The 532,500-nt window shown below is 34.3% G+C and overlaps 5 protein-coding genes and 1 long non-coding RNA gene across 14 annotated transcripts in view; 4 read left to right on the top strand and 2 right to left on the bottom strand.

Annotated features, from left to right (window-relative positions):
* Positions 1–38,175, top strand: part of LOC111052105 (atrial natriuretic peptide-converting enzyme) — a 188,706-nt gene extending 150,531 nt beyond the window's left edge. For 2 of the 3 annotated variants that reach the window (XM_039434317.1, XM_039434313.1), the window contains exons 4-17: positions 11,026–11,313; positions 11,881–12,192; positions 13,720–13,852; positions 14,566–14,649; positions 16,988–17,097; positions 17,715–17,847; positions 18,004–18,156; positions 23,767–23,886; positions 33,011–33,106; positions 33,519–33,666; positions 34,587–34,774; positions 35,542–35,722; positions 36,644–36,803; positions 37,850–38,175. In XM_039434317.1, the coding sequence (XP_039290251.1) occupies positions 11,026–11,313; positions 11,881–12,192; positions 13,720–13,852; positions 14,566–14,649; positions 16,988–17,097; positions 17,715–17,847; positions 18,004–18,156; positions 23,767–23,886; positions 33,011–33,106; positions 33,519–33,666; positions 34,587–34,774; positions 35,542–35,722; positions 36,644–36,803; positions 37,850–37,993 (2,250 nt within the window). In that variant the 3' untranslated portion in view covers positions 37,994–38,175. Of the gene's footprint in view, positions 1–10,518; positions 10,619–11,025; positions 11,314–11,880; positions 12,193–13,719; positions 13,853–14,565; positions 14,650–16,987; positions 17,098–17,714; positions 17,848–18,003; positions 18,157–23,766; positions 23,887–33,010; positions 33,107–33,518; positions 33,667–34,586; positions 34,775–35,541; positions 35,723–36,643; positions 36,804–37,849 lie in introns of those variants that run through there. The other variant, XM_039434323.1, reaches the window with a different exon arrangement.
* Positions 38,176–71,457: 33,282 nt separating this feature from the next.
* On the bottom strand, positions 71,458–133,504 carry LOC111052104. The gene is made up of 10 exons (XM_022338727.2): positions 133,405–133,504; positions 125,852–126,002; positions 120,252–120,434; positions 107,069–107,310; positions 101,387–101,510; positions 82,966–83,090; positions 81,672–81,816; positions 77,219–77,460; positions 74,298–74,421; positions 71,458–72,064 (listed from the first exon to the last, which is right to left on the bottom strand). The coding sequence occupies exons 2-10, from the start codon at positions 126,000–126,002 to the stop codon at positions 71,607–71,609; spliced, it is 1,794 nt and encodes a 597-aa protein (XP_022194419.2). The 5' UTR covers positions 133,405–133,504; the 3' UTR covers positions 71,458–71,606.
* A 4,185-nt stretch (positions 133,505–137,689) lies between these two features.
* On the top strand, positions 137,690–214,696 carry LOC111052102 (UDP-glucuronic acid decarboxylase 1). 3 transcript variants are annotated; one of them, XR_005572007.1, is made up of 9 exons: positions 137,698–138,088; positions 146,840–147,135; positions 176,091–176,376; positions 177,122–177,235; positions 201,480–201,667; positions 202,305–202,437; positions 211,890–212,023; positions 212,860–214,192; positions 214,261–214,696. XR_005572007.1 is itself a non-coding variant. In XM_039434276.1 (8 exons), the coding sequence occupies exons 1-8, from the start codon at positions 138,019–138,021 to the stop codon at positions 212,983–212,985; spliced, it is 1,347 nt and encodes a 448-aa protein (XP_039290210.1). In that variant the 5' UTR covers positions 137,690–138,018; the 3' UTR covers positions 212,986–214,696. The 3 variants fall into 3 exon arrangements, 2 of the variants coding, with proteins under 2 accessions (XP_039290210.1, XP_039290222.1); XM_039434276.1 differs by having other exon boundaries at positions 137,690–138,088; positions 212,860–214,696; XM_039434288.1 differs by lacking the exon at positions 211,890–212,023 and having other exon boundaries at positions 212,860–214,696.
* Positions 214,697–223,813: 9,117 nt separating this feature from the next.
* LOC111062075 (mannose-6-phosphate isomerase) lies at positions 223,814–306,361 on the bottom strand. 2 transcript variants are annotated; one of them, XM_039434261.1, is made up of 7 exons: positions 305,950–306,361; positions 294,049–294,370; positions 286,655–286,796; positions 281,493–281,666; positions 233,102–233,269; positions 227,654–227,856; positions 223,814–224,195 (listed from the first exon to the last, which is right to left on the bottom strand). In XM_039434261.1, the coding sequence occupies exons 2-7, from the start codon at positions 294,367–294,369 to the stop codon at positions 224,001–224,003; spliced, it is 1,203 nt and encodes a 400-aa protein (XP_039290195.1). In that variant the 5' UTR covers position 294,370; positions 305,950–306,361; the 3' UTR covers positions 223,814–224,000. The 2 variants fall into 2 exon arrangements, with proteins under 2 accessions (XP_039290195.1, XP_039290203.1); XM_039434269.1 differs by lacking the exon at positions 233,102–233,269 and having other exon boundaries at positions 305,950–306,351.
* Positions 306,362–327,455: 21,094 nt separating this feature from the next.
* Positions 327,456–379,094, top strand: LOC111049079 (dyslexia-associated protein KIAA0319). Of its 4 annotated transcripts, none has more exons than XM_039434248.1 (19): positions 327,456–327,557; positions 331,230–331,506; positions 334,001–334,152; positions 336,172–336,350; positions 337,339–337,418; positions 337,918–338,056; positions 339,367–339,558; positions 341,043–341,271; positions 345,056–345,284; positions 351,022–351,166; positions 365,141–365,252; positions 366,052–366,200; positions 367,301–367,491; positions 369,248–369,347; positions 371,672–371,986; positions 373,851–373,952; positions 374,579–374,737; positions 375,905–376,080; positions 376,917–379,094. In XM_039434248.1, exons 2-18 carry the CDS (start codon positions 331,234–331,236, stop codon positions 376,060–376,062), a joined length of 2,904 nt encoding a protein of 967 aa, XP_039290182.1. In that variant the 5' UTR covers positions 327,456–327,557; positions 331,230–331,233; the 3' UTR covers positions 376,063–376,080; positions 376,917–379,094. The 4 variants fall into 4 exon arrangements, with proteins under 4 accessions (XP_039290182.1, XP_039290174.1, XP_039290168.1 ...); XM_039434240.1 differs by lacking the exon at positions 327,456–327,557 and adding an exon at positions 327,925–327,942 and having other exon boundaries at positions 376,917–377,041; XM_039434234.1 differs by lacking the exon at positions 327,456–327,557 and adding an exon at positions 327,966–327,983 and having other exon boundaries at positions 376,917–377,041.
* Positions 379,095–447,354: 68,260 nt separating this feature from the next.
* Positions 447,355–455,926, top strand: LOC111063125. Its single transcript, XR_005572002.1, has 3 exons — positions 447,355–447,593; positions 448,045–448,219; positions 453,145–455,926. It is a non-coding gene; the product is annotated as an uncharacterized LOC111063125 (long non-coding RNA).
* Positions 455,927–532,500: the final 76,574 nt, after the last annotated feature.

The following is a 532,500-nucleotide window of genomic DNA, read 5'->3' as shown; positions in this document are numbered from 1 at the left end:
TCTATAATTTTTGGTGACCTCTCATGGTGGTAGTTGGCAGGCGAGTGGAGTTCTCCTCTCTCATTTTTACAATTTTCATTTCCAATTTCCAAATTTACATAAAATTTAAATATTCTGTTCCTCCGCCATTCAAGGCTCAAATAGATCGTACCAAACTATTAAATTATTACTTATGTTACATCTTCCATAATTTCTTTGCCTTCGGGCCGTATACAAAATATAAACTGTACAACAATAATTTACAAATTTTTATCATTTGTAGAAATATATACAAATATATTTGAACTGGCTCACTATTGCCGCCTATCAATTGCCACTATTTGATTGGTGCATGCAAATTATTACAGTATTCATGCGCCCAGTAACCTCCTACTTCCTTAATACATTCAATTATTTTTGTTGGGGTTTTTTAATATGCCTTTTACATGCCAAGTAATTTTATAAAGGTTATAGATTGATTCCTAAATTACAACAATTAGCCACGTGTAACGTTTAGTTCCTCAAGTTGCATACTGTTTTGCCACAATAAATTTCTGCCAAGGTGTTTGGTCAGATTCTACATTGTGCGACTCGGTCAATCATTAGGTCGCCGATCAGTAGATGTTTTATGCCTAACCTCAAATTTTCAATATTTTATATAATATTATACCGGTAGCAAAAATTATTTCCATTTCTATTAGGCTGTTGTACAATTTAGCCAGGATGTCTGATATTATCTAATCTTTAACGTTATCATCTTTGGCGATATTAGCCTATTACTTCACTTAGACCTATAAATCTTTCAACTAGGGATTTTTATTTATCCATCCAAATTTAAATACGTTACAATGCGTTGCAGCTCTTGACTCTTAGCCCAGACTGCACAAAATCCTGTTTAATTTTAATCGTGATAAAATTCCACGGTAGCTAATGGCCAATAGCCAATGATTGGTTCTCGTGACATTCAATCATGATAACATTTTAACAGGCTTTTGTGCAACCTGGCCCCTTTCTATGTTCACAGAATGATCGGGGCTAAGTTGGTAGTAAATTTCGACAGTGGTGCGATTGTGACAGAATATCAATTGATTGATCATCAATCACCCAATCAGTCAATCAATATAATATGATGAAGGAATGAAGGAATTGGCTTATACAATAATATGCCTGTACGAATAGGAACACGATTGACGCATACTTATAATGAACTAAATAATAACTGATTACCTTGCAATTTTAAAGATTCTGAACTCACCGAAGATGGATTTAGGCTCATTTTTATTGCTATTATGCTATTGATCAATTTATTCGAATTCAATTAATTGAACAAATTTATCCAATTTCTGATACGAAACAATAAAAGCCCAACCAAACAGAGCTTTCTATAAGTGTCTCCGTAGCGTAATTGGTAGTACGCGCGGCTTATGAATGAAAGGTTATGGGTTCGAGACCAATCAAAATAATTTTTTTCCTGCTGATAATTATTTTCAACTCTAATGAAGATTATTCACGGAATTTTAACAGAATAATAAATAATTATATTCCTTATTATGTTTCCTGGAGATACGGAAATTGCATTTCACAACACAACATTTTCCCCAGTACCACGGGTTAGGGGTTAGCTGCAAGTACATTATAATGTCTATGATAAAACACTATGGCCCGGTTTCACAACCGCAGGTTAAATTTTAACCGTGACTAATTCCTCGAGAACCAATCAGAAAAGGCGTTTTTGAAAAGACGGCTTCTCGTGGAATTAATCACGGTTAAAATTTAAACGGCTATAGTGCAACCGGCACTACGTGCTCAAGCCAACCTAATAAGAGATGAGAACATTTTTATAATAGACAAATCAAAAGAGAAAATTAATGTAATTCTTCAAAAGACATTTTATGGCACATGTGGGTGCCAATCGAAAAAGGTTTGGTTCAACATAAAAAGCTTTATAATACCAAATGAAATTTATATTTAAGCTTGAATTATTTTGTAGATTGATAAAGTCTTTCATGCTTTATTTTTCACAAATAACTTTTAATGCTTTCAGTTTTTTTGTTTTTAGTGAGAAACCAACTTGATGTGTCAAAACCTTATTTGATCGCCACCTCCTCGAAAATCCTTTTCATATACCTTTTTCCATACACTCTACCGAAATTTAATGAGAAAGTTCAATGGGATCTTCCACTTGAATTCAATAACTGAAAGAGAAAGTGATAACTAGAATTTCTATAAATTGAGATTCCATGGCTCGTTTGCACAAAAGCATGTTAAATTACAACCGTGATTAAATGCCAGAAGAACAAATCAAAGAAGCCTTCTCTGATTGGTTTTCGTGACATTTGATCATGATTAAAATTTAAAAAGGTTTTGTGCATCTGCAACTTTGTATTGTGATGGAAGTAATAATACAAGTTGGGTTCTGAACAACCTGGAATGGATATTAAAACTCTTCATTGAATGCAGAGTGGAAGTACCCAATAAGATCAAAGATTGTGCTAGACAAAAAGGCATTGGAGTATCTTTATTCATAAGACATATGTTATAAATCTGTGACATCCATATATATAAAATCGAAATGGCACTGATTCACAAAAGGTATGAAGATGAAATGGATGTGGAGAAGAGAATAGAAGGTTCCAAATGATTTGTGGAAGTATCAGAAGGACATTGGGGAAGAGGGTTAGCACAAGCACAATAATGAAATTTCATAAAACTACAGCAGCTCCACTATTGTTCTATGGTAGTGAATTGTGGTTACATCAAAGCCACATGAAAGTAAAGTGCAAGCAGCTGAGATGAGATTTATCCACAGAAGTAAGAAGTAAGGGCTGTAACAGAAGATATCACATCAGGAATTTAAAATCTTTAAAATCGTAAATTATGCCCTTATGCGCACTGCACGTATCGGGCGCATTTATGGGCTTATCTTTGGAGTAATTTTCAAGTCTACTCAAATGAAAATTTCAAAACCCCAGCTGAACTCTTTCATCAAATTTTTACTTTCTCTGTCAATTAGGTTTTGAAAACGCTGAAAAATGTTTAAAATACGCAGATTTTGGAATTTGGGCGTATATTTGGATATTTTTATTCATCCGTTCTTGTTCTCTAGAAGGCCAACTGAAAATACCTGCTATTTTGAAAGTATTTCTCCTAGTAGATTCGACACATCGTGGATGAGTGAGAATAATTGAGTGAGTGAGTCAATGCCATTACGCGTTTATGTACCGTATTATATAATAGAGGAGCTTCCTGCCCTGCCGACTCTGAAATCACCATCTGAAAACGCCTGAAAAAACGCTTAATATGACCTGGCCCTAATGCATTGCACCCTCCAGTCTCCTAGCACTGCCTGGTCGAGGGTTCGAATTACTCCGATAGGCATGGAAGTTTGATCACCTCATCACATCACCCTCGCACTTTCTAATATTAATTACCAATCAAAAGCGAAAAGCTCATGTGGGCAGCATCCACAATAAAAAAATGAACTGGAGACGTTACAAAGGTTCAGTTAGACTAGAGACGTTGTGTAGAGAGAACTTCAAGATTCTATAAAAGGGTTTTCATGAACGACTGAACTTGAAAGTTTAAACTATATACAGATTTTTGGGTATTGGCGCTGCTAATTTAGAGGTTTCTTTTTCTATAGTTTTCAAATTCATTCTTCTAGATTTTCCATGTAGATTGGAACTTGATAGGGGTAGATGACAAGATGTTAATGATTTACTAATGATGTACATTATTTGTTTCTTAAATTTTAAATAACTATAATGGAATTTAGACTGATATTCTCATATCTCAATCATGTCTCTAGGTGAGAATTTTTTTCAATAAATAGAAATTTCTCAATCCTAAGCTGCATAGTGGATGACGTTGTCTTTCAGGGACAGAAAACTTCCTTCACCAGTACAGAGGATCAGCTAGACTCTAGAAATTTTTTGTAGAGAGGGCTTCATACGTTTTTCTGTTTTGTCTTGGTAAACTGGTGATTGAATTGAGTCTGACAGTCTGCATTGACTATTTGAAGTGAGGAAGAAAGCTGAGACGAAAAATTGAAAAATGCGGGTGTGCGAAGCGAGCTAGTTGGTGTAGAATCCTTTGTGTAATGTAGTGTATAGTTCATACCTAGAAAACTGTAATACAATTTGCAAGCCTAGATTCCACTGGGGAATCATAATACTTGTCCTCAATAACTGTGTAGTAATCAATTATTACTGAGAAGAGTGTTCCGTAATTATTACCTGCGAATGATTCTAGACTTTTGTATATTGATTTTATTTTTCTTCGTTGATAATGATACTCACATGTGTTGTGTATGGATACTATAATGTAAGAGGGATGATAAGAGATGATGATTAAAATCTAATGATACAGTTTCACGTGGGTTCCGAACCATCAAATTTGAAATTCAGTAGTCATACGACATAGGAAATGCTGGATTATATAACTGAGCTGACTTCAAGTCATTGGCTGTAGATATCATTTTTTCAAGACCGATTAACATTCTTGAGCACTAGTAGCCACTATTTTCACATTTTCCACTGATTTTCATTAATTTATCACTGAGAAACTGTGTCACACGAGAGAAAATCTCCGACTATTTCTCAGCAAGTGATTGAATGATCAAGTTATAATAATGTCATACCATATTCGAAAAATTTATACAAATTGGATTCAAATGAATTTTCAACTATTTCACAAACTTGTGACTAGGATTTCTAGTATATGTTTACTGAACATCCGCCGATAAAGTGAATAAAGAACAAAAGTGAATTAAGTGACAAGCAAGTAACTCACATTCAAGAGTATATCAAATGAATGTAGAGCTGAAGGTACAAAGGAGAGCCCTATCAAGTGCATTCAAGGCAAGACAAGACTTCGTTTGCGAGGCTTGTTGTGAACTTGAACGTGAATGAGCTCGCTAGAGACAGTCTTGTGTGGCGTGAAGTAGTAAGTAGTTTCATATAGTCTGCGATCCAAGATCGACTTGACTCAAGAGATTCTCTCCTAATCTAATTATTCCGTCGTCGGTAACCAGGAAGAGAAGCCGAGTTCCCTTTTATCAATCAATACTATAGATACATACTGAGAAACACAGTATAATATTGTCAGTGGGGATATAAAAACCAAAGATGAAAATGAATTTGAAATATCTGGTCGATCTGTGGCATTGAAATCGAACATGAACAATTTATTAACATAAGTGAGTTTTTGATCATGGAGAAAACAAGTTCTAGTTCAGAGATACTAGTGAATGAGAAAACTGCGTGAGGTCTACTGTTCACAGAACTACTAGTTATTCTATTGGCTAGTTTCTAAACTGTTAGATTTCATGTTACAAGTGAATAAATAACCGCAGGACGTGATAGAATCCAAATTTTATCAATACTTGGCTTGATGAGGAGAATCGATTCAGCTGAAATTGCTCAATGGGAGCCGCTCATTTTGTTTCAATAATGAAGCTCTGAATATGCCATGAGCTTATTATTTTAATGGCATACAAAATGAAAGCCTCGCGCCATCGTGTTTTCCTCGAACGCGTTTTCAGATTATTGACTCTGTCAATAGCGTGAGATTGAATTGTATGGTGTGAAGATCCAATTGGAGATTGAATTGGAGATCCAATTCAGTGAAGTTAATTCGACCTTTCAATTATCAAATTAACTTTCAATAAATTCTGTTGAAAACTATAGGTAAGTGAAAGTGAAAATTCAAAACCGAAATAAATTGATAATACTTTCTATTAATACAATTTGAAACTTCTTATAGTATACTATCAGCTTATAGTACCAATTTTATGAGATAAGCAGATAACTGCAAGAATCTCAACAATAAATACGGAGAACCGACCTGAAGGTAGGTACCTCCTCTAAATAACTGTGTGATGCAATGAAACTGATAGGGACAGTTCCGAATTTCCGATAGAGAGCACAATAGTGTGTAATTGTTGCATTGTTGGCTCATCTTCACAGTGAACTCATTTTCAATTCGCTTCGCCTACCAAGCTGACTCGTCTAGTTTCACAGTGGAAGGTCATCAATTATTATGTGAAATAATAATGGAGTCCTTATCAGATCACCTACGTAATAGAACTAGAGAGATTGCAAAATAAATTTCTAAGATTCCTCTTCTTCAAAAATTTGGGCATTCCTGTGAGAGGGGTTTTCCTACACGTCGATTAAGATCCATTAGTGAATGAGGTTGATTCTTCTTACCTCCTTGGAAGTATTGCCCACTCTCAGGCGAAGATGACATTCCCTATTCGCAGTACAGATGTGTAGGACAGTTAGTGCATATTTTGCCCCCCTAAACCAGGTGCCAAGATTGTTGAATGGACTTGGCTGTGGGGTGGAGGTGTTTTCTGATGGCCCATTAAGTTTCACAATAACGATGCTTCTGGGAGAGAATAAGAATAACTGAATTTTCAATCAGCAGCATAACCAGCATAACCATAATTTTCACAAATACTTCTATAATTATAAAAATATCACTCTTTTGACTTTAGTTTTCCTTCATTTGCACATTCAAACTCATTTTATTCTTACTTACCCCTTATTTTCAAAGTTCTTTGCTGACAGTTATCTTTATTGAAAACACCTCTCCTTCATCACTTCATATATTAATTTTCACCATCAAATCTATTAAGGAATGTTTTAGGAGTAGTTTACCAAGTATTTTTTCCCTTTACAAACATTAGTTATAGTATCTTTTTTTATTGAACTGTATTCTGTACTTATTGTTGTATTAAGGGAACATATTTGGGTCATTACCTGTTGTTTCCGATGTGATATTGTGGATAAGTAAAAAATGAATGAATAAATAAATAAATACATAAATAGATGAATTAATAGATAAATGAATAAATAGATGAATTAATAAACAATTGAATAAATAAATAAATACATAAATAGATGAATTAATAGATAAATGAATAAATAGATGAATGAATAAACAATGAATAAATAAATAAATAAATAAATAAATAAATAAATAAATAAATACATAAATAGATGAATTAATAGATAAATGAATAAATAAATAATAAATAAATAAATAAATAAATAAATAAATAAATAAATAAATAAATAAATAAATAAATAAATAAATCAATCAATCAATCAATCAATCAATTAATTAATTAATTAATAGATGAATAAATGAATTAATGAATAAATAAATAAATAATTGCTCCTATTATTTTCTAGAAATCTTCTCGAACTCTCGAAGTGCTGCGCTGGTGGGATAATAATTTATTATTATTAGTCACAAAAAATAGAACAGCTGCGGTAAAATAGAACAGCTGCGCTGCTATTCATGGAGAGAAAAACTCCGTATATTAGAGCAATAATTTGAAAGTTGCATTTTCCACTTATTACCTACGTGCTTATATCTTGGAAACAATGGGTTATATTGATATTATTAACTACAAAAAATGGAGCTTAATAAATTTCCTACAAGTTTTGTCTGATAGAGGTTTTCGATAAATCCTATATTTTTCGAGATATTTATGTTCTAAAGTGATGTATTTTCGAAAAACCAGATTTTCTTTTATCTTTTCGCTCTTTCAAGTCTCTAACAATTGATGGGACAAGAATGTGCTGATTACGAAGTTGTAGAACATTAAATTATCATTCATTTTATGTATAATTCGACTATTTCACGCATTCTCATACGACTGATCCAGCAGTTTTAGTTTTGAGTCTCTTTTTTTGGTAGGAAGTTTAGAAACACTCCCTGTGTTTAGTTCCGCAGACGTTCCAATAGATACTCAATATGGATGTTCATACTGAAGCATGCTGCCAATTTATGATGACAAAATAGTGTGATATAATAGTGTGATAAAAAGTCGCTTGTTGCAAATCGTGAGATTTGACACTAAAAACTAAAACTGCTGCAACAGTCGTATGGGATTGCGTGAAATAGTCGAATTATACATGAAATGGAAGATAATTTAATGCTCTACAATTTCGTGATCAGCACATTCTTGTCTCATCAATTGTTAAAAAGTTATAAAACTTGAAAGAGCGAAAAATATAGGAGAATCTGGTTTTTCGAAAATACATCGCTTTAGAACATAACTATCTCGAAAAGTATCGGATTTATCTAGAATCTCTACTAAACAAAACTTGTACTAAATTTATTAAGCTTCATTTTTATGTAGTTGATTATGTCAATAGAATACATTGCTCCCAAGATATAAGCACGTAAGTAATAAGTGGAAAATGCAACTTTCAAACCACCCTCACCCCTTCAGCACAAGATGTAGGGGTTGGGATTTTTGATATGCTCACCTCCAAACTAGTCTCAACATAGCTGCAAAATCGAAAATTGTGTTCCAAACATTCCCTCCTAATCCCATTGTCAACTGATCTATTGTTGCTGAATAGAAAATTTCACTCTCAACACTAAAACTGCTGCAACAGTCGTGGGGAAATGCGTAAAATAGTCAACATATACATCAAATTGAAGATAATTTGATGTTCCATCAGCTCATAATCAGCACGGATTTTTTTCATCAATAGTTCAAAAATTATAAGGCCGTAAAGATGAATAAATTGGAGGCAGAAGTGTTATTTCAAAAAATTTCTCACCTTCAAGAGCGGATATCTCAGAAACTATGAGAGATATGAAAATTATGTAGAAGACAAAACTTGTTGGTTATTTAGTAAGCTTCAATTGTGCATAGAATATAAATTTTCATAAGATGCATAGCTTCCGAGATATATGCGGAAAATGAAAGAATGGTACTTTCAAACCACCCCCACCCCTTTATCACAGGGGGTAGTGGTGAGGACTCTTGATATGTTAATCTTCTTACTATCCTTAAAAGAGCTGTGGAGTTGAAAATTGTGTTCCAAACTTGTCCCTCTATACCTTTATTTGAGCATTCGTTGCCTGGACTAAAAGGTATAAAGGTTAATTTTGTTTTTCTTTTTGTGTAGTTGAGAAGTTGATATTGTGGTAATTATTCATATTGAATGAAAAAGACTAAGAAATTATCAAAAAACCATATATTTATTGAATCTTAGAAAGACCGGTTACGGTGATTACACCATTCCCAATCTCTGATAAACTCTGATAAAGACCGAAACCGGTCTTTCTAAGTATCAATAAATCTGTGGTTTTTTGACAATTTCTTAGTCTTTTTCATTTAAAAGGTAAAATTTGTATGTATTTGATATAAAGGTACCTCCTTGATAAGTCCAGTGTCCCTTCAAACAGTGTCTCTAGCACTTCCAATGGAGAAAATAATAGATGACATGGCTAAATCTTCACAATATTCTGTTCTTATTGTACTGGCCCTTCTCATTAGATTGAAAGTTGTATTCATGAGCGAGGTCTACTGTTCGCAGAACTACTAGTTATTTTGATTCATTATCACCCAAGAAGGATGAATAAACAGTTGAGTCAACAACTGTTATTGTGGGCTCATGTGATGAAAATACCAGATATCAAATGGCCTGAATTCCTAATTCCTCAAGGACGGACAAAAATAAGACGTCCTCCTAGACAATGGAAGCTCCAATGGCTTCAAGACAACTGACTCCTGTAGATGCGCGAGATTGAGACAAATGGAATTTGAGATGCGAGATAACTACAAGATACTCGTGCCTCTGAGAATAGTCCATGATTTGGTTGCCTTGTACTACAAGATACCTCGCTAAAGCAGGGGTAAACCTACCCAAGCCCATGGACGCAACCCCTCTAAATTTTGAAAAATTTCAGCTTTTAACAAAAAACCTCCAATGCAAAGAAATCGTCCAAGAATTTGAAGGACGTAGTGTCTGCGTCCAAACCTCCTACCTGAAGGCACTCACTCTACCTGAAGAAGTATTTCACTCGACTTGAATTTTCAAATATCTAATCCTCTCCCAAGTGAATCTTTTAATGCGGTTGATTACTTAAAGTTTATCATTTCAATTGTTGCTCAATTCAATTGTAGAGCTAGTAATGTGATTCCAATGAGGAAAAGAAGATCTTCTTCTTGCCTTCAAGGATTAGGCAATTTGCCTGTTCCGACACACAATTTTTATTGATATTTGTATGAAGTACAAATAATTTATCAGTATTTTCTTGGGAAAAATGATATTTTTCATCTCTTCAATGGTCTTCTGACATCCCTCTTCACCTTTGGCCTGTATAACACGGTTTGTAGTGGAATTCTTCATTCGGACATTCTGTCAACCAGCTCCTTCCTGAAACAACGATACTGGTAAACATTCTCTCCCGGACAGTAGACTCTGAGTGCTGAACGAACATCTCTCGATCACAACCTTTTGTTCGCTTTGAGAATCGCATTTCAGCCGCTTTTACTCTACTCTCTTGAGGTCTAGTAGCGATCCACGATCCACGATTCGCTACCTTAGAGGAGGACTGGCATTGCCAGTGTTTTATATCACTTAATAAAATTTCATCGTTGTTCCCTCGCTTACTTAATTTGCAAGGGTTTGAGTGATACTGCCGCATATTCACTGACATTTTTCTATTTTGTCCTCTTTGTCCAGATCGTCTTTGAAACTGATGTCACAGCCTAGTTACTTGAATAGTGACACTTGTTCCAGCACTGTGTTATCCACAACAATCTTCGATCTGACAAGATACTTGTCTGAAAATGCCATAACTTTTGATTCATCCATTGAGACTCGTAAGTTATACTTTTGCACATTTCATTCAAGAAATAAACTAATCTTTGAAACTCATTTCCATTTTCTTGGATTATTCATACATCATCTGCAAACAATAGTGTATTCAGGTAATTGTCAATATCCAGTTTTATACCTGAGTTTCCAGTTTGAAAATAAAGTCAATATATACCCTGTAACTATTTTTTCCTCACTCAAGATCGCTACAGCAATTTTTTTGACTTGGTTATTGATAATCCTGGAATATATCTTGTATCCGACATTCAATAATTTTATACCGCGATAGTTCTTGTAGGCCTACTCATTACGCTTTCCCTTGAAAAGTGCAATGACTAGCTCTACTCCAATCTGACCAGTATAGCTGTAAACACGTCGCATAGAAAAGTGTGGCCACTTTGCTTTGTTTCAGCGACTGTCACCAGCCGACCTTCCGCCACCGGTGCCGATAAGACAGACGCCGCCTCCGCCCCCGGAACGAATGTTGCCGCCGCCGACGACGCGGCCACCGCCGCCCCCCGTCCAGCCACGCACCCGCATTGGGCCTCCCTTCAGCCCCCGCCCCGCCTCCAAGCCACCCGAGCAGCCCCCAAGCATCCATCAACAGCAGGGCGCATGCAACAAGTCGACGGCGCTGGCTCAGCTGTGCAAAGCGCCCCCGCCGCCCCCCATCACCGATGACGTCATCACCGGTAGCAAGGTAAAATATTCTCAATTGACACGTTCATATATAAGAATATAGAAATAATTAAGATTAAAATTCACTGGGATATTGAATAATATTCAGAGCGTTCAATTTGAACCAGAACCTTTTGCTCATTAGCTTGTACTAAATGTATTTATTTTGGAAAATTCATATATTTGAGTGAAACGGGTGAAATAACAGTTCTGATGTTTTGTTATAGCTGGAGCTGGAGTAGGGATGGCTATTTATCCAGCATGTGAATAATATATTTAGTTCCGTTTGAACTTGAAAAATCTCCTCGTCTCCATAATTTGTCAAATATCTTTATAATCAAAGCATTTACAATTGGCTTACTGGCTGGCTGCTTCTTTGAAGAGAATCATTCACAATCACTTTTCCAAGAATCATTACCTTTTTCCCGAGTAATGTCTAGATATTGCAAAGGGAGATGAGGGTACATCGTGAGAAAACTTAATGCAATTAATTATGCTTATTAGGCGTACTCTTCTAAGTGAAATATCTAGTACTGTATGTTGTATATGATGGAGGAGCATCTCATAAAACAGACTGCTCTGTTTCAAGGTATCGGTGCGCCAAGACTCTAACCAGTCGTCGGACAGCTTCAGCCAGAACTCGTCACCGAGCTACACGAGCAAGAGCATGGAGACACCGCTGCTGGGTGGGAGCCGTGCCTTGGGCGGACGCCGCAAGGGTTGCCGCCCCGAGCCCATCAACTGCACCTATAGCGGCGGCTCAGAGCTGCGCGTCACCGACTCCAATGGTGATGTCAGCGTCAGCTCACCGCTAACCAAGAGTCACTCCACTCCCGCCAGTCTACAGACAATCGTTCGCTTTCACCAGGTGCCCGGAAACAACATGTCCTTCCACAATAAGGTTGGCTGGCAACCTCAAAAATTTTCACAATATAGTGGCAGAGAAAACTTATTTGATTGCTTTATTCTATAATAGAGGTTTCAAACAAAAATACTGTGGAAATATTCTCTGGGTTGTCTAAATATAGGCTCCGGGTGATAATCGGCAAATAAACGTCGACTCCAGTTTCATATGCCAAGTAATGAGACTAAGGTGAGATGCACACCGGAGAAACGCATTTCGTGAAAAAAGTTTCAGGAAACGTGAAATGAAAGTTGCTCACAATCGACTGATAAGATTAAGCAGGGAACGTTTCTTTTGTATGCATGCGCGAGTGAAACGGATTGCATGAAACAAGTTCCATGAAAGAGGGCTTCACGAAATGCGTTTCTCCGGTGTGCATCCCGCCTAAGATCTTTTGTGCTGTCTGATTTCTGCTGCCAAGCGAGTAATAGTATTATCTTGTACTGTATATGACGAATATAAGCTATTCTGTTTCAATTTTGCTGTGTGGTAAAAACTACAATATTTTAGTTTTATTCTACGGTTAATTTTTTAAGAGAAAAATTCTTCAAATTGTAATAAATATGGAAGCAGCAATGGATAAATTCATTACCATAACATATTTATATTCAAAATAAATGTCGCTTCACAATAATGTTGGAAGTCCCTTCCAAAATAATTGATTTTTGTTTGAAACGTAATCAGGGAAATAGTAACTGTATGAAAACTAGAAAGTTTTCCCCTGATCATAATTGTATCATTTGCAATATTGTGTAACTGGATGAATGAATGAATGAACGGATAAATAAGTGATTAAAGGTATGAATGAATTTTACAAATAAATATATGAATGGCTGGATGGATCAATTGAAAAATGAATGAATGTATGTTGAAGCTTGATGTAAATTTTGTCAATAATGGAATCAGAACATAATCAAAAAAGAGGATTTCTGTCATTATAATGTATTCGGGGAAGTTGGCAGGCCTGCTGTCAACAGTGAAGCTGTGAAAAATATGCTGCATATGATAATATTTATAAGATTTTCTGAACTTTTTTCTTTGAGAATAATTATTCCAGGCTCCATTAAAAGGCCTGATTGATGAATGTTACCTCTACCAATATCAGCCTCCCAATTTTAACTCCCAACCACTAACAACCAATATCAGCCTGTGTGACACTTTGATGAATCACAAACTTGAGTCTATTCCATTTTTCCAGTCAATACCTAGAAGTCAAATTGCTGAAAACTCAGTTATTCAAAGTAGTAATAATTTTCACGGATGCTACTGAGGCTAGAATCAAGACTCGAACGTCTTCTAATCAAACATTCAATGAATTTATTGTGGAAATTCTAACAAGCAGTCGCTTTGAAAAGACAACTTCACGTGAAGGCACGTGTGCGTCTAGATGTCATTAATACCAATATGATCTTTCATCATTGTCAATTCATCTTATTTATCCTATAAAAGTAGTGATGTTCTGAATTTTGAAATTTGTAGGAAAGATCAATGTGTAGATTGAAAAGAGAATGATTTAATTTGCAGATAATTCGTGATATCCGGCGACCTTCAAATCATTATATTACAAGGGGTCGACTACGCTTCCAGTTTTGCCAAGTTTTACTAAATGCTATAGCACTGTTGATTATTGCAATAGGATTGGCTGCTTATTTCAGAGGTAAAAAGGGCTTTCATAACTTCTGTTATTACAGCTTATCATTTAATTTACTCTGCGAAGTAGAAATCTAGTCCACAAAAATAATCTCTATAATTAATTTCTCAGATTTCAAAAAGCGGTGATTTTTTCAATTTTCTATATATTCTAGTTAAATAAATAACTAACGCTAAAAATAACCGAGATGATTCGTTTTTTAATTTGGAATATGATAAGAAACCAATTGAATCAATAGTTAATGAAACGATTATAGAATACATATGGGACATACTGATGTTTTGACATCAACATGGGACATGTTGACAAAGGATGGTTTGAGAAATTCCCATCAGAAGAATAGTTGATGCATGCACATTCACTCACTGTAGTGTATTATGAGAGAGCATTTTCCATATCCTCTCTCTCGATTTGTTCAAATTGGTGTCCATTATTGTAGAAGAATGTTAAGATATTGCATTCGCTGGATTTTATCAAAATTAAGAACAATTTTTTTATTATAATAAACTTCTAATTTTATTTATAGATATATCTAGGTACTTCTTTCCTCATACAAATAATGTTCCATGAATATTTCAACAGTTAGATTTATAAGCATGCATTCTACGTATTTCGTCTCAGTTTGCTCTATGGCATAGTTTGCTCTGACGATTTCTAACGTCGTTTCGAAAACTCCACTCTCAAAAATTTATTAAACTATTTTGTTTTCTATTGTGCAGCTTATCCATCAGGAGTTCGATATGCCAACAAAACGGAACCAATAATAGATATGATACCATCGGAGGTATCTAATCCTGCTCCTGGTGAGTGTGTACTTGAGCCTGATATGAGGAGGCCAAAAGCACTACCATTAAAATAGCTCGTAGAATATTAGCTTTGTAATAACTCCAATTATAAAAAATGTTCGCCTAGTTGTTTGATTTCTAGTTTTCTTTTCAATTCTCCTACGATATGAATAAAATTCAGTCAACTTAATGGTATTCATAGATGATATGGTACTGTATCAATGTATACGGTTTATGTTATATAGGATAATTTATTCAAGGAAGGAATTTAATAACGTCACATTGGGAGATATGATCGACAACTGAATTTCAATTGAAAGCACTGAATATTATAGAGTATTTTCAAGTATTGATAATATTAAAGAGTGAAATCGCAATTTATGTTAACCGTGAATTCCAAGAATCTTATGAAGAGATATCAACTTTCCAATAGATCTTCAATCCATAAGATGGAACTGGAATACTTAATAAGTTAATCAGCAATCAGAATTATTTTTTTATCAGATCAAATGAATAATATTATCATGAGAATCAAGGCCAGGCGCACATGGTTTTAAAACTACCGTTGCAAACCAGTTGACAATGTATGTGGGGTGGAGAGATGCAAGCAATGTAACTGGTTTTTAACCAATTTGCGACTAGTTTGAAACTTTAGTTTAGCACCACACATTGTGCTCTTTGCTCAAAAAATGATTATTTGGAATTTGGATAGTGATTCAGTTGTGAGATATCAATTTTTCTGAAGATCTGAATTGAAAGAGTGACTTCATTTGAGTCAAATCACTGATTGTTCAAGAGCTCCTAATTGGGTCCAATGTGATTCTTGATTCCATCAACGTAAGATCAATGTGTAGTTATTGTATTATTCGATCGATGTGAAGTTATCCATATCAAGTAGAATAAACAACCTGAATTGTTTCAATATTGCCATTCTATCACTGATAAAATTATTGAGCTGGTTGTGAAACAAAATGGATGGATACGGTACATTCCAAGATGAGAAAATTGATAAATATAGGTACTGTATTATTTCGATTGAGTCATTATCTAATACACTTTCCATTTGAATGTCGTTGGAGGTTCAATAAATGTACGGTAAATTACCGTATACATTGGCTATTTTAGGTACCGCCTCTGTACCATTTCGGTTCGAACAGAGATAGATTAGCTGTTGATTTTAATCCAGAATTGAAGAAATTATAAGAAATGCGACCATGTCTTCATGTAATCGAAGATTAATATAAAGCGTAGATTAATCATCTTCCCAAGTGAGCTTAACATCCTGCCGACGTGTGTGACCTATAGTTAATGGATTTGTGACGTTTAGTTTGATTCTAGCTGCTAGAAGACTGAAGTCAACTTTCGATGTTTTATTTTGTATAAAATAATCGTCAGTAGGCTACTAGATTAAGCTGAACAATCATGATGATGAGAAACAATTGACGTTGACTTTGTGGGTGGGAATCCTTTCTTTTATGTAAAGGCAAGATCACTATTCCAACTAGAAATTGAAATAGATTACTATTCTCCATTCCTTGATTTCTAAATAGGAGTTTACAGTAGTCAATCCTTTGACTTAACTCTCTTCTCTAGATGTGATTCCACATGTTAAACCGAGTGTAAACCAATTTAAGTCGACGACAGTATTGCAGCTTTTGAATCAATACTAATGGATTCAGACGTGAAGGGATTGAGGAAGTCCTACCAACCTACCAACATTAATTTCATTGGATTGTTTACGTGATGGCTTGGTAGTAGTGGAGAATTATCTAGTGTACTGTCTCCCACACTTAATAATTTGTTAATTAGAAAAATCTCGATTCTACACACGTTTTACTTTACAACAAATTTTAATTGCATGGTAAAACTCATTTGATCTAGAAGCTGCTTCATGCTTTAGAATACATAGGTAACTGTTTCAAAGAATAATTTATTTATACCGTATAGATAGAAAATGTGTATGAATGATTCAGTTTCATTCGTGCACTTCGAAGGTAATAGGCTACTGTGGGCGAAAAAGTGGTGTTCGAAATATAGCGTTTCAAACACATGGGCCCAAAGTTAGTAGACAGAAAAAATGCAATTAAAATTTGTTGTAAAGTAAAACGTGTGTAGAATCGAGATTTTTCTGTCTACTAACGTTGACATGGGCCTCAGTATTATTCTATTCAATTCCACTTTCACTAGTATTGAATCTCATCAAGAATAAATCAAGTAACCTAATTTACATTGGATAAAAGAAACAGAGAGACAAATGTTTCAAATGAAAGGAATGTTTACTAGATATGTGTTCAATTGGATGAATTTGAAACATTTTGAAGGTGTAGATGAGGCTTCAAGCATTTTTATTTTGCAGGAATATGCTTACCTGTGATTGTGACATTCTGTCAACAACACCGTGTTCCATACAACTTTACAATGTTCCCCAACTACATTGGCCATTTCACTCAAAGAGATGCAGCTCAGGTAAACATGCTTTCCAAACAATATCTGCAATATTGTACTTGATTCATGTCAAGTCCATCAATATATTTATCATTCGCTTTTGCATCCAAAAATACGATACTCAATTATTCTTAGTTTGAGATGAGATTATATTTCCCAATTATATGGAGTAGAGTGTAAATACTATTTTTATGACTTAATCTGTAATAATGTATTTCATTATTTTTTATATTTATGCATGGATGGATGGATGTTGAGAGCATTTCAGCGGTCATATTAAGCACCATAATTGATGAATGATGCTCCTTCAATCTTTCTTTGGTTCATACATAAGTCTACTTTTATTTTTTCCTCAACTCCTGGATAAGAGAGCTAACCATATGAAAAAAGTTTCATAACGTATTCTGGGGTGGCGAGGGGTTTTCACGCAGACTGTGTCACTGAATTCCTAGACTGGTCCCCTCTCAAGATTCCAAGTCTTCAAGGGTCACAAAAAAGACCAGCAGTGTTTGTTTAAATTGGTGACATTCAGGGGTGGGCACCCTGACATATTTCAGGGGTTTAAGATAATTTTTTTATATTATAGCTCCATTCCTATTCTTTAGCCAATATGAATACGGTAGTATTTGTGTTTGCAGGAGCTGGAAGTATACGATGCTCTGGTGGATGTTCGATGCTACGAGCTGGCTGCTCTGTTCCTCTGTTCAGTTTTTGTGCCAAAGTGTGGTCCAGCCGGTCAGCTGGTTCGACCATGCAAGAGTTTATGCATCGGTGAGCAAATAACCACTTCTATCGACAAAATTAACATGATGTGCAAACTATTGTGAGGGAAAATTTGGTTTCACTTGAGTTTTGAAAACCTGTGCTAGTTTCCAAAGTGGTTTTAATATTATTTATTGGAAACAAATAATTCAAATCTAATTTCAGAGACTAAAAGAAGATGCGGTTTTTTTCTGGATGTATTCGGGCTGACACTGCCGGACTACTTGGTTTGCGACTTGTTTCCCGAATCACCGGATCCGGATGACTGTGTCGGCAACAAGGAAGTCAATCAAGCTAAGCTCAGAGCAAATAAGCCAGGTATCTAGTTATTACACTGTAGAATACATCAATTTCGATATCCAATGCTACTCAATTCAAATTACTCAGCTGTTCAATGTACATTGTGTGGTGCTTAATACCAGTCTCCTGTCGGTGACGGCACCTATCTGAGGGTTAACTCCTGTTTTGGGAAGTACCCTTGTCACACGAAATAGGAAAAAATGTCTAGAGTATACTAGATTATTTTCCTGACAATTAATCAAAGGATTAATTGTACTATATTTTCTCAAGATCAAGTAACTCGATGGTGGGTTACTATTGACCTCTTAAATGAATATGATATTAGCAAATAAATAAGCTATAAGCAAGGTCGAACACAGGGTCACTAGAATAAGAATAAGAATAAGAATCTTTATTGGCCAATAAGTACATAATATTATACAATAGGCTTTGTCACTTTGTGAGGGCGCAACACGCAACCCAGTCAAACACATTACAAAAATTAAGATTACAAATCAATTATCAGTCCAGTTATTTATGTCAGTAAGATTAAGATACTCTTCAGTAGAGTAAAAAGCACTTTGCTTCAGCCAATAGGATATTGCTGGGATAAATTTTTTTGTTGGCAGGATCCTGATTGTGCGCGGCAATTTGTTAAACAATAAATATTGCTGATACCTATGGCTTTTTAATGATTTTCTTAGTCTAATATATGGCGTAACTATGTTATCCCTGTGTCTAGTTAGATGTGCATGCTGATGATAGTGTTGTTTGAAATCATTTATATTTTTTTAACATAAATTAGATTACAGTAAATGTACATAGATGGAAGAGTCATAATATTCAGTTCAATAAAGTTATTTTTACAAGTTTCATCACTCTTCAGGCCAACTATGCAACGAATAGCTTTTTTCTGCCATACGAATACTTTTTTCATCTCACTACTATTACCCCACAGTCGAAGTCCATATTTAAGTTGAGAGTGAAAAAGACCATAATAGCTAAGAATCAAGACTTCCTTACTAACATTACATTTCAATTTCCTTAAAAGAAACATGACTCTGGCCAACTTTTTACATAAATATTCTACATGACTAGTCCAGGTCAGCTTGCTGTCCAGCATGATTCCTAATAATTTCACTGGCTTTAGGAACGGCTGGTGTTCAATATTTAAATTATTACGAAGAGTGAAAATTATATTCTCTGTTTTACCCTCATTAAGTGTCAGGCAATTTGCTCCGTACCACTCTTTACTACGGTCCATTGACAAAACAAGGCTGTCTAACACACTATCTACATTTACATTCGAATCCAAAATGGTAGTGTCATCAGCATAAAGCACAGAAAAGCTGGGTACATTTACATTAAAATCATTTATAAAAACTAAGAATAAAAAGGGCCCAAGGACTGAACCTTGAGGTACTCCAGCCAATACTTTCTTTGGTTTGGATTTACAATTATTATTGAGCTTAACAATTTGGTATCTATCTCTAAGGTAACTTTCTATTAATTCTAGTTCACTGTTTCTGATTCCATAGTGTTCAAGCTTCCTGCAAAGAATGTCATGTGAAACAACATCAAACGCTTTACTCAGGTCCAACATTTTACCTCCTACAACCATCCTCTTCTCAAAACCATCAAGGATGTAATTTACTATTTTTTCAACCGCCATTGTGGTTGAGCAGTTAGGCCTGAACCCAAATTGGTTGACATTTAACAGTTTGTTGATTGTGAAATAGTCATACAATTGATGGAAAATACAAGTCTCTATTATCTTGCTAATTATTGTAACAATTGCTATTGGCCTGTAGTTTTCAGGTAATTCACGATCACCTTTCTTGAAAATTGGATTGAGTAATGAGAGCTTTAAGCAATCGGGAAATTTTCCAGTAAGCAAAACTAAATTTATTATCACTGTTAAGGGAGCCAATATAGATTCAATAATATTTTTTAGCAAAACAATCTTCATACCAAAACAATTTTTGGACATACCAAAACAATCTTCACTTTTTGATGCACTTAAACTACTTACAATCGATCTAATAGTATCTGGATCTACCACTTTCCATGAAATGTTAAGCATTTGTCTATTAATACCCTCAGTAAATTTATAATTTTAAAAAACTCAGAATAGGTGAGTGGAGAGGAGTTTTGCTTTTTGGCTGCATTATTTGGGACATTAATAAAGTAATCATTCAGCGTTTCTGGTGAGAGATTAACTTTTGGATGCGCCATGTTTTGCCCTGTCTCTTTTTTAACAATTCTCCAGGCTGTTCTACATCTATTAGCTGATTTTCTGATAATGTTATCATTTGCTGCAATTTTTGCTTGATCTATAGCTGTATTGTACAGCTTCTTATAGTTTTTGGAGTCAGCCTTTGCATTCCCAGTATTGCTTATCTTCCAGATACTATAATACATCATTAGACGTTCCCTCATTAGCTTCAGTTCAGGCGTGAACCAATTTTTTTGACTAGATTTGGGCCTAAGTTTATAGTCAATTAGAGGACAATGAACATTCAGGTAAAACGTTAAAACATTTATAAACGTAGATATCACAGTATTTGTATCACAGACATTGAAAATATTCGACCAGTCGTAATTAGATAGACACCTATTATAATTATTTAGTCTAACAGCCGAGATAAGACGCTTTTTGCAGAATTCTGTTTCCTTGTCATTCTTTGTACTATTGGTAACTCCTATTGAAAAATTAACAAAAATACCTGCATGGTCAGATATAAGGTCCTGTTCATACAATTCATATTCAGTAAACTCAGGTTTAATACATGTAAACACATTGTCCAGGCTTGCTCTACCCCTTGTAGGAAGGGAGTGTACATTATATAAATTGAAGGATCTCATTACATCCATGAATTGGAGGACCTCCGGTCTATGATCATCAAGTATGTTTATATTGAAATCTCCAGTGATTGCAATAGAAGAGTAGGGTTTTTCAGTGATAAAGTTTAAAACTTCTTCCAATCTAGTTAAGAAGTCCTGAAGATCAGAGTCAGGTGTCCTGTATAGACACATTATAATACAGTTGTTTTGGACAATTTTTATGGCTGACATTTCAAATACCCTATCCTTACAAAATTTACTAACATTCAGTGTACTGTACTTGATAGAGGGACTGACTAATATAGATGAGCCTCCGTGTATGAGTGGAGGTGTCCTGCAGTAAGAGGCTGCTAGGACGAAGCTACCTGGGACATATAGTGATATCACATCATAATTTAACCAGTGTTCGTTAATACATAGAATATTAATGCCCTTCTCCAACAAAATTTGTTCTATCTGGTTCAGCTTGTATTTTAGTGAGCAGATATTTATGAAAAAAAATTTAATTCACTCCTGTTTATTGTTGAATCCGTATGTTGTACTTCTTCGCTGGTTAGGTATTGACTGCTGTCGACGCTGCTATGCAGTTTAAATTATTGGAAGAGTCCATTGCAGTATGCGGTTCGAAGGTAAACTTTAAAGGTATAGATTTGGAAACGATTTCATGATCACAAGCTATCTTATCGACTAAACCAATGATTTTATCACACACATATTTCTTTCCTAGCCTGTTTAGATGTAGTCCATTTGATGTGTGAAAACGTCTACCTATGTTACTAATATTTACAAAAGTTACATTACTAAAATGCTTACATAAGTTAAAGTTTTCTTCATTAGCCTCCTGAATTTCTTTGTTGATGGCTGACCAGATTGGGAGATCATGTCTGTGAGGGACTGAAAATACAATCACATTCCTAGCCCGTTTGTTGTGCAGTTCCCGTAGTTTATTCCGGAGAGAGGTGTGAAGTTCCTTTCTTTCATTATGAGCAACATCATTATTGTACCAGCTAAGAAGACGACTATATCATTGGCACTTGGTTGAATGGTCTCCTCAACTACATCCTTGAATCTAGCTCCAGGTTTCACCATACCAAGAAACTTATGGTTCTTGACATTGAAATGCTTGAAGACGTCCCTACCCTGGCTATCAGCATACAAATGTACGTTCAACGACCTAGCCCTAGCAGTCGTTTGTGGACGACGTGTTGGCTGCACTTGGCTGTGGTCACTAAGGAACAACATGTGATGACAAGTTGCATTTATTTACATTTACTAAATCATATAAGAGTATTGTTTGTTCAATAATTAATAAATAAAGTTGATAATGAAGGGTTAAGCCTATAAACAATATAATTTGAATTTAAAAGAGTTCTTTCAAGTTTGTGAATTTATTAAGGATGAGCATGTAGTGCTTTCACCCAAGGGTTGCCCAACTCAAGTTTGGACAGTGTAACATCAGAATTTTCACAAAAGATATACCACTTTTATCTATGGAAAATTGAGTCGAAGAAGTTTTGAAATAATATTACCATAAATCACTCACATATATGGGCCCATAACGCGCACTTACTTATGAAGATTTGTTCACTGCATGGCTGGCATCTTTCGTCAGGCTGCATGGCATCATATTAGGCTTCATTATATTGGCTCACGATTTTAATAATTAATAACTCCTTTTTAACTGAGACTTGATAATCAAATTAAATTCTAACGTTACGGGAACTCTACATTAATTGAATTTAGCACTCTTACATAAATTTTAACAATGAAACATTTAAAACGGAAAAAATAACAAGTAGGAGTTACAAACGACTCTCCATTGGAATGCTCAGTTAATCTCTCTCTCTTCTCAGAAATTGAGAAGCAAGGCTTGGGGAAGAAAAGTTCACATGACCAGTTAATAACCAATCACTGGTCAGAAAAACCAATCCACCAATAGGATGGCTATACTAGAAGAAATGTGCTCAGGTGTGCCATATAGAATGAATATATAATTTTACAAATAAAAACGAGCAAACAAGCAAAACAAATATAGGGGAACAATGAGCAGATTTTTCAGCAGGTCAGAGTGCACAATAAACAATATGATAAAATTGAAAATCGAAGCAAGCAGTCAACAATCAGAAGCAGACACGCCGGTTATCAGCTGACTGATTAGGTAGCCGGCTCAGTTTGCATTGAGAAACTAACCCTTATTGTAAACAAACATTCATTATGCCGTTTTAGGTTATTCGAAAACCATTCACAACGGTTTATGAATCTGGATCTTGATAAATGAATATATCATAGATTTTGTTGTCATTTCAACAGCCAATGAAGGTGGGTAGTGTAATTTTTAGCTTATTATTATGAAAAGTTGCTTATCAAAGCTGTTTGGCGAATCTCACCGTGACAATTATTGAAGAGATTCATGAACTCCATTCAGAATCATTATCGTACTTCTCAAACTCGAGTATTTTTCTTCACCTACTCATTCACTCACTCACAATTTGTTGAAATGAATGGATAAGGAGCAGCAGGTACAGTCCAATACTGTACTCTATCTAAATTTGCTAGGCCTTCTCATTTTCCTTGTGTGTTTATCAAAAAACAGTGAATTATATTAATTTATATTGGTTCCCTATATCGATATTTTCTGAACAAGTTTTTTTAGGAGAAGAATGTTTTTTCAAGACAATGGGTCAATCAATGAGGTAATTATAATGCAACAATGATTAAAAATGGAATCCTTGATAATTCCTAGTGTACTCTAGATAAGAAATAATATACATCATGGTGAAACTAATAAGAATGCCTTATTCACAGAGTGCGATAAGGGTTTCAAATGTGATAAGCATCGGTGCATACCGGCTGACTGGCAGTGCGATGGCTATGTGGACTGTGAGGACCAAACTGATGAGCTCAAGTGCAGCCAGTGTCCTGGGGGTGAGTACTCCATTCGCAAAGTCTCAAGTATCAGGCTAAATTAGCTTAACCGATAAGTACTGTAGTTTGGTTTATAATCTAGTAAATATAGACATGAAAGGGAGTGTGCTTGCAATAATTATATAGTGTTTCAGATTTTTTAATATATTGTTTGGATACATAAGAGAGGTTCAGAACCCATTTTCCCATGTCAAATTTTTTACTAGATACAGATTTCCCCAAAAACCTCGTATTTTCGATTCCTTTTCCAGTTCTTAGCTATTCCTGCCAAATCCAGTCATCGGACAGGAAAAATCACTCTCGCAATTATCGAAAGAGAGTGAAATTTGTAGAAAAAATAAATTTTGATAGATTTTTTTTTTAATCAGCAATATCTTCCGATTGTCACCATTAAACAGTATAATTAAAAATTCCTCTGGACGTAATTATTCTGTGTTCTACAACTTGAGACCAGGTAGAACGCTCCAATATCTTCCGATTGTCACCATTAAACAGTATAATTCAACTGAACCACATGGTAATTAAATCTCTTTGGCAAGCCTAAGCCAATCATAGTGCATGGAAATAGCACCAAGAAGGTGATCGTTTGAAAGCAACACATGTTAATCTATTATCAGACACCAACCCTGCCTTATCAGTTACACTAGCACATGTACATTGTATGAGAGGAACTATGTCTAGAAGATTAAGCAATTTTAAGAATTACATAAATTAAATTATTATTGTAATTAAAGGAATTGTATTATACTGCTTGCCACTGACGTCATGTTTACGTCACAAGCGTTCTACCAATGGCAAATTTTTATGCAAATTATTACATCGAGATTCTGAGAAGCAAGGTCTAGCCTAGAAGCTTAGAGAAAAGACAGCACTTCCCTTTTGAAATCCTCTCCGTGCAGATCTCTTTTTATAGTTACCAAGACCTATTTGTGAAAATTTCTTGTTCGATTTTAAATGTTCTATTCGTGAGCCGATATTTTAGGCCAATTTATTTGTTATTTGTAAATTTCTGTTTTCATCAATCGATAAATTAGAAGTTTAAAGTAAATTATCCCATAATTAATTTGGTGAAGGAAATATTAAATCAAAATTCCCCACGTGCTGAAACCGAAGCCTGGATTGCCGCCGATCAAACGATTTTTGATCTAAAGAAGAAAACCACGACCGCCAAGGAAATTCACGTGAGTTATAAGTTTTAAAAGGGGCCCCAATCGACGCTTCGAAAAATATTTCAGTGCAGAAACATAAATTTTTTCTTCGTTAAATTATTGGCCACGCCGACAAGCGCTTTTAGCATTTAAGAGCCTAGAATTTATTCAATATTTAATTTATACAAACTTGTGGTTGATTAGCTATCCTCCGCTGCCTGAACCACGACCCCGAGCATTTTCAAAAATATTTTATAATTCATTTTTTTTTTTTCTATTTTTTCAAAAACTGTTAAATTTTATCAATTGTAAAATTCTGTCGAATCACGCATGGTATCATGCAAGCACAAGAACATTTTTAACTCCTTTTGTTAATGCTAAATTATTATCAACCTGTAAATCAAATTCTGAATCTGCACTGTATGATTACATATTTTATTGTAATATATTTCAGTTTTGTTAATTCGCTTTCTGAGTTCGATTATTTCTTAAGCCTGTCAATTATTGTGTCTGATACGTTCTATATCATCAAGAACCGATCGAATACGATCATTGGAATAATTGAATTAAGCTGGATATTGGAACAGGTCTAAGTGGATGTAGCGAGTGGGGTCAGATCGAGATATTTATTCTTTGTCCTTACCTGCTCATATATCAGCTTTTATCTGTTACCTACCTCGACTTAGGAGCGAACGCATCAATTGTACAGCAGTGGCAGCCATAGATCATATAAATTCCTACAATAGAGCTTAAAACCCGACAAGACTCTGTTCTCGAAATATATTCTGAACGATATTTGGTCCAAATACCGTATTTTAATCCTTCTTAACTTATTAGAGACGCAGTCCTGTAAATTATCTACATCGGGATTTTTGCTCGACCTGTATGATTTTGTATGCTCATTCTTCACAGGTAATAATTTTAAGGTATCCGTCTTCAGTGTTTAGCGATCGCTACACTGCTTATTAAAAATTTCATCATTATACAATTTGTCATTAGAGGAATCAAGGGTGAGCGAGCGTTTAGGCCTCCCGCGATTCCGACAATTGTATTGAGTCTTGTAGTGAGTCAATCAGTCTGGTGTTCACTCAGCGTCCTCACATGCCATTGCAAAATTTATAGCCGCTACACCATTGACTCAGTGCAAGATTCACCCTACATGTGTGAAGCCGTTTAAAAGACGCACCACATGATTTGGCGCCCAACGTGGGGCATTTAGATTCAGCACTACATGATTTGGCAAATCTCTCTACATATGTGAGGCGAGTAAAATACCGCACCACATGATTTGGCGCCCAACAGTGATAGGCATTGAAGAGGTGGATAATCGACTACGAGGATTATTTAGTTGCTCAGTATACTATAGCGCTGACAACGGGAAAATTTTTTGAAAAATTCATGGTTGTGAATTTTTTCGAATTTAATATTAACTGTTCACTGTTATATAAAATAACAAGAAGTACCATACCCAATTTTTGAACGGAAAAGAAATTTATCGATTGATGAATTTTTAGAGAAAAAATCGAACTCAGAATTTTATTATTGTGTTATTCGAAAATTGGTCATACTATAAGTCATAGGTTTAAGAAATACCATAAGAAAGGTCATATTATTTGAAGAATATTAGGTCTATATTGAAACAGTTTATAAAAATTTACAGAAAAGAGGATTGAAGTTATTTATATTTTTAAATTTTTTAAAACATAAAGAGGGAAGTAAAATTAAATCACGGATATATTGTGGAATTCAAGCAGAGCATCACTGCTTTTATATAAAATTTTGCAAAGAACACTAGCCTATATATAGAATTGCGGCAAGAAATTATAAAAGCAAAATATTTATAATAATAGTAATAATAAATTATAAGAGACGTACCTGTAGTATCGCATAAGTGTCCATTTGTGTATCCTGTATATTCTTGTCATTTTTATGTTAACGATATTGCTAACTTGACTCATTTATCACTGAACACATTGCTAAACCACTTTTTCTGTATTTCACTCACTACTGCGCTATAACAATTTCTATTGGATTCCTTACCAATTATTTTGTATATCTCAACACTTTCACGTTTTTTATTCACCGCACACGTTCGTCGCATTATTTTCTCACAAAACCATGGCAGGAAACGACCAGGTCAACCCAAGTCTGTCAGACACCGAGGACATCTCACCCGACTGTTCGCCGCCATCCGCATCTGCCACCGCATCCGCCGATTTCCATCCCAATGTACTGGATGATTTATCTTCGACACAGGTGGAGGAGAGCTGCATCCTAGTGGAAGATCCGTCGGCAGCCCAAGAGCCGGAGGACGAAACATCGGGAGAGCATACGGACGACGACGCCCCAGAGACAGGAACTCCCATTTCTCGTACCGTTGCTCGGATGAAGAACCAGCGGATGACCGTTAGATGTACACCCGATCCCGCCATGGATATGGACACCCTCCTGAAAGCAATAACCAAGATGAATGAGAAAACAAATGAAGCAATAAACAACTTAAAAGAAGACAATAGACAGTGGAGGGAAGAAATCAGACAGGCAAGGGAAGCCGACAAACAAGCAAGAGAAGAACTAAAGAAAGAAAAGAAACAAATGAATGAAACACTAACAATATAGATAAGAACTACGACCAAATAATTGAAGATACCAAACAACAAATGAAGAATTAAAGAAAGTATATGAACAGGATTTTGAAAAACCGGAACAAGGTTGAAGGAAGCAGTAGAGGAAAGCAGGACGGTAACACGGCAAATTGAGGAGAAGTGTCATGCAATGGAAATCAATACTGGACCAGAGATTGAGCCCATGCATGCGGAAGCAGACATAATCGAAGGAGAGGACATAAAACAGTTAAGCGAATATGACACATGTATGGAAAACCAACCCACCGAGAATGTCAAGACTGAAGTCGCGCCGCACCCCGCCGAACGCCGAGAGGAACCAGTCGACATCGCCCGCCAAGCTGAGGATGACATCCGTCAGGTAGAGGGACAGCCCGTACCATCGCGCGCAGACTACCAGGAGTCCAAGGACGTTGCCGACCACGTTGAAGAGCAGCCCGGACCGCCGACTGCCCACATCACCGTCCATCCACCGAGAACAGCACCTGCAACATATAAACCCAGCACTCCTGAGAATAATTCGCTAAACAATAGAAGACAAATGGAAGCCCACAACAAATCGAAGTCACAACTGAAAGTAAAAACCTACAAATCAAAACAACATCCAAGTGAAATAGCAGCTCCACGGAAAAGAAAAATGGTCTCAAGAAAAATTTATCTACATCGCCGTCATGTTAGGCTGAAATCGTACATCAAATCTTTTACAAGCATGCATGATAGGAGAAAAACCATATCAAGAAGAACCTACAACCACCGCAGTCATGTCCGGTTAAAATCAAACAGACTGTACACCGGCATGCAAAAAAGAAAAAGTTCATTTGAAAAAACCCACAGACACCACCGGCATGTCAGGTTTAAAAAGATCAAACTGCATGTTACCGGCCGACCAAGAGGAAATGAATTTGTAAGAAGTGATTTACACCATCGGCACATTCGTTTTAAGCCAAGTTTAATAAAACGGATAGTTGCAAATTAGAATGGAAACTTGAAACAAATACCGAAATCAAATTTAGATGGGGGCTTGAGGAAGAAATAATTTTGAATTAATCTGGAAGCTACGTTGTGAATTACATCAATCATCAAACTTGTCATAATCACAGCCTACCCACCGAATCATATCTTTGCAGACTAGCATCTTTCTACTACAGCCTAATAATCAACATAACCTAAACTTCGCCGCATCTCAGCCAATGAGGAAAATATTATAAATCCACATCAAATGAAGAAATTATTATCAACCCTAAGTCAAGAAAATAAAACTACAAAACAACTCTAAAAATTTACCAACCTGATCAAGCCATCAGTCTCGTGCTACAGTCATCACCGAAACAATCGCCTGGTATCATCTGCACAACTGAAAAATAGAAACAAGAATTATAGTATCCACGGAAAATAATTATAAATTAGAAATAACGTGAAATTAGTAGTGAATAGGAGGAAAGAAAATAAACAAAGTTTATTTGAAAAAATGTGTAAATCTAACCTCGAAATACAGAATCGACAGAAAAATCTATTCAGAACCAAAGCCTGTTCGATAATTTTCTTCGTCACACCAACCAATGTGTGTGAAATCATAGAGTCAATGTATAGGAATCAAAGCAATATCGTTGTTAATTAATGTAACCTATTATTTAATGTGGAATTATAAGTAAAAAACGCAACCAAAAATATATATTTATGTTAATTTGCACGAAATGCGCATGTTCTATGTCATATAAATGTATTGCTAAAAAAGCTAAAAAGAAAATGAAATTCTTACCTTCAAACGTGAAATTTATTACTGTTGCATCAAAAGATCATGAATTGTAATTCAAATTGATAAATATAATCTTGAAGACTTAATATTTGTAACCAGCATTGATGAAAATCAAGAAAGCCATTTCAAGTGTAACCCTGTTTGTACGCAACGTACTAAGCGCAGATAAGAAATTGCTCGAGTCAAACGGTAGACGATTGTCATGTCACCGAAGTAAAATCACACTCTCACCCAATTTATGTAAAAGCCAGAATAAAGAGTCGAAACCTGTAATAACTATAAAAAATGATGAAAATCTATATTTGTTGCAAATACTGTTTGAATCTTAAGAAGTAATATGTGAAATTTGTATATTTGTTATAGTTATGGGTCTGCTCATAAGCCACCCATGAATGGAAATTGTGGAGTTGTTTTAATGAAGGATCCAAAAGAGACCTCATTAATTATTGTATTTCGATTGTATCCGATGGAAGGAACAATCAATTATTTATTTTCTCGTAGCCAAAAGTGCACGATATATTGTTTTTAGTGTTAAGTGTGGAGTTTTCGTAGAAGAAAGGAGATGAAATGGTGTATTCATCACAATATCGGATTTTACAAATAGTCATTGTTTCGACTCGTCTCCCAATTACCTATTTAAAATATCCTGGGGGCTTTTGTGTGATGAATCTTTCAAATAGATCTCATGAGAAGAGAGAAAATTGTGATTACCTTTTAAAATGAAAGAATTTGCTAAAGGAATAGTTAGCGACCGAGCGATAAAGCCTACTTATCAGTAACTGTATATTAGATAAGAGTACCGTTCTGTACCGAATATTTTCTAGGAAAATTATTCAATAAAATTATAATTATTTTGCAAATAAAGCACAAATTGTTTATGAATCGCTCACAGATTTTGAGGTTACACTTTGTTTACTACCGATCAGATGTTTTAAAACAGTTCGAATGCAGCTGACTGATTCAAAGTATTGTCAAATGTCATGCTGGCTTCACGTAAGATATAATACCATCTCTAAAAATTAAAACTATCAATAAAGGACCAAGAATTTCAAATAAAAAAATAAAATGTATGTATTATCGTTGAAATTATTTATTATTTAAGAAATTATATTATATGTCAGGTCTTATTGTAACTAAATAGGTCATAGCATGAAATTATATTATTGATAAAACGGCAGAAATTAATTATAACAGTCTCAAACCTAATAAAAATTGTATAAGAATATTAATTTATTAACGATTTAATTCAACTGAACCACATGGTAATTAAATCTCTTTGGCAAGCCTAAGCCAATCATAGTGCATGGAAATAGCACCAAGAAGGTGATCGTTTGAAAGCAACACATGTTAATCTATTATCAGACACCAACCCTGCCTTATCAGTTACACTAGCACATGTACATTGTATGAGAGGAACTATGTCTAGAAGATTAAGCAATTTTAAGAATTACATAAATTAAATTATTATTGTAATTAAAGGAATTGTATTATACTGCTTGCCACTGACGTCATGTTTACGTCACAAGCGTTCTACCAATGGCAAATTTTTATGCAAATTATTACATCGAGATTCTGAGAAGCAAGGTCTAGCCTAGAAGCTTAGAGAAAAGACAGCACTTCCCTTTTGAAATCCTCTCCGTGCAGATCTCTTTTTATAGTTACCAAGACCTATTTGTGAAAATTTCTTGTTCGATTTTAAATGTTCTATTCGTGAGCCGATATTTTAGGCCAATTTATTTGTTATTTGTAAATTTCTGTTTTCATCAATCGATAAATTAGAAGTTTAAAGTAAATTATCCCATAATTAATTTGGTGAAGGAAATATTAAATCAAAATTCCCCACGTGCTGAAACCGAAGCCTGGATTGCCGCCGATCAAACGATTTTTGATCTAAAGAAGAAAACCACGACCGCCAAGGAAATTCACGTGAGTTATAAGTTTTAAAAGGGGCCCCAATCGACGCTTCGAAAAATATTTCAGTGCAGAAACATAAATTTTTTCTTCGTTAAATTATTGGCCACGCCGACAAGCGCTTTTAGCATTTAAGAGCCTAGAATTTATTCAATATTTAATTTATACGAACTTGTGGTTGATTAGCTATCCTCCGCTGCCTGAACCACGACCCCGAGCATTTTCAAAAATATTTTATAATTCATTTTTTTTTTTCTATTTTTTCAAAAACTGTTAAATTTTATCAATTGTAAAATTCTGTCGAATCACGCATGGTATCATGCAAGCACAAGAACATTTTTAACTCCTTTTGTTAATGCTAAATTATTATCAACCTGTAAATCAAATTCTGAATCTGCACTGTATGATTACATATTTTATTGTAATATATTTCAGTTTTGTTAATTCGCTTTCTGAGTTCGATTATTTCTTAAGCCTGTCAATTATTGTGTCTGATACGTTCTATATCATCAAGAACCGATCGAATACGATCATTGGAATAATTGAATTAAGCTGGATATTGGAACAGGTCTAAGTGGATGTAGCGAGTGGGGTCAGATCGAGATATTTATTCTTTGTCCTTACCTGCTCATATATCAGCTTTTATCTGTTACCTACCTCGACTTAGGAGCGAACGCATCAATTGTACAGCAGTGGCAGCCATAGATCATATAAATTCCTACAATAGAGCTTAAAACCCGACAAGACTCTGTTCTCGAAATATATTCTGAACGATATTTGGTCCAAATACCGTATTTTAATCCTTCAGAACTTATTAGAGACGCAGTCCCGTAAATTATCTATACATAAGAGAGGTTCAGAACCCATTTTCCCATGTCAAATTTTTTACTAGATACAGATTTCCCCAAAAACCTCGTATTTTCGATTCCTTTTCCAGTTCTTAGCTATTCCTGCCAAATCCAGTCATCGGACAGGAAAAATCACTCTCGCAATTATCGAAAGAGAGTGAAATTTGTAGAAAAAATAAATTTTGATAGATTTTTTTTTTTAATCAGCAATATCTTCCGATTGTCACCATTAAACAGTATAATTAAAAATTCCTCTGGACGTAATTATTCTGTGTTCTACAACTTGAGACCAGGTAGAACGCTCCAATATCTTCGGATTGTCACCATTAAACAGTATAATTAAAAATTCCTCTGGACGTAATTATTCTGTGTTCTACAACTTGAGACGAGGTAGAACGCTCTATCTCGTATAGATTTCCATGTACACCTGATAATAATGCTCCTTGTATTTCAAAAAACACCTAATTGTTAGCTTCAAACATCATCACTACCTACCTTCATTGCACTCACATTGAGATCTTGCACAATAATTATTTAAGTTCATAAGATCATGTTCTATCAGAATCACCCCTCTGATGCATTTAATTTCAGTATCTCATAGTGGAGAGGCGCAAGATTAAAAACTTCAAAGACTCATAACATTTGATAAAATGATCGGATCTCCTCGTACTACATCACATTGGTTTCAGTTCGTCAGGGGGATTCAAATTCATGTACGATAAGCCAAATTCGTTGGAGAAATGAGAAATTTATTGTGAGTGTACTTTAACCCTTTATTTTCATCCGATAAATGCTGTTATGTGTATGATTCTGTTATACTATTTTATCGGTTTACAGGCATGATTCATTGTGGAGGAAATAAGTGTATTGCTCAGTCGCACATGTGCGATGGTGTAAACGACTGTCCGTGGGGCCAAGATGAACGTAACTGTAGTAAGTGTATTTCATTCGTTCATTCATTTAAAAGAAACTTTATGTTTTTCATTGAATAGTCACTAATATCTAGCATTATTCATGAATATATATATATATATATATATATATATATATATATATATATATATATATATATATATAAGCTAGTACTTTCATTAGATGTGTCTCCTCTCTGCTGTACTTTAGATTTTCATTATTCCCTTCCAAATCAAAAAGGCTTTCTAATAAATTATGTAATAATGTATTCTATCTTCAATAACTTATAGGTTGTCAATTATCCTGTAATTACAATAAATCGTTTACTAATTTTAAGAGAAAATATTCTTAAAAACTGTTTTATAAAAAGCGCTGAAATCAGTAATTATGAGTGTTGAAATCAGTATTTCAATTCTCTCCTTAAATTTTCCAGTTCGTTTGAGTGATAAAATGGGAAATGAAGGAAAAGGTAAAGTGGAGTTATTTCAGCCGGAGCTTCAAAGTTGGAGACCAGCATGTTTTTTCAGCTCCCTGCAGCATACATCCATATCTAAAAGCATCTGTACGCTCTTGGGTTACAAGTGAGTTGCAAGTTGTATTTTCTTCCAAGCTCATTATTAATTTATTTATCAGATTAAAGCCTATGTTCTTGTGTTCAGTCTACATGGGTTTTCAGCGTTGCAAGCGGGAAACCTTAGATGCGTTTCGCTTCTTGCATTGACCCTATTCAAAATATTCAGTAATGAAAATCTTAAAACTGAAAATTATGAGACTCAGAGGTTCTAGGAAATAATATTCTAGGATATAGAATTTCTGACCAGAGATATCTCTAATTGAAGAAAGGCAGTAAAAGTGGCTAAAGATATTGTGAATGCCTTCAAGAAAATCATGAAGAGATAGAGACACTTTCAACAAATACATGCATCATCTATGAAACTCTTGACGAACTTCTTGATTACTGTAGGTCTACATGAAACGATTGTAAAAAATATTGCGAAGTGAAAAATGCATAGCATCTGGTGTGAAGTGAAGATAAAAGAGAAGTTTTTGAATTACTGTAGAAGGGAACCATTTAGGGAGCTAGAACTATATATTATCTAGTAAGAGCAAGTTCAAGTGAATAGGGATGCGGAAGCAATCATTGAAATAATTGAATAGCTTGACTTTACTCAACAGTTTAATCTACACAGTCATGGTTTTGTGTTGAAACAAACCAATGTTTGGCCTACTGCCACGATGGTCAGGCAAACTGTCTTGGTCTTGACAGTCAACTGTCAAGTCAGGCCTTGACTTGGTCAAGGTCCTGTACATTATTGTGTTCATTATAGTGAATAATCAATATATTTCAATTATGAAGAGATTCCAAAAAATCAGAATATGTTTTAGAAATCAAATGAAAAACAAAGTAATGAATTATCTCAATCATCCATTGAGTGCACGCGCATGCATCTCTTAGACGAATTCATCTCACACATATTTTTAGTAATATTAATTTTTGCAGAACGATGAACTCAAGTAGCCTAGTGAGGAAAAACTCACATTCGCTGCCTCTGCATGCGCCAAAAGTGACGCAGAACACGATGGCTCGCCTCTACCATCACAAGACCAAAATCAATGTGCTGCGAGAGCTGAAGACATGTCCAACAGGAGACTCCTATCCCACTCTTGATCTCCACTGCTCTCAATTTGGTAAGAACAATATTGCAATTGAAAACTAACTATTGGTGTATTATTGAATATCCTAATCTTTCAATCAGTTGGTTGTTGCTTCTTACAATAATCCAAGTATTAACTATAAATCAACGAAAGAAAATACAATCATAGTCGTTTGAAGAGACAGAAACTTCATAAACAGAGACAGATACACACTGTCCGCAAAACAAAAACGAAATTCAATTGCTGGACAATAAATTTCCATGGAGTACCGTATTGGATATATCTACTACCTATCTATTCTATTAATTAGTTCTTGCAATAATTCATTATTGTCATGTCACAATAAGTAGTAATTATTAGATAAAATACTTGATACTGTATCAGAAACTTCACTCATGAAGTGCCCGTGAAAAGTATACTGTTTGTGAAAGAATATGATACAATACTATTTTTTTCAACATATTCCGATAATAAATTATTAATTTGTTCTCAAAAAGGATTTCAAATATTGAAGTGTATTATCAAGTCCATTATTGAATCTGAATAGGATATTTAGTGAGAAATTGATTCACTTTTATTGTATTTAATTTAGTATCGATTTGACTATTGTGATTGATTGATTGATAATTGAGGGGCATTTATTTTCTAAAATTACATAGGTGAGTGCAAAAGGCATAGCCCAAATATCACTAGTTATTGAATCCTATCAAAAATAAATTGCCACTTGAAAAGCAGAAGCCTTGTTATTCGTAGGTAACATTTTTTTATAATGATGAATAACATATTTTATTTTATTTTAGCATGTGGCACAAGATGGACGCAGAACGAAGCGAGGGCGCGCATTGTGGGTGGCTTCCGATCGATTCCTGGTGATTGGCCGTTCCTGGCTGCATTGCTTGGTGGCCCCGAACAGGTGTTCTACTGTGCAGGAGTCCTCATAGCTGATCAGTGGGTGTTGACCGCTTCACACTGTGTTGGCAAGTATGTGCAATTCACACCTAATATAAACCCTATCAACCTGATAATCTATAGTCTAAAAGTGCGTTCACCAAGACAAGGCCATCGAATTCTTCCACAAGATATACTGAAACATTTCTTAAAAGTTTTTTATATGATTCGATATTACAAGCATATTATTCATGAGTTGCCTCTCCCATTATTCAACATTGTTTTTAATTTCTTGAAATAACAATATTGTTATTTTTCAAAATTGAAACTATATCAATTTAAAATTAATAAAAACTACTCGAGAAAGACTAGGACCTAGGACTATTGAGAATGAGATACGACGTATGAAAAACTGTAATATGAATATTCCTCTGATGAAATTTAATGTATGAGAAATCAAACCTGACTCAAAAACATTGTATAATTGAAACAAGGAAGTGGAAACTGGTTAACACGTGATATGAGAAGTCAATGAAGAAATATGATTTTCAGTGATATCTGTAATGCACAAAGTTATTATAAATGATAGAATACATTACAATACTTCCACAAGCAATAGCAATCTTATCTATAGCAATAATGTTTCATATAATTGGAATGGTAATCGACAAATTAATAGTTTTCACATACCATCTTCCGTCTTGAGAGCATCAAAAAGAAAAACAAGTCCTAGTTTTCTATAGGATGCGGCCATACAGAGAGCGATCTGCGATCCCATGGGTTTCTACATAGACTATATGAAAGCTTTGAGATCTAGATGAAATCATATTTTCTAAAATAATATGGAAACTCATATGTGATACCTCTCGCTGTGGCCACACCCATAGTTGAGTACGAGTAGGCCCTACCATATTATTCTTCAATTAACAAGATGATAGAAAATAGCCTACTAAGGAATAAGTGAATTATGTTTGTGTGTTGCTCGTCTCACCTGATATTTTAACATGGCATCAGTTTCAGTCAAGGCAACCCATCAGGCTGGACCATTCAGCTGGGCATTACTAGGAGACATGCACATTCCTATTTCGGGCAAAAAATGAAGGTGAAGCGAGTCATACCTCACCCACAGTACAACACGGGCATCGCTCATGACAACGACATTGCGCTTTTCCAGGTAAATATATAATTAATTTCACTGTTTGACTAAAGGCTCGCACCACACAAAACCTGTGGCCGTAAACGGGACCTAAGTTCGATTTTCGGCCCGCAAGTTTATCAAGAAAAAAAGAAGTGGAGATAGAAGTCAGTGCTGCCAAATCTCTCTTTCTAATCCAATAGTTGATCAACTACTCATCAGTTGAAACAGTGCTGAAATGGATCCTTCATGGTGTGATTTTTTTAGGCTTACAATCTATTTATTGGGAAAGAATAAACATAGGAAATAACGTTGATCAGCAGTGCACCCTCAAGTTCGAAGAGTAGACTGTGAGTGCATTTAAAAACTTGTACATTAAAACTTATCCTATTTATATAGCCTATCCTTGTACTTTTAAAATTAAATCCTAAATTTACAGAAGGATGAGAATAATAAGTTGGTGATGTAATGATTTTCGTGAATATTGCTTTAACTTGAATATTCCTATGATCTTGTGTTTGAGAATTCAAGTGAGCTTGAATTCAACTGGGAATAAATTGAGAAGATAAATCAAGTTAGAGAAAGGCTCCAGGCTTGTGTGTGGGTAATGAGATGGATTAAACTTATTGCTGGCCCAGATATTTTATTTCAAATACAGCCTAGTCTATAATAGTCTAAGCTGTTCCAAGTAATTTGTTATATTATATCCTGAAAGTACTCATTTTAGTATGGATTTCTCATGCATTCTACTCTGGACTACTATCCCACTCAATTTTCATTATTTCCAGTGCAGTCCTGTTAAGAAGGTATCCTGAGCTGTTACGAGTAATTTCTATAACTTACATATTACACAGGCTTTAATCTGGTGAGTTAACTCTAATAATGAAATAATCAAGTTCATTTAAATCGCCATCAAGTAATAATTGATTAACAATACTTTAAATATTGCGGACTATATAACTTAGATAAGATTACGTATGTTGAATCTTGGATAGGATCGTTGATCTCATTGTAATAAATGAATTTAATCAATTCACAGTGAACTCAGTGGGTAATGCTATTGAATGCTTGTTGTATTGGAACAGTTGCAGTCTCCCGTGGCATTCCACGACCACCTGCTGCCCGTTTGCCTCCCTCCAGACGACTACCACTTGAAGCCTGGCATGCTCTGCACTGTCATTGGCTGGGGTAAACGCGAGGACTCTGAAGGTTCGTATTCATTTATCTGATAATCTACATCATTAATTTTTGACCGAGCGTAGTGAGGTCTACGTTTTAATTTGACCGGATTTGCTTGTTTATTAATTTATGTCACGCAATTTCGTTCGAACGCGTGAAAAGATTCATGAGATTTGGCAGTAGTTCTCGTTTCTGAATTATGCATCGAAGTATGTGTAGCCCAGTCACTAAAGACATTGATGTGCAATGAATTAGGGAAGAGCTGAAATTTTTGCAGGGTGTTAGTAAAGGTAGGCTACATTTCGTGCGTTCCAAGTATGTATGGTAGGAGACTACAAATGTCATATTTGAAGTGTCCAAAACTCAGCGGTTATCCTTATAGCTGCCATTTTGTTTTTTTCACTTAAAAATTTTTATCTCAAGAACGAAATGTTGTATTGATCTGAAATTTGGCATGAATATTTATGCTATAAAGACTCAACTATAAAAAATAAAAAAAATTTTTCGTTGAAATTTTTCAAAATGGCGGCCATTTTAAATTTTTGATGGCGAATATCTCGAAAACCGTCCATTTTACAGAAAATTTACAAGAGACAAAAAAGTTAGCAAATTTTTTCACGATTCCAATGATACCTAATTTATTAAGATTGGTCGAAGAATAACAGAGAAATTAATTTTTTTCGTACTGCATGCATGACCACTTTTCACCATTTAAAGATCAATATTAATTTTTAATTCCAGATGTATTTAAGATGAAGCTTTGAAACTCGGTATGGCTCCATATGGGCAAACAGATGATTTTACAATGGTTTTCAGATGATAATGTTTGTCTTGTAAAAGTATTGTTGTTTCATTAAAAGTAAAGAACCAGATGTAGTGCTTCCTATTTCTTAGTCTCACGTTTCCTAGGTCTTATTTCTATCTTAAATTTCCAGTTTCAATATTTTCTTACGTTGCTTCTACACAAATATTTAATTATTGTAATGGAATTTAGTTCGCTGGAGTACACCGATATTCACTTCATGTATGGAGCAGCTCTTGGCAATGCGACCGAAGCAAGAAGAATGTATGCAGCTGCATTTCCAAACCGCCGTCTCCCTTCCGACAAGGTGTTCACAAGAACTCACAATCGGCTGAGAGAAGTTGGTTCATTTGAACGGAACAGGGTAATTGCTGGTAGGCCTCGAGCAGTTCGAAATGTTGCTTTTGAAGAGGAAGTATTGCAGAAATTCGATTTCAATCCTAGAACGAGTACGAGAGCAGTTGCAAAGCAAATCAATTCAAGTGCTTCTTCTGTGTGGCGTGTACTAAACAAGGAAAGACTTCACCCCTTCCGCTTTCAAAAAGTTCACTCATTGGTTGAACGCGACTATGAGCCAAGAGTAAACTGTGCCCGTTGGTTTCTTCAGCAAGACATTATCCAACCAAATTTTCTAGAAAATGTGTTATTTACCGATGAGTCCAGCTTTACAAGAGAAGGAATCTTCAACTCTCGCAACAGTCACGTCTGGGCCTTAGACAATCCTCATGAGGTCAAAGTGCGTGGTTATCAGCATAGATTTTCGCTGAATGTTTGGACGGGTATCTTAGGTAATCGCGTGATTGGACCATACATTCTTCCTAATCGTCTGAATTCTCCCACGTACATTACTTTTTTAAGAGACATACTACCAGAACTTTTGGAAGATGTGCCTCTTGCAAACAGATATAATATTTGGTTTCAACATGATGGTGCCCCTGCTCATTTCGGAAATGTTGTTACGGACTTTCTGAACATGACCTATCGTCAGCGGTGGATTGGGCGGGGTGGACCAGTACCGTGGCCCGCACGTTCACCTGACCTCAACCCTTTAGATTTTTTTTTCTGGGGCCATATGAAAGACCTTGTTTACAGCACGCCAGTAGAAAACGAAGAAGACCTTGTGGCAAGAGTGGTTGCTGCAGCAGGTGCCATTCAAGATGATGAAAATGCTTTTATAGCAGTTCGACGGTCCATGATTGAAAGGTGCAGACTGTGTAATCAAGTTGAAGGACGGCATTTTGAGCAATTGCTGCATTAGTATCAGTGAACCGATTTGAGTGAAATTAATATTTTTCAATGTAAAATAAAATTTGGAGGAAAGTTATTCTTGTATATTTCTGTAATAAGAACGGTTTTCATGAAATTATAAAAAAAATTAATATTGATCTTTAAATGGTGAAAAGTGGTCATGCATGCAGTACGAAAAAAATTAATTTCTCTGTTATTCTTCGACCAATCTTAATAAATTAGGTATCATTGGAATCGTGAAAAAATTTGCTAACTTTTTTGTCTCTTGTAAATTTTCTGTAAAATGGACGGTTTTCGAGATATTCGCCATCAAAAATTTAAAATGGCCGCCATTTTGAAAAATTTCAACGAAAAAATTTTTTTTTATTTTTTATAGTTGAGTCTTTATAGCATAAATATTCATGCCAAATTTCAGATCAATACAACATTTCGTTCTTGAGATAAAAATTTTAAGTGAAAAAAACAAAATGGCAGCTATAAGGATAACCGCTGAGTTTTGGACACTTCAAATATGACATTTGTAGTCTCCTAGCATCCAGGTACAATACCCTAAAATTCTCGACACTACTTCTGAAACACCCTGTATATATATATATATATATATATATATATATATATATATATTATATATATAGATCAAACAGGGTATCATATTTATAATTTAATTGGTTTCCCATATGTATACAATATCGATAATACCCCGCAACATAACACTTAAAAATATAGTTGGTAGTTCTATAAAACTGAAACGGTTTTCCGAAATGTATCCTCAAACGCTATTGAGAAGTTCAAAAAGAACTGCACAAATCTTGCCTTGAGTCTACTTATGGTATACGACAACTGGAGTACAAATAGTTTGCATCATCCCACCTTATAGAGTCACTATGGAGAAGAGGTGTCTCCCACCTTATATAGAGTCACCATGGAGAAGAGGTGTATCCCACCTTATAAAGTCATCATGGAGAAGAGGTGTATCCCACCTTATAGAGTCACCATGGAGAAGATGTGTCTCTTCTCCCATAAGGGAAAAGGTGCCCAAGGCTTCCACCAGTAACCCTCCCTCCCCAACACTCCCCGACCCATTCACTACCATACTCTAGTCTTCTAGAAATCCAATACATATACCACATACAATACATATTCACAACCATGCACTACCATGTACTCCTTTTTACTATCTATGCACTACCATACACTATCATCATAGAGAAACAATTACACTATTGTTTCTCTAAGCCATCATTCATTGCATTCACTACCATCCACAACCATGCACTACAATTCACTACCTTCCATTATCCATGCACCTCCATACACTAGATTCACTACCTTCCATTATCCATGCACCTCCATACACTAGATTCACTACCATGCACTATCCATTCACTACCATACTACTCATTCACTACATACACTATCCATTCACAACCATACACTACCCATTCACTACCGTACACTACTCATTCGTTAAATTCACTACCATAAACTACCATGCACTACAATACTACACATCACTACTCATTCACACCCATACTCTACCGCATATGCACTAGTCTTCAAGAAATCATCCCACTCCAACCTTGACCATCAAAAGCCTCCAATAACCCAATGTACAGACATAGTAGATAATGGAAAAGTATTTCTACTTTATTCCAATGGTTCGTTCATACTTTTCGTCGTATAATATTCGATGATTAAGGTCTCTAACATCAATTTTCCATTTAATTGCTAGAATTTCAAGAATTTACTTGGAAAAAGTCTCCTATATTGTGAAAAATGATGCTTGTAACGCTTTATATGACATTCTATATTCAATAATGCGCGTATTTTCAAATTTCTTATTGAAATTCTCAAACCGTTGATAACTATATATTATTGCTATATTTATTTTACTTTTTTTGTAATACAGTATTTAATAATAATTAATATTGTTTCTCAGACATTAGTGTCAAACTGGTTGTGAAAATCTATTTCTTGAGTGGAATTATTCTTTGACTACTTAATATTCTAATCCGAATAGATTATAGAGTGTTCCACGAAAGGTCCAACAGCCAAAGACCATAAATTTTGCATGCAATTTGCAACAAAATGAATCCAGTAAAGTTCTCTAAGGCCTCTTCCACACGATAGGAGACGTGCAACTTGAACACTGAACAGTGTTCACGTTTTTTTGTCGAAGTACATTGAGTCCAATCGTGTCTTTCACATGGAGATCCCGAGCCAGGAACCTCCTTTTGTCACGTCTTTTCCCCTCGAGGCAAGCTGAAACCCGTTTGGATAGATATACTAGCGGACAAATCGCCGCTTTCACATGGTGATTCTACGTCTCTCCGGTCATCACTTTTTCTCATAATCTATCTTTCTTGAAAATGAAGATAGAAAGATTCTGATTTCGGATTTGGATTCAGCGACCCAAAATTCTCTTTAACGTAAGTCCCGTTTTCGAAAATATCCGATAACAAGGAAGTTATGGCTGGTTTTAATAAAGCTTTCTATTATCATAGAATTATACGGTAAAAACGAACAGGTACTGTACTATACAGTATGTACTATAGCTATTATAATACAACTTACACTGTATTCGTGTGGAAATTTGGTGGGATATTTATCTTGATTTCTGAAAATACCCAAAAATAAGGGAGTCTCTCCATGGCAGTAGGTTTGCGCCCAACATTTTCACTTAAACATTTCTGTGATAATTATTAATTTATGATAGAACACATTATCGTATTGATCTTCTAAATCCAGTTACATGCACATCGATTTCCGTAAAATTGATTTTTACCGTTCCTAAGAATTCTACCAGGTTCAGCGCAACTCGTTAAATATTATTATGTTTGATTCAACATTATTCATAGGAACGGCAAAAAATCGAACAACAAAAAAGCCAAAGTTTGTGTCGACGGTATACGACATAGAAAGCAAAAGCTCGCGCTTGGTCCATAGTTCTACGACTGAGGATTCAGCTCAGCGACTAAAATCTACAAGCCATGATTATGTTAATAATAATACAAAGTATAGAACTGCTTTTTACTATGATACATGGTTTTCATTCTTTAATAAAAATAAAACGAGATTCCGGTGTCAAAAGCATCAAAGTCGACAGGCAGTTCTAATATAAACACAGACATCAGTTTCGTTTTAGTTGGAATGGAATGACATTTTTTATTCTTTCAGTTCCTATTATTACCATAGATCGATTCAGATCACCACAATGTTTATACTGTATGTTCATAATAGATTTTTCTGATCATTGCAAAGAAATATTTACTGGCGGTATTTTGGAGTTATATTCAACTATTTGAACCTGATAAATTAGATTGTTGAATGACAATTGAAATTCAGTGAAGTTTACTTGTCGTTTTCCTCGTACAGTATTTCATATATTTCTTTGTATTCTGTTGGGTGATGAGTGGAGATAATTTATGAGTTCATATTTGGATTCATCTTTTCAAAGTTTATTTTTTTGAACTTATGAAAATTAAAAATGTTTATGTTTAAACTTTTTAGGTGTTTGAAAACTTCTTAAAACCTTTGCCTGTCTCTTCGTGAGGCAGGAGTATTGTTATCTTTGTACGTTTACTAAATAATCATATGATGATGGAAAGCTATATTAAAAACCGCTATAACTCCCTTGTTTTTGGGTATTTTCGAAAATAGTACTTACGCTTTAGAGAATTTGTGGTCGCTGAATCCAAAACCGTAATCAGAAATCTTCTATCTATAATTTTAAGGAAGTTAGACTTTGAGAAAAAGTGATGAGTCATATGTTGAGCAAACGTAGGCTTAATTGTAAGATCCCCATGTTTGCAAAGGAGAGCTGCAAAATATGAAATATGATCTTCCAAAATATGGTCTTCAGGAGGCAGGACTCTGCCGTGTGAAAGAAACCATAGGCCTCAGGCCTCTTTCACACGGCAGAATCCTGGCTCCTGAAGATCATATTACAGAAGATCATATTTCGCAGCCCTCCTGTGCTTTCACATGGGGAACTTACAAATAAGCCGACAGATCTAACAATTACGCCAACATTTGCTCAAAGTATGACTCATCACTTTTTCTCAAAGTCTAACTTCCTTAAAAATATAGATAGAAGATTTCTGATTACGGTTTTGGATTCAGCGACCACAAATTCTCTAAAGCGTAAGTCCCATTTTCGAAAATACCCAAAAACAAGGGAGTTATAGCGGTTTTTAATATAGCTTTCCATTATCATATGATTATAGTAAACGTACTAAGATAACAATACTCCTGCCTCACGAAGAGACAGGCAAAGGTTTTAAGAAGTTTTAAACACCTGAAAAGTTTAAACATGAACATTTTTAATTTTTAAAAGTTCTAGTTTTCAAAAAAAAAATAAACATTTTTTTTTATGAATCCAAATATGAAGTCAAAAAACATCTCCACTCATCACCCAACAGAATACAAAGAAAAGGAATATTGTACAGTAAACTTCACTGAATTTCAATTGTCATTCAACAATCTAATTCATCAGGCTCAAATCGTTGAATAATCACTTCAAATTCCCATTAATTATTGACTATTTCTTTGCAACAATCAGAAAAATCTATTATGAACATGCAGTATAAACATTGTGCTGATCTGAATCGATCCATGATAATATAGGAATTGGAAGAAAAAAAATTTCATTCCATTCCAAGTAGAACGAAACTGATGTTTGTGTTTGTATTAGAACTGCTGAGTGGATAATGCATACTGAGAAAGTCACGAATAGTCCAGACCAGCCTGGCGATTTTGATGCTTTTGACAACAGAATCTCGTTTTTTTTTTAATTAAAGAATGAGTACGGAATGAAAACCATGTATCATAGCACAAAGCAGGTATGATACTTTGTATCATGAGTAGTGATTAACATAATCATGACTTGTCGATTTTAGTCGCTGAGCTGAATCCTCAGTCATAGAACTATGGACCAAGCGTGAGCTTTTGCTTTCTATGTTGTATTCCGTACCGTCGACACAAACTTCGGCTTTTTTGTTGTTCGATTTTTTGCCGTCCTTATGTATTCTGTTGAATCAAACATAATAATATTTAACAAGTTGCGCTGAACCTGGTAGAATACTTAGGAACGGTAAAAAATCAATTTTACGAAATCTATGTGCATGTAACTGGATTTAGAAGATCAATACGATAATGTGTTCTATCACAATTTTCAATGATTATCACAGAAATGTGAAAGCGTTGGGCGCAAACCTACTGTCATGGGGAGACAAATAAACTTATGAAAAGCTTGATAGCTTGAATAGTGATCTGGATATCTGTTACACGTTTTTAGTCTGAGACATAATATGTCTTAGAATAATTTTTAATCTGTTTTGTCAATCGGCAGGAAAACGTTGGTTTTTCAAATTTATCTTACTTCCTTATTTTTGGGTATTTTCAGAAATCAAGATAAATATTCCACCAAATTTCCTACACAGATACAGTGTAAGTTGTATCATAATAGCTACAGTACATACTGTATAGTACAGTACCTGCTCGTTGTTACTGTATAATTATATGATAATAGAAAGCTTTATTAAAAACAGCCATAACTTCTTTGTTTTCGGATATTTTCGAAAACGGGACTAAGGCCTCTTTCACACGATAGGAGACGTGCAACTTGAACACTGAACAGTGTTCTCGTTTTTTTGTCGAAGTACATTGAGTCAAATCGTTGAATAATCACTTCAAATTCCCATTAATTATTGACTATTTCTTTGCAACAATCAGAAAAATCTATTATGAACATGCAGTATAAACATTGTGCTGATCTGAATCGATCCATGATAATATAGGAATTGGAAGAAAAAAAATTTCATTCCATTCCAAGTAGAACGAAACTGATGTTTGTGTTTGTATTAGAACTGCTGAGTGGATAATGCATACTGAGAAAGTCACGAATAGTCCAGACCAGCCTGGCGATTTTGATGCTTTTGACAACAGAATCTCGTTTTTTTTTTAATTAAAGAATGAGTACGGAATGAAAACCATGTATCATAGCACATAGCAGGTATGATACTTTGTATCATGAGTAGTGATTAACATAATCATGACTTGTCGATTTTAGTCGCTGAGCTGAATCCTCAGTCATAGAACTATGGACCAAGCGTGAGCTTTTGCTTTCTATGTTGTATTCCGTACCGTCGACACAAACTTCGGCTTTTTTGTTGTTCGATTTTTTGCCGTCCTTATGTATTCTGTTGAATCAAACATAATAATATTTAACAAGTTGCGCTGAACCTGGTAGAATACTTAGGAACGGTAAAAAATCAATTTTACGAAATCTATGTGCATGTAACTGGATTTAGAAGATCAATACGATAATGTGTTCTATCACAATTTTCAATGATTATCACAGAAATGTGAAAGCATTGGGCGCAAACCTACTGTCATGGGGAGACAAATAAACTTATGAAAAGCTTGATAGCTTGAATAGTGATCTGGATATCTGTTACACGTTTTTAGTCTGAGACATAATATGTCTTAGAATAATTTTTAATCTGTTTTGTCAATCGGCAGGAAAACGTTGGTTTTTCAAATTTATCTTACTTCCTTATTTTTGGGTATTTTCAGAAATCAAGATAAATATTCCACCAAATTTCCTACACAGATACAGTGTAAGTTGTATCATAATAGCTACAGTACATACTGTATAGTACAGTACCTGCTCGTTGTTACTGTATAATTATATGATAATAGAAAGCTTTATTAAAAACAGCCATAACTTCCTTGTTTTCGGATATTTTCGAAAACGGGACTAACGCTAAAGAGAATTTGGGGTCGCTGAATCCAAATCCGAATCTTTCTATCTTCATTTTCAAGAAAGATAGATTATGAGAAAAAGTGATGATCGGAGAGACATAGGATCCTCGTGTGAAAGCGGCGATTTGTCCGCTAGTATCTCGATCAAAACAGGTTTCTGCGTGCCTCGAGGGGAAAAGACGTAACAAAAGGTGGTTCCTGGCTCGGGATCACCATGTGAAAGACACGATTGGACTCAATGTACTTCGACAAAAAACGTGAACACTGTTCAGTGTTCAAGTTGCACGTCTCCTATCGTGTGAAATAGGCCTAAGGATATGGTTGGAAAGACAAAGAAATTTCCAATAAGATTTATAGAATTTGTTCCTCTGTTTGACGTTTTTGGACTTCTTATGAGTGCGCAATATTTGAAGAATTCGACACTCGAGTTCATAGCCAAAATTTAAGCACTTTGAACGCTCATAAAAAGTTCTAAAATGTCAAACAAAAGAACAGGTTATATTAATCTCATTGAAAATTTATCCCTCTCTACCACCATATCCTTAGAATTAGCTTTTGACTGATAGTTTTCTAGTTATTGACGTTTATCAAAAATATCGAAAAATCTATACATCTCAAAAACTCAATTTCTTGAATAGGACTAACTTACTGTATAAACTAATAGGTATCCTCTCGCACATCTTGAAAAGTATGTTTTATCTAATAGAATGCTTTCGAAAGTAATGGAAGCAAAATGTGTTTGCGTTGTTAACTTGACAAAAACGTCTATTGGCGACCTCTTTCACTTTATCTGTCTTTGTGCCTGAGCTTCTTAGTTAGGTACATCAATCAATGTGCAATGTGAGTGGAGTATTGAGTATATTGTATAATATTCATCATTGAATTCATTCACATAGGGTAATTCAAGAAATAAGGCGAATGGAGTTTATTAAAATCATTGTCACGGAAATGAAACTTTTAGCTCAATTTTATAGATACTTAAATTATATTCAAAAAATTTAGAAGCAGTTATTGAGATTAACTATTTACACATCGATTGTCGGTATGTAGGAAGATACTACTCAATTGTACAAGTTCTCGGGAATGCAAATCAAGTACCTATACAACTTCAATTATACATAATTTTAATGGATATTTTATTACTGAAATAAATCAATGAAGATTAAATCCTCTCTGGAAAGGAAATTATCTTATACAGCAATCAGGTAATATGCCTTTTAAATTATATTTTCTTACAGAGACAACGTTTAAGAAGTATAAGGATGAAAACTTGTGATATTAAACATCTAGGAGAGGCTATTATTATACACTAAGTATTGAAAGGTAGTACCATCACTGAATGTTCCTTGTACTTACAATATTATTCACCGTATTTCTATTAATTTCGATGAATCATAGAACATTACTTTTTGATTTGAAAGCAAGCATTGGAAGATAGTGATAATTCATAGAAGGAAGAATAGGCAAGACATTTTTGCTTTCCTGTTTTCCAATCAATCTAATAGGCCTACTTCTAGTTTATCAATTTTAATCAACAAAAAAATAACTACCGTTTTCGGAACCATTATTACACAGCCTTGAAATCCTGCTATCCTGGTCCTCCCAAGTATGAGAAGGCGATTATGGATTGCAATGAGAGAACTTCAAGCTTGACCACAATAGCAGTTAACCTCTGCTCCGCAAGGGTCTAATGAAAAACTAACTGAAAATTTGACATAATGGAATCTTGAAGAATTGAAAATAGGCCTATAACTATTCTCGGTAAATCAAGAATCTATATGCAAAATTTCAAGTTGATCATTCAAGTAGCCTAGTTCACACGTGATGATTCGTCATTCGTGAATTTCCTATCCCGTAGGTGTATAAGCCAGTTCTTTCCTTTATTTGACGATAGATTTCTTTTTTTAGGCTAACCTTCCTTTAATATCCTAATGATAATGAATTTGGATCATTTTTACAATGGTAAACTAGTTTCGCTTTTGTAAGAAAAATTTTCTCACTTTAGCAGGCTCTACTTTATTATCATGCTCACTCGACTTCTTTGTAGAATTGCTACAGTATGTGAATCAATTGCATTGATTCCAACACTTGTAGTAGGTACATTGGACTGAACAAAAATGCCACCATTCTACTTAAACTATAATATTCATAATTATGAGTACCTAAAGTTGGATCATAATAAAACTAATAGGGTAATATTATAACAGATAATGGTTGAGAGAAGAGATTGAATTTTAATGTGATATGAAGTCAATGAAATTTTGTCAATTGAACTAAAAAGAAAGCAGAGAACAGACCGAAAAAACTTCCAAACTTGCAAAACTTCCCTTTTTCCTGATTTCAATAAGCTTTCCAACATTAAAAAGTTAACTTTTTGCATTATAACATGTCTTTGAAGCTTCAAGTGAATAATTCACAATCCAATATACACGTTTATTTCTATTTTTTCATTTTGAAAATTAATGATAGAGTTGGAACCTCTCGTCGGATCTTGAAGGAATTTGGATATTATAAATGAGGCATTAATTTTAGAGTGATCAGCTGAAAAATGCAAAACAATTGTGAGCTCAGATTTTGGAAACTCGAGTGAACATTAATGATACGAGTAAAAAGTAAAAATCACATGAAATTATTGGGATATTTTATAGAAAAGTTTCTAGTTGATTGAGAATTATCCATGAAGTAACAGATGCAGAGCTAAAGAGGTGTTCAAATCTATCAAAAAAGGGTGTCTATATGCTCATTTTAAAATAGGTCTTTTCCAAGAATATTAGAAATTATTTATTTCCAATGGATTTTATCTTTTTCAATGAATTGACCTCGTAAATATATGACATAAGAGATCGATAGTGAGCTTTTTAATGATTTTTAACTATATGTGATAAGACTTAGTACAAGAATGATAGGAGATAGAGCACCCTAGAGAGAAATTCAATTCAAGATAATGATATAATAGGCTATGATTTTCTTAGTAGCGTCCCTCTTTTGAAAATAATTTTTGCCAATCAATATATAATTGAGTCCAACTCGTATAAACGAATATTTTTTCAATGTCTTACATAATAATGATGTGTTTTCATGTTCAATCCAGGCAACTTATAACTCAATAATAAATTATTTTTTACTCGTGTTAACCAACTGGCTCAGGCCCAGCGTTTACAACAACGCTCGATAATATTGGATGAACGCTGAACATATCTTCAACATATCGAAAACTCAAACTTTTTTTCAACAAGTAACATCCAGTGAATGGTTACATTTGCCAATAACGGTAAGAATGTCAACTGTATGAATGAATCTTGTTCAATCACTTGTTCAATCTTGCACTCATTTTATCGTATCTATACAGAAGCTCAATTAAACATGTTGATCTGTTGTATTACTTTTATAGGATTTCATAGGCTACCTAATAGAGTGGAGTAGGTACCTATTATGGGCCTATAAATATAAATATATATATACATATGTAGAGTACACTATGTACTGTACCCTTGAATCAGTTCTGATGAAGTTTCGTAATACTATGAATGAACAAATATTTATTAATATAACTGGAAAAAGATTTTAATGAATTTGGGAATGGAATGAATCAAGAAAACTAATAGAGAGGAGAGTAACTCTGATAAATATCACATACAGACATAAATGTTTAGATGCAGTATTAATATATGTACACTGTACCAGATAGTTTCTAAGATTAAAAACTAGGGTACTGGAAGTAACTTTTTAATAAAAACTAAAAATGTCACCTATATATATTTGTTATTTCATCTAAATTATAGATCGTTTTTTATAGTTTCGGTTTATGAAGCTTCAAATATAACTGTATCCAAAATGACAATGAATGAATGTGCTATAATTTCTAAAAACGACACTGATCTCTTGAGATAGGCCTAAGTTATGTACCTATTAAGTAGGCCTACCGGTATTCAGTTATCAACTTATTAATATGCTTGGTTCAAGATTTTGGCATTTTTATAACAGAATTTCTATCCATTAAAAGTGATTTCTTTATAATTTTATTGTGTATTTTACGAGTTGCATTATCATTACTATTACATTATCATAATCATTATTAGCAAAATAATATTCAATTTTCATCAAAGCGGATCAGAAAAACATAATATTGTAAAGATCATATATATTTATTATTAAAATTAATGACTTTTATTTCGGTACGGTTCGGATTTATCTCATAATTATCTAACAGAGAGAGAGAAAAAAATAACTAGATAATCAGTATTATTTGATGTGCTTCTTATCTTTTATGAAAGTTCTCTATTAACTAGTACAATAAAGATGGGCGACAAAAAATAATTAATAGCTTAATTATAACTAGTACAATACGTTGCAAATCTTGATTTTGTTGTGATAATTTCATAAAAATCTTTCTAACTAGCGAAATTTCAATGTTAGACTCAACCTGTAAGTGCATTAGTATGTAAGATAAGTAAGCATAACGATCTTCTTACATTGAGTATTAAATTAATAAAATAGTCTAAATGTTTGCTATTAGAGATAGTGTGAGATAATTTCAAACGTGTGCTAATCTGTGTTGCTGATAGAATAAATGTAATTAATGTTTGATATTAGTAATACTCATAGAAAATGAATGTACTATCCGAAAAGGAACCAAGGGTGGTATTTCATATATAGCCTACATGCTCTCTTTACATCACATCTTCTTAAAGGTGCGATTACTATCAATGTGCATTTAGATTGTGAGATAGTTGCTGAATGTTCATTCAATTATAAATCAAGACATTGAATGAGCAATTGGATTTTAATCGCATGGTAATGTTTCAAAAGTGGTTTGAGCCCTGGAGATTTGGATGCTTCTTCACATAATTCATTAAGCATATTAATTGAATTTCATATTATACTCCTGAATCTGATTGGGTACCGTATTTCCGTCATGCTTCTCCGCCATTTATGATTTTTTACAAAACTTGCCTATATTATAATAGGCCAATAATCAACTCTATTTTCATGTCAAGAGAGTAACACTATAATATAGTCAAATAATCAAAATCAACACAAAAGTATATCAAATACTTCCACTCTTTAATACAATGAGTTCATGATTAATACCTGTTCATGGTTATTAACTGTGAGGTATCCTGGAATTTTGATGTAATACTCTCTTGGGTGAATTTTTTTATGATTGGCACATTTGAGGATATGATCGTTATTTTCTTGTCAATGTTATTGTTTGAAAATCAGTTTGAACTTTGGAGAATAAGCTACGGTACTCATTCAATGAGCTCACATTTAGAACCACCACTTTAGTAGGCGTTTGTTACGATATGTTGGATGCCCTTAACTATACTAGGTGACTAGCAGAAAAGGAAATTGTGTGCCAAAATTTGCAACCAACTTATGCTTACTTTGTAATTGTCACAGAAAACAGCTTCACAATAATAATAATTGGGACAATACCTCGTTTATATTCGAATCAGACTTCCAAAGCTAGTCTTCCAAGGCATTGTTTTCATCTTGAACTATTTTTGTTACATCTTAGCAGTTTGAAATGACAATAATATTGGATTATAAATAAATGTGAATCTTCCATCTTGACAATAATTTTAAAATCAGTTGAGAAAATGCTTATAGAAAAACTGGCAAAACTAGATAATGTAGTAATAGATATTGTAACAAATAGTTCTATAACAAATAATCTGGAGCTAATCTTGTAGAGTAAATTTTTGTACGAAGATGTAAATGACCATTTCCTTGTGAGTTGACAATACGAAGAATGAGGTGGCATAAACTATAAATAGCTGAATCTTACTTATATCGTGAAATAGAGGCACAAATAACTTTAATATTTGTTACTTGATGTTGGCGTACTGTAATAATTCTATATTGAAGCTTAAATTAGAAAATTATTGTAAAAAATATATTTATCGAAATCAATTTTTGTTATGAATATGCTGCGATGGAAAGACCCAGTTATGTACAAATGGAATGATGTATTTTCTTACATTTTTATAGGAAAAAAATAACCCAAAAATAATTAGAGTGCTTGTCAGAAAAGATATAGTTGATAAAATAGATTTATAGTCAGACAGTGCAGCTTAATGTATTATACGGCCTGTGTGATCATTGTTGTGTCATATTATAACTAAAATAATTACTGTGTAATTGAGAAAAATGTAAATGCAGGTAAAAATAGAGAAAACTTAACTTTATTGTAAATTGCTCACATGTGTGCATCAACTTATAATAAGAAAGTTCAGGAAGTGGACCTTTCTGCTTCGATATAAACTAATATATTAATTATTATGATGTGCTTATTCTTCTGTAGATTATTATATCACCTTTGATATGACAATAATGTAGCAGAAGTGGAATGCATTATGGATAATCAGTTAAACAAATGCTATTTTTTATAAACAGCTCATCAAAGAACAATAAGCTACTCTAGAAATCAGTAATAAATTACTGCCAATTTCTAATTTAGACCTATTCCTTTGAAGTCCTTAAAACACCTTTTAAAAAACTATTTTCTCATGGCCTTCAATTTTTTGAAGCCCAATTCCCTTTAAGGCCCCTCCCCATGGCATTCCATAGAAAATCTCAAGATTTCTCACTCTTTTTTCGATTTTACTGCTGGACAGTAGAATCAAACATTCAGTTTGAAATTGGCAGTGATTCATCCCATTTAAAAAATGAAGTATTCAACGATTATTAATATTGTATCTTATCCTAAGTCCATAGATGAAACCATGCTGGAAATGGTAACTATCTTTCCTGTACCTTATTCTTTTCCAGATGAAATGACATACAATACTAAGCTTTGTCTTCTGCTACTGTCAATTCTAGTCGTAGCATTGACTTTCTTACTGCGATGATGTTAATCACTTGTTCTTAATTGTAAACGTAAGTCTGGCTGAAAAATCATTGAATTCCCAGTTTGCATTTAATCTGTGATAGAGAACCCCTTCATCTCCAGTAAAACATGAATTTCAGAAAAGTACGGTATATTTTAGAAAATGTAACGCACAATAAATACTAATGCCACTCACTTCATCAAATTGAATGGCTGAACATACCTTGAAAATATTTGCTGTTTTTTTTTCTAGATATTATAGGCACCCGATACAAACCATTTCATCAAATCAAAAGATAAGTCTATGAGCCACTGAATGAATTAAGTCATCAAAGACTCATATTAAGAGATAATCCGATCAAGGTTGATCAAGTATTTGGATTTTTTATTAAAAGTTCACTCTTAATACGGTGTTTGCAGTCTCATTAGTTAAAACAATACATAAAAGTCAGATCTATCGCCCTTAATAGTATAAGCATACCGGTAGTTGTTAGTATTTATTAAAAAATCAATTCATTTAAACAAGAGACCCCCTGGGTTAAAGAGCTCGCTCATGAACTGTTGTATTGATCTTTGAGATCCGCAACTTGTAATTTACAGAGTTGGTGAGAATTATTATGAAAACAGCTGAATATAATTATATTTTACAAGAGTATAATATTACAGTAGTAGGTTCCATGGGAATCCTATTCCAATAGAAAAAAAAACTTCTGTCGCTTCAAAACTTTTGTCCGCCATCTTGGATCCGTCATATGGATCGAACTTCATTTCGAATCCAACTTTATTTTTACCAAATGAGGAGGTGGTCATGTGATACATGATTTCGATACAGAATTTCAAAGGGAAATTAATGGCGAAACCCACACATAGATATCTCAAACCGTTTCAATGATCTCAACATTTGAAGGTACTAATAAATTATACAAAAATGGAATGAATGAGTACGGTACCTATACTTGAATAATCAAGTGTTAGTGAATATTAATAGTAACTTCTACTCACATTTCAACACTTTGAACAAAAGAAAATTGTTATAGCAACTGCTATCACAAGTAGTATCCATAAATTACACGTATGTTATAGACAGGCAGACAGACTATAACGAAAGAAAGTTCATAATAGAACTTATAGATCAATCTTGTGTATTATTCAGCTGAAATTATGTGTCGGCGCATAAAGTCTGTCTGTCTGACATATCTCTCAAATACTACCAGTTTTTTTAATGAATAGAAAAATAACAAAAATAGCATGCAAATAATCCCAGCTTACTAAAACACATTTTTCTAATGCACTTTCAATGTTACTTTTATATCCTGAAAAAGGACGAATGGTGAGTCAATTTTGTTGTCCAAAGAACTTGACCTGTAAGAATTTGTGTTCAAAATTTGAAGCTGATTGATATAAGTTCTCTCTAAAGTTCTTGTCGAACATACAAAAAGACAGATAAACAAAAAACGACTTTGGGCTCTAGTAAGTCAAAAGTGAGAACTTCGCTAACGCTCGTTTAATTAGTTTTGTAATATTACAACTATAATTCAATCCTTCGAAATGATCTTTTGACTTTTGACCTAAACACGTTACAACAATCCTTCAAACATGATACATACTGTTCCGGCAGTAGAACAACTAGATTAGACAGCCTTCACTGTAACCATGAAGAGAATATAGCATAACACTTATGCTGCCTTTTCTTCTTGATGTAACTGACTCCAGACTCGATTTATTTAAAAAATGTTTGATTTTCATTAATGTAATTCCCTAAAGATATAGAACCGGTTGCACAAAAACCTGGTTAACTTTAATCAAATGCCACAAGAGTCTGTCAAAAAAGGCTTTTTTGAAGACAATGCTTTTCTGATTGGCGGCTGTCTTGAAATTTAATTACAGTTTTCTCTACAACCGAGTCTGAAAAGCTGAGATTTGTTTTTTCATTTATTCAAATTTCTATACTGCTCACCAACGCCAGGTGGTAATTACTGTGCACTGTCAATATTTCATTGAAAATTGTTCATGTTCTGAAGAATTAAATTTAGTTTTGATATATGTGTTTCAATACTAAAATAGTATGAATCTAGCCAAAATGACAGCAATTAGATTGTTTTGTTTGCCACGTGAGGAATAATTTAATTCACTAGTTCATTATAATTTTTCTATCATGAGAGTCATCAAATGGTACTTGAAACGTTAAAATAATAATGAATAGTCCTATTCTAAGGTTTGTCTGATTGGCAAAGTGAAACTCATTTTGCTGAAGCGCTCTCGTGAATAAAGCAATTGTCCCATCTCCACTGAATATACAGAGATTAGATAACCTTTTTTCAATAAAAAATAAAATTCGTTATAAATAGTGTTTAAAACCGACAAAATATTCTTTTGAAAACTAGACTACACATAATGTAGTGGGCCTACTGACTATCATTTAACTGTAACTGCATTGAAAAAAATCACATTGACTATTACAGTAGGCTACTGATTACTGTACCATAATTTAGTCAACCTACAATTAAGATTCACCTTTTGGACAGGCATTTAGAAAACCAATAGAAGCTACATTGTTGTAGAGATACCGTAAGTAATCGATGTGAGTTTTCTACTGTTCAGTTGATCCATGTCTCTTTGATAAGAAAAAGCTTTAATAATGTCTAATTTAGACTGTTTCGCTTAAATAGTTGCCTTGATGTATTGAAATAATAATAATGTTATTGTAATTATAATCGAGCGCTGAGCAGAGCGTGCACCTATATAATATTATTTGTTACTGTGTAGAATAAACATTTATACAGATAAAATATTGTGTTAGATTACCCAGCTGTATTGTGTTACCAGAAATAGCAATGCTGTGAGATATTTATCGTGCCATACACTGTGATTAGATTCTCTGAAACAATATATATGGAATAAATTTGTATTGTCAGTTTACTTTCATTTTGTGCATACCTCATGTCCCCATTCATCATAGTAAATAAATAAACAGCCTACTTGGAGGATTTGAATCTGATTAGCCTATTTATAATATTATGATATGTTGAAACAGAATTGATCAACCAAGTAAAAACCAATAATCACAATTTAATAAAAACTACTTATATTCTATTAACTTTGATTGTATTCTTGAATATTTACTTTTAATGCATCTGACCAATTGTATTTATGGTGGAGAAATATATAGCCGAGGAGCTTCTCGCCTGTATTTATGTTGATCTTATGAGATGTCTTTCCAAAGTACTGCACCAGACACACTGCATATACCGGCCTGCATATAAATGCAGTGAGTCAGGTCAGTGGAGGATCCAGGAATTTCGTTTGGGGGGGGGGGCACCAGGTCACTACCGGGGGGTGTGGTGGTATGGAATACCCCCCACCAAAGAGCGGTCCGGGGGTCTCCCTTGGAAAAATTTGAAAATATACCTTCAAGTTGGTGCGATTTTTTACGCAATTTCCACTTGAAAACAAACGTTTCATTCAAGCTTTTTTGGTGATCAATAGGCCACTTATTGTTTCAATTTTCCCTTGAAAATTTCATAGACCTATTGGTTTTTGATTGAATAACAAATAGAATAGAATGGATTATAATTTTATTTGTCACTCAATTGTTTGAAAAAAATAATATAGATTTTGTAGAGGGCCTACACTCATTATTATTCTGATAAGAAGCTGGAATGCTTAAATTTTGGCACCAATATAGCACTATTTCAACCAACTTTATAGGCTTGGTTTTAACTTTATTAACATTTTTTTTGGAAATTTACTTGAATATTCAAACTTACAATGTTTGGGGGGGTGATAAAACATTTTTTTCCTACAGTTACCCGAAAAAGTGCTCATTCCCGCAACAATATTATAGTACGCAAAATACCTTATTCCCACACCCAGTGCAGGAATGTAGATTTGAGTGCGGCAAAGACTTTGTCGCACTCCAAATTTGCAACATAACAACACAAAATAGTTAACACGCTTTATGACGGTAGAGTGCGGCAAAGTAAAAGAAATGTTGGTAAACCTGAATATGTTCTGGCTGGAAATTTTTGTGAAACAGCTGATTATTACCGTGGGAACGTGGGATATTGAATAACGAACAGTAAATAAACAAGAAGTTTTGATAGTATTCAATATCAGTATTTTATTTCTATTCAAGTTATCATGAACGATTTTTTTATGTGTGAGATGCCTATATTTTTAACTGGAAGACATTGGAAACATTTATCGATCATTTTTATGATCAAGGAATCAAGTATTTTTATATCTTCAATTATTTTTGTGGTTAGGTTTCTCTTATTACTGACACTAAGGTTATATTTTCAAAACAATAATGTATCCATTAGGTTTGAAACATAAATATTTACACTTTAAAAAAAGTTATTCAGTTCTTCAACTCCCCGAAACATCTCTACTCACATTTTCGTAGAACAACTTCAATGAATGCCGTTGATGAATTGGAATCAGAATACAGAATAGATTTATTGAATACCGTAATCAAAAACACAATACAATATATTGTTTACTCAACAGTGACTTGAATGATTGACGTTCAGCATTTCAGGTAAATGTAATGTCTATATAATATAATTTAATCACGTTTTAAATAATGCTGTAAGCCTATAACCTTAATTATACGTTTCATGCTGCTACTAGGCGATTGGCCAGAAAAGCAGAAAGGCCAAATTGACACGTTTACTAATGTATTTACAAGAAAAAAAAACAAGCTGAAACTATATTTTTACACTAATTGTATATAATATATCATTCAGACTCAAAATTAAGGATATTTGGAACTGGAATAAAAATTACACATGAAAATTTCAAAGAATGGTCAGGTTAGAAGACTGTCCTGAGGGCTGATCACTAGCCTAATCCTTGATCAGTCCTAGGCCTATTAATTTATTTATTTATTTACATTAATAGACAAATTAAAACATAAGCTAACAGCTTTGATCGCATAAACAAATTAATCAATGAACCAAATTAATGGGCACCGTTTAAGTATAAGAAAAGTTTTGCTGCATAACTTTTGTGTTTTTGGATAGGAGAATATTAAATTGTTAGTCACGGGTGTTTTCGGATAGGAGAATATTAAACTGTTAGTCACGGGTGGAGTATAATGTTTTTGAGGCTCATTGATGGCTCAAAATAGGCCTACATACATACATTATCCAGACAAGTGCCATTTCTACACTTGCTGATGACTTCTTGTAGAGGAAGTATTATTATAATTGAATCTCATATAACTTTATAATATTCATTCTATTGTCATTCAGACTGAATTTGAAATAATTCTGTTGTGGAATGGTTGCAATATTTATTATCAGAATTAAAAATACTAAAGATTTGCACAAACAAACATTTTATTTGGGGTAGGACAAGTTCACCGTCTATTACTGACTTTTCACATTCTATGGTAACTGTAGGAAAAATTTAATGTGCAATACGTGCGCAAAGTTTCTTTGCTCAAGAAACCATCATTCCGCACTCGCCTACGGCTCGTGCGTAAACGTTTCTTTCGGTGCAGCAAAGTGGCACTTTGCGCACTAGTTGCACAAATAATTATTTCTTAGATGTGTCCCTCCTGTCCACCCTAGAAACTACGCCCGTTCATCATAAGTGTGAAATTTTTAGGGGTACTCTCTAGAAGCTTTGTTTAAGGTTATATGCATGAAACTGAATAATCTATTATCAAATAGAGCAATATAAGCTATATTTTATTTCTTTATAATAATAGATGGTAAAAAGTGATCCAACTTCGAAGTGCTATCTGTAGTTTCTCTATCCCCTGCCATCTAGTCCCTACGCACTAGACCATTCGTTACTGTCTATAAGAAAATAGCTCATTATCATCATTGCTATTGCGGATTGCAGTGCTATTCCCTCATCCCGTATATTGTTTCTCGACTTACATAGTACAATATAACGAAAATATGGAATTAGATGCTAATTTTTGTGGCTGATCCAGCCACAAAAAAATTCAGGTTCAATTTTACAATCCAGTATGCCGCTTCTTTGCAAGAGGAACTGAAAATAGCAAAATTAGGGCATTCGAACTACTGTTCAGTCAATGAGTAATTGATGCTTTCAATACCATTTCATTTCATTCAATCTTCACAATGAATTTTAAATGTTTTTAATGAAGACTTTGTGTGTGTTTTATGGTTATAGCCTGTACATTAATACAGTATTGGGTATTAAAATACAAAAAAAATAGTTGTTAATTAATTTTTTAAAGATAAGATCCTTGGGGGGTGGGCACGAGTCCCCTGTGCCCCCCCCCCTGGATCCGCCAGTGAGTCAGGTACAGCACTGAACAGGTAGGTACCGTACAGTGACTGAGTATTCAGTAACAAAGTTAATAGCTGAAAGCTTTTTGCCTACGGTACTGTATTGTATCATAAGATGTCAAAGTTATAATGACAGTGGAGAAAGATAGGAGACCTGCGTTGCCGGTTCTCTGTTAGCCTTCCATAGAGGACAGCTGATGCCAGTATATCTGATGTGATAGTAACTGTTAATTCTTGCTAAAAATAATAATCAATTATTCAATTTATTCAATTCAATTTATTTTATTCACGTATCATACAATTTTAACAACACAATTACAATTATAAAATGAATATTAGAACCCACATAGACTATACGTCCGTGTGTGGGAGCAGTTCTTAAGATTAGTTGTGTTCAATAAAAAATATTGGGCTATAAGTATAAGATACATACGGTAAATGAAATAAAAATAGATTATATTTAATATATTTTTAGGATTAATTATATGAAAAAAAAAATCAATTTGAATTTGAGAAGGAAGAAAAGACAGATCCATTGGAAGAAAATTAGACAATCGGCTTGTAATAATACCTATTTTTATAATTTATTAATAATTATTATTTTCATCACACCAGAACAGCCGGAATCGCTTTTTGCAAAATGTGTTTGGTAAGAAAAACAGATTAAAATTTGAATTTCAAACATAAGGTGATTTGATTAAATTCTCTGCATCCTGCGATCCAACATACATTAACCATTCAGAAATTCTGTGCTCTAACACTACAGTGACTCGGCCCGCCCCAGCCTCAACTATTTCTGGAGGAAGGTTTCTATACAGCCATTGCGAAATGTAAAATGAATTGTGCCTTTGCAAACTGATACTAATAGGAGGATTAAATAAACGTGACATTGTTTGGTTTCTGGTTAGATGACTGTGTTGAATCTCTCTGAAAAAAGTGTCCTTATTATTGAAAATGTAAATTACTAAAGTTTTTATGAAAATCTGCCTAACATTCATTACTGGAAATATATTGAATAGTAGATTGGTGGGAAAACGCTGGTTTTTTTGTAATATGGTTTTAATTATCAACCTCTGGGCGACCGACAGAGGCTCCAAGACCGCTAAAGACGCACCTCCCCACGCCAGAATGCCATACTGCAGCAAAGACTGCACATACGCAAAGTACACTGTCCTGCAGCGATCCACAGTAAGCACTTGGCCCAGCCGTGAGAAGGCATAGATTAATTTTCTCAAACGGTTCTTCAGCCCTTGTACATGAGGAACCCAGCTTAATTTACTATCCAGGATGACTCCTAAATATTTATAATGAGCAACCCGTTCAATTATGCCACAGCCGCAGGCCTCCGACTGAGGATCGTCACAGGTGTGCATCCTTAACACATAGCGATCACAGTCAATATCTTGTCGACCAATAAATGGAAGATGTTTGGTTTTTTCAATATTAACTGTAAGAGAGTTATGGTCAAACCAATTTCTAATTTTGGCAAGGTCATGGGATGCGTGCTTGTATGCCTCACCCCACGTGCAGCCCTCAGATACCACAGCCGTATCATCCGCAAACAAGAACAGTTTCCCTTTAATTTTCAATTTGCTTATATTATTAATATAAATCAAGAACAATAGAGGGCCCAATGTACTGCCCTGGACTACTCCGTACTCTATTGGTAATAGTTTGCTAAGAGATCCATTGATTGAGACAATTTGTGAGCGATTCCCTAGATAACTAGTGAACCACTCCAATTCTCTATTTCTCACTCCTATTGTTTCTAGTTTTTTGTAAAGCTTTGTCCTATCAATCGCATCAAAAGCTTTTGCTATATCTAAAAATGTAATCAAAACCTTCTTCTTATTTCCTAATTTTGTAGCTATCTCTTTGGTTAGGTCAAACAAAGCATCTGAGGTGCTTTTGTTGGTAATGAATCCATATTGTTCGTCTGCAATAATATTTTCCCTAACAAGGTATCTTGTGAGCTGAACTTTAACACATTTTTCTATTATTTTACTAACAACTGTGAGAAGAGAGATTGGCCTATAATTGCTTATTATTGACTTTGGTCCTGCTTTGTAGATAGGGATAATTTTTGCTGTTTTTAATGATGTTGGAAATTTTCCTGTATTGATACTCAGGTTTATGATGTGCATTAAGGGTTGTTGTAATTCATTAAAGTTATTTTTAATCATTTTAGTAGGTATACTATCTAACCCGGGTGATGAGTTTCCCCTAATACTGTTTATAACACCATAAAGTTCTTCTGAACTGATCGGCTGTAGGTTGAATACAGACTGAGTAGCATGATCAGCATCATCCACCTCGGCAGGTCCTACTGGGTTCAGAGCCTCCGTCAGTTGTTTTCCCACAGAGGAGAAATATTCGTTAAAAGAATCGCTTAAAGTTTCAAGCGCTGTGGCAGCCGAATCACAAGTTTTGTGCCCAAAAGCCCCGACTGGAAATACCTCCTTGCCAACTGGACGCCCTGAAATCTCATTGACGATTTTCCAGAATTTTCTTGGATCACCAGCTGCGGAATCTATCTTCTTTTTATAAAAGTTATTTTTAGCATTTTTTATTAAAGAGTGAAGCGAGTTCCTATACCTAATATATCTTTGTTTTAGATCGAGATTAAAAGGTTGGGCCCGCACTTTTTTGCTAAGTTTATCGCGCATTCTAATAGATATTACTAATCCTGACGTAATCCATGGTTTTATCTTTTTGTTCTTTGAAGTTATCGGGGTACTGCTTGAATTAGACTCTAAAGTTGTTTTCAAGATACTGAGAAATGAATCTGTAGCTTTGTCAACATCATTTGTATTCAAAACTTCATCCCAGCACTGAAATTGCAAACAATGTTTAACTCTGCTCCAACATACTTTTGAATGAAATTGATTACTATTGTTATTGTTGTTATTATTACAATTACTACTACCGGTATTATGAATTATGTTTAAGCAGATAGGATAGTGATCGGTTATTTCGGATTTTAAGATAAAAGATGATAATTTTGTTCTGTTGGGTATTTTTGCAAAAATATGATCAATACAAGTATTACTATCAGGCCGGGTTACTTTATCAATACATGAAATTAAGCCGTTTGCATACATCACCTCCATGTAGCGATCTAATTGCATATTTGGGGTTGGATTAAGTATGTCACAGTTAATATCGCCAATTACTGCCGAAAGGCCAGCGTTATCAAAGTTCTTGCCACAAAAATCATTCAAGGCATTTGTGAACAGCAACTGATTAGAATTTGGACTGCGATAAATAGCTAGGAGATTGCAAGGCAGACCAAACCAGTCGAAAACAAGATTCAGGCAGGTGGCAACCCCTCCCAGACACAGCTCAGTACACGAAACAGACAGGGCACTATCAATGTAGATAACAATACCATCATTATTATTGATACTATTGAATGATCTAAACACATTGAAACCATCGATGTTTATTAAATCAGTATCGTAATTAAGCCATGCTTCAGTTAGAATAATGCAGTCGAATTATATTTTATAAAATACTAGCAGGGCACCAGTGCTTCGCTACGGGAATTAAAAAAGTTTTTAAGATCAATCATACAAACAAAAATTACTTACTGAATAGAACTGGAATAATAAATAAATATAATCTTGTCACTGTCATAGAATTTTGTTTCCAGGAGGGTGCTCTCCCTAGATGAAAATGTAAATATTATAATTTATACAGAGTGAGTCATAAGGGTATGGGAACCCTTCAATAAGTTGGAGACTGTTTTAGATATAATGCTGTAACTTTCAGGATAAGTTATTGGTCAAATAATCTAACTTTTGACGTACAATTGTTCGTTTAATAATAATTATTCATTAATTAGCATTTGAACAAATGCAACTTCCAATTTATTTCTATCTGTGAATAGGGAATTTTCTGTTGAAAACACGAGTTATTAACTTTTGTTAAGATAAATTTTTGACGATTCAGTCAAGTTAATACCTATTTTTATAATTTATTAATAATTATTATTTTCATCACACCAGAACAGCCGGAATCGCTTTTTGCAAAATGTGTTTGGTAAGAAAAACAGATTAAAATTGAATTTCAAACATAAGGTGATTTGATTAAATTCTCTGCATCCTGCGATCCAACATACATTAACCATTCAGAAATTCTGTGCTCTAACACTACAGTGACTCGGCCCGCCCCAGCCTCAACTATTTCTGGAGGAAGGTTTCTATACAGCCATTGCGAAATGTAAAATGAATTGTGCCTTTGCAAACTGATACTAATAGGAGGATTAAATAAACGTGACATTGTTTGGTTTCTGGTTAGATGACTGTGTTGAATCTCTCTGAAAAAAGTGTCCTTATTATTGAAAATGTAAATTACTAAAGTTTTTATGAAAATCTGCCTAACATTCATTACTGGAAATATATTGAATAGTAGATTGGTGGGAAAACGCTGGTTTTTTTGTAATATGGTTTTAATTATCAACCTCTGGGCGACCGACAGAGGCTCCAAGACCGCTAAAGACGCACCTCCCCACGCCAGAATGCCATACTGCAGCAAAGACTGCACATACGCAAAGTACACTGTCCTGCAGCGATCCACAGTAAGCACTTGGCCCAGCCGTGAGAAGGCATAGATTAATTTTCTCAAACGGTTCTTCAGCCCTTGTACATGAGGAACCCAGCTTAATTTACTATCCAGGATGACTCCTAAATATTTATAATGAGCAACCCGTTCAATTATGCCACAGCCGCAGGCCTCCGACTGAGGATCGTCACAGGTGTGCATCCTTAACACATAGCGATCACAGTCAATATCTTGTCGACCAATAAATGGAAGATGTTTGGTTTTTTCAATATTAACTGTAAGAGAGTTATGGTCAAACCAATTTCTAATTTTGGCAAGGTCATGGGATGCGTGCTTGTATGCCTCACCCCACGTGCAGCCCTCAGATACCACAGCCGTATCATCCGCAAACAAGAACAGTTTCCCTTTAATTTTCAATTTGCTTATATTATTAATATAAATCAAGAACAATAGAGGGCCCAATGTACTGCCCTGGACTACTCCGTACTCTATTGGTAATAGTTTGCTAAGAGATCCATTGATTGAGACAATTTGTGAGCGATTCCCTAGATAACTAGTGAACCACTCCAATTCTCTATTTCTCACTCCTATTGTTTCTAGTTTTTTGTAAAGCTTTGTCCTATCAATCGCATCAAAAGCTTTTGCTATATCTAAAAATGTAATCAAAACCTTCTTCTTATTTCCTAATTTTGTAGCTATCTCTTTGGTTAGGTCAAACAAAGCATCTGAGGTGCTTTTGTTGGTAATGAATCCATATTGTTCGTCTGCAATAATATTTTCCCTAACAAGGTATCTTGTGAGCTGAACTTTAACACATTTTTCTATTATTTTACTAACAACTGTGAGAAGAGAGATTGGCCTATAATTGCTTATTATTGACTTTGGTCCTGCTTTGTAGATAGGGATAATTTTTGCTGTTTTTAATGATGTTGGAAATTTTCCTGTATTGATACTCAGGTTTATGATGTGCATTAAGGGTTGTTGTAATTCATTAAAGTTATTTTTAATCATTTTAGTAGGTATACTATCTAACCCGGGTGATGAGTTTCCCCTAATACTGTTTATAACACCATAAAGTTCTTCTGAACTGATCGGCTGTAGGTTGAATACAGACTGAGTAGCATGATCAGCATCATCCACCTCGGCAGGTCCTACTGGGTTCAGAGCCTCCGTCAGTTGTTTTCCCACAGAGGAGAAATATTCGTTAAAAGAATCGCTTAAAGTTTCAAGCGCTGTGGCAGCCGAATCACAAGTTTTGTGCCCAAAAGCCCCGACTGGAAATACCTCCTTGCCAACTGGACGCCCTGAAATCTCATTGACGATTTTCCAGAATTTTCTTGGATCACCAGCTGCGGAATCTATCTTCTTTTTATAAAAGTTATTTTTAGCATTTTTTATTAAAGAGTGAAGCGAGTTCCTATACCTAATATATCTTTGTTTTAGATCGAGATTAAAAGGTTGGGCCCGCACTTTTTTGCTAAGTTTATCGCGCATTCTAATAGATATTACTAATCCTGACGTAATCCATGGTTTTATCTTTTTGTTCTTTGAAGTTATCGGGGTACTGCTTGAATTAGACTCTAAAGTTGTTTTCAAGATACTGAGAAATGAATCTGTAGCTTTGTCAACATCATTTGTATTCAAAACTTCATCCCAGCACTGAAATTGCAAACAATGTTTAACTCTGCTCCAACATACTTTTGAATGAAATTGATTACTATTGTTATTGTTGTTATTATTACAATTACTACTACCGGTATTATGAATTATGTTTAAGCAGATAGGATAGTGATCGGTTATTTCGGATTTTAAGATAAAAGATGATAATTTTGTTCTGTTGGGTATTTTTGCAAAAATATGATCAATACAAGTATTACTATCAGGCCGGGTTACTTTATCAATACATGAAATTAAGCCGTTTGCATACATCACCTCCATGTAGCGATCTAATTGCATATTTGGGGTTGGATTAAGTATGTCACAGTTAATATCGCCAATTACTGCCGAAAGGCCAGCGTTATCAAAGTTCTTGCCACAAAAATCATTCAAGGCATTTGTGAACAGCAACTGATTAGAATTTGGACTGCGATAAATAGCTAGGAGATTGCAAGGCAGACCAAACCAGTCGAAAACAAGATTCAGGCAGGTGGCAACCCCTCCCAGACACAGCTCAGTACACGAAACAGACAGGGCACTATCAATGTAGATAACAATACCATCATTATTATTGATACTATTGAATGATCTAAACACATTGAAACCATCGATGTTTATTAAATCAGTATCGTAATTAAGCCATGCTTCAGTTAGAATAATGCAGTCGAATTATATTTTATAAAATACTAGCAGGGCACCAGTGCTTCGCTACGGGAATTAAAAAAGTTTTTAAGATCAATCATACAAACAAAAATTACTTACTGAATAGAACTGGAATAATAAATAAATATAATCTTGTCACTGTCATAGAATTTTGTTTCCAGGAGGGTGCTCTCCCTAGATGAAAATGTAAATATTATAATTTATACAGAGTGAGTCATAAGGGTATGGGAACCCTTCAATAAGTTGGAGACTGTTTTAGATATAATGCTGTAACTTTCAGGATAAGTTATTGGTCAAATAATCTAACTTTTGACGTACAATTGTTCGTTTAATAATAATTATTCATTAATTAGCATTTGAACAAATGCAACTTCCAATTTATTTCTATCTGTGAATAAGGAATTTTCTGTTGAAAACACGAGTTATTAACTTTTGTTAAGATAAATTTTTGACGATTCAGTCAAGTTAATAACTTTTTGTTAATAAATCGTGTTATTAACTCCGGTGTAAACGCAGCTTCAAGTAGCAGCTGATCAGAAGAGAGTTCTCCGTAGTCTATTGAAAACGAGTGAAAGAGAGTCTAAGCAAGTGAGAAAGATTATAATAGCTGTTTAATTACCAAATTTGGCGACCTTTTTCTAAAAAATTGCAGGAAATGAGTATCCTACCGACTACCCATGCTATTCCGAAACCAACAAAATGGTAGGCCTACTCGTAAAGTTTAAGGATGAGTATACAGCCAGGGCTCCACATTATGTAGAACTTAGGTCAAAGCTGTACGCTTGCAGATACTTCACCAAAGATCCAAGCCAATTGAAGAGTGGGCTGATAAAGATGGCTAAAGGAGTGCAGAGACCAATACTTGGACAAGAACTTCCAAAAACTCATCCAGACGCTGAACGCTAGATTATATTTCAAGACTATTTAGATTGCCTATATGATAACAAGGATGTCTACAGGGAGCAAGTGATGTTTGGCACCAGGAAGCATCAGATTATGACTCAAGAAGGTTACATCAATGTTACAGGAATATTACATCAATGGAAGGTTGTGATTATCTTTCCGGATGTTAGTAATGTTAGTATACACTGATGGATATGGAAGATGTTGTAGGTATCCAGTCCATGCTCTCTCAATGTAAGAAAATCCTCAGTCTTATACTTGGGATCCAATTCAGAGGCTCCAGGAGCCAGCATGATACATATAGCACAACTTGGTAGATGCTTGTAGGCGACATGATTATGGAATGATGCTTGATAGCAGCCTCCTCAGCCTTTTAAACTCTTACTTTCTCCCACACAATTCATATTGACTCTTTTTCCTCATTCCCTCCACTTTTTTCACGTCGTTTAGGGCAGAATTGAGTGTGATAAGGCTTCTCCCTGATACTATCTAGAATTATTTTACAAAAAACGCATTGCACAAATCCATGCTTGTATAGAATAAATCATTTTCAGCTGATGTGCATGTTTTTTCCTCACCCTCATCGAATGACTTCACAAGTTCATCATACGAATACATACAATCATTCTTATCATCGGATAATATGGTTGTATTATGTGTTGGTTCATCGCACATGAATCTGAAATTTGGGCTAGCACGTTTGTGCACTTGAAATGGATTAGCAGAATCTTTTCAAATAAGAATATAAATTTAACAAAATGTGCAACAGACTTTATCGCTCTCACCAGTGTAGTAAAAGCCTTGTGCAGCGAGATTCTTCCCAGAAAGTAATGGCAAAATCTTTTTTCATTTTCTATATGTTCTCAGTCTTTGGAGTTGATAATCCCAGATATGCAATTCATCCTGATCCATTGCAAGCACTAACCACAATCACTTTTTATCTCCTCACCACTTTTGTCGAATGACAAATGTCAATGCTCTGTTGCCAGATCGTCTTTTAACAATGTAGAATTAATAATTTCATCTTATAGTAATTATAAAAATTCATTATGAAATTATTGAAAAATATAATTTATTGCTTTATAAAATATAATTGTTTTAAACAAGAATGAACTGTTAATATAACATCGATGAACCTGTATCAGCTACCGTCTATAGAAGGTATTGACAAGACTGAGGATCGACAATGTTGTTCTCCCATCTTTCTCCACTGCCATTATAATGTGGACCTCACTATAGTAGTTGAAGGTTGTATGCAATAAGATACATCAATAATAATAATTATTACTATTATTAAGTTAAGTGATGTTTGGCACCAGGAAGCATCAGATTATGACTCAGGTGCAGAAAAAGAATGCACTAAGCAATGCTGATGAAAAAAGGTATATTCAGGATGATGGAATTGAAACTCTTGTGTGTGGAAGACATTAGAAGGTTGCTAATGTTACTCCAGTACTTCAGGAGGAGGAGGAGGAGGAGGAGGAGGAGGAGGAGGATGATGATGAAGAGATGGCAGAGCATCAAGCAATTCCTGATATTGAAGTTTAGGGAATTGGACAGTAGTACTACCACACTATAAACAGATGAAGTACTCTGCCCATCAGATGAAGATAATGAATGTCTACCAGCAGCAAAACGGTTATGTACCTCATCACAGGAAAGACTCATTGATGAAATCAGCAATTTTGAAGTTGACTGTGCGGCATCACAATACAGCATACTCAGAAAATTGCTGGAAAAGTAATGATGACAATCATTTATAGCAATTGCTATAAATAGAATTTAATGACGTCATTACTACGAATAAAACCTCATGAGAGTTGTATAAAAGGAGGAGATATCATTTTATCATGTTAATTCGACAAAAGTGGTGAGGAGATAAACAGTGATTGTGTATCAACTGTGTGATTGAGAGTATCACGGTTTGTTTTAGAAAATAAAATTCTTCTAAAATTCTTATGTAGATGGGAGTATCCATTGTCATGCCTATATGTCTTGTAGACAGAGTCCTCTTCACCCGTCGCCTCTCCAACATATTTTCCTTAATAGCTCGGCGAACAAAGCGTACGATTATTCCAAAAGATGGCCGGTTATTTTGCTGCTTCAAACGATGACAGGCATCGATCATATCCTCGATTATTGCAGCATCCAGGGCTTTAACAACCTCTTTTACAATGCTGGAGACGTCTTCATTCTGAGTGACAGGAACTCCGTAAACCTCAAGAGTGTTTAACCTTGAATATTGTTCTGTATCATCAAATCTCACTGATAGTTCTGTGACTTTTTTAGACAATGCTAAATTTTCCAATCTGAGAGATTCAATCAACTGGTTTTGTTTATCAATGATAGCTTGCTGTGTAGCCAGTATACAAATACTGTGTAGTATACTACCAGTATACTATACTGTGTAGCCAGTATAAAGCTCGAGTTTTCTTCGAGCTTTTCATGACACGAATCAAGCAATCCACCTAAGTCATGTTCGAGACGTTTTAGACCACTGTCCATTTTTCACCTAGTTCGTGAATAAACTTTTTTAAGCTACTTACGTCCTTTGTGTCGACACTACACACAATGCCACCATCACTGTGGCTACGACTCCTCCAACGCTCACACGCAGTCAGCACACATCCACGCACGACCGGAGATGTGGAGACCGTTCAGGTCAGCATCACTAGACCAAAGACCCAAGCACTGTCCGTGAAAATTCTCTTTCCATACACTGCACTGGACCTTATTCGTTTTGTCTTCTGAAGACCACACTATTAATTTCATATATTTACTGCAATTCATTATGATCAAACACGCTCGTTTTACAAATAGATAAGGGAGCTATCCAAAGTGCGTCCGCTCTCATCAGAGGCTGATACCAAACAGTAAGTTTATTTTTTGAAAATTGAAATTTATTCATAACACTGACAATTTACATTCAAAAATGGATGAACTTAACAAAAAGTTTGCATATTAATATATAAGTTAGTCTTGTCTCTGAGCATGAGCGGCTGCAAAATGTGAGGTGGGTTTACCTATCTTATGTACCATAAAGTTTTATGCTACATAAGATAGGTAAAGCCACCTCACATTTTGCAGCAAAGGTACACGATCTGACAAGCATTAACCTACGTGATTGATTTGAGATAGCTTATAGATCAACGTTGTTGACGACGACGAAGACGACACCGAAAATCGAAATCTAGATGTTGTCTTAAATCAATACCAATGAGCCGGGGACGCCTTGGGGAGCGTAGCCTATGAATGTTTGCCTCCTGCAGTAGGAGGAGGGCGAAATTCGCTTCCAAGACAGGATGGTGATCAAGCACCGATTCAAAGTCTGACCACCTGCCTTGGGCGCGCACTGCTACTCTCCGTCCTACTGGCAGAAGTAGACTTTCAGCTACCTCATAGCCCGCACCACTATACAAAACAGTTACCACCCTCCATACCATTCCCCAGGCATATCTATCACTAATGTAAGTGGGACTGTAAGTAAGAAGGATGGTGATGATTGTTAGAAGGCTTGAAATGGCAACGTTGTCACCTTGAAGAAGACACCTTGCTACCTCTTCTGATCCCATAGATCGTGCTGGGGGAATTGGGATGGGTCGATCCACCCTCATAGCGGTAATAAAGGCATTTCGCCTCCTTTCTAATGCTATGAGGGGGGGTCGTACACTTCCAATGCCTCTCACTCACCCACTCACCTCTTCTCATATAGTCAAGCCTTCTCAATATAATTTTTCATGTATTAGTATGGAAATCGATCTGCATCTACATGAGAGAGTTGAATAAAACGTAAGGTAGCTTAATCACCGAAGGTAGGACAAACATTAATCTATATTTTACATACAATAATAAAGCCATACAATAATAAATATACACTGTACATGTACATACAATAATAAATATATTAATATATTCAATAGTTAAGAGTAATGTTCACAACCCCAAAAACAAATAAATACATCTTACCTTTTCTCTTTATTTAATTTCTCTCTTAGAATTTCTACTTCTATTTTCTCTTTCTCTAATTTCAACATGGCTGTTTCCTCCTCAACTTTTAAAATTGCAAGTTTCTTAGCTGCAGCTTCCTCCTCAAATTTCAAAATATCCATCCGTTTTCCATGTTCTATTCGATGAAAATGTAATTTTTGTTGAGAAATGTCTATTTTTCCATTAGAGTAATTCTCTAGCGCTAGAGAAATATTTCGGTCACTGCTTCTACTCCTTTTTCTACTAGCATTGGCTGCAGGTGTTATGCACTTTTGTTGTTGTTGTTGTTGCTGTTGTTGTGATGGTGGTTTTTGTTGTGGTGGTTCCGCGGTCATTGCAGTTTCTGGGAGCCGTTCAACTGGAACTGGAGAATATGATTCTAGTGAGGCCACTTCTATTGGATCAGTTTCTCTAGGGAGCGATGGATTTTCTCCTGCAACAGACAATGTGGAGAATTTAGCAGATGCAGTTCATTAAATTTCAGGATACCGGCTGACTAACATTTCATTCCAGAAAAAGATTTCCATGAAACACTCCAATTCGTTTACTGAACGTAGACAACAGAAAATAATAGTATTTCATAGTATATGTGTGTTGGATGACTTAAAATTAAAATTCCACAGGCTGATCCATAGAGCAACTGGGAGATGTAGCAACGTGCTGGAAACTTGAATTGCTCTCTCAAAACATAGATTTTAATGGTGTTGTTTGTAGTGAAGTCGCTTCACTTTCCGTCACTTGCTGTCACCCGGTAGTTCTCTCTTGATCAGCGACTCCTATCTTCTGCTGTGCAAATAATATACAATCGTGAAGTTTCTGTTCCTTTTTCAGTATACTTCAATTTCCACCTAATTTTGGAGTCAGACAATATTATTTCGATTTATTTTTTAGAAAATTAAATTAAGAAGTATATCAATTTTGATTGTACACTCTGCACTTGCTCAATTTAACTTTTCAAACGCCAATCCAAATGCAGTAGGAGTGTGTAGCCACCCTAATAAAGCATGCATACAAAAGGTCCAAACGGATTATTTTAAACTTCTGGAGTGAGTGATGAATCTTTATATTTTCTGTGGCGTATACATTATTTTCTACTTCTCAGATTAGTTATAGTGCCTAAACCTCTGGGCTAAATAGTAAAAAATATTGACCATTATAAATTACTCCTGTTTTCACCAAGCAAGGTTGATACCACTCAATTTTTAATAGGATTAATTGATTTTTACGTGGTCAAATAGCATGACACCAATGGCTGCAATAGAGCCGCAAACGGAAACTGAGTTTTGTATTGATAAACTTTTCTTTGAATTAGTGTTAGAGAAGAACAATTTTCATCCACCAGAAGGTTAGAGTGCTTCTTCAACTATTTGAGAAACGATTACGGTACTGTTCAGTGAAGCTCAATGTTGAGGACTTGTTGGAGTTTAAAAGTTTGTTAGAGTTGATTATTCAAAATTGTTTACCTGACTTGTCTTATACTCAATAACTGGAGTCCTATGACGTAATCTTCAAACAAAGGACGATCTGATACTATATGAAAAGATTCAAACTCAACATATCAGCTATAAGAAGTAGTTCAACCATTTTATCATTTACTGTAGAGTGGCCGTAGTCGAGTGGATCAGATGCTGGCTTTATGATTCAGAGGCCCGGGTTCAAATCCCGGCCCGGGCAAGATATTTATCTCGGGCCACTCCCGTGTTTCGGATGGACACGTTAAGCCGTCGGTCCCGGCTGCCTAAAAAGCAGTCGTTAGGTCATGTCAGAGGCCCTGAAATTGATCAGCTGCGACCTGAAAACTCTGACACCAGACCTGAGCCAGCCAGGACACTCGATATTATTATTATTATTATCATTTACTGTGGAGTACCGGTATTCCAGTTATACAGATTTTGTGAAAATTATCGAAATACTTTGATATTTCTGTTACAATGAAAATTTGACGATAAGTTTCATTAGGAATCCTACAACAATTAAAAAACTACTTCTGTGGCTTCAAAATTTTGGTCTGCCATCTTGGATCCGCAATATTGAATCCAAATTCATTTTTGTAATGAGAAAGTGTTCATGTGATACAGTTGTGTTCATGATGTTGATACATAATTCCAAGAACTGTTTCCATGATTTCCATCAATCATATATATTTATAGCAAATATTAATATAATAATACTATTTGAAACCATCGCGTATTACGAGAGCAATCTTTGCTTTACTGGGACACAATAAATTGAAATAAGAACACAAAATTAAGTTCTCAATGAAGGGTTTAAAAGTTGTAAACAATTGTTCAAGTTTTAGTAGATTACCTCTAGCCGGATCATGGGAAAATCTGATAATTTTCAAAGAGAAGCCTTTCCAAAATATTTATTAAGAGAAATAATCTTTCCCAAAAGTTTTCGAAAAGAGATCTTTGACAATGATCATCGCAGTGAAATGTTTGTAGTAGAACCCGGCCTTGAGGTCATAATTCATATACAGAATCCTATATTTAGGTTAAGCTCTTACTGGATACGACCACATCCACATGTGAAGGTTTCATGCATGATTTTAAACGTTTGATTTGATGTGTTAGCAATATTACAATCCAACTCAAACTCATTTCTACAAAAATTATGAAGGAAAGTGAAATGTGATTTGAAAAAATTCTGTATGATATAGTACCAACCTTCATAGAGGAAACAGCTGGTGTCATAAGGGCTTTCTAACGGCTCAATATGCCCACTGAGTTCCTCTGTAATTCGTGCTGGCGATTGGTTCATTTGCCCACCACATGTTTTCGTTGATTCAACCTAGTATAGCATATCGTTTTTTTAATTGAATAAACTCAAGTAATATACAGAGCGATCAAAAGTAACATACCCATCATGAATCTGAGGATACTTAAGCGCATGAGTAGTGGTTTTGGGTTATTCTGTACATTATACCATAGAGAAACAATAGCATAAGTAGATATCCCATGGTATAGGGCGTTCATGTCGCAACTTTTACTGTTATCTCAAGTTGATAGTCCACGTAGTTCTTTCCTGTGAAGCTTTATGACACTGGTAGTCTCTCATATTGTGCCGTTCATACGCTCTTACCCGGTCAAAACAGTAAAAATAGACAATAATCTACAGTAATTGGCTTGAGATAACAGTAAAAGTTGCGACATAAACGCCCTATACCATGGGATATCTACTTACGCTATTGTTTCTCTATGATTATACTAATAATATATTTTATAGCTAAATAACAATAGATAATAGGTTAGATATGGAAGTGTAAAATATGTATGACCATTCAAAATTAAAAAAGAATATGGAAAACTTGTGAAGTTATGAAAATTCTAGCAGAACTTGTAGAATAAAATAAGTTTACCACTAGTAATTCTAAGTGGATCACTATAAACAAGAAATTAATAAAATAATCAAATAAATATGCCAATAAGTATACATTGAATAGATCATTATTTCATTAATGACTAATTTGACAAGCCAGTGTGACTTAGCACACTAGCCAATATTAATCGATTACTAGATAGATCAATGTGTTTTTTATATTCCAGTTGAATTGATAGATTATTGTGAGGAATAATACAGAATTCAATTAAATTCCATTCAATTACACATACATTACATAATGAAAATATAAATGAAACGAGCATGTGTTACCCGTGCTTTATAACAGTCTGTTAAAAACACAAATATATTGAATTTAGTTTCAACACCTTTGGTAATTTACAATAGAAAAACTATCTGATTGAGCTTATATCTCATGTAAAATGTGTATCACAAATTGAGAATAAATTTGTTTTAATTATCAGAAATAAAATTAATCGATTAATGAAAATGGAAATAGGCCTATAAGCATCCTCAGTGGATTAAAAATTCTTATGCAAATCAGATTAGTCAGTAGTTCAGACGTTATGATGCGTCAAACGTGAAATGTATTTTGTATTTTGTACATCTATAGGGTTGGGCAGGGAGGTATGGATGATTTAAAATAACAGTTACACACTCATTTTTAAACGAAACTCAAAATTTTTATTTTTAGTGTGTGCCTTGGATGTTGCCATTGTGAAAATTGAAGAGGAAAAAAATTGAAACATTAATTATGTACGAAAATTAACATCTGTTAAATGCAGTCCGTTTTTGTCCAATTCACTCCTGTAGACGTTGTGAGAAGTTGTCCACACTCCACTAAAAAAAAAATTGAGTTTCGTTTAAAAATGAGTGTGTAACTGTTGTTTTAAATAATCGATCCATACCTTCCTGCCCAACCCTGTATAAGTCAATTCATTTATTTATGATATTATATACTATAGATTATGCATGTAAAATGAAAATGTATTATAAGTATAAAGCATGATAAAAGTGGATGAATAATACTCTTCAATACTCTAATAATACTATTTCATGAGAAAGATTTATTGGAATAAAAAATGCACTCTTATAAAAATAATAGTGTAGCAGATAAAAACAATTATCTGGTACTGAAAATACTTTTAATTGCTGAAAACAAATGATAATACTTATATCAACTAATTCCTCTTATTCCTCTTATATGAGCTCATTCAAATCAGAAAAAAGAGAATATAAGAGAAAAATTATCAATTACTAGGAATCCGAAAAATTTATACTGTAAAATCTGAAGATAGGTAGAGTAGCTCACTGAAAGATCCATATTAAGAAGAATTTACGGTCCCGTTCAGGTTAATGAGCAGCAATGGAATAAGAAAAAATGAAGAAATGGAAACATTAATAAAAGGAGAGAATATATATAGTACGCCTCGTTAAGGCCCAAAGAATAAGGTGGTTGGGGCATGTGATGAGGATGAGTGAAGCTAGAATGCCCAACATAGTATTAGCAAGTTGCACAGCAGACGAAAAAAAGGATGGCGAAGGAACAGGTGAGTGGACCAAGTGATGGATCACCTGAGAAAGATGGTGGTGAGAGGATGGAAAGAAAGATCCATGAACAGAGAAGAATGGAGGCGTGTTGTGAAGGAGGCCAGGGCTCACCTAGGGCTGTAGCACCGGATAAAGAAAAGAATGTAGCTCACTACATAGTTATAGAATTCGCTGTGGAATTATAAACTAATAGAAACTATAAATAATAATATTAATAATTCCTTGTATTTGGCTGCGTTCATGGGATCATTTGAATTAGAAAAAAATCAAAGTGGTGGCGAAAAGATATCAGCCAAAAGAAAAAGAGAACTTTAAATCAGAAAAAAAGCATCAGAGAAAAATGAATAATTATAGGAAATCAGCAAAAATCGATGCAGTAAATAAAGAAAGTGGAGAAGCTCACTACGTTGTTATGGAGTTCTCTTTTTATGAGTATCTTTAGATAATCTTTATATGATAAGGAGACAGCAGCTCTACAGCTTCTGGGCCTATACAGAACAGCCACATGCTCACACTCCGCTCACAGACGGCAATGCTACATACGGTACCTCACTTTAAACAAAAAATACAAACATTTAATTGGGAAAGTTTAGAGCACTATTTACGGATTGGATGAAACATTTTTCATAAAAATCAAATTTGGCAATGCACAAACAATAATAATACGATTTGAAAACCAATAAAAGTAGGTACTTACTTTTTTGTTAGCGTTTTCTTTTTTATATAAGTTTTTTAGTGCCTTCGTCTCTCTCTTTTCAAGGACATTTTCCGAAGCATTGAATTCATCCGTTATAAATTTCCAATACTTGGCCTTCAAAAGCAGCGTATATTTATCATATTTTTTAGAATTTACTATTCTTTTATACTTGGAAATAATTTCCAAGAATATCGATTTTTCAAGTTCCGTAAAATTTTTGCCTCTTTCTCTCTTCTGTTCAACTGGGGAAAAAATGACTGTTTAGAAACACATTTCACCTTTTTATGCCATCTTCTCCCTATGCTAACACTCGGATCGTTTTTCAAGTGTTGAAGTTGAAGTTGAATTAATTTTTGTAACACTCAATTAAATGTATTATTTCGAATATTTCATTTTTTTAAATTTGGAATTTATTTGCAAAAATCTGGTGTGGTGCACTCACACAACTTTCCTTGCCGTTGTGAAAATTTATCAACTGACGTTAGTGTTCCCTCGCATCTCAAATCTACTTTTCTAAGATTTGAGCCAGCTGGTGACAGGAAAAAAACGCTGATTCAATAGAATCAACAGTTGCCAACAGTTTGCAATTGAATAATCTTTTTTTTTATTTCGAGCTTATTTTCAATTTTAGGTGAAAATGCTACTGAATATTAATTGTAGAGATTTTTATGCTCAATCTTTTCCACTTGAAAATTTTTGTTTAAATTGTATCTGAAGCCAGATAATTGGGAATCTAAAATCAAACTTTGCATAGATGGTGCAGTGCTCCTGAAATTTTTACAGATATGAGACTTGTGGCAGTTGATAGAGCTTATCAATGACTTCCCTAGGTATGAATTTGATCAAAATCGTTGGAGCTGTTTTCGAGAAAATCGCGAAAAACCCTGTTTTTGACAACATTTTTGCCATTTAAGCCGCCATCTTTAATTGAATTTGATCGAAATTGTTCGTGTCGGATCCTTATAGGGGAAGGACCTTAAGTTCCAAATTTCAAGTCATTCCGTTAATTGGGAGATGAGATCACACACACACACACACACATACAGACCAATACCCAAAAACCACTTTTTTGGACTCAGGGGACTTTGAAACGTATAGATATTTAGTAATTGGGGTACCTTAATTTTTTTCGGAAAGCAATACTTTCCTTACCTATGGTAATAGTGCAATGAAAGTAAAAATAGATATACAGGGTGATTCATAATTATGGTAAAATATTTTAATACGTGATAGTAGAGGTAAAAATAAGAAAAAAGTTCATATAAACATACATCCATAAACGCTTCATTAGCGAGCTATACAGAGTAAAGGATTTCACCCGGAATTCAGTTCCTCTGATGAAATATACCGATGCTGAATTGTTTGGGGACTAGTTTTTGAAAAACTTATGCTGGATTCATATGGAAAAATATCTGAAAAATTGAATAAAACTAGTCTGGAAGCTGTAGTGTGAGTAGTTTTTGAGAAAAAAGTTGAAATATGCAAAAAATCTAAGTAGAAAAACATACACTTCTACGTTTGATGCCCAATAACTTTCTTTAATGACCAGTAAACAAATAATTTTTCGCAATACAAATTGTAGAGAATTTAATTCTGAAAAGAATTATGTAAGTTGTGTAAACTAAATTCAAATAAAAGTTGAATAAAATGTATTCTTATGTAGTACATTACACCACAAAAATTTGCTGTTTTACGAGGAGAGAACTAATAACTCATAGGTTGTAGCTGATTGCAAATAAAACATGGATTTTAATAACAGCTGTTCCAAAACAGCTGATTTATTATGTATTAAATAAGAAAATATTTAAAAGAAATTATCAGCTGAAAATTATTTTCAGAAATATTTTAGCTCACTGTTGAACAGAAAAAACAAACTGTAAGTTAGGCCTACTGTAACCGTGCTGTGTTTTTTGTTTAATCTATTAACCAGTTATTAGTAACCATTCCACTCTGCTTTTATGTTGAGTGTTAACTTTTGAAAAATGGCAGGTAATCTTAGACATTATTCATACTCCGAATTAGCTGACATGCATTAAATGTATGGAATGGGACACAACTGTAATAGTACTGAAGCAAGACGTTTGTATCAAGAGAACTTTCCTAACCGAGTATGTCCAAGTTCAAGGTTTTTTGCCACTATTCATCAACGTCTGTCTGAAACAGATCTTTTGATATCCAAAGAGCACATTTATGCAGGCAGACCCCGATCTACTATGACTGTTGAGTTAGAAGAACAAGTTCTTAATGAAATTTATGAACAACCAGAGAAGAGCTCGAGAGAATTGTCAGTGCAGTTTAATGTCAATCAATCCATTATTTGAAGGATACTAAAATAGCAACAATTACATCCATACCACCTCCATAAAGTTCATACTCTATTGCCACGAGACTTTATTCCCTGTGCTGGTATTTGCCGATGGTTTTTAGTAAAACTTGTTTACCCAAACTTTTTAACAACCGTTTTATTTACCGACGAGGCACACTCTACAAGAACAGCTATCGTTAACTTCCACAACCAACATATTTGGGCAGCTGAGAATCCTCATGCCATCAATTCTAATCCTCCACAACATCAGTTTTCAGTAAACATTTGGGCAGGAATCATAGGAGATCATCTACTTCTGTTTGAGCTTCCTCCCAGGTTTAATGGCAGAATCAACTAGTCTTTTGGTATAAGTTTAATGTCATTTAGATATGCTACTTTCATATAAAAAAAAACTTTTCATAAAAAACCTAATATTTTATTTGCAATCAGCTACAACTTATGAGTTATTAGTTCTCTCCTCATAAAACAGCAAATTTTTGTGGTGTAATGTACTACAAAAGAATACATTTTATTCAACTTTTATTTAAATTTAGTTAACACAGCTTACATAATTCTTTTCAGAATTAAATTCTCTACAATTTTTAGTGCGTAAAACTATTTGTTTACTGGTCATTAAAGAAAGTTATTGGGCATCAAACGTAGAAGTCTGTGTTTTTCTACTTAGATTTTTTGCATATTTCAACTTTTTTCTCAAAAACTACTCACACTACAGCTTTCAGACTAGTTTTATTCAATTTTTCAGATATTTTTCCATATGAATCCAGCATAAGTTTTTCAAAAACTAGTCCCCAAACAATTCAGCATCGGTGTATTTCACCAGAGGAACTGAATTCCGGGAGAAATCTTTCACCCTGTATAGCTCGCTAATGAAGCGTTTATGGATATATGTTTATAAGAACTTTTTTCTTATTTTTACCTCTACTATCACGTATTAAAATATTTTACCATAACTATGAATCACCCTGTATACAATCAGGATGAATATAACCCAATTTGTATAAACAATACATTAAACAATCTGTACTGTGAATTCTGCACTCAATTCTCAATTTCATACCGGTAGTATAATTCTTTGTAAATAATAGTAAAAACTACTTATCTCGTGATGGAGCGCTTACGGATATAGCAACCAACTTCAACACTCAAAAAACGATCCGAGTGTTAGCATAGGGAGAAGATGGCATTCGAAGACATCTCACCCTGTAGGACGCTTATGTTTCAAATGTTCCAAAATTGTCAATCATTAATGTAAGATTTATGAGTGACAAGCCGAGACAAAGACTACCAGAACCACATAGCTCCATGCTCCATGTCGACTACCGTAGCGAAATTTTCAACATAAGCGCCCTATAAAATGAGGTATCTTCACTTGTACAGTACTATTGTTTCGGCGTAACAGTGAAATTTGGAACATGAGATATCATCACTTGGACTATTGTCTTGGCATAACAGTGAATTAAATAGAATGACTTCTCTATTTGTTGACGTGGCGAAGTTTGGAGAGTAATGTTCACTCTACCACTTAACCACGTCGTTAACAGAAAATACAAAACCATGGATTTGAGTTATGAATTTGGAACATAAGCGCCTTATATACAATGAGATATCTTCATATTATGTTTTTTCTATGGAAATAGCTCAATTCTCAATATTATTTACGAAAAAACTCATCACTATGTTGCCCAAAAAATATTTCAAATTGATTCTCAACTAGCATTTTGTAAAACAAACTGAAATAGGAAACTATAATTTTGTTCCAACACAAACGAATTGAAGCCTGCACTCCTCACTTATGCTACAGGTTTACATGTATGTGTACTCCGAGTTTCAATAAGGTTAAAGTTTTTCAACTTATTGTTGTTGCTGAAGCAGCAGGCAACGCCTAACAGCTTCATGTGTCTCTTTAGGCTCTTATAAACTCGATTTCAGAACTCCTAATTTTATTGTGACAAGGGCAACATATGCAGCTTCGCTTAGTCAATACTGGCCTCCTTTGTTGGTCATGTGTCTAATTGACCTTGTCTCAGGGTTCAATAGAGGAGTTTCTTCTGAAATGGCGAACATAATGTGCCCTTTCACTCTTTGGTATGACAGATGAAGGAATTAAACTAATAGTTTCATGCAGACCTAATTCTTCATGTATTGTAGTTTCCGGTAAGTCCACTTCTGTTTCAACGATTTGGTAGTCATAATTATCATTTAGAACCGTTGTACTTGGAGTTTGTAGAAGTTTTGGCGCATTAACCGTTTGATCCTCATTTGTTATTGGAACCTAAAAAAAGCGTGTGGTACAATATTATACAAAACAATGGTGAATAAATTTTGAAAATGCCCACTTGCAGCTGACCATCTTACTCAGTGAACATCTACTATGACATATATATAAAAGGTTTTTTGACAATTTCTTAGTATTTTTCATTCAATATATAAGGTGCTACATTATACTGAATCACAAGCTACATGTAGGCCTACAGTACAAATGACAGTACAGGAGATAACAGGTTTGCTTCTATGAGAAATCATGAAATGTATTAAGTTGTTTTGTCTAGCTAAAGTTATATTCACAGTTTCATAAATCATTATATAAATAAGGAAGCTAATACACAGTTTCATCCGAAAATATATTAGTTTATAGTTGATATGCAGAGTGCTCCACCACGGTCTTTGAACCCGTCAACCATAGATTCTACATGAATTCAATTGATACAATTCAATGGAAGATTTTATAAAGTAAGCTCAATAAACAATTATTCTCATATGAATATTACATCAAATCATTGTGAAATATTGATTGAGCTTTTGAAAAATGACATTGGAAACTAGTTCTTTATGAGTGGCACACTAGTTATTGAGAAAATTAATAAATAACTACAGTGAGTAGGTCAATCACATGAATATTGGAAAATACATTTTGATAAAGAAAGCATGATACGAGAAAATTTTCTTTGCTGATCAAATCATTGTGAAATATTGATTGAGCTTTTGAAAAATGACATTGGAAACTAGTTCTTTATGAGTGGCACACTAGTTATTGAGAAAATTAATAAATGATTACAGTAAATAGGTCAATCACATGAATATTGGAAAATACATCTTGATAAAGAAAGTATAATACGAGAAAATTTTCTTTGCTGAATTTTGATACGAGAAAATTTTCTTTACTGAACTTCTTTGTCGGAAATTTCCTGTAGAATTGGTGGAGCATGATTTCTACAAGTTTACCATGGGGAAATGAGTTAAGTTGGTATAATGTCACAAGTACTGATAAAACTATCATTAATTAATAAGCATGCGATGAAATTAAGCTTAAACACATGAATTCAAACAGCCTTCCCTTTTCCCAAACCTCCTACGTAAATAGCTTCTCACCTATGTAAAATTCACTGAAACAAACAAGAAAATTATTCAGATATACTCATACCTCGGCTACAGACTCCTTATAATTCTCCGGAGCAAAGATATGAGTTCGTTCATTGCTTTGGTTATCCAAATCCAATAAGGAAATTGGAGGGCTCTGGGCCTGCTCATCACAATCTAAATTGCTATCTGAAAAATAAGGTTATCTAAGTAAGTGCATATGTTACTTACATTAAAACTCAGCCTAATTCAATGAGAGTATTTAGCCACTCTGATATAAAACACGCTTACAAAAGTTCAAAATAGATTATTTTGAACTTCCAGAGTGTGATAGACACATACCGTATACCTTCCACCTTCGGCGGAAGTGCGCAAGCCCAGGCAGGGTAAGTTTACTCTACATGTAGCTCCACATTTAAAAGTTCTATCAAAATATTATCATCAATTAATATAAGGTTTTAACTATGATAATTTAAAACATATAGTGACAGTGTGCTGTTTTTACCGAGTTAGTCCAGTCAAATGGTTGTTTATCAGGAAACAGCCCCGAAAGAATTTTTCCCAACGGTTCTATATATATTTTGGGGCACTGAATTCGAATTAAATTGAGAAGTAGATCAATTTTGATTGTACACTCTGCATTGCTCAATTTATCTTTTCAAACGCCAAGCCAAATGCAGTGGGAGTGTGTAGCCACCCTAATAAAGCATGCATACAAAAGGTACAAATGGGTTATTTCAAACTTCTGGAGTGAGAGTGATGAATATTTATATTTTCTGTAGCGTATATATTATTTTCTACTTTTCAGACTAGTTATAATGCCTAAACCTCTGGGCTGAATAATAAAACATGTTAACCATTATGAATTATTCCTGTTTTCACCAAGCAACCAAGCAAGGTTGATACCAGTCAAGTTTTAATAGGATTCATTTATTTTTACGTGGTCAAATTGCATGACAATTGGCTGCAATAGAACTGCAAATGGAAACTGAGTTTTCTATTTATAAACTTTTCTTTGAATTAGTGTTAGAGAAGAACAATTTTCATCTAAATCAAAAATCAAATCTTTATTATTGTCATAAACAAACATTGGTTACATGGACAAAAGTCAATTGAACATAATTATACATATAGTACATATACAAAATAAAATATACATAAATTCACACAGCAACATAATCTGAAAACAGACCAGAGTTATAGCAATTGAGAACAATAATATTATGGATAGGCATTGCAGTTCAACATTTCTTCAACCGAGTAAAATGCTCTCTCCTTCAACTATTTCGTTACTATAGACTTGAATCTTCTACTGTTCATATTTCTAACTTCAGATGATAGAACATTGAACATTTTTACACCTAAATAGCTGTACATTCTCTGCGTCCTAGCAAGCCTGACCCGACTCGAATCTATCCGACAACCAGATCTCGTGTTATATTCATGAATTTCTCTTCTTAAATTGAAAATACTAAGGTTTTCTATACAAACATCAAACATTCCAAAATGAAATTTTTTTTTCAACCACTAGCTGAAAACACAGGTTTACAAGATTCCCTCATGCCCAAATTAAAAGCTGTGCGTAGTGCTCTTTTCTGACAAAGAAAAACATCTTTCGCACCACAAGAATTACCCCATAACAAAGTTCCAAATTGCAGATGGAAGTGAAAAAAGCATAATATGCAGTAACAGCAAGATTAGATACAATATTTATACAAGATTGGTACAATATTTTAGCCTCTTCAATAAAAATAGCACTCTACTCAGTCTGCTACAGAGAGAATCGGTATTTATTTTCTCATTTATTTACAATGCAAATGAGACTAATGTAATAACATTGGTAGATAAAATAATAAGGTAGTCCTTGTGCTATTTTTCTTCCAAGTTTGTAGGTGACACAGTCGAGATGAGGTTAGAATTTCACGTGTACAATTTTCACGAAATTCTAGTCCAAAATAAACATGAAAACTATAAATTTTGAATTTAGATGGCTTGAATTAATGTAATGATTGGAAATATTCCACTCAATTTCCACTTGTAACGACTAAGTATGGCTAGACCAAGTTAGCCTAGAAGGTTAGCCATCTACCAGAAGGGGTGTATTTCTATAGAGGGGTGTATTTCGATTAGCCAAGGTTATCGATTATCCCACGTGCTTGATTAGCCCAGGTGTTCGATTACCCCAGGTCGGGCTTTCCCGATTAGACCAGGACCTGGTACAATCGAACTACAGGGCTAATCGAAGCATTCCGTCTCGATTAACCCTGTAGTTCGATTATACCAGGTCCTGGTCCTGTTTCGATTAGCCCAGTAGTTCGATTGTACCAGGTGTCATATTTACTGTAATGACAGAAGCACGAGCTGTTATACAGGTTGATTCTTAATTATGGTAAGATAATTCAATACGTGATAGTAGAGGTAAAAATAAGAAAAAAATTCTTATAAACATATATCCATAAACGCTTCATTAGCGAGCTATACAGAGTGAAAGATTTCACCCGGAATTCAGTTCCTTATTTAAATTTAGTTTACACAGCTTACATGATTCTTTTCAGAATTAAATTCTCTACAATTTTTATTGCGGAAAATTATTCGTTTATTGGTCATTAAAGAATGTTATTGGGCATCAAACATAGAAGTCTGTGTTTTTCTACTTAGATGTTTTGCATATTTCAACTTTTTTCTCAAAAAATACTCACACTACAGCTTCCAGACTAGTTTTATTCAATTTTCAAGATATTTTTCCATATGAATCCAGCATAAGTTTTTCAAAAACTAGTCCCCAAACAATTCAGCATCTGTGTATTTCACCAGAGGAACTGAATTCCAGGCGAAATCTTTCACTCTGTATAGCTCTCTAATGAAGCGTTTATGGATATATGTTTACAAGATTTTTTTTTCTTATTTTTACCTCTACCATCACGTATTGAATTATTTTACCATAATTAAGAATCACCCTGTATAACAGGGTGATTCTTAATTATGTACTTCTGTGACTCTTAATTGGTACTTCTGCCATTAAAGTATATATGACACCTGGTAAAATCAAACTACTGGGCTAATTGAAACATTCCGTCTCGTTTAACCCACATCTCGATTATACCAGGTCCTGTGTCTCGATTAGACCAGGTATCGTTTAGATGAACTACTGGGTTAATCGAGACAGAATGCCACATCTGAGCGATATCTGGTCTAATCGAGACACAGGACCTGGTATAATCTAACTACAGGGTTAATCGAGACGGAATGCTTCAATTAACCCAGTAGTTCGATTATACCAGGTCCTGGTCTAATTGGGAAAGCCCGACCTGGGGTAATGGAACACCTGGGCTAATCAAGCACCTGGGATAATCGATCACCTGGGCTAATCGAAATACACCCCTCTACAGTAACCTTCTGGTAGATGGCTAACCTTCTAGGCTAACTTGGTCTAGCCGTACTTAGTCGTTACAAGTGGAACGACTAAGTAAATCTAAATTCAAAATTTATAGTTTTCATGTTTATTTTGGACTAGAATTTCGTAAAAATTGTACACGTGAAATTCTAACCTCATCTTGGACTGTGTCACCTACAAACTTTGTATATATAAAGTTTCATATAGGTAGTTTTGATGTTTGTTTTATATAGGTAGTTTTCATATAAAGTGTAGGTAGTTTTCATGTTTATTTTGGACTAGTTTCCTAAAAATTCTACACATGAAATTCTAACCTCATCTTGGACTGTGTCACCTACAAACTTTGTATATATAAAGTACCTACACCCTGTATATATAAAGTACAGTCGGTACCTAGCTACACTACTGTCAATGCCTTTTCTAAATCTGGATATTCATGAGAAGTTTTGAAAATTGGCTCACTTAACAAATGATATTTTGTGATTCGAACAATCCAAAAAAAACATGTATTTAGGGCTTTTATTCAGTTTTATAAGGAACTTTATCGGACAATAGGCCTAATGCTTCAAACACATTCTGAGATGAGACACCAATACAAATCCTAATCGAGAAAGTTTTTTATTTTTAGGGTAGGAAAGTTTTGAGAGCAAAGAAGTTGTAGATAAAGATCTAATCTTCATTTTGTGTTTGAGACTTTTTTCTCCAAGATGTATAGTTTTCTTTGTACTGGATTGGAAACGAGAGTGACAAATAAATAAAAGTACAAAATGGTTCACTTGCTCTTTGATTTTACTGTTATCTTGCATTAATCTTCTGTTATATAAAAGGCTAGTTGGGGTTATTACATTTTCAAAACCTTCTTGTATCATATGTTTCAGAAGTAACTATGTTTCAACTCAACCTAACCTAACCTAAATTAACCTATAAGGGGTTTCTAAGACATCTTAAGAAGAGTCTACGGGAGTTGGGGGTATTGCATTTTCAAAACCTTCTTATATCATCATATGTTTTAGAAGTAACTATGTTTCAACTCAACCTAAACTAACCTAAATAATTAACCTATAAGGGGTTTCTAAGACATCTTAAGAAGAGCCTCTGGGAGTTAGCTTGTTTCATCTGAAGTAAGTATGTTTCAGAAGTAACTATGTTTCAACTCAATCTAACTTGATCTAACCTAACCTAAGCTAAATTAACCTATGAGAGGTTTCTAAGACATCCTAAGACATTCTAAGAGTCTCTGGGAGTTGGGAGTATTGCATTCACATTAATTATAAGCTTACTTGTTGATACCTAGATAATTAGTTGTCATAACTCAAGAGGTGTGATAGAGGATAATGATAATGCATGGTTGACTATGAAAAATTTTGTATTGGTTTTGATTTAGCCTACTATGTTCTTCTATTAAGACATATTTTGCTTTTTTAAGAACACTAGCTACCAATAAGTTTTTGTGTAGTCGTACTCCACCATGCTGATGATGAGAATATAGAATTTTGTTTAGTGATATACTGTATAACCTCTGTGCCTCTGATGTCATATACTCTCAAAAACAGCTCTAACTGGAAAAAAGGAGGTAATTGTTGTAAAAAGCTTAAAATCAAGATGATTTGATATCATGAAAACATCTATTATATATATATATATATATATATATATATATATATATATATATATATATATATATATATATATATATCCATTATGATGTAGTGGTTAGCAGGTCTGTTTCATATTTCAAAAGTCCTAGATTCAAATCTTTAGGTATGTAGGTTGGTTTACATTAAAACCATTACACCATAATGGATATTGTCACCTGGTCATATGGGACATATATATGAATCATATATTTATCTCATATTGATCAGAATTTTAGAGTTTTAATTTAGAAAAGTTTAATGAACAGTGTTTTTATCTTTGAACAATTTTTGTCATCGACAGAAAAGATTGTTTATTTCATTTGTTGTCAAAATTAATGTAGCTTCTCTTTTGTTTTTAATAACAAACGTGCGCGTGTGCGACAAATAAAAATATGTACTGAAATGGCTTTCATGTTTGGCATTGACTGAGTTATATTTAATACCCAAAATTTTTCTTTTGGTCGTTGTGTGAGCTTGTTCGTTAGGACTGTGAGTAAAGTCCGGCTGTTCTGGTAAAGGGGATAGATTTTGCTCTTGTTTTATAATACAGTTTTCCTGTCGCAGTTCGGGTAGTTTAAAGAGAATTGTATTATTGAATAGGACGGGATCTGAACCCATTTCATTAGATCAGTTATTTTGATTTTTAATTAATAATTAACGCCGCGAAATACCAGTGGATGCCAAAGTGGGAAGCTATTTCAAAAAGGTAGGTGACTACTGAGTCATTTGTTCTTAAATTTTTCATAACCACAAACATTGAATCCTTGAGAGATTCAATCTTTCTCAGTCAATAGATCTCAATCATTGAGAGATTCAATTTTTGTGGTTGCATTTTGCATTATTGAATATATGTTTTTTCAGTGAAATTATGGGTCAAGTAGTTGAGTTTAAACCTCACGGGGCTCTAGAAACAGTTAGTAAGATGAATTTCGAGGATTTATTGAATTGGAATATTATGGAACAATAATTGATTACTAATAATGGATTTCATCGGATGGAGAATAATAATTATAATTGGACAGATTTTGAGATTCACGATATTAGAAGATTTACGATTATTGATTTTGAGATTTTAAATTGTAAAAGCTATGGCAGTTGAAGATGTTGTACGATTGCAAGATTTATTATCAATTCTTATTAGAAAGAATGAGATATTTATGATGAGATGAGAAATTAATGATTATTAAGATATGATTGAATAGGATAAATTTATTATTATTGAAGAGATTTTGAGATATGGAGAATTTATGATTATTAAAACCAGATTAATTGGAAAGTTATTATTTATTATTGAATAGAATTGGATTGGAACAGATTAACAATGGAAAAACTTAGAACGTTACTATTACCGAAATTTTTTGATGGAAAAGATGAAGAATTTGACATTGATGATTTTTTCAACTATTTTGAAAAGGTTGCTTTAGCGAACGGTTGGGATGAAAAAGATAATTTATTATGCTTGCGGTTTTGTTTGAAAGGAAGTGCTGAGAAATATTTTGATGTTATTGAGAACGATTTGACTCAACAGAACAAATTTGAATATATGCCAGTGAAAGAAAAATTTGTTAATTTCTATCGATCTCCTCTCAAATTGTGGAAACTAAAAAAGGAATTAGATACTTGTAGAATGGAATTTGACGAAGATGGCAGAGATTTTGTAGCACAAGTCTTATCCCTATGTAGAAAAGTAGATTCGAATATGCGTGAATCTCGGATTATCAGGATAATTTTAAGATGTTTGTCTTCAAATATATTTGAAAGAATTATAATGTTATCAAATAGTACTATTGTAGAATTGTATAAAAATATTGAGAAATATGAATTATCATGTCAGTATTTGAATGAGTGGAAATTTGGACAGGTGCAAGTAATTAATGATAATATGGAACCAGAATTTGAAGAACTATTGGAAATCGGAAATGAGTTTGAAATTGAGAATTGTTTAGAAAATGCTATTATCTCTGATGATTTTGATTCTTGTAATTATTATGTTTCAAATGAAGTGGATGTATATTGTCATGTTAGTAACTTCAAGATTGAAAATGGGTTGGATGAAGTTATAATTTGTAATGATTGTGATTTGAATGAGGAAGATATAATTTACAAGGAGGATAAAGATAGGGAAATGATTAAGGAAGAGTTATCAGGTTTATCGGAAAGTGATTTGGATTTCTCTTTTACATATGCGTAATGATTGTGAATCTAGAGGAGTCAAGATGCATCAGAATGTTAGTCTCGTGAATAATAGGACTAACAGAAAAAGAAGACGTAAGAAATGTAAAGTTTGTAGTAAACATAATCATTTTACGCGGAATTGTTTTTACAACGTTAATTATGCTTATCGGGTTTATAAAAGGATGCATAGAATTTGTGAAAAAGAAGGCTATGATATTAGAGTGTGTTCTTTTGATGGCAGAAAGTTTTCGGAAAATGCTAGACGTAAGAAAGCATATTTTACTGATAGGACACAGGAATTTAGTACTAGGCATATTGATGAAAATGTTTTAGACGGCGGTCAATCAAATAATGATATGTCAAGGAATGAATTAGGAAGTTGTATAGTCACTGAATCAGGTTCTCCTTTGGAAGATGTTAGGCACAATGGAATATATGTTAGAAGAAAATATTCTAATACGGATGATAAGAAGTATTCAATCTTTCATAAACACGAATTTGATCTTGGAGATATTAAAATGAATTATAGCCAGAAATGTGAATCAGCAAATAATGGTGGTAAACGAAAGATTACGGACTCATGTTCAGAGTTGAAAAGTGATGTAGGTAATACAAATTTGGTTGACAGGAGGTATGAATCAATTATCGATAAACAAGAACCAGGCCATGAAAATAGTATATTGAACCGATTACAGAAAAAATGTGAATCAGCAATTTGTGTAAACAGTGAAGGTGAAAATACAGAGTCAGATTTGAATTATTGTAATTTTCTAAAAGATATGACGAATAATAGAATTGACACTGATGGAATTGTTAATGGGAGTTCAGCAGAGAAATATGATGACATAATTTTGAATAGTTTGGAAAGTGTCAATTCTAGTTTGGAAAGTGTCCCAGTTAAGCGTTAATAGCAATGAGATATTCATTAAAACAATTCCGTTGAAGGTAGAAAACCGAACATCAGTGCAGACTCAGGGAATTTATTGCATGAGACAGTATTGCTCATAGAATGAGGCATTTAGCTAATTTATAATTGTCATTCAATTATCAACACTGATCAGTGTAATATTCGATATCTAATAATGGAAGAAAATTTTGGCTTTTCTTGGTATTTGTTAGTAATAGTCCTAGTGATAATATTTTCATATATTAGTTCTTGATTTATTTTAATATGAGATTGCGTTTGAGCAATGGATAATCTTGATATTTTTACTAATAATGAACTTTTCAATTTTGGGATTTAGGATTTTAATTTTGATATAGGATTTTTAGATACGATACATTATATTTCGTTATTGAGTTTAATTCTACTATAAATAATTATTAAGTGTACATACTTGAGATTTGGAGTACGAGTTTTATTGATTACTTTTCCAACATGTTTTTTATTAGTAATGTTATTAATATATTATGGTTGAAAAGGCTGCAATTAGGTTTTGGAGATGGAAAATTAATGATATAAATCTTTATATTTTTACTACGTTTGGTTTTAGGATATTTTGTTATTGCAATTTGAAGCCTAAGAGGTTGTTAACCAGTTTTGATATAATAGTTGAAGATTTTTTTTAACATCATACATGTTCCTATTGAAGGTCAGGCGTATTGAATTATTGCGAGTTGAGGTCAATGTCAGCAATTAGATTATTTGTCACGTTTACTACTGTAATTTGACTTGTTAACTAACGTTTTGTTTTGATTTCAGACATGACTCCAGAGTTTATGAATTATAATATTAATTAATGTGGTCTTTTATTATAGGTTTCTTTTATTCAAAGTAAATAACATGAAATTAATCACATCCAGTCAATCAATTATTTATTTTGTTATGATTTCAATCAGAAATTAATTACCTTTTATTCAATTATTGTTTTGAATATTATTGTTAATGTTAATAATGGTCGAATTTCATAGTATGTACAGAAACTTGTCAAATAGTTTTCTACTTAATTCATGTATTATTGAACTTGATCTTTATTGATTTTTTTTCAAGTCATTTTATCGATTTCGAAATTTGTTAAATATTATGGTCGTTATTTGGCTTATTTTATCATTTTTGAGCTGAAATACTTATTTCTCATAATTTTTTTTTTGTTTAATGATACTGTGGTCGTGTTTTTTTTCACATTCTTATTTAAATTGAATTTGATTTTTCACCTTTGAAGTTATTTTATTGATTTTGAGATTTTGTTTAAAGTTAGCTGTAGAGTTTTATGATTGCATAATGGAAAGTTTAGTAGTTTGATTTTGAAAGTTGTTTTTTATACAGTAGAATTTATTATAATTGTAAAGGGGTTATCCTTTCCTAAAAATTTTCCTTGAATTAGATTTGAAATACTCATTCATATTCCTATAAGTAGTAGTTCTCATATTACATCTTCTTTGCGGGAGTATGTGGACTTCACCTCGAGGACTTCGGGACAATGCAGTATTACATGGACTCAATGACTCAAGGACTTCGTGGGATTTCGCGGACTTCACGGGCTTCTTCGAGATGACTTCAGCTTCAGCGCAAGGCGACTTGTGAATTGTCACTACACTCTACGAGATCGATTTTCCTGAAGATCAGGAGGATATTATGCAAGCAGATAGTATGCTGTACACTACTCAACAACGGAGAGGACATCAGACACTAATCAGAGCTTCCGTATAACGAAGAACAAACTTCATCTTCTGTGGAAATCATAACAGATGAATTTCGATGCTGGGAGATTTCATTATTTTGGCGGCTCGATTGGATGGCAGTTGGATGAATTAATATCCAGTGACTACTCAACTACCGTAGCCTATTACTGGTTGGACACACACATGCTACTACTTGCAAGCTGAGCTGCGAGAGATTTCTTCGACAGTTGAGAGACGGCTCGATTTCAACCAGAAATATGGATGCCTTACGATCATCATTTTATCTTTAGTACATGGTTCAATATTGTCTGGAGGTCTGAAGGAGTTGAAGCAACTGTAATGATCATCGACGAACAGCGGACATTAAAAAATCGGACGAATACAGGAGGACATCTAACATCAGACAAATACGGGAGGACTTCACATACAAGGACGACTGCTAGTTCATCGCTCAGGACATCTAAATATCATCTACATCTTTGAGAACTACTTTAACCTATCTTCATTCCAGAACCCCTAAAATTTTAATTGTATTTGTTGAAAAAAATTTATTCATTTAGAGAACTATTGTTTGTGCAGCATAGTTTCATTTTGAATTTGATTTGAATGTTTGTAATTTAGTTTGAGTAACCTTTTCTATGTAAATGTTTGATTTCAATGTATAGTAGCATTATCAAGTCAATCAGGCACACGTTTCTTTCCGGAGTATTATTTTGTTTTATTATTATTTTTTTTTGTTCCCCTTTTGACTACAGACTCAGGGACGAGTCTTTCAGCGGGATGGATGATGTGTCACCTGGTCATATGGGAACAGTTTGTCGAAACTGGACCACGTTGTTCTCTATTTCTAATTCAAACATTTCAATGTGTATTCATATTATTTTTGTAGCTATTATTAAGCTTTTACGGCAATTAAAAACATTTAATTGTCCATACTTTCGGCAATCGAGCCTATGTACATGAATTCAATATGTTACAGTGTATGTCTCATTGAGAGCACTGTCCTACGTTATTTCAAGGTTATAATATGTATTCATTGTATTTGATAGCTACCCTTGGCTTACAAGTGATATTTTAAGGCCACCGACGCCTATTAATTGTTCTATTGATGTCTAACTTGACATTCAAATCATTGAAGGCCTATGTCACCTATATTAATGCATTCAACATTAATAATTATTTCATTGTATTTGATAGCTACCCTTGGCTTACAAGTGTATTAATGTCGACCGAGACATTCAATTTTGACAGCTACCATTGGCTTACAAGTGTTTTCATTGAAGGCCTATGTCGCCTATATTAATGCATTCAACATTAATAATTATTTCATTGTATTTGATAGCTACCTTGGCTTACAAGTGTATTAATGTCGACCGAGACATTCAATTTTGACAGCTACCCTTGGCTTACAAGTGTTTTCATTGAAGGCCTATGTCGCCTATATTAATGCATTCAACATTAATAATTATTTCATTGTATTTGATAGCTACCCTTGGCTTACAAGTGTATTAATGTCGACCGAGACATTCAATTTTGACAGCTACCCTTGGCTTACAAGTGTTTTCATTGAAGGCCTATGTCGCCTATATTAATGCATTCAACATTAATAATTATTTCATTGTATTTGACAGCTACCCTTGGCTTGCAAGTGATATTTTAAGGCCACCGACGCCTATTAATTGTTCTATTGATGTCTAACTTGACATTCAAATCATTGAAGGCCTATGTCGCCTATATTAATGTACTCAACATTGACAATTATTTCATTGTATTTGACAGCTACCCTTAGCTCACAAGCATTATTTTAAGGACACTGATGCCTATTTCAACGTGTATGACATTGATTTTGGAACTTGCTTATGTTAATGTCAACCAAGACATTCTCATTCTTGAACTTACTTGTATTAATGTCAACCAAGACATTCTCATTCCTGGAATTACTTATTGGTATTAATGTCGATTACTCTAAGGTTATTTGTACTATAGTGTCAATCAAGACATTCAACTATTTCAATATATAGAGCATTATCTATATCTCATTGTCATTTGCTATTATTCTTTTTAAAATCATTAACATTGAATTTTTTAACATTAACTTTATTATTGTATCATTTGAAATTTTCTATTCTCAATTCAGGTGTCATTGACAGTACCTTATCAATTGTTGTCAGTCTTCAATGGTCATTAGCATCATTAATTACATTCATTCAAAATTTTGTAATTGTTTTCGTTCTAACGGTTTTATTCCATCTCATAATAAATTCAGCTAAAGATTTTATTCGATTTAATTTCCATACACTTGTTTTTGTATGTGGCCATCTGCCTATTATTTCATTGCTATTAAATCTCAACTTGTTTACTCATTTTGTCTTTTATTGGCGTACTCCCCACACTTCAAGCTATCAGTTTTTTATGCACAGAATTCAGAGATTTATTTGTAGGTATTAATACCAACTATCATTCACAGTCCACTGCCCTGACTTTGGATTCTGTCACTGTTTTCATTCTTTGATATATACAGCATCAATAAGTGTGATTTAACAAAACAGCAGTTGCAATCATTGAGAATAACAGGCCAAAAGTTAGGTTAAACACACAGCGAGAAACAAAATTAGAGTTACTAGTCCCCACACACTATTTAGGAAGGATTCAATTGCCTACAACAATGAAACACCACTACACCGTACTTAATATCACACACAGAACTGATTCACGATTTACCAAAACTGAAAAAAACTTTAAAAATGTAGAGCTGAATTTAGACTGACTTACAAAAACTTGCGCATGCAACCTGATTCAAGTTATAAAATTGTTATATACTAAAATCATTTATTGCATGGAACACACCATTTAATTGCAGGGTTTTTGGTTTTTACCATATGAGAACATAATATCCTTTGATTAGCAATTTGATTGTACATCAATAAAAACTGGTATATTCCTTCATGGTTTAGATCTATGTCACAGCTTTTACTGTTATCTCAAGCCGATTACTGTCGATTATTGTCGATTTTTACTGTTTTGACCGGGTAAGAGTGTATGAACAGCACAATATGAGAGACTACCAGCGTCATAAAGCTTCACGGGAAAGAAATACATGAACTATCAGCTTGAGATAACAGTAAAAGTTGCGACATAAACGCCCTATACCATGGGATATCTACTTATGCTATTGTTTCTCTATGCTATTATTTTGTTTTAGAAAATTATGAAACTATATTAAATGAAGAGGATAAAGAGAAATGTATTACTAATAGATATAGAAAAATAAACACATTCAAGTCAGAAAAACATATCATAAATACTGTACAAATTAACAAAGTAACATTATGTAATAAAGATGATAAAAGATTATTATGTAATGATGGAATGAAAAATACTCTTGCTCATGGACACTATTAATTGTATGAATGAGAAAATTTTGAGACTTTCAGAAGAAGGAATCAATATTTATAAAAAACCTATCAACATTTGGAAAAACTTCCATGGATACAATATTCTTGAACTTTTTTATGAGAAGTGTGATTCATTTTCCAATTTATTGTACAATTAACTACAATCAGTTCTCATATTGAATCACCTTTTAAGAAACTTATTGAAAGATCAATATACGCAGCAAGAAATGTTTTTTGTTGAATACTTGTACCGTTCATCTCTAATAACAGATCTTGAATACTTATTGATAGATGAATGGTTCAAATGGTTAACAACAAATATTGAGCTTAAAGCTGATTTGATTTTGTAGAGAAGAGCAAATCCAAAGGTTGCTCTAGAATGTATCAAATTGAGAGGGAGAGAGGAAAAAAATGAAATCACACTGTCCTATTTACAATGGATCCACCAACTATATGAAGAGTGGTTAATACATAGAAGTAAATCTTCCCCTAATTCAATATTTATAATAAATTGATGGAAATCAGCCACAAGAGACTGTTATCAATAAATTCAAAAGAAGAGTAGCAGATTTTTTGCTATAAAAAATGTTTCAGCTCAGATGGGGGTAGAAAAGAGATCTCTAAATACTTGATGGGTGAGTCATGGGACTTTATAAACAACAAAATTTGCATTCTATTATATTTTGAGATTTATTTAATAATTCAAACTACTAGAATTTCAATAACAAATAATCAAAAACATTCTATTGCATATTCTATAAGCCAAGATAACTATCTCTAAAATTTTGCTAACTGTTTGTCTGGAATTTTAACGAGTTACAATGGTCTTTACAAATTGGTTCATGGTCTTTATTACAGGTGATCTTTATACAGTTTACTACTATAAGGAATAATTTGGGGACTTGGTCAATTTGGGTTTCTAAAACATGAGCTAGAAAATATAATGTCACTTGCAATCTTTTAAACTGTTAATCTCATCATGACTGAAACTTTGCACTACACTATATTGTTGATGTTTATTTCACTGACATTCATAATAAACAATAAAATACAAACACAATTCAAAATACTTTCAATAATTTTACAAAATTGGATCAAATATTTTGAAAATTTATACACTACTTATATTTTACCAAATGTAACATGTTCAATTAGGGCCTTTGAGGCCTGAGGCTACCTCTAGATTTTTATCTGATTCCAGCCACGTCTTGATTGGAACTGATCTTTTCCATGCAAATTATGTTCCCCCTTCCACCAATGAGACAATGGTCCACAGAGCACAATCTGTGGGAAAGGAGAATGCAAGTTTGAAATATTCTCAAATACTCCTGTATTTTCCATCACTAATGGATACAGTTCCATGAGAATACTTCAACCCTGCATAAAATTTAAGACTTCCTGGACACAAGTTGACAAAATCTTAATGTGGGAAAATTATTTTTCAACAGTAAAATAAATTTCTCATGATAAAAATTCACAAAGAACTCAACTACAAGATTACTCATTCTCATCATTGTTAAAGTCCTAATTCTACTCTTTTTTAAAAGAAACAAATCAATAAATTCATTTTAATATCATAACCATTACAATACTAATTTTATTAACAGGTTGTGATGAATTTTTGATAATATTAATACTCTGATAAGTTTTGGAAGAATATATATTGCTGTACAATAAGAAATTATATTATAAGTTCTTTTTGATTATAAATTGTGTTATCACTTCTTTACACTCCTCATCTCAATTGATGGTTAATATAGATTCATTTAGAAATAAAAAACTTTTGGTTGTTTGTTTATAGGAGATTCAGTCTTCCATTGAATAATACTAGAATATCATTCTAAATGGGTGAGAGAGATCAATATTTGCTGATAATGGGTGAAAGCTATTAGAAGAGTGAAAATTTACCAGGACTTCTACTCAATGACAGTGTCCTAGGACCTGTATTATTTCTACTTAATGGAATATATCCTAAAAACCATGAGAAAATAATGGATGTTTCATGAGAAAATGAATCAATGAGGATGGAAAAGTCAACTTATCCTGAAAATTGAAGGGGGAAAGAATCACAGTTGGAATTGCTCTATTGATATTGTCAACAGATTGAAACTACTTGATGTGATAAAAATTTAAAGGATTTGGTTAACTTATATACTGTAACTGGAGATATATACAGCTATAATTTTAAACTGGTAAAATAAATGGTGAAAAGATCCATCTAACCTTAATCAGCTCTCTAATTGAAATGATTACTATGCATTGCATAAAAGTCTCCTTTAAAAGAGTCAGTGGATAAGAGGAATCAAGCAAAATGAAGCTGATTGCTGTTAGAAGATTAATGGGATTCATGCCAATTACTGAGATATTCCTTTTGTGGATGAAACATGACACATTCCTTTTGTGGATGATACAAGTCTGCTAATTAAAAGTCAATAAGGCTAATTAGGATTCAAGCCAATTACTCTGGCACATTGATTTTGAGATGGAACAAGTCTGCTAAAAACTTTTTGATGATAGGAATGCAATACCCAACTCCAGGGGGCACTTCTTAATTTGCCTAAGAAACCCTCTTATAGGATAATTTAGATTGGGATAAAGGAGCATACTTACTTCATATGATACAAGAAGGTTTTGTGAATGCAATACTCCCAACTCTTGGAGACTCTTCTTAAGATGTCTTAGAAACCCCTTATAGGTTAATTTAGGTTAGGTTAGGTTGAGTTGCAATATAGTTACTTCTGAAACATACTTACTTTAGATGATACAAGCCAACTTCTGGAGGCTCTTCTTAAGATGTCTTAGAAACCCCTTATAGATTAATTTAGGTTAGGTTAGGTTGAGTTGGAACACAGTTACTTCTGAAACATACCTAATTCTGGTTGATGGATACTTTGGAGCATACTTACTCCTGGTTGATGGGAGCTTCTGGAACATACTTAATCCTGGAGAATACTTACTCCTGGGATAATGTCCCAGAAGCCCCCTTTTTATACTACTTTCCGAGAACTGTTTCCATAATTTTCATCAATCATATATATATAGCAAATATTGATATATGATAATACTATTATCATAAGTGAAGCCATCACTGTATTATGAGAGCAAACTCTGCTTGACTAGGACACAAGAAATTGAAATAACACAAAATGAAGTTTATTTCCTCTAGATAGATAGATAGATAGATAGATAAATGACTTTTATTTACACTTTACAATAAAAGTGATGTGGGCGAAATTGAGGCAATAGAAGCCCCCTCTTCCATTTAACCCACGATGATGAGTAACATAGAAATAACAATATACATTACAATTTGAAATTAAATGATAATTAAAAATTATAAGGAAACTACTAAATCAATTTGCTACAAATTGAATAAATTAAGAGGAAAAAAAAGAGAAAACTAAAAGCAAGAAATCTTAATAGTGAATAAATCTCACTCACACAAAACATTCACACACACACACACCCACACAATCACACTTACACTCACACCTCTAAAGAACATAGAGTAAAACCGCCTAGTTAAGCCCTCCCCCCTGATCCACGCCACGACAGCCGCACTGAACCGGCGTTGACTGTCAAGCAGCCTAATATGAGCTGGCAGTGAATTCCATAATCTAATCGCACTAACATGGAATGACTTATTATATAGCTCAGTTCTGTGAATTGGAACGGACAATGAGCAAGCTCCATGACGCGTCCCACCCCTGCCAACATCACCCATGAAGCGAAACCCTGCTGCCAAGTAATTGGGGGACCGAGATTTCAAGAGTTTGAAGAGGAACATGAGTGCATGGAGACTCCTGTATTCGTGCAGTCTTAAAAGTTTGAGCTGTCCAAAGTATTGAGTAATATGTTTGTCACGTCGTAAACCAAAGATGAAGCGCACACAGTAATTCTGAGCGCGCTGCAATCTCTGAGTAAGTTGAACAGTCATGTCCATAGTCACTAAGTCACAGTAGAAAAAAAAGGGGAATATCAATGTTTTAACTAACATGATTTTAGTAGGAAAAGGTAAAAGGTGTCCAATCCTTTTCAAAGAGTTAATCCCAGCTACAACTTTGTTACTGGTTGAGTTTACATGGTCTGTCCAGTCGAGAGTATTTGTAAAAGTTGAACCAAGATTCTTCACCCTGGTGCTGTAGTCAAGTTGAACATTGTTTATTCTTATGCGGGGTAAGTCATTAAGGCTTAGTCTAGTCAAGAGTCTTGAGTGACCTACAACCATGACCTGCGATTTGCTCTCATCAATTTTTAAACCATTATTCTCCGTCCAGGTGATCACACGGGCAAGGTCATGGTTCATGTCACTCACAGCTGTCACCGCATCACCAAGCTTGAAATGCTTATACAGCTGCAAGTCGTCAGCATACAAGTGATGCTCTGTAGTATTTAGTACATGAGTCAAGTTGTCAATGTATGCACTGAATAGCAGAGGACCCAAGATTGAACCCTGAGGGACACCTCGTCCCACTGGTCACCAGCGCGAAGAGGAACCTCCGAATCTCACACACTGACGTCTATTCTGCAAGTAGGACCGCACCCATGCCACCGTCGAACGAGAGAAACCCATACCCTCCAGTCTGTACAATAGGATGGGATGGAACACACAGTCAAAGGCCTTGCTGAAATCAACAAGGACAATGAGTGTGAGCTCCCTGCCATCCATTGCTCTGCGAACGTCATCAGCCACCTTGAGAAGAGCAGAATTGGTGCTGTGACCAGACCTGAATCCTGACTGGAAGTCGCTAATAAGCCCCCTACTGCAAATGAATTCACTCATCTGTTTGTGGACAATCAACTCTAGTACTTTGGAGAGCACAGATAGTAAGCTGATGGGTCTGTAGTCTGAAAGGGAGGACGGGTTGGGAGTTTTGTTTAAGGGTATGACTATAGATGACTTCCAATTTTCAGGAAAAACGGAACTCTAGCAGGGTCATGAGAAAAATTTGATCATTTTCAAAGAGAAGATTTTCCAAAATATTTATTAAATAATCTTCCCAAAGTTTTCAAAGAGAGATCTTCCACAAAGATTATCACAGCAAAATGTATGTAGTAGAACCTGGCCTTGAGGCCATAATTCGTATACAGAATCCTATAACTCTTACTGGAAAGGACTTATGACGACATCCACATTTGAAGGCTGCATGCATGATTTGATGTGTTAGCAATATTACAATTCAACTCAAACTCATTTCTAAGAAAATTATGAAGGATAGTAAAATGTGATTCCAAATAAATTCTATATGATATAGTACCAACCTTCATAGAGGAAAGAGCTAGAGTCATAAGGACTCTCTAATGGCTCAATATGCCCACTGAGTTCCTCTGTAATTCGTACTGGCGATTGGTTCATTTGCCCACCACATGTTTTCGTTGATTCAACCTACAATAGCAAATCGTTTTTAAAGTTTAATAAACTCAAGTAATATACAGAGCGGTCAAATGTAACATACCCATCATGAATCTAAGGTTACTTAACCTCATGAGTAGTGATAACCTCATAGTAGTAGCCTTTTAGTTTGCACATTATACTAGTCATATATTTTATAGTCAAAGAGAAATAGTAGATGGGTTAAAAGAAAGTGTAAAATAGGTATGACCATTCAAAATTTAAAAAAAACTTGTAAAGTTATGAAAATTCTAGCAGAACTTGTAGAATAAAATAAGATTACCATTAGTAATTCTAATGTGGATTAGTAATTCTAAATCTTATGTGGATCACTATAAACATCAAAATTAAAAAAATAATCAAATAAATATGCCAATAAGATAATTGATTACTATAGTGAGCTCCACGTTATAATGACAGTATTTCATCAACTTTGGTTTTGCTATCCTTGTCTATCATTCGACAAAGTTGGTGGTACTATCCTTTTCTAGGTCCTCAACAATGCCAATTATGTTTTTGACAGTGTATAAATATAATTAATTGATGCAGAGAATCGGCATCGCTATTCTTCTATCTTTATTTGCTGCCATTATAACGTGGACCTCACTATAGATAGATCAATGTGTTTTTTATATTCCACTTGAATTGATAGATTATTGTGAGAGGAATAATACAGAATTCAATTAAATTCCATTCAATTACACATACATTACATAATGAGAATATAAATGAAAAGAGCAGGGGTTACCCATGCTCCATAAGGGTATGTTAGTTAAAAACACAAATATATTGAATTTAATTTCAACACCTTTGGTAATTTACAATAGAAAAACTATCTGATTGAGATTTTATCTCACGTAAAATGTGTATCACAAATTGAATAAATTTGTTTTAATTATCAGAATTAAAATTAATCGAAAAATGAAAATTGAAATAGGCCTATGAGCATCCTCAGTGAATTAAAAATTCTTATGCAAATCAGTTTAGTCAGTAGTTCAGACGTTATGATGCGTCAAACGAGAAATGTATTTTGTATCCCATACATCTATAGGTTGGGCAGGGAGGTATCCGGTATGGATGATTTGAAATAACAGTTACACACTCATTTTTAAACGAAACTCAAAATTTGTTTTTTTAGTGTGTGCCTTGGATGTTGCTATTATGAAAATTGAAGAGGAAAAAATTAAAACATGATTATGTACAAAAAATAACATCTGTTAAATGCTGTCCGTTTTTGTCCAATTCACTCCTATAGACGTTGTGAGAAGTTGTCCACACTCCACTAAAAAAGAAGTTTTGAGTTTTGTTTAAGAATGAGTGTGTAACTGTTGTTTTAAATCATCCATACCTCCCTGCCCAACCCTGTATAAGTCAATTTATTTCTTTATGATTGACAGAATCCAAGGTCAGGGCAGTGGACTGTGAATGATAGTTGGTATAAATACCTACAAATAAATCTTTGAATTCTGTGCATAAAAATACTGATAGCTTGAAGTGTGGTAAGTACGCCAATAAAAGACTAAATGAATCAACAATATAAGATTTAATAATAATAAGATAATAATAGGCAGATGGCCACATACAAAAAACATTGAGTCAAATATCTTGGGATCAATAAAATAATAATCGGCAGATGGCCACATACAAAAACAATTGTAAGTAGATTAAGTCAAATATCTTGGGATCAATAAAATAATAATCGGCAGATGGCCACATACAAAAACAATTGTAAGTAGATTAAGTTAAATATCTTGGGAAAAGTACAACACGTGAAATAACGTTAGAGAAATACAAAATTTAAATGAAATTAGGTCAATGACATTAATGACCATTGAAGCCTGACAATAATCGAAAAGGTAGTATTAATGATACCTGAAATGAATATAAATTGAGTGCTATAATGAAAGTTATTGCTGTAAGGTACAATATTAATGATTAAAAAATGACAATAAGCTGTAAATAATGCTCAACAAGTAAAATACCTAAAAATATATGCGGCATAAGCCTTCAGTGATTTGAATGTCAAGATAGACATCAATCAAACGATAATTAGGTGTCAGTGGCCTTAGAAAATCACTTGTAAAGCCAAGGGTAGCTGTCAAATCCAATGAATTAATAGGCGTCGGTGGCCTCAGTGAATTGAATGTCAAGATAGACATTAATAAAACAAATTAATAGGCGTCACTGGCCTTAAAATATCACTTAAGAGCTAAGGGTAGCTAATAAATACAATGTGAAGATTGTCCAGGTTAAATATAGGCGACATGGGCCTTCAATGAATTGAATGTCAAGACAGACATCAATTAGAACGATTAATAGGCGACAGTGGCCTCAGAAAATCACTTGTAAAGCCAAGGGTAGCTGTCAAATCCAATGAAATAGTAGGCGTCGGTGGCCTTAGTGAATCATGTCAAGAAAGACATCAATAGAACGATAAGTAGGCGTCAGTGGCCTCAGAAAATCACTTGTAAAGCCAAGGGTAGCTGTCAAATCCAATGAATTAATAGGCGTCGGTGGCCTTAGTGAATTGAATGTCAAGATAGACATTAATAAATCAATAAGTAGGCGTCAGTGGCCTCAGTGAATTGAATGTCAAGATAGACATTAATAAATCAATAAGTAGGCGTCGGTGGCCTCAGTGAATTGAATGTCAAGATAGACATTAATAAATCAATTATGATACATACGTAAGTGAAAATTGAATAGAACGATTTACATAACCTGAATAAAATTTTGAAGAGGAGATGCAGCCAGGCAGACAGGCAATGACTCCGCAATACCCACAGGAACAGGACATCAGCAAGCGATGATGTGATCTGGCCATGTGATGACAAGAATGGAAACGTCTACAGCAGGTGAATCCCCCAGTGGAAATGTAGGCAGGAGCAAGTAGAATTCCAAACGAATAATCCGATCTTCAAGTTGTGGAATTTTTGGATTGATTTCCAAACGGTAGAGATGATGAACTTGAAAGTTTGAGTTTCACGAGGTGAAGCCAATTGTAGAAGAATGGCAATTAAAGCCTACACGAGGTTGTAATTTTTGACAAAGTTTATCAGAGCAATATGCGAAGTAATCGATGAATAATTTAATCACAATTGGAGAATAGAATAAATGAATTAATTTGTAGAATAATTCACACTTTAAAAACGTTCTGTAGATCAAATAAATAGCGATGAACGCTCACACGAGGTCGTGAACTTAGCAAAGTTTATCAAAGCAAGTATGCGAAGCAATCGATGAATAATTGAATCACAATTGAAGAATGGAATAAATGAATTAATTTGTAGAATAATTTACACTTTAAAAACGTTCTGTAGATCAAATAAATAGCTATGGAGGCTCACACGAGGTCGTGAACTTAGCAAAGTTTATCAAAGCAAATATGCGAAGCAATCGATGAATAATTGAATCACAATTGAAGAATAGAATAAATGAATTAATTTGTAGAATAATTCACACTTTAAAAACGTTCTGTAGATCAAATAAATAGCGATGAATGCTCACACGAGGTTGTGAACTTAGCAAAGTTTATCAAAGCAAATATGCGAAGCAATCGATGAATAATTGAATCACAATTGAAGAATAGAATAAATGAATTAATTTGTAGAATAATTCACACTTTAAAAACGTTCTGTAGATCAAATAAATAGCGATGAACGCTCACACGAGGTTGCAATTTTTGACAAAGTTTATCAAAGGTTTAACAGAGTAAATGAGTGAAGAAATCGATGAATAATTGAATCACACTTGAAGAATAGAACAAACGAATTAATTTGAAGAATAATTCACTTTTAAAAACGTTTCGTAGGTCCGATGAAATCAGATGAAAAGTTTAGACCGGGCGCAGGATGCACACCCGACTAGGAACCATTGCAAAAGACACGGAAAAACTACAATGCTCAATGAAAAAGGCAAGATGCCGGATGTGTTTGAAACGTAGGCAAAGCGCCCGCAACCGCATGGTGAAAAAGTAACAAATATCTAGAAAGTGAGATGCCTAAAGACAAGATTAAATTCCAAAAAATCGAATAGCACAAATATTAAAATTGCAACGGCAAATAATCCGACGAAAAAATACGAATAGAAGTATAGAAAACCAACTTGACTAGAGCAGTACCGTAGACCATGACTGTGACGTCACTGGTCAGCGCAGACGCACAAAATGACGACATGATGTCTACGTAGTAGCGGAACGAGTAACAAGTGGAACCGTTCCAATAAATGCTTTGTCAGATTTTACAATGATATTATATAGTATAGATTATGCATGTAAAATGAAAATGTATTATAAGTATAAAGCATGATAAAAGTGAATGAATAATACTCTAATGATACTCTTTTATTAGAAGGATTTACAGGAATAAAAATGCTCTCTTATGAAAATAATAGTGTAGCAGAAAAAAAGTTATCTGGTACTGGAAATACTTCTAATTGAAAACGAATGATAATACTTATATCAACTAATTCCTCTTATTCAGCAGTGTATATGAGCTCATTGAAATCAGAAAAAAGAGAACATAAGAGAAAAATTATGAATTATGAGGAATCCGAGAAAATATTGAAGAAACTGAAGATAGGTAAAGTAGCTCACTGAAAAATCCATATTAAGAAGAATTTACGGTCCCGTTCAGGTTAATGAGCAGCAACGGTGAATAAGAAAAAATGAAGAAATAGGAACAATAATAAAAAGAGAAAATATAGTATGCTTTGTTAAGGCCCAAAGAATAAGGTGGTTGAGGCATGTGATGAGAATGAGTGAGGCTATAATGCACAAAATAGTATTCAATAGCAAGTTGCACAGCAGATGAAAAAAAGGAAGGCCAAGAAACAGGTGGGTGGACCAAGTGATGGATGACCTGAGAAAGATGAGGGTGAGAGAATGGAAAGAAAGATCCATGAACAGAGAGCAATGGAGGCATGTTGTGAAGGAGGCCAGGGTTTCACCTAGGGTTGTAGCACCAGATAAATAAAAGAAGAGAAAGTAACTCACTACATAGTTATGAAATTCGCTGTGGAATTATAAACTAATAGAAACTATAAATAATAATATTAATAATTCCATGTATTTGGCTGCATTCATGGGATCATTTGAATTAGAAAAAAATGAAAGTGGTGGCGAAAAGATATCAGACAAAAGAAAAAGAGAACTTTAAATCAGAAAAAAAGCATCAGAGAAAAATGAATAATTATAGGAAATCAGTAAAAATTGATACAGTACATAAAAAAAGTGAAGAAGCTCACTATGTTGTTATGGAGATTGCTGTGGGATTATTCTTTATATAATAAGGAGACAGCAGCAGAGCCTCTGCAGCTTCTGCACCTATACAGAGCAACTACATGATCACACTCGGCTCACAGATGGCAATGCATCATCTGATGCATAGGGTACACATAGGGTACCTCACTTTAAAAAAAAAATAAAAACATTGGATTGGGAGAGTTTAGAGCAGTATTTATGTATTTGATGAAACATTTTTCATAAAAATCAAATTTGGCAATGCACAAACAATAATAATACAATTTGAAAACTAATACAAGTGGGTACTTACTTTTTTGTTAGCGTTTTCTTTTTTATATAAGTTTTTTAGTGCCTTCGTCTCTCTCTTTTCAAGGACATTTTCTGAAGCATTGAATTCATCCGTTATAAATTTCCAATACTTGGCCTTCAAAAGGTGCGTATATTTATCATTTTTTTTACAACCTACTATTCTTTTATACTTAGAAATAATTTCCAAGAATATTGATTTTTCAAGTTCCGTAAAATTTTTGCATCTTTCTCTCTTCGGTTCAACTGTGAAAAAAATGACTTTGTTTAGATAACACATTTCACTTTTTTATGCCATCTTCTTCCTATGCTAACACTTGGATCGTTTTTCAAGTGTTGAAGTTGATCAACCATCCATGATCAACAGTGACTGCCAGCATGGAACAAAGAAAATATTGCTCCTGTCAGTGATTGCTATTTTCATTTATGGAAATTATGTGTTACCACCACATGTATTAATTTTTGTAACACTCAATTAAATGTATTATTTCGCATATTTCTTTTTTTTCATCCAGAATTTATTTGCAAAAATAAATATACAAACAGAATGAATATAACACAATTTGTACAAACAATACATCAAATAAACTTTACTGTGAATAGAACTTCATGTACTGTGCCCCCTGTAGGTTGGGGGAGCTTTGAATCGATCATTGTATTCAAGAATGTGTTGAAAACCAGAATTCACCCACAATATTCCTGCTTGTCATAGGAGGCGATTAAAATGGACCTCAAGGAAATTATTTCTGTTATTCTTATAAGTGATAAATAGAATAAGCATTGAAGATACTTCAAGTTTTCAGTTAGTCAAAGTTTCAGTCTATAAAGTTTTCAATACATCAAGTACTCAGTTCGTTAAGTTTTCAGTAGTAGCCTACATCAAGTTTTCATTTTGCCTTGTTTTTAATAAGCCTACATCAAGTTTTAAATTTGTCATTATTTCAGTACATCAAGCTTTAATCTGTCAAGTTTTCAGTACATAAATTTTTACTTTCCTTGCCCTATTACCATAGGGCAAAAAAAAATTAAGGTACCCCAATTTCTAAATTTTCTCTACAACAAACAGATGTTTGTTCAATAATCCACAATCTGACAATTTCGCTCTAGATCTCAGCAAGCTGGACCTGCTAGCTAAACACAGGGTATAAATTTCAGCTATGTGGGAATCAAGGTTTAGAGTATAAGGCTTTGTGTATGGGATTTCTGAATCGCGAGCCTGTAGCTGCGAAAGGATTTTCAGCAATTCTGAAACTGCTAAACAGGATTTCCGCGCTAGTCTAGCAACTGCACACTGGTTATTAAGGGCTAATCTGTGACAGCCCTCAAGGGAATGGAAATCACTCTCAATCGTCTGAAATGCTTCTTTTAAATTAATAGTCAGTTTGTCAACTATTATGAGAGGATAGAAAAGGATTTTCACAGACACAGTCTGTAGAATAATATCGGGAAGACAACAGTATGTCGTTGTCAGGGTAGGTAAGGTTTTTCCAGGATTTTCCACAAGGAAAATATAGAGTCAGAGACTCCTAATTCAGGAAAAGATTTTAATGGGCTTTTCCAAGCAATTGCCAGTCTGAAGACTACAACAAAATTGATCTCTAAATTGTAACTGAGATCATGGGAAAATTCGTGAATTTTCCACAGGGAAAACCAGCAAATAATATTTGCTATTGGAGGAGAAAGGTTTCTAGGAATTTTAGAAAGGATTTGTGGGTCTGAAAAACTGCGACTAGGACAATCTTGAATCTGAAACTGAGATCCTAATTTAAACAGGGTTTTCCTAAACTTTTCACGGGTCTGAGACTGCGACAGGGTTGATCTCGTGTCTGGAAGGATTTTAGAACAGGAGAAGTTAAGAGAAAGAAAGAGAAAGGACGTTGCAGTCTGATGACTTTCACTGGGACAAACTCAAGCTGCACCTGAGTTCTCTAGGAAAAGGATTGGAATTTTCCTACAAGGAATTACAGCAAGTCCAAAACTGCTATGCAAAATAAATACAGGGGCCACTCTACAATATGAAAATTAAGCAAGGAAAATTTACTCAAAATGATAAGAATTTCTCTACAAGGATAAAAATTAATCGAGAAAACTATTCTCAAAAAAGACAGGGCTTTCCCCACAAGTATAAAAATCAATTGAGAAAAACTATTCTCAAAAAGGACAGGGATTTCCCTACAAGAGTAAAAATTCAATTGAGAAAAATTACTTTTTAAATTGAAGGCCACCTAACTACAGAGAAGAGAATACATAGGGACTACCAGTCCTGACATACAATTACCTGAATTGACATGGATACTGTTATAGAGAATAACAAACCGATTCTCAATTCCCATATTAAACTTAAAAATGTCATGAAGTGACAGAGTAGAGTCTTATAATTTAAGCACTCTAAAATAATCTGCTACAATCTGCAAATGATGTGGAACCTACAGTGATTGAACCAAAAAGAGCCTAGTTAAATTTCCCACTTAACTGTCTGTAGCACAAACTTAAGATCCTCCATGTTTTTAAACCAAGGATATCTCGCTCACCCCCAGTGATACGAGTTGGGAAAAATAACTAACAAGAAAGAAAATCCCCAAGAAAGATCTATCTTTAAGTTGTCTGGAACTCATCCTACAATATTCTATTCTAACACACAAAAATAGAATAATTCCTCTAGTTATAAACTAGTACTGGAAACGCCATAAGGAGAGGAGATTCATGACCTGTTCACAAGCTCAACTACAGAACAGCTGTGCTATAAATAAAATCTACAAGGACAGAAAATCCCCCAGGAAAATCTACCTTCAAATAGTCAGTAATTTGACTCACAATATTCTATTCAATAAAATAGAGAATAGAATATTATCCCTATAGAACACCACATTTGGGGATGCCGCATGAAACGTGGCCATACACAAACTCAATCACTGAACAACTGCCTCTTGCCTAGGTCTCCTCAAAGCAGAACAGGGTCGCCAAAAATTAGGAGGTCAGGGAAAAGAGATTACTGACCAATGGGAGTCTTAGGAGACAATCATGCCACTGATCATGTGGCAGGGTATGATTCAGATGATCTTCATGCTAAGGGTGTAACCATGATGACAGTACTGCTAATTATTATACTAGATAAGGCCAGTAAAGAATCTTTCTCACCAGAAATTACAAAGAAGTGGCTACTCTGGCATGACTGCTGCTGACTGCATGTTAGATAACAGAAAACTCAAACCAGTAAACAAAATCTGGAAATTTCTGGTTCAGATGAATCCGCTGATGATTATTTGCAGGGTTGTCACCAATGATGATGATTTATATGCTTGACTCTAAGCTTAGCAAAATAAATCCAATTGTCGACCCTATTCTTCTACTAAAATAGAGAAGATTCACTAAATTATATACTGAATGACAATTCTCCATTCATCACAAAGTTCACTTTATGACAGTGTATGTGTATGTGTATGTGTATGTGTGTGTGTGTGTGTGTGTGTGTGTGTGTATATGAGTGTATGTATATGAGTATATGAATTAATGGAATGACTTGAAATTTGGAACTTAAGGTCCTTACAATAGAAGGATCCGACTCAAACAATTTCGATCAAATGCAATTCAAGATGGTGACTAAAATGGAGAAAATAATGTCAAAAACAGGGTTTTTCGTGATTTTCTCAAAAACGGCTACAATGATTTTGATTAAATCTAAACCTCAAATAGTCATTGATAAGCTTTATCAACTGCCACAAGTCCCATATCTATAAAACTTTCAGGAGCTCTGCCCCATCTATACAAAAGTTATAGGTGTGCTAGTAGTAGTGAGCTTAGTCAGCATTAGTATTCAATAGAACCAATTAGTGGCCTGCACGCCATGCTTACTCCGTTTTCGTTCTTCATCTCTGAATGTTGGGGTTATGTCCGATGATTCAGTGAATAAAATTTGTTTTTAAAAACTTGTCATCTTCTTAGACAACCTTAGCTAAAGTTTGATTTTAGATTCCCGATTATCAGGCTTCAGATACAATTCAAACAAAAAATTCCAAATGGAAAAGATTGAACATGAAAATCTCTACAGTAACCGATGGTGGGTGGGTTGATGGTCAGAGAAACACAAGTTGGAGTACAATACTCTGTATTCTATGCCCTTCCTTCCTGGGGCCAAAGTTTGTTGAATAATTTCTCAAATTAATATCTTCCTTACCTAATTACAATTTGTCAAATTTCTCCTTAATTCTACCTTAGACACTAAGTTAATGAAAAATAAAAATTAAAAAAAAAATGTTTGAATATAAAAAAAAAATTGAAAATTTTTGATTCAAGAATGTTAAAAATCAAAATTGATAATGTTTTCAATTGGATTTAATAAAAGTTCAATGAATGCAAAATATACTGTGTTATGCTATGGACCAGAACTAACAATTTTATACTACTACTCGGATCTGTACCAGAACCGGCAAAATCATAATACTATTGATTTTCGATAAATTGAACAAAGCGATATTTGATAAATTCAAATTCAGCGGAATTCAAGAGATTTAAAATGAAGGAATCCTTCTATGAACTAAGGTATTAAGTCAGCAATTAATTAATCTCAAGAGCCCATGCTCAAAATTCACAAATAATCTAAGACTAACACTTAAATCAACCTTTAACAGCCAAACTTTACAATAATCAAGAATTAAACTCGCAAAATAAAGAACGTAACCAATTAAATGAAAATTAAACTCACAGCTCCAAATAACTTAACAGGATTACACGATCATACTCTATAGAGCAAACACAAAGAAAAATTGGGAATACACTGAACAAAATGCAACTAATTTGTCAAATAAAAATCTATCGACCATAAAAGTTCCAAGTCAAAGTAATTATCATTGGGTATGTCCTTAATGCGAATCGAAACATTAATAACTTAAATATCAAACCCTAATTCAATATGGTTCAAACTGATTTTTGCTAACCCTAATTCAATTCAATATGATTCAAGTCAAATTTAAGGTAAATTAATATTCAAGCAAATTATGGTATTTTAAGTAAAACTAATCAATTGGCAATATTATCTCAACACATCCTATAGCTAACGAAATGACGGACAACTATGATATCGATCAAAATAAGTCCTTTCAACATAGTCTCTTAGATAACCCAAACGAATATTTAAAAATCGATCCTGAAATTATTTAGATAAGATGAAAGAATATTTTTCAAATCAATTATTAGGTATTTCACACAGCTTTAATGATACACATATCAGTGATAAAATTAGGTTTTAAATTTTATTGACAAAGAAATAAAATTTCTCTACTCCAATAAACGGCAACCTATCATGAAATAAAAACATATATCGATCGCAAGTCGATGATTAACACCAACCTATTTGTGCGAAATATTTGACAATCGTCAAAATCCTCAAATAAAACAGAACCTAATCCTAACAAAATTATTCTCAAAATTACAATCAATTTTCCACGAAACGTAATTATTTTCTATAAACGAAACCTATTCCTAAACAAGATTAATATTTCCAAATTTGTTCACAAAACTTAAAACCTATCTTAGCTCAATCAAAATTATCCGTATAATATATTATTTATCCTCACAAAATTCTTTTGTTATATTTTCATATAATCAAACTCTTTTCCTCCGCAATTTAATAACTCAGTAGTCACGCCCTGATTGCTCTGTTGAAAATCCCGTTTTCAACGTTAACTCAACTTGCAACATTATTATTATTACGCCCTACATTCTCCAATAACAATATTGATACAATCAAGATAAATAAACCTAATTAATAAATACAAGAGAAGAGTATGCCTAACCCCTTTTTGAACAATTGCCTACTGTACTTTTGGTGTCCAGGGTATTACAAAAGAAAATTAGCAATTTAGAAATCAAATTTTGAACTTTGGAATAAATTAATATTAGAATTTAAATAAGCCGGAAATAATAAAAGAAATGGGTTCGTCAAGATACCACCGAAGTAGTATATTCAAACTAAAAATGTTGTGTGGTCACTCACCCCAAATTATCACAAACACTTCCAGAACCCGTCCGTTCATCGCTAAAGCTCGCCACCGACTGACAAAGAGCCCTCCGAAATTTTCCACACGTTGTGGAAACTTCTTGGCAGCTTGGTCCGTGAGCTGGCGCCCTCAAACGATTCACTGGGGAATTATCATTCAAAAAGAAAAAAAATAAGAACATTAATTTTTCTTTCGAATGAAAATTAACACAGAGAAGATGTTCGGGATGGCACTCTGAAAGACAACACCGACTGCTGAAGTGGCAGTTTTCGCCGACTAGACAACAGTCGATGCCGCTCAAAGTACAGTCGGCTATTGTTCTACACAGTTAAATTTAAAAAGATTTCCTACCTCTAATAAATGAATAAACTAATAGATCAATTGTCCTCACACTACTACACTACAATTAATGTTAAGTAACATTTTCAACTAAAATTGAAAATAAGCTCTAAATTCGAGAAAATGTGATTATTCAATTGCAAATTATTGTTGATTCTATTAAATCGTTCACTATGAATAGATAGCAGACCTCATGTGTCTACAGCGTTATCGTCCTGTCACCAGCTGGCTCAGATCTTTGTTTATAAGTAGACTTGAGATGCGCGTGAACCCTAGCGTCAGGTGATCAATTTTCATAATGGCAAGGAAAGTTGTGTGAGTGCGCCACACCAGATTTTTCAGTTTGTATTATTTTCTTTCATCATTTCAAGAATGAAGCACCCTTTGCTGAACCTGTGTATCGAATAAATCAAGTTAAGGCTTTCAAGTTCATTCGTTCCTGAAAAAACTTACTTCAAAAGCAAAAGAAGTATAAGGCCTATTTTCAACGTAATTGACCGAGCGAAGTGAGGTCTAAGATTCGAGTCGACGGTTTGGCATTTCTCTTAATGTTTGTATGTTTAAATGTTTATATGTTTTTATGTTGCGCATTTACGGCGAAACGCGATAATAGATTTTTATGAAATTTGACAGGTATGTTCCTTTTTTAATTGCGCGTCGACGTATATACAAGGTTTTTGGAAATTTCGCATTTCAAGGATAATATAAAAGGAAAAAGGAGCCTCCTTCATACGCCAATATTAGAGTAAAAATCAGATTATAGAATTATTCATCATAAATCAGCTGACAAGTGATTACACAGATGTGTGGAGAAGCCATTCTTTTGCTGTATTTCCATAAGGTCTATAGTTTCAATCAGGTACTTGTGGATGAGAATACTGTGTGAGGTCTACTGTTCACAGAACTACTAGTTTAACAATCATCTTAACACAATATGTGTATACCTAAGCTGAATGAGTGTACTAAATTTGAATATTTTCTATCCATTAAATCACACAAAAGCGAGTTTTAAAAGCGAAATCTGAGAAGATGCGAAAACCGCTAATTTTGGTGATATCGTTGGCAAAATATTGGATCGCGTGAGCTCTTGAACAGTGCAGACGTACGTAGTTGTAGTGTAGAAGTAGAAGTAGTAAGTCAGCAGTTGATTGTTCACGGTGGTAAGTGGAACAAGCACTAGTAATAATGACATTGCATCAAATTTCGGTTGAATTCCGCCGTCTTTATGCAAGTGAAGTGACCTACTTTCGCGTGGCCTAATGCTTCATTTAGACTTACATTTGTACCAGGAATCTGGAAAATAGCTGAAGTTACAATGCTGCTTAAGCCAGGAAAAGAACCACATGAAGTAACTTCATACAGGCCGATTTCATTGTTACCTGTATTATCTAAGTTGTTTGAAAGGTTATTATTGAGTAGGCTCAAGCCAATGATAGAGAGTAAACAATTGATTCCTAATCATCAGTTTGGTTTTGGAGAAAAACACTCCACAATTGACCAGGTTCATAGAATAGTTAATGTAATAGAGAAGAGTTTGGAAGAATAAAAATATTTGTTCAGCAGCTTTTCTTGGGCAAGCCTTCGACAAAGTATGGCATGATTGACTTCTTTACAAGTTGAAGAAAATGCTTTCCAAGCACTTCACAGAAATACTGCAATCATATCTGGGTGGAAGGTACTTCAGAGTCAAGTATGAAGATTCATATTCTGGTCTGAGAGAGATAAAATCAGGGGTTCGACAGGGAAGGGTGTTGGGGCCAGTTCTTTACCTTCTCTTCACTAGTGATATTCCAACTCTGGAGGAGAATACCACAGCAACGTTTGCAGACGACAGCGATGTTCATACTGCAACAGAAAAGCTCCACAGATCTGTCAACAAAATACAGGACTGGGCCAGAAAGTAGAGAATGAAACTCAATGAGGGCAAGTCAATTCATGTCAACTTCACCAACAGGAGAGCTGATGAGTACCATCCAATGAGCTTGAATAATATCATCATACCACATGCAAATTCTGCTGAATATCTAGGCATGAATCTTGATGCTAAGCTTCGCTGGAAAGAGCATGTCAAAAAGAAAAAAGAAGAGCTCACCATAAAATACAAGAAATTCTACTGGCTTATTGGAAGAAACACATCACTTTCAATACCAAAGAAAGTTCTCCAGTACAAACAGATCTTCAAACCTGTCTGGACCTATGGTATGGACCTATGGGGCTGCACCAAACCGACTAACATCGCCATCATTCAACGATTCCAAAACAAGCTTCTCAGAAACATCGTTGATGCTCCTTGGAATGTGCGGAACAGCGATATCCATAGAGATCTGGGAGTCAACCTGGTATCCTGTGAGATTCAGGGGTATGCAGAGAGTCATGAAGCACGGCTCCACCAACACAACAACGTCGAAGCAATCCAGCTGCTAGACAACGGAGGATTGGTGCGGAGGCTCAAAAGGAGGAAGCCATTTGAATTAGTGTAGTGCAAAAGCAGAGCAGTGATTGAGTGAAACAATGAAATCATGCTTTATAGTACAGTTATTTAATTTAGGTACATAATATTATCATTAGCAGTAAGAGATTCTAGCGATAGTTTCACTGTATTTTATTTTCATTTAGTAAGTTAGGTTCGATAAAATTTGCTCGTTAGTTTCATGACTAGATAGCAATGGTGAACTCAAAAAATCTATATAAATAAAAATCGAGCCTCAAATTTTGACATTCAATAACTTTTTTATGTGTGCACCGAATTTGATAATTTGTTTTTAGTTGTGTTCGTTATGTTCAGGACCAGGTTTATGGCCTATCAAATTAATCCGACTTCAGGACTCTTTCCTACGGTCCTTCAAATTTTACATGTAATCCATAGAGGAGATTTTTGAGCTGGTCACACACAGAAATAAAAATCAGCTGTTATAATCATTGCGTCATCAAACAGCCGTCGGTAGATGGTAGACAAGAGTGTATGCTGCTCCATAACCGCCCATGTATTTTATTCTAAACGCCCCGACTAAAAAAAATGATTGTTCTGTGTGTAACCATCCAGCAGTGCGGCCTCAGGTTCAATTTTTGAATTCACTGGAATTGCCCGGTTTTCCATCTCATAGTCTGCAGTTAAAAGTTTGTGCAGTAGTTATTATGTTAATGAACATAAACCAACCACGTCTTTGTAATGGCACTCGGCTTACAGTGGAATAATTTATGAACAATGTCATAGAAGCCACAATTTGGGTCAGCTTTTGAATCAGCAACTATGAGCACATTACAATCATCCATCTATATATATACAAAAATGAATGACTATTTGTGTGTTTGTTTGCTCCCTATAGACTTAAAAACTACTTGACAGAACGGCATGAAACTTTGGGAATATGCTGAGTGCATATTGGGGATGGTTTCTGACCAGAAATTTCAATAGCGGGGCTAATAATAATTATTTATTAATCAATTTTACACACCTATGTTTTCGTACTTGCCGGCCAAGCGGCTACCGTATAACGGAAAGATGATCATGTTGTGATAATATGATTTAGCATCTAAAGTTAACAGCTGTAATAAACAGGTCACCCGTGCCTGATACGGTAGTTTGGAGTTGAGGTGTAGTTGATTAGTACCAGCTGTAGATAATGGTTCTTTAAGAGACCTATACAAATAAATCAGTCCCCTATCATTGTGAAACTGGAAAATGTTGGGGAAAAATAATTCACCTCATGAGAGTTGTTCATATCGCATCATTAATTACTGAAAAATGACAGAATAATTTATTTTTTTTTAATTTTGCTTAGCTGATATTTATACTAAAATGGAAGATGGAAAGAATATGGAATTCTGTGTGATTCATCGTACATCGCATATTTCCTGGACCATCTATTGACAATCAAAAACTATGAACGCATCAAATTCATCTTTGAAACACTGATTCAACCTATCTATTTTTTCAATTCAACACTTTACTAATAGATATTACTAGCAATTGATTGAGGAGAATATGTTTTCGGAATAATAAATGTTACATGACTAAGCACATAGGAAGGTATTGAGATGTAAATGAAAATATTGATTGTCAGATAAATTTCATGATTCACCAAATAAAGTCAAGTATGACATAAGATACATTGACTTTTTGGCGGTACGAAGTTCGCCGGGCCAGCTAGTGAAAAATAAAATAAATAAAAAACAAACAACCATAAAGCATAAGCTCAAACTTAACTTTAGTAAACAGCTGTGATAAACAAACCTAAACAGCTGTGGTTTGGTTTGTAATAACAGCTGATCTTAAAAATTGCTAGCGTCAACTGACTTATGTACTTGACCAAGCTTAATAATTAGTTTAAGTATTTTTCATTCAAGCTTAATTAGTGTATGCTTAGTATTTAGCGTACTCGACCTAGAACATTTAGGGCCATATGTTAACACTGCATTTAACGCTAAACCACGTACACTTGTAGATATGGTTGCATTTATCATAATGTGTTTCATATGGGGTTCAAACGAACAGCTGAAATTTCTCTGTTTAAACCCATTACATGTATGAAACACACATTATGATAAATAATGCAGCCATATCTACAAGTGACGTGGTTCAGCATTGAGCATAGTGTTAACATATGGCCCGAAATGTTCAAGGTTATATATAACCTATGGACCTTAGTGTCGCCTTCTCCAAAGTTCAAACCCGTTTAATCAATGCATGGTCTAATCTATTATGTATGTGTTTCAATTGAGTCAGCTGATGGTTTGAACTAGAATTTTTGTAAAATTTTTGGAGAAAGTGACCTATGCACCATCTACCATTCAATGCTAAACCACGATTACTTGTTGTTATGGTAGCATTCATGTAACACATTAACATTCATGGTTTAAAAAATCAGCTGATCATCTGCGTTCAAACTGAGATGATGCATATGGGCCTTATATTGACAAAATTCACAGCTGAAGGTTTCTTCTCCGGTGTGTATTATTAAAACAGAGGACCACAGGTTTTAAGCCTAGCTTAGGTCCACAGCAAAGTAGACCCATACTAATCCACGAAAAGCAACCCACGCCGTGAGATGTTTTGTAAACCAGTGCTATTCATAATCAATCAGCTGAAAAGTGGATTACTGTCAACGCAAAGTGAATCCACGGTAGCGTGGAACATGGCTACCTCGACAAAAGCCGAGTATAGCTGAAAAAACTGTATTAAAACAATATAAAAATCTTGTAGTACCCTTTATTCTTTGAAAACTTCAAGATAGTTCAATAGTTGAACTATCGGGTACTACAAACACTTTGAAAATAAAGGGTACTACAAGATTTTTAAATTGTTTTTATCAATTAGATCTATACCTATATTGAGTAGAAAAAATCACGTTGTCTAGTTGTTATATGAATTTCTTGATTTCTTTTCTAAATAACTGACATTACATTATTTTTCTTATTGTTACTGGAAGTGAATTGTCTCAACTTATATTGACTGGCCCTCCAACCGAAGAAATTACGGAAAACATTATGTTGTCAAAAAATTAAGGAAATAAAGAAATGATAACATCGCCAAAATATGTTTCTCTTATAAATATTACTCCCCTTAGAATTAAGGGAAGTCGTAATGAGTGAGAATGTTATATCAAAATAACGGGGAAAATGTCTTCTTACTATTGGTGTCTGAATCATTTTTATCCGACCCATAGTTATTTTTTAATTAATAATTAATTATGTTCATCAATGTCGAAACATGTAGAAACACATCGTACACATCGGGTAGGAAACATGAAACTTTCGACATGCTAGAAACATGTAGTGAAGCCTACATGTAGAATACATGTATTCTAGGTACATTGGTGTAGACTATCCGTGTACGTATAATTTATTAGAGATTGAATTCATGAAAGTTTTCAAAGACTAGCGCATGCGCTAGTTGAAGCAGTACAACGCAGTACAGCGCAGTACAACAAACGAGTGACCCACGTTCCACGAAAACTGTGAACAAATCACAAACCGATCCACGCGTAGAAATCAATTTCGTGGAAAATTCTCGGCTGGGTGCAGTTTGCAGCGCGCCATTGCTAGCAATGCTTTTACAAAACTTTCCTTCAAAAAATCTCCTCGGTTTTAATCGATTGCTATAGAAATATTCATAATCAATCAGCTGACAAGTGGATAATTCATTGCATGTAATATACAGGTGTCTAGAGAAGCCTAGCACTGGTTTACAAAACATCCCACGGCGTGGGTTGCTTTTCGTGGATTAGCGTGGGTCTACTTTGCGGCGGGATTTACACATCGCCAATTGGCGAGACAGTTGTCTTTGGACATTGTCATCATGTGGTTGCGGATTGTTGGAGGCGAGGCCAGTTGAGCGAGAAGATGTTTATAGGTGGCCAACTTGGCACGTCAGTTGATAGCTAAACATGACCGAATGCTCGTCATCTGTTGTGTCTGTTGTGTGTTGTGACTGAACTGGCAAAAACAAGACAGCGCTACTGGCCTACACCGTTCATACAGCGCCAATTCTATTTTATTTTATTCACAATCACAAATCATAATTAAAATATGATTGGGAGAAGACAACAAGAATAGCCCAAAACTGTCTTCTCCCAAATTGACATTGACAATTGTCGCGACAACTGAGATTCCGAGTGGCGGGGGGGGGGGAGACTCGCTGAGCCCAATCGACTGTCCTCAGTCTTCTCCCGGAGACAGTTGAATTTCAGGCCATTTGGCAGAGCAATTGGCAAGGCAATTGGCCTGAACTGTTCATACGAAGACAGTAATTTCATGCCAGTCAGTTGTCTTCTGACAATTGTCTTGCCAATCGGCAAGGCAATGTGTAAGCTAGGCATTAAAGCTAGAGTTAGAACAGCCTATTAAGTTTACTTTTTTTGCCTGCAGCAGTGAACTTATCCATTGAAGAGATTGCATGCACATTATCGATATGCAATTCAACTTGTATTCCATTGGCAGAATCAGATGTGCTGTCGATAGAAGGCAATATTTGCGGTAAGCTCACTTCTTTGCTATGGTTCACTTCTGCCAAACTCCCATCCAACCCTTGCAAATCTGGAAAATAGAACGTACATTATCATTTGAAAGAGAGGAATGCATTATTCAACTTGTTGGAGGGAAAAAAATGAAAATACTCTTTTAAAACTTGAATTGGGAATGTACTATGGTATATCAAGAGATGCTTGGCGCTGCTGTTTGGTTATAATTTCTTATGAGCAAGGAAACAAATATCACATTATTTTGATTATCAGATACTGAAAAAACCTTCATCTCTTTTGAAACTTGGAAATGGATGTAGCCTTATATTGGCTATAATTTTTTACAGCTTCTACCTTTATCGCTCTAAAATTGTAAAATAAAAACGTTTTAGAAACGTATGTGCAGATTATGAGCATGCTTAGAATAGAATGAGCAAGCATAGAATGACCTCAAATTTAACTTATAACCCAAAAGTTTCTTACTGTTCTCTTAAAAGCAAAACTATTCAAGGCCTACTTCAAGTAGACATTTTCTAGGGCCCGATTTACACAGAACGGACATCGGGAAGAGACGAGGTGCCCTTTAAGGTACTCTTCCACATCTCTCCAATGAAAAATCTGGTGTGATGCACTCACACAACTTTCCTTGCCATTATAAATATAATATCGGGGCACCGAGCTTCGCTCGTTATTTTTATTTATTGATAAACAGAACACAATTCTCTAAAAAGATCGTGTTTATATTTCACAGCTAGCTAGCTATACGTCATCTTATGAATTTCGGGGATGCGATATTTTGATTTTTCACATACTCACTTTTTTACTATCCACAGCTGTTTCAGCCAAGGATGAATCCTTTTAATGTCGTTCAGCGAGTTTTCCCAAGGATGAGACCTAGTGCAATCGAATCTTTATACTATAAACCTACTATGTTCCAAATTTCGTGAAAATCATTAGAGCCGTTTTCGAAATCCGTTAAACATAAATAACCAGATATAAAAATAACCAGATATATAAATACAGAAATTGCTCGCTTAATATAATAGGATAATTTAAAATTGATCAGCTGACCAATTCTGCTATCTCTTCCAGTGAATCCTATTATATTAAGCGATTAATTTTTGTATATATTTAAATATTTGGTTACATGGTTATTTATATTTATGTCCAACGGACATGTCTAGAAAACGGCTCTAACGATTTTCACGAAATTTGGAACATAGTAGGTTTATGATAGGAAAATTCGATTGCACTACGTCTCATCCCTGGGAAAACTCGCTGAAGGACATGAAAAGGATAATAATTAATCATCCTTGGAAAAACAGATGATGATTTTGTCGTCTGTCGATAACAGAGGATGCGGATGCCTGTGTGGGAGAGATATATAATTATGTTCAGCTGTTGATTCAATCAGCTTATCTCACGAGAAATATTATCTATAAATTTTAATCGACTTGATCAAAATAATCTGATTTGTTGAGATGACATGATATATATCATTTTAAATTCAACACATTATAACTTAACTGATATCGTTTTTGCCCGTAGCTAGAAATAATCTAAAAACACCATGAATTTCAAATAGACACAATCTGAAAGTTTTCCATACGATGCGTGACGTCACTGTTGTGACGTCAAGGTGGGTGCATTTGGCAGTAGATGTTGGCTTCAGAGGCTAGACTTCCCAGCGTGTCTATTCTATAACTGGTCTAAGGTTTCATTACAGCCTTTCTAGAGGCAATCAGCTGCTTGCGTTTGAAATAATTCAGTCAAATAATCTTGTAAATTGCCAGCCTTTAGCATACAATTTGGTACACAATGCATACCATGCAGCCATCCTTCTAACTTTAAAATTCCTTTGAGACCAAAATACGATCTTCCGACTACTTTTGACAATTGAAAAAATAATTTCAATTATTTCTGAGAAACTTTCTCGCTTTCACCACCCACTTATCTCTCGAAACAAAAAAGTTTCCAGCATGTCGAAAATTACATGTTTTCAGCTCGAAATGTCTTGACATTGACGAACATAATTATTAATTGAAAAATATCTATGGGTCGGATAAAAATGATCCAGACACTTATAGAAAGGAGTCAGTCTCCCCGTTCATTTGATATAAAATTATTACGCATTACGACGCTACATGATTCTGAGAGAAGTGATATTCAAAAGAAAAACAAATCTTCGCGATGCTTCCAATTTTATCATAAAAGTTAAATTTCCTTTTAATCCTTCAACCCTGAAACTTTTTTAGCACTACTAGGATATCGGGGATGATATTCTACATCCAATTGTGACGTTGAAATGGAAATTTGAGAAAGTTGTAATTTTACACGATTTAGCAACCCTGTAAATTCTTCGGATGGAGGGCCAAGTCTCAACTTGTTTTACACAAACTATAGGCTTGCCTTTAGTTACTCTTCAATCACTTTCGAAGAAGTTTAATTGATGCCTACAATCATTCGAGCAATCGCTTATTTTGAAATCCTTAACTAGGCCGTGTCTCAGAGTCAGCTTTGGCATTGGCTTCTTTCTTCATTGTCAACATAACCTCATTCTTATAGCCTCAGTAAATAATTTTGAGGCACCTCCTATGTAATAAATTTGATGTTTCAAAGAGCTAAATAATAATAAATGAATTTATGCTCATAGCCATACAGCGTGGTTTGTTTCAACATAAGTAAGATTTTTAGTTTTCAAGTCTTTCTGTATTGAAATATGAGTTGTTCCACTGAAGATTTATTGGAGTATCAATCTGATAGGATAAAAATATATCTTGTCCAAGTTCAATTCTTATGTATTTTATTTTTGAGTCAAGTAAATGTTTTGTGTATGTGGTTACAGTCTACCATCTGTTATTTTTAAAGTGGCAAAAGACCACAAAATTATAATTCAATGTGCTCTGGATTGGATTTTTTATTCAGTAGTTATTAGTCCCCTTCATTAACAACATCAGATATCTAAGAAGGAACCAATGTTTGTCCATAAGTTTGACAGGTCAGATTTCTTCTCCATTGGGACAATATAGGAAAGGTGGCAACGGCTACTCCAAAGACACTCGAGACCTATCACTTAATATCTGGGCATATTAAGGAACATACCATAAGACACCTGGGCTAACCAGGAACTTTACCATTAATTATGAGTTCTCAGACAGAGTAGGTTAGTGAGGAACGATAATACGTAGGTTAGCATAAGAATTCTAGAACCTAGCTGAACCTTTTTACCAATGTTTTTATCTATTTGCTATCGAAATATTTACCAAAAGTATCTTCAGCGTGAAATCGACCTTAGTAAGTTAGTTTATAGAAAGAACTAGTAAGGTATAGTTACAAACTTACCATTCGTTTCTTCTTTGATGAATATTTGATTGAAACTAGGGTCTGAATATTGTTGGTGGCTGAAATCATCATCGATTGGAGAGAATGCAGTGCTGCTCCCTGGCATTGGTTCTTCGCTGCTGTCATACTCTTGCTTCACAACAATCGCCATCTGGAAAATTGATAGCACAAAAGAGTTGAAAAACTGTCAAAGTCAACATACAATATTCTGAGCATTATGGTTTTGAAATATTACAACTGGTGACCCTCCTCGGCTGGAGAGCACCCTCATGTAACTTACTGATTTTGTAATCCGCAATTTATAATTATTATATGAATGAATAATATTATTAATAATAATAATAGTTTATTGCCAAAATCAATACATGTTAACAGTTCATAGTACATATAGTATAAAATCATTCAATTAATTCCTTAAATATAATTCTATAAAGGAAAACAAGATTAAAACAAAAGTTTAAATACACTATTGGCATCACCCAGCAAAGGAGAAATCCTGTCCACTGAGTGAGAGTGAAGTGGGTGAGTCCGCTAGAGTATTGGGTCTATAAAAAAAAGTAAATTCGTATGGCTTTTGTTGGTGGGGAGTTCCCTTTCGGGAATGTTCCACCGCCTGAATATATAATTTAAGCCGTCAATGGGCCTTACGACTGTCATACTTCAGCCGGGACCGACAGTTTAACGTGCCCATCCGATAACACGGGAGTGATGTTCTTAATTGGGTCTATGAATTAATAGAACTTTATAGTTTACTCCGTTTAGTCAGTCATCGTTTAGACGTCGTAGCGGTAGCATGTCGAAAATTACATGTTTTCAGCTCGAAATGTCTTGACATTGACGAACATAATTATTAATTGAAAAATATCTATGGGTCGGATAAAAATGATCCAGACACTTATAGAAAGGAGTCAGTCTCCCGTTCATTTGATATAAAATTATTACGCATTACGACGCTACATGATTCTGAGAGAAGTGATATTCAAAAGAAAAACAAATCTTCGCGATGCTTCCAATTTTATCATAAAAGTTAAATTTCCTTTTAATCCTTCAACCCTGAAACTTTTTAGCACTACTAGGATATCGGGGATGATATTCTACATCCAATTGTGACGTTGAAATGGAAATTTGAGAAAGTTGTAATTTTACACGATTTAGCAACCCTGTAAATTCTTCGGATGGAGGGCCAAGTCTCAACTTGTTTTACACAAACTATAGGCTTGCCTTTAGTTACTCTTCAATCACTTTCGAAGAAGTTTAATTGATGCCTACAATCATTCGAGCAATCGCTTATTTTGAAATCCTTAACTAGGCCGTGTCTCAGAGTCAGCTTTGGCATTGGCTTCTTTCTTCATTGTCAACATAACCTCATTCTTATAGCCTCAGTAAATAATTTTGAGGCACCTCCTATGTAATAAATTTGATGTTTCAAAGAGCTAAATAATAATAAATGAATTTATGCTCATAGCCATACAGCGTGGTTTGTTTCAACATAAGTAAGATTTTTAGTTTTCAAGTCTTTCTGTATTGAAATATGAGTTGTTCCACTGAAGATTTATTGGAGTATCAATCTGATAGGATAAAAATATCTTGTCCAAGTTCAATTCTTATGTATTTTATTTTTGAGTCAAGTAAATGTTTTGTGTATGTGGTTACAGTCTACCATCTGTTATTTTTAAAGTGGCAAAAGACCACAAAATTATAATTCAATGTGCTCTGGATTGGATTTTTTATTCAGTAGTTATTAGTCCCCTTCATTAACAACATCAGATATCTAAGAAGGAACCAATGTTTGTCCATAAGTTTGACAGGTCAGATTTCTTCTCCATTGGGACAATATAGGAAAGGTGGCAACGGCTACTCCAAAGACACTCGAGACCTATCACTTAATATCTGGGCATATTAAGGAACATACCATAAGACACCTGGGCTAACCAGGAACTTTACCATTAATTATGAGTTCTCAGACAGAGTAGGTTAGTGAGGAACGATAATACGTAGGTTAGCATAAGAATTCTAGAACCTAGCTGAACCTTTTACCAATGTTTTTATCTATTTGCTATCGAAATATTTACCAAAAGTATCTTCAGCGTGAAATCGACCTTAGTAAGTTAGTTTATAGAAAGAACTAGTAAGGTATAGTTACAAACTTACCATTCGTTTCTTCTTTGATGAATATTTGATTGAAACTAGGGTCTGAATATTGTTGGTGGCTGAAATCATCATCGATTGGAGAGAATGCAGTGCTGCTCCCTGGCATTGGTTCTTCGCTGCTGTCATACTCTTGCTTCACAACAATCGCCATCTGGAAAATTGATAGCACAAAAGAGTTGAAAAACTGTCAAAGTCAACATACAATATTCTGAGCATTATGGTTTTGAAATATTACAACTGGTGACCCTCCTCGGCTGGAGAGCACCCTCATGTAACTTACTGATTTTGTAATCCGCAATTTATAATTATTATATGAATGAATAATATTATTAATAATAATAATAGTTTATTGCCAAAATCAATACATGTTAACAGTTCATAGTACATATAGTATAAAATCATTCAATTAATTCCTTAAATATAATTCTATAAAGGAAAACAAGATTAAAACAAAAGTTTAAATACACTATTGGCATCACCCAGCAAAGGAGAAATCCTGTCCACTGAGTGAGAGTGAAGTGGGTGAGTCCGCTAGAGTATTGGGTCTATGAATTAATAGAACTTTATAGTTTACTCCGTTTAGTCAGTCATCGTTTAGACGTCGTAGCGGTAGCATGTCGAGAGCATTTAGGTGTTAATAGAATAGTGTAGAATAGTGGTAGTAAAAAAAGTTATATTTCGATAGTTCCGTATCTGCGCCTTAGTGGAAGCCTACGCGAAATTGTCGAAAAGTGCAAAATTGCAGTACGCGAGTGCGCGTTCGAGCGTCCCGGTTAGGCCGGCCGGTCAATGTTCGCGACACAATCGTTTTGCTGAATAATGAATAAAAATTTTAATTCAACATAAATGTCGTTCGTCAGACCGTCGAAATTTTTGATTCCCGAGTTTGAAGAAGAGGCAACAGAAGAAGAAGAAGAAGTCAAAGCGAATGAAGAAAAAATGGAAACCGGTAGTGTAAACACAGGTATCCCTACAAAGGAGTCAACGCCGGAAAAGGTCATCGACCCAAATAATTTAAGAACAGCGACCGAACAAATATTGTATAATAGTTGGAAGGAAGCTGAAAATAAATGTGTAATGATGCAAATCAAGAATGAAGAGCTTGAAACGAAGCTAGAGAAACTTATTAAAAGAATCTCTCTTCTTGAGAAAAATAGAGAGAGTAAGAACCAGCCTCAGTCATTTACTGCAGGAGGAAATTTGAAAACTGATAATCTAACTGCCGAAAAGGAAGAAAACAAGAAGCTACATTTCTCTACGGATGAAAAAGAGTTAGCAAAGGAGACTGAATGGATTCGAGTGAAATAAAGAAATTCAAAAAAAAAGGAAGATGGATACCTCGCTTTCGCCCCCCCCCCCCAGCCATCAACAAGCAGTGCAGCAACTGACAGCCAGCACACCAAGGAAAAGAAGAATAAAGTAGTGCCCCCGCCTCCTATCATTGTGAACGATATAAAAAATCTCAATACGTTTTTGAAAACTTTGATCAGTGTCTCTCCAGATGACAAGCTCAGAATAAAGCTAGTCAGTGATGAAACATTCAAAATCAACGTTCTAGATGTAGATACTTATAGAAACGTGATGAAAAAATTGGTTGATACTGGCTATAAATGGCATTCATACGAAAATAAACAGTCTCGACCCATCAGAGTGATGGTAAAGAAACTACATCATTCATGTAGTCCAGATACCATACTTGATGATTTGAAGAATCAAGGATATAAAGTCCTGGAAGTGGTAAATAAACTCAAATGGAAGACTAAGGAACCATTGGACATGTTCCTGGTATCCTTTATCTGCGAGGAAGATTTCAAAAATTATTTGAATTGAAAACGGTTCTTGGATGTAAGGTGAATTGAAAATATAAGGAAGACAAAGCTGATAGCCCAATGCAAGCGTTGCCAGGCTTACGGTCACACCCAACGTTACTGTAACATGGAACCAAGATGCGTGAAATGTGGATCAAAGCATCTAAGTAGGGACTGCCAAAAATCCAATGATGCCCTATCAAAATGTGTCCATTGCGGAGAAGCTCACCCTGCAAGTTACAGAGGGTGTACTGTAGCTATTGAACTGCAGAAAATCAGGAATGCGGCTCAAAAAAGGAAGACTAACACTCCCAAGAGCTCAATCAGTCAAAATCCAACTACAAAGCTTGGAGATAAAAATACTAAGCAGGTAGAAATTCGTGTGCCTACTCTGAGTAGAAGAACATTTGCACAAACTGTTGTAGGAAACGAAGGCTCTAATTCGAATAGCTGTCAGTTCGATAATATGGAGGGAGATATTAATCAGGTGCTGAAGCTCATTTTACATAAGTTAGACAAGCAAGAAAAAAGTATCTTCTATCTTCAAAGCCATTTTGAGAAGTTGGATAAAAATTGTTCTTCTGAATTGTAATGCTGAATACACTTGGAATAGTTGAATGGAATGCTAATGGACTCCTTAATCGGCAACAAGAATTAGAAGCAGTTTTAAATTTTAACAGTTTGTCAGCTGTGATAAGTTCTAAGTAGTGTGTTTGTCTTTTCGGTCTCAAAATTTCATAGTTTTTTCAAAGTTTGGAACTTTAAAATTATATTTAATTCAATTTAGAACTTTTTAAATTTAAAAATGATCTGTGTGTGATGAATTGTGTTTTGAATTGTAAATTGAAGAATTTTGAAGTTATACATAACCTAACTATATTTGGACTGTTGTATAAATTAGAATTGGAACCGTTTTGGGCGATTTAGCCTGTGGTACTTTTCTGTAAGTTGTGTAATTCTGAATGATTGAATAAATAAATAAATTTAGAAAAGATAGATATTTGTTTAGTTTCAGAAACTCATTTCACTAAACAATCTTACATTAGAATCAGAGGATATAAGACTTATCAAGCTATACATCCCAGTAATTCGGCGCGAGGTGGAAGTGCTGTTATCATCAAGGATAGTATTCAACATCATGAAGAAATTAAATATGAGTCAGAAAGAGTGCAATTAACTAGTGTAGCTGTTCAAACATGAACTTATAAGTTAGTTGTGGCTGCTATCTACTGCCCACCCAGACATTCCATACGAAAAGGAGAATATATAGCTTTATTTGAGATGTTGGGTACAAAATTCATTCTTGGAGGTGATTTTAATGCAAAACACGTTTTTTGGGGGTCACGTTTAACAACCACGAAAGGCAGAGAGCTCTATAAGGCTATTATGGAGTACAGTTGTGAGGCCATTTCTACCGGAAAACCAACCTACTGGCCCTCAGATATGCGAAAAAATTCCAGACCTAATAGATTTCTTCTTAATTAAAAATGTGAGTTTCAACTACTTGAGTATTGAGGAAAGTTTCGACCTTCATTCTAACCATTCTCCAATTCTTCTACAGCTGAGTGAAACTATAATTTAAAAACAAAATGAACGGCCAGGGCTTGTTAATACCCGTACAGACTGGGAAGGATTTCAACAGATGCTGGAAGAAAAAATAATCCTTTATGTACCATTGAGAAGCATGGAACAGCTTGATGGAGAACTGGAAAAATTTGTCATTGTCGTGCAACAGGCAGCCTTGTGGAACACCCCACAACTAAGAAGAAGAACTGTAGGAAATAGCTACCCAACAGAAGTGAGGGAAATGATAGCTGAAAAAAGGAGAGCTAGGAAAAAATGGCAACAAACAAGAACTTCACAAGATAAAAGGCAACTTAATCATTTAACTCAGCAGCTCAGAAGAGAAATCCAACAAATTAAGAATGAATCAATGAATGAATGGATCTGAGAAATCTAACAGGAGATGAAAGCACCGACTAATCTCTCTGGAAGGCAGCCAGGAAATTGAAAAGACCCATTCAGCATGCACCACCAATTAGGAAACAGGATGGCTCATGGGCTAGAAGCAATTCAGAAAAAGTTCAAGCATTTGCTGATCATCTGGTTAACACATTTCAACCACACAATCATGATGAGCTAGAAATTGAAGAGGATTTTATTCAGGAGAGCGAAGAGCTTAGACATGTTACACTGAATGAAGTAGAGAAAGAAATAAAAAAATTAAATACAAAAAAAGCACCAGGATTTGATTTAATAACAGGAGTAGTATTGAAGAATTTACCAAGGAAAGCTATGGTGAAATTAACTAATATTATAAATGCCGTTTTTAGACTCAAATATGTTCCTTGCATGTGGAAGGTAGCTGAGGTGGTAATGATTCCAAAACCTGGAAAAGAGCCTCACAACATCTCTTCATACCGGCCAATATCTTTGCTTCAAGTAATGTCAAAACTTTTTGAAAGAATAATGTTGAAAAGGCTGACTCCGATTATTGAAAGGAAAAAATTGATACCAGATCATCAATTTGGCTTCAGGAAAAAACATTCAACAATTGATCAGGTACACAGGATTGTAAATATAATAGAAAGGTCGTTGGAAGAGAAAAAAGTTTGTTCTGCAGCATTTCTGGATGTGAGTCAAGCTTTTGATAGAGTCTGGCATGAAGGACTAATCAATAAGTTGAAAAAGTTACTTCCAAAGCAATTCACAGACATCTTACATTCATATTAACGGGACGATACTTCAGATTGAACCATGAAGATGCTTATTCTGGACTAGGAGAAATAAAAGCAGGAGTACCACAAGGGAGTGTTTTGGGGCCGATTCTCTATCTTCTGTTTACAAGTGATCTACCATGTCTCGAGAATAATACAATAGCAACATTTGCCGACGACACAGCAATATTAGCTATAGATGACAAGATTGAAAGTGCCACAGCAAAACTTCAAAGATCTCTCGGAAAAATTGAAGACTGGACAACAAAATGGAAGATTAAACTCAATGAAGCAAAATCAGTTCATATCAATTTCACCAACAAGAGGGCTCAACCCATACCAATAACCATTAACAATCAAATAGTACCATTTTCCAATGATGCCAGGTACCTAGGTATGACTTTAGATGCAAAGCTTCGCTGGAAGGTCCATGTTAAGAAGAAGAGAGAAGAGCTGGGAATAAAATACAAGAGACTCTGGTGGCTGATTGGAAGGAACTCCATCCTGTCAATTTCAAACAAAGTACTCCTGTATAAGCAGATTCTAAAGCCAGTATGGACGTATGGTATACAACTTTGGGGGTGTACCAAAGACATTAATATCAAAGTCATACAACGCTTCCAAAACAAGGTGCTGAGAAACATTGCTGATGCTCCTTGGTACGTCAGAAACAGCGACCTGCAAGTCGACCTGGTATGCATTGAAATCCAGAAGCATGCAGAGAAACACGAGGCTCGACACCACCAACACGACAACATCGAAGCAATCCAGCTGCTGGAAAATGAAGGATTGGTGAGGAGGCTGAAAAGGAAGAAGCCATTTGAACTGGTCTAGTGCTGATTCAAGTGTCTTGTGTACAGTGAAAAGCAGAGCAGTAGAAATGAGCGAAACCCACCTGTGTAGTACAGTCATAAGCAATGTACTAATAATATTAGAATTTGAATAGGAGACCCTATGGAGGATTCTCTTGTATGAAGTATTCATTAGTATTATAGGACAGAAAAAAGTTGCTCATTAGTCCCTAGACTAGATAGCAATGTATCGTTGAATATAATTATATAGAAAAAATAGTTTACTCCAATGTATGTACCTAGAATTAACTGAATTCTAAATACATTGGTTTACTCCGTATGGGTGAATAAACCAGAATCAAAATTCAAGACAGACAGCTGAAATGTCAGCACATAGAGGACTAACAGTCTGTAGCCCAGTTGAAGAAAAGCCGGTTAAATTTTAATAGTGATTATTTTTATGAAAACCAATAATTAAGAGAAAGATTTTTCGAAATGAAGGCGTCTCTGATTGGTTCTCGTGAAATTAATCACGATTAAAATTTAACAGGTTTTTGTAAAACCGGGCCTCTGTGTGGTAACTCCCAAATCAGCAGTCAGTTGGATGATAAGACACTACAAACATTATTTTCTCATGAACTTTCTATGTCATCCTGTTATATTCTAGAAAACGGCAAAGGAAAAATCAATTTTGTTGGCGAACGAACTTGATCTATGTAATGGTTCATCCAAATATATTTAGTAAATTTGAAGTTGATAGATAAAAGCAATAGTGAGTAATCGTCGAAAATTTCACAAACGGATGAAGCTCTAGTCCTCAGTAAGAACTCGCTTGGCTTGTTTAATGAATTTCAATGTTCACCACTTTCTTCTAAATAATTTTTGATATAGCCTATTATAGAAGAATACAAGTTACAGGAGTTTCTGTTATAAAATTTTAGATGCCATGTAAACATGAACACCTGATTTTATTATAAGAAGGGGTGGAGAAGGGCACACACATATTGTACCTCATTTGTGCAGCCAGAAATCAAGGAAAGTTAGGAACTTGCATTCATCAAAAACAAAAACATTTAAACTTTCTATTACTTGTACTGAAAACATCCAGAATGCATTTGAATATGCAACTATAGTGAGGTCCTCGTTATAATGTCAGTATTTGATTAACATTGGTGTTCTATCATTAGCATTGGTATCATAACTCTATCTCAGAATCTATCTCTATCTATACAATTTATCACAGGGTGACGTGTTTATTAGAGCTTGTAACTTTAGATGCTAAATCATATTATCACAAAATGATCATCTTTCCGTTCTTCGGTAGCCGCTCGGCCGAAAATTTCGAAAACATAGGTCTGTATAATGGATAAATAAATAATAATTATTAGCCCCCTTATTAAAATGTCTGGTCAGAAACCATCCCCAATATTCACACAACATATTCCCAAAGTTTCATGCCATTCTGTCAAGTAGTTATCAAGTCTATTTTTCTTTGAAAAATATGAAAAAAACAAGTACTTAGACCATACTTCATCATTTCTTGATCATTTTTGTTCCAAGTGCATACAGAAATCAAAAGTAAAGCACTGCTTATCAATATTTATACTAGCCTAATTTTAGAAGTAGGCTACGTATGTTCCGCCTAATTGTTGGAGCTCCTAATCCGGTTTGAACGAATGGCTTGATCATTGCCAATGACAACTTCATCAAAAACTCACGTCTCTTCATTTTATTGTTCTGAATCTCAAGTTGTAGAGAATCATAGCATTCATTCCAATCTGATCCATCATTCGTAGTAACAATGCAAGTAAATCTTTGTGATAGAAGTCCTACGTAAAAGACACTCTGGGGTGTTAGACACCCCAAACGAAGATCAAGATGAGCTGGGGACATTGTAGAATGCTATTACTGACTGGAAGTGGTGGAGAGTAGTTGACAATACTACAAACCTAATTTAGACTGGGCATAAATTTCCATCTGTTTGATATTGTCAACTGCAGAACAGAAAAAAAATCCCTGGGGTGTAAAACACCCCAGTGTGTCTCTTTAGGGTTAACTAATAATTATTATTCTTACTAGGTACTCAAACAATTAAATTAACCTAGGAGCCTATCTGAAGAGGAACAAAAACGGAAGATGGTTGGTGAAAATTACTCACCTCATTATAAAGTATTCAACAAGGTTTAAATTTAACAAATAATACTCATTGGTAAACACAAAGTACAAAAAGTCAGTACTTTTTTATCTTCAAGTGTGAGTGTGCCTGGAAGTTGAACTGGAACTCTGACTGAGTACTGACTGACCAGTGTACAGTGAACAGTGACAGTGGACTCGACTCTCGACTCTGGCCTGGCACTGGAAATATCGGTTACCTACAGCGACAAACCACCATCGACAAACCACAGCATCGACACGACATAGCATCGACAAACCATAGCATCGACACGACATAGCATCGACAAACCATAGCATCGAAAAGTAGAAAAAAAAATTGCATGGTTGCCTGTAAAGTCGGTATACGGGCGAAAGTTTTACGTGACAACGACTTTGAGTGGTAAAATAATTTTAATGTGAATATTCATTCGTATAGTAGGAAGAAGGATGAAATAATAGTAACAATTTAAAACATTTATTTATACAACGAATTATATTGAAAACATTAATTTATACAAAGAATCTCGCACTGAACCACAACATTGTGATTACTACAACATAACCTATTCACTTATGCATGATTATATTGTGATTATGCATTATTGTGATTACTACAACATATTCACATTCACAACATTTCACAACCTTATTCACCTAAGCAGGCGCAGTCGCAGGAGATTCCTTGCGGCGCCTGCGTAGGTTGACTGCTCCGTTTCACTCTCTCTCCAGGTGAATGCCTTCGGGCTGCTGCTTTGCTCGCCACTGCTCCTATTCGTGCTCTTTCCAGACGACCGTGAACCGAAACGAACGCTCTCACTCGCTCTCATTGTGAGCTCATAACGTGGGAACGTAACGCAGTTTCTTGAAGTGTCACCCAGCAAACCAATTTATAAGACATTGTCACGTCAAAATTAGGCCTGCCACCCAACGAGCTATTATAGTAAACCATAGTAGTTTACTATAAGTTAGTAGTTTACATATATAGTATTTACATAGTAGTTTACTACCGGGTCCGGCAAAAAAACCTCCCCAGTTTGAGCAAGCCACCGCGTGAGTTGTAGTGGTGATAGAGATGTGGATGGGGTATTGTTCTGTAGCGGCTTACATGCCATTTTCAGTGTTTGCCTTTGCCACGGCTCGGCTCGGTGAGCATCGGGCGTTTGTTGTGTAGGAGTTTATTAAAAATGGCGGTTCTGTGATTTCTACTCAATGAGCGTTTCGGATTCGATTCGAACTTGGCCGACGTGATAGTATTCCTGTCACGAAAACGATTAGACTGTGGGTGTCAAACTTTAGACAAACAGGGTCAGCACTAAAAAGAAAACCAACTGGCCGACCTCGTACTGCAATAATACCAGAGAATGTGGCGAGAGTGAGAACATCCATCCAACAGTCTCCAAAGTGTTCAGCGGTTAAACATGCAGCTGCCCTGGGATTGTCAGAAAGGAGTGTAAGGAGAATTCTGCATAGAGAACTACTTCATCTGCATCCCTACAAAATAATGGTTGTGCAAAAGTTGTTTGAAGAAGATTATGAAACTCGCAGGGCTGCATGTGATGACATTTTACAGAACATTCCCCCAGATGCTGTCTTAATTTCTTCTGATGAAGCCCACTTCCACTTGTGTGGAACTGTTAACAAACAGAATTTCCGCTACTGGGCTGCAGAAAAGCCTACGGAACTCCACCAACAACCACTACACAGTCCAAAAGTCACAGTTTGGTGCGCCGTTGTGGAATTTGGTGTGTGGGGACCATACTTTTTTGAAGAAGGACAAACAGTAAATGCTATAAGAAGAGAGGATATCAAATTGTCACCTTACAAAGGAAATTTTTCACCTTTGACCGCTTTAGTAGCGGTTATAGGAAAGAAACTCAAATACAAAAAATACTTTAAAATACAAATGAATCAAGATATAAAAGTAATGGCTATTTGTAGTTTAAATTTTTTTTATTTGATTTTCTTATAGGAAGCACCTAAATAATGTTGATTTTATTATGGAGGAGAATTTCCATTGTAAGGTGATAATTTGATATCCTCCCTTCTTAAAGCATTTACTGAGGCGGGAAAAACTAGAACATGCTATTGGAACTGATGGTTCCACAGCCAAATACTAATCAAGCCTAGAGCTGGCATAAAAGTAGAGATTAACACAAAATACTGATACTACATTATTCAGTTCTGCTAGCGACAATCAATGGACAGATGCTGAATGAATTCACTTTGCTTCTCTCGTCTTGCCGTGGACAGCTGTAAACAGCCTCACTAGATAGGAACCTAACCAACGTTAACTGTGATTGGCAGTTACTATTTTATTGAAAAAAATCATCACAATTCCTGCCAATAGAGAGGAATGGTACAACTATAATTTTAGACACATTCCCCCACCAAGTGACAGTTATTTTCCAAATTCCCAACCAAATAAGGCATGATTGATAATCAATCGGACACAAATTCCTTGCCTTATAACAACTACAGACCTACTTGCCTTATAGACTGATGCTCCAGGAAAATCGTTGATTTTCTTAGTACTATAACTTCTACGCACACACTAACAAAGTCAACACAACACAATGCAGAAAAGCAAAGCAGAAAAATAAAATGTTATACAGGACTAACTTCTCATGATAATTCGCATAATCCTCATCATTCACAATTGGAACAATGAATATTGTTACATATTCATGAGTGAGTTACCATCTTCAGAAGCAAACGTGAATTCATCAATTGATGGCTGAAATTCATGCTTCTTTGTCAAGTGTCCGACTAGCTCTGAATATTGACTGCTTAGAGTTTTTCTGCAGTCTCCGAATGGACATGTTACTCCTTCTTTTGCAGGCCTATTACTTTTATGGACATTTTGCAGATGCTGCTGTAATTTATAATTGACCGAGCAAAGTGAGGTCTAAGATTCAAGTCGACGGTTTGGCATTTCTCTTAATGTTTAAATGTTTGAATGTTCAAATGTTTATATGTTGCGCATTTGCAGCAAAACGCAATAATAGATTTTCATGAAATTTGACAGGTATGTTCCTTTTTTAATTGTGCGTCGACTTATATACAAGGTTTTTGGAAATATTTCATTTCAAGGATAATATAGAAGGAAAAAGGAGCCTCCTTCATACCCCAGAGTAAAAATCAGACTATAGAATTATTCATCATAAATCAGCTGACAAGTGATTACACAGATGTGTGGAGAAGCCAGTCTATTGCTGTATTTCCATAAGTTTTAATCAGGTACTTGTGGATGAGAATACTGCGTAAGGTTACTATTCACAGAACGACTAGTTAGTGGACAATTGTTTTCTACATAAAGTACAATTAAAATTGAATGATTTCACAGACATAATGGCTGCACGTGTTCACTCATTCACAATGGCTGCTGACTGTACAATGTACAGGCACAGAATATACAGAATGGAAACTTGTAATCAATCGCCCATCTAACCAATGCTTTTTACATGACCCCAATACTAAACACGTCACGTGACCTTGGGAAGTTCCAATCCTGGTCTTCTGATTGGCTCGTGGCAGTGAACGAGATCAATTGATCCGGATCATTGAAGTGATCCGAACCTACCATCAATACTATTACAATGCGGCGCTTCCTAACAAGATGGCGGATTTTGGCGTCAGGATATAGCCAAGTTTCCGTACTGTATGTATACTTTGGTACAGGCTCATTCATTCACTGGTTCATGAAAACTAAGTAACAGTTATTTTTCCAAGCCGCAGGTAACAAAGTAGCTGCTCCAACGAATGTGTTACTCAAACAGATAATACGCTTGCGCAGTAGAGAGGAGTAGTTCCATAGTAAGGTCCACGTTATAATGACAGTATTTGTTCAACTTTGGAATTGCTATCCTTGTCTATCATTCGACAAAGCCGGTGGTACTATCCTTTTCTAGGTCCACAACGATGCCAATTATGTTTTTGACAGTGTAGAAATATAATTAATTAATGCAGAGAATCGGCATCGCTATTCTCCCATCTTTATCCACTGTCATTATAACGTGGACCTCACTATACCTTAGTATACATATTACTATAGTGAGGTCCACGTTATAATGACAGTATTTCATCAACTTTAGTTTTGCTATCCTTGTCTATCATTCGACAAAGCTGGTGATACTATCCTTTTCTAGGTCCAAAACAATGACAATTATGTTTTTGACAGTGAAGAAATATAATTAATTAATGCAGAGAATCGGTATCGCTATTCTTCCATCTTTATTCACTTCCATTATAACGTGGACCACACTATATATAATGGCACAGTATACCTATTCTGTGGTTCTACAGCGAGCCTCGTCTGCGGAACTTACGCTCAAACGAAAATGAAAGTGATGCAGTTGGACAACCTGTTCTTGATTTTAGGTTATGTTTTATTTCTAATTTTCCAAAATACTAATAAGAAATCTGAGTGTACTAATAGAATTCAACTATTTGTGTATTTTAGTTCTGTAGCCTGGATTTATTCACCCAATATAAGATGAAAACAGTATTTAATTGTTAAGAAAATATGTAAAATGTCGAAAATTGATATTTTTAAATATTTTTTAATGGATATCATATCTGGAATATATAAATATGTAGGCACCACTTGTTAGTATGAAAGTCACTGATGCTCTCAAGGTGTTGAAAACAAATTTTCTTATTTTTCAATAAATGCGTTTTCTCAATAGTAAAATCTTAAAATGAGTGTAGGATCATTTTTTCGTAGCAAATTCACAAAACTTATGCTCAGCCTTGCTCTGCTATTTGTTGGTAAGTAGCCTATAAAGTATTATTATGAGGTTAATCTAGATTTTTTTCAAATTAAATTTATAATATATTAGATTATTTATAACATCAAGGTCTAAAATCGTATATAGATTTTATTGACTGCTTTGCATTTGTGTGCAGAATCTTCAGAGTTCAAACTGACTCTTCATGTCATCATGCATATTTTCAGATTGACCCATCAGGTCATCTGGCATTTTTAATAATTCGATCAACCCAATCCTCTAGAGAAACTGATCGGCACTAACCAGTGAGTGAAAATTATCAACTTTAAAGGTTACATAGTTTTGTTCATTCCAGTTTAGAATTTACCATATGCCACGCTTGCCCAATAGGTAAGTACCTAGTTTAGTAGTTCTACAAAATGTGATTATCATGATTTATTTTCTAATCCATGACCAACCTTTGTAGGCCTACTACGATAGATGAAAAAAACGCAAGTTTATAATAGGTACTTGACATAACTATCTAGATGGCACGTCAGAGACGCATGACGGGAGGAACTCAGTCTCCTCACTCTGGGAATAAAGTGGAAAATTGATTAATCTTTCTGAAAGCACTTTTTTAAGGGGATTTCCTCCAATTTAAAAATGCACTGTGAATGGCGCCCTGGGCAAATGTTTTCTGGCGCCCTCCTTATTACTACAAGTAATGTAAAAGCAAATTATCGATGTCACTTATAACACCTCTTACGTTAAAGCCGCTGCTCAACATAAGAGAAGCTTTGCTGATTCTGTCAAGATGGACAAAAAGAGAACTTGGAATGTGAATGGGAACAAACCTATCATTGGGTCACGACCATGTAACGGTGAATCCACTTGTAAAATTAAAGCCATAAGTAGATTTGACTGGATCTTTGTTTCAAGATTGGCCCCTGAAGTGACAAAGGATGACCAACTTGATTTCCTGAAAAATCTTAAGTTCAATGTTGAATGTGTGGAACTGAAGACGAACTTCAAGCACTATAAATCGTTTAAGGTAGGTGTGCAGCAAAATAAAAAAAGTGAATTATTTTCTTCTGAGTTATGGCCGGCTGGAACTTTGGTTAGGGAGTTTGTAAATAGGAAAGAGAACAATTTTTTTGCCAAGTGACCTGTACTAGGCAGTGTGAAATAGTGTCAAATACCTCTGGTACTATTCAAGCAAATACCTCATCTTATAAATATGTTGAAATGGATGCTGGTAAGATTGGTATTAGCTACTTAAATGCTCAATGTTTGAGGTCGAAACTTGGTCTGGTTGAACGTTTTTGTGCAGACACTAAACTAGACATTTTATGTATCAGCGAACACTGGTTAAGCAGTGAGGAATGTCCCCATTATTCCTTTATTGAGGAACTGGTGCTGTCTGCTTCCTATTGTAGAAAAGCTCATCGTGGGGGTGGTGTGTCAATCTATGTGTAGAACAAAATGAGGACTAAAGAAATAGACCTGGGTGTTTTTGTTTGGACTTGGATATTGAGGTGGTAGCTCTTGAACTGGTTGATGCATCTACTGTTGTTTTTAGTGTCTACCGTTCTTCAAATGGAAACATTGAAAATTTCTTCTATAAGTTGGATGTGTGTCTATCTAAATTCAGGTGTACATCTGGGAATATTATTATTGGAGGTGACTTCAATATAGCCTTGAACTGCAATGAGCCGGCTACAAGAACTTTTGTGAATTTGCTGTGGACTCATGGACTCTATGTTGTATTTGAGGTGCCCACTAGAGGAGATCGCTGCTTAGATAGCATTGCAACAAATATGGATTCCTCGAGGTTCAGAGTACATGTTACCGATCCTCTTGCTGCTGATCATAGTGCGGTAATGATGACAGCTAACATCCATATGATGAGTGAATCTTCTCTGTTTCCTACTTGGTATTGCCATTATTCGAGAGGAGCTAGAAGGATTGATGAAGATACCCTCCCTGGATTAAAAGATGCTGTGTCTCAGGTCAACTGGGATAGTGAACTACAGGGGGAAGAACCTAAAGAGGCTTATAATAAGTTTTTTTGGCAAAATTGATGAAATAATTAATTTATTTTTTCCATTGAAGCTTTTAAAGCATAATTTTAGGTCTAAAAATAAGCCTAAGATTAAAGCTAGAATAGTGAGATCTTGGTTTTCACCTGAGTTGTCCAGGTTCAGAGGCTTGCTACTGATGGTGAGAGATTTAGTCAGTACTTGTCCAATGGAAAAAGAAAACTTACATGTATTCTTTTCTAAAATGAAGAACATATATAAATGTAAGATCAATGAAACGAAAAAGTGTGCCAATGTTGAGGGGATTGCAAATGCACCAAACCCCTGTAAAGCTGCATGGAATCTAATAAACAGAAGCAGGGGTCCCTTGAGAACATCGGGAGTTGCTTGTGAGGCTAGTCCTGATGAGTTCAACGAATTTATTCTGCGGAGTATTGAACATCTCGGCTATACCGGCTACAAATGAGAATTCAGTAGGTAGTGTGAAGTCAAGAGGAGTGAGAAAACTTCATTGGCGGGAAGTGACACCAACTGACATCATAAAAATGGTGTCCAACTTTAAAACTTCAAACAGCCAGGATCTATGTAATGACTACTCTCATGTTGAAAGCCATTATTGATGTAATCGCCCGCCCTTTGTGTGAGATTATAAACAAGTGTTTGAGGGCTGGAATTTTCCCTGATTTGTTGAAAACTGCACGCACAGTACCTATCTATAGGAAAGGAGATCCTTGCATCATGAATAACTACAGACCTATATCTGTCATTCCAGTGTTTGCAAAGATCTTTGAGACGGTAATGAAGATGCAGCTGGTGGAGTTCTTCGAGACTAGTGAGCTTTTCTCTTATCTTCAACATTGTTTCAGAAAGAATAGGTCGACCGTGACAGCAGTTGCTGAGCTTGTCGAGAGGATTCAGGAAGCTTTCGAGGGAACCAACTGCCTGTCTCTGACATTATGTGACCTGAGTAAAGCATTTGACTGCGTATCTCATGAAATAGTGATTGGCAAGATCGAGCAATATGGTGTGGGTGGTGCTGTTCTCCGGGCTCTCAAATCATACTTGAAGGATCGAAGACAGGTCATATCCATTGGAGGTGCAAATTCAAGGGCTCTTTCTATAAATCATGGTGTCCCTCAGGGATCGGTTCTAGGACCTGTATTATTCTTGATTGCAATCAATGACCTTGATCTTGAGGGTAGGGCACTGAAGTTTGCTGACGATACCACATTGATTTCTTCCGGCCCAAATCTGGCCCTGGTACAGCAGGAGACTGATTTGCTGTTTGATGCTGCTGGAAGGTGGTTGGAAGCAAATAAGTTGCTACTGAATGTGGAAAAGACACAAAGATCGGTCTGTACATTGAGTCGCAGTCAGGCCATCAGTGCTCACAGTGTGTCTCTCCTTGAATTCACCATAGATCCACAGCTCACCTGGGAGTGCCATATTGAGGGCATCTGTAAGAGGTTGTCACGAGTCACCTATTTGCTTAGGAAGTTGACGCAGTTGGTGAGCAGGCCCTACTTGCTGGTAGTGCACCTCAGTTAGCATCCTGAGTTATGGACTGCTGCTGTGGGGTCATGCTTCTGCATGTGAAGATGTCTTCAAGCTGCAAAAGAGGGCCATCCGCATTATTACCTTTAGTGGATTTCTGGATCATTGTCGACCTCTCTTCCAATCCACAAGTGTAATGACCATCTACAGTCATTACATTTACTTGTGTGCTGTGTATGTGCGAGCAAATCTTGAAATGTTTAACACGAGGAGTGACTTCCATGGCCACGACACTAGAAGTCGAGGTCTCATAGATGTAACATACCGTCGCTTGTCAAAGACCCGTGATGCATTTCCTGCATTGGCCTTGCGGTTCTTCAATAGGCTGCCGGGGGATTTGAAGATGTTGAACACACCAGCATTCAACCTGAGACTCAAGTGTTGGCTTAGGAGAAATCCGTTTTATTCCAGACAGGATTTTTTCTTAACGACTTGGTAGGCCTTGTCTGACGTGTACTGCCATCTCGATAGTTGCAAATGTGATAATTGTGAAAAATTATATATTTTAAACTCTTGACGCAACCCATCCGGCATTGCTGGTATTGGTGAAGAGGAAGGTAATTCAGGTATATCTTATGAGGTGAATAAAAAGAGATAGAAGATCACGTCTTTCATACACAAAACTGTAGACCTCTTAACATTCTTCAGATGATTAAAAGCGCAAAATCCCCCCTCTGCAGAGCAGTTGGTGACTGCTCTGCTTAGAAAAATATTCTAACAGCTACTTCAAGAGAAAGTAAATTTCAACTCATGCTCTATGATTTATTCAAACACGTCATGGATTCCACCAAGTTTTTCCTGTTCTCCATACATTTTAAAGTGCAGACATTCATTTTCAAATTCACTTCTTATGTCATTAGGGTAGGAGGCATAGAGTTTGTTTGCAGCTTGTGGTATGGCCTATTTCTGTGATTCTTTTTGAACAAGAGCAGAGAGTATGGTATTTTAATCTTATCAGTTAAATTTTTAAAAGTGATATCAGTTTATAATTCTCATGTTTCTTACTATTTCAGATTTCCGGTAGCCTGTATTATATTTACATGTTCTGTTCTATGTATTTTTGAAAATCTTGTGTTAGATATTTTTAATGGGTATTTTGATTCTCTAAATTATTCTCATCATCTCTTATTTGCGCCCTCAAAAACTTCGCGCCCTGGCAAATGCCCATTTATAGCCCGGGGCCTGGTCGGGAGTAGTCGTATTTATAAATATGTGTCGGGATGTCACTATTTTTATTTTGTTGTTCAATTTTTAAATGCAAAAAGTAAAGTTTCTATTGCTCGATTCACATTTCAAAGAAAATTGATTTCTTAGGAGAACACGGTTGTCACGTTTCCTTTTCTATTTAGTATTTTCAATTACATAATGTGATCATAAAAACCACAAATAAAAGTAAAAATTAGATAATAAAAACAGATTTGCTATTAAAAGCCAGTTACAACAAAAATAAGTTTGAAATAAGACTTAATCAGAGTGTTATTCAACATAAAGAACTCACTTAGAGTATACAATCAACAGCAATCTCCTCAATGCATTTGAAATCGCCTGGCCGGCAGGTCTCTTGCTGCTATTGGAAGCTTGTTGATAGGCTGACAAGGCCAGTTCATGTCCTGCTTAGATTATAATAAGGTAGGATCCACTTGGTGGCAAGTCCATCTACGATGGCCGTTTTTACACCTAACCGAATCTGGGACGGCACGCAAGACAGGACAGGCTGTTTCTCAATACCTCAACCTGATTAGCCAATCGGAGAGCTTTCTGCCCTTATCTTTTGTGCCGTGCCGTCAGTGTTACAATTTTCAAACATTTTATCATTACATAGTTGAAGCATAATTAAAAATGAAGAATTTTGAAAGCAAGTGGTATTTGGCTTTATAATATAAAATGTCCTATTAACTCTGAATGCTGTAGACCTTCCTACCACAAAAAAATAACTTTTCAAGCAAATCCGGACAATCCAATAGATTATTACTCAACTTATGTAGTATACATAGCAAAGAAACCTTTCTTCTTAGCTTTAAACTATCAAATCTACAAAATTCTCTCAATAACATTTTTTGATAATCTCCAGCACAACTCACACCATTGACTTCATAATAGACATGTTATCTTAAAAATAGTTTTGAACTTTTTGAATCTTGGTTACATATTTTTTAGTTTTAGGAAGCCAAATAGTACTACAATATTCAAGTTAACTCCTAATTAAACTTTAAAAACGAATTAAACCAGACTTTAATTGCTTCAACACTTTCAAATGACTTAGAGGGCCTTTTCAAAAAACCAATAATTTTAAAACTAGGCTACTATTGATAAGTTTTCCATTAAGATTACAAAAGCTCCATTCACAGTTAAAAATTACTCCTAAATCCTTTTTGATGTTAACATATTATAATTTTTGCTAACCTAGTTAATATGGAAAATAATTTTTGTTTTTACTTCTTGAAATTGACATAACCTCACATTTTTTAATATTTAAGAATAATATTCATTTCTATTACACCAATTATCTAGAAAGTCTATATCAGTTTGCAAAATTAAATTATTTTCATACGATTAAATTTCCTTATAAATCTTAAAATCATCTGCATATAATAACACTTCAGATTTGAAGAGATTAGCGATGTCATTGATGAAAATAGTGCATAACAATGGACCCAATCTTGAACCTTGGGGTACACCTGATTTTGCAATGAATTTTTTTGAAGAAAAATTTAAGAAATCAAAAGCCTTACTTACAAAATATGAAAAACATAATAAGTTGGAGTCTGTAGATCGTTGTGGATAAAAACCATGTTGTTTGAAACTGATATAACATTTAATATATTTAATTAGCTTCTCATATATGATATTTTCAAAGACTTTAGCTCCACTATTAAGAATGGCTTCAGGTCTAAAATTACTAACTTAGGTATCTCATTTTCTTTGCCTGATTTAAAAATTGGAGTGATTTTAGCTTCTATTCAGAGGAGAGGAAATTGATTGCTTCTAATTCACAAATTACATTTATACAATAACGGAAAAATTAGTTCATTCTTCAATTCTTTGAAGAAATAAGTAGGTATAGCCCACTATCTGGACCACTACTCTATTTATTCTTCTAATCTTTGAAACCGTCAGCTACATCTATCTCACTCACTTCTCCTAAATTGAAACCTACAGTTTGAGAAAAAATATTATTATCTTCGAGTAAATCTTCAATATTATATTTAACATCTTCTTCACTGTTCACTGATTTGAAAAAATTGGCAAAAGCATTTGGAATATTTTTTATATATGCCATCTCATTAAAAATGTTTGTTTTAGACTTCAAACATATTACATATGTCCAAAAAGAATTTACATCTCTAGAAACTGAGTTCTCCACATTACGAATGTAATTCATATATGCTACATTAATTTTAATTTTAAGATCTGCACGAACTTCTCTGAAAACTTCATTGAAAAATGTGATCTTTTCCTCTTTTTAACTAATCTATTCTTCTTCTTGCAAAGCCTTATTATTTCGTGAGAAAAAATTGGATATTTTTTCTTGGCTAGTGCTTTCAATGGTATACATAGATCAAAAAATTCTAACAAAGTTTTTTAAAAATATCCAACTGCTATATCTAAATTATTTAATTCATATAACTGACTCCAGTCAAATTCATTCAATATTTTTTCAAGCTCTGACATATTAGCTCTTCTATTTACATAATATTTATTATTTTGAGGCATATTTTCACGTCTAGCAACTATAAAACTGCTCTTTGGTATATCCACTACAATGAAGGATGATACAAATCAACAGCCACTAAAGCATCTAATTCCTGATGAACTTAAACTCTTATACTTGATAGAAAAAGATCCGACACTCTGCCTGTTGAATTCACTTATTATTAAACAATTGTAAATTTAATAAATTCATTAAATTAGATAATGCTACCATTTTGTTATCTATCAATTCTGGATCATCACTATTATTCCAACGATAAAAATTTATTAAATTATAATCCCCTAAAAAATATATTTAAAATTATCATTAAAAAATATTTCATTCTTAAACATGGAAAAAATAAAAATAAACTTGTTTATCACAGCCTGATCGAAAGTATACAACATTAATAATAATGTTGGAATTATTCATATTTACTCAATACTCTGATGGTAAGAAAATTAAAATCAGACGTAGAAGACGAAAACAACAGATAACTTGGATATTTCTCATAAATTGCTAACAAAGTACCACCTCCTATCTTATCAAAACGATCACTTCGCCAAACTAAATACCTAGAATCAATAAACTCGTTATCAAATATCATCATTCAGCCAAATTTCAGTCAACGCAATAATCGGGTAGTTAAATAAACTATTAGTCTTCATTCTTAACCCTCGAACATTCTGGTAATATATAATTAAACTCTCAACTTCATCTGAACTCAAGGATTGATGAACCATCAACTAGAATATATAATAAAAATGAAAAAATACTGTAAATTAACTTAGCAGAAATTACAAATTGAAAAATATCAAATCTCATCCAATATACCAATCATCAAAAGTTACTACCTAACAGACTGTGTGGTTCATTTGGTCTGACTCTGGCTAACAGGGAGAAAAATTCCATCAAGCTCATCAATATTATTTATTAGATGAACTTTACTTGTAGGCCTATCTGATTTCCTCAGAAAAACTCTTCCATTTCGCGTCCAACAGTTTTTCCATCCATGCTGTGCTTTCTTGTCCCTAGCCTCTTTCAACAATTTCCTTTTCCGGTTGTAAGAACATCATTTATATAGATAAGAGATTAAATGTATATATTTATGATATATGATATATATTTATATTTGATAATTCTATTATTCGTTGTTAATAAATTTAATTTCCATCGTGTTGAAATGAAGTATGAATGATACGATACCATAAGTCTGAAGATAGTGTTGCAATTTTACAGCTCCTGAGAACAATTTTTCATTTGATAATTCAACTAATGTCAACCATAGAATAAGCATACTACATGTATACTTGTATTATGCTTTCACTATGTCTCAACTAAATACATAAAAAATGAAAAAAGTGTATGTGGTATCCTTTTCTGAATAAAGAGTAAGAAAAGCTCAAATTTAGACAAGACGATACGTGTAGATATGGACATAGATCAAAGCAAATCTGCAACATCTATTGACAGTCTTTTTCACAATTTATGTTGTCTTCAACCAAGCTGTTCTCTTGTATTACAGTTGCGCTTTTATATAAAAGCTGGATCCATACTGAGACTATGATCGATTATCCTAGTGGATATGCACATGCGGAAACTTTCAAATCAGATGACTTCATAGATGATGTAGAGTCTCTCTCCAAACCGGAGAAGACAAATCGTCTGAAGAAGAAGTCGCTTGTCGAAGTTGGTGGTCTTGAAGAGGCTAAGGAACGAATTCGTCAGCTGGAAGCAAAACTGAGATCGTTGGATGCTAGGATACCTAGAGCTTTTCCTGATGTCAGATATCTCAGCTACCGTGCAAAGAAGAGAATTTTGGTAAGACAGATTCAAATCAAATAATATTTTGCATAAGTACAGTCAGTGTTGAAGTGGGGACTAATTGCGTGGGAGTATGCTATAAAACTGTTCTTGAGCCTTTAAAAGTTTCTCAAAATTCACCAATTTTTCAGAAATGTTGGAAATGGAGCTCAGCAAACTAATTGGTCTGTAATTTTGAGGTAGACCTACATCTCTGCTCCCACCCTTGTGCAAAGGAATTACTTTTACATGTTTAGAATGCAAGGGAAAGTAACCAAACAAAAAGCAACAATTACAAATTTCTGAAAGAGATTTCGAAATTGTATCTTTCAATAGTTTCAGTACCTTGTTATAAATATTATCCCAGACAGGTGCTTTATTATCAGTTAAATTTTTTACTACTTCCTTGATTTCTTCTTCAGTAACTGTGTTAAAATTGAAGTTATCCTCAATATCTATAGTTTGTTCCAAACATTGGATTTGAATTTCTCCACCTGTACCAATGTCCTCCGCTTGGTGTTTACCAACATTCACAAAATAATCATTCAAAGTATTCAGGTCCATATCAACATGAAGGTTCAAACTCTTATTGACCCCATTAATTGCTTGGTTACTTACAGACCGTATCTTTTTAGAATCACCTTGAGCTATATTTTTGTTTCTGACTTAATATAAATCTTTCACTTTTTAAATTAATTCTACTATTCTATTTCTACAAGTTACGAATTTTATTCTTAGTTCCAAATTAAAGGGTTCATGTTTCATTTTTTTATTTAATCTATCTCTTATATTAATGGATTCAAGAATATCATTGGACATCCAAGGCTTCAAATGTTTTTTTGGTTAAATTAATCTTTTCAACAACTGTGGCTATATTGATACATATTTTAAGAATATTTACCAATTCATTTACTACTTTTTCAATACTTTTATTCGAGTTTATCTCCCAATTCAATGAAGCGCCTGCTTCTAAAAATTTTTCTTTGTTAATATTTCTCACTTCAATCACATTACAAGGCTGACTAGATTGTGAACAAACATCATGTTCAATAGAAGCGTGAAGTGAGGTTGCATAATCGTCAGTAATTGACATTTCTACAACAACAGTTTTCAATGAATCTTTGTACTTGGATTTAGAAAATATATGGTCTAAACAGGTATTCAAATCAGAACGAGTTATCCTATTGACAATGGACTCATAACCATGCGAACTCATAACCGACAAATAGTCATTCGTTTTTTTTTAGAGTTACTCAAATCAAAATTTGTATTACCAATTAGAAATGAATAATCAATATAATCATCAAGTTGTTCTTAAAATAATGGTATACTTGTACTAGTAGATCTACTGACAGATGTTATTAAATACTTGGGGCCGGTTTCTGAGCTCGGAATCTATTGGCCGGTTTCCGAGCTCGGTATTTGGCTAAGTTTCAGACTCTAAAAAGCTGGAGTCAGAAAATTGGCTTTCCAAAACGGGGCGTAGTCGCAGTTCATGTTTCAATTGAATTTTCAAAAATTAAAAAATTGATCACAAAATAAAATAAAGAGAAAATAGTATAAAGTTTAAGATATTTTGAATTATTTAGGAATGATTCAATTCGTCCAATAATTATAGAAATGAGAAAATTAAGATTATCATAAAAACTGCGACTACGCTTCTTTTTGGAAAGCCATTTTTCTGTCTCCAGCTGTTTAAAGTCTAGAACTTAGCTTAATCCCGAGCTCGGATACCGGCCCCATAAAAAAGCGCTCAGGTCTAAATCGATTTTCTGAGTCACGGGTTTATCTTCGAAAATCCGGGGTCTATTAAGTTCACGACATATTTGAGTCTAGGACTTGAACCAGTAAACATGAGAGAAATTCACAATAATTAACCGAGCGAAGTGAGGTCTAAGATTCAAGTCGACGGTTTGGCATTTCTCTTAATGTTTAATGTTTGAATGTTTAAATTTTTATATGTTGCGCATTTACGGCGAAACGCGGTAATAGATTTTCATGAAATTTGACAGGAATGTTCCTTTTTACTTTCCTTGCCCTATTACCATAGGTACCGGTAAGGAAAGTATTGCTTTCCGAAAAAAATGAAAGTACTCCAATTTCCAAATTTCTATCCGTTTCAAGGTCCCCTGAGTCTAAAAAAGTGGTGTTGTGTGTGTGTGTGTGTGTGTGTGTGTGTGTGTGTGTGTGTGTGTGTGTGTGCACGATATCTCATCTCCCAATTAACGGAATGACTTGAAATTTGGAACTTAAGGTTCTTTCAGTATAAGGATTCGACACGAACAATTCCGATCAAATGCAATTCAAGATGGCGGCTAAAATGGCGAAAATGTTGTCAAAAACAGGGTTTTTGGCAATTTTCTCGAAAACTGCTCCAACGATTTTGATCAAATTTATACCTAAAAAAGTCATTGATAAGCTCTATCAATTGCCACATGTCCCATATCTGTAAAAATTCAATGAGCTCCGCCCCATCTATGCAAAGTTTGATTTTAGATTCCCAATTATCAGGCTTCAGATATAATTTTAACAAAAAAAAATCGAGTGAAAAAGATTGAGCATAAAAATCTCTACAATTAATGTTCAGTAACATTTTCACCTTAAATTGAAAATAAGCTCGAAGTTCGAGAAAATAAGATTATTAAATTTCAAACTGTTGACAACTGTTGATTCTATTAAATCATTCACTATGAAGAGATAGCAGACTTCTTGTGCCTGCAGCGTTATTGTCCTGTCACCAGCTGGCTTAGATCTTGGAATGGTAGACTTGAGATGCGCGTGAACATTAGCGTCAGTTGATCAATTTTCATAACGGCAAGGAAAGTTGTGTGAGTGCTGAATCATTTCTACTCGAAATTTTTTGTTTAAATTGTATCTGAGGCCTGATAATTGAGAATCTAAAATCAAACTCTGCATAGATGGGGCGGAGCTCCTGGAATTTTTACAGATATGGGACTTGTGGCAGTTGATAGAGCTTATCGATTACTATTTCAGGTATAACTTTAATCAAAATCGTTGGAGCCGTTTTCGAGAAAATCGCGAAAAACACTGTTTTTGACAACATTTTTGCCATTTTAGCCGCCATCTAGAATCGCATTTGATCGAAATTGTTCGTGTCGGATCCTCATATTGTAAGGGCCTCACGTTCAAAATTTCAAGTCATTCCCTTAATTAGGAGATGAGATATCGTGTACACAGACGCACATACACACACACACACACACACACACACACACACACACACACACACACACACACACACACACACACACACACACATACAGACCAATACCCAAAAAACACTTTTTTGGACTCAGGGGACCTTGAAACGTATAGAAATTTAGAAATTGGGGTACCTATTACCCATAGGTAAGGCAAGTAAAAATCAGACTAGAATTATTCATCATAAATCAGCTGACAAGTGATTTTACAGATGTGAGGGGAAGCCAGTCTATTGCTGTATTTCCATGAAGTCTATAGTTTCAATCAGGTACTTGTGAATGAGAATACTGCGTGAGGTCTACTGTTCACAGAACTATATTGTTGTTATTTTGGCAATGGGAGACAGCTGATGAAGGCCTGTGAATAAAAATGACTGTGTTACATCGTCATGCGCAGGCGCAGCAACTTCTTGTCTTGGTTATCTGTTCGATTGTAGAAATTTAACGAAAAGTTTGTATTAATAATATACTAGCACAGGGGTTCCCAACAAAATTTTCTCAGTACCTTTTTTTTAAAATATTTTATCACAACATGTTTCGGTCATTTATGCTATTTTCAAGTGATATGAATTAAATTATTTAAATATTGTCACGTTACTTTTGGTGGAGTACGTTTAGCCTCTTGCTTGGCGTCAATCGGTAGAGCATGAGAGTTATTTTAATACGGTAATTATAAAATCTGGTCGTGGTTTTACTAGGATATAATCTCACTAAAATCTTCATAGGCCCAGACATGAGCTTTCACAATAATACTGATAATTTATAAAAAAAATATATATATATAACTTATATCCTATAGTATTGAGGAATAAAATGAATAGTACACCATCAAAATTTGATACATATATTAACAAATATCTCCAAAATAAACCAGAGCAAAAATATATAGAGCGACAAAAAATATATAATATAACAAGAAACGAAATCAATTAAATATCACAGGTTAATACTATTTTTTAAGTTCTATAGCACGAAACGCTACCATGTGCTTTCATTTCATGATCATATGCATTTATCTGCATGTAGCTTCTACAACAACAGTTTTCAATGAATCTTTGTACTTGGATTTAGAAAATATATGGTCTAAACAGGTATTCAAATCAGAACGAGTTATCCTATTGACAATGGACTCATAACCATGCGAACTCATAACCGACATATAGTCATTCGTTTTTTTTTAGAGTTACTCAAATCAAAATTTGTATTACCAATTAGAAATGAATAATCAATATAATCATCAAGTTGTTCTTAAAATAATGGTATACTTGTACTAGTAGATCTACTGACAGATGTTATTAAATACTTGGGGCCGGTTTCTGAGCTCGGAATCTATTGGCCGGTTTCCGAGCTCGGTATTTGGCTAAGTTTCAGACTCTAAAAAGCTGGAGTCAGAAAATTGGCTTTCCAAAACGGGGCGTAGTCGCAGTTCATGTTTCAATTGAATTTTCAAAAATTAAAAAATTGATCACAAAATAAAATAAAGAGAAAATAGTATAAAGTTTAAGATATTTTGAATTATTTAGGAATGATTCAATTCGTCCAATAATTATAGAAATGAGAAAATTAAGATTATCATAAAAACTGCGACTACGCTTCTTTTTGGAAAGCCATTTTTCTGTCTCCAGCTGTTTAAAGTCTAGAACTTAGCTTAATCCCGAGCTCGGATACCGGCCCCATAAAAAAGCGCTCAGGTCTAAATCGATTTTCTGAGTCACGGGTTTATCTTCGAAAATCCGGGGTCTATTAAGTTCACGACATATTTGAGTCTAGGACTTGAACCAGTAAACATGAGAGAAATTCACAATAATTAACCGAGCGAAGTGAGGTCTAAGATTCAAGTCGACGGTTTGGCATTTCTCTTAATGTTTAATGTTTGAATGTTTAAATTTTTATATGTTGCGCATTTACGGCGAAACGCGGTAATAGATTTTCATGAAATTTGACAGGAATGTTCCTTTTTACTTTCCTTGCCCTATTACCATAGGTACCGGTAAGGAAAGTATTGCTTTCCGAAAAAAATGAAAGTACTCCAATTTCCAAATTTCTATCCGTTTCAAGGTCCCCTGAGTCTAAAAAAGTGTGTGTGTGTGTGTGTGTGTGTGTGTGTGTGTGTGTGTGTGTGTGTGTGTGCACGATATCTCATCTCCCAATTAACGGAATGACTTGAAATTTGGAACTTAAGGTTCTTTCAGTATAAGGATTCGACACGAACAATTCCGATCAAATGCAATTCAAGATGGCGGCTAAAATGGCGAAAATGTTGTCAAAAACAGGGTTTTTGGCAATTTTCTCGAAAACTGCTCCAACGATTTTGATCAAATTTATACCTAAAAAAGTCATTGATAAGCTCTATCAATTGCCACATGTCCCATATCTGTAAAAATTCAATGAGCTCCGCCCCATCTATGCAAAGTTTGATTTTAGATTCCCAATTATCAGGCTTCAGATATAATTTTAACAAAAAAAAATCGAGTGAAAAAGATTGAGCATAAAAATCTCTACAATTAATGTTCAGTAACATTTTCACCTTAAATTGAAAATAAGCTCGAAGTTCGAGAAAATAAGATTATTAAATTTCAAACTGTTGACAACTGTTGATTCTATTAAATCATTCACTATGAAGAGATAGCAGACTTCTTGTGCCTGCAGCGTTATTGTCCTGTCACCAGCTGGCTTAGATCTTGGAATGGTAGACTTGAGATGCGCGTGAACATTAGCGTCAGTTGATCAATTTTCATAACGGCAAGGAAAGTTGTGTGAGTGCTGAATCATTTCTACTCGAAATTTTTTGTTTAAATTGTATCTGAGGCCTGATAATTGAGAATCTAAAATCAAACTCTGCATAGATGGGGCGGAGCTCCTGGAATTTTTACAGATATGGGACTTGTGGCAGTTGATAGAGCTTATCGATTACTATTTCAGGTATAACTTTAATCAAAATCGTTGGAGCCGTTTTCGAGAAAATCGCGAAAAACACTGTTTTTGACAACATTTTTGCCATTTTAGCCGCCATCTAGAATCGCATTTGATCGAAATTGTTCGTGTCGGATCCTCATATTGTAAGGGCCTCACGTTCAAAATTTCAAGTCATTCCCTTAATTAGGAGATGAGATATCGTGTACACAGACGCACATACACACACACACACACACACACACACACACACACACACACACACACACACACACACACACACACACACACACATACAGACCAATACCCAAAAAACACTTTTTTGGACTCAGGGGACCTTGAAACGTATAGAAATTTAGAAATTGGGGTACCTATTACCATAGGTAAGGAAAGTAAAAATCAGACTAGAATTATTCATCATAAATCAGCTGACAAGTGATTATACAGATGTGAGGGGAAGCCAGTCTATTGCTGTATTTCCATGAAGTCTATAGTTTCAATCAGGTACTTGTGAATGAGAATACTGCGTGAGGTCTACTGTTCACAGAACTATATTGTTGTTATTTTGGCAATGGGAGACAGCTGATGAAGGCCTGTGAATAAAAATGACTGTGTTACATCGTCATGCGCAGGCGCAGCAACTTCTTGTCTTGGTTATCTGTTCGATTGTAGAAATTTAACGAAAAGTTTGTATTAATAATATACTAGCACAGGGGTCCCAACAAAATTTTCTCAGTACCTTTTTTTAAAATATTTTATCACAACATGTTTCGGTCATTTATGCTATTTTCAAGTGATATGAATTAAATTATTTAAATATTGTCACGTTACTTTTGGTGGAGTACGTTTAGCCTCTTGCTTGGCGTCAATCGGTAGAGCATGAGAGTTATTTTAATACGGTAATTATAAAATCTGGTCGTGGTTTTACTAGGATATAATCTCACTAAAATCTTCATAGGCCCAGACATGAGCTTTCACAATAATACTGATAATTTATAAAAAAAATATATATATATATAACTTATATCCTATAGTATTGAGGAATAAAATGAATAGTACACCATCAAAATTTGATACATATATTAACAAATATCTCCAAAATAAACCAGAGCAAAAATATATAGAGCGACAAAAAATATATAATATAACAAGAAACGAAATCAATTAAATATCACAGGTTAATACTATTTTTTAAGTTCTATAGCACGAAACGCTACCATGTGCTTTCATTTCATGATCATATGCATTTATCTGCATGTAGCTTCGACATCAACTTGCTGATGCTTGTCGACTTGGATAATTCTATTTCAAATATAAACTTCTCAAATCAGAGCATGATAAATTGACAAATCAATAATCCAAATATATATTAATTTCTATGGTTTCCAATAGATTTCTTTATAATAAATATATTTATCTCAGGGTGCAAGATTCAGCACCTGACGGAAATAGATAGATCAATTCATCTAGTGAATCAGAGCTACATTATGTTATTGCAAATTATATTATAAAAATTAATGAACATTTGTATTATCAGCCTAGAACTCAGTATTCTTTTGATTGGTGTATCTTTCAATATATGAATTGACTCGTTACTATCCAATAAAATACCTCTTATACAATCTTTAAACTTGCGCAAGTATTTTTACCAATTTCTTAATTTATAAAACCCTTTCGACGAGCTAGCTTTGATTTCTTATTTCATTTCGAAGCACTGAGGACGCCCTATCACTATTTCAAATATTATTCACTCACGTGCTGGATTTTCTATGAACTGCTAATGGCGATCCAAACTCCTGTTGGTCCTGGATTATTTGTGGCCGAAGTCGTCTCTTCCAAGGGATTAAAAATATTTAAATGACTTTTGCTTTACAATAGCATCACAAAGTCTTATGAGAAAATTTAGTAATTCGATTTAACTCTAAGTTCCTATTAAAAGGTACAGTAAGATATTGCACTCTATAATTTTTGGTGACATCTCATGGTGGTGGTTGGCAGGCAAGTGGGGAAGTTCTCTTTTCTAATTCACAATTTTTCATTTCCGATTTCCAAATTTACATAAAATTTAAATAATCTGTTCCTCCGCTATTCCTGGCTCAAATAGTTCGTGCCGATCTATTAAATTATTACTTATGTTACATCTTCGATAATTTATCTGCCTTTGGGCCATATCCAAAACATAAACTGTACAACAATAATTCATAAATTCTTAACATTTATAGAAATATATACAAATATATTTGAATCGGCTCACAATTATCGCCTATCAATTGCTACCATTTGATTGGTGCATGCAAATTATTATAGTATACATGCGCCTAGGAACCTCCTACTTCCTTAATACATAAAATTATTTTTGTCTGGGTTTTTTAATATGTTTTTTACATGCAAAGTAATTTTTTAAAGGTTATAGATTGATTCTCATATTACAACAATTAGCCACGTGGATCTTTTGGTTCCTCAAGTTGCATACTATTTCGTTACAATAAATTCCTGCCAAGGTGTTTGGCTAGATTCTATGTTATGTGACTCAGTCGATCATTAGGTCGCCAATCAATAGATATTTTCTGCCTAACCTCAAATTTTCAATATTTTATATAATATTATATAGGTAGCAAAAATTATTTTCATTTCTATTCGGCCGTTGTAAATTTAGCCATGATGCCTGATATTATCTAATCTTTAAAGGTTCGAGCCCACTAGAACGTACCAGACACGGACCGTGTCAGACCATGCCAGGCACGTAAAATAACAACTATGCCCACTACAACGGATCAACAGCGTTCTATGCCAGTACATTACGCGTATGGTACGCGTATGGTACGCGTATGATACGCGTATGATGCCCGGTCAGAAGTTGTCAGTTAGCAAGAGAATGTAGCGGTGAACTGGTTACCAACGCGGTGCATGCGCGGTTACAACGGGGTTTGCAGGCGTCACGTGCCATGCAAGGAGCGTTCCGTCACAGACAAAATATACTGGCCGACAAATGTTGACCTGGACGTGCATGGCACGCTCCGTGCTTGGCCGGTGACGGATGGGTGTATTACATATCAAATGATGCAAAGAATATTTTTTTGCATGTGTCGGTACGGGCACGGTCATGGTATGATACGTTCTAGTGGGTTCGAACCTTAAACATTATCATCTTTGGCGATATTAGCATATTATTCCACTTAGACCTATACATTTCTTCAAATAGGAATTTTTATTTATCCCTCCGAAAGTCAAAACGTTACAATATTTGAAAAAATATAAAAAAAATTAGTGATAAAATATTTTAAAAAAGGGTACTGAGATTTTTATTTATTTTCTTTATATTTATTATAATTATGCGGACCCCCACTACTTATCAAATTTACAGTTATAAAAAATATTATATGCCTTGTATCTATCATCTTTTAAATAGGTTGTCATAATATTCAAACTTCATGGTGCAATCAGGTAGAGCCATTTTAATATTATTTTCGGTTACACCAGACTCTGTTGAAAATTAATAGAAGTTCATTAAAAACTCAATTAGATAACGAGTAGAAGTTGACATTTCAAGAAAAATGTAGTTAGTTTTTTTTTAATCATTGATTAGCATTATTCAAATTACGATGCATCAGAATAATATTTAAAAACAATTGAGATTTATAATTTTTTGTGTGCATTTATCATAATATTTTTGTGTTATTATTACTGTAAAATTAATGTTATTGTAAAATCAGTACGGAAATTGTTTCTCTAACTTGGTTTCGATATGGAGAATACGATCCTTGTATGGTACCTCAGCTCAAATAAGTTGCGGAAATGAAGACAAGGTCCACTGTTTCTAATAATTATCCCTATTTGTTCAATGAGATGAGTTAAATTTTTCTTAAAGTCCATGATTTCTGAGATATCAGGGTTTATACTTGACACATTCACTCTAAAATCTGACCGCATGTCAAGTCGATTTCCAAACTTGTTTTTCATAAAACACATTGATGAAAATGCTTGTTCACAATGGTAAGTCATTGCAAAGGGTAGGATTAACATCAGGAAAATATTCCCTAAAACTGATTGCTAAGCTGAGTAAATGTTCTGCTATTTTGCTGATTTAGCTGATTTGAACAATCAAATAAGGAGACTGATCGTAACATTTTATGGTTTGTTGACAATGGGAAAGTAATTTTTCAAAATAATACAGTATTCGCCAGTTCACTGTAATAATACATATTCAAATACAATAAAAATAGCTAGAAAGGTTCATTGTTTCGTAATTTTCGTGGTTTCAGAACTTTGAAGTTCAAAAATCTCTTTTCTATTGATAGTAGGCCTATTCAATTTAAATTATACCGTACTTTCCCTAAATTTTCGGTTCATATGTCGCGGAACCCCACAACATGCCCCGCGGACCACCAGTTGGGAACCACTGTACTAGCATATTTATATTTCTATCTCAAAGCAAACCCTATCCTTTTGGAACATACAAATCAAATCAAATCAAAAAAAATTATTGACCAAAAAACAAAGCATTAAAACAGCTTACAATATCCATCCAAAAATTTCAAATAACAATAATTATTACATGTACAAAAAAAAAATTCAGTAAGCTTTAAAACAAATAGACATTAGGAAAAAAGACAGTTTCTTGTACAATAAATTTACTACTTGCTGAATTATATAATATAATTCACGTGCAAGTAGGAGCACAGCTTAAAAAAATTTGTAATGCTTCATTCACACTACTTTCACTCCAACAATAGCTATCAGCACAATTTGATTTAGTTTATTTTTTAATTATTTATATCTTTAGAAAAAATTAACCTAGAATAGCAAACAAACTCTCAATTGAATCAGGCGGTTGTGATAACAGCCACTTGCAAATTTGCCTTTTAAAAGGATGATAATATTTAATTTGTCTAATATCAAAGGGTAGCTGATTGAAGAATTTTGGCTCTAAAAACACAAACGATTTTTGAAAACAGGTATTATAGAATTTTGGGAGTTTCAACATATTGTTAGTCATTCCTCTTGTTCTGTATACTAAATCACCCTCACCCATCTGATCACTACAATTACCTGACATCCTGAAAAACAATGAAAGAACTTTAAATATATAAATGTATCGTAATGGCAAGCACTTGAAGAATTAAAATATAGGAAAAGAATGATCAAACCTACTTACTCTTTTCTTAACCCGTATTATCGCCTTTTGCAACGTCAGTAAATGTTTTAAATGAGTTATGTATGTTGAGCCCCAACAGCCTATACCATAGTTGAACTTGGAGTCAACTAGTGCATAATAGATCTGCTTGAGAACTGACTGTGGGATGAATTTACTGAGAAAATAGAACTTTTTAAAAATAATAATTAGATAATTTCTAAGATTGGAAATATGGTGAGACCAGGTGAGCTTCTCATCCACCACTAAACCTAAATATTTAATGGACTGTGTTTGCAACGCAACCATTATAATTACAAGTATTATTATGAAACTTCAACAGATTATGTAATTGCCAAGAATTAGACAGTGTAAATAATATATATTTGGTCTTGGATGCATTTAGAGAAAGACGATTACAGTTGAACCAAAGAAAAAGTTCAACAAGATCATATTGCATAATATTATTCAAAGTTTCTTTATTATTGCTACAATAAGACAATGCAGTATCGTCATCAAAAGAGACCGGCATTCCATGAAATTTACCAGAAAAAAGATCATTAATGAAAATGAGGAATAATACTGGACCCAAGACTGAACCTTGTGGAACATCAGAGTCCACTCCCAAGACTTGACTGTTAGTACTACCAATAGTGACATATTGTGATCGATCACTCAAGTATGAACAGAACCATTCTTTAGCCACGCCTCTAATACCTGCACTACACAACTTATCAAGCAACACAGAGTGGTTTACTGTGTCAAAGGCCTTTCTAATATCAAGGGAAAGGCCAGATACAAAAGGAGTAACCCTCGAATTAAGACTCTTATAAATAGAAGGCATAAAATTATCAAGTGCCATTTCTGTGCTCATTCCTTCACGGAAACCAAATTGTCGACAGTAGAAAAAATTATCAGAATTCAAAAAATGTATGACCCTTTTCTTCACTATTTTCTCTAAAATCTTGGAAAAACTGATACCAATGAGATGGGCCTGTAATTGTTCAATTTTGACCTGGAACCATTTTTAAAACTGGAATCACTTCGGCCAGTTTCATCTTAGTTGGAAATCTCCCACTGGAGATGCTGCAGTTAAAGATATCCACAAGTATCGGAATCACAGAAGTTGCGACAGCTTTTAGAAGTTTCGAGGAAACTCCATCGTCACCAGGATCTTTTCCCTCTTTTAGATTCTGTATGTGGCATTTAACTTCCTCATAGGTTACTGGTTCGAAGTAGATGGAATCACAACAAGTGGTTGAATGGAAAAAATCATTATATTCTTGAGTAGTTTGATTCAAAAAAAATTCAAAAATTCAAATTTATTTATTCAAGTAAGTTACAATACATTCTGGTTTATACACGAATCTACAATAAATTACAGTACAACAGCTAATTATGCAACAAATTTCACATATTATGAAAACTTATTAATTACAATGAAGATTGAATGCAACATTAGAATATTGATAAATATAGTATTGTAATGCAACTACATAAATCAGCGGTGTTTCAACAATGAATAAATGGTAATTTCAATGAATAAATATACACCCCACTATAAATCATATGTGTTGGGGTATAAGTAATTGGTTGCTTATTGTGTGTTATAATTACTATTTACAAACTTCATTCACTGGTATGGGATTAAAGTTTTTTATAATAAAATTAGTAAAAATTTATAATACAAACAAAATTATGAAATTAGTAGATAAATATTAATGTTCTATTAAGGATAATAATAAGAAAGGTTATTTTTAGAAAAATGAAAAACAGTAAAGAGAAGAATTAAGAATAAATAGTTTCAATATTTACAGTCTAACTAAATTTTCACAATTTTCCACTCCAATATCAACCAACCAGGAAAATAAACTTTTCTTGAACCTGTGTCTTTTGAATTCTTCCCTAATGTATCTTGGTATTGAATTGTAAATTTTTGTCCCAAATATATGTAGTTTCTTTGCCCAAATGTAGTGTTCATCCTTGGTACTATTGAATGCGTGTTCCTCTGCCTTGTTTGATGGTTATGATCACTATTTAGTGAAGGCAGTCCTCAGAGAGAAAATAAGTGACTGTAGGAAAAATAAATACAGCCGAGAAAATGGAATTTAGAAAATTTAAAAAATGAAAGGTACAAGGAAATATATAGAAACAGAATCATGAGGAAATCAGGAGTAGAGGTGAAAGAGAAAGCGTAGAAGAGAACTGGAAAGTCATAAAAGAATCGGTAAATGAAGTGGCAAAGGAAATTCTAGGGCAGGTGAATAGAGCGGGTAGAACAGAATGGTTTGATGATGAGTGCAGAGTAGCTATAGAAAGAAAGAACGCTGCTCGTATGAAGATGATACAAAAGGAAACCAGAATGAACTTTGAAAATTACAAGAAAGAAAGGAGAATGGCTGATAAATCTGTAGAAGAAAAAAGAGAGAAAAAATGAAGCGCGATTTGGAATATATTGAGGAAATGAGTAGAGTGAGTGAAACCAAGAAGTTCTACTTGGCGTTAAATAAAATGAGGAAAGGATTCCAACCAAGAATGAGGTATACCGTGGAAAGGATGGGAAAGTGGTTAGTGAAGAAAGCATGATGGATAGATGGGCGGAATATTTTGAGGAGACTCTGAACCGTGCACATATTGAAGATATTGATGAGGATGAAATACAAGTACAAATAGAAAACGATGTTACTAATCCTCCAACAATCCAAGAGATAATGCAGGTGGCAAAACAAATGAAAAATGGTAAGGCACCAGGAGAGGATGCTATCATGGCAGAAATGATCAAAGAAGGAGGACAAACTCTTTTCGAAAGTTTGCATACCTGATAGGTCTAATATGGAGAGAGGAAGTGATGCCTGAAGAATGGAGAGGGGGTATTATTCATCCAATTTTCAAGGGAGGAGACAAGATGGAGTGCCAGAATTATAGAGGGATTACCCTATTGAATGTTGTATATAAGATTTTCTCTGCAATCATAAGAAATAGACTGGAGCCATATTCAGAAAATATACTTGGTGAATACCAGTGTGGCTTCGCAGAGATAGGGGTACAACTGACCAGATTTTTGTAATAAAACAAATAATAGAAAATTCTATGAGCACGGAATAGATGTGCACTGCCTTTTCATTGATTTTAAGCAAGCCTTTGATAGTCTCATCAGGCCTAAGCTGTGTCAGATACTCAAGAGTTTTGGTATTCCGAGTAAGCTTGTTAACCTCATCACAATGATAATGGCTGCTACTACAGCCAAAGTGAAGATGGGAAATAGGCTGAGCAGAAGCTTTCATTTTAATGCTGGTGTAAAGCAGGGTGATGGGCTCTCAGCAGTACTGTTCGACATTGCTCTCCAGAAAGCTATTGAAAGGGTGGATCAGAGAGGTACCATATTCAACAAGATGCATCAAGTATGTGCATATGTGGATGACGTGGTAATAATGGCTAGAAGTGTGGCATGCTTGAAAGAAGTTTATAAAATCCTGGAAATTGAAGCACGAAAAGTCGGACTGGTTGTAAATGAGAACAAGAGTAAATATCTGTGTGTGTCAGCAATCAAGTCCAGAGTACCAAGAAATATCTACGTGAATAACAAAAAGTTTGCAGGTGTAGAGAATTCAAGTATCTAGGATGCCCAATAAATGCCACAGGTAATAATGCTTTTATAAAAGAAAGGATTCAAGCAGCTAATAGGGCCTACTATGCCAATGTTAGATTATTTAAAAGTAAGTTGGTCGGCAGGAGCACCAAGATAACAATATATAGAACATTGGTGCGTCCAGTGGCAACATATGCGGCAGAAACTTGGGTGATGAATATGGCTGACGAAAATGCATTAAAAATCTTTGAAAGATCCATACTAAGAAGAATTTACGGTCCCGTTCAGATTAATGAGCAGCAATGGCGAATAAGAAAAAATGAGGAAATAGAAGCATTAATAAAAGGAGAAAATATAGTACGCTTCATTAAAGCCCAATGAATAAATGGTAATTTCAATGAATAAATATACACCCCACTATAAATCATATGTGTTGGGGTATAAGTAATTGGTTGCTTATTGTGTGTTATAATTACTATTTACAAACTTCATTCACTGGTATGGGATTAAAGTTTTTTATAATAAAATTAGTAAAAATTTATAATACAAACAAAATTATGAAATTAGTAGATAAATATTAATGTTCTATTAAGGATAATAATAAGAAAGGTTATTTTTAGAAAAATGAAAAACAGTAAAGAGAAGAATTAAGAATAAATAGTTTCAATATTTACAGTCTAACTAAATTTTCACAATTTTCCACTCCAATATCAACCAACCAGGAAAATAAACTTTTCTTGAACCTGTGTCTTTTGAATTCTTCCCTAATGTATCTTGGTATTGAATTGTAAATTTTTGTCCCAAATATATGTAGTTTCTTTGCCCAAATGTAGTGTTCATCCTTGGTACTATTGAATGCGTGTTCCTCTGCCTTGTTTGATGGTTATGATCTGCCAGTCTTATGTGTTCGTTGTTTCTCCTCATTCGTGTGATGATAGCCTGGATGTAGAGTTGTCTTACACTCAGTACTTTACTGTCCTTGAAAAGAATGTTCGTGGGGAATTGATTCTCCTTGAAGCCTATTATTTTTAGTATTCGTTTTTGAAGTTTTTAGAGAGGTTCAACATGTATAAAATTCGTAGCTCCCCAGATAATTATGACGTATCTTAAAATTGATTGCACTAAAGAAAAATAAACAGTTTTTAATGTCTCATAGTTGAGGATTTTACGGAGTTGATAGAATTTGTAGAGAAGCTTCCTGATCCGGGTAATTGATAGATTAATGTGCTTGTCCCATTTGAATTTTTTGTCCACTATTGTTCCTAAATATTTCATTCCATTGACTTGTTGAATTGAAGGGCAATCACACGGGTTGTTGGTGCTTCCACAGTGATGCAGGATTATTGAAGAATCCGGTGGTCTCGTCCGTTCTGTCAGAGAAAAGGCTAAAAATTTCGTTTTTGTTGTATTTACTGTAAGCAAATTTTCTCTTAACCATTTATCGACTTTCATCAATTCTTCCTGTGCCAGATTAAAAACTTCCTCCCAGGTGTTTCCTGGTAGTAATAGTATTCACGTATCATCAGCAAAAGCTATCACTCTTCCTCTTATCTTGATTGAACATAGCTCATTTGCATATGCCAAATACAGAATTGGCCCAAGAACTGTTCCTTGGGGAATCCCAAACTTCATCGTTTCCTCTGAACTGAGATGTTCTTCAACTTTGACTTTCTGACGCCGGTCACAGAGGTATGATCTAAACCATTCTAGAGGAACTCCTGTAATTCCCATGGCTTCTAATTTCTTCAGCAGCAAACTGTGATTAACAGTGTCAAAAGCTTTTGCTAGGTCCAGGAACACTGCTGCACATTTTTTGTTATTTTCTAGCTTATCTGTGACAAAATTTGACAATTCTAATACCGCATCTTCTGTACTCCTCCCCTCACGAAAGCCAAATTGATTCCTAGATAGTAAGTTGTTTTTTCCATGTAATTCACAAGACGTTTCTTTACCAGTTTTTCCAAAATCTTAGAAATATTGCTTATGAGTGAAATAGGCCTGTAATTGGTGGCATTTGTTCTGTCGCCTCCTTTATGTAATGGTCTAACACATGTCTCTTTCATAGCTTTTGGAAAAATTCCTTTTGACAGACTTAAATTAAATATGTGAATTAATGGTTTTACAATTACATTTTTTATCGACTTCAATGTTCTATTATTGATTCCATCAAGTCCTGGAGCACTGTCATTTCGCAAACTACTAATAGCTTCAAGAAGCTCATCTTCAGTTACTGGGTGAAAGTAGATGGAGTGTAGAGTTCTTGTAACAGTTTTATATTGGGATATGATTTGGTCTAGTGGTTTTCTCAAGGAATCTATTATTGTCTCCGCCATTTCTTCACCTACATTTGTGAAAAAGTTATTCATGTGGTTGAGCACAGTTTCTGGATTTTCCTTTAGTTTGAAAATCCTATCATCTATTTTAATAGCATTCAATTTCATTTTTGTTTTTGATTTAGAGTCAGTAGCATCTTTGATTACTTTCCACATTTTTTTATTATCCTTTCCAGCTTCATACAATTTCTCTCTATAGTATTGGTCCTTTGTTTCATGAATTAAAGCTGTGAGTGTATTCCTATACCGACGATAGAAGTTGGTTAAGTTAATGTTGTTTGGGTCTTCCTTTCTTCTTTTATTGAGTAGATTTCTGGTTCTTATTGCTGCTACTATACCTCTGGTGATCCATGGTTTGATGGGTTTGTACTCCTTCTGCCGCCGATGCTGCTTGATATTATTTTGTATATGTTGTCTCAGAGTTGATAAGAAGGTGTCATAAGATGTATCTGGATTATTATCTTCTAAAACATGAATCCACTCCTCATTCAGTTTGCAAGGATTAGAAATTGAAGCAGTTACCTCTTTAGCAACATTAACAAAAAAAGAATTGAACAGATTGGCTAAGGCGAAATGTTCAGTTATAACAGTATTATCATGATCAATTTTGTACTCAACCGTTTTCATTTTTTTACTGGAACTACCACATAGCTTATTCAATACAGACCACTTCTGCCGAGGTGGCAACCCATTTATTGATGAGTAGTACTTATATTTTTCAGACTTAATCCAAGATGATATTCTTTGAAAAAGATTTTAAAGATGACTTCATTCTCATGTTGTTTGGATTATTTCTTACTTTTTTGACCAGCTTATCTCTAGAATGTATAGCCACACACAAACCATCGGTAATCCAGGGTTTAAGCTTACGCAAGCCTGTATTTCCACCCTGAATCACCTTGATTGATCTTTACTCATTTATATAAGTATGCAAAGTTTTCAAAAAATTATTAAATTTATAATCAACGTCATTATGGTACAAAACATCGCTCCAATCATGACACATTAATAGATTTCTCAGAATTTCATACTCAATAAACATTCTTTCTTGTACAATATTGTTATGTCGATAAATATTATTAGAACAAAGAGTTAGGGTTATGGCATTATGATCTCCTATCAAAGTCTCAATTACGGCACCCTTGATAAAGTGACAATAATTTTGCGACCTATGATCTATACAAGAAGCGGTTGTATCTGTAACTCTAGTAAAAATATCGATTATTTGATCGAACCCATATGAGCTTAACATTTCAAGGTAGCTATCAGATTTGATATCGTTGTTATTATTCAATATATTAATATTTATGTCGCCAATTATTATAGAGTCGCAGGCTGTTAGCTTCTCCAATACATTACCAAAGCTGAAAATGAAACGCTCGAAGTTAAAACCATGCCATCTGTAAAGACTTATTATATTAAATATATAATTTGAAATTGTACATTGCAAATAAACCATGTCAGCACCCTCAATACCATCACTGTTATCTACCAATTTATATCTAAAATCTGGATAATCCGTGGAACAATAAACTATTAGGCCGGTAGCACGAGTAAATATGGAAATACTAGAAACTTGCTCATATCCATCAATATAGAATTGTGATACCTCTTCGGATGTATCCAGCCACACCTCAGACAGTACTAAAATCGCAGGCTTAATCTTGCAACAGCTGAGGTTAGTTAAGAAACTATCAAAGTTGCTGTTAATACCTTGAATATTTTGATGAAGTATAGTAAAGTTGGGGCCATCATTAGCAATGTGAGAGTTATTTACTTCTTCAATACTAGTTAGTAGAACACAGTTTTTGGTTTCATCCATTAAGGTTCAAAATGAAAGTCAAAACGATATTATAAACTAAGTGCACATAATGAAAGGAATAATAGAATTTAACAACATTCACACAAACAAAAAGAAAATACCTAGTGACTCATTAGAATGACAATAAAACGTGGATTTTTCTCAAGTCTCCGTAGTAATTAAAAAAGTTTTTCTAAAATTGAAGGAGACTACATTAAAGTGTTGAAAGATTATATGCAATTGCATATGAGTTGAAGTTAAAAGCTCGTTAGAATATTATATATTATAAAAAAATATGAAGTAGTGCAATAAGATAAGAACATTTGAAAAAGTGATAAAGAAAAAGGTAGGCTTTTTACAATGGCAAAGGAATATTAGTTCACAAACAGAAAAAAATCCTTCATCTAACTCTTGTGATAAGAAGATAGATATAAATATAACAATAAGAACAATATTATCAACAAAATAAATTCACTTTTCTATTGGTAATAACTATCAATTTTCTAATACATTTCAATAGAATCTAAAAACATGGAAACAAAATTAAAATGTTAAATTCAACGAAACCATCATTGGAAAATCGAAATAATAGGTTCAAAGGAAATGAAATAATATTATGAGACTCATTCTTCGTATTCAAAAAGTTCTTGAAATAGAATTAGACCATTTAATTTTCAGTCTTTGTTTCAAATTTCCTCTTCAGGTGATCCAAAATCACTCTTACTATTAATAACATGGACTCTATCACCGTCACCCTTCCGCACTAGTATTTTACAGTTCTGTATCCAAACATACTTAACACTATGGGATTTTTTCATTGCTCGAGCTTCATTAAACAATTGCCTATTAGCTTTAGTTAGGGATGGATTGATAAAAATAGGATTCTGAGATTCGAATTCCAGATCGCAAGCTTTCAAACCTCTGACCTTTTTGCTAAGTTTTAACACAGCAAGAGCATCAGTACGTCTTACAAATTTCACTACAATACTGCTGCTACTATCCTTTCTAGATGGGAGAGGGTGCATCATATCAATCATATCAGGTAAGAATTCGTATTAGAGGAAAGCAAACAGTTTTTTCAATACAGCAGACAAATCCCCTTTATTAATCGGCAAGCCAGTTATTTCTAAGCTATATTTCCTACTATACTGTAGAGAGTCATTTAACTCGGCTTTAAGCTTGTCGTTATCGCGTTTAAGATTAGTAATTTCTACATTCAGCTTGTCTAATTGTTCTGTATGATTTGATATGGCTACGTCATGGTTTTTCAAATCTCGGAAAATGTCTTCGACAGACACAATAATAGATTTTTGCTCTTCTATTACACTTTTTATTTCGTTAAATATAGTCGCTAATTTGTCATCCAAAGACAGATCGGAGAAAGGAATTTGTTTATCTTTATCTGAGATGTTCTTATCATTATCGCTGTCCGAACGTAGGCCTGACCTTACCGCTTTATCATTCTTGCCCATGATTCGAAATAATAAAATCTCTACTACGATAAAACAGAAAAATACCTGTCAGTAAAAACGCTTAAAAGATTATTTTTGCCTGATATATCGCTCAAACACAAAAGCTCACTCGATTTTTGAGATGTCCACAGAAAACTACATATGATTGCTAACTTCCACCACAAATCGCCATCAATATCCTTCCCAAAAATGACTTTCTTACGGAGACTTCAAAAGCACGTCTACTCACTCATCGAGTCACAACAGACACTGAAATAGACTTATCATTTTACGTTATGCTATTATTGATCATTATCAGTGATCCTGGATTAAAAAATATATGTATTTAGTTGAAAAAAGTATTTTTTCGAATAATTTTAATGTATTATCATATTATTTTTATTATGTTAAGCTGGGTTTACACCGGAGTTGATAACAAAAGTTTTTAACATTTTTGTTATTAACTGATGTCAATGACAAAAGTCATTAACATAATGTAAATAACAAGGATTTTTCTGTTAAAAACACGAGTTATTAACTTTTGTTAAGTTAAATTTTTGACGATTCAGACAAGTTAATAACTTTTTGTTAATAAGTCGTGTTATTAACTCTGGTGTAAACACAGCTTTACAATTTGTGAATGTCGCTTATTAATAAAATTGTGTAATACATATTCCAAGGCAATTATTGTGTTTTTTCTTGATAATTAAGGTAACGTAACAGCCGTAAAATAAGGTTATTTTTTACGCATAATTTTGATAGAACATTATCCCAAAATAAACTTACAAACTATAATTTATGAATTTAGATGAATAATCCATATAATTTAGGTATTCCATGACAGCTATTAAACTACTCATGTACTCCAAAACATTAACTGATATACGTGTTTTCTCAGTTAAGTCTAGAACTTTAATTCGAATCCTACCCTAGTCGAGGGTATACAATCATGCTGTTTTAAGTTCTGGACTTAACGATTTTTGATAAACCTTTGATTTGGAAAGAGAGAAGAATCTAATTCAAGTCCTGGACATATAAGTCCTCTACTCAGAAAACAAAATCATAAACTCCAGAGTTAAATGTGATCTCTCAACTCCAGGGTCTAGTTAAGTCCTCGACTACGTTAACGCCCTGACTCGGAAAGTCAATTTTCTGACTCCAGAGTTGAAAGCCGGTTATAGTCTAGAACTTAACTAAACCCCGAGCTCGGAAACAGCCCTATTGTCTTTAGTTTGTAGTTCAACGGCTAAAAAAGATTTGGTCTGTCGAATATTTTTGATGAAATACTTTGAACTACATATATATGACTATACCATCCGAACTATTCAATGAATTGCTTTTAATAAATAAATAAATATCTTTATTGTCACAGAATGTTTACACATTATAGACAACGTCATGTTTGGTAACTCTAGTAAATACAAGGCAAACATGAGCCTGCAACAACAAGCACACAAAGTCAATTTCACAAAGTTCAATACATCCATTACACTCCAAATTAGGTATCAATTATATTTCCCAATCACTTATCAACTACTTATATATCATTTATCATATTGATTATATATACATTTTCCAATTTATAGAAAAATAGTCGGCTATTTTGTATGGGGTTACTCCCATTAAAGCTTCCTTTACTTTTAACTTAAAAGCACTTTCACATAAAGATCTTATAGTGGCAGGCAAATCATTATAAAGTTTCACCGCCATATAGGGATTTAGTTTTTGAGATGCACTGTGCTGATACCTAGGAACTCTTAAGATATTTTCATTTGTTGTTGCATAATTATGGTGGTATCTATTCACATCAAACTTTTCAATGTTAAAGTGTACATATACAGCTGTGAAATAAATATAGAGAGCTGGGAATGTCATCACTCTCATTGTTTTAAACAAAGGTTTCCAGCTTTCTCGGTATTCTGCATTGCATAGGAGCCTCATTATCTTTTTTTGCAACCTGAGAATTCTAATTGTCTCAGGATTATTCCCCCAGGTCATAACACCGTAACAAAAGAGGCTCTGTAAATGAGCATAATAAACCTTGAGCAATATTTCAACTCCTACATATGTTCTCAACCTTCTAATAAGATAAAGACCTCTTGAGACGTTCCTTATTACATAGTTAATATGATGATTCCATGTCAGGTGTCTGTCAATCCAGATACCAAGAAACTTGATAGCCACAGGGCAGCTACTGGAATCATCATTTTTTCTAAACGTGAAATAGATATCACTAAGTTTGTCAATGAAAGGTTATTCGCCGAGCACCAATCTTTTAAATCAGTTGTGAAATTGGATAGAGCATTTTCAACTTCAGAATTTGTCTTACCTTTAAACTTTAAGCCAAAATCATCAGCAAACAAAAAGCCAGAATTAGATTCACTTGCAATAGAGTCAGGAAAATCATTAATGTATATATTGAAGAGTATAGGTCCCAATGAAGACCCTTGAGGTACTCCATAACGTATGTGTCGACCTTTAGAAAGACTACCATTTGTATACACAAATTGCGTTCTATTGCTCAAGTATGATGAGATAGTTTCAACTGAGGTTGTATCTAAACCATAATGTTTAAGTTTATTGCACAGAAGTTTGTGCTCTACAGTATCGAATCCCTTTGTCATATCGTATGATCTGAATCCAACACTCGACCCCTGATTCAAATCAGACACAACAGAGCTGATAAGAGAAGAAACTGCATGACTAGTTCCCCTCCCTACCTGGTCTCAAGCCAAACTGAGTTTCAGTGAACAAATTGTTTCTTTCAAAAAATTCAGAGAGTTGATTATGCATCAGAGACTCGAATAACTTGGAAAAATAGGTACAATATGTATTGGTCTATAGTTATTTAAATCCTTTTTGCTTCGTTTCTTGAAAATAGGTAATACCTTGACATTGTTCAGCTTACTTGGATACACGCCTTTATGAATACACTCATTGAACAAATGAGTGAGTACCTCACATATATAAGGAGAAGCTATCTTCAATATCAAGCAATTAATATTATAAATGTCGTAACATTTACTATTGCTTAAGGAACATATATTTGAATACATAGTTTCCACCGTTACATGATTAAATTTGAAAAGTCTCTTAGAATTAGATTGACACTTATTAAGGTAATATCTGCTATCCTTATCACTTGCATGTATGTTTTTGCTTATCCTATTTATATTATCTATAAAAAAATCATTGAAGACTTCAGAACTATGCTCACTCTGGAAGACTGCAGCTTTAGAGTTCTTATTAGAAATTTTATTCACAACTCTCCATAGTTCCTTATTTCTATTTAGAGACTTATTAATAATATTATTATAGTATACAGTTTTTGCATTTTTCATAGCCTTTTTGTATTTTCTTACTGTATCTTTATATTATTTCCTCAAGTATTTATAATAATTTAAACTATGAGCATAAATACCAGTCAAACTGTAAAGTAGTTCACACTGCTCTTTGAGTTTATGCAATTCCGCTGTATACCAGCATTTATCAAATGCTGTCTTCTTAATTGTAACTCTAGTAAGTGGAAAAGCTGTATTTATAGCATTCATAATCGATTCAAAGAACACATCAAATTTATCATCTATGCTGAGTTGTGAATAAACCTTAATCCAGTTAATCCTATCCATGATTCCACAAAATAAAGCAGTATTACTATCATTAATCACTCTCGAGTAGGATCTATTTTTTGGGCTTTTATTCATATTTTCATTCCCTTCATTATTATAGATGTTCATTTCTATCAGCAATGCATAGTGATCTGATAACATAGTATGTATTATTTTTGATGACCTTTTACTCTCATCTATATATGTAGCTATGTTGTCTATGCATGTCCCAGGAGTTAAACGTCCTGGCCTAGTCACTTCACTTATCGTTATTTTCAAGTTGAAACAATTCAATAAATTGATTAAGTCATTTGCATTTTTACAGTCAGAGTTGAAATTTATATTAAAGTCACCACATAAAATTAAACTATAGCTAGGACTCGAGACCGTACTGAGAAGCTCATACAAGTAAGACAAGAATTTATTATAATATACTACATTATCACTACAAGGCCTATATACACATATAATTATGCTCTTGATTTTGGGTAATTTAATTCCAATTACTTCAAATATCATTTCCTCGGACATTTCCTTCACTGATTCCAATTCGACGAAATCCAAATCATCCTTAACAAATAATCCTGCTCCTCCATGTATCTTATCGGTTCTACCATAAACGGACGCTGTTTTATAGTGAGGAATTGAAATATTTGTCAGATTATCAATTTTCACCCAGTGCTCAACAACAGCTACCACAGTAGCGTTCTGCTCATGTACGACTAATTCTAAATAATCCATTTTATTAGTTAATCCCTGAGCATTCCAGTAAAATAAGTTCACATTTTTTGATTCAATATTCATATTTTTATTTTTAGATACTTTATTGGTGTAATAATTTACTGTTCCGAGGTCCTGCGTGTCACTAAACTCTTTTATTTTTTGTTTATCTATCTCAGATGCAGGACCATTTACTAGTTTTCCGAGCTATCAAAATACCCTAATTCAATTATTCTATTACTATCAGCATCGTTACACTCCAACATTTCTTCTATTTTGTGTGCTAGTGCAGCTTTTCCTTTTCCATTCAGATGCAACCCATGCCTAGTAAACTTATCTCTACTCAAATCAGATAGTTCTATAACCTTGACGTTTTTAAACTTTCTACATATTTTTTTGATTATTCTATTGGTTTTCATAATTTCCTCGTTAACACAAGACCAATCAGGAAGGTCATGTCTGATCGGTAAAGTGGAAACTAATACATTTGTAAAAGTCAATAGCTGAAGAAGAGTAATCAATCCTCTCAGAAATTTCGCTGCCTGATTACAATACACATCATTCCCACCCCCAATAATAACTATGTGATCATCTTTAGAGAAACTATGAGATTCACTCTTTATGTTGGAGGAAATAGGTTCAAACTTTGCTCCTGGCATGACAAACCCGCTGACTCGTTTACCCAGTTTGGACTCATCAAAATGATGCACTAGATCTCGGCTGTGGCTACTCCCATAAACTCTGATTACACTACCGTCATTTTTATTACTAGAATTTCCGTCTACTTTATCACTAGTACAACTCTCATTATTTGCAATTTTTTCTGCTTAGTACATGAGGATTTGAGTACTCCTTTTTTTACTATTCTATTATTGGATTGATTGACAACCGTCCCTTGTTTGAAAGAGACTGGTTTCAGTACCTCACATGCATTATTCAACATTCTCCATCTATAATTAGCAGAATTAAATTTATCATTCAAAGAGAGACCCTCGGTTAAACTTGTAACTGTGTTATTCGATCGAAACTGAAACACCTCTTCAACAAAATACAATGCATATACACCACAATCAAAGCTATTATTTTGAAGTGGACAAGGCATAGTAACTAATTTTTCTGAATTGAAATAAGTACCAATCCTCCCTACCAAATCTTCAGCAGATCTATAATTATATTTATCGAGAGAATCAAAACTGAAAAACCTATTGAAAATCTTATCATACACTACTACACTCCAATGAGAGCCTGACCAACCGTCATCGGTGCATCCGTCCTGTTTACTATCACTCATCACAAATGAAATAATAGTATTATTTTTTACTATTTCATTCATAAATGATATATCAGAATTTCTATCGTTAATGATCATACTAGTTACACTAGGCAAAACTATATGACTTCCTGGATAAGAGTTCATTAAAAAATTACAGAAACAGTCCATGTCGGCATCAGCGATAAGCTCTGTTCTGAGAAAACGTCCAAGCCGATCCATGAGAGTACCGTCTAGTGAGCTGCTCTCCGCTCTCTTGTCCTGCCCCCTTGGCTCGCTGCATGACATATTCATTAGACGGATGTCTAACTCCATCGAACGATCTATGGCGGCGCTCCACTGCTTCTCAATTACCTCAATCCGCTCCCTCAACTGCTCGTTCTCCTGTTGTAGCTCTCCCAAGAACGCATCATTGGTGTCGTCATGTGCTTCTTTCACAGGAGTAGAGATTAGCACTTGGTTTTCTATGCCCTCCGATGTGTCATGTAAGTGCGCCCCCGAAACATCACGCACAATAGACCATCCAAAGTTCGTTACGAGTGATACGGTACAGTTTTTCGTCAGACATCTCCATACATCACCCTTACTTGTTGATGAAGCTTTTCGAAATTTGAAACCCTTATACAGGATTGCCGGGTGGCCTTTGGTTGTTTTACACGATTTTATTGTCGAGCTCGTGTCACTCAACTAATATGATATATAACTCTCTAAATCTATAATGAAAAGTTATAGTCCATATACGTATTGGACAAGATCAACACGTGTTCATATCAACAATCAGGTGACCCTCAAAAGACGGAGAGATGAAAGTAAGGGAAATAACAAAGTTTCTTAAATTCTTTACCAGAGTATCTGATACTGATAATCTCTTATCGCCTATGTGAAAAATGTTTCTATCTGACAAATAACTGTCACACTGTCAATTAGTTACCGAAAAAAAAGTAACCGAATGCGGAGTTGATTGTTCAATTTCAAAACCTCCCGCCGCGGTGGCTCGATCAGAACTACGCATAAACAAATCTACAGGTTGCTAGGATACTAGATTTCCCGCCTAAATGTTGAAAGTTCGCCCAGCTGATTGCACTCACTAGCGGTAAAAGAACACTCGAATTCAGAAACGAACTATACCAATACCTACTATTACTTCTACTACTAAGTAGTAGTAGGTATTGACTATACTACCTCAAAGTTAGTAGACAGAAGGTTGGTCACTCATCTATAGTATTTTAGTTGAAATGCAATTGGAGTGGGGGAACTGCAGCCGTGACGTAGGCTGTAGTACAGAGTAGGCAGAATATCGCATTCTTGAAAATCATACGGTGGCCTATAGTCAAATTATATAACACAAACATTTTTTGACATGCAAGCTTTCTGTTTCTGCTTTACAATAATTATCAAAACATTTGAATAATACAAGCATTCTGCAATATACTAAAAGCAAAAAACTCACCTCCTAACCTTCCCTTTCAAACCCTTAAGGTTTCTTTATCTTCTAGGTCGTGTTTATATTTTGTAGTTTGGCTATACATCAGCTTGTGAATTTCGGGGATGAGATATTTTGATTCTTGTAGAACATGTGCTCGATACCAGCATGTGTTCAGTGCATTTATATGAATGAAATTCATTGGATTTATCGGGATCGGTTTATTGTTTTATTGAAATGCATTGGTTTATCAAGATTTTTTATGGGTTAATCTGAAATTATAATAGTATAACGTTGTCTACCAACGCTTTTCCAGCTTATTAACTTTTTCGTGTCACGTGTTTAGATTCTTGAAAAACATTCAACTTCATTTTATTCATACAAGTTCAACTAACTTGATATTTTAAACAACATCATTAGAATCGGTGATTAATTCGCTATAAGTATGGAGAATTTTCAAGTTCTAGGTCAATCTTGAGGGGATTAAACGACGATGTATTTGAAGATACAGTGAATAAACTGTATGCTCAGTGTGGTTACTCTATCACATTTTTACTACACGTGACGTCACGCTGGCATTCCCCCCACCACTTCGAATCTTACACCTGTGAGTGATCAACCTTCTGTCTACAAACGTTGATACTACCTTATCTTATCACTTGAAGCAGTCCAAAAGTGAAAACAATAGTTCAGTTCTTATATAGCTGTATACATCTGTCACTCGATAAGTTCCCGGATTTATATTTATGTTGAAAAAGAGAAAACGTGCAATGACAAACCACTGTCTACTCAGTTTAGCTGGTTGAAACTTAGGTTAAGTAGATAGTCAGAAATAAAACCACCGATCACCAATAAAAAACTCACAGTGCACAGGAAATTAATTTCACAATACAACAACTACCACTTTGTGATTCACAATATCGTAAGTAAACTTGAAACTTCACCATTAAAATTTTCAATTTAATGTTTAAATGAAAAATAAAAAATAAAAAATAATTTCACATTCCCCGACACTAATAGGTAGTACTATTTACGAATTGCGTATAATATTGCGTATATAAGATGTTATTGCAAAACTGTATCAAACAAAGTTTATTCCTCTCCATTCATAAATCTTGCCTGTTCTTAAACTTGAACTGTTTGCATAGCTAAATGAGGATTGGGCTATTTGTGAGGATGCTGACAGTTATAAGTGAATCTCACGAATAGTTGGTATCAGCTCAAATTTATCCCGGTGTTTTTAAAATTTATTCTCAGGTGACTGGAGGTTTGTGGCTATCAATTTCTATTTAATAGGAAAACTGCTTGTTGATACAGTGAGATTTGCTCTTAACTTTGTGCATTGGTTGAATAGCGATATTTATGTTGATTGTAAGGAATGCACACAGTTATAAGTGAATCTCACGAATTGGTTCCAGCGCAAACGATCAAACGAATATTTTTCCAGATGACTTGTGAAGCAGGGATTGTGTTTTACTCTATTGGAATGATTTGAATAGTTTTTGGGTGGCAGGTGACTGGAGGAGCGGGCTTTGTGGGCTCACACCTGGTGGACACGCTGATGCGCGCCGGACATGAAGTGATTGTTGTGGACAACTTCTTCACCGGTAGGAAGCAGAACGTGGAGCATTGGACAGGTCACGAGAACTTCGAACTCATTCATCAAGACATCGTCAACCCGATATTCATCGAGGTGGACGAAATCTACCACCTGGCCTCTCCTGCATCTCCGCCCCACTACATGTACAATCCTGTCAAGACTATCAAGACCAACACCATAGGCACCATCAACATACTGGGTGAGTCACTTTTCATATCAATTCTATTACTGTCCCTAGTAGCATCAACTTAGTACAAGTTGAAGCAAATAGGCAATTTTTTTCCCTTGAGATCTAATCTTATTTTGGAAGATTTTATTTCATCTGAATTCGGGAGAGAAATATCTAGAGGGTCGCCTCTTTTCTATCTCAATCATTTCAATGTGTTTGTTTCAGTTTTGTCAAGAAGCGTACCCATATCACGTTCATCCATTCGTCAATATTTTTTTTTTCAAAATGTTGTAGGTCTACAAAAGCCTAAGCATAAAGTGTACAGAATGGAAGCAGTTTAACATACTCTTTTTTCCTAGGTAGTAAGCAATTGAAAATTCCAACCTTGTGAAACTACTCGATCTTACATCAGAAAATACATTCTGAATAAATTAATTCCAATATAAAAAATATGCTCATTTACAATTATTCTTATACGGTGATCGTATTAACAGATTATATTTTTAATCTTCTCACAATAGGGCTATTATAGAGCTATTCTCTAGCTGTTCGACTACTCCTCAGCTACTATTGGCTTGATGACTCAGTATCGTGCGTTATTAACTTGATAAATGAAATAGAAGTAAAAATGTTAACTCAAAAAAGTAAATGAACTTGAAATTTGTCTAGCTGTACTAAAAAATTTCACATTGGTTACTTTTCAGTAATAACAGTTACTCTGCTCTAGCTGTGGTCTAATGTGGAACAGATTATTTTATGTATATTTCTTTTACAGGTTTAGCTAAAAGAGTCGGTGCAAAAGTACTCATTGCCAGCACATCTGAGGTCTACGGCGATCCCGAGGTCCATCCTCAGCCAGAAACATATTGGGGTCATGTAAATCCAATAGGTACGTTTATTAGATTGAAAATGAATTTTTATCATTATTCCTCTCATGCTGGGTTATATCAAGGATTTTATCAATTCTATTTAAGTATTTCATTCTCATTTTATTCATTTATTTCAAGTTAGTTGCTAGAAGTAGTAGTCCTGGTGATAATTACCGGGTAAAAGAAACGATACGGGGCCGCGCTACTCGTACACTGGGCTATTGTTCCAAAAAGGTTCATCCTCTAACTTTCGACTTGTATACTTTATTGTCCTCAGATTCCGCTTCATTGCCCTCATTAGTGGCCCCGTGTGATTTCATGAAGCCAATACTAGCTGGGAGCTGGTAGCACCAACTTATCTATTACTTTGCACCTTAAATATTCTCTACAATATATTGAATGTAAGTCAGTGATCCAGTACTTGTAATTATTGTATCATTCCCAATAGTTCATGTGATGAAACTAAACTTGCTCACAAGCTGTATACAGACCAACTTGAGTCACATACAATTCGATACTTATTAAACGTACGATTTTTTGTGCTTCCCTTCAAATTCTATTAGAATGAACATAACTTGGCAAACATTTGATGTGTATCATGTGTTTGTCAAGTTCCATTCAATCTCGTAGAATTTTTAAGGACGGTAAACAAATGTACGTCAAAAAAATCGATGTGGGCTTTACACACCACTTACGTTTGACTAAATTTGTAATCATCATCGATAGTAATGTGTGTGTTTATCCAATCACTGTATACTACCACTTGTTTACAGCTGAAATTGCCTTCAAATAATAGCCCAGTCAATAAAGGTTTTTTCGATCCGAAAATTAAATAAAAGCTGAATCTTCTACCATCGATAGAACCCTCCCAGAGGGTCATTCTCCCAAAAGTCCCAAGAAATCCCCTTGGAGCTTTCCCCCCTAGCCACCCTCAAAGTTGAAAAATGCAGGTAATCACGGAAAATCAATTATCTCTGTACCCATTGATCGGAAACAGTTCTTTTATATACCATTCGATTCGTTACATTATGGACTACAATATTAGTTATATTCATTTTTTTGATAAAATTAACAGTTTTTTTGATAAAATAATATATATGTAAAAATTTAGGAAGTTTGCGATTTGATTTTTTTGTTTTCTTCGATTAACTTCAAAGCAAGTAGTTTTAAATAAAAATGAGCTCAATAATTAATGTAGCCACTCTCATTGCAAATCCATTGATGTATATTTTTATGTATTTTCGATTCGATTTGACTCCGTGGAAGGGGAAACAATCGACGCGGAACGGCGCGGCTGACTCTCTTAGCCACAGTAAACAGCAAACTAGAAATCAATTATCTCTGTAACCATTATTCGGAGAAAATCTATCATATGTCATTCGATTCGTTAAATTAAGGACTACAATATTAGTCAGATTCATTTCCTCAATAAATCGAACAGTTTCCTTGATAAAATAATAAAATGTAAAAATTTAGGGGTTTTTCGATTTGATTTTTTTGTTTTCTCCGATTAACGTCGAAGCAAGTAATTTTAAAGAACAATGTGACAAATAATTATTGTAGCCACATTCATTGTGAATCCATTGATGTATATTGTTAAGTATTTGCGATTCAAGTTGACGCTGTGGAAGGGGAAACAGCCGACGCGGCTGACTCCCTTCACCATAGTAAACCGAATAATACTGCTGTCTACATTGCATCTCATTTACACTATAGCGCTCGAAACAATTAATTTTGTCTATTGTTTTGACATGCGCTGTATATAGATTTTCACTTTTCAATACTCTAGAAAAATATTACAATTTTCTTGATATATTAATTTGAAGTGTGCCTTCTACATACGAGTCAGAGGTAACACAATTTGATAACTCTAGTTTCAGATATTGATGGTTTTCAACGAAGTTTCATGATATATTATGTGTCCGACTCCTTCATCTTATCCTTATTTTGTGAAAAATGAAGATTCAAAATTTCTTTTCATAGCTTTTCTTGTGTTTTATCTTGTTTCATCACTCTTTATAATTTAAACACTTGATAATGGAATGAATATCATCAGATCACGTGAAAAAAAATAAAAGGGTGGGTCTACTTGAGATACTATATGATAACACTGTACTTCTGATAGGTTGAAAATTTTCAAGCTGAAAGTAGATTAATTTGTTGCACATTCGGTTCAAATATTAACAAATATTACCAATATTATCACATATAGTGAGAACGAATTACTCTGAAGCTTTCTATTCTCACTGAACATGAAGAGGCAACACCAAGCCAGAATCGCAGTTCCGTTCAAATCATTATTATCAGAGCTTTCAAATTGATGCTATGTAACTATGGATGTTATCCCCATCTCACAATTTCCCTATTTATCCTTATCCTGATTCAGAATAAAGTAGTTGATCTCTATAATCACAAAAATCAATGTACAGTACCTATAATAATGTTAAAACAAAAATAATAGAAGATGATGAATCATTATCAATCTTATACGGTAGGGTACTTTGTGGTTAAATGTGAAACACTTTCATGATTTTCCTACCTTTTATGCATGCTTACTCTTCCTTGAATTGTATGTTTGCATGGCTTTCATCTTTAGAATCGACTGAATTTTCATATTGGACTGTCTAAATAATGTAGATTCAACTAGTAAGAACGGAAGATAAGCTACTTTACAGAGAGAACCATAGAAAGTTTCAACTCAACAAGCCCAATGTATAAATTTTTTATGCCTCAGCCGTCATATATATTTGGCTCAACTGAAGGTATATTATCAACCTGGCTTGGAGAATATTAACTGTAGAAAACAGCAAACACTGCACGCTATGATTTTTCAGGAAATTGCCCCTGTTAACACTATTGTAATCTATGATTTATCTCAGTTTTTGACATTCATAACTTATGATATTAAATTTTAGCATAGAATTATGATCATACACACATAATTTAAATATGTATTATATTATGTAATAGTATGAATATTTTATCGGTTGCAAACAGTATCTTTATCTGTCATAGAATGCATGATTTAGCACATATATAACAACAAAATGATTTTAGAGAATTTAGAGAATTAAAATGTGAAAAATTAGTTTCATCGCATATCAAAACAATAGACAAAATTGATTGTTTCGAGCGCCATAGTTTGAATAAGATGCAACTTAGAAAGCAGTAGGCCTACTACTGTATTCAACTGTTTACTATGGTGAAGAGATTCAGCCACGCCGTACCGCGTCGACTGTTTCCCCTTCCACAGCGTCAAATCGAATCGCAAATAAATAACAATATACATCAATGGATTCGCAATGAATGTGGCTACATTAATTATTTGTCTAATTTTCTTTAGATTATTTGCTTCGAAGTTAATGGGAGAAAACAAAAATAAAATCGAAAATCCTCTAAATTTTGTACATATATATTATTTTATCAAGGAAACTGTTTGATTCATTGAGAAAATGAATACGACTAATATTTTATTCCATAATTTAACGAATCGAATGACATATGATAGATTTTTTTCCGATTAATGGTTACAGAGATAATTGATTTCCAGTTTGCTGTTTACTATGGCTAAGAGAGTCAGCCGCGCCGTTCCGCGTCGACTGTTTCCCCTTCCGCAGCGTCAAATCGAATCGCAAATACATAACAATATACATCAATAGATTTGCAATGACAGTGGTTACATTAATTATTTGGCTCATTTTCCTTTAAAACCACTTGTTTCGAAGTTAATCGAAGAAAACAAAAAAATCAAATCACAAAACCCCTAAATTTTTACATATATATTATTTTATCAAGAAAGCTGTTAATTTTATTGGAAAAATGAATATAACTAATATTGTAGTCCATAATGTAACAAATCAAATGGCATATAATAAAACTGTTTCTGATCAATGGTTACAGAGATAATTAATTTCCCGTGTTTACCTGCATTTTTCATGTTTTAGGGGGCTGGGGTGGAAAGCTCCAAGGGGATTTCTTGGGACTTTTGGAGAATGACCCTCTGGGAGGGTTCTATCGATAGTGGGAAATTCAGCTTTTATTTAATTTTCGGATCGAAACTGCTTTTTTGGACCTTCATTGACTGGGCTATAACCAGACTCGTTCACCAAAATATTCCTCGGAGTGGAAACCTTGAAAATAGACCACGAAAATGTTAGATTTCAATAACAATAGGCGACCACTGAAGGGTCACTAGACCTGTCAATCCATTGTTTTCGGCGGCCCCGTCTTGTCTCTTCAACCCGAACTACCTATCTTATAAATATTTAAGCTATTATCATATTAGGAAAAAAATTGCTCATTAGTCTTTTTAGATTAGATTGCGATAAAAATTTTAAAAAAATATTTGTCATCATAATTTTAAAAATTAGCTGATTCAAGTACTATTAGTTGAACTCTTCTTCTTTTTCTAACCCAATGTGCCGTTTTCACAGCGTTGGGTGATCGCCTCGGATCCATCTTCTCCACTGCTCTCTGTCCATAGCCATTCTCTTCAACTGATTCACGGTCTTGCATCTTTCTGCTGCTATCCATGAAACAGTTGTCACCCGTGGTCTTCCTGTTGGTCGTCTGCCTTGTGCCCTGGCCTCCATGTATTGGCGAGGCTTTCTATTTTCATCCATTCTCAGGAGATGTCCATACCAGGAGGGTATCCATTCATCGATTGTTGTTTCAACTGCTTTAATGTGCAATTCTTCTCTTATGCGGTCATTTCTCACTCTGTCTCGTCTTGTTTTTCCAACTATTCTTTGGAGAAATTTCATTTGTACCGCATTTATTTGGCTCTTTTCTTTTTTATTGACTGTCCAATTTTCACTTCCATACAACAGGATGGGCTCAATGATTGACACATAAACTTTTGATTTTACTCTCCTACTCACCTCAGCCTTTCCAAAAATGCTTCTACTGAGTGAATAGTATGCCTGCATAGCTTTTTGAGTCCTTTGTCTCACTTCTTCTTGCAGCTTGGCAGTGCAGTTTATGTTTGTGTCCAAGTATTGGTAGCTGTCAGTCTGCTTTAATAGTTGGCCAGCGCACTCAATTTCGAATTCCTCCACCTGTTCAGTTCTCCTTACCACCATGACCTGGCTCTTCACTCTATTAACATGCATGCCCCTTTCCTTAAGAGTTTCAATCCATTCTGTAACCGCCGTTTGCATCTTTTCAGCCGAATCTGTTATGAGGACTATGTCATCTGCATATGTCAGATCCTGACACTGAACTGGCCTGAGGTTTCTCATGCCTACGGTTAACCTCCCTGTTCTTCTTCTTCTTCTTCTTCTGCATGTTTTTATCACTTCATCCATGAATATTACAAACAGGAGTGGAGATAAGCTGTCTCCTCGCCTCACTCCCTTTTCCATGAGGAATGGAGCCGATGTCTTACCGTTGATTCTCACAACTCCTTGTACTTCTTCGAACATGGATTTGATGGCATGTATAAGTTTCTTGGGCGTTCCTTTACACTCAAGAGCCCTCCATATTTCTACTCTTGGTACTTCATCGAAAGCTGACTGTAAATCATGGAAAGCCAGGTATGCGTCTTGCCTCTACTTATCCACTTCTCCAATATTGTCCTCAGTGAAAAAATCAGATCTTGTGTTTGCCTGTCTGGTCGGAAACCGGCTTGATCCTCATCTAATTCATTCTCAACATGAGTTCTGAGTCTAATTTCCAGGACAGATGAATATAGCTTGGCAATCACATTAATCAAACAAATAGTTCTGTAATTCTCACATTGTGAAGAGTCTCCTTTTTTGTAAATTGGGATCAAGATATTTCTTTTTCAATCAGATGGAATCCTTTCTAGCTGCCACACAACTTGGAAGAGCTTGGCTATTTCACATATTAGTGTTCGTCCTCCTGCTTTCACCATTTCGGGTACTATCCTGCAGCCTTTCTATTTCTCATCTTTCTGACTGCCATTTCTACCTCCTCAAAAAGTATACTTCCCATTTCCTCATCCTGTTCCCTTTCTACGAACTCTCTCTGTGCCTGTCTGTCATCATCTTCCTTAAATTTCTTCTCATAGAACTCTCTCCACACCTCAAAAACTTCATCTATGTTCACTTTCAGATGATTCTGGCTGTCTTTAATGCTTCTCACTCTCCTTCCATATTTACCTCTCAGGTGACGAATAAGTTTCCAGAAATTTCTATTGTCATGTCTGAATTCTTCTTCAATTTTTCCCCCATACTCTTCCCAGCTCGATTTCTTTGCTTTTGCTACCAGATTGTTACAAGCATTTCTTTTCCGCTCATAGACTGCTCTGTCATCGAGATCTTTTGTCCTTTTCCATTTTTTCCAGGCCATTTTCTTCCCAGCTACTGCCTCTTTGATCTCTTGGCTCCACCACTTAGTACTTTTTACACCCTTCTTGATTGTTTTCACTCCACATACCTCTTTACTGGAGTCTATTATTGCAGCTTTCAATCTCTTCTATCTGCTCTCCACCTCATCCCCCTCCGCCAGAGGAACCTGCAATCTCCTTGCTATCTTTTCTTCGTAATTTTCTGCCATGGCTTTTTCCTTCAGTAGCTCCCACTTTACTCTTTGATATCCACTTCTCTTACCATGCCTATTCTGAATAAAAGCTGTGTCTGCTACCAAGAGATAGTGATCTGTGGATAGCTCTGCTCCCCTGATTATCTTGACATTATTTACGGAGCTTTTCAGTTCTTTCAGGACCAAGAAATAGTCAATGAGGCCAGAGCCTTGAGCAGACTCAAAACTTATTTGATGTATTCTCTTATGTTTGTAGTATGAATTGGCTACTATCATATTATTCAAAGCCCAGAGATCCAGAATCCTTTCTCCATTTGTATTAACCACTTCCTCTCTGCCATAAGGTCTCAAGATTCCTTTGTTTGTGTAGTTATCTTGACCAACTCTTCCATTTAGATCTCCCATTACTATCGCTCTCCTTCCTATACTTTCATTTATTATTATTATTATTATTATTATTATTATTATTATTATTATTATTTATTCTTACAAAAATCTAGGAGTGCAACAGGCATAACAGCCCAAACGCACTCATGAATACAGGAAATACATTATTAAAAATTATTACAAAAAATCATATATAAATACTAGAAAAGTAATAAAAGAGAATGATTAAAATGGTACATGTGAAAAAACAGACAAGAAAAAAGTATTATAGCTACTGGGAGAAAGAAAAGATTGATATTAATGTTAATGGTAATTGATAAAACTAAATTTTGATTATTCAATAAGATCAATTATAACCACATAGAATAACAACATTTATAACCTACGTATTACATATGGTTAATTCTAAGAGAAGTGATGAAAGAACTAAAGAAAAAAAGGGAGCAAATGGGAAGTGGAAAAATATTAAAAGTTAGTTAGTGGAAAAAGGGTGAAAATGCCATTGTGAACCAGAGTAAATTAAGAGCAACAGGTCTTGAAGCTACAATTAGACAAGGAGAAGAGATTCACCTGACCATCACAGCAGAGGAATAATGACTAACCGTGTTACATCTACAGATTGAAAACTCTTGCCAATTACGATTATTGAAGACAGGAACCCTAAAATTCAGCCTTGCCAACAGATTAGGACTGCTTACAGAACCAAGATACGGTTACGGTTACTGCTTACGGTTCACAAGACCATGGAGGAATAAACAAGAAAGTACCTTCCTTCTGGGTGCCAAAGTCTCAAAGCCGAACATGCTGCGCAACACACCAGTTGGAAACCCCAAAAGACAAGGACGATTCTGTTTTATACAAAATAACAATCTCAAACATTTATTCTGAACAATTTCAAACTCATGTGTCAGACCCACCTGATGGGGATCCCAAACCACCGCGCGATATTCAAGCAAGCTCCGAACAAGGCTTGAAAAGGGAGCTATCAAGGCTTCAACAATGTTGAATCAACATCTCTAAACCCAGCCGTAGATCTCATGATGAAACCTAGCATCCTATTAGCTCTACCAACCAAAGAATAGACATGGGGAGCAAAACTCAGAGAAGAATCAAACAATACACCCAGATCCTTGAAACTATCGACTCCAGAGAGTTGAAAGCCGTTAATTTTGTAATTGAAAATAGGATAATTCAGCTTACGAGTGAAGACCATAAATTTACATTTGCCAACATTGAGATCGAGGCCGTTATCCATGCACCACCTTGAGACAAAATCCAGGTCACTTTGCAGCAGAACAGAATCATTATTGCAATCAATCCTCCTGTAGATCTTCAAGTCATCAGCAAACATCAAACAATTGGATTGCAACAGGCAGCCAGGTAGGTCATTAATAAACATTAGGTACAGCAAAGGACCCAAATTACTACCCTGAGGCACACCAGAGGAGCTGACATAAGTGTTAAATTTCAAATTCAAGACAGAAACATAATTAAGACAATCACTCAGGTAGTCAGAAAAGAAACTAACAAGCCGAGGCACCAAACCAAAACTAGATAATTAGCAAACAAGCCGCTTATGACTGATTCTATCAAAAGCCATGGAAAAATCAGTGTATACTACATCCACTCTACCCCCAACATCAACCGCCTCTGAAACATCAGCCGTGAATTCAAGCAAGTTAGTTGTGGTTGAGCGACCCCTCAGGAAACCATGCTGACTATTAGATAAAAAGGGACTAATATGACTAATCAAACAATCATAAAGCTCTCTCTCAAATACCTTAGCAAAAGGTGACAATTGAGTTATGGGCGGAAGTTGGATATGTCATTTCTTCTTCAAGACTTAAATATGGGAATAAACTTACCAATTTTCCATCTGGTGTGGAACACTGAAGACCTCAAGGACAGATCAAATATGAACTTCATGGGAGAACCCAGTATTTCAGCACAGCCCTTTACAATAAATGGAGGAACATTGTCAGGGCCACAGCCAGAACTAGGTCTCAGATTACCTATTGCTGCCAATATTGTACTCAGGTCAATAGAACCAATTGAAAGGGAAGGGATATTAATTGCAGGATTGATGTTGTCATCGTCGACATCATCCAAGTGTGTGTCATCAGAAAATACTGAAGAAAAATATTGAGCGAAGCCATCTGGCAAATCATGCAATCCAAAAACATGATCACCCAAATACCTACCTTCATGAGTAGAGCCATTAGCTCTCCTTGAGTTGACAAAACCCCAGAAGCTCTTGACATCACTTTTGATACCTGACTCCACCCTGGATAATATAGTTACTATATTGCCGAGCGATCAACTGCTTGACCCGAGTTCTCAAGCTTTTAAATTGTTCCAAGTGGTATAAAGAGAAACTCTTCTTTTTAGCACACCTTTCCTTCCTTTTCAGTAATCCTATTAATTCAGCATTAAACCATGGTGGATATTTAGTGCCTCCCGGCCTGACCCTCCTCTTTGGCACACAATTATCAAATCACTCATAGATGAAGTTGTAAAATATATCAACAGCTTCATCCACATTAGAAGAATTATAAATAAGCTCCCAATAACAGTCTCTCAACTGAGTATAAAGCATGAGATAGTCCGCCCTCCTGAAGTCATACAGTTCAATAAAATTCGAACGGGAATTAGGAAATGTGGACAACATCTGAACTGTAATGACAAGCGATGGATGGTGAGCATCCTCTGGAACCAGGAAATAATCACAACGCTCAACATTAATGTCAATGCTGGAAAAGACCAAGTCCAAGATACGATTATTACAATTAAGAACTGCATTACAGAGAGCCAGCTCATAAAAGTTAACGAAAGAGGCCAATCTTCTGGCAGAAGGAGAGCCCAGCTCCAAACAATACCTATCATTGGTAATTTCAGGTAAGTTAAAATCCCCCAAAAATATCAACTTATCACCAATAGATGCATAACAAGATTCCAGGTGACTCAAATAGGTATCAAAGTACTGAAAGCTAGAAGAGCAAGGAATGTAAACAGCCATTACTGTATGGCTAACACCCTCAAAGTTGATATTAACACCAAGACTTTCGTACGGATCAAGAGTTAAACAGGGACATAGATTAGAGCGAACCCTACGATTAACAGCTATCAGGACCCCACCGCCCATACCTTGTGGCCTATCTCTCCGATAAATAATATAGGAGTCGGTGAACAACTCACTGTCCATGATTCCATTGCACAACCACGTCTCAGTGATAATAACATCATAATCAGAAGCCAGGAGTGAAGTCAGAAATGAGTGTGTCTTCTTTGTCCTCAAACCTCTAACATTTTGATAGTATATTGATAAATATTTATGCTGCTCATTCACTCTCATGACAATCATAATTTTCAATAAATAGAAGAAAAACAAATAGAATGATTGAATGGTAATGGTACTATTAAAATTGAAAGTACAAATTAAAATAGAATAAAAACAGTTGAGATATAGAATAAGATTAACGGATAAAACCATACCGCACTCATCACCGATAATTAAATAAACAAAACTAGACTCAATCTAGACAAAACAACCAAAAATGAATTCCAAGATAAACATAGTAAGGAATGTGAATTCCAAGATAAACATAGTAAGGAATGGATGAGAAAAAAGAAACAAAATAAAGCAAGGTTTGCTGACCCAAAATTAAATAACTCAATAGATAGAAACTCTGTGATAACTAAGTACCCCAAACCATGTACACTCTCTCACTCTCATTCCCTCGCTCGCTCACACACACACACACACACACACACACACACACACACACACACACACACACACACACACACACACACACACACACACACACACACACACACACACACACACACACACACACACACACACAACACACACACCACACACACACACACCACACACACACACAACACACACACACACACACACACACACACACACACACACACACACACACACACACACACACACACACACACACACACACACACAATAAAAAAGACAATAATTTCAGTATTCAATTAGTCATTGATAATGCAGAAGATGAAGGAAGAGGCAATAGTAATAAAACAAAATTGTAAAGTGAGAAACGAGAGAAAACTTATAGGAGTCAAAACAAGCTAGACAAGATAACACTGAATGAAATGATAGAGATAGTGAATGTACGCAATTACGAGTTCAGCTATTCAATAAGTGCATAACAGTGGTGTTAATTCATTCCATGCACGAAACAAACTATTTTATAAAATCATTCACCTGCAACTGCATATTCACTCTCATTAGCAGTTTTTGGTAGAGAGTTAGTGGGGAGGATATTTTTAATATTCTTTCCGAAGAATGGACATTGATATGTCCAAAGCTCCGCCAGTTTATGTAGATGCATAACAATATAATCATCTATAGTTATTATATTACAAATTGCTTTTTCATAATTATCATATACAGTTCAATAATTATTTTCTAAGTCTATATTATGTAAATTCATCTATAATTTATTTTGCTGTATTGTAAGCTATTGTATATAATTATAGCCCAGTCAATAAAGGTTTTTTCGATCCAAAATTAAATAAAAGCTGAATCTTTTACCATCGATAGAACCCTCCCAGAGGGTCATTCTCCCAAAAGTCCCAAGAAATCCCCTTGGAGCTTTCCCCCCTAGCCCCCCCCCCAAAGTTGAAAAATGCAGGTAATCACGGAAAATCAATTATCTCTGTACCCTGCCGTGCTACCAATTTATCCTAAATAGGTTGGATAGCATTTCTCACCTATTAACCTAAAGGAAGTTATCGGCTCCAAAATGGTAGATTCTTGATAAATATTATGAATGGATCTATTGCTTATGAATAAGAAATCCAGTGATCAGAGCAAACCAACTTATAATTATCATAAGAATTTTGGCAATATACAACACAAATCCACAGAACAATACCTTACAACACTTAAAACATATAGCATCATTATAAGCTAAAATACTTATCCATTTATATAGTTGAAAACAATGGCTATAGGCTTGTAGACACACAAATCAAATTATACAAAATTAGAACACCATAATACTGTTCCAAACTCAAATTAAAACATTATAAATTTCAATTAAACAGAAAAATATTCAGAGAGCACAAAATTAGAACACCATAGCCAGCCACCATTTTTTAGAGAAGGGCTACCAAGTACAGAGCAAAGCCACACCTCAAACCAGTGACGACGTTATGAACACGTCATCAATATTAAATTCCAAAAAATTATAAATTAGAAGTTTAGAATTTACATTTTACATTTGTTCTCAATAAAACTTTATTTCGAAACTGTTATTTTAAATTTATATATCCTCTATATTTATAATGATCTGTTAATTCTGTTAACACTGTTTCGGTGATACCATGGAATGTGCAACACAATTATTTACAATAAATTCTCAGTTAAAAGTTGTCCGCATATCGATTACTCTGATATTTACTATCATGTTTTATAGATCTCAAATTGAAGATTCGATTTTAATCGAGAAAAAATGTAATATTACAAATACCCCCTCTTGACTGTTTGAGAATTTAAAGAAAAAAAATTACATTGAAACAAATGGAAGTTGTTGAAATTAAAATTGAGAACAGTAACAATTTTTTCTATAAAAACATTACATGTCATCCTATAATATTGAAAATTATTATAAAAATTCATCAATAGCATTTGTTATACATTTCCAAACAATATTTCAAAGTATAGAATATCAAAATTACTTTTGATTTAGCTTTATAATTTAAGGAAAATATCTAAACAGAAAGTTTAATATATATAAAGAATAGTTTTTGAAATTGCACATAAATTTAATAGATAGAAAAATTAAATTTTTTATTGCATGAAAATTTAGTATGTTGAACAAAAAAAATTTTTATTTTTTTTAAATGAATTGATGAATTGTTACATTTAATTTTCACATAAAATTTCAATAAATCAAAAAATGTTCATTTCTTTCACTATTGACGCGGTTGATTTTATGGATGCAAATTTTGGAAAACAGTCCGTTAAGGCACTCAGTATGAATTTCAGTTGAGTGTGACTCCATGTGATGACATCAGTGTTGGGCTGATCCGAATACTCGTAGTGTTGGGCTGATACTTGTAGTTGACTGATGCATACCAAACTCGATACAGGTGACATCTCAGTTAGCATTGCCTCATGCTTGTAGTAGACGGCTGAATACCAAACTCAATACAGGTGACATCTCAGTTAGCATTGCCTCATGCTTGTAGTAGACGGCTGCATACCAAACTCGATACAGAGTCACGTAAATTTTGTATCATATAATTATACAATGTACATTTCAGGCTTGAAATGACAATGTAATTTGTTTTTTGGAAAAGAGATAGACGCTGCATACAGGATTAACTTAGGTGAGGATTAATTTAGGTAAGGTTTGGTTTTTTGATATTTTCAGCTTTCAAGGTTTAGAGTTCTGCATACAGGAATAATTTAGGAGAGGATTTTTTGAATCAATTTCTTCAATGATACTGTGACTGTTATTCTGAATTCAAAGTTGCGAACGTGAACATGGATGGCAATTACCTCCAGGTAATGTGGTAGTGTTGAAGTTTGAGTTACATGGTCAGCAATAAGCGTTGGCATTGTCATTGGCATTTGCATTGGTGTCGGCATTGGTGTTGGCATTGTCGTACGCATTGGCATCAACATTGGCGCAGGCATTGGCATCGGCATTGTCATAGGCATTGGCTTCGACATTGGCGCAGACATTGGTGTAGACATCAGTGTAGATATCGGCGTAGTTATTGGTGTAGATATTGGCGTTGGCATTAGTGTAGGCATCAGTGTAGATATTGGCGTAGATATTCAATTAATGAGTCACACTAGTTCGAAAATCACCCAAATGTTCTTAACACTCTTCATGGCGTTCACTTGTTGTTGATTTCGAGATTCACGTGATAATTATTTTGATGTTAATGTCCATGCTGTACCTGTTATTTTAAAATGCTTATAAACTAAAAGGAAATTTTGATTAGGCTACCAATACAATCTAATACACATGAAAATTATTTCCAAGTATATAATCAATATAAAAAATGAAATTTATTGTTAACATCTTATTATACAGTCAGCAATACATAAATTGTGAAATTTCCTCAAACTCTATAGAGATATCAATTACAAAATTTTAATAAAAAATAGTTTCATTTCCATTTATTCACTGTTCAAATAACAAAATTCAATCCATTCTTCAAAATTTAGAACATAAACAAATGTTACATAACACAAAACATGTTACATAAATTTCATAACACCCTGTATCATTATCAAAATTGTAAAAAACATCAGATCATCACAACAAAAATAATTTCAATACATATTTCAATAATTTCAGACAATTGGTCTCCTATTCACAATCATTTCATAATATATCTGCATTTCATTATCATTTAGTATAACATTTCATTTATAGCATTTCACATTTATGATTTATCATTCAGGGTTTCAAAATTATTTATGTAGACAAATTTATAAATTTTCATTTTAATTTTTTGTTCAAATATTTTATAAAAAGCAAAATATTTAATATTATTAATCATCGTTTATCAGATACTATAGTTTATTTCGACTTTTTAATGTTCTAAACACAAACTACATTTCATGACAAAACTTTACTATCAATCATTAAACAAGAAATCATTCAAAACATCAATAATATTTTGCTTCAAAGGCAATCAATATTCATAAGTAATCATCTGCATCTATGGCAATTAACATAAGTAATCATCTGCATCTATGGCAATCAACATAAGTAATCAACACAAAAAATATTATCTCATTACTGCCTCTCTAAGTCGTAACCTCTGTTATTCCTTCTTTAGGCAATAATGGGTTTCCATCTCAAAAAACAATCACATACCAGCAAAATTCTAATCAACAAACCCCACTAAAAATTCTACATACACTCCAGCATCCATTTCAAATGATAATCAATCATATCTACATTTATAGAACAAACAGTTTTTTAAAATTTAGAAAAAGACATCAATTACAAAAACTTTAGAGAAATTTTAACCTTTAACTCATTTCAATTAATAATATGACAAGACGTTTTTATTTAATGAAAACACTATTATTCAAGTTAACTTTCATTTATATTGAACATCTCATATATATGGCGACACAATACATTAATACTTTCAAATTTTGGAGTTTTATTATTATAACAAAAGAATTTATACATAAGATTAAATTTCAGCATGTTCTAAATTGAACCATTTATTTTTTAAATAATTTCAGAATTTGAAGACTGTATAATAAGTACAAACCATTTCAAGATTACAATACAAAGACGATCAAGATGGATAATGGGTAAATAAGTTCCCTAGAAAATACAAATAAGAGAAAAAGAAAATTGGGTAAATAAATTTCCTTAATAATACAAGGAAGAGAAAGATTAATTAGAGCCTATCCTACATGTCAGTACTAAACTTTCATAAGGAAGTATATTAAATAAAAATATACTGAAAATGAGAAAATGGGACATAATTTGCTCTGAAAAACCTAGTTACCTAATATGATACCTGACAAAAAATAGACATAATTAAAATATGTAATACATGATGAAAAAATATACCGCAAGCACGCAATTATTTACACTACAATGGATAGATTTTAGAAAAGTTAAGTTTTATCAACAATTTAAAGATTAGGAAAATAAGCTACTATTTTAACTTCCAAAATTATTTCAGAAAAATACAAATTTAAATGACTATGGACAAAATTGGTTAAGATATGCATCATAGAAGAAATTTACTGAACATTACACAAAGACAGGAAAGAATCGAAATTTGAAACGATTAAGGGCCAAGAAAAATAGGCTACAGGAAAGAAAAAAGACACAATTATGGACTCTTACCATACACTGCGTAGCGATTATGCTATTCTGAATCCCGGCATAACACAGGATTCCTAATCATTGTGTGCTTTCTGATGGTATTTCTTCATCATATATTGATTGACTCTCATAATTTTACCTGTACTTATCTCTTCAAGTTTGAAACACCCTTTATTGAGATCATCTCTTACTATGTAAGGTCCACGATATTTAGGACACATCTTGGCAGAAAACCTCTTCAGCTTGCTCGACAAAATGTAATTTCGAATTACAACTAGATCATCAACCTTGAATTTATACTTGGGTTCATTATGCATATTCTGTTTGAATCTTCTGATGACACCTCTATTCTTTATTCTGTACAGTATTCGTTTGTTTTCTGATACTTTCTTCTTCAAGTTCAAACTTATTTTCTACAGGATATTTTGATATACTTAAAAACAAGATGTGCACACATCGGTTTTGTTGACATGTTAATTTTATTCATGTTTTTCCTAACCTCAGTTATAGCAGCTGTATTTTCTTGACAATCTATTTTCAAAGAGGATAATACCTCTTTTTCTGCTATTTAGTACTTCTATTACTGCTAATAGTACTTCTATTTCTGCTAAATCATATCCAGTAGGTGGAGTGTTCTCTTGTTCCTCCAATAGTTCATTAAAAATACAACCTACCATGTATGGTTCTTCTTGACAAACAGTTTCAGATTTATTCATAGCTTCATCTACCTGAATTTCTGGAGTATGTACTATATTAACACTAGATGCTTTAATATGACTTTCTTGATAACTAGGTATTACTTCATTACTTAAATTTTTACAACTATTTTCTTGCACATGAATTTGACTGATTAATTCTGGCTTTCTTATTTTTAATCTGTTTGAAGTTTCAGATTCAAAATTTATTTTATTCATGTCTACGGCTATATCAAAATTTGACCTTTCCTTAACTGGGAGAGCAGGGCTGTCGTTTCGTCGTCCCATTATTAGTTTAAATGAACATTCTGTCTTGGACGATTTGCATTCATCTGATTTGAAGTTTGAGCAGACATATAACCTGGCGGTGGGAAGCTGAAATCTAACTGGTAGTTGTTAGCTGGTCGATTTGAATTTGCTTGATTTGAATTCACAAGTTGATGATTTCTATTATCTCTGAAATTATTCTGAAAATTTTGATCTCTATGACCATTATTGTTTGGTCCATTTTGGTACCTTCGATTTTGGAAATAATTCCTACCTCCTTGATACTGCTTATTATTATCATGAAACATTACACCACTTGAATTCTGAGACCTATTTATATCATCCCTATGTTCACTCTGATGAAAACTTATTGTTTTATTTTGACCTCCAGCTTGAGCATTGTTATGATCACGGGGCGTTTGTCTGTTTACTTTGTAAGTGTCAGTATTGTCAAACTCATTCAACAAACAAATGAACTCATCACTAGTCTTGATGTTACAAATAATAGCAGCTGTAGATATGGTTTCATCAAAATCACCTTTCAAAAACTTAAAAATAGTATCTTTATCTAAGGCTGGAATTAGATTCTTAGCAATGTTGAAACGAGAAATATAATACTCAGTAAGATTCTTAGATAAGTTTGGCTTATATTTTCCAAATCTCAAATCATTTCTAGCAGATGACTGAATGTTGTCTGACCACATTCTAGCAATGAATTTCTCTTTAAATTCTTCAAAGTTATTTACATCAAAATGGATGAAAATCCACCAATCACGATGAGCAAAATTTGAATTAAAATTGTTTTTCAAAATACCTTTAATTTTGACCCAGTTTTTGATTTCATTATTTTTCAAGATACTCGGTCAAGTTTACTAAGAAATGCATTGGATTCTTTTTGTCAATTTGCATTTGGAATTCAAACCTATCGAAATTACTATTGTTACCAGTATGATTACACATCGGTTTTGTTGACATGTTAATTTTATTTATGTTTTTCCTAACCTCAGTTATAGCAGCTGTATTTTCTTGACAATCTATTTTCAAAGAAGATAATACCTTGATTTCCTTGTCTACTTTTTTGTTTAATTTTATTCTACAACCTCTTTTTCAACATGCTTAATACTTTCATTATTTTCTACATTGATAGCATTTTGTGTCATATTTTGTTGCTCAACTATGATCTTATTTTTATTTACTCTTTCATTAACCTCATTGACCCTATCAGAAACTTGAATGATTTTGTTTTGCATTGATTTTTCTACATCTGACATTGATATTTCAAGATCATTAGTTTTCTGCTGTAGATGACCTATTTCTTTGTGATTTTTACTTAATGTATCATTTATCTCTTTAATTTTCTGCTTTGTATTAACCTGCTCTAGTCTTATGCTAGCAAATTCTTGCTTCATATCATCAAACCTAGCACTTTGATCTTGTTTCAAATTATCAATCTTAGCATTTTGCTCATCAAACCTAGCATTTAGCTCATCAAACCTTTGTGTTAAGAACGCTATAAGATTTAGATCATTTTTAGCTCCTACCATACTTGTTTCATTTGATATTTCTACTACTTCCTCATGAATTGTTACATTTGAAACGTTTTCACTTACAGCTACACTATCGTTTGAGTCATTGTTTAAGGTTAGGTCTAAATCTTGAGATTCTTCATCTAAGTTTTGAATGTTTTCAATGAATAAAACTTCATTATTTTTATTGTTCTCCATCTTGCTACTGCATAAAAAATATTTACTTATTAGAACCTGAACTTTCTTGAACCGATTTCCCACTCAGCAGCATCTCCCATTCACAATCTATCAATATATCTATCCTACCAATAATTTTTTATAACCAGAGATATATTTTTTAGTTTGAGTCCTACCAGGGGTACCATTTGCCGTGCTACCAATTTATCCTAAATAGGTTGGATAGCATTTCTCACCTATTAACCTAAAGGAAGTTATCGGCTCCAAAATGGTAGATTCTTGATAAATTATGAATGGAACTATTGCTTATGAATAAGAAATCCAGTTATCAGAGCAAACCAACTTATAATTTTCATAAGAATTTTGGCAATATACAACACAAATCCACAGAACAATACCTTACAACACTTAAAACATATAGCATCATTATAAGCTAAAATACTTATCCATTTATATAGTTGAAAACAATGGCTATAGGCTTGTAGACACACAAATCAAATTATACAAAATTAGAACACCATAATACTGTTCCAAACTCAAATTAAAACATTATAAATTTCAATTAAACAGAAAAATATTCAGAGAGCACAAAATTAGAACACCATAGCCAGCCACCATTTTTTAGAGAAGGGCTACCAAGTACAGAGCAAAGCCACACCTCAAACCAGTGACGACGTTATGAACACGTCATCAATATTAAATTCCAAAAAATTATAAATTACAAGTTTAGAATTTACATTTTACATTTGTTCTCAATAAAACTTTATTTCGAAACTGTTATTTTAAATTTATATATCCTCTATATTTATAATGATCTGTTAATTCTGTTAACACTGTTTCGGTGATACCATGGAATGTGCAACACAATTATTTACAATAAATTCTCAGTTAAAAGTTGTCCACATATCGATTACTCTGATATTTACTATCAAGTTTTATAGGTCTCGAATTGAAGATTCGATTTTAATTGAGAAAAAATGTAATATTGCAACCCATTGATCGGAAACAGTTCTATTATATGCCATTCGATTTGTTACATTATGGACTACAATATTAGTTATATTCATTTTTTCAATAACATTAAGAGTTTTCTTGATAAAATAATATATATGTGAAAATTTAGGTGGTTTGCGATTTGATTTTTTTGTTTTCTTCGGTTAACTTCAAAGCAAGTAGTTTTAAAGAAAAATGAGTCTAATAATTAATGTAGCCACTCTCATTGCAAATTCATTGATGTATATTGTTATGTATTTGCGATTCGATTTGACTCCATGGAAGGGGAAACAGTCGACGCGGAATGGCGCGGCTGACTCTCTTAGCCATAGTAAACAGCAAACTGGAAATCAATTTTCTCTGTAACCATTAATCAGAAAAAAATCTATCATATGTCATTCGATTCGTTAAATTAAGGACTACAATATTAGTTGGATTCATTTCCTCAATTAATCGAACAGTTTCCTTGATAAACTAATATAATGTAAAAATTTAGGGGTTTTTCGATTTGATTTTTTTGTTTTCACCAATTAACTTCGAAGCAAGTAATTTTAAAGAACAATGTGATGGATAATTATTGTAGCCACATTCATTGCAAATCCATTGATGTATATTGTTATGTATTTGCGATTCAAGTTGACGCTGTGGAAGGGGAAACAGCCGATGCGGCTGACTCCCTTCACCATAGTAAACAGAATAATACTGCTGTCTACATTGCATCTCATTTACACTATGGCGCTCGAAACAATTAATTTTGTCTATTGTTTTGACATGAGCTGTATATGGATTTTCACTTTTCAATACTCTAAAAAAATATTACAATTTTCTTGATTCAACCATGCTCATGATAAAAATTAGGATTTCGTTGTTTGCTCACAGAATTTATTATATTAATTTGAAGTGTGCCTTCTCCATACGAGTCAGAGGTAACACAATTTGATAACTCTAGTTTCAGATATTGATGTTTTTCAACGAAGTTTCATGATATATTATGTGTCCAACTCCTTCATCTTATCCTTATTTTGTGAAAAATTAAGATTCAAAATTTCTTTTCATAGCTTTTCTTGTGTTTTCTCTTGTTTCATCACTCTTTATAATTCAAACACTTGATAATGGGATGAATATCATCAGATCACGTGAACAAAAAAAATAAAAGGGTAGGCCTACCTGAGATACTATATGAAACACTGTACTCCTGATAAATTGAAAATTTTCAAGCTGAAAGTAGATTTATTTGTTGCATTTCGGTTCAAATATCAACAAATGTTACCAAATATTACCAATATTATCACATATAGTGAGAACGAATTACTCTGAAGCTTTCTATTCTCACTGAACATGAAGAGGCAATACCAAGCCAGAATTGCAGTTCCGTTCACAATCATTATCAGAGCTTTCAAATTGATGCTATGTAAATTTAACTATAGATGCTATTCCCCTCTCACAATTTCCCTGTTTATCCTTATCGTGATTCAGAATGAAGTAGTTGATCTCTATAATCACAAAAATCAATGTACAGTACCTATAATAAATAGTAAAAATAACAAAATTTTTAGTAATAATGCAACTTTTTCTAGGTACGAATTTCAAGGCTCATAAAATGACTTTTTCTCAATCACAGGCAGAAATTCCAATGATCATCATAATAGTAATTCAGTGAAAATTTTTGTATTGTACATTGTTCGACGTAAGATAAGCTACATCTTTAAGGTAATCAACGTATTTAGGATTATCATGTTTATGAATGAAAGCGAGACTGTGATAGAAGATTAGTCAAACTGAAATATAAACATTATATACAATGCATATTTCTGATCAACTATAATTGCAAATGATAGTATCAAGCCGAAATGAATTGAGCAACTGAATTTCAAAGTTACTATCCACTGTTCAAATCGCACTGTGATTTCCTTTTACTTCCAAATGGATTGAATTGCCTCACTCTTCAACGTAACAATTATTGTAAAAAAAAAACCAGTGGAATGTGAACGTCATCCAAATAGCATTTGAATTTCAATTTTCAGATCATGAAATTCATAAAAAACTAATTCTTGAGAGAATAGTGATGAATTGCAAACAGTGCAAATAACATTGATAGAAAGCGATACAATGAAAATCAACATCGATTAATTTAATACTGGACTTATCAAATTTATATTATTTATAAAGCTTATAAAATGTAAAACCAACATTTGAAATTTTCTCTACTGGAGCAAAACATCGATAGAAAATAAAGAAGAGCCCATTATAAGCACAATACACTTGTGTACTAGAATTCACTTGAACTAACTCATCACATCAACCCTTCAATGATCACAATGAACTAGAATGGAATAAAAACCTTGAAATTGATAATCAGGTACATTTTTCAAATAGCTTCACCCAACTAAATCTGTGAATGCTAAGTCATAAGAAATCATGTTCAATAGATTTAATTTGAATGCTTCAAATAGAAAATGATCTATTCTTTTGGTGCCCTAATCAAAATCAATTTCAATCAACATTAATCGACATAAAGAAAAGCTTCTGCCAACCTTGTGTAATGAATGACAAGATGCGAGTGGAGGTGAAAAATCGATATGTTAACAAAAATAATAGAAGATGATGAATCATCTTTCAATAATTAATCTTATACGGTAGGGTACTTTGTGGTTAAATGTGAAACACTTTCATGATTTTCCTACCTTTTATGCATGCTTACTCTTCCTTGAATTGTATGTTTGCATGGCTTTCATCTTTAGAATCGACTGAATTTTCATATTGGACTGTCTAAATAATGTAGATTCAACTAGTAAGAACGGAAGATAAGCTACTTTACAGAGAGAACCATAGAAAGTTTCAACTCAACAAGCCCAATGTATAAATTTTTTATGCCTCAGCCGTCATATATATTTGGCTCAACTGAAGGTATATTATCAACCTGGCTTGGAGAATATTAACTGTAGAAAACAGCAAACACTGCACGCTATGATTTTTCAGGAAATTGCCCCTGTTAACACTATTGTAATCTATGATTTATCTCAGTTTTTGACATTCATAACTTATGATATTAAATTTTAGCATAGAATTATGATCATACACACATAATTTAAATATGTATTATATTATGTAATAGTATGAATATTTTATCGGTTGCAAACAATATCTTTGTCTGTCATAGAATGCATGATTTAGCACATATATAACAACAAAATGATTTTAGAGAATTTAGAGAATTAAAATGTGAAAAATTAGTTTCATCGCATATCAAAACAATAGACAGAATTGATTGTTTCGAGCGCCATAGTTTGAATAAGATGCAACTTAGAAAGCAGTAGGCCTACTACTGTATTCAACTGTTTACTATGGTGAAGAGATTCAGCCACGCCGTACCGCGTCGACTGTTTCCCCTTCCACAGCGTCAAATCGAATCGCAAATAAATAACAATATACACCAATGGATTCGCAATGAATGTGGCTACATTAAATATTTGTCTAATTTTCTTTAGATTATTTGCTTCGAAGTTAATCGGAGAAAACAAAAATCAAATCGAAAAACCCCTAAATTTTTACATTATATTAGTTTATCAAGGAAACTGTTCGATTTATTGAGGAAATGAATATAACTAATATTGTAGTCCTTAATTTAACGAATCGAATGACATATGATAGATTTTTTTCCGATTATTTCTTCTCCGAATTTTAGACCTAGTGCAATCGAATTTTTATATCATAAACCTATTATGTTCCAAATTTCGTGAAAATATTTAGAGCCGTTTTCGAGACCCGTTGGACATAAATAACCAAATATAAAAATATAATATATACATATATATATATATATATATATATATATATATATATATATATATATATATATATATATATATATTCTGTATATTATACAGAAATTGCTCGCTTAATGTAATAGGATATAACAAACTGCTTATTCTGTTTATAATTGTTCATCAACTGTTTTAATAATGCAATTAGTTATTCTACCTTAGATAGTTTTAATGTGCTAATTTTTCCAGTTCAATGAATGAGTTTAATGTTTGGATAATGAGCTAATATCTTTTAAAATAAAGAGACAAACGAACACTAGATTGCAAACTGTAGTCTTCAGTGTCCTTGATGAATATGAAATTCATTTCAAACACATCTGGCCGACCGTTACCTTTGAACATGAGTTCAATGAAACTTGAAAATGATCAATCTGAAAGTAAACAAATCTTTATTTCTTTTAAAATGAATGACTGCATGTAGATATTGAAGAGAGAAATCAAAAATATTCCATTAATACAGTTAGTAATGCTTCGAGAAATCATAATCCCTATTCATTTCAATTTCTTTCAATCAATCGATATTTTATAGCAACTCCATAGTAAAAGTAAAAAGTAAATTCGTATGGCTTTTGTTGAGTCCCTTGCGGGAAGGTCCTATCTCTCCTGAACATATCTTTTATACAGTCATTGGGCCTTCCAACTGTCATACTTCAGCCGGGACCGACAGTTTAACGTGCCCACCCGATAACACGGGAGTGATCTGTTGAACAAACTTTTGGTAATCAGAGGGTTGGTACACGGGATCTATGCTGCTACGCAAGTACTCTATCCACTAGACTACGGATCACTGAAATACCATTTGTAATCTCATGTTTATTCCCATACTTACTGACGGCTGGTTTGGCTTAGTAAAAAATGAATGTAGTAAAAACGATCCTAGCTTGAACGAATCTTTTTTTATAGTAGCGTTTATCGAGTTTTCTTTTTGCTTTCTCCTCTTTGAATTTTTGCTATTGAGAAAGTCTCCAGGGTATTTGATAGTATACGTATTAATCTTGTTTGATTACTCTGTCTCTGATAGGACCACGAGCTTGCTACGATGAAGGCAAACGTATTGCTGAGACTCTGAGCTACGCTTATGCAAAGCATGACAAGGTGGTAGTGAGAGTAGCCAGAATATTCAACACCTACGGCCCAAGAATGCATATGGATGATGGAAGAGTTGTTTCCAACTTCATCCTACAAGCTCTACGCAACGAAACGATAACTGTGAGTTCGGATTCAATTTACAAACCAGCTCTTATGTTTTAACTGCTCTGTTTCAAAATGTTTTCCTTTATGATGTCTAGCTTCTTAAATCAAATAATGTACTTAATGTTCTACAAAGATAAATTGAAACTTCCACAACTAATCAAGTTCAATTTTTTTTGCATCAAATAATTATCTTTCTATAAAGATTTAATATTACTCACATTTATTTGCTCTCATTTGAAGTAACTACGAATGTTGCAACTGGATTCACAACTCTGACTTTGATGACTGGTTTAGACTTTGAGATTTCATAGAAATTATCAAATAAAAAAACATCGGACAGCTCATAGATACCTCTTTGCTATTTACTATAAAATATTCGATAGTTCTACCAGGCCTTAGCATTAATGGATGAGTGGAGTCTGTAGGGTAGTCAGTTTGCTAAAGCTAGGCTTTATGGCCAAGTTCATTACCTGTTCCTCCAATTTTACTTGATGGTCCCCTTCTCTGCTCCTTAAAAACCATCATTTTTCTTTTAGTTCAACTTCCATTCCTCGTACATACGAGTATTCATATTACTTTTTACAAGTTTCATATTAGCTGATTTTGAAGGCCTTTTTTATAATGAAGTCACCATAAAATGTGCATTTTTTAGGTTTATGGTCATGGAAAACAGACACGCTCATTCCAGTATGTGTCTGATCTGGTAGATGGATTGATTGCTTTGATGAACTCGAATTATACTCAGCCTATAAACATAGGAAATCCAATCGAGCATTCTATAGAAGGTCAGTTGATTTTTAAAATTTATTATACAGAGTGGTTCAAAATTAATGTCTTGATTTCAAACATTTATATTTATCTTTAAATGATGCACCAATTTCAAATCAAATTACTCACAGATGCATCACATTTATAATGGTGTATAATATATAGTTTGTGTAAAATAAGTTGAGACTTGGCCCTCCATCCGAAGGAATTACAGGGTTGCCAAATCGTGCAAAATTGCAACTTTCTCAAATTTATAATTCAACGTCCAGAATTGGATGTAGAGTATCATCCCCGATATCCTAGTAGTACTAAAAAAGTTTCGGGGTTGAAGAATTAAAAGGAAATTCAACTTTTATGATAAAATTGGAAACATCGCGAAGATTTGTTTTTCTTTTGAATATCACTTCTCTCAGAATCATTGTGCGTCGTAATGCATAATAATTTTATTTCAAATCAACGGGGAGAATGTCTCCTTTCTATTGGTGTTTGGATCATATTTATCCGACTCATAGTTTTTTTTAAATTAATTATTATGTTCGTTAATGTCGAGACATTTCGAGCAGAAAACATGAAATTTTCGACATGCTAGCAACTTTTTTGTTTCAAAAGATAAGTAGGTGGTGAAAGCGATAAAGTTTCTCAGAAATAATTGAAATTATTTTTCCAATTGTCAAAAGTAGTCGGAAGATCTTATTTTGGTCTTCAAGGAATTTTAAAGTTAGTAGAGCGGCTGCATGGTATGCATTGTGTACCAACTTGTATGCTGAAGGCTGGCAATTTACAATAGATTTGACAGAATTATTTCAAACACAAGCAGCTGATTGCCTCTAGAAAGGCTGTAATGAAACACTGCTTGTATTATTCGAGGCGAGGTTGTCATTTTCACTATTTATTATCATGTGGCTTGCAGTTGCTGAATTTTTCAATCGTTCTGTATTTTGTTTTTGTTGATTCCAGCTATTGAGAGCATTTGGTGGCACACCATTCTGCCGCTATCCTTGACTTTGAAACTCCTGAGAGACCAAAATACGCTCTTCCGAGTACGTTTGACAATTGGAAAAATAATTTGAATTATTTCTGAGAAACTTTCTCGCTTTCACCACCTACTTATCTTTTGAAACAAAAAAGTTTCGAGTATGTCGAAAATTTCATGTCATTTGCTCGAAATATCTTGACATTGACAAACATAATCATTGATTGAAAAATAACTATAAGTCGGATAAGTAATGAACCAGACACCAATAGAAAGGAGACATTCTCCCCGTTAATTTGATATAAAATTATTACGCATTACGACGCCCCATGATTCTGAGAGAAGTGATATTCAAAAGAAAAACAAATCTTCGCGATGTTTCCAATTCTATCATAAAAGTTGAATTTATTTCAACCCCGAAACTTTTTTAGTACTACTAGGATATCGGGGATGATACTCTACATCCAATTCTGACGTCGAATTGGAAATTTGAGAAAGTTGCAATTTTACACGATTTGGCAACCCTGTAATTTGGATGGAGGGCCAAGTTTCAATTTTACACAAACTATAAGTGTTATTTTTGCCCTCTTTTTGAGGCTCGGAACCAAATCCACCAAAAATTAGGGTCCATACACTATGGTTTGCGAAAATGTCCAAGAAATGTACACTTACGCGAATCTCGTTCATGTTTGATGAGGGTTTTCGATTCCCCATAATATTCTATTATTAAACCGCTTACATGAAACGTTACCTCATCATCGCTATGAAAGACATTAGCCTGAAATGGAGTTTTTTGTGAATTTTCACAAACCATGGTGTATAAGTCTTTCTTTTTTTGTAATATATTTTTGATATTTTTTTTGAATCACTATGTACATTATATTAATAATTCTGTAATCGAAAATTCAAAAAAAACTGTGAACTGTGAATTTTCATTTCACTTTGAATTTCCAATGTATACTAGACATTTTAAAAGTGGTACTGCCCGCTCTACAGCTTTTTTTGAACCCATTTATTACCATGAAGTATATTCCTTGATAAATTCTTTAGAAAATGGCAAGTCTCCTGGTATGGATGGAATATCGTCACACCTAATAGAAGAAATTGCAATGCCTATTGTTCCGGTTCTGGTGGATATATTCAATACTAGTATTTTCAATGGTGAGTTTCCCTCTCTGTTGAAATTTGCCGATGTGGTTCCTATTTTCAAAGGAGGAGATGAGAGTGAGGTGGGGAATTATAGACCGGTCTCTCTCCTTTCAATATTTTCTAAACTGTTTGAAAAATTAATAAAAAAACGTCTTCTAAAATTTTTGCACAGGAATAAATTCATTAATTCTTGTCAGTTTGGATTTCAGGAGGGGTTGAGTACTGAAATTGCACTGGACCACTTCATGTCTCAAATCTATTCAGAACTGAATAACTCTGAGGGATTGAGGGTGTCAGGGCTTTTTCTGGATATAAGAAAGGCTTTCGACACTGTTGATCATTCAATTTTATTGGATAAGTTGAACAAGGCCGGCATCAGAGGAAATCTTCTTTAGTGGTTTGGGTCGTATCTGAGTGACAGGAGGCAGTGTGTTTCGCTGAAGGGTGTGCGAAGCGAAACGTTGCCTTTCCTACGCTGTTGTTGTCCCACAGAGTTCTGTCTTGGGTCCAGTTTTATTTTTAATTTATATTAATGATCTTTTCTCTCATAAATTTCACGGCTCTATCACTTCATTCGCTGTCGATACAGCATTAGCGTATGTTGCTAAGGATGCTGAACAGTTACATTCTATGATGCAGAGCGATTTGAATGACTTAAGCTGGTGGTTTGGAGTAAATAGGCTGGCATTGAACTCTGACAAAACAAAGTTCATCTGCTTCTCAGTCTTCTTCATTTGATCTTTCTGACCTTCTTAGGTATCATAGTTTAAATTGTTTATTCCAAGAGAGTGAGGAATGTAACTGTAGTATAGTGTGCAAAACCATATCTATAAAGTATTTGGACTTGACTGTAGATGAGCTTCTAACTTGGAATTTGCATAATCAGGAAACTAAAAAGATCTTGCTTCCTTCTTCTAAGAAAGTTTTATTACATCAGAAATGTTTTCCCAAATAAAATTATTCGGAACATGTATTTTGCATTTGTACAGTCCAGGTTGAGTTATGGTATTTCTTGTTGGGCCTCAACTTATTTATCACATTTTATGCCAATTATCATATTGCAGAAGGCTTTTATTCGAGTTATCTGTGGTGAAAGTAGACGTGCTCACTCTTACCCCCTTTTCAGAGAATCATCTATATTGCCTCTGCGTCATTTATATGTTCAAAGTTCTTACCATGTTTTTTAGGCTAAGTGGCAATCGAGGTGCGGATGTTGCTTATAATACAAGAGGTAATACTAGAGGGTTAATAATTCCACCCAGATCATATTGCACTCTCTTTCAAAAGAGCTTCATTTATTTGGGTCCTAAATTTTTCAATAGTCTGCCCGTCGAGATTAAAAATTCAAATAATCTTTAATCTTACAAATCTAAATTACACGCATGGTTGATGGATTATTCTCCGGTTTAAATTAATGAGCTTTTTGTCATTCTAAGATGAATACCCTTGACAGTCACTTGTTTCAATTTTTTTCTAAATTAATTATGATTTCTCAATGGTGTGTGGGTGTGTGTGTGTGTGTGTGTGTGTGTGTGTGTGTATGTATGTGTATGTATGTGTGTGTGGGATGAATATTAAGATAATTAAATTCAATTAAGATAAGTATTTTCATTTGAGTTTATAGATAAGCATTTTTAGTTGAGTTCTGAATGTATTTCACTCCTGTTTGCAGACAAGATTTTTCTTAAGCAAACAGTATTGTATTCAATGATCTGTAATATCATTTGTATAATGGAATTCGTCATGTAAGTGATATCATTGAATAAAACTTGATTTGATTTGATTCATTTGATAGTTTTTAACATTGACGATGAGATTTCATACTATTCATCAAATACCTATACTATAAGACTAAAAGTCATATTTGATGTTTTTTATTAGGTATTGAGAATTTATTCAGAGATAATAAATTATTGATTTTTTGTGGAAATGCAAACTTGGCGATTGGCTCTTTTTTGAAAAAGTTAATCAACTCATAGCAAAATGAGCAAGTGACATTCTAATAAAAGGCTGTATTTGCATTAACTTTGTGTCCACTCTACAGCGTAAAAACGTTTTAATATTATAGTTTTAATGTTACCTGAACGCACTTTTGAAACGATAAAATTGCTACCGTGAAATGACAATTTAATAAATAAATAAATGTTTATTTCCCAAAAAAACTAAAACTACAACATCAATTACACAAAATATTAGATAAATTACAATATTACATAGAATAGTTAGTTACAAAAAAGTCTTATAATGTGTCCTCTACTTAGTTTTTTCTGTGTGAAAATTGACCTACTCCACTATGGCGTACCATGTACTAGAGTAGGTTTTGTTGTTTTTTTGTGCGTATTATTAATTAGTTAGTGTTTAGTAAGTCATTAGGTGGTTGGTTGTTATTTGAAATAATGTTTTCTATGTTCTGTCTTCCTTTGCTCATCAACCAATTGTGTACTATTGTTTTGAACTTTCTAGGATGATTAATCTGTTTAAAGTTTGCAGGAAGTAGATTATATAATTTTGGTGCTAAATGATTGAAATGTCTCTGGTATAGTGCCTTCCTTGCAACACTAGTGATGAGAAGATTCCTGTATCTGGTGTTGTGGTTGTGGTTTCTGGTTTGAAATACAACGATAGAAAGAATAACAATTTGATGTTTTAGGTCATGATATTATTTTCTAGTTTATAATCCGAATTCATTTATAAAAGTACTTGTGAAAGTTCCATTTTATCAATTTGATTGATGTCTCCATCATTTGAAATGCAACATTTTGATTTTTGACCATAAAGTGACAATTTAAATAAACCGATAGGAAGATTTGTTATCCCTCGTGGGTCATTAATGCCTGGCTATTGGTGGAGAGGGGTGTCACTGACTCTGAAAACCTGATTGTGGCCCGAAAGGGGCCGGTGGGTTTTGCTGTTCGAGGCCGAACAGGATGGCGGCGTCCCGCTTCCACGCACTCCTAGGGTCCTGGCCGTCACCGGGCGCATAGGTCGATTTGACCGGTCGTTTTGAGGTGTAGCGGCTGCAGTCGCTACTCATTGATGGGCGTCTTGAGAGGCGAGAGGGGGTGGACTACCAGTTGCTGCAGGTCTCGTATGTCGGCTGACAGGTCGTCGTCGCTGGCGGAGAGTCGCGCCGCAGCTGGGGTCCTTGATGCCTCGGCAGGGGTTCGTCGGGCTAGGACGCCGATCGCCGTGGGCAACTCCTCAGCGACTAACACGCTCACTTCAGGAGGCGCCACATGAGTCTCAAAGTCAGCGTTAGCCGCGAGACAATCCCTGTGGCTAGCTGTAGCAGTCTCAAAGTGAGTGTTAGCCGCGAGACAATCGCCACAGCTGACAGCACCAGTCTCAAATTGAGCGTTAGCCGCGAGACAATCGCCACAGCCGACAGCACCAGTCTCAAAGTGAGCGTTAGCCGCGAGACAATCGCCACAGCCGACAGCACCAGTCTCAAAGTGAGCGTTAGCCGCGAGACAATCGCCACAGCCGACAGCACCAGTCTCAAAGTGAGCGTTAGCCGCGAGACAATCGCCACAGCCGACAGCACCAGTCTCAAAGTGAGCGTTAGCCGCGAGACAATCGCCACGGCCGACAGCACCAGTCTCAAAGTGAGCGTTAGCCGCGAGACAATCGCCACAGCCGACAGCACCAGTCTCAAATTGAGCGTTAGCCGCGAGACAATCGCCACAGCCGACAGCACCAGTCTCAAAGTGAGCGTTAGCCGCGAGACAATCGTCACAGCCGACAGCACCAGTCTCAAATTGAGCGTTAGCCGCGAGACAATCGCCACAGCCGACAGCACCAGTCTCAAATTGAGCGTTATCCGCGAGACAATCTGTGCTGCGCCTTAGCTGGAGCTTGGAGAGCGTTATCCGTGCCGGCCGCCGTTCCTCTTTCCGCAACCTGCGTCGGATCTTCTTCCCCAACTGCTGCTGACAGCTCCTGGATGACTTCCTGTTGGGCATCGGCTGGACGTGGTCGTGAAATGAGTAGGCAGGGTTCTCGGCAGGACTCGTTGTGGCTCCCTTGGTCTGGTCAAGCTGGTGAACATTCCAACTGACTATTAGACTACGCTACTGGTGGAACATGTGAGGGTGAGTCATTGCACCCTTACTCGGCACTGTCTTGAGCTATGGAGCTCTATGACTGCTCAAAGTAATAACAGTGCTGAAGTTGGGGGTTCCTCATATATAAGACCTTTAGTAGAACTTGGCAATTTTATCTTTATTTTTTTCTTTTATTCTCTGATTTTTCTTTTTCTAATTCAATAATTTCTGATATTCTAATTCTAGTTAATTTTCAAAATATATTTTCTGGGATAAGTGGTAATGGAGAATGGTTCTCTCCTAGGGAATTTAGTACTGTGAACTGTGGCTGACTGACAATCAGCTGCTGGCACCTTCACGGCCCAACTGCTAACTGTCAATCAGGCCACCATTGTTGAAATGGGAGTTGCTTGTGGGTCTGAGCTGGTCGTGGTATTTCGTACATCTGCCTTATTGATGTACGCCACGAGATAGAAGCTGTATCATGAAGCTTTCGAGATGTGAGCTGAATGAAGTTGAGTAATTGAGGGGTACTGGCATATTCATAGAGCAACCTGTTATTCACAGTGTAGTGAAAGTTGCAGATGGTTCTGATGAGTCTGTTTTGAAGGCCAAATAGACGTTTTCTATTGGTCTTCGATAGATATGGGAACCAGACTGGAGCGGCATAGGTCAGGTATGCCCTGATGATGGCTGTGAATATGAGCAGCCGAAATTCCAGGGGGAGTGAAGGGGTGACAAGGAGGGGGAATAGTTGTACAAACAGCACACGACAGTGTTGAATTTTCACTTTAATGTGTTTTTTGAAAGTGAGTGTTCTGTCCAGAGTTACACCTTGTCCAGAGGTACTTGACGGTATGGGACCATGGCAGGGCGTGGCCATGGATTTTGACAGTTGGAGGAAGTTTAAGTTTTCGGAAAAAGGCGACAGCCACACATTTAGTTGGATTAATCTCCACCTTCCAGGATGAATACCAGGATGTAAGCAGGTTTAACTGCTCTTGAACATTCCTGGCCGCCCTATTCAGATTCATGCTGCTCGAGTGGAATGTGGTGTCATCAGCAAATAGACTTGTTTGAACTGAAGGTAGAGATGGCATGTCATTGATGAAGAAGGAGTAGAGGATAGGTCCAAGCACAGATCCTTGGGGGACACCTGCTGTTGCTGGGGTGAGAGCTGAAGAGTTTACTGAAGATGGGGTGCGGGTGTGAACTTCAAAATACCTGTTAGTAAGGTATGACTTGAAGAGTCTTATTGTTGAAGGTTGAAAGACAGATGAAAGTTTATAGAGTAGTCCATCCAGCCACACAGTGTCGAAGGCTGCTTTGAAGTCTATAAAGACTGCAGTCACGTGCTCTTTCTTGTTGAAAGAATCTGATAACTGAGAGCAGAATTTCATTAGTTGCAGTGTTGTTGAACAACCTGCACGAAATCCAAACTGCTCTGGCCTTATCACACTATCTAGTGTATTTCTTATATGTTTCTCCAGAAACATTTTCTCAAAAATCTTTGAGAAAAAGCAGGGTATGGAGATTGGCCTGTAGCTGGATGGTAGGGTGGAGCGTTTTCCAGGCTTTAGGAGCAGGAATAATTTGCTCTTTTTCCATTCTGAGGGGAAGTGTTGGGTGTTCAGAATGGAATTGAAAATTACAAGCAGGTGTTGGGCTAGCTCTGGAGGCGCATTTAAGATGGCCTTCCCAGAAATACCATCACGACCTGGGGCCTTTTTTGGATTGGTATTTTTAAGTGCATTTGTTATATCTCCCATTGTAAAAGGTGAGAGATTATTTGGGTTGGGGTCTTGCACTGTTACTAAAACACTGTCGACTATTTTTCTAAAGTGGGCGTCGAGCTCTTGACTATGAGGGGAATTTAATTGGCATAGTAGTTGGCATTTGTGATTCCTGAATTAGAGCCACATCTATATTCAGGTCACTAAGAAAGTGACGAAGTTCGTTAATTTTGTGTCTTAATCCATCTGCATTGAATGAAATAATTTTGAAATTATTCATTTCAGTTCAACAGGGAGGGGAGTGCACTGATAAGTATGGCAATGGCTTCACCAATGTTCAAGGCATTGATGAGACGTGGTAGGGTACTTACCACCCATTGAACAAATTTTTCAGAGCTCAGAAAGCCCAGTAGACCTTCCTGTCCCTGTTGAGATTGTGAGGAGGGAGGTTGTGAATTTCCCGAGTTTGACTCCACTGAAGGTGGTGTCTTTGTTTGGGAAGGGCGAGAGGGGAAGTCCTCTCGAATATTAATAATGGATGAGAAGGGAACCCTTTCCACTGGGATTGATGGAAATTTATTTTTCACTATCACTGGTCGTTCTTTAAGAAAACCTTTTGTCACTTTGTGACTACGGTGAGGGGGTGGGGGACTCGGACTGTTCCCTGTAGCCCCCTGAACGGCCGCCGAGTAGGAGAGTGAGGCTGGATCAGCCACACTCGCCTCTCTCGGCCGCCGTTCCGCGACTGGAGGCTGCATGGAAGTCGACTGTTTTGTGACAGTCGATTTTTTTGCTGGCAGCCTGTTTAGTTTTGCCTGGTGTGTTGGACATCCCCTGTAATTGGCTGTGTGAGCTCCTTGACAGTTCACACAACGGGGCTTCTCTGATTGAAGATTTCTCTTACAATCACTTGCTTTATGGTTTTCACCACATTTCACACAACGTGGTGTGTGGAAGCAATTCACAGAACTATAGCCATATCTCTGGCAATTGAAGCATTGAGGTATGCTTGGCTTGGGCTTGTAAGGCTCAACTTGAACCTTGATGCAGAACAGGCTGCTAAGAGAGTAGATTTTTTTTAAATCTCCCTCTTTTTTCAGTTTAATGATGAAGAGACTGATGAAGAGGCCTCCCACGACTGCTAATAGGTTTAATATTCGAGACATTGAACCCAGCCTCTCTAAGTGACTATTAGAGGCTGGAAGTGCCCCGTTTTATAGCAGATCGAACCGGTTCCTCTCCTACCATTGGCCGAGCGCCTTCGGCCTATAGGAGGCCGGCTTCTACTGGAGTAGTGGCTGGCGCCGCCTGGCGGTGCAGACTGGAACTACTCAGTCCAACACCGGGGAGCGTCTCCGATGCATCAACTGGTAGAGTGGTACTCAAAGCGATCACGTGGCGATGTAGGGAATTCGACCAGCGGGGTGGTATCAGATTAACAATTTGATGTTTCAGATCATTATATTATTTTCTAGTTTCTAATCAGAATTGTAGTTCATTTAGAAAAGTTCAATTTTTTTAATTGAGTGATAGTCTCCATAATTTGAAATGCAACATTCTGATTTTTACAGAATTCGCCTTCATTATAAAGAAATTGGTGGGTGGATCGAATCCAATAAAGAGAACAAAAGCAGTTGAAGATGATCCACAAAGGAGGAAGCCTGATATAACAAGGGCCAAGTTACATTTAAATTGGGAACCCAAGGTAGTTTTGATCATTGAGCTATTTCTAGCTGTTTTAAACAAGTGTGCTATCATAAAACTATTTTCATTTTACTCCGATGAGACAGCTATCTGAAATGAGTTGAATTGTTTATAATTAAAGTTTATTGTAATTAACTGATGTATATATTTATCTGAAGTACATGAACAGTCAAGTGTGCAAAACCCATACCGTCACTTTACTTGTCCATAGATGCATAGAGAGAGCATAGACTAAAGAGATTGAAAATCGTCGTCTTGTTAACTAATGAGGACAGAATTTTGAACTGCTATTAGTACAAATACTATACAGTATAATCACTGTATTTATATCCACTGTACCTGTTAGCGTTGAGCCGCACTATCTGTTAGCGACTCTGTGGATCTTCTGCTCTTGGTACTGTTTGTGTATAAACGGCGCTCCATTGCTTGAAGTAACATATTTAATGAGAAATCTATTAGCTTATGCCATAATAATACTACAAAATCCTGGGTAAAATATTATGGATTAATGAATTTTGTTCAACTATGGTAGTATGAAACAAGAGTGAGTGTATCAGGTAATGTACCAATAATCACACCTACTGTGACAAAACTACAAAACTACTCAAACATACTTTTCTTACACTGGGCTTATACCTTTTGTGATTTGAATGCACTGTACTTCTGTAGTGTATATCTTTAATCTTATTTACTTGCTCAATTTGATTGTAAATTGTAGTGAAGAATGATTTAGGCTTAATGCCTGTAGTCTTCCTTGGTCATGCAATAATTAAATAAAAAGATATTCAACATTGATAACTGTAAAATTAATAATTCCATAAATTTGTGCTTCGACAGGTCTCACTACAAGTTGGTCTGCAGAGAACAATTGCCTACTTCAGACAGGAACTGCAACACTCAGTTGGGGGCATAGTTAAAGGCAGATCTATAGGAAACAGAAAAGAAGATCTAAACCCCGGTTAATGCTTGGCTTCTTATTTTCCGGGACAAGATAATTCAATAATCTATGCTAGGTGTGGTTAGAGTCAATTACATATCCACTCTTAGCATTGACTTGCTTCTAAAGCATCTATCGTACACGCTGAAATACTTTTACTTTGTTGTTGAATTTTTTGTACTACCTTGAGACTGATAGACTAGCTTCAAATTTATTAATGAACTATGACTTGACTGCTCTGCTACTTTCTAAGTTTACCGATTATTGTTTCAAATGTGTTATTACTTACTTTAATACGTTAATACTGTGCAAATGTTTATCACTCTTGCCATTTTTAATTTAATGTGATTCATCGAAAAAAGCTACAAGTAGCATTGATGAATTTCTTATGAATGTCTTGTAATCTATGATTTTTCGATGTGTGAATGGGAATAGAATAACTTGACCACTGCTAAAAACATCAATTTGAATATTTAGTGTGATGCTACATTGAACAAAACAATTCTTATACTATAGTCTGAATACAAAATATGTTATTAATTGAAATATATGCAGTCTGTCCACTGTATTTGATCAGAACTATGTGGTCGAGTAATAGGTTGTACGTTTGTTGAATATTTTTCGGATTGTCAATTTGAAGATTGGTACCCAGTTTGTATAATAAATAATATTTAACACATTAACCATCTATCCTGTAAATGAAACTGGTAGAATTCCTCCAACATAACTGTATAACATTTTGTTAAATTGCATTTTGAACAAAATCCAAATAGTGGCGGTGAAGGCAAGTGAATTAATTCCTATGTTGGGCTGAAAATGTCACTGAAATCAATAACTTGCAAGATTGAAGAAATATATGGAAGTAATAAACCGGTATAACTTGAAATTGAAGATTTTCCACATTGAGCTGAATAAATTGCATCCTAGTTATTAATTTGATTGAAAAATTGAACATATACCTATACTGTCCAGTTTAAGTTTAAGGGTACGTATCACCTTTTTTCGATTTGTAAAATAAAATTGATTATTCAGTCATTGATTGGGGCACGGGAAGAAATGTTCAAAAATATGAATTTCTCGATAAATTCTATGATATACATTTACTTTTCTGGTGAATATTATTTCAAGCTTCGTTTCTCTGTTGAAATAAATATGAAATATGTATAATTCTTATTTATTTAGCATTCGATGAAGATATTTAATTCTGTATTCTTGTTTGTTTGTCCAATATATGTTTACGCTGAATTGTTCTGGAGTGATGGATTGATGTACGGAAGTTTGTCATTGAGCTCAATACAGAGTTACATTATTTTATCAGTTTGCTTACAAGCAAGCTTTTTTTATTAAAGTGGCAAACTTCTGGAATAAAACGGAACTTTGTAACCTGATTTCAAAAATCTCAGTCCACCCTTGTCGTTGGCGCCACAACTGAATATAGAGAAACAACCACTTTTGAATCATTCGTTAAAAAAACTTGAACATCATAATGAAGTTGATTATTACTACAATAGTAAATAATATTATTATGTATTACTTATGATAAATATTATATTTTGTCTATCTGTTTAAATAAATTTGAAATAGAGTTTCCATTTTTTAAGGAATTCAATATTCTGTCTTATTGTTTCTGTTTATCTAATATAAATAGAATTTTGAGTTTCAAGTGTTATCGATGGATTTTCTACTTTTACTTGTAGACTAATAAATATTTGAATAAAATTTTGGTTCTACTTGAAATATATTTGTATTAATTTTATCCATTTCTCAAATAATTATTATTTAATGAGTGAAGAGTAGTCTAGTGTAGAGTAGTCTAATGGCCGTAGTCTAGTGGTTTAGACGCTAGATCAGGTGCCAAGTGAAAATTCCTGAATAACGCGATATGACAGGCTACCTGACCTGAGTCAGCCATGCACTCGGCATCTATTGATTTCATAACTTGGTTTGCAATTTTCAACAATGTTGCTGTCAAATTACATTTATTTCATATTATACTCGGAATTTGTTGGATTCAAAAATTATTAGGCTATTCATATATGACCAACAGCATTATTATTATGGCTTTACAGTAATTACACGCCGATTATTAGCAGTACACTAGTGATTTACATCAAAAATGAAGTAGGCTATCTTGAAACCTCTACCAAGTAAAATTATGATTCTTGTAATTCTCAATAAGTAGGCTCATTGTTCAATTCTGGGTTATATGTTTCTTCATTATAAAACATCAGAAAAAAAGCTTGGACGATAATTCAGTAACTCTTAAGTCATCAAAATGAAACTTGGCGATAAGGTCAATTTTAAAATTATGTCGATTTACAAAGAGTCACGTTTTTGTCTTGAGGTTTATCAAACACGTCGTTTAGCTAAATTTAGTAAGAAAATTTTTCTCTTAATTAGTGATCCCTAATTACTTATTCATGAGTTTGCTCTCTATTTTTCTACCATACTAATAATTTCTATTGAATTGTGATAGCTGTTCGTAACGAAAATATTAATGTATTCTACTGTTTTTGATTGTGAAATAAACCGTTATCAACTTTCAAGTTGTATTTATTGATTATTGTTATTTATCCCTCCCTAACTAACACACGATTAGAACTGAATACAGTTGAGATTAATTCCTTTAATACCTTCCGCTTCTTCCATTAGGTACCTACACTTGTTGATCGATGGCGTCATAAAACTCGAAATTCCTAAATTAACAATTAACTATGCAGATGGCAGCGTTCCAGTGACCACTTTTAGAAAAAAATGAATTTCCACTTGTAAATTCATTTAAACTATAATATGTCCTGTCACACAGCAGCTTCCTGACAAATTTCTTAAAGGCGACCTTATCCAACCACACCAGGAGGCAGCTTGTTGAAGAATTTCAGGGCAGAAAGAAATCCTATAACTGGTGGAGGCGTCTCCTGGGAACATCCAACAGCTAAAGGCGCTTGGTGTTGTGGTAGTGGATGTCACTACGGGCAGTTAGAGTCTTTTGTATCCTCTTGATATGAACCAAGCACAGGAGGATGTAATAGCTGATAACCGTCGCATGATACATTATCTGAAAATAAGTTTCAGTCATCAGGCTCCTCATCTTGAGCAGCAGCAAGCAATTCGGGAGATTCGGCTGGTTACCTGCTGTATATGATTGCTCCAGCTGAGTTTACAGTCAAGACAAAACCCAGCAGCTTCACTGGATTCTGAGGGTCACCCAGCTCTCGCGACAAGCTGAAAATTATTCTTTGAGTCTTGTTCTCATTAAGCTGGAATCGATTAGCAAGAAACCACAAAATAGCAGATCGAAGATGCTCCGCAGATGCCTCCAAAACCCACTCAAGCTCAGCACTCGACAACAGTAGAGATGTATATCATCCGCAAACATCAGAGAGGAACCGTGGTAGTCAAGGTCATTTATCATAAGCCCCAGCACCGATCCCGGAAGTACCTACACCAAAAACCACTGGAAGAGTCTGGGAGCTTGCAGAGGGAGACAAGCTGAAAGGTAAGAGCCCAGAGACGAAAAGGGCTGAGTCAATCTCGCGATCACCCTTCTTGAAATCAGGGAGACTTCTTGAGGTCTTCAAAAAATCGGGAAATCTTCCAGACCTCTAACACTCGTTGACAGATGCAGAGAGAGAAACTGCAATGTCATCCACAACATCACGGACATGCCAAACACATCTGGGCTTTTGAAGGAGTGTATGATTGTCTTCAAGGCAGCTGGTGTGGTGAGGCGAAAGAGAGTCGCTCCTTTCCCAGCTGGATTCTTCTTTCCAACATAACAATTGGATCAATGTTAGCATCAGGCAGGGCACCCACTATGTCCTGAACTGAGCTCGCAAAGAAGCCATTAAAGTATCGTCGATTTTCTCTCAAATAAATTCGGGAAAGAAACATAGGATTACTCCCACTTGAGAGACTAGAATCCTTCATGAGATGAGGGACTAGGTACTCTATCATGCGTTTATAATACCATTCACCTTTGTAGTTTTAATACCAACCATCTCACTCGCAGAGATTTTCAGGCTCAATCTTTTCACACTTGAAAATTTTCGTGTAAATTGTATCTAAAGCCTGATAATTTATTGGAAATCTAAAATCAAAATTTGCATAGATGGGGCGGAGCTCCTGGAATTTTTACAGATATGGGACTTATGGCAGTTGATAGAGCTTATCAATTACTATTTTAGGTATAAATTCGATCAAAATCGTTGAAGCCGTTTTTGAGAAAATTGCGAAAAATAGTATATTTCGCACCTAGGGCCGAAAATGAGACTTTTCCGGCTCGAAATCGGTTTTCAAGTCCGAGGCCGTAGGCCGAGGACTAGAAAAGATTGAGAGCCGGAAAAACATTTTTGCCCGTGGTGCGAACGCTATTTTTCGCCGCACAGAAAAATAAACAATATATATATGAGAATAATTGTTTATTAAGCACTTCCGAAAGCAAACGTGGAAGGTGATAGCTCTAGCAAATCTGAGGTAATCTGAATATCAGGAAATTGTCCAAGTATTTTTATTTTTAATTCTGATTTGTCTAAATAACCTAAAAGATGATGTTCAATTATGTGGGAGGTTGATTTTATACTTTTTTATTCTTTCAAATGACAATAAAATGATATTATAAATGTTTTCATTATTGAATAATAAACTCAAATAATGAAAAGCTTTTTGATCAGCTGTTCTAGCACACTTGAAATTTAGTGGCCGGAAAGAAACCTGTTCTGACATCAGATGAGAGTCGTCTGCAAACAATGTCTATCAGATCTACGTAGGGACTAGAAAACAGCTGCTTTCTGTGCAGTGTGGCGAAAACATGTTTTTGACAACATTTTCGCCATTTTAGCCCCCGTCAATTGGAAGATGAGATATCGTCTACACATCAATAAATACACTCATGCACACACACACACACACATACCAATACCCAAAAACCACTTTTTTGGATTGAGGGGACCTTGAACGTATAGAAATTAAGAAATTGGGATACCTTTTCTAGGTAAGTAAACGCAAGGAAAGTAAAAATTACCAATTTTTTATATTCAAAGCTTTGTATCTCGGTAACCTGATATTATAAAAAATTACTTGATCTTGAATATTATAGAATAGAATCTTCTCGCTCATGTGCTGTAATCGATTCATGAAAAATATGTTCGTTAAGTAAGATTCGATCTTTATAGTCTGTGTAAAATAAGTTGAGACTTGGCTCTCCATCCGAAGAAATTACAAGGTTGCCAAATCATGTAAAATTGCAACTTTCTCAAAGTTGGATTACTTTCCAATTTAACGTAAGAATTGGATGTAGAATATCATCCCCAATAAGTCAGTAATGCTAAAAAAGTTCCAGGGTTGAAAGATTAAAAGGAAATTCAACTTTTTTGATAAAATTGGAAACATCGAAATTATTTGTTTTTCTTTTGAATATCACCTGTCTCAGAATCATGGGACGTCGTAATGCATATACGAATTTAATATCAAACTAACGGGGAGAATGTCCCCTTCTATTGGTATCTAGATCATTTTTATACGACCTAGTCCAGTCACTATATACATTGATGCATGCAATTTATATTGTAGTTCTGATTTTTCAATATATTATTTGGGTACATAAGAGAAGTCCAGAACCAATTTCCTTGTGCTAGATACAGAATGGCCCAAAAACCTCGTATTTTCTCAACAATAGATTTTGATCAACAATATCTTCCGGTTGTTACCATTAAGATGTATAATTCAAAATCCCTCTAGGCGTATTTCTGTGCTCTACAATCTGAGATCAGGTAGAGCGCTCTATCTCATATAGATTTCCAGGTACACCTGACAACAATGCTCCTTGTATTGTGAAAAACACCTAATTTTCAGCTTCAAACATTATCACCAACTACATTGTCCTTACATTGATATTTCGCACAATGACATGATTTCATGAGATCATGTTCTATGAGAATCACTCGCTAGATGCACTTCATTTCAGTATTTCCTAGTGGAGAGGCGCGTTTAAGGACACCTCAAGGATCAAAATTTCAAACACTTATAACTTTTGACACAATGCTCAGATTTCATCGTACTACACTTCATTCTTCTCGGTTCGTCAAGGCGGTCCAGAATCATGCATCATAAGTCAAATTCGGTCAAAAAATGAAAAATTTATTGTCACGATGTATATCGTAACTAATGAAGGGAATTGAGTTTAGGGCTCGTTATAAGACGCTCGGTTATCTCTGATGGAATCACAGAGGTCAATGATCAAGCCTGCCGCTGGGCTACCGCTCAGCAGTGCTGCGCATCCTTACTCCCCTCCCTCACGGCCACTGAGGGAGGCTCGTGAAAGGCTAGTGGGCGGCAGTCTAGTTCGGAAATCCAATGCGAGCGGTCGACAGAAGAGTGAAGGAAGCAGCGCGCAGCTAGCAGCATAGTACAACTCGTACTTCGAGTGTACTCCGAATCCTTCGACGACCGGGAGTTGTGTCTGAGGTTAAAGGTGGTTAATCTCAGACACTGGAAGCTCCGCAGTTCAACACACGAAAGCACGGCCCCTCTTATCTAAAAGAGGGAAACATTTCTCTAAAGTACTCAAGACCCTGTTTCAACCCCCGACTCAAACGAGGGTGGTTGACGGACACCCCACCAAGACTCCTGTCCCCTGCTGCGGCCCACCCCAGTCGCCGACTGAGTGTAGCCAGCCCAGAGCGACACTGGGAATTCTAGTAGAAGAAGGTGTGGGCAAAAATCTACTCAGAAGATTGGCGCCCAACGTGGGGCTAAAGGTAGGAGGAGAAGAACAGCGATGAGTGCTGAAGAGAGTGATAATTGCAGAGGCGAGGAAGGCGACAAGGAGGATACAGGAGACAACAGCAGTGATCCAAGAGTGGCCTGAATCTACAGGTTTTACAGGGATGAAGCAGTGAAATTTTCGGCCGCTGCAGGGCTGCCTACAGCTAAAACCATGGCAGAGCTCAGGAGAGCTCTTGTCAAAAACCACCGGAGGACAATGGTGGAGGCCACTGGTCCAAACAGGATCGGTGGCGGCGCTGGCACAGGTCAGGAAGAGGAAGGAGCTGCAGCGCTGTGGCCACCAGTCAGGGAGGCCACTGCATGTTCCAGACTGGAAGAAATACCCAAGGAGACGTCTCCAGAGTTTGATGGCAAATCCAGCAACTCCTGGGTGTACAGAGTGCACGATAAGGTCTTGATTGATCTACTACTCGACTCAGTGCTGACAGATGGCACAAGTACGAGCCTGAGGAGGGCTCTACTGGAGCAACGACGGCGGATTGTTGCGATGCTCCCCGTTTTGGATAATGGGGAGGAGGTGCTTCGTCGAGGAGCGCGAAGGCCAGCACCAGTTAGCGAGGATGCGGCAGCAGAAACGCTATACCATGCAGAGCCTGCGCTGGTGAGGCCGGAGAGGCACAATAACATGCCTAGGCATGTATTGAGGTCACCTACCAGACCAGCGGTGCCTGCTACATCCTGTATGGACCCGGGTGCCGTGTGTGACAAGGTTCGAGGGTGGCGGCTCTCATATGATGGGAGTGGAGATGCTCCAAGCTTTATGGAGCGGCTCGAGGAGCTGCAACAAGCATATGGCTTGTCTGGCAGACAGTTATTTCCAGCGTTACCTGAAATGTTAGCGGGGAAATGTTCCTTATGGATGAGGAATAGGAGAGAACAGTGGAGACACTGGGACGATTTCCTGAGAGACTTTTGGTCTCGTTACTATCCACCTACTTATGAGGAGGATCTTGAGAATGAAATTCTCGACAGGCGGCAGAGAAAAGGCGAGCTCATAGACGACTATGTCGAGGAGCTGCTAACGCTGATGAGAAGAAGAGGTGGTTTTTCAGAGAGGAGCCAGGTACAGAGATTGTACAAGAATCTTTTACCACGCTACAAGCTCTACATCAGGGAGGCTGAAGTGTACACCATCGACGACTTACTACACTTAGCGAGACAATATGAACAAATTAAGTTCGAGGAGAAGAGTGCTCAACAGAGACAACGAGCAGTGAAGCAGGAGGAGGTGAGGAAGCAGACCAAGCCTCGACAGGAGACTACTACTACACAGCGTCGGAGTGAACAACCTCCAGGCCCCGTGTGTTGGCAGTGCAAGAAGGTGGGACACTGGAGATCAGAGTGTCCGGAGGTTTCACTCTGCTCAAAGTGCGGGAAGCCACGACCAAATTGTTCCTGTGAGAGAGAGCAGAAGAAGACTTCTGATAAAACAGCTGGGGTTAAAACAAGGCTTCAAATCCAGCTAGAGCCAGAGCTCCAGGATGACAACCGTCTTTTCACTACAGTGGAAATAGGAGGCAGACAGTATAGCGCTCTTCTCGACACCGGAGCAGAGTCCAACTATATTAGCTCTAAAGCTTTTAATAGTTTGGAAGCAGTGGAGCGAGAGCCTGCGCAGCGCGGCGCTGTTATGGCTAACGGAGCGGCTGCACGTCTGCGAGGTGGTGTTATACCCAACCTGAAAATCGGCAGAATATCCCTATCAACAACACTCACAATAATGGATGGGCTTTCTCCAGATATTCTACTTGGTATGGAGTTTCTTCGTGAGCACCGGGTGAAAATAGACCCCTATTCCCGGTCAGTGGAATGGGATCCTCATCTCGTCAAAAAGCAAATTGGAGACGATATTTCCACTCCAAATGTGGGGAAGGGAACCGTCAACTCGAGGCTGGCTACTGTTAAAACCCAGCCTGACAGATGGAGGTCAAGGAAGCCACCTGGAATTATTCCAGGGAAGAAGAAGGAGAAGAAGAAATTTTCTCAAGTCCAGAAACACGGAGGAACCGTGTGCAAGACTGGAAAAGAGGAATTTATTTCTCAGAAAATTTCTCCAGCCCGTAGAAAGTTCATTTGCTGGCACTGTAAACGAGCTGGGCACTGGAGGTTCAACTGTCCGGAAAAGCCGTACCGGAGGCGGAAGAAGGAGGATAATTTTCAGCAAGGAGCTGGAAATCATCGTCGAGCAGTGCAGTCTAGAAGACTGCCGGTGCTGGAAACTACACAGAAAGTAGTTTCATATGTTAGAAACGAGAATTATAATGCCAACCGGTATTAACCGGATATGTAACCGGTCACAAGATTTTGATCGAATTGAAATACTGGCTAAAGAACACTCAAGGATGAATTAACTGTTTTTTCGACCGAATTTCATTTATGATGCATGATTTTGAACCGCCTTCACGAGCCGCGAAGAACGATGCGATCCGATCATCGTGTTAAAAGTTATGATTGTTTGAAATTTTGATCATTGAGGTCAAAATTTTGTCCTCATGCGTGATTCTCTACTGAATTGAGTGTTTTTAATGGGTTATTCTCATATTTTTCAAATTACATCATTGCGCTAAATCTTAATGTGATGACAATAGAGTTGGTGATGATGATTGAAGCTAAAAATGAGGTGTTTTCCAAAATACAAGAAGCATTGTTGTCAGGATTGTTGTACCTGGATTACGAGAATTACGCGCAGAGGTATTTTGAGTTATATTTGAATGGTAACAATAGGAAGATATTGTTGATCGAAAACTAAAATTCATCAAGATGGATTTTTTCTCAAATTGTAACTCAGTGGGCCTACTCACTCATTGAAGATGAAGAGTTCCGAATGATCTCATTTTATCAAGAATTTTAAAATCTAATGAAAAGGCGAGAGTGAATTTTTCTGTCCGATTACAGGATTTGGCGAAAATAGATGAAAACTCAAAAATGAACTGAAATTACGAGGATTTTGGTCCACTAGTGTATCTAGCACAAGGAAATATTGCATGAAAAACTTGATTCTGGACTTCTCTTATGTATCCAAACAATTTATAAAAAAATCAGAACTACAATATAAATTGCAAGCACACCTCCTTTTTCATGTTTATATTGACTGGAATATATTTTTCTTTTTTTGTCAAATAAGGCTAGGATAAATTGAAAATATTGAATAATTAAATTGAAACATAATATGCAACATTCAATTAAAATAAAAAGTTTTATTGAATAAAATAAATTCTGATATTTATAACAGTCTTATATTTTAATAAAAATTTCAACATCAAACTTGCATCAATACGCATATAATTCATTATGTTTTTGTTTTGCAATTTCAATTGATATAATATATTTGTATTTTCGAGATGTATTTTTTTAATGTTCATTTGGTCATAACACAAAATTCTCGTCTAATTTAAAATTTACAGTATTATTATTTATAAACATATAAGTAATATGGTAGGTATAAATAAATATATATATATATATATATATATATATATATATATATATATATTAATGCTTTGTGATAATTTTGTATAATGCAAATATACTATAATATAGTATAATATACTAGAATATATTATATTCATATTGTATTGAATTTTGAGCAAGTGAAATAAAAATTTATTCTATTCTATTTTCATTTAAAAAAGTCTATGAATAATTACAAATATTTCAAATCATTAAGTACATCGTCAACTCACAACAGAAGAAGAACAATAATAGATATTTAAAAACTTAACTATCACATCCTGGAAAATCAGTTGATGCTCCATTTTATAGAATATGCTATTTTAGTTTACTTTGGCTATTCTTTTGATGAAAATTTTATCCCCAAAAAAGAATCTTCTACAATTCCAATGATAATGAAAATGAAGGTTAATTTCCCTAATAACAAGTTAAATTGCTTCACTCATAAAAATGAGGGTTTCACAAAGGTCTTCCCTACAACCATTGCAGTCAATGTTGATCCATTCACAACCAAATCATGAAACTGAATAACTGACTAACGCCTATTTCTCTTTTTCATTGCATAAGTAATGCTTGTTCAAATAAATGAAGAATTGACTTTTCACTGAGCCCCAAGAATGACTGATTACAGGAAATTCAAGAGAATATTAGCATTTTTGTAGAGTATATTTTCCTTTATTTCAGCCTATGAAGTACTTCAGTGTTTCTGATGGGTCACTTTTTTTCTGGGTTATCTGTTGTGCATTTACCACTGGAATGCGTATTTTATCCATTCAATCTATTAATTGAACTGCGTTCAAAGGCTCGATCATACATTGGCAAAGGCTTGAAATAGTACCAAGTCAGATATAACCGTCACTGTTTTAGTTTCATGCGCGCCTATAAATAATATAGAACCACGCCCAATTTGACAATTACTGTCAATAGTACCTTCACCACTAATTACGATGCTAATGGAAGAAGAATCTCGCGCCGCCATTGTACACGTTTTACCAGCGGGTATCTGAAAAAAATATTAAAACAAGAAATTCAAACTAGGTAAGTTATGGAATTGATTGATACAAGAACACCTTCATGTCATGCAAATGTTGAATCTACTTCAAAATTAATAATATTCTACCTTCAAACAGACTTATCATAGCGTCAGAAAAGCTTGTATCGTTGAATGGAGCGTTGGAATTACTTACTTAGCAGACTTGCACGGGGTATAGCAGGAGGAATGGTGAGGAAGCAATTGAGAGGTAGAGTGTAGATGGCAAATAGCATTCATATACTATTGAAAATGTTTAACCTTCAATTTATCAATATTAGCAATAAAACATTCTACCTATTCAGTGGCACTCTTGAATGAGTCAATCTCAAATGACAACTTACTCCCAAAAGAAAGCCATGCTATTATGATGAGTCAAGCCCAATGCAAATATATTTTTAGCATAAATCTAGTTACACACACAACGATTTTTGGACGTACGATTTTTTTCCGTCCTTATAAATTCTATAAAGATGCAATTCATTAGAGGCTGATCGAGCAGCGCATCTATAAACAGGCTTGTCGCCTATAAGCAGGAAGCTCGAGACGTCACTGTTAGAGAACATAGCCTATAAATTCATCAGATTGCCTATAAATTCATCAGTCGCCATAACGCTCATACAACATAAGAATTCAATAAGTCATCAAATATGATGAATTTATAAGTTATGTGCTCTAGCCGTGACGGCTGTAACGTTACGTCTCAAGCTTCCTGCTTATAGCCGACAAGCCTGCTTATAGCCGACAAGCCTGCTTATAGCTGCAATGCTCGAGCGGTGCTGCTCTAACGCCTCTAAGGAATTGCACCTTTATATTAAATTTAACTTAGCAAACAGATGGTTTGTTCATGTGTTTGCCAAGTTCCGTTCAATCAGGTAGATTTCATGTGGACGGCAAAAAATATGACGTCCAGAAATCCATGAATCGATGTGTGTGTAACTGGCTAAATCCTCAACTTCCCTGTCTGTACAAATAGATAGAATACAACATGAATAGATCTGTCTGAATGGGAGTCCTATGGCCACGGGTATTGTCTCTACTAGAGACCTCTATTAGAGGTGGCTATGGTATTGTCTATTTCTACTAAATTGTTTCTTACTTTGTAATTAATTGATACAGGAATATAATAACATTCTACAAACGTTGATACCAAGGTCTATAAAAAACCAGATCAAGACACTCGTGCTCCTTATGAAGCGGCCATTATGTGGGGTTTCTATGGTGGTACATTTGAAATTCTAATCTGTTCATAACAAAATCATGCATTATGCATTTTAAAAACAATATTCTGGTTCAGATAATATGTAAATTCAGGTTTTCAATTTTTTAATAATGTAATGCCAATAATAAATGGTTAAATAATTCATTTTATTTAAAAAATTGTTCTTATTCTTGTAACTTGTTATGATTCATAAGGCATTGGGACAAAAGGCTAACCTCAAAAACGTTTTAAAGTTCCCAATCAATTAAATCTAAAAATCAACAATTCAGTTCTTAGTTGGAATCTAAATATTATTATTCTGTCGGAAGAATTTATTTTACAATTCAAAGCCAAGCAATATCCCTTGAACAATATAACAAAATAACTCATCATGTTGTTCAATCTATCTCAAGGATGCTTCAAGCAAAACACTACAATACGTTGTATTATGACAACGTATTAGCCTACTTGATGAGATACACATTTCTATCCTATAATTCCATTTTAGTTGATATTGAAAGATTAGGCTAGAACCATTGCGCGACCGAGCGAATTGAGGTCTAAGATTCAAGTCGACGGTTTGGAATTTCTCTTAGGGGCGGTTTCCGAGCTCGGGATTTAGCTAAGTTCTAGACTTTAACCGGCTTTAAACTCTGGAGTCAGAAAATTGGCTTTCCAAGTCAGAGCGTTAACGTAGTCGAGGACTCAAATAGACCCTGGAGTTTAGAGATCACGTTAGACCCTGGAGTTTATAATTTCGCTTTCTGAGTGAAGGGCTTATAAGTCCAGGACTTGAATTAGATTCTCGCCTCTTTCCGAGTCGAGGATTTATCAAGAATCGTTAAGTCCAGAACTTAAAACAGCGTGATTTTAAACCCTCGACTGGGGTAGGGTTTAAATTTAATTTCTAGACTTAACTGAGCAAACACAATTCAGTTATTGTTTTGGAGTAGATGAATGGACAAATAAATGTCATGGAATACCTAAATTATTTGAATTAGTCCATCTAAATTCATAATTTATAGTTTGCAAGTTTATTTTGGTATAAAGTTCTTCATAATATTATGCGTAAAAACTAACCTTATTTACGACTATTTCATAACCTAGAAATTAAAGGAAATGTTCAAAAAAATGAAATAACAAGGAAAATGAAAATGAATAACCTAGAAATGTTCAATGATTGCCTTGGAATGGCCATCATCACATCTCCCAATGTAAATATTATTAATCAATGGCATATTCAACATAATAATATAACAATAATAAATTATTATTCCAGTTTTTTTTCCAAACATAGGTACTCAAATTTTTATTCCAAAATCAATGGCAAGGATCAATGATAAATAATAGCATAACATAAAATAAAATTCTTATTTTTTTATTCATATTTCAAAAGGTTAGGTTTTGCTTTGAATTTGTAGATCTACAGAATACAAAGAAATCGAAACCTATTTTCACAAAACAGTTTGGAGAGCATCTGAATTATCCCGCTGCAATCAGCTGTTTTGCTATAGGCCTAATGCTAACAAAACAACAGCAAAATATTGATAATTTCCCTCATATTTACTGACTTAAAGTCCTGGACTCAAATAAGTCGAGAACTCAATAGACCCGGAGTTTATAACATAAACCCGTGACTCAGAAAGTTAATTTAAACCCGAGAGCTAATTTCAGTCCTGGACTTTCTAAGTCCAGAACTTATAGATCCCGAGCTCGGAAACCGGCCCTTAATGTTTTAATGTTTATATGTTGTGCATTTACGGCGGAACACGGTAATAGATTTTCATGAAATTTGACAGGTATGTTCCTTTTTAATTGCACGTCGACGAATATACAAGGTTTTTGGAAATTATGCATTTCAAGGATAATATAAAAGGAAAAAAAAATAATACGCCAATATTAGAGTAAAAATCAGACTATAGAATTATTCATCATAAATCAGCTGACAAGTGATTACACAGATGTGTGGAGAACCCAGTCTATTGCTGTATTTCCATAAGGTCTATAGTTTCAATCAGGTACTTGTGAATGAGAAAACTGCGTGAGGTCTACTGTTCACAGAACTACTAGTGATAACAGCTGATAAATTTGAAAATTGGTGAACTAGAACCCCATAAAATGGCAATTTTGCAATGCATCACGGGATTGTGTCATGACCTGTATTATTTATATACCTTGTTGATACTTATACAGCGGTAGATTGGGAGGAATTGATTGTAATTCAACTTACTTGGAATCTGGCAACAGCGAAATCGGGCACAGGCGGACAGAAGAGAGTGCAGAATTCGTTTTGCAATTGGCCCCTGAACAGTTTGCTATGAGCAGCCTCACAAGCATAGGACAGCATTGAGCAGAGAGTGTCCACGTCCTTCAGTTTGGGCGTCAGTCCGGCGCGAATCACATTATCCGAGCAGGCCATGCATTCCACGCAATCTCAAAAATCAATGGAAAATAGGAAGGTTATCGACAAGATTACAACCATCAAGCAATCACAATGTACTAACTACTAGTAAGAACCAATCAGTATCACTTATATGAAACTTGAAGATTATTGAAGGTAGGCTATATACTAAACGTTTTTATGTTCTACTAGACTTAAATTATCAATTCAAAACTTCTGTGAAATGTCGTATCGCTCGCATGAACATTAGTTTTTTATAGGGTGATTAGTGATCAAAAGTTTTTTATCACTTGAACTTGTATTGTTTTTCACTTTTTTAGAATTTTGTAATATTTATGAAAGATTTTGTAATAGTATGTATTCTACAATACATTTTTGTAATTATGAGATGGCATTGAGGCTCTTCATGAAATGCTCAGTGAGCCGTTCAATCAACTGTCAGATAAATAAATGATATAAAATTTATTATTTTTGTTTATTTAATACGTGATGGTGTACCGAACAGCCTTAATGCCAGTAGGCGAGGACTAAAATAGACCCTGCAGTTGTGATATCCCTACACATGTAGCCTACATCCCTACCTGCCAACATAATATTCATGTTGATTCAATATACAAATTGAGTAGTTATTCTTATCTACCATTCACAGTGTAAGCATTAAATAGTATATTTCGCACCTAGGGCCGAAAATGAGACTTTTCCGGCTCGAAATCGGTTTTCAAGTCCGAGGCCGTAGGCCGAGGACTAGAAAAGATTGAGAGCTGGAAAAACATTTTTGCCTGTGGTGCGAACGCTATTTTTCGCCACACAGAAAAATAAAACAATATAAATATATGAGAATAATATTGTTTATTAGGCACTTCCAAAAGCAAAACAGGAAGGTCATAGCTCTAGCAAATCTGAGGTCTGAATATCAGGAAATTTTCCAAGTATTTTTATTTTTTATTCTGATTTGTCTAAATAACCTAAAATATTATGTTCAATTATTATGTTTTAATGTGGTCGGTTGAGTTTATACTTTTAAATTCTTTCAAATGACAATGAGATGATATTATTATAAATGTTTTGATTCTTGAATATTAAACACAAATAAGGAAAAGTTTTTTGATCAGCTGTTTTAGCACACTTGAAATTTGGCCAATCTGAATGTCAACGTCAACAATGCTTGTTGTCATCGACTCTGTAGAAGTTTAGGTTAGAAGTTCTATCCTACTCTAAAAATCGAATTTGAATGGTTTATAATATATCTTATCTGTATTTCATTCATCCAAATAAAATGATAGTATCTTATGGCTGGATACTGTATTTAATTCTAGAAGCATAAACTGATTACGTTTCATAAACTATTTGTAAAAATGTTCAGCACCAAGGATTTGCCCAAGTAGTTACAAAATCATCCACCAGGTCTCGTGATAAACGCAGTACTATGATCAGGTTAGAGGTTAGATTCAATTATACTCTGAAAATTAAATTTGAATAATTCATAATATCTTATTTGTATTTCATTCATCCAAATAAAATGATAGTATCTTATTGCAAAATACTTTATTCAATTCTAGAAGCTGATTCCTTTTCATAACTTATTTTGTAAACACGTTCACATCGAATCAGAATCAGCTGACTTCAAGGTTATTTTAGAGCCCTAGGTCCGTAAAAATTTTACCGGCCTGGTCAGAAAACAATCATTTTCGACCTCCATATGACGCACGAAAACCAGCTCATTACATCCAAGTGGGGCGAAAAAGTATTTTCTATTCAATCATGGCTTATTCTATTTTCATATTATGTTCAATTACAATATTTGGCGACGAGGATAAAACGAAATGCCAACCGTTACAATAGTTTGGGATTATGGTAAAAGTTTCTATTATAAAGGTCAAGAAAATATAATATTTTTTCAAATGACTTCAAGCGAATAATTCAAGACCTTCAAAAATATCTCAATCATGGATCCAGCTTAATTCAATCAATTTTTGACCACGTTCGCATCGCTCATCCAGAATATGCAACCAAATCAGGAAATTATTCAATCTAATACCCTTTCGAAAATTTCAATCCAGATGAAGAAAACTTCAAAAATAACTTTGAAAGATTTTCAAATTATTGCTCATTGAAAAATCTGGTGTGGCGCACTCACACAACTTTCCTTGCCGTTATGAAAATTGATCACCTGACGCTAAGGTAGTGTTCCCGCGCATCTCAAGTCTACTATTCAAAGATTAGAGCCAGCTGGTGACAGGGTAATAACGCTGGAGACACACGAGGTCTGCTATCTCTTCATAGTGAATCATTTAATAGAATCAACAGTTGCCAATAATTCGCAATTGGATGATCACATTTTCTCGACTTTAGAGTTTATTTTTAATTTTAGGTGAAAATGTTACTGAACATTAATTGTAGAGATTCTCATGCTCAATTTATTCCACTTGAAATTTTTGTTTGAATTGTATCCGCAACTTGATAATTAAGAATCTAAAATCAAACTTTGCATAGATGGGGCGGAATTCCTGAAATTTTTACAGATATGGGACTTGTGGCAGTTGATAGAGCTTATCGATGACTATTTCAGGTATAACTTTAATCAAAATCGTTGGAGCCGTTTTCGAGAAAATCGCGAAAAACCCTGTTTTTGACAACATTTTCACCATTTTAGCCGCCATCTTGAATCGCATTTGATCGAAATTGTTCGTGTCGGATCCTTATATTGTAAGGACCTCACGTTCCAAATTTCATGTCATTCCGTTAATTGGGAGATGAGATATCGTGTACACAGACGCACATACACACACACACACACACACACACACACACACACACACACACACACACACACACACACACACACACACACACACACACATACAGACCAATACCCAAAAACCACTTTTTTGGACTCGGGGGACCTTGAAACGTATAGAAATTTAGAAATTGGGGTACCTTAATTTTTTTCGGAAAGCAATACTTTCCTTGCCTATGGTAATAGGGCAAGGAAAGTAAAAATGTAACAGCTGACGTTAAAAAAGCACAATTATTGTATATTTTATTGGAAATTCATGCTAGCGCTGTGGGAAACAAATATTCAGCACACATCTGAAATACTGTCATATCAATTTTTATTTTTTATTTTCAATGGAAACTCTTTACAAGTATTTCAAGCCTAGATGATGGATGACAATGCCGCACAAACGCTTCCATTTGTAATGAATTGTGATGATGAATGAATGAGAGATGATGAAATGATAAAATGAAATCTGAGAACGAGCACTAATAGACAGAGTTTAAAATGGGTAACATTCATATGTCGAAGTATGTATTCAGTATTCAAAGCATACTGAAACAATGAGCCCTATGAGTACCGTATACAACTCAATTCAACATTTTTATACAACTCAATTCAAAATGAGTATACAACTCAATTCAAAATGAGTATGTAACTCAATTCAAAATGAGTATACAACTCAATTCAAAATGAGAACACAAACTCAATTCAAAATGAGAACACAAACTCAATTCAAAATGGGAGCACTGAACTAAATTAGAACGGAAGAGAAACCTTTTTGAGATTAACAAGGCTGTATCGAACATTAATGACACAGTAAAATGAAACATGCAATTGATTTGCTTAGTAACTAGTGAGCATATGATTATAGATCATATATATGATCAATATCACCACAAACACAAACTCAATTCAAAAAAATCTGGTGTGGTACATTCACACAACATTCTCATATTTGAAACTACGATCAGACTTCTGTATATGTGTATATAATTGCTTTCAGAGTACTTTTTCCTTTGTGTAGATTGTGAAATTGGATGATTTTTTTAGTCGTCAAAACAGCTGTTCTACAGATGAAATATCTCGACTATGTGCTCTTTTTATGAACTGCGCTACCTACCTACCTCATGCACGAGGAGGAGGTTACTAAGTCCATTTCTCAAGGATGGGGTGGACCCCCCATTAGTTTCCCAGAAAGGAGACTCATGCCAGTTGATAGAACTGATGATTAACTATACAGGGTATGAATTTGAAAAAAATCGGTCAAGCTATTTTTGAGAAAATCGTGAAAAACATGGTTTTTTAGTAATTATCCGCCATTTTTCACAAGAATATTATGGAGCTCCTGCAATTTTCCTAGGAATGAGACTCATGCCGGTTGATAGGGCTTATGAATAGCTATCCATGGTATGAATTTGAAGAAAATCGCTAGAGCCGTTTTCGAGAAAACCGTGAAAAACATGGTTTTTAGTCATTATCCGCCATTTTTCTCAAGAGTATTACGGAGCTCCTGAAATTTTCCCAGAAATGAGATTCATGCCAGTTGATAGGGCTTATAAATAGCTAACCATGGTATAAATTTGAAGCAAATCGTTAGAGCCGTTTTCGAGAAAAACGTGAAAAACATGGTTTTTTAAGTAATTATCCGCCATTTTTTCCGCCATCTTGAATTGCATTTCATTGAATTTCTTATTGTTGGATCCTCATGGTATAAGGACCTTAAGTTTAAAATTTCAAATCAATCGGTTATTTAGGAAAGGAGTTATCGTGTTCACAGACACACACACACACACACACACACACACACACACACACACACACACACACACACACACACACACACACACACACACACACATACACACAGACCAACACCCAAAAATCATGTTTTTGGACTCAGGGGGCATTGAAACGTATAGAAAACTTGAAATTAGGGTACCTTAATTTTTTTGGGAAAGCAATACTTTCCCAAGGAAAGTAAAAATGAGAAGACAAAGACAGCTCAAGTTCTTCAGATTGAAGAAACTCAATTCAAAATGGGAACACAAAATCAATTTAAAATGAGGACACAGGCACATTTTTAAAATGAGAATGACCTCACCAATCAATCAATCAACTATTTTCTAAGAACAATTAAAATGGAAAGTTCAAGAAGTATTTACTGCGTTCAAGTCCTGGACTCAAATAAGTCGAGAACTTAATAGACCCCGGAGTTTAGAAGATAAGCCCGTGATTCAGAAAGTCGATTTAGACACGAGTGCTTATTTTAGTCCTGGACTCTGTGTGTCCAGAACTTATAGATCCCGAGTTCAGAAGCCTTGCCCATAATGTGTCTGTTTAAACATGAATTTTATTAATAAAGTGAAATTTTCAATAGAATCATTGTTTTTCAATTACAGAAAATTTCCACAATATCAATATAAAAAAATTAATGCATGACAAACATTAAAGTTAAAACTGCAAGTGGAAATATCATGATAAAGAAGACCTGAAATTACCTCCTGAAATATAAGCATGGGGCTCGCTGGCTGGCAAGTACAAGGCTTCACCAGGCTTGAGCGTCACATGATTGAAGAAGTAGGGCCCAAAGCAACCCACATCGCCCGGATAATATTGGTGGCATCTCTCAACCAGGTCGGCATATACTGACTTTCGACTTGCTTCATCTGAAATTTCAGCAATATACTATTAAAAATCATGAAAAAACAATTGAAACCACTATACAGAGTAGTAGTTATTGTACAGGCTTGATTTAAATATTTTACAATTCTCCGACATAGCCTAACTTGAGAAGAAAAGACGCAAATTTTTGTACAGCATGTTCCTCGTATTCTATGAATCGAGGTTTAATTATTAAAAATTATGAACGAGTTGCCACGGCAAACTCTTGGGATAAGGATGATTGCCTCACATACCTTCCATTCTATTTGAAAGGAAGCGCCGCTCAATACTTTGAAACAATCTCTGCCACTTTGCAAAAGCAAAATACCCTTAATTTCGACAATGTGAGCAATGCACTACTTGGCTACTTTGAGCCAATTGCATCAGTAGAAAAAATTGAAATAGAATTAATGAATAGGAAAATGTCACCAAGGGAAACCATTCAAAATTACATGGCTCACTTTCTGTTTTTATGCCACAAGTATGATTTAGAAATGTCTGAGAAAAGAAAAATATGTTACATTTTGAGAGGTCTTCTTCCTCATACTCTAGACAAAATCGTCATGCTGAAAAACGATACAATGGCTGAATTGGAAAATAATATTAAACAATTCACACTATCCCATTTCATTACAGACGACAGAATAGGATTATTGCCTCAATTATCCAATGAAACTGCAAACATGTCAAGGTTGTCACCGCAAGAGGAAAGGATAAATAGTTTGTCCGATAGATTAGAAAAGTTAATTGCGAAATCAGAAGAAAAACAAATGGTACAGGCAATACAACCCTCGCATGAAAAAATTAAAATGCAAGATAGGCCTTGGCAGAGATCAGATGAGTATCAAAACCCCAACAGGAATAACTCACAAAAAAATCAGGGTCGTTCTGAGCCACGTAAGTTCAATACTAAACAACAAAAATGCGCAATTTGTCACTATCATAACCATACCACAGAGAATTGCTATCACAACCGATTAGATCTGAAATATCAACTAAATCGTTCAGACACTTCAATCCCTAATAGAAAACAACGCTATTCTGCCATCTGTAATTACAAAAATCACAACACAGATGAATGCTTTTACAATTGTTTAAACCAGAAAAATCCATCTGATAAGGCTAAGCCCCAGTACAAAATTTGTAAAAACCAGATTACAAAGTAGATTCATGTCAGTTTGATAAACATTAAAAAAAACGTGTAACAAGGACACCTAGCGAAGCGACCACTGTGAGGTGTCCATCTAGAATTGAAGAAGATATCATAAATAAAATTCAGGACTTAGCAAATTCTCAATTCTCTCAAAATGAAAAATCTTATGCTGAAATAGCAGCCAATCTTATAAATTTGGAAGAGTCATCAGAAACAGCACCACAAATAGAAGAGAATATTAATATCACTCCAAACACCTCAAACGTAAAGGAAATCCAAAATGTAGTTCCAAAATCTGGAAATTCACTCGAAATGAATTTAATCAGTAAGAAAAGTAGTAAGATCCTAGATGAAAATAATGATGAAAGAGATACAATGAGAACTATTCAGAACATAATAGATAATTATGCTTTTCCTATATTAACTGAGTTTCAAGTTTTCGATACTCCTAATACATTTAGTCTTTTAACGAGTACTAACAAAAACCTAAGTGAAATAATCCAAGAAGATAACCTTGATGTGCCATTTTGGTTATTTGTTTTCAAAAAACCTGCAAAGATGACCAACAATGAAAATTTGAAGGATAGCTATTCGTTAATAATAAGCGATAACAGAACCAGGAAAATATACCATTACACAAATTCATTGAATCATAACTATCAAGAACCTAAAAATCTAGCCTACAAAATTTTTCTATTGAGAAAAGCACTCCCAGCCTCGAAAAGCATTTCACATAATTATACGGGAAAATACCAACAATTGAGTTCTCATAATGGAATGACAACCCAACTTCTATTGATTGGATACTTTATCAATATACTTTACTATTTGATATCATTCAGGACAATAGAGGGATTTTCAGAGCATAACGATATTGCCAAACTAGAAAATAAACATTTCAAAAGTATTAAAAAGCGCTTAGATGAAAAACGACTGTTATCACCTATGGATGATAGAAGCCAAACGCTTTCTTGTTGATAGAAGAAAAGCTCGCTATCATTACAAAATCACCCCCCTTGCCACCTGAACCTCCAGACAAATTAGTACCTATAGAGTCACAATGCAATACTGTAGGATCAGCATTAGAAATTTTTGGTAAATCAAAGGATAAAAAAATAAGTATTTTGATGGATTCAGGCTCAAATGTCTGTCTTGCTGAGAAAGACTTAGTTCCAGAAGAAGAAATAGTTGATAATTTGGATGTTGCACTATATGCAGCCAATGGGAAAAAATCCCCATTTTATGGAAATGCAGTAGTAAAATTTTCAATAAAAAATATCGCATATGAAAAAGAATGCTACATAGTTGAAAAATTGTCAGTAGATTCACTGGTAGGAAATAAATTCTTAAAAAATGTAATCGATCTCAAATACAGTTTCCACAAGATAAAACTCAATGAGAGAGTATCCATTCCCATGGATAGAAATTGGATAAAGAGAATACAAAGCCAATCATATTATGATAACTCAACGTTTCATTCTAGATACTGACATAAAAATTCATCCATTAGAGACAAAAGAAATTGCAATGTGGAAAAACTCTCACGAGAGTAGCTCACAGTTTTTCACACCAAAGAATACCTTGCTACGCAAAACCATTTACTCTCACGCATTATCTGATGAGGTTGACAACTTTCAAATCATAGAATTTCAGATTTCAAATATGAGGGCCGTTTTTTTCAACCTCCGATAGGCTATAAATAAAAGACAAGTTCATATAAAACAATAATTTCATTACCAAAAGATTGGTACACTTATGGTTACTTTTCGACATAATCACCGAAGAGATTGAGACATTTGTCATATCTGTGGACAAGCTTCTCAATACCCTCTTCAAAGAAAGTTGCCACCAATGAATTTAAGTAGTCCTTGATGTTTGTTTGAAGGTCCTCATTGGTTTGAAAGCGCTTGCCACCAAGCCACGTCTTCAGTTCTGGAAAAAAATGAAAGTCACTGGGTGCTAAGTCAGGACTGTATGGTGGATGATCAAAAATGTCCCATCCAAATTGTTCGAGAAGTCGTTGAGTTACTTCAGCAGTGTGTGGACGGGCATTGTCATGAATCAGAACAACTCCAGAGGTCAGCTTTCCTCTTCTTTTGTTCTGAATGGCTCTATGCAAACGTCGTAAAGTTTCACAATAAACAGCTGCAGTGATTGTGGTGGTTCCGGGCTCCATAAACTCCATAAGCAACACACCTTGTTGGTCCCAAAACACAGTAGCCATGGTCTTTCTGTTGTTGAAGGTTTGCTTGAATTTATTTGGTTTGTTTGGTGAATTTGAATGCATCCATTGTTGCGATTGTCATTTTGTTTCCGGTGTGTCGTATTGAATTCACGTTTCATCCCCAGTCACGATTGATGTCAAAGACTTATCCCCTTCATCATGATAATGCTCAAGGAACTCCAAAGATGACGCCATTCGTTGAGTGTTGTGGCCATCTGTCAACATTTTTGGGACCCAACGTGCACAAAGCTTTTTGTAGCCTAACTGTTCAGTAACAATACAGTACAAAACAGACCTTGAATCTTCTGTAAATTCCATAGACAAAGCAGTAATGGTGAATCTGTGGTTCTCTTTAATCATTCTGTCAACTCGTTGAATCAGGTCATCTGAAATGACAGATTTGCGTCCTTGGCCCCCTTCATCATGCACATCATTATGGCCATTTTTAAACTTTTGACACCATTCCCGCACAACACCATCACTCATGAAGTTTTCCCCATACACACGACTCATTCTCTGATGGATTTCTGCAGGACTATGGCCTTCAGCCTGTAGAAAACGAATCACACTTCGCAATTCACACTTGGCGGGGGCATCCATAATGTTGGACATGTTTATGTGGCTATAGCACAATGCCGACTGACGCCTGAATGTCAACAATGGCAGAGTGTGTAGTGCGAGAGCTGCGCTATCACCTACAGTGCATGCCCGCTTTCTTCTCAAATCAAATCAAATTTATTTTCCATTTTCAAGACAAAAATACAATTGAATAATAACATACTATTATGCAATATTGTATACAAAATAATACACTTAATACAAACAATACAGGAAAAAAAACCTGCTAAGGCATAAGCCTGAGCGCAGGTAAGTTGCAAATAAACTTATCTAGTGCATCTTAATAATAGGAATATTTTATTATTTGTAATTATGATGAAGCTCAATGAAGATAATGGAAAAGAATGCTCAAAAAAAGAGAAATAATGAGATGGAATGACCAAAAACTGAGAAAAAACAAAAAGGAATGAAATGAAAAAAAACGACAACAATGCATTGATGAAAAAATTATTATTGATTGACAATGGAGAATATGATAATATAATAATTTACTGAGGGTAATGTGCCATGCATAACGGAAATGTGAAGGAAGGGAATATGGATTCGGAGACAATGTAATTCATTTACAGTAGTTAAAGACTGATGCACACCTAGAAAATATTTAATAGTGATGAATTGGATATTATCCATTCATCAATTTCTTTGATCAACTTTTTTGTTATTCTACTTTGAATGAATTTAGTTGGAATGTAGTTAACCAATCTATTGGCTATGAAACTGAGTTGTCTATCACAAAACAACAGTCTAGATCTAGCAGCTGAGAACGTTATGGATGTTTCTCTTAAACTGTAGTGTGTTCTTTGTAGATGGAAGTTATCTTTATATCTATTCATATAAAGAATAATATTTTTAACGTACAACTGTTTTATTGTGAGTACACCAAACTCATAGAAAAGGGCATTGCTGGGATAGCGCCTTGGTTTACCCAATATGGCTTTAATGAGATATTTTTGAACAATGTGTAATTTATTCAAATGCGTGTTCAAAGCTCCACCCCAGGCTTTGATGCCATACTGCAGGACACTTTGTGCATAGGCATAATAAATCATTTTTGCAAGTTCTAGATTTTTCAGTCTACTGATACTATGAAACTTGTAAATAAGAAACTTGAGCCGATTACATAAATTATTTATCCGTGCATCCCATCTCAAGTGAGGGTCCAACATTATGCCTAAAAATTTACTTTTTTCGCATTTATTATTTTTGGACAATTACAAATATTATCTCTATTGCATGATAATGAATGGATACGTAAAGTCTCGTTTCTATCAGGTTGTCCTGCCAAGTTGGGTGAGAAAGTCATGAAGAGGCTTTTTTTAGAATTTAGTGTTAATGTATGTCTATCTAGAAAGGATTTTATTTTGTTTAACCCCGATTCACTAATTTTGATTATATCATGCCAAACGTTTCCTGTGAATATAAGCGTTGTGTCATCAGCATACGATATTACTTCACAATCATCAATTTTTAATTTCAGTATATCGTTCATGTAAATCAGGAACAGAATGGGTGAGAGTACGGTCCCTTGTGGCAATCCGTAATCAGTTAAATACATTTTACTGTTTTTTAGAATTTGTGAACGGCCCTTTGAATAATCATCGAATAGCTTTAGTGGTATACCGCGAATGCCTAAGCACTGCAACTTGTGTAAAAGCTTGGAGTGTGGTATGGTATCATATGCTTTACTTAAATCCAACAGTACTGCTAGGGTTTTTCTATTGTTATTGAAATTATTATTTATGATATTGGTTAGTTTGATAATAGCATCATCCGTGCTCTTACCTTCCTGAAAACCATACTGATTACCGCTGATTAAATTATATTTTCCTAGGTAATTCATTAGTCTACATTTTATTATTTTTTCCATTATCTTTGAGAAAGCACTCAATAGACTAATTGGGAGATAATTTGAGGGATTGTCTGGGTTTCCACCTTCAAATAAAGGGACAATATGTGCTACTTTGAAGTGTTCCGGGAATACGCCTTCACTGAAACATTTATTTATTATGCAGGCTAGAGGTCTTGCAACAAACAAAGCAATTCTTTTCAAACATACATTATTCACTTTGTCAAATCCAGGAGCAGAGTTGTTTTTTAGTGTGTTAATTACCGCCACTATTTCATTCTCTGTAGTCGGGAAAAGAAAAAACGATGCTGGAGAAGTAGTTTCAGTAAGATTTCTACAATCCTCTGTACTGTTAATACCGCCCAGTTTATCTGCTAGAGTCTTACCGACTTCCACAAAATATTTATTTAGTGTATCAGCGTCAATTTTTGGATCAGTTTTATTTTGTTTGATATCTAAGATATCGTTAATGCATGTCCAAATTTTTCTACTATTTCCATTCGCTGCGAGAAGTTTTTCTTTATAATAATTGAATTTACTAATTTTAATTAATTTATTTAATGCATTTCTATACCTTATGTATTCATTTTTCAAGATATTGTTTTGAGGCTGTTTACTTAGTGTTCTGTGCATTTTATCCCTCACACGAATGGAGTGAACTAAACCAGTGGTTATCCAATTTTTAAGTGGTTTGAGTTTATGAGAGATTTCCTTCTTGGTGGTAACATTCTGTACATGGAAATTCAATCTATTGATAAAAGAGTTAAATGATTCATTAGCATTAACATTTGGGTCAATTACATAATTCCAGTTTTCTGATTTCAATTTGCTTATCAAGGCATCATAGTTGATTACTTCTATGAGTTGAGTCTTTGTATCATTTATTTTTTTAGTTTTCATCTTCTCTAATATTAAGCCAGTGCTATAGTGGTCAGTAATTGCTGTTTTGAAGATAACGCCCCGGATGTGATCGGGATCAAAAGAGGAGTTCTTTAGAAATATGTGGTCGATGCAAGACTCTGATGTCTGATTCTTTCTAGTTGTTTTATTGATATAGGATTTAAAGCCATTGATGGACATAATATTCATGTATTCATTTGAAACGCTGCTATTATTATTTATATTCATGTCGAGGTCACCTGCTAGCACAATATTCCCACATCTTTCTAATTGTTTTAAACAATGATTTATTTCATCCAAAAATACATCGATATTTCCTGCTGGAGATCTGTATATAGCAATCACGGTTAGTTCTATGTTAATTTTAGGATCTTTAACGTTGATTATAATTGAGTTTGATTCAGCTATAGCCAGATTGACTGTGCTGACGAATAGGGAGTCCTTGATGAATATACATACACCGTCACATTTATTTAGATTACTTGGCTGATTTATTTTAGTATAACCATTCAATTTAAAATTAAAACTATACTCATCAATCACCCAAGTTTCTGTTAATATAATAATGTGAAATTCAGTAGAGCTATTTTGCATCATGTAGGCAAATTGATCAAAGTTCTTATTAATACTTCTGATATTCATTTGGAAAATATTCAGTGCATTTGCATGAGTTTCACCTGATACTGAAGTTGTATTAAACGAGAAAAAATCATCTACCGTTTCAGTTTCATAACATTCTCTTCCTAGTTCATTGTCAAAGTCATTAATCATTTATAAGGATGATGAGGAAAGATGATAAGTTGATGTAAGGAGTAACTTGATGGAATGAATGATAATATGATTATGATATATAAAATAAAAATATAATTTGTCTTGCGGCTCCACGCCGCACCTCGCACCTGATAAATTCAAGCAATAATCAACATTAGTAAATTAATTTAATACAGTTACATGTCATATGATGTAATTCAGAGTTCGTGAAAATATGGCTATATTTCAATAAAACCAGTTACAATATGTAATCCCATTGAAAAATTAAGAAATCAAAATAAATTGGATTGAAATTGGATACATGATATTCAGAAAAGAACACTAATAACAGTCCTTTGCATTCGCACCCTACTTTCAAATAAAGACTGATAAACAAAGAACATCTTAGGAGAGAATAGTACATAATTTGTTATGGAAATAGAGATTACCAAAACTAGGAAAAGATAATCAGGAAGTACTTTCTTCAAAATAATAGTTGAGCTGCTATCAACAAAATTCTTTGACTCTGAAAATATGGGTAGATTCTTATACCTGTATAATTGAGATATTCTATTTTTCAGTTGTCCAATATAGGCAGTTAGAAAAAATATTCGATTGTAGGCTAATACAGCTGTGTTTGCTCATTCATTTGCCTTATCAGACTATCGGTTGACTTTTACTATTACAGGGAAATAACCCTGATGATAATCTCTTTCCACTGCAACTTGAAAGAAAAGACTAGTAAGAGATAATAAATGAAAGAGAGCGAAAGCAAAATACCATTGTATATCTATCGACAAGCAACATGAATCCATAATTCAGTGAATTTGCTTTCTCAATATTCTAACATATCATAATTAACCAAATTTTATATTGAAATAGTAGCCCATCCATAAAATACCATATGTTGACAACCGCTTTGAGTTCTAGCTAACAAATTGAAAACACATTCAAGTTACAGAGGGATACATCTCATATCACAATGTTTCAAAATCAAGATAAAGTAGCCAAGAAACTCTCCAAGTCCTTATTGGTGTTGACAATAGAAATTTTTCCCTTTTCAACTGGCCTAACCTTTATATTGCCGGTTCTGTCAACCCACACATATTTTAGATTCTTTTCTTTTTGAATGTTTTTCATTTGTGATAGTATTTTCCTATGTAACCCAGTCAGTGATAAGTTTACAAAAACCGGACGCTCTTCAGTCTGGAAACCAACATCACGGGTAGAAAGATTCCTCTTCAGTTTTTTCTTATCAAGGACTCTGTGCGCGTCATCCCGTCGGACGAATTTCACTATGATACCGGGAGCGTGTTGCTTAGCCCCCTTAGGCAAGTGGTGGCAGCTGTCAATCGCCTCCGGACCAAGTTCCACTCCTACCGTCTTACATGTCGCCAGCACCAAGTCCCTGGTATTCTCTTCATGTGCACTAGGAATACTGTGGATCTCGAGCATATTTCTATGCCCATATTGTTCCAGCGAATCCACCTTATCATTTAACATATTTATATTTCTCTTTAGTGTTGTATTTTCAGTTTGTAAGCTTAATATTGATTCCTGTTAAGCCAATATAATACCCTCAAGCCTGATTAAAGTTTCATTATTTGTACCCAGTCTTTTGAGACATGACTCTAGCGATTGTTCCAATCTAGATTGACCCTCTTTAAGATTTTTCTCGAGTTCTGCCAAGGCTGTCTTGAAACACACAGCTGATACATCTGACTGTGTGCTACTGGTGGATGACGTTTTTTTAACTGGCATTGCAACTGACTCATCGATTCGTTGGCTACATGCTTTAGCTTGACATGGCTTACACATCCACGCACTTGACACTAGAAGTTCTAATTCGGAGTCTGTTAATTTATTGCCACCAACACATTGTGCGTGAAATTTACCGACGCACACAGAGCAGGTCAGCTTGTCCCTAGCCAAGAATTGACTGAAAATTTACATATTTCACAGTTACTCATTTTTCACAGTATCAAGATCTCGACGTTTAAGAAACTTGTAACAAAAGTTTGTAAAAAAGTAAGCGATTTAATTCTATGAAAACAAAACCAGAATAGACAAAACAAGGCACGGCAAAGAAACGAAATAACAAGCTCCTTCATTCAAAAGATAAGAAGAGCACTAGAATGAGGCATCCACTCACGACGAAATCTAATCGACAACCGCAATTCTACCCACATAGCACCTGTATGGAGTGATCAGAGGTTGAAAAAAAAACTGCCCTTGTACCTCAGAAGAATGCTTTGAACTGAAAGCAGGCCTAGAAATCGGTGAAGGCTCTGAGACAACTTTTTCCACGCATTCAACAGAAATAGAAAAAACATCCCATGGGATGATCAAAGAGATACCTATTGTTTTAAAAAATGATATTCTATTAAAGCCTCATCAACAGATAGATGTGTTTGTAGAGAACAATGCTGAGATCCTGAATTGCAATAATTATCTGTTCACACCAAATCCACATTACTTGAATGAATGCAAAATAAATGTCTCTTTCACTTAGGTTATTACTTAAATTCATTGCTTATAATTTTTCTTCAAGGCCTTTGACTATCAGAATTGGAGCCCAATTGAGAAAGAAAAATAAAATCAAACAAAGAATCAATCCAAGGAACAGAATACTTTGAAGGCAAAGAGATTAACCAAATAAATGTACAACAACCATCAAATGAGTATCCAGATATTATAATACATGAGAATAAGAAAATTGATGTCAATAAAAATATTGGTGAAACACCATACAAACAAATATCCCAACTGATAACCGAATATGCTGATGTTTTCTCCAAAGACAAATATAACATTCCTGATTCCAGACTCCCTGCTGTACACATAAATTTAGCAGACAATACACCTGTGTTCTCATCACCATTTAAAATAGCGGCATCAGAATGCTCTGAAATGAATGACATGATTGATGGTTTATTGAAGTCAAATGTAATTGAAAAAGCGAGGTCAAATTATGCTTCACCAGCCTTCTTAGAGATAATAAACTGAGGATGGTGGTAAATTACAAAAAACACAATTCTAAAATAATCCATGATAAATACTCAATTCCCAATCCAACAACCATTCTGGAATCACTCAGCACAGCAAAGTTCTTATCTACCCTCGATTTGACATCAGCTTTCTATTCGATGTCAATAGATGAAAGTTCAAGGTACTTAACAGCTTTCAACACTCCAGATGGGCTTTATCAATTTCGTAAAGTACCAATGGGGTTAGCGATCTCTCCAGCTGCTTTTCAAATAGGAATAACTCATGTATTTTCAGACATGCTGTATAAAAGTGTATTAATATATGTAGAGGACTTGTATATTATGTCATCAACAATAGAAGAGCATATTGATCACATAAAAAACGTTTTCAGTAGGCTTAGAGAAATTAATCTAAAACACAATCCAGATAAATCAAAAAATTTATTTAAATCAGTGAAAATACTTGGACACATAGTTTCTGAAGAAGGAATATCTCCACTACCGGAAAACAGAAGCCATACTGGAATTACCAGTCCCAAAAAACGTAAGTGAACTAAAACGATTTCTAGGAGCCACTTCTTATTAAGGAAGTTCATACCCTGCCTATCAAAATGAGCTTATCTGTTGACACGAAATTCGAGTGGACAGAAGTTCACCAAAAAGCATTTGAAGATCTGAGAAACTGTTTGATTAAAAAACCCATATTGATTCATTATAATGATGACAAAGAGACTTATATCATAACAGAAGCATGCGCTATTGGAATAGCTGGTTGTCTTGCACAAAAAGATTTTGACAATGTTATGAAACCAGTTGCATATATTTCAAGGCGCCTCACAAATTCAGAAGAAAACTGGCCTGTGTCACATCTCGAAATGTTAGCAGTTACTTACTGTATCAATCACTTTAGATTGCTGATAATAAATTACTATTTCACTGTTCATACCGACCATGCACTTGATAAGTTAGTGAAGATACTCCCAAATATGAATTTCATCACATAAAAAAGATTTTTCCACAAATAAGCTTGGATTTGGTAACTCACAAGGGGATTTTTCCATATGAATATCTGGATGATTTTGAAAAACTAAGAGAAAAAAAACTACCTCATATATCTGAGTTCTATGATAGCTTGAATAAAAAACAAATATCCTTCCAGGATTATATACATGCTCATAAAGTATGGGACTCATTCAAAATTCAAACATTAGGAGAATATAGTGATCTATATCTAAAATTGGATGTAATATTGTTATGTGATGTTTTTGAGAATTTCCATAGAATTTGTTTAAGCTCTTATAATTTGGATTGTGCTCATTACTATACACTAGCAGGATTCAGTTTTGATGCAATGCTTTCATATACTTAAGTTAAATTAGAACTTTTAACAGATTATGAAATGTATTTACTCTTCGAAGAAGGGATACATGGAGGAATTTCAGTTTGTATAAAAAGACATGCAATAGCAAACAATCCACTTATACATGATATTTATGATAAGCATAGAGATAGATCATATTTGGTTTATCTTGATGCTAACAATTTATATTGATACTCTTTATCTTGTCAATTGCCTTGTTCAAATTTTAGATGGATGACATCTTCCTTTTTTGGCTGAGAATAAAATACCACCAAATTCAAAGCAAAAAAATTACTACTTACTCTTGAGAACAAAAAAAAACTATGTTTGTCATTATATGATTTTGAAACAAGCAGTAGATCATGGTCTAGTATTGGAAAACTCCATATAATATTACAATTCAATCAATCACAATAGATGAAATCATATATAGACTTTAACACTTCCCGTAGACAGGAAGCAAAAAATCAGTTTGAATGTGATTTTTACAAATTATTGAACAATTCAGTTTTTAGAAAATATATGGAGAACCTTAGAAAAAGAATCAACATATCATTGGTTAGCAGTCCTAAGAAATTGCAAAAATTAATTAATAATCCTGCATTCAAAGACAGAACAATATACTGACAAAATCTTTGCGCTGTTGAATTACACAAGAATCAAATTGTACTGAATAAACCAATATTATGTTGGGTTTGCAGTTTTAGAATTGTCAAAAACATTAATGTATTCATTTTATTATGATACAATTAAGAAATTTTATGGCTCTTCCATAAAACTGTTATATACTGATACTGATTCTTTGTTCTATGAAATTAGAACAAAAAATTTCAATTTTGATGTAATCAAAAATTTCAATGAATTCTTTGATCAATCTGACTACCCATCAGATCATCCACTTTTTTCAAATAAAAACAAAAAAGTTCTAGGAAAATTTAAGGATGAGTGCAATGGGAAGCCTATAAGAGAGTTCATTGGATTACGATCTGAACTATATTGTTTTGAAATTCATGATGAAAAAGAACATGAAATTAGAAAGAAAGCAAAATGAATGAAATACAATGTCATTGATAATGATATCACATTGGATGACTCAGTATTGCATTAGAACTCATAGAGAACATATGTATAGTGGAGTAGTATAGTGTAGTAAAGAAGTAGTGAGTCAGCAGTTTGTTCACAATCAAAAGTGGAACAAAAATATTGCATCAAATATTGGTAGTTGACCGCAGAATTCATGCAAGCAAAGCGACCTGCTTTTTGTGGCTGTTCTAAAGCTCACATTCACATTTCTGTGTATGTGAGTGTTGATATGAGGGCTGTTTGAAAGGTATGTTTTCAAAATATGTCTAACTTAGCCACCTAAGCCACCTAGTATTCCTACAGAGGAGCAAGGAGAACAGGAAGCCACTAATGACAGTATGGACACCAACACCATGCTAAATACATCAGAAATCCAGTGTTCACCAGATAAATATATCAAATTAAATAAACTCAAAACTTCAACCGAGCAGGTACTTTTCATCGCCTGGAAAGAGACTGATGAGAAGAGGAAGGAATTGAAGAGCAACTTAGAACTGTTAAAAAAGTGCAAGATTTGGAAGCAAGATTTCTGAATATTGAGAAGAAGATTCATAGCTCACAGCCTACCAGCTCAGCAGCCAAGAACTACTCAACAAATGAGGAAGAATTGGCCAAAGAAACAGAATGGATCAGGACTCGTACTAAGTGGGCTACCAAGAATAGCTTAGTACTCCATCACCAGAAGTCTGCAAAAAGAATTCAACATAACTTGAATTCTAAAACCACTGATGTGGAGAAGAAAGAAATGCCACCACCCCCAATCATAGTGGATGGTATCAAGAATCTAGATGGACTCCTTAAGAGTTTGAAAAAAGTGTCACCAGCTGACAAATTTAGAATAAAACTCTTGAGTAGAGAAACGTTTAAAATAAATGCAGTCGACTCCAAAACTTATCGGAATGTTACCAGAGAACTGATGACAGATTTAACTGGCATTCCTATGAAGATAAGCAGGCGAGACCAATAAGAATAATGATTGAAAAACTTCATCACTCTTGTAGTATGGACATGATACTGGAAGATTTGAAAATACTAGGATTGAAAGTTCTAGAAGTTGTGAATAAGCTAAAGTGGAAGACAAGAGAGCCATTAGATATGTTCATAGTCTCATTCAGTGCAGAAGAAAATATAAGAAAAGTTTTTGAACTTAAATCAAAATAAATTGGATTGAAATTGGATACATGATATTCAGAAAAGAACACTAATAACAGTCCTTTGCATTCGCACCCTACTTTCAAATAAAGACTGATAAACAAAGAACATCTTAGGAGAGAATAGTACATAATTTGTTATGGAAATAGAGATTACCAAAACTAGGAAAAGATAATCAGGAAGTACTTTCTTCAAAATAATAGTTGAGCTGCTATCAACAAAATTCTTTGACTCTGAAAATATGGGTAGATTCTTATACCTGTATAATTGAGATATTCTATTTTCAGTTGTCCAATATAGGCAGTTAGAAAAAATATTCGATTGTAGGCTAATACAGCTGTGTTTGCTCATTCATTTGCCTTATCAGACTATCGGTTGACTTTTACTATTACAGGGAAATAACCCTGATGATAATCTCTTTCCACTGCAACTTGAAAGAAAAGACTAGTAAGAGATAATAAATGAAAGAGAGCGAAAGCAAAATACCATTGTATATCTATCGACAAGCAACATGAATCCATAATTCAGTGAATTTGCTTTCTCAATATTCTAACATATCATAATTAACCAAATTGTATATTGAAATAGTAGCCCATCCATAAAATACCATATGTTGACAACCGCTTTGAGTTCTAGCTAACAAATTGAAAACACATTCAAGTTACAGAGGGATACATCTCATATCACAATGTTTCAAAATCAAGATAAAGTAGCCAAGAAACTCTCCAAGTCCTTATTGGTGTTGACAATAGAAATTTTTCCCTTTTCAACTGGCCTAACCTTTATATTGCCGGTTCTGTCAACCCACACATATTTTAGATTCTTTTCTTTTTGAATGTTTTTCATTTGTGATAGTATTTTCCTATGTAACCCAGTCAGTGATAAGTTTACAAAAACCGGACGCTCTTCAGTCTGGAAACCAACGTCACGGGTAGAAAGATTCCTCTTCAGTTTTTTCTTATCAAGGACTCTGTGCGCGTCATCCCGTCGGACGAATTTCACTATGATACCGGGAGCGTGTTGCTTAGCCCCCTTAGGCAAGTGGTGGCAGCTGTCAATCGCCTCCGGACCAAGTTCCACTCCTACCGTCTTACATGTCGCCAGCACCAAGTCCCTGGTATTCTCTTCATGTGCACTAGGAATACTGTGGATCTCGAGCATATTTCTATGCCCATATTGTTCCAGCGAATCCACCTTATCATTTAACATATTTATATTTCTCTTTAGTGTTGTATTTTCAGTTTGTAAGCTTAATATTGATTCCTGTTAAGCCAATATAATACCCTCAAGCCTGATTAAAGTTTCATTATTTGTACCCAGTCTTTTGAGACATGACTCTAGCGATTGTTCCAATCTAGATTGACCCTCTTTAAGATTTTTCTCGAGTTCTGCCAAGGCTGTCTTGAAACACACAGCTGATACATCTGACTGTGTGCTACTGGTGGATGACGTTTTTTTAACTGGCATTGCAACTGACTCATCGTTTCGTTGGCTACATGCTTTAGCTTGACATGGCTTACACATCCACGCACTTGACACTAGAAGGTGTCCAATAGACGTCTGCTACATCCTTTCCAGCTACTACCAGGACATTAGTACGAAAAATGAGGTCCTGTTATCCGTCAGACCTCCAATAACAAATGGAGAACTTGGACCACTTGAACCTAACACTCTGATTCTTACATTCACTCAGCTCGAGAAGAAAACAGTGCTAGAAGAGCTGCAATCAAAACTTCACCCTTCAGTTAAAGTCCATACAATTCATGAAGCACAGGGCTTAACTCACAAGAATGTAGTTCTGATAAGGAACAATAAAAAACAACTTGGAATATATAACAGCACACAACATGTAATAGTAGCAATGAGCAGACACACACAAACCTTCAGATATATCACAACAGGGCAAGAAGATTTAGTGCTGACCCTAATTCGAAAACTAAAGGATGTTAGTGAAGAGTTTCTCTTAAGCTGGAATGAAAGAAACATGGAAGGGATTAATGAGAGTTTAAATAATGAGTAACAACAACTTATCAAATTTGCTCAGCTTCGAGGATCTTGATTATTTTGAAGAAATAAACGATGAAGTGATCAACAACAGTCAACAACTTTGTGCAGCATTGAGTTCTTGTGATTTGAGCATCTTCTGTCTCAATATAAGGAGTATCAGAAGAAATTTGATGAGCTGATGATTCAATTGTGCGACATTAATTTTTCTTTTGATGTTATTATTCTAACCGAATGCTGGATTAGGACTGAATTTGTACTCCAGTCCATTCGAGGATATGATGTATTTTCCACCATAAACAACCCATTACAAAATGATGGTGTAGTTGTTTATGTTAAAGATAGTATAAATGTACAATGTGTTGAGCTACATATTAACCAGGCAAATGTCCTACATATTCGGTTGGATGCAGCAGACAAAAAGTGGAACATCCTTGCAATATACAGATCACCGTCCTTCAATGATATTACAGATTTCCTGAGTGACTTGGAATCGATCCTGAATGAATTAAGAGGGCAACAAGTCATATGTGCCGGAGACATGAATATTAACACCCTTCAAATTCGTCACATCATCAATTGAATGACTACTGCGATCTTCTAAGCGAGCATGGGCTCAGACTCTGCATTAAACAAGCAACCAGAACTACAACAGAAACTGCTTCTTGCATAGATCACATTGCTACCAACTCCAGAGATAATCTTTTTCCAATCATTTATGAATCAACAATAACTGACCACTTCACCACAATTCTAGGAGTGCAACATATTTCGAGAAATAGTGCAAATGAAACTGGAACACATGAAATAAGCTAGAAAATAACAAAAAATGTGCAGCAGTGTTCCTGGACCTAGCAAAAGCTTTTGACACTGTTAATCACAGTTTGCTGCTGAAGAAATTAGAAGCCATGGGAATTAGAGGAGTTCCTCTAGCATGGTTTAGATCATACCTCTGTGACCGGCGTCAAAAAGTCAAAGTTGAAGAACATCTCAGTTCAGAGGAAACGATGAAGTTTGGGATTCCCCAAGGAACAGTTCTTGGGCCAATTCTGTATTTGGCATATGCAAATGAGCTATGTTCAATTAAGATAAGAGGAAGAGTAATAGCTTTTGCTGATGATACGTGTATACTATTTGAAGGAAACACCTGGGAGGAAGTTTTTAATCTGGCACAGGAAGAATTGATCAAAGTCGATAAATGGTTAAGAGAAAATTTGCTTACAGTAAATGCAACAAAAACGAAATTTTTAGCCTTTTCTCTGACAGAACGGACGAGACCACCGGATTCTTCAATAATCCTGCATCACTGTGGAAGCACCAACAACCCGTGTGATTGCCCTTCAATTCAACAAGTCAATGAAATAAAATATTTAGGAACAATAGTGGACAACAAATTCAAATGGGACAAGCACATTAATCTATCAATTACCCGGATCAGGAAGCTTCTCTACAAATTCTATCAACTCCGTAAAATCCTCAACTAAGAGAAAAAAAACTACCTCATATATCTGAGTTCTATGATAGCTTGAATAAAAAACAAATATCCTTCCAGGATTATATACATGCTCATAAAGTATGGGACTCATTCAAAATTCAAACATTAGGAGAATATAGTGATCTATATCTAAAATGGATGTAATATTGTTATGTGATGTTTTTGAGAATTTCCATAGAATTTGTTTAAGCTCTTATAATTTGGATTGTGCTCATTACTATACACTAGCAGGATTCAGTTTTGATGCAATGCTTTCATATACTTAAGTTAAATTAGAACTTTTAACAGATTATGAAATGTATTTACTCTTCGAAGAAGGGATACATGGAGGAATTTCAGTTTGTATAAAAAGACATGCAATAGCAAACAATCCACTTATACATGATATTTATGATAAGCATAGAGATAGATCATATTTGGTTTATCTTGATGCTAACAATTTATATTGATACTCTTTATCTTGTCAATTGCCTTGTTCAAATTTTAGATGGATGACATCTTCCTTTTTTGGCTGAGAATAAAATACCACCAAATTCAAAGCAAAAAATTACTACTTACTCTTGAGAACAAAAAAAAACTATGTTTGTCATTATATGATTTTGAAACAAGCAGTAGATCATGGTCTAGTATTGGAAAACTCCATATAATATTACAATTCAATCAATCACAATAGATGAAATCATATATAGACTTTAACACTTCCTGTAGACAGGGAGCAAAAAATCAGTTTGAATGTGATTTTTACAAATTATTGAACAATTCAGTTTTTAGAAAATATATGGAGAACCTTAGAAAAAGAATCAACATATCATTGGTTAGCAGTCCTAAGAAATTGCAAAAATTAATTAATAATCCTGCATTCAAAGACAGAACAATATACTGACAAAATCTTTGCGCTGTTGAATTACACAAGAATCAAATTGTACTGAATAAACCAATATTATGTTGGGTTTGCAGTTTTAGAATTGTCAAAAACATTAATGTATTCATTTTACTATGATACAATTAAGAAAATTTATGTCTCTTCCATAAAACTGTTATATACTGATACTGATTCTTTGTTCTATGAAATTAGAACAAAAAATTTCTATTTTGATGTAATCAAAAATTTCAATGAATTCTTTGATCAATCTGACTACCCATCAGATCATCCACTTTTTTCAAATAAAAACAAAAAAGTTCTAGGAAAATTTAAGGATGAGTGCAATGGGAAGCCTATAAGAGAGTTCATTGGATTACGATCTAAACTATATTGTTTTGAAATTCATGATGAAAAAGAACATGAAATTAGAAAGAAAGCAAAATGAATGAAATACAATGTCATTGATAATGATATCACATTGGATGACTCAGTATTGCATTAGAACTCATAGAGAACATATGTATAGTGGAGTAGTAATAGTGTAGTAAAGAAGTAGTGAGTCAGCAGTTTGTTCACAATCAAAAGTGGAACAAAAATATTGCATCAAATATTGGTAGTTGACCGCAGAATTCATGCAAGCAAAGCGACCTGCTTTTTGTGGCTGTTCTAAAGCTCACATTCACATTTCTGTGTATGTGAGTGTTGATATGAGGGCTGTTTGAAAGGTATGTTTTCAAAATATGTCTAACTTAGCCACCTAAGCCACCTAGTATTCCTACAGAGGAGCAAGGAGAACAGGAAGCCACTAATGACAGTATGGACACCAACACCATGCTAAATACATCAGAAATCCAGTGTTCACCAGATAAATATATCAAATTAAATAAACTCAAAACTTCAACCGAGCAGGTACTTTTCATCGCCTGGAAAGAGACTGATGAGAAGAGGAAGGAATTGAAGAGCAACTTAGAACTGTTAAAAAAGTGCAAGATTTGGAAGCAAGATTTCTGAATATTGAGAAGAAGATTCATAGCTCACAGCCTACCAGCTCAGCAGCCAAGAACTACTCAACAAATGAGGAAGAATTGGCCAAAGAAACAGAATGGATCAGGACTCGTACTAAGTGGGCTACCAAGAATAGCTTAGTACTCCATCACCAGAAGTCTGCAAAAAGAATTCAACATAACTTGAATTCTAAAACCACTGATGTGGAGAAGAAAGAAATGCCACCACCCCCAATCATAGTGGATGGTATCAAGAATCTAGATGGACTCCTTAAGAGTTTGAAAAAAGTGTCACCAGCTGACAAATTTAGAATAAAACTCTTGAGTAGAGAAACGTTTAAAATAAATGCAGTCGACTCCAAAACTTATCGGAATGTTACCAGAGAACTGATGACAGATTTAACTGGCATTCCTATGAAGATAAGCAGGCGAGACCAATAAGAATAATGATTGAAAAACTTCATCACTCTTGTAGTATGGACATGATACTGGAAGATTTGAAAATACTAGGATTGAAAGTTCTAGAAGTTGTGAATAAGCTAAAGTGGAAGACAAGAGAGCCATTAGATATGTTCATAGTCTCATTCAGTGCAGAAGAAAATATAAGAAAAGTTTTTGAACTTAAAAATATACTTGGTTGCAGAGTGGAAGTGGAAGCACTGAAGAAGGCCAACCTGATACCACAATGCAATGATGCCAAGCATACGGTCACACACAAAAATACTGTAACAAGGAGCCTAGGTGTGTAAAGTGTGCAGGTAAACATAAAACAAAAGACTGTACAAAACCCAGTGATGCTTTACCAAAATGTATTCATTGTGGGGAAGCACATCCAGCTAGCTATTGAGGCTGCTCTGTCACAATCGAATTGCAAAATATTAGAAACTCCAATTAAACAAAAAATATTCCAGATTTACGGAAGAACACAGTGAAGAATATTCCACATAAAATCACAGAAAATACACAAACCCACAATCCAAACAATGAAAGCGTGGTTAGGAAATTAACTTTTGCCCAGATTGTCTCAAAAGAAAATAGACCAAAATTGGGAAAGCCAAAAATTGAAGTAGGAGATAAGAATAATATTTTGCAGCTCATCTTGGCAAAACTGGATAGACAAGAACAAATAATATCCTCACTGCAGTCTAAATTTCAGAAGTTAGAACAAAGTAAACTACTGCAATTCAAATGATTCATTCACTAAAAATAATGGAATGGAACGCAAATGGATTGTTACAACACCAACAGGAGTTGGAAGCAGTTCTAAACATGGAAAAAATGGATATATGTCTTATATCTCATACTCATTTTACAAAGCAGTCGGTTATAGAATTCAAAAGCTATAGGATCTATTATGCTTTACATCCCAGCAATGTTGCAAGGGGTGGGAGTGCCATCATCATCAACATAATGACTCATTGAACAGTAACAGTGATGTTTTGAATGGGAACAGAGGGGTGAAACACATTCCTAGAATACATTTGACTGAAAAAAAGGTTGAAAACACTACTAAATCTCACGAACAACGGAAAAGAAGTTTTGGAAGAATCCATTTATTTGCAGACAGTCATGGACGAAATTTGAACAATATTATCAGTAAGATTAGTGACTATTCAGTTGTTTCGACCATCAAATCTGGAGCTAAATTTGAGTATGTATCACTAAAAAGGCTTGATAGGTTGAAGAATAGATTGATGTTAGTGGATTGGAGGAAAATATTTGAGGGTATAAAGGAGGCCCAATCTGCTTTTGATCATTTCTTTGAAGTCTTCTACAAAATATTCAACGAAATATGCCCAAGTATACCTATAAAAGAAAGTAAGAAGACACGGAAAACTGGAAAAAAATCAAATTGGTACACCACAGAATTGGCTGAATTGAAGAATACTATGATGGCTTTCAGAACTATTTTCCTACTAAATAAAAGCAATGAATCACAATTGGCATACAAAAAAAGTAAAAAAATCTATAAGGATGAACTGAATAAGGCAAAGCTCAATCATAATGCTGGCTACATTGAAAAATCTGACAACAAGTCAAAAGCTGCATGGACCCTTGTTAACAAAGTGAGGAATGGAGGTTTCAAGTCACAAAGCATCGAGATTCCACCAGAGGAGTTCAACAACTACTACCTCTCATCAGTCCAGGATGCAAGAGACAGCATTGAGCGACCTCAGTTGACAGCTAAGGACTTCATGGAGCGCCTGCCTTCTCCACACAACAATTTCAAATGGAGGGATGTTTCTTGTGTGGACGTTTACAAAGTTATAAAAAATATGAAAAATTCAAAGAGCAAAGACATATTTGACATTTCCAACCAGGTTTTGAAGTGTGTGTGTGAGTCTATTGTTGTACCAATTACTTATTGCATCAATATGTGCCTGAGACAGGGAGTTTTTCCAACAAAGTTGAAAATCTCAAGACTGGTACCATTGTTCAAAAAAAGTGGGGATAGGTTATTACCTAAATGCTATCGTCCAATCTCAATAGTTCCAATTTTTGGCAAAATTTTTGAACAAATTGTGAAGACTCAAATCTGTACCTACTTTGACAGTCTCAATTTGATAAGTAGTTCCCAGTTCGGCTATAGAGTAGGCAAAAATACTACAGGAGCAGTTTTAACTATTATCGATGATATAATACAGGCTTTTGAGGATAAGTGTGTGGCTCAAATTACAGCATGCGATTTAAGTAAAGCGTTCAACTGTGTAGATCACTCAATTCTATTTCAAAAATTAAATCACTTGGGAATACGTGGAGAGTGTCTCAATTTTTTCAAGTCATATCTGGATAACAGATCGCAAATAGTTGATGTGAATGGAAACAAATCATCTGCTTCCTATGTCAAGTTTGGTGTGCCTCAGGGTTCAGTACTGGGGCCACTGTTGTTTCTAGTGATGGTCAATGATCTTCCTAATAGTATAACGTCTTCAAAAACAATCATGTTCGCAGATGATACAACTTTTCTTTCTGTTGACAGAGATTTACAAACTCTAAACAGGATTGCCAATGAAACCTTAAATCAAGCTGTCATATGGTTCAAAGCTAATAGTTTTGTCATCAATGAGTCAAAAACACAAGAGGCCATTTATTCATTGAATACCAGATCCAAGTTCCCAGAAAAATATGTGAGAAAAATTAAATTACTGGGGGTTCAGATTGACAATCATTTGACATGGAGTGACCACATAGATTCAGTATGTAGTAAGCTTTCAAAGGTTATTTATTTGTTAAAGACTTTGAAATACCATGTACCTGAAAGTTATTTTATAAGCATCTATTATGCTCTATTTCATTCTATATTGAATTATGGTATTATTCTATGGGGAAATTGTGCAAGAGTATCCGAAGTTTTGTTATTACAAAAGAAAGCAATTAGAATTATAACAAATTCAGAGATAAGTGCCCACTGTAAGCCACTTTTTATTAAAAGTAGAGTAATGACAGTTATTTGTTTGTACATATACACCCTGCTACTACATGTCAAATCTGAGGAAACAAATCTAACCAGCAACAAAAACATTAACACACATTTTGAATGCCTCTTTCAGACTCAAATTTGTACCAGGAATATGGAAAGTAGCAGAGGTTTTAATGCTACTCAAGCCAGGTGAAGAGCCACATGAAGTATTATCATATAGGCCAATATCATTGCTACCTGTGCTTGCCAAGTTGTTTGAAAGGATTTTACTGAGTAGGCTAACACCAATAATTGAGAGACAGCACATAATTCCAAATCACCAATTTGGCTTCAGAGTGAAACACTAAACAATAGACCAAGTGCATTGGATTGTGAATGTAATAGAGAAGAGCCTAGAAGAGAAAAAAGTTTGTTATGAAAATTCATATTCTGATTTGAAGGAAATAAAAGCAGGAGTTCCTCAAGGAAGTGTTCTAGGACCATATCTCTATCTACTCTATACCAGTGATATTCCCAGCCTTGATGAGAATACTAAAGCAACATTTGCAGACAATACAGCCATATTATCAGTAGACAGTAATATTCATATTGCAACAGAAAAACTACAGATATCCATCAACAAAATTCAAAATTGGACTAGAAAAGGGGGATGAAACTAAATGAAGCAAAGTTGATTCACATCAACTTCACCAATAAGAAGGACCTGCCCATACTAATAACAATTAACAACCAAGTTGTACCATATGCCAATCAAGTATCTAGGTATGACCTTGGATGCAAAGCTTTGCTGGAAGGCCCATGTCAAGAAGAAGAGAGAGGAACTTGGAATCATATATAAGAAGCTGTATTGGCTGATTGGTAAAGACTCCAACCTACAAATCCAAAACAAAGTACTTCTGTACAAACAGATACTAAAGCCAGTATGGACATATGGTTTACAACTTTGGGGGTGTACCAAAGACAGCAACATCAATGTCATACAATGGTTCCAGAACAAGGTGCTGAGGAGCATTGTGGATGCTCCTTGGTATGTCAGGAACAGCAATCTTCATAGAGACCTGCACGTTGACCTGGTGTCCACCGAGATCCAGAGGCATGTGGAGAGGCATGAGGGGCGACTGCACCAACACGACAATGTTGAGGCGATCCAGCTGCTAGACAATGGAGGGTTGGTGCAGAGGCTCAAAAGGAGGAAACCGTATGATCTGGTGTAGTGCTTGTTCAATTAGTGTCCAGTGAAAGAGCAGAGCAGTGATTGAGTGAATCTAGCTTCTATAGTACAGTCATAAGTGTACATATTAATTAAACAATCAATATCAGTAAGAATATCTAATGAGATATTCACTGTTAACATTTTCAAGTAGTATGTTAGGGCAGAAAAAATAGCTCATTAGTCTCCAGACTAGATAGCTATAGTATTGACAATAAAAAAAAACATTGGATGACTATTATTTTGTTTTAAAAAATGATGAAACTATATTAAATGAAGTTGAAAATTGAATCAAAATTGATCTGTTTCAAATTATTGTAACCTATTGATGTCAAAATAAAGAACCATTTGATTTGATTATTTATGACCAGATTGAGAGCAAAATGTTGATCAATTTTTGTTGTAGGCAACATAGACTGTGGAAAATCTTCACTATTGGATAGACTTTCAGAAGAAGGAATCAATATTTATAAAGAATCCATCAACATTTGGAAAAACTTCCATGGACACAATATTCTTGAACTTCTTTATGAAAACCCAAGAAAGTGGGGATTCATTTTCCAATTAATTGTTCAATTAACTACAATCAGTTCTCATATTGAATCACCTTTTATGAAACTTATTGGAAGATCAATATACTCAGCAAGAAATGTTTTTGTTGAACACTTGTACTCTTCATCTCTAATAACAGATCTTGAATACTTATTGATAGATGAATGATTCAAATGGTCAACAACAAATATTGATCTTAAAGCTGATTTGATTTTGTATATAAGAACAAGTCCAGAGGTTGCTCTGGAACATATCAAATTGAGAGGAAGAGAAGAAGAAAACGAAAATCACACTGTCCTATTTACAATCGATCCACCAACTATATGAAGAGTGGTTGATACATAGAAATAAATCTTCTCCTATTCCAATACTTATGATTGATGGTAATCAACCACAAGAGTCTGTTATCAATGAATTAAAAAGGAAAGTAGAAGATTTTTTCCTATAAAAAATGTTTCAGCTCTAAAATATGAAAATATAATTGAAGTAGCAGATTTTTTCCTATAAAAGAAGACTGATTTTCTTAACAGGTTGTGATGGAATTTTTGATAATATTTATATTCTGATAAGATGCTGAGATTTCTTTTATTATAAATTGTATAATCATTTCTTCACACTCCTCCTTATCTCAATCAATGATCAATATAGATTCACTTGGAGATAAGAAAACATTTGGTTGTTTGTTCATAGGAGATTCAGTCTTCCATTGAATATTCTAAATAGGTGAGAAATATTGATATTTGCTGAGAATGGGTGCAAGCTATCTGCCAAGAGAAAATATACCAGGACTTGCTATCAAAGCTAGTGAAGTATTTGATGATATTGAAATAGCACTTACCAATTTCCAGTTTGTAGATTCAATCTACAAATCAATGTATAGCTTAGCAGCTGTTTTTGAACTAAAAAATGTACCTGATTAATAAGAATAATACCAGGTAATGAGAATATAAAAGTGATAATAGAATCCAATGATCCAAACCAATACTATTGGTGCGAGTTTTAATGTGGAGATCTAAGATCTATTTTAATTGGAAAAAAAATTCATTTTCTGAATTCACTTCCGATTATCTTAGAGAATGGGTTAATGAGTTCGGACTTCAAAAAGGACAAATAGGTGAAACTGCTCTTTTGATAAATATATATAATGCTCATCCTTGTAGCTCTCATACACAAACTGGTGATGGAACTGATGGGGTTTGTTATCTTAGGGCCATTTGCACAGTATAGATTGCTAAACTCAATTAAGTTAATCCAGTTTAAGTTAAACTAGTTTAGTGTTAAGTTGGTAATAGAATGTCATCGTTTATAATATCAGAAAGGCTGATTTTTACAGGACATTTGTTATTTGTTTACAAACCATCAGTAAATTAAGGTTATGTAGCTACTATTTTAATATTTTCTTGTTTTTGTTCAAAATCCACAGAGCTGTTAGTAAGCTGTACGGTTATAGAAGTTTGAAAAGCAATCAAGAAATTCTTTAAAAACTTATGTTTAGTTGGCACCAGAAAATATATTTTAGAATGTAAGATAAAAAAGTTATTTTGTTACGCATGAATCTACTACAGTCTTTCTCGTTTATTAGAAATCTCTCAAAAGCAATATATCTCAGTTATGTGTTATTAAAAACATGTTTTCTGATTGAAGACCACTGTTAAAAATTGTCTCAATCTCTATCAAGTGGTTTATTCAATCAAAATACTAAATTGGCAGTTGCTGTACTCAAGCAAAACCGTTAAAAAAATTCTCTATCCCAGAAATTTAAATTATTTGTTTTTTGCCCAATTTTTCTCAGTTTCAAAATGTCTTCATGTCATCTTTATCAATTGCATTGAAAACTTCTATCAATTCCTCCATTACAATTATTTTTACATTCAAATAATGATTCACTATAACCTAAATTAATAATAATTATTGTCTACAGAAGCATTAAAAACAACTGCCAAAAAATAATTTACTATCAGCTGTTTCCCCATCAAATCTTTACAGATTTCAAGTTAATCCAAATTATTTGGTTTAAACCTCCTGCTTTGGAGGTTTAAACTTTCCCAGAGTTTAAACTCAATACAGAGTTTAAAATGATACTGTGCAAACAGAATTTTAGTTTAAACAAAAAAATCCAGATTTGGTTTAAGCTTTAGCTTAAACTTACATTGTGCAAATGGCCCTTAAAGGAGTAGCAACAATGTCAGGTGTGAAATATTACTCAACAAATGATTATATAAGAGGTAATTTTGAAGAGAGCTCCTATATTCTATTCTATGATGAAGATGATCAAATAAATGTTTGAAACCAGCTTGTACATTCTATTCTATTGAGATATATTTACTTGTATACTTGTATATTCATGAAGATAAATAAAATATTTTAAAAAACTGATTGTTCAATTTTTTCATCATTCTACCTTCCCACAATAGAATAATTATGGAAAAAATGTGAGTGTTCTAGAATCTACATTATTATTCTACTTAATGACAGTGTCCTAAGACCTGTATTGACATATCCAAAAAACATAAGAATAATAAATGCATCAATGAGAATGAAAAAAGCCAACTTATCCTGTAAATTGAAGGGGAAGAATCACAGTTGGAATTTCTCTATTGATATTGTCAACAGATTGAACCAACTTGATGTGATGAAAATTCAAAGGATTTGGTTAACTTATATACTGTAACTCAAGATATATATACAGCTATAATTTGATGCTGGTAAAATAAATAGCAATAAGATTCATCTAACCTTAACCAGGTTTCTGATTAAAATGATTATGAAGCATTGGAAAAAGAGACAGTGAATAAGAGGAATCAAGCAAAATGAAGCTGAATGCTGTTGAAAACATGCCAATTACTGAGACATTCCTTTTGTGAACAAACATGTCACATTCTCCTAGTAAATGATACAAGTCTGTTAATTAAAAGCCAATAAGGCTAAATTAGGTTTCAATCCAATTACTCAGGTACACCCATTTTGAGAGACATTCCTTTTGTGGATGAAACACGTCACATCCCTTTTGTGGATGATACAAGTCTTCTAATTAAAAGTCAATAATATTGAATTGAGATTCAAACCAATTACTTTGTCACACCCATTTTGAGATGAAGCAAGTCTGCTCTAAACTCTTTGATGACATGAATGTAATACCCAACTCCAAGAGGCACTTCTTAAGATGTCTAATTAACCTCTTATATATTAGGATGGAGGAGCATACATATGATAGGTACAAGAAAAATTTGAAAATGTAATACCCCCAACTCTGGGAGACTATATCTTGGAAACCTTTAGAAACATAAGTTTATATTAACTTCATATGATACAAGCCAACTCTTGGAGGCTCTTCTTAAGATGTCTTAGGTTTTACTCCAGATGATACAAGCCAACTCTCGGAGGCTCTTCTTAAGATGTCCTAGAAACCCCTTATAGGTTAATTTGGGTTAGGTTAGGTTAGATTAGGTTAGGTTGAATTGAAGCATACTTAATTCTGGTTAGGTTAGGTTAGATTAGGTTACGTTGAGTTGAAACATACTTAATTCTGGTTGATAGATACTTTGGAGCATACTTACTACTGGTTGATGGGAGCTTCTGGAACATACTTACTCCTGGTTGATGGGAGCTTCTGGAACATACTTACTCCTGGAATAATGTCCCAGAAGCCCCAAATTTATACTACTCTCGTTTCGCATATTGTGAACCAACAACGGCTATAGATGCCAAAAATACAGCAAAATTTATTTTGAATTTTGCATCCCTTTATGGATTACCCCGAAACATTCATTCGGACAATGGGACGAATTTCAATTCAGAACTCTTGAAACAGCTGTGTCTCTCATAAGGAATATCTCAAAAATTTTGGTCCCCCTATATGCCAAGTACACAGGGAGTGACTGAAAGATATAATTCCACCCTAATGAATATGCTAAGATGCTATTCTAATGACAAGCATAATAATTGGCACTTGAATATTCGTCATGTTTTGCTTATAACACAGCAGAACAGGCATCGTTAGGCTATTCACCCTTCTACTTGCTTCATGAATTCCACCCTCTCAGCTATTTAGACATAGAAATCCTACCGGCTGCACCGACCGGTACTGAAAGGGCTCAAATTCTGAAGAATCTTCTGGAAATCAGAGATTCTCTGCCAGAAATATTAAGTAATGCTCAAGTACAAAAATTTCGATAAGAAAATAAAACAAATCCAATTCAAAGAAGGTGATAAGGTTTTAATCCAATACCCTCAAACACAGCCTGATACAAAGCTAAACAATCCATATAAAGGTCTCTTTACGGTAGTCACACAAATAAGTCCTCAAAATGTTGAAGTGATTACTAATCGTAGGGGAAAACATTCTCCCGAAATAATACACATTTATGGAGATTGGAAAAGTATCATTCAAGGGAGTCAGTTAATTACATAGAGTAAACTATCCCGATTTATAAAGAAGTAAAAGCTCAGTGATATAATCATAATATATTGAGATTTGTAATTTATGGGTTAGGACATTATGATATGCAATGTAAATTAATTTTTCTTTAAGATGTCTAAAATTCTAGAATAGAATGTGTATAGTAATTTCTCTCAAGATCATTCCACCAGAAGCGGAATAAAATCAGAGCAAAATAAAATGTATTAATATTATTCCTTAGATTTTAGAAATTCTACTATAGGATGTGTACAAATTTTTTAGGATCATTCCAGGAAGCAGCTGGCACTATAGTAGTTATATAGAAAATAAAATTGATATGCATATTTAATCAAATGAATGTATATCTGTTTACTTTCTATGATTGACTGAAATGTAACTGATGTACAGTATTATTTCTGCACATGGAAATAGTAATGACAATTAGTTTTTCATGTAAATAACAATAGTATTTCTATCCATCAGAAAGACTACAATAACGGCCGACTTCATTGACTTGAAAACCGCTGAACTTGCGAGTTAGGACACGTACAAGGTCTACGTTGCAGTCTACCGTTGCGGTGGGTCATTCCATAAACGAGAGCGGAGCCGTGACCTAGAGGAGGGAAAATTCCCTCCCTTGTCCCTCACACAATTGCCCGAGCAGGAGGATCTTCGTCCTTGTCCATCAAGATTCCGGCAGTGCGAGAGAAACCTATTTGAGATCTATTAAATTCCTACATGATTTTCATACTTAACTTGTTGACATTATAGTATCTCTATATTCTATGTTATTTTGATAGAATATTAAATAGTTTATTTGTTTGTAAGACCTTTTCAATTTTCAGCAAACTTTATGTTCATTGTTTTAATTTAATGATTAAATTCCAATAACAGGTTCTTCCCAAACAGTGAGTAATCATTTATAAAAACAACCAACCAAAAATAATTCTTTATATAAATAATACAAAACTTTGATTAATAGTTTATAATATCTTTAAATCAAAAAATGACTATCAAGATATCTATCTTCTTTCTAATGTTATTATTTCAGAGTGAATCAATAAGGCCAACTAAAATATTTTCCAGTATAATTTTCAAAGAGATCCCTCACAAATTCTTGTATGAAGCATCCATCCCTTTATCCTACCAATCTACCTTCCCATCAAATAATATCGAACTCCAAGAACAGAGAAAAGTCCAGCATCCAAAATGTGACGACGATGATTGAGAACTAATAAAGGCCATTAAGCAACTCTATCTTCTAACAAATGATATAATCCTCCACGAAGACGAAGATGATGACTTCGGCACAAGAAACAGAACAAAATCAGGCAAATCGAGAAATAAAAGAGCAATTGAAGTTATTAGAGACGTCCTAAACTTTTGTTGTGGAACAGCGACCGACTCCGAGCTCCACACACTCACGTTCAACGAGAAGACGATTGCAGACCACCTGAATGCCTTCCAGGATATCGTCCATGACGACCACAAAGATCTGGTAGAAGTAACTGAAAACTTGACTGATTTCACAAAGAACATATTATCCAATCAAGTACACAACTCGTACCACAGCTTACAAGTCCAGATAAACGAAGTTCTAATGAGAATACAGAAAAATCAAGAGAAAACTATAATCGACCACATGATAGAATACTTTTTCCATCTATTCACGCAGATACATCTACTAGCCCGCCTTCAATTCATCAAATCAGTTAAAACACAATGTAAATTGGGACTGCTTCCACAAAATTTAGTCAGCAGAAGCATTCTACTTCAAGATTTAACAGTACTACAAGAAAAATTAACATCAAAGGACAGATTAACAATACCACTAACTACAACATTATTACAGCTTGAAACTTACACGTTGTAATTTCATAAAAGAAACAATAGAGGTGACAATCAAAATCACAAAAAAATGAAGAAATAAGATTATTCGCCTACATCCCGACTCCATTAACTTGGAAAGGAAAAAAATGTATGTTGAAGAAGAAGAAACTATTCATAGCTAAAAGTCAGAATCGGACAGCTGTGATCACCGATAACCACTTAGAACAATGCAATCCAGAAACAACGAGATTATGCTACATTCCAAGACTCCAACAATCCGATGACCTCACTTCCACATGCGCATCCCATCTTATATCATCATCAACTCTGGGCGAACTTCAAAAATTTTGTCAATTTACTTGAGAAATTGATAAAAACACCACTTTCATTGTTGAAGAGAAACCAACAAGTTTCTACATCTCGAGCATCCGACCTAATACAAAGATTGTTTGCAATGGCACGGTTCAACAAGAACTTCAAACGGATTTACCGGGGACAACACACATTATGCTGCCCTGTCATTGCTCCCTACAAATGGGAACTATGACTCTGATTCGCACTACCTTTCCTTGTGATTCAAGAACATCTACCCTTTCAATCCTCAATCATTTCCTTCCTCTCCATTGGCTCAATGTAGAATCAATTAAAATAAATCATTTCAAACCGCTTCAAAACACGAATTTTGCCAATTTTTCGTATATTTTTAATGATGATTGGCACATGAGTATTCCAACGTTATTTATCCACAATCACTTTTCAACAGATACTTTCAAGAAAGTGGAGTTACCTTCCTCATGGCAGGATGTGTGTTAGATTCTGCATCTTTCATGAAGTATTTCATTTTTGTTTGGTTGATCTTACTCACACTGTTGGCCCTAATAGCCTTGTGGAAAATTTATGCAATGGCTATACGTATTCAAGCGTTGGCACGACCTACTATATATCTTTGCACGAAATGTAAAAAAATAAAGAGATTGAAAAGATTATATTGCACAGATTAATAGAAAAGTTGAATGAAAGAAAATTATATATCACAGTAGATCTATACATAGTACTAATTTTTTAATTTGAATGTGTTCAAAGCTAATGATGTGTTATAAAAATAGGATTTCTTATTTTAATGTGTTTTGTATGTCAAGAGCATTGTTTCATGATTTGATATTTTGTGTTATATCCTTTTGATGTATATTTAAAAAAAAGTCTATTGGAGTATAGAAGTATAGCATAGTATATGTCTATTGAAGTTAGAATAAGAAAAATAATGAAATAATGTTGTAATGCATATACAGAATAAGATAAAATCAAGAATAGGAATAGAAAACCTATTGAATTATGCTGGAAAAATACTGTATTGAGTATGAGAATTGAATTTAATGAGTATAGAATGCACTCAAGGATTTGTCGAGTATTGAATGTACTCAATGATTATTTTACTTGAAATAATGTATATAATAAAATTGTAGTTCTACAATACGAAGTATCTCATAGTGTTTGAATTTTTCTTTGTCTAAGAACTTTTATGCTATTAATTTTTAGAATTTAATTATAATAATTTTGATTTTGTAGTTGGTTTCCATCTTAGTAGTGTATTGATTACAAAGTATGACATATATAGTTTCAATAATATTTCAATTCTTAGAAATTTTCATTATCAAATTGATTATCCAATGTTTTTGTGCATCTAATACTTTACATGTTTGCTAGGAATACTCTATACTTTGTAAAAAACTAGAAGTTGTATAAAAACGACCAGAATGGACAGCCAGAGTCGGCTGTCAAAGCGAAGGAGGGGGAGATGTCAAAAACCATGGGTTTCGACAACTCCTCAAGAACATTAAAATTTAAATTTATTTTCCTTTTTAATTTTCAATAATAAAATCAGGATCACTAGAAAGCCAAATTGCGCTGACTGAATGAAAAATCACAGAGCTTCAGAGTGGTGGAACTTTCCAGTCTCCCCACCAGCCGGCATTTTCAAATTAGATTTTCCCACTTTTTCGAGACAGTCTCTTTTGTGCCGCTCCTCCGAACACCCAAAGACTCTCGTAGGGTCCCAATTGACAGAATCCCAAACGACCGAAACGCTGTATTTTCCCAAACGGCCGAAAACTACTTTTTTCCCCATTGGCAGAACGCTTTCTGTCATTTGCGACAAACTAGAGAAACTTTTTGTCGTTTGAGAAACCTATCACTTTCGGTCGTTTGGGACTCTCAACACTTTCTGTCGTTTGGGACTGTCACCACTTTCGGCTCAATGCAACAAACAACGTTTTCTGTCGATTGGGAAAATTCGTAAAGTTTTCTATCATTTGGGATTCGGCTGGATGAGAACGTTCCAGTTTCAATATTTCATTAATTCGATCGAATGAGAAAAAATAGAATACTTCTAAATCTACTTGATTTACAAGCTTGTAGTGCGTGTTGCCTATCTCTAAATGAATTGGCGGACTTGATTTTGAGACCTCAACTCCTCCTTGGTTTCTCGACCGATTTTTTTAGTTCAAGTCTCATTATGAAAGAACTCATCGAGTCTTACATTTTGAAAAACATCATCGTGGACAAGATGGATGAACGTGGAAAGTTTCAATTTTTGACTGCTATGATAGAGGATATGATAAAGAGGAAGATTAGATTAGATTAGATTTCTTTATTTATGTATGTTACAATATTTACTGGCTTATACACTAATTTACATTAAACGACGGTAATGCTAATTATTCAACAAATTTTACAAAGTATAAACAATTAATCAATGAGAATAAAGATTGAATGCAATTAGAATAACTAATTATGTTCTTCTATATTTCAGAATAACTAAGAAAAAAAACCTTCTCAGTTCGATATCAACTTCATCCGGGGAGTGGTTGTGTATTGAAGGATGAAATTCATTGCCGTCCTGGTACGTCCCACGGCTGAGACACACGGTGTTCGAACATCTCAAATATTTCACTCCATGTTTTGTTTTATTACATTTGTATAAATAATTTTCTTTGGTATACAATACTACTGTTCCGCACGGGATTGTATCCATATTTGACTAAGAGCAACGTTTTAAGAACGAAATGAGACGTAAGTAAGAACACGTACCGACTCCTTCGAGTGCTGGGCGATGACTGAGTATTTAGAAGAACAACCAAATTAATATCGGTTTGATTTTGAACTAATTTCTATTAGCCTTAGTGCTACAGAAAATTTTTTTCCACAGAAAAAACTATATAAATGAAATGTAAACATGAAATGAGCTATATATGGAATGTAAACATGAAATGAGCTATATATGGAATATAAACATGCCTTCGAGCGGAAATATACATTCCGAAGTATGCATTCACTAGACATAAGGGCATACACCAAACTCTCTATAAGTTGACATCGACTTTTATTTCTCGGTGAATAGAATATATATTTTTAGCGAATCCGATTTAAAGTCAAATTATATAGTATAATTATATATATATGTATAAAAAATATATATATGTATAATTTTATATTATATATATATATAAAATTATATATTATATGTATTCAAATCGAATCCGATTAATCCTATTTAAAGTCAAGAAACAGTTCTTCATTAAACAATACATCAATAGCTTTTTATTATTATTGCCACTGCCCATCATTTGAAATGGAGGTAGTGAATGAGAAATGTCAACAAAGTCATGAAGGAGAATCAAGTTTATGTTCTTAACGCACAATAAAATTAATATGTAAGAGAAGAAGAAGGAGAAGACCAAGGAGAAGAAGAAGGTGATGAAGAAGGTGAAGATGATGATGATGAATAAGAAGAAGAGAATGAAGGAGAAGAAACTTCATTACATTTTTCTTCATAGTCTATTTATTTATCTATTCGCAGTATTACGAATGAGAAGAAGAAGAAGAAGAAGAAGAAAGAGAAGAAGGAGAAGAATGATAAGATTGATTGATTAATTGTTCGATTGAGTACTTTATTTATGTAGATTACAATATACACTGGCTTAAAAGCTTATATACAATAGCTTACAATACAGAAAAATTATAGATGAATTTACATAATATAGACTAAGAAAATAATTATTGAACTGTATATGATATGAAAAAAGCAATTTGTAATAACTATAGATAATTATATTGTTATGCATCTACAGGGAGGGAGAATGAGGGAGAAGGAGGATGAAGGAGAAGGGAAAATGATAAGAGGGACAATAAGGAGAAGGAGAAAATGAGAAGAATGAGAAGAGGGAGGATAAGGAGAATAAGGAGAAGGAGAAGGAGGAGGAGAAAAAGGAGAAGAATGAGATGAGGGAGAAGGAGAAGAAGAAGGTGAAGGAGAAGAAGAAGGAGAATTAGCATTACAAGCAAATTATTTGAAGTTTGGCTATGCTTCACAACCTCTGTTAATTGTATTCTTTCTTCTTTGCATTTGTATTTTCTTTCAGAATGTATTGAAGTTTCTGTATTAATGTGAATAAAAAGCATAATGTTAACAAATCTTTACCCAATTTTTCTCTGAAAAATGCAGGTGGACTACATTTCATACAAATTATTTGAAGTTTGACTATGTATCTCAACCTCTGTTAATTGTATTCTTTTTTCTTTGCACTATTATTTTCTTTCAGAATGTATAGAAGTTTCTGTATTAATGTAAATAAAAATCATATTGTTAACAAATATTCAACTAATTTTCCTCTACTTATCCCTAAATCCAAATTGATTACTTATTAGTATATTACTCTTTTTCAGATAATCGATGAACTGCTTCTTGAAGCACTTCTCAATAATCTTTTATATAAAACTGAGTAGATTAATTGGACGATAATTATTAAATTCATGTTTAATCCCTGTTCTATATAGAGGGATGACCTTTGCTAATTCAAGGATATCTGGGAAAGTACCAGTGGCAAAACTTCTATTAATGATGTGAGTATGCGGATAGAGTATGCTGTCAATATTATCTTTGAGAAGTCTTGCCGGTATATCATCAATTCCAGGAGCAGATCCACCACGAAGCTCCAAAATACAATTTTTTATATCTACCTCACTTACCTGCTGCAGAACGAAAACTGAATTGCATGGAGGAAAATTCTTTTGTGTTCGGTTCAAATGCTGACTATTTTGTTTAATTACATCTGCCAGAGCTTCTCCAGCTTGCAAAAAGTAATTATTAAAGGATTTTTTCACATCAGATATTGATGAACATACCCCTACCTGTTCTGTCTGGCTGCCATTTATGAAATTTCGAATTGGAAATGAATCTTTTTTGGTTTTATTGCCAGATATCTCATTAATTGTTTTCGAGAACTTTCTCGGCTCTGGTGTGGTTAGTACTCTATGTCTGTAGTAGTTTATTTTTGTAATTTTCAAAAGTCTGTTTAGAGTGCTTCTATAATTGCTATAGTAAAGTTTCAGCTGTAGATGCAATGGCTGTCTAATAATCAGTTTACTTAATTTATTCCTTCTTTTTATTGCGTTAATAAGAGAAACCGTAATCCAGGGTTTTAGTTTTTTACTTCAGCTCTTTTTGGTTTTTGAATTGAACAAGAACTTTGTGCTAATTGAACTGTACTAATAAAGGCTTCGGTAGATTCATTAGGGATCTCCAACCCTGTTACATTGTCCCAGATCTGTTGGGAAATAATTTCAGAAAATTTATATATCTATATATAACAATATTATATATATATATATATATATATTATATATATATATATATATATATATATATATATATATATATATATATATTACCAATCCAAGCATGCCATTTTACTTTTGGTTTGAGTTAACATGTGAATGAAAGATTTTACTCTCACTATATATAGGCTACTAGCAGAAACCCGTGCTCCGCAAGGATCTATTTTAAAACTTGACAAACTAAAAACTTGACGTAATGAATTTTTAAGAATTGAAAATAGGCCTATAACCATCCTTGGTTAATTAAGAATCCACATGCAAAATTGCAAGTTAGCTTCAGTCCAGTAGCTTAGACGTGATGATGCGTCAAACATAATTTTCCTATCCCGTACGTGTATAAGCCAGCTCTTTCCTTTATTATAGATATAGTTAACGACTGCAAGAGATAGGACTGTTGAAGAGAATAGTGGTGAAACTATGATAGCGCCAGAATTGTCTCAAACACTATAGTAGATTACTACATGACATTTTTGAAAATGATTTGAAAAAAAAAATGTTAAGACAACAGAACTGATTGTTGTCAACCTTATCATTCTACCTCCATTTAGAGAGACTTTTGTTTAAGCCGAATGTAAATCTATATACATAAAAATGAATGTCTGTTTGTGTGTTTGTATGTTTGTTTGTTCCCTTTAGACTTGAAAACTACTTGACATAACGGCATGAAACTTTGGAAATATGTTGTGTGAATATTGGGGATGGTTTCTGAAAATAAATTTTAATAGGGGGGATGATAATTGACCGAGCGAAGTGAGATCTAGGATTCAAGTCGACGGTTTGGCATTTCTCTTAATGTTTGAATGTTTAAATGTTTTCATGTTGCGCATTTACGGCAGAACGCGGTAACAGATTTTCATGAAATTTGACAGGTATGTTCCTTTTTAAATTGCGCGTCGATGAATATACAAGGTTTTTGGAAATGTTGCATTTCAAGGATAATCTAAAAGGAAAAAGGAGCCTCCTTCATACGCCAATATTACCTTGAAAATCAGACTATAGAATTATTCATCATAAATCAGCTGACAAGTGATCATACAGATGTGTGGAGAAGCCAGTCTATTGCTGTATTTCCATGAGGTCTATAGTTTCAATCAGGTACTTGTGGATGAGAATACTGCGTGAGGTCTACTGTTCACAGAACTACTAGTAATAATTATTTATTAATCCATTTCACAGACCTATGTTTTAGAAATTGTCGACAGAGCGGCTACCGAAGAACGGAAAGATGATCATGATTCAAGATCATATTGTTAACAAATATTCAACTAATTTTCCTCTACTTATCCCTAAATCCAAATTGATTACTTATTAGTATATTACTCTTTTTCAGATAATCGATGAACTGCTTCTTGAAGCACTTCTCAATAATCTTTTATATAAAACTGAGTAGATTAATTGGACGATAATTATTAAATTCATGTTTAATCCCTGTTCTATATAGAGGGATGACCTTTGCTAATTCAAGGATATCTGGGAAAGTACCAGTGGCAAAACTTCTATTAATGATGTGAGTATGCGGATAGAGTATGCTGTCAATATTATCTTTGAGAAGTCTTGCCGGTATATCATCAATTCCAGGAGCAGATCCACCACGAAGCTCCAAAATACAATTTTTTATATCTACCTCACTTACCTGCTGCAGAACGAAAACTGAATTGCATGGAGGAAAATTCTTTTGTGTTCGGTTCAAATGCTGACTATTTTGTTTAATTACATCTGCCAGAGCTTCTCCAGCTTGCAAAAAGTAATTATTAAAGGATTTTTTCACATCAGATATTGATGAACATACCTGTTCTGTCTGGCTGCCATTTATGAAATTTCGAATTGGAAATGAATCTTTTTGGTTTTATTGCCAGATATCTCATTAATTGTTTTCGAGAACTTTCTCGGCTCTGGTGTGGTTAGTACTCTATGTCTGTAGTAGTTTATTTTTGTAATTTTCAAAAGTCTGTTTAGAGTGCTTCTATAATTGCTATAGTAAAGTTTCAGCTGTAGATGCAATGGCTGTCTAATAATCAGTTTACTTAATTTATTCCTTCTTTTTATTGCGTTAATAAGAGAAACCGTAATCCAGGGTTTTAGTTTTTTACTTCAGCTCTTTTTGGTTTTTGAATTGAACAAGAACTTTGTGCTAATTGAACTGTACTAATAAAGGCTTCGGTAGATTCATTAGGGATCTCCAACCCTGTTACATTGTCCCAGATCTGTTGGGAAATAATTTCAGAAAATTTATATATCTATATATAACAATATTATATATATATAATATATATATATATATATATATAATATATATATATATATATTACCAATCCAAGCATGCCATTTTACTTTTGGTTTGAGTTAACATGTGAATGAAAGATTTTACTCTCACTATATATAGGCTACTAGCAGAAACCCGTGCTCCGCAAGGATCTATTTTAAAACTTGACAAACTAAAAACTTGACGTAATGAAATTTTTAAGAATTGAAAATAGGCCTATAACCATCCTTGGTTAATTAAGAATCCACATGCAAAATTGCAAGTTAGCTTCAGTCCAGTAGCTTAGACGTGATGATGCGTCAAACATAATTTTCCTATCCCGTACGTGTATAAGCCAGCTCTTTCCTTTATTATAGATATAGTTAACGACTGCAAGAGATAGGACTGTTGAAGAGAATAGTGGTGAAACTATGATAGCGCCAGAATTGTCTCAAACACTATAGTAGATTACTACATGACATTTTTGAAAATGATTTGAAAAAAAAAAATGTTAAGACAACAGAACTGATTGTTGTCAACCTTATCATTCTACCTCCATTTAGAGAGACTTTTGTTTAAGCCGAATGTAAATCTATATACATAAAAATGAATGTCTGTTTGTGTGTTTGTATGTTTGTTTGTTCCCTTTAGACTTGAAAACTACTTGACATAACGGCATGAAACTTTGGAAATATGTTGTGTGAATATTGGGGATGGTTTCTGAAAATAAATTTTAATAGGGGGGATGATAATTGACCGAGCGAAGTGAGATCTAGGATTCAAGTCGACGGTTTGGCATTTCTCTTAATGTTTGAATGTTTAAATGTTTTCATGTTGCGCATTTACGGCAGAACGCGGTAACAGATTTTCATGAAATTTGACAGGTATGTTCCTTTTTAAATTGCGCGTCGATGAATATACAAGGTTTTTGGAAATGTTGCATTTCAAGGATAATCTAAAAGGAAAAAGGAGCCTCCTTCATACGCCAATATTACCTTGAAAATCAGACTATAGAATTATTCATCATAAATCAGCTGACAAGTGATCATACAGATGTGTGGAGAAGCCAGTCTATTGCTGTATTTCCATGAGGTCTATAGTTTCAATCAGGTACTTGTGGATGAGAATACTGCGTGAGGTCTACTGTTCACAGAACTACTAGTAATAATTATTTATTAATCCATTTCACAGACCTATGTTTTAGAAATTGTCGACAGAGCGGCTACCGAAGAACGGAAAGATGATCATGATTCAAGATCATATTGTGACAATGTGATTGAGCATCTGAAGTTACCTACTGTATAATAAACACGTCACCCTGTGATAAATTTTGTACTGGTATTAGAACGGTAGTTTGGAGTTGAAGTAGTGTAGTTGATTGGTACCAGCTGTAGATAATCGTTCCTTAGAAGACCTATACAAATAATAATTATCACTCCCCTATCATTGAAAAACTGGAAAATGTTGGAAAAAAATATTCACCTCATGAAAGAGAGATGTTCATATTGCAACCATTAATTACTGAAGAATGAAAGAATAATTTTAAAAAATTTGAATTTAGCTTAGCTTATATTCATCCAAAAATGGAAGATGGAAAGGATATATGGAATTATGTGTGATTCATCGTACATCGCGTATTTCCTGGACCATCTATTGACAGTCAACAACTATGAAAACATTTAATTCATTTCTGAAACACTGATTTAACCTATCCATTTTTATTATTTTTTTAAATTCAACACTTTACTGATATATACTGATAGATATTACTACCAATTGATTGAGTAGAATATGTTTTCGGAATAATGAATGCTGCATGACTAAGCACATAGGAAGTCCGTATTGAGATGTAAATAAAAATATTGATTGTCAGATGAATTTCATGATTCACCAAATAAAGTCAAGTGTGACATGAGATACATTGACCTTTTGGCGGTACGAAGTTCGCCGGGTAGGCTAGTTGTAAATAAAGCTTTATTATTAATAGTCAACGCTGAAAAAAGACAGACTCAATCACCAGGAATACTATAAATTCTATGAGGGACCAGTAAGCCATTAATTTTGAGTAGTTCAATCACTTCCACTATGGACACTTTATACATCATGGACAATCAATGAATTGATATGTTTTAGTAATTCAATTCAATTCAAAAATACGTTTGAAATTTATTAGCTACAGAATAAAAAACTTTTGATTGCAGTGACCCCGACTACTACAATATGAATAACCATTTGGATCAAATATAAGGAATTACTCACATCTCTCATCAACTCGTACTTTTTATTCACAAAATATTAACAAAAAATATAATATAAGTTATATTGAATGAACTCACGGCTAAGGTTTGCCTTTTTCTGGCCGTGCTACAAATAAATGTAGGTATATGTTCGACATTCTTTTGTAATCTTGTTGTCTATTAAGAAAGTTTTCAATGTGATTTTTGATGGCAATAGAATTTGAATTTGGAAAAAGAATCAACAATAAACTCCTAATCAATGAAAATCTCTGTGCTATGTTCTAATCGGAATGTATGAGACTCCATATACAGCTGATAGAAGGCGCAAACCAAACTGGCCAAGAATACAACAATGAAACACACACATGGCAAGCTCGCGCTCTTGATTTACGAAAAATTAATGTAAATAAAAATCATATTGTTAACAAATATTCAACTAATTTTCCTCTACTTATCCCTAAATCCAAATTGATTACTTATTAGTATATTACTCTTTTTCAGATAATCGATGAACTGCTTCTTGAAGCACTTCTCAATAATCTTTTATATAAAACTGAGTAGATTAATTGGACGATAATTATTAAATTCATGTTTAATCCCTGTTCTATATAGAGGGATGACCTTTGCTAATTCAAGGATATCTGGGAAAGTACCAGTGGCAAAACTTCTATTAATGATGTGAGTATGCGGATAGAGTATGCTGTCAATATTATCTTTGAGAAGTCTTGCCGGTATATCATCAATTCCAGGAGCAGATCCACCACGAAGCTCCAAAATACAATTTTTTATATCTACCTCACTTACCTGCTGCAGAACGAAAACTGAATTGCATGGAGGAAAATTCTTTTGTGTTCGGTTCAAATGCTGACTATTTTGTTTAATTACATCTGCCAGAGCTTCTCCAGCTTGCAAAAAGTAATTATTAAAGGATTTTTTCACATCAGATATTGATGAACATACCCCTACCTGTTCTGTCTGGCTGCCATTTATGAAATTTCGAATTGGAAATGAATCTTTTTTGGTTTTATTGCCAGATATCTCATTAATTGTTTTCGAGAACTTTCTCGGCTCTGGTGTGGTTAGTACTCTATGTCTGTAGTAGTTTATTTTTGTAATTTTCAAAAGTCTGTTTAGAGTGCTTCTATAATTGCTATAGTAAAGTTTCAGCTGTAGATGCAATGGCTGTCTAATAATCAGTTTACTTAATTTATTCCTTCTTTTTATTGCGTTAATAAGAGAAACCGTAATCCAGGGTTTTAGTTTTTTACTTCAGCTCTTTTTGGTTTTTGAATTGAACAAGAACTTTGTGCTAATTGAACTGTACTAATAAAGGCTTCGGTAGATTCATTAGGGATCTCCAACCCTGTTACATTGTCCCAGATCTGTTGGGAAATAATTTCAGAAAATTTATATATCTATATATATATATATTATATATATATATATATATATATATATATATATATATATATATATATTACCAATCCAAGCATGCCATTTTACTTTTGGTTTGAGTTAACATGTGAATGAAAGATTTTACTCTCACTATATATAGGCTACTAGCAGAAACCCGTGCTCCGCAAGGATCTATTTTAAAACTTGACAAACTAAAAACTTGACGTAATGAAATTTTTAAGAATTGAAAATAGGCCTATAACCATCCTTGGTTAATTAAGAATCCACATGCAAAATTGCAAGTTAGCTTCAGTCCAGTAGCTTAGACGTGATGATGCGTCAAACATAATTTTCCTATCCCGTACGTGTATAAGCCAGCTCTTTCCTTTATTATAGATATAGTTAACGACTGCAAGAGATAGGACTGTTGAAGAGAATAGTGGTGAAACTATGATAGCGCCAGAATTGTCTCAAACACAATAGTAGATTACTACATGACATTTTTGAAAATGATTTGAAAAAAAAATGTTAAGACAACAGAACTGATTGTTGTCAACCTTATCATTCTACCTCCATTTAGAGAGACTTTTGTTTAAGCCGAATGTAAATCTATATACATAAAAATGAATGTCTGTTTGTGTGTTTGTATGTTTGTTTGTTCCCTTTAGACTTGAAAACTACTTGACATAACGGCATGAAACTTTGGAAATATGTTGTGTGAATATTGGGGATGGTTTCTGAAAATAAATTTTAATAGGGGGGATGATAATTGACCGAGCGAAGTGAGATCTAGGATTCAAGTCGACGGTTTGGCATTTCTCTTAATGTTTGAATGTTTAAATGTTTTCATGTTGCGCATTTACGGCAGAACGCGGTAACAGATTTTCATGAAATTTGACAGGTATGTTCCTTTTTAAATTGCGCGTCGATGAATATACAAGGTTTTTGGAAATGTTGCATTTCAAGGATAATCTAAAAGGAAAAAGGAGCCTCCTTCATACGCCAATATTACCTTGAAAATCAGACTATAGAATTATTCATCATAAATCAGCTGACAAGTGATCATACAGATGTGTGGAGAAGCCAGTCTATTGCTGTATTTCCATGAGGTCTATAGTTTCAATCAGGTACTTGTGGATGAGAATACTGCGTGAGGTCTACTGTTCACAGAACTACTAGTAATAATTATTTATTAATCCATTTCACAGACCTATGTTTTAGAAATTGTCGACAGAGCGGCTACCGAAGAACGGAAAGATGATCATGATTCAAGATCATATTGTGACAATGTGATTGAGCATCTGAAGTTACCTACTGTATAATAAACACGTCACCCTGTGATAAATTTTGTACTGGTATTAGAACGGTAGTTTGGAGTTGAAGTTAGTGTAGTTGATTGGTACCAGCTGTAGATAATCGTTCCTTAGAAGACCTATACAAATAATAATTATCACTCCCCTATCATTGAAAAACTGGAAAATGTTGGAAAAAAATATTCACCTCATGAAAGAGAGATGTTCATATTGCATCCATTAATTACTGAAGAATGAAAGAATAATTTTAAAAAATTTGAATTTAGCTTAGCTTATATTCATCCAAAAATGGAAGATGGAAAGGATATATGGAATTATGTGTGATTCATCGTACATCGCGTATTTCCTGGAACATCTATTGACAGTCAACAACTATGAAAACATTTAATTCATTTCTGAAACACTGATTTAACCTATCCATTTTTATTATTTTTTAAATTCAACACTTTACTGATATATATATATATATATATATATATATATATATATATATATATATATATATATATATATATATACTGATAGATATTACTACCAATTGATTGAGTAGAATATGTTTTCGGAATAATGAATGCTGCATGACTAAGCACATAGGAAGTCCGTATTGAGATGTAAATAAAAATATTGATTGTCAGATGAATTTCATGATTCACCAAATAAAGTCAAGTGTGACATGAGATACATTGACCTTTTGGCGGTACGAAGTTCGCCGGGTAGGCTAGTTGTAAATAAAGCTTTATTATTAATAGTCAACGCTGAAAAAAGACAGACTCAATCACCAGGAATACTATAAATTCTATGAGGGACCAGTAAGCCATTAATTTTGAGTAGTTCAATCACTTCCACTATGGACACTTTATACATCATGGACAATCAATGAATTGATATGTTTTAGTAATTCAATTCAATTCAAAAATACGTTTGAAATTTATTAGCTACAGAATAAAAAACTTTTGATTGCAGTGACCCCGACTACTACAATATGAATAACCATTTGGATCAAATATAAGGAATTACTCACATCTCTCATCAACTCGTACTTTTTATTCACAAAATATTAACAAAAAATATAATATAAGTTATATTGAATGAACTCACGGCTAAGGTTTGCCTTTTTCTGGCCGTGCTACAAATAAATGTAGGTATATGTTCGACATTCTTTTGTAATCTTGTTGTCTATTAAGAAAGTTTTCAATGTGATTTTTGATGGCAATAGAATTTGAATTTGGAAAAAGAATCAACAATAAACTCCTAATCAATGAAAATCTCTGTGCTATGTTCTAATCGGAATGTATGAGACTCCATATACAGCTGATAGAAGGCGCAAACCAAACTGGCCAAGAATACAACAATGAAACACACACATGGCAAGCTCGCGCTCTTGATTTACGAAAAATTAATTCGATCAGCTGATTGATAAGATTATTTTAAGCTTTCCAATGATTACAACATTTGCTAGAATATCATGTGTCAATTATCTCAGTTTCATATGGCGTTCACCTTACCATGTTCATAACCTTACTTAATAGGATCCTTTTCATTCCTTTGAAATCCTTAGAGGCAAAATATCTCAAGATCCGTTCTTAGTGCGCGTCTAGCATGTTTGAAGAATATTTGTGCAAAGTTTTAAGTCTGTAGGCCAATCAGTTTTAGCTGTTGTGTGATTTTACATAAATGTTTTTGAAAAAAGCCCTCTCCTGAACCCCCCTGTGCTCCTGATCGGAATTTTTTGCATAGATCTAATTATTTTTCGTAGCTGAACAAAAAAGTTTCTCATGACTTTGCTGTGGGATGAGCGGTTAAAAAGTGCAAAATTTTTGGGGGGCCCCAGCTCCCTCAGTGGGGCAAATTTTTTGAAAATCCTTTCTTAGTGGATGTTTTGAGGCTACTATAAACAATTGTGCAAAATTTCTAGTTTTTAGGCTCAGTAGTTTGGGCTGTGGTGTGATTTTAGTCTGTCGGGGCTTAGCCTTTTATAGATATAGAGATAACTTTACAATTAAAAATAAAAACAAGAGGGAATAATATCGCACTTCACTAAATATTCACAACGATTCAGTATAACTAATAAGATTAGAAGAGAACGATATTTGAGTTAGATGCAGGAAAGTTAGTGAAGGGGTATGAAAATTTATGTATACGATATACAAAGAAAGAAGAAACAATTGAAACATAAAGAGTTAGTAAAGCTCAAAAATAATAATTTAATCATCAAATTGATCAATTCATCAATTTGATCATCAATTAATCATCAAACATGGTAATAGATTTTCATGAAATTTGACAGGTGTGTTCTTTTTTAAATTGCGCGTCGACGTATATACAAGGTTTTTGGAAATTTTGCATTTCGAGGATAATATAAAAGGAAAAGAAGCCTCTTTCATACGCCAATATTATAGTAAAAATCAGACTATAGAATTGTTCATCATAAATCAGGTGTCGAGTGGATTATAATATTGTTGTATGCAATGACGCTTGCAATTCAACTTGACGCTCTCAATGTAACTTGGTGAAAAAACAGCTGTTGTGTGGACTATTAATTGTATGAAGTGAGGCATGCAATTGATAACTTGAAGTAGCATAGTCTTTTCTCCCGACTTTTCTCTGCTTTCAACTCGGTAAGCTTTTGAAGATGGAAGCATAGCTGTTTAGATCAAATTATTGGCATTGTCGATACAACAACCCAAACAGCCATCGGTCGTTTATACACTAATATCTCGCCGAAACGACAGGACAGGACAGAATTTACTCTGATGGATAGTATCAGAGGAGACTGTGGTTTATAACTGAACGAGGTCTACTGTTCACACAACTACTAGTCCAATAGATTTCAAGAAGAGGAACAAAAGTTCCTACCCATTGAATTTCCTTTTATTTCTACAGGAATATGGAGAAGTAGAAGCAAAATCAGAGAAGAAGAGAAAAGAAAATAGAATAGAACAAACTAGAGGAGTTTTCGGTCGTTTGGGAAACTGATCACTTTCGGTCATTTGGGACTCTCACCACTTTTGGTCATTTGGGACTCTCACCACTTTCGGTCGTTTGAGACTCTCACCACTTTCTGTCGTTTGACAGAATGCCTAAAATAATATTCAAGGACAGACTACATTCAAGAAGAAAGATAGGAAGGCCGAGAATAAGATGGGAAGATGAAGTGAGAGACGACCTCCAAGAAATGGGATATAGAGGATGGAGACAATTAACAGAGGACCGAGAAGCGTGGAGAGCTGTAGTGGAGGCGGCCAAAGCTCATATTGGGCTGTAGTGCTGAAGAAAAAAAAGTTTTCAAAAATTAATCGAATTGAAATAAATAGAAACTCCTTTTTATATAAGATAATTAAGACTTGTTCGATAATAATCTGTTTCCTTTTCTTCATAGCCTAAATTATATAACTTTTTAAATTAAGCCTATACATTTCAAATTTATTTATTTTTTAAATATTGTAAACCAATAAATTTTGTATTTCTTAGAATGATTTCTTTTTTTTATTTGAGAAATATCTGCTCTACCATCTTCAGCTATGTATCTCCTTTGTAACTCTTCTTCCTATCTGGGAAGTGGTGGAGCCCCCAATATTTACAAAAAAAATTATAACATTGGTTACAAATGGTGATACATATTAATTGTTTTCTTTAACGTAATGAAATTATAAAAGCTTACTTCCCGATACGTCTTATGACTGAAAGAGACGTAACTATGTGTAATAACAAAGAAATTTATTCATTTATTGTATAAAACAATATAATCATAATAAAACATTGGAGGAAGAACTAGGCTGAGCCTGTACTATTTATATCCAAAAACTTTGATAAAATGGTTAATGTTGTCCAAATGTTAAGGTTTCAATTCGTTTGTGTTTCAATAAGGTTTGTGTTGAATTCACACACTGCTTCGTCACTTAATTTCCGGTCCAGGAATAATGATTTGAAAATTTCGAAGGTTGAGGTAATACTTTAAATGAATTCACTATGAATGATGAGATCCTCAAAATAGGGAATATTCCAATAACAATCTCAATTAAAAAACAATAGGCCTATGTGCCAGTGCTTGAAGCCTAGATGAACAAACTCTATGTTGTGTCCAGTATTGATTATGAGCATTAATTTCACAAGCAACATATTGAAAAAATACATAGACAGACAAGTCACAATAACCACAATAAATTATTGTAACATATTAAGCACAACAGCTTAATAGTAACTGCAATTATTACAAACTTCTAATATTGGTTTTAGTGGCAGGTTTTATATAAGTTTAAGTCAATTTCATCAAAAATATAAATAGTGTATAGAGAACTGAAAAAATATTACTTTCCCATGGAAAAATTTTGATTCATCTTTTAGCACGGTTATTGAGTCACGCTTTTTTGGGTAATTCTGTATGTATAGAGAATGGATCATTAATATACAGTAAAACAGTAGATTGCCGTGCTATTTCCGCGTTTCTTGAAAAGATACAGTATTGTATTTAAACTAAAAGAAACTCCCTATCTTATCGATGTTAAATATCAGACTTACCCATGCTTTTCATTCGAGATATTAGTTTACTGAGTTTTTTTTCAATTGCATCATCCGCCGTTGTAAGCAGCACCCGTAAGCATTTTTCCAAAACATGACGTGGATGGTCGCTATTCAACGTTTGCAATTCTGACAATATTTCATCGCCTATAATTGACCTGAGTTCAGGAACATCTGAAACATTCAATCAATCAATCAAAGCATGAACTTTGTTATCGAACTTACGAAAATTGAAAGAGAATAAGGACTGGTTGCAGTTGGTTCAAGTTTGAAAATGTAATAAGATGTTTCAGGTAAAGTTTCTAAAGAGAGGAGGAGGAGGAGGAGGAGGAGGAGGAGGAGGAGGAGGGGGGAGGAGGGGGAGTGAGGAGGAAGAGGAATGAGGAGAAGGGGGAGGTAGAGGATGATGAAGAGGAGAAGAAGACCTCTATTCATATAAATGTTTTAACCTTTGGTGACTAGTTATGTCGTACAGTAGCTTACATTGAGATTCTTAAGTGTCAGCATTCCTTATAAATGACGTCAATGTTTCTTATTCAACTAATGCTGACAACATGAAGTATATCCTATTATATTAAGCGAGCAATTTCTGTATATCTGTTTATATTTTTATATCTGGTTATCTATGTTCAACGGATCTCGAAAACAGCTCTAACGATTTTCACGAAATTTGGAATATAGTGGGTTTATTATATCAAAATCCGATTGCACTAGGTCTCATCCCTGGGAAAACTCGCTGAAGGACATGAAAAGGATATTCATCCTTGAAAAACAGATGATGATTTCGTAGTCTGTCGATAACAGAAGATGCGTGTGCATGTGTGGGAGATCAGATGTGTAATCAATTAGCTTACCGTATCTCGCGAGAAATCTAGAAATATCAATTGACTCGATCAACATACAGTAATCTGATTTGTTGACATGAGATGGTATATATTATCATAATATTCAAATTTAATCATTATTTCACAGTTTTAAGTGATTAGTGAGTATTTTTTAATCAATTTGGTATCCAAACAATCTAAATTAGAACTTTTATGTTTTCAAATATTTGGACTGAAAATTTCACCTGAATTCAAGTGTATGAACATAACCTACTTTTTGGAATATTTATAGTGTATAAATCAAAATTTGGGGAAGAAACAGTTTTGGGCTGTGCCTGTTAGTCCTTCCCCAATAATTTTAAAGAATTGAGTTCTGTTTATCAATAAATAAATAACGAGCAAAGCTCGGTGCCACGATATTCTCACTATATTCTGTAAACTAGTTTATTATCAGAACAGGTCAATTTCCAAACGCTTTCAAGATTGCTTAAGTTGTTCCAATTTTCAAATCGGGCTAGAAGATCTCAACTTGAAATTTCAGACCAATCTCTAATGTTCAGAAACAAAAATAACAGAGAAATGTATCAAAATTCAACTAACCACTTACATTGAACAGGGAAACATTATTTCTGTTTCTCAGTTCAGTTTCATACAAGATCGAGGTGATGCGACGCGTTCTTTGAATTAATAAGACACATGTGAGGAGAAGTAGACAATAGAAAAGATGTCCTGATAACATTCCTCGACCTGGCAAAGGCTTTTGATTCTATAGATAGGCAAAATCTCATAACTAAACTCCGACATGCTGGAATAGAATCACTTGACTGGCTCAATAGTTACCTAGAAAATCGCTCTTTATACGTTTCAATCAATGGAATTAAAAGCGAGAATGCTAACATTGAGGCAGTACCCTTAATCCCTTGCTGTTTTTTATTCATATTGAAAACAAAAGTAAGCGTAGAAGGTAGATTAATGCACTTTGCCGATTACAACGTTTTAGTGTCGTTGTTAGGGACTTGGGAACAGGCATCCTCGGACTTGGAAAAGATGAGAAGGTAGTTTTGGTTTTACCAAAATACCTTGTTCTTGAATATTTGAAAAGAAAAATATCTCCTAGTCTTTTTCAGACGGGAAGGGGATCCTGGTTCGTGTCGTCTGACCTGTGGTGGTCTGCGGTCGGCTGGCATCCTGCGGATACGACGAGGTTCAGCGTGTAGATCAATACTGCTGTTTAGGAGTTATAATCCACAGCAAACTGAATTGGTCCTCACACGTTGTTAATGTTAAGAATAGGCAAAGAAAAATATTATATGCCCTCTCGCAGCTCGTGTGGATGCTGACTGGATCAGTGCAGGACTATTCATCATTGTTCTAATACAGTATAGTGGCTTGGGGCGGCGCCTCGATCGCGGTACTTGATCTGTTTGTTGGCAGTCACTCAGAGAAGCCTCAACTCACAACCTGTCGCCTAACTCATGAGCGATTCACTGATTATGTGACACAGGATGAGGTTTTCTAAATCACTGATTCATGTGTGGACGTGAAAAAATCTTAATTTCAAGTGCTTGTCTTCTGTTAGCAATATTCTTCTACTTATAATATATTTTGATGCTTTACCTCTTTATTCTTCTTATTAATTTGCTAAATTGATTGTTTTATCAATTGACTTATGCTAATATACTGTAATATGGGGAATATTAAGAGGTTCGAATTGTGGTTTTTTGTGATTTTCTTTCAGCTTGTTGAACTTATCAAAATTGAACTGAATTTTTGCAATATGAACTCTAGTGAACCTTGTTCTTGATAATTAAAGAATCTATTCATGTACAAAGTAAGCGCCTAAATTTTGCAACGCCATAAAAGATTTTCTAACTTGCTTCTTAATCATCCAAATTTTGCAGTCTTCTAGCATTTCCATAGTACTGGCATGGATTTCATAATGAAATCAATGCAAACGTATTTAAAAATGTATTCGAGCCGTGCGACCCCACGACGTTTGAACCTGAAATTAGGCCGGGCGCTCCACGTGTTTTCTTGCAAATCGGAAAATTTGAGTGGAAGAGCGGCAGTTCTAATCGAGTCGTCACCGCGAGAAAATGTAGTCACAGAAAAAGTCTCTGTCTCGAAATTAGGCTTCGGCCTGATTAGATGAAAAATCTCCTTATTATTTATTTTGTATAAATTGAAAAATATGTAGTCCAGAAAATAGTGGTTAAAATGTAAACGTGAGTGCCGATTTATTTGTTAAATTTTCGATTCCATGGTGAGTGTCAAAATTATTTTATTAAGCTCGAATAAATTGACCGTGGCCCTAAATTTATTGTAAAGTGAGTTAGCAAATTCTTGTCTAAATATCAATTATGAATCATTGCGATAAAGTCTTAATTTGAGAGATATTATTTGAAATTAATTTTTTTTATGTTGTAATTTTGAAACAAGTAATTTAATAAATAACCGGATTGGTTACAGTGAAGATTATGATTCGATGTAACAGAATTTCAAACATGACAGATAATTCTATGTTTGAATACAACTAATAAATTAATGCCAGTAGCATTTCTACCGAAATCTTTTATATGCCGTTCCTGGCTCGTGATAATTACATAGTTGCTAAAACAGGTGTTGTTGAATAATAGTGGAGATCTTGGCATTTGCATGAACGAATCCATCCAAAGCTCCCAACCGTGGATTCAAATAATTTAAACAGGTTAATCGTTGAGTGGAGATTTTAAAAGCAATTATTGTATATTTTTTCCTTGTTGCAAAATTGAGTCCTCTCATAAATAAATTCGCCCCTGGCTTCTCACCAGTTACAAATAAGTCAGTTGTGGGGTAGTGTTATATTAATACCTCCACCCGTTACAATGATGACAGGTGTGGGGTAGTGTTATACATACCTCCACCCTTATTACAATACCATTACATCATTTTATAAATCTATCATAAGTTTTCTAGATTTAAGTGCTCTTTCCACGCGTTCGGATCTATATGATTTTTGTCCATGCAGGGAAACATTAATTCCATTGATTATATATTTTGTTTTGCTTTCTAAGTGTTCATCTTTTTGAAATTAAGAATTGAATTGAATACAACATACAGCTGTTAAGTGGAGCCATTGATATACAGTATGCAAAATCTATGTTACGGTAATCCGTAACACTAAACATTACAGATAAATAATAACAATTGGTGATACAGTATATTAGATACACGAAGTCATCTTTTTAAACTTCCGATCACATATATCACATAACATAAGACACTGACAAACAATAGGGGGGGGGGGGGGGATTCCCACAAAGCTGAAGCCTACCAAACGCTCTGTCTGATCGGTGAGGCCAGATCGAAAATTGTAGTCGAGTTATAGGCCCAGCAACAACGCCGCCTCGATTCAGTTTCCCGAATAGCATTATTAGATTTTTTGCAGTAAAGCAACATAAATATCCTAAGAATGAATCAAGTTCACGTAGAAAAGTCTATGATTGATAGTGTTATGCGTAAATTGATGGTGTCGGAGAATTAAAGACGTCATTTGAAATGACTTCCGGAAACGTGATCCACAACTCGACCTCACAAAGCTGGTGCAATCAAACGGTTACTTCAGCAAATCAAATGGGATAATTTCTATCACCCACCATACAAACCTGTCTTGGTCACTATAGTAACTTATAATCTTCTCCCTGTACTCAAGACACGACTTTGAGTACAGCTCTTCCAAACTAATGAGGAGCTCCAAAACAACGCCCTTTATACTCATTTGGCAGCAAACTTTTATGAAAAGGGTTTTGGTAGGCTGGTCCACTGGTAAAAATTCCTTAATCTCCACGGCAATTAATTTGAAGAATAATCATAAGTGTGAGTTTTATTTTCAAAAATGCTAGTATAAATTCGTCTTCTAGTTATGGCCAATCGGAGGTTGAAAAAAATACCCTCGTAGTTCGTATGTAATTGTGACTCTGATTATCATCATTAGACCGCAAAAGAAAATTTTAATGCTGGCTTTTATACTATGAGCATCAATGCAGTGTGATTGAGAAATTTTAAAAATTAATATACCAATTATTAATTATATTATTAATATTTTATGGGCACTGTCCATTATCTATTATGTATCTCACAATTAATCTTATAACAATGACACATACACTATGAGCTTTATTGGAAGACAATTATCAAGAGCGTTCTCAGTCGAATAATTAGAGTTTGATTATCTAACAAATAATAACAGGAACCAATCAGAACAACTCTAGTAACTGGTTGCTGAGCAACCAATGCGTCGTTGGCTATAGGCGTCGGTACAGTCTAGCATGAAGTCTACTAGAAGTTTTTACAACAAACCTTCCATAAATTGTTTGATCTCTGCAAGAGGTCTGAAGCCACAAAGAGCTTCAAATTCTGATAATGCAATAGCCAGCTCTGGCTTGTGATTTGCGTCTTTATAGATGTCTGGCCGCTGCGAATGCAGTTTTCCAGCTAAAGCCTGCAACAAATCAAATCAAATTGTTTTTTATTATCATGATTTCAGGGTACAAATATTCATATTATACAACAACGTTACATCTTCTGCAACCAAACAATCATAAATAAAACTTACAGTTGAACTAAAATATTAATCATTATAACTAAATCTAGTTGCTATTATATCGTAGCTCCAGAAAATACAACATTATATTTTAAAGAACTTCATGAAAACTCTCCACAAAGGCAAAGCCTGTGTGTGGAAGAGGGTCTTGGCGATGATTGGCTAACGTCGGACTGTCCCCATACTTGCATCTATCACATTCTTGGGTAAACCAGGTATTAATATCAGAGAAAATTTGAAGTTTGAAGGATTTTAAGTATAAAAGATGTAAACATTTAGAGTTAAATTTGGACTATCATTACACGACATTTGCTTTATTTATACAATGAATGAATTGATCACTTCTATATTTGTCCCCCCAATCTCCTTTAACCAGTCATTAACATTTTTTTTATAAATATATTTGGATTTACCTTCGGTATTACGTAGATTTTCAGGCAGATTTCTATACAGAGTGTGTGCTATATAATAAGTATTCGTAGTTGAATGAGTTTTGACTAGCCTTGGAACTTGGATTCCTATTGCTTCTGACGAACGAGTTCGATAGCTGTGCTCAATTTTCTTAAACATATCTTTATGATTCTTGAACATGTATAACAATATATTTCTTACATAAATTTGCCTTATACTTAAAACATTGAATTCTTCAAAAATTTCATCAGTAGGAGTGCGTATACGTTTTCTTAATGCTGTTTTAATAATAGATTTCTGTGTAACTTCCAAGGGTTTTAGTAATGTTTTATAGGCACCCCCATAAGCTAAAATTCCCACTTCGATAAGTGACTGGACATATGAAAAATAAATATTTCGTAGCTCTTTTAGTGATAGAATTTTGCTTAATTGGTAAAAAATGTAAATGGCTTTGCGAATTTTACTTTTCAAGAATGCAATATGAGCCGACCAATTCAATTTCTCATCTATCATTACTCCTAAATATTTTTAAGCTACTACACTTTAAATCGATTCACAGTTACATTGTATATTGGTAGGTTCAGTACAAGAATTTAGAGTGATGTTATTAATTCTGTCTTCTTTCCTTCTTCTGGAAAAAATTCTATGAATTTAGATTTCTTAATATTTAAAGTCAATATGTTATTATCAGACCATTTCTTCTAGAGATGAAGATCTGATGTAGCGTTTTGGTACAGTTCTTGTTTATTTTTACCAGTTACATGTATTGCTGTGTCGTCAGCAAATAAAAATAGATTTCCCTTGATTGGAACTTTCGACACATTATTAACATAGATTAAAAACAGTAAGGGACCCAAAATACTTTCTTGGACCACACCATACTCTATTACATTTTTGGTTTACTATCTACTCCTAATATTTGAACAATTTGTTTTCTATCAGAAAGATAACTTTTGAACCATTGATATGAAATATCACGAATTCCAATAAAATCAAGTTTTTTCAGCAGTTTTTGTCGGTCAACGGTATCGAAGGCCTTTGCCAAAACGAGAAATATTACTAAAATTTCCAGATTAACACTTGAAGCCTGATCAATCTCTTGCGTCAGGCTGAAAAGAGCATCAGAAATATTTTTGTTTTTCCTGAAACCAAACTGTTTGTTAGTTAGAATGTTGTTGGTTTCAATGTAATCACTCAATTGATGTTTAACTATTTTTTCCAAAACTTTAGAAAAAACGCTTAACAAAGAAATCGGTCTATAGTTACTCTTTTCAGACTTATCTCCATTTTTGACCAGTGGAAAAATTTTGGCTATCTTAAAAGTATCTGGAAAGATGCCTTGTGAGATACTCAAGTTGTATATGTACTTTAGAGGCTTTACGAATAATTTTATATGTTGTTTAAAAATTTTAGTAGATATACCATCATGACCGGTGCAGACATTCCTCTCAGTTCTAAAACAGTGCGCAAAATATCATTATCAGTAACCTCTTTGAAGTGGAATTCGGTATTCGAACAATAGTCTTCATCATTAATAATATAATCACCTCTAGAATTTACCTTTTCTGCGAGGTTTTGCCCCACCTGCGAAAAATAGTCATTGAATTTATCAGCAATAGTTTTTGATTTAAGTGAAGGTGATTGTATATTTTTGACCTCCTTAAAAAAATGTTCTAACGAAAAACTCGGTTTCTTGTTATCTCGACCTGATATCTCATTAATCACACGCCAAAACTTTTTTGGATCGTTTCCAGCTTCATTCAATTTATCTCTAAAGTATTGATTCTTAGTGTTTTTTAACAAGCAACTTAATCTATTCCTATAGGCCTTAAAGTAATTCACAAGCTCAACATTAAAAGGTTGTTTCTTAACTAATTTGTACAATTTATCACTTTCTCTAACCGACCTGACCAGCCCTTCAGTTATCCACGGCATGATTTTTTTTGAATTTTGGATTAGTTTGCACACCACATTTCCTGGACTTATCGATAAACTTATTAACGGTTAGATAAAAATTATTAGTTGCGCAATTCACATCATTTTCAATCAATACCGTATCCCACGATTCTTTTTCAAGCAAAGAAAAAATATGTTCTTCTTCTTCTTTCAAGGATTAGGCGTACACACCTGTTCCGGTTTCAAAGGATATAACTATTTATTCTACCATCTTTTCAGAGGTCTGCCAATATCCCTTCTACCTTAGGGTCTATATTTCATGACAGCCTTTGGTATCCTAGTATCTGGCATTCGTTCCACATGGTTTTTCCAGTTCTATCTGTTTATTTCAAGTTGTGCAGCTAATGATGATATTCCTAACTCATTTCTAATGTCATCATTGCGGAATCTGTCTAACTTTGTGCAACCTTTCACACTTCGAAGAAAACGCATCTCTGCAGCTTGAACTCTGCTTAATGTTTTCTTCTTGCTAACCCAAGTTTCTGCTCCATACAATAATGTTGGTACCGTCATCACTTTATAAAATTTTAATTGAGTCTCCTTCCTTGTTCTGTTTTTCAACCGGCGTTTTATTGTACCACATATATGTAGAAATCTATTCAGTTTCAGATCCACATCATTATCAAATCCATATGTGATCTCAACACCCAGGTACTTGAAATAGGACACTTGTTCGAGTAAAGCGTCATCCAGCATTATTTTGGTCCTGACAGGTGATTTGCCGCAGAATGCCATTGTTTTGGTTTTGCTTTTTGAGATAAACAAATTATACTTCTTTGTAATGTTATTCAGAACATACAGTGCCTTCTGCAAGTTGTCTTCAGAGTTCTGTAAAATAACAAGGTCATCTGCAAACATTAAAATCATTAAATATCTTGTCAGATCCAATCGTATTCCAGGAGGAGCTTCATTCATCCAGCATCGTATAACGTCGTCAAGGTAGATATTAAATAAAGATGGGGATAAGCTACAACCTTGCCTTACACCTTGGTTTGTCACGATTTCTTCGGTGAGGTGGGATCCTGTGTCAATAGCAATTTTGGTTCCTTGATATAAGCTTTTTATCACGTCAATTAAATGCTTGGGATATCCTCTTCTTGTCATAATGCACCAAAGTGTAGGTCTATCTAAACGGTCAAAAGCCTTTTCAAAATCAACGAATGCCATGTGGGTCTCAATATTAAATTCTCTATTTTTCTCAATAATCTGCTTCAAACTGAACACCTGATCAATGCAAGAGTGATCTTTCCGGAAACCTGACTGTTCCTCCAACAAAATGGTATTTGAGATTGGTTGAAGTCTACCATTAATTATTTTGCTGTAAATTTTGTAATCCGCTTGTAGCAAGCTGATTCCTCTATAGTTGGATACATTATTTCTCTCTCCTTTTTAAACAACAAAAAATATGTTGTTATCTATAATAAATTTAGGAGAGGAGGTATCTTTTCCTCTTGAACTCTTAGAACTCACCTGGAGAGCCAAAGCGTAATGATCAGTTATTGGTACTCTAACTACTGCCGACTGAACCATGTCAATGTCGTCTATTTTTAAAAACATATGATCTATTAATGTACTACTAATATTATGAACTCTTGTTGGCTTATCGATACAATTAACAAATCCGTTCTCGCATAAGACCTCCAAGTATAAATCGGTTTGTTCGTCCTGTTTCAAAATATTTATATTTATATCCCCAGCTATTATATATGTTTTATCTCTAGTCGTCTTATTGCAGTAATCGCTTAAATGATCTATGAAGCAAGAAACGATTGAGTCATGTGTTCTATAGGCAGCAAATAAACAAAAACTTTTGTTGTCGTAATGAAAATCTATTTCTAATGCATTTACTCCTCCTATATTAATACAAGTTCCCACTGCTGATAATGTTTTCCTTATGAAAACAAGTACTCCGTCATTCCTGGTACGTTTTGATGTCGTACGCAAAGTATCGTATCCATCCAACAATTGTCCTACATCATCTTCGTTAAGCCAAGTTTCAGACAATATTATAATGTCCATTTTGTGTTTCACTATATTTAAACCAATTGCTAAGTTATCAAAGCAACAACAGAAAGAATATATCCATTGGGAGATGTTTTCAAGATCTATCGCCGGGTATATTCTAAACAAGAACACTACAGAAAAAAATCACTTTTAAGAAGTATATATGATGAGAATTGAATTTTAAAATAATAAGCAAAAATATGTTATATGCACTATCATTCTAATCAATAATCTATTCTACACTAATGAATCTTTTCTTCAACTTACCAGAGTCAAGAATTGAACATTTGTAATGTGTTAATATTTTTTTTTTTTTTTTTTTTTTAATTTCCCTGGAGACTCTTTAAAGAGTATAGGAAATCGTCAAGGACTATTTGTCAAAAAAATAAAGGAATACATATAAACATATATTATATACATCACATTCCACAATGTACATTGCAATTTAATCCTCCCAAAAGCCTCATTCTCCATCCATAAATTCTTGAATACTGTAGTAAACCCCGTTTGCTAAATATTTTCTCAATAGCTTTTTGAAAATATCCTTATTCTCATTTTCTCTCAAAGCTGACGGCAGTTTACTCATAAATTTCATACCCATATAAGAAGGCTTATTTTCATACTGAGCTGTCCTGTGGTATTGTGCAGAAAATTTACTCTTATTTCTAGTGTCATAATTATGTATGTCACAGTTTCATATAATTTTTTTATCTCTCATATACATGATCACTTCGAAAATGTACAGTGCAGGCACAGTTAATAGTCCTAGATCTTTAAAATACTCTCTGCAGGACTGTAATGGCTTAAGACCTTTAATCGCTCTCACAGCTCTCTTTTGCATTCTAAAGATTCTATCTAAATTTTTGAGACTGGAGCCCCCCCAAACCAATATTGCATACCGAATATGTGACATTATGAGGGCATGATATACTGTACATGTTAAGATAGTGTTCCCAGTACTTAATCTTGAAATCTGCCTGAGTGCAAACACTCCAGATGATATTTTACAGCACAAATGATCAATATAGTTATCCCAAGACAAGTTCTGGTCCAGCAAGACACCTAGAAATTTCACAGACAGAGGTTGTTCAACATTCACTCCATTTATTTGAACGTTTATCTCTTCAAGATCTCTAAAATTATTTCTATGTTTGAACTGCAAGAACTGCGTTTTAGTTTCGTTTACTTTGAGGTTATGTTGACTGAGGAATTGGGCTATGGCATGTACATTGACAAAAGTATCTAATTCCAATTTTTCTGCATCCTTTGCACTACAAATGTAGGATGTGTCGTCAGCATACATCAAAACCTTACCACTTGTTATCATTTGTGGTAAATCGTTGACATATAAAATGAATAATAATGGTCCGAGGATCGAACCCTGTGGTACACCTGTTTTTATTCTAAGATTATTTGATCTGTATTTAATTTTTTGCCCATTTTCCTCTCTAGTCATCTCCACACACTGACTTCTACCCACAAGATAGGATTTGAACCACTCAAGCTCCACATCAGTAACTCCCACATATTCCAACTTTTTCAACAAGATAGTGTGGTCCACACAATCGAATGCTTTGCTCATATCGAGAAAAACTCCCACTGCCCTTTCACCATTATCCATTCTATCTATTACATTCTCCACAAGAGACGCAATGGCTGACCTGGTTGATTTATCCTTCTGAAATCCATGTTGCTCGGATGATAAAATTCCATTTCGAAACAAATGCTCCACAAAACGAATTAACATTGCTTTTTCATAGATTTTACCCAGTGCATTCCCTATAGTGATTGGTCGAAAATTATTTGCCAGATTTTCTTCACCACTCTTGTGGATTGGCACTATCTTCGACTCTTTCAATTTCTGAGGAATTTCTAACTCCAATGACTTATTCACCAATACTGTTAATGGAGCAATTAAATACTTTTTACAACTTTTTATAACAACAGTTGAGATCCCATCAAGACCAGTTACTCTTCAGGGAATCAATAATTTCGAGAATTTCTGTTTCTGTGAAAGGAGCAACAACCATCTTTTCAATATGGCTTGAGTCATTTTCTGTTTCAACACATGATTGGGTAAAACCATCCAAAACTGAGTCTTCAATGTTTGAGCAATATGTGATAGTAATGTGTAATATGCATAGCTTTGTAAAATCATTAGTAAAACAATGTGATTGTTTAAAAACATGAAGATTTTTCAATAAATTCATAGTTTTGAACGATAGGAACAACAATGCATCAAGAACATAGTTATAATTAATAAAATAAATCAGAGGTGACTTACTTTGTTGGGACAGTACTGTAACAAAGCAATAAACAACGTGAACAGAAAGCACTAATTGTATTCCAAGTTTATGATTTACTCTTTGTCAAAGTTTATTATTATAAATATTTATTTTATAGATTTATTTATGCCAATATATCATAAGTTTGCTAGATTCAAGTTCTCTTTCATCGCGCTCGGACCTATATAGTCTATGCAAGGAAACATTTTCCATTCATTATATTATTTTGTGTTCCAAGTGTTTCTACTTTGGAAATCAAGAATTAATGTATAGTAGCTCAACATACAGCTGCCAAGTGAAGTCATTGATACACAGTATACAGATTTAATTTTTCTTGTTCAATAGAAAAAATAGAATCTATTTATTTGCAGGACAGTTAACTTTTGTTTTAGTAGTAACTAATTAACTAACTGAATTGACCCAGTATTAGGTCTACTCTGCCTGACATAAGTATATCGATTATTTTAATAAGTGAGGATAGGGACGACAGTTACCTTGTCAGGATGTGCCTGAATCGACAGCGGCTGTTTGACCGACAGAACTTTGAATAGAAACGGCAACTGCGCTTGAGCGCCAAACGTTGTCAGTACTTTTTCACCAAGTTTGTGTTGATTTTGGAGCAGCCAATCAGCGAGAAGCTGACCTGTGGCTCGCACCGTGGCCGGGCCGCTCACGTGAGTTCCCATCCACAGCTCAGCATAGGCCCGATTCTCGTCCACCACGTCACTGGCAATCCCAGCGGCTAGACGAGCAACTATGCTAGCACTACCCTTCTGGCCCCAGTGGTAGTTCTGTATACTGCCGATCAGTTCCATTCTGAAATAGACATTGTTTTTGTTTCATTTAATTTCTTTAATATCTTCTGCTTCAACCATTACCCACACTTTTGGGTTCGATGGCGTCATAAAACTCAATACTCGTATTTTAACACACAAATATTCAGATGGCAGCGATCCAGTGACCACTTTGAGTGAAACACAGTAGTGAAGGGAAAATAAACAACAAAAATCCAAGATACAAAAACTTAATCTCAAAATATGTTGTTTAAAGCCTTCCGCTGTTATGAGACAGCAATCTTTAATGACATGTTTATACACACATGCTCATCATGCATGTCCTGTCGTTAGTGGCCACCCTAATGCCTAGTCCACACGTTGGCACAGTGGCTTTCAAAGCTGCTCAAGTTGGTCGCGTTGGTCTTGCCTTCTACACTGCAATGTAAATAGTGCCTCATCAAGGCCAGAAATAGCAAGCAAGGAATATCCATGGTAGAAACTGAAAGAAACACAATAAAAAATAGAATGAAACGCGAAAACAATTGAGCCTATAGCATCTCAATTACACAATTACAGAGGGGGGTCCCATCTCACTAGGCGTCAAATCTGCAAAGCCGTAGAAACCAATCCAAAAACAAAGAACAGCAGAGCTGTCATCCCAGCACGACAAACTAGGCAACAGCAGGCATTGGTTGAAGAGAGTGACAGAGTGAGGATGGGTGATTTGTCAGCGCTCGCGTCCACTGCCTTCACTCGGAGCGATGGCCAACGAAGGTGAACGCTGGCAAACCACCCATCCACACTTTGGCGCTCGTCGTCATTTGTACGCATTGGGCCAGAGTGTGGATGCGGCATAAGGAACTGTAAAGTTATACTCCGTATAAAATTACTTTGGACTTGGGATGAGGGACATGCGCAGCATAGAAGGCATATCGAGGAAAGGATACAACGGCGGCGAAGTAGCTGTTCTGAACCGGCCAACAATCTCTTAATTCTAGTGAGTATTCAGGCGCTCATGTTAAACTTACGGAGTTTCCTCTCTGGAAGCATTCAGTCGACTGACTATAATCGACAAATTGGCAACTGCGCTTCTACCTATCACTGTAATTGGCTGATCTCCCTTCATTTATCTGCGCCGCATATTCCTTCGAGTCAGAAGTAATTTCGTACGGAGTATAGAAGAGCGGGTGCATGCATGGTGCAGTCCATGCATTGTGTACTAAATTGTATGCTGAAGGCTGGCAATTGATAAGATATTTGACTCAAATATCCAAACTGCAAGCAACTGATTGCGATGAGAAAAGCTGACATGGAACATTGCTTGGATTATTCGTGACAATTTCTCTTTGTGAAATTTTCACTTTTTATAATCATATGGGTTGCAGTCAAATATTTTTTAAGCGTTCTGTCTCATGTTATGTTGGTCCCATCTATTGGCATAATGATGGCACACTATTTAGCCGCTCTCATTGAATTTGAAACTCCTGAGAGGCCAAAATACGTTCTTCCGACTACTTTTGACAATACCGAAAATTGTTTCTAAGTAACTTTCTCGCTTCCACCACCTCCCATACTTGTCTTTAAAAAATGTATCATCTCGAAAATTCAAAGTTGGCTAACTTTAACGTGATTATCACGGCACAATAATTGTATCTCAACTATTTTGTAGGTAGCGACTTAATTTTTTTAATGAAAGAGAAAGAAAAAATACATGTCGCTAGCTAAATAGCAATTTTTTCCTGCAGCTACCTTGAAAAGTGACCATTCCTGCACTGATCACAGAATGAAAGAATCACTTTTCCGCACTAGTGCGCAAAGTGATTACTTTGCGTACTCCAGATTTGCAACATGGAAACACAAAATAGTTGGTGGGTTATACGGAGGATTAGTGTGCAAAACCAAAATGAGGTTGGTAACAATGTCTGTGGTTAGATAAGTATCATCAATGGCTATATGGCTCATGATAAAATCCCAATCTAGAAATCCAAAACAAGAATACTGTTTATCTAAATCATAATTAAATAACTTCTCATCATTTAATAATAAATAATGGTTCTTCTCTATTAACAATAATTATTATTTCAACTGCAAGCAATGAGAAATGTAGCAAACACACATTATGAAATTCGAATTTTGAGGTTAAATAATTACCGTTCGAAATCCATGTAGATAGAATTAATAAAATAACATTAGAATACTACAATAAAATATTCTCTGTTGTCTATGTTATCTTGTCAATATTTTTTAGTTTACTTTGAACATTTTTCGGCAATTTGAGTAAACCATTAGTCTAAATATCTCAATCCTGTTTTTAGCTGGATGAAACTAAGTGAGGTACAATTCTTTCCACTAGGTCGCGCGCTTGTCGGTTCAGCCATTTTGCAGCCATCCCAATCAGCTATCAACATTGTAGTTGACTGTGTATTTTGAATGCAAATTTTGTTCTATCTGTATTCTTTTGTGATTTTTGTACATAAAAATGAGAACTTTTGCTGAGAATTTTCAACTTCAATGAAAATTATTCATGTAATTTTGACAAAATAAATATTTAAAATGTAAAATTAAAAATTTAAATTAATTAATAAGAAGTACTTATATTCTTATTATTCAAAATAATATAATTTATAAAAATATTTAAATAAGAAAATAATTAATAATTATAAATGATAATACTGAATATTAAATATTAAAATATATTCAATTATACATTTTGAATAATATTTAGCCTATCATTCATTATTTAAAATTATATATATATTTTTAAATTGATTAGTTGATAAATTATTTAGAAATTGAAATTTATTTTAAATTATTTACATTTGCAAATTAATTGGTTTATTTCAATCATTTATTGAAATAAATTATCAATTTAGATTTTTAACTAATAATTGTAATTTAATTTTTATTACTGTATTTTAAATAAATTAAGGTTTTTATTAATAACAAAATTACCTAGAAAAGCATTTGATGGATTTCAGGGAATTTTACCCATAATTACTCACTTTTCATATTCAATGGTAACTGTAGAAAAAATTAATGTGAAATACATGCACAAAGTTCATTTACTGCACTCAAGAAACAATTATTCCGCACTCACCTACGGCTCGTGCGTAAACATTTCTTTCGGTGCAGCAAACTGTCACTTTGCACACTATTTGCACAAATAACTATAATCAATAAAATTCAACTTATTGATATATTACAAATATTGAACTTTGCATAACCTATAAACTTTTTACTAGCACCATGAAGTAATTAACTAGAGTAATTGTTCTATGCTAAGGCTCTCAAGTTTAAAGCACGGTGTAGAGTCGTCAGTTTCTGTAATTGCTCAATGAGAAAGTTTCCGTTTTCCACTTTTTAGAACTGATCCAAGAGTTGATGCAGAAAATATTCATTTCAATCTTTTTTCAAATTTCAATTTCATATATTTGAATCTACATTTTTTCAGAATTGGAATTATCCAAGGTAATAAAATTGTGAAGTCTTATTTGGGGTTTGATAATTAGAGTTGATAGGAAATCTGAAAAATGTCAAAAACGTGCAGGTTTTTACCTAAAAAAGGTGAGAATATTTTTCGTATGGTGCTAACCACTACTGCTGACCACATTTTCTCCTGTATTTAACGCTATTGATGAAACCTTACCTACCAAAGTTTGATGTGACCTAACCAAACCTGATGAGGACTGAGCAAGCCTAACCAACCCTAAGGCTAGCTCAGTTTCCATCAGATGAAGATTGGTTAGGCTCTGTTAAATTGGGTTGGGCTATGCTTGGTTAGGGCTGATTAAGCTTTGTTAGGCCCGATAAGGCTTGGTTGGGCTGGGGAAAGTAAAGACGACGCCCCATTACAACAATTTGGAAATTTATTTATTTATTCATTTATCTAAGATACATATGAGAGCACAAGGATAATATCCCATAATTGCTCTCTTAACACATAATACAAGTAAAACAATTGAAAATGCAATATTTAATACAAATATTGAAAGAAATGGAAAGTTTTTACGAAAAGTTGTTCTGAAAAATATACATTGCAGAAAATTTAAACACAATTTTAGATAGAAGAAAAAATACACACAGCAAATATAAAAATGAAATGAAATGAAAAAAAGTTTCTACGATTATACAGAAGTCATTCTAGGAAGAAAAAACATAGAAACGAGGGGAAATAATTAAGCACACAACTACAAGGAGTAGTAAAAACAAAGAGAATGTCACAGAGGACTTTCTCCAATCAAAGTCCAACCATCAACGAGGGATTGACCTCAGCAACCCACTCCTCACCTCTCTCTCTGACCCAGCAAGCTGAACATTCAAACTCAATTTGTTCATCAATCTCTGCACTCTTATGAAGGGTGAAAAAAATGGTGCACCGTTCTGCACCTTGGAGCCGCAAACAAGTTAGCATTCCGCTTATTGAATGCTGGAACACTGATATTCAGCATTGCAAGCAAGGTAGGAGAATTTACAGCACCATCCAAAAATGCCCAAACAAACAAGAAAGATGCTTTATCTCGACGCTGACGTAGAGACTCCAACAGGAATAGATCCCTCAAATGCTGAGTGGGGAACCCCAGGGGACACGACCTACCAAACATTCTGAAGTATAAGAACCTTATCAGCTTGTTCTGTACCCTTTCAATGACCCAAATGTTTTGGTCTGAGTGAGGACTCCAAACCATGGATCCATACTCCAAAGTGCTTCTTATCAAGGCATAATATACACTCAGTATTGCCACAACATTGCTGAAGTCAGCTGCATTTCTCAGGACAAACCCCAGTAATCTGTCAGCCTTGGAAGACACAAATTCAATGTGAGAGGAGAATGTAAGTGAACTATCAAATATGATTCCCAGGTCCTTGCAAGTGCTGACTCTGTTAAGAACCGCTTCACCAATCCTGTACGTGTAAGCAGAAGGACATCGTTTTCTAAAGTTGGTGATACACTTACATTTTTTAGAAACATCAATTTCTAAGCTATTAGCATGACACCATGCAACTATGCGATCAATATCCAACTGTAATTGACAGCTATCATCCTGGCTACCAACCTCTCGGAATATCTTCATGTCATCAGCAAAAATCAGACACTACGATGACAACTGAAGTGGAAGATCATTGATTACCAGCAAGAAAAGGAGCGGTTCTAAGTTACTTCCCTGAGGAACCCTGGAGAGATGGATGGAGGAAATCCATCCCCTTGACAGTCGCTATATTTGGCCTGTAGAGTAAATATGATCTGAACAAATTGACCAAAGAATCACTGAAGCCAAGACAAGAGAGGCGATACAGCAACACACTATGGCTTACTCGATCGAATGCTTTTGCAAAATCAGTATAAATTACATCAACCTCTCCACCTGAGTCCAACACACTCGAAACAAACATTGTAAATTCGAGGAGATTAGTTAGCACAGACCTACCCCTTAAAAATCCAGGTTGACAGTCAGAAATCATAGGAGTTACATGCCAAAGCTTAGTAAAGACATTAGTAGTAAGACGGTTAGTAAAGACATTTATGGTATGACCAGTGCTACTATTAAGGATGTACTAGCTCTTATTGTCTCTCCCCTGACTGTTTGTATTAATCTGTGTTTCCAGCAGTCTGTATTTCCTTCTCAACTTAAAATTTCTAAGACAGTGCCTGTCTTTAAGAAGGGTGATAGGCATGATCCTACTAACTATAGGCCTATCTCCATCCTGCCTATTATATCGAAGATTTTTGAAATTCTTATTGCTGAGCAACTCCTTGCTTATTGTGACCAGTGCGGCCTGTTTGCGACCACCCAGTTTGGTTTCAGGAAAAATAGATCCACCACTGATGCAGTAGATTTCCTGCTTTCCAAGATATTTGATTGCTTTGAGGCACGTGGACTTGCTGGGCTCACCTTGTGTGATCTCAGCAAGGCCTTTGATACAATGGATCATGCTATTCTCGTGGACAAGCTTAGGCATTATGGTGTGGGACCGTCTCCTCTCAAACTGATTCAGGCCTACCTGGGGGGTCGCAGACAGGCGGTGCTGGCTAATGGAGTTCTCTCTGAGATCAGGGATTGTGTTGACTGTGGAGTGCCTCAGGGCTCTGTCCTGGGGCCTCTGTTGTTTCTTATTTCAGTTAACGATATAGCTCAGGTGGATGGCAGGTGTGTTGTCTGTTATGCGGACGACACCACCTTCTTCAATGCTGGTCGTGAGATGGGAGGACTGAGGGCAGCTATGGTGGAGACTGGAGCATTTGCATCGGACTGGTTCTCTGCCAATCGCTTCCTCCTCAATGAAGACAAAACTCAGTCTATTGTGTTCAGTCTCAGAAATGGGAATGAATACAATTTTGCGCCTGTCAAACTGTTAGGGTTTACCCTTGACAGGAAGCTCTCATGGGGCGAGCACATTGAGACGGTTTGCGCCAGGTTGAGCAGAGTGGTTTACCTGCTGAGGGGTCTCAAACACAGTGTGCCACCTCATTATCTTAAAATGCGCTATTTTGGCTTTTTTCAGAGCGTGATTTTATATGGCCTCCCCCTCTGGGGTGGAGCCACAGATGTCGCCCGAGTCCTTCGTCTCCAGAAGAGGGCCCTGAGGATTATTTGTGGGTCTGGTAGATTAGCCCACTGTCGCCCACTCTTTATCAAAGAGAGGATCCTCACCGTCTTCTCCCTCTATGTTCTCCATACCCTTTGCAGAACACATGCGAACGTGGGGTTGCTCGTGACCCGACAGAGCTTCCACCCATATGAGACTAGGGGTAGACTCAGGCTGGATTTACCCTACCAGAGGCTGAGCAGAACTCGGACTGGTCTGGCTCATATGTCTATCAGCCTCTATAATAGGCTGCCTCTGTTGGCCAGGGATCTGCCTGCGGTGCGGTTTCGAGGGGCTCTGAGGAGCCTGCTGACGGATCACCCTCTGTACTCACTCCGTGAGTTCTGTATGTTGGAGAGCAGTGTGGTGAGTGCCTATTTTCGTATTTGATTTCTGCCTCTGGGCAGTTGTTTTTTTTACATTTTTGACGTGTCCCAGTGGGCTTCACTTTAGTGATCCCTTTTATGGACTTATTTAAATAAATACTAAATACTAAAAAAAAGCATCTTTTTATATAGTATCTTTTCAAATAACTTAGAAAATAAGAAAGTAAACAGATTGGACGATAATTCTCTATTAGATTTTTTCCCCAGATTTGAAAATAGGGATAATCTTGGAGATTTTCCATTTACTGGGGAAAACACCCTTACAAATAAACAAATCAAGCAGATACTTGAGAGGGGCCACCAAGAGCTCGCTGCAACCCTTGATAATGAAAGCAGGTATTCCATCAGGATCCGGAGCTACTCTCGGCTTGAGGCTCTTGATTGCTTGACGTATGTCATCCTCAGATACTGAAGAAATATTTAGTGTACTATTGGAGCCCTCACCAAAAAGTTCATTGTCCTCATCCATCTTGTAACAAGCCGTAATTGGGGTATAGACAGACTTGAAAAACTTTGCGAAACCAGGAGTTTCCGAGCCAGTAAACTCTTCATCTTTGAAAAGCATGGTCTCACAAAAGGCTCCTGAGCCTCGCTTATTAATAAATTTCCAGAATTCCTTGGAATCGTGACTGACATTGGACTGGACTCTATCAACATAACTCTTGTAAGCTGTTGAAATTAAAATTTTCAGTTCTCTACGCAAGGCGACAAATTGATTGTTATAAATGTGGGCTATAATGTACGATGAGATGAGAAAAGAAATAATATTACTGCTAATTTACCCTTATAGTGGAAAATTATAATATAAATTATGTTCACTTCCTTGTTCAAGGCTACTTATATGTACGGTACATGACTACGGCTGACTAAAGGTATTAAGGTATCATGTAAACGCAAAAGGGAAATTCTTGAGATGTTGCATTGCAATCCTAACCCTACCACTATGGAATATTTCAAGAAATATAAACTAATTCTGAGAAATGTTATAAGATTGGCAAAAAGGAATTCCTATCTCACTGCATTACTTCTTCCAGCAATGTAACAAAGACAACTTGGAGGGTTATCAAAAATACACTTGGTAATAATAAACTGCAGGTCCTTGTCCGGTACTCAGGATGGGCTCCAGCTTGATCTCTGATCCACAACAGGTGGCCAATTCCTTCAATAAGTATTTTAATACAGTTGCTGAAGGATATATAAACTTGTCTTCAAGGAATTCGGCTGGTGGAAGGAGATATGAGAGGACCTTCGATGCTCCCCATATAAGCCTAAATCAGCTTTCCATTTCAAAGAAATAACATGTGATGAGGTACTCAATATTATCAATGGTTAAAAAAATAGCAGATCATCAGGGTGGGATGAAATTCCAACATTTATTTTGAAACGAACTGCTCAGCTTATTTCAAAACCTCTCTCACATGTTATCAATTTGTCGTTTGGAAGGGGGGAATTCCCAGATTTACTAAAATTCTCATCCATAAAGCCACGTATAAGAAGGGTGATTCACAGGAAATGTCAAACTTCAGGCCAATTTCTCTGGGAACGGTATTTTCAAAAATATTTGAGAGAGCAGTTCATATTCAGTTGAATTCCTATTTTGAGAGAAATAATCTTTCTGTGATTCCCAGTTTGGATTCAGGAGGGGTAGAGGTATTGACAATGCTGTGTTTGGACTGAATAAGGAGGTCTTAGTGCTTTGGATGGATCGCAGAAGGTACTTGGTATCTTTTGCGATCTGTCCAAGGCCTATGATTGCGTGGATCATGACCTGCTTTTGTCCAAGTTGTGGCACTATGGTGTGAGGGGAGTTGAATTTTTGTGGCTGCAATCATTCTTGCGGGGTAGATACCATAGGGTTTCAGTTGTTGCTGATGGAATGGTTTTCAACTCTACTTGGTTGGCAATGAATCGGGGTATTCCACAGGGATCTATTTTGGGACCATTGCTCTATCTGGTATATGTAAATGATATCTCAAAGTTTGTTAATATGATCTAACTCTATTTGCTGACGATACAACAGCTCTCATTAAGGGTGGAAATGTTGATTCTTGATTGAGGGAGCAAAAACTTGTTTGAATGAGCTTAATGAGTGGTTCAACTATAATGGTTTGTCATTGAACCCTAGTAAAACCAAATTGGTGCCTTTTCATGCTCGAAATGCCCAGGGAACGTTTCATGTTAAACTAGACTCAGATACCACCTTGAAGCCCTCTGATGGAACCACTTTTCTGGGATTGTTCTTGGATAGTGATATGAAGTGGAAGTCTCACTCTTCTGAACTGTTGAGGAAGCTGAGTAGAGCAACATTTGCGGTGGGTGTGATCTCCAGGGTTGCAGGTACAAGTACAGCGTTAATTGTGTATCATGCTTATTTTGCATCCCATCTACGCTTTGGTATCATTTTTTGGGGCAGAACAACAGAATTTGAATCTATTTTCAGGACTCAAAAAAAAGCTTTGAGGCGAATATTCGGCCTGACAGACAGGTGTTCTTGCAGACCCATATTTAGAGAACACTCCCTCCTTACAGCCCGGCAGTTTATGTCTTAGAGTTAGCTCTATTGTTTTTAGAAATAAGGATCGTTTCCAGGAGAGACAAGTGGCGCATTTATATAACACGCGATTCAGGGGACTCAGGTATCCAGAGCACAGGCAGACTCTCTTGGAGAAGGGCCCTTATTACATGGGCATCAAGGTTTACAATGTCCTACCTCAGATACTGAAGAAATATTTAGTGTACTATTGGAGCCCTCACCAAAAAGTTCATTGTCCTCATCCATCTTGTAACAAGCCGTAATTGGGGTATAGACAGACTTGAAAAACTTTGCGAAACCAGGAGTTTCCGAGCCAGTAAACTCTTCATCTTTGAAAAGCATGGTCTCACAAAAGGCTCCTGAGCCTCGCTTATTAATAAATTTCCAGAATTCCTTGGAAACGTGACTGACATTGGACTGGACTCTATCAACATAACTCTTGTAAGCTGTTGAAATTAAAATTTTCAGTTCTCTACGCAAGGCGACAAATTGATTGTTATAAATGTGGGCTATAATGTACGATGAGATAAGAAAAGAAATAATATTACTGCTAATTTTCACTTCCTTGTTCAAGGCTACTTATATGTACGGTACATGAAAATTGAAAATCAAAGTACCATTTTAACATTTCTTTCAAGCCATATACAAGGGTCACTTAAAAATAACTTTGAATTGGAAACATGTAAAAATATAAAGTAGATTTTAGAATGATACTTTGATTTTCAATTTTTATATATCACAAGTTACGTATAATTTAAAAGTAAATTTTATATAGTCATTAATTCTAATCATTACAGACCTTCCATAAACTAGAGTGCATATATAGTAACCATTCAATTTTTTATAATAATTTTCACATAATTATTTTCATGAGCTATTACTTCACGAGCATGATAGATGAATCAATAATATAGCATAAATAGCCTACTTTATAATACTTATATAATCTATATCATATTTTCCATGAATTTTCAATCCATAAAATGGAGTTGGGGAATAAAAGGAAAGATCGTAGATAAGAAAGGATTTTATAACTCTGCTGTAGCCGAGACAGTAGACACAGTCTTCCCACGTGAATATTTAAAAAAACTTACTTTTGATGAGAAATACATATCACTTCTAAGAAAAGTTTGAACAGCCTCTTCCATGCTGATGAAAAACCTACTTAGAAGTGAAATTTATTTCTTATTTCAAAACAAAAGATAAGTGTATTTAAGCTTACATGTTATTTTATAATATTCACTTGGAAATACAGTGTCTAGACTAACATAGTTATCAAAAAGCATCCACTAACATAAAATCTAGACCTGATCTAAAAATCTGGACAAAACAGAAGATGACTTGTTTGGCCCGAGCATGCGCAAAGAAGCAAGCAGCCGATGATTTCATTTACCAATAAGAGCCTTCTTAGGTGGTGCGGGGTTTTCTATACCGTGGTACGACTTTGAGGCAGAAATAATAAATTTATCGGTAAACGGATTTTTGAACATTTACTGTCAAAATGGTTCCCATGGGAAACGGAACTTTTTTCCGCTCGTAAAATTTACCGGTACACAGAACGCTCCCAATGAGACATTGAATCTGATGAAATTATAGGTAATGTGCTCTAGCCCTCACGGCTGTAACGTTGCGTCTGTTGTAGCTTCCTGCTTATAGCTGCACTGCTCAAACGCCTCTAAGGAATCGCACCTTTAGATTAGACATGACTTGGCAAACCGTTGATTTGTTCATATGTTTGCCAAGTCCTGAAATCAGGTAGATTTCATGAGGACGGCCTGCTTATAGATGCGCTGCTCGAGCAGCCTCTAAGGAATTGCACCTCACGAAAAAATTCATAGTAGCGACTCCTATTCTGTCTTCCTTGATATCTTTTGATTTCGAGGAGTTGATATCTTTAAAAATAGTTGAGATAGAAATGTACAGTAAATAGTCACTTTTACCTATTAAAGAAAAGAAGGCAAAATGAATCATTATATTTAAAAAATAGAGTTGATATCTCCAATAATAATTATTGACATAGCCTACAGAGTTTGCTTGTAGACAAATATGTAATGACTGAAAAGTGAAAACATGAGTAGATTACAATGATACATTAATAATAATGTGCCAGTTTACCTTTTCTTCAAATCTTCGAATGCTTCTGTTTTCTAATGACACCTTGAATTACACTATTACAAATATAAAGTAGCGATAAGTAATTATATATAAATCCACGTCATTATTGAAAGTTTGAAACGGTCTTTGAAGTCCAAAGGTTACACTAACATGAATAAAAATTGATAATATGGTATGAAAAACATAGATTTGTAATAAATTAACCTCGTTTTAGGTATTTGAGTTACAAAGTATAAAGTAAATTGAAATTCATTAGTTTGAAACTCGAATTGGATTTGATTAGAATTTGTAAGACACAACCTAAAAATGCTTAATTTCAATAATGTCTTAATGTTAATACTTAATGAATGATTTGAATGAAACAAGACAAGACCAAAACACAAGCCTGTCTCTTTTAAAAATGTTCGAACAGCTGTTCGATAATTAGACCCAACGAGCTAAAATAGTAAACTATAGAGTGGCTGAGTGGCCGCTATTCCTGTTAGCAATTGAACATGAGCAGCCATGACAGAGAGAGGCAAGAAGTGGCGGAAAATTTGAATGGCCCTATTGACCATTAACTGTTTGAAATGCTTTATTTGAAGCCTTGGTGAAATTCCTAAGCTACAGTGTTAATACTGCTTAGCCGTACAACTTACTATAGTAAGTTGAAATGCCATACCGTGACTGCAAAATTATTATTTTAGAGATTGGATTATTTTTTATGTTATTTTGAGTAAGGAATTCAAAAGCTAAAGTGCGAGATAAATTACTTTTAACATGAAGAGGAGAAACCCATTTCTTCCTCCACAGTTTGTAGCATAGACACAGACGGACATCCTGTGCACAATTGGATGCACCGTGTCATTTTGCTTCATGTTCTTGTGATGAAAACTTCTCTGTAACAAACACAAACCAATATACCTGCTGACCAGTACACTACTTGGAACATTGCCAACAATAGATGGAGGGGAGTGTTGCCGCGTCGCGTTACAAAGCTCTCTCACTCAGACACAAAAGAAGGAGAATGCTGCTAGGTGGTGGGAGTGATTAATGGAGGATAGAGCATCGGACCTCTCCGTCTTCGAGAAAGAGCCGTGTTAAAAGTAATTTATCTCGCACTTTAGTTTATGAAGACGTTTCTTTGATATCAGCTTATGGTACTTATCCACATAACTCATAAGTTCATAACAAGAAGGCAAAATATGATAGTCAAAAAAATAACAAACTAAGGTCGGTATAAGACGGTAATATTTCTATCATATGCAGATCATATAAAATAAGTTGTAAAAAATCATATTTTTTTCATAATTATCATAGAACTATTACCGTCTAATACCGGCCTAACATCAAACAAAACCGGCCTAACATATTATTATATTATGATCATGTTAGGCCGGTTTTGTTTGATGTTAGGTCGGTAATAGTTCTATGATATGGAAAAATATGATTTCATACAACTTATTTCATAATATGATCTGCATAATATGACAGAAATATTACCGTCTAATTCCCGCCTTAGCTTGTTATTTTTTTGATGTAATATAAGCTGATGTCTATAGTTCATTCCAGTCAAGTTTGCAATACCATCATCATCATCATCATAAATAACATAATGATAACATTTAGTCATAGAAATCAATTTAACTCACAAAAACACACCTATTCCTGCAGTAGCAGACTGGCTCTTCTTGCCTCTCTCTGTCATGGCTGCCCTTAGTTGGCCGTGTAACACATTGAGAGCGCTGAAAGCACACCAACAGCCGCTCTATGGGTTACTATAGCTGTGCTCCCGCTGAAATAGACACAATCTGCTATGAAAAACAATGTGAACAAACTCCACAGAAAAGTTTTCTATCTGATGCTGACGTCACGATCTGAAGATATGGCAGTAGATGTTGACTTCATCGACTTTCAGTAAGAATCTTCGACCATTAATATAATAGACACGGCTTCCCAATACCTCCACAATACATTGGGCAGAAGCAAACATAAACAGCCGTATGACGTCACATGAAGGAGCAAAATGGCTGGATATTCTTGTACGGTATAGGCACGCTATCATATTTTTTGTATTTTAATCAATTACCAAATGGTGCACTTAATAATTCACGAAAGTTGTATACCTAAACGAAGTTTTAGAATTAAGAGCTCCCTCTATCACTTATCATATAGATTTGTATTATTAATGTTATGTGCCTAATTTCTATAAGTAGTCTAGTTTTTTTAAGCTCTTCATCTACGGTACTCATCTAAATCTTCATGAAGAATGTACTTTTTGCTGGCCTAATATTATTTCTGATTGTAATATAATTATCTTTAGTGTTCTAGTTTTGAAAATATTATTCATCATAGTAGATAGCCAGATCACTGCCTTTATTAATGCACTTAATAATAATTCACAAAAGTTCTATGGACAAAGTTGTAGAATTAAGCGTTCCTTCAGCTCAATGAAGCTGAATATATTAGTATTATTAATATTACCGTATGTACCTACTTAATTTTGATAAGTAATTTTTCATGCTCTCCATCTACTCTTCTGTTAACATATCTGTAAACTACTACCTACTCTATTAATCATAGAATGCAATAAATTATTGTTTCTGCCGATATATTTTCTACAAAGAATTTATATCATGATTATTATATTATATTGATATAATATAATGTAGTAATAATATTTCAATATTGATATGTTCATTCAAATCATCCAATCCCTAATCCTTGTATTCCAGTTTTTTACCATCATAATTTTATTGTGTTTCTATGTGTGATAAGAAAATCTGTTGTGTCTAGGTCGAGAATTCAAACTCAATGTCAATATTATTCTTTTGAACAGGCTCAAGATTATGTTATTGATTGTGTGCATAACATACAATAATTCCTGAATTTTCAATAAGACTATTCATACTTGTTCATAGATTCAAGAAGCAAGTTATTATCGGCTTGATAAAGGCCTGAAATAAATTTCAATACAACATAATCTGTTTAAATACGTTTACTAGGCAATATAAACATAGGCTTTACGTATGCAATTATATGAATAAATAATGGATAAATTAACTTCCATAATTAATTTTTCAAGTAGAATAATAAATCAGTTCAAATTCTGATTCAGAAGCTATGAAAGTGCTCATTTAGCATAGGCTGATTATGGCGTGTAGTTCGAAGGCTCTCTCATGTGACGTCACACACCCAATTCATGTTTGCTTCAGCGACTGCGCTCAAGCCGTGTCTATTATATTAATGGTCGAAGGTAAGAATATACAATGGACCGTGTCTATTCTATAACTGGTCTAAGCAATGAGCTAAAATAATTATTTTTTTATAATTTAGCTCGTTTTTATTATTAGATAATAAAATATTTTTAGATATTATTAAAATATTATTAAATATATTAGATAACGAGCTAAAATAATTATTATTTAGCTCGTTTTTATTATTAGATATTATTTTAGCTTGTTGCTTAGACCAGTTATAGAATAGACACGGTCCGCATCAGATAGAAAACTTTTCTGTGGAGTTTGTTCACCTTCACATTGTTTTTCATAGCAGATTGTGTCTATTTCAGCGGGAGCACAGCTGGAGTTAACCATTTTAATGAATAATAATTTACATACTTCTGAAATAGACACAATCTGAAAGTTTTCTATCCGATGATGACGTCACGATTTGGAGATGTGGCAGTAGATGTTGGCTTCAGAGGCTATAGTGAGGTCCACATTATAATGGCAGTGTACGATTGACAATACTGTTGCTGTCCATTTGAGGCGTTCCATTCCAAAACTCACTTTTTGCAGTTTCGCTAATTTCACAGGAATAAGAAAAAACCTTTTGTAATTGCAGTTCCCTTGATTCTATGATGATTATGTATGGTTTTTAATATAATATAAATTCAATATAAAAATGTATTTTTCTGATGACAAATAACCTCAAAAACATTCTGAAATGGTTGTTTTCCACTTTCAGGCAGCAGTTTTCTAGAAATTGTGATTTTAAATTTGCAAAAAGTGAGTTTTGGCATGATACTATGGCAAAGAGAGAGTTTTGCCATGATACCTTGGTAAAAAGTGAGTTTTGCCATGATACCTTCGTAAAAAGTGAGTTTTTGGTACAAGTAAGCTGAAATAAGACTTTGTAAAATAACTGTTTTATCAGGATTTGTTTCAGGTGGGAAACATAAATGAAATAAATAAATAAGTGAGAATAAAAAAAGAACATTTTTATTTATTGTTAAAATTTCAAATCAGTGCAATTAAAACTTAAATGATCAACTCAATCCCTTCCTCTTGATTTGATGGCTCACAGCATAATATTACTTGAGAATCGTCATCTTCATCTTCATGTTTGTCCTCATTTTCTGGTGCTTGATTGTGAAGCAATGTTTTAAAAAAGGTCAAATCTTCTCTATTCTGCCACTGTTCACCAAAATGTTTTTCCAACAAACGTGCAATGTCTTTTATTTTTGCTTGCTTTACTGGGTGTCCTCGATTCAAAACCAATGGTCTCATTGTGCTTAATTTCTTCCCTGCCTTCATCACAGATCGAGCATTTTGCACATCACTGTTATAATTTGGCTCACCCCTCACAAGTATGTTATTTTTACTATTGTTCCTTGTGAAAATAAAACGTTTTGTGAGGGAGAACTTGAAATGCCAGGATCCAACTTTTTTCAGATTATCGGTTGCTTCTTTTTTCCAGTCATAGACCAAACAGTCGTTCCCCCCCAGCTTTCGAACAGTTCCATGTTCACTGAATATCTTAAGATACTCATCTGGATTGCATATTGTAGGAATTTTTTTCAACTCTTTATCAATTCTCCCAAACACCCTATCAGGGGGTAGAAATGAATGCCCTGGAATTGGAAAAATCAATTCAATCTTCTTGACTTCAGGAGGAGCTTTCTGGAGTAGGAAATAACTCAACATGTTGACCATAATCGAGTTCCTATTTTGTCCCCCACACCCATCTGCACAAAGGCAAATTACTTTGTATGGTGTAAGGTCGATTTTGGACAGGCAATCATACACAGCTGAACATATCTCATTGGACCCTTTGGGAAATTCATTCTCTGTCCATGTATACATAAAAACGTTGTCCTTATTCATTTTACTTGTTGAAGAACCTTGTACAATGGTGAAATTATAAGTGTAGAGTTGACGGCTGTAATAGGCCAATTGATCTGGGATTTTTGGATTGACTAGATTTTTCTGACAGTCAAATGATAAAGTTAGCATGTCATCCTTTTCCTCTCTTAGCTTATTGAAAAACGCTTTACCCTTCAGCTTATGCACTCTCAAAAGCACCATCAATTTATTTTTTTCATTGACATCTTTTTCCAATTTAATTTTTTCTTTCAACTCAATACAGCGTGAACAAGCATCTGTGACTGGTGTGTTGAAGCCAATGTAAGATATTCCTAAAAAATGTTCTTTTAACTTTGTCACAGTCCTCGGCTTCACTATTATACATCTTCATCAACTTGACAATGTTTAACTCGGAAGGCAAGTACTGTCTGGTACTCTTGCTCCGGCAGTAATGAGATTCAACACACTTAAGATTTTCTATGAACTCTTTGACTTTTTCCTTCTTCCTTGCATGTTTTTCAACATTCCTAACACCACCCCTTTTTTCAGAAGGCATTTCTCCTGTAAGAATGTAGTTCTTTGCAATTCTGTTCACTCTGAACCTACTTACACCTAAAATTTTCAGGAAAGTTTTGCCACAGACTTGAAGTTTAAAGTTGTCAGTATTTGAAACTTTGACAAAGTAGCTGATGACAATGTTATCATTATTTCGTTTTTTAGTTGTGGAGACCCTTTTTAGTTTAGATACTAGTATGCATTTCAGAATGAATGAATCCTGATCAACTTTGTTTGAAGTTCTATAGAATGATTGATGGAACTCACGAATATCTTTCATCTTCAGTTTCTTGCAGCAAAATGTTTTGCCATCGTGGTTGCACTGTGGATATTCAGGAAGGGCTGATGCACTATGCCTGGAACAGAAATAAGAAGAGAAACTATGTAAAACATTGTCTTATTACATATTTTCCAAACTTCCTATTCAATGAATAATGATTCACTTGCCTACAAATGAGACATAATAGTAATGGATTTCATTTATGTAGTTATTAATACTATATTACCAAGGTCAGGTAGCCTAGGCAAGATTTGATTCTGAAGAGTAGGACTGAGCTATAGGATGTCAATGTTGAGAATTTCCATAAGAGTGCTATGTAAGGGTGAAGTTCCATAAGCCAAGAACATTGTTTCAGCACTGATATCAATGTCTATATTGATATCAGTGCAATCATCGATATAACCTAACCTAGAATATCAATATCAATATAACTTGGACAATATCTAAAACAATGTTCTTGGCATATGGAATTCTAGCCAAGGAATACACATTACAATTTCTAAAACAATATATTATTCAAAAAGCCTTATTAAAAATATTCATTGTAAAATGAATTGGGCTTTCTATCATGACCTATAAAAATCAGTTCAGAGACATAACCTAGAATAAAAAGATGAATTCACTCACCTTTCTTTCTTCTTTTTGGATTTAGTCCATTCTTCTGGATTTGAGCTTTTTCTTCGAGCCTTCCTAGCAGGAACTTGTATAATTTTTAATTCATTACTCATTTTCACATGAAATTACTGAAGAAAAGTAAATACGGTTTTCAGATTGTAGTTTGTAGCCTTCAATTTCTCAAAAGTACCTACTTTGAACAATCACACAGCTGCTGTCATGGCAGCCAAAGCCGGTACCACGTGATCTGATAATATCAGATTCTATAATACAACAAAAAAGATAGCACTATCTCTCTCTTGCTTTGCAATGTTGTCTATTTGCCAGAATATTTTATATTTACTTTTGACAGTGACTGTACAAAACTGAACAAACCATATTCTCAGCCACCATTTTTTTTTCTTCGTTCTATCAAAATACTTGAGTACACAAGTCGTATAATTGATTTGAAATGTATTTTTGAAACAATGAAATAATTTTTAAACATTATCTTATGAGAAACACAAATTAAAATACATGAAATGACATTTTAAAAGTTGATAACTAACCATCCTAGACTTCATCCATGCTTAAGTTGCCTACCCGTATAGGTTAGACCTACTTGTACCGGTATAAATAATATTGAAAAGTTATTTCAGAATTAATCCATTGAAATCACTTATTTTTAAATAGGATTTCTATTTTTCTATTATTTTTGAAGGAAATTGGAATAGAATACCCACCAAATAACTCAATTTCTGTTTTTTTTTTTTTAAATTCAGATTGGTGTATCACAGCTTTTTAAATTAGCCGCCATTTCAGGTTTGTATAAAAATAAAAATCTGATCTCAGTCATGAAAGCAAATTTTTGAATCAAATTATGAAAAAATATATTTTCTTGATCAAGTTGACATTAAATTGATTATTTTATCAAGGGAATGATAATAATTATTAGATTAATTCAATGGGATGAATTGAGTAATGCTGTGTACAGTCAGTGGCAAAATGGAGAGACTTTCAACGTATTTCTACTCAGTGGCACAGAGAAGAGGAGAATGTTCTCCCATTGATATACAGAATGTCCCAGATAAGGTGTAAACCCCGGCTACCATAGGTTCTACATGCAATTTGCAACAAAAAATGTTCAGTAAAATTTTCTCTGATACGACCTTTGTTTTCGATATATATTGATTTTTCGATATTTTCCCGTTCTTATAATATGTAGTTATCTATTATCTTATATTAAATATAGGAGTATAGAGTATAGTTAGGTACCTATACTTAAGTTGCAAAACGAATGGAAACAGTTTCACGAAATATTGTGATAACAGTTAATTTATTATTATTTGCCATCTAATAAAATATATGGTAATATTAGCGATCTATAATAAATGTTTTATTTTCCATATTCTAAATACATGGTAATAGGAAAATATTGTAAAAATGAGATTCATTTTCTAATAGAATGGATCAATATCTGTAGTGAGGTAGGTTCACTAAATTAGATGTTTGGTCGAGTAAAAAATAATGTTCAATGAACAAATCATTGTATCATATGGTAATGGAAATGACGAAAAGTTGAAAAAAAATTATATTGAAATCCATCAAGTATGTCAAAAGATATAACGCACTGAAAGTCGATGTTTTCCCATATAAGTCTGTCTGGGCGCCTGACTTCTTGCCCGATATTCAATGGCGACGAGAAATGAAGGAGGCATCATGCTTCCAAACGCTTGAAGGTATAGCTTAGTCATCTAACTATATATATATCAATGGCTTTTTGAATGCCGAGGCCTTAGACTAGTTATAGATTAGACACGGCCCATTGTATATTCATACTGAAAGTCGATGAAGCCAACATCTAACTGCCAAATCCTCCCACCTTGACGTCACAAAAGTTTGTTGTGTAGGTGTTTGTGGTGTTTAACTTACATTGTTGTTATTCAATGCAATGTTGTTAGCTTGGTTGTGACGTCAAGGTGGGCGGATTTGGCAGTTAGATGTTGGCTTCAAAGGCTAGGCTTCCCAACGTGTCTATTCTATAAATGGTCTAAGGCCGAGGCATACGTGGAACGCGTCCACAAGGAAGTACAGTGAATGTCGAGGCATGTGTACATACGATTGTTCGCGCAAATCTGTACGGACGTGTGTACAAGGCTTAATTCCAATGAATTAGGTTAATGAATGACAAATCAAATTGTGATCCAATAACTAATTGTGAATTGTAGGATTTTTGTAATTTTGTAGGATTATGTGGATTATCAAATATTTAAATAGAAACATGCATGGAATATATAATTTGTATCATGATTAACAAATTTAGAACTGCATAATTTAAGTGAAAAAAGCTTCTCTAAAGGGTTCCTACAAGAAAGTATAGCTCAAATATTATTTTACTGTGACTATCAAATCATCTTGTGTTTGCAGGGCCGTCGCGTCGTTTGTAGCGCCCAGAGGCGAGAACAACCGCGGCGCCCCCCCCCCACAACTATAACTATCCCTACGTTTTTAAATGTCTACCACCACGCTGTCTGCTACAGCTTACATACTATGTTCATGTTTGAATGTAAGGGTGAGACGTGATTTGGTGAATGGAATGAACGTTTTTCACCAATTACCAAACCCATTTTACTGCTATACTAGCAAATAATTTTTGTATGCTATTATATGTTATTTATTTTTACAATAAATGAATTTATCAGGTTAGTGAGGAATTTGAGTACTTTTTGTACAGATTCTTAAGCATAGTTGACTCAGTTTTTCTGTTCAAACGGTTAAATTTGCCAAGTTTACCTTCATAACAGTTCTATGGACTTGAAGAAAAATTTATTGTTTTCAATTTAGTTACCAGTTGTTTTATAATGATCTTATTATTTATAATTGTACTTGTTGTTGTGAGAGAATTTTGTTTTTGTGAAGACATTATTAACTTACAATAAATGATTTTGATTTAATTTTACTTACGAAATAACTGGGGCAGGACAGCAACGATCTTCAGGACAGCGAGTTCCGGTGAATTTCCAGCGAATTTATGGGAATCTCCAGTGAAATATTTATTAATTTTTTATTCCATTTTGTCCAGCTTGATGGTATAACGGATCACTCACTCACCACTTGTTATCATATTTACTATCACAATGTACAAAGTAAAACAAACTAATTATTATTTATACACAGTCAGCAGTTTTGATATTTCCTTCTAGGATTGTTAAATTGTCTCGCCTTTTCAGTAGGTACTGTACATTAAAACTCAAAACTTCAAACGCTAAAATATGTTCTTCTGGATTTGTTATAAGCAAATGTTTTTAAAATCTCTTCAAAGTCGAGTTCCTTTGCAATTTCATTCTCAATTGAAAGTATCGTGAGTGAATTAAGCCTTTCTTGTGCCATTGTAGAGCGCAAATAAGTTTTTATAAGTTTGAGTTTGCTAAAACTACGTTCGGCACTAGCCACTGTTACGGGAATTGTTAGTAAAATTCTTAATGCAACCCACAAGTTTGTGAACATGTCTTTGCTGTTGGACTTTTTAATCAAATTCAATACTTCTTTGGGTGTCACATTTTTCTTATCATTCAAAATGGATCCAACGTGTTGAAGTTCATGGTACAGTTCATTGGCATTAATATCAGATACACCATTTTCACTGTCATATAAGTTATTTTCAAGATCAACACATTTTTGTTTCAATGCCTCTTTTTGTGGCAATTGTGCAATGTTGCTCAAAAATCCCCAAATTTTTTCATGACTCTTCAAAGCAATTGATCTCTTTTCAAGTGAATTCGAAACATTATCCACCAAGGTCAGAAATACATCCCTCTTGAAGGTTTCTTCTGGTGACGTATGGACTTCTTCAGAAGACTCATATGAAAAAACGTGTTTGTGTTTTCGTAACCTTTTCTGAGGAAAGATAGGTTCAATCCCAAGTTTAGCAGCTTCTTCTTTTGCGGAGATCACAGCATCTACAAATCCTGTTTCTCTAAATCTTCCCAAGAATTCTAAACATTTTTTGAACCCCTTCGAGCAGTCACTCAAGTCCATTTCTTTCCCTTGTAGTTTTTTACTTATTAAATTCACTTCAAAAAGGATATCGTTCCATAACATTAGAGTTACAATAAATGAAAAATCTTCCATTTGGTTCACCAAAGATTGAGCTTCAGAAGCTGTTTGAGGGTCATTTGTCTCATCTCCAAGTTCAATCAGTGCATCTCGAACTTCCACATACTGGTATTTAACAGCCTGTACTGCATTGATCCTGGCTTCTCACCATGTCTCGCACACCTGTTTTAGAGTAAGTTATTTAGTGTGATCACTTATCACGCATCACCGTTTTGTTGAACTTGTAAAGATTGTGAAGAGGCGTTGGAGTATTCCAAACAAGGAAGTTGATTTCACAGAAGACTTAGCACCGTCAGCAATAACTAAGTTTAAACTATGGCACCCACATGGAACAAATACTGCTAACGGTAAACACTTTGGATGACGATCCACGAAATGCCATGTTGTGCTCAGCTAAATACAAAGTAATTTCAACTAACCTTCGCAAGACCTCTTCTGAACGCTGTGCCTCCGTTTGAATTTGCTTTAAAATGTTCTGGTTGATGGAGTTGTTGCCTTTAATTCTTTTTTCTGCCTCGAACCACAAAGTCATACTTTTAAAATGGTCTTGTGACAATTCATGGGATTTTAAACGGTCTGCTAAGTTTTTCCAGTCTTTAAACCCCGTAGTTTGGCCGAAAGAGGATTTTGATGAGGAATGAAACAGCCTACAACAAAAACAATAGACTGAATCAAATTTTTCTGAGTAAACCAACCATCGTCTTAATGTTTTTTCTCCACCTTCCGAAAATCGGAATTGGAACTGATTCGAAAAGTGCCTATTGTCACTATTTTTTGGGTAATTTTTGTCCTCTTTAGAATACCTTGTCGGTCCTTTTAAAATGAGCTCATCACGCTGACTACTTGAAACAAACCACACAACAATATCACTGGCAGCTTGTGCCAACGAAACAGGTGAAGTGCTGTGCAGTAAAATATACGGGCACTTCACCTGTTTCTTGGGCACGAGCCGCCAGTGAACAATATAGATCTCTTGTCCTCTTTTGTTACTGCCTATGTCACACTTGCTGGTTATAAGTAGCTTTCTCGGTTGTAGCTACAGTAGTAGAATAGCCTTCAACTCGAAAAATATAAATATAGTAAAAAACTGAATAATAAAGCATACAACATGAAATTACTTAAAACACTTGTTGAATGATAGAACGGTAGAATTAATTATAAATTAATTGATTATTCTTTCTACCGTAATCAAAAACTCAAATCAATACAGTATCACAAATCACAACTCACTTTTCACTCAATACGCGGAAAGCCCGGAAACATTGTCATACATTCAGTACCACGACTCTAAAGAAACTGACTGAAATCTCGAATGAAATAATGAATTGAATGAGCCATTACAGTATTTACTCTATTTGGTTATATACAGTACATAATATTATGCTCATGCCACGCGTAATCTGGGGTGAAATGGATCGGGTGGGGTGAAGTGGATCACATGTGTTCCACTCTCATTTCTGTCGTCTGTTATGTCATAGATAGCTTGATATGTAAAAACAAAAAATGTTCATTATTCATAGTGATATAGCCTATTTGAATTCTAAAAAAAAATCGTGAAAAAAAATTCTTGTGGTTCAAAAAAAAAATTATTTGAAGACATTAATATTATCAGAAAACAAAAGAGGTAAAAACAAACAGCTGGTGATGCAAATCGGTAAGATTTTTAATCTCTTTGTAACCTGCAATCGACTCTGAATAGATCTCGATAGTTTCCCCCTATCGATAGATCGATACTTGATTATCAAAATGAATAGAGTCGATCTAAAGCTAAAAGCGTCACCCGCTGGGGTGTAGTGGATCAGTTTCCCGATATCGAATATTGCTCGTGTCAAGTCGATATTGTATTCTAGAATTCGTCAACATCAACATAACCTATTAGAGTCAGTGTCAGTATCAGCCCTGGCTTCACGACGGCCCTGACTTCACCCCAGATTACGGTATATAGCCTACTCTGGAATTCGATGGGAACATAATTCCCTTACTTTGTTTACACAAAGATAGAGATAGAAAGATTAGAAGCTATATTGAATCATTTTCAGAATCTTTGTTTGAACAGTCTCGGTCTGGACACCGGATGTCTTGATCTCGATTCGCAGACAATTTTGGCTTTGTCAATAATTATTGTATGATAACGATCAATTTCACTATTCTTCTTTCTTCCGTCATTTTGCATAATTCCTTGTTAGTCAATGAACAGAAACAATATTGAATGAAACTTGTATGCCAAAATGAGATATTATTTAGGAAAAGATTGGAGATCATTCACCATCACAAGTTGTTCAAATTCAAAATTGTGAAAAACATTTTTACAAAGCTGAAGCGCCCCCCAGGCCGCGGCGCCCCCTGTGCCGCGGCGCCCCTCAGGCCGCAGCGCCCCCCAGGCCGTGGCGCCCAAGGCGACCGCCTCGGTCGCCTCGCCCACGCGTCGGCCGTGTGTGTTTGTTTCATGTTATCAATCAGAGTTGTTAATTAAAATTGTAATCTTCAATATGATATTATACGTTTTAGATAGCTAGGCTATCTATAGAGAGATTTATTCAAACTTTGAACTAGTATTCCCTTAAAGGTAAATCTTGAAGCTAATCTTTTGGAGAATCTTGTTTTGTCATGTGTATGAGCAGAGTTAGTTTAAAATGGGCAGCAATTTAGTATTTGATTCAATTTATGGCTAATTTCCTTAAAGAAGACTGTCAATTTTGTGAGACAGTGTTAAGTGCTTTGATTAGGTCATCAAAACTTCTGGAAGTATTGTAGAAATTTTCTTTTTTTGAGATTCAGAATAGATATTGGAAACCAACAAAGAATCACCTAATGTCAAGAATCTCAAAGTTAAAGCCAATCGTTCTTGTGGGGTTATTGATTCCCTCATGATGATATCATTATTGTTTAGATAACTGAATTATTTAGAATATATCTGAATTGTTTAGATAGTTGAATTAGATTCAGTATATTAACAAGATAATTTTTTTGACAACCTAATAAAGTTTGAACTGTCAATCTTATGTCATGTAGCAATTTATTTCCTTACTTCAACCTACAATCGTTCAACCCACCAACATCGTTTGTCAAGTTTTACTTTTGATTTTATTATATAAGTCATTGAAATAAAATGATACTGCTGCAATTTGTGATAACTATCTTCAATGATGGAATGACGCCATTGTTGTCATATGGAAAATCTACATCTACCATGTCTTCGTGTCGTCTGCAAATCAGATAAACGGTGTACACACGTACGTTTGCCTCGGGTGAGCATACGTGTATGGGCTTGCATTCGCACGTGTGGACACTGTTCGCTGAGGCATGTGGGCGAACCGGAACCCTGTCGGTATTTTGGCGTGCTCAAAGGCGCCTCGGGCGAGCATTGAATGTACGTGTGGACGCGTTTTTGCCATACGGGTGAGGCAAAACGTAAACATTGAAGGCGTCATAACCTAATTCCAATGAATTAGGTTAATGAATGACAAATCAAATATTGTGATCCAATAACTAATTGTAAATTGTAGGATTTTTGTGATTTTGTAGGATATGTGGATTATCAAATATTCAAATAGAAATATGCATGGAGTATATAATTTTTATCATGATTAACAACTTAGAACTGCATAATTTAAGTGAAAATAGCTTCTCTACAGGGTTCCTACAAAAAGTATAGCTCACATATTATCTTACTGTGGCTATCAAATCATGTTGTGTTTGTTTTATGTTATCAATCAGAGTTGGTAATTGAAATTGTAATCTTCAATATGATATTATATGTTTTAGATAGCTGGGCTATCCATAGAGAGATTTATTCAAACTTTGAACTAGTACTCCTTAAAGGTAAATCTTGAAGCTGATTTCTTGGAGAATCTTGTTTTGTCATGTGTATGAGCAGAGTTAGTTTTAAATGGGCAGCAATTCAGTATTTGATTCAATTTGTGGCTAATTTCGTTAAAGGAGACTGTCAATTTTGTAGGACAGTGTTAAGTACTTTGATTAGTTCATCAAAACTTCTGGAATTATTGTAGAAATTTCCTTTTTTGAGATTCAGAATAGATATTGGAGACCAACAAATGAATCGCCTAATGCCAAGAATCTCAAAGTTAGGGCCAATCGTTCTTGTGAAGTTATTGCTTCCCTCATGATGGTATCATTTGTTTGGATAACTAGTTGAATTAGTTTCAGTATAATTATAAACAAAATAATGTTTTGACATCCTAATAAAGTTTGAATTGACAATCTCATATCTTATGTCATGTAGCAATTTATTTCCTTACTTAAACCTACAATCGTTTAACCCACCAACATCGTTTGTTGAGTTTTATTTTCGATTTTATTATACAAGTCATATAAATAAATGATACAGCTGCATTTTGTAATAATTTATTATCTTCAATGATGGAATGACGCCATTGTTGTCATGTTGTGGAAAATTTACATCTATCATGTCTTCGTGTCGTCTGCAAATCAGATAGCTTTTTGAATGCCGAGGCATACGTGGAACGCGTCCACAAGGACGTACAGTGAATGCCGAGGCAGGTGTGCATACGGTTGTTCGCGCGAATCTGTACGGCTTAAAGCCTTGTACACACGTCCGTACAGATTCGCGCGAACAACCGTATGCACACCTGCCTCGGCATTAGCTTTTTGAATGCCGAGGCATACGTGGATCTTCGACCATTAATAGAATAGACACGGCTTGAGTGTAGTCACTGAAGCAAACATGAATTGGGTCTGTGACGTCACATGAGAGAGACTTCGAACTACACGCCATAATCAGCCTATGCTAAATGAGCACTTTCATAGCTTCTGAATCAGAATTTGAACTGATTTATTATTCTATTTGAAAAATCAATATTGGAAGTTGATTTATCCATTATTTATTCATATAATTACATACGTAATGCCTATGTTTATAATGCCTAGTAAACGTATTTAAACAGATTATGTTGTATTGAGATTTATTTCAGGGCTTTATCAAGCCGATAATAACTTGCTTCTTCGCGAGAATCTATGAACAAGTATGAATAGACTTATTGAAAATTCAGGAATTATTTAATGTTATGCACACAATCAATAACATAATCTTGAGCCTGTTCAAAAGAATAATATTGACATTGAGTTTGAATTCTCGACCTAGACACAACAGATTTTCTTATCACACATAGAAACACAATAAAATTATGATGGTAAAAAACTGAAATACAAGGATTAGGGATTGGATGATTTGAATGAACATATCAATATTGAAATTACATTACATTACATGAAACTACATTATATTATATCAATATAATATAATAATCATGATATAAATTCTTTGTAGAAAATATATCGGCAGTAACAATAATTTATTGCATTCTATGATTAATAGAGTAGTAGTTTACAGATATGTTAACAGAAGAATAGATGGAGAGCATGAAAAATTATTTATCAAAATTAAGTAGGTATAAATAGTTTTTTCAAAAATAAAACTCTACATATTATATTACAAAAAGTACATTCTTCATGAAGATTTATATGAGTAGATGAAGAGCTTAAAAAACTAGACTACTTGTATAAATTAGGTACATAATATTAATAATACTCATCTATATAATAAGTGATAGAGGGAGCTCTTAATTCTACAACTTTGTTCATACAACTTTCGTGAATTATTAAGCGCATTAATAGAGGCAGTGATCTTTGCTATCTACTATTATGAATAATTTGAAAAAAAATAAAACTCTACATATTATATTACAAAAAGTACATTCTTCATGAAGATTTAGATGTGTAGATGAAGAGCTTAAAAAACTAGACTACTTGTATAAATTAGGTACATAATATTAATAATACTCATCTATATGATAAGTGATAGAGGGAGCTATTAATTTAAGATTAAGATTAATTAAGAACACCATTTTTTAAAGAAATCACCATCTGGTAATTGATTACAATACAAAAATATGATAGCGTGCCTATACCGTACAAGAATATCCAGCCATTTTGCTCCTTCATGTGACGTCATACGGCTGTTTATGTTTGCTTCTGCTCAATGTATTGTGGAGGTATTGGGAAGCCGTGTCTATTATATTAATGGTCGAAGACGTGGATCGCGTCCACAAGGACGTACAGTGAATGTTGAGGCATATGTACATACGATTGTTCGCGCGAATCTGTACGGACGTGTGTACAAGGCTTAATTCATCAATGCTTATGGTCTATTTTTAATCCTTTAGAACTATCATAACGTGGAGTAAAAATATCCTGAGAATATTATTTCTTAGTGAGCACCTAGGGACTATGAGGAAGCTATATTCCAATCACTGCAATCCATATGGTAGCCTACAGTAGTTTTCCAAAAATCGTTATCAGTGAGAAGTCAGTGGTATTTGAGTTTTATAAGTATATAAATAATAACATTGGTATTATCAGTTTTGTCCAAATACTTATTTTCAACTAGAGCCATTGATAATAACTTCATCATTTGTAAATAATGATGAGAAAATGCATAAATTGGAATGACATAATTTGAATTATGGTCAATCCAAGATGGCTACAGTGAGGTCCACGTTATAATGACAGTACTTGATCAACTTTGGTTTTGCTATCCTTGTCTAACATTCGACACAGCCGGTGGTACTATCCTTTTCTAGGTCCACAACGATGCCAATTATGTTTTTGACAGTGTAAAAATATAATTAATTAATGCAGAGAATCGGCATTGCTATTCTCCTATCTTTATCTACTGCCATTATAACATGAACCTCACTGCGGCACGGGAAAAAAGTAGCGTCAGAGTGTACCAATGGGATAGCCTATTGTTTCGTCTCCACGATCCTCCTTGGTTTTTCTCCTATCTTTCTTCACTGCCATTATAACGTGGACCTCACTATAGACTTCCTTGCGTGTCTATTCTATAACTGGTCTAAGGTTCGATAACTGCTGCAGTGTTACTGGGAAGGGGAACAGAAGTTGGCTGAAGATTCGACTTATGCAGTCTCTGGTGGTTAAAATATGAACTACGTCAGGGGTTCCCAATCCTTGTTTACAATAATTGCCAAGATAGATCAAATTCTCAAATCAAATCAAATTCTTTATTATTCCAAAATGCACAGTTACAAGAAATATGACACTTGAAAATTGGTTACTGGAATACCTCTACAAGACTATACGTCTGTGTGTAGGGGTGAGTTCTCGGTAGCCAATTATTATCAATATAATGAAAGGAATATGAAACACAAGTCTGGAACAACACAAGTCAGATTGATTGTAGAGAACAGAACAGCGACATATGAAACTATAAATTAAAGAAAAAAATGGGACTTGAAAGTAGTGAATGAAACTGATTTTAAACACATAAAATGTGATTTTTGAATGCGAGACTCTACTTTTAGAAAGAGAAAAACCTTCTTGTATGTGGTAATGTATCTAATATTCTTGAAAGGAAGGAGGTGAAAAGTTGCAGGATACTGATTAGACAAATGTTGTCAATGTCATCTGCATAATTTACTGTACAAATCAAAACAAAATCCATAGCCTATAAACGTGATCATTCATTATGTTTTATAACAATAAAAAACCTGCTTTACACCCAGTTTACATGCTCTCTGAAGGAATTAAAATAAGCTTCTTTCGTTCAGTGGGGTAAGTTATTAGTGTATAGTTTCATGAATCAAGTTCGATTTCATTTGAGATAGCCCACTATAAACATTATCTCTCTATAGAATTCCAATTGCCTGCTAAAGAGAAAGTGACAAGTTCATATATGTTTCATGAGAATTCAAATGAAATATTATAAATAATTCAATCCTAACTATAGTATATTGCCTATCAAGAAGACAGTAATTCTATTACCTGATCTTGACCTACTGCTATGAAATGTTGCTGGTAGTTTATTTTGCCCATGGTTTTCATTATACACTGCTTTAATACAGTATATCATCATTACAGTATAATTCATTGAAAGCTACATGTGGATCAATAAATAAATATGAAAAACATTAAAACAGGATAACCTGTTTTAGGTTAGGATGTCTGAAACAATGTATGGTAATACATGATAGAAAATTGTTCCAAACATAGAAAATCGTGTAATTCCATTTATAACCCTTCTTAAAAACTCTTGGTAATATTGTTATGTCAATCAAATCAAATTCTTTTATTGCTGTAACATTTTTTCAAAATGCATAACAAAGTCAAAACATATATTAAATAGATAAGTTAATACAGTCATAAGATCACAGATTATGTATCACATATTATCTAATAGTTCATTTTTATTGTATGGACATTTTTCAACAAGGAAAGCTTTTATTCTATTCTTGAAACATTCAGTCTGTAGACATTTGAAATTATCAGGTAAATTATTAAACAGTCTGATGCCATACTCAATAAAACCATTTAGTGTGTATGAATAATTACATTGATTCACTCTAAGAGCAGACGCATTCCTAGTAAAATGATTATGTACAGTATTATTCAAAGGAATAGATGCCAAATTCTTCTTTATATACATTAAACACTCAAAAGCATAGATAGCAGAGACAGTTAATATTTTCATTTGTTGGAATAGAGGTTTACAATGTGTTTGACCATGGACATGAGCAATCACTCTTATTGCATGCTTCTGCAAAACAAACAGTCTCTTAACGTTAGTGTCATTCCCCCAGGCAACAATACCATAAGACAAATGGCTATGAACATACACATAAAAAACAGTAATTAGTACAACTGGGTTAACAAAGAATTTCAAACGGTTCAATAAAAATAAACCTTTAGATACTCTCTTAAATAATAAATTTACATGAGTCTCCCACTTAAGATTATTCTGTAATATGATGCCCAAAAATGTTGTATTGTCACTACTAGAAGTGAAGCCAAAATCCAACATTTGGGTTTTGTCCTTGTTAAGACAGAGTGAATTTGCAGCAGACCAGTCTTCAACAATCAAATTAACACAATTTTGAGAGTAATTTAACAAATTATTACATTTGATCTGAATAGTCAAGTCATCAGCAAACATGAATAACTTAACAAAATCATTGCTTATGGCAACTGGAAGATCATTAATATAAATGATAAAAAGAAGTGGCCCCAGTGTAGAACCTTGAGGGACACCAAATCTCACTTCAGAAAATTCTGAGAAGCAGTTGTTATAAAAGACTGCCTGAAATCTATCATTCAAGTAAGAGGAAATCAGATCAACTGCATTATTATCAAAGCCATAAAACCTCAGTTTCTGCAATAAGATATCATGCCTTATAGTATCAAACGCCTTAGACATATCAAAGAAACTGCCCTTAACCCTATTCCTCTCATCAATAGAATGTCTTTGATGAATCAATGAATCAATAAGTATCTAAGTAATAAAATTAAAAAAATTATTCAATCCTTTCAATATAAATCCTAAAGATATCCACTTCACCCAGGAAATCAATGAATTATGATTTATTAAATACAGTATCTTAATATTCTTTATTGCAACTAATATCACTTAATCTCCTTAGAACTTTAAGGTATTCTTCATTTTCTTCCCAGTCAAATAATTTATAAAATAAGTGCATTGCAAGTGAGGTATTTTTACACTCAAATAATAGCCGCTCATCCTATGTTTTCCCTTGACGAGTACACATCTTCTCCACAAGCGCGCTGTCGGCGTTTCTCCTGTTCCTATTAGTTTGGGTTATTATCTCTCATTATCCTAATAAATTTATGAACGAGCATTTAAATTTATTTTTCAAGGAAATTTCTAGCTTGAGCAATCTTATTATGAAAAAACTGATAAATAATAAACTTTTCGGTCTATCAAGTAACAGACCTGCTAATCACTACAATCAGCTGTTGTGAAATTGACTGGCTGCTTGGCCAAAGTATACATACAGTATGGAAACTTGGCTATTACTCTGACGGAAAAATCCGCCATCTTGTTAGGAAGCGCCGCATTGTATGATGGTATCACAGAATAGGTACAGAATGGAAACTTGTAATCAATTGCCTATCTAACCAATGCTTTTTACATGACCCCAATACTAAACACGTCACGTGACCTTGGGAAGTTCCAATCCTAGTCTTCTGATTGACTCGTAGCAGTGAACGAGATCAATTGATCCGGATCATTGAAGTGATCCGAACCTACCATCAATACTATTACAATGCGGTGCTTCCTAACAAGATGGCGGATTTTAGCTTCAGCGTACTAGCCAAGTTTCTGTACTGTATGTATACTGTGATGGTATAGTGAGGTCCACGTTATAATGACAGTATTTGATCGACTTTGGTGTTGCTATCATTGACTATTATTCGACAAAGCAGGTATTACCATCCTTTTCTTGCTCCACAACGATGCCAAATCTGTTTTTGACAATGTAGAAAGATAATTTATCAAGGCAGAGAATCGGCAACGCTGTTCTCCCCTCTCAATCCACTGTCATTATAACGTGAATCTCACTATAGGTTCGGATCACTTTAATGATCCGGATCAATTGATCTCATTCGCTGCCACGAGCCAATCAGAAGACCAGGATTGGAACTTCCCGAGGTCACGTGACGTGTCTAGTATTTGCGTCATGTAAAAAGCATTGGTTGGATAGGCGTTTGATTACAAGTTTCCATTCTGTATCTATTCTGTGGCCAAGCCGATTCTGTATCTATTCTGTGGCCAAGCCAAAAACCTATCTAACATTTATGCTTTTTACATGACCCCAATACTAAACACGTCACGTGACCTTGGGAAGTTCCAATCCTGGTCTTCTGATTGGCTCGTGGCAGTGAATGAGATCAATTGATCCGGATCATTAAAGTGATCCGAACCTACCATCAATACTATTACAATGCGGCGCTTCCTAACAAGATGGCGGATTTTGGCGTCAGGGTATAGCCAAGTTTCCGTACTGTATGTATACTGTTGCTTGGCTGCTTGCTGATTTTTGTGTTTGTGGTTGACTTGAGTAACTTGAGTTGAATTGTTGAAGGTCCGCATTTCGCAATGTAACAATAATTTACTATTTAAAACATCTGTTACCTAAAATTTTGTGAGTAAAAACTTTGATTTATTAATTCCCATAATAATATATCATTATAGTAATATATCATTGATGCTGTCATGTGTCATTTCAAATAAATCTAGTTTTTCACGGTATGTCACACATTGAATTTCGGCTTGTGCGGTTTGACAGGATGGTTGTTTGATAGTGTGATTGCTTATCAAAATTATAGCCTGCCCACAACTTCCATGAAAATACTCCAATTAAATAGGTCAATAATCCTAGTCATATACTATTCCTGAAATGTATTAATCTCGATAATCGTTTTTGTCTGGCACATTTCCTTTTAGAGTATTAGTATGCATTACTTAAGTTAGCCTATGTGATTGTTTCAGGAGGGTTCAATATTGCAACCGATACTGTAGCTGATATGGTAGGGTTTCGAAATTTATATAGGAATAATTAATTGACAAAGTAATTATTTTTACACTATTGTTTCCTATTAAAATCGTTTTATAAAACTTCCACTTCTCAATTTATAATCAAATGCAAATATTAGCTATCTTTTAAAGAAACACTTTTCTTGTTCACTACTTGTAGGCTATGACTATTTGAATTTTCAATGCTTTATCATTCACTGTTGATATACATAAATGAAAGCTTATAATCCGGTCATCAAAAGATGAACACCCAAAAAGTTGAAAAACTATTCTTTCAGAAGTAGTAACACTGTAAAAGGCTGATATCTTGATAACTACCTATTGGAGTTATAAATAGACCTATATATTACTGTATTAAAAAACTCTGCTGGTCAAAACTTGTAGTAAATTTATTGAGCTTTTTCTCTGTATTAGTTACTTAGGGCCATATAACTTATAATGCACTATACATTTAAACGTTAAACAAGTGGTTGGTATGGTTGCATATATCCATTTTTGATATGTTTTATGCCAGATTTAAACAAATAGCGGATTTATCTCCGTTTCAACTAAGATGGTGCATATGAGCCTCAGAGTTATTTCACACCACCGTGACGTAGCTTGAAATATGTCTTTTGAAAAACTTAGCCGACGTATTTCCTATTGTTGATCAATCTACCGGCGTAGTATAGCCGGTTTCAAATTGTCAGATTAAATATTAACAATATCGGGGCACCGAGCTTCGCTCGTTATTTTTATTTATTGATAAACAAAACACAATTGTTTAAAATGATCGTGTTTATATTTTACAGCTGGCTATACGTCAGCTTATGAATTTCGGGGATGAGATATTTTGATTTTCCACAGACACACTTTTTATTATCCACAGACGACGAAAGTCTCAGCTGTTTTTCCAAGGATGAATTATCCTTTTAATGTCATTCAGCGAGTTTTCCCAGGGATGAGACCTAGTGCAATCGAATTTTCATATCATGTTCATATCTATGTTCCAAATTTAGTGAAAATCGTACCGTTAGAGCCGTTTTCGAGATCCGTTGGTCATAAATATCCAAATATAAAAATATAAACAGATATACAGAAATTGTTCGCTTAATATAATATGATTATAGTCTGTATAAATTAACTTGAGTCTTGGTCCTCCATCCGAAAAAACAGTGTTGCCAAATTGTATTAAATTGCAAATTTTTAAATTTAACCAAAGAATATTGTACGTAAAGAAAATTTTATTTTCTTGAAGAAATATTGGAAACATTGCAAAAATATGTATCTCTTTTCAATATCACATCCCTCAGAATTATATGGCATGTCGTAATAAGTGAACATTTTATATCAAAATAATGGGGAGAATGTCTTCTATCTATTTGGTGTCTGAATATTTTTTTTCGACCTATAGTTATTTTTCAATTAATGATTATGTTCGTCAATGTGAAAACATTTCGATCAGAAAACATAAAGTTTTCGACATGCTGGAAACATTTTTGTTTCAAAAGATATAAGTGGGGGGTGAAAGCGAGAAAGTTTCTCAGAAATAATTATTTTTCTAATATTCAAAAGTAGTAGGAAGAACGTATTTCATCTCTAAGGATTTTTATTGTTAGGGGAGCGGCTACATGGTGTGCAAAGTGTGTGCTGACTGTGTGTGCTGTGTGCAAACTGTGTGCAAAGGCATACTACAGTGTAAACGAATTTATGGGTAATAATTTGAATTTTTATTGAGAGCATGAGCACTGGATCACTGCCATCTGAACTGTTACAGTTTTTTTTCATGTGTTTGTACGTGTTTTGATTTTTTGACGCCATCGTTCCCACAATAATTGTGGGTAATGGATGAAGCTGCTCGAAATGTCTTTACACTGTCAAACATAATCATTAATTGAAAAATAACTATTGGTTGGATAAAAATTATCCAGACACCAATAGAAAGAAGAAACTCCCCCCCGTTATTTTGGTATAAAATTTTCACTTATCACGACATCCCATAATTCTGAGAGAAGTGATATTCTAATGATAAACACATTTCAACAATGTTTTCAATTTCGTCAAACAAATTAAATTTCCTTTCAATCCTACAACGCTGAAACTTTTTCAGCACTACTGGAATAGAATTGATTAGGATAGAATAGGCCCTATCTTTATTTGCATGAATAGACGAATGTCACAGTTTCACATAATATGCTATAGGGCAGTCAACATAACAATATTATGCAATACTACACAATAAAAACAGGGTTCTAACAACACAACAACAAACAGCCACAGTATAGACCAGTCAAATCGTCATTTTTTAGGAAACAGCCCCGAAAGTATTTCTCTTGCTGTTTTTATATGTATTTTGGAGCTCTAAATTCGAATCTGAAAGTTTCTGACTCGCCACAGGGAGGCTCAACCCCTAAAACCCCCAAATTTTGGGACTTTTTTCAATTTTTCCAATTTATTTCTAAAACCTCGAGTTGTTTTGGAAAGAAGCATTCTCTACAAAATTGATGATAATAGAATTTCCAATAAATTGAGTGGTCGCACAGGATTCTACGATTTCTGCTACACATTTTCAAAAAAATGGGGTATTATTATTAAGTTTTTTTTTAATTCGGAAGTCTCACTACTTCCAATCTTTACAACTTAATATCGGGGGACCGAAGTATGCTCGGGAGTTAATAGGCATAGGTATGGAAAATTTAAAAGGGAAAAATCATAGAATTATCCTCAAAAATTTAGTATTTGCTTGAGAATTACCGGTATGTACTGTCCAATAACAACTGTCATATACAGATTGAATCTGAAATGATGGCCCCTGAAGTTTGAAGGTGAGAGGTGAAAGAATGTTGGAGTAGGTAATCCGCAATTGCGAATGGATAGAAAATGGAGGAATAGATTATGAAAATGAATATAATGAGCGAATACGATGGATAGAGGAATAGATGATTAAGACAAATGTAATTGGGTTTCTTCTTCTTCTTCATCCTTTTCTTCTTCTTTATCTTCTTCTTCATACTTTTCTTCTTCGTCCTCTTCTTCTTCTTCTTCTTCTTCTTCTTCTTCTTCTTCTTCTTCTTCTTCTTCTTCTTCTCCTTCTCTTCCATCTCCTCCTTCTTGGGGGGGGGGGGGGTTAGATCTACTTAGTGATTTCTACTTAGTGTTATTGGAATAATGTTGGTTTTTAAGTTTTTTCAGGTTTCAAAAATGTTATTATGATTACTTGTATCATTCTACAAATAATAATAGAAATATTATTAGTTCTGTTGTAGTAAATTTTCATATGAGTTGATCGATAATTTTGCAGTGCAATGATGAAGAGTTGGACAAGCTGGAGTCTACTCATGTTTATGGTGATAAGTTCGGCCACTAGTCAGTTAGATTACTACATAGAATCGCAATGGAGAATGATGTGTCCGAAACTCCTGCCACAGACGTTAGTTGGATATGTTCCTCGAGGAAACACCACTGCAGGAATATTCAAGAAGAACGAGAGAATCACCAACTTAGAGATGTGTGTCAAGGTGTGCTGCACTCATCCATCATGTAATGTCGTCTTTATGTATAAAGATATCTGTTTCCAGGTAAAACAATAATTTTTGAAATATTTAATATAACTTAGTTAATTCCAAATTCTCTTTAATCTGATACTTTACCTGTCCAGCTTGTTCATTTATCAGTTCTCCAACACTTCATTTATTCAACTTTCTTATCATAATATTTTATGGCATGGTGGAATCCAATCTTCTCCAGATCACTAGTAGTCTAGAGTAGAGTAAAGGCCACTTTGAACTGCATTTTTATTGATACTTGAGTGTAAGATGGCTACTTTTGTCGATGGTTATACAAATCCAACGAGCTACAATATAGTAAACTATAGAGTGGCTGAGTGGCCGCTATTCCTGTTACGAATTGAACATGGGCAGCCATGACAGAGAGAGGCAAGAAGCGGCGGAAAATTTGAATGGCCCTATTGATATAATGGAAACTTGCATAAAAGACAAGGTGCAAATCAGTTATATTTAATAAATAATACATTGAATTTTTATTGAGCATTTTAAATACAGTTGTTATGCTTCCATAAAATTAATTGTTTGAATTGCTTTACTTGAAGCCTTGGTGAAATTAATGTAGCCCAAGTTACAGTGTTAATACTGCTTAGCCGTACAAGTGCTCTACTAAGTTGAAATGCCATACCGTAACTGCAAAATTATGATTTTAGAAATTTGATTATTTTTTATGCTATTTTGAGTAGGGAATTCGAAAAAACTAGTTTATGAAGACGTTTCTTTGATACCAGCTCACAGTACTTATCTACATTATCTCTAAGTTCAAAACAAGAAGGCAAAGTATGATAGTCAAAAAAATAACAAACTAAGGTCGGTATTAGATGGTAATATTTCTGTCATATGCAGATCATATGAAATAAGTTGTAGGAAATCATATTTTCATCTTTTTTCATGTTACAGTCTAATACTATTACTATCTAATACCGGCCTAACATGATCATAATATATTATATTAAGCTGATGTCTATATAGTCAAGTTTATATAGCTGATGTCATTCCAGTCAAGTTTGCTTAACTATGAGTTATTAGTTCTCTCCTCATAAAACAGCAAATTTTTGTGGTGTAATGTACTACATAAGAATATATTTCATTCAACTTTTAATCAAATTTAGTTTACACAGCTTACATAATTCTTTTCAGAATTAAATACTCTACAATTTTTATTGCGAAAAATTATTTTTTTACTGGTCATTAAACAAAGTTATTGGGCATCAAACGTAAAAGTCTGTGTTTTTCTACTTAGATTTTTTGCATATTTCAACTTTTTTCTCAAAAACTACTCACACTACAGCTTCCAGACTAGTTTTATTCAATTTTCAAGATATTTTTCCATATGAATCCAGCATAAGTTTTTCAAAAACTAGCCCTCAAACAATTCAGCATCGGTGTATTTCACCAGAGGAACTGAATTCCGGGCGAAAACTTTCACCCAGTATAGCTCGCTAATGAAGCGTTTATGGATATATGTTTATAAGCATTTTTTTTCTTATTTTTACCTCTACTATCACGTATTAAATTATTTTACCATAATTAAGAATCACCCTGTATAATACTGTGATGAAATGCCGGCCGGTGTAGCCGATGCGACTATGGTAGAATTTAAAGAACTTCGGACTTGAGGGATATGCGGAGCACAGAAAAGTAGGGATACAGCGGCTGCGATGTTGCCGTGGTAGAGGGGTCAGTGTTCTATAGTTTTTAGTGAGTGTTCGGTAACACCTCAAGATACGCATACCTTGTTTCCTCTCTGAAAGCACTGAATCAATTGAGCCTGATTGTCAACTTGGCAAACGCGCTTCTTTCTATGACTATATCACTCTGATTGGCTGAACTGCTTTTGCATCTCCCTCCATCTCTCTGCTTCCAAGTCGGGGGTCGTTCTAATTCTACTGAAACGCGTTGCACTTTTCAGTCTACTAGCGCTACCTGGTCGTGGATTAAATCCCGGTGTAAGCATTGACGTTTAAACATATCATAATATCACCCATACACAAGCTGAAAGCATCATTCTCATGTAGGCATTATTCTCGATAAAAAGTAATAACCTTGGCAAACGACAATGTAGAAAACATCACAGTATTTGTCTTAGAAAGAATATAATTAACTTATCATTATTAACTTATTGAATTTCCAGATAAAATCTGATGTAATGAATAAAAATATAGATTAATTGACTTTTTTTATTTTCATAATGTTTTCAGTAAAGTTAGGGCAATCCTAATCAAGTTTTTAATTTTTCATTTCCTCTCTTGAGAAGAGAGAGATTTCCTTTCTCTATTAAATGTTTTATTATGTTCCTTGATGATTGTGTGATTTAGAGTAGGTTACTGATTCATATAACTTTTGATTCATCACAAGAATAGTTGAAAAAATGAAGGAAAATCCTAATCATTTTAGGACATTATCAATATCTGATCGAGTACACCACTCCAATGGCATCCAGATATATTTTCCCGGTCTCTGATTTGATGTAATCTTTAACTAATTTTATGTTATTCATTCTTCGCAGATTGAATGCAACTCTGATGAATTATGTGAACCAATATATCGAAAGGAGCTGAAATTTTCTGAAAACGTGCGCATGGTTCTAGTACGACCTGTATCTCAAGATAGCCGAGATTGGCGAGATTTATTCGATCTTCCAGACTCCGATTTTCAAAAGTGAGTTTATTGAATGCAGTCCAGTATACCGTACATTAGCAAGTGCAACTTTGCGTAGTGTTCACTAGATGATTTCTCAATAACTATCAGTGCTCAGTTGAAAGGAAAAAAATCTAACCAGTACCGTACTTTACCGAAAAATTATTCTGAGTTTTTCCAATCATGTGAACACGAAATTCAATTTTCAAAGTAAAATCAACATATCAAGTAATCAATGGAAACATATTTATTGATTTATAAAGTTTGTAGCAAAATTAACCAAATAACGTTTAAATGCAGATACAATTCTTATCAACATTGAAGAGGGATTTTTAACTATTATATGCTTTTAGTAGATTCAAATGAATAGATTTGGGAACACATTTAATAGTTTACAGGATTGATTAATCCGGCACTTGTGCTGCTAGGCATCTATATTTGCAAAATTAAAACCACCATCAATTGAATGTTATAACATCTTCTTCATATCTTCTTAATTGATATTATTCTTTTTATTTATATTCATATCAAATCAGATTAATTTATTTGCCATAAGTCTTGAAAGAGTATAGTAAAATTTTTATAACCTTTTTGTGCTGCAGAGAAATTTGTCAAGAACATACAGACTCCTGAAGTAGACTAGTCTGGGGGTTTGAAATTGTCTGAGAATAGCACATACAAAACAGAAAGCAGCATACCATTTGAATGCTTTTTTCAATTTCATAATTTATTTACTGTTGAACTTTTCCTCACTTTATATTTGAATGCATTTCAATGTTTTGGTGTATGTTTCATAATGCGGGCTGAAGCACGTGTTCCTATAAATATTCATGATTGTGAGTTTACGGAGTCAGCACGTACTAACATTATTGATCATAATTTCGTCTGTTCCGTTCAATGCAAATTTTATTCAAGCAACTATCAAATTTGAACTGATAGTAATGGACAGCTGTTAATACTTGACTTTTCTTATCATGGTTGTCAATAAGATCAAATATTCACGTTTTAACCTACAAGACAAGCAGTCAAATGTACCCGATAAATTTATTTACTATATACAAATTTTACCTGTTATCAACTCTTTTATTTAATAATCAACTCTTGTATAATACAATTTATGTCTCATATGTTCCGCACAATAAGTAAGTTTGCACAATCCAATCAATTTTATCCCGTAATTTAGAGCATTTTTCTTTCACCTTCAGGTATCATGGTTTTTTCTAGAAGCAGAAAATTTTCAATAAGGCAGTGTGTTATTGTATTCATTTAAAAACTAAGCTCCAAATATCTTTATTTCAAAGCTTAAATAGCTTTGTTCAGCTTTTATAAATATAGCTTATAATGTAGTCTATCAAATTTACGTCACATTAAAAGCTTAATTTTATCCACTTCAATAATATTTCACAATAAGAGAGAACTACTGTGAAGTAAGCTCTGTGAAACTGTTAAATCTTGAATAGCCACAAGCATTCTGGTAGCCAAAATTAATTTAAATGGACACATTTTGGTTTCAAATATAATATTTTTTTTCAATAAATGCATAATACGTTAATTTTCTAAATAATAATACAAATTGATTAAACTTATTAGTTGGCCACTCACAATTAATTAATTATTACTGATTCTGGTTGATATTTGTCTAAATAAGCATATAAATTATTGTATGGTACATATTATTAGGTACTACAGTACTAAGACTGCAAATCAACTCTTGTATGTTGAAAATATTTCAATTCATATAAAATTTTATTAAAATTTTTCAAAAAGTGTACATCAACAAGCAGTTTGTAATGGAAAGTGAAATTGAAGTGTACTATTTATTGTTGTAATATCAACCTACCGTACTTTTGATAATTTTTAATTGAATGATACTTATTTATAATAGTATATACTTGCCGGTTACTCTGTTGTTTCTATAATAATCTAAGACTAAGATTGAGAGAAATTAGAATTTTTCAGGTTGGTAGCCTTTAAAGTATTGCAATGTTTTCTTTATGCTACAAAATAATTTATTAAACTAGTGGGTTTTCCTTATTTTAGTGATGGAAAAGGTGAGTTGGATATGGCTGAAAGTATGAGATACGTTTCTAGTCAATGTTCGCAAGTCGGTTGTCCAGAGAATGAGATTTGTTCGATTCAAAGTGCCGGCCATGGAATGTGCATTTGCAAACAAGATTATGTACGCTCTTTGTCATCTGGAAACTGCATCTTAGCCACTGGTGAGTGCTTATCTGAACTATATTTTTGACATTTTAGGAAACTGGAGGATGATAAATTTAATAGTAGTAGATATAGTAATGTTATGTTTATGCTTATTCAACAAAACGACTTTGTTACAACAAAACGTCATTGTTACAACCATTTATCTGTCGAAAAATTGAAAACCCGTTCCGGTTCATCGGTTGCAACCTAAATACCTCTATTATCCATTACCCACTCTAGTGGGATCGATTGCTTTATACATGAAGCACGAAAAGTGACACTAAAATCAAACGACAGATTGTGGGGTCCAAAACTGAAGAGTAAAGATCCAAGTTTCAATGTCGTAACTCAGGCATATCGTAGGCCCAATCTGCTAATCTGCTTTGCTTCAAGCCATCATTCAAGACCTCCTGAACACTTTAATAAGCTTTGCCCTTCAAATGCACTCAGATCCAACTGTTCACCTGTGCAGGCAGCTTGTTGAAGTAGCGTAGCGCTGAACTCCTGTAGCATACCTACTATCTCGTAGCATATCTACGAAATTGATAATAATGTAAATTTGTGTGAAAATCTAAATTAATTTTTATTGAATAAATGGTTATGGAAATTTCAAGTCTTGAACTCAATTAGAGAAGAAGCTCATCAACGTGAGTTCTTTAGATGTCGCATTCTTGCTCAAATGATGAAGTTTGGTTTTTTGTTCCTGTTCTAAATCAGGATGTAATCATTCTAAAACACGATTCAATTTTGTCTCTCGAGGTGTAGATTATATAAGGAAATTATTGAGTGACTTGTTTCACATTTAAAATTCATTTTCATCTCACATTTTTTTGGAAGCAAAATCTGAAGTGTGTTGACTTGAAAGTTATGAAATGATTATAATGATGATTCACAATGTGTAAAATAATTAAATCATTCATATTTCTAAACAATACCAGTATAAAAAATAACAAACAAACTAGCCTATAAGCTACATTTATTGAACATTTTCGTTTTTCTTCATAGGAAATATAACCAGTGCTCCAGAAATTCTCCAGTCTCTGTCATCGCCAGATCATTCAGAACTAGATCCAGGAATCACTAAGGTAATTATTTATTTATTCATTTCATTTTTTACAACGAAAGGCACAACAGGCTTCTGCTAAAATCTGTTACTTTTCTAATTTAGAATTTGTTATTGTCATATCACACACGTCTGTGTATATTATTAGTATATCAGCTCTGAAAGTAATAATCCAGTAAAGGTATCCCACCAAGAACTGCGCTTCGTCTGTGATATTTCAAATAAAACTATATAGCCTAGTAGTTGGAATCTATCAGAACTTAAGTAGGAAACAAAATACTGTTTGCAATTAAAAGGAAACAATACTTTTAGTGTTTAGATTTATAAGTCGGTCTTAATAATCTTTTAAGCTGAATAAGCTTAATCAAATGATTAGTTCTTCTATTAATCCAATTTCAATTTTCTTTGTACTGAATTTTTGTGATACTGAATGAAGGGAATAAAACATTTTTCCACCAAAATTGTTCTTTTGCCGATTGTTGACATGATTTTAATGAAAAATAGATAAATATTGATTTAAGGTGTTTGGGGAAGGTGGAGTGGAAGAATCGTCGAAGAATCCAGTGAAACAACTGGTTGTTTCTGCGTTATCCAAAGAAGTACGTCTTCCCGAGAGTGAGGCCACGCTTTCGGTTTACACCGTTCCTGCTGAGCAGCCTGGTAAATTCATCAAGTTTATGTTTCTCAACGAATTACTTAACAAAAAATCAAATACATTTTATAATTAAATCGCACATGTAAAATATTGATTTCTTTCACTTTCACTTTTCTCTTTACCACCTTTATCATTGAGATTAGGGGCACGCCAGTACATCAATGATTGCGTATTTGGTAGGCTGGAGAATCTAGCTAGGTGGCTCTCGAGTATACTATTATAGTTTTGAATTATATTAATTAACACTAAAGACATTTGCATGGTTGTGCTCGGGCAAAGTGTACTTGCATATTATACAAATGTAATCAACAGGATTTAGTTAGATTCAATTCTTTGTAATTGGGCGCTCACATCCGCTTAGCTTGATCGGCGTTATCAATTATTGCAATTGTCTTTTTCGTGCAACAATGATTTCAATATTTGTCATTCAAGGCGTTAAAAATATAATAGGTTCCCGGGAAACCGGCTGTAGTTCTTAGGGCAGTTCCCGAGCTCTGGATCTATAGGTCTAGACTTACAGAATCTAGGACTTTAATAAGCCCTCGGATCTAAATTGTATTTTTGAGTCACGGATTCATCTTCAAAACTCTAGGATCTATCAAGTTCTAGACCTATTCGAATCCAGGACTTCGAGTGATGACCAGAAAATTGTACAGTATTCTATTGTTGTAATGTTGACATTGGGAGACAGCTGAAATAAAAGTCTAGTCTAGTCTTAGACTTCACAACGCCTTTACTCGAAAAGCCTTCTTTTAGAGAGTCCAAAGTCAGCTTGAGTCTAGAACTTGAGTGTATATCTCAAGCCATATTCGAAAACCGGCCCACAATATTCCAACTTCTTGATTATCAATAATGACCTACACCCTTCCTATTATCTACATTGTTCAAATCCTACGAAAACTGGGGTTTTCTAAAATTAAAGTTTTCAGTTCTTTACATAAGTATAAACTCGTGATATTTATTAGTGCTACATTCACTCCTTCCTCTATATTTATTTAATGATAGAGAAATTCAAATATGGTAAAATATGAAACAAGTTAGGTACTAAAAATTTGAATATCCTTAAAAGTATCTGCCTGAAGTTCTAATAAATGTGTACCTTGGCTGGAATAAGAAGTCAGGTTTCTATAAAACCCTCATAAATGAAACAATTTTTCATTCATCATAATCTATTCACTCATTAATTATACCTCAAGGTGAAACGAATTATTTGAAGTTTTTGAAAAATACAGAAGGTTTAAACTGTGAAACTATTCCTTTCAAGTCTTCAATCACGTTCTAGCAATTTCAGATAATTTGAAATACGTGCTTACAGGAGAACACTACAATTATGTATGGACACTGATATCGAAACCGGAAGGAAGTAGTAGCGGTGCCACAATGAACGACCAAAATGGTGGAACTCTGAAGTTGAGTAACTTGAGCGAAGGAGTCTACACGTTCAAAGTCACTGTCTCAGCTCCTGGTGTATATGGAGAAACTCTCGCTAATGTTACCGTACTACCAAGTGAGTTTCTTCTGAATCCAGTATTGTTATTTCGTTCCATCTTGACTATTCAATTAAGCTAGCAATTCTGAGATTGTGAACGCTTAATAGGTAAATGATAGATGAAACATAGATGAATGGATGTTGGATGCGAAGCTGTCTTGAAAATGAAAAATCATTGACGTGATTTGAATTTTTAATCCGTCTTACTATGGAAAAAGTAAAGAATATTTTTTGATAAAGTGTGAATTACTAACGCTACATTGTTCTCCCGTATCCTCTCATTTTTCTTGATTGTTTTGTTTTAGATGTTCATAGTTTATAGGATGCTCACATGAATTATTACTATAGCTGCATCGCATAAAACTTTTTCGCCACACTGCACAGAAAGCAGCTGTTTTCCAGTCCCTACGTAGATATGAAAGACCTTGTTTGCAGACGACTCTCGTCTGACGTAAGAAACAGGTTTCTTTTCCGGTCTAAGTCATCTGCTAGATCGGGCGAGTGTCCACTTTCTTCATGATTTCAGTTCGAATTTAGAATCAAACTAATTCAGCATTCGCTTCGCAACCATTTTTATTCAATTATTTATTGTTGATTAGCGCATTCCAAATTTTCAAAAATGCATGAAGATGACGACGCCCGTGATATTCCATGTGAAATTTTAAAAGAATCTAAAATCCTGACTGCAAATCTTCTACCACTAAAATCAAGAGATAGGTATGATAACAAGTATTCTTTATTTTGTATTCTTATTTTGTCAGCAATACCTGTAGTGTGGCGAAAAATATCGTTCGCACCACAGGCAAAAATGTTTTTCCGGCTCTCATTCTTTTCTAGTCCTCGGCCTACGGCCTCGTACTTGAAAACCGATTTCGAGCCGGAAAAATCTCATTTTCTGCTCTAGGTGCGAAATATACTATACTCTTTACATATTGTAATCCAATAATTGTAAACCTATTTATAAAATTGGGAATGTTTTAGACGTTGGGAAAGTTCAGACGTCATATAATTGAGAAATGTTGAATGATTCTATCAACAAGAATTTCCAAAACTATGATAAAATTTGTTGAATGAGATATTGATATTGTGACATTTTTCCATAATTGAAAAAACAGTTTTATTTTTACGTCCATAAACCAACAGTGATAGGGGAAATGTGATGGGGGAACCATAATATGAACTAGTCAATTCAACTGTATGCTATTTTCAAATGATTATTTTCAATAATTGAATTGGAACATTTGTAGTAGGTCTCTAAAAGCATCAGTGATTAAGGAAATCTGATTGGGGAACCATATGAACCCCTCAATATTCATTCCTGTGCTAATTTTCAATATATAATTTTTTGATTATTGAATTGGAACATTGCAGTAGGTCTCTAAAATAATTAGTGATTAGAGAAATGTGATTGGGGATCCATATGATTCGATAATTGAATTGGAACATTGCAGTAGGTGTCTAAAAGCATCAGTGATGTGATTGGGGTTGGTTGGGTTTTGCAGAGAAGCGCATCAACAAGCCGCCAGTGGCAGTGATCACACCGTCGCAGCTGACTGTGAAGCTGCCCAACACGGGCGCCGTCCTGGATGGGTCGCCGAGCTGCGACGATGACGTTATAACCAGCTACCACTGGGAGCTACAGCAGGGGCCACTCGGCTACCAGCCCCATCTCCACGACACGCCCACGCTCCAGCTCAACAATCTACAAATACCCGGCAATTACACCTTCAAGTTAGTAGGCCTACCAATCCATTAATTCTGTTATCTACAAAATTTAATTTACAAAAGTAACATTCTATCTGTATGGATCATATTTGAATATTACCCAATACTCTTTTATTGATTAAAATGTACAATCATGAAACATTGAAGCCTTTGTTCTAAATATCTTCAATTCTGTAATTTAGTCCATTAAACATCCATAGTGTATTTACATAAATTTCACTTAAACATTTTACCTTTTTAATGATAACCTTATGTAAATAGCAAAAACTCCTTAAAATAATAACCTATACCATACATCTTAAGATGTTCCAAAACATACAAAGATGTTCTCTAAAATATGTAAAAGTAAACTCTAAAAGATTTAAAACAACTGTTGAAAATTATTTTGCAATGACTTCACTAAATTTTGGCACTAACGTTTCTTGACAAGTTTGGCATCAATTTGAATAAACTTGTTTTATTTCTGGGCTGCTCAAACCGAATTCCAACAATCTCGGATCATTCTTCTGTGACTAGTAGCTATACCGTGGTTTTGGCCTGTGGCAGACTACCAATTTATAGGTCAGCGTGATGTTCAAGTTTCAGTGATGCATTATTTTCCAGTAGCCTATATATATATATATACAGGGTGTCCCAGATAAGGTGTAAACCCCGGCTACCATAGATTCTACATGCAATTTGCAACAAAAAATGTTCAGTAAAATTTTCTCCTATCGACCTTCGTTTTCGAGATATATCGATTTTTCAAGTAGGCGTACTTCCAGTCATTAAATCGTCAATATCTCAAGAACCATTGGTCTTAAGTGAATTTTGAGGACATCGTTGAAAAGAGGACAAAATTTCACATTGATTTGATGTATAAAACATGCCAAAGTCGATTATTGAGTAGTATTTTTTAGCGGTCAAAGTTGAAAAAGAGTGATTTTTGAAGTTTTTTTGAAAACTTCAGACACATTTTTCTCGATTTTTTTCCAGGGTACGAAATAATTTTTATAGCGCAAAAACTTCCTTTTTTGATTATCTTTCGAATGAGACCAAATACAGGTGTCTAGCTCAAATCCTCGAATCAGAATTTCAGTTTAAATTCGATTTTTTAATTAAAAACGAGATTTATCTTGTTTGAGTGTGAATAATTGTCTACAATTTGATAGCTTTGTGTCGAGTGATTGAGGGCGTAAAAATACTTTTTCTATAGGAAATTTGGCTGAGAAATTCAATGAAACTGGTTAGAAGTTCGTATCTGCAATTGTTATTGAGATACAAGTTGAAAAAAGTTCAAAGTCGAGTTAAAATCTAAACTTTTCAAACAGTTTTTTCTTGATTTTTTTCACGGTAACAATATTTTTACAATAATGAAAAAACTTTGCCATTTTATAAACTATCGAATGAGTATAAATTTTCCAGAAAAATTTCAAAACTAGAGTGTTAAAAAATGAAAATTTTCAAGAAGAGCACCCTAAAGACATCTTTTCGTTGTTTTAAATTCATACCATTGAGATTCAATTGAGTGAGAAGAAAAAATCAATCTGTTCATTAATCAGCTGCTCTGATAGAATAAAACGTTTTTCTAATGCTCACCCAACAATAGAGACAATTCTCGCAGTCATTATATGAAAAGTAACGTGCTTACAGTCGGTCGATAATGATGTCTTTCCAGTCAATAGTCCAGTTTCCCAATTAGCATTCGATGACGTCAGAACGAGGCCCAACGAAGTCAGACGGGCAAGTGGGAGTATCTTGCAACGTAGTAGAAGGTGCAGAGAGAATAATGGAGGATATTTTGAATTTCGTTGAATAAAGTATATCAATTTTATTTAATCAATGGACAATGATTATTCATATGGACTATATCCACAATACTTCCAATTGATGTTAATCAATTAACACAAAACAGGTAGGCCTATCATTAGGCCACAGAGAATACTACATGACATGATAATTATTATACTCAGGTATTTTTTATGGAAAATAAATGGATTTGATTTGATGCATTATAGTGGATAGAAAATATTCATTAGAGGATGAACTTTGTCACAGACTTAACACATGTTTTACCTAGGAATCACCAAGAAAGCTGTTTCTGAGGTGCTCTTCTTGAAAATTTTCATTTTTTAACACTCTAGTTTTGAAATTTTCCTGGAAAATTTATACTCATTCGATAGTTTATAAAATGGCAAAGCTTTTTCATTATTGGAAAAATAATATTGTTACTGTGAAAAAAATCAAGAAAAAACTGTTTGAAAAGTTTAGATTTTAACTCGACTTTGAACGATTTTCAACTTGTATCTCAATAACAATTGCAGATACGAACTTCTAACCAGTTTCATTGAATTTCTCAGCCAAATTTCCTATAGAAAAAGTATTTTTACGCCCTCAATCACTCGACACAAAGCTATCAAATTGTAGACAATATTATTCACACTCAAACAAGATAAATCTCGTTTTTAATTAAAAAATTGAATTTAAACTGAAATTCTGATTCGAGGATTTGAGCTAGACACCTGTATTTGGTCTCATTCGAAAGATAATTAAAAAAGGAAGTTTTTGCGCTATAAAAATTATTTCGTACCCTGGAAAAAAAATCGAGAAAAATGTGTCTGAAGTTTTCAAAAAAACTTCAAAAATCACTCTTTTTCAACTTTGACCGCTAAAAAATACTTCTCAATAATCGACTTTGGCATGTTTTATACATCAAATCAATGTGAAATTTTGTCCTCTTTTCAACGATGTCCTCAAAATTCACTTAAGACCAATGGTTCTTGAGATATTGACGATTTAATGACTGGAAGTACGCCTACTTGAAAAATATTGAAAAATCGATATATCTCGAAAACGAAGGTCGATAGGAGAAAATTTTACTGAACATTTTTTGTTGCAAATTGCATGTAGAATCTATGGTAGCCGGGGTTTACACCTTATCTGGGACACCCTGTATACACCTTATCTGGGACACCCTGTGTATACCTGTATATACAGGTATACCTGTATATACCTGTGTATACCTGTATATACAGGGTGTCCCAGATAAGGTGTAAACCCCGGCTACCATAGATTCTACATGCAATTTGCTACAAAAAATGTTCAGTAAAATTTTCTCCTATCGACCTTCGTTTTCGAGATATATAGATTTTTCGATATTTTTCAAGTAGGCGTACTTCCAGTCATTAAATCGTCAATATCTCAAGAACCATTGGTCTTGAGTGAATTTTAAGGACATCGTTGAAAAGAGGACAAAATTTCACATTGATTTGAGGTATAAAACATGCCAAAGTCGATTATTGAGTAGTATTTTTTAGCGGTCAAAGTTGAAAAAGAGTGATTTTTGAAGTTTTTTTGAAAACTTCAGACACATTTTTTCGATTTTTTCCAGGGTACGAAATAATTTTTATAGCGCAAAAACTTCCTTTTTTGATTATCTTTCGAATGAGACCAAATACAGACCAAATTAAGTGATATATATATATATATATATATCACTTAACAGAAAACACTTTGAAGTTTTATAATATAAATATAAACAGGATACACACAACACGGATAGATTAAAAACTATCCTAGATTTCCTGGTTGATTGACAAAGGGGGCCCAGCTCCCGAAAATTCTCTGTTAAATGTAAGTTTTTAATGTATCCGTGTTGTGTGTATCCTGTTTATATATATTTTTCACTTCTATTTATCAAACAAATCAATCAATTTAAATAAAATCGTAAAGTCTTTCGGAAGTTCTAATTCTATCTTGAAGTTCATTCACGAAATATACAAATAGCTCTGTTTTTGTTGTCACTTTTCAGATTGACTGTGAAAGATTCAGACCACGCCAGTAATTCGACTACAGCCAATATCACAGTTCTGAAAGTGCCTGACTATCCCCCGGTCGCCAATGCTGGTCAGGATATAATAATCTACCTTCCTCACAATAGTGTCACGCTCAATGGAAGCTTGAGCACTGATGACAAAGGTATTGACAGTTGGGAATGGACCAAAGCACCCTCTGACCAGGACAAGGCGGTTGATATGCAGGTAAATATCCAATTATCATGATCCATTCATTCATCAACTAATAATCAAGATACTCTGGTGACTTCATAGAATAATGTAGGGGCTTCACCATATTTAATCTGCTTATAAATTATTACATGATGTTCTACATTATTAGTACCTATTTAAATATCAGCAAATATCGCTCTCAAGTTTGTAAATATAGAAAATAATCTTCAAGCAAACGGTGAGGCATTTGTGATGTTTCACTTTTTTGGGTACATAAATATATATGCCCCTCTATGGTAGTGATATGAGTGAAAATAAATATGATATCTGAAAAGAGGTTCGAGTACGGAATCTAATCCAATCAGTGTTGAGTTACATTGACCTAAATCCTTCAAAATGCCGCATACACTGCTTGATTTTGTCTGGAAATTATGAGCTAGGCTACCGACAGCAACCAATGTAAGAGTGAATGTAAGCAAAATTATATTAATTAATTTTGTAGCAATCAACTGATACATCAGCAACCATCTACAACTTTCCACTCAATTAATTTCTTGACTTGTTTCACTGACCATATGAGGTCTATTAAAATATCAATGATAATGTGTCAAAGACGATATTAAGGTTTTTAGAAAGGAAACGAACTGGAAGATATGCTCAGATATTCCAATATATTATACAATCATAAGATTTGTGACATTGCAAGATAAGTAGGCAGTAGTTAAAAATTTTCAAGTGAGTAATATTGATCGGTATCATGTATTCTGGCTTAGCAATACCAGACATTTACAACTGACAATTTAACAAGCATTTTTGAATTGAAAGAAAATAATATAATAAAATAATAATTACAGGGTCGTGATTTCTGCTTTGGAATAGCTTGATCGATAAACAGATTATAAATTAGCTTAATTCAATAATGACTATTATAGCATTTAACGTTGAATTTTCCCTGATTGCAATCTGGTCATGACCAAAAATTTTCCCAAGGATTTATTTCGCTTATGAATCATAGATGGGGCCCCAATTTAATTATTAGAAGAGTAACTAACGCGATTTTGTTTCCCATTTCTCCTTGGTTCACAAGTAATTCTTCTACCATGTGCTGGATTTTCTGGCCTCCAAGTGGAACGTGTTGCTGGCGTATATTCGGCGATTTATTTAGATTCAATCGGGTATTTTACGTTAATTAACTATTTTGACAGACAAAAGGAACTCTACAATTAACATTAATATTTCAAACACTGATATTAAAAACAATTAAAATATAAAATTTTTCAATAAAATGCAAGTTTTTTAGAAACGTGTAACTAGGGCAAGGTCTGTGCTAGAGAAGTATTCTTCTTCCACGAATTCAGCTAATAATTCGGTGAATCTCTATGTTTCTAATTTGCATAAGACAACAATTGCTATTGGTTGTAACTGAGTGACGTAATGTACACATCATATTTTTATGAAAAATAGTTCCTTTGTTTACACTTAATTTCATGACTTATAGGACAAATAAATACATTCAAACATCAACACAATTTAAATTAAACCGTGCAGTTTAGCTCCAATATCGGATAAATTATTAAAATAAAGATTTCGACATTTTTTGTTGAATTTTAAACAATTCAGATTTCGCTATCTCTTTCTTTGTCCTCTGATTGGTAGTTCATGCAAAGAGAAACAAATCCAGCGAGATTGCCTCAATTCAATATTTATTCGTTAATAATCCAAATAATAAATATAATTAAATTAAATAATACCATTGAATAATTTAGACTTACACACAAAGAGTATTTGTAACTTTTTGTTGTTACTGTATATCAATATAATATATCCATTTTATAATTTGTTTTTCTTAAATAAGTAATATTCATTTTTAATGCTAACAATTTTGATTAATTTATTATTGTAGACTCCTTGATCCTTTTATAATGAAGTAAAAATAATAATTCGTAGTGAATTATTATGACATTCCTTCACATTATTCTATGTGATATGCAAGGCCTGGTAGATCTCAGATCTATGCTATGCTCTCAGTTCTAAGCCTTCAAGCGTTTTAGATTAGGTTAATAATAACATTGATTTAACCTAGAAATGCTGTTTTAGTACAATAATTTTATAATTAATATAATAAATAGTATGAACTTTCAATCTATTGGATGGAAGAGACAGATTCAATAGAATATCATTATCAGTAACGGTAAACGTTGATAAGTAGTTTATCAGGAGATAGTTTGCTGTTTCTGCCTTGACCCTTCATAATATAATTTAGTTTTTTTTATATAGCCACTATAAAGAATCGTCATACATTGTAAAACTCTGCCAAACTCCTACAGTTTATTGTCGATATTATTAAATATTGATTGCCAAGACATTGATTTTTCAGGGTTATTGAGAACCAATATGTTGTAGACATGCATTGCTTGGTTATCTACAAAATATGGGTTAAAGAAACGAGTTGGGGCCGCGCTACCTGTACACTGGGCTATTGTTCCAAAAAGGTTCATCCTCCAACTCTCGACTGTCACATTCTATTGTCCTCTGATTCTGCTTCATTACCCTCATTAGTAGCCGGAGTGGCCCCGTCTGCTTTCTTGAAGGCAGTTTTGGCTGGTAGGGACTCATCTATTACTTTGCACCTTACATCTGTTACTTGTATTTTCTAAAATTTATTATTGAATACTATTATTGAAGTATTATGATCAGTGATCAAGTACTTGTTATTGAATACTATTCTCAATGGTTCATTTGATGAAACTCAACTTGCTCATAAGCTGTATACAGACTGACATGAGTTACATACAGTTCGTGGTTACACACCAAGTGCGCTATTCATCAGCTGATGATATGCGTTCTGACGGTACATTTTGATACCAATAGAAATTTCATTAACTGAAATGAATTATTAGGTCTCAGACAGAATAGCAAAAATATCTGTCACCAAGGGTGTTATCAAACGAAGATATAGATAAGACGATAATGACTAGGAAAGCCAAGATTATGGCTAACAACTTGAAATGAAAATTAATTTCTTAATTATTTAATAAAATAATTATATATTGGGTGAATTTGAGGTTAGGTTTTATATAAACAGCGCTTGTCGGCAATATCAATAACGACCAAGCTGAACATCTACAATTTAATTAGACTCTTGCTAGCAAAATAATTGCATCTAGGTAGCATTCATTAAGACTAGGACAATAGGGTTTGTAAACTAAGCATGTCAAATAAATGTCACAAAAAACGATTAAGAAAACACAAAAATATTTATTGTATCATATAGCATGAACAAAAATTATTAAAAACAAAACAAAAAGATAAAGGAAATGGGATTTATGTTTATTGAGCGCATTAATACCTACTTTAGTTTGGGGATGTACCAATCAAAATACAGTATTTGCTCGGCGCTAAAAATTATTCAATTCAAAATCTCCACATGGTCTTTATAAAAATTATAAAATCTTCTTGCATGACCAATCTTGTACTAGTATTTTCATTTATTATTATTGACGCATTAATAAAAGTATCAACCAACTGTATTCTTCATCGAATAAGTTGGATAAATCAGCGATATACAGTACCGATCATTAAATCTCCAGAAATAATACGTTCTCAAGATTTATGTAAATGGTTCAACTCATTCAATGAAATCAAATTTATTGAAATACAGAGTCTTAGTATTAAGTCGAAGCAGTATTACAGCCTCTTCAACATCTATAATTGCGGAACTAGTCAATGCAGCGGTAAAAATTACCGATTAACAGAGCAGCAGCAGTTTGCAGTGGCTGATAGCAGAATTTGGTATAAGCTCCTCGAAGAGCTGGTAAGAATCATATGCTATTTTTATTTCAGCAGGTGTCAAATTATCAAATATATTCAAATATCTCATGCTCTACCGACAAACAGCCAGCTGGGCATATGTAGGTCAAATACGGCTTTACAGCGTATTATATTTATTTGTATGAATATAATAATCATATAATCGAACATATGTATATTATGTTAGTTATAGCATCAGCGAACGGCGTGTGTTCATGTTCATTCATCTATTTAGTCTCATCATGTACACTGAATACTAGTTGACCGAGCGAAGTGAGGTCTAAGATTCAAGTCGACGGTTTGGCATTTCTCTTAATGTTTAAATGTTTATATGTTGCGCATTTACGGCGAAACGCGGTAATAGATTTTCATGAAATTTGACAGGTATGTTCCTTTTTAAATTGCACGTCGACGTATATACAAGGTTTTTTGGAAATTTTGCATCTCAAGGATAATATAAAAGGAAAAAGGAGCCTCCTTCATACGTCAATATTAGAGTGAAAATCAGACTATAGAATTATTAATCATAAATCAGCTGTCGAGTTGATTATAAATTGCATGCCATGACGCATGCAATTCAATATCTCAATGTAACTTGGTAAAAAATCAAAAGCTGTGTAGACTATAAATTGCATGCCTCATTGTATGCAATTTTTATGCACTATCAAATAGGATGCAAAGAACTTATAACAGCTTGTCTTGGCGCCTAGATGTCTTCTGGTTTTCTCGCGCTAAATTCCGGAAAGCGTTATATTTATGATAATTAAATCTTGTGTAAGCATGATCTGATCAAATAAATAGTTGGTGTATCAGTGTGGATATGCTCATGGTTTGGGACGTCGTTCAGTTATAAATGTTATTTATTCTATTGATGAAATTTTTGTTCATTATTTGTTATTATATTCTTTAATTTTAATAAATTTTGTATTCCCAATTTGTTTTATTTTTACTTTTTTCATAAGTATTTGAAATCTTTGTATTGTTCATTTTTGAAATAGGTGGTATTTTTGTTGTTTGTATTATTTATTATTGCATAAGTTCGTATTATTTTTATCATTATTTTTCTTTTTTCATTCCTATCTGTACAATTTTTATTGTTAAGGAGGCATATTTGGGGAAACCCGTTGTCTCCATTGTGGATGAATATATGAACTATTGTTTGCGTGCAATAACACATGCAATTAATAACTAAAATAGCATAGTATTGTCTCTCGAACTTTCTCTGCTTTGAACTTGGGCTGTCCTGATGCCTGTATGTCTTGAAGGAGATTAGCTTTTGATGTTAATATTTTTGATACACCAACCCCAACAGCCATTAGCTGTTTTCGCACCGACACGACACACACACACACACACACACACACACACACACACACACACACACACACACACACACACACACACACACACACACACACACACACACACACAGACTAATAACCGAAAACCACTTTTTTGAATTCAGGGGACCTTGAAACGTATAGAATTTTGGAAATCGGGGTACCTTAATTTTTTTCGAAAAGCAATACTTTCCTTACCTATGGTAATAGGACAAGGAAAGTAAAAATAATAATACGTTCTTAGTTTGACTAAATTTGTACTTATAAACGATAGTAATGTGTGTGTTTATTCAAGCACTGTTGGCTACCTCTGGTTTACATCTGAAAATGCCTTCAATTAATCAGACTGGTCCACCAATTTATTCCTCGGAGTGAAATCCTTAAAAATAGACCATGAAAATGTCGAAATTCAATAACAATAGGCGACCACTGAAGGGTCTCTAAAACTTCTACCTGTTCATCGATTGTTCTCGGCGGCCCCGGCTGGTTTCTTTCACCCCAAAATATTATTTATACTACAGATTATTTTGAAACTATTGATATTTAATATTATTCTAAGAATATATAATAATTATATATACATTAACTATGTATGATACATCTAACTCATTTACTTTCAGAATACGCGTACTCCATATCTGAAACTATCAAATCTGGAAGAGGGCATGTATACATTCATCTTGAAAGTCACTGATGGATCAGAACTCTCTGATACATCTCAGGTTCACGTTTTTGTCAAACCGCCAACCAATAAACCACCTGTAGGTGAGTACTCCAATCTCTATAACTTCATTTGTTCAAGTTCTCCATGGAAAATTAGAATTTTCTATAAAATAAGTTTTCTTCAGCATTTCTACAAACTCCACTCCATTGTTTTAGTGAAAAGTAATAGATAAATAATTGTGAATGTATAGTTTCCTACTGTTGCTATTTTCAATTGCTTCTCGATGTTATTGATAAAATTAACTTCCTAAAACAGTCAACACTTCAAAGTAATGCTGCAAGTAAATGTAAAGCTGTACAAGAGTTACAGTCGATAGAAGTATAGAATAGAATCTATATAATACTAGCAGGCAACCCGTGCTTCGCAAGGGTCTATTTTAGAACTCAACAAACTGAAAACTTGACTTAATGAAATCTAGAAGAATTGAAAATAGGCTTCTATTAATTAAGAATCCTCGGTTAATTGAAAATTAAGAATCCTCGGTTGATTAAGAATTTAGATGCAACATTTCAAGTAAATCAGTCCAGTAGTTCAGACGTGATGATGCGTCAAACATAATTTTCCTATCCTTTACACGTGTATACGTGTATAAGCCAGTACTTTCCTTCATTACAGTATAGAAGATGATAGATAGATGGATTATCAGTATCTTTGAATTAGAATAACTTTTGGAAGGTTTGAGATATTGATGTGCGGTTTTCACCATACTTTCACCATAAATTTTCTCTTGAAATCCTGTATCGAAATCATGTATCATATGACCACCTTCCAATTTAAAAAAATGAAGTTGGATTCAAAATGGCGGTTCAAAAATGGTGGACGAAATTTGTGTGTGACGGAAAACCTGTCTTTATTATTTGAATACGATTCCCAATCATACCTATCTTCTAATTTTCCTTTTTGAAAAAATGTTCAGCTGCTTCCATACAACAACTGAAAGCATGTCAAATTGAAAACTTGACAAACTGAAAACTTGATGTGATCAAATCTTGAAGAATCGAAAGTAGGCCTATAACCATCCTCGGTTAATAAGGAACCTATATGCAAAATATCAAGTTAATCAGTCCAGTAGCTAAGACGTGATTATGTGTCAAACATAATTTTCCTATTCCGTACGTGTATAAGCCAGTTCTTTCCTTTATTATAGTATAGATTATTATGTTGCTTTGATCTGTGATCAGTATAAATGTCTTGTATCATCTAAAGGTGCGACTACACAAGCTGAACCGATCTCGAACCGTGCAGCAAACCGTGCATTCCGCCGAACATCGCGCCTTTCAGCGAACATGTGAGCATATATATTCCATAAAGTTAAAAATCAGCTGTTAAACATTCGCCGTACCGTACTCCGAACTGTTCACCGTGCCGCTCGCCTCTGTTTTAACTGTTCGCCGTACCGTACTCCGGACGCTGAACTTTTCAGCCAATCAGAGTCCTCCATTACAATTCGCTCTACAATTAATCAACAATTTCATCAACTAACCATAAACTGATTGAAATAAATACTCCATTTTCCATGTATTTAATTGATAGAATCATATAAATCTACAGTGTAGGTCATATTTAAATTCACAAAGAATTCGATTTTTGTTGGCAAGAAACATGTTATTCAATGCAGAAATCATTGATATTTTACTAGATGATAGGATAAGTTGAATAGTTTCCCTTTCAGTGGGAGTTTTGTCAACCCACTGTCACAAAGTGAATTTTGTGACGAAAGGAGAAGCGTCATTTTGCATATGATTTGGATAATTTTATTCATTTTAGAGGAAAAAATAGGGTTGACAGCCGAATTGATTTTGCTGAGCTTAGAGTCGAGTGTTTAAATCATCATCATTCTCCGTATCAGTATCCACGTCGCTTCAGGTAATTGTATGTCAGGACTGGTAGTCCGTATGTTTTTCCTTCTCTGTAGTAAGGTGGCCTTCAGTTTAAAGAGTAATTTTTTCAATTGAATTTTTATTCTTGTGGGGAAATCCCTGTCCTTTTTGAGAATAGTTTTCTCGATTAATTTTGATCCTTGTAGAGAAATTATTATCATTTATAGTAAATTTTCCTTGCTTAATTTTCATATTGTAGAGTGGCCCCTGTATTTATTTTACATAGCAGTTTCGTACTAGCTATAATTCCTAGTAGGAAATTTCCAATCCTTTTCCTAGAGAACTCAGGTGCAGCTTGAGCTCGTCCTGGTCGAAGTCATTCAGACTGCGACAAGCTTCCTCCCACTTTCTCTTAATTTTTCCTGTTCTAAAATCCTCCCTTATCTCAGTTCCATATTCTAGATCGTTTTTCAGACCCGCGAATCCTTTCTAAAGTTCCTAGAAACCTGTCTTCTTTAATAGCAAATATTATTTGCTGGTTTTCCCTGTGGAAAATTCACGAATTTTCCCGTGATCTCATTTGCAATTTAGAGATCGATTTTGTTGTAGTCCTTAGACTGGCAATTGCTTGGAAAAGCGCATTAAAATCTCTTCCTGAATCTCTGACTCGATATTTTCCTTGTGGAAAATCCTGGAAAAATCCTTTCCTACCCTGACAACGACATACTGTTGTCTTCCCGATATTATTCTACAGACTGTGTCTGTGAAAATCCTTTTCTATCCTCTCATAATAGTCGACATACTGACTATTAATTTAAAAGCGTTTCGGATGATTGAGAGTGATTTCCATTCCCTTAAGGGCTGTTACAGATTAGCCCTTAATAACCGTCGCGCAGTTGCTAGACTGGCGCGGAAATCCTGTTTAGCAGTTTCAGAATTGCTGAAAATCCTTTCGCAGCTACAGGTTCGCAATTCAGAAATCCTACACCTAAAACCCTGTATTATGAACCTTAAATATCCCGTATTGAAAATTTATACCCTGTATTTAACTAGCAGGTCCAGCTTGCTGAGAGCTAGAGCGCAACTGTCAGATTGCGGATTATTGAACAGATATTCATTTGCTGTAGAGAATAATAATCTTATTATTGATTCTCTGTACCGTATACCCTATACCCTATATACCCTATACCTCAGACCCTGTACCCTATTCTCTATAGCTTACACCCCATACCGTACCCTGTTTAACTATATCTTAAATACCACTAACAACTCCATAGATCCATCATACCTCTACCCTATAGCTCTTACCTTAAACCCCATAGAAAAACTTCTTTTCGGGCTCGCAGTTCCAGTCTGCCCGCCGTCAACTCGCAGTTGGTTCAGATTGCGTACTACCTTTACACAAATAATATAATTATTTGTAGGGATCTGATAGTCAGATCTGTCTCCTTGTATAGGGATATCTCAATCCCATTTAACACCCATCCTGTATTCCAAAGGCCGAGGGCCGAATCGGCCAGCAACGGCACGGGCAAATACTCTTCCCCTGAAACTAAAAATCTCGTGAAAGAAGCAGAGGGTAAAGAATCAGGATTGGGGGAGAAGCGTAAGTCCTGTATCTCCACCAGTCATTACGGCTACTGACCCCGACCCATATCCGACTGTAGCTAGTCCGCGTTGTAGCAATACTTAGTAATTATTAGATAACCTAGGGCGTGGAATAGGGTATCTTAATAACACAAAACTCATTTTTCACTTGAAGAAATATCGAAAAGGTGCATAGGACCTTATTTTTTTGTTCAGCTTGCCAAAATACCCCTCATTTCAATATTAAAATTTTCGACTGACTGTACTACAGTGAGTCAATCATTCTATCAGGGCTCGAATAATTTTGGGACTGTAAATTAAATAAAAATGGAAGAGAATAATTTATTTATGTAAGAATATCAGAACCTTTATTCAAAGCCATATTAACTGCACGCGTATTCATATTGCCGATTACAGCATTGATAAAACTGTATACGTTTATTTAGCACTTTGTCTCAAAAAACTGTTCCAGCTGAAAAATTAATAATCCATGCCACATGTAGGCCTATACAGAAAAACGAAGTTTCAAAACTATGTTTTTTCTAAACAGATGTTTTTGAGATTATCTCTTTGATGCAGCAGTTTCACATTCACTATATTATGGTATATTGTACATATATATATATATATATATATATATATATATATATAATATATATATATATATATAATGTATATTATATCTGTATATTATACATGTACATGTGAAAATAGAATTTATCTCTTTCCTGTATAGGGCTACTTGTAATATAAATATAAAGAAAATAATTGAAAATCTCTGAGATTTTCAATTATTTTCTTTATATTTGAAAATAGAATTCCCTAGAAAGATGCACATTTAGACAATTAAGGTTTCCATCACTTACATCTCTCGAGCTTTTTGAGACCACTCGACTTCTCTCTGCAGATCCATACTCATCACTCTGCACCCTTAAAGATTGAAATGTATGGTCTGATAATTCAGAGTTCTTTACTACAACAGTGCTATCTACTATATTTATTATGATGTTATCGATAATTGTTCGAGTGTCTCTAGTGATCCTAGTAAATTCACAAACTTTTATTGTGTCATTTTCGGCAAAGATGTCTCTAAAAGCATCGCTCATTGGGTTCTTTACATGAAGATCAACATTAAAATCTCCTGCTATTACAATTCTATTATACTTCTGTGTTAGGTATTGGAGAACTGTATCCATCTTGTCATTAAAATCATTCCAATCTCCGTTTGGCGATCTATATACTCCAACAATAGCAGTCCTCTCTTTACCCTTTCCTATAACTACAGATGTAATTTCAAAATTCATTTCAGTTGAAAAACGGCTCAAAAATGACAGTTTCTGAGCTCTAATGTTATTCTTTAGCAGTATACAAACGCCTCCACTCCTATGCAGACTTCTACAATAACTAGCACTTATTTTATAGCCTCCAAAACTCAATTGAGAAAGTTCCGCTTCCTTGAGGCCGTGTTCTGAGAATATTACATCATCTGGATTTTCCACTCTTAGAAAGATATTAATTCTATCTACTTTATTGCTAATGTATTGGATGTTCTGGTGCAGAATGATGCAACCCTTTGACACAGTAAAGTCTCGAATTATATGGGCGTCTCTAAAAAATCATTTCCCAAAAAAATATTCAAAATCGGGATACTAGAGCCAAACATACTAGCATCTCCATTCGTGTTGCAATCATTCGTTACTAATTCATGATCTAGTGTTTGTCTTCTTTCACTGGCTTCAATTGAAGGAGAAAAACTATCATCCGAAATTGAAGACAATGATAAATCTATTTCTTTTTCTCTGAAAGTAGCTGGTTGAACGCACCCCGTTTCCGATTCAACTCCTTTTTTCAACTCATTTGTTAACACTTTTTTGCCTATTACATTCATATGCAATCCATGGATTGTGTGGAATCTTCTTGGAAAATTAAACAGCTCAACCAATTTCAAAGAGTAAGTTTTCGCAATATTTCTAATCCCCTCATTGTACGATTTCACTAGTCGGTGTATGCAAGAATCCCTGGGTAGATCATGTCTGAAAGGAATTGTACAAAGGACAATATTAGTGTGACTATTCGTGATTATAATTTCACCAATCCTTTCAATCATCCTGCGTACTGTATCGCAGTCATCAGAGGCACTGATACTGTTAGTGCCAGCCAGGAGAACTATGAAATCGTTGTCTGTGAATGCCTTCACCTCCTGACTACGTTTATAAAGATAAAATTCGGGAAGTAATACTTTGAGCTAAAAAGGAGATAATTCAAAACAAGAGACTACACTACTCTATCGCACTGAAACAAACAAATAGACTGATTAGATAGTTTGCTTTCTTTTGTATGAAATAAACAGTCAATAATTCAGAAAAATATATTTCCGAGCTACCGTTAAATAGCTTAGCCCTCCTCTCACTACAAACAAGTAAGAATAGTTCGTTTCAAGCTAACGCGGCGCTTGCGAATCCAAATATATACATCGCGCGTATCCCGTCCAGTTCCGGGACAAGCGCGACAGATATCCTGAGCAAGGCCGCACAGGGTTTACAAAATTATTCACCCGTATACTACGCTTACAGGGACAGACTTGGAACACATTGAATTTGTTTGCCACTTACAAAATAGAAATAATTTATTAAATAAATAATGACCACTTTATAAAATTGTTCTTTATGAGAAGCATAGCAAGTAAAAAAACGATAAGTGAAAAGACTATTGTGAACTATACAAGAACAGTACGATACTAGTAACAAAATTAAAAAAACAAAACTTGAAAAAATAACAGAGACAATTTATTTACTGTTACGAAACTGTTTGCATAAGCGAATAAAAAGAAACGGCTAATTACGTTGTTTAATTTATTTTGTATTAGAAATTTAAATCTACTTTTAATAACACGAAGATATAATGCACTATTTATCACAAATTAATTTGAAATTGATTTTAGAAGATGAGGATTCTATTCAATTACGGGAAAGATTGAGTATGAAATTGAAAATAGATTTTTTTATCATGAATTTACTCAGAAATACTTTTTAAACTGTTATTACGACTGTATTAAAAAAAAATAAATAAATAAATCTGTAACTAAAGTAAGATTAATGGATCCAGTTAAAATAAATTTTAAAATGCGTTTATCAACTAGAGAAATTTACGTTAGTACAAGGATTGATAATAATAATTAATTACGGTATTAGACTAACATTTACTAAATGATGTTATTAAGATTAAAAGTTATTTTAATATTTAATGACGCGAAAAAATTAAGTTATAATTAAGGTTATGAACACAATATTCTACTTCTGAAAGCAAGAAACGAAAGGAAACAAGCTATCTTATCTGAGACGGAGCTGCACCAAAAACAACCGTCCGCTACCACTGACTTCACAGAACTGAGTTCTACTACCCAATGCACGGAATCCTTGTTTTTCGGCCCTAATTTGAATGATGGCTTGCAACCTTCTTCTAATTTTTGTTTTTCTATCCCTGAATTGACAAAATTTTTGTTATATATTTCTTCATTTACCTCTTTGTTAGTGAGATCAGATGGAACATCATAAACAATTATCCTGGGTTTTTTATTTTGGGGCTCAGTTATCTTGATTTGATCATTATTTACAGCTTTATTCTTCAATAATTTCTTTTTGTCCTCAAGAGAATCCAGAACAATGAGTAAACCTCCTCCTCTAACGGGTACTGTCTTTTTTATTTTAATGTCATCATTTCTCGCGATGTTGGTTATCAGTGTTCCTTTTATTTTTTCACTGTCTTGTTTTTCATTACCGGTGGAATTTGAGGGTTTAATTAAGACTACCTGTTCTTTTGGAAGGATTTTCCTGACTTGATTATTGGACTGGGGATCGCTTGAAGTAGCTTTTTTCGGTAGTTGTATCATGTCTGCGTAAGTAATAGGCCTGTCTTTATTTTTAATTTCCTGAACAGATTTGCTTATGTCCTGTAATGAGTCGTGAATTTTCGGTTGCCCTAAAGAATCACTTATTTGGCTAATAGTAACTGCTCTCGTTTCTACTTTAACGATTACCAATGCTAATTTCTGAACTAATTCTAAGAAATTATCATATAAAATAAGTTTCCAGCTTATTTCCAGTCAGTCGCCGGACAGTTGAATTTGCTCTTGTCTTTTTTAATATTATAAAATTCTGAATACAATGAAACCATCCGGAACTCTCTATATCTAATGTGTTCTGAGTTACAAAAACGAGTAAAATTTCAACAAAATAATCAATTTAAATGAATTTTAGTTTTCAATTAACAATATCTTCCAATTGCCACAATTCAAATGTATAATTTTCATTATTTGTGTTCATTATTCAATAATTAAAACATTTATAATAATATCATCTTATTGTCATTTGAAAGAATAAAAAAGTATAAACTCAACCTCCCACATAATTGAACATCATCTTTTAGGTTATTTAGACAAATCAGAATAAAAAATAAAAATACTTGGACAATTTCCTGATATTCAGATTACCTCAGATTTGCTAGAGCTATCACCTTCTACTTCTGCTTTCGGAAGTGCTTAGTAAAAAACTATTCTCATATATATTGTTTATCTGTGTGTGGCGAAAAATAGCGTTCGTACCACGGGCAAAAATGTTTTTCCGGCTCTCAATCTTTTCTAGTCCTCGGCCTACGGCCTCGGACTTGAAAACCGATTTCGAGCCGGAAAAATCCCATTTTCTGCTCTAGGTGCGAAATATACTATATTTAATGATATTTTTTTCCAAATTGACCCTCCTTCTGAGTAAACCCATAGACCCACCCCCCCATATATTTTTACACCACAAGTGCACTTCTCAAAGAAACGCGAAAGATCGCTATTCAAAAAGGCTATCGTTTTGTATTGGTTAAGGATGGTAGGATACTGGCTAGGAAGGAGGAAGGTAAGCAGCCAATACATGTGAGAAATGAGAAAGATTTTGTGAAACTATAGATGGCCGAATTATTTTGTTTTAAGTCTTACTTTGTAACTATGAAGATATTTTTCTATAACACTAAGTTATGTTTCGCAATAGGCCTATTATTTACATTGTCTAATGATAAACTGAGAAAGAACTATATTCTGATTACTTTAGAACATTCGGAACATGAATTTTATTATTTTTTTGGTGTTTTTCTAGATGGAAACTATGATTTTATGACTTTTATAGATCTATTTTGTATAAAGATGAACAGAAGTTCAGGTAGAATTATTTATTATTTCCAGGATTTAATTTACTTCATATTGTTTATGAGAAATCGTCAAATTAAATATGTATCTGAAGAATACAATATCACTAATAATTATAAAACTGTTAAAAAGTTGAATTCAAGCGAGATTAGTTTTTTGTCTTTGCTGATTGATTTATTGAAAGATAGCTTCTTGGTATTATTTTATTTGAACGGCCAAAGGTATATAGAACGCAATTTTGAAAACGTTCAATCATTTTTATTACTATGTTTATTGTAAATTTATATAGAATGATTCCAAACAGCTTTATTAGAGCCGAAGATCCACAAATTGAACAAGAACAGGTTGATTTGAATATTTTTATCAATAAAATAATTGTATTCTACATCATTGTCACAATATTGTCAATAATTAGGATTTCAATATTGGTAAGACTCCATTATCCTATTAATATAAATCTTTATCTTATCGTGTGCAGTAGGTGGCTAGCCGAATTTTTCATGAGTAACGAAGTTGTTATTTTATTTTTCTACCCAATCCAATGCCTTTTGAAGTAGGTGATACAGTTGATGTTGGTATCTATGATACGCTGGAGGTTCAAGATATTGGTAACTTCAAGCCGGATAATTATTTAAATAGTAATACAGAGAGTTTACTCAACTTATTGCATATGAACATAAGGAGTGTTAATAAAAATGTTGATCAATTTATATGTTACCTGAACCAGTGTGAAACAAAATTTCATGTGATAATTTTATCAGAAACATGGATAACTGAGGACTCTCAATGTAATTTTATTATGGATGGATACCGAACTATATATAAAAAATCCAAATATTCAAGAAGCGATGGTATCTGCTTGTTTATTGACAATAGCATCATAGACTTCGAACTGATTGATTTAGAAATAGATAAAGCTAACTCGATTGCAATTACATTCACATTTCAAGATAAGAAGTATACGCTGTTGTCTGTCTATCGCTAACCTTCACTTAATATTGTTGATTTCATAAACAGTTTCGACTCTCTTTTGCAAAATACTAATAATGGAAATACATTTTTGGTGCTAGGAGACATGAATTTGAACCTATTAGAAATTGTAATCTAACGAACGAATACTTGAGTGCTGTTCATTTAAATGGATTTAAATCCTACATAAATATACCAACAAGAATTCAAAATAATACTAAGACATGTATTGATCATATATTTCTCAAAGATAAGAATATAAATCCTGAAAACATATTAGCAACTGTAATCGAATCAAATATTAGGCTACTGATCATTTTTGCACAACCATCCATTTAAATCAGAATAACATAAAAACTAAGAGTATTTCATCGACTTATGATATAGTCAAAATTGATTATGGAAAAATATGTCGTAGCTTAGAAGAAGAAAGATGGGATAAGATATTTAATAACAAAACTGAAGACGATGAGTTAGAAGACGATTGATGAGTTAGTGGATGCTTTTATAAATACACTCACGGACCACATTAAACTTAGCTCACGATCTTTTAAGATACCTCATAAAAGAAAACCACTGAAGCCATGGATAAGTCAAGGCATTATTAATTCTTTAAGAGAGCGAGACAAGATGCATAGGAAACTGACTAAAGAACCATTTAATATTAGATTGAAGGAGGAATATAAGCGATATAGAAACACTCTGAACATTTTGATCAAAAAAGCAAAAATTGAATACTAGGCTATAATCAAAAGTTTCTCATTTATAAAGGTAATATTAAGAAAACTTGGGATTGCATAGAAGAAATTACCAAAACCAAAACTAAAGAATTTGAAGCTAGAATTGAAGCTGTCGTACTAAATAAACATTTTGCAACAGTAGGCCAGAAATATGCTAAAAACCTAATTCAAAATAATATAATTGAAATTCCCGAAACAATCTCACCTAGAACCTTACATAGCTTTTTTCTAAGCCCAACCAATGTTACAGAAATAAATAAATACATTCATGAGCTAAAACCAAACTCTTCTCCAGGTGCGGATGGCATAAGTAGCATATGTCTAAAGAAAATTTCAAACTATATTGTTTGTCCTCTTGAATTTATAGTTAATAGATGCTTTCTACTAGGATATTTTCCCAGAAAATTCAAAGTAGCCTTCATAAAACCGATTCCTAAATCCAATAAACTTGATGATCCACAAAATTATAGACCTATTAGTCTACTCAGCAACTTGTCTAAAATCATGGAAAAAATTATAAAAGCCAGACTGTTGAATTTTCTTGAAAAAAATGAATTTATTGAGGGCAACCAGTATGGATTCCAAAAAGGTAAATCTACCAAGGATGCTGTGTTACATTTGACAAGTATAATCGACAAAAATTTCAATAGTAATAAAAAAACACTTGCTGTATTCTGTGACTTAGCGAAGGCGTTCGATACAATACCACATTCTATCTTATTAAACAAGTTGGAAAATAGTGGAATAAGGGGGATAGCAAAAAAACTATTCGCAAGCTATTTGAAGGATCGAACCCAAATTTTGGAAACTGATATCCAGATTATTAAAGATTATGGTCTGCCACAAGGCACTGTGCTATCGCCTCTTATGTTTTTGATTTATGTGAATGATTTATTGAAACTACGCATTCCGAATGGTATTGCTCTATCTTTTGCTGATGACACTGCTTTAATCTTTTCTGGCTCAACTTGGGATGAAACATTCAACTGTGCAAATCGCGGTCTTTCAGTGGTCAAGTCGTGGTTAAAAAGTCATATTCTAACATTAAATACAATAAAAAATAAATATATAACTTTTTCACCTAATAGAAGCGGTCAACCTTCAGAACATTTAAAACTAATAATACATAATCATAACTGCGACACTCCCAACTGTACTTGTTCAACTATAGAAAGAGTCAAGTCAATGAAATATTTAGGAATTACGATTGATCAGCATATTAAATGGGACATTCACATCCAAAATCTTTGTTATAAATTAAAATACTTGATTACAATATTTTACAAAATTAATCAATTGAAAGACTTGAACATTCTCAGAACAATTTACAATGCATATGCTCACTCAATCTTCCACTACAATATAGAAGTATGGGGAGCAGCCTTTGACACCCATTTCAATAAACTTTTTACTATTCAAAAGCATATCATCAGGGCTGCGCTAGGAAGACCAAGACGCTATCCTAGCAGACTAATATTTGATGAGATAAACTTACCAACGCTTCGCCAAACGTACATTACAAACTTAATTATATTCATAAATAAAAATACATATTTATTTACTCAACGCAATGTCACTTACAATTTAAGACCAGCAAGTGTAAGTGCTTACAGTATAAATTTCACTGCATTGACAACCAGCAATCATCAGTTCAAGTTCCAGAGCGATAAGCTAATAAATAGGATACCAAACGATTTCATTAGGGATAAAATTACAAGTAATAAATTAAATAAAATAAGATCCTGGGTAAAAGAGAATTACTTTTTTAAAATCGAAAACTAAATTATTATAATTATGACTTGTTTTTAACATGCTCAGTTTAAACTTGGCTTTTTTGATTACCTAAAAGAAACAATTTTTTTATCATTATTATTATAATTTCTATTATACCTATTTCTATTATTGGGCTTGTTGATTTTTGATTCAAGAATTGATTTTGTGTGTTTATTCATACATATTTTTGGTTTTTGGTTTACTATCTTTTAGTTTGTATTTTAGAATATTATCACGGCAAATGTACCAATAATTTAAAGAATATTTTCGAACTCGTGGCTGGAGCTCAAGGCTTCTTTTTCCAGCCACACCAATGTATATTAGTTGATAAGTGTTATTTTGTAAATTTCTAGTGAATTGGTAAAATAAAAAACACATATTAATCATGTGTTTTAACCAGCGAGGGATACCGGGAAAAACGTGAAATATGCGGGAAATGTACGGGAATTTTCTGAGCCTGATTCAGAGGACACTCTGTAATTTTATCAGTACAAAATTAGTTGAATAAATAACTGAGTTCTTGGTCAACAATATTTTAATATTGGGTATTATTAATAGCGGTTTTTGGGTATTGGTATGTGTGTGTGTGTGTGTGGTGTGTGTGTGTGTGTGTGTGTGGTGTGTGTGTGTGTGTGTGTGTGTGTGTGTTTGTGTGTGAGTTATCATTCGTAACAATGAATTGTTCAAAACATGAATTTTAATTAAATAAAAAAAACCCATATACTTCTGTATTCATGTTCACGAACGTGTTCGCATGACACTTGTGTTGGATAGCCAAAATTGTAGAGCAAACAGCACGGCGAATTGTAATGGAGGACTGTGATTCCCTGAAAAGTTCAGCGTTCGGAGTACGGTACGGCGAACAGTTACAACAGAGGCGAGCGGCACGGCGAACGGTTCGGAGTACGGTACGGTGAATGTTTAACTGCTGATTTTTAACTTTATGAAACATATGCTCATGTTCGCTGAAAGGCGCGATGTTCGGCGGAATGCACGGTTTGCTGCGCGGTTCGAGGTTCGTCTCAGCATGTGTGGTCGCACCTTTAGATGTTACAGGACATTTATCCAGATCACATGTCAAAGTAACATAATAATCTTTACTTTAATAGAGAAAAGAACTGGCTTTTACACGTACGGAATAGGAAAATTATGTTTGACACATTATCACGTCTTAACTACTGGACTGATTAACTTGAAAATCTGCATGTAGATTCTTAATTAACCGAAGATGGTTATAGACCTATTTTCGATTCTTCAAGATTTGATAAAATCAAGTTTTCAATTTGTCATTCTTCCAGTTGTTGTATGGAAGCAGCTGAACATTTCTTTTAAAAAGGAAATTAGAAGATAGGTATCATTGGGAATCCTATTCAAATAATAAAAACAGGCTTTCCGTCGCACCCAAATTTCGTCCACCATTTTTGAATCGCCATTTTTGAACCTCCAACCTCATTTTTTCAAATTGGGAGGTGGTCATATGATACATGATTTCAAGAGAAAATATGGTGAAAACCGCACATCGATATCTCAAACCTTTCAAAATTTATTCTAATTCAAAGATAGTGTGATATATAATCCATCTACCTATCATCATCTTCTATACTATAATGAAGGAAAGAACTGGCTTATACACGTATACACGTGTAAAGGATAGGAAAATTATGTTCGACGCACAATCACGTCTCAACTACTGGACTGATTTATTTGTAATGTTGCATAAATTCTTAATCAACCGAGGATTCTTATAGGCCTATTTTCAATTCTTCTAGATATCATTACTTCAAGTTTTCAGTTTGTTAAGATTTAAAATACATCCTCGCGAAGCACGGGTTACATGCTAGTTAAATAAAATCATTGAAACATGAGTATTCAATGTATTGAATTAAAATAAGGGTAACTATTGAACATTAACTGATATAATGATTTTTCTTTGTTTAGCGATTGCTGGTTCAAACCAAACTGTGGCTCTTCCTCAGACATGGGCTCTACTTAACGGCTCCCAAAGCTCCGATGACATTCAAATTGTTTCATGGAAGTGGGAACAGATAAGGTAATTCTCTGTTGAAAAACTCTTGTAAAATGGAAACATAATATGCAGTAGTGTATTGTGAGTGGTATGTGTACACTCTAGACAAGCAAAGAATCAGAAGTGAATTCATCAAATTATTTAGTTGAGTTATCTAAATCAATTCTAAAGACGAACAAAAACACCAGCAGAGAGACGTGTGAACTCATGGAGAGAAAAAAATCAAACGTCTGCATGCAGACCTGAGCAGATATATGAAGACAGCCGGCCGTCTGTGTGCGTTGCAACGTTTGGACACCTGCGGAGGGATTTTTCCACCGTCTGTTGCTTTGTACGTTTGCTTTAAGACAGAAGTGAATCTCAGTAATCTCTGCTGATAATCTTACTAACAAAACAATTCTCTGTTAATTCCACTTTGTAGTCTCATTGAACTGATTATATACGATCTTCCATTATTCTGTAGGTTTGAATCATTTACATCCAACTGATATTGCATTAACTAATGGTCAACTAACTGGTTTGATCAACTAACACTCTTGTTTTCATACAATTCAATTTATAATTACATTCTAAACATCTGATAATCAGACAGAGGATTTTTCAAAAAAGAGCAACCCTGCTCAGTGCTCATCCCAGAGCATACAATAAACCCATAATTCATAGATGCTACTGACTGAGTGAGATTAATTCTTTGTAATTTACTTTCATCTCATTTCGCTTTATATGTCTAATTCTTATATCCCATCCTTAGCCTATAATCAATATGGATCTTTTTCAAGATAAATTCAAAATTTTATCTTAACAAAATTCAATTTTCTTTCAGCGGGCCGAGCAAAATTACTTTTAGCTCTTACAATGAATCCATTACCAATGCCACTGAGCTGACGAAAGGAAAGTATGTGATACAGTTATCGGTTGTGGATGGTAATGGAAATAAGGCAACGGACAAACTTCAAATCACAGTTACTCAAAGTAAGTCTCTTCCATACTATCAAGATGAATAGTTCAAAACTTCATTAATGTTTTTTGTCATGTATTTAAATTTATTAAACTAAGACTCTTTTAGCACGTTTACTTGACATAATACCTCCATTTGAAGATTATTATTTATTCTCTGTATCACATGTTACTACTTCTTGTATTATGTCGTTGAAGTGGAAATAAAATAAATCGGAATTGAATTGAAAAATGTTGAGGAAGATTAAACCTCAATAATATTGCCAATCCCATAAGGTACAGTCCTGAATATATTTGATTTCAAACAGTATCGAATTGTATCTTTGATCTTATAAATGCTAAATTTTGATAGAATTAATCATCTAATAACTCATCAATTTATAATGAATAAACTTTTATTAATGGGTAATTCTAAGATAGGCTATAATGAAGTGTTGATGAACTTCTTCAGGTTATGCTGTGAGAATGAGTTAATGAGCATATTGGGCTGCCATTTCGGATTAATTTGAGGTATTGTAAGCAAGCATACTACAAATAACTTTATCAAAAATCCACTTCAAATAGTCCAATACTATTGCATTTCTAATAGTTTATTTGCATCAAATTGATAATTATCAATTTCATAATTACAATATGGATCATCTTTCATATCTGACCTGTATAGCTTGGATCAAAATAAATCTGTGTAGAGAATCTTTTGACGATTCAATTTTGATTCGCGCTTGTGAAAATACTTTTGTGTTTTCATTGAATACCCTTCAGCTATCAAATTTGGAACTTCTCCATAATTGAAAAAACACAGTTTAAATTTTGCCACATCCACATCTATTAAATTTGTTGACAGGACTGCAGTTTCGTGTTTAAACCAACTCATCTTACTGTAAGCAACACAGTGTTGCTTCAACACGGAACTGCAGTCCTAACAACAAATTAGATAGATGTGGATGTGACAAAATTAAGACTGTGCTTTTTCAAATACAGTACTACTCTATTAATAAACTATTATTGTTTTGATTCTGTTTGGAATTTACTCTGTCCATTATCCAAAACTGATTGAATGAATGTAAACGTTGTCAGAACCAATTGAATGTAACTAGCATGGTTGATTGTTTTAGACAGCAACGCGGCACCGAAGGCGAACGCGGGCGGGGATCAGCAAGTGGTGCTGCCGGTGGGGGTGCTGCTGCTGAACGGGTCGCAGTCTACCGACGACCTCGGCATCGCCAAGTGGCAGTGGACCCGGGAGCCCACCAGTCTCGCCCTCGGCCAGGTCATTGCCGGCACCGACGCATCGCCCACACTCATGGTCAGCACCTACAATCTACATAAACTTAATTATATTTGTTAGATAAATTATTATTTATATAAATAGAACTCAATCAGAACTTGACAAAACTACAGGCAATCTTCGGGTACTACCCTATTATCACATTTTATTCACCCATATCTCTCTTTTACATTTTATATTCACATTTTAATTTTAGTTCTGAATTTCATTGGTATTATCTATTATTATTCTTCATAACCATAGCTCTATTTAAAACAATTTTTTTCCATCTTTGTAAAAATGTATTTTCTTTTGTATAAATACTGTTTATTTAAAGAGGTAGATTTCCTTTTCAATTTTTGATTTTTATTATAATCTTGATTTTGTTATGGTATTTATTTGTATTAAATGTAAAGCGTTATGTGGCAGAGAGGACCTGGAGTCCATATTCCGCCCTTAATAATGGCAATCAATCAATCTATACTATATACAGAGTGTCCCACCAAAGTTGTAACAAGTGAAGACCATAGATTCTTCATTAAATTTGCAAAAATAAATGTCCAGTAAAATTTTGTTATATTGACCTTAGTTTTCGAGATATATAGATTTTTGATATTTTCAAGAATCCTTAATAACTAGGGAACTATTATCAAAAATCTATTTTTAAGGTAATGATTGTTAAGAGGAAGGAATTTCCAATAAGTTTCATAATTTGTTTTTGAACTTGTAAGTTTTGGTTTTTGAACTTCTTATGAGCGTTCAAACTGTAAGGAATTGGCATTGAACTCGACGAATGTATTTTTTCAACTTTGAGCACTCGTAAAAAGTTCAAAACATCAAACAAAGGAACAGATAATATGGATCTTTGGAAATTTATTCCTCTTTCCAACCATATCCTTAGAATTAGATATTGACTCATTGTTCTCTAGTTATTGGGTTTTTCCAAAGTATCGAAAAATCTATTCAAAAACTAAGTTCGATATAAGATTTTTTGCAAATTTCATATAGAATCTATGGTCTTCGGCTGTTATACCTTTCGTGGTACACTTTGTACAAAGGATGCATTTAGCAACCTAGAGATCCCGGGTTCGAACCCACTCAGAGCCAAAAGTTTTTGAAGAGGTCACTCCCGTGTTATCGGATGGGCACGTTAAACTGTCGTTCCCGGCTGAAATATGGCAGTCGTAAGGCCCATTGACGGCTCAAATGATATATTCAAGCGAGGTGGAACTTCCGTCAGGAACTCGGAACTCCCCACCAATAAAAGCCATACGAATATTATTATTATTATTATAAAGGAAAGAATTTGCTTATGTACGGGATACAAAATACATGTTTGACGCAGATTTTTTATTCATTGAGGATGTTTACTTTCATTTTTGTCAATGAAGTAATAATAATTTAAATAATTGAAACAAAGCTATTCATTTTGTGATACAAAGCTTACGTGAGATAAAAGCCCAATCAAATAGTTTTCATATTGTATATTTTTTACTGTTCTCAATACTTTTAATATTATGGAACTATAAAACTAAATTTTATCAATTTGTGGTTTTAAAAGACCCTTGCGGAACACGGATAACACCTGCTCGTACCCTATAAACTTAACTAACAGTTCATTGGTTATTCAGTATTCGGTATCTTTATTTGTCATGATTTATACAGTTTATTTAGAAAATTAACAACTATTATACAAAACCTTTATTGATCGTTTTAGGTTTATTGATTAATGATTAAGTGATTTTCATTTTTTCTTAATACTATTCAGTTGATGCTGACTTTGAAATGGTTTCAGCTGACGAATGTTGTTGCTGGAAGATATGTATTTCGACTGAGAGTAACTGATGACCAGGGAGAGTGGAGTGAGGACACTGTGTCAGTCATAGTCAAACAAGGTAACAAATCACCATTCAATACTTTTACTTCCTCATTCTATGAATATATATTTGTTTATTTTTTAATCCAGTATTCATACTTTCTAATATAATTCTATTTTCGTATAGTTCCCAATAGTTCTATTTTCTATAGATATGTATTAGTGTTTTTAAAAATCTTATTCTTGGTTGCGCCAACCGGGATCAACTAACAGTCGATCAAACCTATTTAGCATATTGTTCCTAAATTAAGATTAATCCTGCTTGATACAAGTCAGCATAAATTTATGAGTCTCTTCAGTTAGAAGTATTGTACTAACTACACTTGAAAACAGGCAATATGTGGCAGATGTAAAACAGACTCAGATGTCAATTTCAGGCTGGTCGTCTAAACCACTGAAATATGATTTTTGAAGCAAATTGCTGAACGTTTTTTTGGTTTTCCTATATAAATGGTTCCTATCTAAATTATTGATGGAATTGTGGTTTTTGGTTTTCCCATCTAATGGATTGAAATGAAATGGTGGCTCTGCAACTCTCAACTTACGCAAACATAAAAAAACAAGAAAGTTACATTCATTTTGTACTGTATTCCAAATTGTCCAGTAATAATTTTTTCTCGTTATTTGTGTTTATCATCTAAAATTAAAAAAAAAAGCAAAACACAAAAAACATTCAAATAACAAAAAAGTAACAACCATTCTGTCCTGTATTTCAAATGGTCCAGTATTCAATTTTTCGTTATTTTTGTTTATTATCCAAAATTTTCAAAACATATCGAATAATATCCACTTATTACAATTTAAAACAAAGATCTAACTTCCCCAACCTTTCATCTTACCTTAAAAACATAATTAAACAAAACCTTTTATGTTATGATCGTCATGTAATATTTTAGGCAAGACAGCCCTCTGTGGATTGGGGGAGCTTTGAGTCGAACATCGTACTCAAGAATTTGTTGAAAATCAGAATACACACACAGTATACCTGCTTGTCGTAGGAGGCGACTAAAAGGGACCCTCTTTCCAATGCCCTTCTTCCAAAATCCTTCTTCTCCTTCTTAATGCTTTGGAACTTTTCATTTCTAGAATGGCACTTTTTCCATTGAGTTAGCTTTGTGCCATTCTTTCTTTCTTTTTCTATCTGTCGGTCTTCCTTGGCCATATTCTTAGGCCAACCCAAGGTGTGATGTGGACCGTGCTGATGGGTGGTGCTTCTATATAGTGTCTAACGGTGCCTGCAGGATACCGGGCGCCCTCCTGTAGTATTTAGCCTTGCCTGGACATGCGGGGCTCTGTCTGGGTTGATTCCATTTCCCTAGCTGTTCGTGGCAACCACATGAACAAACCAAACCCCAAGGCAACTCCAGAAGTTGCCTTGCCTTCAAACCCATCGGGATATGCCCCATCAGGACTGGTTCCTCAATCTGAAATGGATGCTTCAGGTTCACAGTAGGTACTGTTGCACGAGGAGTAGAGGCCTCTTATGTAGAGGCTATCAACATTGAGAAGGTTTCTACTGATCACGACATGGATGACTTAAGCTCAATCACTCCATCCCAACTGGAGAGGGAGGCAAAGAAACTCAAGAGACCAGAGATGGGTGAAACTCCAGGCTCAAATGTGGGTCAAGAGGCTGAGTCGAGATTGGCCGGGCGCCCTAGAGGCAATTTGGCAACCCCTTCCTCAGCGGAAGTACCTACGAAGAATGCCAGGAGTGAAACTCACGTAGTACCAATCAGTAGGACCACCTAGGACCACGTGGACCAAGGACCAATCAGTCTGAAGAGACTGCTAAGCATATCACACTGGATTGCAAAATTGCGATTAGGAACTCACGTAGGACCACGTGGACCAAGGACCAATCAGTCTGAAGAGACTGCTAAGCATATCACACTGGATTGCGAGAGGCTAGGGGCATGGAGAAGGGCTCTTTTTGGCTGCAAGCAACCAGGTGATGAATAAGATGTTAGTATAGGGAAAAACTCCTGGATCTTGTAAAGGACACGGGTATTGGTTTGCCCAACTAACTTACTTGGGACACACAACAAGCTCCCGTTGACGTGTGGGGTTCTTTAAACTTTTGGATCCTTGAATCCGGCCCTTCAAACATAACTCATATAGGCAAGACAAATTGAAATCTAGCCGATCTGAGGAACTCTAAAAAAACATAAAGTCATTCTTTTCTAAGAAAAAAATAAACTGATATAATCTAACTATTAATAAATAAACTATAAATAAATAGACTATAAATAATCTGTCTCCTTTTGCAGACAACAAAACATAAATTGTCATTCTTTTCTAAAAAAAATCGAAACTTTTGATGCTGACTGTTTGCTGCCGCAGACCCGTATCTGTACCACCTAGTGGAGCTGACGCTGAACATCGAAGCCGCGCGGCTGACGAAGGCGCAGAGCGACAGTGTGATCATGAAACTGGGCCTGCTGCTACATGACGCGGCCAGCCTCGTGGTTCGAAGTCTGCGCGCAGACGTCGCCACTGGCCGTGCCGTGCTCGTCTTCTACGTGCAGACGGCGGCCACCGCCCTCGCCGGCCCTCACGTCGTCAAGACGCTCAAGGACAAGCTCGCACAGGACTCGGTGCTGCTGCAGCTGTCTGTCGCCAACATACAGACGGCCGTCTGCCAGAATAACTGTTCCGGTCAGTGATTCAACATTCAGACTACAGTTGTGAATACATTGATTTCTGCTAGAATAACTTCTCCGGCCATAAAACATTAGTGGGAAGGGCAAAAATGATTTTATTCAAACTAATGTAAAGTTCAAGACTTGCCATTTGAGAATTATTAATAACATCTATCACTTCTTGACAATTACTTCTTTAATATGGCTTCCTCCTGAACGAATACACTCTTGAAATCTGTGTTGACGATTCCTCATTGATCGCTGCAACATTTGCGTTTCGTGGTCCCGTGATCTGCCCACCTGCGATTTTCTGTTTGTGGAGCTATCTCAAATCAAACGTTCTCATAACTTGACCATTAACTATGGTTGTATCATAACAGACAATTCAAAATGAAATTAACAATATCCCAGCTGAAATGTTGCAGCAATCGTTCAGGAATCTCATCACAGATTTCAAGAGTGTATTCGTGCAGTAGGAAGCCATCTTGAAGAAGTAATTGTCAAAAGTTATAGAATATAGATGTTATTATAATTCTCAAATGGCAAGTCTTAAACTTTACATTAGTTTAAATAAAATAATTTTTGCCCTTCCCACTTATGTTTTATGGCGTTTTCAAATGTTCCCGTTATTGTGGGTCAACCGTTATAAAACAACCGCTAGCTATTGTAAAATTCACATGAAACTGTCTGAATTGGTTGAATGTGAAGCTTTGATGTTATTCACAAGGAATGCTAGCAGTTTAAAGTTGAAAATGAATGTCATTATAGGAGAACAATAATCCTGTTTGAGTTTTTATGTCACTGTGAATCTTCATTCTAGTAAATTCTAGTAGTTACCATTCTAGTATTGGGACAAAGGAAGCATTACTATTTCGAAATGCTGTTTCCCCTGGCTTGAAATTGTCGCAGATCTTATCAGAGCAACACGTAACTATCAATAGTGACGTTTTGTCTTATCATTTTGATCAAACTCTTCACCATTGGTGAACAATTACAGTCCAATAATTCATCGAGAGAACAAAAAACCATGGTTTGGTTTAGTTTTCATGTCACTGTGAATCTTTTATCTAGAAAATTGTTCACTAGAATATTATTACACTTGGACCAGGGATGTATAAATCTTTTAAATTTTGTTTCCACTGGCTTGGAATTGTCACAATAAATTATAGCTGGTTTATTAGAATAACAGGGAATTAGTTCTTGTTGTTGTGCAACTATCAATTTCTATAAAAATGCTCAATAGAGTATTACGGGAGTCAAGGATGCATCTCTAATTGTCGAATAATCTACAGATGGAATAATAATAATAATTAGTCGAATAATCTATTTTTAGTTCTTAAACCAATCATTTCACCCAGTGGATGATAAGGAGATCCATGGCTTTCATTGTTGGCCATCGCTTTCAAATGGCAGCCAGTGGCCTTCTTGTGATACGCTAAATAAAGTACCTTGTTTAACGATTCCTCTTGGTCTTGTTCTGCTAGGATGCTAGGAAATCTTACTTTGCTTATCTAAGCACCATTAAATAACGATTATAAATAAGGCCCTCATGTTACTAACTTCTATTCACAAATACATCTTGTTTCTCTATTGGAACTTGATAATTTCACAGATCCGAAGAATTAAATGTTTAGATAAATTATTTACAAGATACAAAAACTATAATAGTTTTAACCCGAGCCTTTCTTGTTATTTGAATAAAAACTGAACAATTGATTTTCATCAGATATTCGATATACTCTAATCTTTACTCTAATCTTTATCCAATTGTTGTTGACTTGAATATTAGTAGTTCATATGATTCCATCTACAATGTGCAAATCATCAAACGAGTATTCCTCTATGTTATTTATTCGACTTGTCTCAAAAATTGTTTCCAGGACATGGCGTTTGTGAGCAGGAAACGCGATTATGCCTTTGTGAAGCATTTTGGATGCAGGATTTATTCAGAAAATATTTTGGAGATGGAGACTCCAACTGTGGTGAGTAAATAAATTTCATGCTTTAATTTTTGATTGGATACTGTATTAATGTGATCCGGAGTAATTCAGTAGCAATCCACTAGCATAAAGATAAAGAATATGAATGCTTGAAACTGTACCATCGTACACTAATATTCTTAGTTCTAGGATACATTAGCACGTTTTTCTTGTAATTTGACTGCAATCTAAAACTTTGGTTAATGAACGATTCAATTCTATCTTGAATTAATAGGTTAATGATTGACACTAAAGGGGTATATCACTCCTTCACAGTCTAATTCAGCAATGACCAAGCACTGTTACTTCCAGTGACACTCTGCTACACTTACACGAGATATGTAGGCTTCTTCCTTTTCAGTCACCTCACTGTAGTTGAGTTGTCAATGAGGTGTAGAACGTGGGTGTTCTGATGATTATGTAGAGTCACCTCATGGTTTCTGGCAGCCTTTGTGATCATCGACTGCTTCCAACTGCAGGTCCCTGTGGAGGTCCGAGTTTGTGACAAAGTATGGAGCATCGACAGCATTCTTCAATACGTTGTTCTAGAATTTCTGGATGGATACAGTAGCATGAAGGATATGAATAGAATAATAGTATCCACTGAAGTTGTTGGTTCTATTTTGCAGATTGGAGCATTCTGTACGTGATAATAGGACTGTTCACTGGCGTTCTGATAGTGGTTGGCTGTATTTGGAGTGTGATCTGCCTGTGCTCGAGAGCCTGCCATCCGAGGCCAACCAAGCGCCAGCGCTACTCGCTCATCGACTCCAACGATGAAGTCAGATGTAAGTAGATTGCAGCTCATCAACTTACACCGATAATATTGCATATATTTAGACCTTCTATTCAGAGCGATTCAGTCAGTTTCACCGGCGCTTTTGAGTTATTAAAAAGGTTCGTATAAACGTAAAATTCATTCGAAATATTGTAATAATTGTGATGTATATTCAATTGTGTATTACTTCCATGCAATAAATGAATTTGAATTTGTAATCAACGCTTTGTTACCGAGATGAAGTTGACGGAAGATTGCACTTTTCCCGTCATATTTCTAATCTTATAGCTATGTTGGACTCAATCAGGCCAAATTGATCAATTTCAACGTAAATTCAGCTCAGAAATCCAATAAAACCCCTTAGAAGCTTCCAACATTAATGTTTGTTAAAATAATTCAGGCCAAATTGATCAATTTCAACGTAAATTCAGCTCAGAAATCCAATAAAACTCCTTAGAAGCTTGCAACATTAATGTTTGTTAAAATAATCAATAAATTATGGTTAGGGCTATTTATAACTATAAAGGGATATAATTTTATTTTTTAATTGTTATAAATTTATCAATAATACATTTTTATAAACCATTATTTCAATTTGATAAAAGTTCTGACTATCAAATATTGTCAACCAAGAGTCTAAAACTCACACCGAACTCAGTTATCATGGTTAAAAGAGATAAAAAGCACGTCTGAATAATTAGTGTTTTTAATAATAAATACCAGATTCATTTCTGGTTTGGGTATAACTGAAAAGTCAGTGTTTTTAATGAAATAACAGATTTGGGTTCACAACTGAAAAATCAGTGTTTTTAATAAAATATCAGATTATGAGGTTTGGGTGAGTTTTAGACAGTCATATCACTAATAATTAAATTTTAGACAGTCATATCACTAATAATTTAATATTCCAAATCAATTTCTCTACAATATCTCTTAAAATAATATTCAATACCTTTCATTTATTTCTTAATCATAGTTCTATTATTTGGGAGTCTCAACAATTATTACCAAGAATAGATTTCTTGAACATAATATAAAATATTCTATTATCAATGTTTACTTGTATTTTTTGCTCTCATAGCCTCATTTCTGTCATCCACGTTTATTCCAGAACTGATGTTGAATATTCAATTGAATGAGAACTTGTTTTAGCTCATCTTCTGCATCTGTGTTTCAGTGCCTGCTGGAAAAATAGTTCTATCTGAAAGTGAGTCGGATTCAGATGTGCTGTTTGAGACTCGCAAAAGTACTACAAAATTGATTAATGGCGAAACAAGAAATGGCTTCAAACCTGTTCGAAATGGTTTCAAATCTGATAGGCGAGTGAAAACCTAAATACCGGCGGCTCGATAGGTGAGTTCAATTCTGGTGACTAATGCCACTCCTGTCTTGATTTTATTCTTCTCACTTTGAGTTCATGTAGAAGATCATTCTATATAACATTTTTGGTAATCAAAATTCTATCTTCACCTAATTGATCCAATAGTTTTTCTTGTGTCTCACTTCAACTATTTACTTCTATAATAATCATTATATAAAAACACAATATGCTTGCTATTCTACTGAGATGGCTTTATTTACAGAAAATTAGGTTCAATGTTCATGGAATCATCATGAGCTCCAAAACTTGACAATCATGTTAATAGAACTCAGTAGAAATAGCTAAAGATTATGTCTACTCATCATAAAGGAACGATTCTACAACATTTCCGATATATTTAACTCACCTTGTGATGATCCTAGGCCCCTAGAAAAAAGATTATCTACTAAGCATGCGCAGATCTAAAATTTTTAATTTCAAGATTCAAGTTTATACTAGATTTAAGAAATTTTCAACTTTTGGATTTAAGATTACACTAGAACACCAATCTAGCTCCATTACCAGCTTTCTTTAAGTTAATGTTCGGAACAGGGTTTTCCTAACCTTGAAGATGTCCACACTGAAAATCTCAGATGTGCGCGTTCGTAATAGATTTTCTTCTTTGAATTGGCAGCCAGACGATCAACCGTGGTCAATTTTTAACACTTTCTTATTTATTCGATAACTACTGTTTTGTCAAGACTTGATATTTGCTGGGATTCAATAGTAAGACAAACCTTACTATTACACTAAGAATAGTTACTAATACAGTACAGCCTCAATTTATTGAATATGATAATTATTTTAATCATAATACTTTTGTTTTTAGGACATTGTGAATTTCATCATCTAGAATGGTGCTGGGGATCCACATTAGGTGCCCACTCTTGCCAACGTCTTGTTCTGCACAAGTGCTCGTTTTGATGATTTAGGAATGCACAAAAAGGATTGGAAAGTGGACCTATGGATTTAAGAGTTAAAGGACTATGATAATAATTATTACTAGTGTTATTACAAAGCCCCCCCCCCCTAATCTATCTTTACTCACTGACACAAAATTACACAGCTTACTAAATTAAATATAATTATATATAATAATTATGATTATGACGATTACTAACTATGCTTTTGAGTTGATTCTTCATCAGTGAGGACTGTAAGCGAATCATGATTTATTTTCACGAAAATAATTAAAGCTCCCCTAGATAATAGGTGAATATTGTAGCTAAAACACAAATAATACAATTTTAATATTATATTATTTTAAAAGTGGATTGTTTTCTTCAAGAGAGAGTTACGTTTAGTCAAGAAATTGAATCAGTTTATCACTGATTCAAAGTTTGGATCTTGTAATAAATTTAGCAGAACTATCCACAACAACTTTCAGGTGACAATGCTTGTTTCTAAGAGATAGGTAATGATATAATATTACTAAAGAACAAGTAAATAATACCTGTAATACCTTTGGAATAGTGAGGCTTAATTTAAACTAGCTCAAGTTAAGCGTAATTTGGGGAAAGCGTGCCTTAATCACATCATTAAAGCTATCAATATTCATAGTAGGCTTATCTCATTTACCATTTTTATACATTTCAGCTACTACGGTACATGAGTAAAAATACAGCAAAAGTGAGATCACTTTGTCAAGGGAATTATTTGGCTCAGAATCAAGTTGGTGAGAAGTATGAGACGTTCAACTACCTAGTAACCTACCTATAGTTGATTTGACGAGAAGATAAAGTAAAAGCATTGAGAAATCATACTCTCTAGAGGTCTATCTGTCTATGGTAATAGAAAACGATTACCTATGTGTGTATCTATGGTAAAAGTAAAAGATTATCTGTGTGCCGTAGACAGATAGATCTCTAGAGAGTATGATTTCTCAATGCTTTTACTTTATTTTCTCGTCAAATGAACTATACTAGGTACTGAAACTTAAGGTTTGATTCGAAATAATAATTTTGTGGTGTAATGAAATTTGGATTGTAATTTTATAGCAGTTTCATATCGGCCAGTACGGGGTTGAATAATACGAGCGGTATGGACCTCTCATGGGTCCACAAAATATCTACTCCGAAACGTGCTCTCTATAGTCAACAGCAACAGGGAAGGCTCAAAATCGAGAAAATGACCAACTATTATAGAACAATAGAAAAAGGATAGAGGAAGAAATATTGCCACCTTTATAAACAATAGGACTACCCTTTCCGATCCCATCAACCTATTGCATTTCTACCTTCAGGTAGTTGGACCCACCACAGACCTCAAAGCCGATTTTTGCTATCATCAAGGACTATTAACTATCAAATGGACAATATTATGGAAAATTATCTTTGTATTTGTATTCAATGATAAAATATTACAATCAATGTGATTTCAATCAGAAATACTTGGTTGAGATTTCTGAAATGTATCTTTTCAACTTAAGGAGTGAAGTCTATCAACAATAAGTAAGATCATTATTCTATTCAACAATAATCAGATTGAACGATAATTCACGCAACCCAAATTATAAGACTTGAGTTTGCGTTGCCCGACTTTTCGATCTCTCTGTACTTTTGATTGTTCAAACTAGATATTTGATATATGCAGTTGCTATTTCTAGAATCATTTAAATATCCAGTCATCAACTTTTTATGACAGTGTTATCACAATTTGGAATCAATTGAATATTATGACCTTATCAACCATAATCGCTTTCCAAAGAAATTTATAAAATAATATATTTAAAGCTCGGTTTATTTTCAGACTTGAAGATCAAAAGTGTTCCTACTGAACTTGTATTATTTTTAATTTTTATACATTAAGTCTTTACCGGTTTAATCATTCCCTCTCATTTTATTACATTTACTTTGATGAAGTTTTATTTCATCGCACTATTTTATCAATTTATTTTCAAGAATTTGCAGTGTACTTAGTCTTGATAAGTTTTAGATGATTCATTATTTTGTAGAAGATACATATTATTTAGAAATGACTTTTAATTGTACGATAGTACACCCCTGATGTTTAGGAAATTTGCATAACTTTGTGCTTCAAAATAGATTATTATATGCAGTTGTTATTTCTAGAATCATTTTCATATCTAGTCATCAATTTTTTATGAGTTTCAGTTTTATCAATATTTTTATTGAATGTAACCTTATAATGTAACCTTTTATTGAATGTAATGCTTATAAAAAAGCTTTCAATCACATTCAATGTGTCATTGTACTCAGATGTATTTGATAAATAAATTACATTTGAATTTTATTTTCAAGTAAAACCACTTCTTACAATATTATTGTTTTCATTTCAATATAATTATATCCTATTCACTGATAGAATATGTATACTGAATTTCGATTTTCTAATGTGCTGGAGATAATCAGAATTAATACCAAGGAATTAATTGGTATTGCAAAATTTGTGTTCCAACTATGAGTGCAAGGTTAAGATTCGTTCGAAGAATTGATTTCATCTACTGATAATTCTCGAGATGAGATTTGAGTAGTGCAGAGTAATATTTTAATTAATTTTCTTAAAATACTTGTTGGTGAAGTTGTTGCTACTTATAAAAAAATCTGGTGTGGCGCACTCACACAAACTTTCCTTGCTTGTTGAACTGTAAGCCCCATTCTTAAAGGAGAATAATTTAGGGGAATAACATAATGACGATTGGTAGCAACATATTTGAAACTACGATCAGACCACTGTATATGTGTATAATTGTTGACCGAGCGAAGTGAGGTCTAAGATTCAAGTAGACGGTTTGGCATTTCTCTTGATGTTTAAATGTTTTTATGTTGCGCATTTACGGCGAACACGGTAATAGATTTTCATGAGATTTGACAGGTATGTTCCTTTTTAAATTGCGCGTCGACGTATATACAAAGTTTTTGGAAATTTTGCATTTGAAGGATAATATAAAAGGAAAAAGGAGCCTCCTTCATACGCCAATATTACCGTAAAAATCAGACTATAGAATTATTCATCATAAATCAGCGGTCTAATTCTAATTTTTACAAGAAAGCACTGAATAGTCTTGTGGACTATAGGCCTAATAGACGTGCATGGCGCTGGCCCGGCCACATTCGAATTTCACCAAACAAACTATGCCAAGATTTACTACCTATTTTCTACCTCCAATAACAGATTTTCTACCTCAAGGATAACAGAGATATGAGCAAAAATATAAAAAGGCCAATGACCTCTCAGCCCGGCCATCTTTGAATTCAACCAAACCAAATATGCCAAGATTTACTACCTATTTTCTACCTCAAACCAAACTGAAATCTAACCACGCATAACGTAGATATTGGTGAAAATATGTAAAGGTCACGTGCATGTCGCTGGCCCGGCCACATTTGAATTCCACCAAACAAACTATGCCAAGATTTACTACCTATTTTCTACCTCCAATAATAGATTTTCTACCTCAACCCAAACGGAGTTATAGGGGATTGTAAGTTTTCACCCCCCCCCCGCCTATCTCCACACACGAAAACACTTCTCCAGCCTTGCCAAATTCATTTAGCTAGTCAATTCATAATAGCTAGTATAACAATTATTGTGGCTGATTTCTCATGTACTAGACTTTACTATCATACATATTGAAGTGGGATCAATTTAATGTGAATTTGCATAAATCTGAATAGAGTTTTTTCAATCACTTTGTTTATTAACTACCATTACCGTATATGATTTCTTTCTTTGATCCTAGCTTGAACCAAAAGCTTAGGGAAGAAAATTCAGATGTAAACTAAAATGTAACTCAATTCAATTTCTATCTAAATTGACAACTGTATTTGTTACTTGTGATCTACAGTATTATCAATAGATTTGTCATGTATCATGTAATGATATCATGAAAGGAAATAGGAGCAGTTGATGGAATATCATGTTTTTTTTTCGATTTAGTTTTTAGCTGACTTTGAAACATGAAAATATCAGGTCCATTAGCATGAAAGCCTGTTCAATTTCAATCAGGATTAAATTTCATGAGAATTAATCAGAGCAGGGTTTTTTTTTAATAGAAGGCTTCTCTGATTCATTCTCGTGGTCAGTCCGGATTATGAATTGAAATTGAAATTGAAATTGAAATTCTTTATTCTCCAAAATTTACAATACAATAAATAGTACATATGGTAAACAATTTTGGAGGCTTCTCTTATGGGCACATGCCTGTGATAGAGAAGCGAGTAGTGAAAAATCTTATTTTAAACCAACTTAAAGAAAAGTATAAAACCGAATAAAAAGTAAAATAATACAAGTTAATTTCACATGAATAAGTAAATCTAAGTGGAAAATGAAAACTAAAAATTATATACATATGAGAAAAGAAAAATATATTATGGGCAGCATAACAGAAAGTGCAACTGGCTCTCTCAAGGCCATGGCTGCGTTCATAGATCAACAGAGGAACCAATACAACAGAAGCTGAAGAAATTAATCGCATTTCTACACATGTAAAACCCTTACAAGTGTAATAACTGTGTCACTAAATTGAGGCTACATAGAAGTGCTTCGGACTCAACTCCAGTCAAGTCGGATAAACAGTACGAGGATAAATTAACTGGTAAGAAGACAAGAACTGGCTTAGGCCTATACATGTGCAAAGGATAGCAAAATATATGTTTGACGCATCATCACGTCTGAACTACTGGACTAATTCACTTGAAATGTTGCGTATAAATTCTTAATTAACCGAGGATTCTCATAGGCCTATTTTCAATTCTTCTAGATTTCATTATATAAAGTTTTCAATTTTTTAAGTTTTAATACCCTAGTGGAAGTGATCAATAGAGATCAATAAAAAAAGTATTGATATCAATAGGTACTTGGGCCAATACACATCAATAGGTATCCATGGATATGTATTGATGGTATCGGCCCAAATACCTATTGATATCAATACATATCCATGGATATCATTACATAACCAGCTGTATTGATATCAATACACATCAATACATTCCATGGATATGTATTGATGTGTATTGGCCCAAATACCAATTGATATCAATACATATCCATGGATATCAATACATCAATACACATCCATGGAAATGTATTGATGTGTATTGATATGAATTCAGCTGGTTATGTATTGATTTGTATTGATATCAATACACATCAATAAATTTCCATGGATATGTATTGATGTGTATTGGCCCAAATACTTATTGATATCAATACATATCCATGGATATCAATACATAACCAGCTGTATTGATATCAATACACATCAATACATTCCATGGATATGTATTGGCCCAAATACCTAATGATATCAATACAAATCAATAGGTAGTCATGGATATCAATACATAACCAGCTGTATTGATATAAATACAGATCAATAGCCATCTATAAGCAGCCTGTCTCCTTTATAGAAAAAATTCTCTTTTAAATCTAGGAGAGCAGCTTAGGATGAAGATAACATTTGCAAGGATTATAATATTTTAACCCAGCTGTAAGCAAACAATTATTTACACTACAATGGATAGATTTTAGAAAAGTTAGGTTTTATCAACAATTTAAAGATTAGGAAAATAAGCTACTATTTCAACTTCTAATATTATTTCAGAAGAATACAAATTTAAATGACTATGGACAAGATTGGTTAAGATATGCATCATAGAAGAAATTTACTGAATATTACACAAAGACAGGAAAGAATCGAAAATTGAAAAGATTAAGGGCCAAGAAAAATAGGCTACAGGAAAGAAAAAAGATACAATTATGGACTCTTACCATACGTAGTATTTACGGTCATTGCTATTCTGAATCCCGGCATGACACAGGATTCCTAATCATTGTGGATAAACAGTACGAGGATAAATTAACTGGTAAGAAGACAAGAACTGGCTTAGGCCTATACATGTGCAAAGGATAGCAAAATATATGTTTGACGCATCATCACGTCTGAACTACTGGACTAATTCACTTGAAATGTTGCGTATAAATTCTTAATTAACGAGGATTCTCATAGGCTATTTTCAATTCTTCTAGATTTCATTATATAAAGTTTTCAATTTTTAAGTTTTAATACCCTAGTGGAAGTGATCAATAGAGATCAATAAAAAAAGTATTGATATCAATAGGTACTTGGGCCAATACACATCAATAGGTATCCATGGATATGTATTGATGTGTATCGGCCCAAATACCTATTGATATCAATACATATCCATGGATATCATTACATAACCAGCTGTATTGATATCAATACACATCAATACATTTCCATGGATATGTATTGATGTGTATTGGCCCAAATACCAATTGATATCAATACATATCCATGGATATCAATACATCAATACACATCCATGGAAATGTATTGATGTGTATTGATATGAATTCAGCTGGTTATGTATTGATTTGTATTGATATCAATACACATCAATAAATTTCCATGGATATGTATTGATGTGTATTGGCCCAAATACTTATTGATATCAATACATATCCATGGATATCAATACATAACCAGCTGTATTGATATCAATACACATCAATACATTTCCATGGATATGTATTGGCCCAAATACCTAATGATATCAATACAAATCAATAGGTAGTCATGGATATCAATACATAACCAGCTGTATTGATATAATACAGATCAATAGCCATCTATAAGCAGCCTGTCTCCTTTATAGAAAAAATTCTCTTTTAAATCTAGGAGAGCAGCTTAGGATGAAGATAACATTTGCAGGATTAACCCAGCTGCACTGGCATCAGACAAGAGAGTATACCTGTTTAATTATCTATAATTAATATAAGTGAATGGATTCAGTGAATAGATGTCTATTGACATATTGATGAAAAATTAATGGATGTAAATAGTAAGACATGAATAATGTGAGAAGTTTGTTTATTAAAATAACTATATGCATGTCATTTATCTATTAAGAAAGGTCCTTATTGTGGTGCTCCAGAATACTTTAATCTCTTCCTGTTTAAAGTAGCAATTTTTTGAGCTACATACTGGTTTATGTTACTGTACCTCAATTCAATCTCAATTTTTGTAGCATTCAGATTTTCCTCCAGGATCCGGTGTTTGAACATTTCTAGAACAAATAACAGTTCAAAGTATACAATCTTTACAAATTAGAAAATAAGGATTTTATTTCCTGAATTAATCTGCTAGCAAATTCATTTAATAATCTAAAAATGTATTTAAATATGCATGACTCTCCCTCTCCTGAAAGGAAAGTCCAAGATAACACAAGAGCGTTTTTTTCACTTGAAAATTATGTCCTCACAGTTTTACATTATAACGTCATATTCTGGTGGAAAAGTCGAGAAAATCACATTTTTTCATGTGAAAAAAAAGTGTAAATGTTCCAACTTTTCACGTGAAAAGTACGTGAAACTGAAACTTGAAAATAACGTTATTTTTGTTTCTACATTTTCACGTTATACTGAACATGAATACTGAACTCTCAGAAATGAAAATGAATAAAACGGTTTTTTCTACATTTCATGTCCCATATTTGGTCATTTCTTTCGCATAAAAATTTTTCAAAAATTCACATGAAAATAACGTTTTTAAAATACATTTTTACAATATTTTATCGTGAAAAGATGGAGAAGGATTACCTTAATTATTCTGAATGAATAACCTTTTCAATTCTTTATTTTTACATTAAAAAACTATAAATCTTATAAAACTTTTGAATAACCACAATATAATGTGAAGTAAATTCTCTACCCTAACTTTACAATAATTTTACACAAAACTGAATAAAAATTAAATTCAACTATAAAGTCCTATACAGACAAATGGATTTTTCCTAGTAAGTTGTGATATTATTATGCAATCTAACAACTGAACACTATAATTACAAATAATAGAAAGCTCATTTTCATTTGTAATCATTCAACAGCTGACAAATTTCAAAAATGTTTCATGTAAGCTTCTTTTTTCAGCTGTTGGACTTTGTATCAGCCATTTGCTTGTATTAGCTTTGCATCACCAATGAAAAAAATCTGGTGTGGCGCACTCACACAACTTTCATTGCCGTTATGAAAATTGATCTCCTGACGCTAGTGTTCCCGCGCATCTCAAGTCTACTTATAAACAAAGATCTGAGTCAGCTGGTGACAGGACAATAACGCTGGAGACATACGAGGTCTGCTATCTCTTCATAGTGAATCATTTAATAGAATCAACAGTTGCCAACAGTTTGCAATTGAGATAATAACATTTTCTCGAATTTCGTGCTTATTTTCAATTTCAGGTGAAAATGTTACCGAACATTAATTGTAGAGATTTTTATGCTTAATCTTTTCCACTCAAAATTTTTTGTTTAAATTATATCTGAAGCCTGATAATTGAGAATCTAAAATCGGACTTTGCATAGATGGGGCGGAGCTCCTGAAATTTTTACAGATATGAGACTTGTGTGGCAGTTGATAGAGCTTATCAATGACTATTTCAGGTATAAATTTGATCAAAATCGTTGGAGCCGTTTTTGAGAAAATCTCGAAAAACCCTGTTTTTGACAACATTTTCGTCATTTTAGCCGCCATCTTGAATTGCTTTGGATCGAAATTGTTCGTGTCGGATACTTATAGTGTAAGGACCTTAAGTTCCAAATTTCAAGTCATTTGGTTAATTGGGAGATGAGATATCGTGTACTCAGACAAACATACAGTCATACACACTGCCGTGCTACCAATTTTTCCTTAATCGGTTGGAATAGCATTTAACACCTATTAACCTAAGGATAGTTGTCGGCTCCAATGTAATAGATTCTTGATAAATTATGAATGGATCTATCGCCTATGAATGAGAAATCCAGTTTTCAGAGCAAATGAACTTATAATCTTCAGATGAATTCATACAAATACACAAAGAACTATATCTTATAAGCCTTATTATTAGAGTTACTACGAACTAAAATACTTATCTAGTTTACAGTTGAAAAACAGTGGCTATTGGCTTGAATACACAAATAGCAATATATTAACAAAATAGAACACAATAAACTGTTTAAAACGCAATTTAAAACATTAATAAACGAAAATGATTCAGAGCAAAATTTTACAACAACACATGTAGCCAGCCATTTTTCTAGAGAAAAAAGAACAGGCCAAAAACAAGTCAGAACAGAGACACCTCCAACATTACAGACACGTCACCAAAAATTTATAAATTACAAGTTTAGAATTCACATTCTACATCTGTTCTCAATAAAACTTTATTTTGAAACTGTTATTTTAAACTTTCATATATATTCTCTATTTAAATAAACTATTTATTCTGTTTCTCAGCCCCGGTGACACCATGGAACAATGCAACAATCATTTACGATAAAAAATTCTCCGTCGAACAGTTTGTCCGTCTATTGATGACTCTGATATTTACTATAAAGTTTCATAGATCTCGAATTGAAGATTCGAATCCAATGTGAGAAAAAATGTAATATTACAAATACCCCCCTCTTGACATAAAAAAATTTTACTGTTTGAAAATTAAAAAAAAAAATTACATTGACCCTAATGAAAATTGTTGAAATTCAAATTCGAGAACAGTAACAATTTTTCCTAGAAAAACATTACATGTCATCCAATAATATTGAAAATATTGTAAAAATTCATCAATAGCGTTTGTTATATGTTTCCAAACAATATTTCAAAGTATAGAATATCAAAATTACTTTTGATTTAGCTTTATAATTAAAGGAAAATATCTCAACAGAAAGTTTAATATGTAAAGAATAGTTTTTTGAAATTGCACATAAATTTAATAGATAGAAAAATTCAATTTTTATTGCATAAAAAAAATTTAGTATGTTGAATGAAAAATTTATTATTATTATTAATTTTTTTTTATGAATTGATGAATTGTTACATTTAATTTTCACATAAAATTTCAATAAATCAAAAAATGTTCATTTCTTTCACTATTGACGCGGTTGATTTTATTGATGCACATTTTGGAAAACAGTCCGTTAAGGCACTCAGTATGATTTTCAGTTAAGTGTGACTCCAATGTGATGACGTTAGTGTTGGGCTGATCTGGATGCACGTAGTGTTGGGCTGATACTTGTAGTCGACTGATGCATATCAAACTCGATACAGGTGACATCTCAGTTAGCATTGCCTCATGCTTGTAGTAGACGGCTGCATACCAAACTCGATACAGAGTCACGTAAATTTTGTATCATATAATTATACAATGTACATTTCAGGCTTGAAATGACAATGTAATTCGTTCTTTGGAAAAGAGATAGACGCTGCATACAGGATTAATTTAGGTGAGGATTAATTTAGGTAAGGTTTGGTTTTTTGATATTTTCAGCTTTCAAGGTTTAGAGTTCTGCATACAGGAATAATTTAGGAGAGGATTTTTGAATCAATTCTTTCATGATACTGTGACTGTTATTCTGAATTCAAAGTTGTGAATGTGAACATGGATGGCAATTACCTCCAGGTAATGTAGTAGTGTTGAAGTTTGAGATACAAAATCAGCAATAAGCGTTGGCATTGCTATTGGCGTATGCTTTGGTGTCTGCATTGGCATCGGCATTGATATTGGCATTGGCATTGGCGCAGGCATCGGCGTAGATTTTGGCATTGGCATCAGCACAGGCATCGGCGTAGATTTTGGCATTGGCGCAGGCATTGGCATTGGCATTGGCGCAGGCATCAGCGTTGATTTTGGCATTGGCATCAACATTATTAATCATTATTTTGCATCTATGGCAATCAACATTATTAATCATATTTTGCATCTATGGCAATCAACATTATTAATCATTATTTTGCATCTATGGCAATCAACATTATTAATCATTATTTTGCATCTATGGCAATCAACATTATTAATCATATTTTGCATCTATGGCAATCAACATTATTAATCATATTTTGCATCTATGGCAATCAACATTATTAATCATTATTTTGCATCTATGGCAATCAACATTATTAATCATTATTTTGCATCTATGGCAATCAACATTATTAATCATATTTTGCATCTATGGCAATCAACATTATTAATCATTATTTTGCATCTATGGCAATCAACATTATTAATCATTATTTTGCATCTATGGCAATCAACATTATTAATCATTATTTTGCATCTATGGCAATCAACATTATTAATCATTATTTTGCATCTATGGCAATCAACATTATTAATCATTATTTTGCATCTATGGCAATCAACATTATTAATCATATTTTGCATCTATGGCAATCAACATTATTAATCATATTTTGCATCTATGGCAATCAACATTATTAATCATTATTTTGCATCTATGGCAATCAACATTATTAATCATTATTTTGCATCTATGGCAATCAACATTATTAATCATATTTTGCATCTATGGCAATCAACATTATTAATCATTATTTTGCATCTATGGCAATCAACATTATTAATCATTATTTTGCATCTATGGCAATCAACATTATTAATCATATTTTGCATCTATGGCAATCAACATTATTAATCATTATTTTGCATCTATGGCAATCAACATTATTAATCATATTTTGCATCTATGGCAATCAACATAAGTAATCAACACAAAAATATTATCTCATTACTGCCTCTCTAAGTCATAACCTCTGTTATTCCTTCTTTAGGCAATAATGGGTTTCCATCTCAAAAACAATCACATACCAGCAAAATTCTAATCAACAAACCCCACTAAAAATTCTACATACACTCCAGCATCCATTTCAAACGATAATCAATCATATCAAAATTTATAGAACAAACAGTTTTAAAATTTTGAAAAAAAATATCAATTACAAAACACTTTAGAAAAATTTTAGGCTTTAATTCATTTCAATTGATAATATAACACAACGTTTTTATTCAATGAAAACATTATTATTCAAGTTAACTTTCATTAATACATCACATATATATGGCTACAGAATTCATTAATACTTTCAAATTTTGAAGTTTATTTATTATAATAACATAATTTATAATTTAAAGACTGTATAATAAGTACAAACATTTCAAGATTATAATACAAAGATGATCAAGATGAATAATGGGTAAATAAGTTCCCTAAAAATACAAAAAAGAGAAATAGAAAACTGGGTAAATAAATTCCCTAAAACAATACAAAGAAGAGAAAGATTAATTAGAGCCTATCCTACATGTCAGTACTGAACTTTCATGAGGAAGTATATTTAATAAAATATACTACTATGGAATTTTGTAAATTCCAAGTATGACTCTAATTTGTTATAATTGTGAGCTATCACTCCCACAAAAACAACTGGTGAAGGAAAAAAAATGTTGACTATTGTGACTGGGTGGATAGTTCCTAGATGTCTGTAAGGCAATGTGATAGCAGACTCTAGTATCGGACCACAAAAACAAAAGTATGCAAAAGTTTTTACAAACATTTGATGTTGCAGTCTTAAGGTTTTTATATCGCAAACAAGTAGGTCAGATAATCGAGTCCAGCCGTATGTGGTTCACGCCCACACCTCTAAAAGAATCACACCTACTTGTCTACCAAAAATCCAAAGTATTGGACAGCAAAGAAAAAAATAAAATGCAAAATGGGTTAAAAGCCCAGAAGAAAACTATAACCTAATTACATATGGCTTATGGCACAATATGCAATGAAAGATGAGAACATGGGACATAATTGCTCTGAAAAACCTAATTACCTAATATAATACCTGAAAAAAATAGACATGATTAAAATATGTAATACATGATGAAAAAATATACCGCAAGCAAACAATTATTTACACTACAATGGATAGATTTTAGAAAAGTTAAGTTTTATCAACAATTTAAAGATTAGGAAAATAAGCTACTATTTCAACTTCTAATATTATTTCAGAAGAATACAAATTTAAATGACTATGGACAAGATTGGTTAAGATATGCATCATAGAAGAAATTTACTGAATATTACACAAAGACAGGAAAGAATCGAAATTTGTAATCATTCAACAGCTGACAAATTTCAAAAATGTTTCATGTAAGCTTCTTTTTTCAGCTGTTGGACTTTGTATCAGCCATTTGCTTGTATTAGCTTTGCATCACCAATAGAACAAATCTGGTGTGGCGCACTCACACAACTTTCATTGCCGTTATGAAAATTGATCTCCTGACGCTAGTGTTCCCGCGCATCTCAAGTCTACTTATAAACAAAGATCTGAGTCAGCTGGTGACAGGACAATAACGCTGGAGACATACGAGGTCTGCTATCTCTTCATAGTGAATCATTTAATAGAATCAACAGTTGCCAACAGTTTGCAATTGAGATAATAACATTTTCTCGAATTTCGTGCTTATTTTCAATTTCAGGTGAAAATGTTACCGAACATTAATTGTAGAGATTTTTATGCTTAATCTTTTCCACTCAAAATTTGTTGTTTAAATTATATCTGAAGCCTGATAATTGAGAATCTAAAATCGGACTTTGCATAGATGGGGCGGAGCTCCTGAAATTTTTACAGATATGAGACTTGTGTGGCAGTTGATAGAGCTTATCAATGACTATTTCAGGTATAAATTTGATCAAAATCGTTGGAGCCGTTTTTGAGAAAATCTCGAAAAACCCTGTTTCTGACAACATTTTCGTCATTTTAGCCGCCATCTTGAATTGCATTTGATCGAAATTGTTCGTGTCGGATACTTATAGTGTAAGGACCTTAAGTTCCAAATTTCAAGTCATTTGGTTAATTGGGAGATGAGATATCGTGTACTCAGACAAACATACAGTCATACACACACACACACACACACACACACACACACACACACACCACACACACACACACACCACACACACACACACACACACCACACACACACACACCACACACACACACACCACACACACACACACACCACACACACACACACACACACACACACACACACACACACACACCACACACACACACACACACACACACACACACACACACACACACACACACACACACACACACACACACACACACACACACACACACACATACAGACCAATACCCAAAAACCACTTTTTTGCACTCAGGGGACCTTGAAACGTATAGAAATTTACAAATTGGGGTACCTTAAATTTTTTTGGAAAGCAATACTTTCCTTACCTATGGTAATAGGGCAAGGAAAGTAAAAACCATAAATGTCTGGATGGCCAATAGGGAGATTTTTGCTTTAATAAAATGGTGAAACAACAATAATTTATATCAAAATTGAATTTATTTTCAAAACATCACAGTCTTCAACCCTTCAATAAGTTGGAGACTGTTGTAGATATACTGTAACTTTCAGGATAAGTTATTGGTCAAATACTCCAACTTTTGACATACAACTGAATTTCAACTCCTCATAAGGGGGTGACTTGGGGGTTGTAAATCAAAGATTTTGAATGTAAATACCCATTGTGTGTTATCTTAAAAGCCTTCTCAAAACGAGAAAGATGAAATCAATAAAAATCTTCTATGATACTTTTATCCAAAATGGCGGCTGATTGAAGTTTTGGTTTTTAAAGAAATAATTGATAAAATTCAATCAGCCGCCATTTTGGATAAAAGTATCATAGATTTTTATTGATGTCTTTTTCTTTTGTGTTGGAAAATTTTATCACCACAGCTCCTATCAGAAATGGAACAAAAGTTTCCTATAATTAAACATATTTCAAACAATATTTCTTGACTGGATAATTGAAAAAACACACATGTTGCAAACACACAGTCTCGCTCTCTCTTATTATATAAAATATATATTGCTAAAATGAGAGGACTACAACTATTGACTTACTTTGACTTAGTTCCTGTCGCTCCTTGAGGAGCATAGGGCTTCCGAGAATGTCCTCCATCCAACTCTGTCGCGTGCTAACGCCTTCACCTCCAACCACGTTTTGCCGGCTTTCCCAATTTCTGTCTGGATGGTACGCTTCCACGTGATTTTTGGGCGTCCTCTTGCACGGTGTCCTTGAGGATTCCAGTCCAATGCGTCTTTTTCAATGGCACCTTCTTCCTTGCGCAACGTGTGCCCAATCCATCTCCATTTCCTTCTTTTTATCTGCATTTGGATTGGATCCTGACAGGTAGACTCCCATAGTGCTTCGTTGCTGATAACCTCTGGCCATCTGATGCCCATTATGCGACGCAAACATCTATTTACAAATACTTGTAACATTTTAGAGGTCACTGTAGTCACCTTCCAGGTTTCACATCCATATAAGAGGACTGATTTTACATTGCTATTAAAGAGTCGAATCTTTGTGGCTTTGGATATATTTTTATTTGCCCAAATTGGCCTCAATTGTATAAAAGCTCCGTTTGCTTTCTTGATTCGACTCTTTACATCTTGATCAGCTCCTCCTTCTACAGTGACCATACTACCCAAGTATAAAAAGGACTCTACCAGCTCGATATTGGAGTCGCCCATTTTCAAAGGCATGTCTGTTCTTGCATTTACTCTCATTTCCTTTGTCTTTCTAGCATTTATCTGCAAGCCGGCCTTTATTGCCTCATTTGAAATATTTCTCAGCTTTTCTTGCATGTCAGTAAAGCGCTGTGCCAGTAGACATATATCATCAGCAAAGTCCAGATCCTCTAGCCGCCCTCTTAGGCCCCAAGGTATCCCTCTTCTCCTACCTCCACCAGCTCTTCTCATCACACTGTCCAAAACCAGCAAGAATAACGTGGGAGACAACACACAGCCTTGACGGACTCCAGAAGTGACAGGTAGGGGTTCACTCAAACTTCCTGCATGGAGGACACGGCACTCACAATCCTCATACATATTTCTCAGAATGCTCACCATCTTCTGTGGGATGCCATAATTAATCAGTGTACTCCACATCACTCTTCTGTTAACTGAGTCAAAAGCTCTTTCGAAATCGATGAAAGCCAGGTAAACAGTGCTCTGCCATTCAACACTTTGCTCTAAAATTATCCTCAGTGTGTTTATTAAATCTACACAGCTACGGTGCTTCCTAAAACCAGCTTGTTCTCTCCGTATTTTCCTTTCAACAGAATCCTTTATCCTGTTTAGGATTACTCTTGCTAGCACTTTACTAGGCACTGAGAGCAGTGTTACCCCTCTCCAGTTTACACAATCTGTAGAGCAACCTTTCTTGGGTATCTTCATTATAGTACCTGTCTTCCATTCTGCAGGAACTCTTTCTTCTTCCCAAATTTTGGTGATTAGGGGATACAAGATATCAGCACTCGTCTCTACATCAACTTTTAAAACATCTGGTGAGATATTGTCTGAGCCAGGAGCTTTTCCATTTTTCATCTCACTTATAGCCTTCTTCACCTCATCTTTTGTTGGCACTTCCCATTCTATGTCTGTGACCACTGGCCCATCTATGTGCTCTAATCCTTCATTATCCGCACCCAACTTAGCATTTAGATCCCCCATCACTATTACTATATCTCTCTGGTTGACAGTTCTTATAGTTTCATTCAACTCTTCATAGAAAGCCTCCTTCATTTGATCCTCACTAGTCTCTGTTGGGGCATAGCACTGTATAATGGTAACGTGTCTAATCTTTGTTTTGAATCTAGCAGTCAAAATTCTATCTGAGACGGGGTTCCAACTCATTAAGCTCCTCCTAGCTATCTTGCTCATGAGTATGCCAACTCCATTTCTACGTTCTGCATTTTCTCCAGTTTTACCTGAGTAGATGAAGGTTGTGTCATCACTTGTTTTCATTTCACCAAAGTCAGGCCATCTAACCTCACACAAGCCAAGAATATCCAATTTGTAAGCAATCATCTCCCTAACCACCTGTCTTAGTTTTCCTCTCTCTCCTAAAGTCCGTATATTCCAAAATCCAATTCGAGTTTTTTGTTTCATTCCAAATGTTCCTAAATTTCCGGTCCGGTTTTCATTCTCTTCAGTTTCAGTAATAAGGTTGATTTAAGGTATGCGGGTTATTAGCCCACAATACCCGAGTGCCTTAGCGGGGCCGCCGCTTTATGGCCTAGGACACCTGCCAGATTTTCCTTCAGGGTTAACTCCCCTAGGCTCTTCCGCCCACTCTGCCGTTGGGATTTGACTCCTCTTCCGCCATCGTGACCGTTGACCGGTTTTCACCTAGTATCCCTAGGCAGGGGCCCTTACAGGGTGCTACCATCCGGAGCCAGATGGACCCTGGTTTTTTCACGAGGTTGTTACTCCTCCCGCTCCTCCTTCCTCATCATTTGCAAGATGAGTCCCGGGCTTGCGACCGGCACTGGCGGAGTTCAATTTGCCGGGCTTTCATGGCCTCAACTTCGGCCACATCACATTTTGTAATTTTTATTAAAGTGAAAAGGAAATCCTTATCTATCTATCTATCTCTCTCACACCATCGAAGAATGGATTAAGATGGGAAAACAGCATTGCCAATTCTCTGCCTTGATTAGTTATCTTTCTACATTGTTAAAAACAGATTTGGCATCGTTGTTGGGAAAGAAAAGGATAGTACTAATAGACAAGGATAATTGACAAGGATAGCAACACCAAAGTTGATCAAATACTGTCATTATAACGTAGACCTCACTATAGCCATTAGTCATCTAATATATCTATCCACGGTCATATATTGCTATTAAGTTCATTATATTAAGATGAGTGTAGATTAGGCTAGTAGCCTACCTATGTGGTGACATGAATTATTTAGGCTAAAAAGATATTTTTGAAATTGATGTTGCTTTCCATGACAAAACACTATATTCCATACAATAACTTTTTTGTAGTTCAGACACTGTGTTGTCTGTGTTACTTACAATAATTAAAAAAACACTTACTTTTTTTGGAGTATTGAGGAATGCATTTCACTCCTGAGGAGGAGCTTCATCAGGCTGATATTTTGCTCCTCAGGAGTAAAATGCATTCCTCAATAGGCTACTCCAAGAAAAGTAAGTGTTTTTTCAAATATATACAATGGTTCAGTGACTGAACTACAACAAAGTTAGACATTTTTGTTACACATTTCAATTTATATGTGCTAGCATTCCCCTGGAATGTGTCTGCCTAGAATAATAAACGTTCATTTCCAGCACTGATAAATTTAAGAGGCTTACTTCTATTATTATTAATTATGCCATAAATAATTCATTTAGGCTATTTTATGAGGCTTGAGGTTATGTGTCCAGGCTTTTAATAAGTTTATCATTTAAATAAATATAGTCTAAGTATCTAAGACTATAATAAATGTATTCTTTCATTATACAGTACATCAATAAAAAAAATCACTTGACTTACCTTAAACTGGATCTTTCACAAAAATCACAAAACAACAGACACCAAAAAATCCGTTACAATCTGTTACAAATGTGCATCGTGTCATCATGATCATTCTATTGATAGACCCAAAATGTCGATATAATATTATCAATACATCGATAAATAATAATTATCGACTATGAATAATTACATATTCTCAAACATCATCTACATCTATGTTTGGAAATGCGTTATTCAAATTACATAGTTTAAATAAGTAAAAATAGAATACAATCCTGATTTCTACATTTTTGAATGCAATAAAATCAGTTTTCCCCGGGAAAAAGTTAGAATTAGTTTGATATATCAATTGTTAGGACTTTGATATTTCCATTTCACAGTATCAATATTATTGATAATATATTGATATTTCCATTCTATACCATTCATAGTAATGGTGGCAATTTCAAAATTATTGACAATGTTACTGTTATTAAAACATTTGATATTAATTTCAGGTGGAGATTATTGATTATTTATGGGGGGACATTTGTGCTTGACACTGAAATAATGTTGGAAACGATAAAATAGTAGGTTGTTTTATTTGAATTGAAACCCCAAAAATCATTTCAAAGTCTGTGTGAGTAATTCCGGATACTGCATGATTTTCCTCATAAACTGTGATATAATTTGAAAAAATGTTATAACTTTTCCAATTTTGAATGGAATCATTTTAAATTCTAGGACAAGGTTAATAATATGAACAGGAACGTCCATGAATTTTTCAGAATTTTTCACGATGAACCAAATTTTTTTTAAATTTTAAACGTCAGTAGCACGTCTGACAGGATTTTCACATAGGACAGAAAGTGCTGGAAATTCACTTCTACACCCGAATCATTCATCAAAAATACATTGTTCCGGGAAAATTGAAAATCTGCCAAAATTATTACAGTACCAAGTTTTGAACTGCATTTAAAATTACCTCAAAAGGTATTGTTAACGGTGCCCTGTAGACGAATTTTGCAAGAGGCAAAAAGTGCTAGAAATTCATTTCTATACCCGAATTGACTAACAGAAAGCTTAATGTGAGACTTTTATGGAAAATTCAAAAAATTTTCCATCAAAAATTTAATTGGCATGAAATTTTTTTTATCTCGATAACGGTGTGTTGTAAACGATTTTGCAACAGATAGAAAGGGGTTGAAATTCGATTTTTCATCCGAACTGTTGGTCAGAAAGCCTAAATTGAGAGTTGAAAAAATGTTTGATTTTCACTTTTAACATTTTCACTTTTTATTCACGTGAAGAAACGTAATTTTCACATCGTGTGTTAACATGGGTAATATCATCCTGAGAGCTCAGAAACCGGTCCTTATTAATATCAATGAAGATTTTATATAATCAATAGAAGCTCATTGACTGTATTTACCATGATTTCTATTTGTTTGTATTTACTTCTAATGATACCCATTTACTTTTATTGATATCACTAAAAGTTCAGTGATAACAATAGATTTTCGTTGACTGAATTTACCATTATTTCTATTGATATCCATGAGCAATGATATGATATGATATGATATGATATGATATGATATCACTGAACGTACAGTGATATCAATAGAAGTTCATTGACTGTATTTACCGTGATGTGTATTGATATCCATGAACTCCTATTGATATCACTAAACTGGGAACGCGCCACCTTAGTCCTCCGACACACCCAGAACCTGACAGGAGTGGACAGCGACTATCTCATCCATCGACACCGTACGCCAGCGACAGGGAAAGACTGTTTTGAAAGAGTCTCGAATTGGCGTGTGCGTTAGGCGCCAAAACCGGACACTTTTACATTCGTACAGACACGACAAAGTCAGACACATCGAATCTCTGACACTTCCAAAAGGTATACTTCTTGGACGGACTGTACTACGCAGAGCTGTCTGGGTTTTCAAACAATGGTTATTGTTCTGATGGATCCCCACATGTAGGCTATTCTTAACAAGACAATTGACAATTTATTTCTGAAACCTATCACTCTTTTCTATCCCTCTTCGTAGTAATATCAGGCGATGACTTATCTTGTAACTGTATAATTCGTTATATAAATCATTCCTATTCTGTGCAGTTGTCTCTCTTTTCTGCAGTTATTTGGAGCTTGAATAATATAACTATTAGTAAATTTCTTGACACAAAACAAAAATAACTTCACTTAATAGTTCAATAGTCAAGATTAGTGAGTACACTGAAACTTCTCGATAACTCTATAATTCGTAGTTTTGCCATCAAAAACACTGTAACTAGTATTCCTATAACGATAAATACACTAGTATGCCATAGTAACTGATAACTCCGCTGAATTCAGCTGATTAATATACGAAACTTACATCAACTCGCTTTCTTTAATGTCTGTCTGCCTGTCTAGGTATTGTTTGTTTTCAACATAGCCCACCCACATGTATTAGTTAATACAACTTGTGATAGCAATACATTTAACGTTATAGTAATTGGTATTATTAGTTTAGGGATTGTGAATTATTCACCCATACGGAGTGAACTTTAAAGTTCTATGGATTCAAATATAATAATATAACTAGAGACACCCTTGGTTGAAGAACTCGCTCATGAACGGTTGTATTGATTTCTGAAATCTTTTACAAGTATGTCAAATTAATATTTAACAATATTCTCTAATATCCATTCATACAGGCTATATCATGAATTAATTATGGGTAATTATGGGATCAGTATCCATGATATATTTTTTCGTATTTTATTTTATCAGCCTCGATATTGCAGAGCTTGATATATAATTCGTCACCCTCCAAAATTCGTATTAAATGCTTGGTCCCGTAAGCTACAAATTATAGTGGTTCTACTGTGTTGAATGTAGTCTACTGGGGGTTAATATACTCGAACATTGAGAATTCTGAATATAATAAAATTTTTCAGTATTGTTTTTCATTTCGAATGTCATTTTCAATACTGGAAGATATACAGTTATCGTTTCCCAAAAAAGCGGGAAAATGTTAATTTTTCATGATAATATTATTTTGTTGATTGATTTTTCTACATTTCAACGACGGGATTTGCTTTTGTCAGTATATGTACGTTGGCATGTTTGCAGATTAGCTTTTGATGATTACAGCTTGGCACTGCTCTCGGTTTCATTCATAACAGGTAATATTGTCATCGTCAATACACGCCAATCAGTCATTGGCCGTTTCAACACTTACCGATTTCTCGTCACGGTACCGTTTTTTTTTCCGATGTCCGAAGGGCTAATTGGGGTGACATATTGACAATGAGATCTGCTAAACAATGAGATCTTATAAACTTTATAACTACTGTACAAGCTCTACTGTTCACAGAACTACTAGCTACAAGTATTCAACTTCAGAAGTCGGAAATAGACATTTCATTTTACTTATGGTAGACACCCACCCTTATCTATCTACTTCACGTCTATGAATATAACAATATCAAAGGATAGAGTTGAAAGTACAAAGGCAAAAAGATGGAAATTTAGAAGTAAATGATTTGTTATAATTCAATTACCCAGGTGTATTAAAACTGACTACTTTAGCATTTACCTGATTACCGCAATCATTATGTTACAATGTTATGTTCAAATTTGCGTTTCGTTGCTGACACTCGGCTGCTCTCTGCAACTATTTTCTCGAATCATGCAATAACTTTAAAACATGACGTCAACAAACTTAGTGACTCAACACATCTGTCTCGTTTTCAACTGACAATGGCAAACTCTCTCGATCAGCTGTTTTCAACTGACGATGAAAAACTCTCTTGATCAACTGTATTCAACTGACGACGGAAAACTCTCTCAGTCAGCTGCTACTCGGATGATGAATATTATTACCTGATCATTTTTAAGTTCCCTCAGTGAGTCATCCTAAACATGAGTCCTAATTAAAATGATGATTTTCGTATCACAAACTCACTATATTTCAAACTATATACTATGTTTCAAACTTAATCAAAATCGTTAAAGCCGTTTTCGATTTCCATCAGACATACTGACAAACAAACTAACAAACAGAAATGGAATACGATGGTAAATACGTCTATAGTAACATCCATATGGGAACGTCTGTTATAGTAGACTGCATAAAACTAATCCGATGTTAGTTGGAAGAGCTGAGTACCTCCTCACCCCTTACCATAAACTTTGCCAATTCTTCAGGTGTACTGTATTATGAAAATATCAATATTAATTCTTACTTATAATCAGCTGCGGACGAAGTTGATCAAATCTTATTTGGCAACGTTGCATTTACCCTCATGAGACTATTTTCATACGGTCTTGTATATTTAAAATAATGTATAATACAGTGAACAACCAATTTTTAAAGTAATTTATTATAATATATATGGGATGAAAAATAATTGAGAGATTATAAACTACCTAAAACAACTTGGACAACAAAATAAATAACTTAGAATATATTCTTTTAAATTGGTGCAAGTTCCACATCATCCGCCTCTTGCACAACGGCGGTATCACCAATCCTAAAACTCGCAGCCGAGGACCAACTGCTAGAATAAAATAATAATAATAATAATAATAACGAATTAGAATATCCAATGAATTATTATTATTATTATTATTATTATTATTATTATAAATGTATAACAAATTCCGGCCCGGGCAAGATATGTTTCTCATACCACTCCCGTGTTTCGGTTGGAAACGTTAAACTGCCAGTCCCAGCTGCCTGGAAACAGTCGTTAGGTCATGTCAGAGGCCTTGAAATTGATCAGTCATAAGGGGGACAGTGAAAAGGGGGTCCTAAGCCCCCCTCAAGGATCAGATAAATAATGAAAATGCGGGTCTATCTACACGAATCCTTAGAGTCTCATGAAAATTTAATACTTTTTTTTAACAGCAGTAGTATAGTTCCTTCTACAGTATAAACAATGTAGCAAAATTGCCTTGAAAGTATGGGTACATAGTAATAAAGAATATATTTTTCTCTGTGGTATAGTTTGAATACAGAATGGGTACACTTATTGATCAGAGCACAATAAGTGAGTTATTGAATAAATTTCAATGTGAGAATTAACAAGTTGCAAGATGTCACAGTGAAAGCAAGACAAAGGGCACAATCAGACAATCAAATGTATGTAAAGAGTTGTTGAGAATTATGGGAACAGCTTGATGTATCTTTAGCTTTCTAACTAAAAGTTATTCTCCAATAAGAATATTTTCCCCAATGAAATTGTCATTGTAACAGAAAAATTTATCTTTTTCCATGATTTTTAAGAAATCTGTTTTAGTGTATTCCTACTTTAGGGCCTCTCTGTAGACCTAAATTTCTAATAAATATTTCATGATTGAATTTAATAAGTGATAATGTATAATATGTCTGTATTGATACTTCAACCACATTTATATAAAACTGGAAAAAAATGAAGCATATAATAACATCTTCGAATGTAACGTTTATGGGGAAAAACCCAGGTCCCTCTATCCTTTGGGGGTATTCCTCCCCCCCCCCAATACCTCTTGGTTTTTGCCCCTCCCCCTCCCTAGCAGTTTGATGAAATGGCGCCACTAAAGTTGAATGAAATCAACTTCAATTATTGTATGGTAATTGTATGGCAAGATTACGATACTTATGAGCTCTACTTAGAAATGGATGGTGAAACAAGATAATTGAACTGGAATGTAATAAACTGTGATATTTTTATAATTATATAAAAGAAATTAAGCCATACATTAAAATCATTGAGAGAAAAACTAATAAGATGCTTATATTATCTTCTCAAATCTTGATACATTAACACACTACCGGTAATTCACGAGTAAATACTGATGGGGTCGATTTCAATGAACAAATTATTTAAATGAAATGGTTCATTTAAACGATTTAAATGAAATGGTTGTTTACTTCTAAATGTCTATACTTGAGCATTCTGTTAATTTCGAACAGAGCTCACTTTCACGGGGTTTTCTCAGATGATGCAGCAATCACTGAGGAATCTCCAGCACAGATTTCAATAATCCAGGATAGAGTCATCTAAAATTAAAACTATTAGTGCAATATTGCTAAATTATTATTGCCAATTAATAGTGTTTTCCAGAAAATTACTAATCCCATAAATGTCTGTTAATTAAATGATAAGTTATGGAGTTCCAAATATTATAATATTTTCGCATTCCCATCTTTCTTTTTTCATATTTTAAATCGCTTCATTTGGGTCACTCGTTGTTTAGTCGAATATAGTATTAATAGTATTAAATACTCTGGCAAGTTCACTTCTGGGTCACTCGTTGTTTAGTCGAATATAGTATTTAATACACTGGCAAGTCTCAAACAAAAGGAGACATGTCGAGATGCCTTCCGTCATCTCGGCATCATGACGGTGACCAACATCTACAATATCATGGAAGTCATCACCCATGTTAGCCGACTAAATCTCCAAAGAGGCACAGATGTTCATAAATACGTCACTCGGCAGGCAGACAACTATGTACTCCCAAGGCACAGGACTGCAATCTTCGAAGAGAAACCTTCATACGTGGGCAGAAAACTGTGGAATCATCTACCGGAGAAGATAAAGAGGCTGGATTGTGTGACATTGAAAAAAGACTTAGTGAGTTTCTCAAAGGAAGGCCCATGTACGAACTATGTGAATTTCTTGAAACAGGAGACAGACTGGCAGTGAACAAAAATATAATTGTGAATACAAACAATTCAAATATATTTAATTATATATATATATTTTTTATTCTTGACAACAATTGCTATTCTTGAAGAATATGTAATAAAGAATTTTGACTATTGAGTATTATTCAGGTATATAGCTATCACATAAATCTCTCTTAGCAGCGACTACATAAACGCTTAACATAGGTTGCTAGGGAACGATAATAATAAGAATGTGATGAATAATCTATCCTGTTCTAGGCGAGCAATATACCAACATTAAGTTGGCTCTCCACTAAAATATTTTTGAAATCTCTCAACGCCATCGTTTTGAGCTCGTTTTGAGCTGATTTGAGCAACTTTTATTTCGTTTTGAGCACCCACCGTTTTTGAGATATGACGTCTCAAAAATTGGAGAGCCAACTTAATGCCAGCTCTCCACTTTTCGAAATCGAAAAACTAAACACGCCATCGTTTTGAGCTCGTTTTGAGCTGATTTGAGCAACTTTTATTTCGTTTTGAGCACCCACCGTTTTCGAGATATGACGTTCCAAAAATTGGAGAGCAGCTCTCCACTTTTCAAAATCGAAAAAACAAACATGCCATCGTTTTGAGCTCGTTTTGAGCTGATTTGAGCAACTTTTATTTCGTTTTGAGCACCCACCGTTTTTGAGATATGACGTCTCAAAAATTGGAGAGCCAACTTAATGCCAGCTCTCCACTTTTCGGAATCAAAAAAGTGAACACGCCATCGTTTTGAGCTCGTTTTGAGCTGATTTGAGCAACTTTTATTTCGTTTTGAGCACCCACCGTTTTCGAGATATGACATCTCAACAATTGGAGAGCCAACATAATGCCAGCTCTCCACTTTTTAAAATCGAAAAAGTGAACACGCCATCGTTTTGAGCTCGTATTAAGCTGATTTGAGCAACTTTTATTTTGTTTTGAGCACCCACCGTTTTCGAGATATGACGTCTCAAAAATTGGAGAGCCAACTTAATGCCAGCTCTCCACTTTTTGAAATCGAAAAAGTAAACACACCATCGTTTTGAGCTCGTTTTGAGCTGATTTGAGCAACTTTTATTTCGTTTTGAGCACCCACAGTTTTTGAGATATGACGTCTCGAAAATTGGAGAGCTAACTTAACGCTAACTATATAGTAAATCAAAAAATCAATTTTAACTCCTGAACTAGAGTTGCTCAAAACGTGGAAATCTGCACAAGTGTAAAGGTCTATGAGAAGCTACTCTCAGCAGAAATTGACGTTTTGAGCCATCACAGTTCTCAAGTAATTCCCACTCATAGTATGTCCCATGTACTATATGGTAAATCAAAAAATCAATTATAACATCAGAACCAGAGGTGCTCAAAACGTGGAAACCTGCACAAGAGTAGAGGTCTTCGAGAAGCTACTCTCAGCAGAAATTGACGTTTTGAGCCTTCACAGTTCTCAAGTAATTCCCACTCATAGTATGTCTCCTGTACTATATGGAAAATCAAAAAATCAATTCTATCTCCTAAACTAGAGGTGCTCAAAACGTGGAAACCTGCACAAGAGTAGAGGTCCATGAGAAGCTACTCTCAGCAGAAATTAACGTTCTGAGCCATCACAGTTCTCAAGTAATTCCCACTCATAGTATGTCTCCTGTACTATATGGAAAATCAAAAAATCAATCATAACTCCTAAACCAGAGGTGCTCAAAACGTGTGAACCTGCACAAGAGTAGAGGTCTATGAGAAGTTACTCTCAGCAGAAATTGACGTTTTGAGCCATCACAGTTCTCAAGTAATTCCCACTCATAGTATGTACCATGTACTATATGGTAAATCAAAAAATCAATTAAAACTCCTAAACCAGAGGTGCTCAAAACTTGGAAACCTGCACAAGAGTAGAGGTCTATGAGATGCTACTCTCAGCAGAAATTGACGTTTTGAGCCATCACAGTTCTCAAGTAATTCTCACTCATAGTATGTCTCCTGTACTATATCGTAAATCAAAAAATCAATTATAACTCCTGAACTAGAGGTGCTCAAAACGTGGAAACCTGCACAACATTCGTTCTTCCAAGGATGAATCATCCTTTTAATGTCGTTCAGCGTGATTTCCAAAGGATGAGACGTAGTGCAATTGAATTTTTATATCATAAACCTATTTTTTTCCAAATTTCGTGGAAATCGTTAGAGCCGCTTTCGAGATCTGTCGAACATAAATTACCAGATATAAAAATTAATAACTAGAGCTCTTTTAAAATAATAGGATATGGGAACAGGAAAATCATTCACACTTCGAAACCAGTGGGACTCAGAACGTGAATACATGCATATGGGTATATTCCAGGAGAAGTTACTATTAATAGTTGGATTCAGCAAATTATTATGCCTCCTGCTTCCTCTTTTTCTTAGTTTGTCTAACTTTTCCCTTCATTTTGAAAGAGGAAAATAGAAAAATATCATTTCTATAAACCATGATCTTCCAAAAATGTAACATATGTTCTTTTATATGGATTACCATTAAAATCTGTCCAGTGGGGAAAATGAAGTTTTGAATCAGATACTTCACAAGTTTTTCCCAACTGCTATTCATACATTGTATGTATCTTGTAGAAAATTCAAATGTTTTTTCTTCCTCTACATTGAAATTCTGGAAATGTATTTACTGGTATACCATATTGACTCGGCTTGTGAAGGTTTTGCCAATGCCAACTTCCTCTTTTTGGCATTGTTTCCAGGGACACCGTACATTATATTCTAATAATGTCACTCGAGGAGGTACCTTTACACTGTCCCCATATTTACAACATTTACATTATTTACAATATTTACAATATTTACAATCCAAATTCATTTACAAAGTATGTATATTGTTATATTTCTTACTGTTACGATATTTGAAATTTTCTAGTAGATATCAATAGTGGTTCATTGTCAGTCGAATATTGTCAATGATACGATAGTCAATCATATCATTGTCAATGATAGATTAGGATAATGATTATAATAATAATAATCCCTAATCATCATAATTATAATTGCTGTAATAATAATATTATAATGATAATAATAGTAATTCAAGTATTCCACTACTATTTACAAAGAGTACAAACATGATTATACAGATTATTTTTCAAAGATTTTTATGATATAAGTTTTATATACATTTCCACAGTGCGTCCCTCTTCAGTTTGAAGCTGTGTGGAGGATGACTAGCACTCTTAACAAGAAAAATACATCAAGGCTTTATATTCCACAAAGCTGATATTGAGTTCAATAACTGAAATAACTATGAAATGAGTAATAGGTAGTTATTAAAATGAAATAAGTAAATAAAGAAGAAGTTTTTCAGGAACTACAATGCTTAGAGTAAATAGAATAAAATGAATATCCATAAAAAAAACTTATTTCATAATACTGTAGATAATTGAAGATTGATAATCAATAAGAGGTAGAGTTTATATATACATTTAAAAATTGAACACTTCCAATTTCAAATTATTATAATATCTGTTGAATAGAAACAGATACAACCTATCAGGAGAGAATCTGTTAATAGTATCGATAGGGTTCACCTTATCGTGAAAATTATAACAAATAATTACCTTTAAATATTACCTTTAAATGTAGGTGGTTATTTATGATAAATAATAATAATAGTAATGATAATACACATAATAATAATAATAATAATAATGATCGACAGAATTTATATCGTGTATATCAATGCAGAACAAGTGACTTTTCTGTTGGCACCGCATGGCTGACACTTATCTTTCAAGTCATCAAAGACTTGCCACTGATTGTTGTGGCGCCTGCAAAATGAAACAAAGTGTCCTACGGATTTCACACTTGTTCCACCTTGGTAGCCAATAACGCCACGTAAATGATAAATTTTATTTTTGATGTTCAATGTTTTTGGTACATCAAACAGATTCACATCTAGGTCACCCTTCTGAATATGACCTATCAGGTCGATAAGTAGGTTTGGACCTAGTGTGATGTTTGTTTGACATTGACAGTTCTCTCTTTTGTTATGATTTGAGCAGATCACACTTTGAGTATCTTCTAAAATTATTTCAATATCGTTCTGCATGTCAATGAAATTACCATGCTCAATAAAAAGGTCAAAATGATTTTTCACCTCTATTGTGCTGTAATCACAATTTTCACATGAGGAAGCGAAAACTGCTGAAGGGAGCTCAGTCATGACAGCATCCAGCATTTTGCTGACAGTGGAGACTGAATCTATTTGATAAAGACCTTGCACCAAAGGGGTTAATTCAAAATATTTTGCCAACAAAATAGCCCTTTTTTATAAATTTGGGCACATATTCCCATTTTTATAATGGATTTTACAATTTCAGACATGTCAGTCTGTTTGGACATGAGATATTCATTATAATTTCTACTGTCACAAGCTGCGCTGCATAGTACTTGGCACAAAGAATCGAACATGCAGGTATTTGATGCGACTACTTTCTTGCCATCCAACATCCAAGGTTTTAGCTTGGGATCATCTCCATTACGTAAAATGCCAATTGGAATAATTTTCCTTTGATCTGAAAGATCTATTATTCCCCATTCAGAAGACGGCTCTAGGTAGGAAGAACGAGGGCGTTTTCTCACAAGAGGAATATCATTTACCCCTCTCCAATTCTCCTCGCAGTTTAGCTCTTTCTTAAATTCATTGACTACATCCCGTGACTGTGTAAACATACCTTGACTCACCTTAGCTTTATCAGGTGAATAATCTTCAATTTTTTCAAGATTATGATATGTTGTCATTTCTTCACTCACTGTTTGAGGATTCATAATCTCACCTTCTTCATCACATTCATTCAAATAATTTTCTTCTTCATTCATTTCAATTGATTGGTGACATTCGTTTCTTTGGCGCAACTCTGTGGTCTCTCTCTTCAATTTCAATGAGCCATCAATGAATTTTATATGGCGAAACACAAATGTGTCAGCTCTTGTAGGAATCTCGTTAGCTAGAAAAACTTTGTTTTTTATTATGGAGAATTGGGTTTCTACTACTGAGCTTGATGCAGTTGAACCTCCATAACCAAAATGAGGTTGCATCAATGCAGTCCAAAGTGGGATGAGGTTTGATATTTTCAACAAATCCTCCACCACATTTGGGAGAAACTGTTGATTATTCCTGTCTCCCACATCATTTTTCTTATCCATAACTTTGTTCTTAGTTTCCATTACAAAATCCCGGAATGTTTTTGATGATTCTTGAGAAGGCAGTTTGAAATCAACTTCTTCGTTGTCATCAGCCATCCCGAAATCTGTTTCTGCTTCCTCATACGGAATATCTGATGAAGAAATTTTCTTCTGCAAATATATTTTTGCTTTCTCTGATTCTGTTGGTTGCCCATTAGGCAAGCTTCCTTCAGTCTCATAAAAAGCAACTGTCATGATTTTTCTTAAGACTTTTTTAAAATGACCAAGGTCACTTTCCTTAACAAGAAGGCAAATACATCTTATATAAAATACTTTTGTTCTTTTTATGGCTGTCTTGAGGCTTTTCCATCGTGATATGAGTTGTACGACATGTGCTACATCATTTCTAATGTAACAGCGTGGCTTGATGAATCGGTCCTGATCGGTTAAGATGAAAGCACAATTCTTCAAGTAGTCACTTAATGAATTGAATTGAGTGAACGCTTTTATACTTGAAGCAATTATAGCTAAAGACATGTCACAGACTACACAAGGGGGAATTACAGCACCATACTTCAACCAAGATGAGAGCCAGTAGGTTATTGATACTGTGTCATGTTTCTCACTAATCATATTTGACACAGAATATATTTTATTCTCTTTATTACTGTGGATTGTGATGTCGTAAAGTAGAATGCTCCTTGATTTCTCGCCATTGACCCTTTCAAATCTTCTCACTACACCTCCTGTAGCATCTATGCTAATCTGAGGATTATCTTTTGTTGCTGTTACATAATCATTATATATACGAATTTGTTGCGCACTGAAGTAATGACAGTGGAATCTATCGTAGGATACGTCTTGAATAACTCCTCTGTAAGGAGATTCATATTTCCCTCTACATAAGGCAACAATTGGATCGTCGTCCAAGTATTTTGAACGCTTGTACTGGGATTTTGCCACTCTTAGAGTATTCAGTGAGGGAATGTGAGGTGCTTCTGGATCATTCAATTCCATATCTTTATGCGCCATGTCCTTTTGAAGTTTTGTTGCACTGAATTGTGATTTTGCAACCTTCTTTCTATCGAATCCAGTCAGTTTTCTTTTTAGAATAGGATGTTTCTTTTTGTAGAAGCCTGTGTATTTCATCATTATTTCCAAATGATCAAATTCTCGTTTTGGCTCATCATATAATTTACCTTCCAAAATAGAATGACAGTAGGTACACTTTGCTTTGAAGTAGACAAATACATTTCCACTTGAATTTACACGATTACAAATGAATTAGAAGCAGCAAGGAAGGCGCAAACTGTTGAATATTTTTTATTTATCATGTTTGTCCATGTGTTGCGTTTCAGCACTAATCTTCTTCGACAGGGTTTTGATTTGCCTTCTCTGTGATAAACCCACTCTGGATAGAGTTGTAGCCTTCGTCTTTGCTTAGTAGTATGGAAAATTCCTTTGTATCTTTCATTTCAATACTGTCATTATCAGAGAGACTGTCATCGTAATAATTTGTTGAGACACCGATCTCAGATGAATCAGTGTCATAGTTGTAGTCCTGTGGCCAGAACCGATCTCGCAGTCCATATCGGTTAGTCGTGAACCACAGATGAACTGTTTTTGGTGAAACGTTGTATACATTTGTTATTAAGGAACTCAATTCAGTCCAAAGAGAATCGTTTCTGGGTGGGATATTGGGATACTTTTCTATTGAAAAAATAGTTTCATTGTCATTCAGTAATTGGTGAATTTCATCGACCGGAACTGTACCCTGTTTTGGCATTTTGAATCAATTTCATATAATCGTCGTAGCCTATAGGCTATAGCCCAATCACACTCACCGTTGAGCTTTCAATGTTGAGCCTCTCAAGTGTGCGTTAGAGAACAAGGTAGGCTGAGAAATTGCTTTATCAGAACAGGAAAGACGTATGTATGCTCTGCTTCACTGCTCAACTCAGACTGAGACTGAAACTTATTGAATGCAATAGTTGCATAATAGTGGCATAGTTGCTGCAATCATCACAGAAGGGAGTGGGAGGGGAGCAATGAACATCTGCTTCTACAGCAGTGCTACCAACAGTAAAACTGGATGAAAAAAAATTTACCATGTAAGGCTCTATGCACAGTCGCGTTTTGAACGAGTGGAGCGACTCTCTGCTGGTTAGCCAATTTCAGTTCAGTCAATTTGTACTCAGCAATTTTCGCGGCTTGTAGAACTTGGCCATTGATGGGAGAGTTCTGATTTCGAATTCTCAATGTTTTTTGTAATACCGGACATCAGCAATTTTTTATGAGAATTACAATTATTGAAGGAATCAATTATTATTCATCGGCATTTATTACTTAAAATAATCGGTTGATAACTGATAACTATATTTTGTTCATACAAAATTAAAAGAAAATAATACAACTTTTTCAAAAATACCTTCTACTTCTTTTTTAAATACAATAAACCTCTAATATTATGAAACCAATCAAATAAATTGAAAGAAATATAAATTCAAGGACTTACTCCTATCTCCTGGTGGAAATTCAAAATAAATAAACATTAGTGACCTCTACTCTTGTGCAGGTTTCCACGTTTTGAGCACCTCTAGTTCAGAAATTATAATTGATTTTTTGATTTACTATATAGTACATGAAACATACTATGAATGGGAATAACTTGAGAACTGTGATGGCTCAAAACGTCGATTTCTGCTGAGAGTAGCTTCTCATGGACCTCTACTCTTGTGCAGGTTTCCACGTTCTGAGCACCTCTAGTTTAGGAGATAGAATTGATTTTTTGATTTACCATATAGTACAGGAGACATACTATGAGTGGGAATTACTTGAGAACTGTGAAGGCTCAAAACGTCAATTTCTGCTGAGAGTAGCTTCTCAAAGACCTCTACTCTTGTGCAGGTTTCCACGTTTTGAGCACCTCTGGTTCTGGTGTTATAATTGATTTTTTGATTTACCATATAGTACATGGGACATACTATGAGTGGGAATTACTTGAGAACTGTGATGGCTCAAAACGTCAATTTCTGCTGAGAGTAGCTCCTCATAGACCTTCACTCTTGTGCAGGTTTCCACGTTTTGAGCACCACTAGTTCAGGAGTTATAATTGATTTTTTGATTTACTGTATAGTACATGAAACATACTATGAATGGGAATTACTTGAGAACTGTGATGGCTCAAAACTTCAATTTCTGCTGAGAGTAGCTTCTCATAGACCTCTACTCTTGTGCAGGTTTCCACGTTTTGAGCACCTCTGGTTCAGGAGTTTTAATTGATTTTTTGATTTACATATAGTACATGATACATACTATGAGTGGGAATTACTTGAGAACTGTGATGGCTCAAAACGTCAATTTCTGCTGAATGTTACTTCTCATAGACCTCTACTCTTGTGCAGGTTTCCACGTTTTGAGCACCTCTGGTTTAGGAGTTATGATTGATTTTTTGATTTACCATATAGTACATGAAACATACTATGAATGGGAATTACTTGAGAACTGCGACGGCTCAAAACGTCAATTTCTGCTGAGTGTAGCTTCTCATAGACCTTTACACTTGTGCAGATTCCCACGTTTTGAGCAACTCTAGTTCAGGAGTTAAAATTGATTTTTTGATTTACTATATAGTTAGCGTTAAGTTAGCTCTCCAATTTTCGAGACGTCATATCTCAAAAACTGTGGGTGCTCAAAACGTCAATTTCTGCTGAGAGTAGCTTCTCATAGACCTCTACTCTTGTGCAGGTTTACACGTTTTGAGCACCTCTGGTTTAGGAGTTATGATTGATTTTTTGATTTTCCATATAGTACAGGAGACATACTATGATTGGGAATTACTTGAGAACTGTGATGGCTCAAAATGTCAATTTCTGCTGAGAGTAGCTTCTCTCAGACCTCTACTCTCGTGCAGGTTTACACGTTTTGAGCACCTCTGGTTTAGGAGTTATGATTGATTTTTTGATTTACCATATAGTACATGAAACATACTATGAATGGGAATTAATTGAGAACTGTGATGGCTCAAAACGTCAATTTCTGCTGAGAGTAGCTTCTCATGGACCTTTACACTTGTGCAGGTTTCCAAGTTTTGAGCAACTCTAGTTCAGGAGTTATAATTGATTTTTTGATTTACTATATAGTTAGCGTTAAGTTAGCTCTCCAATTTTCGAGACGTCATATCTCAAAAACTGTGGGTGCTCAAAACGTCAATTTCTGCTGAGAGTAGCTCCTCATGGACCTCTACTCTTGTGCAGGTTTCCACGTTTTGAGCACCTCTAGTTTAGGAGATAGAATTGATTTTTTGATTTACCATATAGTACAGTGTGCCTGGACTATTTAAAAGATGATAGATAAGATAATTTTGAATAAAATTTAGAATTTAGAAATAGGCCGACACATCTAGAAAATACCTGAGTCTATACCTAATTCATGCAGGTGAACGGGCTAGAGTCAAGAAAACTTCAATTAATCTTGCCATGCCTGATTTAATAGGTTTATAGTATAGAATAACACTACAATTTGAAATAATTGAAAAATACAAACAGCTTCAATAAACATTGGCAACTAAAATCGAACAACAGAAACAACAATTTCATGTTACTTTGATGACATCCTTCATCTGATCGAACAACAGAAACAACAATTTCATGTTACTTTGATGACATCCTTCATCTGATTCGGGGGCGCATTACTATCCCCGATTAGATAGCAATACGTCACAAAACCAAACAATATCAGTCATCAAATAACAATTTCATTTCAACATGGAATTACTCAAGAAAGAAAAGCCCGTTGAACCCAAGTTTCGTCGATAGTAACCCATATAACCCATTTCATAATAATTTTGAATCCCCACTTTTGATTGACATTCTCGAATTAACCTTTGTTTCACTACATTGCACTTTCGTTGGTCTGTACGTTGCTTTATCTTCGGGGTTACAGTACCTTGTTTTTGGCGGTGAGCTTTTACCGGTTGAATTTGGCTTGACGGCGACGTCCTCTTACATCCCTAGACCTGTCGTCTGAACGGGTGTCTTGAAGCGGTGTTACATAAAGTTGCGGAACCAAAGGGGTGGTAGTACAAGAAGTTGGTTTGGGGACACACATGAACCGCTGTAAATAAATGTATTACAGCATTAATTTCTAACTCTTCCTACAATTCATCAAAAGCTAAAACAGGAGTTATCTATTGATTACAATTAATTAAATTCTCTCATTCTATTTGAATCCTCATTTTATATAGATTTTTATCTTTAAACTACTGATTCTTTTTATCAGAATTAATGGATCTTTCTTCACAATAATTCAAATTGAAATGATGCTAACTTATATGATATTTCGTTTGGTTTGCGAAATCAAATATAATTTTTCATATAGTAGCTCGGCTAGTATTGTTGGAAACTTGTGCGCCAGCCAACATTTATTTTATTTATTATTTATGAACTATAGGACGCAATCCAAGTGTAAATAACGGGCATTTGCCCAAAACTGCTCAGAACCTTAATTAAAAATGAACATTCCAGAGTTTATGATTTGATTCACCTACAAATACAAGTCCAAAAACTAGTATCAACTGAAATTATGAATTTATAACCTAATAAAACAAGACACTTTTTAACACAATAAAAGAAAAAAATATTGAAAATTTCACTTTAAGGAAAGATAATGTTTGCCTTATAAGATTCATCTTGTGGATAGTTTTTACCTTTAATTAAATAAAATTAGTAGACACATAGAAAATAATTTAAATTGTATTAAAATTTGAACATTCATTAATATTAATTTCCTGGAAAAGAAAAACTTTCTTCTTCGTCTATTAAGATTTCTATCATAAAAAATTTACTAAATCATTCGAAAGCCTTAATGACATAAGAAAACAGAGTCTGAAAAATATAAAATTATAAAATGTCATAAACTCAATATGAACATAATCTTAAAAATTTCATTCCAATTTAAAGGCTTTCTTCCTGACTTTCAGCGATACTCTACGATAATATATTTCCAGAAACAATAACTCAAATGTAACGTAACTGAAAACTTTCTATACTTCTTTAGAAAAAAAATTTATAATTATCTTCCATCACTAATAAAATCAAAAGGATTATTCTCAATCAATATTATTACTTGAAAAAACAGGCTTAATTAATTCAATACTCTTATGGAAGTTTCAATCAATTAAATTCCCTAAATTATATTTTAACCTTATTTTACGTACCTTAGCGGTTATTTGAAGAAACAATTATTCGTACATGATGAAGAAACACAATTAAACCTTTCAGGACATGGCACTACTAGTAAATTTAACATTAATAAAAAATAAAACTAGCTCCTACATTAACTACTGAAATAAACTTATAAACCTGCCCAAAAAGGGGGAAACATAGTGACTACATCTTTACTCTCGTAGTGCTCCTAGCAAAGTGTCCTCCGGAACGTAATCTGGTCTCTCGACTGGGGAATTCCCACTACTGTATTTAGAAACAGGTCTCCTATTGGGCGAATGGAATCAATTTGACCAATCGTCGCATGGCTTCTAGAGCCTTTGGACCAAATAGTAACTGCAAAATCGGTAGTTTGTTATAATTTCAATGCTTGCTGTTTTCCAACTTATCGCACTTTATGTCGAGACAAGAAGGCTAAGTTTTAGGGATAATTCCATAATCTACATTCCTCGACGACTCGGAGCCACAATTTTTAAATATCTATCATGGGAAACTCGAAGTCATGGCCGTTCATAATAGAGAGAGAAAATAATTTATTTCGCTAACTCACTTACAATAATGGCTCTAGTCTATTGCGTATTAAATTTACTATTATAACTTGGGAAAAGGCCTGAATTAAATAGAGTGCCCGGCACAACAGGAGACATACTATGAGTGGGAATTACTTGAGAACTGTGAAGGCTCAAAACGTCAATTTCTGCTGAGAGTAGCTTCTCATAGACCTCTACTCTTGTGCAGGTTTCCACGTTTTGAGCACCTCTGGTTCTGGTGTTATAATTGATTTTTTGATTTACCATATAGTACATGGGACATACTATGAGTGGGAATTACTTGAGAACTGTGATGGCTCAAAACGTCAATTTCTGCTGAGAGTAGCTTCTCATAGACCTCCACTCTTGTGCAGGTTTCCACGTTTTGAGTACCTCTGGTTTAGGAGTTATAATCGATTTTTTGATTTACCATATAGTACATGGTACATACTATGAGTGGGAATTACTTGAGAACTGTTATGGCTCAAAACGTCAATCTCTGCTGAATGTTACTTCTCATAGACCTTTACACTTGTGCAGGTTTCCACGTTCTGAGCAACTCTAGTTCAGGAGTTATAATTGATTTTTTGATTTACTATATAGTTAGCATTAAGTTAGCTCTCCAATTTTCGAGATGTCATATCTCAAAAACTGTTGGTGCTCAAAACGAAATAAAAGTTGCTCAAATCAGCTCAAAACGAGCTCAAAACAATGGTGTGTTTACTTTTTCGATTTCAAAAAGTGGAGAGCTGGCATTAAGTTGGCTCTCCAATTTTTGAGACGTCATATCTCGAAAACGGTGGGTGCTCAAAACAAAATAAAAGTTGCTCAAATCAGCTCAAAACGAGCTCAAAACGATGGCGTGTTTACTTTTTCGATTTTAAAAAGTGGAGAGCTGGCATCAAGTTGGCTCTCCAATTTTTGAGATGTCATATCTCGAAAACGGTGGGTGCTCAAAACGAAATAAAAGTTGCTCAAATCAGCTCAAAACGAGTTAAAAACGATGGGGTGTTCACTTTTTTGATTCCGAAAAGTGGGGAGCTGGCATTAAGTTGGCTCTCCACTTTTTGAGACGTCATATCTCAAAAACGGTGGGTGCTCAAAACGAAATAAAAGTTGCTCAAATCAGCTCAAAACAAGCTCAAAACGATGGCATGTTTGTTTTTTCGATTTTGAAAAGTGGAGAGCTGCTCTCCAATTTTTGAAACGTCATATCTCGAAAACGGTGGGTGCTCAAAATGGAATAAAAGTTGCTCAAATCAGCTCAAAACGAGCTCAAAACGATGGCGTGTTTAGTTTTTCGATTTCGAAAAGTGGAGAGCTGGCATTAAGTTGGCTCTCCAATTTTTGAGACGTCATATCTCAAAAACGGTGGGTGCTCAAAACGAAATAAAAGTTGCTCAAATCAGCTCATAAAGAGCTCAAAACGATGGCGTTGAGAGATTTCAAAAATATTTTAGTGGAGAGCCAACTTAATGTTGGTGAGCAATATTTCTGTATCACAGATATCCAAAAACTTCAACCCTAAAATGTGAATATCTTTGAAACGGTGGTTTGATACATTGATGAGCGATTTCCACCATTCATTGTCTCTTGAAATTCTTTATTTGAATCTTGTATTAAACCTTCCCAAAGAAAATGTTTAATCCAATGTGGCGGAACGAAGATGGCAGACCTAAATTATGAAGCTAACTACAGAATTTTTTTCAATTTGAATAGGAATCCCAGTGGAGCCCACTGTCAAATTATCTTGGGAAAAGGAACATCAAACTGTTCTCCTATTAATATTATGCTGTAGGCCTACGTGAATCCATAGAACTTCATAGGTTTCTCCGTATGGGTAGATGATTCAGAATCAAAATTCAAAGTTTGTCAAATTAATAATACCAACGACATAGCAACTGCCTTCACAATTTATATCATTAATATTACGCGTATGCTACTGAAAGATAATAGTCAGGCAGACACCCATGTAGTACTTTCAATGTTACTTTTATATCCTGAAAAAGGACGAAGAAGTGAGTAAAATATTTTGTTGTTCAACGAACTTGATCTGTAAAAAGGTTCGAAGAGTGCGTGTTCAAAATTTGAAGCTGATCGATCAACTCTTTCTGAAGTTATTGTAGTGCATTCAAACAAACAAGCAAACCCACAGACTGGCAACAACTTTGAACTTGAGTAAAAAGTAAGAACTTGCTAGCTCTCGTTCAACAAATATTATTGAGAGAACAACGGGCGGTATTATCAAGTTGGGAGCACATAACTTGAAGGAGTCAAATTATTTCAGTGTAGGGGATTGAGTATTTTACAGAGAGAGTGTGTTTCTGAGGGATATAAACCTATAGTGAGAAAGTGAAGAAGTGAGGATTCAATTGAATTGCAGTTTTAGTTTTTTTGCATGGCCGGCCCTCTCTCACATTCAACCATCAAACTTCCAGTACGATCTAGATTAACTATATTACAATCCTACTCAGTGGAATGAGGGAATTCACAATATTACAAGCAAGAGTTGATAGTAATGAATATTATTGACACAAAAAAATTACAAATCTAGGCATGGGAAAGTCAAATTCAAAATAGGTTGAAGATAATATGTCTGAAGCATTCTATGAATAATAACAAAACCCTGAGGGGTTTTGAAGAAGGAGACATTAGCACACAACCGGGTAAGAGAGAGAGAGAGAGTGTGTGTGTGTGAGACAGAGTGAGAGCGAGAGCGAAAGGCGCAGGAGTGATAGAGAGAGGGTAAGGGAGGGGGTGAGAGAGAGTGAGGGGGTGAGCGAGAGGGAGAATGAGAGAGTAAGCAATAGAACTAAAATAATAAGGTTGAGATAAGAGACAATGTCACGCAGGAGTATTGTCTAACGGTGGTGACACACACACTTCTACATTCACTCCAAGTTATAAACAGAATATTTCAAAGAAAGTACAATCTGTGCCAAAATTGAAACCAGTTTACTTCCAAGCTATTCTGACATAGGCGTCAAAAGCAGATAGCGACAACCAGAGACTGTTTTCCAGGTAGAGAAATTAGTCACGGACTCGCCCCGCCAAAACAAGACACTTCTTTTTCAGCACAAGAACGACAAAACTAGCCACCGCCAAAACAAGACTGATTTTTAGTGCTAGGATGGCACTAAACTAAACTAAACCCCACTAAACTTGTAGTGATATCAATGTAAGCTCATTGACTGTATTTACCGTGATTTCTATTGGTATCCATGGATTTCTATTGATATCCATGAGCTTCTATTGATATCACTAAACTTGCAGTGATATCAATATAAGTTCATTGACTGTATTTACCGTGATTTCTATTGGTATCCATGGATTTCTATCGATATCCATGAGCATATATTGATATCAATAGAGTTTTTCTATCGATTTCTATGGATCTCTTCCACTAGGGTAGACCCTTGCGAAGCACGGGTTACCTGCTACAATAATAATTCTATAAGACAAGTGATCGGTTGAATGCCGGTTTAAACGACTATGAAAGGATGACAATCTCTTCAACCAACTCACATTTCTATTCTAGGAATTATAAATTATCATACACTTAAAACAGGATAATGTGGGGTGAATTCCAATATTCTTTTCAATCTCTACATTATTTTTCTATAACTGGAGAGTAATTGGGCATACCTATTCTAAGATATTTTTTTTTCAAATTTCAATTTATTCAGTTTATAATGCATTTATGATGTGAGTGTTATGTCATACTATCACCCCATACTCTCTTTTATTCGTTATTGAGGCTTTCTACCACATAGAGTTCACATCTGATACATAGAGTATGATGCAAGTTAAGAGTTTAATTCTGAATTTGGTTCCGATACATAGAGTTGGTGGTTGTATTTCATCCTAACCTAAAAACATATAATAAGTCTTTGCCATAGAATTAGGCTGTCCCCACAGTATGTTTGACATTGATAGTCAGAAGATATTCAGAAGACAACTTTGAATTCACTATTATTCTTCCAAAAGAATATTCAACTGTGCTGAATACACAGACACAACATAAAGAGTTTTAAAGGAAAGAGGGATTTGAATGTTACTGCTGGACATGTATTCTTGAAAGAATGGTAAAATCTCATCCTAGTTGCCAAGTACATCTAGAATTTATGACAGTAAAAAGTTCATTTCACTTAAATCTGGCAGAAGTTCGTTTCACTTAAATCTGTCAGTAGATTGCCTCTTTCTCTCCTCACATATCTCTCTCTCTGCTTCACATCAAATAGACCTGACTAAATGTAATTGAGCATGACTGAATGTAATTAGGCATGACTATATTAACTGGTGCATGACTAGAGAGAGAAAGAGGGAGAGAGAGAGAGAGAGAGTATCATCGTTATCATCTTCTTCTTCTCCATCTTCTTCTTCTTCTTCTTCTTTCTTCTCTTCTTCTTCTTCTTCCTTCTTCTTCTTCTTCCTTCTTCTCTTCTTCTCTTCTTCTTCCTTCTCCTTCTCTTCTTCTTCTTCCACCTCTCTCTTCTTCTTCCTCTTCTCTCTTTCTTCTTCCTCTTCTTCCTCTTCTTCTTCTTCTTCCTCTTCTTCTTCTTCTTCATCTTCCACCTCTCCTTACCTCTTCATCTTCCAAACTCATAAAAAAGTCTTGCGGTATCCGTACTTGGGATCTACTCTTGCAGTGTAATGCTATCCATCTGCTTGATGTCTACAGGTAAATAGATTACATTCTGCACAGTCACCACCATTTCATACCCTGGATCAACATTCGGGTAAAACTCGTAGATCATGTGATCTGTAATTCCATTAGAGTAAGATCCAGTCACAATGTTACAGGTGATGCATATCACATTAGGCCAACTGATTTGTACAGTATTATCACTTCTGGTAGATGTGTTGGGCTCTATGAACTGGGTACTGGTAAAACCCAACAGTTTCCCTATTGAATCCTGTGGTTGTAAATCTAACTTGGCACTGCTCAAAACTATACACTTTAATGTTGATGGATCTACAGTCACCTAGAAATCAACATCATTTTCCAACAGCCTGTTAAACTGGTGGATAAAAGTCCCTCTTTAGTATTGATGCCTGCTCAACATACAGTTGCACAATGAGTAGCAATCAGCCTACACTCAGCATTATAGTAAGTACAGGGATGGAAAATATGCAAGAGAGATAGTGAATCATTTTATCTATTTCATCAATCAAAAATTGAAACAAATGCCACAGATGTGTAAGTGAAGATCCTCCTGCTTCTGATCATAGTTGTACTCAATCCTCGATGCTGGCTCCAGTCCTTTGTGCATATAGTTGATAAACTCTGTCACATTATTTTTTATAATTAATAACGATTAGCCTCCTGCTTGGCATCAATCGGTAGAGCATGAGAATTATTTCAATAATTATAAAATCTGATCGTGGTTTTACTAGGATATAATCTCATAAAAATCTTTATAGGCACAGACATGAGCTTTCACAATAATACTGATAATTTATAAAAAATATATATATATATATATATATATATATATATATATATATATATATATAACTTATATCCTATAGTATTGAGGAATAAAATGAATCATACACCATAAAAAATTTGATAAATATTAACAAATATCTCAAAAAATAAGTCAAAACAAAAATATGTAGAGCGACAGAAATATATAATATAACAAGAAACGAAATCAATAAAATATCACAGGTTAATATTATTCTCTAAGTTCTATAGCACGAAACGCTACCATGTGCTTTCATTTCATGATCATATGCATTTATTTGCATATTGATGAAAATAAATAAATGATTCACTATCTCTCTTGCACATTATTTCCATCCCTGTACTTACTATAAATGCTGAGTGTAGGCTGATTGCTACTCATTGTGCAACTGTATGTTGAGCAGGCATCAATACTAAAGAGGGACTTTTATCCACCAGTTGATGTGAGCAGCGGTGAATGGGAAATTGTCTGATTAGCTTTACAAGTTGCAACTCAATACCTAACATTGAGGAAGGTGTTTTAACAATGTACTACATTTTTATGCAAGTAATAGAATTCCTAAGAAGGGCGATACTAGTGCAGAGATAACACATGACGAGCTTCAGAGTATGGCTAAAGCAAGATTTGAAGAGTATTGGAGCGAGGTGCTTAAACATAGGAAGCATAAACCTGGCAAATCTGATGATGATGATGATGATGAGGATGGCTCAGTATTGACTAAAAGGACTTAAAGGAGAATGCCAGCTACTACTGCTGACAAGGAGGATTTGGTTCTGCATCAGGTATCATTATCAACAGGCAGCTTTGAATTTTCTACAATTACTGACTTGCTTGCACAAAGGCTGTTGGAAAATGATGTTGATTTCTATGTGACTGTAGATCCATCAACATTAAAGTGTATAGTTTTGAGCAGTGCCAAGTTAGATTTACAACCACAAGATTCAATAGGGAAACTGTTGGGTTTTACCAGTACCCAGTTCATAGAGCCCAACATATCTACTAGAAGTGATAATACTGTACAAATCAGTTGGCCTAATGTGATATGCATCACCTGTAACATTGTGACTGGATCTTACTCTAATGGAATTACAGATCACATGATCTACGAGTTTTACCCGAATGTTGATCCAGGGTATAAAATGGTGGTGACTGTGCAGAATGTAATCTATTTACCTGTAGACATCAAGCAGATGGATAGCATTACACTGCAAGAGTAGATCCCAAGTACGGATACCGCGAGACTTTTTTATGAGTTTCCCCCCTCCCCCCTCCTCCCGCACCTAACCCACCCAACCCCCACCGTCCGCTCCTGCCGCACCTCTCCCGCCCCCTCCTGCCCCCTCCACCGCCCCTTAGAAGGAGAAGATGCTCTCCCTCACACTCTCTCTCTCTCTAGAAGAAGGAGAGGTGGAAGATGAAGAAGAAGAAGAAGAGGAAGAAGAAGGAGAGGTGGAAGAAGAAGGAGAAGAAGAAGAAGAAGAGAAGAAGAAGGAGAAGAAGAAGAAGAAGGAGAAGAAGAAGAAGATGGAGAAGAAGAAGATGATAACGATGATACTCTCTCTCTCTCTCTCCCTCTTTCTCTCTCTAGTCATGCACCAGTTAATATAGTCATGCCTAATTACATTCAGTCATGCTCAATTACATTTAGTCATGGTCTATTTGATGTTGAAGCAGAGAGAGAGATATGTGTGAGAGAGAGAGGCAATCTACTGACAGATTTAAGTGAAACGAACTTCTGCCAGATTTAAGTGAAACGAACTTCTTACTGTCATAAATTCTAGATGTAATTGGCAACTAGGATGAGATTTTACCATTCTTTCCAGAATACATGTCCAGCAGTAACATTCAAATCCCATCTTTTCCTTTTAAAACTCTTTATGTTGTGTCTGTGTATTCAGCACAGTTGAATATTCTTTTGGAAGAATAATAGTGAATTCAAAGTTGTCTTCTGAATATCTTCTGACTATCAATGTCAAACATACTGTGGGGACAGCCTAATTCTATGGCAAAGACTTATTATATGTTTTTAGGTTAGGATGAAATACAACCACCAACTCTATGTATCGGAACCAAATTCAGAATTAAACTCTTAACTTGCATCATACTCTATGTATCAGAACCTAATTCAGAATTTAACTATACATTTTCAAATTTAATTGACGGTCTCAAGCCACCTACTACAGAATTCAACTAAAATTTTTCTTTGAATTTAATTGTCAAATCAGGAATCACTCTTAGATGATGATAATGATGAAAGTAATCCAAAACAAATACAAAAATCGCACACACGTACTGACAGCATGATTGCACAAGACACAATGTCCCACTCCTTGCAGATCAACTCCTTTTATAGCCCCCAGTCATTTATTTTTCATTTATTCTCGATTATTTTTAATTTATTGTCGATTTTCTTCTTTTTTCAATTTAAAAATTTTTTTCTTATTTCATTTTCCAATTTTTTTTTAATTTCTAATTTTTATTTTTTTTAACATTTTTTCATTTTTTATTCATTTTTTTCTAACTTTTTTTTCAATTTTTTTCTAAAATTTATATATATTTTTTTAATTTTCTATTTTTTAATTTTTTTTATTTTTCTCTTCAATTTTTTAAAAAATTTTCATTTTTTTTCAATTTTCAATTTTCAATCTTTTTTCTAATTTTTTTTATTTTTATTTTTTTCTCAAATTTTTAATTTTTAATTTTTAAAATTTTTTTATTTTTAATTTCAATTTTTTTCATTTTTTTTTAATTTTTTTCATTCATTTTTTTTCAATTTTCAATTTTCAATTTTTTTCTAATCTTTTTTTAATAAATTTTCAATTTTTTTTTTAATTTTTAAATTTATTTTTTTTAATTTCAATTTTGCATTTTTTTTTAAATTTTAAATTTTCAATTTTTTTTTATTCTTAAATTTCAATTTTTTTTTTCGAATTTTCAATTTTTCATGATAGGTTAGGTTAGGTTTGTTCATCTTGGGTTACCTTAAGGTTTGGTCGACTTGGGTGACCTTGAGGTTAGGTTTGGTCGACTTGGGTGACCTTGAGGTTAGGTTTTGTTCGACTTGGGTGACCTTGAGGTTAGGTTTGGTCAACTTAGGTTACCTTGAGGTGAAGGCCTTTTGTTACTACTTGTATTGGATAAAATATAATGTGAGGAACTTGTAACTATTAATCATTTTAATTGCTAGAGAACTCAACATAATTGATAAGGAACACAATAAAGAAATGAGGAACACATGACGCCTGGCTCTTCTAATATTAAGGAAATATTGTACAATCACGATTTTCCGATTATGCATGAATATTGTTAGATCAATCTTTCTCGTGGAATACTTGATATGGGAAATTATGAAATCTAGTCAAGGTTGTAGAGAATTTCCTCCTTTTTTCATTGCAATAAACGATTCTATTCGTACGATTACAATAATAAAAAGTTACAGCTGAATAAACAAGTGGGGAATTTCATTTTTCCATTTTTACGGTTCTACTAAAAATCAACAGCCTCTAAATATTGAGATTGATATATCATGCGAGCTTGAGGTTGGTCTGAAATTGTTGAGAAATTCATACTCTACATGCTTAGTTGGCTCAAATTTATCTTGAACTGTTTTCCTGCATCGGAATTACCGAAAACGAGAACAGAAAAAAATATCTTCCTTTTCCTGTTATTTTGAAACAAGCCAATCTAATTTTCCAAATATATTTTTTCATAAATTTTAATTATTTTATAATTTTCTATCCTACAATTTAAGACTAAATAAAATCTCTTATTATCATGGGTCTCCGAAATAAGCAGCTTTGATATAGGAATCAGTCATTCTTTGTCTATGAAAGTACAGGTTTGAGTACAATCAAGAAAAAATTTCCCCTTTTTCGAGCGAATTTGACTTATTTATATAAATAAAAATCGCGCCTCAAATTTTGACATTCAATAACTTATTTATGTGTGCACCGAATTCGATGATTTTCTTAGTTTATGTTCAGGACCAGGTTTATGGCCTATCAAATTTATGATCCTTGGACCTCACTTCGCTCGGTCAATAAAAATCGAGCCTCAAATTTTGACATTCAATAACATTTTCATGTGTGCACCGAATTTGATGATTTTTGTTTAGTTGTGTTTGTTATGTTCAGGAGCAGGTTTATGGCCTATCAAGTTTATGATCAGACTCCAGGACTCTTCCCTATGGTCCCTTAAAGTCTACATGTAATCCTTAAGGTGTGTACAGATTTACGCACCGCGAACATGAGCAATTCACTTTTAATCAGCTGATGCCAAGCTTTTTATATCTGTATCTTACCGTTTCTGTTAAAATACAGATATAGTCAGCTGATTGAAAGTGAATTGCTCATGTTCGCAGCGCGTATATCTGTACGCAATTTTATGGAAGAAGATTTGTGAGCTGGCCACATACAGACATAAAAATCAGCTGTTATAATCATTGCGTCATTAAACAGCTGTCGGTAGATCTGTTTTTATATTTTTTCTTTCTACTGATACACAAAATTTTAATTCTAATAATAATACCGCGGTGCAAACGACGTCCAAACCTTGGGTCGTAGAGCTCGAAATGCTGTAAATTTAGAATATGCCCAGGAAAATCAGCAGCGAGGAGATATGCCATTCAATTTCCCAGCAAGCTGCATTCAACTATATCTAAAAATACAAACTGCTGTAGAACTAGCTAAGCACATAGGAAGTCCATATTGAGATATGAAATACTGATTGTTGGATAATTTTCATAAAAATATAGTGCACCAGATTAAGCTAAGACTAAGCACACCTGCATGAGCGAGGCGCGGCTAGGTGATACAAAGTGTTGATCTCATGGTGATTGCCTTATCACACCGTTCCAGGCCATGCCCGATTCAGTGTGTGTGAGTTCTTCCATTCAAACCAATATAAGCAAGAAGCACCTGGATGCAAAATGCCGCATCGCGCCTCCTAAGGTGTACATCCAGCTAAAGTTTGTCATGAGAAGCATCAACTATTTGGCGGTACGAAGTTCGCCGGGCCAGCTAGTTTAGAATATGGGCGATAAAATCAGCAGCAAGGAGATATAGCCTGCCATTCAATTTCCCAGCAAGCTGCATTCAACAATATCTAAAAATACGAACTGCTGCACATCTAACTGAGCACAAAGGAAGTCCATATTGAGATATAAATGTGAATACTGATTGTTGGATAATTTTCTAAAATATAGTGCATCAGATTTAGCTAAGGCTAAGCACACCTGAGGAGGCGCGGCTTGGTGATACAAAGTGTTGATCTTATGAAGATTGCCTTATCACACTGTTTCACGCCATGCCCGATCCAGTATGTGTGAGTTCTTCCATTCAAACCAATAAGAAAGAATCACCTGGATGCACAATGCCGCATCGCGCCTCCTCAGGTGTGCATCCAGCTAAAGTTTGTCATGAGATGCATTAACTATTTGGCGGTACGAAGTTCGCCGGGCCAGCTAGTTATAAATGATTTCGAACCGTCTGAAAAACTGAAAGAATGAGCTGTAGTTCAAGAAGATCCGATTGAGTCAAAAGTTATCAGTGTTTGAAATTTTTATCCTTGAGGGGTTCTTATGCGTGCCTCTCCACAATTAGATACTGAAAATAAGCTCATGTAACGGGTGAGTCTGATAGAACATGATCTGTTAAACCCATATTTATGAGCAAAATCGCAATTTGAGGACAATGAAGGTGGTTGATGGTGATTGAAGCTTAAAATCAGGTGTTTTCCGAAATACAAGGAACAATAAATTATTGCTATCTGTGGTTTTTAACAATTTCTTAGTCTTTTTCATTCAATATGAATAATACCACAATATCAACTTCTCAACTACTCAAAAAGTTAAAAATCAAATCAAATCTTTATTTGTCCCAAAAACATAATTACAAAGACGAAAATGGTTGTAAATGAAAAAAGTAAAATACAATATAAAATGAAAAAGAAAAATACCATTAATAGGATTATACAGAACTATATTAAAAACGGGAAGTCCCTGCAAGGTTCGAGGAATCTGAGCGCAGAGGCCGAGTGTTCAATGCTTAACAGTACATGAAAATAATAATGGGATATTATTAAGAAATAGGGAAAAGAAAAAGTGAGTGAGGAAGGGAAGAGAAAGAGCAGAGTGAAGGCTTAGGGGAAAGTAAAGAAATTGTTATTAGGTGTAACTGGAAATCTATCTGAGATAGTATGGTCTACCCGGTCTCGATTTCCCTATTTGAAATCGCCAATGGGGATTTCAAATCATGTATTTCTATGGTTTTGAATTTGGAAGATATAGTCGTTGAGAAACGGAAATTCATCCAAATTTCGTTTTTCCAAAAATGTGACTAGTTTTTGAAAAATTGTAACTCAGCTCTCAATGAAGATAGAGAGTTCCAAACTATTTCATTTCATTCCAAATTCCATTAACTATAATAAATACAAAAGTCTTATTTTCTGTCCGATGGCTCGATATTGCGAAAATCCCAAATAACTTGAAAAGGAAACGAAGATCAGTGGTTTTTGGGGGACTCTGTAAAAAGCTACAGGGCTGTACGGTCAACCTTTTTTATATTTAGGATGTCTGATACTCCAGAATTATTGCACGAAAAAATCGGAGCAAAAAGTACCTTGTGACTGGACTACAACAAAAGTAGGCTATTATGTTCTCCCATAAAAAAGTATCAATCTCATACTTATTACCCAAGCACAAGCAAACACGTGGATTCCACCCAGCAAAAACAATACTGTTCAAACTAAATCAATCAATAAAATGAATAGGACGATGCGCATTAGAACTATTGAAATAATTATAAAGAGCAGTGAGGGAGTGAAGATGGAGAGATCATTAGCATCGTGTTTGTCTGTATTTCAGAAGAATAGAAATAAGTGACGTTTGTTTACTCTCTCATTCATTCGAAACAATCGTTCTTCATGAGATTCAGAAGCTGATAGTCGAAGAGTAATCTCTGACTTTTGATCTTTCTCTTCTTTCATCTCCTTCTAAACATTCACTTCCTCCTCCAGTACACGGTGTATTGTTTTATTTGACTAGAGCAACACTACAGATAAGATATTGTAGAGAGAAGAGTCTCCTTACGAGAAAATCTCTTGGTGCTTCTTTACATGTTTAGCTCTTCGATCAGTGTAGTTCCATTCCTGGAAGCTCATCATCTCACTCGACTCTAGAAGACAAATAACAAGCGAATATTATATCCATTCGGCTCTTCTCAACCCCTTTCTGGCGCAATTCGTTGCTGATAGTGTGATGTGAATTTGCATCAACACATTTCGACTTGGTGTTGCTCCTCATTAGCAACAGAAAGGCATTATCTCTCCTCACTTCATCGCAAGGTTTGTTCATTCTGGCTATTTGTACTGGTATCAAGTATTCGAAATGCTCTCAACAACACCAAACGCTTGAAAATAAACTTGGCTTAGCGCGGAAATGTAAATGAACGTCTTTCACAATATGATCTGTCAATATTGCATTCACTCTGCAGGTGATGTACTTGAAGACAACTTACTCTCTATTCTCTTTGAGCGATTCAATTGTGAGCGATCCTCTTCAAAGTAACAACAATATTAACATAGAGATGTTTTCGTTATTTCTACTAAAACTGGTCACTTGGAGATACCATTACTTTTTCTCATTTCCAAAGAACTAAAAATAAAATTTCCATCACTATGCTATGAGTCTTTCAGACAAGACTGAAAGAACACTTAATGAAAACACTTCACTCACATGGGCTACTTTTAACAAATTGATAAAAACAATATAAAAATCTTGTAGTACCCTCCATTTTTAAAAAAAAACTTTAAAATAGTTCAACGACTAGTTTCGACCCTTAGTCCAGTCACTATATACATTGGTGCATGCAATTTATATTTTAGTTCTGATTTTTTAGCAACAGAAAGGCATTATCTCTCCTCACTTCATCGCAAGGTTTGTTCATTCTGGCTATTTGTACTGGTATCAAGTATTCGAAATGCTCTCAACAACACCAAACGCTTGAAAATAAACTTGGCTTAGCGCGGAAATGTAAATGAACGTCTTTCACAATATGATCTGTCAATATTGCATTCACTCTGCAGGTGATGTACTTGAAGACAACTTACTCTCTATTCTCTTTGAGCGATTCAATTGTGAGCGATCCTCTTCAAAGTAACAACAATATTAACATAGAGATGTTTTCGTTATTTCTACTAAAACTGGTCACTTGGAGATACCATTACTTTTTCTCATTTCCAAAGAACTAAAAATAAAATTTCCATCACTATGCTATGAGTCTTTCAGACAAGACTGAAAGAACACTTAATAAAAACACTTCACTCACATGGGCTACTTTTAACAAATTGATAAAAACAATATAAAAATCTTGTAGTACCCTCCATTTTTAAAAAAAAACTTTAAAATAGTTCAACGACTAGTTTCGACCCTTAGTCCAGTCACTATATACATTGGTGCATGCAATTTATATTTTAGTTCTGATTTTTCAATATATTATTTGGGTACATAAGAGAAGTCCAGAACCAATTTCTTCATGCAAAATTTCCTTGTGCTAGATACAGAGTGGCCCATAAACCTTGTAATTTCGGCTCATTTTCCAGTTTTCAGCTATTTCTGCCAAATCTCATAATCAGACAGAAAAATTTGCTCTCGTCTCTTTTTAGAATATGAAATTCTGAATAAAATGAGATCATTCGGAACTCTCTATCTCCAATGAGTACTGAGTTATGATTTTTCAAGAATGAGTGAAATTTGAAGGAAAAATCGATTTTGATGAATTTTAGTTTTCATCAACAATATCTTCCGATTATTACCATTTAGATGTATAATTCAAAGTTCATCTGGGCGTATTTTCGTGCTATACAATCTGGGATCAGGTAGAGCGCTCTATCTCATATAGACTTCCAGGTACACCTGACAACAATGCTCCTTCTATTGTGAAAAACACCTAATTTTCAGCTTCAACCATCATCACCAACTACATTGTCCCCACATTTATATTTCGCACAATGACATAAGATTATGTCCTATAAGAATAACCCATTAAATGCACTTCATTTCAGTATTTCCCAGTGGAGAGGCGCGTTTAAGGACACCTCAAGGATCAAAATTTCAAACACTTACAACTTCTGACACAATGCTCAGATTTCATCATGCTAAACTTCATTCTTCTCGGCTCGTCAAGGCGGTCCAAAATCATGCATCATAAGTCAAATTCGGTCGGAAAGTGGAGAATTTATTGTTGAGTGTACTAAAGCACATATTCCAATACACAAAAAATGGCCAATTTCTATTCATTTATTTATATAAATAGATATAGAATAAATGAATAAATGAATATGAATAAATGAATAAATGAATAAATGAATAATGAATAAATGAATAAATGAATAAATGAATAAATGAATAAATGAATAAATGAATAAATGAATAAATGAATAAATGAATAAATGAATAAATGAATAAATGAATAAATGAATAAAGAATAAATGAATAAATGAATATGAATAAATGAATAAATGAATAAATGAATAAATGAATAAATGATAAATGAATAAATGAATAAATGAATAAATGAATAAATGAATAAATGAATAATGAATAAAGAATAAATGATAAATGAATAAATGAATAAATGATAAATGAATAAATGATTAAATGAATAAATGAATAAATGAAAAATGAATAAATGAATAAATGAATAAATAATAAATGAATAAATGAATAATGAATAATGAATAAATGAATAAATGAATAAATGAATAAATGATAAATGAATAAATGATAAATGAATAAATGAATAAATGAATAAATGAATAAATGACTAAATGAATAAATGAATAAATGAATAAATGAATAAATGAATAATGAATAAAGAATAAATGAATAATGAATAATGAATAAATGAATAAATGAATAAATGAATAAATGAATAAATGAATAAATGAATATGAATAAATGAATAGATGAATAAATGAATAAATGAATAAATGAATAAATGAATAAATGAATAAATGAATAATGATAAATGAATAATGATAAATGAATAAATGAATAAATGATAAATGAATAAATGAATAAATGATAATGAATAAATGAAAAATGAATAAATGATAATGAATAAATGAATAAATAATAAATGAATAAATGAAAAATGAATAAATGAATAAACATAATTTGTATTACTTTTCACTAGTAAAAACGGAATAAACTGCAGTTGGAGGGATAAAATCATTGAAATTCTTACATTAATATGTAAGAATTTCAATTTTTGTGAAGATTGCTCACTATAATCAACAACCCCTCTTCTTTTCAACAGAGAATTTTACTTTGATAACCAAAACTGATTAAATAAACAGAAAAATACTGTGCTCTTACTGATTATCAATATTTGAAGAATGCTGAAATTATCATTTAACAACATTTTCTTTTTTTTGTTCACCTGCTCACCATAAACTGATGCAATTGACTGACTAGCAAAACTAACTCACCAACTAGGTACCCGTACTTCTCTATTATTTAAGAACTCCTGATTCCACACACACGACTTGCAATTTGGTGGGTGGTCTCCGTTTCTTACATAGAAAACGTGTTTGTTATTCTATGCCAGATTCCAGCCGAGGATAGAGCCATAGGACACGAAGAAGGACAAGTGCTCAGTAGTCATGATATAGGCGTCGCACAAGAGGAGTGTCCTCCGAGTAGAAACAAAAGAGAAGTGTTTATTTTTTATTGCCAATACCGGTATGTTGGAACTCACTAGACTGTCAGCATTCCTCATAAATAATACCAATGCTTCTCATCTAGCCTATACTGTCAGTTCAAAGTGGATCTGACTCTAGAGATGGCTTTGTCACGCGAGGAGAGCGCTTGGCAACAATCTCGGCTTCTTGAGAAAACTATCTGATCCAGGAGCGGTGAGATTTATCCTTGCCGTGAATCTTAATGGCTCCCCACCTCGAGCGTCTAATTAATGACCGCGGGTGGACCGCAACAGTCCCTTTCACCCCTTCCCCACATGTAACCACATCCCACCCTTCCAGCAAGGAACAGCCATCCTGCAATCTCAGCAGCCCTTTCTCCGACCCAAGTTGGGCAATTAAACTCCTCTCAGGGTCGCAGCTTCAATTATTTCGTACAGTTCACACTTCGAGAGCAACCTAAACAAACGCGACACTCTCAATAGATAAAAGTGTGCTGGGCAATATGCTGGCTTCTCCACAAATTTACTGCTTCATTAAAAAAAGTATTACTGCAGTCACCTAGACAAATGCTATAGCGAATGGTCGCTTACAATGGAATTATAATTATACTCAACGGACTGTCCTAGATTCAAAATTTTACAACTTGGAGACTACCTGGACTAAATACCATTGAGATAAGTCTACAATGGATGGATGAAGCCAAACATGGAATATGATAGAAGTAACCTTGAACGATATTGCGACTTCAAAGTACCTTACAGTACAAATGCAGCAAATTATAACTGCAATAAAATTATAACTACATGCATCCACAAAACAATAGCAAATTCATGTTTTTAAAATGATTCAAGAACAATCCATTAAGATTTTGAATAAATTCATACGTGATGTTTTTTCTCTCTATAGCTCTGTTGGGTTCTTTGTAATTCAACTATTTTGAATTCCATTTATCAATGCAAATATTTTCAAAGTGTCATGTACAACGACGATTGTTCTTCCATCATTTCCTGCTATTAGCTATATTTAATGTTCCCCCCCCCCACAGTGGGCGTGTTATTCCTCGGCCTTTCCTCACTTTGATAGGTCAGCCAACTACAAGTAAAAATGAATAAATGAATAAATGAATAAATGATAATGAATAAATGAATAAATGAATAAATGAATAAATAATAAATGAATAAACATAATTTGTATTACTTTTCACTAGTAAAAACGGAATAAACTGCAGTTGGAGGGATAAAATCATTGAAATTCTTACATTAATATGTAAGAATTTCAATTTTTGTGAAGATTGCTCACTATAATCAACAACCCCTCTTCTTTTCAACAGAGAATTTTACTTTGATTACCAAAACTGATTAAATAAACAGAAAAATACTGTGCTCTTACTGATTATCAATATTTGAAGAATGCTGAAATTATCATTTAACAACATTTTCTTTTTTTGTTCACCTGCTCACCATAAACTGATGCAATTGACTGACTAGCAAAACTAACTCACCAACTAGGTACCCGTACTTCTCTATTATTTAAGAACTCCTGATTCCACACACACGACTTGCAATTTGGTGGGTGGTCTCCGTTTCTTACATAGAAAACGTGTTTGTTATTCTATGCCAGATTCCAGCCGAGGATAGAGCCATAGGACACGAAGAAGGACAAGTGCTCAGTAGTCATGATATAGGCGTCGCACAAGAGGAGTGTCCTCCGAGTAGAAACAAAAGAGAAGTGTTTATTTTTTATTGCCAATACCGGTATGTTGGAACTCACTAGACTGTCAGCATTCCTCATAAATAATACCAATGCTTCTCATCTAGCCTATACTGTCAGTTCAAAGTGGATCTGACTCTAGAGATGGCTTTGTCACGCGAGGAGAGCGCTTGGCAACAATCTCGGCTTCTTGAGAAAACTATCTGATCCAGGAGCGGTGAGATTTATCCTTGCCGTGAATCTTAATGGCTCCCCACCTCGAGCGTCTAATTAATGACCGCGGGTGGACCGCAACAGTCCCTTTCACCCCTTCCCCACATGTAACCACATCCCACCCTTCCAGCAAGGAACAGCCATCCTGCAATCTCAGCAGCCCTTTCTCCGACCCAAGTTGGGCAATTAAACTCCTCTCAGGGTCGCAGCTTCAATTATTTCGTACAGTTCACACTTCGAGAGCAACCCTAAACAAACGCGACACTCTCAATAGATAAAAGTGTGCTGGGCAATATGCTGGCTTCTCCACAAATTTACTGCTTCATTAAAAAAAGTATTACTGCAGTGACCTAGACAAATGCTATAGCGAATGGTCGCTTACAATGGAATTATAATTATACTCAACGGACTGTCCTAGATTCAAAATTTTACAACTTGGAGACTACCTGGACTAAATACCAATTGAGATAAGTCTACAATGGATGGATGAAGCCAAACATGGAATATGATAGAAGTAACCTTGAACGATATTGCGACTTCAAAGTACCTTACAGTACAAATGCAGCAAATTATAACTGCAATAAAATTATAACTACATGCATCCACAAAACAATAGCAAATTCATGTTTTTAAAATGATTCAAGAACAATCCATTAAGATTTTGAATAAATTCATACGTGATGTTTTTTCTCTCTATAGCTCTGTTGGGTTCTTTGTAATTCAACTATTTTGAATTCCATTTATCAATGCAAATATTTTCAAAGTGTCATGTACAACGACGATTGTTCTTCCATCATTTCCTGCTATTAGCTATATTTAATGTTCCCCCCCACAGTGGGCGTGTTATTCCTCGGCCTTTCCTCACTTTGATAGGTCAGCCAACTACAAGTAAAAAGGACTAAAGACTTGAGATTGAGAATAATGCATCAATCAAAATAGAACTCTTGATTTTCTAATAAATAAATGTTTCAATGTTATTGAATACTGAAGACATGGCTAGTAGTTCTGTGAACAGTAGACCTCGTGCAGTTAAAAAAGCCTCTTCTAATACTGTCCATTAGTGAATAATTATGTACTGTCCTGACGTGTCGGCGAGATATCGATATGTAAACAACTAATGGCTGTTTGGGTTGTTGTATCAACAATAATTTGTTGTAAGCAATTATGCTCATCAAAAGCTTACCGAGTTGAAAGCAGAAAAAAGTCGGGAGAAAATAATATGCTACTTCGAGTTATCAATTTTGCATGCCTCATTGCTTGGAATAAATATACCGTACTAGTCCAGTCAATCTTCATCAATCAATCTATATAATAAGAGAGAGTAGGGTTGTGTTTGTTCGTTTGTTCATGTGTTTGTTTGTTCGCATCAAAACATGTCTACTTGTGGATTGCATACCGGAAAAACGGGAATGATTTAGATCTCCAAATTTTGAACATATCTAGACTTTATTATGATAAGAGAGAGTAGGGTTGTGTTTGTTCATGTGTTCGTTTGTTCGCATCAAAACATGTCAACTTGTGGATTGCATACCGGAAAAACAGGAATGATTTGGGTCTCCAAATTTTGAACATAGATTCTAAAAATATCAATCTCATGCACCTGGGAGCCCAAATTTCAATTTTCCTTCTAGATTTTTCAGAATTGATGTTCAAACTTCATTAATGGTACATACGATTTCATAAAAAAATCACCAAATCATATGGTCAAAATTAAAAAAGGAACATCTGTTTCTATTATTGCTTTCTACCTGATACCACTTAACCTCAATAATATTGTTTTGATAATTTATAAATATTTTTAATAATAATGATAATATTTTTATTTTAAATATAATAATAATAATAGTTTTGTTTTGATAATTAATAAATATTTTCATTTTCACAAACTATGTATAATAATATGGTGAATCAGTTGCATCAAATTTATCTCAAAAACATCTATTCAGAAAAAAATTTCCCCAAAACGTTCAATGCTATACCTTGAAATGCTATAATTGAAATTAACGCCAACTGATGCATTTTGGTTGCACAAAAAATAAATTTCATGCAATAACACCGAATTGACAAAAAAAATTTTAACAGGCCATTCACTGGATTAAATCCAACTAACGCTGATTAGGTACCTACTGATAGCTATCTTCCAAAATTAGTTTTTGGTGAAAAAAAAACTACAGAATTCAAAGTATGAGCTAAATATATGAATGAATTTCATCCATTAATAAAATTGAAAAGAGTATTTAGCTGATATTAGCATTCAAAATTAGATTCTAATTTTTGAGGTTAGTTTTCGATCTTCTTCGTTTGCAGATAGCACCACAGTATACATACAGTACGGAAACTTGGCTATACCCTGACGCTAAAATCCGCCATCTTGTTAGGAAGCGCCGCATTGTAATAGTATTGATGGTAGGTTCGGATCACTTTAATGATCCGGATCAATAGATCTCGTTCACTGCCACGAGCCAATCAGAAGACCAGGATTGGAACTTCCCAAGGTCACGTGACGTGTTTTGTATTGGGGTCATGTAAAAAGCATTGGTTAGATAGGCATTTGATTACAAGTTTCCATTCTGTATCTATTCTGTGATGGCACAACACTGGCGACAGACAGAACATTTTTATGGTGCATACTTAATGAATAGTCACCACTTCAATAACATAACCTCACTTTTTTGCCATTTGCTTAGAATAATGATTTCAATTACATCACTGTCAGATAATTTACAGTGTTGCCGGATTGTGAAACCGTTCAAATCTTGGTTAGTTAACCGGAAAACTTAATCAGAATTAAAAACTAACTGATCTTTGTGGAACAGAAATGAATCGGTAAAATTAACTCTGATTTGTTAGTAGGCGTTAATGTCCATATTTAACAGACGTACGTGCAACTGGCCCATAGTTTTGAGACTTCGTTTTCCTGATGCAATGTTTAGTCCTACACACGTGGCATGCATTATCAATTTTTCAGCTAGAACAGCTTTTTGAGACATAGTGCTAAATAAACGTCTACAGTTTCATCTATGCTGTTTCGGCAATATGAAAACGCAAGCAGTTAATATGTCTTTGAATAAAGGTGTTGATATTTACATAAAGAAGTTATTATTCTCTTACATTTTTATTTAGTTAAAATTTCAAAATTATTCGAGCCCTGATAGAATGACTGACTCACTGTTCAGTCAGTCGAAAATTTAAATATTGGAATGAGGGGTATTTTGGCAAGCTGAGCAAAAAAATAAGGTCATATGCACCTTTTCAATAAGTTGAATAGTTTACCTCTCAGAGGGAGTTTTGACAACCCACATTTATATATATATATATATATATATATATATTATATATATATATAGGTTCATTCCTTAACACAAAGTGGGTCGTTTGCATAAATTTGTACAACTCGTGTTGGTCTGTTCGAGTAAGTTGGTCCAAGCATCTTTAGTTGCTCCACAGACCTATCATGTGATGGCGTTTGTGTAATGGAGTATAATAGTTGACTCCCGTGGGTCTGAGCTTTCGCGCCATTTATTCAGACTGAACTCGATTTGAGGTTATGTATTGAAGTTCGCGCCGTTTCTGTTGTGAATGGAATAATAATTCTTCTCTTGTCCTCGTCTGTCAGCTGATTGTTGTCTGCAGAGTGAAAGTGATAATTATTGTGTTTTGTGATGTTGTGATTGTGTCAAAATGTCCAAAAAGATTATTCAATCAGTGATCAAATTTTGAATTGCTTTAAAGGTAAGTCAGTTATAGAATTATAACTTGTACTTGAATTATTATAATTACTTGTACTATTTAGCTTGCTTCTTGTTCAATTATTTCCTTATGAGATTTAGTAATGCTTTAAGGTTATCAACATTTTGAAACGAAATCAAGAATAAGACACATCAAAAGTAGAAATTAAAAGTAAACCGCATCACTACTCACAGAGTGTACCTATGTAATTGAGTGATTCGAAATAAATAAATGTAACAAAAAATAAAATTGTAAATGTAATTTCTTCATTTCTATCACTACTTACAAGCTCAACTAAATCTGCACAAGAATCTTATTCTATTAGGATATATACTGTAAATATATACCTGAATAGAATAATTGGTAAGAAGCTCATTGGCAATGAAATTCTCAATTGTGTAAATAAATATTTAGATCATAAAAGTCAAGTTAGTCCTAAAATCATTCCTCTTCAGCCATGTAATTTAATATAAATAACTCTGTTAATAGGTCGAAAGTTAGGAATTGATATGCAAACGATATCAATCCTGGGCCTGGGACTAATGATAAATTAACAGCTAATGAAGCTTTTCTAAACACTACATTTTTGAATGTCCAGGATAGGCTATATCAAACAAATTAAAATATATTTCCCTCTTATGTTATAACTATAATGCTAAGATAATTATTACTGTTTGTAAACACTGGTTAACAAACAATGACTGAAGCTATCTTACAATACCTGGCTATGAACTTCGGTCCTTCTATGGAAGAAAAAATTCCATTCATGGTGGAGCAGCAATTTTTCTAATTAATGGATTGGAATTCAAAGAATTAAGCATAGTAAAGGAACTTTCTATAGAAATAGTTTGTGAAGCTGCTGCAATTGAACTTCCAAATGAGAAAATAATTGTTTTGTCATTGTACAGACCCTATAATAATGATGTTAGTTTTTTAACAACTCTCTATCCTGTCTTAATGATATATTATGTGCCATTTATAAATGTAACTATAATTTAATATTATGTGCTGATTTCAATGTCAACTTTAATGTGAATGATAATTTTAATAGAGATCTTTGCAATTTGTTGAATGTTTTGGTATCCATATTTCTACAAATGAAATCACTAGACCAGGCACACTGAATGATGGCCACTGTATTGATAATGTTGTGACTGATATTCATGATAGCAGACATGTGACCCAAGCTATCAATACACATCTATTGTCAGATCATCATGCCCTACTATTTAAATCTATAATAAATGTGAAAAATGACTCTCAAAGTTTTTCTAGTGTAAACAAAAAGCTAGTTAGGTTAGTTAATGATCAGAACACTTATTTATTTGTTAGGCTAATATTAGTATCATACACTGGAGTGTGGTGTATTTGCTAATGATAAGTTAAGAAGTTTTTTGATTTGTATATGTCAGCTGTTAATGCTGCTTATCCTCTTAGAGGTTTCAAAGTTAGTAAGCCTAAGCTGGATGATGGATGGTATACTGCTGATTTAATGAAACTCAAACATAGTTGTGATGAATATTATAGCTCACTGAATTTTTTAAGACTAATCAGTTTAGAGATAAATATAAAAGCTGTAAGAAAGAGTATAGAATTGCTATTAAGAATGCAAAAATGAATTATTTCAACAACAAAATAGAGCACTCAAAAAATAAAACTCAAGCTGCATGGAAGGTAGTTAAAATTCTTACAAATGTCAACAATGAAGCTATTGATTTTTTTTTTGAGATTACGTCCTAAAGACTCCAGTCATGGAGAGTATAAGACAAGACATGTTATTACATATTAATTCTAACACTACTTTCTGTATTAATTAAATTTATTACTTATAATAAATTAACTTATTACACATGGATGAGTGGATGAATAACCCCCATAATAATTTGAAATTAAAAATGGTTTTGAATTTCAGTATTTTTTTTATTTCTACAATTTATTCCTGTTTATTATTTCATTTATTTTATAATAGTTCCTGTTATATTCAATATAAACAATTTCCATAGATAGAGAATAGCTGCTACAGTATCTTATATTCACTTTCTAGAAAACCACATGAAAATACATGTGAAACAATTGTGGAAAATGCACATTGTAGTGGGTTCTAGCACATACAATATTATTAGATTACAAACTCTACCTCTTCTTTGGTTCTAACCTTCTTATTGTGGAAAACTTTTTTTGAAAATTGCAACTTTTAATGCTTTATTGAAAAACGATGATACGTATCAAAAAAGTATTTTAGCTGTTGTTTTTCTTCCAAAGACTACATTAAAATAATGTGTCATCTAGTGTGATGATCTTTTTCTTCGAGAAATATTAGTTTAATTGAAATAGATGGAAACAGTTAATTAATCAAACTTGAAAAGCTAATTATACATTGAAACAAATCCTGAAACAAGAAATCTAGCTTATTGGAAGAATAGCTTCCAGAATTACTAATGAAGCTAACAATGAAAATCAATGAAAAAAATTCCAATGTCACTTCAAAAATCATAAATTGAATCTATGAAGTGCATCAACAAATCAACTGCATTCAGCCTATCAGCTTGGAAAATTATGTATTATCATAAATTCAATCGAAAGAAAATACTGTAACCATGCCTATTGGAAGAATCCTTACAGACATCGCGAGGAACGGAGAACCAAAAATTGAAATTCTATCAGCCAGTTGCATAAAAGAAAATCAAACCATAAGATGACGTCTTTAATGGAGCCACTACAGCCACTTCCCTGTTCAGCTCTGTATGATGACGTCATCTTATGTTAATTAAATTACATTTTCTTTTGTGCAACTTGCCGTTTGTGTTGGAACTTGGAATTATGACATCCCTATTGTCTGTACAGGTAGATCGGAATTTTCTCTTTTATTATATTCGGAACCTACAAGTTATGTATGGTAGCCATTGAGCTTATTAATTTTTTTTGTCCAAAAAGATGTGGGGTCCCAAATTTGAGAATAATTTTCAATATCATTTATCTTATCAATTCGAGTGATAGCTCATTTTACTCTAGAACATGGTATGCCATAGTGGAGTAGGTCAATTTCCACACAGAAAAAACTAAACAAGTAGAATAGAGGACACATTATAAAATTTTTTTGTAACTAACTAGGTTTTGTATGTAATTTATTGTAATTTATCTAATATGTTGCGTAATTGATCTTGTAGTAATATTTAATTATTTGTTCATTTTACTCAGCTCTTCAAGGTGGGTTCAATGCATATCGGTTACCTGATTGAACCTTACCTAACCCTAACGCATGCCTTCGCCACGACCAACCTCACCAGACATGTGTATTTTAATGAAATGATTATAAACTCAACTTTTTGGAATGGGATTGCTCCAAAATACTTCAACAGTGTAATAAATAAGTCAACAGTGCAATTCATTAAAATATACATAGCCTATCTGGTGAGGTTAGAGGTACTAGTGAGGTTTTGTCAGGCAACCGAAATATGCATTGAAACGGCCTTGAAGAGCTGAGTAAATGAGCTATCACTCAATATGAAAGGACAAATATTAAGAATTCTCTAATTTGGAGAAAAAGAAGAACAAGATGACAAAGAAGGAGAAGCAGAAGAAAAAGAAAAGTTGGGAAAAAAGTAGGTGTTATCCAATGTACCTACAAGGTACTGGTATACAAAATACAAGGTATACAGAATACAAGGTACTGGCCACGAAAAGATGCGCGTTGACAAATCCAAACCAGCTGGTCGGTGTAACGTCATTGGTGCTCTAAAAGTATATTCTTCCTATCTTTTCAATGTTAAATTGAGCAGCTTTGTAAGTCTTTTTCTCAAAAAGTACATAACTTTCCAATACCATCGACATCCCCTACGATTAATACAAGAATTATCTTAATTTTTTTAGAAATTCAATACTTTTGGACGGCTGGATCTTTCAGAATGATCGATTTGTAAGAGCCTGCTCATCGAATAACTGTTGCTCTCTTATTGAAAATTAACATGCTTTCCCTGGCTCTTTTGTAATTCAATTACTCAATGCTGATCAATTTGATAAAGCGATCATTGAATAAGGAATAATAATAATAATAATATCGAGTGACCTGGCTGGCTCAGGTCTGGTGTCAGAGTTTTCAGGTCGCAACTGATCAATTTCAGGGCCTCTGACATGACCTAACGACTACTTTTTAGGCAGCCGGGACCGACGGCTTAACGTGTCCATCCGATACACGGGAGTGGCCCGAGATAAATATCTTGCCCGGGCCGGGATTTGAACCCGGGCCTCTGAATCACAAAGCCAGCATCTGATCCACTCGGCTACGGCCACTCGAATAAGGAATTAAAAACGTGGAAACATTAATTAGAGTATAATATTATTTCTCTCAACATCCTTCATATCTTGTCTGTATATTACATAGAATCAGTAGAACATCTTGCCGGTTCAACATCTTTAATCCTTTAGGAGTGCACTCTTAATTCAGGAAAAAAATGATATACACATACTTTAACCAGGTGATAGTTGTGTGTTACGGTCACATACAATATTTATCTTTTTTCTTGAGCAGCTTTGTAAGTCTTTTTCTAAAAAGTATATAACTTTCAAGTCCCATCGACATCTCCTACGATTTATACAATATTTATCTTCATTTTTTTTAGAAATTCATCACCTTTGAACTCCTAGATCTTCCAGAATTCTCGATAATGTAAGGGCATACCGGTTTGGAGATAGAGAACTCTCATTTGTTACTACGAGAAGGGATACTCGTAGAATGAATGAATAGATTTTATTTGTCAACATTTGAAAAGATGAATGGCTTCAAAGTTTTCTACTGGAGGTTTCCTATTCAAAGTTTTAATACCCCAACAATTATAAAGTTGAAAAAAGGTACTGAATGTAGCCTATTTCTCCTAGTAATACTTTGAGTGATAATATAGACCTATACTTCTTTAATCACTGTTTTTATCAGCATAATAATTAGGCTTGGCTTGAATACTTTATAGTTATTTCGAGCTTTCTCGTTATTTATTACGTTGTACACATTCGAGCTGTTTCCTTTGTTCATTGTGATATTCTTCTGCAAACTCAACCAATATCTATCCTTTCAAATTGATTCTAATACCATCTCAATGCAGAAGACATATAAAGGAAAAGCTAATATTAATTAGATAAAAGTAAAATCAAGAGCGGTTGCAGAGAGTAAAGGTTGTTAGTGCAGGGCATTCCATCAGTGATTTGAAAGGAGAATGTGGATGATCAACGGATGAAGATGATAAGCGCACCACTTTCCTCCCTTATGATATTATATTATGATATTGATGATTTCGTTTGTTATTACCAATCATTGGATTGATCAACAATTAAATTCCAATTTTATTTTCGATAAAGAACTTTATTGGTTTCAAAATTATTTACACTCAGTGACCAAGGCACAATCTAGTAACATAATTTTTATCACATATACATCACTCACACTCTATGTGGTAGAAAGCCCCAATATATGGAACAAAAGAAGTATGGGGTGATAGTATAACACTCACATTCATAAATGCATTATAAACTGAATAATTTGCTATTTGAAAAAATATCTTAAAATATGCCCAACTATATTATCTTTCCGGTATAGGAAAATAATGTGGAGATTGAAAATAATTGGAATTTAACACGCACATTATCCTGTTTTAAGTTTATGAGAGTTCAATTTCTAGAATTGAAATGCCCTCCGAGTTGATTAAAGAGATTTTCATCCTTTCTATTCTTTCAAACAGGAATTCAACCGATCACTTGCCTTATAGAATTATCAAGTTTATTAGAAGGAATATATTGTAGGATACTTATAGTATGAATTCATATTCATACGCATACTTTTCAATGTATGATTCATTTTCATTAAATTCATTATTATTGAATCATGAAGAGTTGATTTTCCCTTTCACAAATAAATAAAGAATGAGAGTTCTACAATAAGTACCAATTGAGAATTCTCTTACAAATAATTAAATTAGAAATATGTGTTTCAGAATACGAGATCAAGTATTCAATACAATTATTGAGAATTCCTCACGCGCAATCCATGCTTTAATATAATATTCGCCCTTATATTTTTATTACTTTCCTTGCCCTACTACCATAGGTAAGGAAAGTATTGCTTTCCAAAAAAAATTAAGGTACCCCAATTTCAAGTTTTCCATACGTTTCAAGGTCCCCTGAGTCCAAAAACATGATTTTTGGGTATTGGTCTGTGTGTGTGTATGTGTGTATGTGTGTGTGTGTGTATGTCTGTGAACACGATAACTCCATTCCTAATTAACCGATCGACTTGAAATTTTAAACTTAAGGTCCCTATACCATGAGGACCCGACAATAAGAAATTCAATAAAATTCAATTCAAGATGGCGGAAAAAATGGCGGATAATTACTAAAAAACCAAGTTTTTCACGTTTTTCTCGAAAATGGCTCTAACGATTTTCTTCAAATTTATATCATGGATAGCTATTTATAAGCCCTATCAACTAGCATAAGTCTCATTTCTGGGAAAATTTCAGGAGCTCTGTAATATTCTTGAGAAAAATGGCGGAAAATGACTAAAAAACCATGTTTTTCACGGTTTTCTCGAAAACGGCTCCAACGATTTTCTTCAAATTTATACCATGGATAGCTATTTCTAAGCCCTATCAACTGGCATAAGTTTCATTTCTGGGAAAATTTCAGGAGCTCCGTAATATTCTTGAGAAAAATGGCGGATAATGACCAAAAACCAGGTTTTTCACGGTTTTGTCGAAAACGGCTCTAACGATTTTCTTCAAATTCAAGCCATGGGTAGCTATTCATAAGTCCTATCAAATGACATGAGTTTTTTCCTTGGAAAATGCAGGAGCTCCGTAATATTCTTGAGAAAAATGGCGGATAATTACTAAAAAACCATGTTTTTCACGATTTTTCAAAATAACTTGACCGATTTTTTTCAAATTCATACTCTGTATAGTTATTTATCAGCTCTTTCAACTGGCATGAGTCTCCTTTCTGGGAAACTAATGGGGGGTCCACCCCATCCTTGAGAATGGACTTTGTAACCTCCTTCTCGTGCATGAGGTAGGTAGGTAGAGCAGTTCATAAAAAGAACACATAGTCGAGATATTTCATCTGTAGAACAGCTGTTTTGACGACTTTAAAAAAATGACGACTAAAAAAATCATTGAATTTCACAATTTACACAAAGGAAAAAGTACTCTGAAAACAATTATATATCTCTATACTTATAAAAGGCTATGCCCCGACAGACTGAAATCACACCACAGCCCAAACTAATGGGCCTAAAAACTTGAAATTTTGCACGATTGTTTATGGTAGCCTGAAAACATCCACTAAGAAAGGATTTCCAGAAATTTGCCTCCCTGAGGGAGCTGGGGCCCCCCAAAATTTTGTACTTTTTAACCGCTCATCGCACAGCAAAGTCATGAGGAACTTTTTTGTTCAGCTACGAAAAAAAATAAGATCTATGCAGAAAAATTTCGATCAGGAGCACAGGGGGGTCCAGGAGAGGGCATTTTTCGAAAATTTTGATGTAGAATCACACTACAGCTCAAACTAATTGACATACAGACTTGAAACTTTGCACAAATATTCTTCAAACATGCTAGACGCGCACTAAGAACGGATTTTGAGATATTTTGCCTCTAAGGGTTTCAAAGGATGAAAAAGGATCCTATTAAGTAAGGTTATGAAAATGGTAAGGTGAGTGCCATATGGAAATGAGATAATTTATTTATTGACATGTGATATTCTAACATATGTTGTAATCATTGGAAATAACAAAATAATATGATAGAAATTCAAAAAAGAACATCTGTTCTATTATTGCTTTCTACCTGATTCCACTCAACCTGAATAATATTGTTCTGATAATTGATAAATATGTTTAATAATATTATTATTGATATAATAATAGTATTGTTTTGGTAATCAATAAATATTTTTATTTTCACAAACTCTGTATAATTTATAATGGTGAATGTGAAACAGCTGCATCAAAGAAATTATCTCAAAAACATATGTTTAGGAAAACCATAGTTTTGAACTTCGTTTTCCTGATGCAATGTATAAGCCTAACACGTGGCATGTATTATTAATTTTTCAGCTAGAAGTTTTTTGAGACTGCTAAATAAAAGTCTACAGTTTTATCAATGCTGTATCGGCAATATACATCGAAAACATATGTAAAATGGATTTAATAAATAATTATTATTAGCCCCCTTTTAAAATTTCTGTTCAGAAACCATCCCCAATATTAACACAACATACTCCCAAAGTTTCATGCCGTTATGTCAAGTAGTTTTCAAGTCTACAGGGAACAAACAAACACAAAAACAGACATTCATTTTTTAAAAATAGATTTCCATTCGGCTGAAACAAAAGCCTCTCTAAATGAAGGTAGGATAATGAGGATTCAGTTCTGTTGTTTTAACATTTTTTCAAATCACTTTCAATAAGTTCATGTAGTACCTACTATTGTGTTTGAGACACTTCTGGTCCTATCATAGTTTCACCACTATTCTGTTCCACAGTCCTATCTCTTGCAGTCGTTAATTATATCTATAATAATTATATAAAGTGAAGAGCTGGCTTATGCACGTACGGGATAGGAAAATTATGTTTGACGCATCATCACGTCTGAACTACTGGACTAATTAACTTTAAATTTTGCTTATAGATTCTTAATTAACCAAGGATGGTTATAGGCCTATTCAAAATTCTTCAAAATTTCATTACATCAAGTTGTCAAGTTTTAAAATAGATCCTTGCGAAGCACGGGTTCTTGCTAGTACACATATACAAAAGTCTGATCGTAGTTTCGAATATGAGCAAGGAAAGTTGTGTGAGTGTACCACACCAGATTTTTTGTTATAGTTTTCAATTAGAAAGATTCAACCAGAAAACTATTTCCTCATCAAGTATGTGAAAGCCATAATTTTCCTGAAAAAAGAGTTCCTCCTAAGGGATTAGGCAAGAAGTTCTATTGATTCTACATATGATATACAGTACACAGACAAGATAAAGGATTGTGAAAGAAATAATAGTACAATCAATGTTTAATGTTCTTAATACCTTATTCAATGATCGATTTATCGAATTCATTAGCATTGAGTAATGAATTACAAAAGAGCCAGGAAAAGCATGTTAATTTTCAATAAGAGAGCAACAGGTATTCGATGTAGGCTCTTACAAAATCAATCATTCTGAAAGATCCAGTCGTCCAAAAGTATTGAATTTCTAAAAAAAATTAAAGATAAATATTGTATGAGTCGTAGGAGATGTCGATGGGACTTGAAAGTTATTTACTTTTTGAGAAAAAGACTTACAAAGCTGCTAAATTTAACATTGGAAATATAGGAAGAATAGATATTTAGAGTACCAATGATGTCACACTGATCATCCGACTCTGATCATTAAAAGATCGAGATGCACGTGGCCAGTACCTTGTACTCCAAGTAACTTGGTGTTATCTACAGCTTCCACTTTTATAGAGAGATAAAATGAATGCATATCGTTCGAACTTGCCGGTTCAAGTTCAACTACCCAATAGCGTTGTAGCGTTGTTATGGGGGAAAAGTTATCCAATTCAGTTCCTTGGCGGGCGACAGCTGAACGAAGCGCGACTTTTGAAAATTTTTGCCTAGCATCACAACTCTCATAATAATTATGTTTTTTCGGCTTAGGAAGGTGAAGGAGTCATGGGAAAATTCTACAAAAAGTCGTGAACGTTTTTTCATATATTTGAGATTCTTCTAAATTTTTAAATCAATCTGTCCAAATTTAACAAAGTTATAAGCATTTTCAAATGTGATGCTGGTTAAGAATAAAAATAGAGTAATATTCGTATTCCCTACCAGACATTCAGCTGAACTTTGAGTTCTCATTTTATTCTATGGAAAAATGAATGCATTTTTAGCATTTCTGAGCTTGGAATCATATTTTTCAAATGTTTCTTCATATCTTTATCCAATCAGGTACAATTTATATAATATACAGTGATGCAGTAATTAAGATTTCTATTACATAAATACATACATTACATATATAAATTAATAAATATATACATTATATAAATTACATACTTGAGTATATTCTTACCATTGAACAGACCAACACGAATTGTAGAGATTTAAACAAAAGACCCACCTTGTGTTAAGGAATGAACCTACACTTCTTTGGATGAATACTTCGTATACAAATCAATTAATATCAGATAATTTGATAATATTCTAGAGATTGGAGTTAGACTCACTAATATTCTATAAGGAATAATTGTCATACTTGGAAGATGTTGGAGTACATTGCTCATTATAATGTAAATGTAGTTACAGTTTGTAGCATTCGATGTTTTAATGATTCCAGTAGTCCTTCATTATTGTACTTTCTTGTGTATGTCACTGCAATAAACTGAATTTATTGATACACGAAATAATTCTAAAATCAATATAACAATAGGCAGTGTTCGGTAAAGATGGTATTGTGATTAAAATTCATTCAAAGACCTGGCATGCTGCCCAAAAGTCTTCATTCAGTTTTAACAATCGAAACCTTAATATTATTCCAGCAAATAAGTTTGAATTTCACGGCCATTCCCCAATTTTATTCAGATGTTCATACCTTGAGATTAGTGTGGTTAATTTCTGATGAGAAAGTCAAAAACATTTTTTTTAATTTCCAATAATTGATAGAAGGGCCATTTGCACAGTGACAGTTTAAACGAAAATTCCATCTTAAACTGGATTAAATCCATATCAAGTCTCGTTTGTTATAATGTGTTACATTTTGAGTTTAAGCCACCAGCTGATTAAATTCAGTTTAAGCTTTGACTGTGCAAATGGCTCTTAATTCGGTAATTCCCTTTCAACTGATACAGCTCATTGGGGTTTTCAGGGTAATCTCCTAGATTTCTACATTTATTGAGCATGCTTGACTTATTATGCAACCTCAAATAAATAAATAAATTAACTTTATTAATCAACTTTAAATGCATAAAAAAACGGTGCTTGTACAATTTTTTTCCTTTACATATTCTGACAACATGAAAATCTTAGTCTATTGACAATGCTCTACAAAATGTTTTGAGTTATGTGCAATACAAGTTCACGGAGCCGGTCGTTGGTTGATTCAAACAAATCTCGAATCATTATTACAAAGATGAAGTATGGCAACGTTTGATGGACCTTCATGAGGAGTGGAATTTATTTACTATATATGAGAATTGGCAACACAGCTCAGCGGACCAAACATAGGAGCACATTTCACGCAGCAATTATAATATTGAAGGACCTTCTTGAGGAGTAAAATTTGCATGCAACTCCAATGTTGGCGCCAAATCACTCAAGACCCAACATAGGAGTAGATTTTATATAGCAGAATTATATAAGCACTTTGGAGGTTAGAAAGGACCATCATGAGGTGAATAACTTCACAAGGATCTAGATTAATTATGGATGAATATATCATAAATTGAGTGGAATATAACCATTCAGCAAGTCAAGTTCTTCAGGTATAACATAATAGTTTCATTTTGTGACTATCTGATCAAATTTAAAATGGGGGGTCCGGGGAACTACATAAGAGTTGAAATTTTACTGGACTCACAACAGGCACAAAAACGTAAATATATATATATATTGTATAGTATATTGCTCATTTGCGACAAGAGTGACATATCTCAAAAATTGGCAAAAATTAGTTATTGGTGTAAAATGAACCAGTTTCTTCCCCACTTTTTACTGGTAAAACGGCATAACTTGGTTTCAAAAACTCCCCGAGAGTGCAGCTTATGTCACTATTGCATCTTTGAAAACCTGTTTGAGGGTTAGTAGCAACATTGTCACAACTCAGTCATGAGTCATTCGTTGGAGAGTGGAGATTACAAAGTTTTCGTGAAGTCTGTCATAATTATACTTACACCGTTATTGCTTTAAAGGTAAGAATGTTTTCATGGTTTTATTTATCATTAATACAGTATTATTTCATTCTATGTAATTCTTGATGAAATTATTTGCTCAGTCCAAGCTGGTGGTATGAAGAGATACGACATTCTTGTAGAAAATAATCTTTATCCAATGTGAACTCAGTTCAAATGTGACTTTTCTTGTAGAAAATTGTCTTTATTGAGTGCATACTATGTTCAAATATGACCTTATTACAAATATTCTATCCTCATTATGAATCTTAGAGATTCAAATATTATAAAGATATGACATTATTGATGCAAAAACTTACTTGAAATTCATCAACCAGTCTATTTTATTTTGCCTTAATACTTTATTGTTGATACTCCAATCTACTTTTTTCAATTGTGACACTGTTTTCCTTATAATCATTACTAATAAATATATCCAATTTTATTATTCTGTACCTTCTGTTTTTTCCAGAGTGTTATGGAAGATCGGATCCATAATACAAATAATCAGAATTTGATTACAAGTCGTGGGGCAAAAATCCTGGGTCTGGCCCAGGAGGCAACCATTGAACTGGAAAGCAACTGTACCTTACCAGTGGATACTGGATAACATACCAGAGACCAATCTGAACATGAAGAAATTACTGGTAAGTCAATTCCTTTCTAAAAGCTGTAAAGTGGTAAATCTTTGCCCTACTTGTTGGGTGACATTATGTAATGGTGTGGACTGCCAACCATTCATATGTGGTGCGAGATTTTTGGTATTTATAAGTGCGGTTGCTAAAATCCCTATTTTGCAAATAAATTCGCAAAAAGCTAAGGCCGTCCGGCTCGCAAATATGCTGGGTTCAGACCGCAGCTCTAGCTCAGTGGTAGACGCATGAATTTTCCAAATATAATTAATCACCACAGGGTTCAATGACTGGTGATCAATAATTCTTACCGCTGCTTCCGTGAAGTTCTTGAAGAATACCAATAAAGGAAGTCAAAAAGATAATTGGTGACTGATTATCAGTAACCATATATTCAATGGAGAATAATGAAAACCAACTATGATCTTTCTAGTTGATTTTTAAAATGCTTATCATGAATACAGGTATTCACCAACTTACCCTTCTAAAATTCCTTGGAACTTACAACGCCAGTTCTTGAAGTTCTCTGGATCCTTATATGATATACTGTAGACTTATTAAGATAATTATCAGTAAGACATTTCTGGGTGAGTAGTATTTCTATCATCAAAGGATGATAAGTAATAAATGCTCTGAATAAGATCAATATTAATTGATTAACTGATTTTATATGCTGCTGACGAATATTTCTTGGTACCAAGACAGCTCAAACTGTATATCACGAGATGAGTTAGGATATAATAAAAAACTTCTAAGATTTTGTATGCTGACATAAAACATAGAATATATCCCCATAAAATAATATATATAAAATATTCTTATATTTATAATTCCAATATATATAGATTCTTTAATAGTTTAACAATTATCACAAGGTTTATTAGCATTCACAGTTGTGAGCTTTAAAAATTATAAATTTATATTAATACTGATACATGGACTTCCAGTCAATTCAGAATTCTACAACTTAAAACCTGTTCGGTCTGTAGATTTAACATGACATACTTTGATCAATGAGCAAATAATAATTAATAAAAACAACAATACAATAATCTCAGGGTTTTATGAGTTTGTGCCGTGCATGGAAGTAAGCTTCCTACATAAATCAAGTAAATTCATAAAACGTTCTTATAGACTATATGATAGCATTCAACACGTTGCGAATTTCTTAAACTTGAATTAATTTATATAGCACTTTGATCAATTCCCCAATTCACTATTAAAGGCCGGCTAATGAGCTCATTAGAACTAACACTCACAGTAATGATGCTCTTGAAGGTCTTGTAGAGTGAATTAATTATTCCCAATAATTAATTATGCAGGTCCTTTTCATCTCTGCTGGGCTCGCGCGTGGTCCAGATTTCTTATAAATTTCTTTCAGTATTAAAAATATATTTATGGGAACAGATTACAATCAAGAACTCTTTAGCAACACTGAGTTTACAAATAATCAAACATTAATTACAAATATTTCACATTTAAAAAGGGATCAGCTTGATGATTTTAAAATTTAATAGGAAGAAAGAACCCTAATCTCCATGTATGTCCTCACAGATCGGGATCACAAGCCAGAGAGGAATGATTTTCAGAAAAATTTCATCTCTTCCTTGAACGATTTATAAGCTTCCTTCTGATTGGCTTTCTAATCTTAGTAAGACTCAATGCAATTGGTTACTTCAGATTCAGGGTTTCTCCAACCTTGTTATACAAAGATAAATGAAAATTTGTTACATAAATAAATTAAATGATAGACTAAAAGTATTTTGATAATTAAATCTCGATACATGATGCTGTAAAATGATGTACATATAATTTTTATGTGAGTTTTGTGTACTCTTGGTTTTCATACTTTTTTAGATTGCAATAAAAAATCGTGTAACAATACTAGTTGTCCTTATCTATTTACATAAACCTTCCCCAGTGTATATAATATATATTTTGTGAGTAAGATTTATAATTTATTTCTTACTGGTTGGTCAAGCAATCAGCTGATTCTTTAGGTATCGATTCAAAGAACTGTCAAATGATCCTAGATCGATTGATTCATTTAGAATGAAAACAAAGAATTCTAACCTCAAATGTACATGCAAACTTTTATTTTTTATGATCTGCCAATAATAAATAAGCCGCTTCATAATTTTTATCTCTGCCAATGAATTCTCATTATTGTTGAATTACAACTTTGCTTGGTTCTCTTATCGCTTTAGATAAGATGATTACTCTTTATCACAAATAACATTCGATTTTACTTGAGTGGTACTTTGACTAGGCTATCTTTCCTTTCTATTTTATAATTCTATTAAATCTCAATAGTTCATTTCAAAAATATTTTGTGGTGCTAAAATACCACGTGACAAAGCCTACAATCTTTTCAAATTACTTTTGGAGGGCAACGAGTAGTTTTTTCTTTTTTTTTCTCTCTCTACAGTATTTTATTTCAATTTTCTTTGAGTTGGGTTTTCTTTGAGCGCGCGCGAGCGCGCGTATGTGTGTGTGTGTGTATCTGTTAAGAAAAATTGATTTGAGTTATTTCATTTACTTTGTATTGATAGAATTTCATGTATATTCCTCATTTCTATTCTGTAAACAAATAGGTTCTACTCTTTGTTTCTAAAAGTTATGTACTCTCATCTACATATTTATTTTCTGTTCTGAATATTGATTGTTCATTTTTTCCATTATAATGTAGTGCTAGTATGCAATGGGTCTTGCAAGACCTGGCAATACATTGTCATTTGTGATAAAGAATCAATAAAGAATCTTTTAATAACAATGATTTCTGTCAAAACTTCGATGATATAACAGCAGTGCTCTCCTTAACATAGACAATCAGAAAACAATAACAGAGCTTACTATACAATGTATGGAACATCTAGAATGTGATTGCAATCTCCCTGTTTTACAAAACTTATTAATTCATAAAGCAAGCCTCTCTGTCCTGTTTATGAAAATTATGACTGAATACAAAGTGCTTACTGAGAACAAAGTTACTGTTTTAAATAGTAGTTGCTTTTCCATTAAATATAAATGCAATAATAGATGTTTTTAATTTATGCATATATTATTCAAGTATCAAATCTGTTTAATTTTTCAGGATACTATCTATCTCAAAAATGCATGATCATAAACCATTTTTTCCTACAGTTACCCGAGAAAGTGCTCATTCCCGCATCATTTATAGTACGCAAAATACCTTATTCCCACACCCAGTGCGGGAATGTAGATTTGAGTGCGGCAAAGTACTTTGCCGCACTCCAAATTTGCAACATAACAACACAAAATAGTTAACACGCTTTATGACGGTAGAGTGCGGCAAAGTAAAAGAAATGTTGGTAAACCTGAATATGTTGCTTGCTGAAAATTTCTGTAAACCAGCTGATTATTACCGCGAGATAGATATTGGATAATGAACAGTAAATAAACAAGAAGTTTTGATAGTATTCAATATCAGTATTTTATTTCTATTCAAGTTATCATGAACAATTTTTTATGTGTGAGATGCCTATATTTTTAACTGGAATACATTGGAAACATTTATCGACCATTTTTATGATCAAGGAATGAAGTATTTTTATATCTCTATTTACTTTTGTGGTTAGGTTACTCGTGTCATGTTAGTGATACTAAAGCTGTGATTGTTATATTTTCAAAACAATAATGAATCTATTAGGTTTGAAACATAAATATATACACTTCAAAAAAAGTTATTCAGTCTTCAACTCCCCGAAAAATCTCTACTTACATTTTTGTAGAACAACTATAATGAATGCTTGTCGATGAATTAGATGAATTATTAACAGAATAGATGTTATTGAATTCCGTAAACAAAAACACTGGATTTACAATATACTGTTCACTCAACAGTGACTTGAATGATTGAAGTTCAGCATTTCAGGTAAATGTAATGTCTATATAATATAATTTAATCACGTTTTAAATAATGCAGTATAACCTTAATTATACGTTCCATGCGGCTACTTGTTGCTTGGCCAGAAAAGAACAAAGACCAATAATGTATTTACAAGAAAAAACAAGCTGAAACTATATTCTCACACTAATTGTGTATAATATATCATTCAGACTCAAACTTGAGGATATTTGGAACTGGAATAAATAGTACACATGAAAATTTCTTAGAATGGTCGGGTTAGACTCAAGTCTGTCCTGAGGGCTGATCACTAGCCTAATCCTTAATCAGTCCTGGGCATATTAGCTTATTTATTAATTTACATTAATAGAAAAATTAAAACATAAGCTTACAGCTTTGATCGCATAGACAAATTAATCAATAAAACAAATTAATGGGCACCGTATAAGTATAAGCAAAGTTTTGCTGCAAAACTTCCATGTTATCGGATAGGAGAATATTGAACTGTTAGTCATGGGTGAAGTATAACGTTTGTGAGGCTCATTGATGACTCAAAAACATATTCAGACAAGTGATATGGCCATTTCCACACTTGCTGATGACTTCTTTTAGATGAAGTTTTATTATAATTGAATCTCATATAACTTTATAATATTCATTCTATTGTCATTTAGACTGAATTTGGAACAATTCTGTTGTGGAAATGGTTGCAATATTTATTATCAGCATTAAAAATACTAAAGATTTACACAAACAAACATTTTATTTGGTATAGGACATGTTCACCGTCTATTACCGACTTTTCACATTCTATGGTAATTGTAGGAAAAATTTAATGTGCAATACGTGCGCAAAGTTTCTTTGCTGCACTCAAGAAACCATCATTCCGCACTCGCCTACGGCTCGTGCATAAACGTTTCTTTCGGTGCAGCAAAGTGGCACTTTGCGCACTAGTTGCACAAATAACTATTGTCTCATTTTACATATTCAAGGATTGTGTTGTTTGAACAGGTTTTGGAGAAATTCAGATAGCTCAGTGCTATAAAGTCCACACTTCGATTGTTTGTTTCAGAAAATGTGGAAAATGCAGTTCCTAGTGCTAGGTCATCATCTTCATCCAGCTCATCATCCTCTTCGTCCTCATCTAACTCTTCAAGCTCTGGTTCCAGCAGTGACTCTGAAGACTGTGATGATCCTATCATGGATAAAACATACATTCAGCCAAAGAATGACAGTGCATCTGACAGTGAAAATCAAGAACAAAGTGCCAGTGCAGCTGCTGATCATCCTACTACATCATCCACTACATTTGTTGCAGACACATCCACTACAGTATTCTCAGAAATTCATAATAACTCATCTTCGATTGGGAAAGATATTACTATTTTGACAAGTCCAGTAAAAAAAGGAAGAGAACGTAAGGTGAATGCTCAACAATGGCAGAGAAATCAACAGAAGAAAGCTCGGAATTCCGGAAAAGAATACAAAAGGAACACAAAAGATGAAAAAGTAAGACCAGAAAGAAAAATTAAACAACCTTGCTCTGAAAATTGTAGGATTAAATGTGCTTCAAAGTTCACAGAAGAGGAACGCTTACAGCTCTTCTCTGATTACTGGGCCTTGGGTGACCTGTGCAAGCAAAGACAGTATATTGCAAATAGTATGAAAAATATTCAACCAAGATATCAGTATGTACGTGTTGATGGTACCAGACCTCGATGACAAAACAATAATGCTCTCTATTTCTGACTTAATGGGAAAGATATCAGAGTGTGGAAGGAATTTTTCAAAAACACACTGGACATAAATGATCGACCTATTCGCACTGTTCTTGAAAAACGTGATAAGGTAGCGAATATTCTAATGGAAGAGGAAAAACGAGGCAAACATGGGAACCAGGCAACAGTTGACATGAGTGTGAGAGAAGGAATGCGAAATTTCATTGAAACCATCCCAAAAATCGAAAGTCATTATACACGTGCAAACACCTCAAAACATTTCATTGATGGCAGCAAAACAATTGCAGAGCTTCACAAAGACTACTTGAGTTATTGCAAAGAAAATAATCTCCCTCATGGAAATGATGTACTGTTTTATCGGGTTTTTACCAATGAGTTTAATATTTCTTCCTTTGTTCCGAAAAAGGATCAATGCGATCTATGCTTCACCCACACAAATGCTAAGGAGGAAGAAAAAGAAGTATTGAAAGAGAAATATGATAATCATGTGAATGAAAAGGAATTATCCCGGACAGAGAAGAAAAATGATAAAGAAAAGATGGATGATAATACAGTTGTTGCAGTCTACGATCTACAAGCAGTAATGCAGTTGCCAAAAGGGGAAGTGTCTGTTTTTTATTACAAATCGAAGCTGAACATATTGAACTTCAAATTTATGATTTGAAAGAAAATTTGTGTGAGTGTTATGTATGGGATGAATCGAACGGGAATAGAGGAGTGAATGAATTGGGAACTTGCATTCTTAAATACTTGAGAGAGAAAACCGTCGGTGGTGAAAAAGACATCATATTTTACTCAGACAATTGCGCAGGGCAACAGAAAAATAAGTTCATGATAGCATTGTATTCTTATGCTGTCCAGTTTCTGAATATTAGAAGTATAACACACAAATACCTCATCAAGGGGTACACGCAGAACGAGGGAGACTCGGCCCACTCTCTGATCGAGAGACAGGTGAAAGACAATTGAAAAGTGGACCGATGTGGACTCCAGAAGCTTTCATTTCTGCCATCGAAATGGCTAGAAAGAAAGGTGAACCATTCCATGTAAACGAGTTGTTGTTTGATGATTTCTACGATCTCAAAAGATTACAGAGTGATATTGGTCCAGTGATCTGTGAAGACAACTGAAATCAAAATCCTGAAGGTTGTAAAGGAATCTCCGAACTTGCTATATTACAAAACTTCATACTCAGATGCTGATTTTCTGAGGCAGTGATAATAAAAAGAAGAAGAAAACAAATGAAATCGAATTACACCCTGCTTTCTCAGCTAGACCTGGCATTTCTGAGAAGAAGAAAAGTGATCTCATGGACTTGGTGCAAAAGAATTTGATACCAAAATTCTATAAGGGGTAGAGTGACACTGTGAATCTCCATGAAATTCGACTAATGAAACATGAACACTGGAATTTAAAAAAATATTCTTTATTATCTCTCAATTATTGAAATTATTATTTCTAATACTGTACTGTAAAATAAATTTTACATTCTTTTAAATTAGGCCTAAGCTTTTCTAACTTTATGATTCACTTTGATGTAGGTGTACTTACTTTCCATTAATACAATAATTATTAGTGAATTTCATCTTATGCTGCTATAGTCTGGTCGTGCAAAGATGACCCTCCAGCATGATGGAAAAATGGCGTTATCTCGATCAATATAGGCTGAAAATTATAGAAAACATTCTGCTCAATTTGTACCTTTATTGACCGAGCTGGAGTTATTTTCCCATCTTGCCGGAGGGTTATCTTTGCGCGACCAGCCTATAATAAATTGTCTTGATAGGAAAGAAAGAGTTTGAAATGTATTCTGTGACAGTAGAAGTAGATTGACAATACTCTTCATTGGCGAACTCTTATATTTTTAATTTAATTTTTCAAGCTCAGAATTATATGTAAAATTAATTTCAAACACAGAACTAAGTTATGTTATGTTTTGCTCATAATAATTATTTACAAGACAAAATTATCTTTTGATGGAATAATCAATTATAATTGTCTCAGCTTCTTCGAAAGATCCTTGTTAACCGTTCTAGATCAAGTTTATCTAAGATTGCAAGTTTTTCAATAAATCATGCCATTATTCATTTTTTTGTGTGATGAAACTGTTTTTAATTCGTTCCCCATCTTGGCATAATTATAAAAATTGATATATTCTATTTACAACAACGTCACAAGTTGACCTGGTACACTCTTACATTAGTTATTTTGCAACAAGAATGTCACAAGCTGGTAAAGGTTTTTTAGAAAGGTATTGGAGATGAAACTAAATTAGTGGATGTAATTATTGCAATCAAGCATTCAAATTCCATTTTCAAGAGTATATTGTGCACTAATAAAGCTGAACTACCTTTACAATAAGTATTCTATAATAGTTATAGGGCATAGAGATCTTGAAATGCTTCTCCTGAAAAACATTAAAATTTGAGATGTGACATTCTTGTCGCAAATGAGTAGAAGGAAACTAGGAGATTGGACTGACTTTTTTGCTCGAAATCCCCTCCCCCCTCTCCCCCCTCGTCCATCCCTCCTCCCCTTCCCCCCGCCCGCAGGTTGGGGGGGTGTTCTAAAAATAGATTTCCCCTTCCCCTTGTCCAGTGGAGGTGAGGGGGTTGAAAAGAGAGAGATATATCTTTCTCTCTCTCCTTCCCCTTGCCCAGTGGTGGTGAGGGGGTTGAAAAGAGAGGAAGATATCTTTCTCTCTCTCTCTTTCTCTCTCCCCTTCCCCTTGCCCAGTGGGGGTGAGGGGGATGAAAAGAGATATCTCTCTCTCTCTCTCTCCCCAGGTGAGGGAAAAAAAATTTCCCTTTTTGGAGGAAAAATTCCCTCTCTATACTGACAGATTAAAGTGAATCCATATTTCTACATCTAATGCTATACTGACAGATTGAAGTGAATGCTAGATGAGGGAAAAAATCTCTTTGAGAAATTCCCTTGGTGACAGATTAAAGTGAATCCATATTTCTACATCTAATGCTATACTGACAGATTGAAGTGAATGCTAGATGAGGGAAAAAATCTCTTTGAGAAATTCCCTTGGTGACAGATTTAAGTGAATCCATATTTCTACATCTAATGCTATACTGACAGATTGAAGTGAATCCATATCGCTCTAATGCTATACTACGATGGCAGACTCAAGAGAGAGAGGAGGATACGCCCCCCTCGCTTCTCACAACCAGCAGTCTACCCAGATGCTTTCTCCTTCTTTTACTCGCTCCATCTCTTACTGGCACCCTTCTAAATTCCTTTTTTGCTATTACGAAAGGCGAGTGAAGGAGAAAAGAAGTAACTAAGTTCCATTTTGATCGAGCGTTCCTATACTGTCAGATTAAAGTGAAACGTTTCTCTCTGCCCCAGCATTACGAAAGGCGAGTGAAGGAGACAAGGAGTAACTAAGTTCCATTTTGATCGAGCGTTCCTATACTGTCAGATTAAAGTGAAACGTTTCTCTCTGCCCAGCATTACGAAAGGCGAGTAAGGAAGAATGTTATACTAGTGAATCTCTACAATGATCTAAGTTCTATAATGGGTCATATTATGCTTGCTTTCCAACTGACAGTCAAGAGTTCAATCAAACTGATTATGAATGTGTAAAAAATTGAGCTCTTTTGCTGTACAAACATGGCAGTCGTTTTTTTTTTTAAGTGTTTTCTCCGACAATATGTGTTTAGAGTAAAGTGACGCGTGCACTCGCTCGTGGGCGTGTGCCTCATCTAGACACGTGCGCACTGCTCTCTGCTAGGTTCCCTCTCCTGCAGCGAAAACCGTTACATTCCGTTACATGAAAAAATGTCTAAATCGATTTATGTGACAAGTGTTTAGTCGTTAAAGTTACTTCACTCTCTCTCACACATCCTTTTACAAGATTTATGTAGAAAACCGATATAGTCAAAAATGTCTAGGGTGAAATTTGAAACTGCAGGTGTGTACTTCACTCACACAAGTGTTTATACAATCAATCACGGAGGTGTAGACTAAAATTTGAAACTGTAGGTGTTAAAGTTCACTCTCTCTCACACATCCTTTTACAAGATTTATCGATATAGTCAAAAATGTCTAGGGTGAAATTTGAAACTGTAGGTTACTTCACTCACACAAGTGTTTATACAATCAATCACGGAGGTGTAGACTGAAATTTGAAACTGTAGGTGTTAAAGTTCACTCTCTCTCACACATCCTTTTACAAGATTTATCGATATAGTCAAAAATGTCTAGGGTGAAATTTGAAACTGTAGGTGTTAAAGTTCACTCTCTCTCACACATCCTTTTACAAGATTTATCGATATAGTCAAAAATGACTAGGGTGAAATTTGAAACTGCAGGTGTTTAAATACTTCTCTCTCTCACACAAGTGTTTATACAATCAATCACGGTCGTCTAGGCTGAAACAACATATCGTTCACTCTCTCTCACACAACTCAAGATTTTATGTTTTCGGCCCCAATATAAAGTCTTTATATTTGACCAAATCCATTTTTTCTGTAATAATTTGCACTACCTGATTTTCGGAAAGGTTATGATCTTTTGCCTCAATCCAATTCATGTGGAAAGACACCTCGGCATATTTGGATACGATGTCCAGGGCCACTCTGTGAATGTATAAATTTAGGTACTCAATGAATGGAGCCGAACATTGCAGTCTCATGACAGTACCCTCTTCCGAATTTTTAATTGCCTCAGCTATTTCATCACGAACGCTTTTCACAGCGACTCCCATCTCGTTTTTCTTAATAAAATCTCCTATATCATTTTTAGTTGCATACTTTTCTGCAATTTGCTTAATTAGAATAGCAATAGCATCTTTTGTAATGAACTGTTCAATACCTTCCATAATATTAGCTTTTATTGCACTCGCCATTTCAGATAATCGTTTTTCAAACTCTTCCTTTGTTAATGAAGAACTAATCAATTTCTGCAAAGCAGATTCTAAATATTGCTTATCAATTCCCGATGGCTGTGTTTCATTTACTTTAGTAAAAATTTCTGTACTAAGTTGTTTCAATTTAGTATTGAGATAGTTTCTGTCCAGCACCTCCAAATTCTTAATTTTATCTGATACGGCTTTTAATTTCTCATCTAAATAAGCTTTATCAACTTTATCGTTGTTAATACTGACCAACTGAGATGAAAAGCTGTCTGTTAAAGTTTTCACTTCTCCTAGAGCAGATTCTAAATTTAGTGTTCTCTCTGCAATAGCTTTATCGATATTAGCACTGAAATTTTGTAATGTACTTAGAATATGTTCTCTTTCAATTATGCTCACTCCAATATTCTTTGTATTTTCCGAAACGAGTTTGGTTATTTGCGAATCTAAATAAAATTTCACAGCTTCGCTGATTCCTTGTTGATTTATCGATTCGATTATCTTCTGTGTTATCGAGTCAATATCACACGTAAGATTAGCAAGAGCTCCGCTAGCCGTATCAATTCGTCCGAATCGATGTAGAGTCATCGTGACACTAAACAATTAATTTTGCTTCTTTTAGCTCTTCAATTATAGACGCGATCTCCACATCATGCCCGCTGTTGCCACTAGCTTTTGAGGAATAGAGTAAATTTAATCTTTCCACTAATTCGTCAAAATTATCAAAGTATTGATAAATTCTATCATGAGAATTATTTTTTGCAAATTTCAATAAACCCCAACCCTTCTTTTTACTAATTTTTTTACTGGGAAATAACTTTTGAATCATTTGCGATTTAATTCCCTGATTTCGTTTAACATACCCTCTTCGATCTAAATGTATGCCTGTAAGTGTTAAGATTTTTTTATACTTATCCAGATCTCTCTCATTTTAAAGATTTGAGTTTGGTCTCGCACTGAATAATAACTCAAGTAGACCATGTGTTAAACGGAATCTTTCATTATTAATATCTATATAACCGTTATCGAATATTACTTGCTGATTTCCAATATAATACACATCATCTTTAGAATTATATGAAATTCCATAACTGATTGAATTATTCAATTTTTCCGCATGAAACGTTTTTAGATATTGTGACAGCACATCATCATTTCTGCTAGAACCAAGTAAACTGTTTTCAAATTTAGTCGAGCTTAAAAAATTGTCTGTTGAACTCTCATAACTCTGTTCATCCCCCTCTCCATTATCATCAATTTCCATACTCTGTTCCTCTTTTACTTCTTCCTTTTTTGGTTTTACACCAGAGTGTGAGAATTTGTTTTTTCCCAGTTCAATTATGGGCTCTATCAACGGGGAGAGCGTTTTCCTATTATATTCCTCCAATCGCCTTTCAAAATTGACTAAGCTTTTATGCTTCTCTCTAATTACTTTTCTCAATTTCTTAATCTTTTCGATTAAACCAACGTTCTTTCTATTCAGTTTTCTGCTGCTGTATGACAACATGTCTGCACAAAGAATTAATCTCTACTGAACGGTAAGAAACGTATCGAGCGAATCTCGGTACTTGCCGCTATTAATTCCACACTCGCTCATAATAGTTAGAAAATTATGAGGTTTACGATTCCAAACTTTATGACAAAGTTTAACGAAATCTTTATAAGAAATATCTGCTCCAACATGATCTCTGTGAATTAATTTCAGACTCAATAAATCTACCTTGAAGATTATAATCATATTCGCATTGTCCCTAGTGAAATGTTTCTGTGTAGCTCCATAACTCTGAATTAAATATGCAGTGTCAATATTACGATGTCGTCCCATGGTAAAATATTCTCTTATTTGAGGTACGTGATTAAGTTGGAAGTCGTCGAATATGACAAGAGAAAATTGTTGAATTTTGTTGGGGTGAGGTATAGATTCCGAATTGCTGTTTATATGAAATTCAATACCCTTCATTTTTGAAAAGACTTTTCTCAAAAACAAGTACTTATCTTGATACTCGCTCTTCGTGTGCAAGTATATAGTTTTAAATCTCAACCCATTCTTTGAAAAAATTAAATTAAATAGTAAATTGGTCTTGCCACACCCTAAAGAGCCTATTATAAGGATCCTTGCATTATGTGGTAACAACTTACCATTTTTACACCATGTTGGCATTTCTTTCTCTCTTATAACATTGTCGAAATTTACTATCGGAATCATGTTAGTCACGTGTACAGCATGTGATCTGATAAGGAACTGATAAGTTATCAGAGAGGATCACACCACATGGCTCGCTCCCTCTCACTTCAACTGGCGCTCTCTTTCCCGCACCCTCTTCACGAGAATGCATCTGTTGGTTGAGCCTTAGCAAATTACGAAAATTGAAATGAAAAGCAATGTTTGATGAGGAGCTATTATATTTTCAACGAATGTACATCATGATATTTACACTGAATGGAATGTATTTGCAATAGATTATTTACAATAAATGTACATGATATTTACAATAGATTATTTACAATAAATTTACATGATATTTACAATAGATTACAAAAGATTATTTTTCATCTAATAGTTGATCCTTACTAATATAACTAGGTGTTGAAAACCCAATCCATTTCACTAACAATCCTTTTTTATCACGTTTTAATATTTTTTCAATCAAATACACTTGTCTCTCCGATTCGTTTAATTGTGTTTTTTTAATTTCTTCTGCATAAAACCTACCACTAATTACTTCTCCGTTTAGATCTCGCAAGCTATACGTTACAGGTTGAGAAGGAAATATAGAATGAATTACAAAATACTCTGCGCTCCAGTTTATGTTATAAGATTTATCGAAAAGAACCCTTTTCTTTGAGATTCGTACAACATCTCCTAGCTTAAATTTCGGTTTTGAATTTTTCAATTTATATCGTCTATTGAATGCAGAATTCAATGACATTAAAACATGATTACGATCTTTTTTCCCCACATCTTTAGGTTTCATTCTTATGGATGAATGCATTGTTGCATTATAATCACGAACTAAACTGTCTAGTTGCGATATCCAGTTTTTGGTTCCATGTTCAGTTAAATATCTATAAATTTTTGCTTTAAGTGTTCTATTAAACCTTTCAACTATGGAGGCTTTCTTATCGGTAAAAACATGATAATGTTTAATACTATATCTATCTAATAACGCTTTAACTTTTGAATAAAGAATTCTGTTCCCTGATCTGTTTGGAACAGCTTAACTCCCTTATTTTTAGAAATAATTGGTTCGAGTGTGTTAAATACAGATGGCTTGCCTTGTCTTTTAATGGTACACAATATGCAAATTTTGAAAAACAATTAATAACAGCTAAGATATATTTGTAACCCTTATTAAAACGCGATAAACTCGTCATCTCAATGAGATCTGCTTGAAGCAAGTCTTTTTCACTTTTCAACTCATATTTGCGAGTGGGATAGTTCACACGCGGCACGCTATGAAGCTCTAAAGCTAGCTTAGATCTAATAATATTCATGATATTTACAACAGTCAATCAGTGGTGTTGGATGATTGTCACGGGACATACTGAGCAATTGTTAGTATGAAGACTTCCTTACTACTGTTCAATCAATTTTATATGTGTACATACTTAATCAGACTAAACCGGCTTCATATATTATTCTAACTTACACATAGCTTTACAACTAGAGTAGCTTGGTTTAATTCAATAAATCAACATAGAATGAGAAACATTATACAGCATTTATTTTTTGATAATTCTTTACATAATTCAAGTATATAGTTTACATTCATTAAATATGCCGTACAATATCGTCTTTATTTTTCAAACTTTTGTCAATAGTTATAATAATTTTGCATTTATTTGTAACTTACAACTAATACATTTATTCCTTAAACCTCTACAAGTATTACAATTAATTTTCACATTCAAAGCTTTTAGTATTTAATAGTTTTATTCTCTCCTCAATTAATGAGTTCATCATAATTTCTGTAAAAAAGTTAAAGTTATAGTTTGAACAACATTGCCGATTCGCCACACATTTTCATAATTTCAAATGTAAATCTTACACTATCAATGTTTTTATCTGTTAACCTATCATCAATGAAATAATACATTTGAATATTCAACCAACCTAATGAATTGCAATAGCAAAATTCAGGAATTTCTACCGGTCTTGTTTGGGTTAATAAGGTTAGCTTTTAAAGTGTTGTGGCCAGTTAAGAAAAAATATATAAAGTGATGCAGTGAAAAAATAAATGGCGGCCATTTAAAAACTTTAAATTAAAATAAATCAAAATAGGTATAACTTAATATTTAAATATCTATCACATCTACTTACCATCAATCTTCATTTGTGAGGCAATATTCCTCCAACAAGCATCAACTAAGTTCCTATTAGAATGTTCTTTCATTCGTTTAACCCAAATCGGTGGATTTAACTGTACTACTGAAATTATTTCTTCTATATCCATCACTAACAACTTATAACTTACAACTTATAACAACACGAACGGTCCGACTCGCAGGTTATCTGAAACCAGAATGAAAAATTCATTCCGGTAAAAATCTGACTCAGACAGCCTGCTCGCAGGAAATCGGCGCGCTGGTGCACTATGGGCGCTTCCATTAACTAACATGGGAAGGTAAGCGGGCCGAGTCTGCCTCTATCGGCGCCGACTCAGAAAACCAGCATGCATTGTGGACGTACCCAATGCAACAAAATTTGATGAAATACTAGGCTTCAAAAATGATTCAGAAATTCCGATTATATTGAAGTCCTGAAAACGGAAGATTGCTCTAAGCTCATCAATGTGGCAACTGAGGGATTGTACGTTAAGGTGAGCAGCCTTGAAAAGTTTTTTGAAAGAGTGGAGCTTATTTGCTAGAAACATACCTGCATCATTATTACTATTATTGAAATAATCATACCTACTTGAGGGTGAGCGAGCTGACTTGTCAGTGAGAGGCATCATGGAAGCAGCAGACCAATCGTGAACCGACCTCAGAACGACACATGACGGGGAAAATGGGGATGAAACTGATAAAACTTAACCTAAATGAAAAAGTCTCTTGATTCGAGTGCATTCAGTATGCCTTGACAGTTCGGCTCCCTTCACTATTTAAAGCACTAGTTCAAAAAATTCACTAAACACAATAAGATGTAGATGTGTGGAGTTCCGGTGATGAATAATCCTAATGGTGAATAAGATGAAGATTGAGGAAGAACTGGTAGTGGAAGATCGAGTCAAAGTGAAGATTGTGCAAGTAGGAATCCAGTAGTGGAAAGATCGAGTCCAAGTGGAGACAGAGAGAGATGGAATCCAGAGGTGGAAAATCGAGTCCAATTAGAGATAGAGAGAGATGGGATCCAGTAGTGGAAGATCGTGTTCAAGGTGGAGATAGAGCGAAATGGGATCCAGTAAAAACTGAAAAAGAGAAGAAAAAGCCAGCAGAAAAACGAGAAATCTTTGAAGAAAGTTATCAATAGAGAAAAGATACATAATACAACTGATAATGCATAATATTCGCATAAAATTGAAGAGGAATAGTATGATTTAATGTGGGAAAGAATCAAATATTATATGGATATTATAATATATATAATATATGGATATTAGTAGAAAGTAATCAGATAGAAAGAGAAAAGGTAGAAAGATAAATAGATATAGAAAGAGAAATAAACATTTGAACATGCTGGATAGCTAGTGGATAAATCACAGGGAATGTAATGATAATAATAGGGAAGAAAAGAAGAGAAAGAAGGAATGTGCACAAATTGAGAAGAACTTATGAAACTGAACTATAGAATAAGAAATAGAACATCGTATTGTGATCTTGAATTAATCAAGGAGAGAAGAAGAAGAAGAAAAGAAAAAGAAAGAGAAGAAGAAGAAGAAGAAGACGAAAAAGAAGAAGAAGAGAAAAGAATAATAATCATCATCGCAAACAACAATATTCTAGTAATCATTATAAATATAAGATCAAGAAGAGAAATGAGAAAGAAAAATAAGAAGTAGAGGAGACAATGGAGAAAGTGCTAGATTATTTTAGATGAGTTTTAAATAGGATTGAACAGTGAAGTGTGAAAAATATTATATAGTATTAGAAGTATAATTAACTATTGGGAGTTGCAATAACGATAAAAGTACTGTAATATTTTAGTGATGAATGTCTAAGATAACGTTAAATGAAACACAGCCCCTATATAAGCATATGAACAGACTACCCACCCCTCTGTTCTATCAATAATTCTTCACACATTAGCTTCTATTGTTCGAGCTGTGACAACAGTAGAATATATCATTATGTACACCTAATATAGAAGAGATATATCCATATCTATAATGTATGTTCATCATCCAATTTATTTGAAATTCAGCATTTCGAAAATTACTAATTATGGAAATAATTTTGGTAAGAGATGTAATAATTATTAGTAAGAATAGAGATAATGATTCTCTAAGTACCCTCTGGAGTAAAGTAGTTGATGCATTAACGTAGTTTTGGGAATTAATACCAAGATAAATTATTAATCAGTATCAACAAATGTGGATCTCCTTAGTTTGAGATAATTGCCTCATATACAATCATAAATAGCAGTGGAAAGATAGCCAGCAGTGGTATAGAACAGAAAGCCAGCTCATGAAAAATGCCAAGGTATATCTACTGTGAAATGTATTAATACGAATTTCCTATTATTGTAGTGAAGGGCACCTTAGTCATTGAACCCTGAAATGATTTACCTTTATTTTTTGAAGGTCGGTCATCCTCTCGACTGTTTGGACCCTCTTGGATCCTCCCTCACCGATAGAGATCTTGATCCTCCCATCCGATGACCAGACATTCCTATGCCCATGACGGTCGGCCGCAGCGTTGAGGATCTTGAGACGCTCCGCAGTCAGATCCTCGCGAATGGTGATGCTGGAACCCTTCAGCTTCCTCTTAGCATCGAAAATCATCTTCCTGGTCCGGTAGCTGCAGAGTCGAACTATGATGGGTCAGTCCTTAGGTTTTTGCTTGCCCTTGTTGAGGTGGTTGACGCCTTCCAACACGATGCGAGCGGGTCACAGCCAGAGTCACGGGCACGTTCAGCTTCTTGTTGAAGACATCAAGCGCCAGCAGGTCCGTGTCTTCTTTGTCGCTCTCTAGGATCCCAAAAATATGTATTGAATGTCGGCGCCCGTATTGCTCGAGGTCGTCGACCTTCAGGTGACAAGACAACTCTAGCTCACGAATTCTATCGTGCAGCTGTTTAGAAAGAGAAGAAGAAGAAGAAGAAGAGAAGAAGAAGAAGAAGAAGAAGAAGAAGAAGAAGAAGAAGAAGAAGAAGAAGAATAAGAAGAAGAAGAAGAAGAAGAAGAAGAAGAATAAGAAGAAGAAGAAGAAGAATAAGAAGAAGAAGAAGAAGAGAAGAAGAAGAAGAAGAAGAAGAAGAAGAAGAAGAAGAAGAAGAAGAAGAAGAGAAGGAAGAAGAAGAAGAAGAAGAGGAGAAAGAAGAAGAAGAGAAGAAGAGAAGAAGAAGAAGAAGAAGAAGAAGAAAAAGAAGAAGAAGAAGAAGATAGATTATTATGTTGCTTTGGCCTGTGAACTGTATAAATGTCCTGTAACAACTAAAAGTGCGTTCACACATGCCGAACCGAACCTCAAACCGCGCAGCAAACCGTGCATTCCTCCGAACATCTTGCCTTTCAACAAACATGAGCATAATGTTTCATAATGTTAAAAATCAGCTATTAATCATTTGCTGTGCCGTACTCCGAACCATTCGCCGTGCCGATTGCCTCTGTTCTAACTGCTCACCTCACCTCACTCCGAATGCTGAACTTTTCAGCCAATCAGAGTCCTCGATTACAATTCGCCGTGCAGCTCGCTCTACAATATTTTGGCTATCCATCACAAGTGGAAAACATGCACATGAATACAGAAGTATGGACAATTTTTTATTTGATTGAATTCATGTTTTGAAGAATTCATTGTTACAAATGATAAAATTGATAGGAGCTTATAAATATTTTCTAATTCAAATGAAATAACTTTTGAAAAAAATAATGATTGGAAAAATGCCAATATTGAATTATTGTTGACCAAGAACTCAGTACATCGACAATTCATTCAACTAATTCTGTATTGATAAAATTATAATCATTTTTTCTACTGATAGGCTAATCAATTTCATCAACTAACTGAAAAAAATACTTCAATTTCCATGAATTTATTAATAGAATTATATAAATCTAAAGTGTAGGCTAGGTCATATCTAAATTCACAAAGAGCTCGATTCTTGTTGGCAAGATAGATATTATTCAATGCAGAAATCATTGTTATTTTACTAAAAGATAGGATAAAATGAATAGTTCTCTTTCAGGGGGAGTTTTGACAACCCACAAAACTCATTTTTCATTTGAAGAAATAATATCAAAAAGGTGCATAGGACCTTACTTTTTTGTTCAGCTTGCCAAAATACCCCTCATTTCAATATTAAAATTTACGACTGACTGCTGTACAGTGAGTCAATCATTCTATCAAGGCTTGAATAATTTTGAAATTTTATAACTGCATGCGTTTTCATATTGCCGATACAGCATTGATAAAACTGTAGATGTTTATTTAGCAGTCTCAAAAAACTGTTCTAGCTGAAAAATTAATAATACCTGCCACGTGTAGGCTTATACATTGCATCAGGAAACGAAGTTCAAAACTATGGTTTTCCTAAACATATGTTTTTGAGATAATTTCTTTGATGCAGCTGTTTCATATTCACCATTATAAATTATACAGAGTTTGTGAAAATAAAAATATTTATTGATTACCAAAACAATACTACTATTATATTGATGATAATAATTAATTATTAAAATAATACTTTTATTATATCAATAATAATAATATTATTTAACATATTTATCAATTATCAGAACAATATTATTAAGGTTGAGTGGAATCAGGTAGAAAGCAATAATAGAACAGATGTTCTTTTTTGAATTTCTATCATATTACTTTGTTATTTCCAATGATTACAACATATGTTAGAATATCACATGTCAAAAAATAAATTATCTCATTTCCATATGGCACTCACCTTACCATGTTCATAACCTTACTTAATAGGATCCTTTTTCATCCTTTGAAACCCATAGATGCAAAATATCTCAAAATCAGTTCTTAGTGCGCGTCTAGCATGTTTGAAGAATATTTGTGCAAAGTTTCAAGTCTGTAGGACAATTAGTTTGAGCTGTAGTGTGATTTTACATCAAAATTTTCGAAAAATTCCCTCTCCTGGACCCCCCTGTGCTCCTGATCGAAATTTTTCTGCATAGATCTAATTTTTTTTCGTAGCTGAACAAAAAAGTTCCTTATAACTTTGCTGTGCAATGAGCGGTTGAAAAGTACAAAATTTTGGGGGGCCAGCTCCCTCAGGTGGGCAAATTTCTGTAAATCCTTTCTTAGTGGATGTTTTCAGGCTACCATAAACAATCGTGCAAAATTTCAAGTTTTTAGGCTCAGTAGTTTGGCTGTGGTGTGATTTCAGTCTGTCGGGGCTTAGCCTTTTATAAGTATATAGAGATAGAGATAGAGAAGAGATAGAGATAGAGATAGAGATAGAGATAGAGATAGAGAAGATTGTAAAATAATTTCAAATTCATGCGTGAATGAGACAAGATTTCGTTCCTTGATACCTTCAAGACTTCAGTTTCTTTTCTTCAATATTGCCCAATTCTGTAATACTGTAGCATTAAAATGCAATTTTATGCTGAACTAATCAGTATCCTTATGCTTTGTGTTACTTATTATAACTGATAGTAGTAGCTCAGGTAACTAAAAGTAGACTCAGGAAATTATTATTTGCCTTCTTTTAGTTCAGCCAAGTGATGTGTGTGGGTCAGTGTAGGAAAGTATATTTCGCCTATGCTCAGTCGCTGATCCAGTATGGTATCCTTGCTGTGGGGGGGGCTGTGTGTTTCTTCTACATTCATGGAACCGCTGGTGGTCAACCAGTGAACCAGTGAGCAAAAAATTATTAAAAATATTTTGGAAAATGCCACAGATACCCGACCAGCTTTCTTTTTCAGAGTTCCCAGTTCTAAATATTGGACAGATCTTCATCAAAACATTATTAATTCACTTGGAAAAGAACCCAGATCTTAGGAAAATATATTCATTATATTAATTTTATTCTTCATAATCCATAACATTATAAAATACAGTATTGTAGGATGAAAATTCACAGCCTTCTTCATTCCCTGGGATTATGAGTGTTTTATTTCTTGGCCTGCATATCTTTCTTCTTTCTATAATTATAATAAGAGAGAGTAGGGTGTGTTTGTTCGTTTGTTCACATCAAAACATGTCAACTTGTGGATTGCATACCGCAAAAACGGGAATGATTTAGATATCCAAATTTTGCACATAGATTCTTAAAATATCAATCTCATGCACCTCGAAGTCCAAATTCCCTTCTAGATTTTTCAGAATTGATGTTCAAATTTCATGGAAATGAAGTTTCATACGGCATTGTTGTAAAGTGTGTTTGTATAAAGGAAGCTTATAGAGAAATTGATACGCTGATAGCAATGTGTAGCAATATGTGCTTCCATACAGGAAGCTCATGTTTCGATACGGGAGTTTTTGATACAAATTCTGGCAGCCTATGCAACAATGATAGTGAGGTCCACGTTATGACAGTATTTGATTAGTATATACAAGGTTTTTTGAAATTTTGTATTTTAAGGATAATACAAAAGGAAAAGAAGTCTCTTTCAAATGCCAATATTACCGTAGAAATCAGACGACTATAGACATCATAAATCAGCTGTTGAGTGGATTATTACTTGCATGCAATTAATATCCCATTGTAATTTGGTGAAAAATCAGTTGTCGTGTGGACTATTAATTGCAATCAATGAGGCATGCAATATTGATAACTCGATGTAGCTTATTATTTTTCTCCCAACTTTTCTCTTCTTTCAACTCGGTAAGCTTTTAATGATATTAGCATAGTTGTTTAAAACAAATTATTAGCATTCTAATGCTAATAATTATTTTCAATATTAATACCTATTGTTGATACAACTAAAATCATAATATCAACATCAAATTCTGAGAGTATCATGAGAATCAAGAAAAAAAAGCGTTACCGTATATAAAATTGATAAAAAAACTTGCTTATTTTCAAGTGGAATTTTATTAAAATGTCTCGCGAGGCATTTTATTAATTTGAGGGCGCTGAATCCGAATCACAATTTCTCTATCTCCATTTTTACGCGATTTAGGTTTTGGTGGATAGGCAAAAGATGGACGGTTTGATGGAAAAAGATTCCCGGCCGATACATTTTGAGTTTCACGACTCAGGCCGGTTACAGAGCTTGACAGACCGTCAGTGCGTACGTCAGTCGCGCTTGTCTTTTCCATAGATATTCCATGTATCCGTACAGAGCAAGACTGACGGCACGCATGCGCACGGTCAGGACCATAAGTTTTATACAGCATACGAAGTTCATCGGTCGAGCTGGTGTGTATCCGTTCCATCGGTCGACTGACGCGCTATTGAAACAAATAGAAGCTTTCAGAGCTGTAGGCTACTGATCAGTAGCCCGATCGCAACATATCCAATGTGCTGACACCTCTGCCCGACAATCAGCTGATATTGAATTGAATAGCATAATGAATGAATTCAATTAATAGTGTCATATTTGAATTCAGAGTTTTTATATACATTTCTTCAATCATTTCTGAATTTTTGACATGACAACATCTTATAAATTGGTTTGCTGGGTGACACTTCAAGAAACTGTGTTACGTTCCCACGTTATGCGCTCACAATGAGAGCGAGTGAGAGAGTTCGTTTCGGTTCACGGTCGTCTGGAAAGAGCACGAATAGGAGCAGTGGCGAGCAACCAGCAGCGACCCGAAGCATTCACCTGGAGAGAGAGTGAAACGGAGCTGTCAACCTGCGCAGGCGCCGTAAGCAATCTCCTGCGACTGCGCCACTACTTGCGCCATGAATATGAAATTCAGTGAGAGATTCTTTGTATAAATAGATGTTTTAAATATAATTCTTTGTATAAATAAATGTTTTAAATTGTTACTATTACTTCATCCTTCTTCCTACTATACAAATGAATATTAACATTAAAATTATTCTACCACTCTAAGTCGTTGTCACGTAAAACTTTCACCCGTATACCGACTTTACAGGCAACCAGACTTTTTTACTGAAAATGTCATAAATTATTAATATTACCTACATTTATTTGATCCATAGCTTAAAGTGACTGCAAGTATTCCCAATGGTGATACAAGCTCGAAATAACTCATCAAAATTTCTGATGGACATTCTGAGGTGGGTAGTTGAAAAATGTATCTTCACCCCAAGCAATGATGTATATAATGGTACTAAATTCCCTTTGAAATGCTCTTCGGGCGACCATCAGGTGAACTTGATATCTACGTCTTTTATCTATCGTTTACGAAGATAATAAGCTGCAATAACAATCTGTAAAGGCGTCCATTTTGTGAGACAGAAAAACTGATGTATGGTCAGGATGGTGCATACGCACTGACAGTCAGTCGAGCTCTGAATGTGTAAAACTGATTCATCGATGCGTACGGTCAGGATGGTACATACCCACTGACGGTCGGTCGAGCTCTGTAACCAGCCTTAAGCTTGAAGACCCATCTGTTCTACCGTCCATATTCAACGACTTACATGTTCCGACTTTTGCTTGAGCAAAAGACTGAAGCTAAACTTGAGCGTCTGGACTGGGCTTTAGAGCCTTACCCCCAGTTGCACATACGTCGATTAACGTTCAATCATGATAAATACTTTAATCAAGATTAGCGCTTACTGATGCATTTTGGTTGCACAAAACAGAAATTTCAAGCGATAACGCCGATTACACTAACCAGCGTAAAAAATTTCAATTCTGATTAGTTGGCACCATTTTAAATTGTGATTAGCTGAAATGAACAAAATTTGTTTGCACAAAGGTAATAATCAAAAAATAACGCCGATTAAACTAATCAACGTAAATAATTTTAACAGGCCATTCACAGTGATTAGGTACCATTTATACCATTATCCACTTTATACCTACTGATAGCTATCTTCCAATTAGTTTTTGGTAAAAAAACTACAGAATTCAAAGTATGAGCTAAATATATGAATGAATTTCATCCATTGATGAAATAAAGAAGTGTATTTAGCCGATATTAGCATTCAAAATTAGATTCTGATTTTTGAGGTTAGTTTTTGATCTGGTTCATCTGCAGATAGCACGAAATGGCAACAGACAGAACATTTTTATGGTACATGCGGCATAATGAATAGTAACTGCTTCAATAACATAATCCTCACTTTTGTGCCATTTGTTCAGAACTTAGAGCAGTTATAGAAAAATAATAATATAAAATTTAGAATAATAATTCTATAACTGGGGCATGTTTCATAAAACCCTTGTTATACAGGGCCTGTATTACAGGACTTATAAATTTAAATTTACAATCCTGTAAAATTATGTTTCAAAAAAATAATTCTACACTTGTAAAATCACCTGTAATATTCGCCTGTATTACAGTTCCTTTATTTTGAATTAATGTTTTCATTGGCCAGCGAGCCTAATATAATATTTGAACAAAGTGCTACCTACTTAAAATGTTTTGGTGGAAAATCCACATTATAAAATTACTGACGATGGACAGATTGCATTCATGCTGGAAAATAACTTTGTTAATGATAAATAGTTGAGAAATTATAATAACTACTTAACTTACATAACTTAATATAACAGTTATGTGAGTAGTGATGTTTCAAAAAAAGTTAATTATCAAATGTTAATAATTGAATTTGTTTAATAAAAAACATAAAACACTATAGACGTACATTATCTGAATATTTTCAATAACACTTTATTGAGGAAAGCTTAATCTAAACCGTGTCACGTGGTACTTTAGTACCATCAAATATTTTGAAATGAACCAATGAATTTTAATAGAATTATAAAATGGAAAGAAGGTTAGACCTAGTCAAAGGATCAATCAACTTAAATCAAATATTATTAGCGATTAGGAGTAATAGTATTATCAAAAACTATAAGAAAACATGTATAATTGTGATTCTACAACTATGAGAATCCATTGGCAAGATTAAAAATTATAAAGTGGCTTACTTATTGTTGGCGGATTATAAAAAATAAAAGTTTGCATGTACGTTGAGGTTAGAATTATTTGTTTACATTTTTGAAAAGAATCAGTCGATCTTGAATAAATCGATAATTATTGGAATCAATACTGAACGAATCAGCTGATCATTCGATCAACCAGTATAACAGGTTGAATTATATAAAATTTACTCACAAAAGATATATTATGTATACTAAAGGAGGTTGATGTGTAGAAATACGGACAACTATTTTTATTGTATAAATATTTATTATAATCTAAAAAAGCACAAAAAACCAAGAGTATACAAAACTCATATAAAAAACTAAATGTATTATCTATAAAAATTGTATGTTACGATTTATTTATGAAATTAATTTAAGATAAACACTACATGTATTTGTATAAAAACTTTTTATTTAATTTATTTTTCTATTATAAAGTTGAGGAAGCCCTGATTCTGAGGCAACCAATTGTATCGAGTTTATTAAATTGAAGGCCAATCAGAAAGAAGCTTACAAAATTGTTCTAGGAAGAGACAAATTTTTCTGAAAACCTCCTTCTTCTGGCTTAAGATCTTGACCTGAGAGGACGCACATAGAGTTTAGGGTTCTTTCTTCCTTTTAAATTTTAAAATTATCAAGCCAAACCCTTTTCAAATGTGAAATATTTGTATTAAATGTTAAATTATCTGTGAACTCAGTGTTGTTAAAGAGTTCGTAATTTATAATCAATTCCCATGAGTATATCTTTTATTAGAAAAAGAAATCTATAAGAATCTGGACCACGCGCTAGCCCAGCAGAGACGAAAGGAGCCTGCCTAATTAATTATTGGAAATAATTAATTCAATCCACGAGACCGTCAAGAACTTCATTTATGTGAGTGATAAATCAAACGAGCTCGTTTTAGGTTTTCCACATATAGTGGGGAAATTAATTAAAAGCGCTATTCAAATTGACTTAAATTAAATAAAAAGTCACCATGTGTTGAGTGATATCACATAGTTCATAAGAACATTTTATAAATTTATTTGATATATGTAGGAAGCTTACTTCCATGCACAGCCCGAACTCATATAAATCCCTGAGATCTCATGATTGAATAATAATTGGTTAATTATTAATTTTGTTAATTGAACAAAGTATATCATATCAAACTTATAGACCAAACAGGCTTTTATTTGCAGAATTGTGTATTGACTGGAAGTCTAAGCATCAGTATTAAATATAATGTATTTATGAATTTGAAACTCACTATTGTGAATACTAGCAAATCCTGTGATAATTGTTCAGATTTTAGAAAATAATTTACTTAAAGAAAATTATAGATATCGAATATTTTATATACACTGTTTTATGGGAATATATTTTGTGTTTTATGTCAGCATACAAAATCATAGCACTTTTTATTATATCCTAATTCATCTCGTGATAGACAGTTTGAGTTGTTTTAGTACCAATAAATATTCAGCAGCACATGAAATTATTGAATCAATTAGTATTGATCTTATTAAGAGCACTCAGTATTTATCATCCTTTGATGATAATCATTTTAGTCTGCCAGAACAAGTATATTGAAAAATTATATTAATAAGGTTCCAGTTATATCATATAAGGATCCAGAGAGCTTCAAGAACTGGCGTTGTAAGTTCTAAGGAATTTTGGAAGGATAAATTGATGAATACCTGTGTTCATGACGAGCGTTTTAAGAATCAACTAGAAACAACTATAGTTGGTCCTTATCATTCTCTAGTGGTACATGGTTACTGTTAATCAGTCATCAAATATTCTTTTAATTTCCTCACTGGTATTCTTCAAGAACTTCATAGAAGCAGCGGTAAGAATTATTAATCACCGGTCATTGAACCTTATGGTGATTACTTGTATTTGTAAAATTCATGTATCTACCACTGAGCTAGAGCTGAGGTTTGAACCCAGTAATTTTGCGAGCCGGACGGCCTTAATTTTTTGTGAATTTATTCGCAAAAGAGGGAATTTAACAACTGCTCTTATAAATATCAAGAACATCGTATCATCTGTAAAGGATTTGCAATCTACCACCTTACACAGTTATAGCTTCATAACGTGGGGCTCTATCATTAGAGATAACCCTCCAAGGAGCACAACTTCACAACCGTTCATAATATTGATATGCTTCCTCCATCATATTGTAAGAAATTCTGTCCTGGAAAATTCTTGGCCTACGAATAATAACAAAGTCATCTTTACAAGAACTAGAACTACTACCTTCATCCATTTAAACACGTTGCCTATTAACAAAATGTCGCTTTTCAAGATTCTACCTACACTTGTAAAAGTTTTAGGGTGGTCTATACAATGATAAAATATTCAACATCTTACAGGTCCAGTAATACAGGAAGTTTTTCTATGAAACACAACTATGATAAAGTCCTGTATTATTCACTTGTAATACAGGCAAATGTCTTGTAAATTGTTTTACAGGGAAAATTGTTTATGAAACACAAACTTCTCCTGTATTACAGGACTTGTAGCTTTTATGAAACAGGCCCCAGGTCGAAGGTTCAGAATAATAAAATCTGTCGGTTAAATTACAGTGTTGCCGGATTGTGAAATCATTAAAATCTTGGTTAGTCAGCCGGAAAACTCAATCGGGATAAAAAACTAGCCGATTTTTGTGGAACAGAAGTGAATCCTTAAAACTAACGCTGTTTTGTTAATCGACATTAATGTCCATATTGTCCATATTGAATAATGTCCATCTTAAATTTGGAGTACCACAAGGTTCTGTTCTGGGACCACTGTTGTTCCTTGTAATGATAAATTATCTACCCAAGTGTTTAACATCTTCTAAAACCATAATGTATGCTGATGACACTTCTTTCCTAACTATTGACAGAGATTTCCAAAATCTCAACAGAGTTGCTAATCAAACAATAGACAAGGCTAATTCATGGTTCAAAGCAAATGGTTTCCCTCCTCAATGAATCCAAGACGCAAAATGCAATATTCACATTGAATAATAGACATGAATTGTCAAACAATTTTGTAATAAAAATCAAATTATTAGGAATACAAATAGATTACCATCTGACTTGGAGTAATCATATTGATTTACTGTGCAGCAAGTTATCAAAGTCTATATATTTGTTGAAGACTCTAAAATATCATGTTCCATTCAACTATGTTTTAAATGTGTATTATGCTTTGTTTCATTCCCACTTGAGTTACAGTGTTATTCTGTGGGGAAATTGTTCACGGGTGTCTGAAGTTTTGGTTCTGCAAAAAAAAGCTATAAGAATAGTAACTAACTCAAATGTGAGAGCTCACTGCAAACCGCTATTTGTCAAAACTAGAGTCATGACTGTCATTTGTTTGTATGACGTCATTTGTTTGTTTGATGTTGCTTTTGTATATAAAATTGAAGGAAAGAAACCTTGATTGTAATATTAATGTGCACAATCATAATACGAGGAGCTATAGAAATGTACATATTCCTCAAGTAAGGCTATCAAGGACTTTGAGAAGCCATTTTAATGTGGTAATAAGACTTTTTAATCATTTGCCATCATATGTCAGAGATCTACCTTATCCTAGTTTCAGAAAGGCAATAAACAAATTTTTCTAAGTGACAACCCATTTCATAGTTTGACTGAATTTTATGAAAACTCCTTCAATTAATGTTTGTTCTATAAAATACTGTATATTATAGGACCAACTAGTATGTGTATAAGATTATATTTCTTATTTATTTATGAGTTACCTAGATGGTATAAATTTGTATTGAGTGGGTCTCAACCCAAATTATTAATGTAATGTTTTTTTTTTTAAATTATCTGACATTGTCTAATGCAATTTTGTAATTGTTCTTTGACAAAAATAAATTATCTTATCTTATTTAACAGACGTACATGCAACTGTATATAATTCTATTTATTGAATACGAATACATATATTTCAATCTTGGTATTTATCCATTCATTATTTTCCAGAAGTTATTTTATTTGATTTAGAAAATACTTAGCAGGTTCTATCAATTTATCATTCATAACAATGAATTGTTCAAAACTTGAATTAAATCAAATAAAAAAAGGCCCATATACTTCTGTATTCATGTTCGCGAACGTGTTCACATGTCTACACTTGTAATGGATAGCCAAAATTGTAGAGCAAACAGCACGGCGAATTGTAATGGAGGACTCTGATTTGCTGAAAAGTTCAGCGTTCAGAGTGCGGTAAGGAGAACAGTTGAATCAGAGGCGAGCGGCACGGCGAACGGTTCGGAGTACGGTACAGCGAATGTTTAACAGCTCTTTTTGAAACTTTATGGAACATAATTATCTCATGTTCACTAAAAGGTGCGATGTTCGGCGGAAAGCACGGTTCGAGGTTCGGTTCAGCATGTGTGGTCGCACCTTTAGATGTTACAGGACAAAGTCAATATACAGTTCACAGGCCAAAGCAACATAATAATCTAAACTATAATAAAGGAAAGAACTGGCTTATAAACTTATGGAATAGGAAAATTATGTTTGGCACATAATCATGTCTTAACTACTGGACTGATTAACTTGAAATTTTGCATATAGATTCTTAATTAACCGAGGATGGTTATAGGTCTATTTTCGATTCTTCAAGATTTGATTACATCAAGTTTTCAGTTTGTCAAGTTTTCAATTTGTCATGCTTCCAGTTGTTGTATGGAAGCAGCAGAACATTTCTTTTAAAAGGGAAATTAGAAGATAGGCATGATTGGGAATCCTATTCGAATAATAAAAACAGGTTTTCTGTCGCACCCAAATTTTGTTCACCATTTTTAAACCACCATTTTGAATCCAACTTTATTTTTTTTAAATTGGAAGGTGGTCACATGATACATTATTTCGACACAGGATTTCAAGAGAAAATATCGTGAAAGTATAGTGAAAACCGCACATCAAACCTCAAACTTTTCAATAGTTATTCTAATTCAAAGATAGTGATATATTATAATCCATCTATCTCTCATCTTCTATACTATAATGAAGGGAAGAGCTGGCTTATACACGTATACACGTGTAAAGGATAGGAATATTATGTTTGACATAAAATCACGTCTCAACTACTGGACTGATTCACTTGAAATGTTGCAGATTCTTCTTCTTCTTCTTCACTTCAAGGATTAGGTTTGTTAAAGAACCTGTTCCGGCACCCATCTTTTCCTCGGTCTTCCCACGTCTCTTTTCCCAGTAGGTTTATAGCATTTAGCCTCCAAAGGTATTCGTCCAGGAGGCATTCTATTCAAATGACTGCACCAATTCATTCTGTTTTGAATGATTTTTCCATGTAAAGATAAATTCTCAATTAACCGAGGATTCTTATAGGCCTATTTTCAATTCTCTTAGATTCCATTACATAAAGTTTCCAGTTTGTTAAGTTTTAATAGACACTTGCGAAGCACAGATTACCTGCTAGTTAAGAAATAAATCAATTTCAATTTTACTTAACATTTTTTATCTTTTTTATTTTCATTTCTCAATTAATTATTGTTTTTCAATTCTCATTCTACTATTATTTTTATTTTTATGAAACTCATTTTTATCATTAATTTTACATTTTTCTATTGTATTTCATTTTTTGACTGCTTGTGTTGTCTATGGAACTTTCCTCCACGCACAGCCAATTATTCTTTGTGGAGGAATCCCGTAATAGTGAGTTTGTTTCTTGTTTCACTGTTAAATACTTGAAGAAGTGTAGGAGAACTTTTGTGAACATTCCACTTATTCAACTATCCAACATAATTTTCACATATTTTACAAACTATAGATTCTGGAATGAAGATTCATAGGCCTATTCTGTGACAATAGTGAAATTCTGATTCAACAGAAGCAAACTCATTTTCAATGAATAGGTACAGTAAGTTAAATTAAATAAGTAAAATATAATAAAATGGAAGTGGGTAATGTGGCACATAGGAGACTACTCTTCTGATATGATTATACTCAGTATTTATATCTAGAATGGGAAAAGACAAATAGCAATATTCAAATGATGCAATAGAAAAAATGAAAAAAGTGAAGATAGAATACATATCACCGAAAATGATTTTCCCTGTACAAAAACGAACTATTGCATCCTTTTGTAACTTTAATCTGAGATTTTGCCACCAATTTTCCAATGGGCAACAATATTTTTGGCTAGTTTGTTGAAATCGAATCATTTCTGTTGTGGGGTGATGAGGGACCAGGGAGCATTAATAGTCCACTATTGCCGTACCTCCACTATCCTCACTAGCTATCCTCAGCTCTGAGGTAGAATTGTCACAATGTGGACATCCGACTCTGAATAGCAATCAGAAAACGTGACATCAAACAATGGAATATCAGCGCACTGGTCATCGCAGCAAGAATTCAAACGCGGCCCAATCTCACGCTTCCCTTGAATAATAATGAAAAACGGAGAATTATCACCAGAACTGTGCGTTTCATTATTCATGAAACGGAGTAGGACACAGTGTCTGCCTGCGACCATCAGCCGTCGGCCCAGCCTCTCAGCATTATTTGCAGTTGGAAAACTACGTGAGTTATGTAGATCAATAGTCTAATTAGTCATTAGTAATCAATTTTAGATTTGCATTGTCTTTATTGTCATGAGCCGCTTGGAGCGCCCGGACCGTCAGTCAGTGCTCAGCTCTCGTTGTCACAGTGTTAACATCATGTTATTCAATAAAAATTATTTTTTAATAACCGAATTTAAAGTTATTTAAATCTATCTGGTGCCCGAGCAGGGACCCGCGGATTTTTTGGGAATTTAAAGTGCCGAATTTTCGATCTTTTATCCAAATCGGGACTTTGAAATATTTTCGGAAAAAATGAGTGTCAACTCTTAACCGTGGGTCGCCAAGAACTTCATCCTCAACTCCAGTCTCGATTCACCTCAGATCTCTAGTCCTGGTGGATCGAGATCATCATGTCATCGATTTCCTTCCTTATCAATTGGAGTGGGTCAAGGAGCAAGGAGATTTGTGGAGGACGAAGAAGCTGACGCCGAATCAATACCATCATCTTCAACTAAACTTCTTGAACATAAGCTTTCACGAATTAATCTAACCATGGCCAAAGTGAACAAACTTATACCTGAGTTAATTCTCAATCTGATACCGGACTATTCTGGAGACCCTAGTGAATTACTAAATTTTGTGGAAGTGGTTTCTCAGCTCCATGGGGAATATACCTTAGATACTATTGAAGAAGCAAAGGAAAATAATTGGGCAATTTTACACAAATCTTTGAACAAATTTCAAGGTGAAGCCAAACAAGTAGCACATAACAACGAGTGCTCCACTATCCCACAACTTATTACAGCTTTAAAAAATAATTTTGCAGATAGTAGGTCAATCCCTCAACTGATGACGGAATTGATAAATTTGAGATCCTACAGTAATGAACATCCCTTGCATTTCCTGAACAGGTTTGTAGCGAAACGAACAACAATTGTGACTAAATACAAACTTGAAAATGTAGAGCGACATGCTCTAAAAATCTTACTTGAACAGTTAGATACTCAAACTGTAAATGTGTTGTGCAACGGTATTCCTACTTCTCTGGGTGTTCATCTCCAAACACTCCAAATAAAAGACTTGAACGATGCTAGAAGTAAACTGATCAATAACAACCACCTATTATTGAAACAGCTAGGTTTTCACAACGATATGACGAACTTAAACAAGAACGTCAACAAACCCAGCCCCAACAACAATTCTCAGCAAAAACAACCCTTCCACAATAAAAACAGAATCAAGTTTTCCAACACAATGTTCCCAGACAAGACTTTAATAGGCCACAAGGTTTCCAAAAGCAACAAAATTTCAATGCAAGTAACCAGAATCAATTCCGAAACTTCAATCAAAATCAGTATCAAAATTCAAGACCTTCAGGTTTGGGACAGTTCAGACAACAGTTGCCGAATACAGACATGAGAGCTGAGGACAGAACACAAGGTCATGAGAACTGCTTCGACCAACCCCAAATTCAAGACACCAATGCACACCACCGAAACGGATGTTGAGCTTATGGATGAAAAAGATCAAATCATTGCTGATTTGACCGAGCGAATTAATTTTTTAGAGCTAACCATGAACAACAACAACCCAGGTTAAATGTTGAATTGAACCCTATGCATACAGAACTACCATATCTTCAGAAAAACAATTTGAAAATTTCAGTTGATACTGGTAGTCGATGTAATTTTGTTAGGAAAGATGTACTAAATGAAAAAACCGAATTGATCCCTTGTAAGTTTTGCATAAGTACTCCAGCAGGAAAGTCCTATGGAGAATATAAAGTTAACACTTTAACCGTATCATGATTCTTCCAACCACCAACCGTATTACCCGGACTCTTACCCGTATTACCCGCACATGAGTTAGGAATGAGGACTTTTGATATGTTGACTCCTCCTAACTAGTCCCACCAAAGCTGCAGAGTCAAACATTTTTTTTAAAACATTCCCTCCAAATTCCTTCGTCAATTGGTCTATTGTTAAAAAAATAGAATTTCACACTCAACACTAAAACCAACAAAAAAGGTGTAGGGAAATTCGTAAGTGTGGAATCATACATCAAATTGAAGAGAATTCAATGCTCTATAAGCTGATAATCAACATTGATTTTCCAATCGATTTTTAAAAAGTTATAAGAGTAAAATTTGAAAAAATTGGGGGCAAACGTGATTTTTTGAAAAATGTCACACCTTCAAGAGCAGATATCTCGAAAACTGGAGGAGATATAAAAAAAGTTGTAGAATGAATATTGTAAAAAATTATGTAAGCTTTAATTTGTTTTTCTGACATTCAAGTCCTTAGGATGAATAGTTTTTGAGTTTTATGCGAGAAACCAAAATATGGTACCTTTAAACCACCCCCACCCACTTAGCACAGGTGGTAGGGGTGGGGACTTTTGATATGTTCACCTCCTTACAACCCCAAACAGAACTGCCGGGTCGAAAATTGTCTTCCAAACATTTCCCTCTATACCCTTTTTTGAGCATTCATTGCCTGGACTAGATAATTATCTTCTTTAGTTTTCGAGATATTCACTTTTAAAAGTGTAGAATCTTTGAAAAGACAGTTTTTCTCCCAACGTTTTGCACTTTCAGGGCTTATTACTCAACAACAATGCATCGAAAAAATAAGTTCTCTACGTTGGGTTATATAGCATTTAATTCTCTCCAATTTGATGTATTATTTCACCATTTTATGCTCTCCATATATTGTTATAGCAGCTTCATTGTTGATTGTTGAGTTGACTTATCATTCACAATTAAGGTGTGAACATAACGATTGAATCTGCGGTTTAGATTTTTGTATCGATCTATGCCTAATCAGCTTGCAAAGAAAAACTTTTGAATGTCATCGTGCTGAACAGAAATCTAGACTTGACCGTACTGTTTACAATGTGTTTGTGTTACATGAAGTTGTATACCTATACTTAAAACTAAAAATCAACCTGATCGACTGTTCTAATCTGTATCTAATATAATTTTGATTTGTTTACAGGCTAATGTCATATACTTTATTTTCAAAAATATGATGGGAAGGTAATACATGCTTAATACATGCATTATACACATAGATAGAGAAGCGTTCTCGTGTATCTCGCTTATTTGGACTGGTTTCAGTCGGAATGAAAAATGATATCTCATTAAAGTCCAGCAATGACGCCCTAAACGAAAACCCTGAAGTTTTAAAGTATTCATTCGCAGAATACATTATATTAGCTATAAATAAGTTCTAGAGGTAATTTCGAATGAATTTCATTCAGTATCATAATATTTTCAATGTATGTCTGTTGTATTTATAACTGAACTGCTACCTCTGGTTGTTTTCTCTGTCTGAGTTGTGAAAACAATAATTCTGCCGAGAAGGGAATAACGAACCATCAGCATAAAACTGAAAAGTAAAATGAAAAATTCATCAAGCTATCAAAAGTTTTGCTCCGTGATCAGAGAGATGTTTTAATTAAGCAACCAGAAAAAGCTTCTCTCCAAAAGCATCCAGACACATTACTCTCCCACCACTCAAATCTACTCCCTCTCCTACTTCCTATTTCTTTCTCTTTCATCAAATTCTTGACTCATTCCAGTATTTTTTCCTTTTTCCTTTTCCCTCTATTCCTCCTCTACCCAACTGAATTCTCCAATACTTGGCACTCAGACTCTTACAACAGCATTTACATTATCTATTATTACAGTAGCGCATATAAAATCCCATCTGACAATGGGTGATGGAGTGTTAAGATTGAGAAAGATTCTGCGATTTCTTGAATGCTTGAGATAAAACCTCACCAACTTCTACTACAATTATTAGAATCTCTGAAAAGAGATAGAAAGAGAAAGAAAATCGACGATTTGCTATGAATGAAAATGTATAGAAATATACAATATAGAATAATTGAAAAATGATTCCCAATAACTCAATAAGAATAAACGTCGGTGAGTTTCAGTCATGAATGATCTATACCGTTATTATTGAAAATTATGAAGTTTTATAATTTATTGTCCAATTCCAAGCATTGACTTTATCGCTTTGTTCTGGTTCAATTTTCAATCTGAATCTATATATGGCTCTCATTTTATAATTTGTCTCGATTTTCATAAGTAGTAAACAAATCCAACACAACTGTTGAAAAATACTATGCATATTCAAAAAGAATTCAAAACGTGAATTTGATTACAATTTCGATTATTCATCCAATTATTGCCTGCCTAGTATCATGTTCTAACGCTTGAATCCTATGAACTACTTTCAATAGAATTGTTGAATGCTTGAACTACTTCCACTCCATAATTATATGAACTTAATTAATACAGTATTATATCATTGGAACTCGGCGAATCTTGTTATAAGATAATAAGCTCTCTTCCTTCAAATTTGAGAGAATTGATTCATTGATACTTTTTTATGAATATATATTACTGTATTAGTATTTCAATTCATCCATAACGATAAGTGAATTAGCTGGTGAACAGAATAACTCGATTGATCCGTAACGTAAGGAATAATTATTGTAAGTAACCGAAGTGTAAAAGAAGATGTATTACTATAAGTGTTTCATAATATTCTGATGAAGAAGCGTTATCTTTGCTTTTATTGAGATTTCTTTTCTCAGAAGAATAGAGTGAAGATCGCTACACTGTAGAACAAAAATTTGCTATAGTGAGATTCATTTCAAATTGTCAGCAGGCCTCATAATTATACAACATGTTCCCCATTCAACTGATTGTCAGCATTACTGGATTGTCAGCAAATGTTTGATGAAAATCTCACTATGAAGCTGTGATCCTCGAAACTCGAATTGTGCTCTGACATGCTACATTTGAAATCTCCAGCACTGGATAAGCTCCTTATGCATAGAAGTCATTGCATTCAGAGAAATAGAAGCTTAAGTATGGAAGCAGCATGAGCTGCTTCAGAATTTTTTTTCTCATAATAAAGAATTTAAGCAGGAACGGATTCTCAGTTGAGCCACGTTCATTTCGTTTTACGTGATTCTAATTCCAGATTAGACTCTTATTCCTTATTCCTTTCTTCTCATGATGAGAATTTCATGAACTGTTTGGTGTTATAATTCAAATACAGTATAAATGAAAGATCGGGAACCAAGTTTACTGAAGTTTATTGGAACTTTCAATTAATTAACGTTAATGTGCATTTTATTCATACTAGTATTCTTCAAAGAATCATTCATTCACTCATCAATGTAATCACAAAATGGTGATTACTACTAAATGAATGGTACTGTCTTGAAACATAATGTTTCTGAAATATCTTGGTATTACCCTGGACAGGACCCTCTCCTTTAACCAACACTTAAGAACTGTAGCAGCCAAGTTGAAGATGAGAAATATCATTCGGAAATTATGTTTCCGAACAATTCAATGCCCATCATTTCAGGAGACTCACGTTCCACTCCAGTTTCCTGGCTCCCAGTGCTTTGCAGCATACCCCCACTTCCTCTTCGCAGAGAACAAGCTCTTCTTCGGCTCTATGAAAGGATTTGCTCAAACCAACTATTCCCTATCCACCAGGACATTCCGGATTTATAAAGAAGGGAGCTGAAGTCAGAAGACCAGCGGTCAGGATGGCAAAGCAATTAAGAGATGAGAGGCTCTCTCTCACCAGAATATGGAGAGAGGATGCACCCCAGGAATGCCGGAGAGCTATTTCTCATGCACTATGTTTTGAGCTCCCCCAGCGCATTTGGGTGATACTTGACAGAATTTGCACCTAACATGGGAAATACAATGCATAATTTTTCACATGGTGTTCCCCATTATGTGACTGTGGAGCGATGGAGCGGACAGTGCACCACATGATATTTGAATGTGACGTGCCTACCTGGGCGACGCTAATGACTTCACTGTAGCCAGTCCCTAGGTGATACAGTACATTTCAACCCTTGATGTGCACTTATAATAGTGTGAAATTTTCAAAATTTGTCAACAATACCATACAATGAATAAATAAAATAATAATCACAAATCATAATATATGGATATATATGACTGAGCGAGTGAAACAGTCCTATAGTCAGGTCTACGTTATAATGACAGTGTTAAATTAGCAATGGTATTGCTATCCTTGTGTATCATTCAACAAAGCGAATAGCGCTATCTCTTTCTCGCTTTGCTCTGTTGCCAGATCGTCTTTTAACAATGTGGAATTGATAATCAATTAACATAATATTTCATCTCTATTATGAAAATTCATTATGAAATTATTGAAAAAAATAATTTCTTGCTTAATAAAATATAATAGATCACTTCAAACGAGAATGAACAGTTAATATTACCACAATAAACCTGTATCAGCTACCGTCTATAGAAGGCATTGACAAGACAGAGGATCGGCAACGTTGTTCTGCTATCTTTCTTTACTGCCATTATAACGTGGACCTCACTATAGCTCAAAACTGTTGTACTCCAAATTATTGAAAATACTGTAGTAAATTTCCAAAAGATAGCTTATATTATCTTCACTTTCAAGAATTTGAGTCCAAATTAAAGAAACAAGGGATTTTTTTAATCAGAAAATGATTATTACACTTCATAAATTATTTCACTTTTCCATAACATGGAAAAATTCAGGTAGGCTATTTTAGAAAATTTAAGACGAAAAGTAATATTATGAAATTATATTCTTGAAAATAAACTCAGTTATCCACTTCATTTCGAAATAGAATACATTAAAGGAGATTGTGAAAGAAAAAATGCCAATGTTCAAACGTAAATTTCGTCCTTCTTCCTCAAGTTTCAGGAAACAAAATGCGTAGAAGTATTCAGCTTGATAATGCATTAAGTTGATGTATAACTTGCTCTTTATAAGTTGTTGTATAAGATGGAATAATAACGGTTCAGTCAAAAGTAATTTTGAAACGTTTGTTACAATGTTTAAAAATTCTTTTAAAAGTATATGTGCTAATAGATTAGAAGTTGATCGTACACTCTTTGGAAAATCCAGGTATTGGGTCTCTCTCCGGGTCTAGAATAGGTCCGCTGCATTGACAGACTTTTAATTGGAGACATGTTATAAAATTCTTATCAGAACAGAAACTTTTGGGAACAAAGAGAGCTGTCTCATAGTTGTGCCAATTTCCGCTCCAGCTTCATGATTCCCTTTTCTCATCACGAGGCTCCACTTCTGCACAGATTGAAAATCGCTCTGCTGTGTATAGTGGAATACACTTCGTTCTGTCATAATTCGTTGAATGGGAAGCTGAAAGAGCTGATAAGGAATGCTGACAGTTTGGAGAGAATCTGACTGTAGAATCGAGTCAGCTCTTTCAGAGCAGGCCTACGACACAATATTACGTTCCATCCAACATCAAACGTTTTTTCAAGTAGGCCTCTCGTTGCTCATTTGTCTCTTAATCAGAAGTTTCATAATAAGCCTCATTTGTTGTCCTCCAAGCTACGCCAGAACAGACAGTGAAGCTTTCATGATGTTATTATTAAAGTTTTCACAAACATCCATAATCGTAAATGTACTATGAATTTCACAATTCTTATAATGGGACAAGGACAAGGAGTGATTACTTCATTCTTGCACATTTCAAACATTCTACTCACGTCCTTAGGAATGACATTCAAGTGAAGTGAAGAATTTCACAAGTATTTATAAAAAATTATTAGAAAAGATAGAGATAGAATTGATGGCTTTTGATGAAATAATAAGGAGTTTTATGCTCATGAATTTTTTAAGCTTGAACGTTATCAATGTTCAAATAGATGAAGAGAAGAAGGGAAAGAGAAAACAATCTGGTGTGGCGCACTCACACAAATTTCCTTGCCGTTATGAAAATTTATCACCTGACGCTAGTGTTTATGCGCATCTCAAGTCTACTATTCAAAGATCTGAGCCAGCTGGTGACAGGACAATAACGCTGGAGACACACTAGGTCTGCTATCTCTCAATAGTGAATGATTTATAGAATCAACAGTTGCCAAAAGTTTGCAATTGAATAATCACATTTTCTCGAATTTCGAGTTTATTTTCAATTCTAGGTGAAAATGTTACTGAACATAAACTGTAGAGATTTTCATGCTGGATCTTCTTTACTTTGGAGAAATTCTTTGTTTATATTGTATCTGGAGCCTGATAATTGGGAATCTAAAATCAAACTTTGCATAGATGAGACGGAGCTCCTGAAATTTTTACAGTGACAATCTGTACCTTCTCGAAGCTATTTTTAAGCAGATCGGAATTTAAGTCGCCAATATCAATAATATGTTGATAAATATCTATATGATTCAAAAGTGCATTTTAGAGTGGAGACAATCGACCCGCATTGGGAGGACGGTACACCACACAAATGAGGAGCGTAACATTATCAATAATAATATCAATTAGCAAAAACTCAGGAGATTTAGAATGAGATTTAGAATAAGGTTGTGGCGATGATTCTAGTAGTTCAGGGGAGAGGGACGAACGAACATAAGCAGCCACTCCACCTCTGGCCTTCCCAATCCTATCATTACGGATTAACAAGTAATCATCCAGCTTGAATATGCCATCAGGCAGTGATGGCTTCAGCCAAGACTCACTCACACCAATCACATCAAAACTAAGAGCCGAGAAAATCTCTCTAAAGTCATCAAAATGTCTCGGTAAGGCTTCAGCGTTGATATGACATAATATCTTCAAGGACGTTGGATGTTCATTTAAATAAATAAATAAATAATTTTATTCATGGAGGCAACAGGTAAAACCCCATTTTGCCTCCTTCACACATTACAATCATACACTATACAATCTAAAAATGTACTTTAAGAATAAGTATGAAGAAATGTTAAAAAACAAGAAATGTAATGTAAGTGGAATAATAAGAAATGGAAATGAATGAATCAAAAATACTAACAAAAGTATGTCAAATGAATGAAAATGAAATTAAATATAAGATTTTAACAATTTTAGAAAACTTGAAATCAATAATTACTGTATTCAATTAATCAATTATCAATGAACTACAATAAATTAATCAATAGGCCTGAAAAATAATTATTCAATTGATCAATAATTATCAATAAATCACAACAAATAAATCAATACGTATTTATAATGAGAAAATTGCAAAGGTAATTAATTAAACCCTAAACTTTAAAACTTAATAAATGTCTGTTGATTCAAGTTTAGCCTACAATGAAAAGAAAAATAGAATGTCTGTGAATCACTACCACATAAAATTAATGAAAGAAAGAAATGCAAATCACGAAATGACAAATCACATAATATTATCGACTAGATCGCACGCCATCCTACGGAATTTGTACGGGGAGAACGAAAAGATATCAAAGTGCTGAGAACAACTATTGAAAATTCTCTGTGCTCTATTCAGAGGAGAGTTATAATGACTCACCGATCTGGAGCGTGAGATATGAAAAGAAATGGTCGAACGGCGAGCAATGGTATTTATATAAATATTAATTTTGGAAAGTAGATACGGAGAATCAATTTTGTTATTTAAAAGATTATAAAGGAAAAGAAGAGATTTGACGTCACGTTTGACTTTCAGTGATTTAATTTCAAACATACTTCTTAAAGAATTGGTAGGGTAATCAAAGAAAACATTGTGCTTTTTATAATAAATACATCTCAAGAATTAATTCTGCATTCGTTCTAGTATTTGAATCTGTTCATTATAATATGGATTCCAAATTTCGCTAGCATATTCCATCAGGCTTCTTACAATTGATTTGTATAACAGTACCAAAGGCACTATGTCTCCAAAGGGTGAGCATGTCCTCAAGATGAATCCCATCTGCTGATTAGCTCTGTTAGATATGTGATCTACATGTGCATTGAAAGAAAAATCAGAACTGAAAACCACTCCAAGATCCTTGAACGATTCCACCTTTTCTAATGGTATACCATTTATATGGTAAACATGTATGAAAGGGGAAGACTGTCGAGTAAAACTCATGAATTTACATTTTTCTACATTTATTTTTAGTTCATTTGTAACACACCACTTGGACAAATTGTCAACGTCAATCTGTAAATCATAACAATCTCTCGGATCATTGACTTCTTTGAACAACTTGACATCATTTGCATACAAAAGACATTTTGATTTATTGATAGCAGATGGGAGATCATTGATGAATAAAATGAAAAGGAGTGGCCCAAGGTTAGAGCCCTGAGGTACCCCCGATGTGCACTCAAAGAATTCTGATTTATATTGTTGAATTTTTACATATTGTTTTCTTGCTTGAAAGTAGCTCTGAACAAGATGAACCAGAGTATCGCAGAATCCCAACACTTTAAGCTCTCTTATCAGAAGTCTATGGTTGATAGAGTCAAAGGCTTTTGATAAATCTGTGTAAATAATATCAGTACGCCCTCCATCATCTAGAACATGTGACACTTCATTACTAAAAACCATAAGATTGGAAACAGTGGAGCGACGAGGTAAAAATCCATGCTGCTGGGGTGAAATAATTCTCTGACCCTGATCATAAATTATGGAAGAAATAACTTTTTCAAAAACTTTAGAAAAACAATTTAAAATAGAAATTGGCCTATAATTTTTTATATCATTTCTATTTCAAGATTTGAAAACTGGAGTAACCCTTGCCACCTTCCATTTTAAAGGAAATTTACCCGTCCTCAAAGATAAATTAAGAATAAATTCCAATGGATTTATCAAGACTGCGGCACAGCCTTTAACAATAAAAGTTGGAATCGCATCAGGACCCTCAGATCAGCCAGACTTAAGCTCATTAATCGCAGACAGGATGTCATCAAAAGAGACTGACCCAACACCCCCATTCAACAATTAGCAGCACTCAGACATCTCAGGAACCCCCTCTTGTGCATCAGGTGTATCAGCCTCATAAACAGATTTAAAATATTTAGAAAACCCATCGACGATATTTGCCCCACAGTAGGACTCTCCATCAAGTGTCATGGTCGACTCAACAAAAGAAGTTTTTCTTTTCGAATTCACATACTTCCAGAAATTTTTAACATTATTTCGCAACTATTTTGAATTCTACTTAAATATGCCTCATAGGCTGCTGAAATTCTAGTTTTAAGAGATGCTCGTAATGTTTCAAATATATTATCATGATAGGGTGAAGTTCTTCTCTTTCTTGAACACTTATTCCTCAATTTAAAATCAGATATGATATCATGTGTGAACCAGGGAGGATACTTATTATTTGAAAAAATCACCCTCCTCTTAGGAATGAACTCATTGAAATGATGGTAAAGTATTTTATAAAACTTATCTACTGCAGAGTCAACGTCACCACTACAAAAAACGGAATCCCAACTGCAATCATGGAGACTAAGATAGAGACCGAGAAAATCTCCTTTATGATATTCATAATGAAATTCAGGTGGGTGGCTTGAATTTAGCCCTGACGTCGTCACTGAGTATGAGGCATCCACACATAACGCAGGGTGATAACCATCTTCAGGGACAAGTGGATCATCGCTCTTCATTACTTTTACTGGAAAGTTACTCAACACTAAATCCAGAGTTCTACCAAGCTCATTTTGCACTGTGTTATATGATACTAGATCATAGAATGACATGAAACGATAAAGAAATTTTACTTTAGGTGAACCAGAAGAGAGATCATAAGTATTATTGTTAATTTCAGGTAAATTGAAATCTCCAACTATCATTAAATTCCCACTAAGAATGCCATTTAAAGATTCAATATATTCACAGTAGCCAAGAAAAATATTCGATGGAGTTGACGGTGGAATGTAAACAGCATTTATGTGATAATAGGTTGAGCTCAATTTTAGTCTTATCCCTACGCTATCTTATCCCTAGTCTATCTTATCCCTAGTCTTATCCCTAAACAAAAATTATCATTCTGACAAAGCTCAATACAGAGCTCAGATTGTAATGACCTTCTTACTGCAATAAGAACTCCACCACCCCTCTGACAGCCATCACCCCCGCCCTTATCACTCCGATAGACAGCATAGCGATCGTCGAAAACTTCACTTCTGATTATGCCACTGTGCAGCCAAGTCTCAGTCAATATTATCAAATCGTAATCTGCATTTAAAAGTGAACTATAGAAATTAAGGACCTTTGTACGAAGTCCCCGAACATTTTGGTAGTATACAGACAAAGAGTGATTGAAAGACATATATTATGATAAAAAGAAAAAGTAAATGAATAAGTGAAGAGATAAGAAAAAAGAAAAAAAAATATTAGCGTCACCTTCAGCCGCACAAAAATATAAAAAAGATAAAGAAGATCGAAGAATTAGTTAATGATGTGAAGTAATGGTTATATGAATATGAAAATTAATGAGAAGTAGGTCACCAGCAGAGAAAACTCCTATAATGAGAATAACAACGTAGTGCATTTATAATATCACGCATAAGTTAGCATAAGTTAGTTCTGCATTGTCCCCACCAGATCGCATAAGCATGTCAACAGTCGCTTGTAACGGCTTGTAATGAGTGGAAGGAGAAAAGTGGGCTGGCATGGGAATATGGAAGGAGAGTGTCAGTCTTTTGATCCGGTTTTTTATAGCTGCATCTGGCAGCCTGCCAGGCTTTCAACTCATTTCTGAGGAAGCCTCAACAATAATATTGCAAGCACAACCAAAGGCCAATTAGTGGCCTATTATAAAAGACAAACAATTTCATTCCTTTGTGACATGTAGCTTTCTGCTCTGACAACACTAGAGCTGAATTATGAATATATATAATTTCTATTTTTCTATAATCTGTTGATATGATAAGTTCTTTAATATGATAAGGAGAAGAAAAGGAGGATGATAAGAATAATGAGAAAAATAAGAAGAAAATATTATTTGATGATCATGAGTAGAAAAGAGTAGGATGAGATGATGATAATGATGATAATAATGATAATAATAATAAGAGAAGGAGGAGTGATGATGGGATATGACAGATAAGGAGAAGAAAGAGAAGAACTTCTGATCATTTTCTTTCCCTCTCATAATTATTATCCTTCTTCTCACTTCTTCTTCCACTATTATTCTCAGCTCTTCATCTTCTTCACGTTCTCTTCCTCTTCCTCCTCCATTCTCATCTTCATTTTCTTCTTCTTCTCCTTATTCTTCTTCTGCTATTTCTTTGTTTCTTCTTTTTCTCCTCCTCTTCTTCCTCCTCCTAGAAGAATAAGAAGACACAAAGAAATAGCAGAAGAAGAATAAGATTGATTGATTGATTGATTGAGTACTTTATTTATGTAGATTACAATATATACTGGCTTATACACTTATATACAATAGCTTACAATACAGCAAAATTATAGATGAATTTACATAATATAGACTAAGAAAATAATTATTGAACTGTATATGATATGAAAAGCAGTTTGTAATATAATAACTATAGATAATAATCATATTGTTATGCATCTACATAAATTGGCGGAGCTTTGGACATATCAATGTCCATTCTTCGGAAAGAATATTAAAAATATCCTCCCCACTAACTCTCTACCAAAACGTTAATTTCGTTATTTAAACTAAGGATTTATTTATTAATGGAAATATTGTAAAAGTTTTAATCAATATGAATATTAAAGAGAAAAAAAAACAGAAAATTGATAGAGTAAAATAATTATATAGGTAGATAAGATCAAATAATTGATAATAAATGAAGTAGGCTGAAAGTAGATCAGGGTTATCAACTTTCAGTAATATACAGCATTATGCAGTGGATAATTGAAATAACATGAGTTTATATAATATATATATATATACAATTCGTTCTATAACATGGTTTAAAGGTTTGTATTTGTGGGATGGGTGGGGGATGGATGTCATGTGATCGTTCTAGGGCCGGACAGTTTCAGTCATTTGTTCCAAAAAATATTGAACTATGAAAAGATGAATCCAAATATGAAATCATAAATCATCTCCACTCATCACCCAATAAAATAGGAGGAAAAGGAATGTTGTACAGTAAAATTCACTGAATTTCAATTGTCATTCAACAATCCAATTTATCAGGTTCAAATCGTTGAATATCACTTTAAATTCTCAGCAATTATTGACTATTTCTTTTTACAATCAGAAAAATCTATTATGAACATACAGTATAAACATTGTGCTGATCTGAATCGATCTATGGTAATAATAGGAATTGAAAGAATAGAAAATGTCATGGCATTCCAAGTAGTGATGTCTGTGTATTAGAACTGCTGAGTTGATAATGCATACTGAAAAAAGTCATGAATAGCTCAGACCAGCCTGGCGACTTTGATGCTTTTGAAACCGGAATCTTGTTTTATTTTTATTAAAGAATGATACGGAATGAAAACCATGTATCATAGTACAAAGCTTTGTATCATGAGTAAGATTGACAATCATGGCTTGTCGATTTTAGTTGCTGACCTAAATCCTCATTCCTCAGTCGTAGAACTATGGACCAAGCGCGAGCATTTGCCTTTTATGTCATATACCGTCGACACAAACTTATGAAATTTATGAAAAGCTTGATAGCTTGAATAGTGATCTGATATTTGTTACACGTTTTTATTCTAAGACATAATATGTCTTGTAGACTAATTTTTAATGTTTCTTCAATCGGCAGGAAAACTTTGGTTTTTCAAAGTTATCTTACTCCCTTATTTTGGGGTATTTCCAGAAATCAAGATAAATAACCTACCAAATTTCCTACACGAATACAGTGTAAGTTGTATTATAATAGCTAGAGTACTTACGTACTGTATAGTACAGTACCTGTTCGTTTTTACCGTATAATTATATGATAATAGAAAGCTTTATTAAAAACAGCCATAACTTCCTTGTTTTCGGATATTTTCGAAAACGGGACTTACGCTTTAAAGAATTTGGGGTCGCTGAATCCAAATCCGAAATCAGAAATCTTCTATCTATATTTTTAAGGAAGTTAGACTTTGAGAAAAAAGTGATGAGTCATACTTTGTGGAAACGGCGGCGTAGTTGTTAGATCTTGCCTCTGCTTGCCTCGAGGGGAAAAGACGTGACAAAACGAGGTTCCTGGATAGGAGTCACCATGTGAAAGACACGATTTGACTCAATGTACTTCGACAAAAAAACGAGAACACTGTTCAGTGTTCAAGTTGCACGTCTCCTATCGTGTGAAAGAGGCCCTAGGTGATTCTGAATCGTCTTCATTAGGTCCATCTACCATGCCGCCGGTGTTGTTTTATACTGCCTATATTTCATTTTCAAACTATTAAATACTATGAATTTCACAATTCTTATAATGGGACAAGGACAAGGAGTGATTACTTCATTCTTGCACATTTCAAACATTCTACTCACGTCCTTAGGAATGACATTCAAGTGAAGTGAAGAATTTCACAAGTATTTATAAAAAATTATTAGAAAAGATAGATATAGAATTGATGGCTTTTGATGAAATAATAAGGAGTTTTATGCTCATGAATTTTTTAAGCTTGAACGTTATCAATGTTCAAATAGATGAAGAGAAGAAGGGAAAGAGAAAACAATCTGGTGTGGCGCATTCACACAAATTTCCTTGCCGTTATGAAAATTTATCACCTGACGCTAGTGTTTATGCGCATCTCAAGTCTACTATTCAAAGATCTGAGCCAGCTGGTGACAGGACTATAACGCTGGAGACACACTAGGTCTGCTATCTCTCAATAGTGAATGATTTATAGAATCAACAGTTGCCAAAAGTTTGCAATTGAATAATCACATTTTCTCGAATTTCGAGTTTATTTTCAATTCTAGGTGAAAATGTTACTGAACATAAACTGTAGAGATTTTCATGCTGGATCTTCTTTACTTTGGAGAAATTCTTTGTTTATATTGTATCTGGAGCCTGATAATTGGGAATCTAAAATCAAACTTTGCATAGATGAGACGGAGCTCCTGAAATTTTTACAGTGACAATCTGTACCTTCTCGAAGCTATTTTTAAGCAGATCGGAGTTTAAGTCGCCAATATCAATAATATGTTGATAAATATCTATATGATTCAAAAGTGCATTTTAGAGTGGAGACAATCGACCCGCATTGGGAGGACGGTACACCACACAAATGAGGAGCGTAACATTATCAATAATAATATCAATTAGCAAAAACTCAGGAGATTTAGAATGAGATTTAGAATAAGGTTGTGGCGATGATTCTAGTAGTTCAGGGGAGAGGGACGAACGAACATAAGCAGCCACTCCACCTCTGGCCTTCCCAATCCTATCATTACGGATTAACAAGTAATCATCCAGCTTGAATATGCCATCAGGCAGTGATGGCTTCAGCCAAGACTCACTCACACCAATCACATCAAAACTAAGAGCCGAGAAAATCTCTCTAAAGTCATCAAAGTCATCCAATCACTAACTTAGAAAGTATAACTCAAGATAAGTTATGAGTAGAAGCGTGATGTGAATGAAGTTAGTACAATTCAAGTTACGTATTATGATGTTGAAGTGATGGTGAATTATTTTCTCCACGGTTGAATGTGAGGCTGCGTATAGACTTATGCGGCACGAACACGTGAAGTCTCGGTAAGGCTTCAGCGTTGATATGACATAATATCTTCAAGGACGTTGGATGTTCATTTAAATAAATAAATAAATAATTTTATTCATGGAGGCAACAGGTAAAACCCCATTTTGCCTCCTTCACACATGCGGGAGTGCGGAAGGGGGGTGAGCGAGACCGGAGTAGGGTTCTGCGCGCAGTCTACAATCTGGCAAAGGAACTACCTCGATTACGCATGAACAGAAAGTCCTATTCTGTAGCCTTCTGTGCTATTATTAATTCTGTGGTCACCAGTAGATAATATGCAGGCTCACAAGGCATAAGAGTTGCCTGATAGGAAGTGGAGCAACTCCGTCAACAAATGGAATATCGCATACAGATACAATAAATACTGTTTTGTACATCCCAGAGTTGAATAATAATTATATTATATCCAGCTTCAATAGGAGAAGTATCGTATAATCGAGCGATGTTGACAACAAATGAATAATTGATACAAGATGTAAGTTGCTGTAATTATAACAGCAGCAATAAAATGAATAGGCTAAATGAAAATAGAAAATAAATGAAGAGATTGAGAAACACAAAGTAATATCCGACTTGAAATACTAAATAAAAATATGACACTATGCAAAAAAGAGAAAATTATTGTGTTACTTCAAGTAAGGTGAATATTATTCAACTCCATAATTATTGTTAATGACATGGGGTCAATGACTTTGAAAAGAATGAATTGATTAATATCATAAATACAGGAAAATCAAAAACAAATTAAATCCTTAGACAAAGCTGAATAAAAATTAAAAACATAAGATACCTCATCAAAGAAATAAGAATGACACTAGTACCAGTTTATGAGCATTGATTTGATATTAGGAATAATGAAACCACTCACAGACTAGTAGAAAGAATCATCGCACTATCAAGAGTGAGTGAATGTAATCTTAGCAAATGTGTTCACATGATTATAGTCTCAAGAAAGGTGGACATAAAGATTGTCACAGCTTATCAATAGACGTAGTCCATCGCCAATTGCCGTGAGCATCAGCCCAGCATACCCTGCCGTCATCAGTACATACGTTGCGTGGGCCGTGCTTATCGATAGCTGCACGATACACGTGCATTCTGTTCCGCGTCAGGTCCTCTCGCACTGCTACAGCGGTTCCCTTCAACTTTTTCTCTTGAGAGAAGACACTGCGATGTACTCTATAGCTGACGAACTTCACCAACAAGGTCCTGGGATTTGAAGCGTCCTTAGAGAAGGGGTTGGTACCTCTCGGACCAACACGGTGAGAACGTCTTTCCTTACACATATTGATGACAAGTGAGTCTGTGTCTTCATTATTCAATTCCGGAACACCAAATATACACAAATTATTACGTCTTTGATACTGTTCCATATCATACAACCAAGTAGCTATAAACACATCTTTCTTGTTGAGCTTTTCTTCTAATTCGAAGATTTTATTTTGTAACTGTCCAATTTGTTCGATTGCAGCATTAAGTGATGCTGACAATCCTTCAAACACTCGAGATGAAATTCTCTCTACCAAGTTGTCAACAAAGCTATCTTCGTTAGAAAAGATATTGTATTTGATAGCTGATTCAGAAAGCGATTTTCTCACCGAAGCGATAACAGAAGCAGCAGCCGGTGATTGTTTTGTGCCAGGAGAAGCAGACGACGAGCCAGGCCTCGAAAAAGCTGATGTTGACTGCTGCCACGGCTTATCTGCTGCCACCTTATCTACTTTCTTGCCGGTCTGTGAACGAAGATTTCTCGGCGAATGCCTCACTATGAACTTTTTAACTCAAACTGAGGTTGAATGTTGTGTGATACTTGAAATTACTGATCACCACTAAACAGCACTTTGCAAACTAATTACAATGATATTAAATACGATACAGACTTCAAACTTAGTACCACTGAAATCTTAAATAAACGGAGAGCTCCACCCGACAGACGTCTACTTGCTAACGTTCATTATCTCGATGTGTGTGTGTGTGTGTGTGTGTGTGTGTGAGAGAGAGAGAGAGAGAGAGAGAGAGAGATTGATTGAGTACTTTATTTATGCAGATTACAATAAATACTGTTATGTATACACGTATACAAAAGCTTACAATACAGCAAAGTTTTAGATGAATTAACATAACATAAACTAAGAAAATAATAACCTATTGAACTGTAGAATGATACGAGAAAAAGCTGTTTGGAATAACTAGACAAGACAATATTGTAATACATCTACATGAATTGGCGGAACTTTGGACATATCAATGTCCATTCTTTGGTGGAAAGAATATTGAGAATATCCTTTCCATTAACTCTCTACCAAAAACGTTAATTCCATTCATACGACTAAAGATTTGTTCACAAATATAAATTATGTAGATAATTTTAATATAATATGAAAATTTGAGAACAATTGTGAGAACAATTTTTGAGAATAATCCAGGACCACCAGGAGTTGGATCGACATCAGCAGCTCATAAGAAAATTCTGGCACGTGAGTGAAAAATATTGAAATAGTGATAGGGCGCCCTCAGTGCTTCGAAATTAAATAAGAATCAAAGTTAGCTTGTCGAAAGGGTTTTTTATAAATTAAGAATTTGGTAAAAATACTTGCGCAAGTAAAGATAGTATAAAAGGTATTTTATTAGATAGTAACGAATCAATCCATATATCAGAAGATCTATCAATCAAAGAAGTCTAAGATCTAGGCTGTTAATACAATATTCATATGATCATTAATTTCTGCAATATAATTTGCAATAATTTAATGTAGCTCTGATTCACTAGATGAATTGCTCTATTTATTCCTTCAGGTGCCGAATCTCGCACCCTGAGATAAAAATATATTTATTACAAAGAAATCTATTAGAAACTATAGAATTTAATATATATATTGGGATTACTAGTTTGTCAATTTAGCATGCTGACTTAAGAATTTATTCAAAAATAGAATTGTCCAAGTCGACAAGTATTAGCAAGCTGATATCGCAGCTACATGCAAATAAATGCATATGATCATAAAAATGAAAGCACATGGTAGCGTTTCGTGATATAAAACATAAGGAATAGTATTAGCCTGTGATATTTTATTGATTTCGATTATTGTTTTGTCTTATATTATATAAGTCGCTCTATATATTTTTTGCTCTGATTTATTTTTGAGATATTTGTTAATATATGTATCAAATTGTTTATAGTGTACGATTTATTTTTATTCCTCAATACTATAGGATAAGTATTATATATATATATTTTTTTAATAAATTATCAGTATTATTGTGGAAGCTCATATCTGGGCCTATAAAGATTTTTATGAGACTGTATCCTATTAAAAACCACGACCTGATTTTTATAATTATTAAAATATTTCATGCTCTACCGATTGATGCCAAGCAGGAGGCTAATCGTTATTTAATTATAAAAAATAACGTGACAGATGATGGAACACTTTTCTGTTAAAAGGAATAGTCTCCATTATGTTCTTAGGGATTTGCTTGTGATCATGTTTCTATAAAGTCGTCATTTTATCAATTCGAAGATCAGCCTTCAAAAATTTAGGTCAACTTATACATTTCAACTCACGTTGCTACACGTTTCAACTTAGCAAAAGGACATAGGGAATTAGTATTATTATTCTCTAGAGCCCTGGAAATATCCCTGTTATTGGTCTTGGTACCTTATACAAAAGGGACTCCATAATACAAAAACAAATCAGTCCTTGCCGGACAAAGCTAGAGAAAGAAGAAGAAGAAGAGGAAGAAGAAGAAGACGACAGGAGGAGAAGAAGAACAAGCGAGAAGAAGAAGATAATAGAAAAAGGAGACAAAAGAAGAAGAAGAAGGAAGAAGAGGAAGAAGATGAGAAATAATAAGAAGAAAAAATATAGATAGGAGAAGATTATAACCGTTGAGTACACTATTTTATCTATAACCACTCTTTTCTTGAATTGAAAATTTATAAATTACTGGTGGTTCTCCCATACAGTAACAGTCAGGGGTGTGTATTCAAATACTGTTGGATAACATCTTTCCAATATTGTTTCATCCATCTAGAAGTATATAATCTGTTCTTTCTTACATTGATATCACTTATGTATAAGTTACTGCAGTATCAAAATTTGGCCTTAACCTGAACAATTGAAATTCACATTTAAATAGTTATTTTGGAGTTTGGTAGAAATACATTTACATGGAAATCAATTTATTCATTAAAGGCAATCTACATAATTCTAATAGGTTCTGATAACCCATAATGATAAAATAGGTGTTCAATGAATAAATGAAGCCTAACAACTTGAAATATATTTCAAATCATTTAAGAATAAATTGATTCTACCTCGGTGCTAGTCAGCTTTACATTTGTACATGTATCATTGTATTGAATTATTAAATATTTGATGATTTTTGTAAAACGACATTTTAATCCTGGACTAGTAGTTCTATTAACAGTAGACCTCGCGCAGTTATAGAACACAGCCTCGTCTCATACTGTCCATAAGAGTAAATCCTGTTTGTATGTTGTGTCGGCAAGATGTCGGTGTGAAAACGGCTAATGGCTGTTGGGGTTAGTGTATCAAAAATATGCTAACATCAAAAGCTAATCTCCTTCAACACACTGGCAACAGGTCACCCCGAGTTGAAAGCAGATAAAGGTCGAGAGAAAATACTATGTTTTCTTTCCGTTATTAATTGCATGCGTCATTGCATGCAATGAATAGTCAACACGACTGCTGATTTTTTACTAAGTTACATTGATATATTAATTGCATGCGTTATTGCATGCAATTAAAAATCCACTCAACAGCTGGATTATTATGGATGATTCTATTCTGAATTTTACTGTAATATTGGCGTTCGAAGAAGACTTTACCCATTGATTTAACCTTAAAATGCAAAATTTCCAAAAAACCTTGTATATACGTCGAGGCACAATTTAAAAAGAAATATACCTGTCAAATTTCATGGTAATCTATTGCTGCGTTTCGCCGTAATTGCGGAACATATAAACATAAAGAGGAATGCAAAGCCATCGACTTGAATCTTAGAACTCACTTCGCTCGGTCAATAAATCGAAATTTTAAGAAACCACAAATATCCTTGATGAAAAGGGGAATCAAATGCTATGTAGATTTAAATCTAAATGTCTAGGATACACTAAACAGTCCACTAAATTCATCATTTTTTCTCCCACAGGAGAAACGTTTAAAGCTGGCATCAAATGATGTCACCACATTATTTACATATGTAAATTATATATTTATATATGTATGTCACGTGGATTGAAGGAGCGTTGTTTGTCACGTTGTTTGTTGATTAAAGGAAGATTCTATTTTACTATTTAAATAAATCATAATGTAATTTACTCATCCACTTCGAGATTTACATAGCCTAGTGATAACAAGTAGGAAATGAAATGTATAGCAAACACTTCAGTTGCTATGAAGGCCTACTGTATTGTACTCTGTAGTGTCTTATTTTTTACTAAAGTGATGGAGTATCGGAAAATACTATTATTCAGCATTGTTATGTATTATTTTCAATGTATTTTTTCCTCTTTCTTTTCAATAATTCAAAATTTGTTATTTTTTAAATAAGTAGATAACTTAACTATTGTTTGTTTTTAATCATATTATCTGTATTATTTTTTGTATTGTTATAATACTTGATAGAGAGTTGAGTGTAAGAGAGGGTCGACTGCGCCCTAACTTCGCTCTCTAAGAAAAATAAAGGCAGTCATTCTATTCTATTCATGTCACCATAATATATAATTATGTATATATATTAAAAAACAGATGACATCCAATTTATTAGAGCAAATGGAATGCCTTCATCTTCATGTGTAGGCAACACACCACACCAACCTTGTTCCTGTGAGACTGACCTTGTCTCTGTGACACTCCACTTGTTCGAATGGGACTCCACCCCTCTTCTTGTTCCAGTGACACTACTTGTTCCAGTGAGACAGACCTTGTCTCTGTGAGACTGACCTTGTCTCTGTGAGACTCACCTTGTCTCTGTGAGACTCATCTTGTCTCTGTGAGACTCACCTTGTCTCTGTGAGACTCATCTTGTCTCTGTGAGACTCACCTTGTCTCTGTGAGACTCATCTTGTCTCTGTGGGAACATGTTCCTGTGAGACTGCCATTTATAAAAATACTTGTTCCTATGAAACTTGTCTCTGTGACACTAATATCGTTCAAAAACACTACTTGTCTCTGTGAGAACTTGTCTCTGTGATACGGACCCGCACCAACCGACCTTTCTAGTTCAACTTTCTGTCGAACTATCAGTTCCAATGGCATAAACGTTTCTGTTATCAATTGGGTTGGCTCCCATCTATAATTTGAATATGGGTCCAACTCAGTAGCAGTAGCTACAACAGCAGCAGTAGCTACTACAGCGACAGTAGCTCCAACTGGAACAAAGAAATTCAAATTATCAAATTGGAATATCTTTAAACTTTCAAGAATTATTTATAAAATACGAACGTGTGCGCCGTGATATTTTATGCATACTGACGACAAGTTCATCTTGTTTGTAAGTAATCAATTGTGTAATAGCCGGTTCTTGAGCTATGAAATCAGCTAGGGTAATTAAAACAAATATAAGAACCTTTTTTGTAATGTATGAATTCAGGGATGGCCTACTTATTTTTATTTATAAAATGAACTTAAATAAATAAACTTTAAACCCTTTTTTGAAACTAATAAAATTATAGATTAAAAATACAAATTATAACAACTAGTTTCAGTGATCCACACTATCTTCAGAAAGCTGTGCAAAGGCTGAAAATGAATTTTCTACTCGTGATATTTTTTAAAGTTTTTTAATTTGTATATCATTAAGCTATCAAAATGGAAAAGTTTTCTCAGGGAAACATTTTTTTCCGTTCATTACTTTTTGAGATATGAGCGCCTAAAGTTTAAATTTTTGTTACAGAACATTTCAAATTCAGTAAGAGATAAATCCATGAGATTTAGAGGATAGATTCTTCATAGTATTGTTGATCTAGTAAAATTGAAATTTTCTGAAAATATCCATTTTTAAAATAGTTATTAAATTCACTAAAAATAACCAAAAATAAATTTTTGTTGAGTTATTTTTGGTAAATTGAATAACTTTTTCAAAAATTGATATTTTCAGAAAATTTTACTTCCCCATATTTTGCATACCATTTTTTTATTTCAATTTCAAATTGCTTGAAATCCTCAACGCTCCCGGGATTTGATCTAGTATGGAATCTTTGCATCGACCATTCCATTCGCTTGAAATTCAATGCATTCCTGATTTCGACTGGTGCTCTGAAAATTATACAAGCAGAGATGAAGTTTCAATTTTTCGAAAATGGGTTATCTATAATACGTTCAATAAGGCGACGGAGGAAACAAAACAAAGCTTGTGAATGTGAATTCTGATCAGAACTAGTTGGTTCGGCTCCATGCTGAATTGCATCCACTGAGATGCAACCATATTATTTTTATATCATTGTACAGTAGATGAAATATTATAAATTTTGAACAGTCACAGACCAAAAAGGCTTTGAACAGTCCTTACTATTCCAGAAAAAACACACAAGAAAAACTCTTCTCTATCCTCTCTTCTTTTTTCAATATGTAGGCTAACGTTATTTATCAATATTAAAGAATTGCATTTTCAAAGAACAATAGTATTTTTTTATGTTCAATTAAACATGATTAAGGTTACTTGAGGATTTCATTCAATCTCAATAGCTTGTTTGTGAAAATTATCATTAATGAATTGTTAGTGGAATATTAATAATGAATGATAAGTTGATAATACATTTTATTTCCACCATGAAAGCAATATAAATGTTATAATCGTTATTTCGGAAATTAACTACCAACTACATTTTTTGAAGGTGATGTCCACATGAGCTCAAGACTTGTGCGTGGATAATGGGAAGAATGTGATTTCTGAATCATCAGAAAGCGATTATAATCACATTTTGTAAATATCCTTTTCAGTCTCAAATAATAACTCGAGTTATTTAGTATTTCATAGAATTGATATTCTAATAAATCAAGTACAGTATGTTGTTCAATACAATATAACTTGAAGAATGAATCCTCGAAATTTCATGAATTTATTTGCTATCAATTGAAAACAGTTTATCATGCCATATTTCAATCAGTTTTACAATATGGATTAGTCATATGGGGTGCTGCATATGATGTACACATGGATAATCTATTCATCATTCAGAAAAATAATAGAAACCATCTTAAATAAACCAAAGTTATGCGCATCTAATCTTTTTTTCATGGATTTTGATGTTGACAACTATAATGTCAAAGCTGCGTTTACAAAATAAAATTATGGTTCATAAATAAAAAACATGGTGAAAAATACAAATTAATATCTTGCCAAAGCTGATCAAGAACACACTTATCATTTCAGACGGGGTGTAACAGAGAAATATCAAGTTCATTCTACAAGACTTTCATTGATCAGAAGGTAGCTAATTTACTCAAGCAGTAAACTGATCATGAAATACCTTTTGATTTGTATTTCAAAATTAGTAAAAAGAGCATGAAAGAGTGGATTAAAGGTAGACGTCATCGGACGGACAGCACGCATCGGACGGATTGGATGATTAGATTTGATGCATTGTTTTCAATTGGAGTGCGGATAGGTATGCGCATTCCAATTGAAAACAATGCACCAAATCTAATCATCCAATCCGTCCGATGCGTGCCGTCCGTCCGATGACGATCTGTGTGCGCCTACCTTTAGAGAGAATTTTTCTATACCTGAGATATAGCAATTTAATATTCAATTTCAATTCTTTTATTTTTATTTTATCGTGTTTTCTCTGCACAATATTTGTTGATTTTTGATGATTCAACTGTTCTAAAGTTTCTACTGTAATTATACTAAATTAGTTAAATTTTAACCCAAATTTTCTGCATTATTTCGAAATATTATGTTTTTCTTTTACTGTTTTGCAACTCTCACCAGCGGGCAAAGAGTTTCCTTTTGCTAGTGATGCCTGGATTTTATAATTCATTTTTTTAAGTATATGTTTGAATGATCATGTTTATTTATTTATATATTTAATGATATGTCAAATTATAAAGAATTTGTAATATGTCTTAAATATTCTAAATTGAAATTCTGAAACTACTCATTTCTAAGATTTTCCATTTTGGTTGCTCATATCAAATAAATGTGAACATTCTGTTTTATTTTACTTATCCAACAAGTACATTAGAAATAATTCTATTCAACTACTGAACTCCATTATAGGTTCTTTAAAATAGTGGGATCACTATAGGATGATTATCCATAAACGTATCACTTACTTGTTGATTTCTTCCTGGAAGATGATTGAATTCGGCGTGTTTTCTGTTGCTGCCCTTTGAAGAATTGAAGACCTAAGAGCCTCAATTCTTGATTCGTTGGGTTCACTCTTGCAGGCATTCTCTGGCAAATGACTACGAGTAATTGAGCATTCACCCACGCTAGATTCCCCAGTATTGCATTCAACAGAGCAAGTCCCAGAACACTCTTTTTTAATGCAAACCATGTAAATGGAACCATAAAAATTTTTTTTTTGCTTATAAATGAACCCACTTTCATCTTCCCACCGAAACCCTTTATATCTTGCTTCAAATCGTACTGCTGACATGACCAAAATCACTTGAACACTTTTTAACGACTGTCACTGGATACTACCGATTTGGACACTGCCGGGGAAGAACTGTCACCCTCACACTCCGTGCAATGTATGTGCTATGAGCGACTGTGGGAGCGGGCCTTCGAAGAATTTACAGGATTCCATTCAAAGCTGAATGCTTTCTCCTACCATCAACTGGCTCTTGACCTGTTTTTACTCTACACAAATGACTTACCTAGATATTTGATTTACTGTAAGATTCTTATGTTTGCAGATGATATTTTGTTGATTTCCTCTCATAAATCGTTAGATGTGGCCGAAACCCGGCTACAACATGATACCAATTCTCTAGCTAAATGGCCTCATAATAATTGTCTTAATATAAATGTCACCAAAACCAAGGTGCTACATATAACCTCACCCTACATGAAAAGAATTAGGGAACCCAAAATTAAGCACCATTGCTGTGAATGTTTCCAACCGCAGGAGCAAGATATTTTCATATGTACAAGAGATTGTCAGTTTATATCGAATTGTATAAATTATAAGTATTTAGGAGTAACAGTTGACAGTCATTTTCGTTGGGATATTCATATAAAAAATGTTTGTAATAGACTCAAACAGGTATTGGCCAAAATGTATTATATTAACGATTTAATACCTAATAAAGTGAAGAGGATGATGTATATAGCCTTGGGAGAGTCTGTTATGAGATATGGATTGCAAGGGTGGGGATTTGCTAGCAATGTTTATCTTAGGAGAATATCTTCGGTACAGAGGAAGATTTTACGTATGGTCAGTAATTCTCAGGGAGATATTTCATATGAGAACCTTTTGAATAGATGCAAGGTTTTGAATATAAAAGGTATATTTCTGTTTACTTTGATTTTAGAAAATTACTTCTGCAAAAAATATTTAGTTATGAAAGTTAATCGATATGATTTAAGGAATGAGAGGTATTTTGTACAATTTACTTCGAATAATTTAGCCAGAAACACCTTAATCTACATTGTACCAAGAACTTTCAATGATTTACCCGATAATTGTGCTGAGTTTGTTAATATGCGCCTGTTGAAAAGAAATTTAAAGATTTGGTTGAATAATTACACTTTAGATGTAACATAATGTAACTCATTATTAATGTATTGTATTGTTGTAATTCATTCTCTTCTATTTTTTGTATGTAAGTTCAGGTTGACTATATATTATAATACTCTTTAGATTTTAGATTTTTCTTTGACCTCAGCAGGTCAGCCAGATAACCAGGGGAGTTTGGCTTTTCATGAAACTGGATGCGATGATAATAGTTGTCTATGTCCTATAATAATATTTAAGAACAGCACCAAATACTTGGGAATAATCATTGATAAGCATTTGAAATGGAGAGACCATATTTCATATTTATGTTCTAGGTTGAGGAAGACACTGTATAAGTTTGTTCAACTGAGAAATATTTTTACAGTTGAGCAAATTAAAATGGTTTTCTTTGCGCTTGTGCAGTCAGTTGTGCGATATGGTATGATTGGCTGGGGTGGTTGTGGTGTTACCGTTCTTAAGCCTCTTATAGTATTGTATAAGAAAATTATTAAAATATGCTTGAAAAACCCGGTTAGATATCCAACAAATTTGCTCTATGAAGAATTTAATGTTCTCAGTATTGAGCACTTGTATGATCTTGACCTAGCTAGTTTTGTCTATTCGTGGCCCAATAGATTCCCTATAGCCCCTCATGGCGGCTATGTTACTCGTAGACAATCTGAGAGATTTTTGCTAGAACCACCTTGTAGAACAGCGGCTGCCAGTGCTCATGCAGCGTATTATGGTCCTAGACTTTTAAACCGTCTGTTGCTTGAAGTTTCTGGAGCATCCCAATGTATACCAATTTGTTATTATTCTTTCACTTTCAAAACTTTTAGACAGTATCTTCGACACTACTTATTAGGGAGACAAAATGAAGACTAATTTTGATTTATTTCTCAAATCTGTTTGTAAATCTTAATTCTTCTATGTATTCTTAAAATACATATCTTACTTAGTATAACAGAGCAGAAGAGAATTTGTTGTTTTATTTTTAAATATTGGTGATCTTTATCTTTGATGTAGAACATAATAGTTGAATCTCTATTAGGCCTATACTGATTACAAGAGCAACATTTGTATGAAAATAGTATAAGAGAATGGTATTTTCTTTTTCTTTTTTTCTTGATATTGTAATGTAAAATTATAAAATCTAATTATGTTATTAATATTACGATGTATATTAGTATCTTATGCTATCCAACATTCTAGAGATACACCATCCCTCATCACAAGCTTTGCTTGAAGAGGGATGCAACAATATTATTTAGAATATTATATTTTATGTAAATATTCATTATTTTATAAAGAATTTGTATTTTATGTTTGTAAGTATGAATTGTATATTAATTTTTTGTTGACATTAATAAATTGAATTGAATTGAATTGAAATTTTTGAGAGCTGAGCCAACAATTAATTAATTAATATCATGAACTGTTAAGTAAATTCTGTAAGTAAATTTGACAGTGTCTTCTTCTTCTTCTAGTGTGTCTCCTATCGGAGGTTCGCTATCAGCACAGCAATCCGGATCTTATTCACTGCCGCTCGGAACAAGTCTTTGCTGCTGCAGTCAAACCAATCCCTCAAATTTTTAAGCCAGGAAACACGTCGCCTTCCAACACTCCTTTTCCCACTGATTTTTCCTTGGACTATATTCTGGAGAGTTATATATTTGTGGCTTCTCATAAGATGTCCAAGATACAGGAGTTTTCTCTTTTTTATGGTGTAAACAATTTCACATTGTTTCTTCATTCTCCCTAGGACTTCCATGTTCGTGACTCTATCTGTCCATGGAATCCGCCACATCCTGCGGTAGCACCACATCTCAAAGGCTTCCAGCTTATCCATATGGCTCTTTTTGAGGGTCCATGATTCCATCCCATACAAGAGAGTGGAAAACACGTAACAGCGTAACATCCTCATTTTCAATTCTATATTTATGTCCCGGCTCGTGAACAGTTTTTTCATTTTTACAAATGTCGATCTGGCCATCTCAATCCTTTTTCTTATCTCTCCCGTCGAATCCCCACTTTCCTCTACCCACGTCCCCAGATATCTATACTTATGGACCCTCTCTATGACTGTACCGTCCACCATTAGGTTTGTCTGAATTTGTCTATTCAAGGCTTTCCTGACCACCATTAATTTGGTTTTCTTCAGATTCAATTTCAAACCAAATTCACCACATCTGTCATGCAATTTTTGGATCAATCTTTGCATATCCTCCATATTGCTTGTCAACAAGACAGTGTCATCAGCATACCTTATATTATTTATGGCTTCTCCATTTATAATTATGCCCGCCAACTCCTCCTCCAAGACTGCATTGAAGATAGCTTCGCTGTAGACATTAAAAAGGAGTGGAGACAAAATACAGCCCTGTCTTACCCCTCGGCGGATCTCAATTTCCTCGGTCAATTGATTCTCTATTCTTGCAGCCGCCTTCTGACCCCAATAAAGATTGCTGATTATTCTTATATCGCCTGCATCAATTCCCTTGTTGTCAAGCAACCTGTACATCACTCCATGCCTTACCTTGTCAAATGCCTTTTCAAAATCTATAAAACAGGCATAAACGTCTTGATTCATGTCTAGGCATCTCTGGAAAAGCACATTCACCCCAAAGAGAGCCTCTCTTGTTCCGAGCCCATCTCGAAACCCAAATATGGTATTGCTTATCCCTTCCTCAAGTTTTCTATATATCCTCTTGTGTATAATTTTTAGAAACAACTTTGGGGTATGGCTCATAAGCGCAATAGATCTATAATCAGAGCACTCCCTTGGGTTAGGTTTCTTAGGAATGAGTACAAAAGTGGAGATCAACCATTGTGTGGGGATTTCTCCCTTCTCATAAATATAATTAAAGAGGTTCACAAGAATATCAATTACATCTTCATCAAAGAGCTTGATGATCTCTATGGGGATCTGATCTGGACCTGCAACTCTACCTGCTTTCATCACTTTTAGAGCATATTCCACTTCAGATCTCAATATCTTCAAATGTACTTCCCCTCTCTTTACAACTGGTCTTACCGGTCTTTCGTCTTGGAAGAGCTCTGAGAGATATGCTTTCCATCTCTTTAGTTTTTCCTTCACATCAGTTATAATACTCCCGTCCTTATTCTTTATTATATTTGTACTCGCTCTGCTTTTGCAACATCCAGCCATTTCTTTAACCTTCTTATGCACATGGAAGCTGTCAAAATTCTTTTCCAATAATTCTATTTCTTCACATTGCAATGTCAGATACTCTTCCTTAGCCTCTCTTATCCTCTTTTGAATTCTCTTCTGTAGTTCTCTATATTCTTTCTCCTTTCCCTTGCTCTTCCTTCTTTCTTCCATAAGATCCAGAATTTCAGATGTCATCCATGCTTTCTTCTTCCTTTGGGGTTCCTTATCTACCAGGTGACTCATCGCTATTGCTCTTAAGGTCACTTGTACCTCATCCCACTTTCCTTCTACATTGTCTACCTGTGATACATTAAACTCTCTCATGGCTTTGTTCACCTCATACTTCACAGTGTCACAGATTTTTGGGTTTTTGAGAAGTCTTGCGTCTATGTAATTTCTTGGTCGTTTTGTAATCTTTTTCATTTTAATATGCAACTTAGCTACTACAGGGTTGTGATCTGAATTGATATCAGCCCCAGGATAGGTTTTTGTAGATGTGACTGCATTCCTATATCTATTATCGATGAGGATATAGTCAATTTGATTTCTGATGATATTTTCTGGATTATCAGCAGGAGATTTCCAGGTTTACAATCTACGATATGGAAGCTTGGAGTAGGTGTTTGCTACCATTAGATCCTTCTCCTGACAAAATTGTATTAGGCGTTCACCTCTCTCATTTCTCTCACCCAGTCCAAAACCCCCTGTATGTGCGACAGTGTAATAAACTGATAAGTGAATTTAACTGTTAAGTAAAAATAAAGTTCACTGATATATGTATGATTATATTTGAATTTACATGTTTTGTATAATAGTACCTTGTCAAGCAGCCTCTTTGAGGTTCGCTTAAGGTAGCTTATTTATTCAATAAACGTTTTTTCTATTCTATTCTATTCTATTGACACCCTCCACTGAATCTTCTGTCTTTGTCCCCAATGAACAGCATTGAAAATAATACATTTCCTCGATATTGTTCTGATTTTTCAATGAGTTCTAACGGCGAAAATTACTACGTTTGTACGTTTGTTATGTCAATCACATTAGTCAAAGTCATGGATCCTCTCTACAACTTTTGAATAATCACTTTAGTGGGGATTTTGGCACAGTGTTATGGCCTGTGATGAGTAATCGCCAGACAATACAGTTGACCTGTGCAGGCGTCACAAAACAAGAGTTTATTGTTAGGTAAAACCCTTCAACATTTCCAAATGACGACCCTCCCTTTCTTGGATCAGTCCCTTTCTCTTGGAAATATTTCTTCAAGGATGCCGATTCTATTATTAATATATTGATAAATTACTAAAACTTCTTATTGTTTCAATGAACAAGAGAGCCTTGTAAATACAATCTATACAATTTTCAAACATTCAAGTCAATCTTGGGGCTGGTGTGAAATTGGCTGGTAGTAATAATATTCTCACTCTCAAATCTAAAACCTAGAAATCTGAACAAACGTCACATTTTTCAAAATAACCAAAACTAATGATGTATATTATTATTTTCAGCGTTTTTTTTTGTGTTTTCTCAGCTTTATCGAGAACAAATGAACAGAAAATATCCAAATTTAGTGCAGAAGCTCAGCTGAGGAGTAAGAATGTAGTAATAGGAGGACTTTGGAATAACGCAAAAGATACAGATATAAAAAGCTTGGCATCAGCTGTTAAAAAATGAATTGCACGTGTTTGCGGCACGTAAATCTGTACGCACCTCAAGGTCCATGTTATACGAGCACTGATAAATTGACTTAGCAATGTTACTTTTGTAGTGCGCGCTAACAACGCTGTGTAAAACTTGGTTCAGCGCTGCCAGCGCCGCATTAACGCCGCGGCATTAGCGCTCGTATAACATGGGATTTAGGCAACTACTATTACTCTTACTAAAGTAATAGTAGGTATTGCCTTAGGTGTATAAAATGTTCTATTGGAAGAGCTGTGGTATAACGTCAAACACAAGCCCAGAATGAGTGTTTTTCTTCTTTTTCTCAGCTTTTTCGATAACAAAAAACGTTTAAATTAGGTACAAATGTTCAGCTAGGGTCTAAAAATATTATGTTGAGAGGTGCCCAATATTTCACCGAAGATATGCTCAAAGCTGGCGTTTTCCAACATTTTTCTATATTTTTCGGTTTTTCAGTACTTTATGGATAGAAATTGTTTAAATCTGTTCCACAGGTCCATGTAATATTTTTTTAAGTTCAGAGTAAGTTGTTTTTCCAGGGTTTTCAGGAACAACTGAATTTGAAAGTGTAAACTTGAGGTAATGGCGGTGATAAATCAGAGGGATTCTGTTCTCCAGTTTTTCATTTAGTTTTCTATGCATATTTCTCCGTTTATCGGAAAATTCATACTTGAGAGAGTTTGATATGAATGTTTTGTAAGTTGACCACGTCATTCCTGTAATCACGTATAAGCCTGTGGTACTTTTCTGTAAGTTGTGTAATTCTCATTGATTAAATAAATAAATTCCTATCTCAAATCTTAAAGGCCTGATCTGAATACAATAATTTTCATAATATCTCAACAAAGTCTCTACAGAGAAATATTTATTCATACCAATCGGAACACAATTTTTCCCATCCTGCACCACATAATTCGAATCAAACAGTTCCTGAAAGTCTCTTTTGACTTTTTGATGGAAACACAAATGTCCACAAATATGTGAGTAGAGATCTTCCAGCTTCCATTCATAGTTATATTCGATCCTTGCCACCGGTGCTGACCTTCAATGCATGTAGTCGATAAACTCCTGTGGTGGTCTCAGGTTGCCAAATCCGTCAAAGTAGTGGATGACATCATCATTCTTCACATAGCACACCCAATGTGTGCCAGCACCAGTACTGCTGTCAAGATTGATGATACTGCATTCTTGTCTCAATGTTCCAGCAGCCGGTAGAGCATCAGTAAACACACCTCGGAATCGTTTCAGTTTTAGACAACACACATACTTGTAGAGGTCTGCGTCGGTGAGTGCCCGGTCAGGCAGAGCAATCATCACCTTCTGCATTGACAATGGCGGCGTGCCCCATTTCCTGTCCTCTGTTGAAATCTCAGATTAAGTCCTCTACCTTTCTTGGACAATGTGTGCTGACATCTCAGATAAAGTCCTTCACCTTTCTTGGACGATGTGTGCTGATGTTTCCTGGAATTCTTCTTCTTACAACTTCTTGCTCCTCCACCAAACTTTGCCTTGGCCTTCATGATGTTGGTGACTGCTAGTACTGCTGCCCTCTCCGCCAATCCTGAGTCCGAAGATGTTGCTACACTCCAAGCACACTCTGCTACGATGTTGTCAGCTACTGCTCTCCTTGCTGTATCACCACTCTTGGAATAGGCAATATCGTGCTCCTTGCAGGCTTGATCGAGTTTGTTGAATCCTGGATCACCTCTTGCTAATTGCTTTCCAAGTTTTGTTCCTGGCCTGCAGTACTGATAGCCAGGGATATGCAGTTCAACTGGTAGAACATCGATTGCCTTATTAACTATCGCACCGGTTATGTTCTTGATAGCTGACAAGACTGCTCTCCCTTGATACCTCTTTCTCTCTCTGCGTATTGCCATCTAATGCTGTTCAGATGGGTTGTCAATTGGTTTTATACCTTCAGGTGACTCTGATGAAGCAAGACCTAAAAGTCTAATCATCTCAGTTTTCAATCTAGTGTGATCCCAACCTCCTGCTCTCTTCAACATGTTTTGTAAATCAGGTATACTGAATATAGCATTGATATATTTCTCAATGACAAGCTCTCGGAATCTTTTTTCCAAATATTGTTTGTTCACCCCATCCAAGTCTTCAATTGGATCTCGCATATCTGTCAGTATAGAGTTATTCAGACTTGTAAATGATTGACTGTCATCAAGACTTTTGAACTTGGCAGCCATGACCAAATAAGATCTTTGCATGTGATCATATTTATAGTGTCACTATCATTTTGAGGATTTGCCACATTAATCACTCGCCTGTGGTGAGCGTTGATATTACCCAAAGCATCCATAATTCTTCCACCCATAGGAGCCATTGTATATGGAAGGCAGTGTGTGGTAGAAACACTCTCAACTGTATGTCAAGTTGGAGTAACAACCTTCTTCTTATATTACAACTAGTGTGCAGGCTTGCCAACTATGTAACCACCTTCCACCAACTCTTCTAGAATGGAATTGATTTCATTCTCATGTCCAGTGTTGCCAACTGCTCTAGATTGGTCCAACAGTCTCAACCTGTCTACAAGTTCATTAGGATCATTGTAGTAGATGTATTTGATTTTAGTAGCATTGTTTGCAACCATATTAAATGGTGTCACCAGTCCTCACCACTATGCTTACCATTCCTTATTAGTGGGTAAATTGTCTTCTTGTTCTTGGCATCATTGGAGTTTATAATACGTCCAACTGGGTCATAATTTTTTCTATACAAATTGGTCAAATACAGAATGTGTTTGTATGTATTTGTGTCAGGTGACATAACAAGTTGATTGTTATGCTTCTTTCTAAAAATCAGCTCACATAGTCCAGCTGTTGCATCAAAAATCATTTTATGTTCTTCATCTGCAGCATCAGTCAGTTCAATCTTTGAGCCATAACTTCCAAAGGTTAGATGCCTACTACCCAAGTAGTATTCATTTCTAACTAATCTTGGTCCAAATGTAGTATCTGGACTACTATCATTCAACATCGCTCTATAAACATATGGACCCACTTTGGTTCCACTCAATCCACTTTGAGTATAAATGTTGTACACTTCCTTAGGACTGCTGTTATTCAACACTGCCTCAATATCCTCCTCCTCCTCCTCCTGCTTCTCAACAACTTCTAGTTGTGGTGGTAATGGACATTGAACACATCTGGGTCGGATTGGTGGAGTTGTTGGCGGTGTAGGCGGTATGAGCCAATGTTGTTCTGCTAATGGTTGAGCCAGTGGCTGTTGCTGAGCTGGAGGTGATTGTAGCTGAGCTGAAGGTGTTTGCTGCTGAGCTGCAGGAATCTGAAGAGTCTCGATAATTTTTCCCAGTGGTTCAGTTGTTGTTGTTGTTGTTGTTGTTTCTTAGCACTACAGCCCTGGGTGGGCCTTGGCTTCCTCCGTCACTCGCCTCCACTCGTTCCGGTCATTTGCCATCCTTCTCCATCCACGAATCCCCATTCTATTCAGATCTCCTTCGACATCCTGCAGCCACCTTCTCCTGGGTCTCCCTCTTCTTCTTACTTGGAAAATTTCACCCTCAAGCAGTTGTCTCTGGAGTCTGTTCTGCTCCATTCTCCAGACGTGTCCCAGCCAGCTGATTCTTCGTGATTTGATGAAACGAACTATGTCCTGGTTTTGGAGGATATTGTTTATCTCTCTGTTGCTTCTTATTCTCCATGTTTCATCTTGCCGAACTGGTCCAAAAATTCTTCGGATGATTTTCCTTTCAAAGAATCTAAGTGCGGATATATCGGCTACAGTGAATGTCCATGCTTCGCTGCCATATGTAACTACTGGCCTGATTACTGTTTTATAGAGTTTTATTTTAGTGTCACGTGTTATCAGCTTGGACTTAATTATTTAAAAATTTGCAAAATATGCTCTATTACCACTGATTATTCGTTTGTTTATTTCTTCAGACATTTTATTTTCTACATTCAGCTCTGTGCCTAGGTAAACGAAACTGCTCACATTTTCAAACAAGAACTGTCCAATCCTAACTGGTTCGTTTCTTCTTCTTCGGGCCTGCACACTTGACATTAGCCAGTGGTTCAGTTAGTGGTTTGAAATGTTTTGCATGTTGCTCCTCTGTCAATTCTCTTCCAAGTGTGAGCTCCTTATGCTTTCTCTTGATGTTACATCTTAGCTTTGCAATCTCCTTGATGGTAGGAGCTACCTCCTCCAATGTCTTCTGACGAGGTCAAACCATCCTGCTTGCCTCACAATAACAGACTGATACTCTACTAGACTTACACCTCAACTAGATAGGAGTCAATACCATTTCTGTAGAGCCCAGCATTCTTTTCTGATGAGCGGTCAATGACAAGGAATGCATGTGCAGCTTACAACCAAACCTTGTTACACATGTCCTTGAACTGATCAAAGGTCATATCGGAGCCGACATGGACTCTATACAGATGCTTCAAGTTCAGCTCATCCTGTTCAAACATGATTAGAAAATTTGCATTGTCACGAATCAGCTGTTTTGGAATGCGGCTATAGGTCTGTGCCAGATAAAAAACATCGACATCACTGTGTCTGCCTGCACTAGAGTATTTCCTGATGGCATCCTCATCAAAGATAATTATTGAATTGGCAGGCAGTTCATGTGGTTCGGGTATTTCCAAACTTGTATCACACTCTACACATTCCATCTCATTGCCTAGTCCCTGCGGGTCACTAGAATTGGCTAACTCGGAACTTGCTGACTCAATGTTGATCTGCCGTATGAAACTTAACTGCGCTGATCAGAATTGACTGACTGTGGAAGTGGCTGTTTCTGCATCGACCGGAATTCGTTGACTGGGAATTCACTGACTCTCCCTCTTTTCAACAGCAGTCGACAGAAATGGCTAAGTCTGGAACTGGCTAACTGAGAATCCACTGATTATTATGTCATTGTCTGCTTCTTCTGCTACTCATTTCCTCACACTCGGTCCTGTTCACTCTTTCACACTGGGATGGATAACAGATTGTGGCACACTAAGCACATATATTTTTTGGTAGCTTATTTCGGTATAAAAATGATTGAATCTTATGTAAAATTTGCTGATAAATCCAATAAAACTAGTTAGTGGTTAGTAACTTTGATGGTTATTGGAATAATAGGCATAATATTATGCTGAAAACATCTATTTTCTCCCATTAAGAGTTGTTCAACTTAATTTTTTGATTGTTAAACCAAGTATTTAAATTGGATGAAACTTATATAATAAATATAACATTTTCAATCACCCAATAGTTAGAAATGCTGCCATACTTCCATACCTCAGGAATCAGGATGGAAAGGAGGCAAAAAAGAAGTTTTATCAGTGTTTTGATAAGGCCTCATTTAGACTATTCAACTGTTATAAAACAATTTTATATCACAAAAGTTACAAAAAAATTATAAAACTTTGTTATAAAATGAAAAATAAATTCGGATTTATATTTTATTATAATAAATATTCAAAATTACGTTTCCAACCCACAATTACTGTCTTTTTGTCATGTCCTTAGAGTTACTGAAAACCATATCAGTTGGGACTAATCAAGGTTTATTTAGGGTGGTTTTAATTATTAGTTTTTGTGTTACAAATAGTTCACCTAGATCTAGATGGCTATTGAAACATTATTGATCTAACTAAAGCATGATATTAGTGTCAAAGACAGAAATCTGCGTTCCAATTCATTATCATGTGTGTGATAAGAGAGAGAGAGAGTGAGGAGTGAGAGTGAGAGAGAGAGAGAGCCCGAAGGAAAGGGTATGTGTGAGAGAGTGATGTGGTTGAGTGGGAGTGAGAAAGTTCGATATATTATATATGCCATATGGTGGGTGAGGAATAAAATAGTGTGGACCTTTTGCGACACTCACAGAAATATATATATATATATATATATATATATATATATATATATATATATATATATATATATATATAGTACTAAAACCATATCCATAGATTTTGAAAGCGGCATGTCTTTCAATCTTTTCAATCTTTTGAAACAGCATTTATTGTCTAAGGGTGGTGAAAGAAGTTTTCTGCATTCCATAACAACAATCTGCAGACTGACGTCTCGGGTATTAGAACCAAAAGGCCTTGCTTTATAGAACTATAAATACTCATTCAGTATTACAATGCCTTGCTTCCATGAAACAAGTCGAATGTTTCCCGTTAGGTACTTCTAGAAAGCCCGGTCAATTAGTCATCGGTGGTGTCCTCAGGTAGAACTATTCTGCTAATAGACTATGCTCACAGAAGCGTAAAATCAAAGTTGTGCCAGGTATAAAGTACTGCACTTTGGCGGCAGGAAATATTTAACATGTGTTTTCCATATTATACCCTTCCTGGAAAAAAAAGAGTTTTAGTTAGTATTGTTTGCCTCCCCTCTACGAGGATGCTACCTGTGCCTTTGCGTTGCGAGTTCAATAGTTGACAAAACACATTAGACACATAATAGTCAACATGGAATTGGTCAAGGAAATCGTAACGCTCCGCAATACTACATTATACCATATTGACGATGGATTTTTCTATCGGGTGACCTCCAGCGACCAATCCTTGGGTCTACTCGCCCTTCAATTTGTACTTAAATTTTTTGTGTAATCAATACCCATGATGATTTATTGATCTTTATTATTCATCATCTTACTAATAATTAATCTTTCTTTTAATATTTTACTAGGATTATTAGGCCAGTAGGATTATCATGATTTTTCTTTGAGTACTAATTGATTCTTGACAACAAAATATCTTTCTAATAGATGGCTGTATGTTTCCTACTTAGTTAAGAAGAATCATTTATCAAAGAAATATGAAATTTAAGAAGCAATTAAGTAGATTACTACTGCTTTCCAATACTACATAATTTGCAAATGATCTTTAATTTTGTCAATTAATATTATTATTTTACCGTTGATACGATAATGATGTAACATGGTATCTTTTGTATATGTATATATAGCCTACTTTGTTTAAAAGTGATATATTATTTCGATAATTTTTGTTCTCAGGCATATTAAAACTTCTTTCACCACCCTTAGACAATAAATGCTGTTTCAAAAGATTGAAAAGATTGAAAGACATGCCGCTTTCAAAATCTATGGATATGGTTTTAGTACTATATATATATATATAATATATATATATATATATAATATATATATATATATATATATATATATATATATTTCTGTGAGTGTCGCAAAAGGTCCACACTATTTTATTCCTCACCCACCATATGGCATATATAATATATCGAACTTTCTCACTCCCACTCAACCACATCACTCTCTCACACATACCCTTTCCTTCGGGCTCTCTCTCTCTCACTCTCACTCCTCACTCTCTCTCTCTCTTATCACACACATGATAATGAATTGGAACGCAGATTTCTGTCTTTGACACTAATATCATGCTTTAGTTAGATCAATAATGTTTCAATAGCCATCTAGATCTAGGTGAACTATTTGTAACACAAAAACTAATAATTAAAACCACCCTAAATAAACCTTGATTAGTCCCAACTGATATGGTTTTCAGTAACTCTAAGGACATGACAAAAAGACAGTAATTGTGGGTTGGAAACGTAATTTTGAATATTTATTATAATAAAATATAAATCCCATTTTCCCGGTGCTCTAAACTCGTTATTTAATAATAAGCCTACAGTTTAAGAGCCATCACTGATATGTCACTTAGTATAAATACAGAAGAACAAAAATCATAAACCTTATTCCGGGCCACTTTCTCATTAATTCTAAATTCTCGTATATGTGTGTGATAAACGAAATTTGAATTTGAAATCACAACATTTTTTGAAAAACGTACTTATTCTACGAAAATTGAAACCCCTTTCTTAGCTGGCGTCTAGGAATAAGAAATATATTGACCGATAAATACAAACAATTTGGATGTAAGTAGATTAGGCGATTAGGCCTTGTCTAAAGAATTCAGCTTATAGTCTGTTATACAATAAATGAGCAATTCAATTCATAACATCTTAGTAGTCATCTTATGAATAGTGTAATCATTCATCAAATCAGTCTTATCAAGTCATAATTATCATCACCCAGTTAAATTGAATAAATTAAGCCATACATTGAAAAAAAAACTATTTATAAACTCACAGCACTGAATATCACATTTTCAACAATTTGAGAATTAATTTACGGAATAATAAGCATTTTCATTCAGAGTTAGATTTAGTGCGTTTTTTAATTTATTCAGAGGCCAGTTTCTTCTAATATAAGATAGGGGCAGATTATTGAACATGGAGTACACTAAATAGGGATAAATTTCAAGCTCTTACTCAATCTGACATTAGGAGTTACAATACTCTAGTGATCCAGATAACAGTAGACCTCACTGAACATCCTTTGCAATGTGGTAACGAGAATCCTTTGCCATCAAATGCTATCTACTAGGAATAAAAACATTGTTATAATATCAGGTCTTTTTTAAAATGTTTGCCAATGGCCCCACTAAGAAATCTGATCAGGCTGGTTGGAGACTTCCAATCAACCATACGATCACATTTCATTATATTACATTACATTACCAGGGCTACCAGACATTGTTTAGCAGTAGTCGTCAATATACTATATCATAATGGAAAAAGTAGAACTTTTATATGAAAGTAATGAACTCACTTCGTTACAAATAAAATCTATTGGTGTGCTAATCTAAATGTTGCACTACTTCAATCCTGTAAAAATGAATACCGATATAATACTTATCCTGAATTGATGGAATCCCAAGTCCCATTGCGCTTATGATAATTTTTAATATTAACTCAGTAAGTTCAGAAAGTTATTGCTCAGTTGAATCAGAGCTACGATTAAAAAGATCATTTGGGAATTATCAAGTGGCTCTTTTTGTTTTTCACTGGGATTTTCATTTTGTAACATGTAGAGACGCTTGTCGAACAACAATCTGTTAAATTTCTATGGGAAAGATTTCATGAGGAAAATGAAGTTTTTCATTGACATTATCATCCGTAACTCGGAACGCCATGATAAATCTTGGCATCTAAAGCTGCGTTTACACCAAAGTTTTTAACAAAATGTTAATAACTTAATCCTCACAGATTATTATAGATTGAACTGCACTTGAAAAACACATATGTTCATCATGTGTATGATAAGTTATGTTCAATCTAATAAAATCTATAGAATTTATTGGTGTTAACGCATCTTTACTCTGTGACTGTCTGAAGTTAATATTATATTAATTTGAATTTACAATTCGAGACCGCAGCTTGGAGAAAGAAGAGATGATTAGCTCATAATATCGGGGACCGAGCTTCGCTCAGGAGTACAAAAGCATAAACAATTTATTACGAAAGAAGGAATTATAATGGAAAACCATTTTGGCCATGTGGTTTTTAAGAAGCGGTGATGAATAGGTCAGTGGTAGGCTATTTGGCTTTTATATATTCCATTTCATATTCATATTGATTATTCTTTCGGGTTGAAGGTTTAATATATACTTATTAGATATATTGGAATAGTTATCTTGGAGTTTGGTAGAAATATATTACATTTGCATAGAACTCAATTTATTTATTTAAGTTATCTTCATAATTCTATCTATCTTCTATCTAATTCTAAAAGGTTACCAACCCATCCCTATCTTATATGATAAACCTTCAATCATAAACATATACCTGCATGATTAAAAAACAGCAGACATTCAATTTACTAGAACAAATAATGGAGTGCCTTCAAGTTCAGATGTAGGAAACACGCCTAACTTCTTCCTACATTTGCTTCTGTGAGACTGCCATTTATAGCGCTACTACTTTGGACGGAGACCTTGTCTCTATGAAACTGCTTGTCTCTGTGGGAACTTGTTCCTGTGAGACTGCCATTTATAGAAATACTTGCTCCTGTGAAACTTGTCTCTGTGACACTAATATCGTTCAAAAACACTACTTGTCTCTGTGAGAACTTGTCTCTGTGAAACATCCCCGTTGAGGCCACTCTAATTTTCATACACCTCCGACAGTCGAGGCCTACGACCGTAGAGGACTGTAAAACAGTCCTCTACGGTCGTAGGCCTCGAATGTCGTCGGTCTCGACTGTCGCGCCCCCACCTGAGTACGTTTTTTTTTTTTGGTTGCGAAAACATAGACTAAACCAGTAACCTTTTGGGGGAAATTATTCAACTCTACCCACTTTTTCGTGAAATAACAATGATCAAGGTTCTTACCAACAAAAATCGATGGCAAGTGGAAAATATTTGAAAAAGTGTCACTTTTTGTGAGTTAGTATATTCTGTAGTATTCATTAAAATATATAGGATATTGAAATTACAGAATCTACTCCAGTCAACTTATTGGTTAGTTGGTGAAATTAATATTATTAGTTTGAACATAACAAAGTGATTATAATTTCAAAAGGAAATAATTGTCATGATACTTAGACTAGTTCTTGGTCAAAAATATTTTTATATTGAAATTTATCCATTCATTAATTTTTCGGAAATGATTCTATCTGCATTAAACATTATTTTTATTGATTTCTAATGTATTATTGATGACAATGAATTGTTCAAAATATAGATTATCAGAAGAGGCCTGTACTGTATTAATATTCGTGAAAGTATTCTCATGTTTTCCACTTGTGATGAATAGCCAAAATTGGACTGCAAGCTGCACGGCGAATTTTAATCGAGGGCTCTGATTGGCTGAAAAGAACGGCGTGGAGAACAGTTAAGAGAGCGGCGGTTGTTAAACAGCTGAGTGTTAACATTATGAAACATATGGCTAATGTTTGCTGCAGGGTGGATTGTACGATTCGCTACGATGTTCGAGCTTCGGTTCGGCGTGTGTGGAAATACCTTTATATCTATTTGAGGTATAGTTCCGTATCTGGTGTAGGTATTATCGATGTTGGAATTAATGATAGTGAATCAAATTAGACATATGTTTTTCAGAGCCTAAAATGTTATGTTTGATAATAGTCCAGTCAATATTATATTGACCAGCAATAATAGACATGAAAAAGGAGATGTGTTTTCAATATAACAAACTAGTGCTGATTTTTGGAGGTTCGGTTCGGCATGTGTGGAAATACCTTTATATCCATTTGAAGTATAGTTCCGTATCTGGTGTAGGTATTATCGATTTTGAAATTATTGATAGTAAATCAAATTACACATATGTTTTTCAGAACCTAAAATGTTATGTTTAATATTAGTCCAGTCAATACTAGTAGTTCTGTGAACAGTAGATCTCTCGCAGTATTCTCATCCACGAGTACCTGATTGAAATTATAGACCTTATGGAAATACAGCAATAGACTGGCTTCTCCACACATCTGTGCATTCACTTGTCAGCTGATTTATGATGAATAATTCTATAGTCTGATTTTTAATCTAATATTAGTGTATGAAGGAGGCTCCTTTTTCCTTTATTATATTATCCTTGAAATGCAAAATTTCCAAAAAACCTTGTATATACATCGACACGCAATTAAAAAAGGAACATCTCTGTCAAATTTCATGAAAATCTATTACCGCGTTTCGCTGTAAATGCGCAACATATAAACATATAAACATCTAAACATTAAGAGAAATGCCAAACCGTCGACTTGAATCTTAGACCTCACTTCGCTCGGTCAATTATATAGACAAGCAATGATAGACATGAAAAAGGGGATGTGCTTTCAATAAAATAATCTAGTTCTGATTTTTCAATATATCGTTTGAATATATGAGAGAAGTCCAGAACCAATTTTTCCATGCAAAATTACCTTATGCTAGATACAGAATGGCCCAAACACCTTGTATTTTCCGTTCACTTTCTAGTTTTCAGCTTATTTCCGCCAAATCCAGTCGTCGGACAGTTAAATTTGCTCTCGCCTTTTTTCAGATTACAAAATTCTGAATAAAATGAAACCACTTGGAGCTCTCTATATGTAATGTGTTCTGAGTCACAAAAACGAGTGAAATTTCAACAAAATAATCAATTTTTTTTCAATTTTAGTTTTCAATCAACAATATCTTCTGATTGCTACAATTCAAATGTATAATCCAAAATCCCTTTGGGCGTGATTTTGTGCACTCTCCGGTCTCAGGTTGAAGAGCACAAAATTATGCCTAGACGGATTTTGAATTGTACATTCAAATTGTGGCAATTAGAGGATATTGAAAATTTTGCATGAAAAATTGGTTCTAGACTCTAGACTTCTCTCATTTATCCAAACGATCTATTGAAAAATCAGAACTAAAATAATATATTGCAAACACCAATGTATATACCGGTAGTGACTGGACTATAATGTTTCAAAGGGTAAAGGGTAGGTTGGGGAGTTTCGTTTTTCTTCTAAATTGCCTTTTTTGTATCAGGCCCTATTCAAAATACATAGTCATAATCGTTCAATGGTGCTACATTTTGATGAATAATATACTTTTGCACATTTGAAATTGTTATTTGAGAATATTATATTTCTCCAAATTGACCCCCCTTCTGAGTAACCCCATAACACCCCCCCCCCGCACACAACCTATATTTTTACATATTAAACATGTGTTTCAACCAGCAAGGAAAACCGGGAAAAACGTGAAATATACAGGAATTTCCTGAGCCTGATTCTGTGGACACTCTGTATAAGGATAAGGTTAAAATTTTGTCAATAACTTCGGTCCAAACGCGGCATAAGTCAACACACTAATGCTCATTCAATAAATTTAATTGAATAAAAAATAACTGAATAATAGTTACAGAACCAAGTTAAAACGAATATATGATAATAACAACAATGTTATTATCATTTTTAATTCTATTAATGTAATATTATACAATATCAATTCGATTATCATTGTTTTAAATGTCATAATTATAATAATATAATAATATTTGTACTAATAATAGTAACAATGTTATTATCATTAGTACAAAGCTATGCCAAAGTTATGAAATCAAAATAATTTGTTATTATGACAAAACAATAATAATAGAATGAATAGACTCATATAATAGAACAAGAACCCAAGCAATAATATGAATTAAATTATGGCAATATATTCAATACCCTCTATAATATTATATAAAGAGTTGATAATTTGGCTGGAGGATGATGATGATGACAAGGAGGAGGAGGAGGAGGTGGAGGAGGAGTAGGAGTAGGTGGTGTGGCTGTGGAGGGGTTGGTGGAGGTGGATGAGGAGGTGTGGAGGTGTATGATGTCATAATCAGTGAGTTCCGAGTTAGCGACTTCCAAAGTTAGCCAATTCCAATTCTCCACAATTTTCTGGCCAGAATCAGCGGGTTCCAGAGTTAGCCAATTCTGTCAGTGATAGAATCAGTGAGTTCCTAGCTAGTCACTTCCACAACCACAGTTAGCCAAATTCCAGTTAGCCAATTCCGCGTTCCCGTCCCTGCATGATGGTTTTAAGTAACTTGTACTTGGACTGAAATGTAGTCTTTGAAAAAAAAGTATATTTGAAAAATGTATTCCATTTGATTCAAAAAGCATGTTGAACAGTAGATTTGTCTTACCACACCCTGAAGGTCCACATATAATGCATCTTATATGGTTGGGGAACAAAGGACCATGCCGCTTCTTCTCATTGTTCATTTCCAGACCACAACCTTTTACCAAACGATCAAAATCAATAGCTTTGAACAAGTTCTGTCGTTGTACAACCTCTCTCATCCTAGACCAAGTCGCTTTTATCAATCCACAAGTCGAGACTTGAACTGTATCCTTTCCAACGTACTAGCAGCTTGTCTCCTCGTCTCCTCAAAACCTTTTCAATCTCAAAGACACTTGGCACTTTCGTCTTTACAATTTCTTCAGAGTAAAACCCTCCTTGAATAGGCTCACCTCTATAGTCTTCCAATTCATATGTTACAGGTACTGTGGGACGTACACGTGTTACTGTGAAAAGCTCATTTGTCCAATTGGCTAGATATCCCTTGTCAAAAGTCTTTTCATACTTGCTTATTCTAACCTTGTCACCAGGCACAATATCCTGATGAGGGCCTGGATAGAACCTACCTCTACACTCAGCATTCTTCTTCTGCAACTCTTCTCGATAGGCTTGATACTGTTTACCGAGTAGGTCGAGTAGCACTTTCTCATGCTTCTTCTGCACATATTCTGGCCACATACCTATTGTTCGATGAATCTTGGCATTATACTCTTTGAGAAGTGAGGTTAGAATGTCTGTTCATTGATAGGTTCCTCGCTCATTGAACTTGATCCACATTAACTGTTCAAGTGTTCTGTTGAAGCGTTCCACTATGGATGCCTTCTTATCTGATCTAGTTGAGTAATGATTCACATTATACTGTTTCACAAGTTGTTGGAATTTTGTATTGAACCACTCTTCACCATCATCGGTCTGTAGATTATTCATTGGATGTTTTCCAAATATAGGATGCATAGCCCCAACAATGTCATTGGCTGACTTATTCCTAATTGGTATAGCAAATGCAAGCTTACTGAGACAATTAATGATTGTAATAATGTACTTGTAACTTTTGCTCTGTCGAGCATAAGGTATCATCTCAACAAGGTCAGCCTGATAGAGGTCATCAAGACCTTTGAATGTTACCTTTCTTGTCGGGAAATTCCGACGAGCTTGTCTGTGCAGCTCTCACGCTACCACTGTCTTATCCGTACTGGCGATATGAATTTGTTAATTAGCATTTATATAGGCAAAAAGTTCATCAGACCATGATGTCGGCAGAAGACATGATTTAACCAACTTCCTGCATGAAGATAAGTTTATCAGAGTAGGATGCTTCCTATTGTATTAAATGACTAACAGTATAGGATGTAATTTATGCTTCATCTCACACCTTGTGCTTACTCTAGAAGTTGAAGGTTGTATGGAATAAAATGTACAACAATTGTGGTATTACTTTGTGTTTATTTACAGTGTATGCATGAAAATATATATAGTGCACAAATATAATATTTCAGTCCAATATATCAAGAACTATCTAGTGATACAAATCTCCTAGTCGATAGCTTATTTCGCAAAATCCTCTGCTGAACACTGCACCAAATATGCTACCCTACCGTGGGTGAATGACCTCTCCAACATTCAGTTTCAGGGTGGTCATTAATTTCGAAGCCTTCTCCTCAATTTTGAGTACCTATAATATTTCTTAGTGGACCTATTTAGCTTTTCCAGTTATTATAGACAACCAGAGAATCAGAAAGGACAGGCCCATTGTTAGAACGCATGCATGAATGCATAATTGTGAATGGGTAGTTTGAATGGCATGTGGTAGAATGGCATGTTTCGTAGAATGATGAATAGCACTTTTCATGCATGGTTCTTTCATGTAGGAATGTTAGAAAGTTGAGCATGTGGTAATAATTAAGTATTTCGACGACCATGTGACAAAACTAGAATGTTCAGAGGTCAATGACATAAATTTCAATTGAAATTCAAAAAGCTTTTGTAATTAAATAAATAATAAGATATCATAGGTTAAATCACTTACATCACTTATTCCATTTAATCAAGATCACTAAAAATTGGTAATTTAGTATTAGTTGGCCTAATATAAATTGTATTTGAATACCGGTAGTTCACATACTCATGAGTATTAGGTAGGCTGCTTTTTATAGTTAAGGGTAGTGCACTACAAATAATTATGTATAAAAAGACAATGAATATAATGTTACTAAGTCACATTTGAATTTGATTTGATGTATCATCCTTATTCTTGTATTACTTCTGATGTAAACTATGTATTTAGCTCTTGTTAATTTGATGTATTTATTCTTATTTTTGTATTGCCTTTGATGTAATTGATGTATGTTGCTTTGATGTATTTATTCATCTTATTGATGTCATAAAAATGTTATTGAATGTGAAAAAGAGTGGAGAAAAGTATTAATTATTGTATGTCATGTTCATGAATCAGTTTCATAGCTGAGAGTCAGGGAAAATAATTTTTATTGAAAGAGCTTCATTTTATCACAAGCTCTAGATTATTTATTATTCCTCTGAAAGTAAACTGTCAGTAAGAAATAAAGTTTGAAGTGGAGTCCCCAATATTTTTTAATACTGGAAAGGTAAACATGGGCAAGTAGTGGTGGTAGTCACAGATCCCTTATGAAGAGGAACCCCACGCATGAGCGACAGGTTGACACATTAGGCTATATATGGAGGAACGAGAACGTCCCAAGCCAGTCTTGAAGAATCGGTCATTGAGAGGTGTCAAGTGTCCTGTGTTGAAGTTTCTCTGGATTTGCAGACAGCAGCATCAGATATCACAATTCATAGGAGAGTGATGTGATCAAGCTACAGTGAGTCTTATCCTCAGTTTTATTTTCAACACATACTAGAATTTCAATTATTGATTTGTGACTCCACTAGCCAAAAATAACAACAACCTTCCAGTGTCCTTTTTAAAATAGGGTTTCATCAATTAGTAATTTCAGAGGAACAGTTTTTTATTCAATTTTTAGATTCCAAATTCATTTCAAAGTAGTCTTTTGAATTTAGTTTTGAACATTTCTTTAAATATTGTAAAGTGGTAAATTGCAAATCCTTTACATGTGTTGCGGTATTCTTGATATTTATAAGAGCGGTTGCTAAAATCCCTATTTTGCAAATAAATTCGCAAAAAAGTTAAGGCTGTCCGGCTCGCAATTATGCTGGGTTCAGACCGCAGCTCTAGCTCAGTGGTAGACGCATGAATTTTCCAAATATAATTAATCACCACAGGGTTCAATGACTGGTGATCAATAATTCTCACCGCTGCTTCCGTGAAGTTCTTGAAGAATACCAATAAGGAAGTCAAAAAGATAAATGGTGACTGATAATCAGTAACCATATATTCAATCGAGAATAATGAAAGCCAACTATGATCTTTTAGCCCAATCAAAAAGTACATCGGACCAAACAATAATTAAGGTAATTGATTTTATTGTTTTAATCGGTCCATTTGGGTATTAGTAAGAGTAATCCATGGTTTCCCACCAAAATTTCTGAAGGCATTACTTTAGGCAGCCTGAAAACCAAGAGATTTTGGTACTTTTTTCAGTTTTTTCACGATATCTCCAAAACCAATCGTTCAATCAATATTTTTCGTTTCATTCCGTTTCGTTCCATTCGTTTTTGTAGAGCATTAAATTCTCTACAATTTTTATCTCTTAAATGTTTTTCTATCTTCAATAGGGAGCGAGTTATAGCTCGTTGGAAATTGTTAATTTTTTTAACTTTGCGAAAAATCGCTAAATCCATGATTTTTTCCTTTTCACTTCTTATAAAGTGATATGTGGTATTTTTTATCATAATTAGAGTTGTCTATGGAATCACTAATGATAGAGTTAAACAAAAAAGGTATATTTAAGGGTGGTGATTTAATTTATGAGACTCATGATTTGGTGCTAACTTCTTTTGGGTGAATTCAGACCAACTGCTTATTGCTAAAAACGGTCATTGTTGGAAATAAAAAGTGCACGTTATATAGAGTTATAGTGTGAAAATTATAAAGTATTCACTAGAGTGGATTTCATAAAAATAGTCCAGTTGAGGATGAAACAGCAGAGTGCCTCCTCAACACCCCCCACTCTCACACAAAACACCTAACGACGTTAACAATTCATCAGGTTAAAATATGAAATATTAATGTACTTTTATTCATAATCAACTGATTTGGCAACGTTGCATTAACTCTCACAGGACTATAAACTCACTTCTAGGTATAACGTTCATCTCCAATAGGAAATGAGTTATATCTTGTCGAAAATTGATAATTTTTCCTACTGAGAGAAATTGCTATTTTAATAATTAAATCTCGATACATGATGCTATGAAATTATTTACATATAATTTTTTATGTGAGTTTTGTGTACTCTTGGTTTTCATACTTTTTAGATTGCAATAAATACTCATGTAACAATAATAGTTGTCCTTATCTATTTACATAAACCTTCCCTAGTGTATATAACATATATTTTGTGAGTAAACTTTATAATTTAAATCATACTGGTTGATCGAGAGATCAGCTGATTTGTTAGGTATCGATTCAAATAACTGTCAATTGATCCCAGATCGATTGATTCATTTAGAACAAAAACAAAGAATTCTGACCTCAAATGTACATGCAAACTTTTATTTTTTATGATCTGCCAATAATAAATAAGCCGCTTCATAATTTTCAATTCTGCCAATGAATTCTCATTATTGTAGAATTACAATTTGTTTGATTCTCTTATTGTATTAGATAATATGATTGCTCTTTATCACTAATAACATTTGATTTTACTTGATTGGTACTTTGACTAGGCTATCTTTTCTTTCTATTTTATAATTCTATTGAAGCTCAATAGTTCATTTCAAAAATATTTTTTGGTGCTAAAATACCACGTGACAATATATAAACTTCATTGATAATTGTATGTATTGTGATGAATCTTTCAAATAGACCTCATGAGAAGAGAGAAAAATTGTGATTACCTTTTAAAATGAAAGAATTTGCTAAAGGAATAGTTAGCGACCGAGCGATAAAGCTTACTTATCAGTAACTGTATATTAGATAAGAGTACCGTTCTGTACTGAACATTTTCTAGAAAATTATTCAATAAAATTATAATTATTCTGCAAATAAAGCACAAATTATTTACGAACTGCTCATTGAATTTGAGGTTACACTTTGTTTACTATCGATCAGATGTTTTTAAAACAGTTCGAACGCAGCTGACTGATTCAAAGTATTGTCAAATGTCATGCCGGTTTTCACGCAAGATATAATACCATTTCTAAAAATTATAAAACTATCAATAAAGGACCAAGAATTTCGAATAAAAAAATAAAATGTATGTATTATCGTTGAAATTATTTATTACTTAAGAAATTATATTATATGTCAGGTCTTATTGTAACTAACTAGGTCATAGCATGAACAGTATATTATTGATAAAACGGCAGAAATTAATTATAACAGTCTCAAACCTAATAAAAATTGTATAAGAATATTAATTTATCAATGATTAATTCAACTGAACCACATGGTAATTAAATCGCTTTGGCAAGCCTAAGCCAATCATAGTGCATCGAAATAGCACCAAAAAGGTGATCGTTTGAAAGCAACACATGTTAATCTACTATCAGACAACAAACCCGCCTTATCATATACGCTAGCACATGTACATTGTATGAGAGGAACTATGTCTAGAAGATTAAGCAGTTTTAAGAATTACATAAATTGAATTATTATTGTAAATAAAGGAATTATATTCTACTGCCTGCCACTGACGTCACGTCTACGTCACAATCTTTCTACCAATGGCAAATTTTCATGCAAATTATTACATCGAGATTCTCAGAAGAAAGGTCTAGCCAAGAAGCTTAGAGAAAAAGACAGCACTTCCCTTTTGAAATCCTCACCGTTCAGATCTCTTTATAGTTACCAAGACCTATTTGTAAAATTTTCGTTCGATTTTATATGTTCTATTTGTGAGCCAATATTTTAGGCCAATCTATTTGTTATTTGTAAATTTATTTTCATCAATCGATAAATTTAAAAGTTTAAAGTTAAATCATCCCTTAATTAATTTGGTGAAGGAAATATTAAATTAAAAATTCCCCACGTGCTGAAACCGAAGCCTGGACCCGCTGCCGATCAAACGATTTTTGATCTAAAGAAGAAAACCACGACCACCAAGGAATTTCACGTGAGTTATAAGTTTAAAGGGGCCCCAATCTACGCTTCAAAAATATTTCAGTGCAGAAAAATATAAAATTTTTCTTCGTTAAATTATTGGCCACGCCGACAAGCGCTTTAGCATTTAAGAGCCTAGAATTTATTCATGTAGAATTTCTAAGAACTTATAGTTGATTAGCTATCCTCCGCTGCCAGAACCACGACCCCGAGCATTTTAAAAATATTTTATAATCCATTTTTTCACTATTTTTTCAAAACTGTTCAATTTTATCAATTGTAAAATTCTGTCGAATCACGCATGGTATCATGCAAGCACAAGAAAATTTTTAACTCTTTTGTTAATGCTAAATTATTATCAATCTGTAAATCAAATTCTGAATCTGCACTGTATGATCATATATTTTATTATAATATATTTCAGTTTTGTTAATTCGTTTTCTGAGTTCGATTATTTCTTAAGCCTGTCAATTATTGTGTCTGATACGTTCTATATCATCAAGAACCGATCGAATACGATCATTGAAATAATTGAATTAAGCTGGATATTGGAACAGGTCTAAGTGGATGTAGCGAGTGGGGTCAGATCGAGATATTTATTCTTTATCCTTACCTGCTCATATATCAGCTTTTATCTGTTACCAACCTCGACTTAGGAGCGAATACATCAATTGTACAGCAGATGCAGCCAGAGATCATATAAAATCCTACAATAGAGCTTAAAACCCGACAAGACTCTGTTCTCGAAGTATATTTTGAACGATATTTGGTCCAAATTTTAATCCTTCAGAACTTATTAGAGACGCAGTCCCGTAAATTATCTACATCGGGATTTTTGCTCGACCTGTATGATTTTGTATGCTCATTCTTCACAGGTAATAATTTTAAGGTATCCGTATTCAGTGTTTAGCGATCGCTACACTACTTATAAAAATTTCATCATTATACAATCTGTCATTAGAAGAATCAAGGGTGAGCGAGCGTTTAGGCCTCCCGAGATTCCGACAATTGTATTGAATCTTGTAGTGAGTCAATCAGTCTGGTGTACACTCAGCGTCCACGCACGCAGTTACAAAATTTATAGCCTCTACACCATTGATTCAGTACAAGATTCACTCTACATGTGTGAAGCCGTTAAAAAACGCACCACATGATTTGCCGGCCCAACGTGAGGAATTTAAATATAGCACTACATGATTTGGCAAATCTCTCTACATATGTGAGGCGAGTAAAATACCGCTCCACATGATTTGGCGCCCAACAGTGATAGGCATTGAAGAGGTGGATAATCGACTACGAGGATTATTTAGTTGCTCAGTATACTATAGCGCTGACAACGGGAAAATTTTTGAAGAATTCATGGTTGTGAATTTCTTCAAATTTAATATTAACTGTTCACTGTTCTATAAAATAACAAGACGTACCATACCCAATTTTTGAACAGAAAAGAAATTTATCGATTGATGAATTTTTAGAGGAAAAATCAACTCAGAATTTTATCACGGTATTGTGTTATTCGAAGTTGGTCATACTA

This window comes from Nilaparvata lugens, chromosome 1 (assembly GCF_014356525.2).
Source record: "Nilaparvata lugens isolate BPH chromosome 1, ASM1435652v1, whole genome shotgun sequence".
NCBI classification, from domain to species: Eukaryota; Metazoa; Arthropoda; class Insecta; order Hemiptera; family Delphacidae; genus Nilaparvata; species Nilaparvata lugens.
The sequence above is the reverse complement of the archived record's forward strand: the minus strand, read 5'-3'. Positions and strand labels throughout refer to the sequence as shown.

What these genes read in the sequence shown, in the direction of transcription:
- LOC111052104 (XM_022338727.2), bottom strand. Translation starts at nt 126,002, where the DNA reads ATGGCGATTGTTGTGAAGCAAGAGTATGACAGCAGCGAAGAACCAATG. An exon ending in TAGCTCTTTCCTCTATGAAG is followed by an intron (nt 83,091 to 101,386) that starts GTTGGTACTATA and finishes CTTATTTTTCAG; the next exon opens with ATAGCAATTTAGATTGTGAT. An exon ending in ATAAGGAGTCTGTAGCCGAG is followed by an intron (nt 81,817 to 82,965) that starts GTATGAGTATAT and finishes CGCTTTTTTTAG; the next exon opens with GTTCCAATAACAAATGAGGA.
- LOC111052102 (XM_039434276.1), top strand. Translation starts at nt 138,019, where the DNA reads ATGAGTGTAGGATCATTTTTTCGTAGCAAATTCACAAAACTTATGCTC. An exon ending in GGGTCATGTAAATCCAATAG is followed by an intron (nt 177,236 to 201,479) that starts GTACGTTTATTA and finishes TGTCTCTGATAG; the next exon opens with GACCACGAGCTTGCTACGAT. An exon ending in AATCGAGCATTCTATAGAAG is followed by an intron (nt 202,438 to 211,889) that starts GTCAGTTGATTT and finishes TGATTTTTACAG; the next exon opens with AATTCGCCTTCATTATAAAG.
- LOC111062075 (XM_039434261.1), bottom strand. Translation starts at nt 294,369, where the DNA reads ATGGAACTGATCGGCAGTATACAGAACTACCACTGGGGCCAGAAGGGT. An exon ending in ATCTCGAATGAAAAGCATGG is followed by an intron (nt 233,270 to 281,492) that starts GTAAGTCTGATA and finishes CTGAAATTTCAG; the next exon opens with ATGAAGCAAGTCGAAAGTCA. An exon ending in CCATGCTTATATTTCAGGAG is followed by an intron (nt 227,857 to 233,101) that starts GTAATTTCAGGT and finishes TTGATTTTTGAG; the next exon opens with ATTGCGTGGAATGCATGGCC.
- LOC111049079 (XM_039434248.1), top strand. Translation starts at nt 331,234, where the DNA reads ATGATGAAGAGTTGGACAAGCTGGAGTCTACTCATGTTTATGGTGATA. An exon ending in ACAAGGCGGTTGATATGCAG is followed by an intron (nt 345,285 to 351,021) that starts GTAAATATCCAA and finishes ATTTACTTTCAG; the next exon opens with AATACGCGTACTCCATATCT. An exon ending in AACCAATAAACCACCTGTAG is followed by an intron (nt 351,167 to 365,140) that starts GTGAGTACTCCA and finishes TTCTTTGTTTAG; the next exon opens with CGATTGCTGGTTCAAACCAA.